Genomic DNA, 567,394 nt, shown 5'->3' on the forward strand with positions numbered 1-567,394 from the left:
ACAGCACAATCGCTTCCCCTGGTTCGTGGCCCAGGCCCTCGCGGGCTCTGGAGAACGCACTACTAAGGGTCCACACTCGCTTGGAGAATCCGGCTGCCGGTTCTCCTCTCATACACACACACACTCGCCGTACTCCGGGATCCCGAACCCCGCCCGGACGGATCCCTCTATACTTACGCGTCCTGCGTCTTCGTCCGGACTTTTGTGCACAAAAATTAAGGGGTACCCTGGGCCCGCTTCCCTTTCTTTGCTTTCGCTCTCTATGCTTTTAGGTTCGTCGGTCGGGATGAGGGTAAAAACCCCAGTCTGAGTCCGCTCAAAGGAGCGGAATCGTGGCACCCCTCTCAGAGAGAGGTTCCCCAGATCCCGATCCGAGTCACGGCACCAAATTGTTATAAACGAGCACAATAGGCTGTCAAATCCAATTAAAAGGATTTATTAATAGTGGAAAGCGAAAGCAAACCAGCGCGCGCTGGGCGGCAGTCGTTTCAACTACCGCGCTTAGTTCCCCGTTTCCCCCCCACTTATTGGGTCGTCTCTTCCGGATGTGTGACGTTCTGGTGACGCTCTGGTGTCTTTTCTGTGCAGGCGCACCCTGTTGTTAGGTGGTCGTTTTCTGCCTCTTGGTGGCGCCAGTGGTCTTCCTCAAGGTTGTCTCTGCGACCTGGAAATTTTCTCAAAACAAGAAATGTTATCTCTAGGCACGTTTACATGTTTTGCTAAGTCTGTAACGGAACTGTCCTTGGAAGATATCTACTCGCTTAGGTGTTTGGGTGCCTAGCAGCAACTTTCTCAAAACAGTTTCAACTCCCTAAAAAGTTTGTAACGGAATTGTCCTTGAGAGATATTTACTGGAATGCCTGGCAAAATGAGAACATGTTCAGACAAGTGAAAACTCTAAGTAAAAACTCTATTCTGTGAATGTGAGAAACTCTATATTATGAACAAAAAGGCCTTATTTTCCTAACACTAACTACAGTTTTCAATTGCATAAAACCATTACTTACCAGAAACCCCCAAATCAACCAACAAACAGAACCTGACTAGTAAGAAAACCTTCAACCCGGCCTGCTTGCCCCACCTGTGATAACTGCCTCCCAAACTGCCATGCCACGCCCCGGTTTTCCCTCTCCTGTTCACCATGCTCTGGGTCACCACACTCCCTAGAGGCCTCTTAATCAGCCCGCTACACAATGAGGGAAGAAGCCACACCCTTTCCCAGCATGACTCACAAGTGCAATGAATGCACCTGCTCAGGGTTCTTCTATCAGCTACTCAACAAGAGAGGAAGCCGAATCCAGTCCCTGCATGACTCACAAGTTTAACACTTCTATCAGTTTAACCATTAGTGCCTCAAGGGTATATTGGGGTTTCAGATTTTTTGCATTTTGCCTTTTTGCGGACTCTGTACCAACCCAACCCTCAATATAGTCAAAATTCCTACAGGAAGTCAGATATGGGCTGACCACAGGAGTACCTTGGAATTAGCTTTCCTGCAGTCGAAATTACATGTTGGGGTGTGTTTTAAGTTTCCTCCCAGTTATGGTTGCTGCCTCTCCCCCTCTTTTTGTAAAATGGTCCAGCGTCCCTTCTCCTCCCCCCTCTGTCTGCCTGTCATTCCTCCCTCCACCCTGTTCATTGTATTCCTGCTGAGTTATCCCCCCCAAGTCCTGCCTGTCTCTCAGAGACCTCTCCCTTCCACCTAGAAAGTTCCATCCAGGGCTTCGAATGATAGGCTGGTCTCCTGGGTCCCCTCCCTCCCTCCTACCTCATTGGAAGTTTCCCCTGTGTGTCACCCCTGTTACCACCCCCAGGTGTTATCCCATTGGTTGGCTGCTGTTTCCTTCCCTTGTTACCATCCCCCTTTAACAAGCAGGGCACATGGTGCCCATCGCCTTTTGGTGCTTATCTTCTTCGAGCCAATAAACTCGGAAACAGATACCCCCAGAAGGATGGCTCCTTGCTTTTCTCAGAGTCGCTCTGCGTGTCTTTCAGTCTGGTGGCTTCATCTTCCCACAGGCTATGCCTCGTGCCCACAGCGGCACATGAGAGTGGCCTTTGTTGCCGCAGTGCTATAGGTACTGCACTAGCCGAGACTTAGGAAGCTAGCAACAGCCCTGGTGGCTCAGTGGTAGAATTCCTGCCTGCCACGCTGTCAGCCTGGGTTCTATTCCTGGCAAAGGCAGTAGGTGCTAGTTGAGACTTTGGAACGCACAGTGACAATTACAGGCAGTTCTAGTCCCCTTGGTTTCCTTAATCCCTGTTTTTAACCCCAAGGTGGCTAATCCTTCCCCATTCCGGGCTATCACTTAGTCTCCAACATTCTTATCCTCTCATCACCACCTGGACCCCTCACGGGCTTTGCCCACGTTACACACACAATTGCAGATTTTTTGTGATCCTGTCTAGGTTATTTGTGTGCTGGTTTTAGGAGTTGCTGCAGTTTCTTAGGGATTTTTACTCCCCTTTCTCTTTTTTGTCCTTTTTCATCATACCGACCGAGGGTGAACCTGTGGTCCCTCATAGCAGTAGGAAAAGCCTAGGCAGGCCACTGTAATTTTAGGCAGGGCCACAGAGACTCAAGGTATATCTCAGTGGAATCTCCAAATTGTGAAAAACAGAGTTCACTCCTTAGAATTTTTTAAAGTTTAATAATAATAGGATAAAAGAAGGACACTATTTCCAGCACTGGGGTGCTTTTTACGAACAGCCAAAGAGCACACCAAAAAACTTAAAATCATGTTCTCCATGTACAGTTACATTGCTGGGGTTACATGCATATTCATGAGCTTACACATTATTTAAATATTCCCAAGAGCTTTTGATGTTGCAGGGGCTCTTCGTGTTTAGGTTTCCCATCCTGACTTATATGCATGACATCCTGAGATCAAGTCAATAAAGTTTATTCCTTCCCATGCTTTCATCCCTGTTGTTTTACACTTTTCTGATAAGAGGAGTTAACAAGCTCTTCCCCAGTCTCCTCTGGTGCTCTGTCTTGTGTCAATGTTATCACTTGGATGGGTCAGTCAGTGGATGGCCTTGCACTGTTTTTCTTAGTTACACAAAAGCCTTTTCAATTATTTGGTTTTCCTTGTTGCGGTGTGGGTTGATTTAGTCAGTTGGTTTTATCAATGTTAGTTATCCTTATGCTCCCCCATTTGTCCCCTTACCCCAAAAGTTCCTGCCACTTGGCTCCCCAGTTATATGTCAATCATCTCACCTCTCCCTGTTTTCTCCTTATTTGGTTCCATCAATCCGAGTTTCTTCATACCCTTTTGGCTGTCAATCCTGTAACCACCCCCAGTTTCTTCCAGAAAGTTTTTTATCAATCATTCCAGTTTAGCTTTTATATTTGTCCCCTGACCTTGTACCTATCCCTGCTATATTATCATAGGTTGTTGTATCCCTCTCTGGTTTATCCCCATTGGCAAGACAGGTTTAGACTCCTGTCTGCCCACCCCCTATTTAAGTTGCTTTAATCATTGATTTCTTCGGCATTCGTCACTGCACCCACTCAGAGGATACCTTTCTTCCCCACCTGGGGAAATAAAGGACTCTTTAGGCTGGCTTACAACTGTCCTCTCTCATCTCTTCACCTCCTCTCAGCGTGCAGAGTTGCTGAAGCTGCGCACACACGAGCAGCACTCAGCACCATCAGGGGGTAGATGATTCTCCCCTGAGGTGCCCACTCATGTGGCGGACACGTGGCCTCATACGGGTTGTGCTAGCTGGACCCTTCCACTTGCCTGGGGCCGTGGCAGGTAACTGCCGCAGGTGGTGCTCCACCGTCGGGCTGTGAAGCCGCAGAGGGACACGTGGTGCCACCGCCGCAGGCCACCGCCATTGGAAGCCGCGCCGCCAGACGCTGCCGCCCGACTGTGCGGCCACCCCCGTGCCAGCCAGCACCGTAGCCGCGGCCGCGACAAATGCCGCTGCCTCTGCGTGCAACTGCCCCTTGCCAAACTATGTGTACTCAGTCAGTGGAAGCACCAACGCCCTTGAGTGAGCACACATATTTTTGTCCTTCTTGTGTCCATGAGGGACGAGGACGTAACTCCTCACCGATTGCTATGGGGAGCTGTCTTTGACAGGAGGACCCTTGCCACAGCTTTATTTCCGAAGGTCGTCAGTTGGGTAAGTTTTCTGGCGGCTGAGACGGACTTGGCCGGAACATCCCTCACTGGGTGTGGGTGGCCAGGCTCCCGAGGGTAGGGGACATACGGCGCGCAGTGCGAGTGGCTCACCACTGGGGACCCTCTGGCCATTTTTCCTTTTAGTTGTTCCTTTTGTGAAAAATGCATATTTTATGATTGGCTTTTTGCAAATGTTACAATGACTATTATATGTGTAATGTTAGAAAGTTATGCTGTGTTAATTCTCTTATGTAGTGTGTTAAATGTAGTTTTAGGTTACAATATAATGTTAAAATAGAAACTCTGCGATATAGGATTTTTTACAAGCTCAAGCAGGAAGATGAGATAATCAAGAAACTTTTCACACAGGGATGTCAGCGAAGGGGGCCCATAAAAAGTTACAGCCTCCTTATCAGAAAAGACAAACATTCTTCCACCTTCTCTCTGTCTTTGTGGAACCAACATGATTAAGGAGAAGAAGTTGACAAAAACCAGAAAAGTTCTTAATTTGCAAGAAATTTATGCATCATGTATGAGATACATGAATATGCAACAGGCTATTGCTTTTAAGGTTATTCCTTTGTTCACAAGGTATGCTTTTCGCGACTTAGTGTCCAAGAGCATCCGGACATCCGTAATTCTTTGCTTTTTATTGTCTTGTAATTGTCCTAACTCTAAACTTTATTACTCTAATTGTATTATTACTATTATAACCATTTTATTATTATTAAACTGTTAAAATTTTAAAAACCAAGTGATTGGCATTTTTCACACTTTCCTGTGGCAAGTGGGTGAGATTATGTGAGTGAGCAGCATGGGTATTAGGCTGTCCACTCACCAGAGAGAATTATATATCCAAGTTAAGGGATTCCTAAGGGAGGGAGGTGATATTATTACTAAACATTCGGTTAAAAAATCCATCCAATGGTTGTCCTTTGCTTTCCCAGGACTCTCAGCAGAGAATGTTAGAAAAAAGGATTTTTGGAAGGTAATTGGTATGGGATTAACAGAGGGAATCAAACGTGGAGACCCCTTGTCACGATCCACTTATAGTGGGGTGTCGTGATGGTTTGTTAGCCAATCCCAAAGTGCAAAAGACAAACAGGAGGCGACTATCAGTTTAATCACAACAAATGCACCTTTATTAGGGGCCAAAACAATAAATGCGATAGTGGGGCCAGAAAAGAAATAAAAAGGATTGTAGCTAATGCTGGGCTCCTGGACGGTTTAGGTGAATGGAGACGAGAGATCTCTGAAGGCTGCTCTTGGGGTATAAGGTTTATTAGGGATGGAGAAAGGTCCTGCTTCGAGCTGCCAGACGCAGCACGTGGCAAGGCTTGAGAGGATGGGGGAGGGGAAAGACAAGAGGATGCTCTAAGAGAGGGGAAGTTCCAAGAGAGGGTGTGGCCCCTCGGAGACCCCTTATCAGGGGGCTTCAAGGTGGGCTGGAACAAGACTTGGGCCAATGGGGTTACAGGCACTTGATGTTTTAGGGGAGGGCTACAGGTGTGGGGTGAACCATACATTTTGGGGGTTGAAATGGAACAGTCCATTTGACCCCTGGACCCATCCGTAGGCAAAGGCATTGTCTGGCTAGCAGAGAGGACTGTTCTCATCCTGGCTGTATTATTTATGAATAATTATATTTATCCATCCTTCCCAACAAAGGATAGAGAGAGAGAGAGAGAAGAGGGGGATGGGAATAGCTATCGACACAGGTGAGATCCTCACTGGTCTGGATGATGGGGATCCATCTCATTGTGCTGGGGAGAGTCTCCAAAGTCCTACCCAACCCAGGGGTCCAGTTATAGTCCACAGAGGAAAAAGGGGGGAACAGGCAGAACAATGAGAGTATATTGAAATTGCTGTGGGGGAGCAGGTGAATCTACTGAAAACCATCCAGGCAGGATGAACGCAATGAAGAATAAGTCCATTGAAGTTATGTGAGAAGAACAGGTCATGTCTTCCCTCCCCCCCCCCCCCCACTCTCTGTGGTAGGGGTCTCAATCTCAGTCCTTAGGGAGAGGGTTCTTGATCTCTGTCTGTCACGGTGGTAATGAGGCAGATGAGGGGTCTTCAGTGAGAGACCACCAGAGTCACCCCAACAGTTCATTCTGCTTAAAGGTGGAGAGTGAAGTAGGCATTGCAGCAGGCCGCCTTGTGCTGGGTCCATGCTGGGTCATCGCCAAGTCCTTGCCAACTCCTTGCGAAATTCTTGCCGGGCCTTGTTTGAAACAGCTAACGTAATGGTACAGTGGTTGCACCTGCACTGTTGCCTTCTCCAAGCCGGAACTACAGCGGGGCGGGGGGGGGGGGGGGGGGGGTTCTTTCTCATGGCAATCAGCAGAGAAATGAGTGAGGGTCTTCAGATGGCCTCTTACACCACCCCGTGACTGACGATTGCCCTCAAGAGATCTTCAGCAGGGTTCCGTAGTGTCATTGTGAAGTCTTCAGGACTCATCCAGTGTTGGCAGCACATCCCAGAGAAGGGAAAAAGGAAAAAGAGGGGAAAAGAAAGCAGGGAAAATACTAAAACAATAAACAATAATTAGTATTAATTGAAACAACAATAAGTCAGTATAATCAATGTTAATTAAATTTGATCAATCAATATTAATTAAAACAATTTTCTAAGTAATAAACAATAATAATTCAAAACAGGTTTTCTAAGTGACTAGAAAAAATCATAAAAAGGAAAAAGAAAATTATTCTAATCTTATAATTGCCTTGTGTCCACAGTCCTGGGGATGTCTATAGTATAAAGGACATCGGCCAAGTGGTGTGCAATGATTATAGATGTCAATTTTGTTAATCGTTTTATCATTCTCCAATTCATAATAAGCAAGATTGCTGATAAAACAAAACCAATCAAAACTAAATTAAAAAGGACAACAATGGGATGACACAATTTGTTCAGGACACCAGTAGTAGTCGGTGACCAACCAAAAAGAGTATCCCACCATCTGTGTTCAGCATCACTTTTCACCCTTTCCACAACCCGATGTATTTCTTGCACATCATGATGAACAGCTACCAGTGTTTTCTGTCCGTTCTTGATTTTTCCTAAGATTTCAATTAAGTCCTGGTTAAGCAACAATTGCCTTACCAGAGTAAGATTCATTACAATGGGGGTAGGCAATAGCTTATGAATCAGTGTGTAATTGGATTCTAAAAGTTGATATGAAGTAACTGTAGCTTCAAAAGAAAAACCACATCCTGTAATTTTAGTGAAGTTGCAAGCACAAAAATTTGAATTATTTTAGTATCTACTACTGTGTCTTCTACAAACACCATGTTACAAGCAGTTCTAAAGCATGCACACCCATTACCAATATATACAAGGAATGTTTCAGAAGTTTCGTTAGGATGAATTTCAAAGTGACAGATATTTTGTTCTGTGTCCAGACAAATATCTTGAGCTATAATTGCATTGCTTTCACAGATAAACCCTTGTTGTTCTCGGACAATACAAGATTCTAAATTAACAGTTTGCCATTTATCATCAATTTGTTGGGCCCATTCTCTATGCTCGGAAGGATAGAGAGTGGCTTCATCATGATTCAATCCTAATGCAATGATGGGGAATATCAAATGTACTGAAGCATTACATATGGTTAACACAAAAGCTGTGGCTAAGTTTGTGGTGGGGTCATAGGTAAAGTTCACCAAATTCCACCAGGACTGGAAATTTCTTTCAAAGTCAGTGGCACTGTCCCAAACTATTTTCCGAATTTTAGGAGGAAACGTGCCTTCTTCACCTTCTCTTACAATTGAAACAGCAACTGACTGCATCCATAATTGTGCCTGGATGCAGCTAAGGGCTAAGGAAATGGTGTTTTGTGTAGCATTGAGTGCATCAGTTATCAATTCGTGGTCATTTGTATTTACCTTTTCCCAATTTGGTAATTAATATATTTGATAACAACCACTGATGTGTTCCCAAGGCCGATAAGGACGATTGCAGTGGTTGTTGTAATTTGGTCAAATCTTTAGCTGTAGCAGCCAATTTATTCATTAATACTTCTGAATCAATACTATTTAGAATTCCCAATCCTGTTCCCACAACACCAGTTATGTCTCTTGGCACCCATGTTTTAGAAGGGTTCCACTGTCGCAACCAGGTCGTCCAACCTTGGAAAGAAGTTTTCAAGAAAGGTGAACAAGCTAGCTAAATTTCTGACACATTGTTTTGCATTAGCAATTTAACTTGTTTAAGAGACCATACCGGATTGAACAATACCTGTTGTTGGCCAGTTTTCCTGATTATATATGGTCCAACTTCAGAAATTTTCGGGGTAAGCATAACTGATGATTAGGCTTGAGTGGTGGTGGTAAGAACTGTAGTAGTTTGGGTTATAGCATTTATTATAAATTTAAAAGGAAGTCCTTCAGTATCTTTGGCCCAAAGACAAACTATTTCTGCAGTTTGTGTTAATGTAAAATTGTGCCAACAATCCTGTATGCTCAGATGTGTGCAAACCTCTTGCTTTTTTGTTTTACCTGTTAGGACACTAATTGAAGTTGCCTTACTGTAGGCAGTTTTGTTAATCATTCGGCATCCTATACTAATTTTCTCCCCTATTTCCCCTTAAAGCTGCCAGTTTTTTTGTTCTTTCCATTCTTGCCTAGTGTATATTTGATTATCATGCATAACAAGAGTTAGTAGATTTAAATCCTTTACTTTGCCCATGTATCCAGAAAAATAAACAAAAGCTTGTGACCATGGCCCTTCGGTAAAGGGACTTTCTGTCAATTGGGGTGTAACTATTGTGTTATTGTCGGTTGTAGCATAGAGTTTAAATTTGTAAACCAGACCTTGCAAGTCCAACTGGTTGGTTAAGTTGTTTTGCCAATGACATGTCACATAAGTAGTTTTAGCTAAAACAAAATTATACCAGTAATCATTGGGTTCATATTTGCAATCTAATGTAATCACGACATTGTTGGATTGGGGACCTGAAGTATAATTACCAGTATATTCTTGGCGGCAGCACAGGGTAAGGGGAAATGTTTTTATACACTTCCATTTCCTTGTAGGGCACACTTTCGGTGAAGGAATTTCCAAATTATTTTTTCCTCCTGGTTCCATAAAATTTCCAGCAACTGTGATAGAGGAAACTTTCTCATGTAGGAATCCTTCCACTTTTCTGCATGCTACCACAATAGTCTCACCAATCATTTCAGTTAGGGTTCTGGTCCAGTCATTCTGATCCCATTTCCACTCACTTGGACGATATACCTTAGAGTTATGTAGTACGCCAGTTGCCAGATTCAGGTGGCGATCTTTAGGATATGATCCTAGCACGTTAGTGTGTTTGATGGTAGCTTCAGACCACAACCACTCAGGGGGGTGCTGGCCGTGGAGTTGTGGTAATATGCAGAAAAGTATCACCAATTTTATCATGGTTTAGATGATCATGTCCCTCAGGGTTCTTCTGTAAAAGCATAAATAACAGAAAAATCCTGCCACTATAAGGCAGAAAAGGTTAAAATTATGGAATTATCCAGCGTGTATTTATCCGGTGCTCTTTTCCCAGAGCATCAGAGGCAATCCATGCATATTTATTCAGAGGGGTTTTCAGCACAAGTGGTACCTCCCCTACAGTAGGGAGGTCTACCAAGACAGGTTGCCCAAGGTAATGTGCAGGATTTTTAGAATCATCAGGTCCTTGCAGTGAGGGAATTATGCTTGGAGCTGTTGGACAGAAAGCAGTGATCTTGGGGCACCCATTCACTCCCCACCTGTCATTTACACCTTTAACAGCTTCCCACAACCAAAGGTCCCAATTTCCTTCCTGTGGTCTCAACAATAATTTTAAAAGACCATTAGTCCTTTCTACGATCCCGTTAGCTTGGGAATAGTAAGGGGCATGAAAAGTCCATTTAATTCCTTTGCTTTTTTCCAAGTCCTGTACGACTCTAGCAGTGAAATTAGATCCATTATCAGATTGTATTTCCGGTGGCTTTGGGAAAGTTCCAAACCACCCCTGCAAAGCTTTGACAGTATTGTCTCCTGTAGCTCTTTTGAACGCATCAGCTTGGACTAACCCGGATACAATCTCTACTCCTACTAGCACTGTCGTGGTTTGACACGGAAAAAGAATTTTTCCGGAAGGAAGAGGTCAATTTGGATATTGACCAATTGAAGGTGGACACGCCTCTGAGAACACAGAGGGGTTAAAAGCAGAATTCCCAGGAGAACTCGCTCTCTTTGGTTCCGGTCAGCGTGCAGTGCAGGACTCTCCCCTGCCAGGCGACGAGCTGGGTGGGGGAGGGGAAGGCCCATGGCCTAACTGAGGTAGGCACAAGGGTGGTGGAAGGACTGGAACCCCCTGCAGATGGAAGGGTGGAGAAAATATGGGATGTCTCTGTTCGCCCCCCAGAGTCTCTTGGCAGCGGCGGCTTGTCAGCAGTTTCAACACGGGGAAGGAGAAGCGTGGGGTGGGGGGGGGGGGGGGGCGCAAGGTGCCCAACTGCTTGTGGGAGACAGAGCCTGGGCAGAGAGCCAGCCAGGGAGTCCGTACTTTTAACCCTTCCTTGAGAGATGAAAGCTTTGTGAAATTTCACTACTCCTCGGTTTGAAAGAGAGGAAGAGAGCCAGCTTGGACCCTGGGATATTAGAAGGAGAAATTCTAGATGGGAGGGAGACAAGGAGTGGCTTTTGGCTGGACTTTTTTCCTTGGTAGCCACCGACTGAAATCAATCTTCTCCTCCAAGGGAGACTGTATTTTAGGAGGATGCCAGTGAGCCAAGAGACATGCTTCAGCTGGGAAAAGACAGAAGTTGAGTGAACAGAGAAAATTAGGGGGTTTGTGGTGGTGCCCCCTGTCCTCAGAGAAGGAGAAGAGAAGAAGACCTCTGTTCTTGGACCCCTGGCCCCAGGGGAAAATGGGGGGCACTGTGGTCTCAAAAAATGAAAAACTGAACTGTTGTGTTCTCCCCTCTTGGCAGGCATCCTTGAAAGGAAAAAAATCCTAAAAGCAGTTTGTCCATCCATGCATTGGTGGTGAGAGCACTGTGCATGGAAAGGAGAAGGGTCACCATGGCAAACTTTTTCTCTGTGCGGTGCCATGTGTGACATGGAAACACATGATGTGGCAGCTGTGTTTCCTGGGGGATCTGTGGCACAGGAGAGACTCCTGTTCCCTCGATGGACTGAGTATCGATTGTCTAGAGGGTGGAAACCTGATTGGGGTCCAGATTGTGTCTCACTGTGGTTTGTTGGAGTTGGGTGGTGGGAGGGGGAATGCTTTGCAAGGTTTTCATTCTGATCTTTGTGTGTGGTTTTTTTTTTTCCTTCTTTTTTCTTTTATAGTAGTAGTTTTATAAAGTTTTTTTCTGTTATTAAGCTTGGGCCTGCTTTTCTCTGTTCTCGATTGCATTTCACAGCATTCAATTCAGAAATTGCATTTTCATGGGGGCACTGGCATTGTGCCAGTGTCAAACCATGACAAGCACAAAATGTTTTCCTCCGGATTTCTTAAAGGGACTGATGTAATCCACCTGCCATGCATCCCATAAACTGTTACATTGCACTCAGACATGCCTTTCCCCCATTCCCCAGGACCCCTGTGACTCTGATCAGATAACCCTGGACCCCTCCTTCCTGCCCTGACAGGGTTGGTGGAGAGCCAAGAAGCCCTCCCTGTCCAAAGCCTAGACAAACCCCTGACATTTCCTGTTCTCTCTCTTTTGTCCCGCTCTTTCCCTTGGACATCACAGAATAAAGAGAGCTGCACCATCATATATTGGGGTAAGAGCCTCTTTTGGAAATCTTTGCCATCTCCTGATATTCTTCCCCTCAAAGCCTTGGATCTCTGGGCTAGCCTGTGTCTTGGTTCGACAAGACAGGAGTCTGTGAAGGAGGGCTAAAGCCTCCTGTGCAATGGAGAAGGTAAACCCCCTCCCCCCAAATTTCTAGGAGTTTTAAATTAAAAGGCTCTCAGGCAAAAATATGGGAATGGGAGTAACAATTCTTTACTAGGAGAAAACTAGACAACAATTTAAAAAGGCAAATGCAATCGGTACAAACAAAACCAGTGAAAAAAAAACAAGTCCACAACCTGAGGATTTGGGGTGCCAGTAGCAGGCCTGCTGGGACGATTGTTCCCCTTGCAGTGGCTGATGAATTGCAGCTGAAGTGGTGATCTTTAGAAGGGTATAGTTTTCCTCTGAAGATCTGGTGGCAGTGGGACCGGTCTTCCTCTGCGCCGGGGTTGCCTCCGAGCTCCGCCGCCGCCGCTTCGCCGCGCTTCGGCTGCTTCGCTGCGAGATCCCACGAAGAGAGAGAGGGAGCTGCTTCTCTGGGAATCCCGCAAAGAGAGAGCGTGCGCTGCTTCTCTGGGAGTCCCGCGAAGAGAGAGAGAGAGCGAGCTGCTTCTCTGGGAGTCCCGCAAAGAGAGCTGCCTCCTCTCCCCAAAAAGCTACCCCTTTATACAATAATAGAGTGCTTGGCTTCCCCCTCTGGGTGGGACCCCTCACAATGGGATGGTGTTACATTTACCAGCCCTGCATTGAATCAGTCAATGGCCCATTAGCAAACCATTACCTCTTAGGAGCAAAACCGGTTCTTGGAAAAGATAACAAACTTGCCCAACTTTTCAACAGATGGCAAATAGAATACAAGCTTATCTTACAACCCAGGACAGCCTGATAATTTAGGGGTTGAGAGGGGGGAAACATCAATTAGCCTTTACCTTTCCTTAAATGCTAGGGGTGATCTTCTAAACGGTGCCTTTCCAGTCGCCTTTGACACTGCTCGCAGGCTGATATGCGTGTTTTACACATTTCCCTATAGCACTGTGGCAGCAAAGGCCACTCTCATGTGCTGCGGTGGGCACGAGGTATGGCCTGCGGGAAGATGAAGCCACCAGACTGAAAGACATGCAGAGCGACTCGGACAAAAGCAAGGAGCCGTCCTTCTGGGGGTATCTGTTTCTGAGTTTATTGGCTCGAAGAAGATAAGCACCAAAAGGCGATGGGCACCATGTGCCCTGCTTGTTAAAGGGGGGTGGTAACAAGGGAAGGAAACAGCAGCCAACCAATGGGATAACAACTGGGGGTGGTAACAGGGGTGACACACAGGGGAAACTTCCAATGAGGTAGGAGGGAGGGAGGGGACCCCGGAGACCAGCTTATCACTCGAAGCCCAGGATGGAACTTTCTAGGTGGAAGGGAGAGGTCTCTGAGAGACAGGCAGGCTCTGGGGTGGGCTTGGGGGGGATAACTCAGCAGGAATACAATGAACTGGGTGGAGGGAGGAATGACAGGCAGACAGAGGGGGGAGGAGAAGGGACACTGAACCATTTTACAAAAAGAGGGGGAGAGGGAGCAACCATAACTGGGGGGAAACTTAAAACACACCCCAACAGGTTTGAATACGCACTGTCACCTGTAAACTGAATAGAATAGTCTAAGTTTTTGTAAGCAAATTTCTGACTTTCAACGTGTCCTCCTGACATTCAAACTGCGATATGCTATTGCATCATCATTCTGTGTAGGGCATAAATCAGCCTTTTCCCCTTGATTTATGGATGCAGGTTCTGAAGGATAGGCTGAGTCAGAAGCCGCAGCAGGAGGAGCACCCTGCAGAGCTGCTGCTTCAGGGGGAGGCAGTGTGCAAAGAGGCCTCTCCGTGGGAAGACAGTGCCGGATGGGCCGACAGCCCAGGGGAGTCAGCTTCTAAAGGCAGCTGAGAGTGCAAGTCTGTGTGAGTTTCTTTAAGAGTTGCCATAAAACCTCCCCAAGTAGCGAGGTGCCTGGACACATCGGCATCGCCAGTGCTCTCAACATCAAAGTTTCTGTCCTACTAACCTCCAGGCATCCAGTTGAAAAGTGCTGACTGAGGGGAAGTCTTTTACATGTGTGGACATCCAGTCCAGCAAGGCAAGTAACTTAGCATCAGAAATGTCTCTGTTCTGGCAATGTAAGAGCTGCCATAAATTCTCTAGGCTCTGCTTTTGCTCAAGTGACATTTTTGCTCCCATGATTTACCCTGTAGCTCACCTTAAGGTGATGAATGTGGGCACGTTTAGAGTCCATTATGTGAAGGTGAGAATCACTTTGCTCCTTGGATCCGTTGCCTGGATCCACTTCCAGGTTTATTACCAGTATCTTTTCCAGCACTCCCTGCTGCAGCTAAGCCCAGGAGTTTTTAACATCAAAGCTTTTCTCATTTAGGAAACAGTTACAGGGTTCTTTAATCCATAATAAAAGTTGCTTCAATGTGGAGAATGTGCTGCAATATCTTTAAGCTGAACCCATGCTTCCAGTACAGCCCCCGGTCCCAGGATATTCACAGTCCTATGGTTCTTTGTCCAGTGAATACGACTGACCTAACCTTATAGTCCGTGCCAGCATCTTGCTCTCCATTGGATTGTGGTTCACAAAGCAAGTCCCCTGTCATTGTAGCAGGGTCTGAGCTCCGCTCTCTGCTTGCAGTCTGAGGGTCCAGGGTCATAAGGGCCACCTAGCTTAGGTGCAGTCTATCTCTTAATTGCAATCTGATATCCTGTAGTTCAGGAACCAATTGTCATGAAACAGAGCAAAGCAGACCCCCCAGGCAGGTGCAAAAGTGTCGCTGTTGAGGCAGGACGGAAACAGAAGGAACTCCAATTCACAAGGCTAGATGATGTGACCTCCAACTCAACAGCGACAACTGGTGACCCCTCGTGGAACTGCAGCCTAGGCTGAAGACCCAGGACCCTGACGGATGAGGCGGGGGGGGGGGGGGGGGGGGGACTTTCAGCCGCGTCTCGTCTCAACGCCAGCAGCCTAGAGTCTCTGGCTGGACACCTTTGCCCTCTTGGTGAGGTAACACTGAAACCTCATGCCTTCTGGAGAAGGCTTGGTCCTGTCTGGACCGCAGGTCGGCTCTTAGAAGCTGAGGACTGAGTGGGACGGGTTCTCTCTGGAATAGTAGACTGTCTCTTTAAGTGGATATTTGCTAAGGGAGGGTTTCCTTGGAACATGGGGAACCAATTTTCTCCAGATGAATGGCTGGCTTTGACCACCTGGCAGGGGTACATCCCTCAGCTGGGGGTTCCGGTCTCTGAGGCCGAGCTCATTCTCCTCCTGGGCTGGGCTCAGGACCGTGGATTTTCTGCGGACCTTGGACATGCCTTTGATCGTAGAGTCTTCCGCGATTTGGGACGCTGCTTCATGAAGCAGTTGGACAAGGGAGACGCAATAGCACCCGTACTGCTCTCAGTCTGGGGGCACATCTATATAGCCCTGCAGGGCGAGTCCCCGAGAGGCAGCGGTTCCGACCAGGACATTTTGGGATTCCGAACACAGACTGTGCCACAGCCCACGCCGCGACCGGCTGTGCAGGCGCACCCTGCCCTGAGCGCGGTGCTGGTGACATCATCCGCCTTTCAGGTGGTAGCAGGGGTGCCTTTGCCTCAACTATCAGCTTCAGCACATCTGACACTGCATGGACTGCATGGGGTGGCCCCGGACCGGCGGCCGCCGCCACCGCCTACGGCTCCGCAGCCCCCCGCTTTCCGGACTGCATTTGGGACGGGGACTGGCGCTGACCGCAGCACGTGACGCAGTAGGGGCTGGCGCCCCCCCGATTCCTTCGCTGATTGAGCCTGCGCAGACGGCAATGGAGCCTTTGAATCATTCCCCTGGCACACTCCCTGCCACCCGCGGGGACTTTGGCTTTGCCGGTGGGACAGGCTTTGCCTCCCGGTCCACCCCTCTGCGTGCCGTGTGCACTGGCTGATTTGATTTCTTTTACGGTGACGGCGTCATGTCTTGGGTGGGACCTCCATGTTCTCCGCCCTGCCCTCTGTGGGATTGGCTCCCATGCCAGGGGTGGTGGCTGCCTTCCACGCCCCGCCTGCCATGGCGCCACCCCTGCCGGCAGCAGGGTTCGCCACCCTGCCCGCCGCCCTTGCCTCTTGCTCCACCCACCGCTCCAGTCACAGCGAGTCCGCCGCCGCCGACCAGCCGCCGCCAGGGCCGAGAGAACTGCCGCCGCCGTCGCGGCCCCCCACCCCGGGACCGACAGCGCCGCCGGCGCCGAGCCGCCGGCCGCCGCCGACTCCAGGACCTGCTGAATTGCCGCAGCCGTCACTATGGCCGCCGGCGCCGAGAGACGCCACCACAGCCACGCCGCCCGCTCTGCTTGGGCTGGCGGTGTGCCACGTGGCCGTGGGGGAGACTGCACCCCTTGCGCCGCTTGCTCCCACAGCTGCGCCACCTGAAGCCGACTCATCAGCAGCGACTTCGCTCTCTGATCCGCCGCTGGCAATGGCCAAGTGCCCAGTGCTGGACAATTCCAACCCGAATGTTTCAGACCCTGCACCCAGCCCACCACTCCCTCCGCTTCCCCCAGACTTCCCCGAGCTATGTCCCTCTGAGGCAGAGGCGGGGCCACTGAAATGGAATACCTGCTTGGTCCGCAGCAGCATCGCGGCTACTGGTCCCGAAGCTGGGGGGGAGGGGGTGGGGCTGCGAATCAGGGAGCTGGGCAACAATCGATTGTATCCCGCGGCACGGCAAACACACTGGGATAGAGGAGCAACCCCTTGTACTGGGCAGGCATGAGTGGTGCCAAGAGCCCCAAAACCAGAGTGGAATTTTATATTCCCAGGAAAGCCTCCCCTGCCCGCGCCCTGCGCGTCCTGCTTCTGTTCACAGAGCGGGATGCCGAGAAGCTGTGGCATGACCCATGGCTGGGGGGGGGGGGGGGGGGGGGGGGGAGGGCAAAAAGCTGGAGGAATTGCCGGGATTCCCGCAGCCTGGTGGGGGCATGCACCAAAATATAAGGTTGGAATTGGTCGCCCATCTGCGGGTGGCCTTGGGATGTCCCAGGGACCCCAGATCCAGGGGCCCCAAGTGATACCTATGAGAAGTTGGGGGGAGGGGCCGAGCCGTGTGGATCTTGGCTCGGCAGAGAGCCTGGGGTCCCCGCCCCCCTGGCCGGGTTTGGGACACGTGGCCCAGCCCTCTGGGCTGGGTCCTCCGCCTCTCCGGGCATCGCAGGTCCTAAAACACGCAGGTGCTGCTGGTTCTTTAAAAAAAAAAAAAAAAAAAAAAAAAAAGGTGGAAAGAGCTGTGTTTTTACTGACAGCAAAACATAATGGAAAGCCATGAATCAGCCTCGGCCCAAGTAATTGAATTAAGGGCTGTGGCCATGGCATTTCAGAAATTTCATGGTATTTCAGAGATTTCTCAAGTGTTTCTGAATTTGGTCAATTCTACTAAATTGCTTTGAAAGCTTTGAGGGTGTAATTTGGACCTCAGTTCAATTTCATCACTCAAGTTGTCCATTGAGGACATGACTGCATGGGCCAAAAGCCTTGCGTGATTCTTCTACCAAGTGCACACACCTTGCAAAAGCAATTCTGATGAATGCCAACCAAGGCTTCACCTGCTGCACCTTACTGGCTGGGACAAATCCCAGAGGCCTAAAGGCTTTGCAACTGTGGCAAACAGATGTTACTCATCTTGCCAAATTCAAATTTGGCTGATTTGGGTATGTGCACGTGTTGTTAATACCTTCTTTTCTGTCATGTGGGCATCTGCTTACACTGGGAAATGGGTTTTGACAAGTTGGACTGACAATCCTTTGGCAGACTGACAATAGGTTGTTACTATCTTTGAGTTGGTAACTGATTTCTTGAAATTTACAAGATAAGTTTGGAATCTCTCTGACCATTATGAGCCAATATCCAAATTGAGGTTTTGATTTATTTGAGTTGATAAAACTCTCGAGCTGTGTTTGTTCTCTTTCCTGCAAGTGCCCTCCAGGAGGGCACAAACACCACCTTTTTATTTTTCTTTTTTTTTTCCTTTTTTTGTAAACAAAACGGAGGAAATATGGGTATTCTCAGTTCAGTCAGAGAGGAAAAGAGAGGTTTTCTAACCAGGCTGGGCCCGGGAAAGGGAAAGAGTTGGAAAGGAATGTAAATAATTCTCTATCTCTCTTGTTGTTCACGTTGTTTATAGATATGTTCTACCACCGTGCGTCATTCACTGAACACCAATGGGTGAGATGTTTTTACTTTAAGACCAATGAAATTAGTCTGCACGATGCTCTCTATAAAAGACTGATGTATTTGAAATAAATCAGTTGGAGTTCACATCATCTAGCCTTCTGAATTGGAGTTCCTTCTGTTCCCATCCTGACTCAACAGCGACACAAAAGGAAATTTGTTTATTGTAAAAAATAAGCCTTTTTAAGCAGTTAGGTCTTTATCAGTTGCATACCTTTAAAATACAAGAAACATAATTCAACCAACCACCATAAACCACTATGTGAACACATGATGGTTATATGACTTGTTTTTCTACTTCTAATTCACCTGAGTCATTCCCAGAGTCCTTTTCTACTTAGCCAAAGTAACAGGAATGAGCCATGATTTTACAAGGGTTACAAGGCCTTCATTTTGTAAAGTTTTACTTATCTGCAACATCAGGGGGCTTTCAGTACAGCTGTCCTGGAGATGGAGGAAATTAAACAGTTGTCTACTTTGCCTGGTCTCTCAGATGACACTTTTGTTGTGGGATTGCTGAAGATTGAAGAACATTAGGTGCCAATTGCTAGCACAATGGTGTACCAAAAGTAGTATTGTACCAACCAAGATTCTGTAATTCCCATCTATAAACTAATTCATCACCTGGAAAGCCTAGGAGTGATCAGCAGGACCTGCTCACCATTTGACATCCCCATAGGCCAGTGCAAATGTCTAATGGAAGAGTGGAGGTGATGCCAAATTGATTTTTGCCTTTTTCCTTCATATATATTCTCTGTATTTTTTACACATATATCTGTAGCTATATAGCCTATTATTGTATTTGTAGTCCCAGTACTTTTCCCTATCTTTTCCCTAGGCAGAAAGATAAAACATGTTCCAGAGCTCCAAGCCCCAGGGAGTACAAGGCCCCTATTCTATCTTGGTTGTCCCTGGGAACCAAGGCTGAAAACAACTCTTCAAGACACATTTTTATAAACAAAGCTTAGTTCCCATCTGAGGGGGGTGTCAGAGTCTAGGACATCCCTCTGGCTGCCCTGGCTGTCTCGAGACCCTGACAGAAATCAAAACCAGCTGTGGCTTCAATTTTAGCCTGTGGAAAACTGCCAACTCTGGATGAGGAATTGCAAGTCACAAGGGTTTTAGTAGTGTGATATTTGAACTAACACAGGGTGGAAAAGTAGAATTTTGGGTTTTTTAGAATGGGGTTCAAGGGGGTACAAGATGGAGAAATTTGGGCATGTCCTAGCCTTCTTTCCCTTCTTTTTGTCCTCCATGTCTTGGTGTGATGATGGCACTTTTCTATTGGTTTAAGGTAGAGATTCACAGTCTAACATAGGTGATGGGAATTGGCAAAGAAATTGTAAACATACATGTGTAGTTTTGAGTATATAATGTGGGAGCCACCCAGGGCTCGAGGGCAAATGGCCATGGTGGATTAGCTAGCTGGAGTTTGGCAGGTCAGAGAAAGAATGTTTAGATAAGAAGAAATAAACAACCTTGAAAACACAATTGGAAGCATTTCAGGCTCCTTCTTTGGTTGTGTTGTGCTAGGGAAAGGGAAGCAAAGACTCTTTGATCTCTTGAGGTCACCCTAACCTAAGAACCCCGAGAGAAATTGACAGGGGGAAGACATAGAAAGGGCTTGAATGGTTGAAGGGGGGGGGGGGGAATTAACTCACGTCTGATGCATTTAATTGGTGATTTTTTTCAATTATGCTAATTTGCTAAACTTATAAAACTGTATTCACCCCATATGGGGGTGGACATTTTCTATATTTGCCTAGGAGGCCTCCAATAAAGACCAACCTTTATATTACCTCCTATACTAATATTATCACGAAAGCATGTTGCTTTATTTCCAGGTTCTTTAAGGCATCAGAGGCTGACAGCAGACTATTGAAACCTCAATGAAGTCATGCCACCTCTGAATACTGGACATGTGTGCTGAACATGTTGGAGCCTCAATATGAGCTCGAATCAAAGGCAGCCCAGTGGTTCCACAACTGATATCGCTAGTGCATTTTTCTCAATCTTTTTGGCAGCAGAGTGCAGGCCACAGTTTGCTTTCACTTGAAGGGTGTATCAGGGCATCTCACCCCTCCCCAAGAGCTTATTTGTTTTTTAACTGGTCAGATAATTAAAGCGGGACAAGCTGTCTTTTAGTGAGTTATTTTGGTGCCATGGGGTTAACACTGGTCTGGCATTTCCCAAATGCCAATAAACATCTTACTTTTGAAGTGAGATCTCACAAGATAAGCTGTATTTCTGACTGACAGCCAGTCACTTTGCAACTATAAAAGCTACACCAAACTTCCACAAAGTAGAAATCTTCTATACATTTTCCTGTAAATGTGTGAAGTTTCTCCCATGAATGAGGATGCCTATTTCAGTTATTTTCCAGGGACTGAGTGAAGAAATCTGTGTACATTATCATCATGTAGTGGTAAATTGCACTCAACTACTGTCCTGGTTTAAAAGGCAGATGGCTGCCACGGAAGGCAGGAACTTTGCTGGAATGGAAAAGATTATGTCCTCCATTCAAATTATTAAAATGTTGAAATTATGGGGCTTTCAGGAAAAGATATGGGAAAAGGAATAACAGTTCTTCACTAGAATATATATATTAAAAACAAGACAGAAAAAACAGCAACAACAGCAGCAATAACAACAAAAAAACAAACCCAGAAAACCCAAGAACAGTCTTTTCCCACCCATCAAGCAATTTCCCCTTTGGTATAGATACAACCAGAACTGGCAAGGGGCGCTGTTGGTTCATGTTGGGGTAGAGAAGTTGCAGTGACTCCCCGGTGGCTAAAGGGGGCGCTGTTGGCTGAAGTGGCTTAAGAGTGATGCCAAATTGATTTTTACCTTTTTTACTTTCATATATTCTCTATATTCTTTACACATATATTTGTAGCTCTGAAGCTTATTATTGTATTCGTAGCTTCCCCAAGTATATTTCCCTACCCTGTAGCCCTGATTCTTAAGATTTTCTAAAGCCTTCTGAGTTTGCATTCTGTTAGAAAACTTTCTCACACAATTTTCTATAAACAACATATTGTTTTGCATTCCTTCATAGGGGTGGAGAAACTTGATGTACTAGCAGTTTGTCCAATGTCTTTGGAGAGGTGGCACATTCACTCTCCAATCCACTGTCACCTTTGGAAAAATATAAAAGTTGGAGTCAGAAAATAAACCTGCTTCTTTACCTTGCAAATAGCAGTGGCTCGCGTTGTGCTTTCACGTGTCCTATAGCAACACTACTCTGATAGGCAGAAAGACAAAACACATTCCAGAGGCTCCTATTGGTGTTACCAATATTGAGGATGGGACGTGCCTTGGCTTGTCTGGCCCTGCTGCTGAACCAAATAGCGGCCACTGTGGTGTTTCACCCCAGAGACACTTTTGGCTAGCTGGATGTTGCAGCTGGGCACATGGAGACAAGTCCAGGCATGCCAGAGCTCCAGTGGCAGCAGGATGAAGCTTTATTTCATAGAGGGTCCGCTTCCTCAGAGGTTTTCCTCTGCTGGAGAAGCCTTTAAGGCTATGTTGAAGGAAAGGAGTCGGTTCTGATGGAGGGTTTTAATCCAGAGCTTTTATTCTGGCACGCAGACCTCTGAATGTAGCAACAGCTTCAACCAGAACTCTTGGACCATGTGGTTCCCCTCTCTTTTACCTGGGGGAGGAGGGAAGGGATAGGGAGCCCACCAACCAGGTACAGGAGAGGAGGTCTCAGGGGACAAAGTACACCTGGATGGCCCAATGCCCCCTGGGGGTGGAGGGCACCTTTTGAATCTGCTCAATCACTCCATGCACTTCTGGCATTCCAGAACTGACAGGCAGTGCTCAGCAAGGGTCAGGGTGGGGAAAGGAGTGATTGACACACCTGGGAGGACATCTTCAGGGGAGGAACAAGGGTTCTGGGGTAAACCAAGAAAGCGCACCTGTCCTGGTTTGTAAGATAAGGTTGTATTCTATTTGCCATCTGTTGGAGGTTGGGCAGGTTTGTTATCTCTTCCAAGAACAATGGTTTGCTCCGGAGAGGTAATGGGCCATTGACTGAGTCACTGCAGGCCTGGTAAGTGAGATGCTCCACCCAGAGGGGGAAGCCAAGCACTCTTTTATTGTATAAAGGGGTACCTTTTGGGGGACAGAGCAGCTCTTTCTTTGCGGGATTTCCCAGAGAAGCAGCTCCTTCGGCAGGACTCCCGAGAGAAGCGGCCGGAGCGCGGTGAGGTGGCGGCGGCGGAGCTCAGAGGCAGCCCCGGCGCAGAGGAAGACCGGCCCAACTGCCACCAGATCTTCAGAGAAAACTATACCCTTCTAAAGATCACCACTTCAGCTGCAATTCATCAGCCACTGCAAGAGGAGCAGCTATCATTTCAACCGGACTGCTACCAACACCCCGAATCCTCAGGTTGTAGACTTTATCACTAGTTTTGTTTGTACCAATTGCATTTGCCTTTGTAAATTGTTATTTAGTTTTTCCTAGTAAAGAATTGTTACTCCTATTCCCATATCTTTGCCTGAGAGCCTTTTAATTTAAAAATCCTGGTAATTCGGAGGGAGGGGGTTTACCTTCTCCATTGCACATGAGGCTTTTGCCCTCCTTCACAGACTCCTGTCTTGTCAAACCAAGACAGCACCGAAACAGGCTCCAAGCCCCAGGGGTACAAGGCCCCTGTCCTATCTTGGTTCTTCCTGGGAGTCTAGGTTGAAACCAGCTCTTTGAGACACATTTTCATAAACAGATGCCCCTGCCACCCACATGGTCTGTGGGAATGGGGCTACGCTATCCACTCCTCTCCTCTTTGCTACCCAAGGGGGAAAGGTGGAGTCCAGTTATGGACCAGTTGCCTTGTCTGGCAAAACCGGTGTGCCTCTTGCAAGACACATGGGGGCCAAAGAAGAAGAAACTGTGTTTCAGGCTCCCTTAAAACAGGCTATAAGCAGTCCTATTTTAATGAACACTGTAGAACATACATTGAGTCAATATATTGTAAAAGTAGATAGTGCCATAGGGATAAGTGAGATGAGACCTTTCTTCCAACCTTTGAAATTTGAATTAGGAAAACACTAGATAGTCCATCAGTTTCTCTATTTGCCAAATTATCCTAAGAAGAATCTATTGAAATTTTGCAAAGGGGGGAGAATAGCAGATAATTTAGGATGTTGTACTGTAGTAAATTTTTTAAGTACCTTCTCCTGCATTCCTGTGAATAAGAAAGACCAGGAATTCTTTGCTGTTAAGTAGAACCCTGAAATAAAAAAAAGGAGCCAGCTCACTGAGACAGTCCTACCTGAGGGTTTTAAGAATAGCCTAACTATATTCAGAAATCAGATGGCAAAGGAACTGGAGAGCTGGAGAAGGCAGTAGCTAATAATTGCTGCATCCAACCAGCAGCCAAGAATTGCTGCATCCAAGAGTTGCATCCAACTCACTGTTTGTTCTGTGAGCATTGATGATGTATCCTATGCCATGTTACTGCAACAGGGTAATGTTATTCTGAAAACATTTGCTGACAATCCTGGTATGTATCTGTTCTTGACACTAACTGATAATATATATGAGTATGACTGTTGACAGACCACCCAAGAGGCCTATTTCAGCAGACCAGACCTGAAGGACGTGTCCAGAAGATCCAGATTGGGAGCTGTGTACAGAGTCATGCAAGATGGCAAACAGATGACAGGTTATGCAGTGACAATCACAGGCAAGGTAATCAAGACAAAGTCATCGCCATCAGATGCATCATCACAAAAAGCTGAACTGATTGCATGAACAGGAGCTCTGGGACTGAGAAAAGGAAAGGAGGCAAAAATATGGACTAATTCTGAATATGCATTTAATGTTGTGCATGCCAGTGAAGTCATCTGGAAGGAGAGAGGTCTGCCAACTGTTCAAGGTAATGGAATTGAATGATGGGATCCATTCCAAGGTGATGAGGGAGCTGGCAGATGAGCTTGAAAAGCCACTCTGCATCATTTAGCAACAGTCCTGGCTCACTGGTGAGGTTCCAGGTGACTGGAAGCTGGCCAATGTGACACCCATTCACAAGAAGGATGGGAAGGAGAATCCTTGTAATTATAGGCCACTCTGTCTGACCTCAGCACCTGGTAAGATAATGGAACAGTTTCTATTGAGTGCCATCACACAGCACCTACAGGATGGCCAGGGTATCAGACCCAGCCAGCATGGGTTTAGGAGGGGTAGGTCATGTTTGACCAGCCTGGTCTCCTTTTATGACCAGGTGAGCCACCTGGTGGATGCGGGAAAGGCTGTGGATGTTGTCTATTTAGACTTCAGCAAGGTCTTTGACACTGTCTCCCACAGCATACTCCTGGAAAAGCTGGCAGCCCACAGCTTGGACAGGAGCACTCTTTGCTAGGTTAAGAACTGTCTGGATGGTTGGGCCCAGAGAGAGGTGGTGAACAGTGCTGCATCCATTTGGTGGCCAGTCACTAGTGGTGTTCCTCAGGGCTCTGTGCTGGGACCAGTTCTGTTCAGTATTTTTATTGACAACATGGATGAGGGTATTGAGTCTGTCATTAGTAAATTTGTAGACAACACTAAGCTGGGAGCATGTGTTGATCTGTTGGAAGGAAGGACAAGTCTGCAGAGAGACCTGGAACAGTTGGATGGATGGGCAGAGTCCAATAAGATGAATTTTAATAAGTCTATGTGACGAGTCCTGCAGTTTGGCCACAATAACTCATTACAATGTTATAGTCTGGGGACAGTGTGGCTGGACAGTGCCCAGGCAGAAAGGGACCTGGGGGTACTGGTCAACAGCCGGCTGAACGTGAGCCAGCAGTGTGTCCTCGTGGCCAAGAAGGCCAATGGCATCCTGGCCTGTATCAGGAATAGTGTGGCCAGCAGAACCAGGAAGGTCATTCTTCCTCTGTACTTGGCACTGGTGAGGCTGCACCTTGAGTACTGTGTCCAGTTCTGGGCCCCTCGGTTTAGGAAGAATGTTGAGCGTTATAAATATATATTATAATATTGGCTTTTTACAAATATTAAAATGGATTCTATATGTGTGGTGTCAAAGTAACTTTGTTATAAATGTATAGTTTTTATTTCTGTTGTTAATTATGCTTAGACATAGTAGTGAAATAGCTGATATAAGTATGCTTGTGTTAAAATGCCTGCTTGGATGGGATAACATCCAATGAACATATGATGAGGACACCTGCTACAGATATGCCAACTATCAGCACTCACCATCTGAAGACTGTGTGGGCCAGGGCCCAGAACTGGAGGTGATCATAATAATGGACTAAAACCACAGCCAAGGAATACGCATGCTCTAAAAAGGCAGACCTGAGGAGGAGCCATGCTAAACAGTCCCTGGAACATGGAAACTAGTTTGGGGAAAAGTTTATTATGCATAATTGTTTGTGAATATTTAACAGGCCAATGCAATAGAAATAGTATATAAAGGGTGTTTCCAAAATAGCAGGTGTGCTCTTGGCTGAGTGTCAAGAAGCACCTGGCCATAACATCTTTGCTTTACTGTCTTTGTCTCCTCTGGTACTTTATTAAACTGTTTAAATTTTTACAGTAGAGTAAACCATGTTTTTCACATTGAGACACTTGAGAGTGTCCAGAGGAGGGCAGCAAGGCTGGTGAAGGGTTTGGAACACAAATCCTATAAGGAATGACTGAGGGAGATGGTGTTGTTTAGCCTGGAGAAAAGAAGACTCAGAGGTGACCTTATCACTCTCTACAACTTTCTTAAAGGTGGTTGTAATCAGGTGGGGGTTGGTCTCTTTCTCCATTTCTCCATTCCTCCATGGCTTGCCTCCCCCCCATGCTGTTGTGGTCCCAATTTGGAAGCACTATGGGCATTTTCAGATCCCCAGGAGGTCCTTGCACATGCTCCCTTTCCCATATCAGTATCCCAGCTGCCCAGATCATCTGTCTTTTCTCTGGTGTGAACAACATAGTCAATATCGATTGCATTTCTTCCCATGTATAAATATTGGGGCCCAGAAAATGGTCTAACTGCTCCTCTAATCCAATGGGGTCCTCTAATAGTCCTTTTAATTTCTTTTTAAGCATTCTCAAGTCAGAAGAACTGAGAAGTATGGTTACAAATCCATTTCCTTCCTGCACCCCACCCCGTGGTTCTTCCCTCAGGGGGTATAATCCCAATGCTTGGCTCCCATCCCCTGATCTGCTTTCCTCTCGTTGTGCTACTCTGTTTCTGGTGTTTTGGCTCAGCCCATCAAGGGGTAGGGGAGGTGCAGTTGGAGCTACTGGAGGTGGGGGCAGTAAATGGTCTAAGGGGTCCCACTCCTTATGTTCTGTTACCTTTAACACACTCACCTTCAAGGATGCGGTTTCCCCTTCCCAGCAAGCAGCATAGTCACTCTCTTCCTGATTGAATGGTTTATTTGCTCTTACATACATATTTCATACCCAGCCTATCCATCCCTTGTCTGATCCATATATTTGCCTGATTTCCCTTCTGGTCCATTCTACCTCAATTTCTACTTCTTCCCTTGGGGATTTGTTACTCACCCATAATTCCATCCTGACCAGCTGATCACAGGTCTTCTCCCGACAGAGCCCACCTTTCCAACCACAGGCCCTCCCGACAGAGCCCTGCCTCCCACAATCAGCCAAATACTCTCTTGGCAAGGCCCGCCTCCTTAGGAAGGGAGAGGGAAAAGAGGAGAAGAAAGAAACCAGGAAAGAAGGAAGGAGAAGGAGAGGGAAGAGAGAAAGAAAATAAAAAAAAAAAAGAAAAAAACTTTACCTCCCTTCTGAAAAACACCTATGATCCAAGGGGCTTCCATCCCACAATCACACTCAGCTCAGCTTCAGTGGCTCCTCCCACCCCGATTCGACTCAGGGGCTGCTGGTCCGCCCTCTGGCCTGCCATGACTTGGCTCCGTGGCCAGCCCGCCCTGATCCCCCTCGGCTCGGGGACTCCACCCCACTGCAGCTCAGCTCCAGCAGTTCCACTAGCCCCTACCCCCTTTGGCTCGAGGCTGCGTGAGCCGCCCCACCACATGGAGCATTACACCTATTCCTGGGGTGACCCCCCCACTGCGACCCCTCGACGCTTTCCCTGCTCCCCCGCCTGGTTTCGGCTAGCTCTGGAAATTATAGCACTCGCTGTACCCAGGAGCCACCTCCACTCCAAGTGGCGCAAGAGCTGACCGACTCCTCTGCATGAACCCCATGTCAAGTAGAGCATTACACCTACTCCTAGGTGATCGCTTCACTGCAACCCCTCAGCAGTCGCCTAAGTCCCCACAAATCCTTCACTCTCACCCGTCCCTCCAGCCACGGGGTCTCTGACATGGGCTCCGCCGCCTTTCTGACCCACGTGTCCCTCCTTGCTTCCAACCGTCCATTATCCTGAAGCTTCAACTGACCGGGACTGATTGGTATATATTACTGATGTGAAGCTCACATTTATATATTGGGATTACAGAAATATGATCTGGCCAAAAAACAGTTATGAGGATGGTACTCACCCCCCTTCCCCTCTTTTCTTTATCTAGTATCCTGGTGTCTTTGGTGATATAAATGAATGCTCCAATTTATTAATTAAAGAAAATTTATTAAGTGGTCCAAATATAAATTTAGAGAATAACAACGAAAAGCCACTATCAAAAAAAAGGTCAGTGCCGAGCCCGGGATCGGTGCTGGGTGAAACACAGGTTTGACCACTACAGCAGAGGGTCCCTTATGTTCACACCGACCGTCCTGCTCAAGCGGTTTTTATACAGTTTATTTTGTTCTAGGCAGGGATTTTGGGATCGGGCTTTTCTTTCCATTCAAAGTCTCGCATATTCATAGAGTCTCTTTTTCTCTGAGTTGAACAAAACTGTGTCTGAGAATCGATGTATGCCAATGAGAGGGTTACTGGAACTCGACATTGAGATGTGTCTTCTTGATGGCTCTGGCTATCTCAATCTGAGATACTTATCAAGTATTCATCACCTGGGTGTTCTTCGGATTATTTTAGAGAAGCACTCATCTCCTAGCCAGCCACGTCCATTCGTTTGCAAATTAGGTCCTTTTCTCCCTGCTGCCAGCTGTGGTTTTGAAATACTGTGAAGCAACCTTCCCATCCCTGGCTTGGGTGCTTAAGAAAACTTACAGGAATATTTCTTACCAACATACCATATTTCATACATCTATTTCTCACAAACACAAATTATCTAAAATACACATAACATTCGGGCTTTCAACCTGCAACCACTGCTAGTCCTGGGAGAGTCTGATAGATTCTGCCAAATATGTGGCAGGGCACGCCTCTTTTGAAAACTCCTAGTACCACCAGGGCGAGGTGTAAATCCCAGGCAAGAGCCCCACTGTGAGAAACGTTACTCACTTAAAAAAAATTTAAAAGGTTTATTAAAACCTTATCAAAAAAATACAACAGAAGACTGAATAAAGAAATTATTATGACACCGGGAGCAAAGGATGTTTTTCACCATATGCTCATCCACACAATGGATGTTCCACCTTTTAACCCTTTGGCTCCTCCCAAAGTTCTATCCATCAACTCCTTCTTCGCTGCCCAGTGGTGGAGTTTACTTCCTGATATCTTGATTGGAGGTCAGATATTGCCATAGTAACGAGCCGACCCTCCCAAATGTTCCGAACCCAGGCCACCCCCTGATAACAGTGCAAGGGGGGGTAAAACATAACTATAAGTCTATAAAATTTCTCCTAACATATATACATGATATTCGCCTTTTAATTGTGAGAGTCAACCATCACAGTAATCATCTATCACAAGAGTTTGCCCAAATATATGATCAGAAAGACCATCAGTCCCTTAAACCTGAAATAAAGGAAAGTGAATGGACTATTACACCAGAGGGACAGATGGTAGTCCCACCTCAGCAAGAACATGAAAGCATCCATAGGGGAACAGACAACCTTTTGAAACATCTGAAGAAGGTAGTGATAGAAAGGGAAATGACTGATATTGTACAATCTAAACAAACAAATGTGAAATCTTCTATAGAAACAGCCCAAACATAAGCAAAAGAATTGTGTTAGAAATTACAGAAGCAGGGGATTTTCCTGGAGATTACTGACAAATAGATTTTGCTGAGTTACGAAGCAAAGAAGGATACAGGTATGTATTGGTGTTGGTTAACACCTTCAGGGAGGATGTAAGATATTTGAACCCTTAAAACCCATATTAGTAAGATCTCTCAAGAAACATCCATGGCATGGGTTCAGGCCTTACCTATGGCTTTACTGAGAATACACATACATCTACAGTGGAGTGACAACATAAGTATTTATTATTATATCACAGGCTGTATCAGATGCCACATATCCCGGGAGAAATCCATATGAGGGGGGAAACTGATTTACAGAAGTATTTAATGGCTTTAAGCTCCAGAGATTAGTTGTGTTATCCAGGCCAATAGAACACACTTGTTCATGCATTCCAGCCTGGAGACTGAGTCTATGTTAAATTGTGGGACAGTGATCCCTTGCAGGCTAAGTGGAGAAGACCTTTCCAAGTCCTGCTGATTACTCTCACTGCAGTTGAGGTTGCTGGCAAGGGGCCTTGGATCCACTACTTCAGAGTTAAGAAGGCTTCTGCTCCTGAAACCACTGGGAAAAAAAGAGACTGATGAGACTGATACAAATAAGGATGATGTGGTTGAAATTGTACTTTTTATGTCTTTTGTCTGCACAATTGGTAACCATGACTCAGGGTTGGAGCCAAGATTTGCATGCGACTTTAGTCCAAAATGTTTCCAAAGCTCTTAATAAGATCTACTGCTGGATTTGTACTCAGTTGCCAGCTATATATGGGAATGGTAACTGGCCACTGATTGGTGTTGTTATAAATGAAAATTTGTCCAGCCAAATTAATATTAAAAAAAAAAATTATTTTGCAATCAAATTTTATCGAGCCAGACACAAGGAAAGAACAGAGCCGAGCCCGGGGTCGGCCCTGGGTGTGCTACAAGGAGTCAGCCTCAACAGAGGTTTTCCCCTATGCCCACACACCTCCATCCTGGCCCAAGCAGTTTTTATAGGGAAAATTCCGCTTGAGGCCAAGATTTTAGCAATCAGTTTTTTCTTTTATTCAGAGTCTATAGGTTAATAAGATTTTCTTTTTTGGTGATGAGGAGGAATAATTCAGTGTCTGGAATAGGTGAATCCCTGATGAGATTTACGGGAAGGCTGGGAAGGCTGCATTCACATGTATCGGTCTGAGGATTTCCATGATATCCATCTTGGGCTGTTTATGCGATGATCAGCACCTGATGATCAACACCTGGAGTCCCAATTGTTATGAACGAGCACAATAGGCTTTCTAATCCAATTAAAAAGATTTATTAATGGTAGAAAGCGAAAGCAAATCAGCGCTGCGCTGGGCGGCAGTCATTCCAACTACCGCGCCTTTGTCCCCCGTCCCCCTCCCACTTATTGGGTCTCCTCTTCCGGATGTGTGACGTTCTGGTGTCTTTTCTGCGCAGGCGCACTCTGTTGCTAGGTGGTCGTTTTCTGCCTCTTGGTGGTCGTGGGATGAAGGCCAGTAGTCTTCCTCAAGGTTGTCCCTGTGATCTGGGAATTTTCTCAAAACAAGAAATGTTATCTCTAGGCACGTTTACTTGCATTTCACAAGAGTACATGTTTTGCTAAGTCCGTAACGGAACTGTCCTTGAAAGATACTCGCTTAGGTGCTTAGGTGCCTAGCAACATCAACTCCCTAAAACAGTTTGTAACGGAATTGTCCTTGAGAGATACTTACTGGAATGCCTGGTAAAATGAGAACATATTCAGACAAGTGAAAACTCCAAGTAAAAACTCTATTCTATGAATGTGAGAAAACTCTATATTATGAACAAAAAGGCCCTATTTTCCTAACACCAATGATCAACACCTGGAGTCCCATGGAGTCTCGACATGGCCAATCTCCTGGCCATGCCACATCCTTTTACTTATAAATCAGTTTCTAATATATACCCAGTCTCGCCTGCAAAGGTGGGGGGGCGGGAACTAATACAAATGGGCATAATCTAACAAGTATCCAATATTACATATTTCATACAAGGAATGGTGCGAATTATATTTACTACACATAACAGTGCTTAATGAAAGCAAACCATTCCAAAAGTTGAGAATGAATCAATAAGGAGGCGGGTTTGGTTCTACAGGGGATCCCGCAGATTTTTGGACACAAGTATTACATCTCAGTGTCCCACACACCAATGCGAAGTGACTCTGAAAGGCAAAGATATAGTTTTAACAGGACTCAATGATACTGGTGCAGTCGTGACTGTTATGTCAAAAAGCCAATGACCCAGTGACTGGCCATTAATGACGTGCCCTAGGCATTTTTAGGCATTGGAGGGAAACAGCCCTGCTATCAAAAGCCAACACTTGATATAGATCTAAAGCCCTGAGGGATATCTCACCTTAGTCAAACCATTTCTGCTACCAGTTACTTGCCTTATTAACAAAGTAATTTTATTGTGAATCTTTCAGTACAGCTATTTAGTATTGATATGTATGTTGGTTATAATTTGCACCAATGTAATATTGTTGTATTTGGTTAAGGGAAATATGATTTGACATGTATAATATTTTGTTATTACGAAACACACACGCCAGCACTGAGAGCTGCCCCCCCCCCCCCCATATTGGTTACACCAAAAACTGGTTTTCTTGGACAAAGCCTCATTTACAATTTAATACGTGGCTTGCCCAGAGATGGGCTGTCCCAAAAGGCGATACTGGATCGACTAGGTGCTGATCATCCTGGTAACGACCCTAGATTGGGATCGATGGAGTCATCCGGGCTGATACATCTGAATGCCACGGTTCCAGTAACTCCATCAGGGAGGATTGTCCACACCTGGACTTGGATTGTTCAACCTCGACTTGGAGAAAAGAACTTTATGAATATGCGGGACTTGGAATGGAAAGAAAAGGCAGATGGCCGAAACCCTAGCCTCGGGCAGAAAATTTCCTATAAGAACTGCAGGGTCCAGGAGGGTGGTGTGTGTGTGTCTGGGGGAACCTCTGCCGAGAGGTGTCCTTCCTGTCACACACCCAGCACCAATCCCGGGCTTGGCACTGTCCTTTTCCTTGTGGCTTGCTCAGAGAGAATTCGATCCTAAATAAAATTTTCATTTTTCATTTTTATTTGGCTGGAATAATTTTTATCTATAACAGTATTATATAACTAGATTTTTATTGTTTTAGCCTTCAGTGTTTATATCCTATTATTTTTATTAAGTGTGAAAAATGCCATTCACTTTTGTTAAAATTTTAGATGTCTAATAGTAATGAAAATAGTAATAAAAATTAGTACAATAAGAGACAATAAAAAGCAAAGAATTCCAGAAGTCCGGATGCCTGGCACTCCACCAAAAAGCACACTTTGCTAAGAAAGGATTACCCCTTAAAAGCAAGAGCCTATTGCATATTCATATATCTCATACATGATTTAAACATTCCTTTCAAACTAGGTTGTTTCTGCTTAATTTTAGCTTTCCCTCCCCATCTTGTAAATCAACCTTCTTTGAGATTTGCCCTGACATGTCAAGACAGATCTATTGGCTGGACCACAAGGATTTTGTCTCTCAATTGGTAGTTATTCCCCCCCCCTCCCTTTTTTTTTTCTCTCTGTCTATCCTTTATTTCCTTTCTAATCCTTCTATCGCATTTGCTGTGGGCACTCAATAAAAGGTGCATTTGTTTTGACTGATACTGAAAATCCCCTCTGTGTTGGTTTTGCACTCTGAGATCACTAAAATGAACTATCCCAACTCCCGCTTGTACTAGCAGATCGTGATGCCGGTACATGGGCGATTTTTCTGATATTGACTATATCTAGAACAGCATCCTCATTGTCATCCTTTTTTAACAATCTGATATATTAAACTTTCCACAAACAACCCCTTATTTAGCCAATAAATAGTTTGAAGCCAACTTATTATGACATGCTGTGGGTTTTGTTTGGCTTTGGTGACTTGATATTAAATCCAATGCCTGAGCAGTTTTATTTCTTATCACTTCTATAACTGCTTGGAGTCTTATAATACAATTTTGCATATAATTTCATGCCAATACAGAGTTATATTGCTGCACTGGTTTTACCTTTTTGTTTACTAATTATTCTTTTACTGAATCTTGGACTATATCTCTAAGATCAAATGAAAAACAAATCCATCTCTCTCTTTTTGGACATACAATTCCCAGTCTATTGCCACTTTTTCCTAGGTTTCTTGCAATCCAATATTTTTCCCTGCTTTGCATACAGGTACTTAGTTTGGATGGGTTACAACAGTGATTGTTGACATGGGTGTGTGTAATAAAAAAGGAACCTTGGTCTCTTTCCATGTAATGCTTTCGATCGCATTTGTGACACGATCTTGCTAGTATCCCGAAAGGGAAAAGACAAGAAATGAGTGACAGAAAAAGAAATAACAGAGGTTTAGTATGGCTTATACCCCCACCTTCCCTGCTTATGGGGTTGTGTTGTGTTGTAGTTTTTTATTATTGTTTTTAATAGTTGGTTTTGTACCCCCCCTCCCCCGAGGCATTGGTTTAGTCCTTGCTGTCAGTCCTCCCTCATACCTACCCCTTATTCCAGAGAATTCCCTGTCATTTATGCATCCCTTGTTTCCCCATTGGTTTCATTAGACTGTTCCCCTCCCCTGGAACTCCCTATTGGTTTATGTTCATCCCCTGCCACTCTGCTATTGGTTCCTAGTCCCAAGCTCCATCCTAGTCCTGTCCCTAAAAGCCTTGGTCCTTTCCTCTGCTGTATATTTGAGTTATGGGCGCTTTTTGTTTCACCCTTTTGGCATAATAAACAATCCTCGGATAAGCAAGCAAGGCCCATCTCGTCTTTTCTATGTTGATCTCTCAGCGACTGCTTAGGAGGTTCAGCGTCCAGGGGCAGGTGTTGCACCCCCCCTTCTGTCACTCACACCCAGCACACCGCTGCGTGCCGCTGCTACGCCGCAGCAGGGTTGCTCCCCATAGCAGGTGTATATGATCTTCTCGGTGGCCAGTACAGTGGTCAACCCAGGCTTGCCCTCTTCTTTCCTTGTCACTTCCTTTTTTACTAATTTCCAGGCAAATAATTTTTGAAACTCCTTAACTGTAGTTTCCCACTGTTCCTCAGGTATCTCCCATTCAACAGGCACTAATAATTCCCATCCATAAAACAAAGTTATTATTTCAGTTGTTTTGAGTTCTATCCGGAGAGGGGATAGATTTAGAACTTGACACTTCCGGCCATGAGAGCATCGATTTTGTGAACTAAAATACCAATTTTCCCCACAATTTAAACATTTATATATAACTCAGCTAGCGTGTCCAGTATTGTGATGAATAAAGCAGAGTATACAGTATGGCACTGATGGAAGTTACAGTTCCTTCTCTTCTTTGTATAAGTCAGAGGAAAAGGCCAGAATATGAGAATTCTCTGACCAAAACAGCCCTGATCTGTCGGAGTCCAGGTCATCCCTCTGGCTGCCCTGGCTGTCTCGAGACCCTTGCAAGGGGCTCGGAGACCCTGGCATGAAGTTAAAAACATTTCTGGCTTTGATTTTAGCCTGTGGAAAACTGTCAATTTTGTATGAGGAATTACAAGCCAAAAGGGTTTTAGTAGTGTGATATTTGAATTAACATAGGGTGGAAAAGTAGAAATTTGAGGTTTTTAGAATATAATTCAGGGGGGTCAAGATGGAGGAATTTGGGCATGTCCTAGCCTTTTTCTCCTTCGTCTTGTCCTCCATGTCTTGGTGTGATGGTGGCATTTTTCTATTGGTTTAAGGTAGAGATTCACAGTCTAACATAGGTGATGGGAATTGGTGAAGAAATTATAAACATACACACGTATTTTTGAGTATATAAGGTGGGAGCCACTCGAGGCCCAGGAGCAGACTGCCATGGCCTCCTTGCTAGGCAGAAATTGACACTGATCCTCCTGTTTGAAGTGGAAATATTCCTCCCCAAGGGAGAGGTGTCAGTGGTGTCTTAGAACTTGTCCAGGTGGTACTTGAAACCTCTGATGTAAGCTTGGCTTTATTTCCCAATTAGGTGTGACTCTTTGTACATTTCTTGGATCATTTGGGTCCTCTCAATTCATTACCACCCAGTCCCTGTTTAAGAGTCGATTTGGTATCACCCACTTTAGATTATATCGTCCACTCCTTAGGTGCTTCCACGGGTCCTTTGATTCTGCTGGCGTGGATCCATCCTCGTTCCCTGGTCTGGATCGCAGCCTTGGTTGTCAGCAATACCTGAAAAGTACTTTCTCATTGTGGAATTGAAGATTGTTCTATCCAGGTTTTTACTATCACCCACTCCCCTGGATGAATATTATGGATTTTAAAATCTAAAGGTGTGGTTTGAGGGATTATGCCTTTTATCCACAAGTTTTTAAGAGTTTTGCAATGGTGTTGACAAATCATTTAACACTCATTTCCCCTACTTCATAGGAAGCAGTTTCATGTTGGGTGGTCAGAAAAAGTAACCCAAGCATCATCTCATAAGGTGACACTCCCAGGTCTGACGTGGGTTGTGTTCGGATCCTCAATAAGGCTAAAGGTAGACATTGTACCCATGACATTCGGGTTTCAACTATTAATTTAGTCAAAGTTCTCTTTAAAGTCTGGTTTATCCTGTCTGCCTGTCCAGAACCCTGTGGATGCCATGGGATGTGTAACTCCTATTTTATCCCCAAGGCTTATTTGTTGTAACACTTTTGACATAAAATGTGTTCCTCTGTCCGAGTCTATCCTATTAACCATTCCATAGCTGGGAATAATTTGTTCCAAAAGGGTTTTACATAACACATTGGCTGTGGCCTTGACAGTGGGAACCGTTTTCACCCAATGAGTGAGATGGTCTGTCATTACTAATAAATACCTCCATCTCTGTACTTGAGGAAGTTCAGTAAAATCTAGTTGGATACTTTGAAATGGTTGAAGATTTAACTCACGACCTCCTAATGTTTTGGTTTTTTTTCCCATCACCTTTTTATTTATCCTCTGGCAAGTTAGACATCTTTCAGTTACTTGCTTTGCTACACCAAAAATCCCAATACACCCATAGTTCCTTAAAAAATTGTCACACAAAGCCTGGGTGCCCCAATGGGTTTTCTGATGCATGTCTTCTAATATTTTCCTAGTAAGCGTTTTATTAAGTAATTGTCTTCCATCAGGAAGCTTCCATTTCTCAGATTCATCTTGCTCTCTTCCTATCTTGCTTAATTATTTTTCCTCTGCTTCACTAAACCTTAAAATTTCCAATTTTTACTTATTTGGAGTTAAAATTAATGTAACCCTATTGGCCCCATATTCTGCTGCATCTTTAGATTCTTGATCTGCCAAATTATTTCCTCTTATTTCTGGGATCATTCCCTTTTCGTGTCCTTTAATATGTACTACAGCTATCTCTTCAGGCAGTTTTAATGCCTCTAAAACCTCTAAAATGAGTCCTTCATGTATCAATCCCTTTCCTTTTGAATTAAGTAATCCCCTGTCTTCCCAAATTTTTCCAAAGGTATGTACTACCAAAAAGGCATACCTTGAATGAGTATATATAGTTCCTTTTTTGTGTGCTAAATATTCCAATGCTTTTTTTGGAACATATAATTCACAAGTTTGAGCTGACAAGTTTGAGGGTAATTTTCTTTTTTCAATACTTTGCATGTTTTTTATATCAACTGCATACCCTGACATTCTTTTTTCCTTGTATACATTTGGCAGAACCATACCAATATATTGTTTCCCCTTCTGAAAAGGCTTGTTCTTCAAGATCTTCTCAAACTTTCTTTTGGTATTGTATAATTTCTAAACAATTATGTATTAGGTTACTTACTGGTTCTCCATATAAGAATTGAGCTGGATTTAAACTTCTGTTTACTTCTAGTGTCAAGTCATCACTGTCTATCAGGATTGCTTCATATTTTAGCATTCTAGAGTCTGTCAACCATTTTTCAGACTTCTGGTTTAACACATTTTGAACTGCATGAGGTGTACACACAATTAGTTTACTTCTAAATGTAAGCTTGTGACTTTCTACTACCAGAATTGTAGTAGCTGCTATAGCTTGAGTACATACTGGCCAGCTGTGGCTCACTGAGTCCAACATCTTTGATAAATAAGCTACTGGTCTCTTTACTCCTCCCCACTCCTGAATCAGAACTCCATGAGCTACCCCATTTTCCAAATTTACATGCAGATGAAAGGGTTTTTCTAATGGAGGTAGGCTTAAAGCTGGTACCAAGGCCAGTTTTAACTTCAATTCTTCTAATTTAACATCATCTTCCTTGGTCCACTTTATATCACCTCCTTCTGTCAATTTTCCATATAAAAATTTTACTGCCGGTGTGTATCTGTCAATCCATAATCTACAATATCCCAATAATCTGAGTTGTTTTCTGATTTCCCTCTTTGAAGAGGGAGGGGGACGAGATAAAATTCCTCCAATTCTCTCAGGGTTGATCTTCCGGCTACCCTTACTTATTAAGTGTCCAAGATATTTTACCTCTCGTTCTACACATTGCAGTTTCCCTTTTGATACCCTTAATCCATTTTCCCTGAGAAAATTCAAAAGTTTTATAGTAGCCTCTCTAACCTCAACTTCAGCTTCCACATATAATAAAAGATCATCTACATATTGGATAATTTGTATTCCAGGAGGAGTGGGGAAGGCTTGTAGTATTGTTTCTAAAGCTTGCCCAAATAAGTTTGGAGATTCAGAAAATCCCTGTAGTAACTTTGCCCATCTTAGTTCCTGCTTTCTCCCAGTTTTTTGATCCTCCCATTCAAAGGCGATGATATTTCGGCTTTCCTTGGCTAGTGGACAAGCCCAAAAAGCATCTTTAAGACCCACTACACTAAACCATTGATGCTGGGGTGGGACCTTACTTACAAGAGTGTAGGGATTTGGTACCACTGGGTCCTTTTGCTAACCTCCCGTAAATCTTATACAAGTCTATAGTTTCCATTGGGCTTCTTTACTGGGAGAATAGGGGTATTATGAGGAGACATACAAGGCTCTAATGCCCCATCCTTTATTAGTCCTATTACTGGCTTCCAACCTTGTCGTCCTTCTAAGGGTATAGGATACTGATGTACATGTATGGGACAGTCTTCTCTCTCAATCGTGACCCTTATGGGGTCAATATCTAATTCTCTCCTATTTCTTTCCCCAGCCCAAACTTCTTTGTTACTTTTATTCTCATCCTCTTGTCCAGGTTTTAAAACTCTAGTAGTCACTTTCCCTTCTTCTGCTATAACCCCTATTCCTAGTTTCACCTGTAAGTCTCTTCCTAATAAGTTGCTACCTGTCCCAGGGACCAATAAGACATCCCCCATCCAAATTCTAGTTTCTCCCTCATTTATCACATCTTTAATGACAGGAACTCTAAAACTCTCTCCTTTTGCCCCTGTTACCTTTACAGTGTCTTTACTTACACTGTAACCTTTTGGAATATTTAATAGGCAGGTTCTTTCTGCTCCTTAGTCTACCACAAATTCTATTTTTTCTTCTTGGGGACCCACTTTTAAAGTTATCACAGGCTCTAGATGGTATTCTGTCACACTACAACACAAAATAACTCACACACAGACACTAGATGTAAAAGGGGAAAGAAAAAAACCAAAAGGGAGCATTTTATTTTCTGACTCCACTATATATAGAATATCAAAAGTGACAGTGGATTGGAGGATGCAATTGCCACCTCTCCAACCACACTGGTCAAACCAACAGTCCATCAATTCTCTCCACCCACAAAGAAGAATGCAAAATAATCATTATTTACAAAAGCAGTGTGAGAAAATTCAGTAGAAATATGTAAACATCAGAAGGCATAGAAAACTTTCAGAAAATGTCACCCAGTTTGGTCTGCTCAAGTATGTGCATGTCATGGTGGACACATTCTCCTCTGCGATGTGGGCTTCCGCTCACACTGGAGAAAAAGCTCGCGATGTCATTGCCCACTGCAGGCAGGCCTTTGCCGTTCTGGGCATACCTTCTGCTGTGAAAACTGACAATGGTCCTGCTTACGCATCGCAACAGGTGCGGCAGTTCCTGCAGTTGTGGGCCATGTCACACAAGTTTGGTATCGCCCATTCTCCAACTGGCCAAGCTATTGTAGAACGCGCTCATGGTACTCTGAAGCAGGTCCTTCAAAAACAAAAATGGGGAATGCAGGGTGAGACCCTGCAGAGTCGTCTGGAAAAAGCATTGTATACCATCAATCATCTTACGGTACAGCCGAATTCAAATAACCCTGTCATTTTAAATCATCATCTCTCGTTGCAGGCTGCAGATGAGGCACATCAGCCTCGAGCAAAAGTTTGAGTGCGGAATTTAGTCACCAAACAATGGGAAGGTCCCTATGACCTTATCGCTTTGGGGCGCGGGTACGCTTGTGTGTCCACAGATACTGGGGTATGCTGGGTACCTTTGAAGTGTGTTCGTCCTGACCTGCAACCGCAGAGACAGAATCTGACCAACGGGCAACATGGAAACTGTGACCAAACTGAAAGGCATTGAGTGGGTGGATCGTTGAGTGATGACTCAGCTGAAGACAATGCGAGTGATCACTCTGATGATTCCTCCGTGAACGGACACTGAACCTTGTTCATTTTTCCTTTTCTTTTAAACTAAGAAGGTTGAGAGGTCGCCCTGATTCTTAATATTTTCTAAAGCATTCTGAGTTTACATTCTGTTAGAAAACTTTCTCACACAACTTTCTGTAAACAACATATTGTTTTGCATTCCTTCATAGGGGTGGAGAAACTTGATGTACTAGCAGTTTGTCCAATGTCTTTGGAGAGGTGGCACATTCACTCTCCAATCCACTGTCACCTTTGGAAAAGTATAAAAGTTGGAATCAGAAAATAAACCTTCTTCTTTACCTTGCAAATAGCAGTGGCTCGCGTTGTGCTTTCACGTATCCAAGAGCAACAAGAAAAATTTAAAACTCTCAAAAGAACAGGGTGACAGTATTTGTCCCCCAGAAAATCGAGCCTATGACTTCCCTATTCCTCCTCTGGGCCCATCTATCAAAAGATTTTCAGATCTTATATCCGATCTGGGCAATTTCTTCTATAATGTCCTTCGACCTGTCATGGTTTGACACGGAAAAAGAATTTTTCCGGAAGGAAGAGGTCAATTTGGATATTGACCAATTGAAGGTGGACACGCCTCTGAGAACACAGAGGAGTTAAAAGCAGAATTAACAGGAGAACTCGCTCTCTTTGGTTCCAGTCAGTGTGCAGTGCAGGACTCTCCACTGCCCGGCCCTGGCTGGGTGGGGGAGGGGAAGGCCCATGGCCTGACTGAGATAAGCCCAAGGGTGGAGGGACTGGAACCAGGCTGGCCCCCTGCAGATGGAAGGGTGGAAGAAATCTAGGATGTCTCCGTTCCCCCCCCAGAGTTTCTGTCCCGAGAGAGAGAAAGAGACAGCAGCAGTCTTGTCAGCAATTTCACCGTGGGGAAGGAGGAGCAGGGGGGGCCGCAAGGTGCCCAGTCGCGTGGGGGCCGGAGTCTGGGCATCGAGCCATCCTGGGAGTTAGGACTTTTAACCCTTCCTTGAGAAATGAAAGCTTTGTGAATTTTTTTCCCCCCTCCTCAGTTTGAAAGAGAGGAAGAGGGACACCTTGAACCCTGGGATGTTAGAAGGAGAAATTCTAGATGGGAGGGAGACAAGGAGTGGCTTTTGGCTGGACTTTTCCGTGTTGGCCACAAACTGAACCAATCTTCTCCTTCAAGAGAGACTGTATTTTGGGAGGATGCCAGTGAGTCAAGAGACCTGCTTCAGCTGGGAAAAGACAGAAGTGGAGTGAACAGAAAGAAAGTTAGGGGGTTTGTGGTAGTGCCCCCTGTCCTCAAAAGAAGGAGAAGAGAAGAAGATCTCTGTTCTTGGACCCTCAGCCCCAGGGGAAATGGGAAAATGGGGCAGGACTGTGGTCCCAAACAATGAAAAACTGAACTGCTGTTTTTTCCCTTCTTGGCAGGACATCCTTGAAAAGAAAAAATCCTAAAAGCCGTCTGTCCATCCATGCATTGGTGGTGAGAGCACTGTGCATGGAAAGGAGAAGGGTCACCATGGCAAACTTTTCTCCGGGCGGTGCCATGTGTGACATGGAAACACAGGATGTTCCAGCTGTGTTTCTTTGGGGGTCTGTGGCACAGGAGAGACTCTGTTCCCTTGATGGGCTGAGTATCGATTGTTTGGAGGGTGGAAACCTGATTGAGGTCCAGATTGTGTCTCACTGTGGTTTGTTGGAGTTGGGTGGTGGGAGGAGGAATGTTTTGCAAGGTTTTCATTTTGATCTTTGTGTGCTTTTTTTTTTTCCCCTTTTTCCTTTCTTTTTTTTCTTTTGTAGTAGTAGCTTAATAAAGTTTTTTCCTGTTATTAAGTCTGGGCCTGCTTTGCTCTGTTCTTGTTTGCATTTCACAGCATTCAATTGAGAGACTGCATTTTCATGGAGGCACTGGCATTGTGCCAGTGTCAAACCATGAGACGACCCCACAGTAAAAACAGATATTTCTAGAATGCTCCTGAGATTTGGTTTGTACTGGGGTTCTGTTCTTTTCCTTTCCCCAGTTTGTACAACCTTCATGTCTAGGAGTGGTACCTGGGTCTTTTAGATTCCTCTGCAAATTACTTTGTCGCATAGTGGTTGCTATAATTTTTGCTTTCACTTTAGCTTTTTCTTCATCTCTCTGGACATAAATCTTTTGAGCCTCTTAATAAGTCATCTAGTGAACTATTGTGCCAGTCTTTTTTTTTTTTTTTTTTTTTTTTTTTTTTTTTCCTAATATCTGGCCAGGCATTAGTGACAAAACTAATTCTTAACAGAGCTTGTCCCACAATAGTCTCAGGTCTATTCCAGAATATTGTTTATTGTTTCATATTTGTCCTAAGTCTGTCTAACCATTCTGTTGGAGTTTCTTCTTTCCCCTGCTGTCCCTCAAAAGCCTTTTTAGCATTTTGCCCTTGGGATTCTGCCTCTTTTATTCCCTCGATTATCAAATTACTATAATCATTCATGTGTTTCCTCCCCTCCTCATCATTTTGATCCCAATTAGGAGGTGCTATTGTGTTGCTATAGAGCCCCACATGGCGCAAAGCACCAGAGCTCAGTCAAAAGGCTGGTAGGCTTATTTTTTGAAGCAACATGTTGCTTTTATAATTTTACAAGATATGTATATTTGCTTAATGAATACATACACTGCCCATTGGTCATAAAGGAAAAACAAAGCTTTCAATAGTTGAAAGGAGCCATGCCACAGAAGTCCAGATTTCTTTGCTTACACTTTTTTCTCTCTCTTTCTTTGCGTCGTTATGGTGATAGCCTTGGTAACTTCCTTGAGAGAGATATGAGGCTTTCCTGATCTTCAGGAAAACTTTTCTGGCTCACAAGAACAGCAGAGAAATGTCTTTCCTACACTATTGGCATTTTATGATGTTCTGGGGGGGCCCTGCTGGTTTTCCCTTTCCCAAATTTTTATTCCAGAAGCCCTGATCTTTTGCCTCTCCTTCTGAGAAAAAACTATTTTCATTATAGATTGCATCTCTTCCCAAGTAAAAATGTTTGGATGTAAGAATTAGTCTAATTGCTCAGCTGTGCCTATGGGATCTTCTAGTAATTCTTTAATTTCCTTTTTAAATTTTCTGACTTCAGAAGAAGTCAAAGGGGCCTTTACAAACCCCGTTCCCTGCCCTCCCATTGGAACCTCTCGTAGTGGGAATAAACTAATCTCTTCATCCCACTCTTTTTGCTCTTTATCCTTTATAACCTTTCTCTCTTGTTTTGAGGAAAGATCAGGGGAGTGCTGTCTTTTAACTGAGCTTCTTGTGTTTCGATAAGGTGCTTCTTTTCAGAGAGAAAGTTTTCTTGAACCGCAGGAGCTGTCGTTACCAAGGAAAGGGGACCCAGGGCAGGGACAGACAGAAGTGTCGAAGGAAGGAGGGTGAGGGGAGGAATCCGTGCTGAGGCTTGGTCCTCCAAGGGGAGGGCGTAGGTGGGGTCTGCTGCCAGAACCGCCAAAGGAGGGGGGTCTTCCAGGGGAACGCGAACCAGAGTGTGGATGGCCAGCACATGCTTCATGGCAGCTGGGTCGGCAACTCCCATCACAACCAGCGTAGACAAAGCAGGTGGGGCGGGGGCGACAGCAGTGGTGGCGCCCAGTGCAGTCGGCATGGGCAGAACAACTGGGGGTGGGGCAGTGGGGACAGCCGCGGGAGAAGCGGTCGGGGATGAAGCGGTCGGAACAAACGGGACCCCTGGCACAGCCAATGCGGAGACTACAGACCACGCGGCTGGCAGGACCTCTGGTATGGCCGGCGGAGAGGCCGCGGGCCAGGCAGCTGGGACTGGGGCAGAGAAATTCACTGGCGGGGCAGGATCCAGCACAGGGGCTGAATCGAGTGGTGCAGCCGCAAGTAGTGGGGCCCGGGCCGGGCCGGGGTGTGTGGTGCAGCTGCAAACAGTGGGGTAACAAGTGGGAATGGAGGCGGCAATACTTATAAAGGATCCTAATAGTTTTCTTCCTTTTTTTCCTCTTGTTCCCAGCCCTTTTAGTTACCCTTTTTCTTTTTTTCTTTGCTTTGTCTTGGAGTTTTCTGATATTTTAAAGATTTTTATTCTCCTAAGATCTCCCGTCCAGCATGCGGCATATTCTCTTTCTTCTGGATTAAACAGTTCTTTTGAATTTACAAATAAATTCAGAGTCTGACAAATCCAAACTTCAAAAAAGCTGTATCTGAAATGAACAGGGCTTATGCCTTTATTAATGTTGAGCTTTTTATTAAAAATATCAGCTAGGCAGGGGGCTTGACACGGAGCTCGCCCTCACTGTTGTAGCTTTTTCCAGGTAGCCAAAGTGGGAGAAGGCGTGCAGAGTCTGTACCTGAAGTCTTCGTGGCACACTGGCAGCCGAAGGGTGAAGAGGTGTGCAGTGTCACCCTGATTCTTAAGACTTTCTAAAGCCTTCTGAGTTTACATTCTTTTGGAGAACTTTCCCACACAATTTCTGTAAACAACATATTGTTTACATTCTTTTATGGGGGTGGAGAACACTTGATGTACTGGTGGTTTGTCCAATGTCTTTGGAGAGGTGGCCCATTCACTCTCCAATCCAATGTCACCTTTGGGAAAGTATAAAAGACGGAGTCAGGTAATAAACATTCTTCTTTACCTTGCAAATAGCAGGTGGCTCGCGTCGTGCTTTCACGTGTCCTACAGCGACATCTGGTGGCCGCCGACTTGTATAGCAGCTTAGGCTGAAAGCACAGTGGTGAGGTCTTTTTCTCTCTCTCGGTCCAGTGCTTTGCCTGTTGCTATTGTTGGTAATGGAGAGCTTTGAGAGCATCAGGGAGGAGTCAGTAGCTTTGGACGTTTGGAGGGAGGTATTGAAGCGGAAACGCGTTCTTTTTTATTGGGATGATTTTGAGAGGCTGTTTTTATGGGCAAGGGAACAGGGATTCTTTCCCAGTCTTGCTGAGGCTCTTTCCTGGGAGAATTGGTCTCCCGTGGGAGAACGCCTCATAGATGCCCTGCTTGATAATCGTTTTGAAGATATTGGGTTGCTGATGATGCTGTGGAAGAGATTGGATGCCATTTGGCAGGGCTCTGACACTGGTGGCTCTCAGGATTCTCTGAGAAACCTTTCTATCTCTGATGTTGGGGAGGCCGAGTCCCTGGGGCGTGGCCCGGATTCCCCTTGTGCCTGGTAGAGTGAGTCGGAAGACGGCTTCTCCTCTGGGGAGCCCCAGGCTTCCAGCCCGCTGGCTCCGAGGGTCCGGTCGGTGGAGCGGGTCCGACCGCCCCGCCCTGCCCCGCGCCGCCATCGTGGTGGGATGAAGGGGAAAGCACTTCCTCTTTGGGCCTTCCCAGCGCTTGGGGGCGAACAGGAGCTTGTGGACCAGCCCCCGTCTCGGGTTGCATCTGGCTCGGTGAAGGTGAATTGCCCGAACTGTGGGGTCACGTTTCCCCTGAAAACGACCCAGGCGGGTTCACTTGGTTCGGTTTCGAGTTCATCTTCTGAAGATGATTCAGCTTCAATCCCTGAGCCTGCGCAGCCTGCTGGGCGTGTGCAGGCTGTGGGGGCCACCAAGGACGGGGCGTTGGTCTCTGTTCCGTCGGGCTCCACCCCAGCAGGCGGGCAGCCCGTCCCGTCCCGCCTGATGGGGGCGGTGCCCGCCGGGCGGTTGCGTGGCGTGGGTCCACAACTTCTTGGGGCCGTGCTGGCCTCCGTTGTGTCGTCCCTCAGTGACGTGTCTCTGCGCCTCCCTCTACATCCCACCCTTCCCCCGCCCCGGGGGACAGGAGCGCTGAGCTGAGGTTGCGGTCCGCGCCGCTGCCTGCACCCGCCGCAGTGTCCTCTGCTGATGCTGCGGATGGCACTGCTTAGACGCCGGCTGGGTTGGCTTCGTCTTCCCCATCTGCCGCAGGGGCCGGGACTGTGGCGCAGCGGGACGCTGGGGTGTTCACCTTTAGCGCGACTGCTGACGCGGCTGGCGGGAGACCAGCGACTCCCCGTGGCCGCGGATCCTCCCCGTAGTCTTTGTGGACCCTCCCTGCTTGCCAGGTGACCGTGCGCCCAAGAGACCACGGGCGGTTCTGGCAGGAGGTCCTGGATAAGGCTGAGGAGATGTGTGACCTTGGCCCCTCGCAGAGCCTGCCGGATCACGGGGAACGCTCCTCTAGCTCTGCTGATGCTGCAGGGGGCGTGGTGTCCAGTGATGTTGCACCGCCTCGCAGCCCAGGAGCTGCCGCTGTCCCAGAGTCCACGGGACATGATACGGTGGACGATGCAGCCTTGCCAGGGGGTCCTCAGGCTTTCCCTGTGCTCAGGGGTGTTACTCACAACACTCATCAGCTCTTTTCGTTTAAGGTGTTGAAGGAAATCCGAGACACTGTGGCACAATATGGTCTTGGGTCTGATGAGGTTATGCACACGATTCGGTTACTTGTTACTGACCTGCTGATGCCTTCTGATATTTGCTCTGTGGCACAGGCTCTTTTTAACCCTGTGCAGTTTGACGTGTTTGAGGACAAGTGGTTTAGTCTAGTGGCCAGTGCAGTGCGAAAGAATGCTATGCGGGGGCAGCAGGATCCCAGGCATGTGGTTAATGCTGACATGTTGATGGGCACAGACAATTATGTTGATCCTCATGGGCAGGCTGGATACGATCCTCTTGTGCTTGATCAATGCCAGACGTTAGGCTTGGCAGCTATGATCCAGGCCCTAGAAATGGCTGCTCCAATTGAGCCCTTTCTGACTGTTGTTCAAAGAGTCAACGAGCCTTTCATGGACTTTGCATCGAGGTTGACTGCCTCTGTAGAGCGGCAGGTGGTAGAACCTGAGCTGAGGCGAATGGTCCTTGCAAGATTTGCTAGGATCCATTGCAACGCAGAATGCAAAAGAGTCATACAGGCTCTTCCTGAAGGGGCTACCATTTCACAGATGGCAGCAGCCTGTGCAGACATAGGCCCTTTGGTTCGGAAGGCGGATGCTTGGGCTGCTGCCGTGCAGCCAGTCTGGAAGCAGCCGCAAGGGGCTGATCAGACAAGCATTAAACGAGGGAAGAAAACACAGAAGGGAAAATTTCCCTTGTATGTGTGTGGCCGGTGCGGAAGGCCAGACCATCTATCAGATGTTTGCAAGGCGACTGTTCATGCTAGTGGCCAGGCAATCCCAAGCTCAGGAAACGGGAAGCAGAGCGTGAAGGGGGGGCGCGCTCAGACACAAGTTCCTCTCCAGACCCCGGAGCCCATGGAGGTCTGCTCAGCCAGCTCGTAGCCAGCACATAGGGGTCAGCAGGTGTGGATGTCTGCACAGAAGAAACAGTCGTTTTAGACTCTTGCAAGGTGTACAAGGTTCCCCTGGATACCTTTGGTCCTTTGGGTGAGGGCATGAGTGCCTTTCTTATGGGGAGGTCTAGTGCCACCCTTCAGGGCATCATTGTACACCTGGGTCTTATAGATGCAGACTTCACAGGGCAGATCTGTGCAATCATCTCCACACCCACCCCCCCCCATTACAATCCCAAAAGGGACACAGCTTGCTCAACTTGTGCCTTTTAAGTCTTCTGTTCGCAGGACGGCTGACCGGTCACGAGGGGATGGCGGTTTTGGATCCACTGGACCGCCTCAAGTTCACTGGACCACTGTCCTGACTAAAGACCGTCCCGAGATGCTGTGTACCCTGTCAATCCCTGGTGCGACGCCGTCAGAGATCCGCCTGCGCGGGCTCCTTGACAGCGGCGCTGATGTCACGGTTCTCTCCCTTGCCGCCTGGCCTCCAGATTGGCCCCTGGATCCAGCGGAGACGTCTGTTGTGGGCCTGGGAGGAACAGCACGATGTTATGTGAGCCAGCAGCCCGTGCTGGTCACAAACCCAGAGGGACAGACAGCTTGGATTAGGCCTCATGTTACTTCTTCTCCTGCTAACCTCTGGGGGAGGGATGTTCTGTCTGAGTGGGGGATGCGCATCGGGACGGGTTTTTGATGGGGGCCACTGCAGTGAAGGGCGAGGAGTGTCCTACGCCTCCTATACGGTGGCTGGTGGATACACCTGTTTGGGAAAACCAGTGGCCCCTCCCTCAAGATAAACTGACCGCCCTTCAAAATTTAGTACAGGAACAGTTGGACCAGGGCCATCTGGAGCCTTCCAAAAGCCCCTGGAACACCCCTGTTTTCTGCATCAAAAAGAAGTTTGGGAAATGGAGGTTGTTACAGGACCTCCGGAAGGTCAATGCCGTCATGGAAGTCATGGGAACATTTCAGGCAGGCATGCCATCGGCTACCATGCTTCCTGCAGGCTGGCCGATCTTCATAGTGGATTTGAAGGATTGTTTCTTTACAATTCCTTTGCATCCCGATGACAGACCAAAATTTGCTTTCACGGTGTAGGCGGTTGACAATGATGAGCCCGCACAGCGATATCAATGGAAAGTTCTGCCACAGGGGATGCGTAATTCCCCGGTTATATGCCAATGGTACGTGGCTCGTGCCTTGTCTGGAGTTTGCAAGCAGTTCCCTGATGCACATCTGTATCATTATATGGACGACATCCTGGTGGCTGCGTCCACTCAGGAGGAGCTGCTGAGGATTCAGCCTTGGTTGCTCGATGCTTTGCATGCTCATGGGCTGCAGGTGGCTCCAGAAAAGGTTCAGCAACAACCTCCTTGGAAGTATTTGGGGGTCAAAATTCTGGAACGGACAATCCAACACCAGGAGGTGCAATTTGTGCATTCAGTGAAGACACTGAATGATGTTCAAAAACTGATGGGTGTCATCACCTGGTTTCATCCATACTTGGGACTAACCGACGCACAACTGTCTCCTGTGTATGATCTGTTGAAAGGAGACCCTGATTTAAAATCACCTTGCACATTGACCCCTGAGGCACATCAGGAGCTGGAGGAGGTTCAGCAGGCTGTTTCTGCCCGTCAAGTTTATCGTATTGATCTTTCTGTTGATGTCACTGTGTTTGTTACCACTCCAGATTCACATCCCACAGGTACCATTGGTCAATGGAGTGACAAATGGTCTGATCCCTTGCACATTTTGGAATGGGTTTTCCTGCCCCATCAGCCACAGAAGACAGCAACGACATTGGCTGAGTTGATTGCTTGGTTGATAATCAAATGCCGGCAACGGTGTTTGCAATTGATGGGTGCGGATTCTGCAAAGATCATACTCCCAATATCCCGGGAGGACTTTGAATGGAGCTTTGCACACTGTGTGTCCATGCAATGTGCTCTGGAAAATTTTTCAGGGCAAATCACTTATCATTTGCCCAGCCACAAGCTACTGCAGGTGGCGAAATCTACGCAGATCTCTTTGCGTCCCAAAAGTAGTCAGGAACACGTGGAAGGACCCATCGTCTTTACTGATGGTTCGGGGAAGACAGGGAAGGCCATTGTTACTTGGAAGGACGGATCTGAGTGGCAGGTTCTGAAATCTCATCAGGAGAGGTCGGCCCAATTGGTTGAGTTGAGGTCTGCTGTTATGGCATTTGACAGATTTTCCCAGGAACCTTTCAATTTGGTCACGGATTCTGCATATGTGGCTGACATCGCACAGCGTTTGGGTCATTCGGTTTTGAAGGAGGTCAGTAACCCTGCCTTGTTTAATTTACTGAAGACCTTGTGGTGTGCTATTCAGGCCCGGGTTAATCCGTTTTACGTTCTGCATGTGAGAAGTCACACCAATTTACCAGGGTTTGTAGCAGAAGGTAACGCGAGGGCTGACAGGTTGGCTAATCTGGCGTGGGTAGCAACTCAGCCTGATGCACTCGCGCAGGCCAAGGCATCGCATGGGTTTTTCCATCAGAATGCACATACTCTACAGAAGCAGTTTCAGCTGACGCCAACAGAGGCTCGTGGCATTGTTGAGTCCTGTGATGACTGTCATGCACTTTCTCCGCCTCTACCAGCAGGGGTAAATCCTAGAGGCCTTAGGGCCTTGGAGCTTTGGCAGACCGATGGCACCCAGACTGCCGAGTTTGGCCGGCTCAAGTATGTGCATGTCACAGTGGACACGTTCTCCTCTGCAATGTGGGCTTCTGCTCACACTGGAGAAAAAGCTCGCGATGTCATTGCCCACTGCAGGCAGGCCTTTGCCGTTCTGGGCATACCGTCTGCTGTGAAAACTGACAATGGTCCTGCTTACGCATTGCAGCAGGTGCGGCAGTTCCTGCAGTTGTGGGGGGTGTCACAAAAGTTTGGAATTGCCCACTCTCCAACTGGCCAAGCTATTTTAGAACGTGCTCATGGTACTCTGAAGCGGGTTCTTCAAAAACAAAAATGGGGAATGCAGGGTGAGACCCTGCACAGTCGATTGGAGAAAGCATTGTACACTATCAATCATCTTACGGTGCAGCAGAATTCAAATAACCCTGTCATTTTAAATCATCATCTCTCGTTGCAGGCTTCAGACGAGGCACATCAGCCTCGAGCAAAAGTTCGAGTGCGAAATTTAGTCACCAAACAATGGGAAGGTCCCTATGACCTTATCGCTTCGGGGTGCGGGTACTCTTGTGTGTCCACAGATACTGGGGTACGCTGGGTACCTTCGAAGTGTGTTCGTCCTGACCTGCAACCGCAGAGACAGAATCTGACCAACGGGCAACATGGAAACTGTGACCAAACTGAAAGGCATTGAGTGGATGGATCGTTGAGTGATGACTCAGTTGAGGATGATGGCGGGTGTTCACTCTGATGATTCCTCCGTGAATGGACACTGAACCTTATTCATTTTTCCCTTTTAAATGGAAAAGCCTGAGATGTCACCCTGATTCTTAAGACTTTCTAAAGCCTTCTGAGTTTACATTCTTATAGAACTTTCCCACACAATTTCTGTAAACAACATATTGTTTACATTCTTTTATGGGGGTGGAGAACACTTGATGTACTGGTGGTTTGTCCAATGTCTTTGGAGAAGTGGCCCATTCACTCTCCAATCCAATGTCACCTTTGAGAAAGTATAAAAGACGGAGTCAGGTAATAAACATTCTTCTTTACCTTGCAAATAGCAGGTGGCTCGCATCGTGCTTTCACATGTCCTACAGCGACAGTGCAGTCTGTATCTGAAGTCCCGATAAGCAGACTATCCTCTCTTCTTTCCTCTGTCAGGGTTTGACACTGGCACAATGCCAGTGCCTCCATGAAAATGCAGTCTCTCAATTGAATGCTGTGAAATGCAAACAAGAACAGAGCAAAGCAGGCCCAGACTTAATAACAGGAAAAAACTTTATTAAGCTATTACTATAAAAGAAAAAATAAAGGAAATAAAACCACACAAAGATCAAAATTGAAACCTTGCAAAGCATTCCTCCTCCCACCACCCAACTCCAACAAACCACAGTGAGACACAATCTGGACCCCAATCAGGTTTCCATCCTCCAAACAATCGATACTCAGCCCATCAAGGGAACAGAGTCTCTCCTGTGCCACAGACCCCCCAGGAAAACACAGCTCCACATCCTGTGTTTCCATGTCACACATGGCACCGCCCAGAGAAAAAGTTTGCCATGGTCACCCTTCTCCTTTCCATGCAGTGCTCTCACCACCAATGCATGGATGGACAGACTGCTTTTAGGATTTTTCCTTTCAAGGATGTCCTGCGAAGAGGGGAAAAAACAGCAGTTCAGTTTTTCATTTTTTGGGACCACAGTCCCCCCCCATTTTCCCCTGGGGCTGAGGGTCCAAGAACAGAGATCGTCTTTTCTTCTTCTTCAAGGACAGGGGCCACCACCACAAATCCCCTAACCTTTTCTCTGTTTGCTCCACTTCTGTCTTTTTCCAGCTGAAGCAGGTCTCTTTGTCTCATTGGCATCCTCCTAAAATAGTCTCTCTTGGCGGAGAAGATTGGTTCAATCTATGGCTACCAAGAAAAAAGTCCAGCCAGAAAGCCACTCCATCATCCCCTCCCATTTCACAATTTCTCCTTCTAACATCCCAGGGTCCAAGCTGTCTCTCTTCCTCTTTTTTCAAACTGAGGAGGAGAAAAATTTCACAAAGCTTTCATTTCTCAAGGAAGGGTTAAAAGTCCCGACTCCCAAGGATGGCTCGAAGCCCAGGCTCCGGCTCCCACGGCGGCTGGGCACCTTGCGGCTCCCCCACTCTTCTCCTTCCCTGCGGTGTACTGCTGATAAAACCACTGCTGTCTCTTTCTCTCTCTCTCTGTCTAGAGAGGGACTCTGGGGGGAAACTGAGACATCCAAGATTTCCTCCACCCTTCCATCTGCAGGGAGCCAGCCTCGTTCCAGTCCCTCCACCCTTTGGGCCTACCTCTGAAGGCCACATGGCTTTTCCCTTCCCCCACCCAGCTCATCGCCAGGCAGGGGAGAGTCCTGCACTTCACGCTGACCGGAACCAAAGAGAGCGAGTTCTCCTGTTAATTCTGCTTTTAACTCCTCTGTGTTCTCAGAGGCGTGTCCACCTTCAATTGGTCAATATCCAAATTGACCTCTTCCTTCCGAGAAAATTCTTTTTCCGTGTCAAACCATGACATCCTCATAGACGAAGGGTATGGGTATGTACAGAGCCTGTTGCAGAAGTCCAGCAGCAGCTGTCCACTCTCCTTTCCTCCTGGTAATACCAGGAAGAGCTACTTCTTTGTTCCTGCTTCCCAGAGCCCAGTCCAGTCCAGTCCTCTGTCGGCTATGGTGACAGGTCAAACATAGACTAGGGATGTGGTTCCCTTGTCCCCAGCCAGCGCACCCATCCAGTCCCCTCCACTGTGCCCAGCCTTCCATTTAGGGGTGTTTTCATCCCCAAAACCCCCTCCCATGATTCCACTGGTCCCTCTATTTTGCATCCCAATCCTCGAATGGCAGTGTGGGTGGGGGGGTGTTGGTGATCCCCAGGAGCAATTAGCTAATTAACATTTCAATATCAGTACTTAGCTCAAGCCAGCAGTGTCCCAGTATTGCCATGGGAACCAGGAAGGCTCTTTTGTTCATAACAGTATCTAGGCCAATAAACGTGATCGGGTCTTATTTTTTTCTTTGCCCATTCTATCATACAAAATTGGATCATCTTTACCTTGTATTTTCTCCTTGTACAAGGATTTGTATCCCTGTTAGCTAACATAACTCTCAGAGGGCTATCTTGGGGTATCTCTGCTGGTACCTTTTTATTCCCTTTTTTTTCCCCTGTACCCAACTTACTGGTTTTCTGTTTCATCTTTCAAGATCTTATCTATTGGACCCCTGCCTCTGTTTCTCACTTTCTCTGACAACCTGAATACCACCTTCTTCCCAAAACACAAAAACCCCTTTCTCTCACAATACAATTCAATACAATACACCTCCCTCCAAAGAGATAAAGTGAAGCTTAAAATAAACAATCAACATTACATGTATTTTCATTCATCTACATTTACTCACTTGTCTTGGTTTGACAAGACAGGAGTCTGTGAAGGAGGGCAAAAGCCTCCTGTGCAATGGAGAAGTTAAACCCCCTCCCTCCGAATTACCAGGATTTTTAAATTAAAAGGCTCTCAGGCAAAGATATGGGAATGGGAGTAACAATTCTTTACTAGGAGAAAACTAGATAACAATTTAAAAAGGCAAATGCAATTGGTACAAAAAAAACTAGTGATAAAGTCCACAACCTGAGGATTTGGGGTGTTGGTAGCAGTCCGGTTGAAATGACAGCTGCTCCTCTTGCAGTGGCTGATGAATTGCAGCTGAAGTGGTGATCTTTAGAAGGGTATAGTTTTCTCTGAAGATCTGGTGGCAGTTGGGCCGGTCTTCCTCTGCGCCGGGGCTGCCTTCGAGCTCCGCCGCCACTGCCTCACCGCGCTCTGGCCGCTTCTCTCGGGAGTCCTGCCAAAGGAGCTGCTTCTCTGGGAGATCCCGCAAAGAGAGAGCTGCTCTGTCTCCCAAAATGTACCCCTTTATACAGTAATAGAGTGCTTGGCTTCCCCCTCTGGGTGGAGCATCTCACAATGGGATGGTGTTACATTACCAGCCCTGCAGTGAGTCAGTCAATGGCCCATTAACAAACCATTACCTCTTCGGAGCAAACCATTGTTCTTGGAAGAGATAACAAACCTGCCCAACCTCCAACAGATGGCAAACAGAATACAAGCTTATCTTACAAACCAGGACATCACTTTTATTTCTCACTCATTCTCACACACAACAAGGCAACAATAAGGTACCTTTTACTTTCAAATCACTTGTTAAAATCTCAGATGTTATTGGCCATTTCAAGGGACTCTTGGAGTCCACACCCCTGAGTCTCTAGTGGGTCTACTCTCAACCTAGCCGCTTTTAAGCCTAGATGATCTTGAGTTTGGCACTCCCGAGTCTCTTGTGTGGTTTTAAACCCTCAACCTGGCAAAATTTCTAGGGGCCCCTCCCTTTTGTCCCCTTTCCTAGTGGATTGTGCTAGGAAACTCCTCTGATCCCTTGTGCTAGGAAACTCCTCTGGTCCCTTCCTCTGAGGGGTCCAGCCCCTCCCTGGGACCTCATCCCAGTCACCCCAGGGATCTCTCTCACTCCTTTTACATTCACTTTGTTTCTTCACTGGCCACATTTCTTGAGAAATAACGTAACTGCAGCACTCAGAAAATCCAAAACCACTTTGCAGGTCCAGAGTAGCTGGCCCACAGTTTATTCACACGTCTCACAATCCACCCCCCCCCTCGTGTCCGCCCCCCTGAAAAATACTTACAATCCTTTTTCCTTTCCAAGTCCTCATGTACACAAGTCTTAGGGGGCCAATTACTATGGTTTTAGGGACCCTTTTCCATTTTATTTTTTATATTGACTCTCTTTTTGTCCACCGCCTAGGAACCTGCATATGCCGATCACACCAGAAGAAACAGAGCGAGGCTGCCAAACTTGACAGGGCGCGCCTCCCTCACTCAGAATCCTCTGCGGTTTTGTAAGTGAGGTGGCAGATCTCGGTGGAACCTCCAATTGTGAAAAATGCCATTCACTTTTGTTAAAATTTTAGAAGTTTAATAGTAATGGAAATAGTAATAAAAATGGGCACAATAAGAAACAATAAAAAGCAAAGAATTACGGACATCCAGGTGCCAGGCACTCTGCCACAAAACACACCTTGCTAACAAAGGATTACTCCTTAAAAGCAAGAGCCTATTGCATATTCATATATCTTATACATGATTCAAACATTCCTTTCAGACTAGGATGTTTCTGCTTAATTTTAGCTTCCCCCGCCTTTCTTGAAAATCAACCTTCTTGGTTCTTCAAATCTGAGCTTTCCCGATAAGGAGGCAATAATTCTTCTCTTTGGATCTTGGTGTCTGTTGCTGTTATCTCTGTCCAGAATAAGATAATGCAAATAATTTCTTGATTTTCTTTTCCATTCCTTGAACTAGTTACAAAAAGTATCTTACATCACATAGTTTCTTTTTTAATATTATGCTATAGTCTAAAAACTATATTTACCACACTACTTAAAAGAGATTATAACAGCACTACTTAAAAGAGATTAACACCGCATAATTTTCCAACATAACACATATAGTATTCATTTTAATATTTGCGAGGAGCCAATCATATAATATGCATTTTTCACATTAAGACAATCTTAAATCTATCTTTGTCTTGGTTCGACAAGACAGGAGTCTGTGAAGGAGGGCTAAAGCCTCCTGTGCAATGGAGAAGGTAAACCCCCTCCCCCCGAATTTCTAGGAGTTTTAAATTAAAAGGCTCTCAGGCAAAAATATGGGAATGGGAGTAACAATTCTTTACTAGGAGAAAACTAGACAACAATTTAAAAAGGCAAATGCAATCGGTACAAACAAAACCAGTGAAAAAAAAAGTCCACAACCTGAGGATTCGGGGTGCCAGTGGCAGTCCTGCTGGGACGATTGCTCCCCTTGCAGTGGCTGATGAACTGCAGCTGCAGTGGTGATCTTTAGAAGGGCATAGTTTTCCTCTAAAGATCTGGTGGCAGTGGGGCCGGTCTTCCTCTGCGCCCGGGTTGCCTCCGAGCTCCACCGCTGCCGCTTCGCCGTGCTTCGGCGGCTTCTCTGCGAGATCCCGCAAAGAGAGAGAGCGAGCTGCTTCTCTGGGAGTCCCGCAAAGAGAGCTGCCTCCTCTCCCCAAAAAGCTACCCCTTTATACAATAATAGAGTGCTTGGCTTCCCACTCTGGGTGGGACCCCTCACAATGGGATGGTGTTACATTTACCAGCCCTGCATTGAATCAGTCAATGGCCCATTAGCAAACCATTACCTCTTAGGAGCAAAACCAGTTCTTGGAAAAGATAACAAACTTGCCCAACTTTCAACAGATGGCAAATAGAATACAAGCTTATCTTACAACCCAGGACATTATCCACCCCTTATTCTATTTCCATCTGCACTCCATGAAATCTTACACCCAGTTCTCACTTAAGACCAAGTTTCCCTGTGGTACACAGCGGGTCTCCCCATCTTTCTGCATTACCCACCAAGTGTAACCAGGTCCTTGAGCAAAGACAATCCCACGAATGGGTTGGTCTTTGCCTGAGGTGGGATTAATCCAAACAGTTTTCCCTAAAATACCTTTCATATGTACTACAGGGACCTTATCTCCATCTACTCCGTGTAAGGGTTCTGACTGGGCAGGGCCAGCTCAATTGACAGACCCTCGGGTGTTGACCATCCAGGTTGCTTTTGCCAGGTTAATTTCCCAGTTTCTAAATGTTCCCCCACCAAGTGCCTTTAGGGTAGTGTTATGGAGTCCGTTGCACCGTTCAACTTTGCCGGCAGCTGGAGCATGATAGGGAATATGATATATCCATTCGATACCATGTTCTTTGGCCCAGGTGTTGATAAGGCTGTTCTTGAAATGGGTACCGTTGTCAGACTCAATTCTCTCAGGGGTGCCGTGTCTCCACAGGACTTGCTTTTCCAAGCCTAAGATGGTGTTCCGGGCAGTGGCATGAGGTACAGGGAAAGTCTCCAGCCATCCAGTGGTGGCTTCCACCATGGTCAGCACGTAGTGCTTGCCTTGGCGTATCTGGGGCAGTGTGATATAGTCAATCTGCCAGGCCTCCCCATACTTGTACTTGGACGACCGCCCACCATACCATAGGGGCTTCACTCTCTTGGCCTGTTTGATGGCAGCACACGTCTCACAGTCATGGATAACCTGGGAAACACTGTCCATGGTTAGATCCACCCCTCGGTCTCGTGCCCACTTGTAGGTGGCATCTCTGCCCTGATGACCTGAGGCATCATGAGCCCATCGAGCCAGGAACAACTCCCCCTTATGGTGCCAATCTAAGTCTATCTTTGACACTTCTATTTTTGCTGCCTGATCTACCTGCTCGTTGTTTCAGTGCTCCTCATTAGCCTGACTTTTGGGGACATGGGCATCTACATGACGGACTTTCACCGTCAGCTTTTCCACCCGAGAGGCAATGTCTTTCCATATATCAGCAGCCCAGATTGGCTTTCCTCTACGTTGCCAGTTGGCCTTCCACCACCTTCCCAGCCAGCCCCACAGAGCATTGGCTACCATCCATGAATCAGTATAAAGGTAGAGCTTTGGCCACTTCTCCCTTTCAGCAATGTCCAGAGCCAGCTGAACGGCCTTGAGCTCAGCGAGCTGGCTTGATCCACCTTCTCCTTCGGTAGCTTGTGCAACTTGGCGTGTGGGGCTCCATACGGCTGCTTTCCACTTCCGGTGCATCCCTACAATGCGACAGGAACTGTCAGTGAAAAGAGCGTAGCAGGTCTCCTCTGCTGGTAGTTGGTTGTATGGTGGAGCTTCTTCAGCCCTTGCCACTTGTACCTGCTCCTCATCATCAGTGAGACCAAAGTTTTCACCTTCTGGCCAGTTTGTAATTATCTCCAAAATCCCAGGGCGATTCAGGTTTCCAATACGGGCGCGTTGAGTGATGAGGGCAATCCATTTGCTCCATGTGACGGCAGTGGCATGGTGGGTAGTAGGAACCTTTCCTTTAAACATCCACCCCAGCACCGGTAGTCGGGGTGCCAGGAGGAGTTGTGTTTCTGTGCCAATTACCTCCGAGGCGGCTTGAACTCCTTCAAAGGCAGCCAAGATTTCCTTCTCTGTGGGAGTGTAGTTGGCTTCAGACCCTCTGTAACTTCGGCTCCAGAATCCCAGTGGTCGGCCTCGAGTCTCCCCAGGCACTTTCTGCCAAAGGCTCCAGGACAACCCATGGTTCCCGGCTGCAGAGTAGAGCACATTCTTGACCTCTGGTCCCGTTCTGACTGGGCCAAGGGCTACAGCATGAGCGATCTCCTGCTTGATCTGGGTGAAGGCTTGTTGCTGCTCAGGGCCCCAGTGGAAATCATTCTTCTTTCGGGTAACCAGATAAAGAGGGCTCACAATCTGGCTATACTCAGGAATGTGCATTCTCCAGAAACCTATGGCACCCAGGAAAGATTGTGTTTCCTTTTTGCTGGTAGGTGGGGACATAGCTGTGATCTTGTTGATGACCTCAGTGGGAATCTGGCGCCGTCCATCTTGCCATTTCACTCCCAGGAACTGGATCTCTCGGGCAGGTCCCTTGACTTTGCTCTTCTTGATGGCAAAGCCAGCTTCTAGTAGTATCTGGATGATCCTCTCACCTTTCTCAAACACTTCTGCCGCTGTGCTCCCCCACACAATGATGTCATCAATGTATTGCAGGTGTTCTGGAGCCTCACCCTTTTCTAGTGCAGCCTGGATCAGTCCATGGCAGATGGTGGGGCTGTGTTTCCACCCCTGGGGCAGTCGGTTCCAGGTGTACTGCACGCCCCTCCAGGTGAAAGCGAACTGAGGCCTGCATTCTGCTGCCAGAGGAATGGAGAAAAATGCATTAGCAATATCAATGGTGGCATACCACTTTTCTGCCTTGGACTCCAGCTCGTACTGGAGTTCCAGCATATCCGGTAAAGCAGCGCTCAGTGGCGGAGTCACTTCATTTAAGCCACGATAGTCCACAGTCAATCTCCATTCTTTGTCAGATTTGCGCACAGGCCAGATGGGGCTGTTGAAGGGTGAGTGGGTTTTGCTGACCACCCCTTGGCTCTCCAGCTCCCGAATCATTTTGTGGATGGGGATCACAGCATCTCGATCCGTCCGATACTGCCGGCGGTGCACTGTCGAGGTCGCAATTGGCACTCGTTGCTCTTCCACCCTTAGGAGTCCTACTGCAGAGGGGTTTTCTGACAGTCCAGGCAAGGCGTTCAATTGCTTAATGTCTTCTGCCTCTACAGCGGCTATTCCAAAAGCCCACCTGAGTCCCTTTGGGTCTTTGTAATAGCCGTTCCGGAGGAAGTCTATGCCTAGGATACACGGAGCATCTGGGCCAGTCACTATAGGATGTTTCTTCCACTCCTTCCCAGTCAGGCTCACCTCGGCTTCCACCAGAGTCAATTGTTGTGATCCCCCTGTCACACCAGCAATGGAAACAGGCTCTGCCCCCACATGTCCCGATGGTATCAGAGTACACTGTGCACCAGTATCAACTAAAGCATCATATTTTTGTGGCTCTGATGTGCCAGGCCATCGGATCCACACTGTCCAGAAGATCCGGTTTTCCCGTGCCTCTCCCTGGCTAGAGACAGGGCCCCTCTAACACTGGTTATCATTCCTTTCCTGGGCATACATACTAGAGGTCCCTTCAAGGGGGTCTGACAGTTCGTACCCACAAGCTTGGTCACGGGAGGTTGAGGCTACCTTCACTTTGGTGGAACTCCCCCGGTTAGAGTTTCCCTCCTTAAGTTGACGGACCCATGCTGCCAGGACAGAAGTGGGTTTCCCATCCCACCTCCCCATGTCTTCCCCATGGTCACGCAGGAAGAACCACAGATTAGCCCTTGGGGTGTACCCTCTCTCTCTAGCTGGGGATTGTTGGGTGCTGATTCTGGGGCCTGTGACTCTCACGGGTGCTGTATTAACCTTCCTTATCTCCTCCCTCATCTCCTCTTTAAACTCCTTAATCACAGCTGAGATATGATCCTGCATTGGGCCATTAATCATACTCTCATAATTCCTAAATTTGTTGGCAACAGAACCCACTGTCTCCCGGTGGGCGTCAGCATTGATTGTTGCAATGAAGGTGGCGTATTGAGATGGCCCAAGATTTGCCAGACTCCACAGCATTTGTCCCGTACACCTGACCTTGTCAGGGTCATTATTGTGTCGTCCATCCCTCCCAAAGAGTACCTCCAATACTGCCACTTCCCTCAGCTGTTGGATCCCTTCCTCGAGGGTCTTCCAGCGCATTCTATGATGGTGCTCTTGCATTCTCTCTCTGTGGACAAACCTCTCCCTGACACTCATTAAGAGCCGCTCCCAGAGAGAAAGGGACCCTGGTTCCCTTACAAAAACCTGATTTATACCCGAGTCCTGGGTCAAGGGTCCCAAGTTCCTTGCCTCACCACTGTCCAGCTGCACGCCTGTACCCATAAGATCCCAAACCCGGAGTAGCCAGGTAGCATAAGCCTCACGCCCTCGTTGCACAATGTCTTTATGCAGATTACGAAGACTTTCGTAGGTCAGGGACTCGGTGATGATAGCAATCGTTGGCTCCCCTGTGGGTTGTGAGGTTCCTCCATTCCTGTCCCTATCTGCAGGGTGCTCTGCTTTCACCTTAGACTTCCTTGTTTCTACCGGGGCCACTGCTGCTGACCGTGACTGCCTTTGTGGTTCAGCTGGAACCTGGACAGTTGTAACATCTGTGGGTTCCACAGCTGTACTATTAGACTGTCCCTCCTCAAGGCAAAGGGCCGGTTTCTCACCAGCTGGGGAAATGCACTCCTTCAGCATCTCTCGTATCTCCTTAACCAGAACCCTCACCCAATCTGGGCGGTTCATTTCTGAGGTGGGCTGTGGGGCAGGGTCAGGCTCTGGAGCAGCAGCATCTCGAGTCTCTGGTGTAGGTGTGAGGGTAGTTATCCAGGTTAATCTTCCCTTATCTCTGAATGCTAAATATAACAGGACTATCAGCAACACCACCCATTGTATGGTATCATTAGCACTTAGAAAGGATCTTAACCCTTTGAGAACTGGTGGAGCAGACCCAAAAAGATGGTTAAAAGGTTGGGAGAAAGTTTGCCCAGGCGCTATTTCCTCGCAGTAGGTACCGTTATTAAAGTAACCCCAAAAACATACAGTTAATGTGTGATAGCTATGAATCCATGTACCTGCCTTCCAGAGGAAATTAAAGATCCATTAATTCCTCACCCAATTAACCCAGAAGCCAAACTTGACAATAGACACCGTAGCTTTAGTTATAGGACCCATTTTTAGATAAGGGTCTGCAAATGGGAAAAGTATAGCTACGATCACATGCCACCCAAACCAAGGTAAACTAGACCACATGGTGATGCTTAAGATGTTTCTACACACAACAACAACAAAAAACAAAACCAAATTACTTAAGAACTGTTAATCCTTTTTCCCTCTCAATGCCCTCGGTCCTCACGTTGATGCGCCAAAATCTGTCTTGGTTCGACAAGACAGGAATCTGCGAAGGAGGGCTAAAGCCTCCTGTGCAATGGAGAAGGTAAACCCCCTCCCTCCGAATTACTAGGACTTTTAAATCAAAAGGCTCTCAGGCAAAGATATGGGAATGGGAGTAACAATTCTTTACTAGGAGAAAACTAGACAATTTAAAAAGGCAAATGCAATCGGTACAAACAAAACCAGTGAAAAAAGTCCAGAACCTGAGGATTCGGGGTGCCAGTAGCAGTCCTGCTGGGACGATTGCTCCCCTTGCAGTGGTTGATGAATTGCAGCTGCAGTGGTGATCTTTTGAAGGGTATAGTTTTCCTCTGAAGATCTGGTGGCAGTGGGGCCGGTCTTCCTCTGCGCCGGGGTTGCCTCTGAGCTCCGCCGCCGTCGCCTCAGTGCGCTCTGGCTGCTTCGCTGCGAGTGCCGCCGAAGAGAGCTGCTTCTCTGGCAATCCCCCAAAGTAAAGAGCTGCTCTGTCCCCAAAAAGGTACCCCCTTATATCCAATAAAAGAGTGCTTGGCTTCCCCCTCTGGGTGGAACATCTCACAATGGGATGGTGTTATGTTACCAGCCCTGCATTGAATCAGTCAATCGCCCACTAACAAACCATTACCTCTTAGGAGCAAAACCGGTTCTTGGAAAAGATAACAAAACCTGCCCAACAGGTTTGTCTTCAACAGATGGCAAATAGAATACAAGCTTATCTTACAACCCAGGACACAGCTATCCCAGTCACTCAGGCTGCAGCCAACACCCCAGCTACTCAGGTTGTAGCTAAAACAGACAGTAACCCTAAGCCACTGGCAGTCACTGCAGGAAAGAAGAAAAGCAAAACTGACCAGCCAGGGACTGGCGATGATGAGCCAGGAGAAGGACCCTCAAAGCTAATTACTGATACAAAAGCCGGAGTTAAGGCAACTGATGCAGGATCAGAAGCCACTACTGAGTCCTATTCCCCTAAGTAAGGATTACACTTGACAACCTGATGAGTCTATAATTAGTCGGTTGGTCCATCTTTGGGATGCTGCAGGGGGCACTACAAACCTGGATGGTAGTGAAGCAAGGCATTTGGGATCCCTGTCACATGATCCAGTTATTGACCAAGGAATTATGAGGGGGGCTAACCCTTACAGCCTCTGGGTACAGGTCCTGGGAAGTGTGGCACAAAGATACCTGTGTGCAGACGATCTTTATATGCAGCAAACCCAGTGGAAGACTATAGAACAAGGAATTCAATGCTTGAGGGAAATGGAAGTGGCAGAGATTGTCTTCTAGGATGATGTAGATACTGTAAATCCAGACTTGGTACCATGTACATCTGTGATGTGGCGAAAACTTGTAAGACTTGGGCCACATAAATATGCTTCTGCTTTAGCAATAATGAAGCAAGATGATGGTGAGGAGACTGTGCTCGATATGGCGAAGAAGCTCCGAGCATATGCAGATGATGTACATGGCCCCCAACACATGCCAGAATAGCAGCAGTGGAAACACATCTGCAGAAACTAGAAGATAAGATGGAGGAGAATCACAAGAAACTCAGGGAGGAGATTAAAGATGGTTTTCTCCAAATCTCAGCAGTGCAGATCAGAGGTTCTGGTACCCAACACAGAAGTTCACCAGATGGGGAAAAAAGGTACACCTCATGAGCTGAGCTGTGGTTCTGCCTGCGTGATTGTGGAGAAAAGATGAGGAGATGGGATGGGAAACCTACTGCTGCTCTGGCACAACGGGTGCATGAATTGAAGGGAGGCAAGACTCCGAGAGGAAGTTTCACCAAAAGGGAAGGAGCTCCAGTGACCCATAACCAAACTGCCATATATGATGATGATGACAATATTTTTGATCCCCTTGAAGGAACCTCCAAGACATATGCCCCAGGAAAAAAGGATAACCAGGCTTAGAGTGGCCCTGCCCCTAGCCAGGTAGAGGCTAGGGAAAACCGTGTTTTCTTGGACTGTGTGGATTCATTGGCCTGGCACATCAGAACCACAAGAATATAAAGCTTTGGTCGACTCTGGTGCACAGTTTTCCTAGGTTATAATATTGGGGCATATTCCATTACCACCTTGAGCTGCAATCCCTTTCTTTCCTTATCTCGTGACTCAGAGATAAGTCCCTCCAGTAGGACCTATTCTTTTAGCCACACAACTAATAAAATCACAGCATTCTATTGTGAGATGTTCAGCCCAAAAGGAGAAGCCAAACAATGCCATCAAGGATATAAGCGGGGTTGTGCAGACAGCAAGTAGATCCCCTCTTCCAAGAGGAACAGCTGAGACCTTCTCTACACTGGGCCTCCAGAGGGAAATTACATCAGTCTACGGGACCACTGCTTTAACAGAACCATATCTGCTACCACTGCCCTAGCCAGCAAGTGTCAAGTTGTATCTCTAACTCTGTCAGTAGTTCTTCTTTTGTGCTATTATATGTATTTAGTCCTTTGTTCCCTTTTTCCTAATAAATTGCATGTCTAACTTAGACCCTCTCACTGATTTTGCTTTTCAAACCAAAACAGCAGTGCACATTAATCCCATCAAAATATGTGGGGGCAGAACCTGTTTCTGTTACTGGTGTGACAGGGGGATCGCAGGACTTTACTTTAGGGAAGCTGAGATCAGCCTGACTGGAACTGAGTGGAAGAAACAGCCCATTGTGACTGGCCCAGAGGCCTCATGTATTTTAGGCATAGACTTCCTCCAAAGTGGGTATTTCAAAGACCCTAAAGGACTCAGGTGGGCATTTTGGATAGCAGCTGTAGAGACAGAGGGCATCAAGCAATTGAACAGCTTACCTGGACTATCGGAAAACCCATCTTTAGTAGGACTCTTGAAGGTAGAAGAGCAACGAGTACCAATTGCCACCTCAACAGTGCACCGCCGGCAGTACCGAACAAATCGAGATAGCGTGATCCCCATCCACAAAATGATCAGTGAGTTGGAGAGCCAAGGGGTGGTCAGCTAAACCCACTCACCCTTCAACAGCCCCATCTGGCCTGTGTGTAAATCTGAAGGGGAATGGAGATTGATTGTAGACTAACGTGCCTTGAATGAAGTGACTCCACCACTGAGTGCTGCTGTGCTGGACATGTTAGAGCTCCAGTACAAGCTGGAGTCCAAGGCAGCGAAGTGGTATGCCACAACTGATATTGCCAATGCATTTTTCTCCATTCCTTTGGCAGCAGAATGCAGGCCTCAGTTTGCCTTGACCTGGAGGGGACTGCAGCACACTTAGAACTGACTGCCCCAGGGGTGGAAGCACAGTCCTACCATCTGCCATGGACTGATCCAGACTGCACTAGAAAAGGGTGAGGCTCCAGACCATCTACAATATATCGATGACATCATTGTGTGGGGGAAGACAGCATCAGAGGTGTTTGAGAAAGGAGAGAAAATCATCCAGATTCTCCTGAAAGCCGGCTTTGCCATCAAGAAGAGCAAATTCAAGGGACCTGCTTGAGAGATCCAGTTCCTGGGAGTGAAGTGGCAAGATGGATGGCGTCAGATTCCCACCGATGTCATCAACAAGATCACGGCAATGTCTCCAACAACCAGCAAGAAGGAAACACAAGCTTTCCTAGGTGCCATAGGTTTGTGGAGAATGCATATTCCTGAGTACAGCCAGTTTGTGAGCCCTCTTTACCTGGTCACCCGAAAAAAGAATGATTTCCACTGGGGCCCTGAGCAGCAGCAAGCTTTCGCCTAGATAAAGCAGGAAATTGCTCATGCAGTAGCCCTTGGCCCAGTCAGTACAGGACCTGATGTGAAGAACGTGTTCTACTCTGCAGCTGGGACCCATGGTTTGTCCTGGAGCCTTTGACAGAAGGTGCCTGATGAGACTCGAGGCCGACCATTAGGAATCTGGAGTTGGAGCTATAGAGGGTCTGAAGCCAACTATACTCCAACAGAGAAGGAAATTTTAGCAGCCTATGAAGGAGTCCAAGCCACCTCAGAGGTGATCGGTACAGAAGCACAACTCCTCCTGGCACCCCGACTACCGGTGCTCGGGTGGATGTTCAAAGCAAAGGTTCCCTCTACCCACCATGCCACTGATGCCACATGAAACAAATGGATTGCCCTTATCACACAGCGCACCTGGATTGGAAAACTGAATCGCCCTGGGATTTTGGAGATACTTACAAACTGGCCTGAAGGGGAAAACTTTAGTCTCGCTGATGAAGAGGAAGAATCAGTGACACATGCTGAAGAAGCGCCACCATATAACCAACGGCCAGCAGTAGAAACACGTTATGCTCTTTTCACTGATGGTTCTTGCCGCATTGTGGGAATGAAACGGAAGTGGAAAGCAGCCCTATGGAGTCTCACATGGCAGGTTGCAGAAGCTACTGAAGGGGAGGGTGGATCAAATCAACTCGCTGAACTCAAAGCTGTTCAACTGGCCCTAGACATTGCAGAAAGGGAGAAGTGGCCGAAGCTCTACCTCTACACTGATTCATGGATGGTAGCCAATGCTCTGTGGGGGTGCCTGGAGAGGTGGAAAAAGACTAATTGGCAGTGTAGACGAAAACCAATTTGGGCTGCTGATGAGTGGAAAGATATCGCTACCAGGGTAGAGAAGCTACCTGTGAAAGTTCGCCATGTAGATGCCCATGTCCCCAAGGGCAGAGCCAATGGAGAGCACCAAAACAACCAGCAGGTAGATCAGGCTGCAAAGATAGGGGTGTCAAAGATAGACATGTATTGGCAACACAAGGGGGAGTTTTTCTTAGCAGGATGGGCCCATGATGCCTCAGGCCATCAGGGTGGAGATGCCACTTTTAAGTGGGCATGAGACTGAGGGGTGGATCTAACCACGGACAGTATTTCTCAGGTTATCCATGACTGAGACATGTGCTACCATCAAACAGGCCCGGCGGGTGATGCTCCTGTGGTATGGTGGGTGGTGGTCCAAGTACAGCAATGGGGAGGCCTGGCAGATTGATTACATCACACTGCCCCAGACACGCCAAGGCAAGTGCTATGTGCTCACAGTGGTAGAAGCCACCACAGGATGGTTGGAAACCTACCCTGTGCCTTGTGCTATGGCCTGTAACACCATTCTGGGCCTTGAGAAACAGATCCTTTGGAGGCATGGTACCCCTGAGAGGATTGAGTCAGATAATGGGACTCATTTCAAGAACAGCCTTATCAACACTTGGGCTAGGGAACATGGTATTGAGTGGGTGTACCATATTCCCTACCATGCACCAGCTGCAGGCAAAGTGGAGAAGTACAATAGACTGTTAAAAACCACCTTGAAAGCATTGGGTGGAGGATCTTTCAAGAATTGGAAGCAGAATCTGGCAAAAGCCACCTGGTTAGTAAACACCCAAGACTCTACCAATCGATTGGGTGCTGCCCAATCTGAGCCTTTGCATATAGTAGATGGAGACAAAGTCCCAGTAGTGCATGTCAGAGGTTTTTTAGGAAATCAGTGTGGATCAATTCTGCCTCGAGTAAAGACAAACCCATTTGTGGGATTGTCTTTTCTCAGGGACCAGGTTGTACATGGTGGATAATGCAGAAAGATGGAAGAACACGATGCGTACCTCAGGGAGATCTGATTGTTGGGTGAGAACTATGTGTAAATATCACTGTTTGATGATTACTGCCATTGTCTGTGTATAGCTGTATATTGGATGTATAATGTATGTGTTTGTAGAGTTTAAATATATATATTAGTTTTAGTAGTAAGCTGACGATATGGGGATAAGGGGTGGAATGTCCTAGGTTGACTGTATGATGCCTTTATCCCCAATTGTCTGCCAAAGCCAGGGACCGCATAAATCAGAAGAGCTGGACAGGACAGAACGCACATCCAACCAATATGATTAATGCAACGTTCTCCCTTTATTAGTGAGAAGATGGCAGTTTTTATACACTTCCATGTAGTTTACAGTTCACAAAGGAACTCTGATTGGCAAGCTAAAATTGTTTATCTTTGCCTTAAGCTGGTCAGGCTTTTCACAATGCAGCTCTGCTCTAATTCATGCTCGGATAGCTGATTACTTTGTAGTTACCTTAACATAATTTCTAACTGTGCCACAACTGAATTCTCACAGCATCAAAGGCTTTGAGGCCCCATCAAGGACGCTTATCAGGGCTAGTCTGACTGGGTAGCTCAATTCTCACTCCAGACATAAATCATGCCCTCTGTCTCTCAGAAATTCTGTAAAGTCTGCCCTGTTTATGTTGAATAATAAGTTTTGCACCTTTAAGGCTTGTTCCAAGAGTGAAGGGGGGGAAGAAGCATGAAGTTTGTTTTCGAGAACTGCACTCCCTCCTCCACATTCCTGCTCCTGGACCATGTTGTCTGTGGATGGACAACAGTGAGATAGAGCTCTCCTTTGCTTTTCTAGTTAGTTTTAGCTAGCTGAGGCAAAGAAGTTCCCTGGACGGTGGCTTTTCCTTTTCTTTGGACTTGCTCTGGACTGAGCACCAGAAGAGCAGCAGCAGCTCACACCTGTGGCCCAGCGGGACGGGCCTGGGCCGCGGCATTTCTAGCACCAGAGGGACTGATTAGAGACTGAGTGAGCCAAACTGCAGCCAGGGGGATTTTTTTTTCTGAGTTTGCCTCTTTCTTGGAGTGGCAAGAAGTTTTATTGTTTAATATTGGTTAAGTTTGCCTGTTTAATAAACAGTTTTTTTCCACTTTTCTCCAAAGATTTTTTTTTCCCAAACTGGTTGGAGGGGAGGGGCCAATTGAATCTGCTTCTTAGGGGAACCCTTTTGGGGGTTCTTTCCCAAATTTTCCCTGAATCAGGACATAAGAATTTACTAAGAATTTTTTAGAATGTTAGAGATAGATAATGAGATTATTGGATCTCATAATAAGAGATTAAAATTGTGTGAATATTAAGAGAACTTTATTAATATATCATATTGTTATTTTAGTTTAGATATCTTTTTTTCTCCCTGTAGTTCCCTTCCCCCTCCCATTGTTACCATCAGACAGCCTGTGTTATCTAAGACAAGTAGAAAGAAGGCATGCACATGTGCCCCTTATAAGGGGCAGTTGGGAATAGAAAAGCTTGTTGCTAAGGGGGTATGGCATGACAACACCTAACCTTCCAATCAAGTTACAAGGAAGCAGACTTTACCAATAAACGGCAAAAAATAGTTGACTAACAGACTTTGGGAGGGGCCAGGGTTGGCTGATGCAACCCCCAGGAGTATAAAAAATTGAGCATCCATCTTGAAGATGGTAGGCAGCCACGAGGGCAGTTTTGTGTTGCTGCAATTTTCCTTATTTAGTCCTTTGTTGTATTTTTGTTAAGCTTTAATAAACCTTTTAAAAAATTTTAAGTGAGTAGTCATTTCTCACACAGAATATATCAGAGAGACTCTTCCAGTTAAGGCCTGGACTCCAGCCAAGTCCTAGCCTTAACTAGTTGAGAAATATACCAATAAAACCAAGCGTTTTCTACGCCAAAACTATACTGAAGTAATTTTGACTTGCCAAATTAAGACCTATAATAGCTAAACTTCCTTTTAAAGTGAACTTGGAAAACTTACCCAGGAATAGATCTCCAGGCCCTCACTTTAAAATGAAGTTTGCCGATTACTACAGACTCTAAGTAATAGTACAATAATTAAGAATGTGGTAATGCATTGTTTTAAATCACCATTCTATTTTTCATGTACTAATTATACATATTATCTGATTTATTTTTACTTAGTATATGTGAAAAACAAGGTTCACTTTCCTGGTAAAATTTAAAAAGTTTAATAAAAAGGAAGTAGGAGACAGAAATAAAGCAAAAGGTTAAAAATGGCTGGGTGCTTGGCATTCAGCCAAGAGCACATTGTTATCTTTGGAGATATCCCTCAATACCTTTTCCATTACATTAGCCTGTTGCATCTTCATAGATCCATATGCATATTCATTTTTTTTTTTTCATAAATTAGTTTACATATTCCAGGAACTATTTTGCATGGCCTCTTCTTGGGTCTGCCTTTTTAGAGCATGCATGTTTCTTGGCTGTAGTTTTGGTCCGTTCTCCTTATCACTTCCAGTTTGGGCCTTGGTCCATACTTTTTTGAGACAGCAGATGTTGATAGTTGGCATATCAATAGCAGGGTCCTCATCATATGTTCACTGGATGTTATCCCAACCAAACAGACAATTCACTCATAACTATATCAGCTACCACTACTACCATGTCTAAGTTTTTGTTAATAGCAGAAATAAAAGCAAAGTTATTTTAACATAATGCATATAGCATTCATCTTAATATTTGCAAAAAGCCAACAATATAATATGTATTTATAACAGTATGCATTTATTGTTTTGTCACGTATTGTTTCGCTTTTTATGTTGCCTTCATGTTCATAACAAGAAACACACTTTATTTAAAAAAATATTTTTCAAATCAAATCAAATCGAATTTGACTCCTTACCCTCCTGAGGCACCCTTGGAGTCCCAAGAATTTAAGCTCCTGGGTTGTGTGAAAATGGATTTTTGTGTTGATTTTAAATACATGGGGAAAAAAATCAGTCTAAAGCTTGGGATGCTTCTCCCTATCACCCTGTGTATAAGAATCAAACCTTTTGGTGCAATTACACTTCTGGCAGTCTTTCCAAATCCAGCAATGCCCCTGGCTAGATAACCTATTCAGTGGCTAGGGTTTAGCACTAGCATCCCAGACAAAAGGTTTTTTTTAGGATACGCCTGCATGTGATGATTTCGATAATAATTATATTAATCATGATACCTTGCTTGCTTCAGTGTGTGCAGAGATTAATTAATAAGGCCATTAAAGGAGTGTTTTTAATTGACACAGAAGGGGGAGATATTGGGTCACACAAGAGAGAGTACTTTGGACCTAATTAGCATAAGAGATCTGATAATTAGGATGCCTTGGCAAGAAAAAACAGAGCTTTGAGGATTGAATCAAGACTAGCTGAAGATTGAATCAAGATTAGCTGAAGATTGAATCAGACTGGCTGACGGGGGAAAAGAAGATTGTATCAAGCCATCTGCAAGCAAGAGATGTTGCAAAATGTATGTTTGTTTATGTGATGATTAACCCAGTCATTATAGTAAAAATTTACTAACCATCCTAGAATAGTATATAAGCATATGTAGTCCACAATATATTGGGATTCTGACCACCACTGTCTCCTTGCCTCTCTACATCGCCGATAATATAGTTCTGAGTTTCAGGGTCCCCTTGGGGATGTCATCAGATAGGGGACCACACTTTGTTGCAACAGTGGTAAAAGAAGTTAGCCGAATTTTGGGTATTACTTGGGATCTGCATACACCTTATAGACCCCAAGCAAGTGGTAAAGTTGAACATATGTGTTGTAAGATTTTTGAGAAAGACAGGACATGATTTATATTTGGAGTGAAGGATTGAGCTACCCTCCTACTAGGCCTCAGATAATTGGCCTTGGTGGGGCCTGGAAGCCTTTTGCATAGTAAGAAACTAGTTGTGGCGCAGTTAGAAATTATGTTATGGTAACCACCAAGTAATGAGCTTTCTGAGTGTGAATTAGGGTAGAGCTGCAGTGTGAAAAGCCTGACCACCTTAAGGCAAAGGTAAACAATGTTTGGTGACCAGTGATAGCATATTCACAACTTGTAAACTATATTGAAATGTATATAAACTGTCATCTTTTAGACAATAAAGGGACAACGTAGCTTTAACCATAATGGCTTGATCTGCGTTTTATCCAGTCCAGCTCCCGTCTTATTATAAGAAGTCCCTAGCTTCTCCTATGAATGGAACTCTCAAAACTCAAATTAGCAAAATTTGTCAGGAAACATCTATGACATGGGTTCAGGCCTTGCCTGTAGCTTTATTGAGAATCTGCATACAACCAAGGAGGAGGAATAATATCAGTCCCTATGAAATACTGTATGGCAGGCCATATCAGATTCCATATATTCCAGGTGAAATTCACATGAAGGTGAAACTTGATTTATAGAGATATCTAATTGCTTTACATTCCACTTTGCAGAAGCTCCAGAATTACATCGTGCTATCCAGACCCATAGGACTGGATGCACCTGCACATCCCTTCCAACCTGGAGACTGGGTGTATGTTAAGTGGTGGGACAGTGATCCTCTACAAGCCAAGTGGAAAGGACCATTTCAAGTCCTGCTGACTACCCTCACTGCAGTCAAAGTTGCTGGCAAAGGACCCTGGATTCACTCTTCGAGAGTTAAGAAAGATTCTGCTCCTGAAACAACTGTACAAACAGAGACTGATGCAGATTAAAACATGTTTTAAATGATTCCTCTTCTGTGGATAAGGAACTGTTCATAATAATCATTATCCTTCTTTGCATGATACCTGACTGTGGAAGACATTACTACTGTTAGATATTTATTATTCTTTATTGTTGTTTGTTATTATTGTTAGCTATTTATCTATTGTTAGGTATTTATTTACTATTAGATATTTATCTGGTTTTAGATGTTTACTATTGTTAGTTATTTACTATTGTTAGATACCTATCTGTTATTAAATATCTATTATTAGTATATATTTAGAATAGAGACTCAAATGGGTAAAGGCCTTGTCAAACTTCTAAAGGGAGGAGATGATGCCTTAAGTTTCAGCTTTCATATTTTCCAGATTCTGTGCTACCTTGGTGTGTAGCTCTGAGCTTCATATTAAGTGTCAGTAAGTTCTCTTCATGGGTTAATTAGACAAAATAATCCTTTTCCAGCTTGCGAACCAAAGACAACCATTACAAGCTTCAGCCCCAAAAACCATAAACAACGGGGAATTGAAGAGAGCAAACAAGGAGGATGTGACTTCATAACCTGAAGCCATAATTGGACAATTTCCCCAATATGTAAATAGACCAAAACTTATAAAAGTGTGAAACCTTGTGACTGATGGTCCATTTTGTGACCATTTTGGGCCCATCTTCAGTGTATCCACTAGGGCAAGGTGCCACTTGAATTTGCTTACTAGAGGGACCCCTTCGGAAGTTTCCTCCCAAATTTTCCCTAAACCAGGACAATATGCTAATATGCTGTGTCCTGGAATGTTGTCAAACAACTCAAACAATGCCCTATTTTGCAAGCTATCATTTGTGCTCTGAGAGGGGCATCATGTACTGGTTTTTGTTGTTGATTTATGCTGAAACCCTTCTGGCACACCAACCTCACATCAATATTCTGATAGTGAGGCAAAGATTTGGTAGATAAGCTGCTAAACTGACCTGGACGCTGCCGCGTCCCCGCCCCAGATCACTGTCCTCAGCCCTGGCTAGCTCTCCTGCGGGGCGAGTAGGGCAAGTGGAAGCACCCTCCGCTGTACCCGGCTGGGCTTTGGAGAGTGCTTTGTGGGTCCTGAGGTCGCTGCTGATTCCAATGGCGAGGAAATGAGGAGAGGCACTTGTTGGGGGCAAAAATCCGATGTTTATTGAGGTCCTGTGGATCCAACAGCACCGGAGGGGGCCAGCCAACAAGTGCAACTCGGGGATGCTGGCAACATGTTACATAGGGAGAGGGAGGGGGGCCAATCAGCCAGTGGGGGAACAGACGGGAGTGACTCTGTGGGGATTGACATCTGGGGGATCCAGTGAGGGGGAGACAGGGTAGGGGTCCCAGGACCTCATCCAATCACTCGGTGCCCTGGATGGAAGTTTCTAGAGGTAGGGGAAGGGGCACCGAGTGACAGACAAGGCACTTGGGAGGGGGCAGGGGACTGGCTTGGCATTTTCTAGGGAAACTGACACTTGGGGAAAGGCGAGAAAACTCAGGGAGAAACCAATACAGTATGGGGGTAAACTGTAACAAACCGTGACAGAATAAAGATGTAATAAAACATATAAAACCGCAACTCCACAGGAGGCATGTGACTTGAAGTCAACCACTTTACACTATATAAGTCCAGTCCACTTTACATATGGTAGATTCTTCCAAGATATTCCTTCTTGCACTGTGTGTGGAGATTCTTCCCTTGAGTAGGGGATGCTCCCCCAAAGATGCCCCTCAAGGCTGAGTGAAAGAAATTAAGGGGCTCTCAGGCAAAGCTATGGGAATAGGAATAACAGTTCTTTACTAAGAAAATTAAAATAAAAATGCAGTAGTACAAAAAAAAAAACAAACACTGACAGAGGCAGAATATAACCTGTTGGTCAAGGTGTTGGTAGCAGTCCGATTAAATGGTGGCTGCAGTGCTCCTGGAGTGACAAATGTGGTTCTGTTAAAACAATGATCCTGCAGAAGGGGTGCAGTTCTCCTCTGAAGGTCCAGTGGTGGTGCAGACAGGTCTGGTCTTCCTCTGGGAATCCAGTGGGGAAAGGCTGACTGTGATGTTCTAAATCTCAGATTATATCCAGGTAGGAATGCTTGGCTCCTCTCCCTGGGTGGAGCATCTCACAATGGGATGATGTAATTTTATCAGCCATGCAGTGAGACTCAATGGCCTATTAACAGCAGATATCTCCCTGGAGGGAGAATGGGTTGTGGAAGAGATAAAGAACACTGCCCCACCTGATTTTAACAGCTGGCCCATTAACAAAAAATAACTGCCCCACTGAAGCGCAGAAGAGACTCTCCAACTAAGTAAAGTTAGAAAGTGGTATGTTTATTGACAGTGTTGGACACACTGAGAGTAATCTCCCAAAGACGTGCAAAATTCACAGAGCTCCGGCTTTCCATTTATTCTCAAAAGTCTTACATATTCATATAATTACCCAATATACCTATACATATGCATTACCTAACCCCGCCTACCCCCGCTTTGTAGTAAAATGTATTAAAATGAGTTCAAAGTCCTTTCACACTTGCGCAGTCCTTGACTTAAAATGGGTCAGTGACTTTTGAAATAGGTCAGTGGTCTGATGAGATGAAATCAGGGATGTTTTTTTTCACGGTAACCTTTTTACCTTTGTCTTGTTGGCAGGCTCTCTGGTCCCTTGGCCATAGTCCAAGCTCCCCAGCCTGGTTCTGGCTGGTTTTGGGTCCCAGGTGCAGTTATGGTTTCTTCATCTTTACAATACCTTATCCTCCCATCCTGCTTCTACAAATACAACAAACTCAAGCAAATGATACATTGTCTTAGCTCTAACTAGCTCCATCTGCTAATAATTAACCCTTCTACATGCCTTTACTCTTCTTGCTAAACTCTTAATCATTATATATTGCTTCTATCTTTCTAGTTATATTCTTATCTCTTTTAATTCCTTTAAACCTTTGATTCACCACCTGATTTTAACAGATGGTAATAGAATGCATACTTTTGGTTTCATCTTGCATTGCAACCTAAGACAATTAGTAGTTTTAGCTTTTATACTGTGTAGCAAATAATTTTGATTGAGTTATTTTTGTCTTATCATTTGTCATAATAAATATTTTATATAAATATATTTGATGCACCATCATTAAAACCTTTGGGATAAAGTTGTAAATGTAAACTCTTGACAAAGACCAGGGCTAGGACTGGATCCAGCTGAACCCAGGCTCCTCTCTCTGAGGAGTTTAGAAAGCAAGGATGTCCTTTACTGTACATCATGACTCAACAGGAAGGCTTCTCTAATAAAATTTGCCTGAAGCTTCCACTCCCACCCATGACAGCACCTACAAACAAAATAGTTACCTAGTCGACAGTGAGAGTGCTTATACTTTTTCCTCCATCACAGCACAAAGCATTCCATGCAGGCATCCCTTGTATCACTGTTAGCATTCAGAAACACACATAATCACGGGATATGATTATATGCAGGTGCTTTTATTGAAGAACTCTGGAAATCAGGGGTACAGACCCAAATCTGACTCTGACATGGCTTTTGAGCTGAATGTATTTTATATTCTATTGTTATATAACTTACATATTAATTATTAAACTTATATTGTTCTATTGTGTACATTGACTTTATTCATTAGTTTCTCATGATCTTTCTCAAGCCCCTGACCACAGTTTCTCATGATTATTCTCACAATTAAACAGTAATTATATTTAATTACTAAACAATCATCACATCTAACAATTATATAATTTATCATATACTAGCTACACAGGTGCAGTTCTAGCAAGTACAAGGCCTACACTTTCCCAGGGTATTTTCCCAGGACCTACTAAGCTTTATTTTCCTTCTAACCCCCAAATCCCCATGATTTTAAAACCCTTTTACTATCATCACTTTGGAAAGCATGAAATCCAGCTGCTCTTGGATCTGCTTCAAAAGCTTTTTGGGTAAGGTGATGTATTTATAGCTTCTAGCTTGGAAGTTGCCATGGTTTGACCCCATCTATCAGCAATGATGAGAGAGACAGGGAGTCTGTGAGATAGTCAAAAGAATCTGATTTTATTGTGGAGTACAAATGCTTATATATTATTTTAGGAAGGCTAGTAATGTTTTACTACAATGATTGGGTTAATTATCACATAAATAAACATGCATTTTACAACATCTCTTGCTTGCAGAAGTTGATTCAATCTTCTTCCCTGTCCCAGTCTGATCCAATCTTCTTGCAATCTTCAAAGTGGTTTGCTCTTGCCAAGACATCCTGATTATTGAATATCTTATGCGAACCAGGTCCAAAGTCCATCATCTGTCTTTTGTGTCCCAATACCCCTCCAACAATCAAGTACCCCACCAGCGGGATTAGGGAGAGAATCAGAAGGGTAAAAGCTGGAGAACTCGTGGGTGGAGATAATGACAGTTTAATAGGGCTAGCAAAAGCCACACACACAAGCAAAGCAAAACAAGGAATTTATTCACTGCTTCTCATGGGCAGGCAAGTGTTCAGTCATGTGCAGTAGAGCAGGGTCCCATCATGAGTAGTGGTTACTTAGTAAGGCAAATGTCATCACTCCAAATGTCATCCCTTTCTTTCTTCTTCTCTCGGCTTTATATACTGAGTATATGTTATATGGTACGAAAAATACATCAAGAACAAGGAGGGCTGAAGGGAAATCTCCATCCTTTATTGGACACTGGGGGGAACATTGCGACTGGGGATGAGGAAAAGTGTTGCATTGTGTTTTTATATTTCTGTAGCAGTTCTGTAATGGTTTGCCCCTCCACCCCCCATTTTCTACCAATGGTTCCACCCCGAGTTTTCCTGCCCTTCCCTCAGTGCCAGTCTCCCTGAAAATGCTTAGTCACTTCCCCCTCCCCTCCTTGGTACCTTGTCCATCACTCGGCTCCCCATCCCATTCTTCCAGAATCTTCTACCCTGGGTGTTGAGGGATTGGATGAGGGCCCGGGGTCCCTCCCTTAAGTTTCCCCCATTGGTTTTTGTATCTGTCTATCCTTTCACCTTCCACTCCCCAAAATCCCCCCATTGGCCAACGGGTGTTCCCTTCCCCTTGTTACCACCCCAGTATTTAAGATGTTGCAAAAGCCTCAAGGCCACTTTTGGCTGCTGGATACTCTGTAGCTCTGAGCTCCCCAGAGCCTGGATTAAAACCGAAACTGTTTTCTCAGCCTTGAGTCAACTCCCTTATTACCTCTTTGGATGCCGCCTCTCCTCCAAACAAGGCAGACAGTGTAACTTTCTGCCTTAGCCGCTCCAATACTCTCCTCAAGATACAGGGGAGTGACCCCTGCAGCTGACTGTGCCTCTGCCAGGCAGGAGAAGCCAGGGGGCTTCAGAATAGCACAGCAGCAATTAATATTTCTGAATCAATTCAATTTAAAACTCCTAATCCTGTCCCTAACATCCCAGTTAAATCCCTTCTCATTCTGCCCCTAAGATGCACTTGTCTTTGTAACCATGTTGTTCAGCCCTTGAAGGATGTCCTTAGGAAAGAGGAGCAGGCTGTTTGGATTTCTGATATGTTGATTTGCATTAGCAATTCAACACATTTGAGAGACCACTCTGGATTATACAACAGTTGTTGCTGGACCCATATTCCTTACTAAGTATGGGCCTATTTCATAGACTTTAGGATCCAGTTTAGATTGGGTTTGGGCTGCTTGAATACTGGTGTAAGTTGTATGAGGCTTTGATGTTGTAAGAGGTGCAGCATCTATTTTAAATTTAAATGAGAGCTTGATAGCATCATGACCCCAAAGATAATGCATCTCTACAGGCTGTACTAATGTGAAATTATAGTAACAGCTTGATTCACTTGGGCTATCACAAACTTCTTGGTGCTTGTATGTAGGAAAAGCTGAAACACTAATTTGATTTGGTTTCTTATAAGTGGTCTTACTGATCATCTGGTATTTTACTCTGATTTCTTCTCTTATAATCCCTTGAAGTTACCATAGTCCTTGTTTTCGCTACTTCTGCTTCTCATATACTTGGTTTCTTTGCATGACTATAGTTGATAGGTTTAAATCTTTTATATCAGAATGTTTTCCTATGGATCTAGTGCACCAAATAAAAGCTTGGGACTAAGGCCATTCAGCATTGTTCTGGATAGAGGTACTCGCTAATTCTAGGATTTCAATTGCAATTACACACAAAACAATTATCTTCATTAAACTCCTGTAAATAGAATTATTAACTATTCATTGTCACAATATACTCATTTTGCTCAAGTAAGTTTTAGTTTCAGTTCATTGTCTCTTAGTGTTACTCTCTAAGGAGCTTCTGCTTCTGGGGCCCTCCTTACTCGAGAGTGGTGGGTCTAGCCACTCTGCTCCTTGATTTTAATAATGGTAAATGTAGTGAGAAGCACTTGGAATGGTCCTTCTCACTGTGGTTCTAAAGTCTTTTCTGTAAGAAACTTAACATATACATAATTTCTAGGTTGTGTGTTATGCAGTGGTCCATCTAGCCCCCTGCTCCGAGTTCCAGCCACATGTTTTTCAATTTCCTTGATCTGTTTACTTAAAGCCACCATGTATGTGGCCAATGTCACCTCTCCAATGTGGGTAGACATTGACATTCCCTTCTGCACTCCATATGGTCTCCCATAAAGCATTTCAAAGGGACTCAACCTTTCTTTGGCTCTAGGTTTAGTCCGAATCCGCAACAATGCCAGTGGAAGAGCTTGGGGCCAGGGTAAATTTGCTTCCTGCCCCAGTCTTACAATTTGCTGCTTAATCAAATGATTCATTTTCTCCACTTGGCCACTTGATTGGGGGTGGTATGGGGTATGAAGTTCCCAATCTATGCCTAGGTGGCTGCTAATCTGCTGCACTATTTTAGAAATAAAATGTGATCCCCTGTCTGAAGATATTGTGGCTGGAACTCCGAAGCATGGTATTATTTCTTGTAACAGCAAGTTGATTACCTCCCAAGCTTTATCAGTCCTGATGGGAAAGGCTTCTGACCACCCTGAAAATGTATCTGTCAATACCAGTAAATAGCTATACCTCCCTTTTCTTGGGAGTTCTGTAAAGTCAATTTGCCCCTGCTGCCCAGGTCCATGGCCCCTCCCAATTTGGCCCAGTTTTGGTTGGGGGAAATTCTTAGGGTTAGTCTTGAGGCAAAGTCCACACTGCCGGGTCACCTGGGTGATGATGGCATATAAATTCCTGGCAACAATTCTTTCAGTTAATTAGGTGTTCAGGGCATCAATTCCCCAGTGGGTTTTCTGGTGCTCCTTCCTCACCAATGACCACAACAAATGAGAAGGAATAACTAGCTTCTTGTTAATAGTAGCCCACCCCTCTTTGTCATATATCCCTTCCTGATCTTGGATAAATTTTCTGTCTTTCTTATTATATTCTGGCTTACCTTCAAGGGAAATTTGTCCATCTGGAATTAGGTCTCCCTCAGTGGGAATCTCACCTTTTGCTGCTTCTTTTGCCTCTCTGTCTGCCAGCTCATTTCCTTCCTCCAATTCTGAGCTCACCTTCCAGTGTGCCTTAATATGCATAATTGCTACCTTCTCAGGAAGCTGAACTGCTTCCAATATGTCCTGTGTGTGTTTAATGTTTTTGCCTTGTGAGGTCAGCAGTCCTCTCTCTCTCTCCAAATGGCTCCATGTGCATGCACAGCCCCAAATGCCCATCTTGAGTCTGTGTATGTTTTTCTTGCCTTCTGCCATTTCTAAGACATGAGTCAGGGCAATTATCTTGGCCTTTTGTGCAGAGGTTCCTGTTAGCAAGGGTCCAGATTCTATTACCTCTCTGCAGGTAGTGACTGCATACCCAGCATGTCGCTTTCCACTGATGACATAGCTGCTCCCATTGCTAAACCAGGTCTCTGCATCATCCAAAGCAGTGCCCTTTAAGTCTGGGTGGCTGGAGTAAGTAGCTTCAATAGTCTCCAGGCAGTCATGGTGTACTGCTTCTCCCTGGTTTCTGCTGAGAAAAGAAGCTGGATTGATGATATTAGTTGCCACTATCTCGACATCATCTTGTTCCACAATAATGGCCTGGTATTTCAAAAACCTCTGTGGTGAAAGCCAGTGGCTGCCCTTTACTTCCAGTACTGTGGACACTGTGTGAAACGCTACTACAGGCATTTTCTGGCCCAGGATAAATTTGCATGCTTCCTGGATATTTAGCACAACTGCTGCTACAGCTCTGAGACAACCCGGCCATCCTTTGGCTGTTACATCTAGTTGCTTGGAAAAGTAAGCAGCTGCCCTCCAATATGGACCCAAGTCTTGGGCCAATATTCCCAAGGCAATCCCCTGTATCTCATGGGAAAATAGAAAGAATGGTTTACTCATGTCTGGAAGTCCCAAAGCCAGAGCTGACATGAGGTCACTCTTTAGCTGTTGAAAGGCCCATGTGGCCTCCTTTGTCCATTGGAGATCGCTATCTCCATAAGCAGTAAGATCATACAGGGGTTTTAAGAGCAGCTCATAGTTATAAATCCAGAGCTGGCACCACCCTGTCATCCCTAGAAAGACTTGGAGTTCCTTTATTGTCTGAGGTTTCAGGGTTTGGCATATCGCTTCCTTGCGAGTTTGTTCTAAAGTCCAGTGTCCAGCACTAACCTTGTATCCCAGGTAGATTACCTTCTGTTTCACTATCTGTGCCTTTTTCTTTGATACTCTGTATCCTTGGAGTCCTAGGAAGTTTAAAAGGCGCACCATCCAGACCACACATACTCCCCTCGTCTGAGTTGCTATTAGAAGATCATCCATGTACTGCAATAGCCTTCCTTCTTCCAGTGGAGCTTCCCAGGACTCTAGGTCTTTTGCAAGTTTTTCTCCAAACAGAGTGGGAGAGTTTCAAAACGTTGAGGCAATATGGTCCATGTGAGCTGAGTTTTGTGCCCACTTCTAGGGCTTTCCCATTCAAATGCAAAGCTTTTCTGGATGGCTTCGTGGATAGGGAGGCAAAAGAAGGCATCTTTCAGATCTAAAATGGTAAACCAGGTTAGCTCAGGTGTTAAGCAGGTTAGCAAAGTATATGGATTCGCCACCACCGGATATAAATACTCTGTTATCTTGTTGACAGCCCTTAAATCCTGTACTATTCTATATGACCTATCAGGCTTTCGAGCCGGTAAAATAGGAGTATTGAAATCAGATTGGCATTCCTTTAGCAATCCTAACTGCAAAAAGTTCTCAATTATTGGGCTGATCCCTTCCCTGTCTTCCTTTTTCAGGGGGTACTGTTTGATCCTAACTGGTGGTTTCCCTTCTGTGGATGTGACAGCCTGATCAGAGAGTGAGAAAATAAAAGTTTTCTCACGGCAGACTTGTGAGGCTTTTAGGGAGTTGTAGAGAAACAATGATAGCTTGTTATTGTAAACAACCTACAGGTGATGTTTTTCTACTCTTTGTTTTCTGTTCTTCTCAAGGATTGTTTGTGAGAAAAGTGTTTTTGTTAATTAGCCAATCAAGTAGAATGTGTCAGGTCAGTCTATAAAGAGGAGAGTTTTTCGCATTAAAGTGGCTGTTGTGCAAACCAGACTTCTTGGAGTCTGTGCTGCTTTCTTACTCAATAGCGACATCATTCTTTTAAGTTTGTTCACTATGAGAGGGGCATTTTTCACCCTCCCTGGTACATTGGAGGCCCATACTCCAGGAGACACTTGGCTCAATATCTCTTCAATAATTTCCTCCTCGGGTTCAATAGCTGTCAGTATTAAACTTAACACCTCTATGTACTTTTGATCATTTACCTCCAGAGTAACCTCCCCATTTCTTAATGTGATGGTTGCTTGTAATTGTTCCAATAAATCTTTCCCTAAAAGTGCCTTTGGCGAATTGGGCAGGTATAAAAGCTTGTGGATGCCCCACTGTTTCCGCAATCTATATATTTAGGAGTTTGAAAAAATATGCCTTTTCAGATTGGCCGGTTGCCCCCTGCACCACAACATAATCATTCCCCACAGGCACTAAAGCTTTATTTAAAACTGAATATGTTGCTCCTGTGTCAACCAAAATTTTCACCTTCTTCCCTTCTTCCCTGTCATGGTTTGACACTGGCACAATGCCAGTGCCTCCATGAAAATGCAATCTCTCAAATGAATGCTGTGAAACGCAATCGAGAACAGAGCAAAGCAGGCCCAAGCTTATAACAGAAAAAACTTTATTGAGCTACTATAATAAAAGAAAGAAAGGTAGGAAAAAAAACACCACACACAAAGATCAAAATGAAAACCTTGCAAAGCATTCCTCCCCCCACTACCTAACTTCAACAAACTACAGTGAAACACAATCTGGACCCCAATCAGGTTTCCACCCCCCAGACAATTGATACTCAGCCCATCAAGGGAACAGAGTCTCTCCTGTGCCACAGACCCCCCAGGAAAACACAGCTGCCACATCCTGTGCTTCCATGTCACACATGGCACCTCCTGGAGAAAAGTTTGCCATGGTGACCCTTCTCCCTTCCATGCACAGTGCTCTCACCACCAATGCATGGATGGACAGACTGCTTTTAGGTTTTTTCCTTTCAAGGATGTCCTGCCAAGAGGGGAGAAAACAACAGTTCAGTTTTTCATTGTTTGGGACCACAGTCCTGCCCCATTTCCCCCTGGGGCCGAGGGACCAAGAACAGAGATCTTCTCTTCTCCTTCTCTGAGGACAGGGGGCACCACCACAAACCCCCTAACTTTTCTTCTGTTCACTCCACTTCTGTCTTTTCCCAGCTGAAACAGGTCTCTTGGCTCACTGGCATCCTTCTAAAATACAATCCCTCTTGAAGGAGAAGATTGTTTCAGTTTGTGGCCAACACGGAAAAGTCCAGCCAAAATCCACTCCTTGTCCCCCTCCCATCTAGAATTTCTCCTTCTAACATCCCAGGGTTCAATGTGTCCCTCTTCCTCTCTTTCAAACCGAGGAGGGGGGAAAAAAATTCACAAAGCTTTCATTTCTCAAGGAAGGGTTAAAAGGCCAAACTCCCAGGGATGGCTCGATGCCCAGACTCCGGCAGCTCTCCCGGTACTGGGCACCTTGCAGCCCCCCCCCCCCCCTCGCTCTTCTCCTTTCCCGTGGTGAACTGCTGACAAAACTGCTGATGTCTCTTTCTCTCTCTCTCTTGGGAGAGAAACTCTGGAGGGGGAGGACCGGAGACATCCTAGATTTCCTCCACCCTTCCATCTGCAGGGGGCCAGGCCTGTTCCAGTCCCTCCACCACCCTTGGGCCTACCTCAGTCAGGCCATGGGCCTTCCCCTCCCCCACCCAGCTCATTGCCGGGCAGGGGAGAGTCCTGCACTGCACACTGACCGGAACCAAAAAAGAGCGAGTTCTCCTGGGAATTCTGCTTTTAACCCCCTCTGTGTTCTCAGAGGCATGTCCACCTTCAATTGGTCAATATCCAAATTGACCTCTTCCTTCCAGAAAAATTCTTTTTCCGTGTCAAACCACGACATTCCCCCAGTCTCATTGCTATAACTAGAGGATCCACTGGGGTGGAGTCCCCTGGTCCTCCTCAGTCATCCTGCACATGAGTGACCACCACCCTTTCTCCTGACGGTCACCTCGTTTCCACTCTGGGCATTGTTTTTTCCAGTGACCAGTCCTCCTGCGAATTGCATGCTGGTCTCTGCCCAACCAAGGTGGACCTTGTCTGGGTGGTCCCTGCTTGCGTTTCTCTTGCTTTTCCTCCTGTACCACTGCTACTAGCTTTTTCATTCCCCGTTTGTATTCTTCCCAGTTACTAAATACTCTCCATGCCTCTTCTAGCAAGGCCTCAAGGTTCCTCCCTTATGGCCCTCAGATTTTCTGAAGTTTACACCTTATATCTCCAGTAGATTGTCCCAAAAATGAATTAAGTAGCTGATTCATTCTTATCTCAGACCCCGGGTCTAATGATGTATGCCAATGCATAGCATCCCTCAGATGCTCTAGAAACTCAAATGGAGTCTTGGAAGGCCCTTGTTTAATAGAATATAGGGCAAACCAATTTATGGTCTTTGGAATAGCTCTCTCCACTCCTGTTGCTATCCAATCTTGATAATCTGCTAATTTCTTTAATTCTGCCAATATATTTGTATCCCATTTTGGGTCTTGGAGAGGGAAAAATTCTCTTACATCCAATCGCCGACTTTTACAGTGATCCTCTGCCAAAGTGCCTGCTGTTTTCAAGATCAGCTGCTTTTCTGTTTCAGTGAAAACATCCCGTAATAACTGGATGTCTCCCCAATCTGGGTTGTGTTGTTTGATAACATATTGTAAGTGCTTGGCAGTAAGTATTGGATCACTGTGATAATTTTTAGCAATACTTTCCCATGCCTCTAGATCAAGGGTGTAGAATGGTACTTTAATCATTAGTCTCCCTCCTTCCAGTCCCACTGCCTCTTGCAGAGGGGCCTGTAACACTGCTTGCCTCCTGGTTCTGGATAAAACCAGACTGCCAGAAGGGGAGTGGGTTTGAGCAGATGTGCCTTCCAAGCCTGCGTTTTCCTCTTTTTTAGGAAAGTCCACCTCATCGTCCCGTCTCCTAGGAGGAGCTTTCAAAAAATCTATTGTTTCTTGTTCTTGAGCCACAGCATGGTAAACCTTATCTGATTTGGTATGTCACTGTCCTATATTACATGCTGAGCAACATCGCTTAATTTTCCCTCTCTTTGCTTTGTTTTCCTTCTCAAGGGCTAACACCAGTGGGTCTGAGGAAGTACTGAGCCCACAGTCCCTCTGCCATTCCAGATGATTTCATAAGGTGAAAAAGATATTAGCATAAGAGACCTCATCCCACTGCCCTTCTTGTCTTAAAAACAGCATTAAATGCAACAAGGTGTTATAATCTAAAGTTCCGGCAGGTGGCCACTTTGCTCAATCTTCCAGCCTGTATAATGGCCACCACCACATGCAATATTGGATTCAATCTTTCTTATTCTCTGATCCACCCCTACTGGTGACTTCTTTCCAGTGGGTTAAGATATACCCCAAAGGTCTAGCTCGGGGAACTTCGTTGCTATGGTTAGTTCCCATTATCTCCTTCTCCTTGTCCTATCTCGCTTCCACCCTGTCGTGGTTTGACACGGAAAGATAATTTTTTCCGGAAGGAAGAGGTCAATTTGGATATTGACCAATTGAAGGTGGACATGCCTCTGAGAACACAGAGGGGTTAAAAGCAGAATTCCCAGGGGAACTCACTTTCTTTAGTTCCGGTCAGCGCGCAGTGCTGTGCTCTCCCCTAGCCAGCGATGAGCTGGGTGGGGGAGGGGAAGGCCCATGGCCTGACTGAGGTAGGCCCAAGGGTGGTGGAAGGACTGGAACTGGGGTGGCCCCTGCAGATGGAAGGGTGGAAGAAATCTAGGATGTCTCCATTCCCCCCCCCCCCCCCCGAGTTTCTCTCCCGAGAGAGAGAGAGAAAGAGGCAGCGGCAGTTTTGTCAGCAATTCCACCACGAGGAAGGAAGAGCGGGGGGAGCTGCAAGGTGCCCAGTGCGTGGGAGTTGCTGGATGTCTGGGCATCGAGCCATCCGGAGAGTTCGGCCTTTTAACCCTTCCTTGAGAAATGAAAGCTTTGTAAATTTTCCTTTCCCCTCCTTGGTTTGAAAGAGAGGAAGAGGGACACATTGAACCCTGGGATGTTAAAAGGAGGAATTCTAGATGGGAGGGGGACAAAGAGTGGCTTTTGGCTGGACTTTTCCATGTTGGCCACAACCTGAACCAATCTTCTCCTCCAAGAGAGACTGTATTTTGGGAGGATGCCAGTGAGTCAAGAGACCTGCTTCAGCTGGGAAAAAGACAAAAGTAGAGTGAACGGAGAAAAGGTTAGGGGGTTTACGGGGGCGCCCCCTGTCCTGGAAAGGAAAGAGAAGAGAAAAAGATCTCTGTTCTTGGACCCTCGGCCCCAGGGAAAATGGAAAATGGGGGGGACTGTGGTCCCAAACAATGAAAAACTGAACTGTTGTTTTCTCCCCTCTTGGCAGGGCATCCTTGAAAGGAAAAAAATCCTAAAAGCAGTCTGTCCATCCATGCATTGGTGGTGAGAGCACTGTGCATGGAAAGGAGAGGGGTCACCATGGCAAACTTTTCTCTGGGCGGTGCCATGTGTGACATGGAAACGCAGGATGTAGAGCTGTGTTTTCTTGGGGGTCTGTGGCACAGGAGAGACTCTGTTCCCTTGATGGGCTGAGTATCAATTGTCTGGGGGGTAGAAACCTGATTGGGGTTCCGATTGTGTCTCACTGTAGTTTGTTGAAGTTAGGTAGTGGGGGGAGGAATGCTTTGCAAGGTTTTCATTTGATCTTTGTGTAGTTTTTTTTCTTTTTTCCTTTCTTTTTCCCTTTTTATAGTAGTAGCTTAATAAAGTTTTTTTTTCCTGTTATTAGGCTTGGGCCTGCTTTACTCTGTTCTAGATTCCACTTCACAGCATTCATTTGAGAGATTGCATTTTCATGGAGGCACTGGCATTGTGCCAGTGTCAAACCATGACACACCCTAACCTCTCTTCACAAAGCCTCACAGTCCTTTCCCAATCCTCTTCCCACACACAACCCCAGGTTACAGGTACCAAATGTGACTTTCTTCAAACAAGCTTTAAAATATGAGGTTCAAAATCTGCCCAATTAAGAAACCTCCATCCATACTCAGAGCATATGCCCCACTGTCTACTGGAACAGCAATACCAGCGCCTCTCATAAACTCCGCACTGCAAAAATACCCATGCAGGGTGACAGCCTCTTGAGGTGCCCAAGGCTCCCAAGAATTGCCACCAAATGTGGGCTCTTCCATTTACCCCTTCATGAAGTTCTAAATTTTCTACAGTGGGTTGGTCCCAATTTAGAGAAACTACATTACCAGCTGAAGTCCGGTAAAGTCCCTCTAAATAAACCCATTCTTCTCTACTATCTATCCAGTGATTTACTGGATTCACAAACTCCCAGGGGTCAAGCATGAACCACTGAGGCAGTGGAATCCCCTCAGTTCGTCTAGCCACAGTTAAACCGTGCATGATCTATACAAACACATTTAAACATGCTATGTGTCCTCACCCACACTTCTCCACTTGCTCTGCTTCTCCCCAGATGCCTCCCCATGGAATGCTATCTGCACCCCAGCCGCCGCCTGGGGCCTCACTTGGCTGCCTCCCCCCACACCATGGGTGCACTCACTCACTAGCCCCCTCTTTTATATAACCAAGCCCACAAAGCTACTCACTCACACAATCACAAAAACCCACTAACATTAACCACAAGGTCCGAATACCACAAGCACACAATAGCAGTGTGAAAAATGCCATTCACTTGTGTTGAAATTTTAGAAGTTTAATAGTAATGAAAATTAGGATAACGAGAGACAATAAAAAGCAAAGAATTAATGGACATCCAAGCGCTTTTGCTCTGCCACAAAAGCACATTTTGCTAATAAAGGTTTAACCCTTAAAAGCAATAGCCTATTGCATATTCATATATCTCATGCATAATTCAAACATTCTTTTCAAACCAGGGTGTTTCTGCTTAATTTTAGCTTTTCCTCCTCATCTTGTGTTCTGGTTTGAAAACAAAACCAGTGAGAGACTCCAAGTCAGAACTACAATTTATTAGGAAAAGGAAAAAAAACCCAAAATACATGCAATAATTCAAAAGAAAAACCATGGAGAGAGTCAGATTACATCCTGACACCCTTTTGGTCAGGGTGTTGGTAGCAGTCTAAATTGGAATGGCTGCAGTCCTGGAGTGGTAAATGTGGTTCTGTTGGAGCAGTGATCCTGTAGAAGAGTATAGTCTTCCTCTGAAGGTCCAGTTGAAAGACACAGCTGTTACTCTGGGAATCCAGTGGAAAGGCTGAGTCTGGTGTCCCAAAAACTCAGATTATATCTAGTTAGGAATGTTTTGCTCCTCCCTCTGGGCAGAGCATCTCACAATGGGATGCTGTAATTTTTATCAGTTATGCAGTGACATTCGGTAGGCCATCAACAGCAGATGTGTATCCGAAGGGAGGACTGGTTTGTGGAAGAGCTAAAGAAAACTGCCCAATTAACATAACTGCCACACCTCCAACAGATGGCAAATAGAATACATCTTGCCTTGCAGTCTAGGACATCTTGTAAATCAATTTTCTTGGCTCCTCGAAGTCTGAGCTTTACTGATAAGGAGGCAATAATTCTTCTCTTGGATTCTTAGTGTCTTGTTGCTGTTACCTCTATCCAGATAGGAAAATGTGAAGAATTTCTTTATTATCTTTTCTACTTCTTATACCAGTTACAAAGTGTATCTTACATCACATAGTTTCTATTTTAATATTATGCTATAGTCTAAAAACTATATTTACCACACTACTTAGAAGATATTAATACAGCACTACTTAGAAAATATTAATATATCTCTACTTAGAAGAAATTAATACAGCATAACTTTCCAACATAGCACATATAGTATTCATTTGAACATTTGCGAAGAGCCAATCATATAATATGCATTTTTCACAGCAGTAAGTAGAATAGCAGCACCGAGGTCCAGATTCACTCAACTCACCCCCAGAGTCGCTAGTGGTCACACAATCGGTGAATCCCTTCACTATCCACTCTGTTGGCAAGTGGACCCTCCCCCCTCCAGCTGGCCACTCTCGGCTGGTGGCTGCTTGCAAGCCCCAAACCTTTACTCACACAGGGACTGAGCTGTGCACCAGACATCTCTGAGCAGCTTACCAGCAGCCCTTTTGTCCTTTTTTTAAGCTTGATACATACTGTTTATCTCCTCATACCAGCAGGCCAGTTGTCTGTCTCTGCAGGGGACAAGCTGGGACACGGAGCCCCTCTAGAGAAAGTCCCCTGGGGTGTGCCAAGAATGTCTGCCTTCCTGCTCTGCCTCTGTGGGAGACAGAGACAATCTCCTGGCTGGCTCGCCAGAAAAAGGATTTGCTAAAAAAAAAAAAATCACAACTAGTAAAAGTTGTGAAGTAGGTATTTATCTTTATTTAGCGCCAGACGCATGCAGGATCACTCCTCAAGGAACATGCACACTCCCTGAGAATCCAGACTCCCCTTTGTCCCCTAACCTGTTGCACATGCTTTAAGTTTCATAATAGGTTCATGCATATTCATTTACGCTTCACATTTGTCCTGGGTTGTAAATAAGCTTGTATTCTATTTGCCATCTGTTGGAGGTTGGGCAGGTTTGTTATCTTTTCCAAGAACAATGGTTTGCTCCGAAGAGGTAATGGTTTGTTAATGGGCCGTTGACTGATTCAATGCAGGGCTGGTAACGTAACACCATCCCATTGTGAGATGCTCCACCCAGAGGGGGAAGCCAAGCACTCTTTTATTGTATTAAGTGGTACCTTTTTGGAGACAAAGCAGCTCTCTCTCTCTTTTGCGGGATTTCCCAGAGAAGCAGCTCCTTCGTCAGGACTCCCGAGAGAAGCAGCTGGAGTGCAGTGAGGCGGCGGTGGCGGAGCTCGGAGGCAACCCCGGCGCAGAGGAAGACCGGCCCCACTGACACCAGATCTTCAGATAAAAACTATATCCTTCTAAAGATCACCACTTCAGCTGCAATTCATCAGCCACTGCAAGAGGAGCAGCTATCATTTCAACCGGACTGCTACCAACACCCCGAATTCTCAGGTTGTGGACTTTATCGCTAGTCTTGTTTGTACTGATTGCATTTGCCTTTTTAAATTGTTATCTAGTTTTCTCCTAGTAAAGAATTGTTACTCCCATTCCCATATCTTTGCCTGAGAGCCTTTTAATTTAAAAATCCTAGTAATTTGGAGGGAGGGGGTTTACCTTCTCCATTGCACAAGAGGCTTTTTGCCCTCCTTCACAGACTCCTGTCTTGTCAAACCAAGACAACATTACAAATAGTCCTTATCATTTCTTTTGAAGAGAGCTCTCTGGTTGCCCATCTATCTTCCCAGAATCTTGGCAGCCTCAGTTTTGGTTTGCTTCTTGTTTCAAGGTCCAAGGGCCCCCTCTTATCCCCCTCCAGCTTGGAAGTTCACATTCCTTTCACCTTGTTTGGGACAGTTTTGCAAGCTACAGGCTTTTGTGAGCACAGCAAATTAACAAGACTAAACAAGTTAAAATAATACAATTAATCTAGGCGAGGAAGTTACAGCCTAAACAATTCAAAACAGCACACTGTCTAAATGCGAAATTGATTTCTACCCAAAGTTAAATTCTAACCCCATGGCTCAGTGGTCATATTTTCCATTCCAAGGGAGATTTCTGCCTTCCTTGGCAGACACATGTCCTTCAAACCAGGACATTAGTCCATTGTATGTTTCAGTGGAATGTATAATAACTATTTTGTTATAGTAGTTTTGTTTGCTAAAATGTATGTCCACATGGGAACTGCCCCAAACTACCAGAACTTTCTAATCGTCTTCTTAGTCACACTTTAATTTAGCCAGTAAAAACTGCCGTGTAATTATTACCAGAACTGAATCTGCTATGTCAAGCAACTGTCTCTTTATGACAAACAGTATAACAGAAAGATATAGAAAAATTATAATGGTAGAAGGAAAGTGACAGAAGACTAAGCAAAAAACTCTGGCATCTTCTAGTTATACTGTTCTTCATTGTTCAGTTTTAGAAGAGTACTTTACAGTTAATTCAGAAGATCAGAAACTATTCCAGAAAGTGCATGCATACACCAATACTGTAAAAATATCTTTCCTTGTATGGAAGGATGCAGTTAATCAGTGTGATGATAAACAAGTGTGAAGGGAGAAGGAAGGAGTGAAGGAGTGTTTTGGCAAAGGAGATAATAGCCTTGAATGTCAAGTGTAATGACGTGGCATTTTTAATATGTTCAGATGGAAGACATGTATTTTTATTTTTTTCTTTTTAAAATCTTGCTGGAAATAAACAGGAACTCAATTTCTTTTTTTTTTTCTTTTTTTTTTTTTTTTGGTGAGACAAATGAAAGCCCACTGTTACGAACCACTTTAGATACAGAAGAGCAAAGGAAACTAGGCCTCTGAATAAAACGGATCAAACCCAGAAAGGTTTCAAATATACCCAAAAAACATTATTAAAACCAAACGAGGTTAGATGTTGGCACCAAAAAATACTGGTAAGTTTTATTTAATTGTAAAAGAGGCAAAGAGGAAGGAAGGAAGGAAGGAAGGAAGGAAGGAAGGAAGGGAGGGAGGGAAGGAAGGAAGGAGGGAGGGAGGGAGGGTGTGGGGGTGTCACTGTTGAGACTGTCATGACACACAGAAGAACGCTATACAATTTCAGACAGTTTTCAACTGTCCGAGATTGAAAGGCAAGATGTTTTCTAGTACCATCTGTGTAGCAGTTGCCCTCTGGGCAGTTTTCCTTATCTCCTGTTAATGGACTCATCAATGTCTTGCCACATGACTCAGAGATAACTCCCTCCAGGAGCCAGTTTTCTTTAACAGGTGATCAAGGACACACCTCGTGATTCAGAATGACATCAGCCCATTGTGAGACACTCTGCCCAGGGGGGGAGGAGCTAAGCATGCCCACCTAGATATATCCTGGGATTTCTAGACAGAGAAGCAGCCTTCCCACAGGTTTCCAAGAAGACACAGCTGGGATTTTCACTGGACAGACTACACCTTTTCTACAGGACCATTGCACAAACAGAAACTACATCTGCCATTCCAAGAGGACTGCAGCCACTCCAATTTGGACTGCTACCAACACTCTGGCCAAAGGGGTGTCAGGTTGTATTCTGACTTTGTCGGTGGTCTTCCTTTTGTATCATTGCATGTATTTTGTCTCTTTTCCCTTTTCCCAATAAATTGTATTTCTGACTTGGAGTCTCTCACTGGTTTTGCTTTCAAACCAGAATATCAGCTAACATCCAACTTCAGGTTCCTTTTATTTATCTTTTTCTTCTTCTCGGTTTCCATGTCAATGACCTTGGCAGAATTCCTTTCAGGGGTAAACTCAACTCTTATCAGCTTCTTCAACTAATCCTTCCTAGCTCATAGACCATCTGTCAGCCCCTTCCACATTGGGGGACAGGGAGAGAGTGACAGGGCTAGGTAGAAAGAAATCACCCTTCTGGAGTTCCCAACGACATCTTGTTGCTCACCTTCATCTGGTCTTCCTGGTGGTGAGAGACTCCCCTGCCACCTGTCGCCATGGAAAATTGTGGAATCACATGGATTAATATATGTTTGGGCTAGGTGGGAATGCCCAGGTGCCTCCCTTGGGGATGACAAGTTTGCCACTGTCCCTTGTATCAGTGCTGAGATCCCCGACAAGGGGAGAATGATGTGCAGGACTCCAATGATTTCAGAAGGTTAATTAATTACTTTATTATACTATATTATACTATAACTTTATTACATCATATTACACTAACATGAACTATCGCTAACTAACTAACTAGAAAACCCGTGACTGTCTCTGCTGAGAGTCCCGACACACATGTGGATCCAATTGGTCAATGAATCCAAACAACCATGACCAGAATCCAATCAAGCAATCACCTTGGGTAAACAATCTCCAGAACACATTCCACATGGGCACAAACAGCAAATGAGATAAGAAATGTTTTGATTCTCTTTTCCCTGCTTCTCTCACAGCTTCTCTCAGGAGAAATCCTGAGAAAGTGAAGTCTCTCTCTGTTCAGAGGGCATGCGAATACCATACCCTTGCAACACTGTGTATCTGTTGCATCATGTTGCAGTGCTCTGGTGCAGGATCCAGGGACTCCTTTGGGGGGCCTTTGATGGGCCATGACACCCCCTCTGCTGTCCTTTGCCTGGATGCAGCTTTTCCCGGGGTGAAGGGGCTTCACAGCTGAGCTCCTCTGCACAAGGGAGGATGGGCGTTCACTGCCTCTCACCAGAGGCTTTTTACCACACACCCAAAAACCTCTCCTCCCCCCCCCCCCCCCCCCCCCCGCATTTGGTGTGAAGGTATTGAGCCTGGCAGCTGATAGCCCTGAGCCAGCTGTGGTCTCCACCCTGAAAGTGCTAAGCTTGATCCCTCTGTGGATGCATTCTTTTCCCTTAAGTCTTATCTTTATCAAGGAGCAGTCCAGGGCTCCATTCAGGATTTTGGTGGTTTTCTCTGCAGCTTTTTTAATACAATTTTGCTATAATAGATAAAAGTCCTTCACAAAGATGTTTAAGCCATAAATTATAACATTCAGTCTCCAACACCCAACTGTTATACTTTTCCTTTCCTAAAACCAAGCATGACTGGTTTGCTTCAGTATGAATGCCATTTGGTTTAGTCCATATTTACACAAACTTGTTATTCTTACAGGAGAGCAAAAAAAGAGTTTTTCTTGTCTTACCATTTTCATTAAAGGCTTTTCCTTTTTGGAATAAAAATAAAATCAAGGTCTTTCAAATTAAATAGGGCAATTCTCCCAAGACAAAATACCTTGTAGCCCATGAAGTGCTTAAAATGAGGGGCTTAAATACTGCTCACTGTTTATGGAAATTTCAGGATTAGATTTTAAGAGGAAGGTAGACTTACACCTTGTTTTCTAACTTTTGTTATAAATGAAAATTGGTCCAGCCAAATTAAAAATAAATTTTTATTTTTAGCAATCGAATTCTATCTGAGCCAGCCACAAGGAAAAGGGCAGTGTCGAGCCCGGGATTGGCACTGGGTGTGTCACAAAGTAGACAGCCTCAGCACAGGGTCCCTCTATGCCCACACACTACCCTCTTGGCACAAACAGTTTTTATAGGGAAAATTCTGCCCGAGGCCAGGATTTCGGCAATCAGTCCTTTCTTTCCATTCAGAGTCCCACATATTGATAAAATCTCTTTTCTTGGCAGCAGGGTGGAACAAGTCAGTGTCGAATCTCTATGGTGTAGTTAGGGAATCTGGCATTCAAGTGTAACAGCCTGGAGAATTTCTGTGATATCAATCTCGGGTCGTTGTTGGGGGCCGCGCCTGGGCTATGGAACAAGTTTATAATAAACTATGAAGAACGACCTACCCTTGACCCTGAAATGCGGAACATGAAAAAGGGAAGCTGGCTATATGTTAAGACAAAAACAGGATGTATAAAACCCGCAGAACGCTTTGCATTGCCAAAATAATGCACCAATTATAAGTTAGATAAGCCGCATGCATGCCTCGTGCACAAAGCGGGCCATCCAATCATATTATGCATGATCGCGTGTAAGGAAGTAAAATACTGTATAAATAAACGTGTGTAGCAGCTAATAAACGGAGCTTGTTTACGAACCTACATGGTATCGGTGTGTGCTCCCTTCACCTGGCCGCGACAGGTCGTTGATGCAATGATCAGCACCTGGACTCCCCATATCGGCCTATCTCCGGAGGAGCCACACACATTCACTTGTAAATGAGGTTTCAACATAGACTGAGTTTCACCTATGTGGGAGTGGCTCCTAATACAGAGGTGTGTTTTCCAAAAATACTAAATATTATATATACCATATTAAAACTGGCGCGAATTACATTCACTACACATAACACTTGTAAGCCCTTCTTTTGCCCACACACTTATACCTCTTCCCTTTAGTCAGCTTGGGACTTGTTTAAACCACTGATTAGCCAAACTGGGTAAAAAAAAAATCAGAAAATTAGAGTACTAAACTAGCCAAGCAAGAGTAATAGGAATGAGTGGGTTGTTTTTACCCAGTTTACTGGGTTCCCAAGTACCAAAGGCTCACAGAAGGGACAGGGAAAGTACAATGTAGCTGAGACTCAAACTGAGGAGGAATTAGAGAATGGTTCATTTTGGCAGTAATGAGCTATGAGGTTGTGCTAGTTGTGAAACTTCTGTGTCACTGATACCAGAAGAGTTCATAAGAAACAGTCAATTGCATATTTTGTGGCAGATGAAGTGTTCTCTGTTTTCAAATACTCTGAAACTGCTAGGTGTTTGGGACAATATAGTACAAAATGGTTTGACAGGTCATATGAACATAGTATGTGATGTAAGTTTATGTCACATTCTCTTGGTTTTGCACAGCCTGGTTTTTGGTAGCAGGGGGAGCCATGGGAGTAGTAGCTTCTGTGAGAAGCTGCTAGAAGCTTCCACCATGACTGACAGAGCCATCTCTGATGGCTCTGAAGATGGACATGCTGCTGGCTTCAATTTGAGAAGTTGGTAACACCTCTGTGATGACATATTTAAGAAGAAAATCAAAACAGCATGCACACAGGTTTTTTTCAAGGGTGGCGAAGCGCCACTGCTGGTGGACATCCCGGGTGCACTGTGCAGCAATGTGCCACCACAGCCACTGCCATCTTGGTGCGGCCCACAGCGAGCCTTTCCTGTCTGGATGCCTCCAGCCAGCTGCACTGTGGGTGAAAAGGGCAGGGGCAGTGGCAGAGGCTTTAAATAGCATTGCCCCACAGGAAGAGAGGCATTAAATAGCACCACCACCTGCAGTGGAAGCATGACGAGTAAGTCCCTGATGCGGAACCTAAACAAGATCAACTTCTCATCACTGCAGGATCTTGCAAGAATCTTTGAATTAGTGGAACTTGTTGACAATGGTACCTACAAGCAACAGTTTTTCTTCTAGTCAGAGAAGAGGAGGAAGTGAGAACATGTGAGGGAAAACAACATGGCAACACCAAATTAACTGGAAAAGAAAGAGGGGGAAGAGGTGCTTCAAGCTCAGAGCTGAAATTCTCCTGCAAGCCATGGTAAGGACTATGGTAAAACAAACAGTCCCTTTGTAATGCATGAAGTCCACAGGGGATGCAGAGATTCACTCAAAGCCCATGCCACAACAGTTTTGGGAAGACTGTCTGCCCGTGGAAGGTACCCCACGGCATAGCATTAAAAAGACTCCTCTCCTTGAGTGAAAAGAAAAAGATTTTGAGGGACAAACTGACTAAAACCCCCACACCCAGTCTCCCTGAACTATTGGTGGGAAGGAGGGAGGGGCTGGGGGAAAAAAGGTGTTTTAAAAGCTTATTTTACTTCTCATTATCCTCATCTGATCCTGTTAATAATAAATTTACTTTATACCTTTAAATTTGAACCTGTTTTGCCCTTACAGTGTTTTTTCTTCCAGTCCTTATCTCAACACATGAGCACTTCGTTAATTTTTCCCCCTCTCCTTTACCCAACTGTAGCAGAAGAGAGTAAGCAAACTACTTTTGTGAGTGCCTAGCATTTGGACAGTGTCAAACCATGACACACATCTATGAACACTTTATCTCATCAATAGTTTCAGCACCTATTTCACATATCTAAATATCACAACTTGCACTTGTATTTTTGTTGATGTTATTTTCACCGAGACATAAAGGTAAAAGAAATCCTTCCTCATTGATCCTTTGCCTTTGCAATCTGCAACAGAAATTCACTGAAGTTCTTACTTAGGAAAATTATTTGCATTCCAAAAATCTTATTTAAACTTGTAATGACATAATAGAGAACAAAGTCATCTTTGCAAGTGTCCTGAAATTCTGTTTCTTCAGTCATAAAGATGTGATATGCAATGATTGCTGCTCAAGTATGAGTCAATCTTGAAAAGCAATATGTAGGCCTCTTTCTGGTTTTTTTTGATCATCACTTAGGCAAACAAAACAAAGAAACAGTCTGCTTTTGCAGAACTATTGCAATCATGCAAAATACTTCAGAATTTCACTTAAGAGCTGTCCTAGTTTAGGGCAAATTTGGGGAAAACCCTCTGGAAGGAGCCCCCAGAAAACAAACCCCCACGGCCTCTCCCCACCCACCTGTTTTGGGACAAAAATTTTCTCTGAGAGAAGTGGAAAAGAACCTGTTTATTTAACAAACAAAGCACTCCCCAGCACTAAAAAAATTAACAACACCAGATGACAACAAAACTCTTTCACCACTCTGAAGAGATGAACAAATCCAGAAAGTCTTTCCTGGGAGTGGTCGCCCGGGTCTGGATGCTGGGGATTGCTCTCCGGCACTGGAGATGGCTGCTGCAGATCACAAAGCGCAAGCTCTCGGTGTTCCTCGGTGTTTCCCAGGTCCCAGTCTGGAGCAGGTTGGATGGTATTCAGGAAAAGGAAAGGAAAAGAAACAGTCCAGGGAAATAATTGGACTGCTTAGATAAACTAACTAGGAAGCAAAGGCAAAAGCAGAAGCAAGCAAAGCAAGAAAGCAAAAGCAAGCAAGCAAAGGAAGCAAGCAAAGCAAGTCAAGCAGCACTAGCCTCTTCTAGACAGCAGACCATGGGGGGAGGTGAACCAGCTGATAACAAGGCAAAACAAACCTTCACTTTCAGAGTCAGTTCTGAAAGCACAGAGCATAATATCAAACATAAGCAGGACACACAATTGGAGATACAAACACCATAACGTCACCCTAGGACAAGAGCCTACGAATTCTGAATGTTTTCTATTAATAGACACAGATGGTTATTTATTTTCCCCCATGCTTTTGAGTTTCTGTTGTACACAAACCAAAAAAGTCTTTAGTAATAATGTCAAATAACTGTATTCACTGCACTGAACCTTAAATGTTGTGAACTATCTGTCTGTAATAAGGATAGTCAGGAAATGTTAATATATGAACAATGAGGACAGAGCACGTATAATTAAAAAAACTAATTATGGGGATAATGCATCTATACAATATTGTCTTGGTTTGAAAGACAGGTGCCTGCCATGGAAGGCAGGAACCTGTCTTGGAATGAAAAATATGACCCCTTTCCCTCCAACTTATAACCTTGAAATTACAGGGCTGTCAGGCAAAAATACAGGAAAAGGAATAGCAGTTCTTTACTAGTGTGCATATATATATATACATATACACACATACATATATATATGTATGTATATGTATATGTATATGTATATGTATATGTATATGTATAACAAGGCAAACAAACAGCAACAGTATCAACAACAAACAGAAAAAAATCAGAGACCCAATAACAGCCTTCTCTTGGCTGTCAAGCACTTTCGCCTTCAATGTAGTTATGGTGACAATCGTCAGGGGTGCTGTTGGCTCCTGGTGAGGCTGGGCAGGTGCACTGATTCTCCCACGGCTGCAGGGGGCGCTGTGGCACAAGCTCAGTTGCCTCTCTCCACATGGCCTATGGCAGGTGAGCTGGCAGAAGAGAGAAAAGGAGCTTCCTGTACAAACTCACAGAGGCAGTCAGTCCCAGTGCCCCTCCGGATGGCGAAATGGACTGTAGCAGGAACCTTAGAAGCTGCAATCTGGAATGGAAGAGGCAGGAACACCCAGGATGACAAAGTGTAGCACAGGCTCCAGGGCCGTGACAGAAGCTGCGGAGTGGCCGGGTGTCGAGTTAAAATGTAGCGAGAAGCCCTAAGACAGTAGCAGAAAAGAGCAGGGCTGGGCGGGGAATCGTTCCCCTGGATAGCTCACTGGCGATGGCTGGTCCTGGGGTCGGGCCACACAGAGTGGTGTCTCCGACGGGCTCCCGGCGCAGCACGCACTATCTCTGGGTTCCCGAGTAAGCAGAGGAACAGACAAGCAAGCCAGTAAGCCCAGTCACAGTGCCAAAGGAGAAGAAAAAATACCAGGCAAAAACCACAAAGCAACAGTATTTCTTGTAAGAGGCACTGTGCAGTGTGGCCACTGAGATGAATCGCCGCACCAGAAGGAAGCAACCCCTTGCCCCCAACCCTCGTAGGATCCTGTGCTGGCTCTTACCCCTTGCGATACTCCTGAAGCTCAGAGGAGGGGAGTGACCATTTCCGGACACAAAACAAAACTCTCAAAAAATTGACATGGGATAAAAACCATTCCCAAGACAAATATTTGCTAAGAAATATTTTGGGATAACAAGCCCAAGTATATTTCAGAAAAGCTAAATGTCAAGGAATGAAGAAAATACTATAGTACAAAGCTATGGTGAAAAGTACTGTATTTTTAGCCAACACGTTTGTTGAGGAGCGGCATTAATGCATTAGTTTTTTAAACAGAAAAACAGAAAACCACACCCTATTTTTGTCCCCCAAACAATACATGATACATGCATTTAAATGACACTTTAGAATAACAAATATGATCTTTATTTTGTGAAACACTGCAAATTTTAAAAATGTATCTGACACCCCTTCCAATACATTGGCAAAAAAAAAAAAAGTATTTTCTGCAGCATGATAAATAAGAAATCCAGCAAGACTTCATCTTAGACCATCTTTTGATAGAAAAACCCCCAACATCACAAAAACAGCAGTCTTATTACCAAGAGTAAGATTGATTTGTTTGAATTCCCTTGCATTTTTTACACTACCTTCAACATCAGCTTTGCCCAAATGATTATTCAATTTTTTTTTTTCCTGCAACATCGCTACTGTAAAAAAGCTCGAGTGAAAGTTACAGTAAAAACCCTGTAACTAGATTAACAATGACCCTCAATGGATTACTGATTACATGGAAATGTTTGTTTTGACTGATAAATAAAATGATAAATAAAAGCAAAAACAACAACAAAAAAGAGGAACTATCAGTCATTCTTTTCAAATCAAAACACATTGCTTTTCATGATCTCTACTAAGCTAGCAAATTGGACAGGGACATGCAATCTTAGTTGTTTATGTCCAAAGAGGGACTTTATCTGCAAAAGTGTGAAGGCCTCAAATAACCATTAATTATCTACAACAGGCCATTTTAATTTCCTTACTTGCAACACTCTCCAAAACATATTTAATTTATTGATTTCTTAACTAGAGGTAGGCAATTTGTATGCCTTGTTAATATACTGTGCACACTTAATTATTTTACTAATGTAATGCAGGATAATCATGCACAGACTTTCAATACCAGCAGCACATATAATAAATTATTTGGGCATTATTTTTCTTTTCCATATGGGTTAACATGTCTCTGTTTTCTCCTATTATTTCAGTGTTTTGTGAAGAATGCATAACAAGGGAAAGACCATTAAGTTGAGCAATCTGAAAGTCTTGCATCTCGTAACCAAAAGCTTAGTTTAGCAATATCTTCATATGCAGCCCTTTTATCACCTTTTAAAGTTTTTGCAAATCATGCAGGCAGTTCTGACTGATAAGCAGCATAAAGCCTCTACTTTCAAACTTTAAGAAGTGCTTCACAATCATGTGGCAGTATGATTTAAAATTACAGGTTACCTTGAAAATCAAAAGTCTGAATTATAAAAGCAAACTGCTCTTATAGCTTCATCATCCTATATATGTAAACAAAGTGCCAGCTAACTAGTGAAAAAAGCAAGTTTAAGGTTTATGTAAAGCATATTTACAGCTTTCTTGTACACCTAGAATAGTTTCCCAATGTTTTCCTTTTCTCCTCTCTCATTTATGACATTCAATGAAACAATGTAATTTTGTAAAAGTAAAAGGGTTCCTGTCTTATTTTTGCCTTCAGCTTCATGTTAGATGCACATACTTCTAGACTCAAGCACTATAATGCATAGTAGAAATCACCAATTAAAACAGCAACAGCAATGGAATATATTGCAAATGAGAACGTCTGTAATGTAAAAATTAAATGTTTTTGTAAACACTGTCACACTGCAATGCTGTGTTAGGTGAATTGTGTAAGGCTTGCATTAGCATGATGATTATATTTTTTCAGAATATGTTTAAATAATCTAAACATTGTCACAGGTTCAACTCAATTAAAATATACCAGAAGTAGCCCAGTGGCACACACATTTGAATTTTGCAATCACAATATATCTATAAAGTGTGAGTAAATTTTTGGTTTATTTTTATACAAAGCTTTTTTATATTAAAACTTAAAACCCATACACCCCCCCCCCCCCGAAATCCCATAATAAAACAAACCCAAACCTTCATTAGACAACACTGGCATTTTTTTGCACTTTTTCCCCCTACAGTTCTATCTATATCACTAAATCCATGGTGGCCAATGTATTCACAGGCTGAAAGAAGGGATATTATCACACACTCCAGAGTCAGTGGTTAAAACAGAAGATTTGTTATGTTTACAAGTAAGATCAGAGCCAATGTTATAATTACATATATAATAAGAACAGCTGTTCTGATGATACATTTAGAATGTCAGTGTCACTTTTTATAGCCTTCAACTATGTGCTTTAGCTTTATTAAACAAATTTTTACTCCTTAAAATTTTTAACATTAGCAACTTAGTTGTTGTTATGTCTAAGTTTTCTGTAATTTCTGAATTAATGTTCAACTGATCTGATGGCTTTATTATATTTTTAGGGAAATAGAATATACCCATTATTACTTATGTTCAATGGTTTGAAATCTTTAATTTCACTTTTCTAAAAAAGGCTATTAGAAAGGTAAAATTAACTGAAGTTGGATCTGCCAAATACAAATTGATATTTAAGAGCTTATGTTCTAATCCTAGATATAATGGCATCAATTCTTCTAACAAAAACAGCTTCTACATCTGTATAAAGTCCTGACAAGATTTAAGCAATGTTTTGTTTATGACTGTCCTCTGCATGTCTCCAATTTACTTTTACTCAGGAATGTTCAAATGATTCTATATAGCACAATGCTACTATAATTCTGTACTATGATAAGCTTTTTTGTTGCTTTTAAAATAGAAACAACAAATACCTAGTCAGGAATAAACTGAAAAAAAATTACATTATTATCTTTAAAAAGTAAATAAAATAACATTATTTAAAATGTGAATCAGCTATAAGATATATTATACAATTGCGTAGATACATATCAACACAGCACATTCAATTTGCCAAAATTAATGAATATAAAGCCAATATGGATGCTGGCATATATGTATGTACAATGATTATAGCATTAAGAATTGCACTATACCTACAATCAGTTTCCAATTATAAGGTGTTTTATGAGGGAACAAAAACTAGCAACTATTCTTATTAATGTTGTTTTAGAGTAGGGAGTATTAAGGATGAAAAAATCTCATTAGTATTTATTGTTAACTTTGTTACTCAAGTAATAAGAGATTGTTTTTCCACCTCTCCTTTGCTGTTGAAAGGCAGCAAGCTTCTCTGCTAAGTGCACCCTATTGCTACTTGGCAATGTAAGTAATTCAATGTCTGACCTCAGAGTTCTCTGTAGCTTGCTAGCAATCATGCACCTGGTCAAAAAATACCTTTCAACCCAAGCTGCTCATTGATGGGTGCTACATTTTTGTTATTAAAAATTTGCATGTTTAAATTTCAATAGTGATTTGCATTAAGAAATATTTCTAACGAACATCAAGAGAGACTATTTTGCATGAAACCTATAAAATGCCTGTGAACAGGTTAAGAAGAAACCTTATCAAGAGAGGTTTCTGAACGTGATCATTCATCAGTAATAAATGAGGTGCTTGACATTATTAGAAAAAACATTGTATGCAATCTCATGCCATCTCTGACATAAGGAGAGAATTAAACTGTCTTCTATACACATATACTGAGTAGCATATTCACTCACACTGTTGTTTTTTGCATTAGAAAATGTAACACAATAAAAACAGGAACATATGAGTTAAAACTATGTTTATAATTTGGCAGTTGACTCAGTCAGGTCAATTTCCAATCCATTAGTTTGCCATTTCAATCACTATGTTATGTTTCAAAAGTATTGGTTTCATAAAAAGCCATATTTGGCAAGATTTTATACAACAACAACAAAAAAATTCTACAGTGGAAAAACACTTTAAAAAAGCTCTAACTTAAGAAAAAATGAACAAAACTGAAACATAAACCCCTAACCCTGTTTCTGGCTGTAATCACGGGGGAAAATGTAGTGTCCATGACATTTCTACTTGTCATTAGTGAATAAAGAAAAGAGAAAATAATGGCACATAGCAATTAAAAAGAGATTTAATGATATTCTATGAACATTTATGTCTTTAATTATTTTATTACAGTCTTCTATGCATCTTTCTGAACTGTGAAAGTCCGTTTAAATTCTAAATCCATACACAACTATTTCTATTTTGCAATTACCAATATTCTAGTCTCAGAAGTGAAGACAGAATTAGAACACTAATTTTAAGAATTAAAAAAAATCATACTATCAGTATTTCTGATCCTTCAGAGAAAGAACTTTCTGTAAAATTTGAATGACTGATAACTTCACTTCTGATGATAGTAATTTTCTTGGCCAAGTCACTCAACAGAAGATATATTATCAAGGAATGCAAGTGGTAAAATGGCCATTGTACTTTTAAGACATAGTGGGGGAGGAAGGAGGGAGAGAAAGGGTCAGGGAAAGAGAAAACCAGCTTGATTTTGCTTCAATAGCAAAAACCTGTTATCCTTTGTGAGTGTATGACTGAGAATTTAGAAACCACTGAGTCACAATATTTTGCCTAAAAAATAAGAAAATGTACTGTGAATGTACTTCAGCATATTTTGGTTTTCCTCCATATAATTTCAATAAAATCATAATATCAACTAAAAAACTCTGAACATTCACAGAGTGCAGGCCAGCAATAAATTAGTATTATGCAACTTTTTTCACAGATAATCCAGTCCCTATTGTGCATCTTCAATCACACAAAGGTGGTATTGGAGGGCCTCTTAGGCACAGTTAGACCAGGTTGTATTCCTTCAGGTTTAACTGTAGAATAGTGTCCTTGACAGCAGCAAAGACAAAGCGTATATTCTCTGTGTCTGTAGCACAAGTGAAGTGGGAGTAGATAATTTTGTCGCTATCTGGATTCAGGTCTACAAACATCTTCAAAATGAACTCTCGTGCTGCTTGTGCATCCCGTTGTGGTCCTGATAATTAAGAAGAAAAAATCAGTTTCTTTTCAAGTCAATTCAGTATTTGAGTTTACTTAGGAGGGGAACCTCAGGAGCAGAAAACAAGAAAGACTCAGTCTGTTATCCTTGTATGAGAGAGGAAGGGAAAAATTTTATTAACAAATACTACCATATACTATTTCTTCCCAGTGGGGACCATTAAAGAAAAAGTATTGAAGGAAATTCCAGAAGTTGATAATAGAAGAGCTGTTCTTTTTGTGCTATCTTCTTTCTTCCATAAGGTGCTAAAAATGGAGAGATGAACTTGATGACCCCACAAAATGAACAACAGAAGAATTAGTTGCTTTATACTCATAAATATATTAAAAATTAAGAGATCTGGCCCATTTTCAGTCTACCGTATTTAAAGAGTTCATTCTTTTAAAATGTAGCATAATCAAGTTACATCTTAAACTGGTCTGACACTGTCCCAAACAGAATTTAATTTTCTTTAGTGTAGCAGGTTTGGTTTGATTTCCTCACACGGGGCACCAATTCCAATTTCAAACCACCACATTTAGTGATAGCAAAATATACATGCTTCCTAGTTGAAGCTGTTCAATTGCAAAACAGTGTTCTAACAAATTAATTTTCTAAATTATATATAACAATTCTATTAAATTTAAACAAAGTCTGTAATTCTCAGAACATGAAGTCTATGTAACCAAACTGCATATTCTGCTTTTCATAAGGCAGAAGGCAAAATAATGACTTCCAATCTATAGGAGTGAGAATTGGTTCATGTTCACGGACAAAAGAGCAGTACAGAAGTAGGAACATCAGCCACAAGTTATTTTTTCATATACTGTATATACATATACTGTTCCAGTGCAATTTTCATAGGCCATTATTCCATTGTCCTCCTGTTTCTGCAATGTTGATTTCTACAGAATAGGTATGTTTGCTGTGTCTCTTCCTCCTATCTCCTCATTAGTTCTGGTCTTGTTATATGACAATATAAATACCAGCACTCAGTTGTTACATAGTTCTGTCCTTCAATGGTTATGAAATCTGTACTTAGGAAGTTAGCATGTGCCCACATAACTTTCAATGACTGTACAATAAAACTTATTTTTAATATTTAAACACAAATTTAAGCATTTCTAATTTGGATAAATGCACAAATTATGTAACAATGGCATCACAAAAGATAAAATACTTTCTGATATCTATTGGTTGCAAAGCCTTGTGGAAGGAGAACATGATTCTACAATATCTTGTATGCATATGAATATGTATGTGTATATATAGACACATACACAGACACATTTTATGAGATGTAGAGGACATGTAAACATAATAATTTCTCTGAACTAGGGCAAAGAGGACTTCAAAATTTTTAAAATTTCTAAACACAACAGGTTCTAGCCTTTAGCTTCATCACATATTCTATAGAAACAGCAGCAAAATTGTGTCCCTATTATTTTTTTTACTCTTAGGAAGTTTAAACATTTGTAAAGGAGACTCCAACACTTTTAAAGACAATGATTTCTTAAAAATAAGACATTAATTGATTTTATCAACTTCCTAGAATTTTGTTAAACACTTTTACAGTGGGTAGGCACAGGCAGGTTTGTTCCTCTTTTAAAATCTACTGCCCTATTTAAAGCCCATATGCAAATTTTGCTTGCCTAATAACAAGTCTGGTTATTATAATGTGATTCATTTTTTTCAGACTGGAATTCAAGTACAGAAAACTGAGATTAAAAAGAAAGCTTACCATACCAGGTATTTAGAAAAAGGGAATGAACCAATGCTAGATTTACAACGCTAAATGGTTACAGTCTAACTAATCTTGGAAAATAATTACAATACAAATCAGTAGGTTTCTTGTCCATAGCTCCCTTTTTAGCAGTCTTAAAAGGGTTTCTCTATATGATAGTCAAGTTCTGTATAAAAAGCACTTCAATTTAACTTGGCTACATTAACTTGCAATTGCCAGCATTTATTTTCTTTGAAGACTCTGGAGGGGAATGCGCTTCCACAGATAGATATTTTTTAATTCTTTCCTTCCCAAACATGGTCACTTTTTGTATTTTTCCTTACTCCCAGCACTTCATTCCAGTCTTTGAGTTGGTCTTTTAGTATGATCTGTGAAAGCATATCCTCATGTGATACTCTGACCCTTGAGCACATGTCAGTCTCTCATCCAATGTTGTTATGACATACTGTGCAGTACAACTGCTTAGTTTAATCAGTCCATTTTGCCATCCTGGTTGCCATTTCTGATCCCTATGATACTTTCTTCATTGTACTACCCACATGGGAAAAGTGATCCAGCTGAAAAATACCTAATTCTGATGAGTTGTCCAAATGCATCCATCTTCAACATCTCCAGGGTGTTGGAACAGCAGAGATAGATATACAGTGACCTGTGCAAGCCAAAGACTTTGCAACTGTCCTGGTTTCGGCTGGGATAGAATTAATTTTCTTCTTAGTAGCTGGTTGTATTACGTCTGACTAAGATAGAGTTCATATTTCCTTAGCAGACCTCACAGTGTTTTGCTTTTCATTGGTAGTTGGAAGGGTGTTGATAACACACCAGTCTTTTGGCTACTGCTAAGCAGCACTGTCCCTCTAACATTTCTTACCCTCATCAAGGGGCTGTGAGTGGGCAAGATCATGGGAGGGGACACAATCAAGCCAGTTGACCCAAAGTAACCAAAGAGATATTTCATACCATATGATGTCAGCTAAGATATAAAAGCTAAGGGAGAGAGGAGGAACAGGGGGCATTCATTATTCTATGTTTGCCTTCTGGAGCAACTGCTACATGTGCCAAAGCCCTGCTTCCTGGGAAGTGGCTGAACATCGCTCACTGATGGGAAGTAGAGATTAATTTTTCCCTTTGCTTATGTGCACTCAAACTTTCACTTTTCTTTTTTTTTTTTTTTGTTTTAGTAAACTGCTTTATCTCAACCAACTAGTTGTTTTCCATCTTATTTTCTGTTCCCTGTTCCACTGGGGAGTGATAGAGTGGATTGGTGGGCACCTCGCATCCACCCAAGGTAAAACCACTACACTGGTACAGTGCTGTGTTTTAGATTCAGTATGAGAATAATGCTGATAGCACACTGATGTTTTGGTTGCTGTTAAGCAGTGCTTACCCTGAGTCAAGGCCTTTTTAGTGTCTCATGCTCTGCCAGTGAGGAAGTGCACAAGAAGCTGGGAGGGACCACAGCTGGGACAACTGACCCGAAGTAGCCAAAGGGATATTCCACACCGTAAAAGATCATGCCCAGTATATAAACTGGGGGAAGTTAGCAAGAAGGGGTCAATCATTGCTTGGGGATGGGATGGGCGTTCATTAGTGGGTGATGAGCAATTATATTGTGCACTAATTGCTTTTATTGTACATAAATTGTTTTTATTCTGTCCTTTTCATTAATATTATTATTGTTATTATTGTCATTAATATTATTACTATATTTTACTTTACTTTAATTATTAAACTGTTTTCTGTTTCTTCTCCCCAGGCAAGGAGGAGTGAGTAAGCAGCTGTGTGATACTAAGTTGCCAGATGGGAGTAAACCACAAGTCATCCACCCTATCTTTCCACCAAAAGAAAACAAACTAAACCATAACCTTCTCTAAGGAGTTAAGTCCAGCAAGATCTGCAGAATTAGACACTTAAACGACTTTCAGGTCTGGCCTACTGGCTATGGCCCTAATTGTCCATAAACTTTTTTTGTTTCCCTTACCCATGGTAAAGGCGAAGAGGAAGAGGCTTTCTCTGAGCTGACTGATTGAAAATCTGACAACCCTCAATGTTGAAATGACTGGCCTAGTATATGAGGGCAGAGCAGTGGATATTGTCTAGTTGGATGACAGTAACTAGTGGGGTACCCTAGTAGCCAGTACTGCATCCAGTCCTATTTACCATCTTTAATGATCTGGATAAGGGAGCAGAGTGTACCCTCAGCAAATTTGTTGGTGACACAAAACTGGGAGGAGTGGCTCCATCCAGAGGGGCCTTAACAGGCTGGACAAATGGTCTGACAGGAACCTCATGAAATTCAACAAGGGCAAGTGCCAAGTTCTGCACCTGAAGAGTAACAAACCTAGGCACTAGTATATACTGGAGAACACCCAACTATAAAGCAGCTTGGCAGAAAAGGCACCTGAGGGTCCTGGTGGATACTAGGTTGAACATGAGCCACCAATGTGCTCTTAACACAAAGAAGGCAAATGGTATAATGGGCTGCATTAGGAGGAGTGTTGCCAGCAGGTTGAGGGATGCGACCTTCCCCTCTAATCAGCACTGATGAGACCACTCCTGGAGTTCTGTGTCCAGTCCTTGGCTCCTCAGTATAAGAAGACAAGGGCATACTGGAGAAAGTCCAACCAAAGGCCACAAAAATGATTAAAGGACTGGATGAAAGGCTGAGAAACCTGGGACTGTTTAACCTAGAGAAAAGAAGGCTCAGATGGAGATCTTATCAATGTGTACAAATACCTGAAGGGAGGGTGCAAAGAAGATGAGGCCAGGCTCTTGTGGATGGTGCCCGGTTAGAGAACAAGAAGAAACACAGGACTTTCCATTTGAACATCAGAAACCCCTTTTTTGCTGTGAGGTGACTGAGCATTGGGATAGGTTGCCCAACAAGGTTGTAAAGTCTCCCTCCTTGGAGATATTCAAAAGCCATCTGGACATATACCTGTGAAGCAGTCACTAGATGACCTAGTTTGAACAGGAGGGTTGGACTCGATGATCTTCAGAGCTCCCTTCCAATGTCAACTCTTATGTATTAATTTTGTCTGGTTTCTCTGGACAAGCATTTAACACAGGTTTACCTCTACTTGAGTGATCATAACAAAAGGGCCCATATAGCCTTCTCACCTGCAGGATGTCATCTAAAGCACCTGTCACACTTCTAACATGAAAATACAGAATCACAGAATAATGAGGTTGGAAGAGAACTCTATCTAAGATCATCAAGTCCAACCTATGCCCTAACACCACAACTAGACTATAGCACCAAGTGCCATGTCCAGTCTTTTTAAACACCTCCTCCCTAGGAAGACAATTCCAGTATTTTATTATTCTTTCAGTGAAATTTTTTTTCCTAATATCCAACCTAAACCTTCCCTGATGTAGCTTGAGACTGTGTCCACTTGTTCTGCCAGTTGCTGCCCGGTGGAAGAGATCGACCCCCACCTGTCTACAACCTCCCTTCAGGAAGCTCTAGAGAGCAATAAAGTCACCTCTAAGCCTCCTCTTCTCCAGGCTAAACAACCCCAGCTCCCTCAAACGTTCCTCGTAGGGCTTGTGTTCCAAGCCCCTCACCAGCCTCATTGCCCTCCTCTGGATGTGCTCAAGCATCTCACTGTCCTTCCTGAACTGAGGGTCCCAGAACTGGACACAGTACTCAAGATGTGGTCTCACCAGTGTCGAGTATAGGGGAAGAATAACCTCCCTACTCCTGCTGGTCACACAATTCCTAATGCAAGCCAGGATGCCATTGGCCTTCTTGGCCACCGAGGCACATTACTGGCTCATATCCAACCGGCTGTCGACCAGCACCCCCAGGTCCCTTTCTGTCTGGACACTGTCCAGCCATACTGTTCCCAACCTGTAACGCTGTAAGGGATTTTTGTGTCCAAAATGCAGAACTCGGCACTTAGACTTATAAAACTTCATGCTGTTGGACTCTGCCCATCCATCCAATCGATCCAAATCTCTCTGCAGAGCCCTTCTTCCTTCCAACAGATCAACACAAGCTCCCAGCTTATTATCGTCTGCAAATTTACTAATGAAGGATTCAATGCCCTCATCCATGTCATCTATAAAAATATTAAATAGAACTGGTCCCAGCACAGACCCCTGAGGGACACCACTGGTGACTGTCCCCAGCTGGATGCAGCACTGTTCACCACCACTCTCTGGGCCCGGCCATCCAGCCAGTTCCTAACCCAGCGAAGGGTGCTCCCTTTCAAGCCATGGGCTGCCAGCTTTTCCAGGACTATGCTATGGGAAACAGTATCAAAGGCCTTGCTGAAGTCTAAATAGACAACATCCACAGACTTTCCTGCATCTACCAGACGAGTCACCTGGTCATAGAAGGAGACCAGGTTGGTCAGACATGACCTACCCTTTGTAAACCCACGCTGACTGGGTCTGATACCCTGGCCATCTTGTAAGTGCTGTGTGATAGCACTGAACTGTTCCATTATCTTACCAGGTACTGAGGTCAGGCTAACTGGCCTGTAATTACCAGGATCCTCCTTCCTACCTTTTTTGTAAATGGGTGTCACATTTGCCAGTTTCCAATCGTCTGTGACCTCACCAATGAGCCATGACTCCTGATAAATGATGGAGAGTGGCTTCGCAAGCACATCTGCCAGCTCCCTCATCACCTTAGGGTGGATCCCATCTGGTCCCATTGATTTATAAATATCCAAGTGTCCCAGTAGTTCTCTAACTGCCTCCTCTTGGATAACAAGAGGACCATTCTGCTCCCTGGCACCACCTATCAACCCCTGAGGACAGTTGTCTTGAGGACAAGCTGCCTTACCACTAAAGACTGAGGCAAAGAAGGCATTAAGCATTTCTGCCTTTTCCTCATCTTTAGTTACTAGGTTGCCTGCCTCATCCAATAAGGAACTGAGGTTGGTTATACCCTTCCTTTTGCCATTAATATATTTGTAAAAACTTTTTTTATTATTTTTAACAGAAGTTGCCAAGTTAAGTTCAAACTGAGCTTTGGCCTCCCTATTTTTTTTTCCTACATGCCCTAGCAGCTCCCTTAAATACTTCCTGAGAAATCAGTCCCTCCTTAACGAGATGATACATTTTTTTTTTATTTCTAAGTTCCTTCAAAACCTCATTTCTCATCCATACTGGACGTTTGCCTCTTTGACAAGAATATATTCTATTTAACCGTCAGTTCTCTTCTGTTTAGTGCTATCAAACTAAACTTACATTGATTCATAAATAAGTATGGCCTGATCCTTCAGGCTGTTCACTGTGAACACATACTTTCCTCTCAAACTGGAAAAACATGAAACTTTTTCCTTCTATCACTAACTCATTCTGAAAATGAGAGATTTAATCTTTTGTTGTAGCCTTTGAATCTGCTTTTCACTCTCTGGTGTGACAAAAGAGATGTTATTATATCAATATCATTTCTTTCTCTATTACCAAAGCCTCCACTCAGTTACCTTTGAATACCTAGGTTTTTGCCTCAGGAGAATTTTCTCAAAGTACAGCTTTTTTGGAAACAGCTGTTTGTTCCACCTAATGTTTTCAGGGACAAGCACATTAAATTTCATATAAGTAACATAAAATTAAAGTAATGGAAACAAATAAGAAATGGTACAATAAAATGGTGGGAGAAGTGATATTGGTTTATCTGAGAGCCACAGAGAATTTATGACTTGTCTTCAGATTTCCATCCTTAAACAAAAACACAACAAAACACAAACCAAATTAAAAAAGAAGAGTATGTGAGATGCTGAGTAGAATGAAAAATGTATTATATGTATTATTTATACTTCAGTTCAAATCCTCACCTCAACTTATGAACAAAGACAGAATAAGGTCCATTGATAATATGATGTTACTCATCTAGAATCAATAATTTCACGTGAAAGGTACTGCCATCTTGTCCACTATTAATGGAGGTATATGATGAATTCCTAGCAATCTAGAAAGTTCCACAAGACTTCAGTGACTTGAATTTGAAGCATTAAAAACTGTTACTCTTAATATTTTTTTCATTTTCATATAATTTTTAAAAAAACATGACCACTAATCCATTCAACTACAAACTAACCATTTGGTGAACTTAGTACAATTTGTAAAGAAGAAAAGAGATTTAATGAAGAATGGGTGATTATCTTTGTCCTAAGAATCTCCAAGCAAAATATGGGCAACGCTATTACATTTGGTCATTACTGCAATTTAAATGGGGCATGAGCTCTGGCGGCAATATACTTACCATCATACTCTGGGAAATAATCAACTAAATGGGAGTACATAATTTTCTCCTCTAAAAGATCTTTTTTATTTAAGAACAGAATGACTGAAGAGTTCTGAAACCATGGATATGTGATAATTGTCCTAAAGAGTGCTTTGCTTTCTTCCATCCGATTCTGGAATTTAAAAAAAAAAAGAGATACATTTATGCAGTTGTGAAAATAATTTTTTTAAATCAATCAACGCAATTCCATTTTAGTTGATAAACATATCCATTTCATGTTTTCCACCTTCTTACCAAAATGTAAGATTTAACTGATTCATTTACAATTCATAGGTATATTGTATATGCAGACAGTTTCCTTTTGCAAACTCAATGACTCAAGCATTATTATTCTTTAGAACACAGGTCATGGACACGATACCTGTAACAGGTATTGTTGTAAATATTGATTATGCACAGTTATGATCAGCCAACAAAGTCATGGGTACTGAAATGCATGTGGTTCAAGGCAGAGATAAATGTACAACAAGACATAATAACCAAGTTTCAAAAAACTTATTTATTTTATATGAATTTCCTGAACTTTAAATGCAAGTAATCCTTAATTTTTTGAAAGAAATTGTCATTAAAATAGTTCCAGGTAAATTTAGAATTTACTTATTGATAACCTGAGAATATTTGCCCAAATCAAAAGCTTATGACAAAAAATCTTACAAATGGTAAATTTGTTTCTAACATCAAGTTAGCCTTTCCTTAAGCCTTGTTTAATTGCTCCTGCAAAGCATTTTGTGGGATAGTGGAAGTTTAAATAAGTGAAGCATACACTTCTGCTTGCAAGGGCTTCCTGACATTGTAAAATTCCGTGTGGTTCAATACAATTCTGAAGAACTGTTATGCTGACACAATGTAGTTAATACAGAGTCAGAACAAACTGAGTTCAGAACCAGGAATTACCTCTACTTCTTTATTATTTGAAAATTCTAAGACAGGCCTGATTAGCTACTATGGAAGCTTTTTTTAGGAGATGCCTCCTGAAAACAACAGTTTCACCATCAAACAGGCTGTTATGATCCAATTAGTGAGAGATGTCTCTGCCCAAATTAATGTGCAAAGGAGACCATATGCCAAAGTCAATAATACAGATTTTATTTAACAGTAAATGTGAGGCTGAGAGATAGAAATAAATAGGAAGATAGTAGGGGGGGAGAGAGAGTGAGAAAGAAATTAAGCAAAAAGATACCACCACCACGTGGATTCCTGCAGCGTTCTTCACCCTGGTCTTCGGTGGTGGGGGTCCCAGAGTCATTCTACTGGAGGTACCACCTTTAGACAGTCCAAGTTCCAGGTATCCAAAGGGTGGTTGCAGATGTTCCCACAACTTGGACTGGCATGGGTGTAAGCAGTGGTTTCCTTTCCCACAGTCTGCACAGTGGAACTTTTCCCAGTGTGCTAATTCCAAACCTTCACCTCTGTTTAAGCCTGGAATTAGTGCCTTCCTTTCTGCCATCTGTGCTTATCTCAAGTTCCTGTTGTAGTGCCTTATCTTATGGGAATAGTGTTTTGAGACATGTAATTGCACTCTTTAAGTCCTCACACAGGCTTCTAGAGAACAAAATCAAAGTGAATCTTGCAGATTCTGATATTGCTGAGACATGGAATCATAGAATTGTTTAAGTTGGAAAAGGCCTAAAAGATTATCAAGTCCAACCATTAACCTAACACTACCAATTTTACCACTAAACCATGTCTCTAAGTGCCACATCTGCACATCTTTTAAATACCCTCAAGGGATGGTGACTCAACCACTTCCCTGGGCAAGCTGTTCAAATGCTTTATAACCCTTTCAGTGAAGAATTATTTCCTAATATCCAAGCTGAACCTCCCCTGGTGCAACTTGTGGCCATTTCTGCTTGTTCTGTCAATTGTTACACAGGACAAGAGACTGACACTGTTACAACCTCCTTTCAAACATTTGTAGAGAGCAATAAGGTCTCCCCTGAGCCTTCTATTCTCCATACGAAAAACACTCATTATGCTTAGCTACTCTTCATAGGACTTATGTTCCAGATGCTTCCTTACTCTTCTTTGGATGTGCTCCAGCACCTCAATGTCTTTCATCTTTCTTGTAGTGAGGAAAAAACCTGTAGTAATTGCATTTTAGTTGTATTTACTCTGTATTGAGATAAAGCAGTCAATAGCCATGTTGCTTGAATTCATAAAGTCTCTATGGGTGGAAGCCTTCATGTGTTTCTGGTCCCTAGGCTTTTTTGAGGTTTTAATACCTTTCTGGTCCCCAGGCTTATTTTCTCATCCAGAGATAGCTCCAGTATTGTTCCTAACATGTAGTTTTTACAGTAGAGGGGCATGGATTAGAATAGCTATTTTGCTGGGCGTGGTGATAATGATTTATAGGAAATTTACAAAAGTACTAGAGTTTGTTCCAGATATGTATATCTTATGGTTTCTTCGTCCTACCCTGCATCCTAGTTCCAATAGCATGTTTTAGGGATTTATTAGTAATTGCACCCAGTTTTTTAGAGGAGGAGCAGAAGATGAGGCTTTTCAACATTTCCTTTCCTTCTTCTCCTTTGAATCTGTCACATCACTTTTGGAGAATGTTCAGTTTCCCCTGAATGTTAAAGAGACCACCTTCCTGGTATTTAATCTAGTAGACTGTCCTGGTTCAGGGCAAATTGGGTTCCTCTAGGAAGCAGATTCAATTGGCCCCTCCCTCCCAACCAGTTCAAGAAAGATACCTCTTTGGAGAAAAGTGGAAAAAAACTGTTTATTAAACAAGCAAACTTAACCAATATTAAACAATAAAACTTCTTGCCACTCCAAGAGAGAGACAAACTCAGAAAAAAAATCCCCTGGGCTGCAGTTCGGCTCACTCAGCCTCTGATCAGTCCCTCCGGCGCTAGAAATGCCGTGGCCCAGGCCCGGGCCCCTGGGCCACAGGTGCAAGCTGCTGCTGCTCTTCTGGTGTTCAGTCCAGAGCAAGTCCAAAGAAAAGGAAAAGACACAGTCCAGGGAACTTCTTTGCCTCAGCTAGCTAAAACTAACTAGAAAAGCAAAGGAGAGCTCTGTCTCGCTGTCTGTCCGTCTGCAGACAACACAGTCCAGGAGCAGGAATGTGGAGGAGGGAGTGAGTTCTTGAAAACAAACTCTGCGCTTCTTCCCCCCCCCCCCTTCACTCTTGGAACAAGCCTTAAAGGTGTAAAACTTATTATTCAACATAAACAGGGCAGACGATTGGGGATAAAGGCATCATACAGTCAACCTAGGACATAGACTTACTCTATATAGTTTGCAGCTTGTGTAGAGTGAGGGCTGAGATTTCCAGAAGGGCTGATGAGACTCCTGACCCAGGAGTAGACCCAAGAGTAAAAAATCCTGAGTAGTGTGCAGAATGAGAGAGAATGGGCAGAACCCTGAAGAATTTTCTGATCCCCGAAGGAATTTTCTGATCTCTCAGCCTGGGAATTTTCACATGAACAAATTCAGAACCCAGACAAGGTGGGGAAATATCTGGAAGAGAGCTGCCATGATGACTCTAAGGAGAAAAAGACCATTGCAACAAGCTGGGCCCCAGCATATGCTTAACCCAATGCTGCTAGATACTGTAGGACAGCACATAGAGACAGGGGGGCAGGGAGATATATCAGCAGCTATCCCAGTCACTCAGGCTTCAGCCAACACCCCAGTCACTCAGGTTGTAGTTAAACCAGACAGTGAGCCTAAGCCATCAGCTAAACCAGACAGTGAACCTAAGCCACTGGCAGTCACTGCAGGAAAAAAGCACACAACCAAAACCAATTGGCCAGTAGATGATGATCCGGGGGAAAGACTGTCAAGCCACCTCCTGATACAGAATCAAAAGTCAAAGCAACTGACATAAAATCAGAAGTTGCTATTAGGTCCTTTTCCCTGAAGGACCTTCGTGGCCTAAGAAAAGATTACACTTAATGACCTGATGAATCTATAATTAGTTAGAAGAAAAGATGAAAGAGAATCACAGGAAACTCGAGAAGAGATTAAAGAGGACTTTCTCTAAATCTCGGCAGTACAGATCAGAAGTTCTAGTACCAAACGTAGACATCCCCCAGATAGGGAGAGAAGGTATACACCACAAGCTGAGCTGTAGTTCTTCTTGTGTGATTGTAGAAAAAATATTTAGAGATGGGATAGAAAATCTACTACTGCTCTGGCACAATGGGCATTTGAATTAAAAGACAGCAAGACTCAGAGAGGAAGTTCCACCAAAAGGAAGCAGCTCCAGTAGCCTGTAGCCAAACTGCCAGATATGATGATGACATGTCCAATCCCCTTGAAGGAACCTCCTAGACATATGTCCAGAGAAAGAAGGATAACCAGGCTTAAAGGGGTTCTGCCTCTAGCCAGGTAGAGGTTAGGGAAAATCATGGTTTTTGAATTGTGAAGATTCATTAGCCTGGAACATCAGAACCACAAAAATACGAGGCCTTGGTCGACACTGGTGTGCAGTGCACATTAATCCCATCGAGACATGTGAAGGCAGAATCCGTTTCTATTGCTGGTGTGACAAGAGGATCACAAGATTTTACTTTAGTAGAAGCTGATGTAAGCCTGACTATAAATAAGTAGAAGAAACACTTGACTGTGATTGGCCCAGAGGAGCCATGCATTTTGGGCATAGACTTCCTCTGAAGTGGGTATTTCAAAGACCCAAAAGGACTCAGGTGGGCATTTAGGATAAGCAGCTGTAGACACAGATGGCGTTAAGCAATTAAACACCTTGCCTGGACTATCAGAGAACCCATCTGCAGTAAGACTTCTGAAGGGGGAAAAGCAACGAGTACCAACTGCCACTTCAACAATGCATCGCTAACAGTACAGGACAACTTGAGATGCTGTAATTCCCATCCACAAGATGATCTGTAAGCTAGAGAGCCAAAGGGTGGTCAGCAAAACCCACTCACCCTTCAACAGTCCCATTTAGCCTGTGTGCAAATCTGAAACAAAACAGAGATTGACTGTAAACTATTATGCCTTGAATTAGTGACTCCACCATTGAGCGCTGCTGTGCCAGACATATTAGAGCTCCAGTGCGAGTTAGAGTCCAAGGCAGCAAAGTAGTATTCCACTATTGACATTACCAATGCATTTTTCTCCATTCCTTTGGCAGCAGAGTGCAGGCTTTAGTTTGCCTTCACCTGGAGGGGACTGCAGTAAACTTAGAACTGACTGCCCTAGGAGGAGAAGCACAGTCCTACCATCTGCCATAGACTGATTCAGGCTGCACTAGAAAAGGGTGAGGCTCCAGAACATCTGCAGTACATCAATGTCATCGCTGTGTGGTGGAACATGGAAGCAGAGGTGTTTGAGAAAGGAGAGAAAATCATCCAGATTCTCCTGAAAGCCAGTTTCACCATCAAGAAGAGTAAAGTTAAAGGACCTGCTTGAAAAATCCAGTTCCTGGGAGTAAAGTAGCAAGATAGACAGTGCCACAGTCCTACCTGATGTCATCAGCAAGATCGCAGCAATGTGTCCACTGACCAGCAAGAAGGAAATGCAAGCTTTCCTAACCGCCATAAAATTTTAGAGAATGGATATTCCTGAGTACAGTCAGATTGTGAGCCTTCTTTATCTGGTTACCTGCAAGAAGAACACTTTCCAATAGGGCCCTGAACAGCAACAAGGCTTTGCCCAGATCAAGCAGGGGATCACTCATGCAGTAGCCCTTGGCCTAGTCAAGACAGGACCAGATGTGAAGAACCTGCTCTACTCTGCAGCCAGGAACAACAATGGCTTGTCCTGGAGCCTTTGGCAGAAGGTGCCTGGTGAAACTCTGACATGTTGGTGTTCATATGTCTGAGACTTAACACACGTCAGACCTCCTGTGCTTCATCAGCCAAACAGCCTGTTTTATTGTTTCCCACCACCTTTTATAGGCAATTCAAAAATTCCCAGTGCTACAAAGACATTAGTATGGTCTCTGCGCCCCCCAGACTCTGAACCAATCAAATGCTTGCATTTTAGGAGAGTTGTTATTGGTTGGAACATCTGTCAGTCAGCCCAGAGGCTGGTTCATGGAACTGGGCTGGATTTCTTATCTATAACCGGATTAATGCTAACTACAGATCAGCTTGCACTGCAACAAAACTTGAGGTTGACCACTAAGATTCTGGAGTTGAAGCTACAAAAGGTCTGGAGCCAGCTACACTCCAACAGAAAAAAAATCTCAGCAGCCTATAAAAGAGTCCAAGCTGCCTCAGAAATAATAAGCACTGAAGCACAACTCTTCCTGACACCTCGACTACCAGTGCTGGGGTAGATGTTCAATGCAAAAGTTCCCTCTACCCACCATGCCACCAATGCCACATGGAGCAAGTAGATTGCTCTCATAACACAGCGTGCCCATAATAGAAAACTGAATCGTCCTGAGATTTTAAAGATAGTTACAAATTAGCCTAAAAATGAAAACTTTAGTCTCACTGATGAAGAACAAAAACAAGTAACACGTGCTGAAAAAACTCCACCATACAACCAACTGCCAACAGAAGAAACACAATACACTCTTTTTACTGATAGTTCTTGTCCCATCGTAGAGATAAAACAAAAATAGAGAGCAGCCATATAAAGCCCAACATGACAGTTTACAGAAGCTACTAGAAGAAAAAGTACATCAAGCCGTTCAACTGACCCTAGACATTGCTGAAAGGGAGAAGTGGTCAAAGTTCTACCTCTACACTGATTCATAGATAGTAGCCAATGCTCTGTGAGGATGGCTGGAGAAGTAGAAAAAAAGCTAATTAGCAGCATAAGAGAAAACCATTTTAGGCTGCTGAAGAGTAGAAACACATCACTACCAGAGTAGAAAAACTATCTGTGAAAGCTTGCCATGTAGATGCCCATATCCCCAAGAACAGAGCCAATGAAGAGGACTGAAATAACAAGCAAATAGATCAGGCTACAAAGATAGAAGTATCAAAGATAGACTTAGATTAGAAACACAAGAGTTGTTCCTAGCTCGATGGACTCATGATGCCTCAGGTCATCACAGTAGAGATGCCACCTATAAATAAGCACAAGACCGAAAAGTAGATTTAACCATAGACAGTATTTATCAAGTTTCCATGACTGTGAGACATGTTCTGTGATCAAGCAAGCCAAGCAGTTGAAACTCCTATAGTATAATAGGCAGTAGTCCAAATATAAGTATAGACTACATCACACTGCTCCAAATACGCCATGTGCTCACAATAATAAAAGCCACCACTAGATAGTTAGAAACCTACCCTATGCCACATGCTATGGCCCATAACACCATCTTAGGTCTGAAAAGCAAGTCCTTTGGAGGCATGTTACCCCTGAGAGGATTGAGTCAGACAACAAGACTCATTTCAAGAATAGCCGTATCAACACCTAGGCTAAAGAACATAGTATTGAGTGAGTGTACCATATCGCCTACCATTCACCAGCTTCAGGAAAAGTAGAGAAGTACAATGAACTGTTAAAAATCCCCTTGAAAGCATTGGGTGTGGGATCATTCAAAAATTAGGAGTAACATCTATGAAAGGCCACCTGCTTAGTTAACACCCAAAGTTCCACCAACCGAGCAAGCCTGTGGGAACCCAGGGCAAGAGGAATATCCCCCTGTCTGCCCTGGGGTGCTCTGACTCCCAGGAAAACACTGACTTTGACCTTCATTAATGGAGAAAACTTCCAAAGCTTCAAGGTAAACTAGAAACCACAAAAGTGTGAAATAGATTGTAGAGATTGCAGATAGTAGTGTAGTATGTCACATGGGTGAGAAATTTAGGTTTTAGGATTTTTAATATGTTATAGATGGGTTCAAGATGGAGGATATAGGGTGTTGCCTTGAATTCCTTTCTTCTCTCTTCTTCTTCCTCTTTCTTCTTGGGTTTAGGTGGTATCTTGTAATTGGGTAGAAAAATCTGCATTGCGGGTCTTTAGGGGTCAGTTATTGGGTTAGAAAGGAAAATAATTCAGGTGTCACTACTTAATTGGGTAGTTTAGTTTTTGATTAGACTTAAAAAGACATTACTGCACGAGGTTGTTGGCCATTTTTGTGCTGTTTTCATGCATGAAAGGTCTGGGCGCAGACAGTGTGCTGAAGTTTTGATAAGATAACAATAAACAGAAGCTGAAGACCGAAAAATTCCAATGCGTCTCTCGTTCCTGACACAGAACTGCTCCCTGCCAGTGGAGCCCCCAGGGAGTTGCTCAACATGGGGCCCGCAAACTCACACGGGGTTAGTTAACACCTGAAGTTCCACCAACCGAGCAAGCCCTGCCGAATCTGAGCCTCTATATACACTAGAAAGAGACAAGGTCCCAGTGATACATCAGAAGTTTATCAGGGAAAACAGTTTAAATCAGTTCTGCTTCGAGTACAGGCAAACTGATTCATGGGGTTGTCTTTGCTCAGGGACCAGGTTGCACGTAGTAGATAATGCAGAAAGAACAACACAGTGTGTACCTCAGGAAGATCTAATTGTTAATTAAGAACCATGTGTAAATATCACTGTTTGCTGAATGTCACTACAATTGTGTCCTAGGGTGACGTTATGGTGTTTGTATCTCCAATCTTGTGTTCTGTTTATGTTTGATATTATGTTCTGTGCTTTCAGAACTGACTCTGAAAGTGAAGGTTTGTTTTGCCTTGTTATCAGCCAGTTTACCTCCCTCCATGGTCTGCTGTCTAGAAGAGGCTAGTGCTGGCTGGCTTGCCTTTGCTTGCTTGCTTGGCTTGCTTTCTTTGCTTGCTTGCTTTGCCTTTGCTTTTGCTTTTGCCTTTGCTCCCTAGTTACTTTAGCTAAGCAGTCCAATTATTTCCCTGGACTGTTTCTTTTCCTTTCCTTTTCCTGAATACCATACAACCTGCTCCAGAGTGAGACCTGGGAAACACCGAGGAACACCGAGAGCTTGCGCTTTGTGATCTGCAGCAGCCATCTCCAGTGCCGGAGAGCAATCCCCAGCATCCAGACCCGGGCGACCACTCCCAGGAAAGACTTTCTGGATTTGTTCATCTCTTCAGAGTGGTGAAAGAGTTTTGTTGTCATCTGGTGTTGTTAATTTTTTTGGTGCTGGGGAGTGCTTTGTTTGTTAAATAAACAGGTTCTTTTCCACTTCTCTCAGAGAAAATTTTTGTCCCAAAACAGGTGGGTGGGGAGGGGCCATGGGGGTTTGTTTTCTGGGGGCTCCTTCCAGAGGGTTTTCCCCAAATTTGCCCTAAACTAGGACACATTGTCTGTATATAGCTGTATACTGTATATATATTATATATATATACGTATGTATATGTTTTTGTAGAATTAAAAAAAAAATAGTTTTAGTAGTAAGCTGATGATATAAGGATAAGAAGTGAAATGTCCTAGGGTGACTTTATGATGCTTGGATCCCCAATCGTCTGTTCTGTTTATGCTAGATATGAAGTTCTGCACCTTTAAGACTAGTTCAAAGAGCCAAGGAGGAGAAAAGAAGTGCAGAATTTGTTATCAGAAACTGCACTTGCTCCCCTGCATCCTTCTCACAGACTGTGTTGTCTGCAGCACAGACAGAGAGTGGGAGAAGACTCTCCTTTGCTTTATAGCTAACTTTTTTTGCTAGCTGAGGAAGAGAAATTACTTGGACTGTATTTTTTCTTTTTTCTTGAAACTGTTTGAACCTTCTCTAGACTAAAAACCCAAAAGAGCACCAGGAGTTCGCACCTGTGGCCCACCGGGCCTGGGCCGTGGCACTTTCCAGCGTCGGAGAGACTGAGAGACTAAGAGAGCCGAGCTACACTTCACGACAAGGACTTTCTGAATTTGCCATCTCTTCAGAACAGTGAGAAGTTTTATTGTTTAGTATTATTCATTTTTATGCTTGTGAACACTTTGCTTGTTAAATAAACAGTTTTTTCCACTTTTCTCCAAGGAAATAATTTCCCAAACCAGTAGAGCAAGGGGCTGCTTGAGTTTTGCTTTCTAGAGTGACCCCATTCAGAAGTTTCCTCCCAAAATTTGCCCTAAACCAGGACATTCCTGTAGGATTTAGCTCTTCCATTCTGTCCCTGCAATTCCTACCTTCAGGTGGGTGGTCTTTCCAAAACTGAGCCTCTCCTTCATAAGTATATAAAAATATTTATCAGACTTTTTCCCTTTCCCTGTTGTTTTAAGGAAGGTAGACAGGATTTGGTTAAACATATATTAAACTCTGAGCACTTTTAAAAAACTGTTCAAAAAGCCATCACTGTAAACCTGAATTTAAAATGTTTTATTGTGAAAAGCTATTAGCTTCTTGTTTCTATTGAAAGGCTCACATGAATAAAACATCTTGCTTTTTGCAGTTTGATAGAATTAGAAAGTTTAAAAGAATGTGGAGGCATAACAAAAGAAGCAAAGAGATGAAATGTTATAGCTTAAATACTGATAAAATACTAATAGAAAGTAGTGGACTTTTAATAACAATATTACAATTTGAATGTATGACTTTAAAGACTTTCTGTTAAACTTTTCACTCATATTTACAGTGAGGAGCAAGTGTAGTAAATTTATTTTGGGGTAGCTGCTAAATATTCAATTTAGGCCTACAGGATAAATATTAGGAGAATTAATTTCTTACTGTTATGAATGTTTTCTTATTATTCTTGGGCAACCTGCTTTAGCTGACCTTGCTTAAACAGGCAGGTTGGACTAGATAATCTCAAGATGTCCTTTCCCACTTCAAGCATTCTGTGATTCAGCAAAGTACTTAAGTCTAATTCTAACTGTAAATATGTATGCATTTCTGGAAAATTGATCCTTTGCTTATCATTAGACATGAGGGAAATTATGTTGTAAGGTGGTCTGTTAGGAATTGAGTAGGAAAATTTCATCATATGCACATCTGTTGCTGAATAGCTCTTCCCAAGAGGGAACCTCCTACATTCTTTGCACAAGATACTGGGACACTTACATTTGGAGAATATCCCCTTTATTTCACTATAAATTACTCATTATAAAATTAGGAGCAGGAATTTACAGCTTATTTCCAGAATCAGAGTTATCATACAATACTACTGGTCCTACCCAATGTAGAGTTTGACTACATGGGTATCTTCAGAGTAAGGGCATCAATGGTAAAACACCACAGTTAGATGAGAGCAGTTACTTTTATAACCTAAGAGAACATAAAGAGTGTGACTGTAGCAGGTATACTGATGCATTGCTGAGACCATTAGTTACCACTGAACAACCAACGGTAACATATTTAATCTATTGAAATGTAAACATCTGTAAGTACTCACACATATCCCACTAAAACAGCACTGAAATGACAGCAGAATATTATACCAGAAGTGTGAACTGAAATTAACCTCTGAAGTCCATCTAGTTCTGCCTTTCACTCAAGTATAGTTATTAGCAACACGAGACCAAGTCAATCATTGCTTTGTCTAGGTAAGTCCTCCAAGAATGGAGATTTCACCACCTCCCTGGGTTCCCTTTTCCAGTGCTAAACTAATCTCCAAGGGAAAACTGTTTCCTACAAACACATTAACTACCTGTTTGTACAGCTGAAGAAATATGAACTAGTTCTAGAAATAGAGATGGGATAATAAAGAATATAGGGAAAGGCCTCTATTGTGGATCTGACCTTAGATGCAACGTGAAAGAAGCCTTGACAAACCAAGCAAGGCTCTGCAGAGAGGACAGGAGCAGTGGGGAGCAGGCAGTATTTAATACCTCATTCAATCTCTAGCTCTGATTTTATGAGCCAGCTCTATCTCACAAAATTGCTTTCAGCAAAAGTCTATTTCAGCTGCAATGGAAAATCACAGAATCACTAGGTTGGAAGAGACCTTGAAGATCATCAAGTCCAACCCATGCGCTAATACCACCTCAACTAAACCATGGCACTGAGTGCCACATCCAATCTTTTTTTAAACACATCCAGGGATGGTGACTCCACCACTTCCCCTGTCAGACACTTCCAGTACTTTATCACTCTTTCAGTAAAAAACTTTTCCTAAGATCCAACCTAAATTTCCCTTGGTGCAGCTTAAGACTGTCCTCTTGTTCTGTCAGTTGTTGCCTGGAAAAAGAGACCAACCCCCACCTGACTACAACCACCTTTCAGATAGTTGTAGAGAGTGAAAAGGCTGAAGACAAAAAATTGTGAATAGTTAATATACAGAAATGTGCAGCTGGAGCTGGCTCAAGGCTTCTTAGTGGCTGACAGCCTTTCATAGCACTTAAGCATATGTCTTGACTCTACCTCTTCTTGGGATTTCTATCAGTTGAACACTGCTGGAACCAGGAGGGGAAGCTATACTTGATATTTTCTATATTTTTTTTTCTCTCTTTCTCCTTCTTCTTCTAATTCCCTCTTCTCAGAGTTTTGAGCAACTTAAAATCCAATGGGCTTGGAGTTTGCTGCAGTGAATGGACTAAGTTAATGTTTTGTGAAATGTCTTATGTTGATTGAATGCTGCTTTAAACTTTTGCCAAAGTTCTCTGATTTTCTGATGTTGCCAGTAAATGTTTTTGTTGTTGTTTTGGTCTTCTGAGGATATCTTGTTGGTATTTTTTCCATGCATCTAACTCAGAGTGCATGAAAAACTGTAAGCCCTCTTAAGAGGCTCATCAAGTGAGTTTTTGGGACCTTACATTTGCTCCAAACCAGGTTCAGGTCCTTGCATTTGGCCTTGTTGAACCTCATGAGGTTTATATGGTCCCACTTCTTGAGCTTGTCCAGGTCCCTCTGGATGGCATCCCGTCCCTCACCACTCAGCTTTGTCATCTGCAAATTTGCTTAGGGTTCACTCCATCCCTTTGTCTATGTCATTAGTGAAGATATTAAATAGCACTGGTCCAAATACAGCCCCTGAGGGACACCAGTTGTCACTGGTCTATATCTGGACATTGAGCTGTTCACCACTACCTTCTGGATGCAACCATCTGGCCAATTCCTCATCCACCAAATAAATGAGCCATCAAATCCATGTATCTCCAATTTAGAGAGAAGGATGTTGTGGGGCACTGTTAAAAGCCTTACAGAACTTCAGAAGATGACATCTGTAGCTATTCACTTGTCCACTGCTGTAGTCACTCCATCATAGAAGGCCACTGAGTTGGTCAGACAGGACTTGCCCTTGGTGAAGCCGTGCTGGCTGTCTCGAATCACCTCCCTGTCCTCCATGTGCCTTAGCATAGCTTCTCAGAGGTTCTGTTCCATGATCTTCTTGGGCATGGAACTGAGGCTGACAGGTTGGCAGTCATTGGATCCACATACTGCCCCTTTGGTCTGTCATAAAAGTGATTTTGCACTTCTGGAAGTGATAAGATCCATAATGAGCCAGAAGCCATTCACTCAGCCCCATTACTGGACCATCCTGGATGTACAGACTGATATATGTACTGGTTCTGTCTGGGATAGAGTTAATTTTCTTCATAGCAGCTCATATGGTGCTGTTTTGGATTTGTGACCAAAACAGTGCTGACAACATTTTAGTTATTTCTGAACATTGCTTTTTCAGCATCATGGCCTATTCTGCTTCTCACACTGCCCTGCCAGTAAGTAGGCTGAGGTGGACAAGAATATGTGGGAAGCATGAGGGGAGGGGGATGGGGGACATTCAGTGTTATGACATTTGTCTTCCCAAGTGACTGTTAACACATGATGGAACCCTGCTTTTCTGGAAATGGCTAAGCATCTGCCCATCAATGGGAAGGAGTGAATGAATTTCTTATTTTGCTTTGCTTGTGTGCACAGCTTTTGCTTTACCTATTAAACTGTCTTTATCTCAACCACAACAATCTGGAAAAATCCTCCTGCTGTATTGCTGTTTACTGTAGTTGTTTTACTTGTATTCTTGTTGGTTATTCCAAGCAAGCCCCTCTGTTGAATATGCTGTGGATACTGTTCTTGAGGATAGCTATAGAATTATAGAATCATTCACATTGGAAAATACCTCAAACATCATCAAGTTCAACCATTAACCCAGTACTGTCAAGTCCACCACTAAACCATGTCCTTAAGCACCATGTCTATACATCTTTTAAATACCGCCAGGGATGCTGACTCAACCACTTTCCTTGGTACCATGTTCCAATGCTTGACAACCCCTTTGATGTATAATTTTTTCCTAATGTCAAATCTAAACGTCCCCTGGTGCAACTTCAGGCCATTTCCTCTTGTTCCATTTCTTCTTACATGGACAAGAGACTGACACCCACCTCGCTACAACCTCCTTCCAGGTAGCTGTAGAGAGCAATAAGTTCTCGTCTGAGCCTCTTTTTGTCCAAACTAAACACCCCCAGCTCCCTCAGCAGCTCCTTATAAGACTTGTGTTCCAGACCCTTCACTAGCTTCATTGCCCTTTTCTGGACATGCTCCAGCACCTCAGTGTCTTTCTTGTGAGGGGCTCAAAACTGCATGCAGTACTCAAGGTGTGGCCTCATCAGTGACAAGTACAGGAGGATGATCACTGCCCTAGTTGTGTTGGCCCCACTATTTCTGATTGTGACGGTTTTGGCTGGGCTAGAGTTATTTTTCTTCCCAGTGGCTGGTATGGGGCTGTGTTTCAGATTTGTGCTGAACATAGGGTTGATAATATAGAGATGTTTTTCCTATTGCTGAGCGGGGCTTACACAGAGTCAAGGCCTTTTCTGCTTTTGTACTGCCATGCTGGCAAGGCAGTTGGGGGTGCATGGTAGGTTGGGAGGAGACACAGCTGGGACAGGTGACCCAAATTGACTAAATGGATATTCCAGATCATATGACATCATTCTTGGTATATAAAGTGGGAGGAAGAAGGAGAAAGGGGGGGATATTTGGAGTGATGGCATTTGTCTTCTCAATTAACCATTATGTGTGATGGGGCCCTGCTCTCATGGAGATGGCTGAACATCTACCAGCCCATGGGAAGCAGTTAATTCCTTGTTTTGCTTTACTTGTGTGCCTGGTTTTTGCTTTCCCTATTAAGCTGTCTTTATCTCAACCCATGAGTTTTCTGGCTTTTACCCTTCTGATTCTCACCCAGATGCCACTGGTGGGGGAGTGAGCGAGTGGCTGCATGGGGCTTGGTTGTTGGCTGGGGTTAAACCACAACACTGACATGAGTCAGGATGACATTGGCCTTCTTGGCCACCTGGGTACACTTCTGTCCCATATTCAGCCAACTGTTGGCCAACACTCCCAGGTCCTTTTCTGCCAAGCATTTTTCCAGCCACTCTTCCCCAAGAGGTCCACCAGAACCTTGCTAGTTGGCATTCTAATGTAATATATGTTATGGAATAATTCATACTTATGTAAAATATACATGAAATAAGTTGTGATTGTACAAAAAATTCTTCAAGTTTTAAAACCACAAGCCGCAGCTGGGGAAAGATTTCGAAACCACAGATGGCAGAAGAGAGAAAGACCTAATTTACAAATGAAAAAATGTGGCTCCCTTTCCTGGGACAATCCAGGAGACACCCAAGCAATGAATACTCGAGAAGTATCGAGGATCAAGATAGTCAGAGTCTCAGGGGCGTGCATTCCAATACCAGGATCCTGTAACTCCAGGATCAGCATTCATGATCAGCATTCATCGCTTCCCAGAAACAGCTTTGTCCAGCCCAGCACAGAGAAAAGGAGACCACATGAATATGTGAAGCAACGAAAAGAATAGGAGAAACTCTGCCCCAGGCGAAAAAAACTGTATAAAACTAACCGGACAGAGACAACAGGAGTGAACAGAGGGGATCCAAGCGATAGAGTTTGGATGAGTGTTCACCCAGCGCCGATCCTGGGCTCAATGGCGTCCCTTTGATTGTGGCTATCGGAGACCGAATCTCGGTCGCGAAATAAAAACCTTTTTTTTTTATTATTATTAATTTGGCTTTATCATTTATTGCCTATAACACTAACTTGCTAATTCTCTCAGGTACCGGTGAATGTCAGGAAGGGAACTGATTGTTGGATTTGTACATAGCATACTGCATCTGTGAACCAAGGTTTTCCTGTGGTAGGAATGCTGGTATTGGTGGAATTGTGGGGCTGTGCATGTAAAATCTTTGTTAGATATTACTCTATTTAGGCTAGTCTCTCAAAAACTAACTACTGACTGACACTTTAGTAAATCATGGATCAGAATTCTATGCCCTCCAAAACTTTATGAGCCATCATCTGTCCCATGAACAATGACAAATCATGCAGCAGGATTCATCCTATACCATGCAAACCTACCATGCCGATATTGACAATTGCCTGAAAGACACCACTTGCTGCTGTGACCTTATCAAAATAGGTGCCCCTGGCCTATACTGGCTGTACAGCAGCTGTGCCATGACAATCTTCCCATGGCGAGAGAGGAGGTCTACGCACCCAGGCTAATTGCGCCTGCAATGCATGTTGAAGTAAAACTCGTCAGGACCCATGTCTATAATTATCCTGATGCCCTGTGACATTGGTGTAGTTTTAACCCTTTAGTAGAATGAGGATGCATATCTCACCAGCTTCCCTGGACCCTCCTTCCTTGTCTAGGGGTCTCTGAGCTGGAGAAAGCAATAATGTCTCTGCTACTCTGGAAAATATAGAAAATGTAACAATTTATGCCATCCAGTCACTGCAGCAAGAATTTGCTCAAGTACTACAGACTACTGTTCAAAACCACTAGCTTCGGAGTACTTGACAGCTATACAAAGTGGCATTTGCACATTAGTAAATACTACCTGCTGTGTCTGTGTCAGCCAAGATCTATGCATTTAGACTGACCTTAAGAAAATCCAGGAAGAACTAAATCCCTTGCACCAGGTAGCAACTGAAGATATTCATTGGGGAATTGGCAAATTGTGGTAATGGTTTACCTCTTGGTTCCCATATCTCAGGGCATCTGTCAAAATATTTTGGCTGTACTTTTTGAAATTATCTACTTTGTCATTATTTACATTTTATTTCATATCAGTGGATGGGGTTGTGGACTATGTTATAAAACATTTTCCAGTCATGTCAAGGCACTCCCTGACTGGAGATGGGGCCACTAGATATAAACAAAAGTAAGTTGTCATCTCTTTCACAGCCTCTCATAGCAATTGGGAAAATGCAGTAGCAATTGTGGAAGGACATCCCTGCACTACCACAAAAAAGCTTATCTGCTTATTTGCTCTGTCCATCAGCTGGTGTATGGCTCTGAACATTCTCCCCCCTCACATGAATTACTGAGGGACGTGAGATCCCCAGCTGATAATAAACATCCCTTGCCTTGAGAGCAAGATGTAGAGATAAGCCAGGAATCCTACACTGAAAGGCACTATTTTTACAACTACAAAAGCTACACAATTTTTCACGAAGGTAGAAGTCTCCTACACACTCCCTGGAAATGCGTAGGACTTCTTCCCGAAGCTTTGTGGTTACTTTTCCAGAAACAGAGGAAAGGATTCTATGTGTGCCATATCAGAAATTGGATGGTAAGATACATTGAATCCTAATCTGTTAGGGAAGATGAAATAGGAAAGTCTTATAAATATGATTGCCTGGCAAAAGATTTGGAAAATACAGAAACTATAAGTGAGATTGAAATGAGAACAAGCTTTGAGATACTAAACCTTGGTCACTAAACAACTAGAAAATAATAGTACAGCCAGTTGAAGGCAATCCCCCCTTTTGATTGAACAATGCCCTCTACCTACAGACAGGTCCAAGGGTCAGATGGAATGTTCTGTCTCACCCCTCAAAATGTATGGTTCATGACACACCTGTAACCCTCCCCTGAAGCATCAGGTATCTGTAATCCTATTGGCCCAAGTCTTATTCCATGCCCACTTTGAAGCCCCCTGATAAGGTGTGCCTGGGGGACTGGACAGTCTCTTGGCATCCTCTCCTGCCCCCGCTACCTCTCTCTCTCTTCCTCCCTAACTCTCCCTGTCCCCGCTCCTTGGGGCCTGCTCCGGTTGGCAATTCCAAGCAGGGCCCTCACACCCACGCCCTTTGCAATAGGCCCTATATTCTAAGACCTGACTTCAGAGATCTCTCCTCTCCATCCATCCTGACCATCCAGAAGTCCAGTGCTCCCTACACTAATCTATACTATTTCTTTGCTAGATGTAATAATAGGTACCTCACTCGTGCACTGTATTGTTTATCTACTAGTAGTGTTTCTTTTGTTTATCCTGTGTAGGAAGTAATCTGTTAAAGTCTTATGTCTGTTAAATTTGTGTTGATTAAATAAATTATTCATTTTGTAATAGACCAAATCGGCTATGATTAAGAACCTTGGAGTGAAAGGAATGAGGGACTTGTCTTTACAAACTGTAGGTCTGCTAGTAGATAAATCTAGCATTGAGAGAGAAAAGAAACAATGGAAAGGATTCCACTGATTGATAAACGGAATGAGAGAGATTTTTCTTTACAAACAGACTGCAGGTCTGCTGATAAATAAATTTGGATACTGAGAGATGAAAGAAACAATGGGAAGAACCATAAACTCCATAGGAATTCCACTGATTGACAGAAGGAAAAGAACGGGGGGGGGGGGGGGTTTATACATTAGAAGGGGGTCTTAGGTATTAGTTGTTTTGGGAAGTCTGTACCTCTCAAGTACCTCAGCCAATGGGGAAAGAGAGAGGGAAATGCGGCCAGGAAATTAAGATAATGAGGAGGCTGCTCCCACAAAATTTTGAGAGACCCCAGGGGAAATGCCCCATGGCATCTCCTTTTATTCAAATAAAGTAACAAGACTCCTGTCTCCTTTTTGAACATAAACCTCTGGTGTTTGTGGAGTAATTTTCCTGATACAAGCGAGAGCAATCTGGGGTGCAGGCTGCCCCAGACGGAGATACTGCCAGAAATCTAAGTCAAAGGCAGGACTTATTTAAACTCGCCTCTCCATTTATAGCATTTGGCATAGTCAAGCAAGGATATGGCAAACAATTTAAAAACTCAGTCTAAAGACTTGTCAGACTATTTATGGTGGCACAATGTTGATAACCCTTGTCCAGTAGACAACTGGTTTGAGTGGGAAAAAAGCCAAGAGAAAATAAATGGACAGCAGGAATCACTGACAGATAAAAATGGAGAAAATATAATTTCTCATGAATTTGTATCATGTTTAAAAGCAGCTTGTGAGTGTCAGAAAGAAATGATAAGATAATATGACAAATTAAAACAAGAGCTAAAAGAATCCAAGGAAAAAACAAAACCCTTGGAAGGAAAATTGGAATCAACATCAGTAAAAAAAACCCATCTCTTTGTATGTTAAAGAAATTCCAGAGTTTGTAACACCACCAGCAGATGGGGATGACAATATTCAGAAAAACTCTGATGAAATTGGTAATGCAAATGTTGAATTGGATTCTAACAAAAGCACAGAAACCCCACCTCAGAAGGAGGGAGAAATACCAGAACATAAATTGAATTCTATAATTAAAACTGAACTCTCTGAAGGACTCCAAGGTGGTCAGAGGAGGAATATGGTCAGAACATTTCCCTGTAATTCCATGCCATCAAAAAACCTCCAAGAAAAATATGGACAAAAAGCTGGGGAAACAGAAATTGAATATCTGTTAAAAATTTGTCTCACTGGGGAAAATGGAATATTACCAGATGATATAGAAAGTTTCAGGTTCTGGAGTGTGTGTCCCTTTGCACCTCCTATCAAACCCCATTTAATAATCAGCAGGATTGCATATTGGCCAGGAGGAATACATATAGAAAAAGGGGAACTTGCTTAAACCCTTATGTAGTTAGCTATTAATATCTCAGCTGCTGCTACAAAAACCACCTTGTATTTGCAAGCAAAATATAAATGTGCAGCTGAAAATATCCCAGCCTCCGCAGAGATTAATTTTAATGTATTAAGACCTTTGCTGAGAGAAGCGCTGAATATGCTAAAAGATTGGTTAGTGGAGAAACAAGACAAAGTTGGGGGAGATGTGGGGCGTAGTGATGCCTTGCATGACCCACAAACCCCCCTCTGAGAGCAAAAATGCAGTAAGGAGGACTGCCTCGGCTTTCAAATACCGAGGCTTATTCTCAAGCAGTAGTGGGGGGAAACTGGCAAAATTCAAAACCCTCACTCTCACAAAAAAAAAAAAAAAAAAAAAAGACAGCCAACCCCCCCCCCCCCCCCTTTACAACCCAGCAGGGAGAGAAAACACCCTAAGGGCAGGGCGACCCTTGAGCTTGCATTGCAGTAGCTTCTGATCACCCCTAATATTCATTTTAGCCGTAGGAGCATAGGAAAAAACCTTTGAAAATTTTTAGTTAACACTGAAGCTTGAAATCTCTGAGTACTCTGCCAAAAGCTAAAAGCTAAACTTAAGTTTTAAAAAATAAAAATTGAAATTGTTTAAACTGGCTCTAATCTGTTACACTGCTAAAATCTGTTTTGAAGTAATTAAGATTTTAAAACAAATGCATTATATTTAGAATGCATTCTACTTACAACTCTTCTGTTTGACTAATAAAAACAGACAAAACCAAATCCTAACACAGAACCTTTTCTTTGCAACTGTCCCAAATACATTTACACATAAATAAATGACAGTTTGCATAATTAGCTGCCATCAGCTAAATACCAATTTCCCTCTAAAAGGTGAAATTCCTGGAAACTAATAACCTGCAAGCCAAGCTGTAATTACAAAAGTAGATGTTATATCTACTTCCCACTAATAAAAGAAAATTTCCAAGAAAATAATAAATACTTTGGAATGGTGGAAAAATAGTATTCCTGGATTTTCTGTAATAGCCATGAACTGTGGTGGTAGTAGAACTCTGGTCACAGAGGGAAACAGATAGTTTCCCAGGCATCGTTCTGGGAAAAGCTGTGAAAAGCTCAGAGAAAATAATTATAAACAATTCTTAGGTTGCTGCACCTGGTGTTTGTGAACATGTGGAATGTGTTATGGAAATATATTTACCAAAGGGTGTTTTCTTAATTAGCCAATGGTGACGGTGTTTTGATTAGAGGACCAATCAGGTCCACCTGTAGCGATCTAGAGTATAAAAAGGAATGGGTTTCCTAATAAAGTGGATGAGCCTTCTAAGAATTCATGGAGTGTGTTACTAATTTATCCGTGTCATTTGTGACTCAATGGTGACATCTGGTGACCGCCGATGTGTACTGCAGTCTAGGCTGATGGAACAGAGTTGGGTGGACCTCGGTCGTGTTCGCAGCTTGGACTGAAGATGAGGGGGTCTGGTGACCCCTCGTGGAAATCGCATCCGGCAACCCTTAGTGGAGTCGCAGGACTGGTGGAGACGCTTCGGACCTCTGCTGGGACCTCGCGGCACCCCACGCCGTCTGCTCAAGACCAAACACCTTCCGTTCCCCTGGAGAGATAACAGTGACCTTTCCCCGTGTCTTCCTGGAGAAGATATGTCCCTTCGGGACCGCGATTTTGCCCTCATAGCCTAGGAGCTGGGGCGGGTAACAGATTTCCCAACATAGCACTGCCTGCATCCCGGGGTAGGCTTGCGGTAGTTGGGAAGAGTTGCTTTCAAAATGGGCAACCGAATTTCTGTACAAGAATATACAACCCTTACAGTGTGGGGACATATAACCCTTCGTACAGGACTTCCTGTGTCAGAAGACGCTCTCTACAATCTTTGCCAAAGTTGGGCCAAAATTCATGGTTTCCCTGTAGATGTGAAGACTGTACTGGACCCACAGGCGTGGGACGCTCTAGGCTATCGTCCGTGGGAGGGGGTCACTAGGGGAGATACGACCGTGCTCCGATTAATACCGACTTGGGGAGTCCTTTCCAGAGCAATACGAGGCTGGACTCCAAGGGAAAGCGAATCCACCTCGGTAGCCACATCCCAATCGGACTTGGAGAAGCGCGTCCCCATGCGCAGCCGGCCCCCGGCCTCTCCAGCGCCGCAGACGGGAGCGGGAGTACCCCTGCCACAACCAGCGGATCGGGTTTTCCCTGCTCCGTACGTGGCAGCTGGCGAGCCTTTGCCACAGTTGGCACTGCTCCGGCCGTCGAGGATACCCGTCTCTGCTCCCTGGGCAGTGGCGGGCGTATCTTTGTCTCAGCCGGCCTCGCTCTGATTGCCAGTGCCGACGTTCCCTGTTCCACAAGCCGCCTGGCCCTGCATGCCGACCCCACTCCCGTCTCCACCACAGCCAGCCGGGGAACAACCCTTTTACAGCCAGCCGGTGCCATTGTTCCCGCTGCTGGTTCCTTCCCCCCCACACCGCGGGTAGGGGCGGCATCGCCCTCAGCGCAGCCAGCGGCGCTCTCTCCCGGCTTCCCCACGCATGTGGGAGAAGGACTGACGCCTTCAGTGGCACCTCTTCCACTGTCGGCAGATGCCGAGACCGGAGCCGCAGTTGCTCCTGCCCCTTCGCTTTCACCAGTGCAAACGGGACAGTTGCCTGCTCCTTCCCCCCCTCTGTTCGGCGTGTGGATAGGCTGACCCGATTGTCGCCCTGTTCTTTTGAGAGTTTTAAAGTTCTTCTAAAAGTTTCTTACGCCTTCTGATATTTACATATTTCTACTGAATTTTCTCACACTGTTCATATAAACAGTGATTGTTTTGCATTCTTCTTTGTGGGTGGAGAGAATTGATGGACTGTTGGTATGACCAGTGTGGTTGGAGAGGTGACAGTTTCTCCCTCCAATCCACTGTCACTTTTGCTATTGTATATATAGTGGAGTCAGAAAATAAAGTTTGCTTTTTTGGGTTCTTTTTCTTTCCTTTTGCATCTGGCCTGCTTGTGTGAGTTATTTCGTGTCATAGTGTGACACCCTATGTCTTTTGCAGTTCTACTACCACAAGCCACGCCATGGGCAGGGCCGTGCCGATAGCGGTTGGCCCCCCGTGCCGGGGCTTGCAAGCAGCCCCTTTCCTCCCGCAGTGCCTGCCGGGGCCGCTCCCCCGCAGGCTTCACCGCCGAAGGCGGGGGCGGTCCCACTTCAGGTGGATGGAGCGGTGGGAGCCGGGCGTCCCTCGGCCCTGCCGCTGGGTTTCCCCACCTGTGGTGCACCTTTGGAGCGGAGCCACCTCCGTTGCCGACAAGTGACGCAGCTGGACCGACGGCTCCTTCATCACCAGTTATGAAGCCTACGCAACTGTACCAGCCACACCCCCCGCCTGCTTCGCCTCCTCCAGCCGGCCCGCCTCCCATCCGGGACGTGAACTGTGACACTGAAGATCCCCAGCCTGCCTCACCGCTCCCAGTTGGCCTGCTCCCTGCTGCTTCCATCAGGTTGCCAACGGACGCGGACAGTGACAGCAGAGAATACCATCAGCCTGTCCCTCAGCGGGGGTGTGCCCTTGCAGTTGAGTGCCAACCTGATGGTGCTGCTAAATCTGAAGTTCAGTGCTTTTCTGGCAACCAACATCCCCCTGGGACCACCACCTTCCCTGGGAAGGGGGCCCCCTTGTTCTGTGGGGTCCCCGCTGTGCCGTGGAATTCCCCGTGTGTCCTGCTTTCATTCCCGGGGCAGAAGGAACGGGGTCTCAAAAGGCTGTGGCTTGTTTCATGCTCGGGAGAGGCGGGGAATGGGCGAAGAGCCGGGGAGATGACCAAGACATAGGCTGCGTGGTGGGGGCGACCAGTAAAAGTGAAGGCGGGAGTGATTTGCTCATCCTGGTATCGAGTGCAGGTTGTGCCAGGGACCCCAAATCCAGGACGAAATTCCATGTTCCCTAGAAAGCCCCTCCTTCCCATTTACCAACATGGACCAGTGGCCGTGGAGGGAGCGGGGAGAGGAGGGGGCGGCATTGTGAGGTGGAGTTGGTTTCTCCAGCCTCTCCTGCATTCCTTCCTTTCCCTCTCCTAACGTGAAAAGGTGGAGGAAGGGAACAAACCACAGGGATCTGGGCTTGGTGGGATGAAGCAGTGGTGGTGTCTGTGCCACAGCCCCACCGCTTGCCTTCAACAAAAAATGTGAAAAGAGGTACAAAGATGTCATGGTTTGACACGGAAAGAGAATTTTTTCCGGAAGGAAGAGGTCAATTTGGATATTGACCAATTGAAGGTAGACACGCCTCTGAGAACACAGAGGGGTTAAAAGCAGAATTCCCAGGGGAACTCGCTCTCTTTGGTTCCGGACAGCGCGCAGTGCGGGCCCTCCCCTGCCCAGTGACGAGCAGGGTGGGGGGCGGGGGGAAGGCCCATGGCAGGACAAAGGTAGGCCCAAGGGTGGTGGAAGGACTGGAACCGGGCTGGCCCCTACAGATGGAAGGGTGGAAGGAATCTAGGATGTCTCCTTCCCCCCCCCCCCGAGTTTCTGTCCCAAGAGAGAGAGAGAAAGAGACAGCAGCAGTTTTGTCAGCAATTCCACAGCAAGGAAGGAGGAGCGGGGGGAGCTACAAGGTGCCCAGTAAGTGGGAGTTGCTGGAGTCTGGGCATCGAGCCATCCCTGGGGAGTTCGGACTTTTAACCCTTCCTTGAGAAATGAAAGCTTTGTGAATTTTCCTTTCCCCTCCTTGGTTTGAAAGAGAGGAAGAGGGACACCTTGGACCCTGGGATGTTAGAAGGAGGAATTCTAGATGGGAGGGGGACAAGGAGTGGCTTTTGGCTGGACTTTTCCGTGTTAGCCACAACCTAAACCAATCTTCTCCTCCAAGAGACTGTATTTTGGGAGGATGCCAGTGAGTCAAGAGACATGCTTCAGCTGGGAAAAGACAGAAGTGGAGTGAACAGAGAAAAAAGTTAGGGGGTTTGTGGTGGCGCCCCCTGTCCTCAAAGGAAAGAGAAGAGAAGAAGATCTCTGTTCTTGGACCCTCGGCCCCAGGGGAAAATGGGGGGCACTATGGTCCCAAACAATGAAAAACTGAACTGTTGTTTTTCTCCCCTCTTGGCAGAGCATCCTTGAAAGGAAAAATCCTAAAAGCAGTCCGTCCATCCATGCATTGGTGGTGAGAGCACTGTGCATGGAAAGGAGAGGGTCACTATGGCAAACTTTTCTCCGGGCGGTGCCATGTGTGACATGGAAACACAGGATGTAGAGCTGTGTTTTCTTGGCGGTTCTGTGGCACAGGAGAGACTCCTGCCTCCCTCGAAGGGGCTGAGTATCAATTGTCTGGGGGGTGGAAACCTGATTGGGGTCCAGATTGTGTCTCACTGTGGTTTGTTGGAGTTGGGTGGTGGGGGGAGGAATGCTTTGCAAGGTTTTCCTTTGATCTTTGTGTGGGTTTTTTTTTCCTTTTTTCCTTTTTTTTTCCTTTTGTAGTAGTAGCTTAATAAAGTTTTTTTCCTGTTATTAAGCTTGGGCCTGCTTTGCTCTGTTCTAGATTCCACTTCACAGCATTCAAGGGAGGGATCACATTTTCATGGGGGCACTGGCATTGTGCCAGTGTCAAACCATGACAAAAGAAAAACCCACTGTCTTCACTGACGGCTCAAAGTACTGGAAGGCCACGAGTCAGGCTTGGCCCAATTGGTTGAGTTAAAGCCTGTTGCTATGACATTCCAGTGATTTTCTCAGGTACCTCTGAATTTGGTCACAGTTTTACACAGAAACACAGGCAGAAAAAGTAATCCTGCAAACCCAACCAGCAGGAAGCCCAGAGGACAGATATACAGAAATAACATAAAGGATATCTGAACCATTCATTCACTCATAAGGGTTATTCCTAAGAGCCTTGTATTAAAATGTTAGGTGACACCTACCAATTAGAACTTGGGCTGTGGAAAGGCTCTGACTCTACCTGGATGGGATGATTGATAATAAACCCAGATGTTTTCTGCATCAAAAGGTATTCAAGTCACTTTGACTTGACAATTTGACTTCATATATATGACAGCTGAGTCTACTTTCAAAGGAAGATTGGAGAACCATGATCCAGACATGATTCCCCAACTCTCTGCTGATTTGACATTTATCAGCTGTTGCAGACTCTGGGATGACAATTCAGTGCTATAGTGCCTGATAATTATATAATGTCACATGTGTTATTGATTATGTGCATTATCTGATTAATTCCTAATTGTTGCCAGCTTCTTTTTCATTACATGCATTGTTTGCTCTGAGCTTTCCTCTTGCTCATATCCAAGACACACCTGTGTCTGGAAACATATAGAAGCAATTTGTCAATGAAGCTTTTACCATCATTGTGGTATGATGTCCCTATTAATCTTCTTCAGCTGTTCTCTGTTTCAGAATCAAGAAGGACATTCAGTGATGTCAAGATCAACATATCCAGTGAATGGAACTTCTCCTGAGATTCAGCTATTTGGACTTTAAAACAATGGTCATTCATTTCATTTCCTAAGAGACATTAGACATTGGTATTTGGTTTTCTCATACTGTAAACCCTGTTTCAATGATATGATAGAGATTAATATTCTATAAGTAGCGAATCTCCCTGACCATTATAAGTCAACATCTGATTGAGGTTCTGATTGACCACCAGCAAATTGCTAAGGGAACCCTTGAGCTGTTTTTGTTCTCCTTCCTGCAAAGCGCACTGCAGTGGACTACAAATGCCGCCTTCCTCTTTAAACACAAAAGAGGGACCTGTGGTGGTAGCTCTCTGGTCACAGAGGGAAACAGTTTCCCAGGCATTGTTCTGGGAAAAGCTGTGAGAAGCTCAGAGAAAATAATTGTAAACAATACTTAAGTTGCTGCACCTGGTGTTTGTGAACATGTGGAATGTCTTATGGAAATATGTTTACTGAAGGGTGGATGCTTAATTAGCCAGTTATGACAGTTTTTTGATTAGAGGATCAATCAGGTCTACCTGTAGTGAACTAGAGTATAAAATGAAATGGGTTTCCTAATAAAGTGGATGAGTCTTCTGAGAATGTATGGAGTGTGTCACTAATTTATCTGTGTCATTTCTGATTCAATGGTGACAATGAACTGGTATCACAAATGCTGATAAAAAAGTGGAACAGGGATCTCTGACTTGAAATCTTAAACAAATAACATTCAACAGCAGCAACCTGTAAAAATCCAAAGACCTTTTAGTTTGCTAATCAGTATTAAGAAAAGTGGTGCTTCCTGTTATAGATGAGTAATGTAATAGTTGGCTCTCACAATTAAAAGATAGATATATAGTAATGATATTGTAATATGCCATCCCCATAGACCTCTTTTATCTCCCCCTTGTAATAGCCTCAGTAGTCAGGGCATTTGTAGAGGGCTGGCTTATTACCAGGAGGTGTGGCATAACAATACCTGACCTCCAATCAAGATAGAAGAAAGTAATCTCCACCAATGGATGGCAGACAAGGAGTTGACTGACAAAACTTTGAGAGGGGCTAAAATCCCAGTCAAGAGGATTGGAAATTTTTTTTAGGGTTTGGTTCATATTTTCTTATTTTTTATACTCAGGATTTTCCATGCTTGGGTCTACTCCTGGGTTAGGGGTTTCATCAGCTCCTCTAGACATCTTAGCCCTCATTCTAGAGAAAGTGTAGACTGTATAGAGGAAGCTTATTAGATTAAATACTAGGAAAGTGGTCTCTTTAACATTTAGGGGAAACTGAACATTCTCAAAAAGTGACATAACAGATTTAAAGGAGAAGAAGGAAAGGAAAGGCTGGAAAGCTTCATCCTCTGGGGTTTTTTTTAACAAACTGGGTGTAATTACTAATAAACTCTTAAAACATACTACTGGAACTGGGACACAGGGTAGGACGAAGAAACTATAAACTATACTTATCTTGAACAGACTAGTATTTTTGTAAATGCTATATAAATCATTATTACTGAGCCTAGCACACTAGCTATTTTAATCTGTGCCCTTCTACTGTAAAAACTACATATTAGGGACAATACTAGAGCTATTTCTGGACAAAAAATAATTTTAGTGACTAGAAAGGTATTAAAACTTTAAAAAAGTTTAGAGACTAGAACTATATGAAGGCTTCTACTCTGAGAGATATTATGAATTTAAGTAACATGGCTACTGGCTGCTTTAATTCATTACAGAGTAAGCACAACTAGCATGTAATTAATAAAGGGTTTTTTTCACTTTCTTGGCCCCACATTGAGCACCAATAAATGTATTTGTCTTGGTTTAGGGCAAATTTGGGAGAGAACCTTCAAAGGGGTTCCTCTAGGAAGCAGATTTAATCGGCCCCTCCCCCAACTGGGTCAGGAAAAATACTTCTTTGGAGAAAAGTGGAAAAAAATGTTTATTAAACAAGAAAACCTAAACAATATTAAACAATAAAACCTCTTGCTGCTCTAAAAGAGAGACAAACTTAAAAAGTCCATTTTATGGGTTGCAGCTCGTTTCACTTAGTCTCTTATTAGTCCCTCTGGCACTGGAAATGCCACAGCCCAGGCCCGGCCTGCTGAGCCACAGGTGCGAGCTGCCACTCCTCTTCTGGGTGTTTAGTCTAGAGCAGTTTTAAACAGGTCTAAAGCAAAGGAAAAATACCCCACAGTCTAGGGAACTTCTTTGCCTCAGTTAACTAAAACTAACTAAAAGCAAAGGAGAGCTCTGTCCCACTGTCTATCTATCTGTCGACAACACAGTCCAGGAGCAGGAATGTGGAGGAGTGAGTGCCGTTTTCTGAAAACCAACTGCATGCTTCTTCTCTCTCCTTTTCACTCTCAGAACAAGTTTTAAAGGCGCAAAACTTATTATTTAGCATAAACAGAACAGATGATTGGGGATAAAGGCATCCTATAGTCAACCCAGGACAGGTATAAAAGGCAGAGCATCCATTTTGCAGACAAGCATGTGGCTGGTAGTCACAGAGACTCCCAGTGCTGAAATTGTTTTCCTTATTTGGTCTGTTGTAATTTTTGTTAAGGTTTAATAAACCTTTGAAATTTTAAAAGTGAGCAGTTGTTTCTCACACTTCCCCAGAGGAAATACAGCTCACAAATGGTATGCATATGACTCAGGAGTCATAAACCAGATGCTTTGAGTTTTTTTCCCCATTTTTTTCTTTAAATTGCCTGTGTGGATTTAACTCATTTACTCAGTGTTGAAATGTAAATTTTGAGTGTCTGTTGGATTTTAGTGTGTACTATCAAATATAGCTTTGGAGTTTTGTGTCAGATTAACACTACTGATGGAAGTGTTATAGATGAGTAATGAGATGGTTGGCTCTCATAATTAAGGGATGAATATTATGTATATGTCAGGAGAAGTTATGTAGATGTATAGTTATGTTACTGTATTATGTCGCCCTATAGTCCTCTTTCCCCTCCCCCTTGTATTGTTGCCACAAGGATGGCCTTGGTAGTTGGGGCATTTGAGAAGGTTTGACTTGTTACTATGGTAACACCTGACCTCCAATCAAGATGTAAGAAAGTGATCTCCACCACAGGATGGTGAAGAAGGAGTAGACTGACAAGACTTTGGGAGGGGCTAGAGGTATAAAAGGTGGAGCATCCATTTTGTAGATGAGCACATGGCGGTTTAGTTCCATGCTCCCAGTGCTATAATTTTTCCTTATTCAGTCTTCTGTTGTCTTTTTGTTAAGGTTTAATAAACCTTTGAAATTTTAAAAATGAGTGTTATTTCTCACAGAAGGGATGGACAATGAGGAATCTTCATGCCTGAGGGAGAAATTACGCTGGTTTTCTCTGCCTCTCAACCCTCCTCAAGCTCTGCCTGCTTGCAAAGATGAGATTTACATAACAAAAGGCAAGGCTGGTGCTGGTGGTATCTCTGCAGCAGAATTGGTTACATTGCAAAATAAAACTAACAAGCAGAAAAATATTACAAACTTCAAAAGGTGGGAGGAAAAAAAACACTCATCCCTAAGACATGCTAGCATTACAAAAACCTAACCCTATACTGGATAAAAAATAGAAGGAATTGAAAGTATTGGCAGTAAAGGAAAAAGCAAAGGTGGTGTAATTCTTACACAACCTGAGCTGGTGTTACATGGTGATTGTGTCAGTGGAAGTGCAAGATTGGCAAATAAATGGAAAAGAGAATTTTAACAGAAAGATGTTTAAATGGCTGTTTTTGCAGGCTCAGTCCCAATGAATTCATATAGGACTGGTTAATACTCATGCAAGAACCCAGGAGTTACAAGCCTATCATAACTGTTATGAACAAAACAGCCTGGCTGGGACACTTAGCTCCAACCAAGTACTGACATTGAAATGTTAATTAGCTAATTGCTCCTGGGAATCACCTACCCCTCACCCTCACTACCATTCTAGGACTGGGATGCAAAATAGGGAGACCAGTGGAATCATGGGAGGGGATTTTGGGGATGAAAACACCCCTAAATGGAAGGCTGGGCACAGTGGAGGGGGCTAGATGGGTGTGCTGGTTGAGGAAAAGGGAACCACATCTCTAGTCTGTGTTTGACCTGTCACCATAACCTTCAGAGGACCAGACTGGACTGGGCTGTGGGAAGCAGGAACAAAGGAGCAACTCTTCCTGGTGTTACCAGGAGGGAAGGAGAGGGGACAGCTGCTGCTGGACTTTGGCAGCAAGCTCTGCACATCCCCTCACCCTTTAGCTACCAGTGTGCAAGGAGGAAAGGAGAGGATGGTCTGCTGGGACTTCAGATACAGACTGCACACCTCTTCACCTCCAGCTACCAGTGTGCCACGGAGACCCCAGGGACAGACTCTGCATTCCTTCTCCCCCTTCGGCTACCGGGAAAGCTACAACAGCGGGGGTGAGCTCCGTGTCGAGCCCCCTGCCCAGCTGATCTTTTTAATAAAGAGCTGAACATTAATAAAGGCATAGACCCTGTTCATTACAATAACAGCAAAGTGAATTAGCTGAAAAAAATCAGAAAGATAAAAATTAATCCACAACACTAGTGTTATAAATAACTATGTACCTGTTGGCTTTTGCTATTATGTACTGGCTTTTGCAAATTTTTATTAATCACAACAATTTTGATATAGCACAATTTGTAATCACTTTTAACTGCTTTAATATAGTATAATTTGTCAGCTTTTGTGGCCAATACCCTGGTACTGTGTAGCTTATATATTAGTATGATAAATATATTATATTTTAGGCTTTCGCAAAATATTAAAATAGAGACTATGTGTTGTGCATTGTATTGTTAACTTTTGCAGAAGTAGCTACCGCCTTTATTTTTGTAACTAACTGACAAGGGTGAGTATAACTCAGATAATTTTGTGAAATAACCAATGTTGTTTTAATGTACTTGTGGAGTTTCTTATCTGTGTGATAACATTGAAAAGAACCAGGAAAATAAACATCAAAAGAAAGAATATAAGGAAGAATTTACCACTGACCCTTCAGGCTATCAATAACTGTCAAAACACAGAACAGGGGGCCTTGTGAAGAAATAAAATATATAAATTTCATCTGCAGTATGGCACATACTTTAAGAAGACGGGTCAAGGATCAAACCAAGCACAAAAAATGCCTGGAACATGTTAACTCAAAGGAATGTTTAAGTATGTATAATCTTCATGAATATGCATTTGATCAATGTAATAAAAAAGTATATAAGAAAATTGTTTTAAGTTAACTGGTGTGCCTCTGGCAGTTGCCAAGTGGCCAGTGCTGTTTACTGTCCCTTTTATCCCTTGTTAAACTTTAAAAATTTTAAAGAGTGAGCCTTGTTTCTCACACTAGTATCAGTTTGATTAATAATTATATTGTAAATTAGGGTATACTGGAAACTATTTTTGCAACACAAAGCAGGAACTTTGTTGACCAGGAAGATGTGTAAAGACATTCTCACACAATGTCCATATTGCCAACTGAGGCTTGAGTAAAGCCATCCAAACCTGGCACCCCCTTTGCATATAAAAAAATAACAAAACACTCTGGTCAACTTGGCAAATAGGTTATATTGAAACTCTAAACCATCTAACAGTTACAAGTAATTGCCACTAAAAGCAGGCATACTGATGCAAAGACTACTATTTCAGAACTCAGTGACTGATTTTCCAGTCTCCCTGTACTAAAACTCTATACAGTGACACTCTTGCCTCTGTACAAGCTTAACTTTGCTCTGAAACAAAACAAGTTTCTCAATGAAGCCTCTCAAACTGCTCCTACACTGTCCCTGTCTGGCAGGAGTGAATATAGTGCTGTATTTGCAACTAGAGGCCAGAGATGGAACCACTGCCATAACTGTGATAAGCATATCTATAATTGCTTAAGTTCTGTTGTTCTGGTTTCTCTAATAACCTTGAATGTTTAGGTATACCCTCACTAGACAAAAGCTAGGTGTGTATCTGGATGTGGAACAAGAAGCCATTCAAGTAGCAGTGAGAAGGACTGTTCACTACCTGCACAGCTGCCAAAAATAGTGAAATTTCTGGACTCCTATAAGCAAATAAAGCCAGCTCTGGACACAGAGAAGCCATATTGGACTGCACAGTAACTAATCAATCTGCTGTAACCAAAAATGTCAGTTATGGTATTGTTTGCATTTTTATACTTACAGGTCAATGTTTGCAATAATGCAGCATGGCTAATCAGCCATCCCAACAAAAACTAATAGTGCTGTTTTTTCTTAAACACACATACAGCAAATGTTACCTGACCCTTGGAAGGGAAACTCACACCTAAAGCTAATGCAAGCTGTGACACTGATAACAAATTGCAATGATTGCTAGTTCATTCTCAGTCCTTTATGTACTTCATGAAAGTATTCAAATGGTGAGAACTCCACACCAAACATATTCTTTAAAGGTCTTACTCCAACTAAGGTGATTACCACTCCTGGAAGGAGAGATAACCCAAATCTCCATAAATCAACAGTCTGATGATACAATCAATGCCTTGAAACAAAAATTTACCAACCTCTCAAAGTTAATTGAACGAAATCAAATAGCTTTGGATTTGCTTTTGGCTTCCACAGCACAACTATTACACTTAAACTTATTGACATAGCATTAAAACCCTCATTTAGTACTACTGAAGTACCAAATTATTTTATAATTTTAGTTTTTTTTATTATGCTTTGTAGTTCTCTATAAATATTGTTTTAGGATGCTTATGTCTTTACTCTGATTGTCAGTGGGTAGAAAAGATTTCACCCTAAATATGACTTGAATTTTCATATGATTGTGAAATCAATTTTGTTTACTTCTTCCTACATCTCCAGGATAAAACATAAAATTCCCAATTGGAGTAATATCCTAAGTAAGTAAAAATAATTGAGTTTTATTGCATCTTTGATTCCCTGAGACAGACTATTATATAATACATATATATTGGTTTAGATTATTTTAGAATGGCCTAACACTTGATATATTAAGCAAGAATATGCAAAATACTGAACTTCACTGAAGAACACTGGACTAAGAAGCGTGAACGGAAGTGAAAAGTGTCACTGACCATCCATTGAACTCCTTCAATCACTACAACCAAGAAGATACCTCCATGAATTCTTTGTTCCTGATTTGCATCTCATCCTCCTATGATCTTAAGACTCATGGGGTGGGGAACAACCTATCCTACATGGACTGATAACAACACAAATAAAAATGACTTATTGGATTGTCTTCAACTATCATGAACACTCTAAATTTAATGCCATGTCTTATAATCTTTTGGTTTATCACTAATCTTTTTTTTTAATATACGTATATGTGTTACATGATCCAATACTTAAATACATAAGCTGAAACGACAGCAGGTGTTTCCTATCAATATCAGTAATATATACAATATCTTTTGAAGAAATAATACATCTTAGGAAACAATGTGTATCAAAACACTCAATGATGGTGCACAAATATATGAAAGTGGATGCTTTTATAGCATGGAGGCAAGAGGTACCTGCACTATCCCTCCATGAGGTAAAGCCAGTGCCTTCAGTCACAGGAGTGGAATGTGTCTCCCCTCTGTCACAAAAAAGCTTATCTGTTCTGTCCATCATCTGGTGCATAGCTCTGGACAGATGTCCAGCAGCAAGTTATCTCTGACTCGAGGGAGGTAAGATCCCCAGCTGATAATAAACATCCCTTGCCTTGAGAGCAAGATGTAGAGAGAGAAGCCAGGAATCCTACACTGAAAGGCACTCTTTTTACAACTACAAAAGCTTCACAAATTTTCAGGAAGTTAGAAGTCTCCTACACACTCCCTGGAAATGCGTAGGACTTCTTTCTGAAGCTTGGATGCATCTTTGTGGTTACTTTTCTGGAAACAGAAGAAAGGATCCTATGTGTGCCCCATCAGAAATTGGATGGTAAGAGATACATTGAATCCTAATCTACACTATTTCTTCGCTAGCTGTAATAATAGACACCTCACTCGTGCACTGTATTGTTTATCTACTAGTAGTGTGTCTTTTGTTTATCCTGTGTAGGAAGTAATCTGTTAAAGTCTTATGTCTGTTAAATTTGTGTCGATTAAATCAATTATTAGTTTTGTAATAGACCAAATTGGCTATGATTAAAAACCCATGAGCAAGAAGGATCTGGGGTGCAGGCCACCCCAAACAGAGCTACTGCCAAAAATCTGAGTCAGTCAGGACTTGTTTAAGCTCTCCTCTCTATTCATAACAGTAATCACCTCCCAGATGCCTGCACAACTGATACTTGATAGAGGTGATTCTACACTACCTGTCTCATGATACACCGCCTTTCAACCTCTGACTGTATAACATACCGTGCAGGTGTTGGAACACGAACCTCACCTAGATTATTATATAACTAACAGCCCATCAAAATAACACCCTTGCCTATAGCTCCATGTCAAGTGATGATTTGAGGGAATCACAGGGTGGAAGGAACATCTTGCCTTCTAACACCCTCTCCTTTAACCAATACTATTATCTTAGACAGTCTGGCAACACTCTGGCCCTGACCTACATTGTCACAACTCTTTTCCTCATTTAAAAGGCATTTGCATGATTGGTTGTTTCCGCCAGATGACCCTGACATCAAATGTCTCTGGCAGTCCACCAGAGCCATGGCATTGCTTATGATCCTGTACTCAGTATTGGTGATTGCATGAGTTGCTATATGGGGGAATTGTTGTTCATCTTTCTTACTGCCTCAATAAAGCTTTGTTTTATGATGTATTATCAGACTCCATTACTGTTTGGACCACAACATTAAATATGTGTCTTACAAAACAAAATAAAAGCATTTGGATACCTTCATAGTTAAAACAAAAATACAAAAATAAATGAGAAGATATAATCACTGTATAAGCAACTGAAAATTTTTTCTTTGTAACATCTGTACTTTTTAAGGAGATGTCTGATGATATAAAGACTGTAATGAGATTTCTTTCTTTTATGGGAAAAGTATAAATTTAAAAGCTTCCAGAACTCCTAGTCTTTCTTGAAAAAATTAATATTGAAAAAGTTGAGAATACAATCATGACTGCACTGGGACATCTGTTTTACCTCGGTATGTCAACCCTTCTCTTAAATAATGAAATCAACATATATATACAGTCATGAAGAACATGAAAATGTTTTCTTTTTTCACCTAAATTTTGTAAATTAATGCTAAAAACTTGCATAGAATGGTGTTGGTGAGTAACTCATGTAAGTTTGATGAATAATGGGAATAGTCTTTATGAAAGAAAAAGTCCAAATATTAAATTTCCCCCCTACTTTTTAAAATTGTAAACAAAACACTGGGTACTCCTGCACTTTTCCTACTTAGTTCATGTATCACCACCCATGAGTTTTTTACTTCTGTTATCCTTTGAAGTAGAAACACAAGTAGGAAATATAAGCCAATATAAATCCTATACTTTAAGTTAATGGAATGAAGTTTACTACTTTAGGGTCTGTTCTAGCAAAGAATATATGAATTTTGTTTTAATTCCCATTGTATTTTATGACTCTGCTACACAACATTAATCATGCAAATAGCTACAATAAGAACATTTCTCTACCATCAGCTATTCCACCTTTAACACAAAATAGATGAGTTCCACTGACCTTCCATGGAAGAGATCAGTTTGTGTCATATTATTTGAAGATTTGCATCTTAATCCATGTAGAACTTCTAATTTCATTCCATGCAGTTGCATACAACTGCTGGCAGATATTTGGAAAACAACCAGGAATGGACAAGCCAGCTTGCTTTGAAAATGTCTTAAAAGGACTAGCAACCTTCTGTTTTGCTGCTTAGCATGAAGTATTCAATCTATAATTAAACTTTATTGGTCAAAAAAAATTAATATCCAAATAAACATGCAAAAACACACACACCAAAACTCTCTACAAAATTGTGTTTTAGTCAATTTGCAAATAAAATTTAAAATTAATTTTAGGTAAAGTATTTTTTTCTTAAAAACTGGTGATTTATGCTAATGCTTGCTTACCTCATTGTCGGACTCCACAAGCACTTGATCATATTCACTAAGAGCTACTAGGAACATGATAGATGTGACATTTTCAAAGCAATGTATCCATTTTCTTCTTTCCGATCGTTGGCCTCCTACATCCACCATTCTGCAAAATTAACAATGATCGTATCAACTCCACAAATACCTTTTCAGATAAACATACAAACACATGAAACACTGAATTCAAGAATTTAGTTGAAAACAATTTGGTTCTTCTTAAAACTGCTACCATTCATATTAAAGACTAATGGAATGTGCTGTAAATAAATAAGCTATCATATTTTCTTTTTAGTTTGATGTGCTTTCTGAATTTAAATTATTATGGGTCTCAAAGCCCTCAAATTTCTGTTATTCAAAACACTTATGATTTTGAGTCACGATTCTAGGATGTGTGCTCTGTATATTCAGCAGAAATACAGCCACAGAATTAAGTTGGTGGTCTGCCGTTCTCCCAAGAAATTGACAGTCAAAATTCCAAACTTGTCAAGGCTGTCTAATTTTAAGACCATAAATAGAATATAATCTGTATTTAATGAAGTTGTTAATAGCCAAAATAAAAACTCAAATTTACTGACAGAGTGTACTCCAAATTTATTATGGATCTCAATGTAACTAGACACTCAGGTGTCTAACTTGTAACTGCATAGTTATTCCTTAGCAATTGTATTTACGCTCAGAATGAGCTGTGGGGAAAATTATTTGTAGGAATGGCATTAAATTTGCAAAATATCACTTCTCTATAAAAATCAAGTACAGAAGTGGTACTTTTCCATTTCATAATTATTCATAATAGAACATTTGTACTAATTTTATTGAAAAATTACTTTCAGTTTTTCTATCAATAATAACTACCTTCAGAAAAAAACAAATCTCTCTCATCCTCTTTACACCTTTAAGAGCAGCTGTTAATGATATATAGACAAACACATGAAAATAAAATTAATACCAAGCTCAAATTTTTAAAAAATTGACTAATTTGTACATTTAACCAGTATATTATACATGGTATTGCTAATGCAAAAGGAAACAAAAGAAACAAGGCAAATGTGTGTTAAACTTTTTTCTACCTGAAAATGACGCTTTGTAAGTCAAATGGATATTCAATGATCCCTGTTGTTGGAACTCGAACTCTAAGCACATCTTGCTGAGTTGGCAGATAGGCCAAATCTGCTATGCGGTCCAAGTCGTTAAGGTAACTATAGATGGAAAGAAACAACAGGAATGCAAGACAGTGAGACCATAATCCCACTGAGGAAAAGAGAAAGGTAGCCTTAGGAAAAGAATTGAGGTGTGGGATAGGAAGAAGTACAACAGGAAAAAAAAAGCAATAATGACATAAAAGAGGAAAGGAAATGAAAAGGAGTGTTCCAGTCTCTCTCTCCTTTTTATTATAATGATTGCTATTATCATTATTATTAATAATATTATTATTATATGTTACTTTGTTTCAATTATTAAGCTGTTCTTATCTGAACCCATGGGTTTTACTTTTTTCCCCCCGATTCTCCCTATTCCACTGGGAGAGGGGAAAAGCAGGGGAGTGAGTGAGCTGCTGCATCATACTTAGTTGCTCGCAGTAGATATAACTTTTGATTATTTTATCAACTTAGAGGGAATTAAACATTTCTGACAATCAGTCTGAAAGCTTTCTCTGCATCAGCAATACAAAATTTAATTCAAAACTCTAAAATCAATAAAATCTCCTTATATTTATCTTTAAAGCTCATGTTCCCTCTGATCCAAAATAATATAATTATTTTTTAAAAAATCATCAGTGGCTAAGCGTGTGTATCATAAGGATTTCTGCTTTACTGCACCTACTGCTTTGTTCCACATCTGAATATTTTGGAATATAGCAGAAATTAATTGTTTGTCTTTACTCATGTACAAGCTTCCCAAAATGCCAGTAGAACAAATCAACAGACATGCTCAATACCATAAAAATTACTTTTGTATTAACTGTGTAAGAGTATACTTTTATTTTACTAGAATTGCATGCACATTTTCCAAGTGTCCTAGATTGCAAGGCAAGATGTATTCTATTTGCCATCTGTTATAGGTGTGGCAGTTATCTTCTGTTAATTGGGCAGTTTTCTTTATCTCTTACACAAACCAATCCTCCCTCCAGGGAGACATCTGCTCTTAATGGCCTATTGAATGTCACTGTATGACTGATAAAAGTTACAGCATCCCATTGTGAGATGCTCCGCCCAGAGGGAGGAGCCAATAATTCCTAACTGGATATAATCTGAGTTTTTGGGAGACTAGACTCGGCCTTTCCACTGGATTCCCAGAGGAACAGCTGGGTCTTTCGACTGGACCTTCAGAGGAAGACTACACCCTTCTATAGGATCACTGCTCCAACAGAACCACTCCAGGAGGACTGCAGCCATTCCAATTTGGACTGCTTCCGACACCCTTACCAAAAGGGTGTCAGGTTGTATTCTGACTCTGTCTGTGGTTTTTCTTTTGAATTATTGCATGTATTTTGTTTTGTTTTGTTTGGGTTTTTTTCCTCCCTAATAAATTGTATTTCTGACTTGGAGTCTCTCACTGGTTTTGCTTTCAAACCAGAAGACCCAGAGTCCTCAGCTGCTCCTCACAGGACATGCCTTCCAGCCCTTTCACCAGCTTGATGGTCCTTCTCTGGACACCTCCAAAAACCTTTATATTATTTTTAAATTGTGGGCCCCAGAACTGTACACAGCACTCAAACTGAGGCCTTACCTTTGATAACCTGTTGATAAAGAGTTTATCAAATTTTTGGCTTATCATATTTTATAAGTCTTTATTATTGTAGTGACTTATATTCAAAGCTTCTTCATATCAAGTTGGATCAATGAGTTGAGTGGATCAATTGGCGATGCAAATGATTTCCTCTGAGTTCATTAAGAGAGTGTGAATATCTCTTTGAGTTAGCCAGTCCAGCATGGGAGGAGCATATACATGGCTAAGCTCAATATAGAGTATAAGAACTGAACAACTAGCAGAAGAATATTGAGGACAGTGAGAGGCTTGAATTGGTTTCAATCCACATATTCCCTCCTGACACCTGAGGATGCCTAGTATCCTGACAGTGAGCACATAATAGAGAACAGTAATGACAATCACACTGGTATTGTCTCTGGCACAAGCAGCAGCTTTAAATAAAAAGATAAACACATCAAACAACTTTTCCAACTGCAACTGTGCAGGCCAAATCCTCACTCTAGCTGCTTCTAACTACACCTTTTTCCATAAGTCAGAGTCCATGCTTAACTCTTGCTCTTGTGCAATGTCTCCATTATCTATTGCTGTGAAAATTATTTGAAATAGCAAAGAAACACTATGGAAATTGCTCAAATTAAGACAGCTTGTTTGGCTGATACAGACTGGGATGTGAGAAGTTTGTAACCTCCAGCAGGGAAGTGGGATGCAGTTACCTTTTCCACTGGTTTATTTGCAACCAGAAGAGGACTTGTGAAGACAGTTCAAAAGATACATAACAAAATGATAGGGCTACATGAAATGTCTTGAGAATCTCTGAATTCAGAATACTCTGGATGAAGAGTAAAAGTGAATACTATCAGAAAATTAATATTTTTATTTATTTTTTGTATCATTACTTATTAAAAACACAATTCACCATGGCTTTTAAAGCACTCATCTACTGCAGTTCTAATCAAACTACTGACAAATACAGTACTCATGTGCAAAAACGTGCTGTCTTGGTTTATAACAATTTAAAAGGGAACACTCTAAAATGAGTTATTTCCCTTTGTTTTAACCAATCCTTTTCCATCAATAAGGAGAAGCAAAATACAAATAGATATAAGTGGAAAAAAATAACAGTTTACAAACAAGCAAAACTGCAACAGGCAAAAAAAAACAATAAATAATCACTGGACACAAAATTGCTAAATCTCACAAACTCCCAGACACCCAAAATGGTGGAAATTCCCTTTCCAAAATGGCTCCTGCCATTGGCAACAACATGTAAGAAGACGGTGAAAATGGCATCTGACCCTTCCTCCAAGATGGCAGCCTTCACAGGTGGAAGCATGGTCTGGAAGACAAGGGAGAAGGATGGTGGGAAACTCTCCCAGGAAGGTAGGAGCTTGCGGAGCAGTTCTAGTGGAAGATGAAGACTTGCCAGCATGTGTGAAGTAAGCACCACCTCCTGGTGCTTCCTCCTGCCACCGACTGGACTCCGCTGGTGTTGGTGCTGCTGTCCTCTGCACTGCAGGTGTATTGAGGGAAAAGAACTGGTCTGTTTGCACTGATGCAGGATGACCTGGCCCCAGGGACTGAAGCTTGCTTTGCAAAGTTCACTCCGAAACAGTTTTTGATTGTGAAATGAAGTTTTTCTGAGTGGCTACTTTTGCAAGCCCAGAAAAAACCCCAAAACCCACAAAACAACCCCCTCAAAAGCGAAGCCTCCACCTTCAGCAAATGCTGCCAGGAAAGAGAGATATCTCTGCTTCCAGACTCCAATTTAAAAAAGGACCGTGGCAAAGTTCTCATCCCCCCCCCACCCCAGTTCTGTTTTCTGGCTGCAGGGGTTTAAAAATGCACTAACAATTTTTGGGCTCAGATAGATATGGAATACAATAGATAGGTTACCTGTGACATGTGCACTCAGTTAGAGGAAGGAGCCTCCAAGTACCCAGCACTACAATAAAGAATGCCTACTCAAGACTCTGTTAGCAAGTTTCTGTCTGACTGATTTCAGTATAATTTTCTGGCCCCCAGATAGGACACTCTGCCTGATCTCCCGTGGATACGAGTGATCTCTGGATCTTCATGCTGGCACCCCGATACTTTCCTGCAGAAGACCACAGTTCTTCAGACCAGTCTGGGACACAGGTAGGATCACATTCAGTACTAAGGCATTATTTTGGGAATCCTGACCATATAAGGCATGTGGATTTTACAGCATGTTTGGTGAATTATTTGGTATTCTGGAATTCAGTGTCTGACTTGGTTTTATCGATCGATTAATAATTGTTTTAATTGTTTTTTATTTGTATCTGTATTGTAACATTTTGGGTCTTCTATTCGGAGATGGGTAACAGACAATAATTTTGAAAAAAATTCCCACTTGGTTGCATTTTGCGACATTGGAGAAAGATTGGAAGACCCCCTGGGAGAACAGCTACCAAGGAGAATTTGATTAAGTATTGCAATTAATAGTGGCCATTGTACAAACTAGACTCTGGAGAAAAGTGGCCACAAAATGGAACCTTCAAGTATACTAAATTGTTACAGTTAATGTTGTTTTTAAGACAGGAACAGAAATAGGATGAGGGTATGTATGATGATATGCTTTTCACTTTGTGGAATCAACTGGAATGGCAGAAAGATTGATTGTGGCTTGAATCCAGCCCCCTCAGACCCTTTTAATCTGGCTCTTGAATAAAAGAATCAAGGAAAAGGGTTAAAACACTGTTGTTCCATGTGCAGTGTAGGAAAAATTTGTTCTAAACATCTCCTCAAAAAGGAGTATGATTTAGATCTTATGGTCAGTCCTAATCACAGGTTGGATGGGGAAACAGATAATTAGGTTGCCAAGACTGATATTAAGGGGGAATTGGCAAGTCTAGAAGAGAAGATAAAGAGGATGGGGAGGATGTATCAAGGAACAGAGTGCTTTAGCCTCATTGCAGGGAGAACTAGAGCTAAACACAGAGATGTGATAGTAGCTCCCTTCCATCAGATGGTAGGTGCAGACAGTCCAATCACAGTAAAAGTGCAGTTTTCGATAATGTACCTTAAAAATTGGGAGTCAATCGCTGGCACCTACCGAGATGACCCAGACAAAATGGCAAAAGCATTTGAAATTATGATTAAAACTCAGGATCCAGACTGGAAGGATATAGATACTATGCTATAAATATTGTTTGATAGTATGGAAAAAGATGGTTGTTAAAACCAGTAGGAGGTTGGTGGAAGAGCAAATTTTGATGGGTAATTTGCCAGGTACATTGCACATTAATTTTCCCACCGTGGATGCTGGGTGGGACCTTAATTAGAGAGGTTTAGAGAGAGATGAAAGAGTTACCAACAATGGATACTATATGGAATTAGACATGCCATGCTAAAGGCTATCAAAATGTAAAAATTATTCAAAAATTAAGCAGGATCATCTACCGAATTTTTAAATCACCTGAAAGAAATGGCTCGAAAGTATATTAATATCGATCCTGAAACAGAGGGAGAAACTCAATTAGCCCCCATATTTGTGGGGCAATCATCATGTCTTGGTTTAAATGACAGGTGTTTGCCAAGGAAGACGGGAACCTCCCTTGGAATGGAAAATGTGACTCCCTTTCCTCCAAATTATAATAACTTTGAAATTATGATGCTTTCAGGCAAAGATATGGAAAAAGGAATAACAGTTATCTACTAGAATATATCTATATACATGTCAAGGCAAACAACAGCAACAACAACCAAAACCAGAAACCCAATAGCAACCTTCTTTCAGCTGTTTAGCACTTTCCCCTTTGGTGTAGTTATGGCCACATCCAGCACGAGGTGCTGTTGGCTCCTAGCTGGGCAGGGCAGGTGCGATGATTCTCCATGGCTGCAGGGGGTGCTCTGGTGCTATCTCAGCCGCCTCTCTCCACATGGCCAGTGATGGGTGAACCGATGGGAAAGATAGAAAAGGAGCTTCCTTTACAAACCTACAGGGGCAGCCACTCTCAGTGCCTCTCCGAAAGGAAGAATGGATTGTAGCAGAAACCTCAGAGCATAAAGCTGGAATGGCAGAGGCAAGCAGACCCAGGTGTCCTGGTTTAGGGAAAATTTGGGACAAAACCTCCAAACCCCCCCCCCCCCCCCGTCCCCCAGAAAGCAAACCCACATGGCCCCTCTCCCCAATTGGTTTGGGAAAAATTTCCTCAGAGAGAAGTGGAAAAAACCTGTTTATTTAACAGGCAAAGCACTCCCCAGCACAAAAAATGAACAACACCAGATGACAAAACTAATTTGTAGTTCTGAAGAGATGACAAATTCAGAAAATCTGTCCCAGGAGTGGTTGCTCTGTTATCAGTCTGTTATGTGTAATGGTTGTAATTTGTGTCAGTATAATATGATGTATGTAATATTTGATATTGTTGGAAGCACACATGCTGGCATTGGGAGTTGCTCCCACATATTTGAAAAGCCAATCTCTGACAAAACCTCATTTGCAAACTAATGCATGTGGCTCGCCTGGAGATGGGTCGTTTCTCCAGGTGATACAGGACTGCCTAGGCATTGATCATCCCAGCAACGACTCTAGATTGGGATCACTGAAATCCTCCAGTAACTCCATCAAGAAGATTCATCACCACCAGACACCGAATTGTTGCACCCCAACACAGAGAAAAAAGACTTTATGAATATGTGGGACTTTGAATGGGAAGAAAAGACAAATTGCTGAAATCCTGTCCTTGGACAGAATATTTCCTATAAAAACTGCTTGTACCAAGAGGGTGGTGTGTGGGCATAGGGGGAACCTCTACTGAGGCTATCCGCTCTGTGAGGCACCCAGCACAGATCCTGGGCTCGGCACTGTCCTTTTCCTTGTGGTTGGCTCAGAGAGAATTCAATCGCTAAAATAAAATTTTTATTTTTCATTTTTAATTTGGCTGGATCAATTTTTATATACAAGTCCCTCCGGCACTGGGAAAGGCTGCTGCCCAGAGCAGGCCCCAGTAGGCCTAGGTGTTTCCCCAGGTCCCAGTCCAGAGCAGGTTCAAACAGATACAAAAAAAGGGAAAGAAAACCAGTCCCGGGAAAATTTGGACTGCCTCAGCTAGCTAAACTAACTAAAAAGCAGAGGAGCACAGTGTTCTGCCCTATCCGTGCCCAGACAACACAGCGGAGTTCTGTGTTCCAGCAGACTGTGGAGGAGTGAGTGCAGGCTGACAACAAAACTCCATGCATTCTTTTTCTCCCCACCTTCGCTCTCAGAACCCATCTTGAAGGCACAGAATATAATATCCACGTCACCCTAGGACACCAGGGTAGCAAGCAAAATGTAGCAGAAACTCTGCAGCCATGGCAGGAACCACGGGGGGTCAGACAGACACAGGGTGCTGGGTAAAGTGTAGCAAAAAGCCTGAAGCAGCATCAGAAAAACATTGGGGCTAGGCAGTGGCACCTGGGCTTCTGCAAGCAGCTGCTGCACACAGCTGGGCGACACACACTCTGGGAAGGGGGAGGGGGTTGGGGTCCCCTTCCCAGTGAGGTCAGGTGTTTGAAAGGTCCCAGTTCAACAGCTGCTCTTACGAGCAGAAGTTCACCCACAGTAAGTAGAAGCTGTATGGGATGAGAACTCTGCAATGGCAGCAAATCCTCTGGGCAGCAATGATGCCCTAAGTTTTAGCTTTCATATTTTCCAGATTCTGTACTGCATTAGTATAGAACTCTGAACTTCATATAAAGTGTTAGCAAGTTCTCTTCACAGTTTAGTTAGACAAAACAATCCTTTTCCAGCCTGAGAACCAAGGATACTGTTGCAGCTTCAGGCCCAAAAGGTATAAACAACAATGAATTGAGGAGAGCAAACTGGAAGGATGGGGCTTCATGACCTGAAGCTGTAGTTGGACAATTAACCGCACTATGTAAATGGACTAAAACTTATAAAAGTGTAAAAACTCATGACTTGGAGTCCATCTTGGTCCATCTTGGGTGGAGCCATGGCTGGGCTCTTACACTGCCCAAAGTGTATCCTTTGAAGGCCTTTTTAATAAATACCTAGTTGATCCCTTTAACACTGTCTGGCCTCTGTTCTAGGTAGTTTCTTTAGGCATCAGCAACAGTCTAGCACCAAAAAAACATACCTCTCCACTCCGATCCCGAGAGCAAGGGAAAAAGGAGCCAAGCCCAGCCTCTCATCCCCCAGCCAAAATCTCAAGGTATCTCTGTCCTTCCCAAGAGAAAGCCCCTCAGCTGTGAGAGTGCAGTCAGCTGCACCCCTCACCCTCCTCCTTGGCTATATTTTGTGTCTCTTTTAAATACCATCGTTATCATCTCTTAGGCAACATATGGGAGAAAATTCCCTGTGAGAAAAAGAAAAAAGAAAAAAGAAAAATCCTAGCTTCGAACACCTCAGATGATATTCAAAGGAAATTACAAAAGGCTCAGGGACAAGACCAGTATGATTTTGGGAAGCTGTTAGATGTTGCTTGAGGAGTTTATCAGAATAGAGAAAACCAGCAAGAAATAGCCAAACAAAAAGTAGTTGCAGTTATGGAAGCAATTTCCAAAGGAATAGTGCCCCCAAGGAAATGAAGAGGACAAGGGCGTAGACAACCTACCCTGAACCTCCCTGGGAGACTTGGTATTAATCAATGTGCACATTGTAAGAAAGACAGACATTGGAAAAGGGATTGTCCGCAACTGAAACGTAAAAGCCCCCCCCGCCGCCCATGGCCATCACCGATGATGACTGAGGGGAACTGGAGGGTTCTTCCCCTGCAGAACCTCTGCTTACAGCTAAGCTGGGAAATGAGGAGGTAAATGAGTAGGTTGAATTCTTAGTAGATACAGGAGCTAGTTACTCTGTGCTCAATCCAGTCAAAGAAAACTTGAGTAATGATTCCATAACATTTGCTGGTTCAAGAAGGAATTGTGAAACTCAGCAATTTTTCAAGCCCATTGATTAGGAACACAATGGATGACTCACTAGGTTTGTATCTACCCAATTCACCAAAGCCTCTCCTTGGGAAAGATTTACTGGAAAAACCTAAATGCTGAAATCAAATTTTAAAATGGCAAAATACAAGTTATTTGTCACCACAGCTCTCTCCACAGAGAGCAAGCAGGCACAACTTTTCCAGGCATTGTCCTGGGGAAGGCTGTGAGAAGATCAGAGAAAAGAATGATAAACAAGCCTTATCTCCACTTGCTGCACCTGTTGTTGTGCACATGTGGAATGTGTTATGGAGATTTGTTTACCAAAAGGTGATTTCTTAATTGGACACTGGTGATGGTGTTTTGGATTCAATTGACCAATCTGGTCTGTCTGTATGGGACTGTCTGTAAGGGTGATGAGTTTCTTAATTAGTATAGTATAGTATAGTATAGTATAGTATAGTATAATATAATAGAGCGATTGATCGGCCTTCTGGAATCATGGAGTCAATGCTAATTATTACCCAACAGGGACCCATGCCATGATAGTTATTATTCCATAACCTAAATATGTGGAAGCCTTAATTTTTGCACTACAGTCTCTAAGATCAGACATGATCCATCTGCCAGTATTATTTGAGGATGCAGTGATTTCGATAGTCTGGGCTTGAGAGGTTCCTGGGACATCCAAAAGAGCAGAGCTTGTAAGAACTGAATTGAAACCTAGAGCAGGACTGGTAAGGCAAAAGCAAGACCCTTTGAAAATAGAAAGTCATAAGGGGTTATTACCCCTTGTGGAAAAAATTATAAAACATGGCCTATTGAAGGAATGTGAATCCAAATTTAATACTGCTATTTTTCCAGTTAAGAAGGCAAATAGAAAGGATTACTGGCTGGTACAGGACCTTAGAGCCATAAATAAGATAGTAGAAGATACATACTTAGTAGTAGCAAATCCTTATACCTTGCTAAGAACCTTGAGTGAAAAAAATAAAATGTTTTACAGTATTAGATTTGAAAGATGCCTTTTGTCGCTGTCGAGGCAGGATGGGAATGAGAAGACTCTGACTCAGAAGGCTGCTGAGAGTAAAACTCTAATTTATTCAAAATACACCGCTCTTTTATACAGAGCTCCACAAGGACCAAATTCATTGGTTCTGAAGTGAAAACAATCTACACCATTGGTGCAGAGTGCTTGACACACAGTGATAGAACTTAACTATAAACAATGTGAAAAACAGGAGAGATAAAGAATTATGTACATTCTTTCCCAGCTCTTTCCCAGGTTTTTGCCTGGCTATAAACTCTCAGTTTCTTTCTTTGACTGAATCCGAGACCCACACCTTTTTCTGTATCCCTTTGAGTACTGAAAGTCAAGAGATTTTTGCTTTTGAGTGAGAAAAGGATGCTAGCTCAGCTTTCTGTACCTAGATAAGGCTGACAAAGCAGGAGTCATGTAAAACAACAGTATTACGAGACACGACCCTCACTTTTAAAATTTTAAAGGTTTATTAAACATTAACAAAAAATACAACAAAGGATTGAATAAGGAAAAATTACAGCGCTGGGAGTCTCCATGACCAAGCAGCCACATGCTCATCTACAAAATGGATGCTCTGCTTTTTATACCTTTAGCCCCTCACAAAGTTTTGTCAGTCAACTCCTTGTCTGCCACCCATTGCTGGAGATTGCTTTCTTACATCTTGATTGGAGGTCAGGTGTTGTTATGCCACACCTCCTAGTAATAAGCCAGCTGTCCCCAAATGCCCAGACTACTAAGGCTATTACAAGGGGGAAGGTAAAGAGGATTATGGGAGGGCATATTACAATAACATCACTATATACCTTAACATACACATAATATCTATCTCTTAATTGTGAGAGCCAACCATCACATTACTTATCTATAAGAGTATTTTGCTTACCTAAATGCTGGGGTAAAAAAATGGCCACCTAGAAATTAGGACACTGGATATTGAAGACCACCAAAGAAGACCCCAAAAGACCATATAAGAACTTCCAATAAGGAGTGCAACTATGTAAAATAAAGTAATACATATAGATCAAGTAAGCAAAGATAGCTAATGTATATGTAAACAGTGTGTTATGAACAAAACAGCCTGGCTGGGACACTTAGCTCCAACCAAGTACTGATATTGAAATGTTAATTAGCTAATCGCTCCTGGGAATCACCTACACCCCCACCCAAACTAGGACTGGGATGCAAAATAAGCCAGTGGAATCATGGGAGGGGGTTTTGGGGATGAAAAACACCCCAAAATGAAAGAGGGGCACAGTGGAGGGGGCTGGATGGGTGTGCTGGTTGGGGAAAAGGGAACACCATCCCTAGTCTGTGTTTGACCTGTCACCATAACCTGCAGAGGACCAGATTGGATTGGGCTGTGGGAAGCAGGCACAAAGAAGTCAGACACTTTACCTGGTGTTACGAGGAGGGCAGGAGAGGGATAGCTGCTGCCAGATCTCAGCAGCAGGCTCTGCACATCCCCCCCCACCCTGTGGCTACCAGTAGGCCAGGAGGAAAGGAGAGAGGACGGTCTGCTGGGACTGCAGATACAGACTGGACACCTCTTCACCTCCGACTACCAGCGTGCCACGGAGACTCTAGGGTCAGACTCTGCATACCTTCTCACCCTTTGGCTACCGGAAGAAGGTACACCACCCCCCTGCTGAGCTGACTTTTTAATAAAGAGCTGAACATGAATAAAAGCATAGACCCTGTTCATTTCACAATAGAACCTACACCTGACACTCCAGGAGGACTGCAGCCACAATTGCAATTAGACTGCTACCAACACCCTGTCCAACAGGGTGTCAGCGTTGTTTTGGTTTACTGCATTGTTTATTTTATCTTTTTATTTTCTTCCTTAATAAAGAACTGTTATTCCTGCTCCCATATTTTTACCTGAGAGCCCCCCCTTAATTTCAAATTTATAACAATTCAGAAAGAAGGGGTCTACATTTTTTCCATTTCAGGAGAAGCTCCTGCCTTCTTTAACAGACACCTCTCTCTCCAAACCTAAACAGTAAGTCACCCAACAATGTATGTGGGAAGTTAATAATATCTTTTTATAAGCTGTGCTCTTGACTTTAGTGCAGATACAAGTCTTGAAATTACTTAGAAAACAATATGAACATACAACCATTGGTGCAGCCAGTGGTAAGGGGAAAATATGGAATCCATTTGCTGAGCTACCGAGAGGTTCAAATAAACTCCCACCTTTCAGGAAACTTACTTTCTTAGACACTCCTCTCATCCCTTCTGGTAAATGTACATCTATCAGATGTCTTCTTGCACTGTACTAGCACTGGAGAGAAAACTTCAAAAGTGTTGCTAAGAATGACAAAGCAGTTCAGAAGATGACAGAATGTGCAACTATAGAAACTTCCAGAAGCTAGCAACAGAATTTAGAAACCACAGAAAATACAGGGAAAGAGATTTAGAAAGACAACATGTACTAATGGTGAGGGGGGAAAAAGCAACACTGAACAGATTAAAAATACCACTATTGTAAAAATGCCAGGGCAAAAAACCTGACAAGACTGCAGGAGAGATTCATGCAAGGGATGAAGGAAGAAAAAGGAGATTGACACGTTTCAAGACATATACAAGAGAGTCTATGGCCAACAAACTATTTTTACAGTTTTATTTATCAAGTCCGATGAAATTACTGAAATCTCACCAAGTCAGTAAGCACTGTATTCTTACTTCCTTTTAAGTGTTTTGTCAATCCCAGTAATAAATTTCTTATTTTTTCTGCTTTGTGACATTGGGACTTAAAGCTGGCAAATTTTGTTTAGATTTTTGTCATGGTTTAGGAATGGTACTTTCCCAATTTAATTCTCCCACCAAGATTCTCCGAACCCTACTGCTGTTTACTTGCTCCCCATCTCTTGGAACTCAAAATGTCTCTCAGACATTTTTAGAGGTTCCAGAACTTGGTCAGAAGCATTCTAGACCCCAGCAGGCAGCTGGAAACAGCTGTGATTTTGAGTTTGAGCCATGGAATGAGTTACCAACTTTGAAGGTGGAACAAGCAGTCACAAAGGGTTAGATAGTATAGTAAAAGTAGTTACAAAACAGAGGGGAAAAATTTTTAGTATTGTACAGGGGGGTTTTAGCACCTGTACAGGGGTGTTTTCACTTTGTACATGGGGGTCAGAAGTTCCAAGATGGAGGAAAGTGGGCTGATCCTGTTCTTCCTCCTTCTTCTTCCTTGCCTCCATGTTCTTGGTGATGCTGGCACTTATGGATTGATTTAGAGTAGAAAAGCACCTTGTAATATAGGTAGTAGGTATTGGGGAAAAACTGTAAACATGTAATACATAATATATCATATAAAAGATAGCAGCAGCCCTGGGTGGGGAGAGAGAAGAAGAAGACACCAGACAGTGAAGGTGTCAGGAGTGTGTGTCTCTGCTTGGGCCACTGATCAAATAGCTGCAGACCGTGAAGACAATCTTTTAGATAATTAGCAATAAACTGCCTTGAGACCGAAAAACAAGAGGCTGCGGAATTTTTATTTGGAATCACGGGTTGGAGGAGAGACTTTACCACCACACAAGACCCCAGACCAAGCCCGGGGTTCTCACATATGGCGTCCCTGGGTGGCATCAACAAAAAGAACAAAAAGAAACATCAAACAACTTCCAACCTTCATCAGCAGAAAAAAAAAAAAAAAAAAAGAAGAGCAGAGCACGCACACACTCCACAAATTCCAAGAAGAGAGGGATCGGAAAGCTCAAGATAAGAACCTGACCTTCACCAAGAACACTCATCTTGGGGACTTTCCAGAGAGGAGACGACCCAGAAATGCACCTGGCATCTCTCACCTGTGACCTGCTGGATGGTGAACAGTGCCATCTCTGGACTGACCTTGGGCTGACTCAGTTTTTGATGAGAAAGGTCAAAGTTAAGAACATGGGTGGGGAATTCTCCCAAGAGGAAACACAAATTTTATCTGCCTTCCAGGGAATCGTCTCTACCCATCCGGTGGAGATCGCTCAAAAGGAGCTGAAGGATTTGTTATTGTGGGTGCAGTGTAATTTCCCACATTCAGACCCAAATCTGTTGTTTGAGCCAAATTTTTGGCAGGAAATTAATAAGCAATTATATTATCAAGCTATAAAGAAAGATAAGCTTGCCGCAAAACTTTTATCTTCAGCAAGAACAGTTTTAGAGTCACTTTCACAATGCGGCAGCTCAAGCCAGGCAGCTAAGGCTCCTGGTGGAAAACAGGGGGGGGGCAGTCCAGCCAGCAGCTTGGGACAGCCCCTCTCAACACAGATACAGGACAGGTAGCATCGCTTCCTGTGGAAAATCAGGGAGAGGATACCCCTTTGTGTCCCATATCTCCGGGTTCCCACTGTTCCTCAGTTTCCCGAGAGTCCCTAAGCTCCTCTGACGCAGAAACTCCCCAGACAGAGGCAAACGAGCCAGGCACAGCTGCATCCCTCAGTGGGAGAAAGGCATTGCCCAAGTCCAAACCCGTGGTGGGAGGGGCGGCGGCGGCGGCAGTGGCTCCAGTGGGGGAGGGTGCGAAAGTGAGTGCAGAGCAGAGGGAGGAGGGGGAGGAGGGAGAGTCCTCTCACATCTGCGCAGGCTGAGAGTTCAAAACAGCACGCGCAGAAAGCGAAGCCGAGGAGAGCGGCGGGGGCGGGATGGACTGGGGTGAAAGCAGGGGGTGCGAGTGCGGTGGTGGTATGCCTGGAGCGTCCGGTGACGCGTTCGGTGTCGAGAATCCATGAGGCCGCAGAGGCGGCCGCCCAAAAGGTGCAGGAAGACATCTCCCTGATTGCGGCAGCCATATCTGACGAGGAAGCAGCAGAGGGACAGCAGGACGCTTCCCTCGTTGCAACTCTGGAGGCGGGCATGCGCGTAAAGGTTGAGCAGAACCCGAAAGCCGTGGGGAGAGGGGATTTTTTGCATCTTGAACGCATGGAATGGGTGCAGGAGGGGCGGAGCCGATGCACGCGGGCTGTGGGTGCTGGCACAGAGCCAGGAGAGAGGGAAAGAGAGGCGGAAACATCAGGACCGGAATGGGAACAGGAAGGTGGTTACGTCAGTCTCGGGTGGGATTACAGTGGCTCAGAATCGCAGGCAGTGTGGGGCGGAGCTAAGCAAAAGCATGGCCGGGGTCCGAGCAGGAGCGTCCACACCCCCGTGATGACGCAGGCAGGGACGGAGCGTGGCCAGGATGTAAACATTCCTGAGGGCAAGGTTCCGTTGCAGTTCCCATGGCAACAGCTAGCCCAAGCCCACGGCCAATCCCTGTCAGCTTCAGACATGGCCAGAATAGAGCAGTTATTGCAACAAGAGTCAGCTTCAGAAACTGCAGGAATTGCAAACGTGAATCAATTGTTAGGAGAAATGCTCAAAAGTTTATCAGGAATTACTGCGGGGTTTGCAAATATGAATCAATTGTCAGAAGAAATGCTCAAATGTTTATGGGAAGTGCAAATTGGAGAGCAAAGTACAGTCTCGACCTCAGTTGGTCAGGCGGCAGCGCCATCTAGTGGCGGAAACACAACATTGCAACAGGTTTCACGGGACTCAGTCAGTCAAGTCACTACGCCACCCAGTGGTGGGACTGTAACATTGCAGGACTTTTTTCCAGTTTCTTATAAGAAAAAATCCAGGGTGAAAAAAACTGCATCTGCACGGCAACAGGAATCTCCGCTGACCCCAGGACAGCACGGGACTCAGGACATTTCTGCTGAGGCGCAGCAACAGTATGAAACGATACATATCACTGTTTTGGAGGGTGTCCCAGCTTGGACAATTCCAAAATCAAGGTCTGCCAAAATTTCGGGGCAGGGAGAGTCAATTTTAATATCAAAGGGGGTTGTTGAATTTCTTTTATGATATTTAAGCACAGCCTTGGAGTCACAGCCAGAGCTGTTGGTTCATCTTCCAAAAATTTTCCAAATAATGCAGGGCAGTCATGTGTTCTCCTCCACAGCAGATGCTCCATTTTTCTCCAGAAGCTCCCAGCTTTCATCTTTGCAGATGCCGCAGACGCTGTTGGTACTGGTGAGTGCTGCTGCACCAAAGCTAGAGTCACAACAGATGACTCCACTCTACAGGCGAGTACCCACAGAATTTCCACCTTTGCAGAGCGCAAAAGTGGACTGGCAGGACATTCAAGCAGAATTGGAAAAGCAGAAAGGTTTATTACAGGGCTTGGGAAACATAATGATGCCAGTGAACTATGACGCTCAGGGCCAAAACCCGACATGGGAACACCTGGATCGTGGAGCAATCAAAGATTTAGCTAAGGCCATTCGGGACAATGGGTTGTCATCACCATATTTCAAGCAGATGTTGAAAAGCATTTTTGGCATGTATGATTTAACACCATATGATCTTAAATATCTCACAACATCAGTTGTTACAGACACCCAAGCTCTCGTGTGGTAGAAGGCGTGGAGGAGATCCCTGGAGGAGCTGAGAGCCAGATACCAAGGCAGGCCAAACGCGAACCTCACCATGGTGCAGCTTGCCGGTGATCCTCCTGAGGATGATCCAACTCAACAGGCGGTGAGGCTCCCACGTCACGTGCTCAGCAACATCAAAGAGGCAGCATGGAGGGCGATTCTTCAGATTGCTCCGGAGGGGATCCAGGACAACATCTACACCGAGATCAAGCAGAGTCCTTCGGAGCCATTTTCTTCGTTTGTGCATCGTCTTTCCCAGGTGGTGGAGCGACAGGTGACCGAGGAGGGAGCGAAACCACATCTGATCAAAAGCCTCGCGTTCTCCAATGCCAATCCGGAATACAGATGAATCATCAGCATGATGCCGCACCAGGCCACCTTGGCAGACATGATCAAGGCATGCAGCAAGGTGGGGACACCACAACATGTTGCTTCCATCATGAAGGAACACTTGGGGGATCTAATTGAAAAGCGTGTCATGGAAGCTCTTGCAAATTATACAAAGAGCAACACCAGTGCAGAGAGATGGTGCTTTGGGTGTGGGGCACAAGGACATATTAAAAGGAATTGCCCACAACTTGCAAAGCCCAAGAAACCACCAGACCTTTGTCCTTGATGCAGGAGAGGGAGACATCTCGCAAGTGAGTGTCACTCACAGACAGATGTGGATGGAAAACTTCTTCCGATTCCGGGAAATGGGGAAAAGGAGCACGAGTCAACACCAGCATGCTCCGACACAAATCTTGGCAGTGACACAGAACCAACAGGAACAATCCTTGGGGAACAACAAACAGAACCCCTCGGCAGAGCAATCTCCAAAATCCACAGCGACCCAGATTTGGTACCACCTGGATTCCAATGCGTCTTGGCAACCTCCAAATTGATATGTTTTTTGGACAATAGCCATGCAGTGATACCCACGGGTGTCACAGGGACATCTTGGAAAAGGCAAGATTTTTTAATAATGGCCAGGGACAGAAGCAGCATTCTTAGACTTGTTGTTTATCCATCTTTGCATTCAGCGAACCATAACAAGGAGCTGATGGTCACAGCAAAAGCCTTGCGACCACCTCTGACAATTCCACAAAATACACTGATTGCTCGAGCCATGGCTTTGCCATCTCACCCAGAAAGGCAAATCATGCCAGTGTTCAACAAACAGGACTCTTTTTCTGGTGATCAAGCAGAAGTACATGCATCTTGGGTGAAACATTTGAGCCGAGATGGGGCCCATTGTTACTTGTCAGTTGACTTGTAACGAAAAGGCAATTGCCATCACGGGGATGCTCGACACAGGAACGGATGTTACAGTTATTTCATACATTTTTTAGCCTCGGGAATGGGACTTGATTGCACCTTTGGGCTCTCTCACAGGCATAGGGGGAAGTTCCCTATGCATGCAGAGTGAGAATTCAATTGTTGTCACAGGCCCAGGAAGAAAAACGGCAATCATCCGTCCTTTCATCGTGCAAAAGCCCATCACAGTGTGGGGGAGGGACCTTCTGGCACAATGGGGACTGAAATTAGAATTGGATTTTTAACAGGGGTCACTGTGGCACTCGCCACTCTGAAATTGACATGGAAAACAAATGATCCTGTTTGGGTGGATCAGTGGCCCCTTGAGCGGAAGAAATTGAGTGCGTTGAAAAAGTTGGTCCAATAACAGCTGCAAAAGGGACACATCAAACCAACAGACAGCCCATGGAACTCCCCAGTGTTCGTCATTCACAAGAAAACTTCAGGATCTTGGAGACTGCTTCATGATCTCAGGAAGATCAACGAGGTCATCGAAGACATGGGACAACTTCATCTTGGGCTTCTATCTCTCTCGATGATCCTGAGGGACTGGTCGCTTGTGATCATTGATCTCAAGGACTGTTTTTTCAGCATTCCACTTCATCCAGATGATTCTCCGCGCATTGCATTTTCTGTCCCAAGCATCAACAGAGAAGAACCTCTGCAAAGGTACCATTGGACAGTTCTTCCACAGGGACTCAAAAATTCTCCAACTATTTGTCAATGGTAAGTGGCCCAAACTTTGCATCCAGCACGAGAGAAACATCCAAAACCAAAAATTATTCATTATATGGATGATTTGCTCATTGCAGCACCAACAAAACAGGAGGTGCAAGAGGTTCGTGACTGTGTGACTGCACAGGTGCAAAAAAGCAGAACTGGAAATCAGTGCACCAAAAATACAAGAAATTGCACCTTGGAAATATCTGGGGTGGAAAAATGACAAAGCGAACAATAAGGCCACAGAAATTGGAAATTAACACAAAGGTCGCCAATCTGCAGGACTTGCAGCAGCTTTTGGGGGAGATCAACTGGATGAGACCAATCCTGGGGATCACCAATGATGACATCTCATCATTGCTCAATCTTTTGAGAGGGGACAACAGCATCATATCTCCCAGAACTCTGACGCCTGAAGCAAAAAGAGATCTTGAAAAGATCACAGACATGATTCAACAGAGACAAGCACATCGCTTTGTAGAATAATTGCCTTTTCATTTAGCAGTGTTGGGGGAAACAGCACAGTTATATGGGTTGATTTTTCAGTGGGATTTGTCTCAAATTGACCCTCTTTTGTTGATAGAGTGGGTTTTTTTAGCTTATAGGCCCTCAAAAACAATTCTCACAGATTTAGAAATGATAGCACAAATTATTATTAAGGCAAGAACCAGGTTGCTGACAATGTCAGGCAGAGATTTTCTCAGTCATTCGTGTACCTTTAAAGAAAGTGTATTTTGAATGGGTGATGCAAAAATCACAGGATTTTGCAATTGCTTTGTTAGGGTATCCAGGAGTTTGTACAGTTCATTTTCCAGCTCACAGGATGTTAAATGCAAAAGTAAGTTTCAGGGAAAAACCAAAAATAAGCCATGAACCACGGGAAGGGGTGACAGTGTTCACTGATGGTTCGGGAAAAACTCACAAATCAGTGGTCACATGGCAAAATCCAAAAACAGGGGAGTGGGAATCAGATATTAAAATGGTACAGGGTTCACCACAAATTGTGGAATTGGCAGCAGTGGTCAGGGTTTTTCAATTGTTTCAGGAACCTCTCAATCTGATCACAGATTCAGCATATGTTGCAAATGTGGTCAAACGATTAAAGGGATCACTTTTGAAACACACTGACAATGAAATTTTATATTCATATTTATCGTGCATGAGAACAATCCTAGAAAGCAGAGAACACAAATATTTTGTTGCACATATCAGGGCACATTCATCAGTCCCCGGGTTCTTAGCAGAAGGAAATGCTCACACAGATAGACTCACAATGACCATATCACAGACATTGCCAGACATTTTTGAGCAGGCAAAATTAAGCCATGCATTTTTCCATCAGAATGCACAGGCATTGATAGAATCCTTTCGCCTTTCTAAAAGTCAGGCAAAGGAAATAATCAGTGCTTGCCCAGACTGTCAGCTTGTACAGCCTCCTGCATCTACAGGAGCTGACAATCCAAGGGGATTGCAGAGTCTTCAACTGTGGCAAGCTGATGTCACAAAATACCCATCCTTTGGGAGGCTCAAAAATATCCATGTTTCAGTTGACACATTTTCAGGGGTGATTTTTGCATCATTACATACAAGGGAGACCACAGACCATGCCTGCAGACACTTTCTACAAGTATTTGCAGCACTCGGGGTGCCACAAGAAATAAAAACAGATAACGGTCCAACTTATACAGGCAAGGTGCTTGACAAATTTCTGAAAAAATTGGGAGTGTAAACACATTTTTGGTATTCCTTATTCTCCTTCAGGTCAAGCAATCATTGAAAGAACACATCACACCCTGAAATCCCTCTTGGATAAACAGAAAAGGCGAGAGGCAGGCGCAACACTGTATATGCAGTTGAACAAAGCTCTGTATGTGTTGAATTTTTTAAATGGTTCTTTCTCCGAGCCCACTCGACCAATTGTCAGACATTTTACAAACAGTGCACAAGCAAAGCTAAGGGAAAATCCTTTAGTTTTTATCAGAAACCCAGAGTCAGGACAAATTGAACGTCCATTTACATTAATAACTTGGGGCAAGGGTTTCGCTTGTGTTTCCACAGAGCGAGGACCGAAGTGGGTGTTGGCGAGGCATGTGAAACCTTATCGGGTATAGACGCAGGTGGACGCGGACCTGAGAAGCAGAGAAGGGAGCACTCAGATGGAGGCAGACAACGATGCTGCAGACGCCTCATCGGACAACGATTGATTACCCAGAGACTTGGGTTTTTTTTTCTGGGAAATCAAGTGTTTGGGTGTTGCTGCATTGCAGGGTTTCTCACAGAGGTTGGGGACATGGACATGGAGTTCAGACAGATAGTGTTCATGTGATTAATTCTCCTGCTTGTTGCCTTGGGCAATGGGACAGACTTTCCCATTAAACAACTAAGGGAAAATGTGTGGGAAACTTTGGCAAAGGCAGCGGGTCTGGACAGTATTTGTCTGACTCATTCAAAACCGGGGAAACAATTTTCAACATGCTTGGTAGGTGTGCCAGTGAAGGAATGGCCAATCCCAAAGAATATCCCTCCAAAGGTTCTGAAATCTTTTTTGGATCCTATGGAAGGATGGCATGTTTGGACACAATACCTTCCTGTGGCTCACTTGGAACCTCCATAGTTAGACATTTTTGGGTCAACAAAAATGAAATTCTGCATCAAATTTAATTCATTTGGAGTGGCAAAGACAGATAATCATACAATAGATGTCACTCCAAATCAGTTCTTTTATAAAAATGCATCATCCTGGTGCAATTACACCAAAGTGATGAGCAAACCATCCCTTCAAAACCCAGCCACATTACCGAAGGGAGTGTTTTTGATTGGCGGGGACAGAATTTGGCCTGCTATCCCTGCAAAAGTCAAGGGCAGTCCATTCAGCATTGGGGAACTCTCATTGATAACACCTGATTTGAAAACTTTAAAGGAGCAGACACAAAGGAAAAAAAGATCCCTTGATCAATATAGTCCGAATTGTGATGATGATGTTTATACTTGGGACAAGGCTCGGAGGATTGCAGTAGCAATTTTCTCACCCCAAACAGCATCAGGGGTGGCCTTGACACAATTGGACCACATAGCATGCTGGTTGAGCAAACACAGTAGTGCCATTTCGTCTGCACTGAGCGACATGTTAACAGATATCAGCAGTGCAAGACAAGCAGTGCTTCAAAACAGGGCAGCAATTGATTATTTGCTGCTGTCACATGGGCACAGATGTGAAAAATTTGAGGGGATGTGCTGCATGAACTTGTCTGATCATTCAAAATCTATTCATGAAATTACACAACAAAGTAGTATCAGCAAATTGAAAAAAGTTACAGGATCCTGGTGGGATGATTTCATTGGCTTTTTTGATCTCTCACCATTGTGGAAAGAACTTTTTAAAATAGCATTTTATATTCTTATAGGGCTTGTAGTTCTTCTGCTTGTTCTACCATGCATTTTCATGTGCATTCGAAGGGCCTTGAACAAAGTGGCAAAGCAGGTGTTTCTGGTTCAAACAGGGAGGGGAGATGTTGGAACTCAAAATGTCTCTCAGACATTTTTAGAGGTTCCAGAACTTGGTCAGAAGCATTCTAGACCCCAGCAGGCAGCTGGAAACAGCTGTGATTTTGAGTTTGAGCCATGGAATGAGTTACCAACTTTGAAGGTGGAACAAGCAGTCACAAAGGGTTAGATAGTATAGTAAAAGTAGTTACAAAACAGAGGGGAAAAATTTTTAGTATTGTACAGGGGGGTTTTAGCACCTGTACAGGGGTGTTTTCACTTTGTACATGGGGGTCAGAAGTTCCAAGATGGAGGAAAGTGGGCTGATCCTGTTCTTCCTCCTTCTTCTTCCTTGCCTCCATGTTCTTGGTGATGCTGGCACTTATGGATTGATTTAGAGTAGAAAAGCACCTTGTAATATAGGTAGTAGGTATTGGGGAAAAACTGTAAACATGTAATACATAATATATCATATAAAAGATAGCAGCAGCCCTGGGTGGGGAGAGAGAAGAAGAAGACACCAGACAGTGAAGGTGTCAGGAGTGTGTGTCTCTGCTTGGGCCGCTGATCAAATAGCTGCAGACCGTGAAGACAATCTTTTAGATAACTAGCAATAAACTGCCTTGAGACCGAAAAACAAGAGGCTGCGGAATTTTTCTTTGGAATCACGGGTTGGAGGAGAGACTTTACCACCACACGAGACCCCCGAACCAAGCCTGGGGTTCTCACACCCATCCTCCTCTTCTACCCCCACAGGTGTCCAGAAAGGAGAACTGGAGGCACAAAAGCCAAAGATCACGGGTTGAGATCAGAACAATTTACTGGAAACGTCAATGAGACAAGAAAACAAACAGCAACAGCAACAATATTAACAACAAATGTGTGTGAGAGTGATTCACATGCAAAAATGTTCACTGCAGAACCCAACTGGATGTGATTGCTACCTGACCCCCCTGTCTGCCATATTTACTCAACCAAAAGGAATCCTCCTCAGAAGGGAGTCCCTTCCCTCACCCCCAGCAATGATGTGAGGTGGTATAGAATCACCTCTGGGCCCTACTACTTCCCGCCTACTGCAAAACCTAACCCTGTCCTGACTAAAACAAGGACAATGTTTTTTTTCACTAAATATGTATACTATGAATATTTTGATCAAATAATCAATTTAATCATATTAAAGGGTTAGCTATAATTATAAGTAGAAAATTGTGAAGTATAAGGTATAGAAATATAAGGAGTGATGTGTTTGGAATATGTAACTGCAGAAATCTCACTAAAAAGTTACTGGACCCTTATGTTTCAGTCAAGAAGCTATGGAGACCATCATGCTCACCAGTTATGCTACTTGGAAACCCACTACCCTTCCCATATTGATTTTAATATTAAAAATTGCAATCAGTAGACCTCAGTAGAGATGACCAATGATTGTTTTAGGATAAGAATATTAATGAAGTTATTAACTATTGAAATTGAGGTTTTGGGGTTTGCTTAAGTTAACAATATGAATTAAGCATTTAAATTTTAGCTTGTAGAATTGTGTGTTTAATTTAAGCTTTTACTTAAGAAACCCCTGCCATGGTACAAAGGGCATAGGAAAATGCAAATTTCTGAAGCTTCTTGCATAAAGAACAATACCGGGAGAAGACCAAGGAGTGCAAGAAACCTAGATAAAGGAGCTCCTCTTTCTCCAAGCTGATCAAAATCGACAGACACATAAGCACCAAGGGACCAAAGCGCACGCGCAAAGGAGAAAAGTTCAAAAGTTCAATCATGAAGAAGACCATGGCCTTCAGCCTCAGAGACCACCAAAAGACCCCTGTGCGACCACCACCATAAACAATGCATGCTCAGAAGTGTGTAGATCTAATTACCATGTGAAGTGAGGACAAGAGGGGCCAGGGGTTGAATATGCATAGAAAAGTTGTGCAATGTAATGTATATGGAACACCTTTGTGAATAAAGATGTAGCCCATACCAAGGCTCAGGGCACAAGTTTAATGAGAGCTATCTCACTTGTGCCAGGCACTGACAATACATACCATACCCACTTCATAACTACATCAGGTTGTGGAGTCTATTTATTCCACGTATCGCTTCACTATTAGAACCAATCAATGTAAAGGTTAAATTTAAGAGCAGGCATGGTATGTATAGTATGTAAAATAACTTATATAACAATGATTCAGCAGAAAAAGTATATAAAATGGATAAGATTTCTTTGTTAAGTGTCCCTGGCACCCTGAATAAAGAAGTGTCTGCTTATTCGCATCAAAGGATAAGTTTGGATAAGTTTATTTCACCCTGTTTGTTGACATGAGGACTGTATTTTTAAATAATGCTTTTTTTTTTGGTTTCTGCTAATTGCTTTTCCTGGACTTAACAGATGTAAAGAAATTATTTGCAAGTATAAATATAAGAGAAGCTCATGTAAAGACTCATATATAGTGCTTCATAATTCTAATGTTTTATTACTTGCTCTAAAGCAATTTTTGCAGACCAGAAAATGAACTCTAATATTTTATAATTAAAATCTACAAAATCCTCAATAAATCATGTTGTTAAATGGCTACATATGCTGAGCTTTAAAAATTACCAATCAACTAGTATATTTCCCTTCTGCAAGAAAATGGATGAAAATTATGTTTCTATAGCACATTAATGGTCTGTACTATTTTAATACTACTCAAAAGATCTACTCTGGTGATTATTTCACTAGAACTAGGTCAAAACTAAGATTCAGTACAATTTGATCTGAAGTGACATCAGATGTCTATTCCCTGCTTTGGAGACTTATGAAATTTATTGTATTATTCTGAGGCAAACATTAAAATATATGCATTAATTTCAATTTTGAAATCAGAATTGTATCTATCATGGAATCAAAGTTGGGACATACAAATATAAGAAACTCAAAATATAAGAAAACTCTGTTTTACCTTCTACTTATGTTTGCTGTTCATTTCAAAATTAAAACAATCAGAAAGTATAGTTAGCTTAATTTGTCTCTAAAATGTTCTTTTCCTACTTACATACGGTAGAAATTTTCACTTACATGTGATTTCATCTGATTTTTAGCTTTTTTACCATTGAAAAATAAAACACAATATTGTATATTTGGGGACACTGAGAATCCATACAATACAAGAGAGATTTTACTATATTTTGAACCACTGTGCACCAAAATGTGCATATATAAGTAGTAAAAGTGATAGACTGTGAAGGTAACCAGCTCTATAGGACAGCATATTGCATAGAACTGTTGGTGTCACGTTGCCAGCCCCTGGGCTGAGTGACAAGGTTTTTGACCAATCAGATGTCTCATAAGACTGCAGGCATTTCAGAGGTCCAGGACCTGAAGGAGCATGAAGTTCAAACCAATAAGAGCACCCAGACTGTGTCTTTCAAATTCTCTATATAAGGGAGGGTGTGGAAAATAAAGCTCTCTGTGCCACATGAACATCTGGGGTGAGTGGTCTCTGTATCTTTGCCCCTCACACCCCCCCCCCCCCCATGTGGCCTGACATAGAATAATAACCTGTATGAGAGGCTGATAAAGCAGAAGCAGAAAGTGGTATGGCAATTACAGAGCATTGGAACCAATCTTAGCAGACCTAATTCAGGCACTAGTCGCTCTCTAGCTGCTTAAGCTGTATCAGCAAGGTATTTTAAAGTTTGTCTTGACTCAGTCATGTATAAAGGATTGTGCTAGATAAGGACCCTCAGGCTACTGCACAGATAAATCTCACTCCAGATTTTTGTTTTGTGTATGGCCATGTTCCATTGACTGAACCTTCATGATGTCTTTCAGTTTCTTCTGTGTTTTCCTCAATGAGAGGATGACTTTCGTGCCAACCTGACATGGAGACAAGAACAATATATTATGATTGATTTCCATAGGTAATATAAAAGTTCCAATGGACACCATGGAAGGTTTTGTAACAACTTTCATATCCAAGTATGCTAACTCTTTTTCTAGTGGGCAATACCAAAAAGTCATCCTCCTCTACCATCATCCTTTTTTTTACCAGATGAAGAATTTGACCAGAGCTCTGTAGTATATTACTCAGAGCAACTGAATTTCTTGAAGATGACATTTAGACAATGCTCAGGGTACAATGTTAAATTCCATTGCTATTTTAAACAAGGAAAACAGATGTTCAAGGGCATTGCAATTTTTATGAATTCAATAGAAGTCTACCTTTGATTGCACTTTCCTAGTAATCATGTAAGATTTCAAATTATCATACACTTATATTTTGAGAAACAAACACACACATAATACAAAACTAGATTCACTACCTTCCTTACAGTAGTCTTTGCACTCACATTGTTAAGTGCAGGTTTGTGCTGAAGATGTATGCTGCCATGGTTTGACACTGGCACAATGCCAGCGCCCCCATGAAAATGCAACCTGCCAATTTAATGCTGTGAAATACGATCGAGAACAGAGCAAAACAGGCCTAAGCTTAATAACAAAGGAAAAAAAAACAACTTTATTAAGCTACCACTACTACTATAAAAGAAAAAAGAAAGAAAAAAACACACACAAAATTCAAAATGAAAACTTTTCAAAACATTCCTTCTCCCACCACCCAACTCCAACAAACCACAGCGAGACACATTTGGACCCTTAATCAAGTCTTCACCCTTCAATATAATCAATACTGAGTCCATCAGGGGAGAGAGGAGTCTCCCTTGCACCATAGACCCCCAGGAAATGCAGATGCCACCTCTTGTGTTTCCATGTCACACATGGCACCACCCGGAGAGAATCTGCCAGTGTGACACTCCCCTTTCCATGTCACAGTGCTCTCACCACCGTGCACGGACAGAGACTGCTTATAGGGCTCCTTTAAGGATGCTTTGCCAAGGACCAACAGGAACAACAGTCCAGTGTCTCATTTTTGGACTACAGTCCCCCTCATTTTCCCCTGGGGCCAAGGGTCCAAGAACAGAGATCTTCTTCTCTTCTTCTCTGAAGATAGAGGGCATCATCACACCCTCCTCAGCTTTTCTCTGTTCATTCCTGAACTGGTAGTTGCTGAAGTAGGTCTCATGGCTCACCATTGCATCCCCCTAAAATGCAGTCTCTCTTGGAGGAGAAATTGGTTCAGTCTATGGCTAACAAGAAGAGTCCAGCCAAAAGCCACTCCATCATCTCCCCCCAACTTTCTTTCCCTAACATCTGAGGTCCTAGGCTGTGTCTCTTTCCTTCAAATTGAGAAGGAGTAATATTTCACAAAGCCTTCATTTCCCAGGAAAGAGGTAAAAGTCCCGGACTCCCCGGATGGCTGAAATCTCGGGCCAGGACTCCATCTCCCGTCTCCCACCCTGGGCATCTTCCCCCCCACTTCTCCTTCTCCTCTGCAGGCAAACTTCCAGGTGACTGCAGTGACTGCAGGCTCTCTATCTCTTTTCCCTCTAAGTTGGGGGGGGGGGGGGGGGAAAACAAAGACATCTCAGACATTCTCCACCCTTCTGTCCACAGGAGCTGTCCCAGCTCGGTTCCAGACCCTTCACCCCCTGGTCTACCTCTGCAAGCCGCATTGGTCCCGTCCCCCACCCAGCTCGTAGCTGGGCAGGGGAGGTCTGCACTCTCCAATGACCGGAACCAAAGAGAGCGAGTTCTCCTGGGAATTCTGCTTTTAACCCTTCTGTGTTCTCAGTGGTGTGTCCACCTTCAATTGGTCACCCCAAGTGTCAGTATCCAAACCTGATCCCTGACTGGACTGACCTCTTCCTTCTGAGAAAATTCTTTTTCCATGTCAAACCACAACATATGCACACACGGATACTTCTACACACACCTAAAGAAACTGTACATGTAAGTACACAAAAATATAGTATACAAAGATAAAAAGTATGAATTAATTTGTTAGAAAGAAAAGAAAATAAGATACAGTTATTTGTAGTCACAATATACTTACTATTTTGTTGAGTCTGATAACTGATATTCTCGTCGTCTATCATAACATTCCTGGATTCCAGGATCATTCCATAAACTTCTCAGTGCATCTACATAGGGGTTCTCAAAAGTTGACACCTTCTCTACATCGACTTCTCGAACTAACTGTGCATGAGCCTAATTTGAAACAAAGAAAACAATTAAATTTATTACATTTTCTATGTTTACAAATAGTTAATTGTCTCAAATTGAAAGGTGCAGCTGAGTGTGTATTCTATTGCCCTCTGTTAGAGGTGGGGCAGTTATCTTCTGTTAATTAGGCAGTTTTCTTTATCTCTTACACAACCAATCCTCCTTCTAGAGAGATATAATTTGTTAATGGGCCATTGAGTCTCACTGCATGACTGATAAAATTACATCATCCCATTGAGAGATACTCTGCCCAGAGAGAGGAACCAAGCATTCCTACCTAGATATAATCTGAGATTTAGAACACCATAGTCAGCCTTCTCCCACCAGATTCCCAGAGGAGCAGCCTTGTCCCACCAGATTCCCAGAAGAGCAGGTTTCTTTTCCACTGGATTCCCAGAGGAACATCAGGCCCATCTACACCACCACTGGACCTTCAGAGGAAAACTACATCCTTCTACAAGATCACTGCTTCAACAGAACCACATCTGTCACTACAGGAGTACTGCAGCCACCATTTAATAGGAATGCTACCAAAATCCTGACACACAGGATGTCAGGTTGTATTCTTATTATGTCACTGTTGTTTTTAATTACTGTATTTTTATTTTTATTTTTCCTAATGAAGAACTGTTATCCCTACTCCCATATTGTTGCCTGAAAGCCCCTTAATTTCAAAATTATAATAATAAGGAGGGAGGGGGATTACATTTCACATTTCAAAAGAGGCTTCTGCCTTCCTTAGCAGACACCTGTCTTTTGAAACCAAGACAGATTTTGGCATCCAATGTGAAGCTCAAGGGAATCAAGAGAAAAAGGGTGAAAAAAAATAACAGCTCTTGAGTAACATAATTTTTTGTGTGCTGGATATAGAAAACACCTTGTCACTATGTGGTCTAGCTTACCCTGGTTCGGGTGGCACATGGTAGTGGCTATATTTCTCCCATTTTAATGCCCTTTTCTAAACATAATCCTATAATGAAGGCTACCATGGTTTTTATTCTGTTTGCTTCATGGGTTAATAAGGTGAGGAATTCATGGATTTTTAACTTCCTCTGGAAGGCCAGCACATGGAATAAGAGCTATCACACACTAACTGTATGGTTTTGGGGTTACTTCAATAATGGTACCTACTGTGAGAAAATGACACCAGAGGAAATTTTCTCCCAACCCTTTAACCATCCCTTTGGGTCTGCCCCACCAGTTTTTGAAGGGTTCAAATCTTCTCTAAACGCTAATAATATCATAGAGTGGTTGGTGATGCTGATATGCCTTTTAAGCCTGTTCTCTTTGGCATTCAGAGATAAGAGAAGATTGACTTGGATAATCTCTCTGTCACCTACCCCAGAAAGTAGGGATGCTGCCCCAGAGCCTTACCCTGCCCCACAGCCCATCTCAGAAATAAACCATCCATATTGGGTGGGGTTCTGGTACAGGAGATATGTGAGATGGGCCAGATGCTAAAGCAGTACATTTCTCCAGCTGGTGAGAAACCCTCCCCCTGCCTCAAAGAGGGAGAGTTTAATGGTCCAGCAGTGGAACCCACAGACAATACAACTGTCCAGGTTTCAGCTGAATCGCAAGGGTAGTCACAGACAGCAGCAGTCGCCCCTGTGGAAACAAGGAAGTCTAAGATGAAATCAGAGCACCCAGATAAGAATAAGAATGTAGAGCCCTCACAACCTGCAGGGGAGCCAACAGCTGAGATCATCACCAAGTCCCTGACCTATTAAAGTCCCTGTAATCTGCACAAAAACATTGTACAAGAGGGACGTGAGGCTTATACAACCTGGTTACGTTGGGTCTGGGACCTTATGGGTACAAGTATGCAACAAGATGGTGATGAGGCAAGAAATTTGGGACCCTTGACCCACGATTCAGGTATGAATCAGATTTTTGTAAAGGGAGCCAGGGTCCCTGTGCCTCTGGGAGCAGATTTTAATGTGTCAGAGAGAAGTTTGTCCACAGGGAGAGAATGCAGGGGCACCATAATAGAATGCGCTAGAAGACCCTTGAATAAGGGATCCACCAGCTGAGAGAAGTGGCAGTATTGAAGGTACTCTTTGAGAGGGATGGACAGCATGATAATGACCCCGACAAAGTCAGGTGCACAGGGCAAATATTGTGGAGTCTGGCAAATCTATGGCCATCCCAATATACCAACTTAATTGCAACAATTAATACTGATACCAACCAAGAGACAGTGAGTTCTGTTGCCAACAAGCTTAGAAATTATGAGAGTATGATCAATGGCCTGATGCAGGCCCATGCCTCTGCTGTAATTAGGAGCTTCCAAGAGGAGATGAGGGAGGAGGTGAGGAGGAACAGTTCCCATATCGCACCAGTGCAAGTCACAGGCCCCAAAGTCAGAGCCAAACATCCCCTAGCTAGAGACAGAGGGTACACACCCTGAGCTGACCTGTGGTTCTCCCTGCATGACCATAGGGAAGACATGGGAAGGTGGGATGGGAAACTCACTTCTGTCCTGGCAGCACGGGTCCGTCAACTTAAGGAGGGAAACTCTAACCGGGCGAGTTCCACCAAGGTGAAGGTAGTCTCAACCTCCCATGACCAAGCTTTTGGGTATGACCTGTCAGATCCCCTTGAAGGTAACTCTAGTATGTATGCCCAGGAAAGGAATAATAACCAGGATTAGAGGGGCCCTGCCTCTAGCCAGGAAGAGGCATGGGAAAACCGAATCTTTTGGACAGTGTGGATCCGATGGCTTGGCACATCAGAGCCACAAAAATATGAAGCGCTAGTTGATACTAGTGCGCAATGTACCCTAATGCAAACAGGACATGTGGGGGCAGAAGCTGTTTCCATTGCCAGGGTAATGGGGGGGTCATGGCAATTGACCCTGTAAGCCAAGGTGAGCCTGACTGGGAAGGAGTGGCAGAAACATCTTATTGTGACCAGCATAGACTGGGCATAGACTTTCTCTAGAATGACTATTACAAAGACACAAAGGGACTCAGATAGGCTTTTGGCATAGCTGCTGTAGAGGCAGAGGACATTAAGCAATTGAGCACCGTTCCTGGACTATCAGAAAACTCATCTGCTGTAGGACTCCTGAGGGTGGAAGACCAACGAGTACCAATTGCCATCTCGATGGTGCACCGACAGTAGTATCAGATGAATTGAGATGCCGTGATCCCCATCCACAAAATGATCCATGAACTAGAGAGCCAAGGGGTGGTCAGCAAAACCCATTCACACTTCAACATTCCCATTTCTCCTGTGTGCAAGTCTGACAGAAAATGGAGACTGACTGCGGACTATTGTGCCTTGAATTAAGTGACTGCACCACTGAGTGCTGCTGTACCAGACATGTTGGAACTGCAGTAGGAGCTGGAGTCCAAGGCAGCAAAGTGGTATGCCACTACTGACATTACTAACGCGTTTTTCTCCATTCCTCTGGCAACAGAATGCAGGCGTCAGTTTGCTTTCACCTGGAAGGGCATACAGTACACCTGGAACCAACTGCCCCAGGGGTGGAAACACAGCCCCACCATCTGCCATGGACTGATCCGAGCTGCACTAGAAAAGAGCGAAGCTCCAGAACATCTCCAGTACATCGATGACATCATTGTGTGGGGGAACACAGCAATGAAAGTATTTGAGAAAGGAGAGAGCATCATCCAGATTCTGCTGAAAGCCAGTTTCACCATCAAGAAGAGCAATGTCAAAGGACCTGCCCGAGAGATCCAGTTCCTACGAGTAAAGTGGCAAGACAAACAGTGTCAGATTCCCACTGAGGTCATCAATAAGATCACTGTGATGTCTCCACTGACCAGCAAGAAAGAAACACAGGCTTTCCTAGGTGCCATATGTTTTTAGAGAATGCACATTCTTGAGTACAGCAAGACTGTGAGCCCTCTCTATCTAGTTACCTGCAAGAAGAACAATTTCCACTGTGTGTCTGAACAGCAACAAGCCTTCACCCAGATCAAGCAGGAGATCACTTATGTGGTAGCCCTTGGCCCAGTCAGGGCAGGACCAGAGGTGAAGAATGTGCTCTACTCTGCAGCCAGGAACAATGGCTTGTCCTGGAGCCTGTGGCAGAAGATGCCTAAAGAGACTTGAGGCTGACCACTGGGATTCTGGACCCAAAGTTCCAGAGAATCTGAAGCCAACTATACTCCCACAGGGAAGGAAATCTTGACCGCCTATGAAGGAGTTAAAGCTGCCTCAGAGGTGATTGGCATGGAAGTACAACGCCTCCTGGCAACCTGACTACCAGTGCTGGGGTGGATGTTTAAAGGAAAGGTTTCCTTTACTTACCACGCCACAGACTCCACATAGAACAAATTGATTGCCCTCATCACACAGTATGCCTGTATTGGAAACCTAAATCGCCCTGGGATTTTGGAAATAATTACAAACATGCTGGAAGTTGAAAACTTTAGTCTTACTGATGAAGAAGAGCAGGAACAAGTGACACAGGCTAAAGAAGCTCCACTGTACAACCAACCACCAGCAGAAGAAACACGATACGCTCTTTTCACTGATGGTTCCTGTCACATCATAGGAATGAACCGGAAGTGGAAAGCAGCCATATGAAGCTCCACATGGCAGGTTGCACAAGCTACCAAAGGAGAAGGGGGATCAAATCAACTTGCTGAACTCAAGGCCATTCAGCTGGCCCTGGACATTGCTGAAAGAGAGAAATGGCCAAAGCTCTACCTTTATACCGATTCATGGATGGTAGCTGGAAAGGTGGAAGAATGTCAACTGGTAGTGTAGAGGAAAACCAGTCTGGGCTGCTGATGAGTGGAAAGACATTGCCACTCAGGTAGAGAAGCTACCTGTGAAAATCCGTCATGTAGATGCACATGCCCCCAAGAGTAGAGCTAATGAGGAACACCAAAACAATGAACAGGTAGATCAGGCAGCAAAGATAGAAGTGTCAAAGATAGATTTAGATTAGCAACACAAGGGAGAATTGTTCCTACCTCAATGTGCTCATGATGCCTCAAGTCATCAGGGCAGAGATGCCACCTATAAGTAGGCACGAGACCGACAGGGGGATTTTAACCATGGACAGTATTTTGTGGGTTATCTGTGACTATGAGATGTGTGCTATGATCAAGCAGGCCAAGCGGGTGAAACTCCTATAGTATGGTGGGCAGTGGTCCAAATATAAGTATGGAGAGGCCTGGCAGATTGACTATATCACACTGCCTCAGACATGCCAAAGTAAGCGCTAAATGCTGACCATGGTGGAAGCTACCACTGGATGGTCGGAGACCTACCCTGTGCGTCATGCCACTGCCCGGAAAACCATCTTGGGCCTGGAAAAGACAAACCTGTAGAGACACGGCACCCCTGAGAGAATTGAGTCAGACAACAGGACCCATTTCAAGAATGGCCTTATAAATACCTGGGACAGAAAACATGGTATTGAATAGATATATCACATCCCTTATCATGCACCAGCTGCCGGGAAAGTTCAACTATGCAATGGACTACTTAAGACTACCCTGAAGAAACTTGGCAAGGGAACCTTTAGAAATTGCGAAATTAACTTAGCAAAAGCCACCTAGATGGTCAACACCTGAAGGTCCATCAATCGAGCTGGCCTCGCCCGGTCTGAACCCCTGCACACAATGAAGAGAGATAAAGTCTCTATGGTACACATGAAAGGTATTTTATGAAAGACTGGATTAGTCCCACCTCAGGCAAAGATGAACCCATCTGTGGGATTGTTTTTGCTCAAGGACCTAGTTACACTTGGTAGGTAAATCAGAAAGATGGAGAAGCCCATGGTGTACCACAGGGAAAACCTAGTCTTAAGTGAAAACTATGTGTAAAGTTTCATTGTGTAGAGTTTATTGAATTGCCTATGATGCAGATGGCAATAGAATAATGGTGGATAATGTCTTAGGTTGAAAAGTGTAGCTGAGTGTGTATTTGATTGCCATCTGTTACAACCAGGTGGGAGAGTTATATTCTGTTAATTGAGCCACCTGGTGGGGCAGTGTTCTTTATCTCTTCCACTACCCATCCTCCCTCAGGGGAGATATCTTCTGTTAATGAGCCATTGTGTCTCATTGCATGACTGATAAAATTACATCATCCCATTGTGAGATGTTCCACCCAGAGGGAGGAGCCATGCATTCCTACCTAGATATAATCTGAGATTTAGAACACCGCAGTCAGCCTTCTCCCACCAAATTCCGAGGAGCAGCTTTCTTCACTGGATTCCCAGATGAAAACCAGGCCCATCTACACTACCACTGGACCTTCAGAGGAAAACTACACCCTTATACAGGATCACTGCTTCAACAGAACCATATCTGTCACTCCAGGAGGACTAAAGCTGCCATTTAATTAGACTGCTGCCAACACCCTGATGAACAGGGTGTCAGGTTGTATTCTGACTCTGTCAGTAGTTTGTTTTCTTTTTTGTACTATTACATTTGTGTTTTTAATTTTCCTAATGAAGAACTGCTATTCCTATTCCCATGTATTTGCCTGAGAGCCCCTTAATTTCAAAATTATAATAATTCAGAGGGAGGGGGTTTATATTTTCCATTTCAAGGACGGTTCCTGCCTGCCTTAGCAGACACCTGTCTTTTCAAACCAAGACATTCATATACTGTGAATGTGATTAACAGGAATAATTTTTCAGACTGGCCATCTTACCAATGTGTGGTTATGAATGAATGATGTTAAGGTGTGTTCAAACTAAGAAAAATAGTAATTGGAATGATATGAAAGTGAATTAATAAATGAGTATATTATTTTGGAATAAGTTTATCCTAATCCAGTATTATTTAGCTAAAATTGTCAAAATATTATAATGAAAATTTATATTTAATTAAGCTAAATTTTAGGAAAGTTTTCATTTTTCAGGTCTAATTTTAGGATATATAATATGCTTGCTTTTAAAATTATCATCTCTTAAGCAACTTGGCAGAGTTAGACTGATAGAAGCAGAAAGAATGGGAAGGAGGGAGAAAACTTGTCGTTTAAAGAGATTCATTTATATGTACATACACTAAGAAAGAAAAATAACAGATGAAAACTTAGCAAACAAAAAAAAAAAAAAGGGATTCTATTCTCCAAATTAGTCTACATTTCAGACTAGACTCATTTCAGTAAGGACACAGACCCCTTTCCATTTTAAATCTGGTAAGTGAATAAGGACTGGTTTTGTTATTTTTAAGGTAATTTATCCTGCTTTCGCACATAGAACCTGTCACCTCTCTTTTCAGACAGTCCAGGAGAATGCTGCTACTCATTACTTAACAAAATTTTATACCTGCAACTATTGTCTACTCATGGGGAAATCAAGAACCCCAAGTTCAATCTGAAAAATGTTTGCCTTTGAGATATGGAGAACATATGCTCTCTATTATAAGAATTCAAGTCTCTAAGTTCTAACAAAGTATATTTTCTTCTAGAACATCATGTTCACCCATCTCAAAACTGGACAGATCATTAAGTGTTTCTACTATCTCATAACAAAATTTTTAAAAAATGGTATTCAACTAAGCACAAGCCAATACTCTTGTGAAACAGGAAGATATACCTTTTCCCAAAAGATTTTGTATTTTTTGCTGAAGCCCAGTTATGTATTCAATTGGCTTTATAGTCTTCCAAAAGAATGATACCCCAAGTATTTGCTCACTACTTGTGAAAAACTCATACAACAATATACACAGATATTATTTATTTTATTGTTCTTGAGCTCTGAAAGTATGGCCAGTTGATATCAAAATGCTAACAGAGGTAAAAGACTGACTCAGTATTCAAAAGTTGCTCTTAAGCTTTCATTCAAAATTCATCATAATTGACCAATGCTCAGGAGCATCATAAAAGGTAATTACTTTTTTTAGTTATTAATTTAGATATGTAATTACTAAAAAATAAATGAAGATTTTAAATAATTTTGTTTACCAGTTCTGTTTGTCCTGCCCTAGAACTAATATGACTTTGCACTATGCGGCAAAAACCTCTAAAATGAAGTTCAATATATACTAGTGACGCGTATCCAGCAGAAATCTAATTCAGCCTTTTAAAAGAAACATTCTTCCCTCAATGAAAACTGTTTCTGGTTCCCTGGGTAGACTTGGGTAGACTCATGACTACTTGTATCCTACTGACATACAGCTCTTGACAACAATGCTTCTTTTCTTAAAAAGTAATAACCCTTCACACAAATTTCAAGTTTTTATGCTATGGTGTCTTGTTCCCCAGAGGTACTATACTTTGCTGCAGATTACAATTTTTCTTTCTGAGTCTTTGACAGTTGGTATCTCTAACTGGCTTCTAATTTCTGGTCAAAAAGAAAGATTTAAAACCAGGATATTATCTATTGGCTTAATTTCTCAATTGGATAAAAACCAAAAGTAATTCTACTGAAGCCTAATGAGATACAAAAGCATACATTTAATGCAGAAAAAGACTCAAGCATGGATCATGTGTGGTGCTAAAACTGCTAAATATTTGGTTTAGTTTCCCTCCACTGATATGATATGATATGATATGATATGATATGATATAATATAATATAATATAATATAATAAATATAATATTTTATTATTGATATTGTTGCTGTTACTGTTATTTTTATTATCTTATTGCCATTTACAGTAAATTGTTCTTATCTCACCCGGTGGCCTTTGCCTTTTGTGCATCCAATTCTCCTCTCTGGCCTCCCACAGGGAGGGAGGGTGGAAGAGAGGTTAGGAGGAATGACTGAGTGGCAGTGTTGTTTGGAAAGTCTCATTGGGTGAACTAAATTGTGGAGTACCATTCCTAAACCATGACAATTTTATAGTCTCAGTTTTCTACCTATTTTCTAATTTTTTGAAAGCACTCATGTTCCTCAGTGACTAAGCAGGACAGAAAATGGATCTGTTCCAATATTCTTTCCATAGTGCATCAACCTTTTTGAATCTTACAACAGTGGTGACCTAGTTACAGGGATAGGAGGCAGAGTTTAGCATTAGGGGTAACAAAAGCATGTATTCTACACTCCTCTACATCATCTTTAGTGGACTGTCTTTTCTAAGGCAGTAGGGAGAAGCATAAGGTCTGCCATTCTTTTTATGGCCTGGAGCTGAGGAGGATTTGGGGCTGTCCAGACGACACCATCACTGCAGGTCCCCAGTTCATAATTTTCTCCAGCTGTGGAGCCCAAAACCTTGAAAAGACAGCTTCTGACCAGGAGATTGCCTTGGGAAATGGAGCGGCAGGGGTGGCCCCCAGTCCAATCCAGCTGTGTGCAGCTAGAGCCTGCTCAGGACCCAGCTGCATGTTGCCTGCCAGTTTGCTACTGCCTCCACTGAGAGAAAGACCCAGCAACCCCCACTGCCATTGCCACTTGCTGTCTGGGAGAGAGAGACACTCACCACAAGGGAAGATCCAGACAGTGACTGCATCCCCCACTGCCACCACCACTGCTGCTGCCATGGGGAGGGAGCTTGCCCAGGACCGCACATCTTGGCAGCATAGTTCCTGGTTTGAACTAGCTCATCGGGTTTCATTTTGTTCCTGTTTTTCCATTGTTCCCAGGCTGGGGGGAGGAGGTTTGAGCCACAAGAACCTCTTTGATGTGCTGCCTGTTCTCCCAGGTGGCAGACAGCATGGGGGGAGCTACCATTTTGGTTTTGTCCTAGGGGTGGGGGGCCAGGTGACATTTTGCCTTTGATGATTTTGTAATAAACCATTTTTCTCTATATTGTTGTGCTTGCGCCTTTTGCCTCAGTAAAATTGAGACTCTAATGTTTTTGGTTTTACTTCTCACAGTCCTGTTTTCCCCTCCACTGTTGGGCAGAGGGGAGGGGCTCAAGCAGTATTAACTTTTTTTCCCCACTGAGTTTTTCTTTTTAGAACCATTACAAGTGGTTACAGTTGTTATAGATGAGTAATGTGATGGTTGGCTCTCAAAATTAAGAGATTGATATTGTGTGTATGTTAATATGTACAGTGATTGTAATATGTCCTCCCATAGTCCTCTTTCCCCTCCCCCTTGTAATAGCTTTGGTAGTTGGAGCATTTGAGGAGGGCTGGCTTACTTCTAGAAGGCATTTCATAACAACACCTGACCTCCAGTCAAGATGTAGGAAAGTGATATCCACCAATGGACAGCAGAGAAGGAGTTAACTGTCAAAACTTTGGGAGGGGCTAAGGATATAAAAGGCAGACTATCCATTTTGTAGACAAGCACGTGGCTGCTTCTCACAGAGACTCCCAACACTGTAATTTTTCCTTATTCAATCCTTTGTTGCATTTTTGTTAAGGTTTAATAAACCATTACAATTTTAAAAGTGAGAGTCATTATCTCACACAGTCAATGTCAGAACAAACTTAGAAAGAAGGGTTTTTCTTTTTTGTATTCCTTTTTATATTGTCTATGTAATTTTTTAAAAAATAGCTTTGTTGGAAATGATACAAAGTTTAAAATGTTTATATAACTTTAGTCAAGGGTTTTGTTTGCCTTTGCCCAGGGGGAAAGGAATTGAAGTTTCTTTTCAAAGGACTGTTTCACTAGTCCAGCCGGGATGAGCTTAACATCTCAATGGACTGGGATCAGAACAGGAGATATACAAAAGATAACGACCATCAACTCCAAACATCTCCCCTGGCATGGTAGGAGATTCCTGGTCTGGGAAAAGATAAATAAGACAAGGAAGAATGAGAACCTAATTAGCCTTGAAGGCAAAGGGATCAATAACCAGTAGGAAATCAAATACTAAGAACTGTGTAACTTGGGACCAATAATTGAACCGATGAATTTCTCTGGGTTTTGACTGTGTAAGTATGCGAAAAATCTAGTAAAGACTATGTGATGGAATTGTTTTCTCTGCACAACCCAGGCAATGTGTGGATGAAATTATTTCTGTTGCACATCCTGACCAGAAAAACATCCTGACCAGAATAAAGTGATGCTTTGATTTTCTAACACTGAAAAGATGTTGTTGGAAAGTTTTTGTTTTCCCTGAAGTTTCGGTTACAGCTTTCTAACCTACCAAAATTATTTATGAGAGACATACACAAATGCAGTCCATTTTTAAAGAGTATTCTGAAACAAAGAAGAAAGAAATATGCTTAAAATGCAGTAGGCAAGGTTGTGTCACATCAGTGATCTATGTCGACTAATTGATTTTAGGATGACCATTTAAAGAATCTCTCTTACGTGGGAAAACAAATCTTAGCAAATATTTTCTGTTTTCACAGAATCAAATGTTATGTATAGTAAATATAATTCGCGCCATTCCTTGTATGAAATATGTAATATTGGATGCTTCTAAATCATGCCCGTTGTATTAGTTCCTCCCCCCCCCTTTTTGTAGGTGTCTAGGTTCGACAAGACAGGAATCTGCGAAGGAGGGCTAAAGCCTCCTGTGCAATGGAGAAGGTAAACCCCCTCCCTCCGAATTACTAGGAGTTTTAAATCAAAAGGCTCTCAGGCAAAGATATGGGAATGGGAGTAACAATTCTTTACTAGGAGAAAACTAGACAACAATTTAAAAAGGCAAATGCAATCAGTACAAACAAAACCAGTGAAAAAAGTCCAGAACCTGAGGATTCGGGGTGCCAGTAGCAGTCCTGCTGGGACGATTGCTCCCCTTGCAGTGGTTGATGAATTGCAGCTGCAGTGGTGATCTTTAGAAGGATATAGTTTTCCTCTGAAGATCTGGTGGCAGTGGGGCCGGTCTTCCTCTGCGCCGGGGTTGCCTCCGAGCTCCGCCGCCGTCGCCTCAGCGCGCTCCAGCTGCTTCGCTGCGAGTGCCGCCGAAGAGAGCTGCTTCTCTGGCAATCCCCCAAAGTAAAGAGCTGCTCTGTCCCCAAAAAGGTACCCACTTATATCCAATAAAAGAGTGCTTGGCTTCCCCCTCTGGGTGGAAAATCTCACAATAGGATGGTGTTACATTACCAGCCCTGCATTGAATCAGTCAATGGCCCACTAACAAACCATTACCTCTTAGGAGCAAAACCGGTTCTTGGAAAAGATAACAAACCTGCCCAACAGGTTTTCCTTCAACAGATGGCAAATAGAATACAAGCTTATCTTACAACCCAGGACAGTAGGTGAGACTTGAGTGTATACTGGAAACTGATTTTCAAGTAAACAGATGTGGCTCGGCCGGGAGATGGGCCATTGTCTGCTGATCATCTGTGCTGATCATCCAAGATGGATATCATGGAAATACTCAGACAGATCCATATCTTCCCGTAAACACCCAACATTGAATTTTTCTCCTCATCACCAAAAAGAAATCCTTATTAACATATGGACTCCGAATAGAAGAAAGGACTGATTGCTAAAACCTTGGCCTCAGGCAGAATTTTCCCTATAAAAACCGCCTGTGTCAGGATGGAGGTGTGTGGGCATAGGGGAAAACCTCTGCTGAGGCTGACTCCTTGTTGCACACCCAGGGTCGACCCCGGGCTCGGCTCTGTCCTTTCTGTGTGGCTGGCTAGATAGAATTTGACCGTTAATAAAATTATTTTTATTTTTTAATCTGGCTAAAGTAAACTCTCGTTTATAACAATCTTGTTGACCCCTTACGTGATCTGGTTTGGGGGTATCCGGGAGTTCCCTTATCCTTGATCCGGGCGGCGCCCCGCTGATTTCAGCAGCTGGACAGGACTGAGAAACTCCACGGAACCAACCAGATTCCGAAAACAGCCAAAAAGCCACGTTAAGGAAAGGATATAAACGGGCCCAGAGCTCTCGGAACTCGGAGCTAAATCTCCGAAGCTGCAGCAGCAAACTTTAACTCGTAAAATCAACGTGCACGAAGAATCCACGCGGGAAAAGGAGCCGTGAGTATCGCATGGTTGAGTGGGGCGTGAGTGGGTGTGTGTGTGAGACGTGACATAGTCACAGCGCGAGTTCGGACCCCAATGAACCGCAGTTCCACTAGCCCGCGAGGGAGGTGGTTGGTCACGGGGGAAGCGAAAGAATTCTGCTATACTCACAACACGCATACGACCTGAAACTCGGGGAGTTATGGGGATCCATCCACGGACGGGTCGGGGGAGGGAAGGTACGTTCTCGTGGATACGAGAAACTGGTAAACCTCACTGGCCCCGGGCTCGGGGAGCCCAACAAAAAGGTAAAAGAGAGCTCACTGTTCTTCCAACTAAAAACCCACGGACCGGTTCGCCGTGAGGTAACTAGGTTGGCAAGGTTCGGTCAGGAACAGACCGGTTTAAACACTTGGTAAGGCTCGGTCCGGGACAGGACCAAAATACACATTTTAGCACGCGGGTTGCTGACTTCTTGGAATGGCTTGCAGACACTGACTTGGAATACGGTAAGGAAAACTTTAATATGGGACAAAAAAAAAACCCCAGTAAGGTGCGGGGGGGACCAAAAGGAAAAAATCCTAAACCAGGAAAGGGTAAACACCTGACAGCAAGAAAAGGTAAGCACTCAAAACCAAGGAGAGGGGAAACAGAGGAATTCCCTGAGATTCCGAGAGAAAGTCCCCTGGGGTGGATGTTAGAACACTGGGAGGACTGCTCTGTGAGACGGAAAAGGTCCAAAGAAAAAATGGTACACTGTTGTGTAGAAGTATGGGGAAATATGGAAATTGGAAAATACCAATACTGGCCCATTTCTGGTACCTTCAAAAATAAGCTCTGCCAAGCACTCTCGGACCACTTGTACGAGGAGGAGGAGTGGGACGATGAGGAATTGGACTATGCCAGGCTATGGGAGTATGCCAGTGCACGGCTGTTCCCTATTAAGACCTCTGGCAAAAGGGTAAGCTCAGAAAAAACCTGGGAACCCCTAGAAAACCTGCCCCCCCCCATACCAGGTTCCCCCAGCTCGAGCACGGGTCCCGGCAGCTCCCCCATCAGCGCCCCCGGCTCAGCCTGCACCGCCACATAATGTACAACTCCCCGATGCAGGCGCCCCGGGACCTTCTCAGCCCCCAAGCCTCCCTTCCACACAGCATGGGGACACACACAACCACGCACACACACACGCACACCACACCGGGGAAAACACATCTCCTCCTGCCAGTAGAACCCGGCAGAAAACGAGGAGAGAAAACAAGGAGATAGCGATAATGAAAGGGACAGACCTAATCTATACCCTTTAAGGGAAGTCCCCACAGCTCCCGGAATCATTGGGTTTGTAAATGTACCCATCAACACCGGGGATGTAAGGGCTTTCAAAAAAGGAAATGGGGAAATTAATGGATGACCCTTTGGGTGTGGCGGAGAGGTTAGATGAATTTTTGGGAAATAGTATATATTCATATGATGATATCTCGGCTATATTAAGATCTTTGTTTAATGCTGAAGAACGAGATATGATAAGGCAGGCTGCCATAAAGGATTGGGAATTCAGAAACCCCCAGGGCGAGAGCGGGGTGGAAAAGTGGCCAGAACAATAACCATCATGGAATGCTCAGGCGGAGGCAGACCGAGCAAAAATGATCGGATTAAGGAACATGGTAATACAAGGTATTCGGGGAGCAGTCCCCAAGGGACAAAACATTAGCAAGGCATTGGGGGAATGCCAGGGGAAGGATGAAACTCCTACTGAGTGGCTGGAGAGGCTCAGGAAAAGCCTTCAAATGTATTCTGGTACGGACCCTGAATCCCCCGTGGGGGCGGTCCTTTTAAAAACACAATTTGTGGCTAAATCATGGGAAGACATTCGGAGGAAGTTAGAAAAAATAGATAATTGGCAAGAAAGAAGTTTACAAGAACTATTGAGTGAAGCACAAAAGGTATATATGAGGAGGGATGAGGAAAAACAAAGGACACAAGCCAGGGTGTTGGTGGCAGCAGTAAGGGAAGCACAAGCACAAACGGCTGGGACGTCATCTCCAGCCCCGGGGCACCAGGGAAAGCCGGTGCACACACAAAGGACAAAGAAACGGGTAAGTGCTCCTGAATATTTTTACTGTAAAAAGGACACCTCAAGAGGGATTGTAAGAAACGAATAAAGGATGCAATAGTCTTTCAAGAGGAATAGAGGTGTCAGGGGCTTTACAATCTGGGGTCAAGGACATCTAGAGAGCCCTTGATAAAATTAAAGGTTGGACCCCAAAAACAAGAACTAATCTTTTTAGTTGACTCTGGAGCAGAAAAAACCACAGTCAATGCCTTATACCCACGGTATGCCTGTAGGGTGTAGGGCATCCGAGATTGGAGGATAGACAAATACAACCATACCTAATAGCATTAAATAAGAATCTTGAAGAATTGCGAAAGCAGGGGGTGATCATGCAGCACAGTCCTCTTGGCTTCTCCCTACATAAAATACAACCTGGGGACAAAGTGCTTGTAAAAGCATGGAGGGAATCTCCATTAACGCCTCATTGGGAGGGACCCTTCATTGTTCTTTTGACCACAGATACTGCTATACGAACTGCAGAAAAGGGGTGGACACACGCATCAAGGATAAAGAAAGTCGAACTCCAGGATCAGGCACCAGAGTGGAAAATCACCTCCCACCCTGGAAATATGAAGATAACCCTGCATCGGCAAAGTAACTGACTGAAAACATCTCAATCAAACTTTCTGGGCCAGAGTGTAACTATTATCCTTTTTGTATGCTTCCCCTATGAATACTGTTAGACTGCTCCAACTAAGTGGGTTATGTGGGAGTGCTTTGAGCAGGAGTTAGAGCTGACTATCCGTTTTCTGGTAATAGCCACAAGGCTGAGATTGTTTCAAATTAAATTCAATAATCAGATGTTTTCCCATATTAGAACGGATTAAGGGAAAAATTACTTGGAAAATTAAAATTATTATTGTTGAGTGTCATAGGTGGAACAACGCACAGGCTCTGCTGAACTACACCAGGGAGGCATTTCTAAACAGGTATGCAGCTCAGCCTGAACATGAAACCACAGACGAAGATTCCTGCTGCCAAGAAGATGGTTTGTCCTGCCGCTGGAAGCACCCCAGTGGGCGCTGGGAACGGCAGAGGGATCCTAGAAGTGGGAGTAATCCTAGTGAGCCTGAGCCTAGCCACATGCCTCAAGGGGGAACTTAGAGATAAATACCCAGAGAAGTTATCCCTCACCTCATGGAACTGCAGCAGGGGTAAGCCTGATAAACCGTGTCTGGAGACAAACACTCAACAAGGGGTATACAAATTAAAGGGAAAATCAAAACCATACCGTGAAAACGGACAGTCAGCTTGAGATAAGTGGAAAATCATTTGTTCACTGTGATATACTCGCTTACCTTGGTTTGCATAAGAATGTACTGGTGTGTCTTTGAAATGCTTATTTGCTTACAAGGTGATAAGGAGGTTGAGATTAAAGTCCTGGGCGTGTGTATCTGGTCTGTTTGCTGTATCTCAAAAGAAGAGACTTAGAAGCTATCACAACGACCAGACTCAGACTACATCTGGAGAGTCACGCCTGCAAGGAGAAGGGGGGGGATAAAAGGAAGGTTGGGACAGAACATTTTTGCGCGCCGTTGGTGGAGCAGGAGACTCCCCGGCCGCCCAGCGCTGTGCTTTGCCTGCCTTACTCGCTTGCTATTTTAAATAAAATTGCTTTATTGAATTAAGACACTTCAAATTGTCGTGTCACAATTTATAACAATTTGGTGCCGTGACTCGGATGGAGAAGTAGATCAGTCGCTACGGGACGATCGGGAGGCGCCCCGCCCTTATGGCGGCCCGGCTGCCCCAGGCTTTCTGATCACTCTCCACCGACGAACCTAAATTGAGTAACGGGCAAAGGAGAACCGGTTACCCCTGTAATCTTTGTGCACGAAGAACCAGCGAAGACGCAGGACGCGTGAGTATAGGCCGGTTTCCCGCTCGGTTTGGGGTGGTTTTCCTGGAGTGCTGTGTGTGAGAGGTCTCGTAGAGACCAAGTGAGTGCGGACTCTGTATTAGTGCGTTTTCCATTCCCCGCGAGGGGCTGGGCCACGAACCAGGGGAGCACGTGTGTGAGAAATTGAGTGCACTCCGGAAGATGGGACAGAGGAAAAGCAAGCCCTCTGGTCCCATGGGAGAGGGGACCCATGCTAAGCTTCCCCATATTCCCAGGGATAGCCCCTTGGGTTTGATGATAATTAATTGGGATGCTTTCCCATCTAGAAAAGGGAAAGACAAAGTTAAAATGATACATTATTGTATGGAAGTGTGCGGGAAGGGCCTAACCCTAATTCCCATGCAAGGAATGTAGAACAAAGGAAGAATCGGGAGCAGAGTTATATTTCTAGGGAAGGAAAAGGAAGAGGTCGTGAAATTGTCTGCTTCTACTGTGGAAAGAAGGGACATATGAAGAGGGGATGCAGACAACGGATAGCGGATGAGAAGGCCTTTAAGGAAGATTAGGGGTGTCAAGGGCTCTATTTGTTGGGGAAGAAACATCATAAGGAGCCCTTGGTAAAGCTTAAAGTGGAACCCCAGCAACAAGAGATGGAATTTTTAGTGGATACCGGGGCTGAAAGATCCACGGTGCAAGCCTTGCCGCTTGGATGTAAAAAGTCATCTGACACTGTACATGTAATTGGGGCAAAAGGAGAGCCCTTTGAGGTATCTGTTATCAAGGATGTGATGGTAGAAACTGATTCCAAATGTGGTATAGGTTCTTTACTACTGGTACCTGAAGCAGATTACAATTTATTAGGGAGAGATCTGATAATAGAATTGGGTATTAATTTAGAAGTTGTAAATAAAGAATTACAGATAAAGCTCTGCCCTTTAAGGGTGGAGGATGAAAAGAAAATTAATCCTGAGGTGTGGTATACCCCAGAAACGGTGGGGAAATTGCAGATTAAGCCTTTCTCAGTGGAAATAAGTGATCCTGGCAAACCTGTAAGAATAAAACAATACCCTATCCCTAGGGAGGGAAAATTAGGACTAAAACCTGAAATAGATAGGTTATTGGAAAAAGGGCTTTTAGAGCCCTGTGTGTCTCCCTTCAATACTCCCATCCTGCCTGTAAAGAAGTCAGATGGGTCCTACAGATTGGTGCACGATTTAAGAGAAATAAATAAGAGGACTTTGGCCCGGTTTCCAGTAGTTGCAAATCCATAAAAAGATTTAAAGGTAATTGAATCCGGACCACTAAGTAACTCCTGGTCTGCACAAGCTTGTGAATTATATGCAGTACTCAGGGCTTTAAGGTTATTAAAAGGAAAAATTGGAACAATATACACAGACTCTAAATATGCATATGGGATAGTGCACACATTTGGAAAAATTTGGGAAGAGAGGGGACTTATAAACTCACAGGGAAAAGATCTAATTCATCAAGAGCTAATTGTCCAAGTTTTAAATGCCTTAAGGGGCCCGGCTCAAATTGCTGTGGTCCACTTAAGGGGACACCAGAGAGGATTGGACTTTAGAAACAGGGGAAATAATTTAGCTGACCAAGAAGCCAAGAAAGCAGCCCTACGAACTCGGGGGGACATGGGGCAGAGCGACACTGTATCTGTGGACTCCCCCAAAGAAAAATGGCAAATATATAGTTTTACCACTCAAGAAAAGGAAAAATTACAAAAGATGGGAATTGAGGAGGGGTCTGAAGGGCAATGGAAGCTCCCAGATGGGAGAACTGTTTTACCTAAAAGCAAGGCCTCAGAAATTTTGCAAAGATTGCATGACCAGACTCATTGGGGAACTCAGGCATTAGTAGATCAATTTGCCACTAAATATATGAGTATTGGAATCTATGATTTGGTTAAAAGAGTAGTGGGAGATTGTCTGATCTGTCAAAAAGTAAACAGAAAACATCTTAGGGAAAGGCCCATGGGAGGAAGGGAATTAGCTCACAGGCCTTTTGCCAAAATAAAAATAGACTTCACTGAATTGCCTAAAGTGGGTAGATATAAATATTTGTTAGTAATAGTAGATCATCTCACCCATTTTGTAGAAGCTTACCCCACTACTCGGACTACTGCTCAGACAGTGGTCAGAATATTATTAGAAGAAATAATCCCTAGATATGGGATAGTAGAAACAATAGATTCTGATAGGGGACCCCACATGCCATATGATTTGGAGGAACCCCGAGACCACCCCCAGTTGAAGGACTATAAAATAACCTCATATATTATTGCCTTAATGAAACACCGCAATGAACTTTGGGAAAAAGGAATCATTACGCAAAGACCCCCTTTAGATTTAAAAATACATAAAATGCACCCAGGAGACTATGTGTTAATAAAATCCTGGAAAGAATCTACACTAACCCCACAATGGGAAGGTCCTTATCTTGTGTTACTCACTACAGAAACTGCAATTCGGACTGCAGAAAGAGGATGGACACATGCCAGTCAAGTAAAAGGACCAGTTAACAACACTGTGTGGCAAGTAACCAGTCCTCCCGGGAACCTGAAATTGAAGTTACAGAGAAACTAATGGACTCTTATCAGATTGAATACACATCAGACTTATATTACTTAGATAGTGGACTAAGTAGTAATTCAAGTGTTAGAGTAAAGTGTAAAAATCAAAATTGTAATTGCTATCCTTTTGTATGCTATATCTGTAAGGTGTGTGGGGAACGGTGGTGGTCACATTGCAACAGAGGGTATCCTCCACGAGGAACTTGCAATTCCTGTTGGAACGTACAAAGAGAGATTACAGCTTGGGTACTGACCTGTAAAGTGACTAGAGGGGAAATCCGATTGGAATCTAAAGAGTGGTGGGAAATTTTCTCAAAGGGCATTCACCCAGACTATTACTGCTGCCATACAAACGAGCCGAGCCCATTTGTGGCAGAGATCATAGAAGGCCTTTGTAAGAAAGACCTAAAAGGGGTCAGTTGTACCGCACCAGAGGTAAAAGATCAGAATTGGCGTTCTTATTGCATGCGGCAAGGCACTAGAGGGCATAAATCCCCTCCTGAAGAATACTCTTGCTGCCGAGAAGATGGTACATCCTGTGGCTCGAAGCACCCGAGTCGACGGGCGAGGCAGAGGAGTAAACAGCTGTGGAGGAAGGAGCCCTCAGGATGGAATACGCAAGCAATATTTGCGGAACTACCCCGGGACTGGGAGTAACAAAGGCAGAAATAGTTTTTGGGCTCAAGGGTATTTTGGTGATAACCACCTAATAGAGGGAAAGAAGTCACAAGGGTATAATTGTTGCAGTGTGAGAAACCAGACCCCACATGCCATTTGCTTACTGCTTGTAATTTTCCTTTGTATATCTTGTAATACTGCGGAAATAACAACTCATGAACCTTTCAAGTAGACTTTAGGAAGATGGGAAGATTCACCAGTTATAAGGAGCAATACTACAGCTGGAGCTCCCACTTTCCAGTTACCTGTGGCATCCTTAGGTACTTGTTGGGGTTCCCATTGAGTTTCATCGTTTTATATATGTCCTGCTTCGAATCCTGGTAAAGGATATTGCAATAGTCCTGGACAATATTACTGTGCATATTGGGGTTGTGAAACAATAGCTGGTACATGGGACCCCCCCACTCCTGATCCATACATTAAGGTGGTCTGGAAGCCAGATGGTTGTATTCCTCCCGGCTACTGGACAGGTCATAAACCCCCAGAAAATATTTGCAGGAATATACAAATTACTGCATTAAGGCCAGAGGATAGTATATGGTTAATTGGAAAAACTTAGGGCGTTTGTTTATATTCGGCTGATTTTGGCAATTTTGGTAGCTTAATATTTATAAAGAAGGAAATTGTGCCCCCTGATCCTGAACCTGTAGGGCCAAACCCAGTGTTATTAGAAAAGGAGGTTGTTTTAGCCAACCAAACAAAAGAAAGGGATCAGACCCAGAATAAAATTCAGAATAAAAACACTTCAGGAGACGAACAGAAAAAAAAAACCCAGGAGGGTAATATACTCTGGAAGGTTATGAAAGCAAGTTATGGTGTCCTAAATAGAACCAACCCAAAACTGACGGAAGACTGTTGGCTGTGCTATAATTTAAGACCCCCATTTTATGAAGCCATAGGGGTCACTGCAAAGCCCAGAAGAGTGAATGGAACTAATCCGAATCAGTGTTTGTGGAAAAAGGGTAAAGAGACAACACTGGGGCTTACCTTGGCTCAGGTAACAGGGAAAGGGAGATGCATAGGAAAAATCCCAACACAAAGAGAATACCTTTGTGGAGTAATAGAAACAGGTGGAAAGAAACCGGCTGACTGGCTATTGCCAGCAGCTAACACTAAGTGGGTATGTAACACTCTGGGTGTCACACCGTGCATCTCACTAAAACTGTTTAATCCAAGCCAAGACTACTGCATCCAGGTAACGATTATGCCGAGAATTACCTACCATACAAGTGACTACATATATGAACAACAAACTGTGCCAGAACACCATCTAATGAAAAGGGAACCCCTCACTGCCTTAACTATTGCAACTCTCCTTACCATCGGGGGAATAGGAGCTGGAACTGGGGTAGCATCCCTAGTAAATCAACAAAAGGAATTTAAAGCATTAAGAATTTCAGTAGATGAAGATCTGAGTAAAATTGAGCAGGCCATCGATGGATTGGTAAAATCATTAAGGTCCCTATCTGAGGTGGTGTTGCAGAACAGAAGGGGTTTAGACTTGCTATTATTACAACAAGGGGGATTGTGTGTAGCCCTGAAGGAGGAATGCTGTGCATACGCTGATCATACTGGAGTTGTTACAGACACCATGGCAGAATTAAGATTAGAGCAGAGAAAGAAGGAAAGAGAGGCACAGCAAAGTTGGTATGAATCATGGTTCAATCAATCTCCTTGGTTAACTACCTTGTTATCCACCCTTGCAGGACCTCTGATACTGATAATATTGGGACTGACCTTTGGGCCATGCATCTTCAATAAGGCAATAAAAATAGTAAAGGGACGATTAGAGGCAGCACATTTAATGCTCATTAGGGCAAAATATGAACCCATACACAATGTAGATGAGACCCTAATACTAAGTCACCAAGAGTTACAAAGATTCAGTGAACAAAATAAAGATGAACAAGAAAAAGGGGGAAATTGAGATAAGTGGAAAATCATTTGTTCACTGTGATATACTCGCTTACCTTGGTTTGCATAAGAATGTACTGGTGTGTCTTTGAAATGCTTATTTGCTTACAAGGTGATAAGGAGGTTGAGATTAGAGTCCTGGGTGTGTGTATCTGGTCTGCTTGCTGTATCTCAAAAGAAGAGACTTAGAAGCTATCACAACGACCAGACTCAGACTACATCTGGAGAGTCACGCCTGCAAGGAGAAGGGGGGGGATAAAAGGAAGGTTGGGACAGAACATTTTTGCGCGCCGTTGGTGGAGCAGGAGACTCCCCGGCCGCCCAGCGCTGTGCTTTGCCTGCCTTACTCGCTTGCTATTTTAAATAAAATTGCTTTATTGAATTAAGACACTTCAAATTGTCGTGTCACAATTTATAACAAGCTCATCAACTGCATCGAAGGAGCACAGGGGAAATCTCAATTCCAGTTTGTAATGAATGTAACCGTACTGTATGGGTTGGGGGAAGACAGGAGTCTATCTTTGTTGCTTATTTCCAAGCTAACCCAGTGTGTTACAATCCGAATAAAATTAGTATGTGTATAATGGGGGGAAAGACATACTGGGTGGGGAATAATCTGAAATATGAAAATAAGATACCTCTAGAAACTGAGCCAATCATTCTGGACCTCTTGGGGGACCAGGATGACAGAATCTGTCTGCAGTATGACAAAACGTTTTGTTTCACCAAGGATAAAGAAGGGGTAGACCCAGAAAATAAAATAAAACAGGTAATGCAAGAGGTAAAAAGACAAGAAGCTGAAATGAGGAAAAAGAGAGTAGAACAAGAAAGGCTAAAATCCCTAAGCGAACAATATGATCAATTAGAAAAAACAATATGCAAAATGGGGATTGCCTACCTCGGATCAGAATCTCTTTGTAGACCTAATGCAGGAAATTTCCACAGAGCTGAGGTTGTCTAATTGCTGGATCTGTGGGGGGCTAAAATCCGCAGAGAAATGGCCTTGGAGGGGTGAGGGTTTGACTCCTGAGCAACTACTAAAATGGGAAACTGGTGAGACCCCCAAAATAATTCAGAGGCCAGAGGGGTGGATACTAGACCAACGAGTAATTGGAACATTCTGCCTTAGCAGGGAGGGAGGATTATATTCAGAAATCGTAGGATACACTCCATGTGTTTCCACCCTATCTATAAATTCCACTAGCCACATCAAAGTCTGGCAGCCTGAAAGCCCTACTGGGTACTGGAGCCAGGAGAAAAAAGGTAACTGTGAATGGAGTGACAAAATTGGGCTCTGCTGGTACAAAAACCCCGGGGCTAACCCCTATCGGTCAATCAGCGAACTAAGAAAGTATTGGGAGGAGCCTGAGAGCATAACAATCAGATGGAAAGCACCTAATGGATTACACTGGATCTGTGGAAAGAAAGCCTACAGTGAATTACCTCCACGCTGGAAAGGATCCTGCATGGTAGGACTAATCAGACCTGTTTTCTTCACCCTACCCAGGTCAGAGAGTAGTTCACTAGGAGCCCCCTTGTATGAATCCCTGAACCGAGGAAAAAGGGGCTTAAAGGAAAAATTCCCTCTCATCGGAGGGAAACAAACGTGGGGAGAGAATGAATGGCCTGCTGAAAGGATCATTGAATATTATGGTCCTGCCACATGGGCTCAGGATGGGTCGTGGGGATACCGAACCCCCATCTATTTATTTAATCGCTTAATAAGGTTGCAGGCTGTAGTGGAGATTGTCTCCAATCACACCTCAGATGCTCTTGAATTATTATCCCAACAACACTCTCAAATGAGGGCTTTTGTATATCATAATAGGATAGCCCTTGATTACTTACTAGCTGGAGAAGGAGGTGTGTGTGGAAAATTTAATGAATCTCAGTGCTGTGTAGAAATAGATGATTATGGAGAAACCATTAGAAATCTGGCCACAGAAATTAAACGGGTAGCCCATGTTCCAGTACAAAAGTGGAACTCACTTCTCCAAGCATCTTGGTGGGATCATTTGTTAGATGGGGCTTGGTGGAAGAAAATAATTTTCTTCATTTTATGTTCAATAGCAGGAGTCATATTCCTACCCTGTCTCATCCCCTGTTTTATAAGACTCATCCATTCAGTAGTACAGGGGATGCAAATAGCAGCTTTACCCACAGACCCAGAAGCTGCCCTTGGAAAAACAAATCAAATACCAAAAATAATGACACTAGGAGAAGAAATTCCTCACAGCAGGGCGGCTGAGGCTTTAGCAAAATTTGAAAGGCGAATAAAGGGAAAAGAACAAAACTACAAAAATTACCAAGATATCCCAAATGTAGACTAAAAGCCAGTCTCAAGAATGAATAGAGGTAGAAATTAGGGCGCAAATTAATTAATCATATAAAAGGTGGGGAATTGTTATGTATAGTAAATATAATTCGCGCCATTCCTTGTATGAAATATGTAATATTGGATGCTTGTTAAATCATGCCCGTTGTATTAGTTCCTCCCCCCCCTTTTTGTAAGTGAGACTTGAGTGTATACTGGAAACTGATTTACAAGTAAACAGATGTGGCTCGGCCGGGAGATGGGCCATTGTCTGCTGATTGTCTGTGCTGATCGTCCAAGATGGATATCATGGAAATACTCAGACAGATCCATGTGAATACGCTAAATATAAGAAAGGCCTGATTGCTAAAATCTTGGCCTCAGGCGGAATTTTCCCTATAAAAAACACCTGTGCCAGGATGGAGGTGTGTGGGCATGGGGGAAAAACTCTGCTGAGGCTGACTCCTTGTTGCACACCCAGGGTCGATCCCAGGCTCGGCTCTGTCCTTTCCGCGTGGCTGGCTAGATAGAATTTGACCGCTAATAAAATTATTTTTATTTTTAATCTGGCTGAAAAAATTATCATTTATAACAGACGTTTCATTATGGCGAGCCAGGCAGATGGTTTTCTGTACTCACAGGGGCAGGGGGGAAAACGGACCTCCTTGGCACGCCCCGGGGAATTTCCCTGGAGGGGCTCCGCTCTGCGTCTTGCCAACCTGCGGAGACAGACAAGGACCTGCTGGTGTGCGGATAAACGGCACTTATTGAGAGGGCCCTGGGGAGAGAGAGAGGACTGCTGGTAAGTCACTCAAGAGACGTCTGAGTGCCCAACCTCGTTCCTGTGCCTGCAGGCAGCCCGGCCGATAGGGCGGCTAGGGCGAGCGGAGATGGGTTCACTGTTCTGATAGAGCGGCCGCTAGCGACTCTGGGGGTGATTAGAGTGAACCCGAAGTTTGTGTGCTTGTGGTGTCCGGACATTGTGCGGTTAATGTGTTTGTAGTCGTGTGAGTGTGGTGTATAAAGGAAGTGAAGGAGTGAACGAATGAGTGTACCTGCGGCGCGGGGGGCGGGGGGAAGTTCTACTTGTTTCTGAAGTGGCCGAGTGAGGCCCGAGGCGCCAGCTAGGATAAGCTGTGGGGTCAGGGAGTGCCCCGCAGAGAAGTGAAACAAGTAGAGAAACATAGGTGAGGACATATACTGTGTTTAAAAGTGGTGATTTGTGTAGATTCTGCACATTTTAACCGTGGCTAGATGAACTGGAGGGGTTTCTCTGCCCCAGTGTTTCAGACTTACTAGAATTTTACTGTGTGCTATTATGCTGTGTTGTGTTGAGAAAAGTGGGCACGTTAAGAGATACCCCATTCCTCAGTGATTTTGTGTGGTTCTTCTGCAGCATTGTGTTAATTTGATTCTCGGGATTGTATGGTTGTGTTTGTGGAGATTTTAGAATTTTGTTTGCAAAAAGTGTATCATTTTATGCAGAAGAGCTACAGTATGGTGATTTATGTTTAACTGTGGTAAAGCAAATTAAAGGAATTCCAGGAATTCTTCCCTCACAGCAACTTAAGCCCTGACTCTCCTTGAATTTGAGATAAGGACAGGGTTCTGTGTTTGTGGGCATATCCGAGTATTTGCTGTAACAGGCACAGCCTTTTGCAGGGCAGCAAAAGAAGTATCAGTAGAAACAATGCTTTAATTAGATTGCGTAAGAAGCGAACTGGAAAAGACCGAGATTTTATAAAAGAGAGTTTAAATAAAGGAAAAATGCTGAAGTGATAAACAATAGCTTGCAGGCAATTCCCGGGAGGTTTTGGTGCATTAAGAGGCTGGCAAGTTTCGTGAGTACTACTACAATGCAGAGTTTGTGAGAAGGGCTAGTATTGCTGTTCTGTGCCCCAAGTGTAAATTGAAGGTTCCTAATCAAGCCAATTCAGAACCTGAGATCTTAAAGCTTATGTGTGGAGGATCGCATCTGATACCTGCGACCTGGAAAGTCTGTGTGTGAGAAAAACTGAATAAAGACCGTGAGGCTTGGGTAGAAACAAAATAGTATAAGGAATGAGAACTAACCAGAGCAAAGAGGTTCCTGACCTAGCCCCTCTGGCAGGGGGGCTCACTGGAAAAAAGCCTCCAGTAAGGGCAACTCAGAAAACTAAGGAATTTATAATACCTTACTGCAACCAATGCTGTTTTAAGACAGGAAAGCAAATAAGGTGACGTGTTGTATACTAATATGTATTTCACCTTAAATATCACCTAGAATAGCAGAGTAACTGGGTTCAGAGTTCCTTCTGACCCACTGGTGTTAGCTCTTGAAAAAGAAAACAAAGCAAAAAGAAAGCAAATCAAATGTATTGTTCAGCATGCAGCATAAGGCAGTGATGTATGAAATCAAAGAAAGATTATCATCCTGAAACACAAAAACGTACATGATTTGTAAAAGGCTCCTCCTAAGGTAACAGAGGATGAGGAGGACCTCCCCAAAAGGGAAGAGGACTCAGGCTCCAGAGGTATATCCACTCAAACCCATCCCCATCCTGGGAGTCCAATCTCATCCAGAACTAGGAGGCAATAGACCCCTCTGTGAGAGGCAGTGGTGTGAAAAACTGCATTGACTTGTTTGTTCATCAAAAGTATGAAATTAGGATAAAAAGGTGTGGGGGGGGGGGGGGGTTGGGGCATGGAATTTGCAGGTTTGGGCAAGGCTGGTAACCGCAAACAAAGATTGTGAAAGATCTTGCAGGACTGGCTGGAACTGATAACCTCAGGGGAAGGAGACCCATCACCCCCACTTGTGCTGGATAAAAAGGGACTGAAGAGAAGGAAAGGTTTTCAGCTTTTGGCGGAACACAGTCTCCTGAGCTGCACCCAGCGCTGTTTGCTTGCTATTGCTTGCTGTAATTAATAAAATTATTAATTGATCTTAAAAGGCTGAATCAAATTATTCACCTCAATTTATAACAAATTTGGTGCCCTGACTCGGATCGGAACACCCGGAGAGGAGGTCTCCTGAGGAGGCGCCCCACTGCCTTTGCTTTAACAGTGGCCTTACGGGGACACTCCTCCCCGGACTCCGACCAACGAACCTAAAATCCGATAGCAAGCAAAGAACTGCCGGCGACCCCCTTAACCTTTTTGCACGAAGCCCCGGGCGAAGACACCGGATGGTGTAAGTATTTTCCGAAGGACCTGGTGTCCGGAGGAGGCCTGTTCTGGGAGAACGGGACTGCCTGGTCGGGGGTGGGGATCCTGGAGTGTGACGAGTGTGGTGTATGAGAGGAGAGCCAGCAGCTTGGACTCCCCAAGCAAGTGCGGACCTCATAGTAGTGCGGTTCCCATATCCGGCGACGGACTGGGCCACGAATTGAGGGAAGCAAGTGTGTGTGTGTGTTAGAAGGCACTCCAGAAGATGGGTCAGAGGAAAAGCAAGCCTGCTGAACCCATGGGTGGGGGAATCCCTGTAAAACTTCCCCATATTTCAGAGGATAGTCCATTAGGCTTAATGATTAAATATTGTAATGCCTTTCCTTCTAGGAAGGAAAAAGATAAAGTAAAAATGGCTCATTACTGCATGGAAGTTTGGGGGGGGGGGGGAGAAACAAATAAGAGGAGATGCAATCCATGTTAGGGATTTTGTTTTCTGCAGAAGAAAGGAGAATGGGCATGAGAATCTGGGATGATGAACATCAACAGGGACCATTAGCAGATATTAAATGGCCCCTATAGAATCCCCAGTGGAATAATCAAGACCCGTTACACCGTACCTATATGGGCGATTTGCAAAATATAATAATACAGGGAATAAGGAAGGCTGTCCCTCGTGGACAGAATGTACAAAAGGCTTCAAGGAACAACAAAAGAAGGATGAAGATCCAACTGAGTGGTTGGAGAGGCTGAGAAAATCCTTTCAGTTATATTCAGGAGTGGACCCTAACACTCCTGAAGGAGAGACACTCTTGAAAGTTCATTTTGTGGTAAACTCGTGGGTGGATATTCAAAAGAAGTTGGAAAAGTTAGAAGGGTGGCAAGCAAGGGGGCTGGATGAGTAACTGCAGGAGGCTCAGAAGGTTTATGTTAGGAGGGAGGATGAGAACTACAAGAAGCAGTCCAAGATTATGTTAGCAGCTGTAAGGGAAGGACAGAGGCAATCTCCCCAAAGAAGGGGTGGTGGTCACCCAGGAGGTTTGAGGGGAGCTGGTCGACAGGTGCATGAAGGAAGAAAAGGTGGAGGAGATAGGATTGTTTGCTTTTACTGTGGGGAAAAGGGACATATGAAGCGGGAATGCTGACAAAGGATGGCTGATGAAGAGCAGTTTAAGGAAGATTAGGGGTGTCAGGGGCTCTATCTGCTAGGGACAAGAGAAAGAACAGAGCCCCTGGTAAAATTAAAAATAAGTCCCCAGCAGCAAGAATATGAGTTCCTTGTGGACTCAGGGGCAGAAAGATCGACCGTCCAGACCCTTCCCCAAGGGTGTAAAATTTCATCTGAAATAATACAAGTGATTAGAGCCAAAGGGAAACCCTTTGGAGTACCTATAATCAAGGATGTACTCTTAGAAAGTAACTCCAAATTAGGAATTGGGTCGTTTTTATTAGTACCAGAAGCAGATTATAATTTACTGGGAAGGGATTTAATGATTGAATTAGAAATAGGGATAGAGATTAATAAGGGAGAACTGACAGTAAAATTGTGTCCTCTCCGGGCTGAGGATGAGAAAAAGATTAATCCAGAGGTTTGGTACACCCCTGATAGTGTAGGAAAATTAAGTACTGAACCCTTTGAAGTAACTACTAGGAACCCAGAGATACCTGTCAGAATTAGGAAATATCCTATATCTAAGGAGGGGAGGCAAGGACTGAAACCAGAAATAGAAAGGCTTTAAAAAAAAAAAAAAAAAGACTTTTAGAACCATGTATGTCCTCTTTTAATACCCCCATTTTACAATGGATCGAAAATTTTAGTAGAAAAGTTAAATTTTTATATGAAAAATTAACTAATGATGGGTTATTGAAATGGAGCACCAATGATGAAGATCAATTAGAGGCATTAAAAACTGAACTAGTCAATGCTCCAGTCCTTAGCATTCCACATTTGAAGAGATCATTTTACTTATTTATTAATGTAAATGAGGGAGTAGCATATAGTGTATTAGCTCAGGACTGGGCTGGGAAAAAAACAAACAAACAAACAAAAAACACAAACAGAAAAAAACACACAAAAAAAAACAAGCTTACAGGCGATAGTGGCCGCTGCTCTCCTGGTAGAGGAAGCTGGGAAGATAACCTTTAGAAGTGAGCTAAAAATCTTATCTCCCTATAACATTCATGGAGTTTTGCAACAGAAGGCCGACAAATAGATAACGGATGCCAGATTCCTAAAGTATGAAGACATCCTAGTCTCCTCTCCTAAGTTAAGAAACAATGGGCCTGAAAAACCCAGCCCAGTTTTTTTTATATAAATAACCAATTACAGAACTAACACATGATTACCTCCAACAGATAGAGGAACAAACAAAAATAAGGCCAGATCTTGAGGAAGAAAAACTAAAAGAAGAGACTCAATTATATGTAGATAAGTTCTCTCAAGTTCTGAAAAAAAAAAAAAAAAAAGAGAAAAAAAAATCTGGGTATGCTATAATAGATGAGAAAACATTAAAGACAGTAGAATCTAGTCCCCTTAATCCCAGCTGGTCAGCCCAAGCATGCAAATTATATGCTGTGCTTAAAGATCTAAATTTATTGAAAGGAAAAAGTTGGACTATTTTTACTAATTCTAAATATGCCTATGAAGTAGTTCATACTTTTAGTAAAATATGAGAAGAAAGAAGACCACAAGAACTGCGATACGGACAGCCGAGAAAGAGTGGATGCATGCCAGTCGAGTTAAAAGTCCGGCCACCACGGATGACCAGTAAAAAGTAGACAGCCAGCCTAGGAATTTGAAGGTTACCATTAAGAAAAATCTATGAACTCTGTGTGCATCATTTACATCGATCGCAAAGGAGAACAAAAAGGGATATAATTACCTACTTATTAGTAATTATTTAGTAGTTTATAATAAGGTAGATTATAATTATTATCCTTTCGTATGTGTTAGTAATTATTTTAATGATTATTTAATAATTTGTAATAATGTAGATTGTGATTGTTGTCCTTTTAAGTGCTTTACATGTAAGATTTGCCAAGAATGGTGGCAGGTCCATTGCCAAGGGGGGAAGCCGCCAACTGGGGGCTGAACAGAAATTGTGTTAAAATCAAGAAAATTGAAAAATCAGTAGATTTGTTTAGAGTCTGAGGACTGGTAAAAAAATATACACCAAAGGAGTGCATCAGGAAACTTTTGTTTCCATACTAACAAACCCACTCCATTTGTTGCCCAAATTTTAAAAATGTGTTGTCAGAGGGAACTAAAGGGGGTCTCATGTGACCCACCCCCAGTCAAAGATAAAAATAGGGAACAGTACGAAGTTAGGCGGGAGCAAGGGAAAGGACGCCTAGGCAAGTACCGCTGCTGCCGAGAAGATAATTTACCTCGCGGCTGGAAGCACCGGAGTCGGCGAGCGAGGCAGAGGGGAAAAAGCCAGATCCCCCCCCCCCCCCCCCCCAGATAGAATAATGCTGAAATGCTCCAACTATTGCCAACTGAGTACTAGGCTCCCCCAGACGACCGGTCTGATTGCCTCTGAAACACCAGAAAGGCAACAAACCCAAGAGGGGAAAACAAGATATTATGCAATAAAAACAAGGTCAGGACCCCACCCTTATTGGCAAATTATTAATATGTTAATGCTTTGTACTGTATACCAAAGAGAGGGCTCCCCAGCTTTGCACCAACCCTTTAAGTAGACAATAACTGGAGTAAATAGTAGAGTAATTCAGAGTCAGATAACATCCAGACCCCCTAGTTTTACCCACAGTTATGCAAACTAGCCGCTGTAGAGCCCTGTTTTAATAACGTAGGATTTTATATGTGTCCAGCATCAAACCCAGGGAAAGGGTATTGCAATTACCCTAGGGAATATTTCTGTAGGTACTGAGAGTGTAAAACAATAGCCTCAAACTGGCAAACTGCAGGAGATAAAATTAGAATAGTAAAAAGAAAATTGAAGGCAGCACACCTAATGCTGATCAAAGCCAAATATGAAACTCTCCCTAGAAATCCTGAAGTAGGAGAGACTTTGATTCTAGCCCACCAAGAAGTAAAATGATTTGATGAACAAAATGATAAAAGAGAAAATGGGCGAATGTGAAAAACTGCATTGACTTGTTTGTTCATCAAAAGTATGAAATTAGGATAAAAGGGTGGGGGGGGGGGGGTCGGGGCATGGAATTTGCAGGCTTGGGCAAAGCTGGTAACCGCAAACAAAGATTGTGAAAGATCTTGCAGGACTGGCTGGAACTGATAACCTCAGGGGAAGGAGACCCATCACCCCCACTTGTGCTGGATAAAAAGGGACTGAAGAGAAGGAAAGGTTGTCAGCTTTTGGTGGAACACAGTCTCCCGAGCTGCACCTAGCGCTGTTTGCTTGCTGTAATTAATAAAATTATTAATTGATCTTAAAAGGCTGAATAAATTATTCGCCTCAATTTATAACAGTGGGACCAGGAGAAAGGAAAAGGGTGGAATTTTGGTTGATACAGGGGCCATGTATTCAGTTTAAATAAAGCTTTAGTACCTGTGGAGAATGATTATGTTGTAGTGTGGGAAACAACTGGTCAGTCTGAGAAGGCATACTTTTGCAAAGCTTTAAAGTAACAATGGGGTATTTACAAGTTTTTGTATATGCCCAACTCACTAAACATTCTAGAATGAGGAGGTTACTCTGGAGGTAAATGATCAAAGGTACATAGAGGTGTTAAGTTTAACATTAGCAGCCATTGAAAATAAGGAGAAAATTAATTAAGAGATATTAGGACAAGTATTTTTGAGGGTATGGGCTTCTGGTGTACCACGGAGGGCAAAAAACACTCTCCCCCCCCCCCCCCCCCCCCGCCATAGTAATCAAGCTTAAGGACGGGACACAACCAGTGAAAAATTAAGCAGTACCCCCTGAAAAAGATATGGAAGAAATCACCCCAATAATTGATAGTACAAGATTGAGGGCTGTCAATAAGATAACAAAGGATTTATATCCTGTGGTAGCAAATCCATACACCTTACTAACTTGTTTAACACCTGAACTAACCTGGTTTACTGTTTTAGATCTGAAAGATGGTTTCTTTTGCCTCCCTATCCAGGAAGCCAGCCAGAAAAATTTTGCATTTGAATAGAAAAGCCCTAAAAGCGGGCTCAAAACCTAGCTCACATGGTCCATGTGCCTCAAGGCTTTAAAATCCCCCACTCTGTTTAGAGAACAACTTGCAAAGATCCAGAACCTTGGGAAACTTCACAGGAAGAAGGAAGAAGCCTTTCAAATTTCCTAGAACTCCAAGGATACAGAGTATTAAAGAAAAGGCACAGGCATGGCAGTGTGGTGCTGGCTGTGTGTTTATAATTACGGACTGTTTGTCAGGCAGAGATCTCCAGTGGACAAAAGAATCCACACGGGCCTTTCACCAGCTAAAGAGTGCCCTCATGTCAGCTCCAGCTTTGGGACTTCCAGATGTAAGTAAACTATTCTTTCTATTCTTCTTTGTGACTCCGGAATTGAATTCATACTGGAGGGCAGTTGCTTCCAAGCAACCAGATGCAATGCCAAAGGATGGCCAAGCTGCCTCAGAGCTTTAGCAGCAGTCATACTGAATATACAAGAAGTATACAAGTTTACTCTGGGACAAAAAATGACTGTACTAGTGTCCCACACAGTGTCCGCTGTAAGAGAAGGGTGACCTTTTTGTTCGATGCAGCTGCAGATAGTAATTTGTTTCAAAGAAGTTTGTTTTTACAGCGGTAATAGGCAACAGGCTGTGAATTGCTGATAATACGCATTCCTAACCTTTTACAGCGGTAGTAGGCAATAGGCTTTGCAGTGCTTAGCTGATAACATGCATTTCTAAGATAACACGTATACTTGAGACTGTGAGAATCCCCAGATCAAAGGACACCTGTGAGGAAGACAACCAGCCTTCATCCCACGACCACCAGGAGGCAGAAAACGACCACCTAGCAACAGAATGCGACTGCGCAGAAGAAACGAGTGAACTAAAGAAGGGGATAAAAACAGTGAGCTAGGGGGATCACGGGGCGGCAGTTTGGCGGAGCGGTTGCTCCCCTCTGTCGCCGCAGCGCTGCTTTTTGCTTTGCTCTCATATACTCTATTAAATGAATTAAATAAATTCTGTTAATCGGATCAGATGGCCTCTTGTGCTCAATCATAACATCCGCAGTATTGGAAGTAAAGGACGGCCACCAGCTCTTGCCACAGAGGTTCCTACAGTACCAGGCAATCATGGTAGAACAAGATGATATAGGGAGAGTAGTAACTAACATTGACAATCCAGCTTCTCTTCTCAGTAGAAATCAAGGAGAAGCAGTACACCACGATTGCTCGAAGACTACTGAAGCCTACTTTCTCCAGCTGCCCAGACTTAAAGGACACTCCTTTGGACTATGCAGAGGCCCGATTCACTGATGGGAACAGCTACATTGCCAGTGGAAAGCGACATGCTGGATATGTAGTCACTACCTGCAGAGAGATAATAGAATTCGGACCCTTACCAACAGGCACCTCTGCAGAGAAGGACGAGGTTATTGCACTGCCCTGTGCCTTAGAAATGGCAGACTCTAGATATGCATTCAGAGTTGTGCACGCACATGGAGCTGTCTAGAGAAAGAGAGGAGACTGCTGACCTCAGAAGGAAAGAACATCAGACATGTACAAGAAATAATCCAGCAGATGGAAGTATGCATATTAAAGCACACCAGAGAGTGAGCTCAGAATTGGGAAAAAGAAATGAGTTGGTGGATGGAAAGGCAAAGAAAGCAGAGAGGGTGAGGTAATTATGGACAGATTTCCCTTAAAGGTAAGCCAGAAAATAATAATACTAATCAAAAGGGACATATAACCAAGGATAACCTATAGGCTACCATTGAAGGGGAGCTAGAAATCCCTTCCCATACATGTGGTCACTAGTAAGAGAAGAGCACCAGAAAACACACTGGGGCCTAACTGCTTAAAAGCTTTTGTAAAGTGTGGCTTCTTTCCCAGAATGACCAAGGCTGCCAGTGTTACAGAGTGCATCAAAACTAAATGGTATCTTCCACAGGCTTTTTATAACACATATCTGATTTAAAAATTCATTGCCAGGAACTTATATGCCAGGTGAACTGACAGTGTGATCCTTGCCTCCAAACTAACCTCAAGAATACCCCAGACAAAACTTGGTCAGATTGGGAGGGGCCATGGATGTGGACAGCAGTAGTAAATTGGCTTTTCAAAACCCCCATGGAAAGGGGGGTGTCAGTATTTATGAGTATTAGCAAATACATTTTCAGGGTGGCCAGAAACATTCCCCACCAGAACTGTCAAAGTGACCAGAGTAAATAATACTGGTTTTGGATTCCAGTCACAATATTACATGTAGCATACAGCCTGGGAATTAAGTCTACCTTAAGTCTCTTACAGAAAAGACTTTGGAACCACAGTGGGAAAACACCATTCCAGATGCTTCTCACCACCCTCACCGCAATCAAGATTAAGAAGCAGAATGCCTGGATCCACCATGCTCAAATGAGGCAGGCCCCAGAAGCCCCTTGGAAACTGACACCAAGACACAATGAACTGAGACTAAAACTTATTCAGGCAAAATGAGTGAATTGGGGGGGGGGGGGGGGTAGTTTGTAATTTTATTTATAGAATTGCTTTGTGTATAATTGTAATTGAAATCCTGGAACTCCTCTATCCAAAGCAATGCTCAATGGCCTTGGTCCCAGGTTCTAATCAGTATACTGAATCTATGAGAGAGCTGGACACTGCAGCAGGTAGACTGGAAAACTTAAAACAACCCCTACAATTATCTCTAAAAGGCCGGGGTACAAAATCCCAAGTTAATAGTAGAAACACTTAGTATGGTTCAAGATAAGATGACTTTAGCTTTCAGTTTTATACAAGCACAGTTTTGGATGCAGTCAACAGCAGCTTTGATCATACTGGAGGGGGTGAAAAGCATCTGTAACCTATGATCCTGCTTCTAATGTGGCCACTGCCTTGGTACTTACTGCACACAATGCCACTGTTTATCTGCCAATTAGAGATTCATTCAGTCACTGATCAGAAAACTGTGCTTGTATATACTGGTAAAGATTGTGTATGCTTGAGAACTTGTACTACTGTAATTGTGCCTAGTAGGTCAAATGTACATAGTAAAGCACTAAGGGGCACTTACTAATATAAGGATTTGCATTAAGTAAAAGAATTTACTTATCATCTTCAGGAAAGGGGGGAATGAGACAGAGTGAAAATTTAACAGGGTAGAAATCCATTTGGATTTAGGTGAAATGTGCCACTTTGAGATTGCTAATGCTGTTTAGTCTGGTAACTGCAGCATTAGCAAAACTACCCCAGCTAAGGAGAAAGAATCTAAATTTACACACTAAAAGATAAGAAAGACTCCTCAAACCTTGCAACAGACAGGGCAGAGTGGAGTTCTTTCTGTACTTTCTGACAAAAACTGAGTACAAGTGTAACTAGCTGTAAGTGTAATGTGAAATCAACAGAATGAATATGCATTAACCTATTGTGAAATTCTATGCATATGGAAATTAGTCAGGTAATAAAACAGGATCGGGAGTTCTCAGGGGTGCGCATGTCCATTGAAGGGCAATGAGTCCCCACATGCATCCAGCGCTATGAATAAACATACCCATTCCCTACAAATCTTTATTAGAATTGTGGGGTTTGATTTTTCATCCGCGTTTCACAGTAAAAAACATTTTCCTAATATCCAACTTATATTTCCCTTGGCACAGCTTTAGACTATGTCCTCTCGTCCTGTCAGTTCCTGCCTGGAGAAAGAGACCAACCCCCACCTGACTGCAACCACCTTTCAGGAAATTGTAGAGAGTGATAAGGTCACCTCTGAGTCTCCTTTTCTCCAGGCTAAAGAACCCCACCTCCCTCAGTCATTCCTCATAGGGCTTGTGTTCCAAGCCCCTCACCAACCTAGTTGCCCTCCTCTGGATGTGCTCAAGCATTTCAACATCCTTCCTAAACTGAGGGGCCCAGAACTGGACACAGTACTCAAGGTGCAGCCTCACCAGTGCTGAGTATAGGGGAAGGATGACCTCCCTGGTCCTGCTGGCCACACTATTCTTGATACAGGCCAGGATGCCATTGGCCTCCTTGGCCATCAGTGCACACTGCTGGCTCATATTCAGTCGGGTCTTGACCAGTATCCTCAGGTCCTTTTCCACGTGGCCACTGTCCAGCCACTCTGTCCCCAGCCTATAATATTACAGGTGCTTATTGTGGCCAAAATGCAGGACTGGGCACTTGGACTTCTTAAATTTCATCCTCATGTTCTCTGCCCATCCATCCAACTCTTCCAGGTCTCTCTGCAGAGCCATCCTACCTTCCAACAGATTGACATGCTCCCAGCTTAGTGTCATCTGCAAATTTATTAATCAATCCCCTCTTCCATGTAATAAATAAAATTATTGAACAGAACTGGCCCCAGCACAGACCCCTGAGGAGCACCACTGGCCACCAGTTGGATTCAGCACTGTTCACCACCACTCTCTGGGCCTGGCCTTCCAGCCAGTTCTTAACCCAGCAAACAGTGCTCCTGTCCAACCTGTGGGCTGCCAACTTTCCAGGACTATGCTGTGGGAGACCGTGTCAAAGGCCTTGCTGAAGACCAAATCTACAAGATCCACAGTCTTTCCCACATCCACCAGGCAGGTCACCTGCTCATAAAAGGAGACCAGGTTGGTCAAACATGGTCTCCCCCTCCTAAACCCATGCTGGCTAGGTCTGACACCCTGGCTGTCCTGTAAGTGGAGAGTGATAACACTCAATATAAACTCTTCTATTACCTTACCAGTGTCACGATCCGCTTATAGCGGGGTGTCGTGATGGTTCATTAGCCGATCCCAAAGTGCAAAAGACAAACAGCAGGGGACTATCAGTTTAATCACAACAAATGCACCTTTATTAGGGGCCAAAACAATAAATGCGATAGTGGGGTCAGAAAAGAAATAAAAAGGATAGAGAGAGAGAGAGAAGGGGGGATGGGAATAGCTACCAACACAGGCGAGGTCCTCACTGGTCCGGACGATGGGGATCCGTCTTGTTGTGTTGGGGAGAGTCTCCAAAGTCCTACCTAACCCAGGGGTCTAGTTATAGTCCACAGAGGGAAAAGGGGGGAACAGGCAGAACAATGAGAGTCTATTGAGATTGTTATGGGGGGAACAGGTGTATCTACAGAAAATCATCCATGCTGAACAAACACAATGAAGAATAAATCCATTGAAGTTACTGGAGAAGAACAGGTCAGGTCATTCTCCCCCCCACACACTCTTTGTGGTAGGGGTGTCAGTCTCAGTCCTTGGGGAGAGGGTTCTTGATCTCTGTCTGTCATGGTGGAAATGAGGCAGATGAGGGGTCTTCAGTGAGAGACCACCAGAGTCACCCCAACAGTTCATTCGGCTTAAAGGTGTAGAGTGAAGTAGGCACTGCAGCAGGCCGCCCTGTGCTGAGTCTGTGCTGGGTCTTAACAGCTAACGTAACGGTACAGTGGCTGCACCTGCACTGTTGCCTTCTCCAAGCCGAAACTGCACCGGGGAGGGGGGGGGGTTTCCTTCCTGTGGCAATGGGCAGACAAATGAGTGAGGGTCTTCAGACGGCTTCTTACAACCAGGTACTGAGGTCAGGCTAACTGGCCTATAATTACCAAGATCCTCCTTCCTACCCTTCTTGTAAATGGGCACCACACTGGCCAGCTTCCAGTCATCTGGAACCTCACTAGTGAGCCAGGACTGTTGGTAAATGATGGAGACTGGCTTCACAAGCTCATCTGCCAGCTTCCTCATCACCCTGGGATGGATCCCATCTGGTCCCATAGATTTATGAACATCCAAATTGCTCAGCAGTTCTCTGACTGCCTCCTCCTGGATAACAAGGGGACCATTCTGCTACCTGACACTATCTACCAGCCCAGGAGGACAGTTGCTCCAAGGACAAGCTGTCTTCCCACTAAAGACTGAGGCAAAAAGGTGTTAAGCACTTCTGCCTTCTCCTCATCTGCAGTTACTAAGTTCCCTCCTGCATCCAGCAGAGAACAATGGTTGGTCTTACCCTTCCTTTTGCTGTTAATATATTTGTAAAAACATTTTTTATTATCCTTTACAAAAGTTGCCAAATTAAGTTTGAAGTGAGCTTTGGCCTCTCTATTTTTTTTCCCTACATGATCTAGCAACCCCCTTAAATACTTCCTGAGAGACCTGACCCTTCTTCCAAAGATGATATATCCTCTTTTTGTTCCTAAGTTCCTTCAAAACCTCATTGCCCATCCAGGCTAAACGTTTGCCTCATTGACTCATGTTTCGGCACACAGGGACAGTCTGTGCCCTCAAGATCTCCGGACTCCTTTGTTTCTAAGAGCTATTTACCAAGGAACTCTCTGAATAAGTCTCCTAAATAGGCCAAAGTCTGCCCTCCACAAGTTCTGTGTAGAAGTTTCATTGATGTTCCTCCTCATTTCACCAAATATTGAAAACTCCATCATTTCATGATCACTATGCCCCAAGCAGCCTCCAAACACCACATCTCCCACCAGCCTATCTCTATTTGCAAAAACAGGTCTAACATAGTCCCTCCCCTGGTGGGCTCAGTCATCAGCTGTGACAAGAAGTTGCCCTCCACACACTGTAAGAACCTCCTAGACTGCCTCTTTTCTGCTGTGTTGAGTTCCCAGCAGATGTCTGGCAGGTTAAGGTCATCTACAAGAACAAGGGCTGGTGATCTTGAAACATCCTCCAGCTGCTTGTTTCTGGAGAGCCTAGTGGCATCCCCTTCCCCCTTCAAACCTAGTTTAAAGCCCTCTCAATGAGTCCCATCAATTCATGGACTAGAATCCTTTTGCCCTTAATAGATAGGAGCTCATCTGGCTCCAGCAGGCCAGATGCCTTAAAAGTTGCCCCATGATGAAAGAACCCAAAATTTTGCCGATGGCACCAGCCCTTAAGCCACTTGTTGATAATGTGGGTTCTCCTGTGCCCTTCATCATTTGTCCCTTCTATCAAAGGGACTGAGCAGAACACCACCTCTGCTCCTGCCCCATCAACCAATCGACCCAGAGCCTTGAAGTCCATTTTAATTGCCTTGGTGCTCTTCTTTTCAGTCTCATCACTGCCAGCCTGGAGTATCCACAGTGGGTAATAATCAGAGGGCTGAATCAGATAAGGGAGTGTCCCAGTGATATTCTGTACCCGGGCCCTAGGGAGGCAGGAGACTTCCCTGTGGGATGGGCTCAGTCGATATACGGGGCCCTCTGTTCCCCTCAGAAGGGAGTCACCTACTATGACTACCCTTCTTTTTAATACTAGAGGTAGTGATCCATCTGACAGACGAAGTGCAATTGGGAGGCTCTGCAGGCAGATAATTTTCTTTGATGTAGTCTGGCTGACCCTCCTCATCCAGGGCCTCATATCTATTCTGAAGTGACACCTGGGTAGGTGATAGGGGTTGGGAGGTATTTTTATTAACTCTTTGAGTAGGGACCTATTTCCACTCCCTTTCATCTACTAGGTCTCCTCGTTCTGCCTGATAGTAACAGGCATGGGAGTCCTCTGACTCCTCGTGAGCTTCTCTCAGGAATGGAAGGGTGAAACTCCACCAGTCTATTTTGCTTTCATTTTCCCTAATACTCTTTCTTCCTTAAGCTCCACCACCAGACAGAGCAGATCTTTCACCTGTTTGCACTGCATGCAGTAATCTTTTGCACCATCCCCTGGTACTACTGACAGGCTCAAACACTCCGTGCACAAAGGGGTCTTGACAGATGTGTCCTCCTTGAGGGGTTCTGTTTGGGTTGGTACACTTTTACTAGCTATAGCTTTTGATTGTTTGGAAACCATTGCTGAGGAAAAAACAAAAACAAAAACAACTGTTACAGTGCGCTTGGGCTATGCTTTTCCCCTTTTCCAGGGACCCCTGTGACTGGGATCAGATAATTGTGGTCCCCTCCTTCCTGCTCTGATGGGGTTGGCAGAAAGCCAGAAAGCCCTCCCTGTCCAGAACCTAGATAAGGCCATGTCCCTTCCTGTTTGCTCTCTTTTCCCCCTCATCTCATGGAATAAAGGAGCTGGACAACCACATCGGGGAATTGGAGCCTTTTTTGAATCTTTTCCCAACTCCTGACATGCCTTCCCTCAAGGCCCTGTATATCTGGGCTGGCCTGGTGATTCGGGGGCCTGAGGGGAATAGGCACGTCAAACAACCAAACAAACAAAACCCCAACACAGAATAAAACCCCACTACGATGGCTGCAACCCTGCCTGCTTGCCCTGTCTGCGCAAATTGCCATGCAATGCCTTCAAAGACATGCCACACCCCTGTTTGCCTGCTCTAGGTCATTGTGCTTCCTAAAGCCTTCTTTAAATCATCTACCATGGGCAGAGGAAGCCCCTTCCTGTGCCTGAATGGCTAATGAGAAGAAGGGCACCACCTGCTCAGCTCCCTTTTAAAATCACCTCTGATTAGTGGAGGAAGGCCCTCCCTGTACCTGAATAACTAAAAAGAGGAAGTCATAGTACCCACTGTCTCATTTTCCTCATTCCACTGCGGTGATGCTAGGAAATGTGAGTATGCCTATGTCGTGCGAGTCTGAGTCACATCAGTGTTGTACATTTTACCAGGTCTGTACTTTTAGTGGTTTTGTCATCATTTGAGAAAAGGATCTCTAGCACAACCTGGTCACATAAGTATTGGATTCATTGCTCTGTGGTCTTCCGAGGGCCTTGCTGAAGCTGGAGATCTTCTGGACAAAGGTATCTCTCCTTCACAATGGCCAAGAGTTGCATCCAGAGGCTGAGGGGTTTGGACCTCCTCACGATTCCCTGGTCGATACTCATGACACAACAGAGATCCCAAGTACCTTGTTTTAATGACAGAATCACAGAATCACAGAATAATGAGGTTGGAAGAAACTTCTAAGATCATCAAGTCCAACCTATGCCCTAACACCACAACTAGACTATAGCACCAAGTGCCAAGTCCAGTCTTTTTTTAAACATATCCAGAGATGGTGATTCCACCACCTCCCTAGGAAGACAATTCCAGTATTTTATTTTTCTTTCAGTGAAATTTTTTTTTCCTAATATTCAACCTAAACCTTCCCTGATGTAGCTTGAGACTGTGTCCTCTTGGTCTGTGAGTTGCTGCCCGGTGAACCACCGCAATACTATCTAAAACTGAACCATCACTGCAATGTCCCAGACTCAGATCAACAAGCTCAATATACTTGTTGTATCGTTGGGTGAGGCCTTTCCTGAGATTGCAGAGACTTTCTAAGGATGAAGATTTGGTGATTATTTCTGGTTCTGATTCCTCTGCTTCCTGTGAGGGTCCTGCCTCCCTGTCATCATCCATCGGGTGAATGGATTTGGTCTTATACTTCCTTTTCTGGATGGGGGCAACTGCTATTGGCTTAGGCTGCCCTTCTAGTTTAACTGCAGACTGAGTGACCATGGTGTCCTCTGATTTGTTCTCCTTACCCTCTGTCTGTAGGTGCTGCTGTATGGTATCGAGCAGTGTGTGATAAGCATTAGCCAGGACCTAGCACAGTGCAATGAGCTGCCCCTCATTGAAGCTGTCATTGCAATTTTTTTTGAGATATTTCCCTACTTCATCTGGGTTCTGAATTTGTTCAGGGACAACATTCCAAACTATTGGGGCAGAGTTTTTCTTCAGGACCTGGCCTATATCCTCCCACACTCCATGCCACTCCGGATTTTCCACCACTGGGGCAGATACCTGAGCAACCGCCCTGGAAATCTCAGCCCTGATTCTAAATGTGTTGTAGGTCATATAGAGGAGAGTTAACAGAATTAACAAAAAAACCATGGTGTCTTTAACATCCAGATGGAAATGGACATTCTCAAAAGGTGATGTGTCAGACCTGAAGGGGAAGAAGGATGTAAAAGGCTGTCTTTTCTTCTAACAGGTTGGGGGTGATTATTACTAAACCCCCAGAAGTTGCAGCTAAGACCAAGACAGGCAAAATAGCAGCGAATACACATCTCACTGCCTCTGATGTTATCTTAACATAAACTGATATTGCAGAGTGCATCAACAAAGCAATCTTGGTTTGTGTCCCCAATCTGAAAAAGAACTATTTCCTAGGCAAATTGTACCATATATACGGAGATGTATATAAGCCTAGGTGCCAGAGACCCATGGTTAAACGGGGCAGCATGTTGACCAGTGAGTTCTGTATCCAGTATAAAATGTTCCAGAAAAAATTGTAATTTTTCCACTTTCTCTCTCATGCCCCTTAAGTTGGGTGACAAATTTGTCTTGGTTTGAAGCAAATTAAAGAACAACAGTCTGGAATGAGTTACCTCCTTTTATAGGTTCTAACAAATCCCTTTCCACCAATGAGGAATGAATACAAGTGGATATAGGTGAAACAGTAACAGTTTACTAACAAGTGGAACAGCAACAGGCAAAAAAACCCAAAACAACCAAACCAGTAAATAACTGATGGATAAAACATGGCTAAATCTCACAGATTCCCCCCAGGAAAAAAGAGAGACCCAAAATGCTGGGCACATCCCCCCAAGATGGCCCTGTGCAGCCAAGCATGTGGTTTGAAGGACGAAGGGAAAGATGCTGTCAGTCTTCCCCCCACGCCCCACTCAGCTCTGCTTATGTCCCTGACGTCTGGAGCTACAACTAGTATTCTCTGAATCAAGGGCTAGAAACTCACAGAGCGACAGGACTTCACCTTCCTTGCAGCAGGAGATAACTGGAGCAGGCAAAACAAGGTTGCTGGGCTGGGGCAGCTCATGGTCTTCTCCCCTTGTCTGGGCACCAATGGCGATCTAGACTGGCTTGCTGGAGCGGGGGGACACTCTGCTCAGAATTCGCCCCAAGGCAGTCTCTCCAAGTTGAGGAAAAAAACCGAAAAGAGAGTCCAAAAAGGAAAAGTGTCTGCCTGTGCTGCCTCGGCTCTATAGCAAGAAATCAAGAGCCAAACCAAGCAACCAAGAAAGAGCGAGCTCTGCCTAAAGCAAAAATCACGAGTAAAAAAAAAAAAAAGAGTGAGCTGCCTGGGAAAGAGCAGACTTTAAATCACCTATCACCTGCCCTACCATTCCCCCGACCTCGTGATTTTGTTTCTGGCTGCACTGCTGGTCCTTAAAGAGACAGTAACAATTTTTGGGCACAGATGGATATGGAATACAATAACATTTTGGGTTACCCATGGCATAAGCATTTTGTTATATTTTCTCTCCCCTGTCCAACTGAGGAAAGGGAGTCATAGAGCAGTGTTGGTGGACATCTGGCATCTAGTCAGGGTCAACCACCACATATATCCAGTATATTTTGCACTTTTTTGAATGGCTTTATTTTTAATCCTTTAATGTTTTAAATTTTAAAAGGTCAAGGGAGTATTAAAGTTTCAAGCTGACAAAGAAAGTAGAGAAAAGGAAAGGCAAAAAAAAGAACTAAATGAAACCCAGAAAGTACTGGTTTCATGGGGGAAAAGTAATTAAAAGCCTTACCGCAAAAGATTTCAGCTTTCAAAAGTCCCTTTTCAATCCAGAGTTTGAATGAAGCCAGCTTTAAAAAAATGCATAGGAACATCAAATAAAACATTAAAAATGTATAAAAGAGGTTTCTTAAAAATACAAATATTTCATGCCAGAAAACACAGTTTTATCAGATTACATGTTGTGAGTTAAGTAAAAAACTCCCACCCTCCAAAAACCTAAAATTATACAAGATTCTGCCTATTTGACTGTTTTGACTGTGATATGTGCCTTTACGTTTAGCTTTCAAAAACCAGTACAATGAAATTATTCTGGCCTTTTAACCTTTATTACCAAATGATATAGCAACATATGACATTATGGCTTATTCACAGAAATGGAGGATGCTGTGTTTTTTTTTTTTTTTTAATGGAATATCATTATGATTCTAACTCTTAATAAAAATCATAATAGTAAGGAAAACCCTTCCAAACCAAACTATTCACATATTTTCAGTTTTTAAAAAGAAGATTGATAACATATTACCTTTGCATCTACACCCAGTTCAAAAGAAATACTGAAACACACTGCAGAAAAGTTCTGTTATGTCAGAAAACCTGTTAAAATACTTAGATGAGACAGGAAGCTTGTTTCTGCACAAATATAAGTTCTAGTGTAGTTCGAGTCAACTCTGCAGGTGTAAAAGCTATTCATGTTTTGTACTCAGCAGATTTGTGTTTTAAATGATCCTTGAAGGATCTTTGAATTATTGGTGCTACTATAGTTCTCCAATGTCAAGCACCTAGTTGAGCAGAAGCAGCAGTAAAGAATTGTGGTGGGTTGACCTTGGCTGGATGCCAGGTGCCCAAAGCCCCACTATCACTCCCCTCCTCAACTGAACAGAGAAAAGAAAATATAATGAAAAGCTCATAGGTTGAGATAAGGGCAGGGAGAGATCACTCACCACATACTGTCATGGGCAAAACAGACTCAGCTTAGGGAAATTAGTTTATTACCAATCAAATCAGAGCAGGATAATGAGAAAGAAAACCAAAGCTTAAGAACACCTCCCCCCACCTCTCCCTCCTTCCTGAGCTTGATGTTACTAACAATTTTCTCTATCTCCTCCCCCAGTGGTATAGGGGGACAAGAAATTGAGTTTGTGGTCAGTTTGTCACACATTGTTTCTGCTGCTCCTTCCTCTTCAGGGGGACCACTCCTCACACTCTTCCCCTGTTTCAGCGCAGGTCCCTTCCACAGGGTGCAGTCCTTCAGAAACAGACTGCTCCAGCATGCATCCTCCAGGAGGGTCACAAGTCCTGCCAGCAAATATGCTCTAGCATGTGTTGCTATAGGACACATGAAAGCACGACGCGAGCCGCTGCTATTGCAAGATGAAAAAGAGGAAGTTTATTCTCTGAATCCAGCATTTATACTTTTCCAAAGGTGACAGTGGATTGGAGAATGAATGTGCCACCTCTCCAATGACACTGGACAAACTACTAGTACATCAAGTTTCTCCGCCTCTATGGAGGAATGCAAAACAATAGATTGTTTACAGAAAGTTGTGTGAGAAAGTTTTCTACAAGAATGTAAACTCAGAAGGCTTTAGAAAATCCTAAGAATCAGGGCAACAAGCGTGGGCTCCTCTCTCCACAGGTCCTGCAAGGACCCTGCTCCAGCACAGGCTTCCCACAGGCTTACAGACTCCTTCAAGCATCCACCTGCTCCAGTGTGGGTCTCCTCCATGGGCTGCAGGTGGATCTCTGCTCCCCCATTGACCTCCCTGGGCTGCAGGGGCACAACTGCCTCACCATGGTCTTGCACCATGAGTCTGCATCATGGGCTGCAGGGGAATCAGCTCTGGCGCTTGAAGTGCCTCCTGCCCCTCCTTCTCCACTGACCTCAGGGCCTGCAGAGCTGTTCCTCTCACATATTCTCACTCCTCTCTTCTGGCTGCAGTTGCTGTTGCACAGGTTTTTTTTTTCCCTGCTTAACTATGTTATCCCAGAGGTGGTACCACCATCACTGATGGGCTCAGCCTTGGCCATCAATGGGTCTTTCCTGAAGCTAGCTGGTATTGGCTCTATCAAACATAGGGGAAGCTTCTGGCAGCTTCCCACAAAAGCCATGCTTGTACCTCCCCCCTAGCAAAACCTTGTCATGCAAACCCAATACAAGAATAAACTACTGGACTACCACAAAAATAATTTAACAAACATTAATAGAAATGAGCGCACAAAAATTTGATTTCCATTATGTTCTAAACCTCTTAACAAATGTAAAACAACATAGTGTGGCCCTATAAATGGTACAGTTAGAAAAAAACATTTGCTGTCAGACTTTCCAAAGTCAGGGTGGTGCTTCTTTTCTACAACAGACACAGCAAACCTTCTGTAGATTACAAATAGATATAGACTAGGTAAGAAAAATATGATCAAACAAAATCCAATGTCAATAATTTTGATCTCTGTGTTTTTATTTTTTTTTGGATCAACAGAAATAAAAACATAAAAATAGTTATGAAGTGGTGCAACTGGCACTCCAAAGACTGCTATGGGATTCCCCAGGGTTACACAACTGCAGTGTTAATACCTCTTTACTCCAGGGCATGTTTCCATTCTCTCTTCACCCAGTATATGTCTGTACCAGAGTCCAGAAAGGAAACAAGTGTGCCCAAGACCTTTTTTATGCTCCAGTGGCAGTTATTTTTTTGTATAACCTGTACAACTGACACATCCCTTGGTTCTCTGGCCCAAAAAAATAGCTGGATAAGGACTGATGGCAAGATGCAAATAAAATATGCACATCCCAAGAGTGTTCATTTATCTGCTTGTACAGCAACAATACATACTGAGAGTATATGTTCTCAAAACAAGGGTCAGAGCTTATTAAAGAAAATAAAATATAAAAATGGAGGAACATCTTCAAACAAACTACTTGTCACATAAGTTACATTTTAAAAATATTCAAAAAAAGCTCCAAATTTGCAAAACATATGCATGCACTCTATAGCTGCACTGTATACAAATTAGCTAACAAGGTTAACTAAAACAAAACAAGCCACATTTAAACTCTGCCCTATTGGTCACAGGAAGAAAAATGCAAAGTCATCAACCTTAAACTTATTTAGCATGAAAATACCTGCATTATAACAGTTTTTTTCACAGTATTACTTACCCCAGCCAATGCATACATTTCATGAACTATAATGCACATGAGAATTAGAGAAGTGAAAGAAGGGATTCAAAGCAACTCTGTCTCAGTTACCCCTTGAACCATATACTAAACTCTGTTTTGTCAAACTGAAGACTGTTCACAGAAGCCACTTGCTCATAACAAATAATTTTCTTCTTATCCAATACTTTAGGTCCACCATAATAGTAAATAATCTACAGAAACCAGTCAAAATGTATATACTTTTTTTCCAAAATTGAGGCATGCAACAGAGGCTTTGTACTTTGATTCCGGAAAAGCATATTGTCAAAACAAAATTAACACCAATAATGTCATACCTAAGATTTTTCTTCACCCACCTCCTGTTCCAAAAATAAAACACTGGTCCTTTTTCTCATGCCACACTTTTAGGTAGTCACCTAAAGTTAGATTTTGTATTCACTTTGTTGTAAGAATGGAGGTACATAGGTCCATATTCTGAAATCGGGTAGTCATTTGATCAGAATTGCATAGTGTGAATATGTAATAAATGATAATGTTTAGATTTTTATACCTACTTTAAGCAGGGAGAAAAGAATGCAAAATAAATTTCAGCAATCAAAGTAATTATGAGAATACGTCTATCAGGCAATGCATCCCACTATAAATGCAAAACTACTAGTACTGCCACCAATAATAAAAAAAAAAACAACTTTAAAAAGTTGGTTAATTTCTAATATTTAAAAAAACCTCCACAACTAATTTGCTTAACATTTAGGCAATTTTTTAAACCAAACCTAAACTGTATAATGAGGAAGCTTTCTTGCATTTCAGACGTGTGCTGGTTTTGCATTAATTGATTTGTGGTGAGAAGGGAAAGAGCTAACTATGGAAGTAATTTTTGAGAAGAGCTACTAAGAGCTTCCTCTGTGTCTAGCAAAACCAATAGCTGGCTAGCTATAAGAATTAACAACCTATTAAACCATTAAAGAGCTAGATCCACCTCTGTGAGATTCACATTTTAAAGACAAGCAAGCCTGGGAAAAACTCTCTTTCTTCTGGCTTTTAGAGAGAGAAGTTCCCTCTCCCCCTCCCAGTATGTTGGCCAGGCAGGGGGAGGGGAAGCTGTGGGACCCTGCCAAAGCCGGGCTGGGTCCCAGTGGCTGCCGGGCAGGGGCAAGGGAGGGGAGGCCATTGGCCCGGTGTGCTGCAGCTGAGTCCTAGCCTAGCTACTGAGATCCTAGCTGCTCCCCTATCTTCCCAGCACTGCCACTGAAGAAACTTTCATCTTCATTGTAAACAACTCCTGCTGAAATCACATGACCATCTGCAGGCCTGGGCGAGATATTAACTGTAGCAGCCAGAGGCCCTGCAAGGCCTCCCTGGTGGTCACTTGCCTAAGGTAAGAAATGCCTAATCATGATGACTGGACCAAAGAAGCCCCTCTTCTGCATTCAGACCCTCGTTATCTCTCTGTAAGACCATAGGTCATATTCACCCCAAGCCTTGCTATTGGACAATTTCCAACACCTCTGTACCCTATATAAAACCCCATTTCTGTCCAGTCTGGCAGAAGAGCTGTCACTGAAACCCTTCGCAGAAGCTGCCAATAAAGACACCACTGTGGAACCTCATACAGCCTTCTCCTCTCTCTCCCTATGTGTCTGCCTGTGGCACTTAGCAAACAAAGAGCTGAAATCACTAAAGAGCTGAATTCACCAAAGAGTTGATCTCTCTTGAGAGCTGAGCTGCTTTCTAAGATTGCCTGTGGCTGGGACCTGGACAGGTTGTGCTTCGGGACACCTGTGTCTTGGGTCAGATGGACCCCGGGCCCCAGGCTGTAAGAATTAACTCTTTCACTGCACAGATGAAACTTACAAAACATCAATCCCATCTTGAGTGAAAGAAAAGAGTGAAGACACGTAGAAGACAACATGAAACACAGAAGTCAGTAAAGAAGTCAAATTTCAGATCAGAGGAGAATGAGGACATGCCTTAGTTTTGGGCTGAAATCCTCTTGTAAAGCCATGGAAAAGAATATAATTGATACATCAGACTCTTTTTCCTTATAACTCATTAAATGCATTGGAGGGATGTAGTGTTCTAACCACAGCCATGAACAGAGGCACTAGTGTTGAAATAAGCAGATGTTGCAGTAGCTGTGATCAAATGAGAAGTTTGAACAGAGAGAAATGAGAGAGATGAGAAACCTTGCCCCAGGAATAGAAGAAAACCTGTTTCCCAGAGATAGATTAAGAGAACTTTTGTTTTTATGCTAGAAGAGCTCATCCTTAAAAATAGCACCCCAATAAGTTGACATGGCCCAGGAACGCAACTGTGGGAAGGCTGTGAAAGATAGGAGGGACTTTACAAATGCAGATTTCTGGGTGGCTGCTATTCCTGGAGATTGAAGCCACGAGAGAACTGTTTATTGTGGAGAAGTCTCCATGGCATGGCAAGAGAGACTCCTCTTCCTAAGTGAACTGAATAACGACTATTCTAGAGGTGGTAAACTGACTGGAAATACCAGGTTTTGTCTCTGTACGTTGTCAGTGAGAAAGGAAAGAGTTAGGGGGGAGGAAAAGTGTTTTAAAGGTTTATTCTGATTCTTATTATTTTTCTTTTAGTTCTGTTAATAAAGTATTCTTTATATCCTTTAAAGTTTGAGCCTTCTTTGTTCTCTTATTAATTCTTATATTGCAACAGAAAATGAGTAAATAATTATAGTGGGTGCATTGGCATTTGTCCAGCGCTCAACCCACCACATTATTTGGTGCTGAAACCCAAGAAACAAAAAATTAGCAAACCAAAAGCACTACAGGATGGTACAACTTTTGCCACATAGGAAGTGCAAACTAAAAAAGAGAGACCAATAAAATCTTGAGAAAAAATGGCCCATTTTTGCTGACGGTTTCTTAATTCACGGCAGTAAATCTTATTTCAAGAAAATCTTGTGAGTTAGTAGAAATGAACAATGAAGATATGAGAATGAAAAGCTTTTAGTAATTTCACATAACATAAATGGAACATAACTGCATCACTTAGTTTCCCAAAATGTGTTTACTGGGGGTAGAAAATATTTTCCAAAGTTTCAGAGAGTTTTAAGAAACTATTTCAATCTGAAATAATTTCAGAATTGAATGCTGGATTATGTAAACAAAACTTTTACAAATGAATAACTAAATAAGAAGTTAACAAATATTTTGCTCTAAGAAAAACTTATATATAATATAAATAGCTATTAAACTACTGCTAATGAATGAAAAAAATCAGAATCATTTCAAGGCTGTGAAATCTTACTCATTACCATAAAATAAACTCCAGACCTCTATTACGTAGAAAAGTTGCCCTGAGAGTATTTCACATTTTTATTGTCAGAATGCATGGTCATATGAATATTTATTTTCAGACACTCAATAAGAAAAATAACTGTAACCTGCATATCTAAAGTAAAATAGAAAGAATACTTATAAAAAAGAAACAACAATGGCAAAAAAAAAGCTAGAAACATCTTGCATAATTACCGTCCTTTAACATCTGCAGGAGCTATCACAAAATCTACAAGAATATGTAAGCAAGCATTTTAACCACCCAGTCTCTCTACTAGGAGTAAAATGGTGGAATTGGAAAGATAAAACATGGACACCACACCCCACACATATGCTTTTGTATTTGTCTTCTCATTTCCCATTAGTAAAGGGTAGTTAATCACTTAAAATATTATGCTTCAAAAAAGATGAAGCGCTTCTCTTAAAATAAAATATAAAAGAAGGCATGAAGACACATTAATGCACTGAAATATGAGTAGCTAACACTGAGTTTTCAAATTTATGCCTACAGTATTCCATATCTGGCATATATATTAAATAATCTAGGTCCTATTAATTTCAAAATTAAATGTTAGCACATGCATGAACTTCAGTGTAGTTAATTCATTTAATTTTGTGGGCTTGAGGCTGTTTAAAAATGCAAACAAAAGATATTTTTAGTTGAGTGACTCTGCTAACCTATCTTACCTCTGATAGACAATCATTTTTACTACACTTGGAAAAAATATAATCTAAAACTCACTTCTGTTGAGTTAAAATATGAAAAAGTAAAGAAGAATATAGGAGATGGAAACAAATAATTTATAAAATCATTGAAGCAATACAAGCAAATGCAAGAAATTTCTAACCAAAAGGTAAACAAAAAAGGGAAGTAAGCAATGACTTTAAAAAAAATTGCTTTAAATGTAATGAAAAATGAAAACAATAGAGAGCAGGACAATATGGTCAAAGATAAACAGATAAAAACTTTATAAGGTCAAATGTAAAATAAAACAGGAGAGAGACCAGCTAGGTAAGTGAGAAAGAAATGACTGATAGAGGAAGACAGTTAAAAAGAAAAGCAGTTAGGGGTAGACTGAGTTCTGTTTCAGATTGTTAAAGTTTATTCTTTATGAAGCACTGAAGAAAAAAAGATGTTCATGGCTTTATTGAAGCCCTCTTTAAAGCAAATCCTCATAGGAGGAAATGTAAAGTTATTGGCGAACCAGCTTTTACCTCATATTAAACAAGGCTCATGAACAAAAAAAAGTAATCTTTAATTTCTTTATCTGTATAGATGTTAATTGATTACAATATTTGAAATCTTACTGCACTCTTTTCCATATTGGCTTGCTCTTAGGTAATCTATTTCTTGTGGGAAAAAAAATTGCATCAGTAGCTTCACAGTATTAGAAGCATTTAACTGTCTGCAAGACTTTTATTTACTGGGTAATTTTTCTTTAGTTTTGTGTGTCTGGAGGAAGACATCTGAGAGTACTAGGAGCACTAACATGACTAGTATAAATCCCTTTCTCCTGCAACCTGCTTTTAAGCTCTCTGCTTCAGCTTTGAGACGCTGAAGAATACTTTTTACAAAGATGGCATTGTTCATTTTTTTATGTGTATTCCAGACCAATAAGCTATTCTTCAGACGCATTTAATTTCAATATCCCAAAAATATAATAATTCTTTCTTAGAAGGCCATAAATCCTGCAGATTCTGCATCATCTGAGAGTCAATGAATCTCACACACAGCTTGCATGCTGATGTTTGTGATTCAATCCTTCATACTCTTTGAATACCAGGTAAGGTATATGAGGGAGGTCCTTTTCTCCAAACTATGCTGTTCACATAGCCCTAATGTTTAGACTATGCCTATTTTAACTGGGGAGAAAAAAAATGTTGTGTGAAATTACTACTTTGTTGTTCAACATGAAATTTCACTGAAGAGATCCAAAACTTTTAAGACTCCACTACTTGAGATGAGAATTTATGTAATTTGACTCTATACCCGATCCTGATAGCTTACTTTTGTGTGTTTGCATCCTGGGGTGACTTTATGTTGCTGAATTGTATCCCCATTCATCTGTTTAGTCCAGAAATAAGTTTTGCACCTTTAAGACTGGTTTTGAGAGCAAAGAGGGGGAGAGAAGAAGCACACAGTTTGTTTTCAGAAACTGTACTCACTCCACATTCCTTCTCCTGGACTGCGTTGTCTGTAGATGGACAGACAGCAGGACAGAGCTCTTCTTTGCTTTTAGTTAGTTTTTAGCTAACTGAGGCAGAGAAGTTCCCTGAACTGTGGTTTTTCTTTTTCTTGGAACTGTTTAAACCTGCTCTGGAATGAACACCCAGAAGAGCACTGGCAGCTCACACTTGTGGCCCACCAGGCTGGGCCTGGGCCATGGCATTTCCAGTGCCAGAGGGACTGATAACAGACTGGATGAGTCAAGCTGCAACCCATGAAAAGGACTTTCTGAGTTTGCCATCTCTTCAGATTGGCAAGTTGTTTTATTGTTTAATATTGGTCATTTTTTGTGCTGGTGAATGCTTTGCCTGTTAAATGTACAGGTTTTTTCCACTTTTTTCCAAGGAAATCTTTTCCCAAACCAGTTGTGGGAGGGGCCGCTTGAATCTGCTTTCTAGAGGAACCCCTTTGGAGGTTTTCTCTGAAATTTACCCTAAACCAGAACAGTTTGTTACAGTAGATTACTTCTATGGGGGTGGGGGTGTGGAGCTATTAACAAAGTAAACTTGGCGTTGAAGACAATTTCAGTAAGATTTTGGATTTTAAAACCATTTTCCCATATCTGCTTTTTTAAAATTTTTAAACATTTCCTATAGGGAAATAGGCCAAAATAAAAAAAACAACTTCACCAATGGAAACAACTTACATCAAAATTCTTGGTCTACTTTAAGGCATCATTTTATGTTTTCATTCCCTATAGTTTCTTGCAACCTGCTCTATCTTACATTAGGCATCTTGTTATAAATATTTAAGAAGTTTCATGGGAAATTATGTACATGGATTCAAATAAGATTTTCTGCCTGATACCCAATGCTGAATGACATCTTCCTGACAGTGCAAGAAGAGGCAACTGTCTTCTGGAAATTACACTGAAAGGGAACAATAATGGGTAAAAGTGGTAGTAGTTCTTTAGCACAGTAGTAAATTTATTTAGTAAAAGTTCTGTAACAGGAGAGGAAAAATAAAAAGCCTTCCTTCAGCAATATTAGACATGAAGAAAGATAGAAAAGGAGAAATGGGGGACTACATTACCTGGAGTAATGACTTCTAAGCCATTATGGACAACATTGGGAATGTCAGAAGATAAAAAATTTGAAGTTAATGTTTTAATTCAGAATTTGGAAGGATTGACAGGAACATAAATATACAGGTCAGATTTCTAAAAAGACAATTTGAAAAATTATTTTAAAAAATATATAATATTTTTTTAAATTGAATTTGAATGTCAGTGGCTGCACATGAGTTACTAATGCACATTCACAAAAACTTTGCAGACAGGCAATTTTGAGAATTGCTCAAGTCCATTTCTGTAAAAAAAAACAGGACAAAAAAAACCCCACCTAAGGCTTTTCTGTATTTTATAAATGGCTTCTCCAAAATTCAAGATGCATATAAAAAATTCAAAATTTCTGGTTAAAAAAGAAATGAAAATACAGTAACAGTTTACTCAAATGGAAACTAAATACCTAGTCCATAAGCCACCATTTCCTATGTCACATCCCTAAGAGATAACCCTCACCTATTATCTTAAAGTTCAGTAGAACTCATATTCTGAAACTGACAAGACAAAAAAGTGTGATGAAGTATGATACAATGCCTTACTATCAGTTTTGACACATTGCAGTGTAAACAGTAATGTTTACATTTCTCAATTCACTTTCATTATTCTGATAATAAATAGTTCAAAGATCCTAGATTATTATAGGACAATTAATATATAGGACAATGAATTTCAGACTCTACCTCTTTAATTATATCACTTACTATGAAGCCAACACAACACTAGAAGAATTAACTTCCTTAACTTACAACATGCCTCTTCCTACACTGATATTAAAATAATCCAGCCTGGATGTGATTTTTTTTACACTGCACAAAGATCACAAATGTCTACCTAACGGGACTTTTTGAATTTGATAAGTGTCACTTCACTCTCTTTTCTTTAGGCTCATCAATACAAACATTAGCTTGAGCTGTAGTTTTCTAAGCTACTGTACAAGACAAGTACTGTGCTAAAAATATGCAGTTACTCAAACTGTGAGATATTCTCTAGAGAACAATTTTTTTTATATGAGATTCAAATTAACAGGAAATGCCCTTCCTGTGGTTTTTTTTTTTTTTTTTTTAGGTTGCAGGGCTAATGAATTTACCTTCTCAATGGAGAATAAAAGGAGGGAGGTGGAGAAATGTGTTTGCATTTTTAATTTCCTTGAATTAAAAAATCCCCAAGTTTTTAAAGGAATTGCATCTAGAAACTGGCAACTTTGGCAAGTTGTACTTTAATCCACACCTAGAACTGATGGAAATGCTTGTGAAGGAGGTGAGTGTAAAGATAGACTCACTTTAAGTCAAGGTATTTTTATATAGAGAAATGAACAGCTCTAATTAGAAAGCTCTGGCCACACATATACAGCTATGACACATCTAATTCACTACAACTATACAAAAACAGCCTATATAAACTGAACACTCAATTTAAACAATACAAAACACTTTGCAGTATAATACAAGAAAACAATTTACTAATTTATGATTAGGACTTCCATATACTACAGCAAAATGGTGGTCAATACCAATTCTGAAAAAAAGTGCACTGCACAATCAACTAAGTCTTCAAGTCAGCTTGTTAGGAAATTCAGTGCTTTATGTACAGCGAAAACATGGAGCTGAAATACATATGAAAATTTCAATTTTAATACTAGTTATACCAGTTATACATTTGATTTTAAATGGAAAATTTCTGAATGGAACAAAACTTAAAAGAAGTCAGGTTAATCAAAGATAAACCTTATAAAATGTTTTAAATGCATTTTCTTTCAAAATTTCAATGATGTCATTGCTTTCAAAATAATTTGCTTATTTTAAGGCCTTGTATCAAAAGTTTTATTTCATAATATACTCACACACAAGCAGATATTCCCACCTATTTTTCTGATTTTTTTTTCCCACATAATATTAATGGAAAACCTTAGGTAGTTCTCTTACCAACCAGAAAAATTACTTAACTGCTCTGGCCAGAACATGATCTGGGAGGAAATGAAAAAAGATCATTAAAGTCACAGGCAAACAGCAGCCTGCCCTCTACCCTCTTGCTATGACAAACCCCCCAAACATCTTGATAAGAACAGCACCTGTGTTGTCAGAGCAGTGCAAAGGGCAGAGAAGAAGAGGCAGGACTGGAAGAAGCCCTTTTCTTCTAAACTTTCGGTAGAATATAATTTGTTATTTATAATTTTTAGAGACATTCAGTATATTTCCTAAAGATAAAAGAGGAAAAATTTCAGCTATGGAAATAAACAAAAATCTCACCTTATTATGGTCATACTTGTATGGGATTTTGAGGGTATCCATTGCTCTGATCATGGTCTGCATTGCTGTAAATATATTCTGGTACACCAATTTCGTAAAGCCCCTTTTGTCTTCATCAGAGTAACCTGATCCATGAATGATTCTCATCTGTTTGATGAACGTGCTTTTGCCACTCTCTCCTGTACCTGAAAGACCAATAAGAATATACTTCAGCCAGTGGACACAAACATGACTTTTCTGTACAAAGTGGACAGCTTATCAAGTTCAGGACAAAACACTGTCAAGTGGTTATGGTGCTTGCAAGGTGCTTGCTTCAATATCAAGACAGCAGTAACACAGTAACTGCTGAAGCAACATTGAATTAAAAAAAATATTTTGAAGACAAAATACAAGCAGAAAAAAATAGCAATTAGTTAATAACTAAAACAAAACTTCTCAAAAAAAATCTGGAATACACCACTGGGAATTTAAAATTATAAGCATAAAATTCCAATCCCAAATATACAGTTTGCAACTATAGGGAATTGCTATTAGATGTTCTATTACAAAAAAATCATAGAGTAAGAACAAAAATTAGCTTGTGTGGCCGACTTTCAGAACATTATGGTAAGCAGCAATATACAACCAATACATAATTATTAGAAAGACAAATAATATAACAATTATAGTTGTGCAAACTTCAACCTCAAAAATATATAAAAATTTGTATTTGTTAATGGACAGTCCTTTAAATTTTCTTTGTGTCTTTGTTCTTTACACAAAGCATAAATAACTAATAAATTAATATTCTGCATGTTTACAAATTTAAAGTTAAAATTTGCTTGTTTGTAATTTTGCACAAAATTTATCATGCAGCATTTCTTCCTTTGGCAAAATTCAGTCTCTCTGTGATTAGCTGAACTTATCTAAGCAAACAAATAATATGAATACTTTATAAGAAGGAATTGAAATTTTAAACAGTTGCACAGCCATATGAATGCTGTATGTACACCTAGATATTTAGCTCCCTAAGAAATTCAACGCATTTAAATGCATGCAGTACTTAGCCTTTCAGCCTAGATTCTATTTTGATAATTTTTATAAAGCTTTCAGGCCTCATTTATGATATAATACTTGACTACCAGGACAAAGAAAGCCTTATGCTTTATATGATGTTTTAGGTATCTCAGAGTAGTGTATTTCACAAGCAGTGCAATGTTGCAGTACAAGCTGATTCATACTGAACATTAATCTGCTTATAAATAAGAAATCCAGCCCAGTTCCATAAACCAGCCTCTGGGCTGACTGACAGAGGTTTCAACCAATAACAACTCTCCTAAAGTACAAGCATTTGACTGGTTCAGAGTCTAGGAGGTGTGGAGATTAGACCAATGATTGTTTAGAGCCAGGAGTTTTTTGATTGCCTATAAAAGCAAGCCCCGAACAATAAAACACACTGTTTGGCTGATGAGCAATGGAGGTCTGTCGTATGTTACATCTCAGATGTACAAACATCATGTGACAGTGCAATGCAAGGTTAAAGCATGATTCTGTGCTTGCAATTCAAGTATTTCAGGTAGTACACCTCAAAATCTAACCTCAAAGTCTCTACAAGATTTTCTCTTTACTATGTGTTCATTAAACTCCCGCTTAAATTTTTGTCTATCACAGCTCATGCTAAGGAATTATGTATGCTAGGAGCAGAGCCATTAAGTCAAAGCCAAGCACTAAGTAGGCAGGACAGGTGGCCAAAAATAGCTAAAGGGCCATTATACAACCATTATCACCTGCAAATTGTTGTTTCCAGGAGCTGTCATCTCTTGTTTGGCAGTCTGGTCAGAATCTGCTAAATTATGGAAATGGTATAGACCAAATTGCCAAGATGGAGAGTATAGAACACCAGCTTACCTAAAAAGCTTTTGAAGTATATCTAACAGCAGTTGGACTGCTGAGGCTTTCATGCTTCCTGGTGTGATACAGGAGATGCCTGCACCATGATGGAAGAGGAAGGATGAGCACTCTCACTGTTGTCTAGGCAACTAATTTTGTTTTCCTCATAGATGTGTTATCAGATGATAAATGGCCTACACCTGGTGAGCTAACACAATGCTTATTCTCCGAAACTACTGGCTTATGGAAACTGCACAATGTCCATTGTGTATGAAGGAGAACTGGAAATTTGCCAGCCTCAGTGTCCTGCCAAGTCAGCCAGGTCACCTGGAACACTGAGGTCTATGACCACCAGAGACCAGCAGAGAGACCCCAAGGACAAAAGAACGCATGAGTAAAGGGGAGGGGAAACATGTTAATGATTTCAGGGAAATGATTATCACATGTTTGTTTAGTCTGGGACAATCAATGAATATGTATGCAAAATACAGTGTCTAAACAGAAACTTTCCTGTACCCAGCATGCACGGCTTTGGGAGGAGCTATTCCCCCGTGTATCCGGCCAAATAAAGAATGCTTGCTTCTTAATGCTACATTGGTGTTAAGGGGTGTCGTGGTTTGACACGGAAAGATAATTTTTCCCGGAAGGAAGAGGTCAATTTAGATATTGACCAATTGAAAGTAGACACGCCTCTGAGAACACAGAGGGGTTGAAAGCAGAATTCTCAGGAGAACTCGCTTTCTTTGGTTCCGGTCAGCGTGCAGTGCAGACCTTCCCCCCCCAGCCACGAGCTGGGTGGGAGAGGGGAAGCCCCCATGGCCTGATGGAGGTAACTCCGAAGGGTGGAGAGACTGGAACCGGGCTGGTCCCTGCAGATAGAAGGGTGGAAGAAATCTAGGATGTCTCCATTTTTCCCTCCCCAGAGTTCCTCTCCCGAGAGGGAGAGAGAAAGCCGCAAGGAAGGAGGAGCGGGGGGAGCTGCAAGGTGCCCAGTTGTGTGGGAATTGCTGGATGTCCGGGCATCGAGCCATCCTGGGAGTTCAGACTTTTAACCCTTTCTTGAGAAATGAAAGCTTTGTAAATTTTCCTTTCCCCTCCTCAGTTTGAAAGAGAGGAAGAGGGACACCTTGGACCCTGGGATGGGATGTTGGAAGGAGGAATTCTGGATGTGAGGGGGACAAGGAGTGGCTTTTGGCTGGACTTTTCCGTGTTAGCCACAACCTGAACCAAATCTTCTCTGTCAAGAGGGACTGTGTTTTGGGAAGATGCCAGTGAGTCAAGAGACCTGCTTCAGCTGAGAAAAAAAGACAAAAGTGGAGTGAACAGAGAAAAGGTTAGGGGGTTTGTGGTGGCGCCCCCTTGCCCTTAAAAAGAAAGAGAAGAGAAGAAAATCTCTGTTCTTGAGCCCTCGGCCCCAGGAGAAAATGGGGGGGACTGTGGTCCCAAACAATGAAAAACTGAACTGTTGTTTTCTCCCCTCTTGGCAGGGCATCCTTAAAAGAAAAAAATCCTAAAGGCAGTCTGACCATCCATGCATTAGTGGTGAGAGCACTGTGCATGGAAAGGAGAAGGGTCACCATGGCAAACTTTTTCTCCGGGCGGTGCCATGTGTGACATGGAAGCACAGGATGTAGAGCTGTGTTTCTTGGGGGGTCTGTGGCACAGGAGAGACTCTGTTCCCTCGATGGACTGAGTATCAGTTGTCTGGAGGGTGGAAACCTGATTGAGGTCCAGATTGTGTCTCGCTGTGGTTTGTTGGAGTTGGGTGGTAGGGGGGAAGAATGTTTTGCAAGATTTTCATTTGGATCTTTGTGTGTTTTTTTTTTCCCCTTCTTTAGTTTTCTCTTTTCTTTTGTAGTAGTAGTTTAATAAAGTTTTTTTCCTGTTATCAAGCTTGGGCCTGCTTTGCTCTATTCTAGATTCCACTTCACAGCATTCCAGGTAGGGATCACATTTTCATGGGGGCACTGGCATTGTGCCAGTGTCAAACCATGACATTTGGTTCCCTGACCGGGAAAAGATAAGATAAGATCAGATAAGATAAGATAAGATGGTGATAAGGTGAATGCTGTGAAATGGGATCAGGAAAAATAAGAGCAAAGCATGTATTGGGTTTTGAGATGAATTGGGGTGGAGATTTAGTGTAAATTGCTGTTTTATGTAGAATGTGTTGAATGTAATTTTGATAATGATTTTTTTTTCTTTTGTAGTCTGTGTTCTCAGAGGCGAAGGGTGGAATGTCGTGGTTTGACACGGAAAGATAATTTTTCCCGGAAGGAAGAGGTCAATTTAGATATTGACCAATTGAAAGTAGACACGCCTCTGAGAACACAGAGGGGTTGAAAGCAGAATTCCCAGGAGAACTCGCTCTCTTTGGTTCCGGTCAGCGTGCAGTGCAGACCTTCCCCCCCCAGCCACGAGCTGGGTGGGAGAGGGGAAGCCCCCATGGCCTGATGGAGGTAACTCCGAAGGGTGGAGAGACTGGAACCGGGCTGGCCCCTGCAGATAGAAGGGTGGAAGAAATCTAGGATGTCTCCATTTCCCCCTCCCCAGAGTTCCTCTCCCGAGAGGGAGAGAGAAAGCCGCAAGGAAGGAGGAGCGGGGGGAGCTGCAAGGTGCCCAGTTGTGTGGGAATTGCTGGATGTCCGGGCATCGAGCCATCCTGGGAGTTCAGACTTTTAACCCTTTCTTGAGAAATGAAAGCTTTGTAAATTTTCCTTTCCCCTCCTCAGTTTGAAAGAGAGGAAGAGGGACACCTTGGACCCTGGGATGGGATGTTGGAAGGAGGAATTCTGGATGTGAGGGGGACAAGGAGTGGCTTTTGGCTGGACTTTTCCGTGTTAGCCACAACCTGAACCAAATCTTCTCCGTCAAGAGGGACTGTGTTTTGGGAAGATGCCAGTGAGTCAAGAGACCTGCTTCAGCTGAGAAAAAAAGACAAAAGTGGAGTGAACAGAGAAAAGGTTAGGGGGTTTGTGGTGGCGCCCCCTTGCCCTTAAAAAGAAAGAGAAGAGAAGAAAATCTCTGTTCTTGAGCCCTCGGCCCCAGGAGAAAATGGGGGGGACTGTGGTCCCAAACAATGAAAAACTGAACTGTTGTTTTCTCCCCTCTTGGCAGGGCATCCTTAAAAGAAAAAAATCCTAAAGGCAGTCTGACCATCCATGCATTAGTGGTGAGAGCACTGTGCATGGAAAGGAGAAGGGTCACCATGGCAAACTTTTTCTCCGGGCGGTGCCATGTGTGACATGGAAGCACAGGATGTAGAGCTGTGTTTCTTGGGGGGTCTGTGGCACAAGAGAGACTCTGTTCCCTCGATGGACTGAGTATCAGTTGTCTGGAGGGTGGAAACCTGATTGAGGTCCAGATTGTGTCTCGCTGTGGTTTGTTGGAGTTGGGTGGTAGGGGGGAAGAATGTTTTGCAAGATTTTCATTTGGATCTTTGTGTGTTTTTTTTTTCCCCTTCTTTAGTTTTCTCTTTTCTTTTATAGTAGTAGTTTAATAAAGTTTTTTTCCTGTTATCAAGCTTGGGCCTGCTTTGCTCTATTCTAGATTCCACTTCACAGCATTCCAGGTAGAGATCACATTTTCATGGGGGCACTGGCATTGTGCCAGTGTCAAACCATGACAAGGGGTTTCTTATTTTACTAAATTTTTGGTAATGGTTTTGGTGACCCAGATGAGACAGACTCCTAATTTTCAACGGATCTGAGGGATCACAGGACTTCCAGCAAGCACTGAGGGATTCTCAGGGAGAACCTTCGATCCCTGGTCTGAAAGAAATCGTAGCAAGACCCCATGTAAAATAAAGGCATTCTTTACTTTACTCTAAAGGTGTTAATTGTTAACCTACCTATAAGGCACAGCAAAAGCTACACAGGGTTTTGTTTAAAGGTACCTAAGGTCAGAAAAGGAAAGGGTTAGTGTCCCTTCAAAAGGGAAGGGTTGGAGTCCCTTCTAAGGAGCTCCTAAACGGTAATTTGTTATAATGGGAAACAAAACCTCAAAAGGGGTATCACAGGTGTCACCGCTGGGATGCATCTTGAAACATTGGAAACAAATTTGGGGTATGCCCCTCATATGTGAAAAACTTACAATTCTGTAATCAGTGGTAGTCACTTTCCATGCTGGAAGATCAAAAGAAGTGGACTAAGGATGGAACGTTACAGTATAATATCCTGTTGCAATTAATGTTGTTTTGTAGAAGGGAAAATAAGTGGAATGAAGTTCCTTATGTTGACTTGTTTTTCACCCTAAGAAATCATCCAGACTGGCAAAAGGAATGTGGCAGGACCCTGCAAAATCCATTAATTTTTGCAGTTGAAAAGGAAGAGAAAGGCAAAGGGTTGAAAAGGTGGTGTTCTGCATGCAGCCTAGGGCAGAAGTGCTTAAAGTGTGTAAGAGAGGACAAGGATGATTTAGAGATGATGGCTGCTCTACGGCAAAGAGTAGGTGGGGTGAATGCTGAATCGGCAGGGAACACAGCTAGATGCATAAGTATGTCATGGGACAGTGGACTGGAACTGAGACAATGCTTTAGGGGATCAGAGGATTTTAGCCTGATTGCAGGACACACTAGAAGGCAGCAAGGAGATGATGGGGGGAATGCTGGAGATATTCTGATGGCTCCCCTCTGGCAGGTGGTTGGGAATCATGGTCCAGTAAAAGTAAAGACCCCATTTCAATTGTGGATTTAATGTAATGGAAAAAGGCAGCAGGAATTTATAGAGAGGATCCAGATAGAGTTGCTAAAGTATTTGAAACCATAATTAGGACTTAGGACCCTGACTGGAATGATATACAAATGATGTCAGATATGTTGTTGGATAGCACAGAAAAAAGGATGGTTTTGACCATGGACAGAAAGCAGGTGGAGGGGGCACATGCTAATGGAGACTTAGAAGGAACAGTAGATGAGATTTTTCCTTCAACAGATCCAACGTGGAATCCTAATTTATTGGGACTCCAAGATCATTTAACAAGATATCAGAGATACATATTGTTTGATGTAAATCATGCTACACTAAAAGCCATGAACTGGTCAAAACTGTATTAGGTAAAGCAGGACAGTACTGAATCCCCCATGACTTTCATGGAACTAATGAAGGTGACTGCCAGAAAATATACTAATCTGGATCTTGAGAATACAGAGGAGGCTGTACAGTTAGTAACTACCTTTATAGGGCAGTCTACCCCAGATATTGGAAAGAAACTCCAAAAACTAGAAGGAGCACAGTCACATGACTTAGGAAAGTTGTTAGAAGTGTGGAAAGTATATCACAACAGTGATAGGGGAAAAGAACTATGGTGGGCTAGAAGGGGAAAAAAGAGATATGACAAACTGCTTGTGACTTTGGGAGTGGCTAAGGGACCTGTGGAGGGTGCTAAGGGACCTGTGGAGGGTACTAAGGGACCAGCCAACAGGGGAGGTCGGGTGGGGGGAACAAGGGGAAGGGGAGGCAGGAGGCTCCCACCATTTCCCTGACAACAGTTAGGGGAAGACCAGTATACAGTCTGCAGGGAAAAGGGGCATTGGAAGGGAGAATGCACACAGGCTGGAAAGCTGGACCTGGTCTTAAAGATTAGACAATTAGAAGATGAAGATTGAATGGGACCAGATTTTACCCCAGCTGATCCCCTGGTTACATTGAGGTTGGGGAAAGAAGTGGAATTTTTGGTGGACACAAGAGCAACTTATTCCATATAGAATACATGCAAAGGAAAACTTCATAGGAATGTGGTTGTCTTGGGGTGATGTTATGATACTATATCCCCTATTGTCTGCTTTATGCCCAGACATAGGTCCTGTAACTTTAAGCTCAGAGGGGGGTGGAGGCAGTGGAATTCTTTCCATGGCCTGTGTTCAAAAACACAGGTAACTCCCTCGGCTTTTCCCCAGCACTCGGCTCTGTGTATGCAGCAGAAAAAAAAGGTAGTTGTGTCTTTGCTTTTAGCTACCTTCTTTTTGTTAGCTGAGGGAAGAAGTTTTTTTCCCAGGACTGTGACTTCTTCTTCTGGAGCTGTTCAGCTTTGCTCCAGTCCAAAACACCTGAACATTGCCAGGAACACCAAGCCGTGGCCCAGAGGGGGGAAGGCTTCAGGGATACTGCATTCTGGCTCCAGACCTTGAGAGATGTTGGAACTCAAAATGTCTCTCAGACATTTTTAGAGGTCCCAGGCCTTGGTCAGAAGCATTTTAGACCCTGACAGGCAGCTGGAAACAGCTGTGATTTTGAGTTTGAGCCATGGAATGGTTTACCAACTTTGGAGGTGGAACAAGCTGTCACAAAAGGTTAGATAGTATAGTAAAAGTAGTTACAAAACAGAGGGGATTTTTTTTTAGTATTGTACAGGGGGGTTTTAAGATTTGTACAGGGGGGTTTTTACTTTGTACATGGGGGTCAGAAGTTCTAAGATGGAGGAAAGTGGGCTGATCCTGTTCTTCCTCCTTCTTCTTCCTTGCCTCCATGTTCTTTGTGATGTTGGCACTCACAGATTGGTTTAGAGTAGAAAAGCACTTTGTAATATAGGTAGTAGGTATTAGGGAAAAACAATAAACATGTAATATGTAATATATCATATAAAAGATAACAGCAGCCCTGGGCGGGGGGAGAGAAGAAGAAGACACCAGACAGAGAGTATGTTAGGGTGTGTATGTGCCTCTGCCCAGGCCGCTGACCAAGCAGCCGCAGCCCGAGAAAACAATCTTTTAGATAACTAACAATAAACTGCCTTGAGACCGAACAACAAGAGCCTGCACAGTTTTTCTTTGGAATCACGGGTTGGAGGAGAAATTTCACCACCACATGGGACCCCAGAGCTAGGCTGGGGTTCCCACAGGGAGAAGCTGAGCAGGACTCTAAAAATCCACCATCTTTCTCCACAATGATAATGTTTATTATCTAACAATATTCATTTTCTTTTCCGTGCCTGTGTGCACTCTGCTTTTTGAATAAACAGAGGGTTTTTTTTTATTTTCCTCCAAGAAATTCCTTTTGAACCAGTGGGGGAGGGGCTGTTGAAACCTACCTCTCTTTAGAGGTCATGTTCATTTCAGGACATTTCCTCCTAATTTGTTTCAAACCAAGACAGTGGTAAATATAATTGGTGCTCCAGGGAAAAGCAAAACTTGGTCCTTTTTACAACTCATTAAATTTAAATTAGGAAATAATTGGACTACTCATGAGTTTCTATATATGCCCAAATGCCGAGTCCCCTTGCTGGGGAGAGATTTATTGGGAAAATTGGATACTCAAATAATTTTTCAGGATGTGAAAATACAAATTTAAATACCATAATCAAAAGCTATTTGGTCAAGGATTTTTATGTTACAGGAGTCAAATGAATTGGAAGAAATCCCATAGGAGGTAGACAATGCTGTGACCCTGTTGCTATGGGCAACTGAAATGCCTGGACAATCAAAAGCAGCCAAATCAGAGAGGATTACTCCAAAACCTGAAGCTAAACTGGTAAGGCAAAAACAATATCCTATTAATTGGGAGGCAAGGAAGAGGCTGGAAAAAACTCACAATTTTTTTTTAAATATGGGTTATTGAAGGAGTGTGAATCAGAATATAACACACTAATATTACCCATTAAAAAGCAAAATGGGGAATATAGGTTAGTGCAAGATTTACGGGCCATTAAAAAAATAGTACCAGATATTCATCCAGTATTAGCTAATCCAAAAACACTTTTGGCAGAACTAAAATGGGAATATAAATGGTTTACAGTGATTGACCTAAAGGATGCCCTTTTCTGCATACCCTTGGAGGAAAATAGCCAAACAATAATTTGCTTTTGAATAGGAAGGTCCCACCTCTGGATGCAAAGTTCAGTTAACCTGGACCACCCTACCACAGGGATTTAAAAATAGTCCAACAATATTTGGAAATCAACTAGCAAAAGAATTAGAACAATGGAAAAAAATAACACTGAAGGAGCAGTTTTACAGTATGTGGATGACATTATGCTGGCAGCAGAGACCCAACACCAATGCCTACAAACGACCATAAGTCTGTTGAACTTGCTGGGACAGAATGGTTACAGAGAAACTAAAAGAAAAGCTCTAATAGGAAAGACAATTGTGAATTATTCAGGCTTCGGGACCAGTCAAGGGCAGAGAATTCTTGGCCTTGACAGAAAGGAAGCAATCTGCCAAATTCCAGAACCACAGAACATCTGAGAATTATGAGGCTTTCTGGGAGTGGTTAGGTGGTGCCAGTTGTGGATATTAAACTATGGACTTTTAGTGAAACCTGTCTATGAAGCCCTAAAAGAAACAAAAAAAAGGACAATTGGTGTGGACTCCAAGGTGCCAAACTGCCTTCTGAGAACTGAAAAAGGCATTAATGACAGCACCTGGATTAGGGCTTCCCGACTTAACCAAGCCATTTGAACTGTTTGTACATGAGAGGCAACATTTAGCCCTGGGGGTCCTGACGCGGAAGCTGAGAACCTGGAGGACACCTGTAGGCAGTTTCTGCAAACAGCTGGACAACGTGAGCAAAGGATAGCCAGGATGCTTGCGAGTGGTTGCTGCAATTGTTCTACTGACCCAAGAGGCCAGGAAGTTCATGACTGCACAGCACATAACTGTTTTTGTCCCTCACATGGTGATATCTGTATTAGAGTGAAAGGGGGGGGGGGGTATTGGCTGTCCCCCACAGGATGCTCAACACCAAGTTGTGTGTGGGAATCCAGAGCTTCCCTTTGGCTGTCCTGGAAGGCCTGGGACCCTGGCAGGGAGTCAGGAACCCCCCTGTACAGAGCCCCGAGAGACACTGTCTCTGATCTCTGTCCATGGAAAAGAGTTTTCAATCTTACAGGATGAATTATAAGCTCTGAGTGTTTGATATAAGTAATAATTAAGTGTGGCACACGTGAAAAAGTAAAATTTTAGGATTCTAGATTAGGGGTCCAAAGGGGACAAGATGGAGGAAATTGGGTGTGTCTTGTCCTTTTTCTCCTTCTTCATGCCCTCCATGTTTTACTGTAGTGTTGGCATTTTTCTATTGGTTTGGGCTGGGGACACACTGTTCAACGTAGGTGACAGATATTGGCACATTATTGTAAATATAGCACACGTAGTTTCTGGTATATAATGTTTGTAACATCCCACTGAGGGGCAGAGCCCCGCACACTGCCCTGCAGGACAGACCTGCGGCAGGGCAGCAGAACATGTTATAGATAAGCAAGAATAAACAACCTTGAAAACCAGCACAGACAAATTATGGCTTCTTCTTTGGCAACGGGGCAGAAAGACAGAGACTTTTTACAATCTCAGAATCATCAATATCACAGATTCCGACAGATGTGCTTTTGGAATAGGATGATGTGGAATTGAGGACAACAGCAGCCACGAATACAGCTGTGTTCCTTGATCCAAAGGCAGTGGATGAGGGAGCCCTAGCACATGGTTGTCTCCAAACTACTGAACATGTATATTCCAGCAGAACTGATTTGAGAGATGATCCAATAGAGAATCCTGATTTAGAATTATTCACAGATGGGAGCAGTTTCGTGAAGGATGGAAAATGGCAGGATATGCAGTTGTAACCACTACTGAAGTTTTGGAAGCTTATCTTTACCAGTTAAGACGTCAGCACAAAAGGCAGAAATAATAGCACTAAAACAAGCATTGAATTTGGCAGCAGGCAAAAGGGTGAATATTTGGACTGATTATTGGTATGCATTTGGTGTAATTCATGGCCATGGAACTATATGGAAGGAAAGAGGACTCCTATCAGGTCAAGGATCAGCTATTAAAAACAAAGGATAAATTTTACAACTTCTGTAAGAAATTAAAAAACCAAAGGAGTTGTCAGTGATGCATTGCCAAGCACATCAACCTGGGCAAACTAATGTTATAGTGGGAATCCGATTGGCAGACAAAGCAGCTAGAGGAGTAGCTGAAAAACGCATCCTAGCATTAGTACCACAAAGACAAATTGATATATCTGTATTTAAGCCTAATTATGACAGTGACGATCAGTGCTTAGCAAACACATTAAAAGCCACTAAGAATCAGGAGCGATGGTGGGTAACAGACAGCCAACAGGTTATAGTTCCAACTTCTGTAATGAGAAAAATAATGGAAAAAGAACACAACAAAACCCATCGGGGAAGTGAATCCATGATATCTAGTCTCCAAAGCTCTGTACCCAGCATAGGAATGACAGAAATAGCAAAATCAATCCTAGTGAAATGTCCAATTTGCTTAAAAAGCAATCCCATATCTAGGAAGATGCCACCTCCTGGAACAATTAAACAGGGAAATTCACCTGGAGATTACTGGCAAATAGATTTCTCTAAATAACGCAGACAAAACGGGTATAGGTATCTTTTGGTATTGGTAGATACTTTTTCCAGATGGCCAGAAGCCTTTCCCTGTTGCACCAATAAAGCTAGGGAAGTGGTAAAAATCATGCTTAAAGAAATCATAACGAAATTTGGGGTACTACTTGGGATGTCCTCATATAGAGGCCCACATCTTATAGCAGATGTGATGCAACAGCTGAGAAAAACTCTAGGTATAAAATGGGACTTGCACACACCTTGGCAACCACAATCAAGTGGGAAAGTGGAAAGGATGAATCAGACTTTGAAACTACAAATTAGGAAAATACGTCAAGAAACTTCCTTAAAATGGCCACAGGCCCTCCCTCTGTCTCTTTTGTGAGTCAGAATTCAGCCAAGGTCAAAAACTAAAGTCCCTATGAATTGCTGTACAGACGGCCATATCAGACACCATCCTATCCTGGAGAAATGCATTCAAAGGGAGAAACAGATTTAAATCCATACTTAATTTCTTCAGGAAAAACCCTTGCAGGACTCTGCCAGTTTATAACCCTGTCGGGACCAGTTGCTTTGGATGCACCTGTTCACCCATACCAATCTGGGGACTTTGTATATGTTAAGACCTGGAACTCTGAACCCTTAAAAGAAAAGTGGAAATGACCCTTTCACATCCTCCTGGTAACCTACACAGCACTTAAGGTGGAAGGAATCAAACCCAGGGTCCATCACACATGGGTAAAACCAGCAACCACACATTAAACACAGCAAAAACAACATTAATTAACACCGTGGAGTTTTTATTGTATCTAAATCTTATTGTTTTAGGAATACAATATGATTTTATAGGGGGATATTATTTATTTGATCTAAATGAAGATGATAAATAATTGCATATTTATAATAATAATAGAAACTATGTTGTTAATCTCTCGGAAGGGAAATGTGATTATAAAGCTAGTGCAAGATTTTGGCTGATTACAGAATGTAACCTCTATAACAGCTTGTTTGCCATCACCAACTTCTGTAGAAAATCCAGTTCCATGGGGAGTTTCAGTCAGCAATTTGACAAAAATTTGGGAACACACGTGGGAAGGAAATAGCACTCATGCCAATTAGACAGGGATGGAAGGAGAATATTCCTTACAATGGACATGTAAGAATGATACTGTTGAGATCTTAAAACCAGATCTGGAAATAACCTCAGGGAATATTTATCGGCTGACAGACTGCACTAATATCCCTTGGGGATGTCAAATACCCAAAATATGGAACAGCCCTCAAAAGGGACAATGGGAATATATCCAGCCAGTTCAATGGTGTCTGGACTGGGAAGGGAATCCAGGCCTCCCAGAAGACCCCTTACAGGTTGGTATAAAATATTCTGATTTAATAAGGTCAAGGCAAAAGGATCCGAAGATAAAAGATGTAGGAATGTGCCCCCTGTTGACAGAGTGAACAAATTACCCTTTGTCTCCTTAAAAAGGAAAAAAGCCCAGAAGTTTTTCTCCTCAATTTGGTCAGAAGACACCTCATAGGACCTTGCGGACTTCACCTCAAACTTAAGGATAGCAAATTGGACAGAAGCCAAAAAGTCCCACCTAAGCAATTTCCCAGAAAAAGAACAAAAGAAATAATTGCTGGTTTTCCAGGAGCAAGAACCTCTTGCCCTGGCTTGGTTTTTCTCCGTAAAGAGTTTTTTTTATTTTTGCCTTTTATTAAAACATTTCTGTTTCCAACACTGTCACAGAAGCCATCCTGCTACTTTTATGCCATCTGAGGTAGCTGAGCTATCTCGAGTGTGGTACTTCTCTCTGAGAGCTTATGAGACCTGGCTTGAAGAGATAAGTAGCATGTGGTGCCTGAACTGGTTATTCCTCATATTGCGGGACATAGTTCAGGAAATTTTTGATTGGCCCTCGATCAAAATAGGACATTTTTTCCTTGGTCTGGTGTTTTGGGGAGCAGGCCTGCAACTGGGGTTTTTGTGATACCAAAGAAAAAAACACCCAGGTTACGAAGGATCTGAGGCCATCAGAGGGGGTCACAGATCGAAGCCCAAGCTGGTGAGAAGGGGCTGAAACCAGGATGGGCTGGAGAATGTGCTACAAAGTCCTAAGGACCTCTTCAGATAGAGGGCTGCAATTGGCTGAGTCAAGGCTGAGACACCGCTGCTTTTCCAGACCCGGGGAGGAGACCAAGGACAACAGCTTCTCTGAAAACCATAATTTGGTGAGTAAGAAAGAATGGGAAACAGAAAGAAAGGAGGGTGGGCAGAGATTCCAAAACCCCAACCCTGTCCCCAACTTGCCCTGAAGCACACAGACCCTGGGAGGGCAGGTGGGAGCTGGCAAGGCTGGCCACTCCCCATCCGGCCCCTCCTTGACCCCCGGGAAGGGAACAGACAAATCCTGGCCAGACAAGTCTGCAACCCATGTCTCCTAACCCACCTAACCTGAAGAATTCCCCTCTATTTCCTCTCAAAAGTAACCTCAGATGCACTAAATCAGTGAGTTTTGGTAGTGCGATGGAAAAAAGCCACGCCAAATCCATGCTCTGTGAGAACAATAGCATATGTGGCCAACACCACATTTCAGAGCTGTCAAGCTCTGCCTTTCATGGGCATGTTCCATCCTCGGACTCCCAGGAGTCCCTTTCCGATTCATCACTAAGCTCCTGTGTAGAGTTGTGTTTGCACTGTATATCCCCTCATAATGGTTTGTCCCTCCATATCCCCTCTTTGTATCTGTTTGGTTCATCCCAGCTTTCCCATCAGTACCTGTATGTCCATCAAACCACAACCCATCCCCCTGTCTCCTCCCAGGTGATGTGTCCATCACCTGGTGACCCTTCCCCTTTGTCCAGAGCCTTCTGGCAGGGTCACCAGGTAACTGAACCCTGGCTCTGGGACTCCTCCCCCACCCCCTCCTCAGTGGTCACTCTGAGGCCTTGCCCCCAGAGAGCCACTCCCATATCCTTCCCCCATTGGATGTTTGGTTTTCCCCTCCCCCCCATATCTGGTTGCTCTGGGCGGGGCCCTCTCTCTCTTGCTCTGGATGTCCATCGAGGTCAGATGTGGCCTGGGATCTCTCCAGGCCCCCATTAAACTTTGGAACTAATCCTGAGGGAGAGCGCCTCTTTCCTTTGCTTGTGGGACCAGCTCGTCTTTGGACTCACGAGGGAGCTTCTCCAAGCCCCCCGGGATCCAAGGAGAAGTTCCTTCCCTCTGCCCAACTCACCCCACTGCCTAGCTGGCTGGGGGCCACAGGGGATCTGTTCCCATGGATTCGAGGGGGAGACGCAGCACTCCTGCCCATCAGACGCAGGACACTCTCCTTTTGTGGGCCAAGCTTGGTCTTCCTCTCTGCCCAAAATCCCCACCCACACCCCGGGGCGGCACACCCTCAATCTGCCAACCATGGGAACCGGATGTGACCTCCCAGAAGTATCCCCATCCAAAATGGCAGTGCCCATATCGGGAGGAATGCCTATCCTGAAAAAGATATATTTCCACACGTCCCAAGGTAGCTCCCAAGAATCTGAGGATGAGTTTTATACATCAGGAGGCACAGATACCTGGCAGAGGATAAAGAAGGGATGCAGTACAGCACAGAGAAGGGGAGATTGCCTCCAAATTAACAGTGCTTCCAGTCCGATATAATGCTAGGGATGGAAGACCACAATGGGAACAAATGAGCTTTGCAGAGATCAAGGAAATATGTAAGGCTGAGAGATCATATGGAAGAAATTCTGCATATTTCCAAGGTTTACTACAAGCCACCTTTTCAGCCGATGTATTCACCCCTCATGACCTAAGGCAGCTTTGTACATCTTTGCTGTCTCTGACAGAGTATTCCCTGTGGGAAGTGTCATGGAAGCATTTACTAAATGACCTTTTAAGACGTTATGCAAGAACTCCAGCCACTGCAAATATAACTCTAGATCAGCTTGCTGGGGAAGGAGCCTACATAGATCCACAAAGACAGGCAAGGACTCTCAATAGACCAATCCTTCAGGATATTAAGGAAGCAGCATGGGTTGCCTTGTTCCAGGTGCCTGACCGAAATAAACCTGAATTAGACTTCACAGAAATTAAACAAGGGATGGATGAGCCATACATTAACTTTCTGGACTGTTTAAAATTGGCTTTGGATAAGCAAATTCCCATAGATCATGCCAGACAAGAGCTATTAAAACAGCTTGCAATCTCTTATGCAAATCCAAGCTGCAAGAAAATATTACGTGCATTGCCAAAAGACCCTGAACCCACCCTAACACAGCTAGTGGATGCTTCCAATTGTCTGAGCACCCCTGAACACATAGCAGCCATGCAGGCTGAAGTGCTAGCTAATGCCATCACAACTGCACAGGAAAACACCCTAAAGCAACAGGAAAAAGCTGTAGAAATTCAAACACAAACCCTAGCAGAAGCTCTAACAGCATTTAAGGGGGCAACTGAAAACCAACAAATTCCAAAAGATACATGTTATTCTTGTGGTCAAGAAGGGCACTTTAAAAGAGAATGCCCAAAACTATGAAGGAGGCCACCTCCAAAAAACAGTGGATACAGAGGTCCCTTTCAAAATGCTAACTATTTTCGCCCAGCACAGGGTTGTCCATGCCATATGCTGGGAAACTTGCAGCTGATCACGGTACAGTGGCGTGCGATGACACAAGAACTGCTGTACCACGGGCCAGAAACCACCACAGGCCACCAAGTACAGAATTGCAGCAGATTTTTGCAGGACTACCGAGCACAATGTCCCCAGGTACCAGATTGGAGCCGTCTACAGCCCAGCCAGTAATGCTAACAAATGCCATTGCTCACACAATATCCACAGGACAGCTAGGACCTGAACCACAACCACATCAGTTCTTAATAGTGGGAGTGAAGACATCTCATGCAGAAGGTTTCTATATCATTCCAACTGTGTTATCTGCCACCTGTTCACAGGAAATCACTGTATTAGCTTTATGCCCAGACCCTCTATGTTTTATCCCTAAAGGACTAACCATAGCACACGCTTTTACCCTACCAGAGTCACGGAGCAACACATCCCTCATCGCTTGGACCAGGCACATCAGCTGCGGGCAGCCACAACTCACCTGTGTCCTGAAGCATCTCGGGAAAACCATCACCCTCATTGGCTTGATAGATACTGGAGCTGACGTCACTCTGATATCGAAATCAAAATGGCCACAGGACTGTATGTATATTCTCAGTTCAGTCAGAAAGAAAAGGAGAGAGATTCTACCAGGCTAAGCCTGGGAAAAGTCCAAAAGGAATATAAACCATTTATTATCTCTACTGTTCATATTGCTTATAGATATGTTCTGCCACCGTGTGCTATTCATAGTGCACTAATGGTGTAAAAGGTTTTCACTTTGAGACCAATCATATTTCAACTTAGCGATCCTGGTTATAAAAGAGGAACGCTACTTGTTAATAAAGTTCTTTCTTTGCCTTCTGACTTGGAGTCTTTTCTATTCCCATCTTGCCTCAACAGCGACAGGACTTGACCATCGTACCCACGCTGGACCAACTGGCAAGTATTGGTAGTCACTGTGAAAGATTCCGTAGCTTACACTCTGTCACATTTGAGGGACCTGAAGGTCGCGTTGCCACCACAAAACCATTCATAGTAGGAGCTGTTATAGTTCTTTGGGGAAGAGACAATTTCTCCCTATGGGGTCTGGGAATAGAAACCAATTTTTGACAAGGTCTGTTGATGGACACAACACTCTAAAACTCATATGGACATCCAATACACCTGTCTAGGTCAGCCACTGGTCCTTAACAGAAAAGAAACTTACTGTATTAGAGCAATTGGTACAAGAACAGTTAAACAAAGGTCACCTAACTCCAACTACCAGCCCCTGGAATACTTCAGTTTTCGTAATTAAAAAGCCAAACAGTGGGAAGTGGATATTATTGCAGGATCTCAGAAAGGTTAATTAAGTGATTCAAGAAAATGGGTTCTTTACAACCAGGTTTACCTTCTCCCATTATGATTCCAAAAGATTGGAAGTTAACTGCTATTGATTTAAAATACTGTTTTTTCAATATTCATTTGCATCCAGATGACATGCCACAATTTGCCTTTTACGTCCCATCAAAGAATCATCAAGCCCCTTTAAAAAGATACCACTGGCTTGTGCTTCCCCAAGGAATGAGAAATTCCCTGACAATATGCCCGTGGTATTTAGCAGAAATACTTTCCTCAGTTTGTGTACAATACCAAAATTCCCTCATCTTGCATTATATGGACAATATTTTGGTAGCAGCAAAAGACCAAGCATCAATGCAGGAGACAGCAGATCAGGTCATCTCAGCAGTGCAGAAAGCAGGATTCACAATAACCAAGGAAAAGATACAGAAACTTCCTCCTTGGAAATATTTAGGACACAGCATCACAGAACAAACTGTAACTCTGCAACCACTCAAACTACAGAGAAATCCAAAACAACTGAATGAAGTACAGCACCAGGTAGGGACTCTGAACTGGCTTTGTCCACTGCTAGGCATCTCAAACCAGGACTTAGCTCCTCTGTCTGATCTACTGAAGGAAGACACAGCTTTAAACTCACCATGAGAATTCAACAAAGAAGCCCAAAATGCTTTAGATAAAGTGATGCGAGCTATCCAATCACGCCAGGCTCACCGATATAATCCTAACTTGTCTTTTTGTTTGCAGTTTTAGGGGAGAGTCCACAGCTTCACGGTCTAATATTCCAGTGGAATCTAGAGAAGAAGGACCACCTAATAATCTTAGAAGAGGTTTTCCTGTCATGTCAGCTGGGTAAAACTATAACAACTTGCCCTGAAATTATATCACAATTGATTATAAAGGCTAGATACTGAATGTTTTCCTTTTCAGGAAAGGATTTTGCAGAAATCTTTCTGCCTGTAGCATCCATCTATTTGGAAGGGTTAATTCAAAATTCAGAGGTTATGCAATTTGCCCTAGAAAATTTTACAGGGAAAATATCAGTTAATTGTCCCAAATATGAGCTACTAAATTAATCTCTAAAATTAATTCACACGCCCTTAAGAAGTCATGCACCCCTAGATGCAATCACATTTTTTACAGACGGTTCAGGGAAGTACAAAAAATCTGTGATTGCTTGGCAAAATCCAGAGACCAAAAAATGGGAATCACATATTGAAGAAGTAGATGGTAAATTCACGTTTCCTTTTAATTTAGTAACTGATTCATTCTATGTTGCAAGTGTAGTGGAGAGAGCAGAAGAGTCTCTGCTAAAAGAGGCTTCCAATGACCAGTTATATGGTTTGCTTAAGAAATTAATCTTCATTCTATTTGACAGGAACCTTGCTTCATAATACACATTTGTTCATATTCTGTGCTCCCAGGTTTCCTAGCAGAAGGCTGATTTTTTAGCCATGTAAATGCAGAATACACTTCCCAATATTATCGAACAAACCAGAATGAGCCATGTCTTCTATCATCAAAATGCACCTGCCTTAGTAAGAATGTTTAAGACGTCTCAGAATCAGGCTAAAGCAATTGTCCAATCATGTCCAGATAGCCAAAAATTAGCCATACCAGCAATAGTAACAGGGGTTAACACTCGAGGTCTAAATAGCCTGTAGATATGGCAAACTGACATAACTCAATATCAGTCATTTGCATAGTTTAAACATATACACTTATCAATAGATATGTTCTCAGGAGCAATTTTTGCTTCTGCACATCAAGGAGAAAAGGGTAGAGATGTAATTCAACATTTCTTACAAGCATTTGCATCCCTAGGCATTCCTCAAGAAGTTAAAACAGATAACGGGTGTCCTAGGGTGACGTTATGGTGTTTGTATCTCCAATCATGTGTTCTGTTTATGTTTGATACTATGTTCTGTGCTTTCAGAACTGACTCTGAAAGTGAAGGTTTGTTTTGTCTTGTTATCAGCCGGTTCACCTACCCCCATGATCTGCTGCCTAGAAGAGGCTAGTGCTGGCTGGCTTGCTTTTGCTTGCTGGCTTGGCTTGCTTGCTTTGCTTGCTTGCTTTTGCTTGCTTGCTTGGCTTGCTTCTGCTTTTGCCTTTGCTTCCTAGTTAGTTTAGCTAAGCAGTCCAATTCTTTCCCTGGACCCTTTCCCTTTCCCTTTCCCTTTCCCTTTCCCTTTCCCTTTCCCTTTCCCTTCCTTTCCTTTCCTTTCCTTTCCTTTCCTTTCCTTTCCTTTCCTTTCCTTTCCTTTCCTTTCCTTTCCTTTCCTTTCCTTTCCTTTCCTTTCCTTTCCTTTCCTTTCCTTTCCTTTCCTTTCCTTTCCTTTCCTTTCCTTTCCTTTCCTTTCCTTTCCTTTCCTTTCCTTTCCTTTCCTTTCCTTTCCTTTCCTTTCCTTTCCTTTCCTTTCCTTTCCTTTTCCTGAATACCATCCAATCTGCTCTGGACTGGGACCTGGAAACACTGAGGAACACCGAGAGCCTGTGCTCTGTGATCTGCAACAGCCATCCCCAGTGCCAGAGAGCAATCCCCGGCGTCCAGACCTGGGCGACCACTCCCAGGAAAGACTTTCTGGATTTGTTCATCTCTTCAGAGTGGTGAAAGTTTTGTTGTCATCTGGTGTTGTTAATTTTTTTTTTTGGTGCTGGGGAGTGTTTTGTTTGTTAAATAAACAGGTTCTTTTCCACTTCTCTCAGAGAAAATTTTTTCCCGAACCAGGTGGGTGGGGAGGGGCCATGGGGGTTTGTTTTCTGGGGGCTCCTTCGGGAAGGTTTTCCCCAAATTTGCCCTAAACTAGGACAAATATTTCGGAGCCCAACATGGGGCTTGAGAGAATGGAAAAACCCCTGTTGTAATCATATTTTTGTTCCAATTACTTTGTGTTGGTATGCAGCAGTTACTGGTTATGTTGTTTGAATTCATAGTGTCTCTTGGGGTGAAGGCCTGCATGTGTCTCTTGTCCCTAGGGTTTTTTGAGATCTTAATCCCTCTATGGTCCCTAGGTTAATTTTTATCCAGGATTAGCTCCAGTATTGTCCCTAATACGTAGGTTTTGCAGTAGAAGGGCACTGACTAGAACATCCATCGGGCTGGGCTTGGGTGCAATGGCTTCCAGGGGGTTTATAAAGGTGCTGAGGTCTGTTCCTGGAATGTATGGTTCATGGTCATGGTTGTGCAGCCAGTTTGTTAGAGGGGAAGTAGGGGATGAGGCTTTTCAGCCTTTGCTTTCCTTCTTCTCCTCTGAATTTGTTACATCCCTATTAGAGAATGTTCAGTTTCCCCTGACTGTTAAAAAGACCATCTTCCTGGTGTTTAATCTGGTAAGCTTTCTCTATACAGTCTGCAGTCTCTCTAGAATGACGGCTGAGATTTCTAGAGGGGTTGATGAGACCTCTGACCCAGGAGTAGACCCAGGTGTGAGAAATCCTGAGTGGTGTGGGAAATAGAAGGATATGGGCCAAATCTTAAAGGAATTTTCTGACCCTTTAGCCTGAGATTTCCATGTGAACAAATTCAGAATCCAGCTGAGGTGGTGAAGTACCTGAAAGAGAAGTGCCATGATAACTCTAAGGAGAAAAAGATCATTGCAGTGAGCTGGGCCCTGGCATGCTTATCACAAACTGCTAGATACTGTAGGGCAGCAGACAGAGGAAGGGGGGCAGGGAGATAAATCAGCAGTTATCCCAGTCACCAAGGCTGCAGCCAACACCCCCGGCTTGAAGCCAGCAGATAAACCAGACAGTGAGCCTAAGCTAGCAGCTAAACCAGACTCAGCAGCTAAGCCTCAACCAATGGCTGTTGCTATTAGCACAAGAAGTGGGAAGTGCACAGAAAAGACCGATCAACCAGTAGATGATAACGATGATGATGATAATGCAGGAGAAGGACCCTCATTGCCTGCTGACATAAAATCAGAAGTCAAAGCAACTGGTACAAGATCAGAGGCCAATATTGAGTCATTTTCCCTAAAGGACCTTTGTGGCCTAAGAAAGGATTACACTCGATGACCTCATGAGTCTGTAATTAGTTGGTTGGTCTGTCTTTGGGATGCTGCAGGCGAGGTTACAATTCTGGATGGTACTGAGGCAAGACATTTGGGATCCCTGTCACATGATCCTGTCATTGATCAAGGAATGATGAGGGGGCTAACCCTCACAGCCTCTGGGCACGGGTTCTGGAAAGTGTAGCACAAAGATACCTGTGTGCAGATGATCTTTATATGCATCAGACCCAGTGGAAGACTATAGAACAAGGGATCCAACGTCTGAGAGAAATGGCAGTGGCAGAGATTATCTTCTCAGATGAAATAACAACTAGGAATCCAGACTTGGTACCATGTACATCTGTGATGTGGCAAAAACTTTTACGGCTTGGGCCACATGAATATGCTTCTGCTTTAGCAATAATGAAGCGGGATGAGAGGGATGAGACCGTACTCGAGATTGCAAGGAAACTCCGAGCATATGCAGATGCTGTACATGGCCCAACCCATGCCAGAATTGCAGCAGTGGAAACACGTCTGCAGAAATTAGAAGATAAGATAGAGGAGAACCATAAGAGACTCAGGGAGGAGATTAAGGAGGACCTTCTCCAAATCTCAGCAGTACAGATCAGAGGTTCTGGTATCCAACGTAGACGTTCCTCAGATGGTGAGAGAAGGTACATCCCATGAGCTGAGCTGCGGTTCTTCCTGCGCAATTGCAGAGAAAACATGAGGAAATGGGACAGAAAATCTATTGCTGCTCTGGCACAACGGGTGCATTAATTGAAGGAAGGCAAGACTCAGAGAGGAAGTGCCACCAAAAGGAGAGCAACTCCAGTTGCCCGTAGCCAAACTGCCAGGCATGATGATGATGATGACATGTCCGATCCCCTTGAAGGAACCTCTAAGACATACGCCCAAGGCAAGAAGGATAATCAGGCTTAGAGGGGCCCTCCCTCTAGCCACGTAGAGGCTAGGGAAAACCGTGTTTTCTGGACTGTGTGGATTCGCTGGCCTGGCACATCGGAACCACAAAGATATAAGGCTTTGGTCGATACTGGTGCACAATGCACATTAATTCCATCGAGACACTTAGGGGCAGAATCTGTCTCTATTGCCGGTATGACAGGTGGATCACAGGACTTTACTGTGGTGGAAGATGATGTAAGTCTGACAGGAAATGAGTGGAATAAACACCCTATTGTGACTGGCCCAGAGGCCCCATGTGTGGAGTTGCGGTTTTATATGTTTTATTACATCTTTATTCTGTCATGGTTTGTTCCAGTGTACCCCCATACTGTATTGGTTTCTCCCTGAGTTTTCCCGCCTTTCCCCAAGTGTCAGTTTCCCTAGAAAATGCCAAGTCAGTCCCCTGCCCCCTCCCAGGTGCCTTGTCTGTCACTTGGTGCCCCTTCCCCTACCTCTAGAAACTTCCATCCAGGGCACCGAGTGATTGGATGAGGGCCTGGGACCCCTACCCTGTCTACCCCTCACTGGATCCCACACATGTCAATCCCCACAAGAGTCACTTCTGTATGTTTCCCCATTGGCTGATCGGTCACCCTCCCTCTCCCTATGTAACATGTTGCCAGCACCCCTCAGTTGCTCTTGTTGGCTGGCCCCCTCCGATGCTGTTGGATCCTCAGGACCTCAAAAAACATTGGATTTTTGCCCCCAACAAATGCCTCTCCTCATTTCCTCGCCGTTGGAATCAGCAGCGACCTCAGGACCCACAAAGCACTCTTCAAAGCCCAGCCGGGTACAGCGGAGGGTGCTTCCACTCGCCCTACTCGCCCCGAAGGAAAGCTAGCCGTGGCTGAGGAGAGTGGTCTGGGACAGGGCATAGATTACCTTTGAAGGGGGTATTTTAAAGGCCCAAAGGGACTCAGGTGGGCATTTGGGATAGCAGCTGTAGCGACAGAGGGCATCCAGCAATTGAACACCTTTTCTGGACTGTCTGAGAATCCAACTACAGTAGGACTTTTGAAGGGAGAAGAACAAAAGGTACCAATTGCCACTTCAACAGTGCATCGTCGACAGTACAGAACAACTCGAGATGCTGTGCTTCCCATTCATAAGATGATCCGAGAGCTGGAGAGCCAAGGGGTGGTCAGCAAAACCCACTCACCCTTCAACAGCCCCATCTGGCCTGTGTGTAAATCTGAAGGAGAATGGAGATTGACAGTGGACTACCGTGCATTGAATGAAGTGACTCCACCACTGAGCGCTGCTGTGCCAGACATGCTGGAACTCCAGTACGAGATGGAGTCCAAGGCAGCGAAGTGGCACGCCAATCTTGATATTGCTAATGCATTTTTCTTCATTCCTCTGGCAGCAGAATGCAGGCCTCAGTTTGCCTTTACATGGAGGGGAGTGCTACATACCTGGAACCGACTGCCCCAGGGGTGGAAGCACAGTCCTACCATCTGCCATGGACTGATCCAGACTGCACTAGAAAAGGGTGAGGCTCCAGAACACCTGCAATACATTGATGATATCATTGTGTGGGGGAACACAGCAGCAGAAGTGTTCGAGAAAGGAAAGACAATCATCCGAATCTTCCTGGAAGCTGGTTTTGCCAACAAGAAGAGTAAAGCGAAGGGACCTGCTCGAGAGATCCACTTTCTGGGAGTGAAGTGGCAAGATGGACAGTGTCAGATTCCTACAGATGTCATCAACAAGATCACAGCTATGTCCCCACCAACTAACAAGAAAGAGACACAAGCTTTCTTAGGCGCCATTGGTTTCTGGAGAATGCATATTCCTGAGTACAGTCAGATAGTGAGCCCTCTTTACCTGGTTACCTGCAAGAAAGATGATTTCAACTGGGACCCTGAGCAGCAGCAAGCTTTCGCCCAGATAAAGCAGGAGATCGCGCATGCAGTATCCCTTGGCCCAGTCAGGACAGGACCAGATGTGAAGAACGTGCTCTACTCTGCAGCTGGGAACCATGGTCTGTCCTGGAGCCTTTGGCAGAAGGTGCCTGATGAGACTCGAGGCCAACCACTGGGATTTTGGAGTCGGAGCTACAGATGGTCTGAAGCCAACTACACCCCAACAGAGAAGGAAATCTTGGCCGCCTACGAAGGAGTCCAGGCTGCCTCAGAGGTGATTGGCACAGAAGCACAACTCCTCCTGGCACCCCGACTACCATTGCTGGGCTGGATGTTTAGAGGAAAGGTTCCCTCCACCCACCATGCCACCAGTGCTACATGGAGCAAGTGGATTGCTCTCATCACACAGCGTGCCCATATTGGTAAACTGAATCGCCCTGGGATTTTGGAAATAATTACAAATTGGCCCAAAGGTGAAAGTTTTGGTGTCACACATGAAGAAAAAGAACCAGTGACACGCACTGAAGAAGCTCCACCATACAACCTACTGCCATCAGAGGAAACACGCTACGCTCTCTTCACTGATGGTTCCTGTCCCATCGTAGGGATGAATCGGAAGTGGAAAGCAGCTGTATGGAGTCCCACACAACGGGTTGCAGAGGCCACTGAAGGAGAAGTTGGATCAGGCCAGCTTTCTGAACTCAAAGCTGTTCAACTGGCCCTAGACATTGCAGAAAGGGAGAAGGGGCCAAAGCTCTACCTCTACACTGATTCATGGATGGTAGCCAATGCTCTATGGGGGTGGCTAGAGAGGTGGAAAGAGGCTAACTGGCAGCGTAGAGGAAAACCAATTTGGACTGCTGAAGAGTGGAAAGATATCGCTACCCGGGTAGAGAAGTTACCTGTGAAGGTTCGCCATGTAGATGCCCATGTCCCCAGAAGTAGAGCTAATGAAGAGCAGCAAAACAATCAGCAGGTAGATCAGGCTGCAAAGATAGGGGTGTCAAAGATAGACCTTGATTGGGAACACAAGGGAGAGTTGTTCCTAGCACGATGGGCCCATGATGCCTCAGGCCATCAGGGTAGAGATGCCACCTATAAGTGGGCACAAGACCAAGGGGTGGATCTAACCATGGACAGTATTTCTCAGGTGATCCATGACTGTGAGACGTGTGCTACCATCAAACAGGCCAAGCGGGTGAAGCCCCTCTGGTATGGTGGGCGGTGGTCCAAGTACAAGTATGGGGAGGCCTGGCAGATTGACTACATCACACTGCCCCAGACATGCCAGGGCAAGCGCTACGTGCTCACAATGGTAGAAGCCACCATTGGATGGTTGGAAACCTACCCTGTGTCTCATGCTACAGCCCACAACACCATCCTGGGCCTTGAAAAGCAGGTCCTTTGGAGGCATGGTACCCCTGAGAGGATTGAGTCAGACAATGGGACTCATTTCAAGAATAGCCTTATCAACACCTGGGCTAGGGAACATGGCACTGAGTGGGTGTACCACATTCCCTACCATTCACCAGCTGCAGGCAAAATGGAGAGGTACAATGGACTGTTAAAAACCACCTTAAAACATTGGGTGGGGGATCTTTCAAAATTTGGGAGCAACATTTAGCAAAGGCCACCTGGTTAAGTCAACAGCCGAGGTTCCACCAATTGAGCAGGTCCTGCCCAGTCTGAGCCCCTGAATATAGTAGATGGAGATAAAGTCCCAGTGGCACATGTCAGAGATTCGTTAGGGAAATCAGTGTGGATCAATTCTGCCTCGAGTAAAGACAAACCCATTTGTGGGATTGTCTTTTCTCAGGGACCAGGTTGTACATGGTGGATAATGCAGAGAGATGGAACAACACGATGTGTACCTCAGGGAGATCTGATTGTGGGGTGAAACTAATGTGCAAATATCACTGTTTGCTGGATGTTACTGCCAGTGTCTGTACATGAAAACACACAGACATGAGACAGAACTCCACAGAAATGTGTAAGTTTCAAAGGTTTCAGCAAGTGAAATAGAAGGAAATGTGTAAGTGTTGAAGTCATGAGTAAGTGAAAGATAGAAGTTTTAACTTAATGGAGTTTTTACATGATGTGGAAGATATGGAGATAAGGGGTGGAATGTCCTAGGGTGATGATATGGCGTTTGTATCTCCAATCATGTGTTCTGTTTATGTTTGATACTATGTTCTGTGCTTTCAGAACTGACTCTGAAAGTGAAGGTTTGTTTTGTCTTGTTATCAGCCGGTTCACCTCCCCCCATGGTCTGCTGTCTAGAAGCGGCTTGTGCTGGCTGGCTTGCTTGGCTTTGCTTGCTTTTGCTTGCTTGCTTTACTTGCTTCTGCTTTTGCCTTTGCTTCCTAGTTAATTTAGCTAAGCAGTCCAATTCTTTTCCTGGACTGTTTCTTTTCCTTTCCTTTTCCTGAATACCATCCAATCTGCTCTGGACTGGGACCTGGAAACACCAAGGAACACCGAGAGCCTGTGCTTTGTGATCTGCAGCAGCCATCCCCAGTGCCGGAGAGCAATCCCCAGTGTCCAGACCCGGGCGGCCACTCCCAGGAAAGAATTTCTGGATTTGTTCATCTCTTCAGAGTGGTGAAAGAGTTTTGTTGTGATCTGGTGTTGTTAATTTTTTTTTTTGGTGCTGGGGAGTGTTTTGTTTGTTAAATAAACAGGTTCTTTTCTCTCAGAGAATATTTTTTCCTGAACCAGGTGGGTGGGGAGGGTCCGTGGGGGTTTGTGTTCTGGGGCCTCCTTCCGGAGTGTTTTCCCCAAATTTGCCCTAAACTAGGACAATGGGCCAGTCTACATTTCTAACAAACTGCAGGAGTTTTTCAAAATCTGAGGTATCAAAAACACCACAGGTATTCCACATTCTTCCACAGGCCAATCTATTGTAGAAAGAGCACACAGATCACTGAAAATGATCTTTGAAAGGCAAAATTGAGGGACATAAATGTTGTCTACCATAGAAAGTCTGAATAAAGTTATATATGTTTTCAATTTGTTAAATAATTCTTTCATGGAGCAGGTACCACCAATTTTCAGACATTTTAGTAATACCAGTCAAGCAAAACTCAAGGCAAGGCCACCAGTCTTCATAAAAGATCCAGAGACAGGACAAATTTCAGGACCCCATCCTCTTGTGACTTGGGGGAGGGGGTTTGCATGCATTTCTACAAATGCATGTCTTTGATGGGTCCCTGCCAAAAATATTAAACAACAGGTACAGCCAATCCCAGAGCAGCAGAAGACGCCAGTAGAACATGCAAATAATTCAACAACAGCTGACCATATTCAAATGTGAAGATATTTCTAAAAGCAGAGACTGTGTTTTCAAAGTTTCTAGTTAAAATTGTTTAAAAAATAGTTTTGCACTGAAAGGTTCTGTAAGTTACTGCTGTTGTGTCAACGTTATTAATCTACCTTCAAATAATTTGTTAAAAATGCTTTGAAGTTCTATATATTCAAATCATATATAGCAAGAAATTTAAGTCTTGCCTGAAAAAAACACCTCACCAAAGTTAAGTAGAATAGTTTACAAGCAATAAAAACTATAACCGAATTTAAAAATCACTATCATAACTACAAATTTTCAACAGGCGTGAGACTTTTTCAGATCTTGTTCCTTTCTCCTCTTTCCTTTTTATGTATGTAGAAAGGATGAGATGTAGGGATGTGCCCCCTGTTGACAGAGTGAGTAAATTATTCTGTCTGCTTAAAAAGCCAAAAAAGCCCAGAAGTTTCTCTCCTAATTTGGTACAAAAGACACCTCATAGGATGTTTGGGACTTCACCTCAGACCTGCGGCTGTCCGATTGGACAGAAGCCAAGAGGTCCCGCCTAGATTAACTTCCTGCCCCAGTCTTAAAATTTGCTGTTTAATCAAATTATTCATTTTTTCTACTTGGGTGCTTGATTGGGGGTGGTATGGAGTATGAAGCTCATAATCTATGCCCAGGTGGCTACTACTCTGTTGCACTATTCAGGAAATGAAATGTGATCCTCTGTCTGAGGATATTGTGGCTAGAACTCTGAAGTGTGGTATTATTTCTTGCAATAATACCTTGATCACTTTTTGAGCTTTGACAGTTCTGGTGGGGAATGCCTCTGGCTACCCTGAAAATGTATATATCAATACTAATAAATACCGATACCCCCCTTTCCTTGGGAGTTCTGAAAAGTCAATTTTGCCACTGCTGTCCAGGTCTATGGCCCCTCCCAATCTGACTAAGTTTTGGTCTGGGGGTATTTTTGGGGTTAGTCTGGAGGCAAAGATAACACTGTCTGGTCACTTGAGTAATAATGGCACATAAATACTTGGTGATGATTCTTTTAATTAAATAAGTGTTTAGGGCATCTATTCTCTAGTGTGTTTTTTGGTGCTCTTCCCTTATGGTGACTACAACAAATGGGAAGGGATTACTAGCTTCCCTTCAATGGTACCCCACCCCTCTTGGTTGTATGTCTTTTTTTGATCTTTGATTAGTTTTCTGTCTTTCTTTATTATATTCTGTCTTACCTTCAAGGGAAATATGTCTATCTGGAATTAGAGCCCTTTTAATAATTACCTCACTTTTTGCTGTTTCTTTTGCCTCTCTATCTGCCAGTTAATTTATTTTCTCTAATTCTGAGCTCACTCTGGTGTGTCTTAATATGTATAATTGCTACATTTCAGTCAACTGAGCTTCTTTCAGCAGCCAGATTATCTTTTGCACATGTTTGATGTTTTTTCTTTGTGAAGTTAGCAGTCCCCTCTCTCTCCAGATGGCTCTATGTGTGTGCACAACTCTGAATGCATACCTCGAGTCTGTATAGATGTTTATTCTCTTTCTTTTTGCTATTTCTAAGGCGCGGGTCAGTGTAATTATCTTAGCCTTCTGCGCAGAGGTGCCTGTTGGTAAGGGTCTGGATTCTAAATCTACAGCCGGCACTATTTTGCGATGCTTAAGAAGGCTTGGAGTTCTTTAATTGTCTAGGGTTTTGGGGTTTGGTATATTGCTTTTTTGAGAGCTTGCCTTAAAGTCTGTTGCCCAGTACTGACTTCGTACCCCAGGTAGATTATCTTCTGTTTTATTTCTTGTGTCTTCTTCTTTGATACTCTGTATCCTTGGAGCCCTAGGAAATTTAAAAGGCTTACTGTCTATGCCACACATGCTTCTCTCGTTTGAGTGGCTATTAGAAGATCATCTATGTACTGTAACAACCTTCCTTCTTCCTGTGGAGCTTCCCAGGACTCTAGATATTTTGTAAGTTGTTCCCCAAACAGAGTGGGGGAATTTTTGAAGCCCTGAGGCAACATGGCCCATGTGAGTTGGGTTTTGTGCCCGCTTCTAGGGCTTTCCCATTCAAATGCAAAATTTTTCTGGCTGGCTTCGTGGATAGGGAGGCAAAAGAAGGCATCTTTCAGATCTAAAATGGTAAACCAGGTTAGCTCAGGTGTCAAACAAGTTAGTAAAGTGTATGGATTTGTTGCTACAGGATATAAATCTTCTGTTATCTTATTGGCAGCCTTCAAATCCTGTACTATCCGATATGACCCATCAGGTTTCTGAACGGGTAAAATGAGAGTATTGAAATTAGATTGCTATTCTTTTAATAACTCTAACCACAGAAAATTTTTAATTATTGGGTTGATTTGTTTTCTGTCTTCTTTTTTTTAGAAGGTACTGTTTAATTCTCACTGGTTGTATCCCTTCTTTAAGCTTAATTACTACGGGCGGGGGGGGAATTTTGGCCCTTCCTGGTATATCAGAAGCTTATACCCTGGGAAGTACTTGACTTAATATCTCTTGACTAATTCCTTCCTTAATTTCAATGTCTGTTAATGTTAAACTTAACACCTTTATGTACTTTTGATCATTTACGTTTAGAGTAACTTTCCTATTTTTGAATGTAATGGTTGCTTGCAACTGCTCTAATAAGTCTTTCCTTAAAAGTGCCTTTGGCGAATTAGGCATATATAAATATTTAGGAATATTTTGATGGTTTGCAAAGTATGCTGTGGGAATAACACACTCCAGCATGGTGTGGATGAAGAAAGCAGAGACCTCTGAAGTTTGCTCTTGGGGAAAGAGGTTTATTGGGGGTGCAGGAAGGTCCTGCCTCGTGCTCCTAGGTGTAGCACGTGGCCGGCCTGAGAGGGTGGGGGAGGGGAGAGACAAAAGGAGGATTTAGGAGAGGGAAAGCCCCAGGAGGGGAGGAAGTTCCAAGAGGGGGGAAGAGGTTCCAAGAGAGCGCGTGGCCCCTCGGAGCCCCCTTATCAGGGGCTCCTAGGTGTGTTGGGATAAGGCATGGGCCAATGGTGTTACAGACACTAATGTTTTAGGGGAAGGCACAGAGGTGTGGGGCGAGCCATACATCTTTTGGGGGGTGGGATGGAACAGCCCATTTCACCCCAGGACTCATCCGAGGGCAGGGGTGTCATCCGGCTAGCTGAGAGAACTGTTCTCATCCTAGCTGTATTATTTATGAACAATCATATCTATCTATCATCTGCAACAGTATGCTTTTTCAGATTGGCCAGTTGCCCCCTTACCATAACATAATCATTTGTTATAGGCATCGAGGCTTTATTTAACACTGAGCATGTTGCCCCCGTATCTACTAAAAATTCTATTTTCTTAGTCTCTTTCTGCTTGTCCTGGCTTGTAAGATAAGCATGTATTCTATTGACATCTGTTGGAGGTTGGCCAGTTTTCTTATCTCTTCCAAGAACAATGTCTCCCTCCGGGGAGATATCTTCTGTTAATAGACTATTGAATGACTCACTGCATGACTGGTAAAGTTACATCATACCATTGTGAGATGCTCCACCCAGAGGGGAGGAGCCAAGCATTCTTACCTGCATAAAATCAGCACTTTTTGAGACACTGTCAGCCACTTCGCTGGATTCCCAGAGGAGCAGCTTCTTCTCTGCTGAATTCCCAGAGGAAGACCAGGCCCATCTACTCCATCACCAGACCTTCAGAGAAAACTACACCCTTCTAGAGATCACCACTTCAGCAGCATTTCATTTGCCACTCCAAGAGGAGCAGCCACCATTTTAACTAGACTACTACCAACACCCTGACTCCTCAGGGTGTCAGGTTTCTGACTCCATCACTAGTTTCGTTTGTACTAATTACATTTGTTTTGATATTATTGTTTTTCTTTAGTTTTTTACTAGTAAAGAACTGTTATTCCCATTCCCATATCTTTGCCTGAGAGCCTTTTTTAAAATTGTGGTAATTCGGAGGGAGGGGGTTTACCTTTTCCATTTCACAGGAGGCTTTTGTCTTCCTTCACAGACTCCTGTCTTTTCAAACCTAGACACTGCTCCATCCCAACTCTTTGCTTTAATTCAAAGTCTTGGGGTATAAAAAAATAGGCTGAGCACACTCAGCTTTAATTATTTTTGCTGGGTTACTTAAATTACTTGAAACTCTCTAATAATTTAAACACCCTATTACTTCTTTGCTTCTTGTGACCGATTGCTACTAAAATCTTTATAGCTCTCTGAGTAGCCTTTGTTTTCTTAGAATAACACAAATGACAAAGTGTTTGTCTTGGTCTTCTCCACCTAAACTCTACTTTACAAAATCTCAGTCTTTTCCAGTTCTTGCACAATTTAATCTTCAATTAAAGCATTGTTTCCACTGGCACTCACTTTGCTGCCTTGCAAAAGGCTTTGCCTGTTACAGTTAAAAGTCTGATATGCCCACAAACACAGACCACCTCCACCTTCCATATCTCAAATTCAGGAGAGTCAGGGCTTAATTTGCTGTGGGAGGGGAATGTTGTAGGATTTCTGAGAGAGAGAGGAGATGATTTGCATTTGGAGTAAGGGTTGAGCTACCCTCCGACTGGGCCTCAGATAAGCGGCCTTGGTGGGGCCTGTGAAGCCTTTTACCTAGCAAAAATATAGTTGTTGCACAGTTAGAAATTATGTTAAGGTGACCACAAAGTAATGAGCTATCTGAGTCTGAATTAGTGTAAGTCTACAGTGTGGGGCTCTAACCACCTTAAGGCAAAAGTAAACAATGTTTGCTGACCAATGATAGTGTGTTCACAACTTGTAAACTATTCTGAAGTGTATATAAAGTACCATCTTATAGACAATAAACGGAGAACGTAGCTTTAACCATAATGGCTCAACCTACGTTTTGTCCAGTCCAGCCTCCCTCATATTATAAGACGTCCCTAGCTTCTAGGGAATTCTTGGAATTCCTTTAATTTCTTCGACCACAGTTAAACATAAATCACCATACTGTAGTTTTTCTGCGTAAAATGCTACACTTGTTGCAAACCAAATCTTAAAATCTCTACAAACACAACCCTACAATCCCGAGAATCAAATTACTACAATGTGGGGGAAGAACCACACAAACTCATTGGGAAAGGGGGTACCTCTTAAAGTGCCCACTTTTTTCAGCACAACCTAGCATACGACACTTCAGTATCTACTCACATCAGCTTCCTCTAGTCTCTACATACTCTGGACACAATTAAAATAACAGCACACAGAAAAATTATTAACTGGGTCCTGTGATTTACTGGATTCACAAACTTCCAGGGATCAAGTCCAAGTCACTGGGGCAGAGGAACTCCCTGAGTTCGTTTAGTCACAGTTAAAATGTGTACAATCTACACAAATCACTAATTTTAAACACAATAAATGTCTTTATCTGCATTTCTCTACTTGTTCTACTTCTCTGTGGGGCACTCCCTGCTCCCACAGCCTGCCCCAGCCAGCACCCCAGGCCTCAGCAGGAGCGCTTCAGACATGGGTAGAACTCCCTCCCTGTGCCCTGGGTACACTCACTCGTTTTCTTATATACTATGCACTCACACGATTACAAACACATTAACATTAACCACAGTGTCCGGACACAAGCGCACAAAATTCGAGTTCACTCGACTCACCCCCAGAGTCACTAGCAGCTGCTCTATCGAACAATGAACCCGTCCCAACTCACGCTCTCAACCAGGGGATCTTTGCCACTGACTGTGCTCTTGGCCCATGGCTGCCTGCAAGCACAGGGACAAGCCTGTGCACTCAGACGTCTCTGAGCAGCTTACCAGCAACCCTATCTCTCTCTCCCGGGGGCCCTTTGATATACATACCGTTAATCCGCACACCAGTAGGTCGTTGTCTGTCTCCGCAGGAGGCAAGCCGAGACAGAGCAAAGGTCCTCCAGGGAAAATCCCGGGGGCGCGTCTAGGAGGTCCGCCCCCATCCGCCCTGAGACAGAGTAAAAATTTAACAGGGTAGAAATCCATTTGGATTTAGATGAAATGTGCTCCTTTGAGCTTACTAACATAAGTAAAATATGCTGTTTAGTCTAGTAACTTTGCAACGCTAGTAAAACTGCCCGAGCTAAAGAGTAAGAATGCTAATTTCCAAGCTAAAGAAATAAAATATAAAAGACTCCTCAAACCTTGAAACAGACAAGGCAGAGCAACCCAAGAGTTCTTTCTGTACTTTCTAACAAAAAAACTAGGTACAAGTGTAAAGCGAAATCAGCACAATGAATATGCATGAACCTATTGTGAAATTCTCTACATATGTAAATTAGTAAAGGGTAATAAAAAAGAATCCAGAGTCCTCAAGGGCATGCATGTCCATTAAAAGGGAACGATCCCCCACATGCGTCCAGCGCTGTAATAAACATACCGTCCCTACAAATCTTTACAAGAATTGTAGGGGTTTAATTTTTTTCTGCGTTTCATTATGGCGAGCCAGGCAGAATATATTCTGCCTTCGCAGGGGCAGAGGGGAAAAGGGACTTCCTTGGCGTGCACTGGGGAATTTCCCTAAAAGGGGCTCCACGCTGTCTTGGCTTGCCACCTGTGGAGACAGACAACGACCTGCTGGTGTGCGGATAAATGATATGTATATCAAAGGGCCCCAGGGGAGAGAGATAGGGCTGCTAGTGAGTCAGTCAAAAGACATCTGAGTGCACAGCCTCGTTCCTGTGCCTGCAGGCAGCCCGGCCACAGCCCAACCGATAGAGCGATAGAACGGCTGGAAATGGGTTCATTACCCGATAGATCAGCTGGAGATGAGTTCATTGGCCAAAAGAACAGCTATAGATGGGTTCATTGTTCGATAGAGCCACCGCGAGCAGCTCTAGTAGTAAGTCGAATGACCCCGAAGTTTGTATGCTTGTGGTGTCCGGATATTGTGTAGTTAATGTGTTTGCAATCGTGTGAGTGCGTAGTGTATAAAGGGAGTGAACAAACAAACGAGTGAGGGTACCTGCGGTACAGGGGGGGGAGGGAAGTTCTACTCGCGTCTGAAGCATCCAGGTGAAGCCCGGGGGTAGCCGGCTGGGGCAGGGAGTGCCCGGTATAGAAGTGGAACAAGTGGAGAAACTTAGGTGAGGACATTTATTGTGTTTAAAGGTGGTGATTTGTGTAGATTGTGCACATTTTAACTGTGGCTAGACGAACTTCGGGATTGTAGGGTTGTGTTTGTAGAGATTTTAAAATTTGGTTTGCAACAAGTGTAGCATTTTATGCAGAAAAACTACAGTATAGTAATTCAGGTTTAACTGTGGTAGAACAAATTAAAGGCATTCCAGGAATTCTTCTGCCACAGTAACTTAAGCCCTGACTCTCATGAATTTGAGATAAGGAGGGGGGTTCTGTGTTTGTGGGCATATCAGAGTTTTTGTTGTAACAGGCACAGCCTTTTGTAAGGCAGCAAAGTGAGTATCAGTAGAAACAATGCTTTAATTAGATTGTGCAAGAAGAGAACTGGAAAAGACTGAGATTTTGTAAAAGAAAGTTTAAATAAAGGAGACAAATTAGTTTATATAAAGGGGCTTTATCAGACTTCAGCTAGTAATATAGTAAGTCTAGACTAAAAACAACCTGCCATAGAAGTTAAGTGATAAATGCCGAAGTGATAAACGGAATAGCCTACAAGCAATTCCCAGAAGTTTTTGGTGCATTGAGAGGCTAGCACCTTACATGACTACTATTGCAATGCAGAGTTTGTGAGAGGGTCTGGTATTGCTGTTCTACACCCCAAGTGTAAATGAAAGGTTCCTGATCAAGCCAATTCAGAACCTGAGATCTTAAAGCTTATGTGTAGCGGATGGCATCTGATACCTGCCACCCAGAGGTCTTTGTGCGAGAAAAACCTGAGAAAAGACCGTGAAACTTGGATAGAAACAAAATAGTATAAGAAATGAGAACAAAGACGTTCCCGAACTATCCCCTTGGGGGGGGCTCACTGGGAGAAAGCCACCAGTAGAGGCGGCTCAGAAAATAAAAATATCTATGAGACCTTATTTAATCAATGCTGTTTTAAGACGGGAAAGCTAATAAGGTGAGGTCTTGTATGCTGATATGTTTTCACCTTAAAGAATCACCCAGAATGGCAGAGCAACTGTGGGTTCAGAGTTCCCTCTGACCCACTGGTGTTAGCTCTTGAAAAAGAAAACAAAGCAAAGCAAAGGCAAATCAAAGATGTTATTCAGCATGCCATATAAGGTAACGATGTATGAAATCAGACAAAGTTTATCATGGTGAAACACAAAAACATACATGTCTTGTTAAAGGCTCCTCCTAAGATAAGGGAATGTGGAGTTGCGTTATTTGTATGTTTTATTATCCCTGTATTATGTATTGGTTTATTCCTTTGTACCCCCGTGTGCAACTTGGTTTATCCCCAGTTTTCCCGCCTTGTCCTCCCTCCCCGCCTTCCCAGTATCTATCCATCACCCTGAAAGAGGCATTTTACCCCCCCCCCTGGGTGCCTTGTCTATCACTCAGTGCCCCTTCCCATCCATCCAGAAGCTTCTACTCAGGGCACCGGGTGATTGGGCGAGGACCTGGGGCTCCCCCCATATCTTTCCCCCATTGGACTCCACCATATCCCCCCATCCCGGAGCCACCCCCTATCCCTATCCCCATTGGTCGTTAGATACCCCTCCCTTACAGTTTATAAGCCAGTGCAAGCACCTTGTGCTTGTTCCTGTTGGCTGGCACCGTTCTAGGATATTTGGCCCCGTTGGGCTACAATAAACTCGGACTTAGCCCCCAGCAAGATCCGCTCTTCATTTACCACCGCGAGGCTTGCTAGCGCTGCCCGGAACCCACAAAGGCACTCTCCAAACCCCAGCTGGGAGCGGCGGAGGGTGCCTCCATCGCCCGCCCTCGCCCCACAAGAGCTAGCCGGGGCTGAGAGAAAAGGGATTTGGGGCGGGAGCGCGGCAGCTGGCGCCCAACGAGCGGCCCCGTTTTTGCTGCGTTGGACCCCTCGTTTGAGGATTTTAGGGTCGTGCGGACCCGAAGAATCGTCCTCCTGGCCGTCAGCTACCCTGGCGAGAGCAGACCCACGTTCTAGTGGGTGGCACTCTCGGGGACAGGATCGGCAGCTCCGGAAAGCACCGCCGGAGTCGATCCTCTCGCAGAGGAGTTCTACGATTGGTTTTTCTTTTCCACCCTTCCCTCTGGGACCCCTTTGGTTTGTGAGTATAGGGGCCCCTGGGGCTTTCCCGGTCCTTTTTTGGTTGGTTCCTTTCCCCTAGGGTTTAGGGAAAGGATCCCTTTTTGGTGGGTTTCTTTTTCCCCGGGGTTCGGGGAAAAAATTCCTGTTTTTGGTGCTTCCCTTTCCGGGCGGGAAGCTTAAGGACCGTGACAAAGCCGGAAGTGTGGTCTTTTGTTTTTCGTTCGTGTTTTCCCAATCGTAGGCGCTGCGGCACGATTTAACATCTAACAGCATGGGTGCAAGGCTGTCCGTGCCGCAGAAGAGCATTTATTCCCAAGTTGTGGGTATCCTTTTAGTGGGGGGAATTAAGGTTAAAAAATCTGAAGTTAAGAAGTTTGTTCAGTGGTTGTCGCAGACTTTCCCTGATATTTCGGCAGCTAAATTATACCAAGCCCCTTTTTGGGAACAGGTAGCGGGGGAGATCCTGCGACAGTCGGATCTCTCTCTCTCCATATTCACCCATTTGGCTCTCCAAATTCGCGATATAATTAAATATCGCTACGAAAGTCTGCCACAGCCAGCCGCAAACAAACCGATCCCCAGTTCGGCTGTTAGTTCGAATAACGCTACTCCGCTTCCCTGTCCCTCAGCCCGATCTCTGCAGTACGATGCGGTGCTCGCGGCTGCGGCGGGGCGCGGGGCGGCTGCTGTCGCTGCTCCCGAGGCTGCGGCTGCGGCAGGCGCTGCGGGAAAACTGCGGCAAAACTCTCCCTCTCTCCCGAAGTCGGGTATTATCAGACAGGCATCCCGGCATTGCCCGCAGGCAGATTCTGGCCCCTCTGAGAATACCCTAGACACCCCGCAGGGCGGTGCAGGCACTGTCTCTGCTTCTACCCGTTCCCCTTCTTCCCCGCGCTGTACAGCCCCGTCCCGTAGAGACTCCGTTCGTTTTCAGTTATCCCAGACCCCCGAAGATCCCTCATCCCCCATCCACCATCCCCGAACCCCCCAAAATGGCTTCCCTTCTCCCCCCTTCCCCAGGACACAAGATGGCGGTGACCGCGTGGCTTTTCCCGCCACTTGTGCTCCTTCTTCCCATGATCCCTGTCCTCCCCCCTCCCATAATCCCTTCCGACAGACCAACCCCTTCTGCTCCCCAGATTTCTCCGCCCACATCCCTCCTCCACCCCCCGTCAACTCCCCCTCCCTTGAATTATTCAACACCCCACCCCTCAGCTCCACCCCCGGGGAGGGGAGTCCCCACCATACCACTCCCCCTACTCCAGACCACGCCTCGTCCCCTGGTTCCCACGACCCCACTTCCGGTTCCCACGGCATCGGTTCCGGGAGGGGGGAGCGTGGGAACCCCGATCCACCCCAATCCCTACCTGCCTTCTCGGCCGCACCTGTCACCTGTACCCCGCGGCGGGGGGGTAGGCCCCTTGCACAGTGGTCCCCCATCCCCCAGCAGACCATCAAAGAGCTCTGCAAGGCCAAGAAGGAGTTCGGGATGGAAAGTGAATACTTCCGAGGCTTATTAAAAGCAACCCTTTCCTCCAAAGAATATGTCCCCGCGGACATTTGAACTCTCTTCTCCTGTTTAATTACCCATGGAGAATTCCTCATCTGGGAGTCCGAGTGGAAGCGGGAGATCAGAGAGGTGTTACCTGACCTCTGGGCCAATGCAGATAGCTCTAGGGATGAGGATGGGGCTGTAATATCGCTAGACCACTTGTGCGGGGAGGGGGATTGGAAAATGGGGACCAAGCAGGCAGAAAAAATCCCCAGAGAAGGGCTGCAAGTCAGCACTAGGGCAGCAGAAATAGCGTTTTTTAAGTTAAGACCCAGCGGTACGGTTATTAACTTCTTGTCCCTAAAGCAGGAGCCCCTAGAACCTTTTGTCGCGTTCGTGGATCGCTTGCACCACGCGATGGAGGCTCAGGTCCCGGACGAGAGGCTGCGAGAGGGGATGCTTGCCACAGTTGCGAGGCAGAACGCTAACGACGCGTGCCGGCAAGCCATCCTCAGTCTGCCCCTGGATCCTGAGCCTACCCTTCAAAGTATGCTTCAGGTCTGCACGCGAAAGGTGACGGTTCCTGCTGGGGACACTCCAAGGACTCCTAAACCACCTACTAGGAGTGTAGCCTTCGTTGAAGCCGTGACACCGCCAGCCACCCCTTCTCCAGATCGCCGCCCTACAGGAGCACCCCCGAGGGGACAACAGCACCATCAGGCCTGCAATCTATGTAGGCAGAAGGGACATTGGGCTTCCCAATGCCCGCTGAGGGATGAGTTTTTTAGGTTTAAACAGCAGCGACAAGAAAAGAGTGCCCCCAACTTGGGGGGAAAACAAAAAATCTGAGTCATCAGCGCAGTCCCTCCCTGCGCGAGGACATAAATATGGTGGGTTCTATAACATCAGAGGAGGGGAGGGACGACTACCTGCAATGCCCACCTGAGGACATTTCACTGGACTTGACACACCGGATTATGGCTGACAAACCAGCCTATATGAAGGAAGATGTGGATTTCATTCCCACTGCCTGGCTGGGTCGAGGCCCGAACCAGCCCAAGCCGGTACTTAACATCGTATCTGGTTTCTCCCCATATAGGTTGGCCCTGACTGAGGCTCTGCACCTAAGTGACAGCGACTGGCACTCCATTGCTGTCGACACAGAGGACCCGGGAACCTGGAGGAACCTCCACAGTAAGTACATCGTTCTTGGGGACACAAAATTCACGCCTCTCGAAGTCACTATTGCACCATCCCTGACATCTAGGAACACCGAGCAATTAGTGGTGTGGCTGCACTGCCCCCATCCTCCGGTCTTCCTTCCCAAGGGCCAAATCATCGCCCAGGCCATTCCAGCATCTGGGCCTCCGGCACACCCTGAGGATCTATGGAAGAAGTCAGCTAAGAAGAGCTACCAGGTGTGCCAGGCCCAGGTCATAGGGAAGGAAAGACCAAAGCTCTCCTGCTATATGCGGAAGGATGGGGAGTACAAACACCTAAGCGGTCTCCTGGACACAGGGGCAGACGTGACAGTCATTCCCGCACGGGATTGGCCGTCACGCTGGGAATTGCAAAACGTGGCGGGGAAAATTCAAGGTGTAGGGGGTTCTCAATTGGCAAAGCAATCAAAAAACATCATAAAATTTGAGGGGCCGAACGGACAATCGGCCTATTTACGCCCGTTCGTATTAGATTACACGGAACCCTTATGGGGGAGAGACCTGATGGCCCAGTGGGGGGTCACAATTAACATCCCGACCCCCCAGGTTTTTCGGGCAACAGTCACTGAGGAGCGTCCTACCCGGAAACTTAATTGGCTCACAGATACACCAGTGTGGGTAGAGCAGTGGCCGCTCAATAAACAGAAATTAAAAGCGCTTCGGGAGCTCGTGAAGGAGCAACTCGCCAAAGGGAATATCCAGGAAACAACATCCCCCTGGAATTCCCCCGTCTTTGTCCTGAAAAAACCTGGCAAAGACGAGTGGCGCCTCCTTCATGACCTTCGTGCCATCAACAATGTAATAGAAGACATGGGTCCTCTCCAGCCAGGGATGCCGTCCCCCACGATGTTACCAGAAAATTGGGAATTAGCTGTCATTGACAACAAAAATTGTTTTTTCCAAATTCCCCTACACCCTGATGACGCACCACGGTTCGCCTTCTCGGTTCCTTCCATCAACTGAGAAGCCCCAATGGAGAGATACCACTGGAAAGTTCTTCCCCAAGGCATGAAAGTCAGCCCAAGCATTTGCCAGTGGTACGTCTCTTCATTGCTGTCCCCTGTGCGTGCAGCCACCGAGGGCGTGATCATCCAGCACTATATGGATGATATTCTTATTTGTGCCCCCAACAGCGATATACTTACACACGCGCTTGAACTGACAACCAGTGCGTTGGTTGCTGTAGGGTTCGAGCTGCGAGAAGATAAGATTCAAAGAATGCCACCTTGGAAGTACCTGGGTTTGGAGATAAACAAGCGGACCATTGTTCCGCAGAAATTGGCCATAAAAAATTCAATTCGGACTCTAGCCGACGTGCAGCAGCTGTGTGGGTCTTTAAATTGGGTGAGACCCTGGTTAGGTATTAACAACGAAGACCTAGCCCCTCTTTTCAATTTATTGAAAGGGGGGGAAGAGCCTAGTTCTCCCAGGGAACTCACTCCAGAGGCGAAAGCTGCTTTGCAGAAGGTTCAGGAGGCAATGTCTGCCAGGCAGGCCCACAGGTACGATCCGGGCCTGCCCTTCAGATTCATCATATTGGGCAGACTGCCGCACCTCCACGATGTCATCTTCCAATGGGCAGACACCCTAGGAAAGGGCAAGGATCAGGACAAAAGGGACCCACTCTCCATCATAGAGTGGGTATTCCTGAGTCATTCACGATCCAAAAGGTTGACACGGCCACAAGAGCTGGTGGCAGAGCTAATCCGCAAAGCGAGAACGCGGATTCGGGAGCTGGCGGGGTGTGACTTTGATCACATCCACATTCCTTTGAAATTAGAATCGGGCCAATTCACAAGCGCAATGTTGGAACACCTGCTGCAAGAGAATGAATCATTGCAGTTTGCACTGGACAGCTACACTGGAAAAATTTCTGTTTTGAGACCGGCCCACAAAATTTTCAATTCGGAAATCCAATTCACTTTATCAACAAAACAGATTCAGAGCAAAAAACCCTTAAAGGCTCTAACAGTTTTTACAGACGCGTCCGGAGTGTCCCACAAGTCAGTAGTGACTTGGAAAGATCCTCAAACTCAGCAGTGGGAGGCAGATGTTGTTGAGGTGGAAGGATCCCCTCAAGTAGCTGAGTTGGCCGCAGTCGTTCGAGCTTTTGAGCGGTTCTCTGAACCTTTTAATTTGGTAACCGATTCGGCCTATGTAGCAGGTGTAGTGTCTAGAGCACAGGATGCAATCCTGCAAGGTGTCTCCAACGATGCCCTTAGCAAGTTGCTCTCAAAGCTGATAAGGCTAGTCTCCCACCGAGAGCAACCATTTTATGTGATGCATATCAGGTCACACACCGACCTGCCGGAGTTCTTGGCGGAGGGCAATCGGCGTGCCGATTCCCTCGCTGCCGCCCCCGCACAGCTGGCGCCGCTCCCGGACAAGTTCCAGCAAGCAAAAATAAGCCACCAGCTTTACCACCAAAATGCGCCTGGTCTGGTCCGGCAGTTCCATCTAACCCGGGACCAGGCCAAGGCCATTGTGGCCACATGCCCGTCCTGTAAGTCGCTCCCACTACCATCGGTGAGCGCAGGGGCTAACCCTAGGGGTCTAAAGTCCTGTGAGGTGTGGCAGATGGACGTTACTCATATCCCCTCCTTCGGGAGGATGAAGTACGTCCATGTCTCTGTGGACACCTTCTCTGGAGCAGTTTTCGCCTCTGCCCACACAGGGGAGAAGGCCAAGGAAGTAGAGAAACACCTGATACAAGCCTTCTCCATGCTGGGCGTCCCAAAACAGATAAAAACAGACAATGCCCCCGGGTACACGTCCAAGGAATTCGCAGGCTTCCTGCAGCAATGGGGAATAGAACATAAAACTGGCATCGCCTATTCCCCGACAGGTCAAGCCGTGGTGGAGAGGACTCATCAAAGCATCAAAAGGATGCTTAAACAACAACAGTCGTCAGCTAAAAATGAGTCCCCCCAGGTTCAGTTGGCGCGGGCCCTTTTTACCATCAATTTCTTAAACTGTTCCTTCGAGTGCCTCAACCCCCCCATCGCGAGGCACTTTAATTCCTACGAGCAGAGCAAGGTCAGGGAAAAGCCGCCAGTTCTCATTAAAGACCCTGAGACCTGGCGGCAGGAAGGACCCTATGACTTGGTCACCTGGGGACGGGGGTACGCTTGCGTATCCACGCCCTCAGGCCTGAGATGGGTCCCTTCCAAATTCGTCAGACCATATGTCCCTAAGACCCAGAAGAGAAAACCGGACAGTCCTCAAGTTGGGTACGCCGCCCTCCGACGGCGGAAAAGGTCCCCCTCACCTGGTCCCCCCTCTTCCCTCTCTGGCTCCTGGGATTCTCTGTTCCCCTTTGAGTTAGACCTCCCCTACCTCGACTATTAATTTCAGTTGCTTTCTAAAAAAACAGGACTTTTGCTGCTGCTGGGACTCATTGTGTTTATTACAGGCTTTAGCGTAGTGATGAACTGGAACCCTTGAACAAGGAAGGGTTCCAAGAAGAAGAACTTCCTGAAGAAAACAACATCTAGTTTCAAGATGAGCCCAGAGACTGTGCAGCCCCCGTTTAAAGACTCATTTTGCCCATTTCCCCTTTCTTTTTAAACAAAAAAAGGAGGAGATGTGGAGTTGCGTTATTTGTATGTTTTATTATCCCTGTATTATGTATTGGTTTATTCCTTTGTACTCCCGTGTGCAACTTGGTTTATCCCCAGTTTTCCCGCCTTGTCCTCCCTCCCCGCCTTCCCAGTATCTATCCATCACCCTGAAAGAGGCATTTTACCCCCCCCCCCCCCGGGTGCCTTGTCTATCACTCAGTGCCCCTTCCCATCCATCCAGAAGCTTCTACTCAGGGCACCGGGTGATTGGGCGAGGACCTGGGGCTCCCCCCATATCTTTCCCCCATTGGACTCCACCATATCCCCCCATCCCGGAGCCACCCCCTATCCCTATCCCCATTGGTCGTTAGATACCCCTCCCTTACAGTTTATAAGCCAGTGCAAGCACCTTGTGCTTGTTCCTGTTGGCTGGCACCGTTCTAGGATATTTGGCCCCGTTGGGCTACAATAAACTCGGACTTAGCCCCCAGCAAGATCCGCTCTTCATTTACCACCGCGAGGCTTGCTAGCGCTGCCCGGAACCCACAAAGGCACTCTCCAAACCCCAGCTGGGAGCGGCGGAGGGTGCCTCCATCGCCCGCCCTCGCCCCACAAGAGCTAGCCGGGGCTGAGAGAAAAGGGATTTGGGGCGGGAGCGTGGCAAGGGAAGATGAAGAGGACCTCCCCAAAAGGGAAGAGGACTCAAGCTCTTAAAGTATACCCACTCGAACCCATCCCCCTCCTATCAGTCCAATCTCATCCAGAACTAAGAAGTAACAAACCCCTCTGTGAGAGGCAGTGGGACCAAAAAAAAAAGAAAATGGGTGGAATTTTAGTTGATACAGGGGCCATATATTCAGTTTAAATAAAGCTTTAGTACCTGTAGAGAATTGTTATGTTGTAGTGTAGGGAACAACTGGCCAGTCTAAGAAGGCATACTTTGCAAACCTTTAAAGTAACAATGGAGTATTTACAAGTTTTTGTATATGCCCAACTCACTAAACATTCTAGAATGAGGAGGTTACTCTGGAGGTAAATGATCAAGGGTACATAGAGGTGTTAAGTTTAACATTAACAGCCATTGCAAATAAATAAGAAATTAGTGAAGAAATATTAGGACAAGTATTTTTGGGGGCATGAGCCTCTGATGTACCAGGGAGGGCAAAGAATGCCCCCCAGAGTAATCAAGCTTAAGGAAGGGACACAACCAGTGAAAATTATGCAGTACCTCTGAAAAAGAAGATTAGGAAGAAATCAGCCCAGTAATTAATAGTACAAGATTGAGGGTTGTCAATAAGAAAACAAAAAGCTTATATCCTGTAGTAGCAAATCCATATACTTTACTAACTTATTTAACACCTAAACTAACCTTGTTTACTGTTTTAGATCTGAAAAATGCTTTCTTTTACCTCCCTATCCATGAAGCCATACAAAAAAATTTTGCATTTGAATAGAAAACACCTAAAAGCAGTCGCAAAATCCAGCTCACATAGTCCATGTGCCTCAAAGCTTCAAAAATTCCCCCACTCTGTTTAGAAAACTACTTGCAAAGATCCAGAGTCCTAGGAAACTCCACAAGAAGAAAGAAGATTAAAGAAAAAGGCATAAGCATAGCAGGGTAGTGCCGGCTGTAAGTTTATAATTACAGACTGTTTGTCAGATAGAGATCTCCGGTAGATAAAAGAAGCCACACAAGCCTTTCACCAACTAAAAAGTACTCTCATGTCAGCTCCAGCTTTAAGACTTCCCAATATAAGTAAACTATTCTTTTTCTTCTCCCATGTAGCTCAAGACTTAAATTCATAACAGAAGGCAGTTACTTACTTTTCCAAGCAAATAGATGCAATGCCAAAGGATGGCCAAGTTGCTTCAGAGCTGTAGCAGCAGTTCTACTAAATATAAAAGAAGCACGCAAGTTTACCCTAGGACAGAAAATGACTGTACTAGTGTCCCACACAGTGTCCACAGTACTAGAAGTAAAAGGCAGCCACCAGATCTCACCACAGAGGTTCCTGAAGTACCAAGCTGTGGTGGTGTGTCTTTTCTTTAATTTGATATTTGTTCAAATACCTTTCCCCCCCCCATCCCTAATCTCCTTCTCTCCCCAGTTGTCAGTCTCCCTTAGCTCTCCCCTAATCCCCTCATCTCCAAGTTGTCCATCCTCCCTTTCCCTGCCCCTTTCCCTGGAACCTTCCCTGTCATTCCTCCTAGCCCCCTCCTCTGCTTCCAGAGCATTCCCTGTCTATTTAGTGAGACTCGAAACCCTATTGCTTATTTTGTGTTATTCCACTTCCCTGCTTCCCCTGATAGGTTTGTGATGGGCTAATTCTGCCCTAAACTCCTCCCCTGCTATTCCCTCATTGGTTGCTGTTCCTATACCCATCTCCCTGAATTCTTGTATAAAACCTCTGCTCCCACTCCCAAGGGGGTCTTGGGGCTCACTGAATAAAACCATCCTGTTCACCCCCAAGTCCCGTGTCGCCTCCGTCTGTTCCCGCACCACCGACTGGGACAGCAGAGCACCCTGGGGGAAAGCGGCTGCCCGTTCTCTTCCCTCTCGCCGCCCAGCATGCTTCTGCTCGGCGTATCGCGGCGAGGGGAGAGTATATCGTGATACAACATTTGGTAGCAGAAGATGGTTCCCTCCTTTGTCTTGTAGAAAAAACGGGAAAATTCGTGGGGGCACCCGCCTCACAGAAGAAGAAGGAGGGAAGAGGGACATCTATGGCCGTGGAAGCTCTGCCGGATGCTAAGAGGACCTGAGCGCCGAGCAACAAGAAGATTGAAGCTCCGGGACCTCTGTCCTTGCCACTGTGTTCTCTACCCGCCCGGGAGCAACCGCGCTGCGGGGGCAGCCGGGCTGCAGAGGCTTTAAGCGGGTAGACTTACCTGAGGACAAAGAGTGCAGTTTGGCAGTGGCTTGGGAGTTGAGCCTGAAGAAAGGCTGACCGAGAGGAGGTGGCTTTCCTCTTTTTTTTTTTTTTTGCTTTATCGGGACCTGCCAGCCACGTGCTAAAACAGGCGGACTCCCTTTCCTTTTCCAAGGAGGAGATGATAATTCCTCACTTGGTCTTTTATGGAAAACCATGTTTGAATCCCTCGGTCAAGGCATCTGCAGCAAGATCACCGGAGGCAGATAGTGGCCGAACCCAAGGCTTCAGGGACGAACTTTGGTTAACAGGAACACCTAAGCCTCTGGAAGGGCCAAACTGTGAAGGAACGTCCCCAGTTTTAGCATGACTTTTCCATCGAGTCGAGGAGAAGATTCAAGTCATCACTGCCCGGGCCCAGAGGGTAAGGGGGGCTAGACGGGGTGGGGGCTGCCCTGATGGGCGGCTGGGTTTGCCATTTTTCTTTTTGCGTTTTAACCGCCGCCCGCGCCCAGACTAGGGCTGTATACCTGCATGTCCCTGGCAGGCGGGTGGTTTTCCTTTTCTGGGGGCGGGGGGGGGGGGGGGGCGGCTAGCACTCTTCGCTGAGTGATACTCTTCGCCCAGTCTTTTGTGGGGACCCATACTGGATTGGTTCTTCTTCTCCTCGAAAATGTTGTCTTCTCTATCCTCCCCTCCCCATTCTGGGCTGGACGGAGGGGGTAGAAAAGACACAAGTGGGACGAACATCTAAAAGGCAACACGTTAACTATGGGAGGGTTGTTAAAAGAGGCCCTTTACACCCACGCATTGCGCCGACATCCAGCTGCGTCGGGCCCCCCTCCTATAAATTTCCCCTTTTTGCTTCTGTGAAGCTCCCTATGCCCTCATCCCCTCGGACTTTCCTAAACCTTTTCCTATCCTCCCTTGGGGATTGCTGTGGCCAAGCTGCCTCAAGTGCCCTGCTGAACACTGTTCAGGCCAAGTGCAGTGTACCCGGCACCCCCTCCCAAGATGGCGCTGGCCACGCCGCTTGGAACCCGCTTTCCCGCCTTGACCCTTCTTTTCCGCCCCTGGTTTCCCGCCAGTCCCATCTCTCCCTCAATGGCCCTGCACCATCCCTACACGAGGTTAGTCCCTATTGGGGGAGGCGGGGTTGGATACTCCCCAATCCTTCTTCTGGCTGCTCCTCCGAGGAGAAGGATCGGGAGGGACCTTCTTCCGAGGAAATGGAGTCGAAACCCGGGACCGGGAATCCGTCATTTTGTTTTTCCCCTAAGATGGTGGCATCCTAGTCCACTCCTTACCAATTTCCCTTATTATTCATGACAATCACTAATTAAGTGATTGTCTGATTCCCCTATCCTATCCCTTAATGTACCCTACCCAATGTTCCTTTTTATTTAACTACAAATTCTTCTTTTTGCTTTTGATTATTTTTGGAATAATCTGTTTGTTGAGTTATATTTTATAGAAAGAAAGATCATCCCATTTAATTAATACCCAAGATATTATGCCTACCTCTCAAACAAATATTCAATTTGGACAAACCACGTCACTATCCGCTGACGCTGCTTTAAGAATTTAAGAAGCTGAACATCACAAGCGCTGCGACAAATCAAGTTCTAAATCGGATCAAGTTACAAAATCTGCTGTGTTTTTTACCCTTGATTTGGAGTTCAGTTAGTACAATTTTGTATATGTTATATTAACTTTTTATGTGCTTCACGTGTTGTAATCATAATTAGTTTATCCTTTTTTAATGTCTTTCGATTTACGCCTTTTTAGTAATGTGTAATGTTATTATTTGAGTAGGAAAACATATCAAAAAATCTTTCTTTTGATTCCTCCTGTGTCCCCATTAGCCTAGAAAGGCCCTTCCCGAAAGGGAATTTTATATTAAGCTGTTTTCTTGTAATTATAATTAATTTATTCTTTTCTGATATTTTTTGACTTAAAGGCTGTGTTTGTGGCCATCATTGCTACAGGAATCACGTAGCTACTGTATCACTTCAGGCTTGCTGCATTGCTGCGAGGTTTAAAAATTTATTAGTTATATTTAGTTGATCTTTTATTGTAATTATTTAATTACAATAATTACATTTCTATTTCAATCACCTGATTTTTAATTATTCTTAGTTAATCTGATTTCAATTCTATTTGTTTTATTTAATTGTTTCTCAGATTTGTTTATTTCAATTGTTTTATTTTAATTCATTACTTATCTTTATTATCATTAATTGTTTGTTACAATTGTTTCTTTATTGCAATTACACAATTTTAATTCCAACTAATTTAATTAATATTTTATTTTAATTGTTTTATTTCAATTGTTTCAATTAAATTTCAACATTTTATTTTTGTTTGTTTTCAATCACTTAACCATTCCATCTAGTATTATTTACATTATTTTAGATTGCTACTCAGAGCAGCAAAGCAGCAAGTTTTTGTGCAGTTTTGTGTCTGATTTAGGAGCAGTATAGCCAGCTAGAGTTGCAGGCACTTTCTAATATTCTCTCCAGCTTTCATACAGCCTGGTGCCCTTCCTGGCACTATTGCCACTCACCTCCAGCCCTCTGCTGCCTCAGGCCTGGCCGAGCCTTAAACAGGCCCGAGCACCACACAGTCTCCTGCCTGCTACTGGCTCTGGGTTAAGAGTTGAGCTGTAGCAGAAGTAGATTCAAATAAATGGGATTCCTAACTTCTACCTGTATGCAGCAGGTCCGTTTGAGGTATTTGAGGCATTTGAAAAGACAAAGATGTTACTACTCTTCCAGCCTTATTAATACAATGATGTGTCTTTCATGTCCTTTAAGTAATTTGCAATATTATCATATGATCCTGCTGTATTTTGTTAATGAAGCTTATGTTATTTATATGCTATAATTTTATATTATTTGCATGTTGTATTAATTTGCTTAAAATACAGAATTCTCCTTCCTTTTGTAAAAAGAAAAGAGGGAGATGCGGTGGTGTGTCTTTTCTTTAATTTGATATTTGTTCAAATACCTTTTCTCCCCCCATCCCTAATCTCCTCTCCCCAGTTGTCAGTCTCCCTTAGCTCTCCCCTAATCCCCTCATCTCCAAGTTGTCCATCCTCCCTTTCCCTGCCCCTTTCCCTGGAACCTTCCCTGTCATTCCTCCTAGCCCCCTCCTCTGCTTCCAGAGCATTCCCTGTCTATTTAGTGAGACTTGAAACCCTATTGCTTATTTTGTGTTATTCCACTTCCCTGCTTCCCCTGATAGGTTTGTGATGGGTTAATTCTGCCCTAAACTCCTCCCCTGCTATTCCCTCATTGGTTGCTGTTCCTACACCCGTCTCCCTGAATTCTTGTATAAAACCTCTGCTCCCACTCCCAAGGGGGTCTTGGGGCTCACTGAATAAAACCATCCTGTTCACCCCCAAGTCCCGTGTCGCCTCCGTCTGTTCCCGCACCACCGACTGGGACAGCAGAGCACCCTGGGGGAAAGCGGCCGCCCGTTCTCTTCCCTCTCGCCGCCCAGCATGCTTCCGCTCGGCGTATCACGGCGAGGGGAGTGCATGCCGCGCTACAACACCAAGCCATCATGGTAGAACAAGATGATGTAGAGATAGTAGTAACTAACATTGTCAACCCAGCTTCTTTTCTCAGTAGAAATCAAGGAAAAGCAATACATCATGATTGCCTAAGGACTACTGAAGCTACTTACTCCAGCTGCCCAGACTTAAAGGACACTCCTTTAAATGATACAATGACCTAGTTCACTGACAAGAGTAGCTACGTTGCCAATAGAAAGCAACATACTAGATATGCAGTCACTACCTACAGAGAAGTAATAAAATCTAGACTCTTACCAAGAAGTACCTCTGCGCAGAAGGCCGAGATTATCACACTGACCTGTGCCTTAAAAATGCATTCAGAGCTGTGCACACACATAAAGCTATCTAGAAAGAGGAGACTGCTGAAGAGATAATACAAATGCTAGAAGTAAGCATATTAAAGCACACCAGCGATTAAGCTCAGAATTAAGAAAAAAAATGAGCTAGTAGATGGAAAGGCAAAAAAAAAACCAGCAAAATGTTTCAATTTTTGTCCACGTTTCAGCCCCTGCGGGGACAAAGATGGTCTCCTGCCTGGCTCGCCAAAATGATTTGCGGGGAAAAAAACCTAACTCTATAATTTGTAAAAGTTGTAAAGCTGGTATGTTTATTATAGTGCTGGATGCATGTGGGGATCGTCCTCCCCTTAAAGAACATGTGCACCCCTGAGAACTCCTCATCTTTTTTTATTCTTCTTTACTAGTACATATGCATAGAGCTTTACAATAGGTTCATGCATGTTCATTTTACTGGTTTTGCATTATAACTTGTAATTAGTCTTTGTACAGAGAACAGTCTTTGTATAGAGAACTCTTTAGTTACTTTATCTGTCTTTTGTAGATTCAGTTTTGGTTTGTGTTTTTTTTTCCTTTTAAAGTTCAGGGAGTCTTTCTTATTTTTTTCAGTTTAGAAATTCATATTCTTTCTCTTTGGCTGAGGCAGTTTTTACTAGTGCAGCAGAGCTACTAGACCAAATAGTATATTTTACTTATGCTAGCAAGTTACAAATAATTCAAAGTAGCACATTTCACCTAAATCTAAATGGATTTCTACTCTGTTAAATTTCTACTCTGTTTCAGGATCAACCGAATCAACACAAAATTACAAAAACAATCAAAAGCGCCCATATGACAATTTTCAAAATGCAAACAATCCTGAGTCCCCAGTGTCCAAACAGATTTTTCTGGAGCATCTTAGAGCTGGCAGGATGGATGCAGGGTTTTCTTAGCACAGTTTATCAGGAAACTGAGGAGAAGGTTTCTTCAGCAGGGGCTGGTTCTCTGTCACCTGTGGTAGAGTGGTCGGCTGTGATAAACTCCGTACAAAGTAGTGTAGGGGGTGGTGTGCTGGTTGGAAATTTCTAAATAGAAATCATTAACTTGTAAGGAAAAGATGGTTACTTTAGGGAAACTTTCCTTTCTTTCCGTCCCAATCACCCCCCCGTCTAGTATTGAGAAGGAATTCTGGGGAAAGGGATTAGTGGAAAGAGACCATGGGAGGGGGAAAGGGAGCTAGAAATTTGTGGGAACATAAAAAAAAGGTAATAGGACAATGGAAAGGAAATAGGGTGTGAAAGGGGCTAACAGTGGGCCTGTTAGCTAAAGGAGCAAGAAGAAGCCGAGAAGCAAGAAGAAGCTGATAAGGAGCTCTTTCCAAGGCTGTTACCAAGGAGACCAAGAGAAGAGAGGAAGTGAAGAAAGATAAGGAGTGAACTTTGCAGCTGGACAAAGTATTTTTAGGAAGTTAGCTGAAGTCATTGTTACTTTTCACCAATGGTTTTATATTGATTTATTGTGGCCAATAGGTGGGGTAGAAGAAGTATAAACAATTACCAAGTGTATAAAAGCTCAGCCATTTTCGATAATAAAGAGTTGCCATCTGAGACTGCTTGTGGTCTCTGCTTTGTGTCATGACCGCCTCAACAGCGACAAAAGGAGAAAGTGGGAGGGAGGCAGGGAGGCCACTGAAATTGAGGAGAGGTATTTGAAGAAGTGGGACTTATCTAATTGAAAGGTTCAGTCATTATGGAGGTAGACTTTTGGATGCAGGACAGCTTGTTGTTGTTCTGTGCCATTTTGGTTTTTAGGCAGTCACTGGGGCTTGATGGTTGTTGGTTTTGGGTTCTATTTCCTTGGTAGTTGTGTGGAGGACTTCTATGACGTGGATAATATTTTGCAGGTTTACAGTTTGGTGCATATTTACTACCTTCCACTGGAACTCCATCAGGTCCTGTCACATTGGCTGTTTGGGGACCTTTTATTTCTTGTATTATATTAAATTCCACAACTTCTCCATCTCCTAGAATGTGGAGGTATTTCCTGGGGTTATTCCTTTTTATATCAGTCTGATGAACACATCTTTTTGTTATCATTATGGGTTATGAAACCAGGCGTTTTTTACATTGAACCATTTCATTGCCCCCAAAACGTTAATGGAAAGGATCTTTTTACCTTTTCCAGTAGGTTTGTGTTTGTGGTGTTGGTGCTTGACTTGCTGCTGGCACTGGCGTTGAGACGCTGCCGCGTGAAGCTTGTCCTGTTCCTGGTGTTGGCAGCTGTCCTGGGTTGCAAGATCAGCTTGTATTCTATTTGCCATCTGTTGAAGGCAAACCTGTTGAGCAGGTTTGCTATCTTTTCCAAGAACCGGTTTTGCTCCTAAGAGGTAATGGTTCGTTAGTGGGCCATTAACTGATTCAATGCAGGGCTGGTAACGTAACACCATCCTATTGTGAGATGTTCCACCCAGAGGGGGAAGCCAAGCACTCTTTTATTGGATATAAGGGGGTACCTTTTTGGGGACAGAGCAGCTCTTTACTTTGGGGGATTGCCAGAGAAGCAGCTCTCTTCGGCGGCACTCGCAGCGAAGCAGCCGGAGCGCGCTGAGGCGACGGCGGCGGAGCTCGGAGGCAACCCCGGCGCAGAGGAAGACCGGCCCCACTGCCACCAGATCTTCAGAGGAAAACTATACCCTTCTAAAGATCACCACTGCAGCTGCAATTCATCAACCACTGCAAGGGGAGCAATCGTCCCAGCAGGACTGCTACTGGCACCCCGAATCCTCAGGTTCTGGACTTTTTTCACTGGTTTTGTTTGTACCGATTGCATTTGCCTTTTTTTAAATTGTTGTCTAGTTTTCTCCTAGTAAAGAATTGTTACTCCCATTCCCATATCTTTGCCTGAGAGCCTTTTGATTTAAAACTCCTAGTAATTCAGAGGGAGGGGGTTTACCTTCTCCATTGCACAGGAGGCTTTAGCCCTCCTTCGCAGATTCCTGTCTTGCCGAACCTAGACAGATTTTGGCGCATCAACGTGAGGCTCGAGGGCATTGAGAGGGAAAAAGGATTAACAGTTCTTAAGTAATTTGGTTTTTTGTTGCGTGTAAAAACATCTTCAGCATCACCATGTGGTCTAGTTTACCTTGGTTTGGGTGGCATGTGATTGTAGCTATACTTTTCCCATTTGTAGACCCTTATCTAAAAATGGGTCCTATAACTAAGGCTACGGTGTCTGTTATCAAGTTTGGCTTCTGGGTTAATTGGGTGAGGAATTCATGGATCTTTAATTTCCTCTGGAAGGCAGGTACATGGATTCATAGCTATCACACATTAACTGTATGTTTTTGGGGTTACTTTAATAACGGTACCTACTGCGAGGAAATAGCGCCTGGGCAAACTTTCTCCCAACCTTTTAACCATCTTTTTGGGTCTGCTCCACCAGTTCTCAAAGGGTTAAGATCCTTTCTAAGTGCTAATGATACCATACAATGGGTGGTGTTGCTGATAGTCCTGTTATATTTAGCACTCAGAGATAAGGGAAGATTAACCTGGATAACTACCCTCACATCTACACCACAGACTTGAGATGCTGCTGCTCCAGAGCCTGACCCTACCCCACAGCCCACCTCAGAAATGAACCGCCCAGACTGGGTGAGGGTTCTGGTTAAGGAGATACGAGAGATGCTGAAGGAGTGCATTTCCCCAGCTGGTGAGAAACCGGCCCTTTGCCTTGAGGAGGGACAGTCTAATAGTACAGCTGTGGAACTCACAGATGTTACAACTGTCCAGGTTCCAGCTGAACCACAAAGGTGGTCACGGTCAGCAGTAGTTGCCCCGGTAGAAACAAGGAAGTCTAAGGTGAAAGCAGAGCACCCTGCAGATAGGGACAGGAATGGAGGAACCTCACAACCCACAGGGGACCCAGAGATTGCTATCATCACTGAGTCCCTGATGTACGAAAGTCTTCGTAATCTGCATAAAGACATTGTGCGACGAGGGCGTGAGGCTTATGCTACCTGGTTACTCCGGGTTTGGGATCTTATGGGTACAGGCGTGCAGCTGGACGGTGGTGAGGCAAGGAACTTGGGACCCTTGACCCAGGACTCGGGTATAAATCAGGTTTTTGTAAGGGAACCAGGGTCCCTTTCTCTCTGGGAGCGGCTCTTAATGAGTGTCAGGGAGAGGTTTGTCCACAGAGAGAGAATGCAAGAGCACCATCATAGAATGCGCTGGAAGACCCTCGAGGAAGGGATCCAACAGCTGAGGGAAGTGGCAGTATTGGAGGTACTCTTTGGGAGGGATGGACGACACAATAATGACCCCGACAAGGTCAGGTGTACGGGACAAATGCTGTGGAGTCTAGCAAATCTGGGACCATCTCAATACACCACCTTCATTGCAACAATCAATGCTGACGCTCACCGAGAGACAGTGGGTTCTGTTGCCAACAAACTTAGGAATTATGAGAGTATGATTAATGGCCCAATGCAGGCCCATATCTCAGCCGTGATTAAGGAGTTTAAAGAGGAGATGAGGGAGGAGATAAGGAAGGTTAATACAGCACCCGTGAGAGTCACAGGCCCCAGAATCAGCGCCCAACAATCCCCAGCTAGAGAGAGAGGGTACACCCCAAGGGCTAATCTGTGGTTCTTCCTGCGTGACCATGGGGAAGACATGGGGAGGTGGGATGGGAAACCCACTTCTGTCCTGGCAGCACGGGTCCGTCAACTTAAGAAGGGAAACTCTAACCGGGGGAGTTCCACCAAAGTGAAGGTAGCCTCAACCTCCCGTGACCAAGCTTGTGGGTACGATCTGTCAGACCCCCTTGAAGGGACCTCTTAGTATGTATGCCCAGGAAAGGAATGATAACCAGTGTTAGAGGGGCCCTGTCTCTAGCCAGGGAGAGGCACGGGAAAACCGGATCTTCTGGACAGTGTGGATCCGATGGCCTGGCACATCAGAGCCACAAAAATATGATGCTTTAGTTGATACTGGTGCACAGTGTACTCTGATACCATCGGGACATGTGGGGGCAGAGCCTGTTTCCATTGCTGGTGTGACAGGGGGATCACAACAATTGACTCTGGTGGAAGCCGAGGTGAGCCTGACTGGGAAGGAGTGGAAGAAACATCCTATAGTGACTGGCCCAGATGCTCCGTGTATCCTAGGCATAGACTTCCTCCGGAACGGCTATTACAAAGACCCAAAGGGACTCAGGTGGGCTTTTGGAATAGCCGCTGTAGAGGCAGAAGACATTAAGCAATTGAACGCCTTGCCTGGACTGTCAGAAAACCCCTCTGCAGTAGGACTCCTAAGGGTGGAAGAGCAACGAGTGCCAATTGCGACCTCGACAGTGCACCGCCGGCAGTATCGGACGGATCGAGATGCTGTGATCCCCATCCACAAAATGATTCGGGAGCTGGAGAGCCAAGGGGTGGTCAGCAAAACCCACTCACCCTTCAACAGCCCCATCTGGCCTGTGCGCAAATCTGACAAAGAATGGAGATTGACTGTGGACTATCGTGGCTTAAATGAAGTGACTCCGCCACTGAGCGCTGCTTTACCGGATATGCTGGAACTCCAGTATGAGCTGGAGTCCAAGGCAGAAAAGTGGTATGCCACCATTGATATTGCTAATGCATTTTTCTCCATTCCTCTGGCAGCAGAATGCAGGCCTCAGTTCGCTTTCACCTGGAGGGGCGTGCAGTACACCTGGAACCGACTGCCCCAGGGGTGGAAACACAGCCCCACCATCTGCCATGGACTGATCCAGGCTGCACTAGAAAAGGGTGAGGCTCCAGAACACCTGCAATACATTGATGACATCATTGTGTGGGGGAGCACAGCGGCAGAAGTGTTTGAGAAAGGTGAGAGGATCATCCAGATACTACTAGAAGCTGGCTTTGCCATCAAGAACAGCAAAGTCAAGGGACCTGCCCGAGAGATCCAGTTCCTGGGAGTGAAATGGCAAGATGGACGGCGCCAGATTCCCACTGAGGTCATCAACAAGATCACAGCTATGTCCCCACCTACCAGCAAAAAGGAAACACAATCTTTCCTGGGTGCCATAGGTTTCTGGAGAATGCACATTCCTGAGTATAGCCAGATTGTGAGCCCTCTTTATCTGGTTACCCGAAAGAAGAATGATTTCCACTGGGGCCCTGAGCAGCAACAAGCCTTCACCCAGATCAAGCAGGAGATCGCTCATGCTGTAGCCCTTGGCCCAGTCAGAACGGGACCAGAGGTCAAGAATGTGCTCTACTCTGCAGCCGGGAACCATGGGTTGTCCTGGAGCCTTTGGCAGAAAGTGCCTGGGGAGACTCGAGGCCGACCACTGGGATTCTGGAGCCGAAGTTACAGAGGGTCTGAAGCCAACTACACTCCCACAGAGAAGGAAATCTTGGCTGCCTTTGAAGGAGTTCAAGCCGCCTCGGAGGTAATTGGCACAGAAACACAACTCCTCCTGGCACCCCGACTACCGGTGCTGGGGTGGATGTTTAAAGGAAAGGTTCCTACTACCCACCATGCCACTGATGCCACATGGAGCAAATGGATTGCCCTCATCACTCAACGCGCCCGTATTGGAAACCTGAATCGCCCTGGGATTTTGGAGATAATTACGAACTGGCCAGAAGGTGAAAACTTTGGTCTCACTGATGATGAGGAGCAGGTACAAGTGGCAAGAGCTGAAGAAGCTCCACCATACAACCAACTACCAGCAGAGGAGACCTGCTACGCTCTTTTCACTGACGGTTCCTGTCGCATTGTAGGGATGAACCAGAAGTGGAAAGCAGCCGTATGGAGCCCCACACGCCAAGTTGCACAAGCTACCGAAGGAGAAGGTGGATCAAGCCAACTCGCTGAGCTCAAGGCCGTTCAGCTGGCTCTGGACATTGCTGAAAGGGTGAAGTGGCCAAAGCTCTACCTTTATACTGATTTATGGATGGTAGCCAATGCTCTGTGGGGCTGGCTGGGAAGGTGGAGGAAGGCCAACTGGCAACGTAGAGGAAAGCCAATCTGGGCTGCTGATATATGGAAAGACATTGCCTCTCGGGTGGAAAAGCTGACGGTGAAAGTCCGTCATGTAGATGCCCATCTCCCCAAAAGTCGGGCTAATGAGGAGCACCGAAACAATGAGCAGGTAGATCAGGCAGCAAAAATAGAGGTGTCAAAGATAGACTTAGATTGGCACCATAAGGGGGAGTTGTTCCTGGCTCGATGGGCTCATAATGCCTCAGGTCATCAGGGCAGAGATGCCACCTACAAGTGGGCACGAGACCGAGGGGTGGATCTAACCATGGACAGTGTTTCCCAGGTTATCCATGACTGTGAGACGTGTGCTGCCATCAAACAGGCCAAGAGAGTGAAGCCCCTATGGTATGGTGGGCGGTGGTCCAAGTACAAGTATGGGGAGGCCTGGCAGATTGACTATATCACACTGCCCCAGACACGCCAAGGCAAGCGCTACGTGCTAACCATGGTGGAAGCCACCACTGGATGGCTGGAGACTTTCCCTGTACCTCATGCCACTGCCCGGAACACCATCTTAGGCTTGGAAAAGCAAGTCCTGTGGAGACACGGCACCCCTGAGAGAATTGAGTCTGACAACGGCACACATTTCAAGAACAGCCTTATCAACACCTGGGCCAGAGAACATGGTATCGAATGGATATATCATATTCCCTATCATACTCCAGCTGCCGGCAAAGTTGAATGGTGCAACGGACTCCTTAAGACTACCCTAAAGGCACTTGGTGGGGGAACATTTAGAAACTGGGAAATTAACCTGGCAAAAGCAACCTGGATGGTCAACAGCCGAGGGTCTGTCAATCGAGCTGGCCCTGCCCAGTCAGAACCCTTACACGCAGTAGATGGAGATAAGGTCCCTGTAGTACATATGAAAGGTATTTTAGGGAAAACTGTTTGGATTAATCCCACCTCAGGCAAAGACCAACCCATTCGTGGGATTGTCTTTGCTCAAGGACCTGGTTACACTTGGTGGGTAATGCAGAAAGATGGGGAGACCCGCTGTGTACCACAGGGAAACTTGGTCTTAAGTGAGAACTGGGTGTAAGATTTCATGGTGTGCAGATGGATATAGAATAAGGGGTGGATAATGTCCTGGGTTGTAAGTTAAGCTTGTATTCTATTTGCCATCTGTTGAAGGAAAACCTGTTGGGCAGGTTTGTTATCTTTTCCAAGAACCGGTTTTGCTCCTAAGAGGTAATGGTTCGTTAGTGGGCCATTAACTGATTCAATGCAGGGCTGGTAACGTAACACCATCCTATTGTGAGATGTTCCACCCAGAGGGGGAAGCCAAGCACTCTTTTATTGGATATAAGGGGGTACCTTTTTGGGGACAGAGCAGCTCTTTACTTTGGGGGATTGCCAGAGAAGCAGCTCTCTTCGGCGGCACTCGCAGCGAAGCAGCCGGAGCGCGCTGAGGCGACGGCGGCGGAGCTCGGAGGCAACCCCGGCGCAGAGGAAGACCGGCCCCACTGCCACCAGATCTTCAGAGGAAAACTATACCCTTCTAAAGATCACCACTGCAGCTGCAATTCATCAACCACTGCAAGGGGAGCAATCGTCCCAGCAGGACTGCTACTGGCACCCCGAATCCTCAGGTTCTGGACTTTTTTCACTGGTTTTGTTTGTACCGATTGCATTTGCCTTTTTTTAAATTGTTGTCTAGTTTTCTCCTAGTAAAGAATTGTTACTCCCATTCCCATATCTTTGCCTGAGAGCCTTTTGATTTAAAACTCCTAGTAATTCAGAGGGAGGGGGTTTACCTTCTCCATTGCACAGGAGGCTTTAGCCCTCCTTCGCAGATTCCTGTCTTGTCGAACCTAGACAGAGGCCATGCTGGGAGCCAGCCCCTTCCCGGGGGTCTGTATTGGCTCGTGCCCGAAGGCACTGCTGATGTGCGGCTTCCCATGTGGCAGCGGTGGGCGGCAGCAGTTTCTCTGCCAGGGCTGCAGCTCTGAGTCATCCCTCAGCGGCGCTGCCTGTCGACAGCAGTGCTTCGGGGCCACCGGTCTCTCCCCCCCCCCCCCCCCCCGTGCACCGGGCTGCTGCAGTGTGGGCTGGGCAGTGAATATCAGCCAGAGCCAGCTCACTCTGCCCATGCAGAGTGGAGGCAGGGCAGCCACGGGTTTTCCTCAGGGGCAGCAGTTCTGTGTGAGGGGATACAGCTCTCGCCACCCACACCGCATCTTGTGGTGTTATAACAACCGAGGAAAACACATCCATTCTTTTGTTTACTGTCCTTTCTAGCACTGCAAGGCTGATTAAACTGTGCATTTGGAAAAGGCTTGCAGGTGGGGTTTCTTTCCCCTTGGTTGTAAGGGACTGGTGCAGCTGTAATTTGCCAGTCAGGGCCCGTGCCTCTGACCCCACCACCCTCACTCCTGGGACCGGGACTGTAGGAACTGTGGGAAGAGGCATGAGGGCCAGAGGGCAGAAGGAGGGACCCAGTGGCTGCAGCCAGGTGGTCTCTTGCCATCTTGAGCATGTAAAAGTGACCATGCGGCCGCAGCCATGCAGGGAGAGCTAACTTGGTCAACAGGACTAAGGACGGGAAAACCTGGAGGAGTCTTTCCTTGTGAGAGGGGAGGAGATGCAGGGGCACAAAGAGGGGAACATGGAGGAGGAGTTTTCAGCTGGGGTTCACCATTTTTTAAATGTTCCTCAAGAGTCAGAATACATTTCATCATCATATTAAATAAAGGATGGAATTCTATCTTAGTTTTAAACTTTTCCCAACCTACTTCCAAAAATTCATCGGTTAAGACTGAATTCCGCAAAATATAAGGAAAATGCTTAAATAACCAGTGTACAAAGCACTTTAACCCTCCCTCTGAAAAACAAAAATTTTCTTGAAGAAAAGACTTTTTAAGGTGGAGGTAAATTTCTTGTGCATGTGAGTGTTGCTTCCATCTTAATCCATTCTCTTCCCAACACACAAGAGTAAAAGGAGGAAAGAACCAAAATTTCAAACTCACCACACTGGGGTAAAAAACCCCAAATTCTCGGGGTGGTCTATTCCAGATGTTTTCCACAAGAAGAGGTCCCTGTTCAATTCCCTATTTGCTGCAGCTGGAATAGCTGCTAGTAAAGTCCAGGGTAAGGAAGTAAAAAGGGCCTTTGTATAGTATCCACAGATGTTTAATTCAGCAGCGCGGTAAGATGTTCAGGGTCCAAGGGCACACTCATCCGAAGAGTCCAGGTTTCTCTCTCCCCAGAGGTAGGTGCTCCACAGTAGTCTCAGGGCAGTTCCAAGATGAGGGTCAATCAGGGAATAGGGAGGGAGTGGCTCAGAGACATAGGAACAAGGGGAGGAGCCAGTGGGGTCCCAACAGCCTCTGAGGGAAGCCTCTTGTGTCTCCTCAACCCAGGGGATGCCTCCCAGGATCCCCACACAGTTTCCCCTAAATGTTAAAGGGACCATTTTCCTCGTATTTAGTTAGCTCTATATGGTCTACAACTTCTCTAGAATGAGGGCTGAGATGTCCCAAAGAGCTGATGAGACCCCTAAGACAAAAGTAAATCCAGACATGGAAAATTCTAAGTAGTATAGAGAATGAGAAAAAAATAAGTCGAACCCTAAAAGAATTTTCTGATCCCCCAGCCTGAAAATTTTCATGTAAACAAATTCAAAACTCAGACAAGGTGGGGAAATATCTAGAAAAAACTTCCATGATAACTCTAAAGAAAAAAAAGATCATAATAAGCTAGACCATGGCCAATTCTTATCACACCCAATAAATGCTATAGAACAGCAAATAGAAACAAGGGGGCAGGGAGATAAATCAACAACTACCCCAGTCACTCAGGCTGCAACCAACATCCCAGCTACTCAGGTTGTAGCTAAACCAGATAGTAAGCCTAAGCCCGCAGCTAAACCAGACAATGAGCCTCAACCAATAACTATTGCTCCTACCATGAGAAGTGGAAAACACACAACCAAAACCAATTGGCCAGTGGACAATGATGATCTGAGGGAAGGACCCTCAAAGCCAGTTACTGACTGTAGTAGATAGGGACAGGCGAACGGAAGATCCCGGGATGTGATGGAAAGAAAGACCCCTTTCCCCCTCTCCTCCTGCAGCACGTTATCCATTACCCCAAAGAATGTAGCCACACCTAACCCAGTAGTTTTCCACTCCTGACTAACCCTAGAGACCCTACCAAACCCCCCCTGACGTAGCAAAGTCCCCCAAGACTATTTAAACCCATGAGATAAGATAATAAACACTTTCGACCGTCCATCACACTGGTGTCAGCGTGTGTTGTTAGCCCGAGTAGCCCGGGCGAGACCGGGCTGCCATGCTGTTCCTTGCAACCAGGTCGCCTTCCCTTCCCTGAAGGCAACATATCTGTGCCGAAACCCGGGAAAAATTCGCTTGGGTAGCGGGTGTCGCCTGGACAAGAACAGCGGCCAGACCAGTAAAACCGTGTTCTCGGCGAGGGAGCGAGGGAGACGTCCCAGGACCCGCGATCGTCATGGATGCCATCCCCAGGGTCGTAAGTGCGATTCATAAGCAATGGAGAATTGAGTGTAGGCTCAAAGACTTTTATCTTGCTATAGCAAGGCTGCTTGAGCTTGAGGCAATTGAACGCCCCGTGGATGTTTTGCATCCGGAGATATGGGAGAAATGCACAGCCATGCTGGCCGAGGACACGAAATCCTCAGGCAGTGGCAGAAGCCTTAAGGCGTTGGGCAAAGTAGAAAAAGCCCTACGCAAAGCAATAGAAGAGCAGGAGACATGGAGCGTGGCGCGTACATGTTTATTGGTTACACCCAAGCTAGGGGTAGGAGCGGCAATGCAAACTGCCTCTGAGGGCGATCCGCCCGAGAGCGGGGATCCGGGGGGGCCTGGCGCGTCACCCCCCTCCCCGGGCCAGAGCCCAAAACCCCCCGCGGAACCTTCCCAAAAATCCGTGGTTTCCCCATCCGTCCCGCCGCCACCAATCGATGACCCGTTGCCGGAGGTGCAGCAGCGCGTGGAGTTCTTTTGGCAGGGACTGACAAGGGAAGCCAGAAAGGCAGAAACCGCGGCTTAGGAAGAGATCCTAACCACGCCGCCACCCTACTCCGTTGAAAATGGCGCTGGCAGCCAAGGAGAGGGGTGGGGCGCGGGCAGTCTCGGCGCAAAAAGCCCGGAGGCGCGGGGTTTTACGAATTAACGTATGTGGGAGAAAGAGGAGGAGAGTGGCAGAGGGCACGGAGCCAATCGGCAGCCGCGCCTGATGCTGCTACCATTTAAGGGAGAAACCCCCCCCTGCAGGAGGCAGGGCAAGCCCGGGGGGCGGGAGCGGTGCCACCCCCGCAGGGAGGAGCGAGGTCGGAGCCGGAGAAAAAGGCACCGAGCCCCGGAAGTTCACTGGCATTCGACTTCCGGCTCTGAGTCCAACTGCAGCTCCGGCAGCTCGGAAGAGCTGACGGAAGCCAGCTGGGACTCTGAAACGGAGGAAACGGAGCCAACACGATTTAAAACAAAACCAAGTAAAGCTTTAAGCCGCACCGAAAAGCAGCCACAATACGAACCAGCCCAGTTTACCGACTGGGGAGAAAGAAAAATAGCCTGTGCTGAATGGTCCCCAGCGGCTGCCATACAAGCCTTCCCGGTGAGGATCACCGGACCAGAAGGGGACTAGCAAAGAGTATATACCCCGGTAAACCCAAAGGATGTACAGTCAATTGTCAAAGCCATTGCAGAAAAAGGAATCAATTCGGCCATGGTCTCCACTTTAATCAATGGTCTCTTTAGTAATGACGACCTGCTTCCCTTTGATATCGAGCGAATAGGTTGCATGATACTTGATGGTGCAGGAATGATTGTGTTTAGACAGGAATGGGAGGATAATTGTACAAAGCTATTAGCCCAAACATCTGGCGCGAGGCAATCACTGTGAGAAACTACAGACTGGGGTATTGTTTATTAAGATATATGTAAAGGTTAGGAAACAGTGTGAGAAACTACAGACTAGGGTATTGTTTAGGAAACGGAGGATATGCAAATAGCCTGCGGGCACAGCATTTGCAAGATAAGAGAACCACAATCACTTACACCTGGGGACTGACGATACAAGATAAAGATAACCACAATTACTTACAGACTGCTTACGTAAACAGAAGGAAACCGCAAGATGATCCAGGAATTAGCTTGCAAATTCCAGGAAGACAAAAGGAGGCCCCCAGAACTTCATGGAAAGGATGGAATAAAAAGAAGGCTGTTTGAACGAATCGGCGTGGCAGAGGTGGAGCAAAGACTCCCCGGCCGTCCAGCGCTGTCTTTGCTCATATCCTACTTCCTGTAATTAATAAAATTCTAATTGGATTATGATCCGTTGTGGCGTAAATTTATAACACCACTACGCAGATCGAGTTTATCCAGGCTTGTAGGAAAGCACGATGACATGTTCACGCCTCTGCAACAAGCCATGCAGATGCGGGCTGAGGAGGTCAGGGCGACCACTCGGGCTGCTAGGGAGGCTATTCATGCAGTCTCTCGGGTCGTGTCAAAGCCATCGCCGTGGCCCACCGTAAGGCAGGCAGAGAGCGAAAGCTTCACGCAGTTTGTGGATCGCCTGCAGGCAGCGATAGACTCCTCTACCCTGCTGGCAGAGGCAAAGGGCCCCGTGGTAGCTGACTGCTTGCGCCAGCAGTGCAACTCTGTCACCAAGGATATCTTATGTTCCCTGCCAGCCGGAGCCAGCCTGGCTGACATGATCAGACATGTAGTAAGGGAAGAGCACCTGACACCCATTCAGGCAGCCATCCACACTCTGACCAGTGCCATGGCATGTTTCAAGTGTGGTGAGGCAGGCCACATCGCGGTGAGCTGCCCCCAGCCGACACAGCAGCCCGCGGTGCCTCCACCCCAAGCATGCCTGAGAGGAGACTGTTGGGGCTGTGGGGGGAAGGGGCATCTCGCCAAGGAATGCAGGTCCCGGCCCCAGGGAAACGGGAAAGGGAGGGGGCGTGCGGGCCACACTCAGCCTCCTCCTGCCGCGAATGCAAGGCGGCCCATCTATGCCAACCCCCAGTAGGGCGGGAAGCCCTTATACCCCATACCCCCACGGGAGGCAGCCAGCTTTGTACCCCCGCCAGCGACACAATTGCAGAGTTTCGCAACACAGCCTGCAGTACCTTCGTACCCACTACCACCGCAAGCAGCGCCTGTGCCGCAGGGCCAGCAGGGCGTGCCCCAGAGCGAGACCCCTGGGTGGCCCTGGCCATGAAAATAGGGAAGGAGCCCCCAGAGGTGTGGGGGACATGCCGCCTTTATGGCAGTCAGGACCCCCACGTCATAGGGCTTCAGTTTTGGGCAGACACAGGAGCAGACTGCTCAATTTTACCCCAAGCACTGTGGCCCCGACACTGGCAATGCAAAGAAGTCCCCCCAGCGAACGGAGTGGGGGGGCCGTCCCAGGCATGGTTTGCAGTGACAGTAGACACTTACAGCGGAGTGATCGTGGCAACACAGCACCTCAAATCCAACTCTAAAGCCACAATACAGCACTGGCTGACAGTTATGGCATGGCTTGATATCCCCAAGCAAATTAAAACTGACAATGCTTCCAATTTTATCTCCAAATCAGTGCAGGAATTCGCCTCTGTGTGGGGCATCACCTTAGTACAGGGAATCCCATATAACAGCACCGGACAGGCCATTGTTGAGCGAGCAAATCAGACCCTAAAAACCAAGTTATAAGTATTGGCAAAGGCAGAGGGCTTTGCCAATGCCATTCCCTCAAGAGACCAAACGCGCATGCTGGCAACCGCGTTGCTAGCACTGAACCAATTCCCTAGGGGAGATGAGACAAACAGTCCCATTCGAAAGCACTGGGCCACCCAGACACTAGAGGAGGGCCCACAGGTCATGATCAAAAATGAGCTAGGCGAATGGGAACGGGGCTGGAGACTGGTGCTTACGGGACAAGGGTACGCGGCAGTCAAAAAAGAGGGCAGAATCAGGTGGTGTCCGCTCAGGTCAATCAAACCTGACCTTCAGAATTAAACTAATGAAAAATTGTGAGTTTCTGTTTGCAGGACATGCTCGTGGACCATCCCCATGACGCGTACACCCCTGTTCCAGAGGGAGATGACGGACCACCAAGCCGCCAGACAAAACCCTAGAGTCCCACACCGGTGAAACCCAGACATGCACAGTGTCTTTGTGCGATTTTGCTGTTGGGGCTTGTGGCCGGGGGGCAAGCCAACCCAGGCCACTACCCTTATCAGCCATTCAGATGGGTCATGCAACATCTCTCAAGTAACAAGGTGTTCAAAGAGGTCACCACAGCGAACACAGTCAGTCGCAAAAGCCTTCGAAACTCACCTTGCGAGAATTACTCAGGTTTACCAAACCCCTTTTTCCTTACCAAGTTACAAGTTTGTACCTCACTCCAGTGCCTATATCTACAACTACCTCATTTTATTTATGAAAAAGAGGGGGGAGATGTAGTAGATAGGGACAGGCGAACGGAAGATCCCGGGATGTGATGGAAAGAAAGACCCCCTTCCCCCTCTCTACCTGCAGCACGTTATCCATTACCCCAAAGAATGTAGCCACACCTAACCCAGTAGTTTTCCACTCCTGACTAACCCTAGAGACCCTACCAAACCCCCTCTGACGTAGCAAAGTCCCCCAAGACTATTTAAACCCATGAGATAATAAACGCTTTTGACCGTCCACCACGCTGGTGTCTGCATGTGTTGTTAGCCCGAGTAGCCCGGGTGAGACCGGGCTGCCGTGCTGTTCCTTGCAACCAGGTCGCCTTGCCTTCCCTGAAGGCAGCCACTGACACAAAATCAAAAATCATTATTAAGTCCTTTTCCTTGAAGAACCTTCATAGACTAAAAAAAGATTATACTCGATGAGCCGATTAATCTATAATTAATTGGTGAGTTCATCTTTAAAATACTGCAAGCAAAGCTAGAATTCTGGACGATACTGAAGTGAAGCATTTAAAATCCCCTTCACATAGTCCAGTTAGCAACCAAAAAATTATGAGGGAGGCTAACCCTCGCAGTCTCTAGGCACAAGTCTTGGGAAGTATGGCACAAAAAATATCTGTGTGCAGACAGTCTCTATATACAGCAAACCCAGTAAAAGACCATAGAACAAAAAATTCAACACTTAAAAAAAATATCAGTAGCAAAGATTGTCTTCTCAAATAATCAAAACATTAAAAATCCAGACTTAATACCATATACAGCCATAATGTAAAAAAAACTTATACAACTTAAGCCACAAAAATACACTTCTGCTTTAACAATAACAGAGCGGGATGACAGGGAAAAGACCGTACTTAATATAACCAAGAAGTTCCAAACATATGCAGATGCCGTGCATGGCCCAACACATACAAAAATCACAGCTATAGAAACACCTCTACAGAAATTAAAAAATAAAGTAGAAGAGAATCACAAAAAACCCAGAGAAGAAATTAAATCTCAACAATACAGATCAGAAGTTCTAATAACAAATATAAACATACCCCAGAGAGGAAGAGAAGGTACACCCCATAAGCTGAACTATAGTTCTTCCTACATGATTATAAAAAACCCATAAAAAAATAGAATAGAAAATCTACTACTGCTCTAATGCAACAAGTGCATAAATTTAAAAAAAAGCAAGACTCAGAGAAAAAGTTCCACTAAAAAAGAAACAACTCCAGATGCCCATAGCCAAACTACCAAGTATAATAATAATGACAACATATCCAATCCTCTTAAAAGAACCTCCAAAACATATGCCCAAGGAAAAAAAGATAACCAGGCTTAGAGGGGCCCTACGTCTAGCCAAGTAAAAGTTAAAAAATCCCATGTTTTTTAGACTGTATAAATTCATTAGCCTAGCACATCAGAACTACAAAAATATAAGACCTTAGTCAACACTAGTGTGCAGTGCACATTAATCCTATCAAGACACGTAGGGGCAGAATCTGTTTCTATTGCTGGCGTGATATGGGGATCACAGGATTTTACTTTAGTAAAAACTAATGTAAACCTAACTAAAAAAGAGTAAAAAATCACCCTATTATGACTAGCCCAGAAGCCCTATGCATTTTAAACATAGACTTTCTCCGAAATAAATATTTCAAAACCCCAAAAAAACTCAGGTGGTCATTTAAAATAACAGCTATAAAAACAAAGAACACTAAGCAATTAAACACCTTACCTAAACTATAAAAAAACCCATCTACAATAAGACTCCTAAAGGTAAAAGAACAACAAATACCAATTACCACCTCAACAGTATACCACCAACAATACAAAACAACTCAAGATACTGATTCCCATCCACAAAATAATCTGTGAGTTAAAATGTCAAAAAGTAGTCAACAAAACCCACTCACCATTCAACAGCCCCATTTAGCCTATATACAAATATTAAAAAAATAGAAATTAACTGTAGACTATCATACCTTAAATGAAGTGACTCCACCACTGAGCGCTGCTATACCAAACATGTTAGAAGTCCAATACGAGCTAAAACCCAAACCAACAAAACAATATGCCACTATTAACATTGCCAATGCATTTTTCTCCATTCCTCTAACAGCAGAATATAGGCCTCTGTTTGCCTTCACATAGAGGGGTGTGCAGTACAACTAAAACCAACTGCCCCAAAAATAGAAACACAATCCTACTATTTACCATAGACTAATCCAGACGACATTAAAAAAAAAGATAAAGCTCCAGAGCATCTACAGTACATGAATAACATCATTATGTGAGGGAACACAGGAACAAACTGTTTAAAAAAAGAGAGAAAAGCATCAAAATTCTCCTGAAAACTAATTTTACCACCATGAAGAACCAAGTTAAGGGACCTGCTTAAGAAATCCAGTTCCTAAGAATAAAGTAACAAAATAGACAGCATCAGATTCCCACCAATGTCATCAAGATAATTATAGCCATATCTCCACCAACCAAGAAGGAAACACAAACTTTCCTAAGCACCATAAGCTTTTAGAAAATGCATATTCCTAAATACAACCAAATTATGAGCCTTCTCTACTTAGTCACCCACAAGAAGAACACTTTCCAGTGGGGCCCTAAACAGCAACAAGCCTTTACCCAAATCAAGCAAAAAATCACTCATACAATAACCCTTAGCCCAGTCAGGACAGGAGCAGATATAAAAAACATGCTCTACTCTGCAGCCAGGAGCCATAGCCTGTCCTGGAGCCTTTGGCAGAAGGTGCCTAGTGAGAATCAAAATCAACCACTAAAATTTTAGAGTCAAAGTTACAAAGAGTCTAAAACCAACTACACTGTTGCAGAGGATAGATAGATATGATTATCTTAGCTAGCCGAATGTCACTTCTGCCCTTGGATGAATCCTAGAGTGAAATGGACTGTTCCATCCTACCCCCCAAAAGATTGTGGCTCATCCCACACCTCTGTACCTGCCCCTGAAGCATCGGAGTCTGTAACCCCATTGGCCCATGCCTTGTCCCAGCCCACCTAGGAGCCCCTGATAAGGGGGATCAGAGGGGCCATGCGGCCTCTTGGCCCTCTCCTCCTCTCTTGGCCCTCTCCTCCTCTCTTGGACTTCCTCCCCCCCTGGGGCTTTCCCTCTCCTAAACCCTCCGTTTCTCTCTTCTCCTCCCCCGTCCTCCTAAGCCCGACCACGTGCTACGCCTGAGAGCACGAGGCTCGGGCATTCCTGAATCCTCCAATAAATCTCTCTCCCCAAGAGCAAGCTTCAGAGATCTCTGCCTCCCTACACCCCCACCGTGCAGGAAAATAATCATCCCGCAACTGGCGCCCAACCTGGAAGGAAAAGGAATCCATGAATCTCGACACCTCCATGCACGGTAATTACCTGTGATAGCCTCCTCTTCGCTCTGAGCACAGGCTGTCGTTGCTAAGCAACGTAGAAGCCTTATCTCTTTAAAGATTTGCCAAGGCAATTTACCCTCGAGCACCATAGCCCGTGTATAGTGAGTTTTTGGAGCTCTTGGGACTGCCCGAGCAAGGAATCGCTGCGGAGCTGCAGCAAACCCGAACTGTGAAGTAGCTGGTGGCACGTGGCCACCTTAAGAGAACGCACTGAGCACTGCCTAGCACTGCCTGCGCTGGAAGCCCCGAGGGGGGAGGTCTGAAGGTCCCGAGCACGGAAAAGCCGTCCGGAGAGACACCCGGAGCTCTGAGGGGACCTGTGCAGAGTCCTGAGGAGAGGATCTCTGCTTTTGCGAACTCGAGGTGAGCTACACAGGTCTAAAATATGGGACAATCCCACTCTACCCTAGATAGAGATCTCTATAAACAATTGAACCATCTTTTACGTAGTTATAACAGTACTTTGCCTAAGAAAGAGTTAAAATCCCTCTTGGAATAGGTCCTGCCCCACTTCCCTCATACTGATCGATCAGCCGCCTTTACCAAAGAATTCTGGGACTCAGTAGGTGATAAGCTTTTTATTGAGATTTTTAGGAGAGACCCGAAAGCTTGCGACTTGCTCCCAGCTTTTAGAGCTGTGCCCGAACTGTTCGTTCCACAAAAGCCAGTCCCGGCCATGTGGCCGGCCTGCGCGGCTGCTGACGACCTCGCCGCTATCCCCATCTGCCCCGCCCCTCCCCCACCCGCCGTGGCCCCAGCCCCAACCACGGCGGCTGCCCCCGCTCCGGCCCCTGCGACCCCCCCCCCGCAACCCCCCGACCCCCGCCCCGCGCCGCCTGCCGCCGAGCACGGCGGCCGCACCCGCGGCCGCCCCTGCCGCGACCCCACCCCCAACCGCCGCGAACGCGACCCCACCCCCAACCGCCGCGGCCGCCCGCACCCCGGCCCCTGCGACCCCCCACCCAAACGCCGCGCCGCTGGGCGCTGGCCCCCGCGGCCGCTCCCACTCGTGCCGCTTCCGCCGCGACCGTGACCCCACCCCCAACCGCCGCAGCCGCCCCGGCCCCCATGGCCCCCCCCACGCCCCCCCGATCCCCGCGCCGCGCCGCCTGCTGCCGGGCCCAGCGGTCGCAGCTGCGGCCGCCCCCTCCCACTTCCGCCGCGACCCCACCCCCTACCGCCGCGGTCGGCCTCGGCCCCGCCCCACCCCCCGCGGCCGCCGCTCCTGTCCCGGCCCCCGTGGCCGCCCCGCCCCCCCCACTGGCCGCGGGGCTCGTGCCCGCCCCGGCTCCCCCCGAAAACCCTCTAGTAGCGGCGGTTGCTACTTTCGCTGGCTTGTTACAAAACCGTTTTGCCGTGTTTCTACAAACACTCGAACCGGCGCTTGCCACGGCCGCCTCGCCGCCGCCGCACGCGCCGGGAGAGCGCGTAGCCACGCCCCCAAACACGGCCGCGCGGCAGAACCCACCGGGAAGCCCGGTGCCCCCACCCCAGCCTGAGCCCCGGCCGCGCGGGGACACCCCGGGGCCCCGCGCCGCGACCCCGCCACCCAGCAACCACCCCGCGGTGCGGGCCCAACATCAGAGGGCTCCGGCCGCACGGCAGACGCGGCCGCCATCTTGGTTCGGCCGGCGGACCACGTGGTGCGCCCCACGCATGCGCAGTTCGCGGTGTCCCCAGTCCAGCCGGTCCCCGTCGCCTCTGCCGCGCCGCCGATGGAGCCCGCCGCTCCCCACGCGCCCCGTGCCGCGGTCTGCGATCAACCAGAACCCCCGAGCTCAGCGGCGGCGCCGGCAGAACCCCCGAAGCCACCAGAAGGAGTTCCACCGCTGCTGCCGCGGCCAGGGAAGGCCGAGTCACTTCCGGGTTCGCCGCTAAATCCCTCCGCGCCGGCTACCCGCCCAGAACTCCTGCCAGCCGCGCAACAAGTAGTTCCCTTCACACCGCCGCCGCCCCTGCAGCCCCAGGATGCCTCCGCTTCCTCTCCTACGCTGTATCCACATTCCACAGCTGCAGCCTCATCCTCGATGCGTCCTTCTACACGTGCCGGTTCCTCCCTGGTGGCTTTGCTTACAGACACCTCTCCTCCTGCCCCTCTACCCCAGCTCTCAGCAGCTGCTGCATTTGATTCACAGCTTAGCATGCAGCCAGGGAAAGAGGAACAGCACCTGGCAGCTGCTTTGACGAATACACGATCCACAAAGAACTATACTACCCCTACCAATACCACCCCTGCTGCCTCAGTTTCCCAAAATGCTCAGAAAAGCATTGATAACCTCCAACTGATAGACAGACATATATCCAAACCTCATAGTCCCAGAGAATGGACAGCTGTCCCATCTCTGGATGAGAGAAAATTCCTAACAGCAGCAAAAGACAGTAGTTTCCCTTTTTCCTATGGTTACCAGCTGTTGGGAAGTACCATAGAAAAGACGTCTGAGGCCCTAGAATGCAGCTTATTAAAACAGAAGAGGGGAATGTATCAGGCCACACCCCAAAACAGGTTCAGCAAAGCCCCATACGCATACAATTTTTCAAATTGTTGTATAGGACAGCCTGACATCCCCATTTACAGACACTTTCTGAACAACAAAAAAGCAAAAATAAAAGTCTTAATCAAAACCTCAGTCACAGGAGAAATAGAAAGCCCATGCAACCTTGTAACATGGGAGAGAGAGCTTGCTTGTGTTTTCACAGGTGAAAGATCCAGGTGGGTCCCAGCAGGGAATGCGGGGCCTTACTACGCACCAGAATCTAGCAGTACCCTCACAGATAATGGTGACTCTGCAGGTGCAAACCAAGAAGCAAGCGCTCAGATTTGAACTGTGCTAAGACGAGATGAAAACTACCTGCCAGAAACAACTCAAGATTATAGACATTTGTTTTCACATGCATGTTACTTTTGTACCCTTGTTGTTACAGTTGTTCTCTTCTCCCAATTTTTGTATTGAAGTTTCACCTATAGGTTAACCAAAAACAAATGCCTGGGTTACTCTAGCTAAGACTGCAAGCTCTGGTACCATATCTCTAGCTGATACAAAGCTATAATAGACCTTTTAAACCTGGTTAATTATAGAACCTTCCCCAGAAAGTTCCGATAAAGAGACCTTAGTTAAATTCTACCATTAGACTAAAGCAGTCAAAAGGTTAAAATGCTCAATCAGTAAAGAAATAAACGCCACCCCAATTACAATTAGTAATCTAGCTAAACAGTTTATCTGAAGGTTTGAGCTCTGCATCTTGGCTGAAGGAACTCTGTAAAATAAGCTTGATTGTTTTAAGAAAAATAAGTGTAGTTTCAATACCAATAGGTTATATACCCCAAGTTGTGCAAAAATAGTAATTAAGTCAATATTTACCTTTTAAAAAGTTTAACGAAAAGGGGCAATTGTTGCAGAGGATAGATAGATATGATTGTTCTCTCAGCTAGCCGAATGTCACTTCTGCCCTTGGATGAATCCTAGAGTGAAATGGACTGTTCCATCCTACCCCCCCAAAAGATTGTGGCTCATCCCACACCTCTGTACCTGCCCCTGAAGCATCGGAGTCTGTAACCCCATTGGCCCATGCCTTGTCCCAGCCCACCTAGGAGCCCCTGATAAGGGGGATCAGAGGGGCCATGCGGCCTCTTGGCCCTCTCCTCCTCTCTTGGCCCTCTCCTCCTCTCTTGGACTTCCTCCCCCCCTGGGGCTTTCCCTCTCCTAAACCCTCCGTTTCTCTCTTCCCCTCCCCCGTCCTCCTAAGCCCGACCACATGCTACGCCTGAGAGCACGAGGCTCGGGCATTCCTAAATCCTCCAATAAATCTCTCTCCCCAAGAGCAAGCTTCAGAGATCTCTGCCTCCCTACACCCCCACCGTGCAGGAAAATAATCATCCCGCACTACACCTCAACAAAAAAAAAGTAATTTTAACAGCCCATAAAAGAGTCCAAGCCACCCCAAAAGTAATAAGCACTAAAACACAACTCCTCCTGGCACCCCAACTACTGGTGCTGAAGCAAATATTCAAAGCGAAAGTTCCCTCTACCCACCATACCACCAATGCCACATGGAGCAAGTGAATTGTCCTCATCACACAATGCACCCATATTAAAAAACTAAATCACCCTAAAATTTTAAAAACAATTACAAATTAGCCCAAAAGTGAAAACTTTAGTCTCATAAACAAAAAAGAACAAGAGCAAATAGCAAGTATTAAAAAAGCTCCACCATACAACCAACTGCCAGCAAAAGAAACACACTGCACTCTTTTTACTAATAATTCTTACCAAATTATAAAGATAAAACAAAAGTAAAAAGGAGCCATATAAAGCCCTACACAACAAGTTACAAAAGCTACTAAAAGAAAAAGTAGATCAAGTCAACTTACTAAACTCAAAACATTCAACTAACCCTAAATATTACTAAAAAAGAGAAGTGGCTAAAACTATACCTTTATGCCAATTCATATAGTAATCAATGCTCTGTGGGAATGGCTGGAGAAGTGAAAAAAAACCTAATTAGCAGCATTTAAAAAAATAAATTTAAGCTACTAAACAATAAAACATCACTACCAAGATAAAAAAACTATCTGTGAAAGTCTGCCTTGTAGATGTCCATGTCCTCAAGAGTAGAACTAATAAAGAGCACCAAAACAATCAACAAGTAAATCATGCTACAAAAAAGTGTCAAATATTTAAATTAGCAACACAAAAAAAGCTATTCCTAACTTGATGGGCCCATAATGCCTCAAGTCATCAAAATAAAAATACCACTTATAAGTAGGCACAAGACCAAAGAATAAATTTAACCACAAACAATATTTCTCAAGTTATCCATGACTGTGAGATGTGTACTGCCATCAAGCAAGCCAAGGAAGTTAAAATCCCTATAGTATAGTCGACAGTAGTCCAAATGTAAGTATGGGGAGGCCTAGAAGATTAATTACATCACACTACCTCAAACCCACCAAGGCAAGCGCTGTATGCTCACAATGATAAAAACCACCACTAAATAGCTAAAGACCTACCCTGCACCTCACGCTACAGCCTATAACACCATCCTAAGCCTTAAAAACCAACTCCTTTAGAGGCATAATACCCCTAAAAAATTAAGTCAGACAATGAGACTAATTTCAAAAACAACTTTATGAACACCTAGGCTAAAAATCGTAACATTAAGTAAGTATACCATATCCCCTATCATACACCAGCTGCAAAGTAAAAATGTACAATAGACAATTAAAAACCACCTTAAAATCATTAAGTAAGAAATCTTTCAAAAATTAAGAACAACATCTAGCAAAGGCCACCTAATTACTTAACATCCAAGGCTCCACCAACCAAGCAGGCCCTACCCAATCTAAGCCCCTGCATACAATAAACAAAAACAAAGTCCCAATAATACATATCATAAATTTATTAGGAAAAACAGTTTAGATCAATTCTACCTCAAATACAAACCAACCCGTTCATAAAGTTGTCTTTGCTCAGGGACCAGGTTGCACATAGTAAATAATACAAAAAGAACAACACAATGTATACCTTAAAGAGATGTAATTATTAAGAACCATATATGCATATCACTATTTGCTAAATATCACTACCATTATCTATCTTTACCTATCTATATTTATAATGTATGTTTATAAGGTGAAAATATATACTAGTTTTAGTAATAGCCTAACAATATAGGAATAAAGAGTAAAATGTCCTAAAATGACTTTTTGATGCTTATATCCTCACTTGTGTATTTAGCCCAAAAATAAGTTTTGCACCTTTAAGACTAATTCCAAAAGCAAAGTGAAGGAGAAAAGAAGTGCAAAGTTTGTTATTAGAAACTGCACTTACTCCCCCACATCCTTCTCCTAGACTGTGAAGTCTGCAGGACAGACAGCAAGAGTTGTCTTTTACTTTTTAATTATTTTTAAACTAACTAAAGCAGAAAAGTTCCCTAAACTATAATTTTTCTTTTTCTTAAAACTGAATTTTCTCGAGACTAAAAACCCAGAAAAACATTGGCAGCTCACACCTATAGCCCACCAGGACTGGCCTAGGCCCCCGCATTTCCAGCACCAGAAAGACTAATAACAGACTAAGTGAACCAGGCTACAGGCCACCAAGGGGCCTTTCTGAGTTTGTCATCTCTTCAGAGTGGCAAGAGGTTTTATTGTTTAATATTGTTAATTTTATTTTATACTAATAAATGCTTTGCCTATTAAATAAACATTTTTTTCTACTTTTCTTCAAGGAAATATTTTCCCAAAGCAGGTAAAAAAAGGCCACTTAAATTTACTTTCTAAAAAAAAACCCTTTAGAAATATTCTCCCAAATTTGCCCTAAACCAAGACACCTCAGATCTCAGTTTTTCCTCTTCTTCTGAAACCTATGCAATAGTGACGTGTTCTTATATATATATATAAAGCAAGTACCATATCACACATTGCTTTAATAATTCCCTAATATTTTTCTGTTACAGTGAGCTTGGGCTATGCCTTTCCCCATTCCCCGGGACCCTGTGACTGATCAAGATAAGCCTGGTCCCCTCCTTCCTGCCCCAACGAAGTTGGCAGAGAGCCAAGAAGCCCTCTCTGTCCAGAGCATAGATAAACCCCTGACATTTCCTGTTCTCTCTCTTTTCCTCTGCTCTTCCCCCTAGACCTCATGGAATAAAGAGCTGGACAACTACATCGGGGTGAGAGCCTCTTTTGGAATCTTTGCCCATCTCCTGATGTTCCTCCCCTCAAGGCCTCGTATCTCTGGGCTAGCCTAATAGTTTAGGGGCTGAGAGAGGGAGAAGCGTCAGTTGGCCCCCAACGTGGCTTGCTAAAAGCCCACGCAAGGAGCTGGAGGCCTTATTTTAAAGGATCTCAAAAGCTCTTTGGGACAGTCAACTACCCTGTTACTCTAGCTGCCTTTAAAGGCTTTGAGTGACAGGGAAAAGTCGAGACCTTGCCTGAGCACCCCCAGGTGAGCCGGCTGGAGAGGGACCCCAGATGATTTCACGGACGAACCCCACAGTTCACAGGATTGGTAAGATTCCCTTCATTCGCGTTTTCCCGGGACCGCGTCTAGCTGGGAAGGGTTACCATAGTGACTGTGGGAAGCTGCCTGCGGGGGCTAAGCTAGAAGCCTGCGCACGTAGCTTGGAAGGGGTGGGCTTGTGTAGCAGAGAGGAGCCGCTCTGACCGAGAGAACCCGCGTTCCCGGGGTGGGGAACTCACAGGAGGGGGTACCGAACTCTCGGACAGTGGTGGGGAACCCCCCTGCCCCAGGAAAGCCAAGAAAAAAGAGCAGGAGCCACTCCGGCGGCGGCGCGCGCACCCCCCCCCTCCCCCCCCCGCCGATTCCTGTGCTAACGGGCGGGGAATTCGAAAAATCGTGCTGTGTTAAAAGTCTGGTGGAGGATAGACCATTGATACAATTAAAATAATGGGTGCAAAAGTATCGGTGGAACAAAAGAGTACACTAAAACACCTTAACAATATTTTAAACAATGTAACATTCCCAAATAAGCTTCTACTGCATTTTGTATGCTGGCTAACAAAAGAAATACCAAATTTTACTGTGCAGGAAATGAATTCGATATCATTTTGGGACCAGATTGGACAGATAATAACTTTAAAAGTCGAAAATAGTGAACATAAAGCTTCTCTATTTATTCTGATATTTTTACAAGCTCGAAAACAGATTTTAGAAGCAGAAAAAAGCATACAGGCACAGACTAACAGTCCGACTAACCCCCTTTTAACCTCCCTATCTACCCCCTCAATAGCCCAGCCCTGATATCCCTTCACCCACCCTGTACCACCCTGTAACACCTGGTTCTGAGAAATATAGTCCGGACTTCTCCAAAACCGAAAAGTTCTCTTCCCAGAGCCCTGAGGATGTATCAGTGCCTCTGAAATACACGCAGCAGCATAATGGCGCCGGCCATGTGCTTTTGCTTTTGCCTTCTCAAAACCACCACCCACCCCTCCCCCAATCCCTTCCTGCCTCCGACAGCACCGGTCCCCCACCTTCCTTATCACAGCCTGTCTCCGCGTTGCCTCGGGAATGGGGGAGGGGCCGGCCCCAGCAGAGCTCCAAGCCCAGACGGTGCAGGGGGAAGGGCAGGGCAGCCCAGCCCACAGCACCGACGGCGTGCAGGCTTCTCCCATGGCATTGGCAGCCCAGGAGGGGGAGACGAGCTGCTTCCCACCGGGACTAGGGGGTGGAGGGTGGAAAAACCCCTGCCTCTATGGACATTGGAAATTAATCCATACCATCTGTAGCACCTGTTGTATACCTAGGTAAGAGAAACGGTACCCGAGTTTACCAACCACTACCATATAGAGACAAAACAGAGATTTGTAAAATACAGAGAATTTGGGAGATCCAGTGAGATTTTCAGAGGTATGATAAGGGCGAACTTTAATTCAAATGAGATGGTATCAAAAGATATCACTGATTTAATTAAATGTTTACTAACACCTTCTGAATATGAGATATGGGAAAAGAAATGGAAGATAGCTTTAACAGCAGTTTTACAGGAAATACGACAAACACCCAATAACTGAGGCTAAGGGCAGCTATCTTAACATTAAACAGTTTCCTTCACAGAGTTTTTTGCAGTTTGTGGATCGCTTGAGAGCTCAAGTCAAAAGACAGGTGCAGGACCCTCTGGTACAGACAGAGCTGGTTAAAGAGATGGCTCAGAGGAATGCAAACAAGACTTGCCGCAGAATTATCCTCAGCCTTCCTCTCGACCCATCACTTAGCCTCGCTCAGATGATTGATGCCTGCGCCAGGAGAGCAGAGCTGTTCGATGCCCCTGAAAGAAATACAGCATCTGCACAACTACAGTCAAAGGAGGCAACCAATGTCATCAGAACAGCTGCAGAACATCATCTGTCTCTGTTGCAAGAAACCAGGACACTTCACCAGAAACTGCCCTCAAAGCCAGAACCAGAGAAAGTTCAACAAACAAAAAACCTGAGTGTACAGCACGTGCCTGCTGCTAATACAACTGCGCACAAAGATATAAATATAGCGGGACCCACACAGGAAAATGCCTCTCTCTTAACAAATAAGGGGGAGAGCGGGACTCATAGTGGGGGGGAGGGGAAGGCAGAAAAATAAAAATGTGAAATGTACAACTAATAAGGTTTGGCAGCCACTAGGCAGACCTCGCCTAGTGACTGCCAAAGGGTTTCATTTCAGATCCACTGATTGGGAAGTCACTATAGTGGACCTGTCAAACATCTCACAGGACCTGCAGGCTTACCAAATGGAACAGGACAGTGAGTATTTTGTCATTGGAGATACAGCACACACACCTTCAGAGATTGAGGTAGCTCCCATGACTACTAAGGGAAAGATATCAAGCCTTATGCTGTTGGCATGCTGCTCGCACCTTCCATTTTAAAATCCAGTCCTTTCATATGCCAACAATATGTAGCATCACTACTGTCTCTGGTATGTGCAGAGAGAAAGGATGCCATCATCATTCACTACATGGATGATGTGCTTGTGTGTACCCCCAAAGACTGAATACTCCAATACACATTTGACCTAGTGCTTGAGATTTTAAGCTCTGTTGGATTTCAATTGCAGAAAAACAAAGTTCAAAGGATGCCACCTTGGAGATACCTGGGTCTGGAAAACAGATAATGGCCCAGTGTATATATCCAAGGAGTTTCTGGAATTTCTCCAGCAGTGGCGAGTGGAACATAAGACTGGCATCGCCCACTCCCCCACAGGTCAAGCCATGGTCGAGTGTGTACACCAGACGCTCAAACAGGTATTGAAAAAACAAAACAGTTCAGCTCCATGGATGTCTCCACGGGAGAAGCTCTGCAAAGCCATGTTTGCCATCAATTTTCTGAACTGTTCATTTGAAAACATGAGTCCACCAGTGGTACGTCATTTTAACAGTGGCAATCAGTTCAAATTGTCTCAGCATCCACCGGTCTTGATTAGGGATCCAGAAACTTGGGAAACCAAGGGTCCCTATGAACTTGTAACCTGGGGTTGTGGCTATGCGTGTGTAGCTACTCCCTCAGGCCATCGGTGGATTCCCCAGAAGTGTGTGAAACCATTTGTTGCCAAAAATCCAGGTCAGACAGAAGGGGACAAGAAGCAAGTAGCTGATGCTTCAAAGAGAAGATGCCGCCGGATGGAAGAAGAGGAATGTTCCCAAGCGTGAATTCCTTCCGGCTGAAACAGAAACCTTAAGATGTTCTCAAAATATTTGTTTTTCCCTTTTAGAGAAAACCTACCTCCCACTCAACCCTGTGATGAACCCCATCCAAGTTGTCATCTTGCTAATGCTGAACAGTCAGGCAGCTGCATGGATCGTCCCTCAGCTGCGTCAAAACGTCTGGGTGACCCTGACACAGACACTACAGCAGGAAAACATTTGCTTGTCCACTACAGCAGCAAAGGACGCTATGTCCACCTGTCTGGTAGGAATTCCATGGCAGGCTAGGGAATTTCCAGCAGGCCTGAACAAACATAGGCCCAACGAAATCCCAGAATCACACACTCCCCAAACACACAAAGATCAGAGGCAAGTTGGGGGGATCGTGAAATCCTTAGAGAAGTGGTTGCGAGGTTTGCTCAGGATGGTTCAGGAACCCCAAGAATTAGAGTTATTGGGTTCTTCTCCTGCAGCTTACTGCGTACATTTTTCTGTGCTCCCAAAACCTTCTAACACTGATGAATACCACGTTATAAAACAGCACTGTGGGGAGTTCACTGCAAGGAGGTGGTGTCAGAACACGTGTTGCCGTGCGAGACCGGCTCCGGGCGGGCGCCAGCGAGACACAGCGGGAGGGGGGCAGAGGCGGCCACCGCTTTTCCCCTTCAACTCTGCGAGGCTCAGTTCTAGCGCGGGAACAGACGAGAGGGCGACACGGGGCTCGGGTAGCAAACACGTGTTTATTGTGGGAGCGTGTTCCCAAGACCCACCAGGGCACTGACCCTGCGGGTCGGTTATACCCCGTGCCGGGGGCAGGGGGAAACATGAGCTGCGGCCAATGGGGATAGGATGGGAGGCAGGGGACAGGGGCAGGGAAACCCCGGGGAAAGCGATGGGAAAGGCGGGGGGGCAGGGACAGACTGCGTGGCGAGGGGGAAGGACAAGGGAACAAAGGGTCGGGACAAGGGACCACGGGAGGGAGGGGGAACGTGCGGGAAGGGGGGAGGGGGAATGGGGGGGGAAGAAGAGAAAATTACAAATCCCGCAGCTCAATCTTTTGCATTAACATAAAAGAAAAGGGAGTTCTGAGGTAAAAACAAATTGGCAATGTTACAAAGAGACATCAGAAAGTGATACACCAATCATAGTTATAACGAATGGGGCAAAAATCTTCTCCACATTACAATTTAAGATAAAGGGTACAAAATTATCATAAACACATTCTGTATCAAGGATGAAAGCAGGATTCATGACACGATGCTTGTGGTTTTTCGAATTCTAGCAGAGCAGAGGCAGGCAGCGAACAGTGATGTGGTTTCTCCAATTTGATTATTTGATTGCGAAATTGGCATAGCATTGTGGGCAGTAATTAGAGAGGATGATCTTTTCCTTCTATAACTCAATCCAAGAAGTTATTTCCAAATTATTACAAGCAAAGGGGAAAACTTGTATTGAAATAATAAGGGAACTTTGGGCAAGGTACATTTAGGAGATGGGATAAAGGGTGAACCTGGGCACAACTGTTTCAGGGGGAAAAAAACAGTGGAGCTCTGGTCCAGGTTTCCAGCTCCACTCCCTTCGAAGGGGGCCCCCCCCCACAGCAAAGGGGAAAGCTCTCTTACAAAGGGAGGTCCTCTAATGTGGAGGCCCCTCCGGCAATCCCTCCCATCAGAGGGGGAGCCAGAAGAAGGACTGAGGGATTAATCCAACCTCACCTCCCCCTCAATAGGGGCTGGCTCACTGCAGGATGGTGCAGGGCCATTGGGGGAAGGGTGGGGCCGGTGGAAAAATGTGGGCAGAAGAGAAGGGTAAAGGTGGGAAAAGGGGATCCCTGTAGCATGGCCAGTGCCATCTTGGGAGGGGGTGCCGGGTACACTGCATCTCGCCTGGGGAGGCACGGCCAATGCCATCCCTAAGGGAGGATAACAGTGTCTGGCAGGGTGCTTGGGGCGGCTTGGCCGCGGCCATCCCCAAGGGAGAAGGTTTAGGAAAGTCCGTGGGGAAAAGGGAAGGGGAAGCTTCGCAGAAGCCAAGGGGGAAAACTACAGGAGACGGGCCCGACACAGCTGGAAGCCGATGAAATGTGTGGATGTGAAGGGCCTCTCTTAGGATGTTAACAATTCTCCCATAGCTGACGTGTTGCTGTTTACAATTCTGTCCCATTGGTGTCCTTTCGACCCCCCCTGCCCCCATAGCCCAGAATAGGGAGAAGAGGGTAGAAAAGGCAGCTTTCCAAGAAAGAGAAGGAGCTTTCCAGTATGAGTTACCCCAAAAAGACCAAGCGAGGTTGCGTCCTCCTCGGAAAAGAAAAAGCCTCCCGGGCGCCAGGGACATGCAAGCCTACAGCCCCGGTCTGGACGCGGACAGTGGTTAAAACTCAGAAAAGAAAAAAAGGTAGCTCAGCCGCCCGCCAGGGTCCCACCCTGCTCTGACCCAACTTACCCTCCGGGCTTGGGTGGTGAAATATCTATCTCAGATGGAAAATCGCACTAAACTGAGGACGCATTCTTTTGCGGTTTGGCTCTCCCAGAGGCCTGGGTGTTCCCGTTAACCCAGAGCTCATCCCTGAAGCTTTGGGTTCAGCCACTGTCAGCCTCTGGTCTCCATTCAGATGCCATCCCCTGATGAGCCACTCTTCGAGCTCAGTCCATCGAGCCACTGCCAAACTCTCCTCTTTGTTCCTCGGGTAAGTCTACCCGGCTCCCAGGCCCTGCAGTCTGGCTGCCCCCGCAGCGCGACTGCTCCCGGGCGGGTTAGACAGCACGCCGGTGAGGACGAAGAGGGTCCTGGAGTTTCGGGTTTGTTTTCCGCCTGGTGCGTCAACTCTTCTTAGCGTCTGCAGAACTCTTGCGGAGGCAGAGTTCCTTTCTCTCTCCCCCCTTTCACAAATCAGTGGAAATAGCCATCTTCTGCTACCATTTGTTGCCTTGCGAGACCGGCTCCAGGCGGGCACCGGCGGGACACAGCGGGAGGGGGTGAGAGGCGGTGCTGCTTTTCCCCTTCAACTCTGTGAGGCTCAGTTCTAGCGCGGGAACAGACGAGAGGGCAACATGGGGCTCGGGGGCAAACACGTGTTTATTGTGGGAGCATGTTCCCGAGATCCACCAGGGCACCGACCCCGCGGGTCGGTTCTACCCCGTGCCGGGGGCGGGGGTATGGGGGGGGAAGAAGAGAAAATTATAAATCCCGCAGAGGTGGTGTCAGAACACAAGCCATGTTGGGGCAGATAACCCATCTCACTCAAGTCCCAAAGGTCTCCCTAAGGGATTGTTCTTGATTTGTGGGGATCGGGCATGGGCAGGAATTCCGTCTCAGCTTTTAGGAAGGCCATGTACAATTGGGAGGCTGTCCGTATTGACACCCAACCAAACTCTAATTGGTGAATGGACTCATAAAAACAAATCGGCAAACAAAATTCAAAAGAGGAGTGCAGACAATCTGGACCCAAATTGTAACTCAGAAATTCTTCATTGGGCCAATTCAAAAAGAGTTGCTGTGTCCCTGTTCCTTCCATGGGTCACAGCAGCCAAGGCTTTGGGTGAATTGGGCCACCTAGAGTGCTGGGTAGTCAAACAGGCAAACTTAACGTCTGCCACCATCAGCTCCCTCCTAGCAGACGAGGAAATTACCAGACAGGCCACACTTCAAAATCGTGTTGTTATAGATTTCCTTTTGTTACTGCATAGACATGAATGCAAAGAATTCAAAGGACTTTGTTGCATAGACCTGACTGCAAAAGCTCCAAACATCCATGCTGCCCTTCAAAGCATGAACAGCCTGATTGGACAAGTGAAGCAAGATTCTGAGGATTGGTTCAAAGAACTGTTCAAGGGCTGGGGATTCACGGGGTGGTGGACTTCTATTGTTAGATCAATTTTGTTACTCCTTGTCATTCTGTTCCTTGTAACCTTGGCGTTCGGGATCCTGCGTCACTTGATTTTCAAGGCTATCAAGGGTGTCATACCTTCTACCTCAGAAGTCAACCACATAGAGTTGGCAAACCTAAGGAGATCTGACTACACCACCAACTGTAGGTGGTGGGAAACCCATACTCAGGGTTAAATTGAGCCCAATGAATTCCGGTAACCTGGTTAAACAAATAAGGGGGAGGTGTTACAGTGCGCTTGGGCTATGCCTTTCCCCTTTCCCTGGGACCCCTGTGACTCTGATCAAGATAAGCCTGGTCCCCTCCTTCCTGCCCCAACGAAGTTGGCAGAGAGCCAAGAAGCCCTCCCTGTCCAGAGCATAGATAAACCCCTGACATTTCCTGTTCACCCTCTTTTTCCCTGCTCTTCTCCCCAGACCTCATGGAATAAGGAGCTGGACAACTACATTGGGGTGAGAGCCTCTTTTGAAATCTTTGCCCATCTCCTGATGTTCCTCCCCTCAAGGCCTCGTATCTCTGGGCTAACCTAATAGTTTAGGAGCTGAGAGAGGGAGAAGTGTCATTTTTCCTGCAATATATGTCATATAATTATCATAAGGGTGTTCACTTTGAATCCATAAAGCACAGAATAATATATAGCATGCATATTTGACAGGATTAACACTTACTAAAACTTTGCTTTAACTAACACATAAAAGAACTTATTTGCACCAAATCTCCCTTATAGGAGAAATGGGTGTTAATGTCTGCGCAAACTACTAGATCTGAAAGAACTAATCAGGTTCCGGAAGAATGGGTGTGGCAGTCTTCATGAACATCAAGCCGCACAAGTTTGTTGCAGAACGCAGCAGTCTGAACTTCTGAACTTTAGAAGAAAATGCTCAGGCTTAATAGGCTTATGAATATTAATTTGTCTGCCCAGGAGGGGCTTAAAGCTAATTTTAATGGTCATAAAATGCATGATGAGGGGGTAATACATGTTAAAAGGGGAATATGTAGTAGGTGGTTTGGGGAGTCTGTACCTTTCTAGTACTGCACCCAGTGGGGAAAGGAGAGGAAGAACATGCAGTCAACAGTTCAGGATGAAAGGAGGCCGTGTCCTCCAACAACTTGACAGACACCCCACGATTCGTGTCAATTGGCAACGGAATCAGCAATTGAAACTTTCTGACCTAATAGCCAAATAAAGCATCAAAATAGAAGAAGTATAGTAGAGTAAAGAGATGAGGTAGCAAAACGACTGATGCTTAGAATAAAATAGAGCAAGTTGTGGTAAAGTTAAAAGGGTATTGCAACAAAGTGACTAAAATACTTATGCATAATAAAAAGCTTGATGCACTTGACAAAAGCATGTAGCAGACACCGCTGTAAGGCCTCCCTCCAGACAACCACAAGAAGGACAGGAAGGCAACGACCACCTGGAAAGATTCTGAAATTGCTTATTGCAGCTTATTGATATTTGCTGTTTCAGACTAACCAAGCACATTGGAAAATGCATTGTAGGCTTAAAAACAGTATATATACTTTGCCAAACTTGTAAGTGGTGTGTGCCGTTAGTGGAGCAGTGACTCCCCGGCCACCCAGCGCTGCTTCCTTGCTTTCTTTAAAATAAAATCTATAGAAATAAAATTTGTTTTGGCTATAGAAATTTTATGTCATCTACTCTGTTTTAAAATAAATTAAAACTTGAAGCTTGTAATTCTTTACTGGGAGTTTAGGTAGAAATAAAAATCATACACAACTGGAAAGAAAACATGCTGATAAAGCATTATATTATAGAAAACAGTACTTCAAATTATTTACTCTTTGTGAGTTTAGAAAAATTACAATATATAGACAAACAAAATTTTTTAAACTCATGAAAATATAACAGAAAGAGTCTGTATCTTATTCAGTTTTGTGATTCTTTAATTGGGTGGCGCTGTACTAAGGCTTTGTTAGTCTAAGGGTGATAATATATTTGGAGATATAAAGGTATACTAAATTTTGCAGATTGTGATACAATGGTGCTGAATTAAAACTATTTTTACTCCTGTCTTCAGCTTTTCTAGAAGTCTGTAAGGGAACAGAACTGGATCCAATATCTTTTTTATATAGCCACACATACACACATGCAAAAGAAAATGTAATACTGGACATACATATATAAAAATGTAATTTCTCTGTGCTTTCTCAAATCCATCCCTTCTTAGCTCAATGCTCAATAAACCACCCTGTTTCTTCCCATAGACTGATCTTGTGGTTAAGCCAGCAGCAACAGCGAAGCAAACATTTCCAGCCCTCCTTAACTGCATGGAGTGTCGTGTCCAGTACTTCAGTCATAACAACCCCATGTAAGGTTATAGGCTTGGAAAGAATGGATGGAAAGCTGCCCACAGGAAAAGGACGTGGGGGTGCTGGTTGACAGCCTATGAATATGAGCCAGAATGTGCCCAGGTAGGCAAAAAGGCCAGTGGCATCCTGGTTTGTTGTTGCAGAGGATAGATAGATACGATTGTTATTTTAGCTAGCCGGATGTCACTTCTACCCTTGGATGAATCATGGAGTGAAATGGACTCTTCCATCCCACCCCGCAAGAGATTGTGGTTCATCCCGCACCTCTGTACCTGCCCCTAAAACAGAGTCTGTAACCCCATTGGCCCATGCCTTGTCCCAGCCCACCTAGGAACCCCTGAAAAGGGGGCTCCGAGCGGCCATCCGGCCTCTTGGATTTCCTCCCTCTCTTGGCCCTCTCCTCTCTTGGCCCTCTCCTCCTCTCTTGGACTTCCTCCTTCCTCCCCCTCTGGGGCTTCCCCTCTCCTAAACCCTCCGTTTCTCTCTCCCCTCCCCCGTCCTCCTAAGCCCAGCCACGTGCTACGCCTGAGAGCACGAGGCTTGGGCATCCCTGAATTCTCCAATAAACCTCTTCCCCCAAGAGCAAGCTTCAGAGATCTCTGCCTCCCAACACCCCCACCGTGCAACAGGAGCCTACTCTTCCCACAACTGGCGCCCAACGTGAAAGAAAAAGGAATCCACGAATTTCGACACCTCCATGCACGGTAATTACCTGTGATAGCCTCCTCTTCGCTCTGAGCACAGGCTGTCGTTGCTAAGCAACGTAGAAGCCTTATCTCTTTAAAGTTTGCCGAGGCATTTTACCCTCGAGCACCATCGCCTGTAAATAGCCGGCTTTTGGAGCTCTTGGGACTGCCCGAGCAAGGAGCTGTGAGCTGGTGGCACGTGGCCACGTTAAGAGAGCGCACCGAGCACTGCCTAGCACTGCCTGCGCTGGAAGCCCCGAGGGGGGAGGTCTGAAGGTCCCGAGCACGGAAAAGCCGTCCGGAGAGACGCCCGGAGCTCTGAGGGGACCTGTGCAGAGTCCTGAGGAGAGGATCTCTGCTTTTGCGAACTCGAGGTGAGCTACACAGGTCTAAAATATGGGACAATCCCACTCTACCCAAGATAGAGATCTCTATAAACAATTGAACCATCTGTTACGTAGTCATAATAGTACTTTGCCTAAGAAAGAGTTAAAATCCCTTTTGGAATGGGTCCTGCCCCACTTCCCTCATGCGGATCGATCAGCCGCCTTTACCAAAGAATTCTGGGACTCAGTAGGTGATAAGCTTTTTATTGAGATTTCCAGGAGAGACGCCGTTGCTTGCAGGTTACTCCCAGCTTTTAGAGCTGTGGCCGAATTGTTCGTTCCACGAAAGCCGGTCCCGGCCATGTGGCCGGCCCGCGCGGCTGCTGACGGCCCCGCCGCGATCCCCTTCCGCCCCGCCCCTCCCCCAACCGCCGCGGCCCCGGCCGCAACCGCCGCAGCCGCCCCCCTGAGTGACGCGGTTCCCGCCGCCCCGGCCCCTGCGACCCCCCACCCAACCCCCGCGCCGCGCCGCCGGCCGCCGGCCCCCGCGGCCGCTTCCACCCCTGCCGCTTCCGCCGCGACCGCGAGCCCACCCCCAACCGCCGCGGCTGCGCCGGCCCCCGCGACCACCCCCCGCACCCCCCCGATCCCCGCGCCGCGCCGCCTGCCGCCGGGCTCGGCGGCCCCCGCCGCGGCCGCCCCCGCCCCTCCCGCCTCCACTGTGACCCCACCCCCGGCCCCCGCGGCCGCCGCTCCTGTCCCAGCCCCCGCGGCCGCCCCGCCCCCCCCACTGGCCGCGGGGCTCGTGCCCGCCCCGGCTCCCCCCGAAACCCCCCTAGCAGCGGCTGTTGCTACTTTCGTTGGCTCCTTACAAAGCGCCTTCGCCGCGTTTCTACAAACGCTCGATCCGGCGATCACCGCCGCCGCTGCCTTGCCGCCGCTGCCCGCGCCGGGAGGGCGCTTGGCCACGCCCCCAATCCCGGACGTGCGACAGGAAGCACCGGGAAGCCCGGTGCGCCCACCCCAGCCCGAGCCCCGGCCGTGGGGGGACACCCCGGGTCCCCGCGCCGCGACCCCGCCACCCCCCGCCCCCCGCCAACCCCCCCGCGATGCGAGCCCGACCCCGGAGAGCTCCGGCGGGGCGGCAGACGCGGCCGCCATCTTGGTTCGGCCGGCGGACCACGTGGTGCGCCCCGCACATGCGCAGTTCGCAGTGCCCCCGGTCCGGCCGGTCCCCGTCGCCTCTGCCGCGCCGCCTGCCACTCCCGCCGCGCCCCGTGCCGAGACCCCACCACCCCCCGCCTCCCGGCAAACCCCCCGCGGTGCGGCCCCAACCCCAGAGAGCTCCGGCGGGGCGGCAGACGCGGCCGCCATCTTGGTTCGGCCGGTGGACCACGTGACGCCCTCCCCGCATGCGCGGTTCGCGGTGCCCCCGGTCCGGCCAGATCCTGCCGCCTCTGCCCCGCCGCCGATGGAGCCTGCTGATCCCCACGCCGCCCGTGCCGCGATGTGCGATCAGCCAGAACCCCCGAGCTCAGCAGCGGCGCCGGCAGGACCCCCGGAGCCGCCAGAAGGAGTTCCACCGCCGCTGCCGGGGAATTTCGAGTCGCTTCCGGGTTTGCCGCTAAAGCCCTCCGTGCCGGGTGCCCGCCCGGAACTCCGGCCAGCCGCGCAACAAGTTCTCGTCACCCCACCGCCGCCCCTACAGCCCCTGGATGCCCCCACTTCCTCTCCTAGGCTGCATCCACATTCCACAGCTGCAGCCTCAGCTTGGAGAGAGCCCTCCACATCCTCAAGTTTCTCCCATGAGCCTTTGCTGACAGTCTCCACTCCTGCCCCTCTGCCCCAGCTGTTGGCAGCTACTGCATCTAATTCACAGCTTAGCATGCAGCCAGGGAAAGAGGAACAGCACCTGGCAGCTGCTTTGACGAGTACAGGATCCACAAAGAACTGTGCTAGCCCTACCAGTACCACCCCTGCTGCCTCAGTTTCCCAAGATGCTCAGGGGATCATTGATGGCCTCCAACTGATGGACAGGCATATATCCAAGCCTCATGGTCCCAGAGAGTGGACGGCTGTCCCATCTCTGGACAAGAGAGAATTCCTAGTAGCGGCAGGAGATAGTAGCTTCCATTTCTCCTATTGTTACCAGCTGTTAGGGGGTACCATAGAAAAGACATCTGAGGCCCTAGAAAGCAGCTTATTAAAACAGAAGAGGGGAATATATAAGGCCACACCCCAAAATAGGTTCAGCAAAGCCCCATACGCATACAATTTTTCAAATTGCTGTATAGGACAGCCTGACATCCCCATTTACAGACACTTCCTGAACAACAAAAAAGTAAAAATAAAAGTCTTGATCAAGACCTCAGTCACAGGACAAATAGAAAGCCCATGCAACCTTGTAACGTGGGAGAGAGGGTTTGCTTGTGTCTCTACAGGCGAAGGACTCAGATGGACCCCGGCAAAGAATGTAAGGCCATACACCGAAATCTGGCAGTGCCCTCACCAATGGCAGTGACTTTGCAGGTGCAAACCAAGAAGCAAGCGCTCAGATTTGAACTGTGCTAAGACGAGATGAAAACTACCTGCCAGAAACAATTCAAGACTATGGACATTTATTTTCACATGCATGTTAATTTTGTACCCTTGTTACATTTGTTCTCTTATTTCAAATTTTTGTATTGAGATTTCACCTATAGGTTAACCAAAGACAAATGCCTGGGTAACTCTGGCCAAGACTGCAAGCTCTGATACCATATCTCTAACTGATACAAAGCTCTAATAGACTTTTTCAGCCTAGTCAATTATAGAACCTTCCTCAAAAGATTTTAATAACACTACCTCAGTTAAATTCTTCCATTAGACTAAAGCAGTCAAAAGGTTAAAATGCTCAATCAGTAAAGAAATAAATGCCACCTCAATTTCAATTAATAATCTAGCTAAACAGTTTATCTGGAGGTTTGAGCTCTGCATCTTGGCTGAAGGAACTCTGTAGAGTAAGCTTGATTGTTTTAAGAGTAATAAGTATAGTTTCAGTACCAATATGTTATATACCCCAAGTTGTGCAAAAATAGTAATTAAGTCTGTATTTACCTTTTCAAAAGTTTAACGAAAAGGGGCAATTGTTGCAGAGGATAGATAGATACGATTGTTATTTTAGCTAGCCGGATGTCACTTCTACCCTTGGATGAATCATGGAGTGAAATGGACTCTTCCATCCCACCCCGCAAGAGATTGTGGTTCATCCCGCACCTCTGTACCTGCCCCTAAAACAGAGTCTGTAACCCCATTGGCCCATGCCTTGTCCCAGCCCACCTAGGAACCCCTGAAAAGGGGGCTCCGAGCGGCCATCCGGCCTCTTGGATTTCCTCCCTCTCTTGGCCCTCTCCTCTCTTGGCCCTCTCCTCCTCTCTTGGACTTCCTCCTTCCTCCCCCTCTGGGGCTTCCCCTCTCCTAAACCCTCCGTTTCTCTCTCCCCTCCCCCGTCCTCCTAAGCCCAGCCACGTGCTACGCCTGAGAGCACGAGGCTTGGGCATCCCTGAATTCTCCAATAAACCTCTTCCCCCAAGAGCAAGCTTCAGAGATCTCTGCCTCCCAACACCCCCACCGTGCAACAGGAGCCTACTCTTCCCACAGTTTGTGTCAGCAATAGTGTGGGCAGCAGGACTAAGGAAGTTATTGTTCCCTTGTACTCAGCACTGGTGAGGCCACACCTCAACTATTGTGTTCATATTCGGACTCCTCAATGCAAGAAAGACATCAAGGTGCTGGAAGCTGTCCAAAGAAGCACAACAAAGCTGGGGAAAGGTCTGAAGCACAAGTCTTATGAGGAGCAGCTGAGGGAGCTGGGGTTGCTTAGTCTTGAGGAAAGGAGAGTGAGGAGGGACCTTATCACTCTATAAATAATTGAAAGGAGGTTGTAGTGAAGTTGGTGCCCGTCTCTTTTCCCAAGTAGCAAGTGATGAGGGGAAATGGCCTCAAATTGTGACAGGGGAGGTTCAGGTGGGATATTAGGAAAAAATTCTTCACCAAAGGGTTATCAAGTATTGGAACAGGCTGTCCAGGCATGTGAATGAGCCACCATCCCTGAAGGGATTTAAAAGATATGTAGACATGACGCTTAGGGACTTGGCTTAGTGGTGGACTTGGCAGCATTAGGATTACAGTTGGATTTGGTGATATAAAGTGACTTTTTCAACCTAGATGATTCCATGATTCTATGTACAGGGGTAAAGTGTGAAAAGTAATGCTAATAAAAAAAGAAATAATAGAAAATTTCCATCACAGAATGCACTAAAATGGGATAAAAGAATATGAATTTGAGATCTTATAGAAATTATGGGATTACACAGAAATTATTAGGAAGTGAATATGCAATTTTCAACACAATATACAGGAACTTACAAAATCTTAACATTAATAACTTCTTTGTTATGATTGTTATGATCAAGGGGAAGAAAGTAAATCTTTTTCTACTGTTAGTCACAAAACAAGCACACAGAAAAAGTTTTTTTAACTATGAAATAACATATTTCTGTAAAAAAAATCCTCTTTAGGTGAAAATAAAGCTACTTAGTGGCAGAAAATGAAATATATGCATATCTAGGGATTTGCTCAGATACTTCCCCCATAACTAGAATAACTTGGAAGAAAACAAGCAGTGTTATTAGCTACAACAAAACAAGGAAAAGTTGGGATTAATGGATCTCAAAGATTAGCTAAGCAAAGTTGCAATGATTACAGCATTATTATCAGTGGAAAGTGATGTTTAAGACTATTATTACAGCTCTGAAGTCAAACTATTTTTATATCTTTTTGACCTTTTAAAGTTCCATGATTGGCACTATGAAAATATCAAAGCATTGGCTGATAGCACACTTATAGCAGTCGGGAAGGTAGTCAAGTTGCTTAAAGGCAGCAGTAGGCCCTTATATACAAACATAATGCAAAATTTATTGCATTAATACTATTTTTCCTGGCACACATCCTGCAGAAAGGAAACTACAAAATGGTAAAACAGAATATGCTTTGAATCATAGAATAACCTACGTTGGAAGGGAACCATGAGGATCAAGTCCAACTCCTGACTCTACACAGGGCAACCCAAACATTAACCTAAGAGCACTGTCCAAATGCTTCTTGAACACAAACAGGCTTGGGGCCATGGCCTTTTTCCTGGGGAGCTTGTTACAGTGTTTGACCACCCTGTCAGTGAAGAACTATTTCCTAATATCTATCTTCTCCTGATGCAGCTTTAAGGCATTCCCTCATGTCCTGTCACCAGACACAACAGAGAATAGTTCAGCACCTCCCCTCTGCTGCCCCCTTTGAGGAAGTTGCAGCCAGCAATGAGGTGACCCCACAGTTTTCTCTTCTCTAAGATGAGCAAACCTAGGTATCCTCAGCTGCTCCTGATAATTCATGCCCTTGAGGCCTTTCACCATCTTTGTTGCCCTCCATATATTGTGGAGTCCCAAACTGCACACATTACTCAAGGTGAGGCTGGACCAATCCTGAGTATGGTGGTACAATTACCTCTTGCCATCAGTTAGCTATACTGTGCTTAATGCACCCCAGAACATAGTTGGCCCTTTCGGCCACCAGGACATTTTGTTGAGTCATACTGAGTTTTACCATCAACCAGAACTCCTAAAGCCCTTTCTGCAGGGCTGCACACCAGCCTCTTATACCCAATCTCTATTTACACCCAAGATTGCACTGTCCCAGGTGCAGAATCCAGCATTTGTTCTTGAATTTCACAAGGCTGGCAATTGCTCAGCATTCAAATCTATCAAATTCTCTCTCTAAGGCCTCTCTACCCTCAGGGGGATCAACAGCTCCTCCTATTTTGTCTTGTCTTCCCCTTCCAGCCTCACTGAGTAACATTTTTCTCCACTGAATGAAATTTCAATCATTATAACTGGAAAAGATGGGTCTGGAATTCTTTATGTTTTCTAGTCTTATACATAATTATCATGTACCTAAATATATCTAGGAAAAATCTGAACCTAAACATTTACCACAGAAATACAGCTTTACACTTTGTACATCTTTCTTTCATAAACTGTAGATAAAATATTTGGCATTCAATTTTCTATTTGATGTTTTAAATAAGTACTATCTGGAAAGTATACTTGATATATGTTTGTATACATCAGAAATGCAAATAAAAGTCTGGTATGTTATGCAATTTGCAACTTTTTAATAATATGTTAAAAACAAAATTGCAAAAAGATAAAAGTACACTTTCCAAAGGGGACTTAATATTTCACATATTTTACATTTGTAAGGTCTGTTTTGACAAAATAAAATTAACTTTTTACCTCCTACTTGTATTAAGGGCCACCATCCAGGAAATGAAAGAATACTGCAGAGCATTTTGTTTCTTAAAATGTATAAATGCTTTAAAAATTAATTGCTTTATCATACCAAAGCCAGCATAAGTATCTGTATTAAAAACAGAAGCCATAGCAATAGGTATGCTTCTGTTACAGTGCAATATTTATGTCAAGTAGCATTTTTTATATTATTAAATATTATTATCTTAAATGAGAGACTAAGAACAAGTGCTTCTTAGTGCTTTCATGAATTTTTCCCCTTACAAATTTTTGGCCCTGATGAATTCTAAGGCTTGAACAACAGGCCCTGAGCCACAGGTGACCTCTAGATGAACCTTCCAACCAAATGTTATATGTATCAACTCATTAACTGGCTGGATGGCTGGGCCCAGAGACAGTTGGTGAATGGTGCTGCATCCAGTTGGCAGCCAGTTACCAATGGTATCCCTCAGGGATCTGTGCTGGGACCAGTTCTGTTCAATAGTTTTATTGATGACATGGATGAGGGGATTGAGTCTTTCATTAGTAAGTTTGCGGACAACACTAAGCTAGTGTGTCAATCTCTTGGAGGGAAGGAGGGCTCTGCAGAGAGACCTGGAACAGTTGAATGGATGGGCAGTCTAACAGGATGAAGTTCATTACATCCAAATGCCGAGTCCTGCATTTTGGCCACAATAAGCCCCTGCAATGTTATAGGCTGGGGACGGAGTGGAAGGATAGTGCCCAGGCGGAAAGGGACCTGGGGGTTCTGGTTGACAGCCAACTGAACATGAGCCAGCAGTGTGCCCTGGTGGCCAAGAAAGCCAACAGCATCCAGGCCTGTATCAGGAATAGTGTGGCCAGCAGGACCAGGGAGGTCATCCTTCCCCTATACTTGGCAGTGGTGAGGCATCCTCACACCCTCCTCCGCTAACCTCTGTTCATTCCTGAACTGGTAGTTGCTGAAGGAGTCTCTTGGCTCACCATTGCATCCCCCTAAAATGCAGTCTCTCTTGGAGAAGAAGTTGGTTCAGTCTATGGTTAACAAGAAGAGTCCAGCCAACAGCCACTCGATCATCTCCCCCCCAACCTTCTTTCCCTAACAACTAAGGTCCCCAGCTGTCTCTCTTTCCTTCAAATTGAGGAGGAGAAATATTTCATAAAGCCTTCATTTCACAGGAAAGGGTTAAAATTCCCGAACTCCCTGGAGGGCTGAAATCTCGGCCCAGGAGCTGTGCTGTCTCCCACGCTGGGCATCTTCCCCCCCCTCCTCCTTCTCCTCTGCCAGCAAACTCCCAGGTGTCTGCAGGCTCTCTATCTCTTTTCCCTCTAGGTTGGGGGGGGAACAAAGACATCTCAGATATTCTCCACCCTTCCGTCTACAGGAACTGGTCCAGCTCAGTTCATGATCCTTCACCCCCTGGCCTACCTCTGCAGGCCACATGGCTTTTCCCCTCCCCCACCCAGCTCATGGCTGGGCAGGGGAGGTCTGCACTCTCCAGATGACTTGAACCAAAAAGAGTGAGTTCTCCTGGGAGTTCTGCTTTTAACCCCTCTGTGTTCTCAGAGGCGTGTCCACCTCCAATTGGTCACCCCAAGTGTCAGTGTCAGTATCCAAACCTGACCCCTGGCTGGACTGACCTCTTCCTTCCAAAATTCTTTTCCCGTGTCAAACCACGACACCCATCCAGACTGGACATTTGCCTCATTGACTCATGTCTCAGCACACAGGGACAGTCTGTTCCTGTGCTCTCAAGATCTCTGTTTTGAAGTACATCCACCTTTGTTATTAAGGGCTGCTTCCCAAGGAACTCTCTGAATAAGTCTCCTAAATAGGCCAAAGTCTGCCCTCCAGAAGTCTAATGTAAAAGTCTTATTGATGTTCCTCCTCATTTCTCATCCATCTCAACACACACATACAACCCCATGGCTCAGAAACATCAGCACCAGCACTGGCAGAGTCCAGTGGGTGGCAGAAGAAGGCAGTGAGACAATGGCACCAGCATCTGAAGAACTGGAGGTTGACACCACAGCTCTGGAGTTCCTCGGGCAAAGTTTTGGCACTTCTTATCTGCCAGTAGAACTGCTTCGAAAGCCCACAAAGCCCCTCTATCACTCCCCTCCATCAACCGAACAGGGGGAGAAAATACGACAAAAAATTCGTGGGTTAAGATAAGGACAGGGAAATCATTTGCCAGTTACTGTCATGGGCAAAACAGATTTAAATTGGGAAAATAATTTAATTTATTGTCAATTAATTGTAACAGTAGGATAGTGAGAAATAAGAAAAAAAACTAAAAACATTTTACTCCCACTTCTTCCTTCTTCCCAGGCACAACTTCACTCCTGACTCTTCTACATGCTCTCCCTGAGCAGCCCAGGAGAATGGCAGTTGCAGTCAGTTCATAACACTTCCTCTCTGCTACTCCGTCCTCATACTGTTTCCCTGCTCCAGCACGGGGTCATTCTCACAGGATACAGTCCTTCTTGACCTGCTCCAGCCTGGGTCAGTTTGCTTCAAGAACAGACTGCTCCTCCATGGGTCCCTTTTCAGGCACTACAGTTCCTGTTAGGAACCTGCTCAAGTATGGACTCTCCATGGGGCTGCAGCTTCCTTCAGGACATGTACACCTGCTGTGGTGTGCAGTCCTCCCTGGGCTGTAGAGGGACAGGCTATTTCACCAAGGTCTTCACCACAGACTGCAGGGGAATCTGCCCTTGCACCTGGATCACTTCCTCCCCCTCCTTCACTGACCTTGATGTCTGTAGAATTGTTTCTCTCACATATTCTCACTCCTCTCTCCCAGCTGCTGTTGCACAGCATTTTTTACCCTTTCTTAAATGTGTTATCACAGAGTCACTACCAGTTTTATTGTTGTCTCAACTTTGTCCAGCAGCTTGGAGTTGGCTGAAACTGGCTCTGCCCAACACAGGGTCAGCTTCTGATGAATTCTCACAGAAGATACCCCTGAACCCACCCCACCCTGTAAACCCAATACAAGGAAAGAGATGCTATTAAAGAATAATGTCTTGGCCTTTGCTAGGAAGGATTGCTAACATAAAAAGATACAGCTATTCATATTTACCATTATGAATTTTACTGGCAGTCTTAGAAACCAATGCACAATGCAATTACACTATGATTTGTTTACTTGAAATTATCATCTTTATAATTAAATTCAGGATATATATTAATTTTATTTGAAGCCATAAGAGAAAAATTCTCTTAGATTCTCTTGGTCCATGAAGTTAGAAAATGACTGACAAGAAAGTTCATGGTTTAGATTCTCGTGTCCTGTGAATTCAGCTAGCTAATTTCCTAGGTCCAAATCTAATTTGTCTGTTTTCACCCATTTTGCTTTGTCTTCTTCATATCAATAAACAACTACTTTTTCTATTATTTAAAAATAATACATGACCTATAGCAATGTTCTTTTGTACAAAGTAGCTAGTGGGTGTACAACACACTGAACATGTAAAAAGTGCTAAATAATTATTCTCTTTTATTACAAATACTGTTGAGCTGTTACCATCCAAAAAGAAAACAGTAAAAGCAATAATTATTTTGTAATATCTTCATTGCTCTACTGTTAAACTTTATTCCAGTTAATTAAATGCTGATTGTAGCATATTTATTTCATAAAAGGTGATAAAATTCTGACACATACACATAAATTGCATTTTAAAATTTTATTTAGGATACTGTTTTGTAAAGTAGAAGTTTGTCCTTTATATAGTAAAAGCTTTTCATAAGCCTGAGAAGAATATATCATGCTTACCAACCAGGATTTTTTTTTTTAAATTAACTGAACTCTTTCCAGTGTCATTGCTACAAAACCAGAAGCAACAAATGCCAGCTAGTATATTGTTAATTTAGTATATTTGTTAATTCTTGCTTAATTTGACCAAAGATTGTGTAAGGAATGTGTGTATATTAATTAACAAAACAGCCTTTATATTTCTTCCTGATGATTTTGGTGGCATTAGCCTTGAGACTAAAGTCTGTGGGACTAAACAATGCTGATAAGAAGGTATATCTTGGCCAGATCACATCGCTGGGATGCATTCAAAGAGAAGAAACATTTTTAAAGGCCTGTGACTAAAAAAGGATAATTTGGAGTGGGATATTCACCAAATGATAACCAGCAATCCTCAAGAGACCCTTATTCTAATGTAAATGAGTTCCAAGAAATCATTTAAATATGTAAAAGAAATTTTGGCCATGTTTAGCATATATGTATGAGTTTCAGGAAATGTAATGAATATGTATTAGTTACATAGATATAAACTAGTCTGTTAGCTAGCTGTGATATGTGTGATAGGAAGATCTATCCCGTGCATGCCCAGCACCGAAATAAAGTAATGCCACTTTCTAATACTGAAATTAGAGTGTTAGAGAGTTTTATTCCTGATTTTCAGTGAGTTTCTGGTGACCCAGATGGGACAACTGTTGACGCTTCATGGATTCCAGGATGCTGAGGACTCCAGCATGCACCAAAGATTTTATTTGGGGAGATCCTCTCAGTCCCTGGATCTGCTGAGTTCAAGGGAAGTTCCCCTAGGATTTATTAAGGCATTACTGGAGGGGGTACAACAAGGCTGCTGGAAAGTCTCACTGGATTATTAAGGTAAAGGGAATTTGGAAACCAGGTTTTGGGCTTGCTTGCACATTACTATGGGGATACCCAGAGTGCCAGCCCTATGGTAGGTTAAAAATATTAAATGGAAAAAAGGTAAAAAGGAAGGTACCTTGTGGGTTAGAGTCTCACTGCCTACATACTGAAATCAATGATGGCTATTTTGTAGATGAGTTTACACAGGTGCCCTGTGTTTCAAGCTCTGCAGCATGTGAGTGTTGCACACCCCTCAGGGTAAAAAGGTGGGAGTGGGTGTTGTGCATCCATCTCAAAGGAAAATTTAATTGTCTTTTATTATATTCTGTGATGAGTTCTGGTCTATCATCAAAAGGGAAGTTTTGGAGAATTACCCTCCCAGGATGTATTTTGAAATACTGTAGAGAGATGGGAGGTGTAATAGGAGGCTATCTCTCCAGAAGACAGTTAATTGAATATTGTAATAATTGGTGGCTTTTGTACTCCTTGGATGATGGTGAAAATGGCCAAAGAATATAATTTTAAGTTATAATACAATAATTGATAGAATGACGTGTCGTATGTAAATTGGTTTTTCACACTGCATAATCATCTGGAATGGGAAAAAAAAACCCCAAACCCGATGCTGCTAGGCAGAGGAAGAGGAGGTTGATTTACTGGTAGCCCCTGAGAGAGGGGATAGAATGGATGCAGGAAGATGTGGGGGACATTTGGAGTGATGGCGTTTGTCTTCCTAAGTAACTTACACATGATAGGGCCCTGCTCGTTGGGACATAGCTGAACACTTGCCTGCCCATGGGAAGCAGTGAATGAGTTTCTTGTACCATTCTGATTCTTTCCATGATTCAGATGACAGGAAAATGAATGAGCAGCTGCTGCTGCTGGCTGCGGTTAAATCAAGCCTTTTAGCAAGATAAGGATCCATTAGTGCTGTTTAGCTGATAATGAGCAGGCTCCTGTACTTGCCATGGGTCTCCACTTCCCTGACTGTATATCAGTCTAGGGCTTGTTAGTGGCCACTTTTTGCTTTCACTGCTTGCTGTACTGCTGATCACCTCACTGTATTGTGCCTGGGAATGTTTTGATAATAATGCCCATGGGCTGGCAGGTGACATGGGCAGTGCTACTGTTTCTGTAATGCTGTACTAGACAGTCTGGAATTACAGAACTATTTTGCAAGTCCCACTGAAGCAAGCAGTTGTAACTTAGGAGCCAGTGCTAGTTAAAGATACCATTATCAGTGATGGACCTCAGGTCCTAGAAAGAGTTATCAGGGAAGACCCAGAGAAAGTTGTAAAGGTATTTGAAATCATTGTTTGAACCCAGGACCCTAACTGGAATGATATGCTGGTAGTTAAAAAGAAGGGACACTGGAAGCGGGAATGTCTGTGGGGAAAGGAACAAGTAAGAGCTGCTGGACCCTGGACTCTACCCAGGGCTCCTGATTAGGAAGTAAGATGTGTGATGAGGAACGAAGGTGTCATCCCCAACTGAGCCTCTATTTACATTTACGCTGGGAAGTGAGAAAATGGATTTCTTAGTAGACACTGGAGTTGTGCATTCAGTTTTAAATATGTGTAAAAGAAAATTTAGTCAGGAGACTGTAAATGATGTAGGTGTTGATGCCGTTTTGGTTTTTGCCTTTTTTCTTATATATTCTCTGTATTCTTTTCACATATATTTGTGGCTTATTGTATTAGTGGCTAGTTTCCCGGTAATTTTCCATGTCCTTTCCCTAGGCAGAAAGAAGAAACAAATTCCAGGGCCCCTATCTTATCTTGGTTCTCCCTGGCTACCAAGGTTGAGACCAACTCTTTGAGACACATTTTCATAAACAAAGTACAGCTAGTACCAAGGGGGGGGGAGGGGCTCCAGAGAAGGGGCTTGACCTGGGGGGAACTGCATCACCACTTATCCTCCTAATTGGTACTTTTTTATCAATTATGCTAATTTGCCAAACTTATAAAACTGTATTCACTCCCATGGGGGTGGACTTCTGTGGACATTCTTCCATAACTGCCCCTGGAGTGCCATTAAAGATCCACTTTTATATTACCTCCCATACTAATATTATCTAGAAAGTGCATGTTGTTTCATTTCTAGGTTGAAAAAGGCATCAGTGTCATGGGGGAGGCTGAAAGCAGACCCGTTTTCCAGCCTCTAAGGTTTAAATTGGGAAAAAGATGGGTAACCCACCAGTTTTCATATATGCTGGAATGTCCTATACCCCTGTTAAGAAGAGATCTTTTAAGCAAATTGGATGCTCAGATTTCATTTAAAGACATGTAATACAAGTGCAGATTCCTGAGAATAATGATCTGGAAGACCAGGTTTTTATGTTACAATAACCTGAAAATAAAGAAGAGGAAATTCCAGAGGAGGTCAAAAATGCTGTGACTCCATTGGTATGGGCTACAGGAGTTCAGGGAAATCAAAAGCAGCCGAACCAGTAAAAATACAATTGAAACTTGAGGCCAAACCAGTAAGGTTGAAACAATATTATTTGAAATTAGAAGCTAGAAAAGGGTTACAGAAGTTGATTGATACCTTCAAGTTACATGGACTATTAAAATAATGTGCATCTGAATATAACACACCTATTTTACCTGTCAAGAAACCCCACTCCGATGAATACAAGTTAGAAAATATCTCAAAGCTATTAATAAAATAGTGATAGATCTATATCTGATAGCAGCGAATCCATACACACTTTTGACTACTATTAAGGAAGGTGATGAATAGTTCAGTTTTAGATCTTAAAGATGCTTTCTTCTGCATACCTCTAGAAGCTGAAAAATCAGCCTTTGTTTGCTTTCAAATGGGAAAGTCCTTCAACTGGCCATAAGGCTCAGCTACTTTGCTGACCTGCACTGAAATGACTATAACTTTACTCAACTTTCTGGAACAGGCTGGTTACAGGGCATCCAAGAAGAAGGCTTAAAATGCTCAAAAACATGTTACTTATTTAGGATTCACCATGTCATGAGGACAGTGAAGCCTTGGAACAGAAAGAAAAGAGGCAATTTGTCAAACTTCAGAACCAAGGTCAGTGGATGAGTTGAAAACATTTCTCTGGATGTCTAGGTGGTGTTGATTATGGATTTCTTATTACAGACTGTTACTGAGGCCGTTGTATGAGACTTTAAAGGATTCTAAGGAAATATTACAATGGAGTCCTGAGTGCCAAACTGGTCTAAGAGATTTGGAAAGAGCCTTGATGTCAGCCCTGGCATTAGGACTACTAGACTTGATGAAAGCTTTTGAGCACTTACACGTCACATTAGGTGTATTAGCTCAAAAGCTGGGAATCTGGAAGAGGGCTGTAGGATATTTTCCCAAGTGGTTGAAAAATGTAAGTAAAGGACGTCCTGCCTGCCTTTGAGTAGTAGCAGCCACAGTACTTATAGAAGAGGCCTGGAATTTGGGCCAAAAGATGACTGTTTATGCTTCACATATGGTCATTTCTGTTTTAGAACAAAAGAAGGGGCCACTGGCTGTCCCAGAGCATAATGCTTGAATATCAGGTTGTAATGAACAAAGTTCACAATGCCCCTGGGGTTGCTGGGGCGCACAGGGCCTTCCTGGTTCCCATGGCAACACTGGGGCAGTGGCTACTTCTAGTTAAGTACTGATATAGAAATGTTAATTACCTACCCCCCCCACCCCAACCACACTGCCATTCTAGGACTAAGATGCAAATAGAGGAACCTGTGGAATCATGGGAGTAGGGTTTTGGGGATAAAGACACCCCTAAATGGAAAACTAAACACAGTAGAGGGGGCTGGACAGGTGCACTGGCTGAGGAAAAGGGAACCACATCCCTGATCAACGTTTGACCTGTCACCATAACCTACAGAAGACTAGACTAATGTGGGCTGTGGGAAGCAGGAACAAAGAGGCAGACCTTCCTGGTGTTACCATGAGGAAAGGAGAGGGGACAGTTGCTGATCAGGACTTCCACAACAGACTGCACACCTCTTCACCCTTCAGCTACCAGTGTGCCACAAAGACTTCGGTGGCACACTCTGCACACCTTCTCCCCCTTTGGCTACTTGGAAAAAGCTACAACAGTGGGGGTGAGCTCCATGTTGAGCCCCCTGCCCAGCTGATCTTTTTAATAAAGAGCTGAACATTAATAAAGGCATAAGCCCTGTTCATTACAAGGTTGTGTTGCTGGAGCAGGAATTCAAGGCCATCACTGCTCTAAATCCTGCTATGTTTCTTGATCCTGGATCAGAGAATTAACTCATTAACAAATTTATTCTAGCAGGGAAGGCTTAAAGGATATTCCCTCTGAAAACTTGGACTGGGAACTGTTTACAGGCAGCTGAAGTTTTACCAAAGAAGGCAAGTGGAAAGCAGAATATGCTGTAGTAACTCATGGTAAAGTAATTGAAGCCAACCCACTACCTGTCAACACATCTGCACAGAAGGCAGAGCTTTACAAAGAGCCCTAGAACTATCAGAAGTTAAGAAAGTTAATATATGGACTGATACCAAGTATGTGTCATGGTTTTGCATGGGAGACATTTATGGGAGTGATGCAAAGCTTTTAGCCAATAGAACGCTGTACACGCCTCTGTGAAAAACACGTTAAAGATGAAAGAAACGCAGAAACTTCTCTCTCTTCTGTCTGGCACAGAGGTAACACACCCTGGCCCTTTGTCTTGGCCAGGCCAGGCGGGTTGGCCTCGGCCACGGGGACGGTCCCCTTCCCCTGGGACATCTGCCAGCCCCCCCCCATCAGCTACCAGGCAGGGGACAGAGTTCCAAGGGCCAGGCCATGGCTGCAATTTCTGAAATCTTGCTACTAGCCCGGGGCCGGGCCAAGTTCGCCGGCCCCTAGGAGCAACCTTGGGCTGAGCCAGCTTGGCCAAGATTCTACCACCGCAACCACCGGGCAGACCAGGCAGGGGGAAAGAGAAGCCACACACACACACACACACACACACACCAGCATGCTGCTGCTGAGTTCTGGTCTGGCTGATTAGATCCTAGCCACCCCTCAGCTGCAGTTCCCATCATCTGTAGCATCCAACCTGGCCGGGGTCAGGTTTGCAGGCCCTGGGAGAGATGTTAATTCTTTCAGTGCTTCAATCTTTCCATCCTCCCCCGAGTGAGAGAAAGGAACAAGATGCAAGCATGTAAAAAGGAGCAACATGAAAACATCTATGTCAGTGAAGAAGTCAAGTCCCAGATGGGAGGGATGAGGAGACGCCTTAATCTTGGGGCTGAAATCCTCTTGTAATAGCTATGGACAAAGACTCTTTTTTTCCCTGTAACACATGAAAGCCATGGGGAGATGAAGGGTTCAATTTGATATCGAGCAAAGGCCTCCATGCCAAAGTAAGCAGATGTTAAAGTAGCTGTGATCCTATGAGAAGTTTGAATAGAGAAGGAGAGAAGAGTAGTCCTGTGCCCCTAAAAGACCTCTGTTCTCAGGGATGAACATGATTTTAGAGATAGATAATGAGAACTTTTGCCTTTGAACAGCTCATCTTTAAAACAGTACCCCATAAGTTGACATGACCCATAAACACAGCTGTGGGAAAAGCTTGTGGAAAATGTGTCCTGGTTTGACAAGGAAGTAAGTTTTCTCAGGAAGTTGGGGTCAAACCAATCAGTGGTCAGATTTGAATATTGACACCTGGTGTGACCACTGAAGACATTGGACACACCTCTGAGAACACAGGGGGTTAAAAGAAGAGTACTCCCAGGGAACACTCTCTTTTGTTCTGGTTAGTGAAGAGTGCAGATCTCCCCTGCCCAGCCACAGGCTGCGTGGGGGGGGGCAAGCCATGCAGCCTAGGAGAGGTAGGCCAGGGGATGAAGGGACTGGAACCGGGCCCGGACAGAAGGGTGGAGAAAATCTCATGGTTTTGTTCCCCCCCCCCCTGCCCCCCGCCCTCACCAGAGGGAGAGAGAGAGACAGAGAGCCTGAAGCCACCTGGAAATTTGATATGTGCCAAACCACCTGAAGAGGAGAAAAGAGAAGGGGGGGGAGGTGCCATGGGAGCTGGGCAGCTGAAATTTCAGCTGTCCTGGGAGCCTGAGACTTTTAACCCCTTCTTGGACAATGAAAGCTTTGTGAAACATTAATCCTCCTTGATCTGAAAAACAAGGGAGACAGCCTGGGACCTGAGATGTTAGAAGAAGAATTCTAGGTGGGAGGAGATGATGGAGTGGCCTTAGCTGGACTTTTCTTGCATAGCCATAGACTGAACCAATTTCTTCTGGAACACAGACTGCATTCTTAGGGGGGTGCAATGATTTGAGCCAAGGGAGTGACCGGCTGCAATGACTACCAGTACAGGAGTGGGAGTGACCTGCTGCAGTGACGCCAAGAGAGTGACAGGAGTGGAGTGAACAGACAAAAGTTGAGGAGGGTGTGGTGATTCCCTCTGTCCTCAGGGAAGAAGAAGATCTCTGTTCTTGAGACCCTCAGCCCCAGGGAAGGAGAAAATGGAGGGGACTGTTGACCCAAAATGAGAAACTGTTGTTCTCTGGTCCTTGGCAAAGCATCCTTAAAAGGAGCCCTATGAGCAGTTTTGGTCCATGCACGGTCATGAGAGCACTGTACATGGAAGGAGGATGTCACGATGGCAGACTTTCTCCAGGTGGTGCCATGTGTGACATGGAAACACAAGAGGTGGCAATGGTGTTTCCTGGGGGAGTCTATGGTACAAGAGAGACTCCTATTCCCTTGATGGACTGGAAATGATTATTTGAGGGGTGGTAACTTGATTGAGGGTCCAAGTTTGGTCTCACTGTGGTTTGCTAGAAATTGGGTGGGGGGGAGGAGGAATGTTTTGGAAGGTTTTCATTCTGAATTCTGTGTGTGTCTTTTATTATAGTTGTAGGATAGTAAAGTTCTTTTCTTTATTTTTAAGCTTGAGCTTGCTCTGCTCTGTTTCTGGTCGCATCTCACAGCACTCCTTTGGGGAAGGTGCATTTTCATGGGGGCACTGGCATTGCACCAGCATCAAACCATGAAAAAATGGGAAGGATTTCACAATTGCAGATTTCCCCAGGCAGCTGCTATTTGTGAGAGAGCCATGAGAGGACTGCTTTTTTCTTCTGGAGAAGTCTCCATAACATTAACAAGAGGGACTTCTTTTCCTAAGTGAACTGAAGAAAGACTATTCTAGAGGTGGTAAACTGACTGAAATTTTAGGTTTTGTTTCTTTACATTGTCCGTGGGAAAGAAAAGGTTGTGGGGAGAGAAGAAGTGTTCTGAAGGTTCTGTTGTGATTCTTATTACTCTTTCTTTTAGCTACTGTTAATAAATTTTTCTTTATACCCTTTTAAACTTTTGAGCCTGCTTTGCCTTCCTCCTAATCCTATCTCACAGCAGGAAGTGAGTGCATTGGTGATTGGTGTCGTGGTTTGAAATGGAAAAAGGATTTTTTCCGGAAGGAAGAGGTCAATTTGGATATTGACCAATTGAAGGTAGACACGCCTCTGAGAACACAGAAGGGTTAAAAGCAGAATTCCCAGGAGAACTCGCTCTTTTTGGTTCCGGTCAGCGTGCAATGCAGAACTCTCCCCTGCCTGGCCCACGGCTGGGTGGGGGAGGGGAAGGCCCATGGCCTGACTGAGGTAGGCCCAAGGGTGGAGGGACTGGAACCAGGCTGGCCCCTGCAGATGGAAGGGTGGAAGAAATCTAGGATATCTCCGTTCCCCCCCCCAGAGTTTCTCTCCCGAGAGGGAGAGAGAAGGAGACAGCGGCCGTTTGTCAGCAATTTCACCGTGGGGAAGGAGGAGCGGGGGGGCCGCAAGGTGCCCAGTCGCGTGGGAGCCGGAGTCTGGGCATTGAGCCATCCCTGGGAGTGCAGACTTTTAACCCTTCCTTGAGAAATGAAAGCTTTGTGAATTTTTCTTTCCCCTCCTCGGTTTGAAAGAGCAGAAGAGGGACACCTTGGACCCTGGGATGTTAGAAGGAGGAATTCTAGATGGGAGGGGGACAAGGAGTGGCTTTTGGCTGGACTTTTTCCGTGTTGGCCACAAACTGAACCAATCTTCTCCTCCAAGAGAGACTGTATTTTAGGAGGATGCCAGAGCAAAGTCAAGAGACCTGCTTCAGCTGGGAAAAGACAGAAGTGGAGTGAACAGAGAAAAGTTAGGGGGTTTGTGGTGGTGCCCCTGTCCTCAAAGAAGGAGAAGAGAAGAAGATCACTGTTCTTGGACCCTCAGCCCCAGAGGAAAAATGAGAAAATGGGGGGGACTGTGGTCCCAAAAAATGAAAAACTGAACTGTTGTTTTCTCCCCTCTTGGCAGGGCATCCTTGAAAAGAAAAATCCTAAAATCAGTCTGTCCATCCATGCATTGGTGGTGAGAGCACTGTGCATGAAAAGGAGAAGGGTCACCATGGCAAACTTTTCTCCGGGCGGTGCCATGTGTGACATGGAAACACAGGATGTGGAGCTGTGTTTTCTTGGCGGTTCTGTGGCACAGGAGAGACTCCTGTCTCCCTTGAAGGGCTGAGTATTGATTGTCTGGAGGGTGGAAACCTGATTGGGGTCCAGATTGTGTCTCACTGTGGTTTGTTGGAGTTGGATGGTGGGAGGAGGAATGCTTTGCAAGGTTTTCATTTCGATCTTTGTGTGTTTTTTTTTTCCTTTTTCCTTTTTTTTTTTCCCTTTTGTAGTAGTAGCTTAATAAAGTTTTTTTTCCCTGTTATTAAGCTTGGGCCTGCTTTGCTCTGTTCTCGATTCCACTTCACAGCATTCAATGGAGAGATTCCATTTTCATGGGGGCACTGGCATTGTGCCAGTGTCAAACCATGACAATTGGCCAGCACTGAAACCCACCACACTGTTTGGTGCATTGGCCGGGAATTCTCAAAATTGATGAAATCTCAAATTGGCAAACCAAAACCACTACACGAAATTGGTGTTTCAGCCACAGCCACAACATCTGGTGGAGAATTCGGGCAATTGATGAACACTGTGAGATAGGGAAATTATTGGGAGAAATAAATGGCAAGGCATGTATTAGTTCATAAGGTTAAGTAGAATGATAGTGAAAAGTTGAGGTTGCAGAACAAAGTATTTTAATTGTAATTTCATCAAAAGAAGGGATGCTTCCCCAAATTACTCCTATGTACTATGATCAAGATCAACAACTTGCAAAAGCCTTAAAGGCTCAGTTAAATGCCGAAAGTTGGTGGGTAACCCCAACCCAATAAGTAATAGTGCCTCAAGTAATAATGAAATAGAGAAAGAACATCATGAAACTTGTTGGGAAGGAGAAGCAATGATGGAGAACTTAAAAGCACAGATGCATAGCATCAGGATGGTAGGAATTATTAAGAGTATAGTAGGGAAATGCTGGATTTGTCTACAAAACAACCCACAAATGCTTAAAAGGCCACCACTAGGAACTATTAAGAAAGGAGATTAGTGGCAAATTGATTTCTTCAAGTCACCTCAGCAGGACAGATCTAGGTACCTCTTGATCCTAATATATACCCTTTCTGGGTGGCCCAAAGCTTTTCCCTGTTGCACCAACAAGGCAAGAGAAGTAACCAAAGGCTTGTTAAAAGAAATTCTATCCAGATTTGGGGTACCACTGGGTATGTCCTGAGACAGACAAACTAATTTTCTGGCAGAAATAGTTCAGAATCTCAGTAGAAATTTGGGAATAAAATAGTATGTCCATATACCATGGAGACCACAATCTAGTGGGAAGGCTGAAAGAACAAATCAGAGCATAAAGAGGCAAATGAGTAAAATTTGTCAGGAAGCATCACCCAAGTGGCCACAGGCTCTTCTGTTGGGAAGGATGGATAAATGTAATTGCCTGGCAGAAGATTCACAATAGTACAGCCAGGATGAAAACAATCCCCCCTACTGGCTGGACCATACCCTTACCTACAGATAAGTCCAAAAGTCAAATGGACTGTTCCATCTCAACCCCCAAAATGTATGGTTCATCCCACACCTGTAACCCTCCCCTGAAACATCAAGTGTCTGTAACCCCATTGGCCCAAGTCTTGTTCCAGCCCACCTTGAAGCCCCCTGATAAGGGGTCTCCGAGGGGCCAGACGCCCTCTTGGAACTTCCCCTCTCTTGGAATCCCTGCTCTCTTGGAACTTCCACCCTGTCCTAGATCATCCTCTCTACCCCTTGTCTCTCCCCTCCCCCATCCCCTCAGGCCTTGCCACGTGCTGCGTCTGGCAGCTCCAAGCAAGACCTTTCACCATCCCTAATAAACCTTATATTCTAAGAGCAGCCGTCAGAGATCTCTCGTCTCCATTCATCAAAGCTGTCCTGGAGCACAGCGTTCCCTACAGACTGGCGCCCAATGAGGAATACAAACCCACGAAGACCTGCACCCACACGTGTCTGGATGCCTCTCCAGCTTTTCTACCTGTGGGAGACTTCTCCATGGATGGTAACTAATTAACCAGTTGTACCCTCCTCATCGGTGTCATGAGCACGGCATTTCGTTGCTAGGCAGCATCAAAGCCGGAGCTCTTTAAAAATTGCCGAGGCAATCCTCAAGCACCGCAACTCGTTCCCAAGTTGCGAGTTTTCGGAGCCCTTGGAGGATTTTTGCCTGCTGATCCTCAAGCACAGGCGACTGCTGCTGAGCGGCGGCGACCGTGAGCTCTGTGAGGAGCCTTGCCGTGACACACTGCCACGTGCAGAGAGCACACACAAGCACTGCTTTGCACTACCCGCACTGGAGCTCTGAGGGGTAGTCTGGAGGTCCCAAGCATGGAAAGCCGTTGCTGAGTGATGCCTGAAACCGGAACTCTGAGGGGACCTCCCATAGAGTCCTGAGCGCCGACTTGAGTGTACGTTGGAACTCGACAGAGGACCCTGCTTTTGCGACATCGAGGTGAGCTACACTGGTGTAAAAATGGGACAATCCCACTCTGCCCTTGAGCGAGATCTCTATAAGCAACTTAACCATCTTTTACGTAGCTATAACATTACTTTGTCTAAGAAAGAGTTAAAAAACCTTCTAGAATGGATTCTGCTTAATTTCCAGAATGCCGATCGTTCAGCTGTTTTTACCAGACTTTTGGGACTCAGTTGGAAATAGACTTTTTAATATTTCACACCGGGATCCCGATGCTTGTGAATTGCTCCCAGCGTACAGAACCTTGGCCGACTTGTTTGCTTCACAGAAGCCGGCAGCAGCCACCTTGCCAGCCCGTGCAGTTTCTGACAACCCCGCCCACACTGCTGGGAGTGTCGAACGGCACTTGCCCCCATCTCCCCGCCTGCGCCGCTCAACGCTGGCCCTCATGGCTTCCGCATTCGCGGCCGCCCCACCCCCTCCCGCCGCTCTCCCTGCCTCGCCCCCCACGCCGCTCGGCGCCGGCCCCCCCTTCCCCCCGTTCTCCGACCACGCCCGTCCCCTCAGCGGCATCTTTCGCGGCTGTGGTCACCACCGTGGCCGGCCTCTTGCAAAGCCAAGCAGCCGCGCTTTTGCAGGCGGTGCAACCCGCCCTCGCTGCGAGCGGCCTGCCGCCACTGCCTCTCAGGGGTGCCATGGCCTGTGACGTGTTCGTGCCTGTGTCGGACCAGGCCGGTGTGCCTGGGGACTGGGGAGCGGCATCGCTCGCGCCGCGGAACCAGGCGACCAAGCCCCCGATCCCCGTGCCGTGGCGATCCCTGGCCAGAAGCCCTGCAGCACCGCCCCAGCCCGAGCCCCCCCAGCCGCGGGGAGACGCTCCAGGGCTCCGTGCCACACCCCTGCCGTCTCCCGTGGCCGCGGCCCAAGCCCCCATGCCCAGCCCTCCCAGCCGCGTGGCAGACACGGCCACCATCATGGCTCCCCATACAGACCTCGTGATACTCCCCACGTATGTGCAGTTCGCGCTACCCCTGGACCTGCCGCCCCACGCCGCCCCCGCCGCGCCTCTGATGTAGCCTGCCGCTTCCCACCCGCCCCATGCTGTGGTCTACGCCTAGCCAACGTCCCCGCGCCCCCCCCCCCCCCCCCCCTCACACGGCAGCGCCACAGCCCACGGTCCTGGCTGAGGACCCCCAGCCGCTGCCGCCAGCACTTCCGGGTTTTTCGGCTCTACCACCATATCCATCCGCACAGCCAGCCCGGCCGGATCCTGTTACATCCTCATCACAAATAGTCCTCCCTACACCGCCTCCTTCGCAGCTTCTGGGCACCTCAGCCTTACAGCTACCAGCAGCCCCTGCACAACTGCAGCCTCCAACCGCCCTCCAACCGCCCTCCACCCTCCAACGAGTCTGCATGCATCACCACAACATGATTCTACAGCATCCTATGCATAGCATTCTGCGTCCCTTCCTCCTCTGGATCTACATTCTACAGCTGCAGCCAAAGCTTCGAGATATCCTTCCGCACCTCCAGGTGCTTCCCATGTGCGTTTGCTGACAGGCTCCACTCCTCCTGCTCCTCTGCCTCAGCTACCAGCAGTTCCTACACCTGGTCCAAGCAGTACCCCACCACAGCTTGGCACACAAAACATGCAGCGAGAAGGAGAAAGATGGAATGTGGCAGCCGCTTTGACAAATAAAGGACAGAGAACTGTGTTGCCCTTGCAAATACTAACCCTCTTACCCCGATTTTACAAAATTCCCGGAAAGGTGTTGATAATCTCCAACTGACAGACTGGCATGGACTCAGACGTGATAGTCACAAAGAGGACAGTCTGAATCCCCGAACCATGCCTGTGGTATCCAGCCAGCAACTCAATAGTCCCAGGACATGGACAGTTATTCCTTCCCAGGACTTGAAAGAATTGCGAAAAGCAATAAATGACGGTGGTATCTCCTCTTCCTATTTTAAACAACTGTTGAAAAGTACCATAGAAAGAACATATCAAACCCTAAAACACATTTTAAATCAACAGTAAGGGGGAGTAGATCAGGCTGCACCTCAAAGGAGGTTGAGTAAGGCTCTGTATATTTACAATTTTTTAAATAGCTCTGCAGACGAGCCTGACCCCTCCATTTATAGACATTTTCTAAACAACAAAAAAGCAAAAATAAAGGAGCACCCCCCAATTTTAATAAAAAACTTAGATTCAGGACGAATAGAAGGGCCATACAACCTTATAACATGGGGGAAAGGGTTTGCTTGTATTTCTACAGGTGAAGGACTCAAGTGGGTCCCAGCAAAAAATGTGAAGCCCTACCATGCACCAAAATCCGCTGACACCCCCGCATCATGCAATGCTTCTGAAAGTACAAGCCAAGAAGCAAGCACCCAAAACTGAACTGCGCAGAGTCATCAAAAGAGAATTACTTGCCAGACACAGCTCGAGAAAAGAATGGAGTTTTATCATTTGCGCGCATGTTGCTTTTGTTCTTTTGTTTTAGTTTTTGTATTGAAGTTTTACCTATAAGTCAACCAAAGACAAATGTCTGAGTTGCTTTAGCCAAGTCTGCAGGCTCTGGTACCATCTGTCTAGCTGACACAAGCCCTAACAGACCTTTTTCAACCTGTTTAATTAGAGGACCTTTTCCAAAAGGTTTTGATAATGCTACCTCAGTTAAGTTCTCTCGTTACACTAAAGCAGTCAAACAAGTTAAGATGTTGGCTCAGTAAATAAGTAAATGCCACCTCTACTATAATCAGTGATTTAATAACGGGTGACCCATCTTAGCTGAACAGTTTATTTAATGGTTTGAGCTTTGCCCCTTAGCTAAAAGAACTCTGTAAAGTAAGTTTGATTATTCTAATAGTAATAAGTGTAGTTTTAGTAGCAATACCCTATATACCTCAGAGTGTGCAGAAAATAGTGGTTTAGTCAATATTTAGTATCTCAAGTTGTTCAACAGAACAGGGGAGATGTTGGGAAGGATGGATAAATATAATTGCCTGGCAGAAGATTCACAATAGTACAGCCAGGATGAAAACAATCCCCCCTACTGGCTGGACCATACCCTTACCTACAGATAAGTCCAAAAGTCAAATGGACTGTTCCATCTCAACCCCCAAAATGTATGGTTCATCCCACACCTGTAACCCTCCCCTGAAACATCAAGTGTCTGTAACCCCATTGGCCCAAGTCTTGTTCCAGCCCACCTTGAAGCCCCCTGATAAGGGGTCTCCGAGGGGCCAGACGCCCTCTTGGAACTTCCCCTCTCTTGGAATCCCTGCTCTCTTGGAACTTCCACCCTGTCCTAGATCATCCTCTCTACCCCTTGTCTCTCCCCTCCCCCATCCCCTCAGGCCTTGCCACGTGCTGCGTCTGGCAGCTCCAAGCAAGACCTTTCACCATCCCTAATAAACCTTATATTCTAAGAGCAGCCTTCAGAGATCTCTCATCTCCATTCATCTAAGCCGTCCTGGAGCCCAGCGTTCCCTACATCCCACGGTCTCACAGGGGAATGATTTCTTTCCCTGAGCAGAAGAAAAAAACCTCAGGTGACAAACTGACCAGGACCCCCACCCCTGTCTCCCTGCACTGTCAGTGGGAAGGAGGGAGGAGTTGGGGAAAGAAAAGGCGTTTTTAAGGGCTTATTTTATTTCTCATTATCCTCCTTTGGTTTTGCCAGTAACTAATTTAGTTTGTGCTTCTAAGTCAAGTCTTTTTTGCCCTTGGAGTGTTTTCTCCCAGTCCTTATCTCAACTCATGAACCCTTCATTTAGTTTTTTCCTTTCCTCTTCCCAGCTGTGGCAGGGAACTGTTAGTGAGCGACTTTCATGAGTGCCTGGCATTTGTCCAGTGTCAAACCATGACAAGTCCATTTTTTAGCATGTAAAAAGGGGTATCAAGTTCTTTGTAGTGTTTAAAATTATGCTAACTAAACCCAGCGTAGATTAGGGGAATGCCCTTGGCCGAGGTTGTGCAAAATTAGGAAAAATTTTTGGTACAGTAGAAGTTTGCAAGGAATGTGCAATAACATCGTGCCAGGAGAATTGGCCAGCTATAACCTGGTCTGTTTGCTCAGCAGGGCAATGACCATCACAAAACTTTAATGACACACATGCAGTTAGTGTCTTTATAGACCAGGCAGCCCCCAATATCAGAAGATATTTTAAGAAACATATGCCAGTGTGGCAGGGACCAGTACAGATGGGGGACTGTTGGTCTCAACACAGACCCTATGTATTAAAACAAAGGGAGACAGGATTCTATTCCCCTAGAAGCCAAGAAGAATATCCAGAAGCAGACAAACCAATACTTAGCCCAATGCATTTTGAAGTATTCCATTAGATGAAAAAAATCACCCTTTGTTTCCCTTCCCTTGGAAAAGACAGCAACTGACTTGAACATGCTTTTCCCAAGGATTTTCTGGATCCACTACCATTTTTTCCATTAATATTGGAGGTTGATTTAAAGGGTATGAAATCACCATGTAAATCAGGTTTTGTATAGTGTGTAGATGATTTGTTATTAGCAACTAGTGATGAGAATGCCTTTATATTACACTCTACATTTTATTGTTGCCCTAGTGAAAAGAGGACACCGTGCATCTCCATCCAAACTTCAGCTGGGTCAAAAGAAAGTTAAATATTTAGGCTTTATTTTGGGAAAACAGCAACAGAGTGAAAGGAGTTAAGCAAAGAACCCTGTATTTTTGCCTAGTTCAGTAGTTTGTTTTACTTGTTTTTGTAGTTTGCCTAAAACATTGAAACTTTCATTTTATAATTTAGCTTTACTTACTTACTTTTGCTTAAACTTTGTAACTTTTAATCTATAGTTTGGTTTTATCATATAACTGACATTCGTAGCTTTTTAAAAATTGCTATTAGCTCATATTGGAATATTGATAAAATGAGGCTGAGAACATGAACAAACCTTGCCAGCTGTGGCTTGATCACAATGACCTAAGACCTTCAAAGCACTAAATAAGTAAAAACCTGTCCACATGAAAGTCTTAAGTTTTGCCTTGCTGAGGCTAATTGTATGAGTCTTATGTTGCCAGATAAGAACTGCACAACTCATCACAAGCCTAGAAGTTCAAACAGAGAACATGATGAGGAATACTCTGGAATCAAATAAAACAACCCAAAACTCAAAAAAAGGGGGATGTGGTTCCAAACAGTGGACAATAGGTGACTATCCTGTTTCACGAGAACACAAAGGACTGAAAATCCCAGAAATATTAAATTACATACCTATTATGTAACAAGGACGACAGACTGGGCATGGTTTGGGGGATTTTTGAATATTACAATGTAAATAAATCTGAGGGAGCAGTGCTTCAGACAATGTGCTTATGGAAAGGACACCCCTAGCATGTTCTTAACATTGAGTAAAGGAATGTTTTCTTAACAGTTTAGGCTGTCAAGTGATTTTCTTTGAATCAGGAGATTTGATCTGGAAAGAATAGGTAGAACATGATACCACATGAGGTGAAAATACTGGTGAGTGTTCTTGGTTGTAAGATAAGCTTGTATTCTATTTGCCATCTGTTGAAGGTTGGGGCAGGTTTGTTATCTTTTCCAAGAACCGGTTTTGCTCCTAAGAGGTAATGGTTCGTTAGTGGGCCATTGACTGATTCAATGCAGGGCTGGTAACGTAACACCATCCTATTGTGAGATGTTCCACCCAGAGGGGGAAGCCAAGCACTCTTTTATTGGATATAAGGGGGTACCTTTTTGGGGACAGAGCAGCTCTTTACTTTGGGGGATTGCCAGAGAAGCAGCTCTTTTCGGCGGCACTCACAGAGAAGCAGCCGGAGCACAGGGAGGCGGCGGCGGAGCTCGGAGGCAACCCCGGCACAGAGGAAGACCGGCCCCACTGCCACCAGATCTTCAGAGGAAAACTATACCCTTCAAAAGATCACCACTGCAGCTGCAATTCATCAGCCACTGCAAGAGGAGCAGCTGTCATTGCCACTGGACTACTACCAGCACCCCGACTCCTTAGGTTGCGGACATTATCACTAGTTTTTGTTTGTACCAATTGCATTTGCCTTTTTAAATTGTTATCTAGTTTTCTCCTAGTAAAGAATTGTTACTCCCATTCCCATATCTTTGCCTGAGAGCCTTTTAATTTAAAGATCCTGGTAATTCAGAGGGAGGGGGGGGGTTTGCCTTCTCCATTGCACAGGAGGCTTTGCCCTCTTTCACAGACTCCTGTCTTGTCGAACCAAGACAGATTTTGGCTTTTGGCACATCAATGTGGGGCCCGAGGGCATTGAGAGGGAAAAAGGATTAACAGTTCTTAAGTAATTTGGTTTTGTTTTTTTGTTGTTGTTGTGTGTAGAAACATCTTCAGCATCACCATGTGGTCTAGTTTACCTTGGTTTGGGTGGCATGTGATTGTAGCTACACTTTTCCCATTTGCAGACCCTTATCTAAAAATGGGTCCTATAACTAAGGCTACGGTGTCTGTTATCAAGTTTGGCTTCTGGGTTAATTGGGTGAGGAATTCATGGATCTTTAATTTCCTCTGGAAGGCAGGTACATGGATTCATAGCTATCACACACTAACTGTATGTTTTTGGGGTTACTTTAATAACGGTACAAACTGCGAGGAAATAGCACCAGGGGAAACTTTCTCCCAACCTTTTAACCATCTTTTTGGGTCTGCTCCACCAGTTCTCAAAGGGTTAAGATCCTTTCTAAGTGCTAATGATACCATACAATGGGTGGTGTTGCTGATAGTCCTGTTATATTTAGCACTCAGAGATAAGGGAAGATTAACCTGGATAACTACCCTCGCACCTACACCAGAGACTCGAGATGCTGCTGCTCCAGAGCCTGACCCTGCCCCACAGCCCACCTCAGAAATGAACCGCCCAGATTGGGTGAGGGTTCTGGTTAAGGAGATACGAGAGATGCTGAAGGAGTGCATTTCCCCAGCTGGTGAGAAACCGGCCCTTTTGCCTTGAGGAGGGACAGTCTAATAGTACAGCTGTGGAACCCACAGATGTTGCAACTGCCCAGTTTCCAGCTGAACCACAAAGGCAGTCACGGCCAGCAGCAGTTGCCCCGGTAGAAACAAGGAAGTCTAAGGTGAAAGCAGAGCACCCTGCAGATAGGGACAGGAATGGAGGAACCTCACAACCCACAGGGGACCCAGAGATTGCTATCATCACCGAGTCCCTGATGTACAAAAGTCTTCGTAATCTGCATAAAGACATTGTGCGACGAGGGCGTGAGGCTTATGCTACCTGGTTACTCCGGGTTTGGGATCTTATGGGTACAGGCGTGCAGCTGGACGGTGGTGAGGCAAGGAACTTGGGACCCTTGACCCAGGACTCGGGTATAAATCAGGTTTTTGTAAGGGAACCAGGGTCCCTTTCTCTCTGGGAGCGGCTCTTAATGAGTGTCAGGGAGAGGTTTGTCCACAGAGAGAGAATGCAGGAGCACCATCATAGAATGCGCTGGAAGACCCTCGAGGAAGGGATCCAACAGCTGAGGGAAGTGGCAGTATTGGAGGTACTCTTTGGGAGGGATGGACGACACAATAATGACCCTGACAAGGTCAGGTGTACGGGACAAATGCTGTGGAGTCTAGCAAATCTTGGGCCATCTCAATACACCACTTTCATTGCAACAATCAATGCTGACGCTCACCGAGAGACAGTGGGTTCTGTTGCCAACAAACTTAGGAATTATGAGAGTATGATTAATGGCCCAATGCAGGATCATATCTCAGCTGTGATTAAGAAGTTTAAAGAGGAGATGAGGGAGGAGATAAGGAAGGTTAATACAGCACCCGTGAGAGTCACAGGCCCCAGAATCAGCGCCCAACAATCCCCAGCTAGAGAGAGAGGGTACACCCCAAGGGCTAATCTGTGGTTCTTCCTGCATGACCATGGGGAAGACATGGGGAGGTGGGATGGGAAACCCACTTCTGTCCTGGCAGCACGGGTCCGTCAACTTATGGAGGGAAACTCTAACCGGGGGAGTTCCACCAAAGTGAAGGTAGCCTCAAACTCCCGTGACCAAGCTTGTGGGTACGATCTGTCAGACCCCCTTGAAGGGACCTCTAGTATGTATGCCCAGGAAAGGAATGATAACCAGTGTTAGAGGGGCCCTGTCTCTAGCCAGGGAGAGGCACGGGAAAACCGGATCTTCTGGACAGTGTGGATCCGATGGCCTGGCACATCAGAGCCACAAAGATATGATGCTTTAGTTGATACTGGTGCACAGTATACTCTGATACCATTGGGACATGTGGGGGCAGAGCCTGTTTCCATTGCTGGTGTGACAGGGGGATCACAACAATTGACTCTGGTAGAAGCCGAGGTGAGCCTGACTGGGAAGGAGTGGAAGAAACATCCTATAGTGACTGGCCCAGATGCTCCGTGTATCCTAGGCATAGACTTCCTCCGGAATGGGTATTACAAAGACCCAAAGGGACTCAGGTGGGCTTTTGGAATAGCCGCTGTACAGGCAGAAGACAGTAAGCAATTGAACACCTTGCCTGGACTGTCAGAAAACCCCTCTGCAGTAGGACTCCTAAGGGTGGAAGAACAACGCGTGCCAATTGCGACCTCGACAGTGCACCGCCGGCAGTATCGGACGGATCGAGATGCCGTGATCCCCATCCACAAAATGATTCGGGAGCTGGAGAGCCAAGGGGTGGTCAGCAAAACCCACTCACCCTTCAACAGCCCCATCTGGCCTGTGCGCAAATCTGACAAAGAATGGAGATTGACTGTGGACTATCGTGGCTTAAATGAAGTGACTCCACCGCTGAGCGCTGCTGTACCGGATATGCTGGAACTCCAGTACGAGCTGGAGTCCAAGGCAGCAAAGTGGTATGCCACCATTGATATTGCCAATGCGTTTTTCTCCATTCCTCTGGCAGCAGAATGCAGGCCTCAGTTCGCTTTCCCCTGGAGGGGCGTGCAGTACACCTGGAACCGACTGCCCCAGGGGTGGAAACACAGCCCCACCATCTGCCATGGACTGATCCAGACTGCACTAGAAAAGGGTGAGGCTCCAGAACACCTGCAATACATTGATGACATCATTGTGTGGGGGAGCACAGCGGCAGAAGTGTTTGAGAAAGGTGAGAGGATCATCCAGATACTACTAGAAGCTCGCTTCGCCATCAAGAAGAGCAAAGTCAAGGGACCTGCCCGAGAGATCCAGTTCCTGGGAGTGAAATGGCAGGACGGACAGCGCCAGATTCCCACTGAGGTCATCAACAAGATCACAGCTATGTCCCCACCAACCAGCAAAAAGGAAACACAAGCTTTCCTGGGTGCCATAGGTTTCTGGAGAATGCACATTCCTGAGTATAGCCAGATTGTGAGCCCTCTTTATCTGGTTACCCGAAAGAAGAATGATTTCCACTGGGGCCCTGAGCAGCAACAAGCCTTAACCCAGATCAAGCAGGAGATCGTTCATGCTCTAGCTCTTGGCCCAGTCAGGACGGGACCAGAGGTCAAGAATGTGCTCTACTCTGCAGCCGGGAACCATGGGTTGTCCTGGAGCCTTTGGCAGAAAGTACCTGGGGAGACTCGAGGCCGACCACTGGGATTCTGGAGCCGAAGTTACAGAGGGTCTGAAGCCAACTACACTCCCACAGAGAAGGAAATCTTGGCTGCCTTTGAAGGAGTTCAAGCCGCCTCGGAGGTAATTGGCACAGAAACACAACTCCTCCTGGCACCCCGACTACCGGTGCTGGGGTGGATGTTTAAAGGAAAGGTTCCTACTACCCACCATGCCACTGACGCCACATGGAGCAAATGGATTGCCCTCATCACTCAACGCGCCCGTATTGGAAACCTGAATCGCCCTGGGATTTTGGAGATAATTACGAACTGACCAGAAGGTGAAAACTTTGGTCTCACTGATGATGAGGAGCAGGTACAAGTAACAAGGGCTGAAGAAGCTCCACCATACAACCAACTACCAGCAGAGGAGACCTGCTACGCTCTTTTCACTGACGGTTCCTGTCGCATTGTAGGGATGAACCGGAAGTGGAAAGCAGCCGTATGGAGCCCCACACGCCAAGTTGCACAAGCTACCGAAGGAGAAGGTGGATCAAGCCAGCTCGCTGAGCTCAAGGCCGTTCAGCTGGCTCTGGACATTGCTGAAAGGGAGAAGTGGCCAAAGCTCTACCTTTATACTGATTCATGGATGGTAGCCAATGCTCTGTGGGGCTGGCTGGAAAGGTGGAGGAAGGCCAACTGGCAACGTAGAGGAAAGCCAATCTGGGCTGCTGATATATGGAAAGACATTGCCTCTCGAGTGGAAAAGCTGACGGTGAAAGTCCGTCATGTAGATGCCCATGTCCCCAAAAGCCGGGCTAATGAGGATCACTGAAACAACGAGCAGGTAGATCAGGCAGCAAAAATAGAGGTGTCAAAGATAGACTTAGATTGGCACCATAAGGGGGAGTTGTTCCTGGCTCGAAGGGCTCATGATGCCTCAGGTCATCAGGGCAGAGATGCCACCTACAAGTGGGCACGAGACCGAGGGGTGGATCTAACCATGGACTGTGTTTCTCAGGTTATCCATGACTGTGAGACGTGTGCTGCCATCAAACAGGCCAAGAGAGTGAAGCCCCTATGGTATGGTGGGCGGTGGTCCAAGTACAAGTATGGGGAGGCCTGGCAGATTGACTACATCACACTGCCCCAGACATGCCAAGGCAAGCGCTATGTGCTAACCATGGTGGAAGCCACCACTGGATGGCTGGAGACTTTCCCTGTACCTCATGCCACTGCCCGGAACACCATCTTAGGCTTGGAAAAGCAAGTCCTGTGGAGACACGGCACCCCTGAGAGAATTGAGTCTGACAACGGCACACATTTCAAGAACAGCCTTATCAACACCTGGGCCAGAGAACATGGTATCGAATGGATATATCATATTCCCTATCATACTCCAGCTGCCGGCAAAGTTGAACGGTGCAACGGATTCCTTAAGACTACCCTGAAGGCACTTGGTGGGGGAACATTTAGAAACTGGGAAATTAACCTGGCAAAAGCAACCTGGATGGTCAACACCCGAGGGTCTGTCAATCGAGCTGGCCCTGCCCAGTCAGAACCCTTACACGCAGTAGATGGAGATAAGGTCCCTGTAGTACATATGAAAGGTATTTTAGGGAAAACTGTTTGGATTAATCCCACCTCAGGCAAAGACCAACCAATTCGTGGGATTGTCTTTGCTCAAGGACCCGGTTACACTTGGTGGGTAATGCAGAAAGATGGGGAGACCCGCTGTGTACCACAGGGAAACTTGGTCTTAAGTGAGAACTGGGTGTAAGATTTCATGGTGTGCAGATGGAAATTGAATAAGGGGTGGATAATGTCCTGGGTTGTAAGATAAGCTTGTATTCTATTTGCCATCTGTTGAAGGCAAACCTGTTGGGCAGGTTTGTTATCTTTTCCAAGAACCGGTTTTGCTCCTAAGAGGTAATGGTTCGTTAGTGGGCCATTGACTGATTCAATGCAGGGCTGGTAACGTAACACCATCCTATTGTGAGATGTTCCACCCAGAGGGGGAAGCCAAGCACTCTTTTATTGGATATAAGGGGGTACCTTTTTGGGGACAGAGCAGCTCTTTACTTTGGGGGATTGCCAGAGAAGCAGCTCTTTTCGGCGGCACTCACAGAGAAGCAGCCGGTGCACAGGGAGGCGGCGGCGGCGGAGCTCGGAGGCAACCTCGGCGCAGAGGAAGACTGGCCCCACTGCCACCAGATCTTCAGAGGAAAACTATACCCTTCAAAAGATCACCACTGCAGCTGCAATTCATCAGCCACTGCAAGAGGAGCAGTTGTCATTGCCACCGGACTACTACCAGCACCCCGACTCCTCAGGTTGTGGACATTATCACTAGTTTTTGTTTGTACCAATTGCATTTGCCTTTTTAAATTGTTATCTAGTTTTCTCCTAGTAAAGAATTGCTACTCCCATTCCCATATCTTTGCCTGAGAGCCTTTTAATTTAAAGATCCTGGTAATTCAGAGGGAGGGGGGGGGTTTGCCTTCTCCATTGCACAGGAGGCTTTGCCCTCTTTCACAGACTCCTGTCTTGTCGAACCAAGACAGTGAGACAGTGTGTGACCCAAGATTTGATGTCACAACAGACACATAGATCTGAAATGGCCAGAAGCCTTAAATTTGGCTCTTTGGGATGTCTGGAATACTCTCAGACAACCTGTAGGACTAACACCAGCAGAAGTTCTCTTTGAGACACACTTAGCTACACCAGGGACTTATATCCAACCTAAGACCAGCATGTTGGAAGGAGATGAATGCCTTACTCAGTATGTTATAAATATGAAGAAAGGGCTCAAAGGGTGAAGAAAGTATGCAAAATGGTATCAGCCCAGCCCACCTGAAATATGAGTATGTGGTATACAACCTGGGGGTGAAGTGTTAGTAAAGATATTTTCATGAAAATCCAAATAAAAACCTAAATTAAGGTGACCATGTCTTATGGTGTTCTCTATTTTGCTGTTAAAGTCTTGGGTAAGGATAACCGGTTACACTATTTTCATATCAAACAAGTAGTGAATGATCAACCAGTTGGTCAATAACTGGTATCTGAGACTCTTTCATGATTGTATCTTGATAATCATTTCTACCCATGATATAACCTTGTTAGCCTTAATCCTGCTATGTTCATCACTTTGAAATAATAAGGCAAATGGTTAAATGCCTTGAAAAGTATATTTTCCCTTTTCTTTATTACAGTCTTGTTAGCCTAAATCGTTATGTTTGTTACTTGTAACAATGTTGTATATAAGGGCAGTGGATAAATGCCTTGAAAGTTTGTTTCTTTTTTTTCAATTAGTATATTAGCAGGAATGCTCAATTAAAACAAAGGAAGGACTAATGAGGAATACATGTGGTACAGGTAATTCGGTTTGCAAGCTGCAGTTCGAGATGCAGATTGAGCTCTGGATGGAAGCCCAAGACAAGAGGCTTTGAACTCCCAACCCTTTGCATAACAAAGGATGATAAAACCGGTGGTGCTGGGCGCTAGGTGAATGGACGCTGAGAAATATAGCAGGAGCCTAAGAATCGGGAGGAAGATACATCCGCATAGGCTGTGAAGGGATAAAAGCCATGGGCCTCCTTTGTTGGGGGTCCCTCCACGGAGGCACCAGCCTGAGCTGTTTCTGTTACTGCGCTGTGAATAAATGGCTTTGTGGAACGAGACATCCGAGACTCTGCTAAAGGAAACCTGACTGTATGCGAGTGGCGTGTGCAGGGAGAGGAGTGCCTGGGCACCCGTCGGCTTATTGGAGCCGCCCTCTTCGGTCCCAGCAGTTAATGTCTTTGGCATTGGGAGTGTGACTGCCAGACTGGCTCCTGAATGGTCAGACTGGGAAGTTTCCTTAACATAGGCTAACAGTGTACAGAAACAGTAGATATGCTGATTAACTAGGTTCTTTTCAACACAGCCACACAATGCCACAAGTGGAATAAAGGAATTTTTGTCACCTGCATTTTTGCAAACTGCTATAAATTTTCTCTTTCCCGTCACTTTTTAATAGCTATATTTGTTATATTTTGTTTTCTTGATTTTTGTTACTTTCATTTTCTGAACTATTGCAACTTATTTCAAACAAAACTTTTTGTCAATTCTTCATGAACATTTCTAAGTTTCTGAAATATTTAAAAGTAATATTTGCTGGATTATTCTTCTGTTTTATTCATGCAAAATAGTTTGCAAAAATCTTTATAGTCTTTGTTACATCTTCCAAGCAAGTCCTATAAATATTATTTTTAATGGAATTATGATAAGTTCCCCAATATATTAAAATGTGAAGCTTAGTTCAAGCATTTATGTCTGAGTAACACAAAAATCTTACTACTCCTCAGCAAGCATTTCTAGTGCAACATAAGTAAGTAAAAGCTACTGCTTTGGTACCTTTGTCTCTTTTCCATATCAGACTATAAATTGGGTGATAACAGTATAATCTACAAGAGTAATATATTCTCTCTACTCCCCCAACTTGAATATTTAGCATCAGTATGATACTTTTCCAAACAGAAATGTTATTATATGAAAATACTGATACATAGCGCTCACTTAAAAACAAACTCCTGATCATTTAGAAACTGAATCATTCCATAGGATCCATGCCATAATAATTAAGTGGTTCGAAGACAAATAGAAATCTTTGTCCCAATATCTGGTGATTTACAACATAAAAAAAACTATAAAGCAAATGGGGGAGGGAACAACCAATAAACCCCAACCAACAAAAACCCCAACACCCAAAACATGTGTTATGTGTAGTAAATATAATTTGTGCCATCCCTTGTATGAAATATGTAATAGTTCCGCCCCCCCCCCCCCCCCCCCCCCCCCGCCCTTGTAGGCAAGACTGGGTGTATATTGGAAACTGATTTACAAGTAAAAGGATGTGACTCAGCCAGAAGATGGACCATGTCTGGGCTCCAGGTGTTGATCATCGGTGCTGATCCTCGAATGAATGGCCCGAGATGGATATCATGGAAATCCTCAGACAGATCCATGTGAATGCAGCCTTCCCGTAAACTCTCATCAAGAATTCACCTACTCCGGACATTGAATTATTTTTCCTCATCACAAAAAAAAGAAATTCTTATTAACCTATGGACTCTGAATAGAAGACTAATTGCTAAAATCTTGGCCTCAGGCGGAATTTTCCCTATAAAAAAAACCGCTTGTGCCAGGATGGAGGTCTGTGGGCATAGGGGAAGACCTCTGCTGAGGCTGACTCCTTGTTGCACACCCAGGGCCTATCCCGGGCTCGGCTCTGTTCTTTCCTTGTGGCTGGCTAGATAGAATTTGACCGCTAAGAAAATTATTTTCATTTTTAATCTGGCTGAATAAATTCTCATTCATAACACATGGATCAGCCTGAATCAGTGATTTATTAGAGAAATAATGGTGAGTGTGGATTCATTAATTTATCCAGGAACAAAATCTAGTGCCATTTCCATCATTTTTCTGAAGAACTATAATTTCAATGAGATTACTGTAAGGTGAATAAGGCCTATGATGCTTATCATTGCAGAGGTACTATTGTGAAAAACTGCATTGACTTGTTTGTTCATCAAAAGTATGAAATTAGGATAAAAGGGGTCGGGGCATGGAATTTGCAGGCTTGGGCAAGGCTGGTAACCGAAAACAAAGATTGTGAAAGATCTTGCAGGACTGGCTGGAACTGATAACCTCAGCGGAAGGAGACCCATCACCTCCACTTGTGAAACCAACTGCTGCTGGAACTGATAACCACAGTGGAAGGAGACCCATCACCCCCACTTGTGAAACCAACTGCTGCTGGAACTGATAACCACAGTGGAAGGAAACCCATCACCCCCACTTGTGCGGGATAAAAAGGGACTGAAGAGAAGGAAAGGTTGTCAGCTTTTGGCGGAACACAGATTCCCCGCTGCACCCAGCGCTGTTTGCTTGCTATCACTTGCTGTAATTAATAAAATTATTAATTGATCTTAAAAGGCTGAATCAAATTATTCGCCTCAATTTATAACACTATTAGTTTAAGAAAAAACACTCCTAGGTGACATTTCTGTCACAATATACAATTTCAATAGTCTGCATTATTAGAAAAAAAATCTACCTTGCTTGCTGACAGACTTAAAAGTCTGCCCAAATTCATAACAAGATTATTGTGAAAGCATTAATATGTGTATTTTAGGTAATTCTTGCTTGTGAGAAATATATGTATGAAATATGTTATATTGGTAATAAATATTCCTGTAAATTTTCTTAAGCACTCAAGCCGGGGACAGGAAAGTTGCTTCACAGTATTTCAAAACTGCAGCTGGCAGCAGGGAGAAAAGGACCTAATTTGCAAACAAATGCATGTGGCCAGCTAGAAGATGAGTGCTTCTCCAAGGTATTCCGAAGAACACCCAGGTGAATACTTGCTAAGTACCTCAGATTGAGATAGCCAAAGCCATCAAGAAGACCCATCTCAATGTCGAGTTCCAGTAACCCTCTGATTGACATACATCGATTCTCAGAAACAGTTTTGTTCAACTCAGCACAGAGAAAAGAGACTATGAATATGTGATACTTTGAATGGAAAGAAAAGGGATCCTAAAATCCCTGCCTAAAGCAAAATAAACTGTATAAAAACCGCTTGAGCAGGACAGTTGGTGTGAACATAGAGGACCCTCTGCTGCAGTGGTCAAACGGTCAAACCTGTGTCTCACCCAGCGCCGATCCCGGGCTCAGCACTGACCCTTTTTTTTTTTATAGTGGCTTTTCGTTGTTATTCTCTAAATTTATATTTGGAACATGTCATAAATTTTCTTTAATTAATAAATTAGAGAATTCATTTATAACAGCATTAAAAGCTTGAACTTATAATATCAGTTGGTCAATGAGATTTTTCATTTCAAAAATATTTGGAGAGAATAACTTTCTGTCCTCTACTCTGAGAGAAAATTATAAGGGAAGCAATTATTTCCTGTCTGGTTTTAAGTCATCTTCCTATAGATTTAATCTCTTCAATTAAATAATCCAAATTGGAAAAGAGTGAGAAAGATCCTGACCTACGATCTTCAGAAAGAGGATTAATTAGTAAAGCAATTAAAATAAAAAGGAGAATGGCAGGAAGCAAAACCTTAATGTACAAATGCAAGCCTAAACCTTATTTCTAGATGTATTGGATTTGTGTGGCAAGATTTTAGTAGCAGGGTTCTACAGGGGTGGATTCTGTTCTCAAGATGTGCCCTTTCCCCTGCCTCTTCTGATAATGGAGGAACACTAGTAGAGATTAGTAGGAAAAATCAGAAATCTGCTTGCCCTTTTTAGAAAATAATTGCTAAGAGCCAAGAATTATTAATTCAAGGCTAAAAATCTCCTATTTGTTGAGGCCTGTCTTCAAGGATTTAACTGTCTAGTTATCGCAAGGGTACAGAAAAGCAGTTTTACATTTAAAAAGGAACCTATAAATAGATCTTGGCCTTTGCAAGATCTGACTTTATAACACACATTAGTAAGTGTTGGGAAGGAAAGAGATGAGAATGTTAATTTCTCATGATCATTTTATTCTCTAACATTGTTCAGTACTTGTTTTCCCCTTTACCTCTCTCAGTTAATATCCTTATCTCAAAATCCTCATGATCTGAGTCACAGCATCAAAAAGACTAGTGGGTTGACCCTGGCTGGATGCCAGGAACCCACCAAAGCCTATACTTCCCCTCCACAGCTGGACAAGGGAGAGAAAATATAATGAAGTGCTCATGAATTGAGATAAAGACAAGGAGACAAGGACAGATTGCTCATTGCTTACCGTCATGGGCAAAACAGACTCGAATTAGAGATATTAATTGAATTTAACAAAATCAGAGCAAAATAATGAGATGTAAAATAAGACCTTAAAAACACCTTCCCCTCACCCCTCCCTCATTCCCAGCTCTACGTCTTCCCCCTCAGCAGCAGAGAGAGATGGGGAATGGGGGTTACAGTCAGTTCATCACATGTTGTTTCTGCTACTACTCAGGGAGAGGAATCCTTCCCCTGCTCCAGCATGGGGTCCCTCCCACGGAAGCTAGTTCTCCAAGGCGAGTCCGTCCCATGGGCAACAGTTCTCCACAAACTGCTGCAATGTGGGTCATTCTTCCCTGGGGTGCAGTCCTTCAGGCACAGCCTGCTCCACTGTGGGTCCTCCACAGGGTCACAAGCCCTACCAGGAAACCTGCTCCAGCATGGGCTCCTCTCTCCATGGGTCTGCAGGTCCCTGCCAGGAGCCTGCTCCACCACAGGCCTCCCACGGGGTCACAGCCTCCTCTCAGGCATCCACCTGCTCTGGTGTGGGTCTCCTCCAGGGGCTACAGGTGGATCTTTGCATCCCTGTGGTCCTCCATGGGCTGCAGGGGGAGAGCCTGCTTCACCATGGTCTTCACCATGGGCTGCAGAGGAATCCCAGCTCCAGCACCTGGAGCACCTCCTGCCTTTCCTTCTCCACTGACCTTGGTGTCTGCATAGCGGTTCCTCTCACATATTCTCACCCTGTTCTTCACTGGCTGCAATTACATCTGTGCAATAACTTGTTTTTTTTTTCTTCTCAAATATTTTACCACAGAGGTATTGCCACCATTTCTGATTGGCCCAGTCTTGGTGAGTGGCATGTCCATCTTGAAGCCACCTGGCATTGGCTCTGCCAGCCATGGAGGAAGCTTCCAGCAGCTTCTCACAGAAGCCACCCCAATAGCCCTCCCATTACCAAAACCTGTCCATGCAAACCCAATACAGTTACTTAAAGGCTTTGTTTTGTGTGCAAAGGGAATTTTCTGGCAAAGGACAGTGAGCCTCTGAGCACTGGGCAAAAGTGCTGAGTTTTTTATCATGATCAAACATTATTTATCAGGAGATGCTGGTACTGGTGTGATATGATGCTGACCACACTGGGGTTTACTACCACCAGGTCAGTTCTTAATGCCTCTTGGCTTACAGTCAACTACTTAAAGCTGCATTCTGCTTCAGTCCTGTAGATGTTCAGAGCTCAGTTGAAACGTAGACCTAGGCTACCTATTAGAGCCCAAAATCCAAAGTAACAAGATATCCTGCTGTCTACCCCACATGATAGACTACTAGCAGAGGCTACTATTCCCTCAGAAGTGTGCTGGCCTACTACTGCTGGAAGTCCTGAAAACTGCAGAACTAAGGTTTTCACCGATTTTCCTCAAGTAGCCAGTCATAGCGGCCCAGGAGTGTCTGCAAAATAATCTTTTATAAATCCCTAAGCACACAAGGAACTGATAGGTGAGGGACAGCACAGTAAGATTCCAGCCACATTAATTAAATGTCTGGGTGAACTGGCCACATAGCTCATACACACCTACAGGACGATGCTGCAGCATGCTCATTGTGAACTCACTAGCCTCAAAATCCCTGCCCACCAAGCAGAATGAGTCAGGTGTTTAAAAGTTCTACTACACAAGGAAACTCATTTTCAGGGAGCACAAGAGCTCAGACTGCATGTGTCAGTGCTGGAGAGCAGGAGTGTACAAGATTAGAAAAAAACGTTTTCCTATTACCATCTGAGCTGGAGTTGCCTTGGGGCAGTTTTCCTTATCTGCTGTTAATAGCCCCATCAATGCCTTGCCACATGACTCAGAGATAACACTGTCCAGGAGCAGGTGATTAAGGACACACCTCATGACTCATAATAACCCATTGTGAGATGCTCTGCCCATGGGGGAGGTGCTAGGCATTCCCACCTTGATAAAACTGGGGATTTCTAGACAGAGGGGCAGCCTTTTCACAGGTTCTCTGAGAAGACACAGCAACTACATCTGCCATCCCAAGAGGACTGCAGCTACTCCAATTTGGACTGCTACCAGCACGCTGGCCAGGTTGTATTCTGACTTTGTCAGTAATCTTTCCCTTTGTATTATTGCATGTATTTTTTGTCCTTTTCCCTTTTCCCAATAAATTGTATTTCTGACTTGGAGTCTCTCACTGGTTTTGCTTTCAAACCAGAACATATTTTTGGCGCCCAACGTGAGGCAAGAAAGTACTGAGAGAAGTCAGAATTACAATTTTGTATTGTAGAGGGTACCTATTCACTATGACGCTTAACATGCTTTTTTGGGTCTTATACCTAGCTCTCTATATTTTCCTGAATGTGGGGAATTATCTGGCAATTGTAATGCTCATGTGTAGACCAGTATGAGAATTACTTTATTGGTCTACTATGTCAATTGCATTATAACCTCTGAGGCAATGAACATGATTTGGAATATGTACTCAATTCTGTTTGCTTGTTCTAATCTATGCTGCTACGTCTGGGGCCTGGGCAACTACACCCAGCCCCTGGGGGGAGAGGTAAAGATTGATTTTTTTCCAACCTTTCAGGCTTGACACAGCAGTTTTTGAAAATGTTAAGTTCCCTCTGGATGCCAAGGACAGCATAATGTTGTTCTTAGTTCTGTTTTGTGTTCTCTGCACAGTCTGCAACATGCTTAGAAACAAAACACTACATAGTGTGGTGCAGCAAAACATACATAGTGTGATGCAGCGTCTTCTCCAGGAAGAGGAAACAAGAAGCAAAGCAGCAGTGTCCATACAGAATACCACAACAGCATCCATGTCAACGCAGACTGCCACAGAGAAAGAAGAAACCAAAAGGAAAACAACAGTGTCCGTGTCTATGCAGACTGTCATGGAGGAAGAAACAAAAAGCAAAGCAAAAGTGTCTATGTCTACACAGACCGGCACAGAGGAGGAAGGAACCGAAAGTGCCATCAGCATCTCCACACAAACCATCACCAAACCAGAGCAGCCTGAACCCATAGTAGTTGCCCCCGTTCAGAAGAAGAAATCGAGGAGCAAATCAGTCCGCATAGTGACTGATGAGGACACTGCAGGACCCTCACACCCAGCAGAAGAGACAGAACCAGAGATCATCACTCGCTCTCTATCCCTGGGTGAGCTACATGACCTGCGGAGAGAATTCACCCGCCAGACAAATGAGTCCATCCTGACCTGGCTTCTCCGCATCTGGGACGCTGCAGCCAATGACACCATTCTGGATGGAAGTGAGGCCAGGCAACTGGGATCACTATCCCGGGATGTGGTCATTGACCAGGGGATTGGGAGAGCCCAAGAAACTCTCAGCCTTTGGCGGCGACTGCTCGCAAGTGTGAGGGACAGATACCTTTGTAAAGAAGACCTCCAGGTGCTCCAAGGAAAATGGAACAAGGTATCCAATGCCTGAGGGAATTGGCTGTGTTGGAGATAATTTTCTCAGAAGACGAGAGATTTCCTAAGAGTCCAGATTGTGTCCAGTGCACATCACAAATGTGGTTGAGATTTGCATGGCTTGGACCAGAGATGTACTCTCGTTACCTGGCAACACTGCAGTGCAGGGAAGGCGAGGACAGGGTGGGCGTCTTAGCCAATAAATTAAGAATTTACAAGGATACGGTCACCGCCCCATTTCGTACCCATGTCTCATCCGTGGAAACAAGGTTGGCTGAGCAAGTCCGGGACTTGATTTAAGAGAGTCCTAAGAAACTAAAAAAGGAACTTAAGGAAGAAGGATACCATATTTCACCAGAACCAACAAGAATCTCTGCCATTAGGAGCCAGCGCTCCCAAGCCAAGGAGAGAGGATACACTCCACGAGGAAACCTCTGTTTTTTTCTTCAGGAGCATGGAGAAGACATGAGGAAGTGGGATGGAAAACCCACCTCTTCCTTAGCAGCCCGAGTACGTGAACTAAAAAGAACACCTAACACAAAAAGAGTCAATGTTGCTCCAGTCTCTCAAACACAGAGTTCCAGACAATATAAGAATGATGATATAACTGATCCTCTTGAAGGAACCTCAAGAACCTATTTACCAGAAGAGAGCAACGTGTACCATGACCAGGAATAGAGGGGCCCTGCCTCTAGCCAGGTAGAGGACAGGGACAATCGGATCTATTGGACCGTGTGGGTTCGATGGCCTGGCACACCTGAACCACAAAAATATACAGCTTTGGTTGACACCGGTGCCCACTGTACCCTGATGCCATCAAGATATGTAGGAGAAGAATCCATTTCTATTTCTGGGGTAACAGGAGAATCCCAGCAGCTTACTGTATTAGAGGCTGAAGTGAGTTTAACTGGGAACGGGTGGCAGAAACAACCCATCGTGACCGGCCCAGAGGCCCCATGCATCCTTGGCATAGACTATCTCAGAAATGGATATTTCAAAGACCCAAAAGGACATCGCTGGGCTTTCAGGATAGCTGCTGTAGAGACAGAAGACATCCAGAAATGAATACCTTGCCTGGTCTCTCAGATGACCCTTCTGCTGTGGGACTGCTGAGAGTTGAAGAACAGCAGGTACCAATTGCCATGACAACAGTGCATTGTTGTCAATATCATACCAGCAGAGACTCTGTGATCCCCATCCATGAGATGATTCGTAACTTGGAGAGCCAAGGGGTGGTCAGCAAGGCCCATTCACCTTTCAACAGCCCTATATGGCCAGTGCGCAAGTCCAGTGGGGAATGGAGACTGACGGTGGACTACCGCAGCCTGAATGAGGTTACACCACCACTGAGCGCTGCCGTGCCAGACATGTTGGAACTCCAGTACGAGCTGGAGTCCAAGACAGCAAAGTGGTATGCGACCATTGATATTGCAAATGCCTTCTTCTCCATTCCTTTGGCAACGGAATGCAGACCTCAGTTTGCCTTCACCTGGAAGGGAGTGCAGTACACCTGGAACCGACTGCCCCACGGACGGAAACACAGTCCCACCATCTGCCATGGACTGATCCAGGCTGCACTGGAAAAGAACGAGGCTCCCGAACATCTACAGTATATCAATGATATCATTGTGTGGGGGAGCACAGCAGGGGAAGTCTTCGAAAAAGGAGAAAAAATTATCCAGATTTTACTGAAAGCTGGTTTTGCCATTAAACGAAACAAGGTTAAGGGACCAGCTCAAGAAATTCAGTTTCTAGGAGTCAAGTGGCAAGATGGACGTCGTCAGATCCTGACAGAAATAATCGACAAGATCACCGCTATGTCTCCACCTACCAACAAGGATACACAAGCTTTCCTAGGTGCCATAGGCTTTTGGAGGATGCACATTCCAGAGTACAGCCAGATTGTGAGCCCTCTCTACCTGGTCACCCGAAAAAAGAATAATTTCCACTGGGGCCCTGAGCAGCAACAAGCCTTCACTCAGATCAAGCAGGAGATTGCTCATGCTGTAGCCCTGGGCCCAGTTAGGACAGGACCAGAGGTCAAGAACGTACTCTACTCTGCAGCCGGGAACCATGGTTTGTCCTGGAGCCTTTGGCAGAATGTGCCTGGGGAGACTCGGGGTCGACTACTGGGATTTTGGAGCTGGAGCTACAAAGGCTCTGAAGCAAGCTACACTCCCACAGAGAAGGAAATCTTGGCTGCCTATGAAGGAGTTCAAGCTGCTTCGAAAGTAATTGGCACTGAAACACAGCTGCTTCTGGCACCCCGACTACCAGTGCTGGGGTGGATGTTTAAAGGAAAGGTTCCTTCTACACATCATGCCACTGATGCTACATGGAGTAAATGGATTGCCCTCATCACTCAGCGCACCCGTATTGGAAATCCGAATCGCCCTGGGATTCTGGAAATTATAACAAACTGGCCTGAGAGGGAGACTTTTGGATTGTCTTCTGAAGAAGAGGAGCAAGTGGCACGTGGTGAGGAGGCCCCACCATATAATGAGCTACCAGAAACTGAAAGACAATATGCCCTTTTTACGGATGGTTCCTGCCGAATCATAGGCACTAGCCAGAAATGGAAAGCTGCAGTGTGGAGCCCCACACGACAAGTGGCACAAGCTACTGAGGGACAAGGTGGATCCAGTCAGCTTGCAGAGCTTAATGCCATCCAGCTGGCTTTGGATATTACTGAGCGAGAGAAGTGGCCGAGGCTCTATCTCTACACTGACTCATGGATAGTAGCTAATGCTCTGTGGGGATGGCTAAGTCGCTGGAAAAAGGCTAACTGGCAGCACAGAGGGAAACCCATCTGGGCCGCCGAGATCTGGCAGGACGTTGACTCCCGAGTAGAGAAGCTGACCATGAAGATTTGACACGTGGATGCACACATACCCAAGAGTCGGGCTACTGAGGAGCATCACAACAACAAACAGGTAGACCGAGCTGCCAAAGTGAAAATATCACAAGAAGACCTAGATTGGCAGCATAAGGGAGAACTATTCCTAGCTCATTGGGCCCATGATGCTTCTGGTCATCAGGGGAGAGACGCAACATACCGATGGGCACGAGACCGAGGGGTGGACCTTACTATGGACAACATCTCGCAGGTCATGCACGACTGTGAGACCTGCACTGCAATCAAACAGGCCAAGTGGATGAAGCCTCTGTGGTATGGTGGGTGATGGTTGAAATACAGGCATGGGGAAGCCTGGCAAATTGACTACATCACGCTTCCCCAAACCCGCCAAGGCAAGCGCTATGTACTGACCATGGTGGAAGCAACCACAGGATGGTTGGAAACCTACCCTGTGCCTCATGCCACTGCCCGGAACACCATCTTAAGCCTGGAAAAACAGGTCTTGTGGAGACACGGCACCCCTGAGAGAATTGAGTCAGACAATGGAACACATTTCAATAATGGCCTCATCAACACCTGGGCCAGAGAACATGGGATTGAGTGGATATATCATATCCCCTATCATGCTCCAGCTGCCGGGAAAGTTGAACGATGCAATGGACTGCTTAAGACCACCCTAAAGGCACTCGGTGGGGGAACTTTCAGGAATTGGGAACTGAACTTGGCAAAAGCTACCTGGATAGTCAACACTAGAGGGTCCATCAATCGAGCTGGTCCTGCCCAATCTGAACCCTTGTACACAGTGGATGGAGACAAAGTCCCTGTGGTACATATGAAAGGTATTTTAGGAAAGACTGTTTGGATTAATCCCACCCCAGGCAAAGACAAACCCATCCATGGGATTGTTTTTGCTCAAGGACCTGGTTATACTTGGTGGGTAATGCAGAAGGATGGGCAAACCCGTTGTGTACCACAGAGAAACTTAGTCTTAAGTGAGAACTATGTGTAAGGTTTCATCATGATGAAGATGGAAATAGGAAAAGGGGTGGATAATGTCCAAGATTAAAAAAAAAAAACCGTTTTCCTATTACCATCTGAGCAGGAGTTGGCTCAGGGCATTTTTCCTTATCTGCTGTTAATAGCCCCATCAATGCCTTGCCACATGACTCAGAGATAACACTGTCCAGGAGCAGGTGATTAAGGACACACCTCATGACTCATAATAACCCATTGTGAGATGCTCTGCCCAGGGGGGAGGAGCTAGGCATTTCCACCTTGATAAAACTGGGGATTTCTAGACAGAGGGGCAGCCTTTTCACAGGTTCTCTGAGAAGACACAGCAACTACATCTGCCATCCCAAGAGGACTGCAGCTACTCCAATTCGGACTGCTACCAGCACGCTGGCCAGGTTGTATTCTGACTTTGTCAGTAGCCTTTCCCTTTGTATTATTGCATGTATTTTTGTCCTTTTCCCCTTTTCCCAATAAATTGTATTTCTGACTTGGAGTCTCTCACTGGTTTTGCTTTCAAACCAGAACAAGGAGTCAAATCCCAATCATGCTTCTGCTATATTTATTCACATCTGAAAATTATACATAACCTGATGGTCACCACAAGCACGTAGGACACCATAGTCCCACAGGCTCCAAACCCTCATCTTGGTGAGATTGGCCATGTCCAAAAGCTAGACTATGATCAAAGAGAGAAGATGTATTGTGTTGGGGATTATAAATTTACTTTAAAAATTTACTTATAGAATATTAGATATTAATTGGGTACATTTAAGTTTAATTGTAACCTACAGCTTAGCATGAGTGGGCTCTGCTCAAAACTTAGCAGAGGTGAACTCTAAAAGAACTCTGTCAGGATGAATTGCTAAGCAGGGGAGAAAACAGAGGGAGACTGGATACCTTCAGAGAAGGGTTGAGACCCTAGAGGGCCCCAAGGCTGGCCCAAGCTGGATGATAAGAGCAGTTAATGGCCTGCCCAGGTGGACATGAAGAAAAAATCCAATGAAGTATTGGAAGACCCCAGACCACAAATCACTACTGGATCAAGAAGCACGTGTGGGGCACGTGAAGAGCATGTGAAGATCAGGTGCACAGACTGTGAGGGTATAAAGGCACAGGATTCTTTGTTCAGGGTCCCTCTCTGGAGCAACCAGCTAAAGCTGAAATAAACCAACTCTGCCTCAGAAGCCAGGGTCTGAACATTTCTTAAACAGACAGAAACCCAGATGGGATCCTAGGTCTTGCTTCTGGATCCTCCTGACTCCAAATGTCCATACTGCTGGCAGACAGGTGAGTTCATGTGGGCTCTTTGCAGTGGAAGCTTTCTCTCTAGAATGAGTTTAAATTCTGACACAGAGGCAAGTGGGATGCAGGTTCAAATCCAGCATTCCAAGGAGGCAGGTTTGAGTGCAGCCTTACTCTATAAGAAATGACAAGGAGATTGTCTAAGAGAGGTTTAAGTCCTCTGAAAAATGGTACCTGCATTTTTGTAAAAAAGAAATTCAGAGTTCAATTCACTGAAATTAGGTAAAAAGGAAATTTGGGATTAGAGCTCTGAAACAAGGTAAAACTAGGGAATATGGCCAGAGTACAGAAGGGGATGCCCTTGGCTGAAATCCTCCAGAATTGAAGAAAAAAATAAAACAAAACAAAAACAAAAGTCTGGAACAAAGGAACTGTTGAAAAAGTGTGCTATAGAATTGTATCAGGAGGAATGCCCATCTGCCACTACAAAAACAAGGATAAATCCATAGAAAACCTGGCCAGGTTATGGTACACATTTAATCAAAACCATCTAACATCTCTAAGAATATCTTTAGAAAATCATCATTCTAATCATATCTGTTGTTTATATGGGATAATTTGGCTTATGCAAGGAGAAAACCTAAAACAAAATCGGAAAGCAAATTATGATTGCAATCCCAGAACTAGTATCTGAAACGGGGGAGGATATTCCTCCCTACACTGCAGCTGCTGTGGCTGTTTTAGCCACTCTGTTTGCTTTTTCTTCTACCCCCTACCTTTGCAAACTGCAGCTGCTTTATCTCCTTCTTCTGTCACTTCGCTTGCTGTCCCTTCACTTGCTCCTGCTCCTACCTCCCCACTGCTGCAAAATGCAGGGCTGTATCCTATGTCCCTGCACATGATGCCAAATTCTGCTGCTATGCAACCTAGGGCTTTGCCAAGTAATGCCCCAGTGTTACCATTTTACAACCATTATCTGTGGTCCTCAGGAGAATTAACAACTTGGGGAAGTAAAATGCCAAGGCTAGGGGAGGATGCTGTTTAGAGCTATTTCAAGTTTAAATGTATATATAAAGGCTCATGTGCTTTATTTTCAGCTTTTGTGAGATTGGATGTGGCACTCAGTGCCATGATTTAGTTGAGGTGATGTTAGGGCATGGGTTGGACTCAATGATCTTAAAGGTCTCTTCCAACCTAGTGATTCTGTGATTCTGTGAAATCTAGTATGGTAAAAGTGTAAACATGTAAAAAAATACTGAGTGTAGTCATGTTTGTATATGATGAAAGGGAAGAAAGGCAAAAGGTGGAAGAATGGAAGGTGAAAAGAAAGATGAAGGAACAGGAGGCGAATGTATTGGAGACAGTGTCAGCAAAAAAAATTTCAGGATAGAAACAAAGGATTGGAAATAAGAGCGGATGGGGAAAATGTAATAGCTGAGGACTCACCAGTGTATCTCTTGGGAAGGGATCTGTTGCAGGCTTTGGATATAGAAATAAGGTTGACACCAGAAGGAATAGATTTAATTGTTATGGGAATTAATGTGATAAAAGAAAAAATGTAAGAAGGTATAACCAGGAATTATTTTGGAAGACCCTCAGAATTGAGAAAAGTCTCAAAGATATTGTGGAGCTGGATGAGCAAAGATGTGGGACTACTGAAATTGGCACAGCCCGTGTGGATAAAATCAGTGAGATGTTAGAAGACCCCAGACCACAAATCACCACTGCACCAAGAGGTGTGTGCAAAACATATGAAGAGTGCGTAAAGATCAGGTGCACAGACTGTGAAGGTATAAAGGCACAGGGATTTCTTTGTTCGGGGTCCCTCTGGAGGCACCCAGCTAAACCTGTAATAAACCGACTTCATCAGAACCTAGGGTCTGAACTTTTCTTAAACAGTAAGCATCCCAGACCCTCTCACTTGCAGTTAAGTCTTGGAGCACTCAATTCTTTCAAGAGAACAAGAGCCATGCAGCTGTTAAGGACAAACTTGGACCCCTTGCAGAAATTGCAGAAGGCTTTCTAATAGTCCTCTAAAGTCATTGTTTCTCAAGGTGTAACAACACCTTTTTCATATTTCACAGAAATGCTAAATAACTGCTGCCAACATTCACCAAGCATTGCTCCTTTCACAAAGACATTAGTTTATAGTCATAACGTACTCGTGAGGTAGACAAGCCAGAAACACGGCACATACAGTACATAAGAGAAGTCTGCAGGTATCCCAAGGGGTACGTGCATATGGCTGGGATAGCTATTTCATTAATGTGCACTCTATTTGGATGTAAGTCTCTGACAACACATGAAGGAACTTGCTTAACACAGACAATGACAGCAAAATTGAACATATGTGAATATCCACTGATTATACTTCAGTTTTGCTAATAAACAAATAATTGCAATTCTTCCAAATAATAAATATCTAATTCTACATTTATTAGCTTGGCATCAAATTTAAATTGCAATTTTGTTACATACCAGGAGAAAAAAAAAACAAACCACCAGACCACCTAAAGGTAAATTCCTGGACAGGCAAAGAATATATGATAGAGGATCACTGGATGTATGTGGAAGATGGAGTTTCAGAATTTGGATAGTTCTCATTGTTAAAATGAAAAACATTCGGTAAGACAGACTGGCCAAAGAGGTCAGAGTATCATTTCACTACTGAAAGAGAAGGATGAGAGGGAAAATAATAGTGTACTTATTTAGCAGAAAAAAAAAAAGATAATATTAAAATTGAGCAAAGCATCAAATTAAAAGAGGAAATTCAACTGTCTACAAAAATGCTAGATGCATAGGTGGTAAACTGCTAACATACAAATTAAACAGGAAGGTATAATCGAAGCAAAGATTTACATGAGTCAAAGTGCAGTGATTAATATTTCTGTGATTCAAAATTGGCTTCTGGACAGTGATCTTTAAGGTTTTCAGTTTAAAATCTAATAGAAAGAATTGACACAAAAGCTAGAACCATGTCAGATGACCAAGTCACAGGTGATTTGACAGACAACTGAGTGGGGCTTTTTAAACAGTTTAATGAAAACAAAAGGAGGTAATAGTCTCCCAGGGCAACATAACGGATGCTACAAATCCTAATCAAATGACATTGGAATGTCTGTATTTCAGAAATGATGATTTTCTAACACAGTAAAGCACCATACAGAAATACATCTTATCATATGAAGAAAAAGAACTTGTGGCAGAACTGAAGTAAAAAGTAATTTTAGAGGGTGTTATCATGACTTGATTACATTTGTTATGTACAAGCAAAAAAAGTCCAAAACTAGTAGTACAAATACTTCATGTTTCATGAGAGTGTCCTAGGGTGACGTTATGGTGTTTGTATCTCCAATCATGTGTTCTGTTTATGTTTGATATTATGTTCTGTGCTTTCAGAACTGACTCTGAAAGTGAAGGTTTGTTTTGCCGTGTCATCAGCCGGTTCACCTCCCCCCATGGTCTGCGGTCTAGAAGAGGCTAGTGCTGGCTGGCTTGCTTGGCTTGCTTGCTTTTGCTTTTGCCTTTGCTTCCTAGTTAGTTTAGCTAAGCAGTCCAATTCTTTCCCTGGACTGTTTCTTTTCCTTTCCTTTTCCTGAATACCATCCAATCTGCTCTGGACTGGGACCTGGGAAACACTGAGGAGCACCGAGAGCCTGTGCTTTGTGATCTGCAGCAGCCATGCCCAGTGCCCAGAGCAATCCCCAGCGTCCAGACCCGGGCGACCACTCCCAGGAAAGAATTTCTGGATTTGTTCATCTCTTCAGAGTGGTGAAAGAGTTTTGTTGTCATCTGGTGTTGTTAATTTTTTCTTTTGGTGCCAGGGAGTGCTTTGTTTGTTAAATAAACAGGTTCTTTTCCACTTCTCTTAGAGAAAATTTTTTCCCCCACCAGGTGGGTGGGGAGGGGCCGTGGGGGTTTGTTTTCTGGGGCCTCCTTCCAGAGGGTTCTCCCCAAATTTGCCCTAAACTAGGACAGATACTTGAATAAAATCTGACAGAAATAGGAGTGAGAACAGCTGCAACTAAATTTAAAATGGGAACAACTAAGAGGCATTTCATAACATTTCATTAAATAGCTAGACAGCCTCAATTCCACAAAACATGAAAAACAGTACAAGGAGTTTGGATAAGAGAGGATGTAAAGAGAAAGTTGAAATAGGTATGTCAAAACCTTCAGAAGTATTAAAAATTGTTAATGGGGAGGGAGGGGGGAAGAGAAGTCAAATGAAGAACTAAAAGGTTCCAAAGACTGTGGAGGGGCTTTTTTTTGTTGTTGTTGTTTTCTAAACTTCATATTTTCATACAAAAAAAAAAAAAAAAAACCTAAAAAACTTAAAACTGCATTGGTCCCCTATTAAATTGATATGGTTCTTCATATTAACACCAAAAAAATCCACATACAGTTTGCAAATATTTCTGTTTTGGTTTTAGGGAAACACAGATCATATTTAAAGTGACAATGAAAGAGTTTCCACTACAGCAGTTAGTGAAGATGTTACAGAGCAGTTACTAAAGTTAGAACATTGTTGTTACTCAGTAAGTCAGGACACCTCTTATCAATGGAATAACTGACCAAGAAGCCCTTCTGTCTTATAAATCTTTTAATATCACCCAAAAAAAACTCCAAAAACCCAAGGATGAGAATGGGACGTGGGAGAGATTGCATACCAAGAGTTAAGCAGCTACAACAGTTCTAGTGGCTTGGTTTATAAATGCAGCAGTTTTGAGGAACTAGACTTCTGCTAAGCAACTGATTTGGTTTCATACAACAAACAAACAGCACACATTTGTTCTTTAAGCAGAAAGTATTAAATTAAATAAGAGAAAGTCCTCAGGCAGCTTTGTTTCTAACAGGATCCCAGTGATACCCCTATTCTGATAAGAAACTTAAATATCTTTTCCCATTAAATTAAAAAAATACCTCTTAACTTACTACTGACAATACCTGTAGGTGACATAAAAGCTGTGAATTGGTAAATTACAAAGAGGATATGACAATGAATAACCTGTAAACCAGGAACAGGCAGAGACTGTGCCTCTGAATACAGGTAAATATAAGGTAAACTGCACAGGAATAGAGAAAGCAGGTTGCAAATGGTCAATCAACCCACCCTGAAAAGCAATTATTTTGAAGAATATTTTAGTTATGGTAGATAGCCATTTAAACATGAATAGTTTGATGCCATAACTAAAAAGGTCATTGCTTTCCTTGTACAAATCTCAACAGTGGCATCTCAACTATCACAAGAAAAGTTTTACATCTGCACTTGTGGTAAAGAATGTATACACCGCTGTGCTCATTTCTCATAGTCTGCAATTTAGAAGTGATGTTGGAAAGGATGAGAAAGATAACTATAAGAATGATTAAAGGACTCAAAATTTCACCCTACAATTACCATTAGGAAGTCAATTAATTTAGCTTCATAATAGATACAAAGATTAATTACTATGTTGGTCTCAGTCTCTAAGTGCCCATGGGTCATATATCAAATATCAAAGGTGAAAATATAACAAGTGACTAGAAGCAAATCCTGGACAAATCCAAGGTAAGAACAGGACAATGTTTCACAGGGGAAATTTATTTTTTATAACATACCAAGAATTATGCAAGCATGTTGATCTGTATGAGTTTTTAGCTCAAGAGTGCATTTTTTGCCATTGTGTATCAAGATAAGGATAGTTTAATAGGTGAAGAAAAAGCTACACATGTAAGCAAAACAAAATGAGGCATTAATTAGCTGTTTTGACACTTTCTGGGCCTCGGGATGTACAATGTTATTTGGGAAGATAAATGTAATTTCTCTCTTTCCTCCTTCTTTCCCAGATCTTTTATTACTGAGCACATCCTACCAGCCCCCCCACCCCCCTTATTGACTTGAGATCAGGGATGGGGAAAGGGGGGGCAGAGTGGGGAAAAAAAGGATAAAATCTTAGCACTGTGAAAACACAGCTCAGCAATAGCCAAAACATTGACCGTATCCACACTGGTTTAGTCACAAATCCAAAACACAGTATGATACAGGCCACTATGAGAAAAATTAACTCCATCCCATCCAGATACAGCCCTGGATTTTTATTGCTAGCATTGTCCTGGTCTATGAGATGAAGTGGCATAATGCTTAGTAAAGAAAATATCAGTGTTTAGAAAAAAAAAGTCCTGTATTACATCCTGTTTTCCAAGCCTGATAGGTTCCCAAAACCACCTGACACCTTTCTCAGCATTCATGCATTTGATTTTTTCTGACCTCATAAGTTAGCATTTGCTGTTACAGAAACCTGCTGTCTTTCTGGCTGAAACCCATTTACCCAGAAACATGGATAGAAGTAGTTTCAGGAATTCTTATCCAACGTTCTCTAACATGACCAAGAGAATTAACATTTAGACTAACAATTTAAGAGTATAAACTGGGAGAAGAGTGGCTAGAGAATAGCCCTGCTGGAGGTGAAGGTCAGAAACCGGCTCAGTTGAAGTCAGCAGTGTACCCCAGCAGCCAAGAGGGCAAAACACATCCTGGGGATGCATCAAACACAGCACAAACAGCCAGTCAAAAGAGGTCACCATCTCTCTGTATTTAGCATTGGGGTGGCCTCACCTTGAGTTTTGCGTGCACTTCTTGACCCCACAATTAAAAAAGGATTTGAAGGTCCGTGAAGTGCCCTCAGAGGAGGGCAACAAAGCTGGTTAAAGGGCTGGAAGGCACGTCCTATGAGGAGTGGCAGAGGACTCTGGGTTTGTCTAGTTTGGAGAAATGGAGTCTGAGAGGCAACCTCATGGCTCTCTGAAGCTTCCTGAGGAGGGGAAGTGTTGCAGATGATAGATAGATATGATTGTTCTCTCAGCTAGCCGGATGTCACTTCTGCCCTTGGATGAATCCTGGAGTGAAATGGACTGTTCCATCCCACCCCCCAAAAGATTGTGGCTCATCCCACACCTCTGTACCTGCCCCTAAAACATCAGAGTCTGTAACCCCATTGGCCCATGCCTTGTCCCGGCCCACCTGGGAGCCCCTGATAAAGGAGCTCTGAGGGGCCATGCGGTCTCTTGGACTTCCTCCCCCCCTTGGAACCTCTTCCCCCCCTTGGACTTCCTCCCTCCCCCTTCTTGTACCTCTCCCCCTCTCTTGGACTTCCTCCCCCCCTGGGGCTTCCCCTCTCCTAAACCCTCCATTTCTCTCTCCCCTCCCCTGTCCTCTTAAGCCTGGCCTCTTGCGTAGCACGAGGCTCAGTCCTTCCTACACCCCCAATAAACCTCTTTCCCCAAGAGCAAGCTTCAGAGATCTCTGCCTCCCTCCACCCACACCGTGCTGGAGCATGACCCCTTCCCACAGGGAAGTGGAGAGGGAGGTGCTGATCTCTTCTCTCTGGTATCCAGACAGGATCACAAAATATGCTGAGTTAGATGAGACCCACAAGGATAATCAAGCCCAACTCCCAGCCCTGCACAAGACCATCCTCAAGAGTCATACCATGTACCAAAAGTGTTGTCCAAATACTTCTTGAACTCTGGCAGTCTTGGTGCTGTGACCACTTCCCTGGGGAGCCTGTTCCAGTGCCCAACCACCCTCTGTGTGAAGAACCTTTCCTAATATCCAACCCAAACATGCCCTGACACAACTTCAGGGCCTTCCCTTGGGTCCTGTCACTGGTCATCACAGACAAGAGATCAGTGTCTGCCCTTCCTCTTCCCCTCACAAGGAAGCTGTAGACTGAGATGAGGTCTTCCTTCAGTTTCCTCCAGGCTGAACAGACCAAGTGAGCTCAGCCGCTCCTCATATGGCTTCCCCTCACAGTCCCTCACCATCTTCATTGCCCTCCTTTGGACATTCTCTAGTAGCTTTATATCTTTCTTTTATTGTGGTGACCAAAACTGCATACAATATCCAAGGTGAGGCTGCCCCAGTGCAGAGCAGAGCCAGACAATCACCTTCCTTAACTGGCTGGTGATGTTGTGCCTGATGCACCCCAGGACACCGTTGGTCCTCCTGGATGCCAGGGCACTGCTGACTCATTCAACTTTCTGTTGACCAGGACTCCCTGGTCCCTTTCTGCAGCACTGCTCTTCAGCATCAAATACCCAAGTCTGTCCATACATCCAGGGTTGCCCCATCCTCGATGCAGAATCCAGCACTTTCTGTTGTTAAACTTCATACAGTTGGTGATTGCCCAGTCTTCTAATTTGTTGAGGTCTCTCTGCAGGGTCTCCCTGCCTTCAAGGGAGTCAACAGCTCCTCCCAGTTTTGTATAATCTACAAACTTGCTTAGTATCCCTTCCAGTTGTGCGTCCAAGTCATTTATGAAGATGTTGAAGAGAACTGCCTCTAAGATGGAGCCCTGTGGAACCCCACTAGTGATGGGTCAGCAGCTTGATGTTACCCCATTCACTATAACCCTTTGTGCCTGACCCATGAGCCAGTTGCTCACCCACTGCATGACATGCTTATCCATCTGTGTGCTAGACATTTTGTCCAGAACGATATTATGAGAGGATGTGTGGGAATGGTTCAAAGTTGCACCAGGGGAGGTTTAGACTGGACATTAGGAAGTGTTTCTTTACCCAGAGGGTGGTCTAACACTGGAACAGGCTTCCCAGAGATATGATAGATGCCCCAAGCCTGTCAATGTTAAAGAGGCATTTGGACAATGCCCTTAATAACATGCTTTAATTTTTGATCCACCCTGAAGTGGTCAGGCATTTGGACATAGATGATTATTTTAAGTCCCTTCCAATTGAATTATTCCATTCTCAAATATAGCATTAAGAAAAAAAAAAAAAAAGAAGAAAAGAAAAAAAAGAAAAAAAAGAAAAAAAAGAAAAAAAAGAAAAGAAAAGAAAAGAAAAGAAAAGAAAAGAAAAGAAAAGAAAAGAAAAGAAAAGAAAAGAAAAGAAAAGAAAAGAAAAGAAAAGAAAAGAAAAGAAAAGAAAAGAAAAGAAAAGAAAAGAAAAGAAAAGAAAAGAACCCACAGATATATATTGTTCCTAGAACTTCCCTGGGAACTTTGAAAACTTTTCAAACTGTGGTATCACTTAGACTTATGCCCCTCAGTCTCTTATTTCTTTGCACTGTGTTAACACAATACTTAAAGGCTGTTGCCCACTTACTTCTCTGATTTTAAGAATACTATTTATATGGCTTTATAGTATTTCCAATATTCAAGTGCTTCCTCAGTTTTTATTTTACTTTGTTGCTCTTGATTCTTGCAAGTAACTTTTTAAATAAGCAGAGAAAATAACAGTTGAATGTTGAAAAATGTCCCATAATTTTATTAGTAATGGCTGCATGCAATCTTGTTCAAGTATGAGAACATGTTTCCTGAGTATTAATCCATTCAGCAGAGCACAAAACACACATCTACCTTATCATGTTCTCCCTTCCCGGGATAATTTTTCAGATTGTCATAGTACTTCAAAAGAAATGCTGTTGCTTATTAAATTACCACTGCCTTAACACACCAAACAATTTGAAGTAGCTAAAACCAGAAATATTTCTTAACATTACAATATATACCCCAAAGTCCCTTCTCAAGAGAGTCCCCTGTTTTATCATATGTTTCCCTTCCATACAAATTCAATAATGTTTTTAAAAGGGAAGTACAAATTTGGGGTCCCTTGATTTTTTGACATATGAGCAAAACTAAGTTAGTCAGAATTTTTTGAGTATTAAGGTTCTAAACTAATTTCCATTAACTACAGTAGATCACTTTTAAAGAAGGAGGAAAATCAAAACAAAATAACCCAGAAGAAAATTCTTTATAAGAGCTGAAAATAAAATATTCATTTATCATGCATTTAAAAATTAATATGCTATTTTCCAGCAAATGTGAAATCATATCACATAGATATCAATATGATGATTTTCCTCAAAACCAGTTATTTTTATAAATGAATGTATATGTCTATATATATGTAATAGATCAGTGTTTGTAATCCAGAATCAAATTACATAACCTTAGAAACAGCTTATCCAAATTAAGATACACTTACCAATCTAGTTTCAACATACATCATGAAGATATATATTAAGTATTTGCTTGTTTTCTAATCATAAATACATACTGTTGTAATTACCTAAACTTATTTGCAAGTGTTCAGTGCAAGTATGGATCAATACAAGATAATAAGAAAAGGTTGCAATGCTCTTCCAAAATAATTACATTTTCTGCTTTAATGAAGAGCAAAGAAAATAGTCAATTAGGATATGCTAATCAATACCAGCATTTTTAAATTGTGCACAAAAAATCCTGAAATGTGTAGTATCAGTTTATCTACTTATATAAGTAGATGAGACTATTGGCATACATATTTCAGATTACAGCAGGGAAGGAAGATTGATTGTTGGCTTGATGGGCCCACTTCCTCTTCAAGGTTTTTGAAGTCTAAGTCTACTAATTTACAGAAATCTGTACATAAATCTTTCATTCAGCTACCACAGGTATACAAATGAAACCCTACAACATATATATATCCTATAGGTTTGGAAAACAAACAAACAAAGTCTTCCACTTAAGAGTAGTTGAAATTAATGCTAAATTCAAATTGTTTACCTCCCACCTGTTTTCTTTGGTAACATATAGATAATGAAAAGATACTCATATTTGACACCTTGCTTCACTGATTCATCTCCAATACCTAATTTTGCCAAAACTTATAGATATTGCTGATTATTTTCTTAGATACTCCTGAAGAGAAAATAATGCATAAAACAAATATATACAGTGTACAGGCATATTATGTCCAGTAGTGAAGGTTTATGGCTACAAACTAACATTTAAGCCCAAACATTGCTTTCTGAGACCAGGTAAAACTTCCACTGATGACAGTCAAAATTATATACATAGAAAGTTATATCACATGTCTGTTGCTACTTAACAATAAATATGTACATACATGCTTAAAATATAAGCATGCAGAATACTGTACATTGTTCAGTGCATACCCATATAAAACACTAAAAACACATGACTATTTTTGTACTATAGCAATATATGTATTTACAACAGCAAACAACAAATAAATGTTAATAATTTTATGCTCTGGAGAACAATCATAAGGTTTTACAAAATGTTCAGTAGTAATGGAATACAGAAGAATTTCAAAAATACAGGAGATAAAAACCAAATCAGTGGAAGACTGAATTTGCTCCAAAGTACATTAAACATTGCAACCAACTTGTGCTAGCAGAACTATTTTCAGTGTATATGCTAGAGTTCTCACTTTTTAGAATTACAATAGTAAGAGACTTTGCTTAATTTTTTACAGTACATTAGAACAGGACAATGATGCTCAATGCAGCACCTAAAAGTGGTATTTTAATGTTTAATCATGGAGAGAGTTTATTTTTTAACTAATAATTTAAAATAATCTTACCATGCAAAAAGTTTTCCAGAAATTGCTTTCAACATTTTAAACTCTGATCCCATGAAAAGTAAAAACATATCATTAATACACAAGAAAGGTGCACACAGCATAATGTCACACAGAAACAGTAACCAACATAGTTCAGAGGGAAATATTTCACTTTGAAAGGAAGCACTATAAGTTCCCTCCTACAAGTTAAGGATGGAAAAATATCCTCCATTCTGACCCAGAATTTTTTCTTTATATTTGCTACATGTGTGCATTTGTATGTATGTCTAATTTTTAAACAAGATCAAAAAATATTGCATAGACATGCTCATTTGTTCCTTAAAACCTTTTGATTTGATACCTTTTACTTTGCACTTGCAACAAGTTCAAAAAGCACATGTGGTCAGTTAACACAGCTCAGCTTAAGCTGTGTTCTCATCTTATGATCAAAAGGATACACCTTTTGTCCCATGTTCAAAAGCCTTTAACCCATTTAGGCTTCTAAATCCAGCAACACTTTTCAATGTGGGACAGAGAAGTTGGCACTTTTAAAAAAAGTTTGCCTTACATTTAAATAAAATAAAGCACTACTACTACTTTAAGTTTTGATGGCTAAAGATACATAATGAGACAGTAAAGGTCAAGTTAATTTAAAAATGGATGGCAAACAACTTCAGACATTTCCCAGTTTCCTCATTTTAATTATTATTTTCCTATTTTTAAAATGGTTTTGTCCATCCTAACCATATGAATTACCCAAACAAATAACACAAGCTTAAGAAATGAACATATGACTAGGCTGGAGAAGCAGTGACTGAAAGTACTATCAGATACCTAAAAGAAATACACTAATTAAAACAAATTTTTAGAAGCTTTGAGTTTTGGTTTGTTTGGGGTTTTTTAAATAAATTTAAACTTGAATCTCTATCCAACCCTGTGACTTCAACGGTGGTTTACTGCTATACTGCATTTTACAATATTAACTGTTAAACAGCTGCATGTACACAAACACTTTCAATCAAATGTGACTGCAGTTGACAAAGTGCGACACAAAAAATTTGTACACAAGAACAATTTCTATACTGATTTCTACTCAAATACAGATATGCTATTAAGTATGAAGCAGAATATTTACCTCGGTTTCATGTACATCATGCTTACACGTTCAGAAGCACAGTTTATGCAGATACTAATATATGAAGAAAACATTCATACAGGCAATCAGTGTGCTTTCTTCAAAGCTTTCTAAGTGATGGCTTCTTGTCTATTTTCTCTGAAAACACTTTATTTAATTTGTTCTAAAAGTAATGCCACAATTAGGCCCTAATCTACCATTACCAGTGGGTGGATCATATAAAACAATACCAAATCTGCATTACTGACTGTGGAATCAAATCTCTGAATTCCTTCTCTGTGTGGTATATGTTGGTACCATTCAGTAAGTTTCATGCATTTTTAAAAACTTGGGAGAAACCTCTAGCATTACTGCAAGACCAGGAAATGCAGCAACAATTTTGACCCAAGTAACAAGTCAAACATCAACTGCCTCTCCTGTAGCAAATGCATATAGTTAAGTAACTATACTTGAACATCCCTAAAATTTTAAAAATGCAAGCTATCTGTCCTCTATTTTATCTTGGTTTTAGATCTTGACATAGCCACAGCACACACTTCCATCAACCCAAAATTAGGCCAAATGAGACAGAATGTTATTACTGGTAGCATTATATCTGTATCCACCCCTCCTTTTTCCACATCAGTTTAAGATGCCAATACCTTTCTCCATATACAGAAGAGAAAATGTATTATTTAAAGTAGAAAACAACACGTTCATAAGCAATCATTAAAATAAATTAGTTCCTTTTAAATCACCTTAGTGTAAAGGCAGTTTATTCCCCCAATATAAATAATTACTTTCATGTACCTGACCCAAGACTAAAATCTTTGGCATAAACACCCCACATCCACTTGGAACATTCCCATTCACCCAAATACTGGTGCAGACATATTTCAAGGCCTGCTAGTCTACGACAGAAGCTGTATTACAAGAACTACATAGTGTAGTAGAGTACCTCAGATACAGACAAATGTGTTTTAATTAAAAAAGCTTATTTTAACATAAGCCAAATTCCTATTAAGCAAACATTGCCTTTGCACACTTGTGGCTCCAAAATAACAACCTGTTTTAGTTAAAGATAAATGAAACAATAGATTTAATTTATTGGAACAGTGGGTGAATTCCAAAGGTCTTTTAAAGATCCTGCTATCCACCAGTACACTTTAAGGTCACTTTTCACATTCACCTTTTGCTTTAAAAGTCAGTCTACAATTTGGGCATAAGCCCCTTATCCCATTTTGCCTCATTGAATAAAAATCACAATGAAAAAAATGCAACTGGTGACCCAGCAACCTAAGATTCGGAGAACAATGCACCAGAAAACTGCAAAATAACCCCCCTGCAAGTTCTTTCATTAATCTGCTTCCTTACCATCACTCTCCTATACCCATCATCGCCGATATTCCCCAAACACCCCCTCCACCGACCAGCCATCCTTTCCCTCTCCATTTTGGAAGGACGGGTTCCCCACCATAGCAAACTCACACACATTAACCACGGTTATTTACCCAGCTATAAGCGCCTCGGCGAAGCCTGCACATGAGCGCGCACACACAACGCGGTGGCGGAGGAACGACGAGCGGGTCACTACCACCATCGCCACGGCCGCCCCGCGGTGAAGGTGGCAGGCGCCTAAGGAAAACCGAACCGACCACGCCATGTAATGCACTGGGGGGCCAGCCGGACAGAGCCGGGGGCGGCAATATCTGAGCTGCACCCTCAGAGGCGCTTAAGGCGTGTGTGCTGACGGTGGCCCACACTCACCCAGCAGCAGCAGCTTCAGTTCCCGACGGGCATCCCGCTTGTCCCGGCGCAGCTGCCGCTCGATCTCGTCGTTGATACGCCGGGCTTCCTTGGCTTCCTCGCTTAGGCAGCACGCCATCATGGACTCCAAAGTCATTCTTCCTAACTGGTTCAGACACAACCCCCACCCTAAAAACGCGCGCACACACACCCCACCAGAGCACCAGTCCCGGGGGACACAGACGCTCTCTACCCGGAAGTCCCCACCCAGGCACTGTAGAGCAAGTGCAGCGAGCTGCCTCGATGCCACACACAAAGAAAAAGCGGGCCCCCAACAGCACAAATCCCCCCGTTCCCTGCCTCAAATAGTCGCCGCTTCCAACTCCTCCTCTAAATTATGCACCAAGCAACATGAAAACATCTCTCACTACAGCCGTGGCGGCAGGAGTGCTTTCTTCGCCAGCCAAGCTGTTGACCACAAACACCCCTCTCCCTCCTTCCCTCACTACTACTTCTGCCTCTGCTACCGCTGCCACCACCCAAATGTCCCTCGCAAAGTACACGCCCACCGCCCTGCGAAATAACCACCTCCCACGGAAATGCTAATGTCCGTTAATCCCTCCCCTCCTCCTCAATTACGCTTCCCTGTCGCTCCTTCTGTTCTAAAGCGAGAGTTTGGCTCCTCCGAAAGTGGGCAAGGCCGCCGCCCGGCAATCTCAGCATGTGCCTGGCGGGAGAACTTCCTTACGGTGAACCTTTTTTCCAGGCACGGTCGCTCACCCCTCGCGTGAGGAGAATTGCTGCTGAAGAGCTGTCGCGGCTCGTTCCTGCCCTAGCAGTAAGGAACAGAGGGAGGACGAGTAGAAAGGATTCCATCAGAGAGGAAGAGAAGGCAGGTGGGGACTAGAGCATGCACACTATGAGCCCAGCTCGACGGGCTTTTCAATGGCTTGTCTCTGCGGGCGTGGTGAGGTAGAAATATGGCGGACTGCCTCTGTCGCTGCTTCTCCACTTTTTCCCTGCGCCGCTGCGCGATGGGAATGAGCGGCTAGAGGAGCCAGGAATTCCCGAGGTGCAGCTCCCGACCGTGCGCGTTTTATTTGCTTTTGCTACCTTTGATTTTAGTCGATAAACGCACATTTTTATTTTACCCCTGCATTCTCTTCCTAGAAGAGATGCCATTGGTTCATAGGGAAAGGGGAGAACTTACACGAGGGGAGAACTATCTTCACCTTCAGATGACAATTAAAATGTGGGGGTTAAAAATATACTAGACACTAGTAACTTTTTTATTCCAGTAAACCTGAAAATACTTGAATACTTCTGTTATATGGAGAAGAAATAAAATATGTTTACAACAGATAAAAACAGTAGTATACTTCCCTTGGTTGTAAGAACCTAATATTCTATCATTTCAAGGCATCGATATATTGCATTTTATATCCTGTTGTTGTAACCTTTGTTCGACCAATGTTTTTGCTACCATCCTTTTTCACAAACCCAGACCAGCTTGCCTTCAATTCCAGTACTAGAAACCCTATCTTTAACGTAGCCTTTAGTAGCTCCCAGAGTGATAGCACACAATTTGATGGACATATTTCTAGTTTTTGTGGATTTGTAAAATATTTCAAAATTCCTAGAGCTGCCCTACCTTTTCCCACCTCCATATTTAATAAATAGCTGGGAATGTTGAAAAATCTCCCAGGAAAGTCATAATAGTCTATTAGGTAAAGGTGCATCACTCTCCATGTTTTAGTTTCACATGCAATAGCATCTCCAGCACCTGTTTTGATCACATGCTCACTCTTACAACTGTGCATATATGTTGTCAATATGAATTAAGTAGAGTCCACCATAAGGCATAAGACTAAGAGGAAATTAAGAAATGAAAATGTAATAGTCAATAGAATAATATAGTTCTCAGTTTTTAGAGCATGAAAATGTTTTTTGTTATTTACAAAAGTGTGATTTTCGTTTAGCTCTATATCAGTTTTCTATGTATAATGTGTGAAAAACGCCAATCACTTGGTTTTTAAAATTTTAAAAGTTTAATAATAATAAAATGGTTATAATAATAATACAATTAGACTAATAAAGTTTAGAGTTAGGACAATTACAAGACAATAAAAACCAAGGAATTACGGACGTCTGGATCCTCTCGGACACTAAGTCACGAAAAGCATGACTTGTGAACAAAGGAATCACTCTTAAACCAATACACCTGTTGCATATTTATACATCCTTTATGGTTATGCATACATTCTATTCTAAACAAGAAACTCTGTCTATTGTATGTCAACTGTTTCCTTTAATCCCCTGGCGTCTTCCAGTCTGAGCAAGGCCTGAAGAAATTAGCTTCTTCTGATAAGAAGCCATAAATTCCTCTCCTTTGGAAGATTTAGGCATTCCTCAAAGGAAGTATCTCATTCCTAAAAAAAAACTTCCCCCACATACATAGTCTCTATTTTAACATTATGTTGTAACCTAAAACTACATTTAGCACACTACATAAGAGAATTAATACAGCATAACTTTCTAACATTACACATATAATATTTATTGTAACATTTGTGAAAAGCCAATCATAAATATGCATTTTTCACAATATGTATAAAAGCATTTAAGAAAATTTTACATATTTTTTTAAGTATGTTAACTCCAGTAAATGAATATGTGAGTTTTATTCTAAACTCTATAATACTGCTATTAATCAATAATGATATTTCAGTAAAAGGATCTTCTTAATTTACCTGATGTGGATTTTAAAGTTCATATGTATGTAGATATATGTATGTTTTTATCTATCTTGTGGTCCCAGATTAATGCATTAATATAAAATGTGGTGATAAGAATTTCAGGAAAATTCACAAACATCAGAGATTTATGTCCAAAAAAGAGCCAGAGGAGTCCTGTAACTTTATTTGAATAAAGGGAGAAGTCATGGGACATTCCCCATGGGGTCTCTCAAAATTTTTAGAGTATGCAGCCTCCTTTTTACCTTAATTTCCCGGCCGCATTTCCCTCTCTCTTTCCCCCTTGGCTGAAGATACAGACTTCCTAAAATGCCTAATACCCCCTTCTAATGTATACCCCCCCCCCCCGTTTTTCTTTTTCCTTGTATCTCTGTTCTTTTTCTCTAAATCCAGAGATGTAACATAGTATTGAGTAAGTCTGTGTGAATTAGTGGAATTCCTATGGAATTTATGATTCCCCCCATTGCTTCTTTCACCTCTCCCTATCTGGCCTTATCTACTATCAGGCCCAGTTTGTTTATAAAGACATCTCCTTCTCATTCTTTTAATTCCTCTTTAGGGAAGAGATCTATTAAGTAAATAGGAGGCTCAAATTTGGTGCCTAACTTTAAGGGGCAGAAGAAAGTGAAAAAAAAAATTACATTCTGGTTTGAAACACTTTGTATTGGGGTACAGCAATCATTTGTCACCATGCTGCTTGATTTAATAGTGGCTCTCTGGCACCTAGTAATTGGGAAAAACATGTTCACTCTCCTGTGAAAATTTAAAAAGTTTAATAAAGGACAATAGGAGACAAACACCATAGGGGAAAAGATGTTACAGTGAAGCGATATGCGGAATAAATAAATAGACTCCACAACCTCGGGTAATTATGAAGTGGGCATGTATTGTCAGTGCCTGGCACAAGTGAGATGTCTCGCCAAAAATTTGTACTTCGAGCCTCAGTTTGACCCACACCTTTATTCACAAAGGTGTTCCATATGCAATACATTGCACAACTTTCCCATGCATATTCAACCCCTGGCCCCGCCTGTCCTTGCCTCTCATGCTAAATAAGTCCATGCCCTTCTGGGCAAACGTGGTCTGCTGTGGTGGTCCTGCAGGGGTCTCTTAGTGGTCTCTGAGGCTGAAGATTGTGGTCTTCCTCGTGATTTAACTTTTGAACTTTTCCTCTTTGCGAGTGTGCCTTTGGTCTTTTTTGGTGCTTATCTGAGTATGTTTTTCAGTCTTGATAGGCTTGGAGACAGAGGAGCCTCTTTGGGTTCTTTGCATCCTCGGTCCTCTATGGTATTGTTCTTTATGCAAAAAGCTTCAGAACTTTGCATTTTCCTATGCCCTTTGTACCATGGCAGAGGTTTCTTAAGTAAAAGGTTAAAATTCAACACATAACTATACAAGCTAAAATAGAAATGCTTAATTCATTTTGTTAACTTATGTGAAATCCAAAAAATCTCTATTTCAACGGGTTGCATCTTAGCACTCAGCCAAGAGCACACCTGCTATTTTGGAAATACCATTTCTATTGCATCATCCTGTTACATATTCATAAACAATTATGTATAGTAAACTTTTTCCCCAAACTATTTTACATGTTCCAATAACTGTTTAGCATGGCTCCTCCTCAGATCCACCTTTTTAGAGCATGTACATTTCTTGGCTGTAGTTTTAGTCCTTTTTTTTATCATCACCTTCAGTTTTGGCCCCTGGCCCATACTATCTTCAGACGGTGAGTGCTGATAGTTGGCATATCTGTAGCAGGTGTCCTCATGTTGTGTTCATTGGATGTCATCCCATCCAAGCAGGCATTTTAACACAAGTATGCTTATATCAGCTATTTCACTTCTATGTCTAAGCTTAATTAACAGAAATAAAAACTATATCTTTATAACAAAGTTACTTTAACATCACACATATAAAATCCATTTTAACATTTGTGAAAAGGCAATATTATAATATGTACCTCCAGGAGTTTGTAATTTTCCCTTCTTCCCCCCATTCCCCCTCCCCACTTCCCGCGCGTTCCCGCTCCCTCCCGCGGTACCTTGTCTCATTCCTGCGTTCCCTTGTCCTTCCCCCTCGCCACGCGGTCTGTCCCTGCCCCCCTGCCTTTCCCATCGCTGTCCCCGGAGTTTCCCTGCCCCTGTCCCCTGCCTCCCATCCCATTGGCCGCAGCTCAGGTTCCCCCTGCCCCCAGCACGGGGTATAACCGACCCCCAGTCGCTGCCCCGGTGTCTCGGGGACACGCTCCCACAATGAACACGTGTTTGCACCCGAGTCCCGTGTCGCCATTTCGTCTGTTCCCGCGCTAGAACTGAGCCTTGCAGGGTCGAAGGGGGAAAAGCGGCGCCGCCTCTGCCCCCTCTCGCTGTGTCCTGCCGGCGCCCGCCCGGAGTCGGTAGCGAACAGCAACATGTATCTATAGCATAAAATAACTTTATTATAAAGATATAGATATAGATATAGATATAGATATAGATATAGATATAGATATAGATATATATGAGATTTGTCTCCTATTTTCCTTTATTAGACTTAAATTTTCACAGGAGAGTGAATGTGTTTTTCACACTTTAGCACTGTTATAAACTGAGGCAAATAATTTGATTCAGCCTTTTAAGATCAATTAATAATTTTAATTACAGCAAGCGATAGCAAGCAAACAGCACTGGGTGCAGCTTGGGAGTCCGGCTCCGCCAAAAGCTGACAACCTTTCCTTCTCTTCAGTCCCTTTTTATACAGCACAAGTAGGGGTGATGGGTCTCCTTCCACTGCAGTTATCAGTTCCAGAAGCAGTTGGTTTCACAAGTGGGGGTGATGGGTCTTCTTCAGTTCCAGCCAGTCCTGCAAGATCTTTCACAATCTTTATTTGCGGTTACCAGCCTTGCCCAAGCCTGCAAATTCCATGCCCTGACCCCTTTTATCCTAATTTCATACTTTTGATGAACAAACAAGTCAATGCAGTTTTTCACAGTCCCCCATTTCATCTTTTATCATTTTGTTCATCAAATCGTTTTATTTCTTGGTGGGCTAGAATCAAAGTTTCTTCTACTTCAGGATCTCCAGGGAGAGTTTCATATTTGGCTTTGATTAGCATCAGGTGTGCTGCTTCCAATCTTCTCTTTACTATTTCAATTACCTTGTTGAATATACATGGGCCAAATGTTAATCCTAACACTAATAATATTAAAGGACCCGCAATTGTAGATAGCAAGGTAGGTAACCAAGGGGAGTGATTATACCAGGTCTCATTCCAGCTCTGCTGGGCCTCTCTTTTCCTTTTCCTTTTCTCAAGTCCTGCTTTTAGTTTTGTCATGGTGTCTCGTACCACCCCAGTGTGATCTGCATACACACAACATTCTTCCCGGAGAGCCGCACACAGTCCTCCCTGTTGTAAGAATAGCAGATCTAGTCCTCTTCTATTCTGCAGAACTACTTCCGATAAGGACCTTACTGATTTTTCCAATGCTGATATTGATTGTTCTATACATTCCAAATCTCCGTCTACAGCAATCCTCAGGGAATTAAATTCCTTTGTTTGTTTTACTAGGGAGGCTACTCCTGTACCAACACCTGCTCCCCCTGCAAGCATTAAAACTGCCACTGTAAATGCAGTGAAAGGCTCTCATTTTTGTATGTGGTGTTCTGGGATGTTTTGTACATTATACATATATTTGTTGGGGTGATAGATAATTTTGGGAATCACAGCTACCTGTATACAATAGTCAGAGGTTTCGTTAAATATTTCTAAGGAAATACAGGGGGTGAATCCTCCTTTTGAGCAGATCCACTTGGTGTTTTTAGCGGGAACTAGCCATTTAGCTGGAGTATCTTCCCGTTTAGCTTTAGTAACAGTCTCACATAAATATTCCAGGTGTGTGGGTACTCTGCCAATACATCGTCCCCTTCCTGTTATTGAAGCCAAAGTCATTCCTTTACCCCGGGAATCTTTCCAATTACATTGCGGGGGATTGCTACCATTAAGATGTCTCGCCTTTTCAGATATCCCTACAGCTTCATAAAATGGAGGCCTAATATCAAAGCAGAGCCAACAGTGTTCTGTTAATTCTGGCTGAGTAGCATTTAAGACTTTATATACTCCCTCAACTAACTTCCAGAGAGTGTTAAACCGGGAATCCCCACTTGGCGGTGTTGTAGGAGTTGTAGTTTGGTTATCCGTTATCAGGTTCCTAGCTGTTAAATCCCCAACTATTACAGGATTAGGGCCCACTGCCCATGTGTCTGCTGGTACAGGCCCTTTCTTTATGGTAAATACTCTCCCTCTGTCTTTTCCAGGTTCCCAATATCGAAAGCCCCATGATCTTCCCACTATCCATCTTGGGTCTATGGGCTCAGTTATGTTTAAATGCACAAATTGGCAACTCCTTTTCCACCCGCCCAAGAAGGCGCCACTAGAATCCTTTTGTGTAGGTGTACACCCATAGGGTCCCCATGATACTTTAAGAAATTTATCTCCTGCTGCTTGCCAGTCTGAGGCTATTGTTTCACACCCCCAGTACCCACAGAAATATTCTCCAGGGTAATTGCAATACCCTTTCCCTGGGTTTAATGATGGACACATGTAAAATCCCGCAGTATTAAAACAGGGCTCTACAGGGGCTAATTCGCATAACCGTGGGGTAAAACTAGGGGGTCCGGATGTTATCTGACTCCGAATTACCCTGCCATCTATTCCGGTTAGCATCCACTTAAAGGGCTCGTGCAGAGCCGGGGAACCCTCCCCTTTATGTATGATACGAAGCATTAAAATACTAATAATCTGCCAATAAGGGTGGGGTCCTGACCTTGTTTTTACAGCATAATATCCTGTTTTCCCTTTTTGTGTTTGTTGCCTTTTTGGTGTTTCAGAGGCAATCAGACTGGTCGTCCAGGGGAACCTAGTACTCGGTTGGCAATAGTTGGAGCATTTCAGCATTATTCTATCTGGGGGGGATCTGGCTTTTTCCCCTCTGCCTCGCTCGCCGACTCGGGTGCTTCGGGCCGCAAGGTAAATTATCTTCTCGGCAGCAGCGGTACTTGCCTAGGCGTCCTTTCCCCTGCTCCCGCCTAACTACGCACTGTTCCCTATTTTTATCTTTGACCGGGGGTGGGTCACACGGGACCCCCTTTAGTTCCCTCTGACAACACCTTTTTAGAATTTGGGCACCGAAATCTGGCAGTGCCCTCACAGATAGCAGTGACTTTGCAGGTGCAGACCGGGGGGCGGGTTCTCAGACCTGAACTGTGCAAAGCCGAGAGGAAGACTGCCTGCCAGAAACAACTCAAGATTATGGACATTTGTTTACACATGCGTGTTGCTTTTGTTCCCTTATTGTTACATTTGTTCTCTTGTTTCAATTTTTGTATTGAAGTTTCACCCATAAGTTAACCAAAAAGAAATGCCTGGGTTGCTCTGGCCAAGACTGCAAGCTCTGGTACCATATCTCTGGCTGATACAAAGCCCTAACAGACTTTTTCAACCTAGTTAATTATAGAACCTTCCCCAGAAGGTTTTGATAACACTACCTCAGTTAAATTCTTCCATTATATTAAAGCAGTCAAAAGGTTAAAATGCTCAATCAGTAAAGAAATAAATGCCACCCCTATTATAATCAATAATCTAGCTAAACAGTTTATCTGAAGGTTTGAGCTCTGCATCTTGGCTGAAGGAACTCCGTAAAGCTTGATTGTTTTAAGAGTAATAAGTGTAGTTTCAGTAGCAATATGTTATATACCCCAAGTTGTGCAAAAATAGTAATTAAGTCAGTATTTACCTTTTAAAAAGTTTAACAAAAAAGGGCAATTGTTGCAGATGATAGATAGATATGATTGTTCTCTCAGCGAGCCAGATGTCACTTCTGCCCTTGGATGAATCCTGGAGTGAAATGGACTGTTCCATCCTACCCCCCAAAAGATGTATGGCTCATCCCACACCTCTGTACCTGCCCCTAAAACATCAGTGTCTGTAACCCCATTGTCTCATGCCTTATCCAGCCCACCTAGGAGCCCCTGATAAGGGGGCTCCGAGAAGCCATGCGGCCTCTTGGAACCTCTGCCCCCTCTTGGACCTCTCCCCCTCCCTTGGAACCTCCTCCCCTCCTGGGGCTTCCCATCTCCTAAACCCTCCTTTTGTCTCTCCCCTCCCCCGCCCTCTTAAGCCCGGCCACGTGCTACGCCTGAGAGCACGAAGCTCAGACCTTCCTGCACCCCCAATAAACCTTTTTCCCCAAGAGCAAGCTTCAGAGATCTCCGCCTCCCTCCACCCACACCGTGCTGGAGCGTGACCTTCCCGCAATTCCCCTGGTGTCTCACTCAAATTTTTGGAGGGTATAGCTGTCGCTGTCGAGGCAGGATGGGAATGAAGAGAACTCTGACTCCGAAGGCTGTGAGAGTAAAACTCCTCTTTATTCAAAATACACCGCTCTTTTATACAGAGCTTCGCAAGGACCAAATCCATTGGTTCTGAAGTGAAAACAACCTACACCATTGGTTCAGAGTGCTTGACGCACAGTGATAGAACTTAACTATAAACAATGTGAAAAACAAGAGAGATAAAGAATTATTTACATTCTTCTCCAGCACTTTCCCAGGCTTTTTGCCTGGCTAGAAACTCTCAGTTTCTTTCTTTGACTGAATCTGAATCCCACATGTCCCCTTTTTTAGTTTAAAGAAGGATGCGGTGTTTGTCAAAACACCTTGCAAAGAAGAGGACAAACACAACTCCGAGGTTCACTAGTTGATAATTCAAAACCTCATTGGATGTTGGCTCAGAACAGTCAAAGAAATTTTGACCTACACTATAACTCTTTACAAACTTAACTATTAAATCTAAAACTCCATCATCAACACCAAAACATTGTTAGTCTGCTTATAACACAGGCAGGCTAACTTGTCACCAGTCCATGTCCAAAAGCAAAGCGAATCAAATGTTCATCTTCCCCTCGTGGAGGAGCCAGCTGACTGATGGTCGGTGTCTTGATCATCATCTGAAGATTGTGATGGATGGTCAGCACCATGGTCACCGCTCACAGGCTGTCTGTTGACCACATTCTCTTTTAGCTGTCTCAAATCAGGGCAAACACACTTCGCAGGTATCCATCGTACCCCGGTACCTGTGGAGACACATGCATACCCGTGGCCCCAAGTAATGAGGTCGCACGGACCCTGCCACCTATTGGTGACAAGGTCTCGCACCCAGACCTTTGCTCGGGGCAGGTGCGTCTCACCTGCTGAATGCAGTGAGAGAAAATGATTCAAAATAACAGGAATCCCTTAATTCTTTGGCACAGTTAAATGGTTGATTGTATACAAAGCTTTCTCCAACCGACTGTGTGGAGTCTCTCCTGGCATTCCCCCTTTTTGTTTCTCCAGAACACGCTTTAAAGTGCCATGCATGCGTCCAACAATGGCTTGAGGTGTTGGTGAATATGCAGTGCCAAACTTGTGTGAGACTCCCCACAGGCGCAAAAACTGACGTACCTTGTGTGAGGCATAGGCAGGGCGATTGTCAGTCTTTACGCACGAAGTTATCCCCAAAACTGCAAAAGCCATCCTCCAATGAGCAATCACGTTGCGACTCTTCTCCCCCGTGTGAACAGTTGCCCACATGGCGGAGGAGAAGGTGTCGACAGACACATGCACATACTTAAGTCGACCGAACTCGGCAATGTGTGTAACATCTGTTTCCCAGAGCTGCAAGGCCTTCAGGCCTCTGGGGTTCACCCCCGCCGGTAAAGGTGCAGCAAACCCATGACAGTCAGCACAAGAGCTGACAATGTCACGAGCCTTGGTTGCTGTCAAATCAAACTGTTTTTGCAAAGTATGTGCACTTTGATGAAAAAAGTCATGCAACACCTTGGCTTGTGCAGTTCTATCAGGCTGCAGTGCCACCCACGCAGGGTTAGCCAACCTGTCAGCCCTGGCATTACCTTCAGTTATGAAACCTGGTAAAGTGGTGTGACTCCAAATGTGCAGGATGTAGTACAGATGAACCCGGTCCTGAATTGCACACCACAATGCTCTCAGCAATTGAAACAAGACGGCATTGTTGACCTCCTTCAGCAGTGAGCAATCCAACCGCTTGGTTATGTCTGCAACATAAGCAGAGTTAGTGACCAAATTCAAAAGCACCTGAGAGAACCTCTGAAACACCATAGCAACAGCTTTCAGCTCAACCAACTGGGCTGAGCCGGACACATGGCCTTCCAGCACTTGCCATCCAGACTCATCCTTCCAGGTCACAATGGCCTTTCCCGTTTTCCCTGAACCGTCAGTGAAGACAGTGTGTCTCTGCACTGGCACTTGACTATTTTTCGGTCGCAAGGATAGATTGATTGTTATTGCCAGTTGCAACAATTTGTGGCTGGGCAGATGGTAAACAATTTGCCCTAAAAATTTTTGCAGCGCACACTGCAAAGGAACATTGTTGATGAGACACCACTCAAAGGTGTCCCGTTCCATTGGAAGGACGATCCTTGCCGGATCGGCTGCCATCAATTGCAAACACCGATAACGACATTTGATTATCAGCTGGGCAACCAAATCAATCAGCAAAGACACTATCTTTTTGAGTTGATGGGGTAAAAAGACCCACTCTAAGATGTGCAAAGGATCAGGCCATTTTTCATCCCACTGGCCAATGATACCTGTGGGATGACTGGATAGGTAATAAAAAAAGTGATATCAATGGAAGGGTCTACTCGGTAAACCTGACGAGTAGACAGAGCCTTTTGAACCTCCTCCAGCACTTGCCGCGCTTCAGGAGTCAATTTCCGAGGCGAACTCAGGTCTGGGTTCCCCTTTAAAAGTTTGAACAGCAGGGACAGCTGCACTGTGGTCAGCCCCAGATAGGGACGTAACCAAATGAGGACCCCAAGCAATCTCTGGACATCATTCAGGGTCGCAATAGTCTCTGGAAATTGCACCTCCTGATGCTGAATGGTTCACTCCAGAATTTTGACCCCCAAATACTTCCAAGGAGGTCGGCTCTGAACCTTTTCCAGAGCCACTTGCAGTCCATAAGAATGCAAGGCGGAGAACAACTGAGGCCGAACCCTCTGCAGTTCCTCCCGAGTGGGTGCCGCCACCAGAATGTCATCCATGTAATGATAACAATGCATGTCAGAGAACTGCTCGCGGACTCCGGACAAGGCCTGGGCCACATACCATTGACAAATGGTCAGACTGTTTTTGCAGCCCTGTGGCAAAACTTTCCATTGATATCTCCGTACAGACCGCTCATTGTTGACAGAAGGCACAGTAAAAGCAAATTTCAGTCTGTCATCAGGATGCAGAGGGATCGTAAAAAAACAATCCTTTAAATCAACGATCAAGATGTCCCAACCTGCGGGGAGCATGGTAGCTGAGGGCATACCAGGCTGCAATGCCCCCATGCTTTCCATGACTGCATTGACTTTTCGGAGGTCCTGTAACAACCTCCATTTTCCCGACTTTATCTTGATCACAAAAACAGGAGTGTTCCAGGGACTTGTTGAAGACTCAATGTGTCCCTGGTGAAGCTGATCCTGAACTAACTCATGAAGGGTGACTAATTTCTCAAATGGCAGGGGCCACTGGTTCTCCCAGACGGGTCTGGTCACCAACCACCGTAAAGGCAGTGTAGGGTAATCTGCGCCCTTCAACACAGTGACCCCCGTCAAAAATCCATCCCGATGCGCACGCCCCAGGCTGCCAGCACATCCCGCCCCCAAGGAGTGACCGGAGCTGCAGTAACATAGGGCCGAAACTTAGCTGTCTGCCCTTCCGCGTTTTTGATCAACCCAGCCTGCCGGCTCACAAATGTCTGTGCTGCATTCCCCAAGCCTTCAATGGCCGCTCCCACAGAGTCCAAAGGCCACTTAGGAGGCCACACAGAGGTGGAGACGACTGTCACGTCAGCCCCGGTGTTGATCAAACCTTGCAGCTGGATCCGAGATGGGCTGGCACCTGGCAAAACCATGGAGCACATCATCTGTGGACGGTTGCCAGAAATGAGCACGGACCAGAGGACTTGCAGCTGTCTCGTGGATCCGGAGCCACCATCTCCACACATCTGTTGATCTGCCCTGGGAACACATGACTGGAAAGGCACAAGTTGAGCAATGCGGGTTCCTGCCGGAATAACAACAGGAGGGGAGGGTGTGGAAACCATAGCACAAATCTGGCCCATAAAATCAGAATCAATGACACACGGGTGCACAAAGACCCCCAAAAGGGTAGTGTTAGACCGCCCCATCAACAATGCACCCAGTCCATGAACTAAAGGCCCGAATGCATTCAGAGGGACCTTGTGAACCTCAGTAGAATCTAAGATGACTGCTTCTGCGGTGTGTACATCCACCCCAGCAGAGCCATGGGTGCCTATGTCGAATTGACTGGGGCACTGTCTTGGTTCGACAAGACAGGAGTCTGTGAAAGAGGGCAAAGCCTCCTGTGCAATGGAGAACGGCAAACTCCCCTCCCTCTGAATTACCAGGATCTTTAAATTAAAAGGCTCTCAGGCAAAGATGTGGGAATGGGAGTAACAATTCTTTACTAGGAGAAAACTAGACAACAATTTAAAAAGGCAAATGCAATCGGTACAAACAAAACCAGTGAAAAAGTCCAGAACCTGAGGAGTCGGGGTGCCAGTAGCAGTTCTGCTGGGACAATTGCTCCCCTTGCAGTGGTTGATGAACTGCAGCTGCAGTGGTGATCTTTAGAAGGGTATAGTTTTCCTCTGAAGATCTGGCGGCAGTGGGGCCGGTCTTCCTCTGTGCCGGGGTTGCCTCCGAGCTCCGCCGCCGCCGCCTCAGCGCGCTCCGGCTGCTTCGCTGCGAGTGCCGCCGAAGAGAGCTGCTTCCCTGGGAATCCCACAAAGAGAGAGAGCCAGCTGCCTCTCTCCCCAGAAGCTACCCCTTTAAACAATAATAGAGTGCTTGGCTTCCCCCTCTGGGTGGGACCCCTCACAATAGGATGGTGTTACATTTACCAGCCCGGCAGTGAGTCAGTCAATAGTGTATAAACAAACCATTGCCTCTACGGGGCAAACCATTGTCTCTGAGAGAGATAACAAAAACCTGTCCAACCGGTTTGCCTTCAACGGATGGCAAATAGAATACAAGCTTATCTTACAACCCAGGACATTATCCACCCCTTATTCAATTTCCATCTGCACACCATGAAATCTTACACCCAGTTCTCTCTTAAGACCAAGTTTCCCTGTGGTACACAGCGGGTCTCCCCATCTTTCTGCATTACCCACCAAGTGTAACCAGGTCCTTGAGCAAAGACAATCCCACAAATGGGTTGGTCTTTGCCTGAGGTGGGATTAATCCAAACAGTTTTCCCTAAAATACCTTTCATATGTACTACAGGGACCTTATCTCCATCTACTGCGTGTAAGGGTTCTGACTGAGCAGGGCCAGCTCGATTGACAGACCCCCGGGTGTTGACCATCCAGGTTGCTTTTGCCAGGTTAATTTCCCAGTTTCTAAATGTTCCCCCACCAAGTGCCTTCAGGGTAGTCTTAAGGAGTCCGTTGCGCCGTTCAACTTTGCCGGCAGCTGGAGCATGATAGGGAATATGATATATCCATTCGATACCATGTTCTCTGGCCCAGGTGTTGATAAGGCTGTTCTTGAAATGGGTACCGTTGTCAGACTCAATTCTCTCAGGGGTGCCGTGTCTCCACAGGACTTGCTTTTCCAAGCCTAAGATGGTGTTCCGGGCAGTGGCATGAGGTACAGGGAAAGTCTCCAGCCATCCAGTGGTGGCTTCCACCATGGTCAGCACGTAGCGCTTGCCTTGGCGTGTCTGGGGCAGTGTGATGTAGTCAATCTGCCAGGCCTCCCCATACTTATACTTGGACCACCGCCCACCATACCATAGGGGCTTCACTCTCTTGGCCTGTTTGATGGCAGCACACGTCTCACAGTCATGGATAACCTGGGAAACACTGTCCATGGTTAGATCCACCCCTCGGTCTCGTGCCCACTTGTAGGTGGCATCTCTGCCCTGATGACCTGAGGCATCATGAGCCCATCGAGCCAGGAACAACTCCCCCTTATGGTGCCAATCTAAGTCTATCTTTGACACCTCTATTTTTGCTGCCTGATCTACCTGCTCGTTGTTTCGGTGCTCCTCATTAGCCCGGCTTTTGGGGACATGGGCATCTACATGACGGACTTTCACCGTCAGCTTTTCCACTCGAGAGGCAATGTCTTTCCATATATCAGCAGCCCAGATTGGCTTTCCTCTACGTTGCCAGTTGGCCTTCCTCCACCTTTCCAGCCAGCCCCACAGAGCATTGGCTACCATCCATGAATCAGTATAAAGGTAGAGCTTTGGCCACTACTCCCTTTCAGCAATGTCCAGAGCCAGCTGAACGGCCTTGAGCTCAGCGAGCTGGCTTGATCCACCTTCTCCTTCGGTAGCTTGTGCAACTTGGCGTGTGGGGCTCCATACGGCTGCTTTCCACTTCCGGTTCATCCCTACAATGCGACAGGAACCGTCAGTGAAAAGAGCGTAGCAGGTCTCTTCTGCTGGTAGTTGGTTGTATGGTGGAGCTTCTTCAGCCCTTGCCACTTGTACCTGCTCCTCATCATCAGTGAGACCAAAGTTTTCACCTTCTGGCCAGTTCGTAATTATCTCCAAAATCCCAGGGCGATTCAGGTTTCCAATACGGGCGCGTTGAGTGATGAGGGCAATCCATTTGCTCCATGTGGCGTCAGTGGCATGGTGGGTAGTAGGAACCTTTCCTTTAAACATCCACCCCAGCACCGGTAGCCGGGGTGCCAGAAGGAGTTGTGTTTCTGTGCCAATTACCTCCGAGGCGGCTTGAACTCCTTCAAAGGCAGCCAAGATTTCCTTCTCTGTGGGAGTGTAGTTGGCTTCAGACCCTCTGTAACTTCGGCTCCAGAATCCCAGTGGTCGGCCTCGAGTCTCCCCAGGCACTTTCTGCCAAAGGCTCCAGGACAACCCATGGTTCCCGGCTGCAGAGTAGAGCACATTCTTGACCTCTGGTCCCGTTCTGACTGGGCCAAGGGCTACAGCATGAGCGATCTCCTGCTTGATCTGGGTGAAGGCTTGTTGCTGCTCAGGGCCCCAGTGGAAATCATTCTTCTTTCGGGTAACCAGATAAAGAGGGCTCACAATCTGGCTATACTCAGGAATGTGCATTCTCCAGAAACCTATGGCACCCAGGAAAGCTTGTGTTTCCTTTTTGCTGGTTGGTGGGGACATAGCTGTGATCTTGTTGATGACCTCAGTGGGAATCTGGCGCCGTCCATCTTGCCATTTCACTCCCAGGAACTGGATCTCTCGGGCAGGTCCCTTGACTTTGCTCTTCTTGATGGCAAAGCCAACTTCTAGTAGTATCTGGATGATCCTCTCACCTTTCTCAAACACTTCTGCCGCTGTGCTCCCCCACACAATGATGTCATCAATGTATTGCAGGTGTTCTGGAGCCTCACCCTTTTCTAGTGCAGCCTGGATCAGTCCATGGCAGATGGTGGGGCTGTGTTTCCACCCCTGGGGCAGTCGGTTCCAGGTGTACTGCACGCCCCTCCAGGTGAAAGCAAACTGAGGCCTGCATTCTGCTGCCAGAGGAATGGAGAAAAACGCATTAGCAATATCAATGGTGGCATACCACTTTGCTGCCTTGGACTCCAGCTCGTACTGGAGTTCCAGCATGTCCGGCACAGCAGCGCTCAGCGGTGGAGTCACTTCATTTAAGCCACGATAGTCCACAGTCAATCTCCATTCTTTGTCAGATTTGCGCACAGGCCAGATGGGGCTGTTGAAGGGTGAGTGGGTTTTGCTGACCACCCCTTGGCTCTCCAGCTCCCGAATCATTTTGTGGATGGGGATCACGGCATCTCGATCCGTCCGATACTGCCGGCGGTGCACTGTCGAGGTCGCAATTGGCACGCGTTGTTCTTCCACCCTTAGGAGTCCTACTGCAGAGGGGTTTTCTGACAGTCCAGGCAAGGTGTTCAATTGCTTAATGTCTTCTGCCTCTACAGCGGCTATTCCAAAAGCCCACCTGAGTCCCTTTGGGTCTTTGTAATATCCGTTCCGGAGGAAGTCTATGCCTAGGATACACGGAGCATCTGGGCCAGTCACTATAGGATGTTTCTTCCACTCCTTCCCAGTCAGGCTCACCTCAGCTTCCACCAGAGTCAATTGTTGTGATCCCCCTGTCACACCAGCAATGGAAACAGGCTCTGCCCCCACATGTCCCAATGGTATCAGAGTACACTGTGCACCAGTATCAACTAAAGCATCATATTTTTGTGGCTCTGATGTGCCAGGCCATCGGATCCACACTGTCCAGAAGATCCGGTTTTCCCGTGCCTCTCCCTGGCTAGAGACAGGGCCCCTCTAACACTGGTTATCATTCCTTTCCTGGGCATACATACTAGAGGTCCCTTCAAGGGGGTCTGACAGATCGTACCCACAAGCTTGGTCACGGGAGGTTGAGGCTACCTTCACTTTGGTGGAACTCCCCCGGTTAGAGTTTCCCTCCTTGAGTTGACGGACCCGTGCTGCCAGGACAGAAGTGGGTTTCCCATCCCACCTCCCCATGTCTTCCCCATGGTCACGCAGGAAGAACCACAGATTAGCCCTTGGGGTGTACCCTCTCTCTCTAGCTGGGGATTGTTGGGCGCTGATTCTGGGGCCTGTGACTCTCATGGGTGCTGTATTAACCTTCCTTATCTCCTCCCTCATCTCCTCTTTAAACTCCTTAATCACAGCTGAGATATGAGCCTGCATTGGGCCATTAATCATACTCTCATAATTCCTAAGTTTGTTGGCAACAGAACCTATTGTCTCCCGGTGGGCATCAGCATTGATTGTTGCAATGAAGGTGGTGTATTGAGATGGCCCAAGATTTGCCAGACTCCACAGCATTTGTCCCGTACACCTGACCTTGTCAGGGTCATTATTGTGTCGTCCATCCCTCCCAAAGAGTACCTCCAATACTGCCACTTCCCTCAGCTGTTGGATCCCTTCCTCGAGGGTCTTCCAGCGCATCCTATGATGGTGCTCTTGCATTCTCTCTCTGTGGACAAACCTCTCCCTGACACTCATTAAGAGCCGCTCCCAGAGAGAAAGGGACCCTGGTTCCCTTACAAAAACCTGATTTATACCCGAGTCCTGGGTCAAGGGTCCCAAGTTCCTTGCCTCACCACCGTCCAGCTGCACGCCTGTACCCATAAGATCCCAAACCCGGAGTAGCCAGGTAGCATAAGCCTCACGCCCTCGTCGTACAATGTCTTTATGCAGATTACGAAGATTTTCGTACGTCAGGGACTCGGTGATGATAGCAATCTCTGGGTCCCCTGTGGGTTGTGAGGTTCCTCCATTCCTGTCCCTATCTGCAGGGTGCTCTGCTTTCACCTTAGACTTCCTTGTTTCTAACGGGGTCACTGCTGCTGACCGTGACTGCCTTTGTGGTTCAGCTGGAACCTGGACAGTTGTAACATCTGTGGGTTCCACAGCTGTACTATTAGACTGTCCTTCCTCAAGGCAAAGGGCCGGTTTCTCACCAGCTGGGGAAATGCACTCCTTCAGCATCTCTCGTATCTCCTTAACCAGAACCCTCACCCAATCTGGGCGGTTCATTTCTGAGGTGGGCTGTGGGGCAGGGTCAGGCTCTGGAGCAGCAGCATCTCGAGTCTGTGGTGTAGATGTGAGGGTAGTTATCCAGGTTAATCTTCCCTTATCTCTGAATGCTAAATATAACAGGACTATCAGCAACACCACCCATTGTATGGTATCATTAGCACTTAGAAAGGATCTTAACCCTTTGAGAACTGGTGGAGCAGACCCAAAAAGATGGTTAAAAGGTTGGGAGAAAGTTTGCCCAGGTGCTATTTCCTCGCAGTAGGTACCGTTATTAAAGTAACCCCAAAAAACATACAGTTAACGTGTGATAGCTATGAATCCATGTACCTGCCTTCCAGAGGAAATTAAAGATCCATGAATTCCTCACCCAATTAACCCAGAAGCCAAACTTGATAACAGACACCATAGCCTTAGTTATAGGACCCATTTTTAGATAAGGGTCTGCAAATGGGAAAAGTATAGCTATGATCACATGCCACCCAAACCAAGGTAAACTAGACCACATGGTGATGCTGAAGATGTTTTTACACACAACAAAAAACCAAATTACTTAAGAACTGTTAATCCTTTTTCCCTCTCAATGCCCTCGGGCCTCATGTTGATGCGCCAAAATCTGTCTTGGTTCGACAAGACAGGAGTCTGTGAAAGAGGGCAAAGCCTCCTGTGCAATGGAGGACGGCAAACCCCCCCCTCCCTCTGAATTACCAGGATCTTTAAATTAAAAGGCTCTCAGGCAAAGATGTGGGAATGGGAGTAACAATTCTTTACTAGGAGAAAACTAGACAACAATTTAAAAAGGCAAATGCAATCGGTACAAACAAAACCAGTGAAAAAGTCCAGAACCTGAGGAGTCGGGGTGCCAGTAGCAGTTCTGCTGGGACAATTGCTCCCCTTGCAGTGGTTGATGAACTGCAGCTGCAGTGGTGATCTTTAGAAGGGTATAGTTTTCCTCTGAAGATCTGGCGGCAGTGGGGCCGGTCTTCCTCTGTGCCGGGGTTGCCTCCGAGCTCCGCCGCCGCCGCCTCAGCGCGCTCCGGCTGCTTCGCTGCGAGTGCCGCCGAAGAGAGCTGCTTCCCTGGGAATCCCGCAAAGAGAGAGAGCCAGCTGCCTCTCTCCCCAAAAGCTACCCCTTTAAACAATAATAGAGTGCTTGGCTTCCCCCTCTGGGTGGGACCCCTCACAATAGGATGGTGTTACATTTACCAGCCCGGCAGTGAGTCAGTCAATAGTGTATAAACAAACCATTGCCTCTACGGGGCAAACCATTGTCTCTGAGAGAGATAACAAAAACCTGTCCAACCGGTTTGCCTTCAATGGATGGCAAATAGAATACAAGCTTATCTTACATCCCAGGACAGGCACCCTGCACTGCTGCTGTGGTCTGGGGGATCACTTGTGTCAGCGCGCAGTTCCCCTGTGCACTCCTGCCCCTGTTTCCTGAGCCTGTCAAACGCTTACCATTAGCATGGTAAGTAGACTTGCATTCCTTTGCAAAATGACCTGGCTTACCACACCTGGAGCACAGAAAATTAGAGTCTGACCCCTTTTTGACTTTTGTCCCCTGCATCTGCTTGCCCTTCTTCTTCCCCTTCTTCTGCCGACCAGTCCCTGAGGACAACAGGCCTGCCCGCAAAGATGCTGCCAGAACATTTTATGGTCCACTGTACCAACCTTGGAACAAGCCTCGACCATGTCTGTCAATGATGGATTGCCGGGCAATGCATCTATAATTTTCCTACAATCCTCATTTGCATTGTCCCTTGCCAAAGTTTTGCACAAAACCTGCCTCAAAGTCTCATCATCAATCTGCTTCTCTAAAGCAGCTGCAAGCCTCCCAACAAATGGCAGGAACAACTCTTTGGCCCCCTGTGCTATCTTTACTGTAGTGGTTTGAAAGCAAAACCAGTGAGAGACTCCAAGTCAGAAATACAATTTATTGGGAAAAGGGAAAAGGACAAAAAATACATGCAATAATACAAAGGGAAAGATTACTGACAAAGTCAGAATACAACCTGGCCAGCATGCTGGTAGAAGTCGAAATTGGAGTAGCTGCAGTCCTCTTGGGATGGCAGATGTAGTTGCTGTGTCTTCTCAGAGAACCTGTGAAAAGGCTGCCCCTCTGTCTAGAAATCCCGTTTTATCAAGGTGGAAATGCCTAGCTCCTCCCCCATGGGCAGAGCATCTCACAATGGGTTATTATGAGTCACGAGGTGTGTCCTTAATCACCTCCTCCTGGACAGTGTTATCTCTGAGTCATGTGGCAAGGCATTGATGGGGCTATTAACAGCAGATAAGGAAAACTGCCCCAAGGCAACTCCTGCTCAGATGGTAATAGGAAAACGGTTATTTTTTTTAATCTTGAACACTTTACATATCATTGCCTGGGAGCAGCTGTCTCCATGGTCTTGAGCAATGCTGCAAAGCCCACCTTCTGGGCCTGTTCAAGTACGATGTGGTGCCAAGTAGCCTGAAAATCAGGATTGGCAAAGTTATTGAGTCCCATGAGTGCGTCCACCCCCACACAGCACCTAGGGTCTGTCTGAGGATAGTGTTGATTCTCAGCTGCAATCCTGTCGGCCATCCTCCTCCAGTTGCTCATAAAAAGATCCATCTGCACAGGTTGAAATAACACAGAGGCTAGATGTTTGATATCATAGGGAGCCAGCAGGTCAGTGTTTATCACTCTGAGGACCTGCATCAATGGGGCAGAACCCAGCCCATATTTTTCCACCTTGTCCTGCATATCCTGTACAACCTTCCAAGCTATAACATCGTGCTTGTCCTGTTGCCCAGAATTTGGGACAGCCTTGTGCACAGGAAAGGCTTGAAGCTTACGTTGCACTGAAGCATTGTCACCCCCACCCCCTTGTGCTCCCCCTGGGGGGGACAGAGGAATCAACTGGCCGCCAGGACCGGTCTCTGCCTCCTTGAGAGGCGGGTTCAAAACCGCACCACCAAGCGAAATTTCCCACCCGCTCTAACAAATCCCAATCACACGCTTCCAAAGCGCTTTGCCTGACCGCATCCCAAAAGTGACGGGGATTTATCGGTCGCACTGACACCTGACAGGGAGGCAGCGTCCACAGATCTCTCTGGGATGGTCTCCGCCCTCGTTGGTGTCGGCGTTCCGACACATGGTCAGGCCCCCGTGACGGAATCAAGATCAAATCATCACTGTCACTACCTGCCTCCTGTGACAGAGGTGTGTGGGACAGTCCGCGATCCACGGGGGAGGGTGGGCTGACGGGAGACACGGAGGCTGGGGAAGCGGCTATCGACCACGAAGCCAAAGCACTGAGCACGGCCCCCGAGCCAACAGCTCCCGAACCAGGAAGGCCAGCCGCCAGTGACGGGGCGGGGACCGGAACCATCACCGGCCGCTCGGTGGATCCTTCCATCACAGACGGCAATACGAAAGGATCAGCTGGAGCCTGCAACATCGTGGATGTGACGTGCGTTGAAGCTGCAGTCATCAGAGGCAGGAACGGCACTGGCTGCTGGGATGCAGCAGGCATCACGGACACTGAAGCAATAGCGGGCGGGGCGGGAGGCAGAGGTGCTGCTGTTGAGACAGCGGGGGGGGGGGGGGGGGGGGCGGGAGCCAGAGATGCCGCTGGAACCGCTGAAGCGGCGGGCATAGAGAAAGGCAGAATCGCTCCAGCCGCGGATGCAGGAGGCGGGGCGCCGGGCCCCATCGCTGGGAGCGCCGGTGCCACAGCAGGCGTGGCGTGGAAACAGGCACTGCCCCCAGTGCTGGCGTCAGTCTCGGGGCAGGAAGGGACAAAAATGACACAGAAGTGCCCCCCACAACATGCTGCTGAACCATTGACGCTGGCATAGTGAAAGAAATCAAGTCAGTCCCAGCACACGTTGCGCAGCGGGACGTTCCAGGAAGCAGCTGCGCTGGTCCCTCCGGTAGAACCGGAGCCCCCGCGGGAAGCGGGGGTTGTGCCAGAGAGTGGATGAAAGGCTGCATCCCTGCCCCCAGCGGCAGCTGAGGGCGAGGCCCATACATCTGCGCAGGCTCCATAGCTGATAACGAAGGAGCCAGGGGGACCACTGCCCCCGCTGCGCCCGGCGCCGCGGGCCGCACCACCCCTTCCCCCAGCTGCAGACTGGAGAGGGGCCCCAACAAGGGCTGAACCAGCTGAGCCGTCTGGTCAACCAACGGACGGGGTCCGGGCTGTCGCGGCGAAGACGGGACAGCCCCCAACAGGCCATGCAAAGGGGTGTGGGCCGAGCCCTAGATCTGCAACGATGGCACTCCCAGCGCCGCCTGAAAAGCAGGTGCTGGGCACTGGCACCGTGCCCAAGGCAGATTGCGCTTGTTCAGCCGGCCGGGGTACAGTCTGCTGTGCAATCTGCGGCTGATTGGCCGGCAAAATATTCCCAGGCTGAGTATAGCCATGGGATTGGGGAGTGCTGGGACCAGCAGTAGTCCCCGGCGACACGGGAGGCTTATGGGGCGTCCCATCATGTCCCGACACCCTGCTCTGCGCCGGGAAGGGACTGGGTGTCGCCCGGCCCGTCTGCCTGTCCCCTCTCCCCGAGACACCACTAGACACAGAAGCGGTGGCGTCACTCCCGGAGAGAACACTCTCGGAGTCCGTGCTCCCTGAGGCTCCCTCCCGCAGGGGCATATACACGCGCCCCCAGAATGAAAACAGTGCGGACGCCTCCGCGTCCCCCTTGTGCATCTGCTTCATGAGGCACTGCCCCAAATCGCACCAGAGCTTTCAATCAAAGGCCCGCCCAATGTCCGTGGAGAATCCATGATCCAAGCCCAGATTAAGAGCCGTATCAGTTCCTCCTCAGAGACCCGAGCCCCCATCTGCAGGATAGAGGCTTGCCAGGCAGACAAGACCATCCGATCAGCTGCAGACGCCTGACTCCCCATTGCTATGAAATCTCTCGTCAGAGAACGTCCACTTTTAGAGACAAGACAGTCTGCTCCTCCAGGGAGACCCCGTCCTGCACAGTCCCGACTCTTAGAAGCTGAGCCGCGGTCCAAATAGGACAGAGCCTTCTACAGAAGGCATGGACTTCCAGCGTTACCTTTCTTAAGAAGGCAAAGGTGTCCGTTCACAGCCACAGGCTGGTGGCACGGTGCCGCGTGGCCGAGACCCCCCCTGCAAGAAGCTGAGGTTCAGGTCGCCAGCCCAGGCCGTAGATTCACGAGGGGTCACCAGATGTCGCTGTCGAGGGAGGACGGGAATGAATAGACTTGACTCAGAAGGCTGCTGAGAGTAAAAATCCAATTTATTCAAAATACACTGCTCTTTTATACAGAGCTTTGCAAGGACCAAATCCATTGGTTCTGAAGTGAAAACAACCTAAACCATTGGTTCAGAGTGCTTGACGCATAGTGATAGAACTTAACTATAAACAATGTGAAAAACAAGAGAGATAAAGAATTATTTACATTCTTTCCCAGCACTTTCCCAGGCTTTTTGCCTGGCTAGAAACTCTCAGTTTCTTTCTTTGACTGAATCTGAGACCCACATACAGACACCTTTTTATCCTAATTTTCTGGCTGCATTTCCCTTCTCTTTCCCCATTGGCTGAGGTACAGACTTCCTGATACGCCTGATACTGAAGATTTCCCTCTAATGTATAACCCTCTCTCTTGGTTTGAAAAGACAGGTGTCTGGAAATGTAAACCCCCTCCCTCCAAACTGTTATAATTTTGAAATTAAGGGGGGGGGTCTCAGGAAAAGATATGGGAGCAGGATTGACAGTTCTTTATTAGGGAAGAAAATAAAAATAAACAGTACAGTAATACAAAATAACACTGACAGTGTCAGAATACGACCTGACACCCTGTTGGTCAGGGTGTTGGTAGCAGTCCAATTGGAATGGTGGCTACAGTCCTGGAGTGGCAAATGTGGTTCTGTTGAAGCAGTGATCCTGTAGAAGGGTGTAGTCTTCCTCTGAAGATCCAGTGGTGGTGTAGATGGGCCTGGTCTTCCTCTGCGAATCCAGTGGAAAGGCTATTCTGGTGTCTGAAAATCTCAGATTATATCCAGTTAGGAATGTTTGGCTCCTCCCTCTGGGTGGAACATCTCACAATGGGATGATGTAATTTTTATCAGTCATGCAGTGACACTCTATAGTCCATTAACAGCAGATGTCTCCCCAGAGGGAGGATTGGTTTGTGGAAGAGATAAAGAAAACTTCCCAGTTAACAGAAGATAACTGCCACACATCTAACAGATGGCAAATAGAATACACACATTGCCTTGCAATCTAGGACATTATCCACCCCTTATTCTGTTTTCCATCTGCATCACAATGAAACCTTACACACAGTTCTCACTTAAGACTAGGTTTCCCTGTAGTACACAACGGCTTTCTCCATCTTTCTACATTACCCACCAAGTGTAACCAGGTCCTTGAGCAAAAACAATCCCATGGATGGGTTTGTCTTTGCCTGAGTTGAGAGTAATCCAAACAGGCTTTCCTAAAATACTTTTCATATGTACCACAGGAACTTTATCTCCATCCACTGAGTGCAAGGGTTCAGACTGGGCAGGACCAGCTGGATTGATGGACCCTCGGGTGTTGAGCATCCAGGTGGCCTTTGCTAAGTTCATTTCCCAATTTCTGAAAGTTCTCCCGCCAAGTGCCTTCAGGGTAGTTTTAAGTAGTCTGTTGCACCGTTCAACTTTCCCGGCAGCTGGTGCATGATAAGGGAATATGATATATCCATTCAATACCATATTCCCTGGCCCAGGTGTTTGTAAGGCTGTTCTTGAAATGGGTCCCCTTGTCCAATTTAGTTCTCTCAGGGGTGCCATGTCTCCACAGGACTTGCTTTTCCAGGCCCAAGATGGTGTTCCGGGCAGTAGCGTGAGGCACAGGGTAGGTCTCCGACCATCCAGTGGTGGCTTCCACCATGGTCAGCACATAGCACTTGCCTTGCCGTGTCTGGGGCAGTGTGATGTAGTCAATCTGCCAGGCTTCCCCATACTTGGACCACCGCCCACCATACCATAGGGGCTTCACCTGCTTGGCCTGTTTGATCACAGCACATGTCTAACAGTCATGGATAACCTGAGAAATACCGTCCATGGTTAAATCCACCCCTCGGTCTTGTGCCCCCTTGTCGGTTGTCGCTGTCAAGGCAGGACGGGAATGAGAAGACTGACCAGAAGGCTGCATGAGTGTCCTAGGGTGACGTTATGGCATTTGTATCTCCAATTGTGTGTTCTGTTTATGTTTGATATTATGTTCTGTGCTTTCAGAACTGACTCTGAAAGTGAAAGTTTGTTTTGCCTTGTTATCAGCCAGTTCAACTCCCCCCATGGTCTGCTGTCTAGAAGAGGCTAGTGCTGGCTTGCTTGGCTTGCTTGCTTGCTTGCTTACTTTGCTTGCTTCTGCTTTTGCCTTTGCTTCCTAGTTAGTTTAGCTAAGCAGTCCAATTCTTTCCCTGGACTGTTTCTTTTCCTTTCCTTTTCCTGAATACCATCCAACCTGCTCTGGAGTGGGACCTGGGAAACACTGAGGAGCACCAAGAGCCTGCGCTCTGTGATCTGCAGCAGCCATCCCCAGTGCCAGAGAGCAATCCTCAGCGTCCAGACCCGGGCGACCACCCCCAAGAAAGACTTTCTAGATTTGTTCATCTCTTCAGAGTGGTGAAAGAGTTTTGTTGTCATCTGCTGTTATTATTTTCTTTGGTGCCAGGGAGTGCTTTGTTTGTTAAATAAACAGGTTATTTTCCACTTCTCTCAGAGAAATTTGTTTTTCCCAAACCAGGTGGGTGGGGAGGGGCTGTGAGGGTCTGTTTTCTGGGAGCTCCTTCCAGAGGGTTTTCCCCAAATTTGCCCTAAACTAGGACAATGAGAGTAAAACTCCAGTTTATTCAAAATACACTGCTCTTTTATACAGAGCTTCATGAGGACCAACTCCATTGGTTCTGAAGTGAAAACAACCCAAGCATTGGTGCAAAGTGCTTGACACACAGTGATAGAACTTAACTATAAACAATGTGAAAAACAAAAGAGATAAAGAATTATTTACATTCTTCTCCAGCTCTTTCCCAGGCTTTTTGCCTGGCTAGAAACTCTCAGTTTCTTTCTTTGACTGAATCTGAGTCCCACATGTCCCCTTTTTTAGTTTAAAGGAGGCAGTGTTTGTCAGAACACCTTGCAGAGAAGAGGACAAACACGACTCCAAGGTTCACTAGTTGATAATTCAAAACCTCATTGGATGTTGGCTCAGATTGGTCAAAGAGCTTCCAAACTTAATTTTCAAGGAATCAGTTACCAACTCTAAGATAGTAACAACTCACTGTCAGACTGTCAAAGGACTGGCAGTCCAACTTGTCAAAATCCATTTCCCAGTGTGAGTATGACCTGACAGAAAAGAAGCTATTTACAACATGCGCACATACCCAAATCAGCCAAATTTGGATTTGGCAAGATGAGTAACATCTGTTTGCCACAGCTGCAAAGCCTTTAGGCCTCTGGGATTTTTCCCAGCCAGTAAGGTGCAGCAGGTGAAGCCTTGATTGGCATTCATCAGAATTGCTTTTGCAAGGTGTGTGCACTTGATAAAAGAATCATGCAAGGCTTTGCCTAAGCAATCATGTCCTCAATGGACAGCTTAAGTGATGAAATTGAATTTAGGTCCAAATTACATCCTCAAGGCTTTCAAAACAATTGAATGAAATTGACCCAATTCAGAAAGGACCAAATTCACAACACTTGAGAAATCTCTGAAATGCCATGAAATCTCTGAAATGCCATGGCCACAGCCCTTAATTCAATCACTTGGGCTGAGGTTGATTCGTGGCTTCCCAGTACTTTGAGCTGTTAGCTGTTAGTGAAAACACAGCTCTTTCCGCTTTTTTTTTTTTTTTTTTTTTTTTTAAGAGCCAGCGGCGGGCTTTAGGACCCAGCGATGCTTGGCAAGGCGGAGGACCCGGCCCCGCGGGCAGGGCCAAGTGTCCCAAACCCGGTCGGGGAGGGCGGGGAGCCCAGGCTCTCTGCTGAGCCAAGACTCACCCAGCTCGGCCCCCAGCTTCTCTTTGGTATTTCCTGGGGCTCCTGAACTTGGGATCCCTGGCACACTCCAAGACCATCAATAAATGAGCGACCTCCCCTAAACCTATAGTTCAGTGCACGCTCCCAACAGGCTGTGAGAAACCCAGCAATTCCTCCGAGCTTCTGCCCTTCCCCCACCCCGCCCAGACATGGTTTCTTCCACAGCTCCCCGGCATCCCGCTCTGCGAACCACAAAAGCAGGACGCGCAGGGTGCGAGAAAGGGCTGTTTCCCCGGGAATATAGAATTTCATCCGGGCTATGAGACTCCCTGCACCACCCACGCTCGCCCAGTGCAAGGGGCTGCTCCTCTGTCCCTGAGTGTCTGTGCTGCTGCGGAATACAACCGATCGCTGCCCAGCTCCCTGACTTGTGGCCCCATTCCCCTCATTTCCAGGTCTGGCACCAGCAGCAGTGGCGCTGCTGGGGACCAAGCCGGTGCCCCCTCCCGCTGGCTCTCCCTCGGAGGGGCAGAGCTCGGTACAGTCTGGACGGAGAGAAGGGCTGGACTCATTGTCCAACATGGGACTCTCGGCCGCCGGATCGCACGGCGGAGCCGCTGCTGATGAATGAGCTTCAGGCGGCGTGGCGGCGGGAGCCACTGCGCCCTGTGGACGCCCCTCCCCCATGATGAGCGAGGCGGGCGGCGCGGCCGTGCCTCCTGGCGGCGGCGGCGGCGGCCGTGGCTCTTGCAGCTGGAACACAGCAAGCAGAAGGGGCACTGGAGTCGCAGCGGGCAATGTCGTGGCTGCGGCTGTTCCTCCCGGGAGCGACACTGGTGGTTCCGGGTTGGGCGGAGTCGAGGCCGCCGCTGCTGCCGGAGCAGCGGTGGGCGTGACAGTGAAGTCCGCTGTCGGCAGGGGCGGTGTCATGGCAGGCGTGGCGTGGAAGGCAGGCACCACCCCCGGCGCGGGAGTCAATCCCACAGTGGGCAGGGCGGAGAAGAACATGGCTGTCCCGCCCAAGACGTGCTGTTGAACAACAAATGCCAGCACCGTAAAAGAAATCAAGTCAGTCCCAGCACACGTCGCGCAGCGGGACGTTCCGGGAAGCAGCTGCGCTGGCCCCGACGGTAGAACCGGAGCCCCCGCAGGAAGTGGGGGTTGTGCCAGGGGGTGGACCAGAGGCTGCATCCCTGCCCCCAGCAGTAGCTGAGGGTGAGGCCCATACATCTGCGCAGGCTCCATAGCTGATAACGAAGGAGCCAGGGGGCCCACTGCCCCCGCTGCGCCCGGCGCCGCGGGCAGCACCGGCCCCCCCTCAAATGCAGTTTGGAAAGCGGGGGGCTGCGGGACCGCGGGCTGCGGCGGTTCCAGCCAGTCCAGGGCCGCCCCATGCAGTCCTTGCAATGCCGAGTGTGCTGAAGCTGATAGCTGTGGCAAAGGCACCCCGGCTGCATCCTGAAGGGCGGGTGATGTCACCGGCACCGCTCTCTGGGCAGTGTGCTCGCGCAGCCAGCCGCCGCGCAGGCTGCGGTGCTGTCTGCATCCAGGATCCCGAAACGTTCCGGTCGGAATCCCTGCTTGTGTCCAAGGCTATGTTGATGCCTGCCCACACTGCAGCCAAATCGAACGCTGTAGTGTCTCCTTTGCGCATTTGCGCCGTGAGACAGCGTCCCAAGTTGAGCCAGACCTTACGATCAATGGGGGATCTAGGATTCACAGAAAATCCCCCGTCCCTAGCCCAACACAAAAGTCTGATCAGTTCTTTCTCAGAGAGCCAAGCTCTGATAAGAGGGATGCTGGCTCGCCAGGCAGTCAAGACTGCTTGCTTGACTGCCGATGGCTGGTTTCCCATTTTTAGGAAAACTTTCCCTAGCAGATGTCAACTTCAAGAGTCCGACAGTCCGCTATTCCAGGGAAAACCCGTCCCGCTCAGTCCCGGCTTTTAAAAGCCGATTTGGGGTCCAAATAGGACCAAGCCTTCTACAGAAGGCGTGGAGTTCCAGCGTTACCTTTCTTAAGAAGGCAAAGGTGTCCGAGCACAGCCTCCAAGCTGTTGGCGTGGAACCGCACCAGAGGAGACCCCCACAAGACGCCAGGTTCAGGTCTGCTACCGAGGCTGCAATTCCACTTCAGGTCACCAGACCCTGTCCCTTCAGGGCAGGGTGCAGTGCTATGTCGATGGTCACCAGACCCTGGTCCTCAGGGTAAGGTGTAATTCCGTCGGCGGTCACCAGATGTTGCTGTCGAGGCAGGACGGGAATGAGAAGACTGACCAGAAGTCTGCATGAGAGTGAAACTCCAGTTTATTCAAAATACACCGCTCTTTTATACAGAGTTTCGTGAGGACCAACTCCATTGGTTCTGAAGTGCAAACAACTCAAGCATTGGTGCAAAGTGCTTGACGCACAGTGATAGAACTTAACTATAAACAATGTGAAAAACAAGAGAGATAAAGAATTATTTACATTCTTTCCCAGCACTTTCCCAGGCTTTTTGCCTGGCTAGAAACTCTCAGTTTCTTTCTTTGACTGAATCTGAGTCCCACAGTAGGTGGCATCTCTGCCCTGATGACCTGAGGCATCATGGGCCCATCAAGCTAGGAACAACTCCCCCTTATGTTGACAATCTAAGTCTATCTTTGACACCTCTATCTTTTCTGCCTGATCTACCTTCTCGTTGTTTCAGTGTTCCTCATTAGCCTGACTCTTAGGGACATGGGCATCTACATGATGGACTTTCACAGGTAGCTTCTCCACCCAAGTGGCAATATCTTTCCATTCATCAGCAGCCCAGACTGGCTTTCCTCTATGCTGCCAGTTGGCCTTTTTCCACCTTTCTAGCCAGCCCCACAGAGCATTGGCTACCATCCACGAATCAGTATAAAGGGTAGAGCTTTGGCCACTTTTCTCTTTCAGCAATGTCCAGGGCCAGCTGAACCGCCTTGAGTTCAGCAAGTTGACTTAATCCCCCTTCTCCTTCAGTAGCTTGTGCAACCTGTCATGTGGGACTCCATATGGCTGCTTTCCACTTCATCCCTACGATGCAACAGGAACCATCAGTGAAAAGAGCGTAGTGTGTTTCCTCTGCTGGTAGTTGGTTATATGGTGAAGCTTCTTCAGCATGTGTCACTTCCTCTTGTTCATCTTTATGAATGAGACCAAAGTTTTCACTTTCCAGCCAGTTTGTAATTATCTCCAAAATCCCAGGGTGGTTCAGGTTTCCAATACGGGCGTGCTGCGTGATGAGAGCAATCCACTTGCTCCATGTAGCGTCAGTGGTGTTGTGGGTAGTGGGAACCTTTCCTTTAAACATCCACCCCAGCACCGGTAGTCGGGGTGCCAGGAGGAGTTGTGCTTCCATGCCAATCACCTCTGAGGCGGCTTGAACTCCTTCATAGGTGGCCAAGATTTCCTTCTCTGTGGGAGTATAGCTTGCTTCGGACCCTCTGTAACTTCGGCTCCAGAATCCCAGTGATCGGCCTCAAGTCTCCCCAGGCACCTTCTGCCAAAGGCTCCAGGACAAGCTATTGTTCCCAGCTGCAGAGTAAAGCACATTGTTCACCTCTGGTCCCGTTCTGACTGGGCCAAGCACTACCGCATGAGTGATCTCCTGCTTGATCTGGGTAAAAGCTTGCTGCTGTTCAGGGCCCCAGTGGAAATCGTTCTTTTTGCAGGTGACCAGGTAGAGAGGGCTCACAATCTGGCTGTACTCTGTGATATAAAATTTCTATAGCCAAACCAAATTTTATTTCTATATCTTTTACTTTAGAGAAAGCAAGCAAGCAGTGCTGGGTGGCCAGGGAGTTACTGCATCACTAACGGCACACACCACTTACAAGTTTGGCAAAGTATATATACTGTTTTTAAGCTTAAAAGCATTTTCCAATGTGCTTGTGTTAGTCTGAATCAGTTAATATCAATAAGTTGGGATCAACAATTTAATAATCTTTCCAGGTGGTCGTTAGCTTCTTGTCCTTCTTGTGTTTGTCTGGAGGGAGGTCTTACACTGGTGTCTGCTGCATGATTTTGTCAAGTACATCAAGCTTTTTATTTTACATAAGCATTTTGGTCACTTGGTTGCAATATCCTTTTAGCTTCACCACAGCTTCCTCTATTTTATTCTAAGCATCAGTCATCTTGCTACCTCATCTCTTTACTCTACTATACTTCTTCTATTTTGATGCTTTATTTGGCTATTTGGTCAGAAAGTTTCAAAACTGTTCTTTGTAGTTATCCCAGGGAACACATCCACTTTTGACACAGCAGATACAAGCATTTGCTGATTCCATTACCAGTTGACACGAATCACACAAACATTTTTCATATTCAGGAATGTGCATCCTCCAAAAACCTATGGCACCTAGGAAAGCTTGTGTTTCCTTCCTGCTGGTCAGTGGAGACATCGTGGTGATCTTGTTGATGACCTCAGTGGGAATCTGACGCTGTCCGTCTTGCCATTTTATTCCCAGGAACTGGATCTCTTGGGAAGGTTCCTTGACTTTGGTCTTCTTGATGACTGTTGTGGTTTGATATGGAAAAAGAATCTTTTCAGAAGGAAGAGGTCAATTTGGATATTGACACTTGGAGTGACCAATTGAGGCTGGACACGCCTCTGATAACACAGAGGGGTTAAAAGCAGAATTCCCAGGAGAACTCGCTCTCTTTGGTTCCGGTCAGGGTGCAGTGCAGACTCTCCCCTGCCTGGCCCGTGGCTGGGTGGGGGAGGGAACCCGTGCGGCCCAGATTCAGATTGAGCTAGGCTGAAGGGTGGAGGGACTGGAATCGGGCTGGCCCCCTGCGGATGGAAGGGTGGAGAAATCTGGGATGTCTCTGTTCCCCCCCAGACTTTCTCTTAAGGGAAACAGACAGCAACGGTCTGCCAGCAGTATGCCGCAGGGAAGGAGAAGGGGGGGGGGGGGGGGGGGGCACAAGTTGCCCAGCCATGGGAGCCAGAGCCTGGGGAGAGAGCCTGCCAGCGAGTCAGGACTTTTAACCCTTCCTTGAGAAATGAAAGCTTTGTGAAATTTTACTCCTTCTCAGTTTGAAAAAAGAGGAAGACAGACCAGCCTGGAACCTGCGATGTTAGGGAAAGAAGATTGGGGGGGAAGATGATGGAGTGGCTTTTGGCTGGACTTTTTCTTGTTAGCCATAGACTGAACCGATTTTCTCCTCCAAGAGAGACTGCATTTTAGGAGGATGCCGGTGACCCAAAGAGACCTGCTTCAGCAGCTGAGAAAAGACAGGAGTAAAGGGAACAGAGAAAAATTAGGGGGCTTTGTGGTGGTTCCCCCTGTCTTCAGACAAGAAGAAGAGAAGAAGATCTATGTTCTTGGACCCTCGGCCCCAGGGGAGGAAGAAAATGTGGGGGGACTGTGGTCCCAAAAAATGAAAAACTGAACTGTTGTTTCTTCCCCTCTTGGCAGAGCATCCTTGAAAGGAAAAATCCTAAAAGTAGTCTGTCCATCCATGCATTGGTGGTGAGAGCACTGTGCATGGAAAGGAGAGGGTCACCATGGCAAACTTTTTCTCCGGGCGGTGCCATGTGTGACATGGAAACACAAGAAGTGGCAGCTGTGTTTCCTGGGGATCTATGGCGCAAGTGAGTCTCCTCTCTCCCCTGATGGATTTAGTATTGATTATATTGAAGGGTGAATACTTGATTAAGGGTCCAAATGTGTCTCACTGTGGTTTGTTGGAGTTGGGTGGTGGGAGGAGGAATGTTTTGAAAGTCTTTCATTTTGGATTTTGTGTATGTTTTCCTTTCTTTTCTTCTTTTATAGTAGTATAGTAGTAGTAGCTTAATAAAGTTTTTTTTCCTTGTTATTAATCTTAGGCCTGCTTTACTCTGTTCCTGATCACATTTCACAGCATTCAATTGAGAATTTTCATTTTCATGGGGGTGCTGGCATTCTGCCAGTGTCAAACCATGACAATGACAAAGCCGGCTTCTAGCAGAATCTGGATGATCGTCTCTCCTTTCTCAAAGTCTTCCATTGCTGTGTCTCCCCACACAATGATGTCATCGATGTACTGCAGATGTTCTGACCTTCACCCTTTTCCAGTGCAGTCTGGATCAGTCCATGGCAGATGGTGGGATTCTGCTTCCACCCCTGGGGCAGTCGGATCCAGGTGTACTGCATGCCCCTCCAGGTGAAAGCAAACTGAGGCCTGCATTCTGTTGCCAGAGGATTGGAGAAAAATGCGTTAATAATGTCAGTAGTGGCATACCACTTTGCTGCCTTGGACTCCATCTCGTACTGGAGTTCCAGCATGTCTGGCACAGCAGCACTCAGTGGTGGATTCACTTCATTCAGACCACAATAGTCCACAGTCAGTCTCCATTCTCTGTCAGACTTGCACACAGGCCATGTGGGACTGTTGAAGAGTGAGTGTAGTAGATAAGGACAGGCGAACGGAAGATCTCGAGATGTGACGGAAAGAAAGACCCCTCCCCTCTCACCCTGCAGCACGTTATCTATTACCCCCAGAGCATGTAACCACACCTAACCCAGTAGTTTTCCACTCCTGACTAACCCTAGAGACCCTACCAACCCCCCCTGACGTAGCAAAGTCCCCTGACACTATTTAAACCCATGAGATAAGATAATAAAGGCCTTTCGACCATCTACCACATTGGTGTTAGCGTGTGTTGTTGGCCCGAGTAGCCTGGGTGAGGCCGGGTTGCCGTGCTGTTCCTTGCAACCAGGTCGCCTTGCCTTCCCCTGAAGGCAACAAGTGAGTGGCTTTTGCTGACCACCCCTTGGCTCTCCAGTTCATGGATAATTTTGTGGATGGGGATCACGGCATCCCAATTTGTTCCATACTGCTGGCGGTGCACCGTCGTGGTGGCAATTGGCACTCATTACTCTTCCACCTTCAGGAGTCCTACTGCAGATGAGTTTTCTGATAGTCCAGGCAAGGTGTTCAAGTGCCTAATGTTCTCTGCCTCTACAGCAGCTATGCCAGATCCCCGAGTCCCTTTGGGTCTTTGTAATAGCCATTCCTGTTGTTGCGCGGCATGCGCTCCTCTCGCCGCGGCACTCCGAGCCGTGCCAGGCTGGGCGGTGAGGGAAGAGAACGGGCGGCCGCTTCCCCCTGCAAGCTCTGCAGTTCAGTTCGTGGCGCGTGGGGACAGACGAGGGCGGCACGGGACTTGGGGGCTGAACGAGATGGTTTTATTCAGTGAGCCCCAAGACCCCCTCGGGGGCGGGAGCAGAGGTTTTATACAGAACTCAGGAGGAGGGGTGTAGGAACAGTAACCACTAAGGGAATAGCAGGGGAGGAGTTTAGGGCAGAACTAACATGACAGGGAAGGTTCCAGGGAAAGGGGCAGGGAAAGGGAAGATCGACCACTTGGAGATGAGGGGGGGGGGGGAAACAGATATTAAACAAATATTAAATGAAAGAAAAACACACCACCGCACATTCCATAGGAAGTCTATGCCTAGAATACATGGGGCCTCTAGGCCAGTCACAGGAGGATATTTCTTCCACTCCTTCCCAGTCAGGGTCACCTTGGCTTCTAACAGGGTCAATTGCTGTGATCCCTCCATCACCCTGGCAATAGAAACAGGTTCCGCCCCCACATGTCCTGATGGTATTAGGGTACATTGCACACCAGTATCAACTAAGGCGTCGTATTTTTGTGGTTCTGATATGCCAGGTCACCGGATCCACACCGTCCAGAAGATCCAGTTTTCCCGTGCCTCTTCCTGGCTAGAGGCATGGCCCCTCTAACCCTGGTTATTATTTCTTTCCTGGGCATATATACAAGAGGTTCCTTCAAGGGGATCTGACAGATCATACTCGGCAGTGTGGTCATGGGAAATTGTGGTTACCTTCATTTTACTGCTATTCCTTCGGTTAGTGTTTCCCTCCTTGAGTTGACACGCCTGTGCTGCCAGGACAGAAGTAGGTTTCCCATCCCACCTTCTCATGTCTTCACCATGGTCATGCACAAAGAACTATAGGTCAGCGCATGGGGTGTACCTTCTCTCTCTATCTGGTGAACGTTGGGCTCTGACTTTGGGGCCTGTGACTTGCACTGGTGCAATATGGAAACTGTTCCTCCTCATCTCCTCCCTCACCACCTCCCTCATCTCCTCTTTGAGTTCCTTGACCATGGCAGAGACATAAGCCTGCATTAGGCCATTGATCATGCTTTCATAATTTCTAAGCTTGTTGGCAACAGAGCCCATTGTCTCTTGGTTGGTATCAGTATTAATTGTTGCAATGAAGGTGGTGTATTGGGATGGCCATAGATTCGCCAGACTCCACAACATTTGCCCTGTGCACCTGACCTTGTCGGGGCCATTATCATGCTGTCCATCCCTCCCAAAGAGTACCTCCAATACTGCCACTTCTCTCAACTGTTGGATCTCTTCCTCAAGGGTCTTCCAGCGCATTCTATGGTGGTGCTCCTGCATTCTCTCCCTGTGGACAAACCTCTTTCTGACACTCATTAAAAACTGCTCCCAGCGGGAAGGGATCCTCGCTCTCTTACAAAAATCTGATGGTAAATAGAATACACACATTGCCTTGCAATCTAAGACATTATCCACCCCTTATTTGATTTCCATCTGCATGACAGTGAAACCTTACACACAATTCTCACTTTAATTCTTATGGAATTTAGTGTTTTCCCCCATTTTTTCTCTCATCTTTCAATGTCCAATTTCATTTATCAGCAAACCTAAAGTTTATTTGTAAAAGCAAATATCTTTTTCCATTCATAAATCAGTAGAATTCCTCCCATTGTTTATTTTATCTCTCAGTGCTAGTTTTATCTGCCAGCAGACACACAACTTGTTTGTAAAGACAAATCTATAATTCTCAGCTCTGTGGATGGACATGCTGCTGGCCAAGCCTGGGCCAATTAGAGATGATGGTAACACCTCTGTGATAACATATTTAAGAAGAAAATCAAAACATATTGGGGCATGATTTTTTTCTAGTCAGAGAAGAGGAGGAGGTGAGAACATGTGATGGTGTTGGTGTTTAGGATTTTTCCTTTTGTTTCTTTCTCTCAGGGAATTTTCTCCCATATATATACTAAGAGACAATAATGACCAATACTTAAAGGAGACAAAAAAAGTTGCCATCGGAAGGGTGCAGCTGACTACTCTCTTAGCTGGGGGATTTCTCTTGGACTGGCAGAGATTTGGGCTGGGGAAAAGGAGGCTGGGCGCAACTCCTAGCTCTCTTGCTCCCTTGGCATTCTGAGGGGAAACTGGCTGCAGTCAGTGTGGGGAGAATTCGCCACCACTACGAGGCTCTGTCTCCTGCTGCCTTCTACCATGAGTGAAGCTCTGCTTGTGGGAGTGGCCATTGCACTGGAACCTTATTAACACTCTACCTCACTAAAAAAGGACCCTTTCACCATATGCTCAGGTGCCTCAGGGGAAACCCCATAATCCTGAGCCCTTTTGCCCTCCAAGGGAGCTTTTCCCAGCTGAGTTCGGGAACCAGGCTGACGCTGCACAGCCCCCCATTTCTCTGCCACTGCTTTGGATTTTTTCCTACACTGTAGCCATGCCTGCTGGGACACCCTGCAGCTCTTGCCACAGCTGCTGAGTTTCTGCTACCTCTTGCTTGTTACCATGGGTGAGCCGGCCCTGATGTTCCAGCTGCTTCTTCCAAGGTTCCTGCTGCAGCCCATTTTTGCCATCCAGACCATCCACCATTACCAGGTGAGGGAGATGTGACTGAACTCGCATCACAGCACCCCCTGCAGCTGTGACGGAATCATTGCACCTGCCCTGCCCACTGGGAGCCTGCCAGCACCCCTTCTGGCTGTGACCGTAACTACACCAAAGGGGAAAATGCTTAAGCAGCAGGGAAGAGATTGCTTATTGGGTTTTCTGTTCTTGTTTGTTGTTGTTACCATTGTTGTTGTTTGCCTTGTTATACTGTCCTGGTTTAGGGCAAATTTGGGAGAAAATCTCCAAAAAGGGCCCCCCCAGAAAGCAAACCCACATGGGCCCTCCCCCAATCGGTTCGGGAAGAATTTCCTTGGATACAAGTGGAAAAGAACTGTTTATTTAACAGACAAAGGACTCCCCAGCACAAAAAATGAATAATACCAGATGACAAAGCTCATTCGTCACTCTGAAGCAATGACAAATTCAGAAAATCTCTCTGGTGGGAGGTCACTCTGTTATCAGTCCCTCTGACACTGGGAAAGGCTGCTGATGCCCAGAGTAGGCCCCCGTAGGCCACAAAGTGTGAGCTCTTGGTGTTTCCCCAGGTCACAAGTCCAGAGCAGGTTCGAACAGTTCCAAGAAAAGGGAAAGAAAACCAGTCCAGGGAAAACTTGGACTGCCTCAGATAGCTAAATGTCATGGTTTGAGACGGAAAAAGAATCTTTCAGAAGGAAGAGGTCAATTTGGATATTGACCAATTGAAGGTGGACATGCCTCTGAGAACACAGAGGGGTTAAAAGCAGAATGCCCAGGAGAACACTCTCTCTTTGGTGCAGTGCAGACTCTCCCCTGCCTGGCCAGGTGGCTGGGTGGGGGAGGGGAAGGCCCGCGGCCTGACTGAGGTAGGCCGAAGGGTGGAGGGACTGGAACTGGGCTGGCCCCTGCGGATGGAAGGGTGGAGAAATCTGGGATGTCTGCGTTTTCCCCCCAGAGTCTCTCTCTCTCAAGAAAGAGAAAGAGACAGCAGCGGTTTGTCAGCAGTACACTGCAAGGAAGGAGAAGAGCGGGGGGTCTGCAAGTCCGCAAGGTGTCCAGCCACCGTGGGAGCCAGAGCCTGGGGAGAGAGCCAGCCAGGGAGTCAGGACTTTTAACCCTTCCTTGAGAAATGAAAGCTTTGTGAAATTTTACTCCTTCTCAGTTTGAAAAAAGAGGAAGACAGACCAGCCTGGAACCTGCGATGTTAGAAGTAGAAATTCTAGGTGGGAGGAGATGATGGAGTGGCTTTTTGACTGGACTTTTTCTTGTTAGCCACAGACTGAACCTATTTTCTCCTCCAAGAGAGACTGTATTTTAGGAGGATGCTGGTGACCCAGGAGACCTGCTTCAGCAGCTGAGAAAAGACAGGAGTAAAGGGAACAGAGAAAAGTTAGGGAGGTTTGTGGTGGTTCCCCCTGTCTTCAAAGAAGAAGAAGAAAAGATCTCTGTTCTTGGACCCTCGGCCCCAGGGGGAAATGGGGGGGGACTGTGGTCCCAAAAATGAAAAAACTGAACTGTTGTTTTTTCCCTCTTGGCAGAGCATCCTTGAAAGAAAAATCCTAAGACCAGTCTGTCCATCCATGCATTGGTGGTGAGAGCACTGTGCATGGAAAGGAGAGGGTCTCACTGGCAGATTTTCTCCGGGCGGTGCCATGTGTGACATGGAAACACAGCATGTGGAGCTGTGTTTCTTGGGGGGTCTGTGGCACAGGAGAGACTCCTCTCTCCCTCGATGCACTGAGTATTGATTGTCTGGAGGGTGAGAACCTGATTGGGATCCAGGTTATGTCTCACTGTGATTTGTTGGAGTTGGGTGGTGGGAGGAGGAATGTTTTGAAAGGCTTTCATTTTGGATTTTGTGTGTGTTTTTCTTTTTTTTTTTCTTTTATAGTAGTATAGTAGTAGTAGCTTAATAAAGCTTTTTTCCCCTTGTTATTAATCTTAGGCCTGCTTTACTCTGTTTCCTGATTGCATTTCACAGCATTCAATTGAGAATTTTCATTTTCATGGGGGTGCTGGCATTGTGCCAGTGTCAAACCATGACACTAAATTAACTAAAAAGCAAAGGAGCATGGTGTTCTGCCCCGTTCATGCCCAGACAACACAGTGGAGTTCTGTGTTCCAGCAGACTGTGGAGGAGTGAGTGCAGGCTGATAGCAAAACTCCGTACTTCTTCTCCCTGCCTTCGCTCTCAGAGACTGTCTTGAAGGCACAGAATATTATATCCAGCATAAACAGAGCACACGATTGGGGATACGAGCATCATAACATCACCTTGGGACATATACATACACATAATAGTAAAGGACTGTTATTCCTTTTGCCATATCTTTGCCTGGAAGCCCCTTAATTTCAAAATTAAAATAATTTGGAAGGAAGGGGGCCATATTCTTCATTCTGAGGGAGGTTCCTGCCTTCTGTGGCAGACGCCTGTCTTTCAAACCAAGACAGATTTTTGTGCCCAATGTGGGGCCTGAGGGCATTGAGAGGAAAGGGTGAAAAAATAATAACAGTTCCTGGGTGACCTAATTTTTTGTGTGCTGAATATAGAAACCTTGTTAGGTGGCACCATGTGGTCTAACTTACCCTAGTTCAAATGTGTATTGGTTCAGCATGGCCTGGTTTTTGGCAGCAGTGTGATGTTCCATTTCTGATCCTCTGCATTTTTGGCGCCCGCATGGGGACCCGAAGAGCGGCTATTTCACTGCTATGCAGAGGTTCAGCGCCAGCCTTTGGGAGGTGGAGAAGCCGGTTGAAAATATCCTCACTGCCCTGGCGAGAGGAAGAGAGGTTGGAGGTCCAAGTAAAGATGAATTGATGAAGATGAATCGATCTTTCCCTAATCAGGTGAGCAGACATGGAGGAGATGGGGTTGGACCATGAGAAAGATGGGGTCCAAAAACTCCTCCAACATATCCACTCTAAGAGAGGGCAGAAATATGATGCTTCCACTCTGAAGGGACTTTCGTACTGGGCATGGGATTGTAACCTCATACCAGGGGTGCGGGTCGCTTTTGAGGTATCGACATGGGAGGCTGTGGGCTGCATGATATGGGACTGTATTGCTTCAGGGGAGGTGAAGCTAAAGAGGCATCTAAATATGCTACCCTGTGGAAAAAACATTGTAGAGGTATTAAGGGTGTTGAAGGCAGAAAAGAAAACTGCTGCGGCAGCCTGTGCTGCCTTTGCCCCGAGCTCAGACTCTAAGCCACAGGCATTTCCAGCTAGCAAATTTTTTTCAACTACATTAAATGTTCCTTCGCGCGGCCCTTGACCCTCCAGCCCAGTTCCAGTAACGCAAAAGGAACTCAAACACTCAGAACAGAAACAGAGTGAGGAAGCTACCTCCCTTGGAGGTTTGAGCTGCCAACCCAAGAATAAATGTATTCAGGAAAAGGGGGCAGCCAGTGATGAAGTGTTAAAAGTAGTGCACTCATCTGAAGATAAGGCTGAAGAAGAAAAGACAGAGTCAGGATTTGCCTCAGTAGAAGAGGACTTAAAAGCTTTGGTAGATAATTTGCAAAAGTTAGTAATTCAACAACAACAATTCACTTCCAAAAGGACTATTCTTTTGAAAGGAGGGAGCTGCCAGATATTTTAAGCTCTGAAAGTGCTCTCGATGAACAGAGGGGAGGCAGATTCCCCCCTCGACCACGGCAGATTGGGAGTTAGAGCTAGACCCTGATATAGAAGCTGCACAAAAGAGAAAGTGGAAAGGAGTTATAACTGAAGCAATAATAGAGGGGCCTTTTCCCCCTAGTACTATAGAAGCCTTCCCAGTACTATAGAAGCCTTCCCTGTGGTAACCCAAGCCACAGGGTGAGGATGGGAGCCATTTGATTGGAAGATATTAGAAAAATTGAAAAGAGCCGTTACACAATATGGCTTGAAGTCTCAATTAGCACAATCGTTAGTGCAATTCATCTTTACAGCAGATACTAATTCCAGCTGATGTTGAAACTTTGGTTAGATTAATCATGTGCCCTCCCCCCCCCCCCCCCACCCCAAGCAGATTCAGTTTTATAAGAATTGGGAAGGGGCATGTAAAAAAGAGGAAGCAAGACCTCAAGCTCAAGGGGACCCATTGTTTGGGATCACAGCACAACAATTATTAGGAGAAGGTCCCTGGTCCACAGTGTCCCAGACTAAAAAGCAAGATGTATTCTATTTGTCATCTGTATGGCAATTATCTTGTGTTAAGTAGCCAGTTTTGCCTTATCTCTTCCACAATCAATCCTCCCTCTGGGGAGACATCTGCTGTTAATGGACTATTGAGTGTCACTGCATGACTGATAAAAATTACATCATCCCATTGTGAGATGTTCCACCCAGAGGGAGGAGACAAACATTCCTACCTGAATATAGTTGTGAGATTCTGGCCCACCAACACAGCTTTTTCTGTGCTGGATTTTCCCAGAGGGACAGCTGCCTCTTCCACTGCCTCTTCAGAGGAAGACTCCACCCTTTTTTCTACAGGATCACTACTCCAACAGAACCACACCTGACACTATAGGAGGACTGCAGCCACAATTCCAATGGGACTGCTACCAACACCCTGTCCAACAGGGTGTCAGGTTGTATTCTATCAGTGTTGTTTTGGCTCACTGCATTGTTTATTTTATCTTTTTATTTTCTTTCCTAATAAAGAACTGTTATTCCTGCTACCATATTTTTGCCCAAGAGCCTCCCTTGATTTCAAATTTATAACAATTTGGAGGGAAGGGGTCTACATTTTTCCATTTCAGGGAAGGCTCCTGCCTTCCTTAGCATACACCTGTCTTTCCAAACCTAGACACACAGCAGCCATCCAAGCCCAAAGTATTGATAAAGTTTTGCATCTAAGTCAACAACTTGCATACAACTCAATCCTCGCATTGCCAGATCGGCTGCATACTCAGGCTTTTACACAGATACGTCAAGGTGGAAATGAGGACTTTGATAAATTTGTAGACCGCTTGCACAGACCCATCTATGATCACTCCAACCTGGATCTGGATACAAAACAGAAGCTGTTTAAGATGCTTGCCTTTGACAATGCTAATGACAAGACTCAGCAGATTTTAGGCACGTTGCAAAAGGGAGCAGAAGTTGTTGACCTGATAGAATTAATGACCAGAACCACAGAGATACAAAAGGCTGTCTATGTGGCTGCTGCAGTTCAAGGCGCCGTAAAGTCACTACTTTCAAAATTAGAGAAAAAAGCAGAAGGAAAGAATATCAAATGTTTTGGATGCAGAAAGGTCAGACATAATATGGAGTCAATGTCGATTTGCCCCAATTAAGAAGTTTTGCTCCATCTGCAAGAAGGATAATCACAACACAAGACAGTGCAAGTTCCAGGGAAATGGACCACAGAGTGTGACCCCATGCACAAAGACACAAGCTTGGGGAGCTGCATGGGTGGCTCAACCCCCTCTGGAGGACTTTACTCACTCCAATCAGCAACTCCTAGAAGCGCCGGAATGGACATGGAAACCACAGTTGACCTTACCATCACTGACTCTGCAGTACATCTGGTGGAGACTAATGTAAAGGGACCTTTGGTGGATGGGCTTAGTGCTTTCCTGTTAGGGAGGTCATCTGCTAGCAAAAGAGGATTGGATATAATTCCTCGGGTTATTGCTGCAGACTATCAAGGGGTTATCAAAATTATGGTTAGGACATTTTTCCCTCCTGTATACTAAAGGATTACAAATTGCTCAACTTGTTCCTTTTAAGTCTTGTGTCCCCTGTACAGGATTAAAGGAGTGGGGAACAGGCGGTTTTGGTTCCACAGGTAACCCAGAAGTGTATTGGGCCATGGGCATCATGAGAGGTAAACCAGATAAACAGGTAACCTTGATTCATCCCAATGGTAATTCTATTACTAAGAGGCTCACAATCTATACCAGAGCAGATGTAATAATCAATCATTTCAAAGCACTATATGGCCCAGGAATTGGTCAGTAGCCAATCCTGTTTTGGGTATTACAGGGATTGGTGGAACTCAAGCAACTCGGTTAAGTAGGGAAATAATTACCTTTACTTTCCCAGATGGAGTGAATGTAACAAGACCCTTGTGTCATGCAGACTCCCAGTAATTCACTAGGTTTAATTGGCAGGGATTTGTTAAGTCAACTAAAGACCACAATTGTTACACAGTCTTTTCAATAGAGGCCACTGGGGGGCCACCCACGGTGAAATTAATGGGAAGAGGTAACATGTGCTTTCTTACAGATAAAGGAATTCGCTGGATTCCAGCTAAGTGGGTGAAACCTTACCTAAAGTCACACCTGCCAGCTAATGCTCTGTCCAGAAGCAGAACATTGGCGACAGCACTGACTTCAGACACAGCTGAACCTGATACTTCAGCATCTGATGACTGAACAACAATTGAACTTTTTTCCACAGCTATTAACAAATGCGGGCCAACTACCTAGACCTGGGGTAACAGTAACCAATAACAACAGCTTACCACCACTTCCAATACAGGTCTTAAAACAAATTGAACAAGCTTGTCCCATTCACAGCTATTCTTGAAAACCATGGATCAAGGTCCAGTGTGTTAAATGCAAACTGAAGTGGTGGTGACAAGTACGTCAGGAAAATAATCTTTTTATAGCTCACAGGAAAAAGTAAAAATGTAGCTCTACTAATTTAGTTTGCAATAGATGTTTTAGTATACTTAATGTTGAATGTGCCCTAGCAATATTTTTAGGGCCTAGTCATAGAAGACAGCCTCCCCCCGCAACCTTTAGAGGAGGATTTTTACAACGGAATTTTAGCTAGGATTTATCCCTTATTGAAACACAGGCTGTTATGCAATTGAGGTGACTGGCATGTTGGGCAGGGAAACAAATTAACATCACATCCACAGTGCTAGATGAACTCACCACTGATGTTGATAGCACACGCCATGCTGTGTTACAAAATAGGGCTGCCATAGTTTTTTTATTGCTAGCACAAAGGTATGGGTGTGAAGATTTTGAAGGGATGTCTTGCATTAACATTTTTGATCACTCTGAATCAATTCACAAGAAACTTTTGCAACATAAAGAAAACATGAAGAAACAGTTGTTGATAAACCTTTAAATGAGTGGTTAAAATCTTGGGGCATTACTGGTTGGCTTAAAGATTTAGTTTGCTTTGGCATTATGGTTTTTTGCATTATTTTAGTGATTTTGCTTATTGTACCTTGCTTATTACAGTGTGTGCAGAGAATAACTGAACATGCCATTAATTCAGTCTGGCTTGTGCAAAAACAAGAAGGGGGCATTGTTGAGAGTTTTTTGCAGGATAATGGACATATGTAACATATGCACAATCCAGCCTTCATAGAGATTGAGTAGAAGGTCACAATGCCCTTGAAGGACATGAAAGGAGAAGAACATGCTCAACTCCAGACAGTTCAGGATGTAAAGGCAGACAAGAAAACCACAGCAAGACACATGGAGAAGAAAAAATAACTAAATTAACCAAAAGCTTAAAATGTATTCACAGAAGGAGTTAACCGATCATGTATTAGCTTGAGGCATGTGAACAATAGAACACAGTATAAATATAGCTTAGTTTTTGCAATAAATCGGCTTTACTTGATCATAGTGATCATGGTGTGATGTCCCATTTCTGATCCTCCACATGTTAGTAATAAAATTCACTTTGCAACTTAAGTTGAGCCTGGTTTGCCCTTGAAATATTTCCCCCCGGTCCTTATCTCACTCATGAAGTGTTCTTTATTTTTCTTTCCCCTCCTCTGCTCAGGTGTAGCAGGGGAGGGTGAGTGAGTAACTCTCGTAGGTTCCTGGCATTGGGCCAGTGTCAAACCACAATAGGGTGGCACATGGTTGTGACTATATTTTTCCTATTTGCATCTCCATATCTAAACATGGGTCCTATGGCTAAGGCTACAGTGTCTGTCATCCACGTTGCACAATGGGTCAATAAGGTAAGGAATTAATGGATTTTTAACTTCCTCTGGAAGGTGGGCACCTGGATACAGGGCTATCACACACTAAGTGTATGATATTGGAGTTTCTTTAATAATGGCACTCATTGTGAGACAATAACACTGGGGGAAGTTTTCTCCCAACCTTTCGCCCATTTCTTTGGGCCTACCCCACCAGCTTTCAAAGGGTTCAAATCTTCTCTAAATGTTAACTATATTGTACAGTGGCTGGTGTTGCTGATAGGCCTGTTTTGTTTAGCATTCAGAGATAAGGTGAGATTGCTGTGGGTAATGACTCTAACATCTATCCCAGAGACTAGGGATGCTGCCCCAAAACCTGATACTGCCCCAGAACCTGACACTGCCCAACGGTCCAGCTATGAAATGAACCACTGAGATTGGATGGGGGTAATGGAGGAGAAGATACACTGGGTGCTGAGGGAATACACTGCCCCAGCTGGTGGGAAACCCTGTCCATGCCTCAAAGAGGGAGAGTCTGATAGTGCACCAGTGGAACTCACAGACATTACAACTGTCTGGGTTCCAGCTGAACCGCAAGGGTAGCCACAACCAGCAGCAGTACCCCCTGTGCAGAGGAAGACCAAATCAGTGTGCCCAGTTAATGATGATGAGGCACCAGGGCCCTCACAACCAGCAGGGGAACCGGAGCCTGAAATCATCACCGAGTTGCTGTCGTGTGACAGTATCCATAATCTGCACAAAGACATTGTGTGATGGGGGTGCAAGGCTTACACAACCTGGTTACTTCAAGTTTGTGACCTTATGGGTACCGGTGTGCAACTGGATAGTGGCAATATAAGGTATTTGAGATCCTTGACCCAGGTGTGAATCTGGTATCTGTGAGGGAGCCAGGGTCCCTTCCTCTCTGGGAGTGGCTTTTCATGAGTGTAAGAGAGAGGTTTGTTCACAAAGAGAGAATGCAGGAGTACCATCATAGAATGCACTGGAAGACCCTTGAGGAAGGGATCCAACTGCTGAGGAAGTGGAGGTATTAGAGGTGTTCTTTGGGAGGGAAAGACAGCATAATAATGACCCCAACAAGGTCAGGTGCACAGGGCAAATGTGTGACCTGACAAATCTAGGGCCATCCCAATACACTGCCTTCATTTCAAAGATTAATGCCAAGGACAACCGAGAGACAGCAGGTTCTGTCACCAACAGGCTCAGGTATTATGAGAGTATGGTCAATGGCCCGATGCATGCTCAAGTCTCTGCTGTGGTTAAGGACCTTAAAGAGGAATTTAAAGAGATTAGGGAGGTGATGGAGGAGGTGAGGAAGAAGAGTGTGGCATCAGTGCGAGTCACAGGCCCCAGTGTCAGAGCCCAATGTTCCTCTGCTAGGGAGAGGAGGTACACCCTATAAGCTGAGCTGTGGTTCCTTCTGTGTGACCATGGGGAAGACATGAGAAGATTGGATGGGAAACCCACTTCTGTCCAGGCAGCACAGGTGCATCAACTCAAGGAGGAAAACACCAGCTGAGGGTGTTCTGCTAAAGTGAAGATAGCCTCATCCTCTCGTGACCGAGCTGCCAGGTTTAATAGAAGGGAGGATGAAATGTTTGATTGCTGGTGTATGAATGCAAGACTCACAAGTTGACAGCAAAATTAATCTGTATTGCAGAGTTTAGACAGTACTTATACTCTTGGTGTGAGAATCTCTGTTCAGTCCTTCACACACAACCCAGTTGCAGGCCTGTAATAAATCCATCAGCCTGACAGATTGTAGTTTTCTCAAGATTTGCAAGTTTCAAAGAAACAGGATACCTTTCCTGTTTTCAGATTGTGTGTAATCTGCTTTCTCTCATGCTTCCCAGAAATTTTCTGCAGCATCAGGCTTGCTTTTCTCTCACATCAGATCCCCTTGAAGGAAAATCTAAAATGTACACCTGGGGAGGGAATGATAACCAGGGCTAGAGAGGCCCTGCCTCTAGCCAGGTAGTGGCATGGGAAAATCAGGTGTTTTGGACAGTACGAATCCAATGTCCTTGCACATCAGAACCACAAAAATACAAGGCCTTGGTCAACACTGATGTGCAGTGCACCCTAATGTCATCGGGACATGTGGGGGCAGAACCTGTTTCTATTGCCAGGGTGATAGGGGGATTGCAGCAGTTGACCCTGTTGGAAGCTGAGGTAAGCCTGACTGGAAAAGAGTGGAAGAAACACCCTATTGTGACTGGCCCAGAGGCCCTGGGTATTCTGAGCATAGATTTCCTCTGGAGTGGATATTTCAAAGACCCAAAGGGACAAAGGTGGGCTTTTGCAATAGCTGCTGTAGAGGCAGAGGGCATTAGGCAATGGAACACCTTGCCTGGATTGTCAGAAAATCCTTCTTCAGTTGGGTTCCTGAAGGTGGAGAAACAAGTACCAATTGCCACCTCAACAGTGCACACCTAGCATTATTGGACAAATCAAAATGCCATGATCCCTATCCACAAGATGATCCATGAGCTGGAGAGCCAAAGGTTGGTCAGCAGCCCCCACTCACGCTTCAACAGCCCCTTCTGGCCTGTGCGCAAGTCTGACAGAGAATGGAGATTGACTGTGAACTATTGTGGTTTGAATGAAGTGACTCCACCACTGAGCGCTGCTGTGCCAGACATGCTGGAGCTTCAGTACAAGCTGGAGTCCAAGGCAACAAAGTGATATGCCACTATTGACATTGCCGATGCATTTTTCTTCATTCCTTTAGCAGCAGAGTGCAGGCCCCAGTTTGCCTTTACCTGGAGAGGTGTGCAGTGCACCTGAAACCAACTGCCCCAGGGGTGGAAGCAGAGTCCCACCATCTGCCATAGACTGATCCAGACTGCACTGGAAAACGGTGAGACTCCAGAACATCTGCAGTACATTGATGACATCATTGTGTGGGGAGACACAGTAACAGAAGTATTTGAGAAAGGAGAGAAAATAATCCAGATTCTCCTGGAAGCTGGCTTTGCCATCAAAAAGAGTAAGGTCAAGGAACCTGTCTGAGAGATCCAGTTCCTGGGAGTGAAGTGGCAAGATGGATGGCATCAGATACCCACTGAGGTCATCAACAAGATTACCGCGATGTCTCTACCATCCAGCAAGAAGGAAACACAAGCTTTCCTAGGTGCCGTAGGTTTTTGGAGAATGCACATTCCTGAGTACAGCCAGATTGTGAGCCCTCTCTACCTGGTGACCTGCGAGAAAAACAATTTCCACTGGGGCTCTGAACAGCAACAAACCTTTGCACAGATCAAGCAGGGGATCGCTCATATTGTAGCCCTTGGCTCAGTCAGGACAGGACCAGATGTGAAGAATGTGCTCTACTCTGCAGCTGAGAACAACAATGGCTTGTCCTGGAGCCTTTGGCAGAAAGTGCCTGGTGAGACTCAAGGATGACCACTGCGATTCTAAAGCTGAACCTACAGGTGGTCTGAAGCCAACTACATCCCAAAGGAGAAGGAAATCTTGGCAGCCTATGAAGGAGTCCAATCCACTTCAGAGGTGATCAGCACAGAAGCACAACTCCTCCTGGCACCCTGAGTACCAGTGCTGGGGTGGATGTTTAAAGGAAGGGTTCCCTCTACCCACCACACCATCAACACCACATAATGTAAATGGATTGCTCTCATCACACAGTGTGCCTGTATTGGAAACCCAAATTGCCCTGGGATCTTGTAAATAATCAAAAATTGGCCAGAAGGTGAAACCTATGGTGTGAGGAGCACTGGACTCCAGGAAGGTTTGGATGGATGGGGACAAGATATCTCTGAAGTCTGGTCTTAGAATATGTGGTTTATTATAAAGGGTGAAGGGCCCTGCTTGGAGATGCCAGGCACAACACATGGCAGGCCTTAGGGAGTGGGGGCAGGGAGAGGCAACGGGTAGACAGTGTTAGGAGAGGGTCCCAAGAGGAAGTTCCAAGAGAGTCCTAAGAGAGGAAGTTCCAAGAGGGCGTCTGGCCCCTCAGGTGTTGGGGAAGATGAAATAGGAAAGCCTTATAAATATGATTGCCTGGCAAAAGATTTAGAAAATACAGAGCTTGAGATGGTAATGAGTTTTGAGATACCAAACCTTAGTTACTGAACAACTCAAAAACAATAGTACAGCCAGGATGAAGGCAATCCCCCCTTCTAGTTGAACAATGCCCTTACCTATAGATAGGTCCAAAAGTCAAATGGAATGTTCTGTCTCACCCCCCAATGTATGGGTCATCCCACATCTGTAACCCTCCCCTGAAGCATCTGGTATCTGTGACCCCATTGGCCTAATTCTTGTTCCAGCCCACCTTGAAGCCCTCTGATAAGGAGTCCCTGTGGAGCCAGATGCTCTCTTGGAACTTCCCCTCTCCTGGAACATCCTCTTCCTCTTGGGATCCTCTCTTATCTCCCTCTACCCCTTGCCTCTCCTTTCCCCCAAGGCCTGCCGCGTGTTGCGTCTTGCGACTCCAAGCAGGGCCCTTCACCCTCTCTAATAAACCATATATTCTAAGAGCAGCCTTCAGAGATCTCTCGTCTCCATCCATCCAAACCGTCCTGGAGTCCAGCGTCCTCATACTTGGGCACTCCTTATCAGGGGGTTTCAAGGTGGGCTGGAACAAGACTTTGGCCAATGGGGTTACAGATACCAGATGCTTCAGGGGAGGGTTACAGGTGTGGGATGACCCATACATTGGGGGGTGAGACAGAACATTCCATTTGACTTTTGGACCTATCTGTAGGTAAAGGGCATTGTTTAATCAGAAGCGGGGATTGCTTTCAACTGGCTGTACTATTGTTTTTGAGTTGTTCACTAACTAAGGTTTGGTATCTCAAAACTTGTTATCATCTCAATATCTGCATTTTAAAATATTTTGCCAGGCAATCATTTTTATAAGGCTTTCCTATTTCATCTTCCCCAACATCTTCCCCGTTCTGATGAACAACTAAGATATTAGATACTGACTTACTCATTATTTTTTGCACACACTGAAGTTTACAGGATACTGCTACTAAAACTACAATTACCACTATTAGAATAATCAAACCTACTTTATAGAGTTCCTTTAACCAGGGTGCAAAGCTCCAACCATCAGTCAAGCCAAGATGGGTCATCTGTTGTAATTTGATTAGCTAAATCTCTCAGATTTTGTAGTTGTTTATGAATGGAAGCTGAATGATCAGATAGATTCATACAACATAATCCTTCAAAATCTTCACAGCCATGTCCATGTGCTAGTAAAAGAAAGACAATGGCAGCTCTATTTTTTAAAGTGGCATGTCTTACTGCTTCTTCATCTGTTAGCAAATCACGGATTATGGTAGAGGTGGCATTTACTTCTTTACTGAGCCAACACCCTAACTTTTTTAACTGTTTTAATGCAACTGAAGAACTTAACTGAGGTAGAAAAACACTTACAAGAGTTGATTTTCCTGAGTTCCAAGGGTAAAAATCACGATCACAGTTGCTCTCATATTGATGTCTCCAGGAGGATCTAATCCTCCTCCTTTTCTTTTTGACTACTTTTTTAACACTGGGAGCAATTATTCTAAGTTGTCCCATGGCACAAGGGCCACCATCTATTTTTGAAGGTATACCTTGACAGGCCCTGTCTCCACAGATGAGCCAAATTCCTTTAGGAAATCGAATAGGAAGTTTGTTAAAACAATCTGGGTGAGGCTGGTCATATATGAGAGGCTTAGTTTGATTACATTACACCAAGAGGTTATATTGCTATAAACTAGGTGATAAGGGGTAACGTTTAAATGAAGGCCGTTTTGTCCTAGGAAATGAAAGAAGTAGCAGGTGTCCATAGTTAACAAGCCTAGGATTTCTAGCTCTTGAAGTTCAGATTTATCAACTTTAGAATTGTCAATATAAGTCTGGTATCTCTGGCTGGGAGTTGGAGATATGTGATGATCGTCATATGACCAATATTTGTCAAGAGTAACGTTATCAAAACCTTCTGGAAAGGGTGCTCTAACTAAATAGGTTGAAAAATGTTTGTCAAGGCTTGTGTTTGGATAGACAGATGGTATCAGAGCCTGCAGACTTGGCTAAAGCAACCCAGACATTCGTCTTTGGTTGACTTACAGGTAAAGCTTCACTACAAAAACTAAAACAAAAGAACAAAAGCAACATGCACGCGGGTAAACTATAAAACTCCATTCTTTTATTGAGCTATTCCTGGCAGATCACTGCGCAGTTCAGGTCTGGGTGCTTGCTTCTTGGCTTGTACTTGTGGAAGTACTGCCTGATGTGGGGGTGTCAGCGGGCTTTGATGTGTGGTAGGGCTTCACGTTCTTCGCTGGGACCCACTTGAGTCCTCCACCTGTGGAAACACACGCAAACTCCTTCCCCCATGTTATAAGATTGTATGATCCTTCTATTTGTCCTGAATCTAAATTTTTAATCAAAACTGGGGGATGCTCTTTCAGTTTTGCTTTTGTGTTTTTCAGAAAATGTCTGTAAATGGGGGGGGTGGGGGGGCTCGGTCAGGCTCTTCTGCAGAGCTATTTAAAAAATTGTAAACATACAAAGCCTTATTCAACCTCCTCTGAGGTGCAGCCTGGTCTTCTCCCCCTTTCTGTTGATGTAAAATGTGTTTTAGAGTTTGACATGTTCTTTCTAGGGTACTTTTCAGCAGTTGTTTAAAATATGGAGAGCAGATATTGATTCACGGTAATAACTCCACAACCAAGGGTTGTAAAGTAGGTACGCATTTATTCAGTGCTGGACACAAGGGGGCAAAATCTTCCCAAATCCTGTGTACCCCAGTTTCCCCAATCCCCTTATTTATACACAAAAGTCATGCATATTCTATAGCACCTATACATATTCAGAAACTAACTCCACCTATTCTCCACATGGTATGGAAATTAGCTGCGACTGCGTAGTTCATTCTTTTATTGAGTCAGTGGTCTCAAAAATGAGGCTGGGGTCTGGTGAGAGAAGCTTCCATAGTCTTCCTCACTATTGAACTTTTGAGCTCAGATGTCTTTGCATGTGCAGTTGCCCTTTTGCTTTGCATCTTTAGCAAGCTCAGCAATTTCCATCAGAGGCCCCCCTTCTTTTTTCCATCTCAGCATAAGTTTAATAGGTAACAGGTTTTCTTCAGAAGATCCCAAGTCGACTTAACATGCACCATATGTTCACATATCATATTGCCTAAATCATTCTAAATTCCCTATTAATCCTTAAATCCCCTGTTTCAATACCACTGTCATTTATTGCTTTTCGCAACTCTTTCACGTCCTGAGATGGAGTAGCTGTCCGAGTTCTGGGACCACCGGCTTGCTGGCTGAATATCACAGGCATGGCTAGAGGATTTAGACTTTCCTCTTTGCGAATGTCACGTCTGATTTCATGCCAGTCTGTCCATTGGAGATTATTAAAACATTTCTGGGAATTCTCTAAATTTGGGATTGATGGTGATGGGTTTTCAGGATTAAGAGGGTTGGCATTTGCAAGGGCAAAACAGTTCTCGCTCTGTCCTCTGTCAAAGTGGCTGCCACATTCCATCCTTCCCCCTCTCGTTGCACGGTTTGTGTGCCAAGCTGTGGTCCGGTCCTGCTTGGGTAGGGTGCAGGATGCGACGGCAGAGGCAGGGACGCAGGCGGTGGAGGCAGGGAAGAAGGGGGAGGAGGAATAGTACCTGTCAGCGGAGGCATATAAGAAGAACCTGGAGCTGCGGAAGGATATCTCAGGCATGAAGTTATGGCTGTAGCTCTAGCATGGAGGTCCGGCGGAGGAAGAGAAGTGGAAGGATACATATAAGACGCTGTAGAATCATGTTGTGGCGCTGCGTGCAGACTCGATGGCGGGTGGATGGAGGCTGCGGTCGTGCAGGAACTGCTGGTGGCTGTAGTGTTGGGGGTTCCAGAGGCTGTGCGGGACGCGCTGCAGTGGGGACTACTTGCGATGCGGAGTAACTGGATCCGGCTGGGCTGGCGGTGCAGATGGATACACTGGGAAACCCGGAAGTTCTGGCAGCGCCGGCTGGTGTCCTGCGTCTGGAATCGGGAGCGGTGGTGATGGCGTGGGGGAGGGGGGGTACAGGGATGTCTGCTGGGGGTAGACTGCGGCATGGAGTACGTGGGAACCGGGAGGCTGCATCAAAGGCGTGGCGGGGGCGGTGTGGGGTGGCAGCAGTGTCGCGGTGTGAGACGGCTGTTCCGGGTATCGCACGAACTGCGCATGCGGGGGGTGTGTCACGAGGTCCGCGTGGCAAGGCATCATGGCGGCCGCCACCATGGCGCAGGTGAGGAGGTGGCAGAGGCGCGGGGACTGTAGCAGGAACCGCGGCTGTGGCCGTAGGAGGAAACGCCAGTATGTCCGTGGGCGCAGAAGACGCCAGGGGTGTGTCACGGAGCCCCGGAGCGTCACTCTGCGGCGGGGACGGGTCGGGCTGGGGCGGCGCCGCAGTGCTTCGCGGCGGCAGCGGCGCCGCAGACAGGGGTGCACCGGGGGGTTCAGGGGCGGAGGGCTGGGCCGCCGGCACGAGCCCGGTGGTGGCCGTGGCCCCTGGCGCAGCCGTAGCAGCGGCATGAACGGGAGGGCTGGCTGGGGCTCGCCGCGGGACGGAGACGGTGTGTTTGGCCAGTCGGTGTCTGTGACGCGGTGCAGAATGCGTGGGGTGGTTTGGTGGGCTGGACCGCTCTGTCCCGCAGCGCAAGCGATGCTGTGCCAGGACCACGGCGTTCTGCCGATATGTCGGCAGGGGTGAGAACGGGCTCGGGCATTTGCTGTGCCCCGGGCTTGGGGCACGCTGCACACGGTTGAACACCAGGGGAAATCGGCAGCATCCCCGTGGTAGCATGTACAGGGGGAACTGATGACGCGAGCGCGGGCACTGCTGTCGTTGTTGGTACTGGAGATCCGGAGTCGGCGAAAGGCAGCGGCGGTGAGGTTGCGGCGAACTTAGACGAGACCTCAGGCACCGGCAGCGCCGTGCCGGCGGTGGCGAGGGGAAGCCGCGCTGCTTGCAAAAGTGTGGCCGCATGACTCTGCAGGAGGCCGGCTATGTCGGCGGCCACGGCCGTAAAAGACGTGGCTGGAGGAGCGGCGACACCCGCGGCGGTACTCGCTGGGGGGGGCGAGGGGGTGCAGCCGGAGTCGCGGGGGGAGGGGAGGGCGGGGCTGCCACGGTTCCCGCAGCGAGAGGTGTTGTCGCGATGACGATGGTGGGCGGGCTTGCAGGGGCGGACAGGATTTCGGGCACGGGGATGGAGGGAGCGGTGGGAGAGGCCGCGGGGTCCGGGGGGGGCTGAGGCCTGGGGAGCGGGTGCCGCAACTACGAAGGCGGGGGGTGGGGCCGCGGCGCTCGGCGGGGACGCGGATGCTGAAGCCGTGTGGCGGGGAGGGGGGGAGGAGGGGGACGTGCCCTGTTGCAGACTCGCGGCAGCGTAGAGAGGATTTTCAGGAACAGCGTGGTCAGACGGAGCGGCTGCCGCGGGCCTTTGTGGAGCAAACAGCTCGACCAAGGTTCTTCATGCCGGGACAAGCTTAGAGGCAGCAAAATCCTGGCGTGAAATATTACTCTTTAATATTTCCAACTGAGTCCCAAAAGTCTCTGGTAAAGACAGCTGAACGGTCAGCATTCAGGAAATTAGCTAGAGTCCATTCTAAAAGGTTTTTTAGCTCTTGCTTAGGTAAAGTACTGTTACTGCAGCTTAATAAATGCTTAAGTTGCTTATAGAGATCCGGTCAGGGCCGGAATGGGATTGTCCCATTTTTACACCAGTGTAGCTCACCTCGATGTCACAGGAGCAAGATCCTCAGTCGAGTTCCGACATGGGGGTTTGCCAGATACACCAGTCGGTGCTCAGGGCTCTGCTTGAGGTCCCCCTCAGAGCTCCTGTTCTAGGTCTCACTCAGGAACGGCTTTCCGTGCTCAGGGCCTCCAGACTCTTCTCAGAGCTCCAGCGCGGGCAATGCAAAGCAGTGCTCACCTGTGCTCAGTGCACGTTGCAGGGTGCCACGGCAAGGTTCCTCAGAGAGCTCCAGGTAGCTACCGCACAGCAGCGGCTGCCTGTGCTTGAGGATTGCCAGGCAAAAATCCTCCAAGAGCTCCAGATACTCGCTACTTAGTAACGAGTCCCCGTGCTCGAAGATTGCCTCGGCAAAGTTATAGAGCTCTGGCTTTCATGCTGCCCAGTAACAATATGCCGTGCTCACAACACTGATTAGGAGGCTACAACTGGTTATTTAGTTGCCGTCCATGGAGACGTCTCCCATAGGTAGAAAAGCTGGAGAGGCAGGGGTGCAGGTCTGCAAGGGTTCGTCTTCCTAGTTGGGCGCCAATCTATGAGGACGCTGGACTCCAGGATGGTTTGGATGGATGGAGATGAGAGATCTCTGAAGTCTGGTCTTAGAATATGTGGTTTATTATAAAGGGTGAAAGGCTCTGCTTGGAGTTGCCAGGCGCAACATGCGGCAGGTCTTAGGGAGTGGGGGCAGGGAGAGGCAACGGGTAGACAGTGCTAGGAGAGAGTCCTAAGAGAGGAAGTTCCAAGAGGGCGTCTGGTCCCTTGGGCACTCCTTATCAGGGCGCTTCAAGGTGGGCTGGAACAAGACTTTGGCCAATGGGGTTACAGATACCAGATGCTTCAGGGGAGGGTTACAGGTGTGGGATGACCCATACATTGGGGGGTGAGACAGAACATTCCATTTGACCTCTGGACCTATCTGTAGGTAAAGGGCATTGTTTAATCAGAAGCGGGGATTGCTTTCAACTGGCTGTACTATTGTTTTTGAGTTGTTCAGTAACTAAGGTTTGGTATCTCAAAACTTGTTATCATCTCAATATCTGTATTTTCTAAATCTTTTGCCAGGCAATCATATTTATAAGGCTTTCCTATTTCATCTTCCCCAACACTATGGTCTTATTGATGAAGAGGAGCAGGAACAAGTGACATGGGCTGAGGAAGCTCCATATAACCAACTGACAGCAGAAGAAACACACTGCCCTCTTTTCACTGATCATTTCTTTTGAATCATAGGGATGATCCAGAAGTGGAAAACAGCGATATGGTGCCCAACTCAACAGATCATAGAAGCTACTGAATGAGAAGGTAGATCAAGCTAATTTGAACTCAAAGCCATAGACTTGGCCCTGGACATTGCTGAAAGAAAGAAGTGGCCAAATCTCTATCTCTACACTGATTCGTGGATGGCAGTCAATGCTCTGTGAGGGTGGCTGGAAAGGTGGAGAAGCTACCTATGAAAGTCCATCATGTGGATGCCCATGTCCCCAAAAGTAGGGCTAATGCTAATGAGGAGCACTGAAACAATGAGCAGGTAGATCAGGCTGCAAAGATAGAGGTGTCACAGAATGACATAGATTGGCAACACAAGGGAGAGTTGTTTCTGGCTCAATGGCTCTGTGATGCCTCAGGTCATCAGGACAGAGATGCCACCTATAAGTGGGCACGAGACTGAGGAGTGGATCTAACCATGGACAGTATCTCCCAGGTTATCCATGATTGTGAGATGTGCGCTATGATCAAGCAGGCCAAGTGGGTGAAGCCCCTGTGGTATGGTAGGCGGTGGTCCAAGTACAAATATGGGAAGGCCTGGTGTGGGACTCAGATTCAGTCAAAGAAAGAAACGGAGAATTTCTAGACAGGCAAAAGCCTGGGAAAGATCTGGAGAAGAATGTAAATAATTCTTTATCTCTCTTGTTTTTCACATTGTTTATAGTTAAGTTCTATCACTGTGCGTCAAGCACTTTGCACCAATGCGCTGGGTTGTTTTCACTTCAGAACCAATTAATTTGGTCCTCACGAAGCTCTGTATAAAAGAGCAGTGTATTTTGAATAAATTGGAGTTTTACTCTCACAGCCTTCTGATCAGTCTCTTCATTCCCATCCTGCCTCGACAGCGACAGCCTGGCAGATTGATTACATCACACTGCCTCAAACCCACCAAGACAAGCTCTACGTGCTCAAAATGTTAAAAGCCACCACTGGATAGTTGGAGACCTACCCTGTGCCTCACTCTACTGCCAAGAGCACCATTCTGGGCCTTGAAAAGCAGGTCCTTTGGAGGTATTGTACCCCCGAGAGAATTGATTGTGACAATGGGAGTAATTTCAAGAACAGTCTCATAAACACCTGGGCTAGAGAACATGGTAATAAATGGCTGTACCATATTTCTTATGCACCAGCTGCTGGGAAAGTTGAGTGGTGCAACAGACTGCTTAAAACCACCTTGAATACACTGGGCAAGGGGACTTTCAAAAATTGGGAGCAACATTTAGCAAAGGTCACCTGGTTAGTTAACACCCGAGGTTCTACCAACTGAGCAGGCCCTGTCCAATCTGAACCCTTGCATACAGCAGATGGAGATAAAGTTCCAGTAGTACATGTCAGAGGGTTCTTAGGGAAGAATGTTTGGATTAATTCTGCCTCAAGCAAACCCATCAGTGGGGTTGTCTTTGCTCAGTGACCTTATTGCACTTGGTGAGTAACAGAGAGGGATGGGGAAACACGATGTGTAGCTCAGGGAGATTTGATTTTGGATGAGAACCACTTGTAATGTTGGGATGCCTATGTACCACTGCTGGCTGAATATCACTGTGTCGTGGTTTGACACTAGTTAAGACGCCAGGCACCCACAAAAATCGCAACAAAGGGCTCATTAGTTAAGGACCAGGAGAAAACACTCTAAGGGCAAACTTGAAGGTATAAAGTAGATTCATTATTAACTGAGTCAGAGGAGGATAATGAGAAGTAAAATAAGCCTTTGAAACATGTTTTTTCCCTCTCATCCCCTCCCTCTTTCCCACCAACAGTGCAGAGAGACAGGGCGTTGGGGTGTTTGGACAATTCGTCACTCTAGATTTTTCTTCATTTCATTTAGGGAGAGGAGTCTTTTTCTTCTGCTATGCTGTGGGGTCTTTCCCACAGGAGACAGTTCTCTGTGAACTTCTCCAGCATGGTTCTAATTTCACGAGTAGCAGTCCTGCCCAACCTGCTGAAATGTGAGTCCTTCCTATGGGCAAAAGAGTCTTCCCAAAACTGCCATGAGGTGGGTCACTAGTCCATGGGATGTAGTCTTTCAAGGATAAGCTGCTCTGATTATGAAGCAAGGGCCTTCTTTCTCTATCTCTGGAAGCAAAGGCTCTCTCTCTCTGTTCAGGTTGCCCAGTGGATTATAGCTTTTTTATCATCCACCCACTCCAGGGTGAGCACCTTTTCCCACAGGCTGCAAGTGGATCTCTACATCCCGCCATGTACTTAATGGATTACAGGGAGACAGTTTGTTTTATTATAGTCCTCACAGCTTGCAGAGAAATCTCGACTCCAACACTTGGAGCACCTCCTCCCTCTCTTTCTTTCCACTGACCTTCGTGCTGTCATCTTGTCTTTTTCCACGTCTTCACTTCCTCCTCTTTCACTGATTAGGAGGAAAAAACCCTGCTTCTCCTAAGTAACACTGCCAACAAATTCCACCAATTCAAAGATTTCTGCAGGATTTTGCAGTGCTGAGAAGTTGATTTTGTCTACGTTCTGCCTCAGGGAATTGCTCACCATGTTTCCACTGTTGGCCACTTGGCCTGGCTGCTACTGCACGGGCAGTGCCAGCCACCACGGCACTGGTGCCATTCAACACCTCTCCATGCAGGGCATTGAAAAGGAGAAGCCGCTGCCACTATCCCTGCCCTTCCATCCACAGCACGGCTGACTAAGGGCAGCCAGGCAGGCAAAGCTCGCTGCATACTATGCTGAAATGGTGGTGACTGGGGTGGCCACATGGCCGTGCATGGCACCAGAATCACCTCTGGCGGTGGCGCCTCACCATCCCTTGAGAAAAAAGCTCTGCTTGCACTGTTTTGAATTTTCTTCTTAAATATGTAATCACAGAGGCATTACTAATCTCTCTAATTGGGCCAGCAGCATGTCCATCTTCAGAGCCATCAGAGATTGGCTCTGTCGGTTACAGTGGAAGCTTGTAGCAGATTCTCACAGAAGGCAGTTCTGTCTCTACCCTCACTGCCAAAAACCAGGTTGTGCTAAATCAGCACACACTGCCACTATTTGCATATATTTATATGTATGTATGTATGTATGTATGTAGCTTAGAATCTCACTGTGATCCCCTGCTTTGGCTTAGCCAGGAGGAGCTGGCTAAATAAGAGGGACTGGAGCAAAGAAACTAGCCAGAAAATAAAAAACTTTAATAATGAAAATAACAAACGTCACACAGGTATAGAAGCCAGATTCCAAAGACCCTGGGGGTGGGGCAAGCACAGCCAGGTATAAGGACACAGACCCAATCAGAAAGGTGAACTTAAAACATGACCTTATAAGAAAAAGGTCTTGACCAATGGTGAAGGAAAACTGGAAACTTGACCAAATATAAGAAGGTTCTATTAGCATACTGGCTCCCAAGAACCCATAGTTCGCACTGTGGCCTGGTCAGGTGTTCCCTCCCTTCAGTGCCTTGCCTGCCATGATTTATCGCCAAATCCCTCTGTAAAAGCATCTGAGGTAAAAACATTAGCAGGGAGAGATCCCAGAATTCCCCATCTGTCATGCTTTGACACGGAAAAAGAATTTTCTCAGAAGGAAGAAGTCAATTTGGATATTGACAAATTGAAGGTGGACACACCTCTGAGAACACAGAGGGGTTAAAAGCAGAATTCCCAGGAGAACTCGCTCTTTTTGGTTCTGGTCAGCATGCAGTGCAGCCTCTCCCCTGCCCGGCCGTGGCTGGGTGGGGGAGGGGAAGGCCCATGGCCTGACTGAGGTAGGCCGAAGGGTGGAGGGATTGGAACTGGGCTGGCCCCCCTGCAGATGGAAGGGTGGAGGAAATCTAGGATGTCTCCGTTCTGCTCCCAGAGTCTCTCTCTCTCTCTCTCTCTCTCGAGAGAGAGAGAGAGAGAGAAAGAGGCAGCAGAAGTTTTTATCAGCAGTTCACCACTGGGAAGGAGAAGAGCAAGGGGGGGGGGGGGCACAAGGTGCCCAGCTGCCTGTGGGAGCTGGAGTCTGGGCATTGAGCCAGCCAGGGAGTCAGGACTTTTAACCCTTCCTGAGAAATGAAAGCTTTGTGAAATTTCACTCCTCCTCAGTTTGAAAGAGAGGAAGAGAGACAGCTTGGACCCTGGGATGTTAGAAGGAGGAATTCTAGATGGGAAGGGATGACGGAGTGGCTTTTTGGCTGGACTTTTTCCTTGGTAGCCATGGACTGAATCAAATTTTCTCCTCCAAGAGAGACTGTATTTTAGGAGGATGCCAGTGAGCCAAGAGACCTGCTTCAGCTGGGAAAAAGACAGAAGTGGAGTGAACAGGGAAAAGTTAGGGGGTTTGTGGTGGTGCCCCCTGTCCTCAAAGAAGGAGAAGAAGAAGATCTCTGTTCTTGGACCCCTGGCCCCAGGGGGAAATGGGGGGGAGGGACTGTGGTCCCAAAAAATGAAAAACTGAACTGTTGTTTTTCTCCCCTCTTGGCAGGGCATCCTTGAAAGGAAAAATCCTAAAAGCAGTCTGTCCATCCATGCATTGGTGGTGAGAGCACTGTGCATGGAAAGGAGAAGGGTCACCATGGCAAACTTTTTCTCCAGGCAGTGTCATGTGTGACATGGACGCATATGATGTGGCAGCTGTGTTTCTTGGGGGGTCTGTGGCACAGGAGAGACTCCTGTGTTCCTCGATGGACTGAGTATCGATTGTCTGGCGGGTGGAAACCTGATTGTGGTGAAGATTGTGTTTCGCTGTGGTTTGTTGGAGTTGGGTGGTGGGAGGAGGAATGCTTTGCAAGGTTTTCATTTTGATCTTTGTGTGTTTATTTTCCCTTTTTTTTTTCTTTTATAGTAGTAGCTTAAAGGTTTTTTTCTGTTATTAAGCTTGGGCCTGCTTTGCTCTGTTCTCGATTGCATTTCACAGCATTCAATGGAGAGATTGCATTTTCATGGGGGCACTGGCATTGTGCCAGTGTCAAACCATGACACCATCTTAAAAAAATATTTTGTAAACATTTCTGAAAAACTCTTAACAGACAACTTATGAAACAAGGTAGCAACATGAATATAAAAAACAACTACAAAAATTAGTAAACTGGTTTTGAGCAAAGATAAAGCCCAACCCAATAAGTTCAATTTTTTGAACAGTCCCTTGAACAAGTCTTCATCACTTTCCAATTGTAGTTTTCTGACTCTTTGAGAATTTGGATGCTTTTGTGTATGGACTTTGTGGAAGGGGCTAACAGCGGGCCTGTTAGCTAAAGAAGCTTAGAAGAAGCTGAGAAGCAAGAAGAAGCTGATAAGCAGCTTTCTCCAAGGCTGTCACCAAGGAGACAGAGAAGAGAGGAAATGAAGAAAGATACGGAGAGAACTTTGCAGCTGGACAAAGTATTTTTAGAAAGTTAGCTGAAGTCATTGTTACTTTTCACCAATGGTGTTATGTTGAATTATTGTGGCCAATAGTTAAGGTAGAAGAAGGATAAACAATTAGAAAGTGTATAAAAGGTCAGCCATCTTCAAGAATAAAGAGTTGCCATCTGAAACTGCTTACTGTATATACTTTGTGTCGCGACCGTCTCAACAGCGACAGACTTGCTGTGATCTGAGAGGTTCATGCAGCACATGACCTCAAAATGTCCTTGTGCTAGCAGCAGGAAGTCAATTGCAGCTCTATTTTGCAGGGCAGCATGTCTGATGCTGTCCACATCTGTCAGTAGCGCACTCAGTGCCCGAGACGTGGCACTGGTTTGTCTACTTAGCCAGCATCCTAGATTGCCTAACATTTTCAAAGCTTTTGCTGCAGCAACACCAGATGCCAATATTGAGGCTGTTATTCTTTTACCTTTATGCCAAAAGTTAATTTCATCTTTGCAATCTGATTCAAATGGATGGATAAGTCTCTTACGTCTGACCTTTTTTACAAGAATTGGGGCAATTTCAGGTGCTAGTACAGTAAGCCTCTCCAAGCTACATGGCCTGCCCTTAATGCGAGATGGAATTGGCAGGCCATGCTCTGTCACCACAAATGAGAAATCTCCTAGGTGGTAATTGTAACAGGGAATCACTGCACCAGGAAATGACAGGTGAGGTGTAGTTACACCAGGTACTTTCATTTGTATAGCCTGGATGATGTGGGGAAACATCCCACCATATATTTGGTTGTTTTCTTATAGCGTTGGTGTCGCATCAAAAGCCTTCGGTGGGATCCCCTGGCTAGCTCTGGACCCTGGCATTGCTGACAAGGACAAAAGCAAAAGACAAAAGGTGCTCTTCTCAGGACCACAGTCCCAGTTTATTGTGGATGGGAGCCATCTGGGGAAGAAGGAGGTTTCCCAGAGGAGAAAGAGATTTGGGAAGAAAGGGGACTTGTAAATACCCAAGGGAGAGGTCTTGTTCATAATGAATTGATTGTAAGAGTATTAGAAGCTTTGAGGGGTCCATCAGCAATAGCTGTTGTCCATGTAAGAGGACATCAGAGGGGAATGGATTATTGGACTCGTGGGAATAATTTGGCTGATGCAGAAGCACAAAGGGCAGCAGTATGTTTACCCATGTTTTTAAATAATTTGAGTAAAAGTGAGGGTGAGACAAAGTATCAAAAATGCTATACCTCAAAGGAAATACAAGAGATAGAGAAACTAGGGGCTAAGCTAGAAGGGGATAAGTGGCTTTTACCAGATGGTAGAGAAATGCTATCTAAAAGTTATGCTAGAAGAATAATTAATCAGTTACATCAACAAACTCATTGGGGAACACGAGCACTAAGCGAACACATTTTAAAGTTTTTTGGGTGTATAGGAATATCTAATATAGCAAAACAGGAGACACAAGAATCCATTATTTGCCAGAAAATTAACAAGAAGACATCAAGACAGACCCTGCAGGAAGGGAAAAAAACTGCATATATGCCTTTTGAAAATATACAAGTGGATTTTACCGAACTTCCGAAAGTGGGAAAATATAAGTATTTGTTAGTAATAGTAGACTGTTACAGTGAGCTCATGGGCACTCTATTTCCCCTTCCCCAGGACCCTGTGACTCTGATCAAGATAACCCTGAACCCCTTATTCCTGCCCCAACGGGGTTGACGGAGAGCCAGTGAAGCCCACCCTGTCCAAAGTCTACATAGACCCCTGACATTTCCTGTTCATCCTCTTTTGCCCCGCTCTCCACATGGACATCACAGAATAAAGAGAGCTGAACTAACATATATTGGGGTAAGAGCCTCTTTTGGAAGTCTTTGCCATCTCCTGATATTCCTCCCCTCACAGCCTGCTTACCTCTGAGCTTGCCTAGGATATTTAGGGGGCTGTGCAAGGGGGGGAACGTCAGTAGACCAATTAACTAATTGGGTAGGGGCCTACCCTGTGGCACAAGCGACAGCACATTTTGTTACAAAGATTAATTTACAAGAAATAATTCCATGATTTCAGATTATTAGAGTGATTGATTCGGATCAGGGTTCCCACTTTACCTTGAAAGTGTTAAAAGAAGTAATGAAAGCTCTAGGGATGTGTCCTAGTTTAGGGCAAATTTGGGGAAAACCCTCTGGAAGGAGCCCTCAGAAAACAAACCCCCACGGCCCCTCCCCACTCACCTGGTTTGGGAAAAAATTTTCTCTGAGAGAAGTGGAAAAGAACCTGTTTATTTAACAAACAAAGCACTCCCCGGCACCAAAAAGAAAATTAACAACACCAGATGACAACAAAACTCTTTCATCACTCTGAAGAGATGAACAAATCCAGAAAGTCTTTCCTGGGAGTGGTTGCCCGGCTCTGGACACTGGGGATTGCTCTCCGGCACTGGGGATGGCTGCTGCAGATCACAGAGCGCAGGCTCTCGGTGCTCCTCAGTGTCTCCCAGGTCCCACTCCGGAGCAGGTTGGATGGTATTCAGGAAAAGGAAAGGAAAGGAAAGGAAAGGAAACAGTCCAGGGAAAGAATTGGACTGCTTAGCCAAACTAACTATGAAGCAAAGGCAAAAGCAGAAGCAAGCCAAGCAAGCAAGCAAAGCAAGCAAGCCAAGCAAGCAAGCAAAAGCAAGCCAGCCAGCACTAGCCTCTTCTAGACAGCAGACCATGGGGGGAGATGAACCGGCTGATAACAAGGCAAAACAAACTTTCACTTTCAGAGTCAGTTCTGAAAGCACAGAACATAATATCAAACATAAACAGAACACACAATTGGAGATACAAACACCATAACGTCACCCTAGGACAACTATCTAATTTTAATTAAAGGTTACCCTCATCATCCCTTTGAAAATCTCACTCAATCTCCCAGATTCTCTCTGTATTTTGCAGATCTCCATTTTATCTCTATAGAGTAATGGTTGGTAAGCCCCAGTACCGTTTCTCTTACCAAGATATTCAACAGGTGCTACATAGGGTATATTTTCATCAGCATTTTTCTGAGTTGCTAAAAATTCTGCTGCTCTTCCATTGCCCAAAGAGGCAGGAGGGATCCTCTCCCCCACCCCTTGGGGCCTGGCAATACACAGCTCTGTACCCCTTTACCGGGGTCCCAAGAGGAGCAGCTCCCCTCCCCCCCCCATCATCTTGCTTTGAAGCTGCAAAGGGGTCGGCCCCTCCCCCCTTCCCGTGACAACTCGGAGAGAGGCACTGGTGGGAAGGATGGGGCAGGACTGCCGAAGGCACAAAGGAATTGGGAAAGGGATATGGAGTCGGGGAGGGGATTGGGGGGAAGGAGGGATTATGGAAGGAAGAAGGCAGCACATGGCATCCTCCATTGTTCTGCACCATGCGTTCTGCAGTTCTCAGAGACCCTGCCGAATCGCCAGGGCTCTGGGAGGAGAGCATTTCACCTTTGGAGCACTCAGGACTGTATTCTTGAAAAGAGACAGGTGTGATAAAAGGGTACAGAGATGGTGGTCCGATTTCAGGACCATGATACTGTGGCAGTACAGGGGAATCGGGAAAAGGGGAAAAGGGTTATTCGGACTCTGTGTCTGTATGCTTTTTTCCGCTTCTAAAATCTGTTTTCGAGCTTGTAAAAATATTGGAATAAACAGAGAAGCTTTATGATCTCTATTTTCGACTTTTAAGGTTAGTAACTGTCCAATTTTGTGAAAAACTGCATTGACTTGTTTGTTCATCAAGAGTGTGAAATTAGGGTAGAGGAAAAGTGTGGGGGTCGGGGTGAAATGAACAGGGTCTATGCCTTTATTAGTGTTCAGCTCTTTATTAAAAAGTCAGCTCGGCAAGGGGGTGTTGTAGCTTCTTCCGGTAGCCAAAGGGTGAGAAGGCGTGCAGAGTCTGTCCCTGGAGTCACTGTGGCACACTGGTAGCCGGAGGTGAAGAGGTGTCCAGTCTGTATCTGAAGTCCCGATCAGCAGACCGTCTTCTCTCCTTTCCTCCTGGCACACTGGTAGCCGAAGGGTGGGGGGATGTGCAGAGCCTGCTGCCGAGGTCCAGCAGCAGCTATCCCTCTCCTTCCCTCCTGGTAACACCAGGAAGAGTGTCTGTTTTCCTTGTGCCTCCTTCCCACAGCCCAGTCCAGTCTGGTCCTCTGCAGGTTATGGTGACAGGTCAAACACAGACTAGGGATGGGGTTCCCTTTTCCCCAACCTGCACACCCATCTAGCCCCCTCCTCTGTGACCCTCTTTTTCATTTTGGGGTGTTTTTCATTCCCAAAACCCCCTCCCATGATTCCACTGGATTATTTTTCATCCCAGTCCTAGTTTGGGTGGGGGTGTAGGTGATTCCCAGGAGCAATTGGGTAATTAACATTTCAATGTTGTTATAAATTGAGGCAAATAATTTGATTCAGCCTTTTAAGATCAATTAATAATTTTATTAATTACAGCAAGTGATAGCAAGCAAACAGCACTGGGTGTAGCTAGGGAATCTGTGTTCTGCCAAAAGCTGACAACCTTTCTTTCTCCTCAGTCCCTTTTGAGATAAGTAGAAGATAATTTGTTCACTGTAATATGCTTGCTTATCTTGGTTTGCATAAGAATGTACTGTGGTATGTTAACCTAATTTGTTTTGCATAAGATAGTGGCTAAGAATGTACTGGTGTGTCTTTGAAATGCTTATTTGCTTACAAGGTGATAAGGAGGTTGAGATTAAAGTCCTGGGCGTGTGTGTATCTGGTCTGCTTGCTGTATCTCAAAAGAAGAGACTTAGAAGCTATCACAACGACCAGACTCAGACTACATTTGGAGAGTCACGTCTGCAAGGAGAAAAGGGGGGATAAAAGGAAGGTTGGGACAGAACATTTTTGCGCGCCGTTGGTGGAGCAGGAGACTCCCCGGCCGCCCAGCGCTGGATTTTGCCTGCCTTACTCGCTTGCTAATTTTAAATAAAATTGCTTTATTGAATTAAGACACTTCAAATTGCCGTGTCACAATTTATAACACCTTTTTATCCAGCACAAGTGGGGGTGATGGGTTTCCTTCCACTGTGGTTATCAGTTCTAGCAGTAGTTGGTTTCACAAGTGGGGATGATGGGTCTCCTGCTGCGGTTATCAGTTCCAGCCAGTCCTGCAAGATCTTTCACAATCTTTGTTTGCAGTTACCAGCCTTGCCCAAGCCTGCAAATTCCATGGCCCGACCCCCCAACCCTTTTATCCTAATTTCATACTTTTGATGAACAAACAAGTCAATGCAATTTTTCATAGTCCCCCATTTCATCTTTTATCATTTTGTTCATCAAATCGTTTTATTTCTTGGTGGGCTAGAATCAAAGTCTCTTCTACTTCAGGATCTCCAGGGAGAGTTTCATATTTGGCTTTGATTAACATCAGGTGTGCTGCTTCCAATCTTCTCTTTACTATTTCAATTACCTTGTTGAATATACATGGGCCAGATGTTAATCCTAACACTAATAATATTAAAGGACCCACAATTGTAGATAGCAAGGTAGTTAACCAAGGAGAATGATTAAACCAGGTCTCATACCAGCTCTGCTGGGCCTCTCTTTTCCTTTTCCTTTTCTCAAGTCCTGCTTTTAGTTTTGTCATGGTGTCTCGTACCACCCCAGTGTGATCTGCATACACACAACATTCTTCCCGGAGAGCCGCACACAGTCCTCCCTGTTGTAAGAATAGTAGATCTAGTCCTCTTCTATTCTGCAGAACTACTTCCGATAAGGACATTACTGATTTTTCGTCTACAGCAATCCTCAGGGAATTAAACTCCTTTGTTTGTTTTACTAGGGAGGCTACTCCTGTCCCGACACCTGCTCCCCCTGCAAGCATTAAAACTGCCACTGTAAGTGCGGTGAAAGGCTCTTGTTTTTGTATGTGGTGTTCTGGGATGTTTTGTACATTATACATATATTCGTTGGGGTGATAGATAATTTTGGGAATCACAGCTACCTGTATACAATAGTCAGAGGTTTTGTTAAATATTTCTAAGGAAATACAGGGGGTGAATCCTCCTTTTGAGCAGATCCACTTGGTGTTTTTAGCGGGAACTAGCCATTTAGCTGGAGTATCTTCCCATTTAGCTTTAGTAGAAGTCTCACATAAATATTCCAGGTGTGTGGGTACTCTGCCAATACATCGTCCCCTTCCTGTTATTGAAGCCAAAGTCATTCCTTTACCCCGGGAATCTTTCCAATTACATTGCGGGGGATTGCTACCATTAAGATGTCTCGCCTTTTCAGATATCCCTACAGCTTCGTAAAATGAAGGCCTAATATCAAAGCAGAGCCAACAGTGTTCTGTTAATTCTGGCTGAGTAGCATTTAAGACTTTATATACTCCTTCAACTAACTTCCAGAGAGTGTTAAACCGGGAATCCCCACTTAGCGGTGTTGTAGGAGTTGTAGTTTGGTTATCCGTTATCAGGTTCCTAGCTGTTAAATCCCCAACTATTACAGGATTAGGGCCCACTGCCTGTGTGTCTGCTGGTACAGGCCCTTTCTTTATGGTAAATACTCTCCCTCTGTCTTTTCCAGGTTCCCAATATCGAAAGCCCCATGATCTTCCCACCATCCATCCTGGGTCTATGGGCTCAGTTATGTTTAAATGCACAAACTGGCAACTCCCTTTCCACCCGCCCAAGAAGGCGCCACTAGAATCCTTTTGTGTAGGTGTACACCCATAGGGTCCCCATGATACTTTAAGAAATTTATCTCCTGCTGCTTGCCAGTTTGAGGCTATTGTTTCACACCCCCAGTACCACAGAAATATTCTCCAGGGTAATTGCAATACCCTTTCCCTGGGTTCGATGCTGGACACATGTAAAATCTCGCGGTATTAAAACAGGGTTCTAAAGGGGCTGGTTCACATAACTGTGGGGTGAAACTAGGGGGTCCGGATGTTATCTGACTCTGAATTACCCTGCCATCTATTCTGGTTAGCGTCCACTTAAAGGGCTGGTGCAGAGCCGGGGAACCCTCCCCTTTATGTATGATATAAAGCATTAAAATACTAATAATTTGCCAATAAGGGTGGGGTCCTGACCTTGTTTTTATGGCATAATATCCTGTTTTCCCTTTTTGGGTTTGTTGCCTTTCTGGTGTTTCAGAGGCAATCAGACTGGTCATCTGGGGGAGCCTAGTACTCAGTTGGCAATAGTTGGAGCATTTCCGCATTATTCTATCTGGGGAGGGGACCTGGCTTTTTCCCTCTCTGCCTCGCTCGCCGACTCTGTTGCTTCGAGCTGCGAGGTAAATTATCTTCTCAGCAGCAGCGGTACTTGCCTAGGCGTCCTTTCCCCTGCTCCCGCCTAACCTTGTACTGTTCCCTATTTTTATCTTTGACCGGGGGTGGGTCACATGAGACCCCCTTTAGTTCCCTCTGACAACACCTTTTTAGAATTTGGGCACCAAATGGAGTCGGTTTGTTAGTATGGAAACAAAAGTTTCCTGATGCACTCCTTTGGTGTATATTTTTTTACCAGTCCTCAGACTCCAAACAAATCTACTGATTTTTCAATTTTCTTGAATTTTAACACAATTTCTGTTCAGACCCCAGCTGGCGGCTTCCCCCCCTTGGCAATGGACCTGCCACCGTTCTTGGCAAATCTTACATGTAAAGCACTTAAAAGGACAACAATCACAATCTACCTTATTACAAATTATTAAATAATCATTAAAATAATTACTAACACATACAAAAGGATAATAATTATAATCTACCTTATTATAAACTACTAAATATTTACTAATAAGTAGGTAATTATATCCCTTTTTGTTCTACTTTGCGATCGACTTAAACGAGGCACACAGAGTTCATAGATTTTTCTTAATGGCAACCTTCAAATTCCTAGGCTGGCTGTCTACTTTCCACTGGTCATCCGTGGTGGCCGGACTTTTAACTCGACTGGCATGCGTCCACTCTTTCTCGGCTGTCCGTATCGCAGTTCTTGTGGTCTTCTTTCTTCTCAGATTTTACTAAAAGTATGAACTACTTCATAGGCATATTTAAAATCAGTGAAAATAGTCCCACTTTTTCCTTTCAATAAATTTCGAGCTTTAAGCACAGCATATAATTTGCATGCTTGGGCTGACCAGCTGGGGCTAAGGGGACTAGATTCTGCTGTCTTAAATGTTTTCTCATCTATTACAGCATACCAGGATTTTTTTTTTTTTTCAGAACTTGAGAGAACTTATCTACATATAATTGAGCCTTTTCTTTTAGTTTTTCTTCCTCAAGATGTGGCCTTATTTTTGTTTGTTCCTCTATCTGTTGGAGGTAATCATGTGTTAGTTCTGTAATTGGTTCTTTATATATAAAAAAAACTGGGCTGGGTTTTTCAGGCCCATTGTTTTTTAACTTGGGAGAGGAGACTAGGATGCCTTCATACTTTAGGAATCTGGCATCCGTTATCTATTTGTCGGCCTTCTGTTGCAAAACTCCATGAATGTTATAGGGAGATAAGATTTTTAGCTCACTTCTAAAGGTTATCTTCCCAGCTTCCTCTACCAGGAGAGCAGCGGCCACAATCGCCTGTAAGCTTGGTTTTTTTTGTGTGGTTTTTTTTTGGTTTTTTTGTTTGTTTTTTTTCCAGCCCAATCCTGAGCTAATACACTATATGCTATATGCTACTCCCTCATTTACATTAATAAATAAGTAAAATGATCTCTTCAAATCTGGAATGCTAAGGATTGGAGCATTGACTAGTTCAGTTTTTAATGCCTCTAACTGATCTTCATCATTGTCCCTCCATTTCAATAACCCATCATTAGTTAATTTTTCATATAAAAATTTAACTTTTCTACTAAAATTTTAGATCCATTGTAAAATGGGGGTATTAAAAGAGGATATACATGGTTCTAAAAGCTTTTTTTTTTTTTTTTTTTTTTAAGCCTTTCTATTTCTGGTTTCAGTCCTTGCCTCCCCTCCTTAGATATAGGATATTTCCTAATTCTGACAGGTATCTCCGGGTTCCTAATAGTTACTTATAGGGTTCAATACTTAATTTTCCTACACTATCAGGGGTGTACCAAACCTCTGGATTAATCTTTTTCTCATCCTCAGCCCGGAGAGGACACAATTTTACTGTCAGTTCTCCCTTATTAATCTCTATCCCTATTTCTAATTCAATCATTTAATCTCTTCCCAGTAAATTATAATCTGCTTCTGGTACTAATAAAAACAACCCAATTCCTAATTTGGAGTTACTTTCTAAGAGTACATCCTTGATTACAGGTACTCCAAAGGGATTCCCTTTGGCTCTAATCACCTGTATTATTTCAGATGAAATCTTACACCCTTGGGGAAGGGTCTGGACGGTCGATCTTTCTGCCCCTGAGTCCACAAGGAACTCATATTCTTGCTGCTGGGGACTTATTTTTAATTTTACCAGGGGCTCTGTTCTTTCTTTTGTCCCCAGCAGATAGAGCCCCTGACACCCCTAATCTTCCTTAAACTGCTCTTCATCAGCTATCCTTTGTCAGCATTCCCGCTTCATATGTCCCTTTTCCCCACAGTAAAAGCAAACATTTCTATCTCCTCCACCTTGTCTTCCTTCATGCACCTGTGGACCAGCTCCCCTCAATCCTCCTGGGTGACCACCACCCCTTCTTTGGGGAGATTGCCTCTGTCCTTCTCTTACAGCTGCTAACATAATCTTAGACTGCTTCTTGTAGTTCTCATCCTCCCTCCTAACATAAACCTTCTGAGCCTCCCGCAGTAACTCATCCAGCCCCCTTGCTTGCCACCCTTCTAACTTTTCCAACTTTTTTCAAATATCCACCCACGAGTTTACCACAAAATGAACTTTTAACAGTGTCTCTCCTTCAGGAGTGTTAGGGTCAACTCCTGAATATAACTGAAAGGCTTTTCTCAGCCTTTCCAACCACTCAGTTGGATCTTCATCCTTCTTTTGTTGTTCCTTGAATGCCTTTTGTACATTCTGTCCACGAGGGACAGCCTTCCTTATTCCCTGTATTATTATATTTTGCAAATCGCCCATATGGGTACAGTGTAACGGGTCTTAATTATTCCACTGGGGATTCTATAGGGGCCATTTAATATCTGCTAATGGTCCCTGTTGATGTTCATCATCCCAGATTCTCATGCCCGTTTCTCTAATCATTCTCCTTTCTTCTGCAGAAAACAAAATCCCTAACATGGATTGCATCTCCTCTTATTTGTTCCCCCCCCCCAAACTTCTATGCAGTAATGAGCCATTTTTACTTTATTTTTTCCCTTCCTAGAAGGAAAGGCATTCCAATATTTAATCATTAAGCCTAATAGACTATCCTCTGAAATATGGGGAAGTTTTACAGGGATTCCCCCACCCATGGGTTCAGCAGGCTTGCTTTTCCTCTGACCCATCTTCTGGAGTGCCTTCTAACACACACACACACACACACTTGCTTCCCTCAATTCGTGGCCCAGTCCGTCGCCGGATATGGGAACCGCACTACTATGAGGTCCACACTTGCTTGGGGAGTCCGAGCTGCTGGCTCTCCTCTCATACACCACACTCGTCACACTCCAGGATCCCCACCCCCGACCAGGCGGTCCCGTTCTCCCAGAACAGGCCTCCTCCGGACACCAGGTCCTTCGGAAAATACTTACACCATCCGGTGTCTTCGCCTGGGGCTTCGTGCACAAAGATTAAGGGGGTCGCCGGCAGTTCTTTGCTTGCTATCGGATTTTAGGTTCATCGGTCGGAGTCCGGGGAGGAGCGTCCCCATAAGGCCACTGTTAAAGCAAAGGCAGTGGGGCGCCTCCTCAGGAGACCTCCTCTCCGGGTGTTCCAATCCGAGTCACGGCACCAAATTTGTTATAAATTGAGGAGAATAATTTGATTCAGCCTTTTACGATCAATTAATAATTTTATTAATTACAGCAAGCGATAGCAAGCAAACAGCGCTGGGTGTAGCTAGGGAATCTGTGTTCTGCCAAAAGCTGACAACCTTTCTTTCTCTTCAGTCCCTTTTTATCCAGCACAAGTGGGGGTGATGGATCTCCTTCTGCTGCGGTTATCAGTTCCAGCCAGTCCTGCAAGATCTTTCGCAATCTTTGTTTGCGGTTACCAGCCTTGCCCAAGCCTGCAAATTCTATGACCCGACCCCCCAACCCTTTTATCCTAATTTCATACTTTTGATGAACAAACAAGTCAATGCAGTTTCTCACAAATGTCAGTACTTAGTTCAAGCCAAGTGTCCCAGCCAGGCTGTTTTGTTCAAAACAGGGGCATGGATCTTGCAGGCTTGGGCAAGGCTGGTAGCCGCAAGCAAAAATTGTGAAACAATGTGATGACTATATATGTAAGAAAGATCTTGCAGGACTGGCTGGAACTGATAACCGCAGCGGAAGGAGACCCATCACCCCACTTGTGAAAAACTTTTGCCAGCCTGGTACAACCCAGAGGAGATACGAATGCGAAGCTCTCAAGAAAAGTATAAAAAAGGGACTGAAGATAGGGAGGGGTGTCAGCCCTTGGGGAGTGCGGACTCCCCGGCTGCACCCAGCGCTGTTTGTTTGCTATCGCTTGCTGTAATTAATAAAATTATTAATTGATCTTAAAAGGCTGAATCAAATTATTAGCCTCAATTTATAACAAATTTGATCCCAAAATGAAACGGAATTCATATCTTGAAGGGTATTGTTATGATTGAGCACAAGAGGCCATCTGATCCAATTAACAGAATTTATTTAATTCATTTAATAGAGTATATGAGAGCAAAGGAAAAAGCAGCGCTGCGGCGACAGAGGGGAGCAACCGCTCCGCCAAACTGCCGCTCCGTGATCCTCCTAGCTCACTGTTTTTATCCCCTTCTTTAGTTCACTCGTTTCTTCTGCGCAGTCGCATTCTGTTGCTAGGTGGTCGTTTTCTGCCTCCTGGTGGTCGTGGGATGAAGGCTGGTTGTCTTCCTCACAGGTGTCCTTTGATCTGGGGATTCTCACAGTCTCAAGTATACGTGTTATCTTAGAAATGCATGTTATCAGCTAAGCACTGCAAAGCCTATTGCCTACTACCGCTGTAAAAGGTTAGGAATGCGTATTATCAGCAATTCACAGCCTGTTGCCTATTACCGCTGTAAAAACAAACTTCTTTGAAACAAATTACTATCTGCAGCTGCATCGAACAAAAAGGTCACCCTTCTCTTACAATTTCTCCCTTTTTTTTTTTTATCCTTCTTTTTGTTCGTTGAACCGTATTAATTCTTTTCTACTAAGCTCTAGATAGTTTTCGGCCTCTATCTGAGTGAGTGATTCATATTTTGATCTTACTATCATTAAATGAGCGGCCTCTAACCTACTCTTTACTATAGCAATAAGCTTATTAAAGATGCAGGGTCCGAAAGTGAGCAGAATTGCCGGTCCTGCAATGGTAGACAAAAGAGTTGTTAACCAAGGGGAATGAGTAAACCATGATTCATACCAGTTTTGTTGAGCTTCTTGCTCTTTTTTTCTTTGCTCTATTTGTTTGCGTAATTCTGCCATAGTATCAACCACAATTCCTGTGTGGTCTGCATAAGTGCAACATTCTTCTCGTAAGGCAACACAGAGCCCCCCTTGTTGTAAAAATAATAAATCAAGTCCCCGTCTATTTTGTAACACAACCTCAGAGAGGGATCTGACTGATTTTACTAACCCATCTATGGCCTTTTCGATTCTGCTTAAGTCTTCATCTACGGATATTCGTAAATTTTTCATACCTTGTTGTTGATTTACTAGGGAGGCTACCCCCGTTCCCACTCCAACTCCACTTACACTAAGCAAGATTGCTACTGTTAATGCTGTGAGTGGTTCTCTTTTGACTAGATGGTGTTCGGGAGTTGTGTGATGCTCTAGTACATACTCCTTTGGGTGATATGATATGCGAGGGACAATTAGCACATGTACACAATAATCTGAACTTTCATTGAAAAGCCTTATGGATAAGCAAGGGGTGGTTCCGAGTTTATTACATACCCATTTGGTGTTAGGCGCCGGCAGAAGCCATTCTGCCAGTTTATCTTTTCTCTTGATGCTGATTGTCGTCTCACATAAATGTTGCATTATTGCGGGTACCTTTCCCACACATTTCCCTTTCCCTCTTACTTGTGCTAGGGTTATTCCTGGGGTGCTATCTTTTCCCTGTTTCCACAGACATTCTCTTGGGTTTGTCCCATTAATTCTTCTGGTTTTGGCAGAGGATCCTATCGCCTCATAAAAGGGTGGATTCATCATGTAACAGAGCCAGCAACCTTCTGTCAGATTCGGGTATGTATAGTTTAAAACGCCGAATGTGGCTTGCATTATTTTCCACAAGGTGGCATGCTCGGGTTTAGGAACACCTGGCTCATCTATGTTAATATGGCTGGTAATAACCTCTGTCTCTGTGTAGTTAATTGTCTTAGTTTTAATGTCACTTATTACTTTGTTGGGTCCAATTGGTGCAGGATCATAGGGAATAGGTTCTTTCTTTATAAGTATTAGGTTTCCCAAATCGTGTCCCTCTATCCAATGCCTAATTCCCCATGTCTTTCCCAACAGCCACCCCGGGTCATTTGGATGAGTAACATTGAGGTATATGAAAATACAGTTCCCCAGTAAATCTTTCCCTGTCCATGGCCATTCTTGTGGCTTTACACATCCAGCTGGTCCATATCCCACCCTTAGGTATTTATCTGACCCTCCTCCCGGGGCCCATGCTGATGCTATTGTCTCACAACCCCAATAACCACAGTAGTAATGCCCGGGGAGGTTACAATAGGACCTCCCCGAATTTGAAGCAGGGCACATATAGAAACTTGTCAAATTTAACAGCCGCCCACAGCTTGGATTTTTGGTCATGTTACATACTCCAGCTTTAAAGCTTGGTGCCCCGGGGGTTATCACAGTCTGCAGGTTATAATGAGTATCATGATTTTCCCACCTACTTAATGTCCATTTAAAGGGTTCATGGGTTTCAGTAGCAACACTTTGGAGAGGAAAGCATATCATCACAAATGTAAGAATCTTTAGGGCTGAGTAGTACGCACTGCAGGGGATGCTGCTTATCATGCCCAATTTCACATTCCTACTTTTTCTCATTCCATTGTCACCATTCCCGTGCCTATGGTGGTCAGTGTTTTTTCTTACGATTTGGGAGGATCCCTCATCCCCACTAGCTATCTCTCTGTCTCTCCTGTCAACTTGGTTGCTACAAGCTACAGGGTAGGCCATCTTCTTGACAGCAGAGATATTCTTCAGGGGCGGGATTATTTCCTCTCTCCCACTTTGACCTCCGGGAGTTCCAATTTTTCTCATTTAGTTGTGGGGTGTCGCACCTTAGTCCCTTGACCAGCCTGCGACACTTGACCTGGACTATGTCCGTAAGAAATGGACTTGAAAGCTCGTTGGAGTGGTAGCAATGGAATTCAGGGTTTATTCCCTTCACAAAAATTTCCCACCACTCGGGAGATTCTTTAGTCAATTCCCGAGTGGCGACCTTATAATTCAATATTTCAGAGGTCAACTTGCGTTGTTCTAGCCAGCAGCGCTGACACACACTTTTTGGAGCCCTCCCCTTTCTACAGTGAGCCCACCACAGCCCTTTACAAATTTTACAAGAAAAGCAAGCAAAAGGGAAACAATCACAATCTAACCAGCTACATTTTACTCTAATATCTTCATGCTCGGCATGACCCTCCCCTTCCCAAGGTCTCTGCTCCCTTTCGAGTCGGATGGGCCGATAATAGGGCTGCTGAGCTAAGTCTTCTAAATGCTTACAGTATCCTGGGGGTTTTGTTTCTCCTATCAGTTGTGTTTGCAATCCCCAGTCATTCCCGACCCAAATGTCCCCAGAACTGTCAGTGTCCATTAAGATTACTTGAGGGTTCTCTTTACTGTTAGCTTCAAATCTCCCGGCTTCCCATCAATCTTCCAGCTCGTCTCTCTGGAAGTTGCATGAAATCGAGTCGGGTCCACTGGCCCCTTTATTCTGCTAGCATGGGTCCATCCCTTTTCTGCCGTACGAACTGCGGAATCAGTGGTGATTAAAACCAGATACGGTCCGTCCCACCTTGGGGTGATTGAATCTTCCTTCCAGCTTCGGATGAGAACCCAGTCGCCGGGTTGTACCTGGTGTAATACAAGATCTAGTGGTGGTCTTTGGGCCCACATCCCCTTTTCCCATAACTGTTTCTTGTATTTCATTAAAACAGTTAAATATTTGTTAATACTTTGGTCAGTGATATTAGGATTAGATTGAACTTTCTCTAGGGAGTAGGGCATCCCATATAACATTTCAAATGGGGAAAGCCCTATGTCTGATCGTGGTTGAGTCCGAATATTTAATAATGCTAGTGGCAGACATTTTATCCAAGATAACTTAGTTTCTAGTACCAATTTAGGGATTTGTTTCTTAATTTCCCCATTCATTCTTTCCACCCTCCCGGAACTCTGGGGGTGCCAGGGAGTATGTTGTTCCCATTTTATGCCCAGGGCTTCTGCCAGCAGCTGTGTTATTTTTGAAGTGAAGTGGGGGCCTTTATCAGAGTCTATTGTTTCTGGGACTCCATACCTGGGTATTATTTCTTCTAGCAGGGCCTTTGTCACCATTCGGGCTGTCTCCCTAGCGGTGGGGATTGCTTCCACATAATGTGTTAGATGATCTACTATAACTAAAAGATATTTTATCCTCCCCACTTTGGGAAGCTCTGTAAAGTCTACCTGTAAATTTGTAAAAGGCCTCTTTGCCACGGGTCTCCCTCCCAAGGGTGGCTTCCTTAAATTCTTCCTATTTACACGTAAACAGGTTGGGCAACCCTTAGTAATACTTTTTGTTAGATCATGGAGACCCACAGTCATATAATGGGTGGCAAAGTGGTCTACCAGCCCTTGAGCGCCCCAGTGTGTTTTCTGGTGTAATTTATTAAGCATCTGCTGGGCTACGGCCCTAGGCAGAACCTCCCTCCCATCTGTTAACAGCCACTTCCCCGATTCCTCTTTTATCCCCAATTTTGCAAGTTTCTCCCGCTCTTCTACAGTAAAGACAAATTTATCCTGGGTGGTTAACCCAGGATTCTCTGAGGTATCTGTAGGATCCCTCCTGGCTCTCTCCCTCAAGGTCAGTGCCTCGATAATTGCAGCCTTCTTCGCTTCATGGTCTGCCGCGTTGTTACCCCTACTCCGGTAATCCATCCCCCGCTGATGCCCTTTTAAATGAACTACAGCTATCTTTGCAGGGCCTCTCAAGGCCTTCAGGAGGGCTACTATTAATCTCTGATGCACTAGGTTCTTTCCTTGTGAATTCACAAGGCCCCTTTCCTCCCATAATTTTCCAAATGTATGTACTACCCCATACCCATATTTAGAGTCTGTATAAATGGTTCCCTCTTTTCCCTTTAATAATTCCAAGGCTCTTAGGATGGCGTATATTTCACAGGCTTGGGCTGACCATGTTTTGTCTAGGGCTCCGGACTCAATTACTTCTAGGTCAGGTCCCCCTACTATGGCATACCCTGATTTTCTTTGGCCCTCTACTATTCTGGATGATCCATCTACAAACAGCTTTTCTCCAGTCTCTAACTCCTCTTCTTCCAAGTCAGGTCTAATTTTAGTTTGCTCCTCTATAGTGATCACACAGTCGTGAGTCAGTGGGTCAGTCTCTGGCTCTCCGAAGAGGAAGGAGGCTGGATTTTGTAATGAGGTGGTTTCTAAAGTGAAATTAGGGGTTTCTAATAGAATCCCCTCATACTTTAGGAGCCTGGCATCAGATATCCATTTGTCTGCTTTTTGCTGCATCACACTCCGTATGTTATGTGGAGTTAACACCTTCAGAGTGGCATTAAAGGTGATTTTCCTTGTTTCTTCTACTAACTCTGCACAGCCTGCAATTATTTGTAAACAGCCCGGCCATGCCCTACTTACAGGGTCTAGAATTTTAGATAGATAATGCAATAGGTTTCTTTTTCCCCGCCCAGTCCTGGGTAAGTACTCCATAAGTTACCCCATCTGTAATATTGACAAATAAAAAGAAGGGCCTCTTTAAATCTGGGAGGCTTAGGACTGGAGCATGGACCAGAGTTTCTTTTAATTCTTGGAATTTAGATTTTTCCTCTTCTGTCCACTTAAGGTGCCCATCTTGGGTAAGTTTTTGATACAGAAATCTTGCCTTCCCGCTATAGTTTTCGATCCACTGCCTACAATACCCTGTAAGTCCTAATATCTGACGAATTTGTCATTTATTTTGCGGTAAAGGCAGGGATAGGATTGCTTGTACTCTATCTGGATCAATTTTCTTTTCTCCCTTTTTCAAATAATGTCCCAGGTATCTAACTTCCTCTTCTACAAATTGTAGTTTTGCTTTAGAAACTTTTAATCCTTTCAGTCCCAGGAAATTTAATAGTTTGATACTTTCTTTCCGGACTTTGTCTTCTTCTTTACCTGCTATTAACAAATCATCCACATACTGAACTAGCTTTACCTCTGGGTCTGTTTTATAATCTTGCAAAATTTGTTCTAGGGCTTGCCCGAATAAATTAGGAGATTCCGTAAAACCTTGAGGTAATACCGCCCACCTGAGTTGCTGTTGCCTCCCCGTGTCAGGGTCTTCCCATTCAAAGGCAAAATAATCTCGACTGGATTCGTCCAGAGGGCCAGGCCCAAAAGGCATCTTTCAGGTCTATGACACTATACCACTCGTTTTCAAGTCCTAATTTACTCAAAAGGGTATAGGGGTTTGCCACTACTGGGAACCGAGCTACGGTTCGCTTATTAATTTCCCTAAGGTCATGCACCAGCCGATAGGATCCGTCTGCCTTTTTAACTGGGAGTATGGGGGTGTTAAAAGGCGACATACATGGTTCCAATAATCCTTTATTTAGTAATCTTTCAATTTCGGGTTTCAATCCTTTCCTTCCCTCTAGTGAAATAGGGTACTGTTTTATTCTCACCGGGACCTCAGGGTTTCTGATCTTTACCGTGAATGGAGTCATATTCAATTTGCCCACAGTTCCCGGATTGTACCATACTTCAGGATTTATTTTCTCTTCATCTTCCAATTGAAGAGGGCAAAGCCTGATTTTCAATTCCTTTTCTACCACTTCGATTTGAATTCCCAGTTCAACAATTAAATCTCTCCCCAATAGGTTGTAATCTGTTTCAGGGACTAATAAGAAGTCACCCACCCCCATTTTAGTTTCTGATTCTACTATTACCTCTTTAATAATTTGTACTTCAAATGGTTCCCCTTTTGCCCCTACTACCATAGCTGTCTGTTTTGACAGGGTACAGCCTTGGGGCAGGAATTGAATGGTAGATCTTTCCGCCCCTGTATCGACCAAGAATTCTATTTCCTGGCCTTGGGGACCCACCTTTAATTTTATCAAGGGCTCTTTTTGATGTCTCCGGGTCCTCATAAAGTAGAGCCCCTGACCCCCCTAGTCGGCCTTGAATTCTTTCTCATCTCTAAGCCGCACTCTGCACTCTCTCTTGAAATGTCCCTTTTTGCCACAATAATAACAAGTCTTTTCTTCTGTTCCCCCCCCCTTTTCTTTATTACCCGCTTTGTCTCGAGTAAACTTCTTCTGTCCTGTCTCTATGCTCCTACTTTCCCTTACCGCAGCAACCATCATTTTAACTTGCCTCTTCTGACTCTCTTCCTCTCTCCGGACGTACACTTTCTGCGCCTCCCGCAGCAGCTCTGCCAAATCTCTATCCTGCCAATCCTCCATCTTTTGTATCTTCTTTCTAATATCGTCCCAAGACTTGGATATAAAATGCACTTTTAATATTGCCTGCCCCATTGGATCATTCGGTCTTAATCCTGAATATAGTTGGAAGTTCTTTCGCAGCCTCTCCAGCCACTCAGTGGGTGTTTCATCTTTCCTCTGTCTGTCATTGAATGCCTTATTGATATTTTGACCCCTGGGGACCGATTCCCGAATACCATCAATTAATATGGTTCGGAAGTCCCGCATATTGGCTCTATGAGCCTGGTCTTGGTTATTCCAATTAGGATTTTGAAGAGGCCACTTAGTGTCAGCTGGGTGCTGAGCATGTGCTGGATGGGCATCCCAGACCCGCATCCCAGCTGCCCTAATCATGTTATTTTCTTCAACCGTAAATAGGATATTCAGTATGGACTGCAGTTCTTCCCAAGTGTATATATTGGGGCCCAAAAATTGATCCACTCTTTCTGCCACACCTAAAGGATCGTCTAATAGGCTTCCCATCTCCTTCTTGAAATCTCTCACATCTCCTGAGCTCAAGGGAACAGAAATGAATCCTATTCCTGGTTGTGGCCCCCCCATGGGCATTTCCCTCAGGGGAAACAGTTTGCCTTTTGCCCTGCTCCGGGTGACTGGGCCAGGCTGTTCAGAATCTGAGTCAGACTCATCATCCGATGAGGGGAGGGGGGGTGCTCGTGGTACAGGAGGAACATAAGGAGGTGGGGCTGCTATCAGTTCCTCTGGTCGTCCCTTTCTTTTCCCCTTAGGTTTTTCGGAAAGTTTGAATACAAGCACCTCTGGTCGACTCACCCAGATCTTAGCATAGTCACTCTCCTCTGGGTTAGGGGGTTGTTTAGTGCTCACCCAGATGTTTAGAGCTTGTCTAACCCATTCCTCTGAGGACCCGAATATGGGCCAGAATGCATTTTTGGAAACTTCCCTCCCCACACTTCTATACAGTAATGTATCATTTTTGCTTTATCCTTTCCCCTCGTTCCTGGGAACTGTTCCCAATTGGTCAACATGAATCCCAGGGGACTGTCCTTAGGAATCGAAGGGAGTTTTACCCCCACTGGGGAGGGGGATTTACTCTTCCCCTGCCCCATTCCTCTGGAGTGCCTTCTAACACACACAAATAATCAAATAATCACAGTCACTTCCCCTGGTTCGTGGCCCAGGCCCTCGCGGGCTTTGGGAACCGCACTACTGAGGGTCCACGTTCACTTGGGGCGTCCGGCTGCCGGCTCCCCTCTCATGCAACTCACACACTCGCCACACTCCGGGATCCCGACCCCGCCCGAACGGAACCCGTATACTTACGCTTCCTGCGTCATCGTTCGGACTTTGTGCACAAAATTTAAGGGGTATCCTGGGCCCGCTTCCCTTTCTTTGCTTTCCTCTCAAGGCTTTTGGGTTCGTCGGTCGGGATGAGGACAAGACCCCCAGTCTGAGTCCGCTCAAAAGAGCGGAGTTGTGGCGCCTCTCCCAGAGAGGGGTCCTCCAAATCCGCGATCCGAGTCACGGCACCAAATTGTTATGATTGAGCACAAGAGGCCATCTGATCCAATTAACAGAATTTATTTAATTCATTTAATAGAGTATATGAGAGCAAAGGAAAAAGCAGCGCTGCGGCGACAGAGGGGAGCAACCGCTCCGCCAAACTGCCGCTCCGTGATCCTCCTAGCTCACTGTTTTTATCCCCTTCTTTAGTTCACTCGTTTCTTCTGCGCAGTCGCATTCTGTTGCTAGGTGGTCGTTTTCTGCCTCCTGGTGGTCGTGGGATGAAGGCTGGTTGTCTTCCTCACAGGTGTCCTTTGATCTGGGGATTCTCACAGTCTCAAGTATACGTGTTATCTTAGAAATGCATGTTATCAGCTAAGCACTGCAAAGCCTATTGCCTACTACCGCTGTAAAAGGTTAGGAATGCGTATTATCAGCAATTCACAGCCTGTTGCCTATTACCGCTGTAAAAACAAACTTCTTTGAAACAAATTACTATCTGCAGCTGCATCGAACAAAAAGGTCACCCTTCTCTTACAGGTATAATTTGGTAATTCAACTGTCAGCCAGCAGACAAAGCGATCTAGGAGCTTGTTTGGGAATGTAAAATTAATGAAAATATTGTTAAGGTGTTTTAATGTACTCTTTTGCTGGACAGATAACTCTACACCCATTTCTAAACAGTATCTGTCCAATATCTACCTCCAGACACAATGCAGCACGAATTCCCCGCTTTCACAGAGAGCACAGGGAGCAGGGGGGTTGGGGGGGAGAAGCTGCGTCGCCTAGAAAGGTCGTCTGCCGCCGCTTTTTCTCGGCTCCCCGGGGGCACGAGGGGGTTATCCCGCCACCTTTCTGGCTTTAGGTACCCGTCCCGTGCTCTCCCCACCCCCGAAGCTCAGGCACTGTTGGTCGGGGCGGCTCCGCTGCCACGGAGCTCCGATCGGCAGAAAAACTCACACAAGCCCGCTTGTTGTTGCAAACTGGGACTGCTGGGTCCTAGTTTACCCCGCAGCCGCAGTTTCCATGGTCGCTATGGTAACACCTCCCCGCAGCTAGGGGTTTTTCCCCGGATAAATTGCACACAATGGGTCTTACCGCTCCTTTTGGACTGTGGGTTTCATATGTAGCAGTGTCAGGAGCAGCTCTGGGCCAACTCGCCTGAGGCACTGAGGCAAGCTCCCGACCCACCCCCATCACTCAAAGCCACCCAAAAAGCAGCTAATAAGCAACAAGTTGTTGAATTTCCCAAAGAGCTTTTGAGACCCTCAAATAAGGGCTCCAGCTTCTGCGTGGGCTTTTAATATTTCATTAAAAACCACATTGGGAGCCAACTGAAATACCTACCCCCCGCAGCCCCACAAAGTTACCAGACTAACCCAGATCTGCGAGGCCTTCGGGGGAAGTATTTCAGGAGCAAGGCAAAGATTCCAGAAGAGGCTCCAACCCCCGATGTGGTCCAAGATGTTTATTCCAGGGGAGGAAGAGGGAAAGAGAGAGAACAAAGAAGGGACAGAGCCTTATCTAGGCTCAGTACAGGAAGGGATACTTGGCTCCCAGCCAATTGGGTCAATAAAGGAAGAAAGGGTTAAACTAGCGTGGTCACAGCTACAGGGGTCTCTGGGGAGGGAAAAACCATTCCCCAGAGCAATCCAACACTGCAGTATGATGACATCTTACTAGCAACTGAAACTAATGAAAAGTGTATGGAATTGACTATCAGTCTTCTAGATTTCCCAAGCCAAAGAGGCTACAAAGTACCCTGGGAAAAAGCTCAAATCATGACGCAACAAATTACCTACCTTGGGTTTGAAATAATTCCAGGCCAGTGGAAATTGTGAACAGACAGAAAAGAGGCCATCTGCCAGGTACCCCAATCTGTGACTGCCCAAGATATAAGAGCATTCTTGGGCATGGCTGGGTGGTGTAGATTGTAGGTCTCAAATGATGGTCTTTTAGTTAAAACACTGCATGAGCTCTTAAAGGAAGTTGCAGAAGGACCTTTAATTTGAACTCCTGAGAGTGAACATGCATTCCATAACCTAAAGATGGCTCTGATGTCTGCATCTGCTTTAGGACTTCCAGACTTAACAAAACCCTTAGAGCTTTTTATGTGCAAATGACAGCATCTCACCCTTGGAGTTCTGGCTCAGAACGTAGGAGACTTCAAGAGGCCTGTGGGGTATTTTCTAGAACAACTTGACGGTGTCAGCCAGGGATGGCCTGGATACCTGTGAGCTGTAGTAGCAACTGTTGTCCTCATCTAAGAGGCCAGGGACAAAAGATAGTAATGTGCACTCCACATGCTGTAACCACTGTATTAGGCCAAAAAGGGAGGCCTTGGCTTTCCCTGAGCTGTATGCTGAAATATCAGACTGTTCTAATGGAGCAAGAAGATGTGGACTCAAAAGTAGCCACAGTAGTAAATCCAGACCAATTCCTGAACACCCCAATGCAAGGGGAAGAGCAGCTAACCCATGATTGTTTACAGATAATTGAGCAAGTTTATGCAAGCTGACCAGACCTCCAAGATGCACCAACTGAAGATCCAGAGATAGTTTTTTACAGACAGAAGTAGCTTTACGCAAGATAGAAGATGAAAAGCTGGCTATGCTGTAGTCATGTCAGTCAAGGTAATAGAAGCTGCACTGCTGCCTGTGGACACCTCAGCACAAAGGGCAGAACTCATAGCGCTACAAAGAGCCCTGGATTTGGAAGCAGGAAAAAGAGTAAACATATGGACTGACTCAAAATATGCTTTTAGCATTGTTCATGAGGTCTATTAACAGCAAAGGGATCTCCGACTAAATGTAAACAAGAAATACTGTCCCTCCTCAATGCTATCCAACTGCCCAAAGAAGTGGCCATACTACACTGCAAAGTATACCAACGTGGGGATTCCCAAATTCATTGTAGGAAATGGACTTGCAGATAAAGCTGCACAAGAGGTTGTATAACAAGGCATCCTAGTGTTAATACTTGAGAAAACTATTTCACTTCCAGAAGTTAGCCCTGGATATAGTCAAGCAGATTTAAAATTAGCTACTTATCTAAAAGGCCAGAATAAAGAGCGTGGATGGCTAGTAACTCCTAATAACCACCACAGCTAATGTTAGAAATTTTAAAGTAGAAACACCAGCAAACCCACTGGGGAATCAGTGCTATGATGACAAGTCTATGGACTCAGATAGTGTCTCTAGGACAAAAATTGTCAAGTCTGTAACAGAAAAATGCCCAATATTGTTGCTATTGAGTAAGAAAGTGACACAGACTCCAAGAAGGCTGGTTTGCACAACAGCCACTTTAATGCTAAAAATTCTCCTCTTTATAGACAGTCTCGACACATTCTACATGATTGGCTAATTAATAAAACCACTTTTCTCACAAACAATCCTTGAGAAGAACAGAAAAACAAAGAGTAGAAAAACACCACCTGCAGGTTGTTTACAATAACAATCTCTCATCATTTCTCTACAATTCCCTAAAAGTCTCACAAGTCCGCCATGAGAAAACTTATCTTGTTTTCTCGCTCTCTGACCAGGCTGTCACATCCACACAATATGTCTTAAAAATAATCCTTTGAATTTAAAAATACCACCTCTAGGGATCATTAAAAAAGGAAACACTCCCTGAGATTACTGGCAAATTGATTTTTCTTTTACCATACCCACAAAGATAAAGTTATCTCCTAGTCTTAATAGATACCTTTTCTGGGAGGCCAGAAGCTTTCCCCTGCAGCACCAACAAGGCTAGGAAAGTCACCAAGGTATTCCTCAAGGAGATCATACCCAGGTTTGGGGTGCCTTTAGGGATGTTATCTGATAGGGGACCCCATTTTATATCTGAAGTATTACAGCAACATTGTAAACAGTTTTGTGTAAGTTGGGATTTACATACTCCATGGAGACTGCAATCTAGTGGAACAGTTGAGCAAATGAATCAAACTTTAAAGAGACAAATTAGCAAAATGTGCCAGGAAACTTCCTTGAAATGGCCACAGGTATTACCATTAGCTTTTTTATGACTTAGGGTGCAACCCCAAACTAACCTGAAGGTGAGCCCATATGAGTTGATGTTAGGGAGACCATATTATGTTACAACTTTCCCTGGACCCAAGGAAGAAACTGGGAAACAGGAAATGAAACAGTATTTAGTTTCATTGAGAGAATCTTTAAATGAACTAAAAAGGTTTATCATTATCTCAGAACCTCTCACCCTTGACACTTGTTGTAGTGCATCCCCCCCTCCTTTTTTTCCAGGCCACACTGTGATCTAAGAAATGCTTGTTAGGCCTTGGCAGTGACAAACAGCACCTGGGCTCAGCTTTTCTTGAGCTTATCAGAAACTGTCTACTCCCAGGAACTGCTGCTGTCTAATGAGCTTCTGTTTCCTTTATGAACAGCCTTGGAAACTATTTTTCTTCCCTGAATGGCAGAACATTCCTGTTCTCACACTTTCAAAAAGTGTCAACCCAAACTTTGGCCAGGATGAAGCATTGTTCTGACTAAAGCTTGCTCTCTTGCGACCCTATAAACAGTGGTCCAAAATGAGAACCTTTGAGCTCTTCTGGACCACAGCAGGCTGTGATCAGCTACCTCCCTCTCAGTGGGACACCTCTCAGAACCAGCGAACTGTCAAGTTTGCTATACTTGGAGGATTGCCAAATGATGACAAGTCCTGGGCTGATACCTGTCAGTCTCAGATTCAGTCAAAGAGAGAAACGGAAAGTTTCTAACCAGGCAGAAGCCTGGGAATCTGTTGGAAAAGAATGTAAATAAGAGGGTTTATCTCCTTATTGTTCACATTGTTTATAGTTAAGTTCTATCACTGTGTGTTAAGCACTCTGCACCAATGGTGTGGGCTGTTTTCACTTCAGGACCAATGAAGTTGGTCTGCTAGAAGCTCTGTATAAAGAGCGATGCATTTTGAATTAAATCAGAGTTTTACTCTCTCAACCTTCTGACTCGGAGTCTCTTCATTCCTGTCCTGCCTCAACAGCATCAGATACCCCCACTCAAGGCCTAACCCTTTGCCCATTGGGGAGATGCAAAGGCATCTGAAGTGAATATTTCACTTACCCTTGAAGTGTGGGAACTCAAAATGTCTCTCAGACATTTTTAGAGGTTCCAGGCCTTGGTCAGAGGCATTCTAGACCCTGGCAGACAGCTGAAAAACAGCTGTGATTTTGAGTTTGAGCCATGGAATGAATTACCATCTTTGGAGGTGGAACAAGCAGTCACAAAAGGTTAGATAGTATAGTAAAAGTAGTTACAAAGTAGAGGGGAAATTTTTTTAGTATTGTACAGGGGGGTTTTAACACTTGTACAGGGGGGTTTTCACTTTGTACATGGGGGTCAGAAGTTCTAAGATGGAGGAAAGTGGGCTGATCCTGTTCTTCCTCCTTCTTTTTCCTTACCTCCATGTTCTTGGTGATGTTGGCACTCACAGATTGGTTTAGAGTAGAAAAATACTTGGCAACGTAGGTAGTAGGTATTGGGGAATAATTGTAAACATGTTATACGTAATATATCTTATAAAAGATAGCAGCAGCCCTGGGCGGGGGGGAGAGATGAAGAAGACAGCAGATAGAGAGGATGTCAGTGTGTGTGTGTGTGCCTCTACCCAGGCCGCTGATCAAATAGCCGCAGTCCAAGAACATAATCTGTTAGATAACTAGCAATAAACTGCCTTGAGACCGAGCAGCTAAAGCCTGCGGAGTTTTTCTTTGGAAGCACGGGTTGGAGGAGGAATTTCACCACCACATGAGACCCCAGAGCAAGGCCGGGGTTCTCACATTGAGGGAAATTTTTCACTGGTGACCTGCACTGACTCTTTATGTCTGGGTGCATACATGTGCACATATGCTATAGCAAATGTGGGAGAAATGCTGCTTTCTTAGATGTTTAAGCACCTTAGATATCAAAGTAAATCAGGCCTGTAAGTAAGGTTAAGACATAAGTTATAAACGAACCTAAATGCTGCTAAATGTTGTTCTTTTGCTAAGTTGCCAAGTTTCACTTTGAAGTTATAAATTACATTAAATGCTGTTAAGTGTTATTCCTCTGTTAAATTGTTGTTATAAGTTAAGTTAGGTATTGTCTTAGGTTACAATGGAAGATGTAACCAAAAGGTATACATTCAATTACCATCTATGTAAGCTGCTAAGTGAGGCAGTGTTCTTTATCCTCTCTCTGACTCATCCATGACAACTCCCTCTGGGGGGCTATCTTTGTCTATGAGCTATCAAGGCCTCACTGCATGACTCATAAAATTACATCATCCCATTGTGAGATGCTCTGCCCAGGGAGAGGAACCAAGCATTCTTACCTGGATATAATCTGAGGTTTTAGAACACAAGGACAGCCTTACCTACTAGATTCTTAGAGGACAAGAGCTACATAACCACCACTGGACCTTCAGAGGAAGATCAGACTTGTCTACAGTGTTGAAATTTCAGGCTTTTTCTTGCTCCAAGGTCAGGGCGAATAAAATTCAGGAGACGTTGTTTTTGAAGTCTCACTCTGAAGTTTATTATCCTTATCTGTTACAAACTCACGAGATGTGAGCCCTAACAAGTTGAGAAAGTGAGCTAAAATTGTGTCTGTTCAAGGCTATTTAAGTCCCAATTATCCAATAAACAGTTGGCATCAACATTATTTATGTTTCTAACCCAATTATGATCACCTAAAACCCTCAATGCAGATATCTTTCATCCAATTAGAGAAAATCACCCAGATCCATGAAGTAGAATGAAGAAGAAGGTGCAAAAAAGACATCTAACCCAAGCACAAAATTCTCCATCTTGGCTCCCATATATCACTATATACTAAAATACCAAATCTAAGTTTTTTCACCCTGTGAGATCACACGCTTATAACCAACTACACACCCATAATCTCAGTGCTATTAATCAATTTTGGAAGCCTTCTCCACAGCCCCAGGTCAAATGCAGTGTTCTCTCGTGGGTCTGTGCCTTTCAGCACAGAAAGGTTAAAATTCTCAGCATCCAGGATTCCAACATACAGGATCTTTAACAGAACCACATCTATCACTTCAACAGGACTTCAGAATAGGTATGAGGCCCTGGATCTAGAAAGCCATCCAGATGATTTAGAAGAAAATTATCTGCCCAGTGAGCCTCCCAATTATGACTCATCTGTAAGATGGATCACCACCTCTAACATCAAGAAGAAAAGAAGGGTAATCGTAGCGGGGTGATTCCCTTCTGAGAGGAGCAGAGGGCCCCATATGTTGACCGAACCCATTCCACAGGGAGGTATGTTGCCTCCCTGGGGCCTGGGTACGAAATAGCACTTAGGGACTTCCTGGGTGTAGGGTACACTGGGCTCCAGCAAGGCTTTGATGAATGGAGACGAGAGATCTCTGAAGGCTGCTCTTAGAATATAAGGTTTATTAGGGATGGTGAAAGGTCTTGCTTGGAGCTGCCAGATGCAGCACGTGGCAAGGCCTGAGGGGATGGGGGAGGGGAGAGACAAGGGGTAGAGAGGATGCTCTAGGAGAGGGTGGAAGTTCCAAGAGAGCGGGGATTCCAAGAGAGGGGAGTTCCAACAGAGGGGAAGATCTAAGAGAGGGGAAGATCCAAGAGGGGGGAAGATCCAAGAGGGCATCTGGCCCCTCAGAGACACTTATCAGGGGGCTTCAAGGTGAGCTGGAACAAGACTTAGGCCAATGGGATCAGAGACACTTGATGCTTCAGGGTAGGGTTACAGGTGTGGGGTGAACCATACATTTTGGGGGGTGAGAGAGAACAGTCCATTTGACTTTTGGACCTATCTGTAGGTAATAGTATTGTCCAGCCAGTAGGGGGGATTGTTTTCATCCTGGCTGTACTATTGTAAATCTTTTGTCAGGCAATTATATTTATCCATCCTTTCCAACACCTGGGCTGATTCAGCCCTCTGATTATTACCCACTGTTGATACTCTAGGCTAACAGTGATGAGATTGAAAAGAGGAGTGTCAAGGCAATTAAAAAGGACTTTAGGGCACTGGGTCAAGTGGTTGATAGGACAGGGCCACAGGTAGTGTTCTGCTCAGTCCCTTTAGTGGCAAAGAAAAATGATGAAAGAAATAAGAGAACACACATAATTAACAAGTGGCTCAAGGGTTGGTGTCATCAGCAAAATTTTGGATTCTTTGATCATGGGGCAACTTTTACAGCACCTGGTCTACTAGAACCAGATGGGATACATCTCCCTGTTAAGGGCAGGAGCCTTTTAGCTCATTAATTGACAGACCTTGTTGAGAGGGCTTTAAACTAGGTTTGAAGGGGGAAGGGGATGCATCTGGGCTGTCCAAAAGCAGGCCCAAGGGTGGTAAGCCTGAGTTAGGGGAGAAATCAGCAGTCTGGCTGAGGTCTGTGTATACCAATGCAGGCAGCATGGGTAAAAAACAAGAAGAACTGGAGGCCATGGTGCAACAGCAGAACTATGATGTAACCATCATCGCAGAAATGTGGTGGGATGACTCACATAGTTGGAGCACTGCAGTGGATGGCTACAAGCTCTTCAGAAGAGCCAGGAAAGGGAGAAGAGTTGGAGGGGTGGACCTTTATATTATGGAGGCTTTCGATGCCATAGGTATTGAAACATGACAATGAAGTTGAATGCCTATGGATAAGAATTAAGGGGAAGGCCAGAAGGGCTGACATCCTACTGGGAGTCTGTTATCTTCCACCCAACCAGGATGAAAAGGTGGACAACTTATTCTATAAGCAGCTAGATACTGTTTCAGGATTATCAGCCCTTGTTCTTGTAGGTGAGTTCAACCTGCCAGACATCTGTTGGGAACTTAACACAGCAGAAAAGAGGCAGTCCAGGAAATTTTTAGAGTGTATGGAGGACAACTTTTTGTTGCAGCTGGTGGGTGGACCCACCAGGGGAGGGACTATTTTAGACTTGCTGTTTTCAAATAGATATGGGCTGGTGGGAGATGCAGTGGTTGGAGTCTGCTTGAGGCAGAGTGATCATGAAATTACAGAGTTTTCAATATTTGGTGAAATGAGGAGGAACACCAATAAGACTCTTACACTGGACTTCAAGAAGGCAGATTTTGGCCTACTTAGGAAACTTATTCAGAGAGTTCCTTGGGAAGCAGCCCTTAAAAACAAAGGAGTTCAGGAAAGGTGGGCATGCTTCAAAACACATATTTTGAGGGCACAGGAACAGACTGTCCCTGTGTGCTGAAAGATAAGTCAACGTGGTAAACATCCAGCTTGGACGGACAAGGAGGTTTTGAAGGAACTTAAGAATAAAAGGAGGATGTATCATCTTTGGAAGGAGAGTCAGGCCTCTCAGGAAGTATTTAAGGGGGCCGCTACAGCATGTAGGAAAAAATTTAGAGAGGCCAAAGCTCAGTTTGAACTTAACCAGGCAACTTCTGAAAAGGATAATAAAAACTGTTTTTACAAATATATTAACAGCAAAAGAAAGGGTAAGACCAACCTTTGTTCTTTACTGGATGAAGGAGGGAACCTAGTAACTACAGATGAGGAGAAGGCAGAAGTGCTTAATGCCTTCTTTGCCTCAGTCTTTAGTGGGAAGACAGCTTGTCCCCAAGACAACTGTCCTCAGGGGTTGGTTGATGGTGCCAGGGAACAGAATGGTCCCCCCGTTATGCAAGAAGAGGCAGTCAGAGAACTGCTGGGACACTTGGATATTTATAAATCAATAGGACCAGATGGGATCCACCCTAGGGTGAAGAGGGAGCTGGAAGATGAGCTTGCGAAGATGCTCTTCATCATTTATCAAGAGTCATGGATCACTGGTGAGGTTCCAGATGACTGGAAGCTGGCCAATGTGACACCCATTCACAAAAAGGATGGGAAAGAAGATCCTAGTAATTATAGACCGGTCAGCCTGACCTCAGTACCTGGCAAGATAATGGAGCATTTTATACTGAGTGCCATCATGCAGCATCTACAGGATGACCAGGGCATCAGACCCAGCCAGCAGGGGTTTAGGGAGGGGTAGGTCACGTTTGACGAACCTGATCTCCTTTTATGACCAGGTGACCCGCCTGGTGGATGCAGGAAAGGCTGTGGACATTTTCTATTTGGACTTCAGCAAGTCCTTTGACACTGTCTCCCACAGCATACTCCTGGAAAAGCTGGCAGCCAAAGGTTTAGACAGGAACACTCTTTGCTGGGTTAGGATGGCCAGGCCCAGAGAATGGTGGTGAACGGTGCTGCATCCAGCTGGTGGCCAGTCACCAGTGGTGTCCCTCAGGGGTCTGTGCTGGGGCCAGTTCTGTTCAATATTTTTATTGATTACATGGATGAGGGGATTGAGTCTTTCATTAGTAAATTTGCAGACAACACTAAGCTAGGAGCGTGTTTCTATCTGTTGGAAGGTAGAATTGCTCTGCAGAGAGACCTGGAATGGTTGGATGGATGGGCCGAGTCCAACAGCATGAAGTTTAATAAGTCCAAGTGCCAAGTCCTACATTTTGGCCACAATAGCCCCCTGCAGTGTTATAGGCTGAGGACAGTGTGGCTGGACAGTGGCCAGGCAGAAAAGGCCCTGGGGGTGCTGGTTGACAGCCAGCTGAACATGAGCCAGCAGTGTGTCCTGGTGGCCACGAAGGCCAACGGCATCCTGGCGTGTATCACGAATAGTGTGGCCATGTCACAATCCGCTCATAGCGGGGTGTCATGATGGTTCATTAGCTGATCCCAAAGTGCAAAAGACAAACAGCAGGGGACTATCAGTTTAATCACAACAAATGCACCTTTATTAGGGGCCAAAACAATAAATGTGATACTGGGTCCAGAAAAGAAATAAAAAAGATAGAGAGAGAGAGAGAGAAGAGGGGGATGGGAATAGCTACCAACACAGGCGAGACAGGGGGCTGGGTCAGCCGTGTTGCCTCTTTGCGGGCTGGAATGTGTGAAAAATGCATATTTTATGATTGGCTTTTCGCAAATACTAAATTGAATACTATATGTATTATGTTATATTGATTAGAAATGCTGTATTAACATTTTAATATTATGGTAAATGTAGTTTTGTAGTTAAAATAGAAACTATGTATGTGGGTTATTTTTTTTTTTAAAGAATCACACAGAATCACACAGAATAATGAGGTTGGAAGAGACCTTTAAGATCATCAAGTCCAACCTATACCCTAACACCTCAACTAGACTATAGCACCAAGTGCCATGTCCAGTCTTTTTTTAAACATATCCAGAGATGGTGATTCTACCACCTCTCTGGGAAGACAATTCCCAGTACTTTATTATTCTTTTGGTGAAATTTTTTTTCCTAATATCCAACCTGTACCTTCCCTGACGTAGCTTGAGACTCTGTTCTCTTGTTTTGTCAGTTGCTGCCCGGTGGAAGAGACCGACCCCCACGTGTCTACAGCCTCCCTTCAGGAAGTTATAGAGAGCAATAAAGTCACCTCTAAGCCTCCTCTTCTCCAGACTAAACAACCCCAGCTCCTTCAAACGTTCCTCGTAGGGCTTGTGTTCCAAGCCCCTTACCAGCCTTGTTGCCCTCCTCTGGACAGGTTCAATCATCTCAATGTCCTTTCTAAACTGAGGGGCCCAAAACTGGACACAGTACTGAAGATGCGGTCTCACCAGTGTAGTAGATAGGGACAGGCGAACAGAAGATTTCGGGATGTGACGGAAAGAAAGACCCCCATCCCCCTCTCACCCTGCAACATGTTATCCATTACCCCAAAGAATGTAACCACACCTAACCCAGTAGTTTTCCACTCCTGACTAACCCTAGAGACCCTGCCAACCCCCCCTGACGTAGCAGAGTCCCCCAAGACTATTTAAACCCATGAGATAAGATAATAAAGGCTTTTCGACCGTCCACCACATTGGTGTCCTGCGTGTGTCATTAGCCCGAGTGGCCCAGGGGAGACTGGGCTGCCGTGCTGTTCCTTGCAACCAGGTCGCCGTTGTCTCCCATGAAGGCAACAACCAGCACCAAGTATAGGGGAAGAATAACCTCCCTGCTCTTGCTGGTCACACAATTCCTAATGCAGGTCAGGATGCCATTGGCCTTCTTGGCTACCAAGGCACATTGCTGGGTCATATTCAACCGGCTGTCGACCAGCACCCCCAGGGCCTTTTCCACCTGAACACTGTCCAGCCACACTGTGCCCAGTTTGTAATGTTTTAGGGGATTTTTGTGGCCAAAATGTAGAACTCAGCACTTAGACTTATTAAACTTGATGCTGTTGGACTCTGCCCATCCATCCAACCGATCTAAGTCTCTCTGCAGAGCCCTCCTTCCTTCCAATAGATCAACACAAGCTCCCAGCTTAGTGTCACCTGAAAATTTACTCATGGAGGACTCAATGCCCTCATCCATGTCATCTATAAAAATATTAAATAGAACTGGTCCCAGCACAGACCCCTGAGGGACACCACTGGTGACTGGCCACCAGCAGGATGCAGCACTGTTCACCACCATTCTCTGGGCCCTGCCATCCAGCCAGTTCCTAACCCAGCAAAGAGTGTTCCTGTCTAAGCCTTTGGCTGCCAGCTTTTCCAGGAGTATGATGTGGGAGAATATATCAAAGGCCTTGCTGAAGTCTAAATAGACAACATCCACAGCCTTTCCTGCATCCACCAGATGAGTCATCTGGTCATAGAAGGAGACCAGGTTGGTCAGGCATGACCTAGCCTTCGTAAACCCATGCTGACAGGTTCTGATGCCCTGGCCATCCTGTAAGTGTTGTGTGATAGCACTCAGTATGAACTGTTCCATTATCTTACCAGGTACTGAGGTCAGGCTAACTGGCCTGTAATTACCAGGATCCTCCATTCTACCTTTTTTATAAATGGGTGTCACATTGGCCAGTTTCCAATCGTCTGGAACCCCACCAGTGATCCATGACTCTTGATAAATGATGAAGGGCGGCTTCGCAAGCTCATCTTCCAGCTCCCTCATCACCCTAGGGTGGATCCTATCTGGTCCCATTGATTTATAAATATCCAAGTGTCCCAGCAGTTCTCTGACTGCCTCTTCTTGCATAATGGGGGGACCATTCTGTTTCCTGGCACCATCAACCAACCCCTGAGGACAGTTGTCTTGAGGACAAGCTGCCTTACCACTAAAGACTGAGGCAAAGAAGGCATTAAGCATTTCTGCCTTTTCCTCATCTTTAGTTACTAGGTTGCCTGCCTCATCCAATAAGGAACTGAGGTTGGTTATACCCTTCCTTTTGCCATGAATATACTTGTAAAAACTTTTAAAATTATTTTTAACAGAAGTTTCCTGGTTAAGTTCAAACTGCGCTTTGGCCTCCCTAGTTTTTTTTCAACATGCCCTAGCAGCTCCCTTAAATACTTCCTGAGAAATCTGTCCCCCCTTAAAAAGATGATACATCTTTTTTTTTTATTATTTCTAAGTTCCTTCAAAACCTCATTGCTCATCCAGACTGGATGTTTGCCTCATCGACTCATCTTTCGGCACACAGGGACAGTCTGCCCTTGTGCCCTCAAGATCTCTGCTTTGAAGCACACCCATCTCTCCTAGACTCCTTTGTTTTCAAGGGCTGTTTCCCAAGGAACTCTCTGAATAAGTCTCTTAAATAGGCCAAAGTCTGCCCTCCGGAAGTCCAACGTAGAGATCTTATTTATATTCCTCCTTGTTTCACCAATTATCGAGAATTCTATAATTTCATGATCACTGTGCACCAAGCGGCCTCCAACCTCCATATCACCCACCAGTCCATCTCTATCTCCATCCCAGCAGGTGTCTGGTAGGTTGAAGTTGCCTACAAGAATAAGGGCTGATGATCCTGAAACATTGTTCAGTTGCTTATAGAATAAGTTGTCCACCTCTTCATCCTGGTTGAGTGGATGATAGCAGACTCCCAGTAGGATGTCAACCTTGTTGGCCTTCCCCTTAATTCTTACCCATAGGGACTCAACTTCATCGTCATTAGTTTCAATACCTATGACATCCAAAAACCCCCTAATATAAAGGGCCACCCCTCCACCTCTTCTCCCTTTCCTGTCTCTTCTGAAGAGCTTGTAGCCATCCAGTGCAGTGCTCCAACTATTTGAGTCATCCCACCACGTTTCTGTGATGGCGATTACATCATAGATCTGCTGTTGCACCATGGCCTCCAGCTCTTCCTGCTTTTTACCCATGCTGCATGCATTGGTATACATGCACCTCAGATGGGCTACTGATTTCTCCCCTAACTCAGGCTTACCACCCTTGGGCCTGCTTTCGGACAGCCCAGATGCATCCCCTTCCCCCTTCAAACCTAGTTTAAAGCCCTCTCAACAAGGTCTGTCAATTCATGAGCTAAAAGGCTCCTCCCCTTAACAGAGAGATGTATCCCATCTAATTCCAGTAGAGCAGGTGCTGTAAAGGTTACCCAATTATCAAAGAATCCGAAATTTTGCCGATGACACCAACCCTTGAGCCATTTGTTAATGATGTGAGTTCTCCTATTTCTTTCATTATTTTTTCTGCCATCAAAGGGACTGAGCAAAACACTACCTGTGGCCCTGTCCTATCAACCACTTGACCCAGTGCCCTAAACTCATCACTGCCAGCCTAGAGTATCAGCACTAGGTAATAATCAGAGGACTGAATCAGCCTAGGAAGTCTCTCAGTGATATTTCATGCCTGGGCCCCAGGGAGGCAGCATACCTCCCTGTGGAATGGGTCTGGTCTACATACAGGGCCCTCCGTCCCCCTCAGAAGGGAATCACCCACTACAATTACCCTTCTTTTCTTCTTGATATTAGAGGTGGTAATCCCTTTTTTAGATGAGTCATAATTGGGAGGCTCACTGGGCAGATAATTTTCTTCTAAATCATCTGGCTGGCTCTCTAGATCCAGGGCCTCATACCTATTCTGAAGTGGCACCTGGCTAGGGGATGGGGGGCAATGAGATACTTGCTTTGAGACAACAATCGCAGAACACCTAAATCTTCCAGAGAAGAGGAATTTATGGTTTTCTTATCAGAATAAGCTATTTTCTTCAGATCTTCCTCAGAATCAAAGACGCCATGGGGATTAGAAGAAGGAGTTGACATATTCCCGACAGAGTTTCTTATTTTAAATAGAATGCATGCATAACCATGAAGTTTGTATTAACATGTAACAGTGTATGGTTTTTAAGGGTTATTCCTTTGTTCACAAAACATGCTTGTCATGGCTTAAGTGCCCGAGAGCATCCAGATGTCCGTAAGTCTTTGCTTTTTATTGTCTTGTAATTGTCCTAACTCTAAATTTTTATTACTCTAATTGTATTACTATTTTTATAACCATTTTATTATTATTAAACATTTTGAATTTTAAAAACCAAGTGATTGGTGTTTTTCACAATTATGGTAGCAGAGGATGGTTTCTAACACCTCTCTGCCGGTGCCTTAGGGGAGTCAGGGTGAGGAAGATGCGTCCTGCCTTGATTAGGCATCCTCACTGTGCTCCCCTGGTGTTACCAACAGACGCAGGTTACAATCTGATGGACAAACGGAGACAGGGATAACAACAACAAAGATAAGGGAAAGGATTCCCTAAAACCACAGTAATTAGCCCCTAAGACTAAAGTGTACATGAAGAACCAAGATCCAAGGACAAAGGATAGGTAAGTATTTGTTGGGAGGGGGCAGATAAGGGGGGGGGATGAATGTGTGTGATGAGAGGTGGGATGATTATCCCAGTCTTTCCAAGTGATTGTGGTAGTCACCCATGCTGTGTTTCGGTCTTTTTTGCAAGAAACACGGCCAGTAAAGAGACAAAATGAGTGAAAAAAAAAAAGTGGGGAAACTGGACTGAGTCTCTGGGATGGAGTGGGACACCTTGGGGGGGGCGAAATAAAAAGTAAAAAGAGGGTTTTCTTGGCATAATTCATTGGAAAAAAAATAAAAGGTAAAAAGAAGGTTTTCCTGATATACTCAATTGGCAAAAAAAAAAAAAAAAAAAAAAAGGTAAAATGTGTGGGAGGGGCCCCTTAAAATTCTGCTAGATTGAGAGAAATCCAGGATTAAATTTGCTGGGTTGAAGGATTAACATCCTAAGAGCACTCAGGGTTGCCAGATTGAGGGTATACCCAAGAGAATCTGGGGTTGGACAACACAGCTGGACTGAGGGATAAAAATGTCCAAGGGGATCTGGGATTGAAAAACATAGTTGGATTGAGTAATATCCAAGAACATCGGACTGGCCAGTAACACCTAAAAGTGTAATAGGTGTGTTAAAATTCTGCTGGATTGAGAGACATCCAGGATTAAACCTACTGGGTTGGCGGATTAACATTCCAAGAACACTCAGGGTAAATGTAGATACATAGATATGTAATGTAGATTGTTTGAAAGTAAAAGGTAAGTTGTTGTATGTGAGAGTAAGTGAAAAATAAAAGTGAATGAGTGTGGGAGAAAGAAAATATATGTAACAGTATTGTGAAGTTGAGAAGTATGAATGAACAGGCTTGAGGGTGTGAATGTATTTGACAGCAAGTAAAAAAAATAAAGGTGAGTAAATGTAGATGGGTGAAAGTATATGTAATGTAGATTGTTTATTTTGAGCTTTACTTTATCTCCTTAGAGGAAAGTGTATTGTGTTGAATGGTATTGTGAGAGAAAGGACTTTTTGTGTAGTTGAAAGAAGGTGGTGTTCAGGTTGTTAGAGAAAGTGGGAAACAGAGGCATGGAATGAATAAATAAGATCTGGAAAAATGGGACAGAAAACTAGTTAAAAAAAAAAAAAAAAAAGCGAAGAAAAGGGGAGTAAAAAGGGTACCAGCAGAAATACCCCAAGGTAGCTTGGGGGGGGGGGGGGGGGGGCTTATATTAGCTAACAGAGATACAAATCCCTGTACAAAGAGAAAATGCAGGGTATGCAGTAGTTGATGGGAAAAACATGCAAACTATTGAAAAGAGGAAATTAATATCAAAACCCTAAACTGGTAAACTCAAACTTGTGAATTATATGCTCTAAAAAGAGCACTAGAATATGTAACTGTCATAGTTTGACACTGGCACAATGCTAGCGCCTCCATGAAAATGCAACCTCTCAATTGAATGCTATGAAATGAGATCGAGAACAGAGCAAAGCAGGCCAAGCTTAATAACAAAAGGGGAAAAAACTTTATTAACTACTATGAAAGGAAAAAGAAAGAAAAAAAAACACACACAAAATCCAGAAGGAAAACCTTTCAAAACATTCCTCCTCCCACCACCCAACTCCAACAAACCACAGTGAGACACATTTGGACCCTTAATCAAGTATTCACCCTTCAATATAATCAACACTAAGTCAAATCAGGGGAGAGAGGAGTCTCCCTTGCACCATAGACCCCCAGGAAACATAGCTGCCACATCATGTGTTTCCATGTCACACATGGCACCGCCCAGAGAAAAAGTTTGCCATGGTGACCCTCTCCTTTCCATGCACAGTGCTCTCACCACCAATGTATGGGTGGATAGACTGCTTTTAGGATTTTTCCTTTCAAGGATGCCCTGCCAAGAGGGGAGAAAAACAACAGTTCAGTTTTTTCATTTTTTGGCACCACAGTCCCCCCCATTTTCTTTCTCCCCTGGGGCCGAGGGTCTCAGGAACAGAGATCTTCTCTTCTTCTTCTCTGAAGACAGGGGGCACCACCACAAAACCCCCCTAACTTTTTGCTGTTCCCTCCACTCCTGTCTTTTCTCAGCTGCTGGAGCAGGTCTCTTGGCTCATCGTCATCCTAAAATACTGTCTCTCTTGGAGGAGAAAATAGGTTCAGTCTATGACTAACAAGAAGTCCAGCCAAAAAAGCCGCTCTATCAACTCCTCCCACCTACAATTTCTCCTTTTAACATCCCAGGTCCCAGGCTGTTTCTCTTCCTCTCTTTCAAACCAAGGAGGAGTAAAGTTTCACAAAGCTTTCATTTCTCAAGGAAGGGTTAAAAGTCCAGACTCCGTGGCTGGCTCTCTGCCCAATCTCTGGCTCCCATGGCTGGGCACCTTGCGGCCTTGCGGCCCCCCACTCTTCTCCTTCCCCACGGTGAACTGCTGACAAACTGCCTCGTCTCTTTCTCTCTCTCGAGAGAGAGACTCTAGGGGGGGAACACAGACATCCCAGATTTCTCCACCTGATGTTTCCCCCCTCTCAGCCCCCTAAATTATCAGGCTAGCCCAGAGATCCGAGGCTTTGAGGGGAGGAATATCAGGAGATGGCAAGATTTCCAAAAGAGGCTCTTACCCCGATATGTATTGGTGCAGGTCTCTATTCTGTGATGTACAAGGGGAGAGCAGGGCAAAAGGAGATGAACAGGAAATGTCAGGGGTTTATCTAGACTTTGGGCAGGGAGGGCTTCTTGGGTCTCCACCAACCCTGTCAGGGCAGGAAGGAGGGGTCCAGGGTTATCTTGATCAGAGTCAAAGGGGTCCCGGGGAATGGGGAACAGAATGCCCATGAGCACAATGTAACACCTCCCCCTTATTTGTTAAACAAGGTGTGCAAGTTTTAAAAAAAAAAAAAAAAACACGTTTTCCAATTCCCATCTGAGTAGGAATTACCTTAGAGCAGTTTTCCTTATCTGTTGTTAATGGCCCCATCAATGCCTGAGAGATAACACCGTCCAGGAGGAGGAGGTGATTAAGGACACACCTTGTGACTCATAATGACCCATTGTGAGATGCTCTGCCCAAGGGGAGGAGCTAGGCATTCCCACCTGGATAAAACTAGAGATTTCTACACAGAGGGGAGCCTTTCCACAGGTTCTCTGAGAAGACACAGCAACTACATCTGCCATCCCAAGAGGACTGCAGCTACTCCAATTTGGACTGCTACCAGCATGCTGGCCAGGTTGTATTCTGACTTTGTCAGTAGCCTTTCCCTTTGTATTATTGCATGTATTTTTTGTCCTTTTCCCCTTTTCCCAATAAATTGTATTTCTGACTTGGAGTCTCTCACTGGTTTTTCTTTCAAACCAGGACATATTTTTGGCGCCCAACGTGGGGCAAGAAATTACTGAGAGAAGTCAGAATTACAATCTTGTATTGTAGAGGGTACCTCTTCACTATGATGCTTAACATGCTTTTTTGGGTCTTATACCTAGCTCTCTATATTTTCCCGAATGTGGGGAATTATTTGGCAATTGTAATGCTCATGTGTAGACCAGGGTATGGTATGAGAATTGCTTTATTGGTCTACTATGTCTATTGCATTATGACCTCTGAGGCAATGAACATGATTTGGAATATGTACTCAATTCTGTTTGCTTGTCCTAATCTAGGCTGCTACGTTTGGGGCCTCAGCAACCTCACCCAGCCCCTGGGGGGAGGGGTAAAGATTGATGTTTTCAGACCTTTCAGGCTTGACACAGCAGTTTTTGAAAATGTTAAGTTCCCTCTGGATGCCAAGGACAGCATATTGTTGTTGTTAGTTCTTCTCTGTCTTCTGTGCACAATCTGCAACATGCTTAGAAACAAAACACTACATAGTGTGGTGCAGCAAAACATACATAGTGTGGTGCAGCGTCTTCTTGAGGAAGAGGAAACAAGAAGGAAAGCAGCAGTGTCCGTGCCTGTACAGAATACCACAAGAGCATCCATGTCAACACAGGCTGCCATAGAGAAAGAAGAAACCAAAAGGAAAACAACAGTGTCCGTGTCTATGCAGACTGTAATGGAGGAAAAAACAAAAAGCAAAGCAAAAGTGTCTATGTCTACACAGACCGGCACAGAGGAGGAAGGAACCGAAAGTGCCATCAGCATCTCCACACAAACCATCACCAAACCAGAGCAGCCTGAACCCATAGTAATTGCCCCCGTTCAGAAGAAGAAATCGAGGAGCAAATCAGTCCGCATAGTGACTGATGAGGACACTGCAGACCCTCGCACCCAGCGGAAGAGATGGAACCAGAGATCATCACTCGCTCTCTATCCCTGGGTGAGCTACGTGACCTGCGGAGAGAATTCACCCGCCAGACAAATGAGTCCATCCTGACCTGGCTTCTCCGCATCTGGGACGCTGCAGCCAATGACACCATTCTGGATGGAAGTGAGGCCAGGCAACTGGGATCACTATCCCGGGATGTGGTCATTGACCAGGGGATTGGGAGAACCCAAGAAACTCTCAGCCTCTGGCAGCAACTGCTCGCAAGTGTGAGGGACAGATACCTTTGTAAAGAAGACCTCCAGGTGCTCCAAGGAAAATGGAATACCATGGAAGAAGGTATCCGATGCCTGAGGGAATTGGCTGTGTTGGAGATAATTTTCGCAGAAGATGAGAGATTTCCTAAGAGTCCCGACTGTGCCCAGTGCACATCACAAATGTGGTTGCGATTTGCACGGCTTGGACCAGAGATGTACTCTCGTTACCTGGCAACACTGCAGTGGAGAGAAGGCGAGGAAAGGGTGGGCGTCTTAGCCAATAAATTAAGAATTTACAAGGATACGGTCACCGCCCCATTTCGTACCCATGTCTCGTCCGTGGAAACAAGGTTGGCTGAGCAAGTCCGGGACTTGATTGAAGAGAGTCATAAGAAACTAAAAAAGGAACTTAAGGAAGAAGGCTACCATATTTCACCAGAACCAAGAAGAGTCTCTGCCATTAGGAGCCAGCGCTCCCAAGCCAAGGAGAGAGGATACACTCCACGAGGAAACCTCTGTTTTTTTCTTCAGGAGCATGGAGAAGACATGAGGAAGTGGGATGGAAAACCCACCTCTTCCTTAGCAGCCTGAGTACGTGAACTAAAAAGAACACCTAACACAAAAAGAGTCAATGCTGCTCCAGTCTCTCAAACACAGAGTTCCAGACAATATAAGAATAATGATATAACTGATCCTCTTGAAGGAACCTCAAGAACCTATTTACCAGAAGAGAGCAACGTGTACCATGACCAGGAATAGAGGGGCCCTGCCTCTAGCCAGGTAGAGGACAGGGACAATCGGATCTATTGGACCGTGTGGATTCGATGGCCTGGCACATCTGAACCACAAAAATATACAGCTTTGGTTGACACCGGTGCCCAATGTACCCTGATGCCATCAAGATATGTAGGAGAAGAATCAATTTCTATTTCTGGGGTAACAGGAGGATCCCAGCAGCTTACTGTATTAGAGGCTGAAGTGAGTTTAACTGGGAACGGGTGGCAGAAACACCCCATCGTGACTGGTCCAGAGGCCCCATGCATCCTTGGCATAGACTATCTCAGAAATGGATATTTCAAAGACCCAAAAGAACATCGCTGGGCTTTTGGGATAGCTGCTGTAGAGACAGAAGACATCCGGAAACTGAATACCTTGCCTGGTCTCTCAGATGACCCTTCTGCTGTGGGACTGCTGAGAGTTGAAGAACAGCAGGTACCAATTGCCATGACAACAGTGCACCGTCGGCAATATCGTACCAGCAGAGACTCTGTGACCCCCATCCATGAGATGATTCATAAATTGGAGAGCCAAGGGGTGGTCAGCAAGGCCCATTCACCTTTCAACAGCCCTATATGGCCAGTACGCAAGTCCAGTGGGGAATGGAGACTGACGGTGGACTACCGCGGCCTGAATGAGGTTACACCACCACTGAGCGCTGCCGTGCCAGACATGTTGGAGCTTCAGTATGAGCTGGAGTCCAAGGCAGCAAAGTGGTATGCGACCATTCATATTGCAAATGCCTTCTTCTCCATTCCTTTGGCAATGGAATGCAGACCTCAGTTTGCCTTCACCTGGAAGGGAGTGCAGTACACCTGGAACCAACTGCCCCAGGGGTGGAAACACAGTCCCACCATCTGCCATGGACTGATCCAGGCTGCACTGGAAAAGAACGAGGCTCCCGAACATCTACAGTATATCGATGACATCATTGTGTGGGGGAGCACAGCAGGGGAAGTCTTCGAAAAGGGAGAAAAAATTATCCAGATTTTATGGAAAGCTGGTTTTGCCATTAAACGAAGCAAGGTTAAGGGACCAGCTCAAGAAATTCAGTTTCTAGGAGTCAAGTGGCAAGATGGACGTCGTCAGATCCCGACAGAAATAATCGACAAGATCACCGCTATGTCTCCACCTACCAACAAGAAGGAGACACAAGCCTTCCTTGGTGCCATAGGCTTTTGGAGGATGCACATTCCTGAGTACAGCCAGATTGTGAGCCCTCTCTACCTGGTCACCCGAAAGAAGAATGATTTCCACTGGGGCCCTGAGCAGCAACAAGCCTTCACTCAGATCAAGCAGGAGATCGCTCATGCTGTAGCCCTTGGCCCAGTTAGGACAGGACCAGAGGTCAAGAACGTACTCTACTCTGCAGCTGGGAACCATGGTTTGTCCTGGAGCCTTTGGCAGAAAGTGCCTGGGGAGACTCGGGGTCGACCACTGGGATTTTGGAGCTGGAGCTACAAAGGCTCTGAAGCAAACTACACTCCCACAGAGAAAGAAATCTTGGCTGCCTATGAAGGAGTTCAAGCTGCCTCAGAAGTAATTGGCACTGAAACACAGCTGCTTCTGGCACCCCGACTACCAGTGCTGGGGTGGATGTTTAAAGGAAAGGTTCCTTCTACACATCATGCCACTGATGCCACATGGAGTAAATGGATTGCCCTCATCACTCAGCGTGCCCGCATTGGAAATCCAAATCGCCCTGGGATTCTGGAAATTATAACAAACTGGCCTGAGGGGGAGACTTTTGGATTGTCTTCTGAAGGAGAGGAGCAAGTGGCACGTGCTGAGGAGGCCCCACCATATAATGAGCTACCAGAAACTGAAAGACAATATGCCCTTTTTACGGATGGTTCCTGCCGAATCATAGGCACTAGCCGGAAATGGAAAGCTGCAGTGTGGAGCCCCACACGACAAGTGGCACAAGCTACTGAGGGACAAGGTGGATCCAGTCAGCTTGCAGAGCTTAAAGCTGTGCAGCTGGCTTTAGATATTGCTGAGCGAGAGAAGTGGTTGAGGCTCTATCTCTACACCGACTCATGGATGGTAGCTAATGCTCTCTGGGGATGGCTAAGTCGCTGGAAAAAAACTAACTGGCAGCGCAGAGGGAAACCCATCTGGGCCGCCGAGATCTGGCAGGACATTGCCTCCCGAGTAGAGAAGCTGACCGTGAAGATTCGACACGTGGATGCACACATACCCAAGAGTCGGGCTACTGAGGAGCATCACAACAACAAACAGGTAGACCGAGCTGCCAAAGTGAAAATATCACAAGTAGACCTAGATTGGCAGCATAAAGGAGAACTATTCCTAGCTCGTTGGGCCCATGACGCTTCTGGTCATCAGGGAAGAGACGCAACATACCGATGGGCACGAGACCGAGGGGTGGATCTTACTATGGACAGCATCTCACAGGTCATGCACGACTGCGAGACCTGCGCTGCAATCAAACAGGCCAAACGGATGAAGCCTCTGTGGTACGGTGGGCGATGGTTGAAATACAGGTATGGGGAAGCTTGGCAAATTGACTACATCACGCTTCCCCAGACCCGACAAGGCAAGCACTATGTACTGACCATGGTGGAAGCAACCACAGGATGGCTGGAAACCTACCCTGTGCCTCATGCCACTGCCCGGAACACCATCTTAGGCCTAGAAAAACAGGTCTTGTGGAGACACGGCACCCCTGAGAGAATTGAGTCAGACAATGGAACACATTTCAAGAATGGCCTCATCAACACCTGGGCCAGAGAACATGGGATTGAGTGGATATATCATATCCCATATCATGCTCCAGCTGCCGGGAAAGTTGAACGATGTAATGGACTGCTTAAGAGCACCCTAAAGGCACTTGGTGGGGGAACTTTCAGGAATTGGGAACTGAACTTGGCAAAAGCTACCTGGATGGTCAACACCCGAGGGTCCATCAATCGAGCTGGTCCTGCCCAATCTGAACCCTTGCAGACAGTGGATGGAGATAAAGTCCCTGTGGTACATATGAAAGGTATTTTAGGAAAGACTGTTTGGATTAATCCCACCCCAGGCAAAGACAAACCCATCCGTGGGATTGTTTTTGCTCAAGGACCCGGTTATACTTGGTGGGTAATGCAGAAGGATGGGCAAACCCGTTGTGTACCACAGGGAAATTTAGTCTTAAGTGAGAATTATGTGTAAGGTTTCATCATGAAGAAGATGGAAATAGGAAAAAGGGGTGGATAATGTCCAAGTTTTTAAAAAAAAAAAAAAAAAAACGTTTTCCAATTCCCATCTGAGTAGGAATTGCCTTAGAGCAGTTTTCCTTATCTGTTGTTAATGGCCCCATCAATGCCTGAGAGATAACACCGTCCAGGAGGAGGAGGTGATTAAGGACACACCTTGTGACTCATAATGACCCATTGTGAGATGCTCTGCCCAAGGGGAGGAGCTAGGCATTCCCACCTGGATAAAACTGGAGATTTCTACACAGAGGGGAGCCTTTCCACAGGTTCTCTGAGAAGACACAGCAACTACATCTGCCATCCCAAGAGGACTGCAGCTACTCCAATTTGGACTGCTACCAGCACGCTGGCCAGGTTGTATTCTGACTTTGTCAGTAGCCTTTCCCTTTGTATTATTGCATGTATTTTTTGTCCTTTTCCCCTTTTCCCAATAAATTGTATTTCTGACTTGGAGTCTCTCACTGGTTTTTCTTTCAAACCAGGACACAAGGTTACTGGAATTGTCTGGGCTCGATTCAACCCTGAATATGGGTTTCCCACCACCTACAGTTGGTGGCGTAGTCAGACCTCCTCAGGTTTGCCAACTCTATGTGGTTGACTTCTGAGATAGAAGGTATGAGACCCTTGATAGCTTTGAAAATCAAGTGACGCAGGATCCCGAACGCCAAGGTTACAAGGAACAAAATTACAAGGAATAACAAAATTTATCTAACAACAGATGTCCACCACCCCATGAATCCCCAGCCCTTAAACAGTTCTGTAAACCAATCCTCAGATTCTTGCTTGTCTTGTCCAATCAGGCTGTTCATTCTTCGAAGGGCAGCATGGATGTTTGGAGCTTTTGAAGTCAGGTCCATGCAACAAAGTCCTTCAAATTCCTTGCATTCATGTCCATGCAGTAGCAAAAGGAAATCTATAGCAGCACAATTTTGCAGTGTGGCCTGTCTGGTAATTTCCTCGTCTTCTAGGAGGGAGCTGAGGGTGGTAGATGTTAAGTTTGCCTGGTTGACTACCCAGCACTCTAGGTGGCCCAATTCACCTAAAGCCTTGGCTGCTGCGACCCATGGAAGGAACAGAGATGCAGCAACTCTTTTTGACTTGGCCCAATGAAAAATTTCTGAGTTACAATTTGGTTCCAGATTGTCTGCGCTCTTCTTTTGAATTTTGTTTGCCAATTTGTTTTTATGCATCCATTCACCAATTAGAGTTTGGTTGGGTGTTAATACGGACAGCCTCCCAATTGTACATGGCCCTCCTAAAAGCTGAGATGGAATTCCTGCCCATGCCCTATCCCCACAAATTAAAAACAATCCATTAGGGAGACCTTTGGGACTGGAGTGAGATGGGTTGTCTTCCCCGATATGGCTCATGTTCTGACACCACCTCCTTGCAGTAAACTCCCCACTATGTTGTTTTATAACGTGGTACTCATCAGTGTTAGAAGGTTTTGGGAGCACAGCAAAATGTACACAGTAAGCTGCAGGAGAGGAACCCAATAGCTCTAACTCTCAGGGTTTCTGAGCCATCCTGGGCAAACCCTGCAACCACTCCCCTAAGGATTTCAGGATCACCCCGACTTGCTTCTGATCTTTGTGTGGTCGAGGGGTGTATGATTCTGGGATTTCGTTGGACCTATGTTTGTTCAGGACTGCTGGAAATTCTCCAGCCTGCCATGGAATTCCTACCAGACAGGTGGACATAGGGTCTTTTGCTGCTGCAGTGGACAAGCAAATGATTTCCTGCTGTAGTGTCTGTGCCAGGGTCACCCAGATGTTTTAACGTCACTGAGAGACGATCCATGCAGCTGCCTGATTGTTCAGCATTAGCAAGATGACAACTTGAATGGGGTTCATCGCAGGGTTGAGTGGGAGGTAGGTTTTCTCTAAAAGGGAAAAACAAATATTTTGAGAACATCTTAAGGTTTCTGTTTCAGCCGGAAGGAATTCACGCTTGGGAACATTCCTCTTCTTCCATCCGGCGGCATCTTCTCTTTGAAGCATCAGCTACTTGCTTCTTGTCCCCTTCTGTCTGACCTGGATTTTTGGCAACAAATGGTTTCACACACTTCTGGGGAATCCACCGATGGCCTGAGGGAGTAGCTACACACGCATAGCCACAACCCCAGGTTACAAGTTCATAGGGACCCTTGGTTTCCCAAGTTTCTGGATCCCTAATCAAGACCGGTGGATGCTGAGACAATTTGAACTGATTGCCACTGTTAAAATGACGTACCACTGGTGGACTCATGTTTTCAAATGAACAGTTCAGAAAATTGATGGCAAACATGGCTTTGCAGAGCTTCTCCCGTGGAGACATCCATGGAGCTGAACTGTTTTGTTTTTTCAATACCTGTTTGAGCGACTGGTGTGCACACTCGACTACAGCTTGACCTGTGGGGGAGTGGGCGATGCCAGTTTTATGTTCCACTCCCCACTGCTGGAGAAATTCCAGAAACTCCTTGGATATATACGCTGGGCCATTATCTGTTTTGATTGTTTTTGGAACCCCCAATACTGAAAATGCTTGCACTAGGTTCTGTTTGACATGTGCAGCCCTTTGTCCTATATGAGCAGAGGCATACACTGCACCTGAGAATGTGTCCACGCTTACATGGACGCATTCAAGGCAACCAAAACTCTGAATGTGTGTGATGTCTGCCATACCTCAGAGCTGCTAAGGCCTCTGGGGTTTACCCCCATGCCCAACAATGGCACAGCCTGGAGCTGGCAATTAGGACAGTTGGTCACAATGGATCGAGTCTGACTCCGTGTTATCTGGAACTCTCGAATCAGACCTGGCACATTCTGATGGTAGTGCTGGTGACTCAGCTTTGCCTATTGGAAGACATCAGGGAGACGTGCTTTTTTGACTGGTGCAGCAAGGGAGTCTGCTTTGCGATTCCCCTCTGCAATCTCACCTGGCAAATCAGTGTGTGACCTTACACGCATCACAAAGAATGGATGCTCTTGGTGAGAGATTAAATAAATCAGCCTTGAGAGCAACCTGATGTTCATTTTCTATTTCTTTGAGCACGGCCTGCTCCGCCCTGGACACTACTCCTGCCAAGTAGGCAGAGTCTGTCACCAAGTTGATTGGCTCAGAAAACTTCTCAAAAGCTCTCACCACAGCAGCCAGTTCAGCCACCTGGGGAGATCCCTCCACAAGCTCAACATCAGCTTCCCAATGCTGAGTCTGTGGATTTCTCCACGTCATCACCGACTTGTGGGAAGCCCCAGATGCATCTGTGAACACTGTGAGAGCCTTGAGTGCCCTCCAGCTCCTTTTCTCTTGAGGAATAAGGTGGAATTCCTCATTGAACAGCTTGTGAGATGGGGCATGGACTGATATTTGTCCCCTGTAGCTGTCCAGAGATAGCTGGAGACTGGTGCTGCCCTGGAGCAAATGCTCAAATATCCCTTTGGTCAGTCTCTCAGGAGAGTTCCTTCCCTCCTCAGAAAGCCTCACTGGGAGGTGAATGCATGCAAAGTCACACCCTGCTAATTCGCACAACCTCACCCTGGCCTCCTGAATCTGCTTTGCTATCAGCTCTTGTGGCCTAGTGATGGTCTTGGATCTTTGGTGGGAGAGGAAGACCCACTCTATGATTAAGAGTGGATCCTTCTGTCCCTCGATCCATTGGAAGATCAACCCATGCAGGTGTGGCAGCTTTCCTAGAACAATGAATTGGAAAGGCAAGTTTGGGTCACACCGATGTGCCTGCCTTTCTGACAAGGCCTTCTGTCCCTTTTCGATTGCTGTCTTTGCCTCTGGGGTCAGTTCCCTGGGGGAGGCCAGCTCCCTCTCCCCTTTCACTAAATTGAAGAGAGGGTCTAGGTCCTCATTTGTGAGGCCTAGTCAGGGCCTTACCCAATTCAAAGACCCACATAATGAGTGAAGGTCTGCTAGTGTTCTGGGGTTGCAATTGATCTCCATTTTCTGCAGGACAATAATCCTTGCAGAGATTTCCAGGCTCAGGTATCTCCAAGGTGACATCCTTTGAACTTTGTTTTTCTGCAATTGAAATCCAACAGAGGTTAAAATTTCAACCACCAGGTCAAGCGTGTATTGGAGTACAGAGTCATTGGGGGCACACACAAGCACATCATCCATGTAGTGAAGGATGATGACATCCTTTCTCTCTGCACGTACTGGAGACAGTAGTGCTGCTACATACTGTTGGCATATGAAGGTCCTGGATTTTAGACCTTGGGGCAAGACTTTCCAGTGATAGCGTTTCATTGGGTCTTCCTGATTGATGGTAGGGACTGAGAATGCAAACCTCGGGGCATCTTCAGGGTTCAATGCAATTTGGAAGAAACAGTCCTTTATATCTAATACAGCTAATTTCCAGTCTCGAGGGAGCATTGCTGGACTAGGCATCCCTGGTTGGAGTGGACCCATGTCCTCTACAATTTTGTTTATTTCTCTGAGATCGTGGAGCAATCTCCACTTGTCCTTCCCAGGCTTCTTTATTACAAAGACTGGGAAATTCCAAGGGCTGTCTGTCTCTTGTAGGTGTACTTGAGCTAACTGCTCCTTCACAAGTTTCTCAAGTGCCTTGAGTTTCTCACTACTCAAAGGCCACTGTCCTACCCACTTTGGGGTGTTATCCAACCACTTTAGCTTGTGGGCAGGGTTCCCCACAGTGGCTACTTCCAAAAATCCTGGGGTGTCTCAGGAATGATTAACTGGACTCCCCATTGGGACATGGTGTCTCTCCCCCACAGAGGAGCCTTATAGTCTGCCACAAATGGGCGAACACTTGCCAATTTCCCATCAGGTCCCTCAATTTGCACAACATTTTTTGAAATTTTTGCCATTGTGGTTCCTCCTATACTCTGAAGTTTGCCTGCCACAGGTTGCAACTCCCAGTGTGGTGGCCACATGGTTTTAGGTATTACTGTGATGTCTGCGCCTGTGTCCAGAACCCCTTCCACCTGAAGGTTCTCTGTGTGGAGTTGCGGTTTTATATGTTTTATTACATCTTTATTCTGTCATGGTTTGTTCCAGTGTACCCCCATACTGTATTGGTTTCTCCCTGAGTTTTTCCCGCCTTTCCCCAAGTGTCAGTTTCCCTAGAAAATGCCAAGCCAGTCCCCTGCCCCCTCCCAAGTGCCTTGTCTGTCACTCGGTGCCCCTTCCCCTACCTCAAGAAACTTCCATCCAAGGCACAGAGTGATTGGATGAGGTCCTGGGACCCCTACCCTGTCTCCCCCTCACTGGATCCCCCAGATGTCAATCCCCACAAGAGTCACTCCTGTCTGTTCCCCACTGGCTGATCGGCCCTCCTCCCTCTCCCTATGTAACATGTTTCCAGCACCCCCGAGTTGCTCTTGTTGGCTGGCCCCCTCCGGTGCTGTTGGATCCACAGGACCTCAATAAACATCGGATTTTTGCCCCCAACAAGTGCCTCTCCTCATTTCCTCGCTGTTGGAATCAGCAGCGACCTCAGGACCCACAAAGCACTCTCCAAAGCCCAGCCGGGTACAGCGGAGGGTGCTTCCACTCGCCCTACTCGCCCCGCAGGAGAGCTAGCCGGGGCTGAGGACAGGGGTCTGGGGCGGGGATGCGGCAGCTCTGAGCCATGTGCTAGGTTGCATGCCATTGAGGGTCTATCCTCTCCTACCACCTCTGCCCAGTAGTCTTCTGGTGATTTTCCTTCTACTGTTATTTCTACTGGAATGGGAATGGCTTGTGCCAGAATTTGCCCCTTTTCTAGGTAGAATGGAGGGTGTGAGCAACGTGCCAACAACAAAACACTGGATATTTTTCCCTTAGTAGTCATGGGAACAATTTCAATCTCTGGAGGTGTGTATGCTGTGTCCCCAATAACAAAATACTCACTGTCCAGTTCCATTTAGTCTGCCTGCAGGTCTTGTGAGCTGTTTGACAGTTCCACGATAATGACTTCCCAATCAGTGGATCTGAAATAAAACTCTTTGGCAGTCACTAGGCGAGGTTTGCCTAGCGGCTGCCAAACCTTGTTAGTTGTACATTTTACATTTTTATTTTTCTGTCCCCCCCCACTATGAGTCCCACCCTCCCCCTTATTTCTTGAGAGGCATTTTCCCATGTGGGTCCCGCTATATTTATATCTTTGCACGTAGTTGTTTTAGCAGCGGGCACGCGCTGTACACTCAGTGTTTTTGTTTGTTGATCTTTCTCTGGTTCTGGTTTTGAGAACAGTTTCTGGCAAAGTGTCCTGGTTTCTTGCAACGCAGGCAGATGATGTGCTGCAGCTGGTCCAATGACATTGGTTGCCTCCTTGGACTTGGTGCAGCAATGGCAACAGGCTGTAGTTCTGCAGATGTTGTATGACTGTCAGGGGTATCGAGCAGCTCTGCTCTTCTGGCGCAGGCATCAATCATCTGAGCGAGACTAGGTGCTGGGTCGAGAGGAAGACTGAGGATAATTTTACGACAGGTCTTGTTTGCATTCCTCTGAGCCATTTCTTTAATCAGCTGTTTGTACCCTAGTGTCTTGCACCTGTCTTTCCACTTGGGTTCTTAAACGATCGACAAACTGTAAAAAACTCTCAGAAGGAAGCTGTTTAATGTTAATATAGCTGCCTTTAGTCTCAGTTACTGGTAATTGATACGTTTTTTCTGCAGCGTTACAGATTTTTTCCAAAACCAACCTAGATAACAGTCTGGTTTGTTTTTCTGGGCATTGTATGTCTCCTGTACCACATAAAAGATGCATTATAATAGGGTTGCCATCACTGTCCATGGCATCACTGGGTGTTGGTTGTATTTCTTGTAAAACTACTGTCAAAGCTAACTTCCACTTATTTTCCCATATCTTATATTCAGAAGGTGTTAGTAAACATTTAAATAAATCAGTGATATCTTTAGGTACCATTTAATTTGAATTGAAAGTTGCCATTATCATGCCTTTAAAAATCTCACTGGACCTCCCAAATTCTCTCTGTATTTTGCAGATCTCTGTTTTGTCTCTATATATGGTAGTGGTTGGTATGTTCTGGTACAGTTTCTCCTACCTAGGTATACAACAGGCGCTACTAATGGTGTGAATTCATTGACAGAGGCAGGGTTGTGTCCCCGCGCCACCTCCTGGGTTCCGGTGAGAGGCAGGTCCCCCCCCCCGTCCCCCCCGTCCCCCCCCCCCCCCCCACCATCACGATCCGCTGATAGCGGGGGGTCGTGATGGTTTGTTAGCTGATCCCAAAGTGCAAAAGACAAAAAGCAGGGGACTATCAGTTTAATCACAACAAATGCACATTTATTAGGGGCCAAAAACAATAAATGCGACAGTGGGGTCAAAAAAGAAATAAAAAGGATAGAGAGAAAATGGGGGATGGGAATAGCTACCAACACAGGCGAGGTCCTCACTGATCCGGATGATGGGGATCCATCTTGTTGTGTTGGGGAGAGTCTCCAAAGTCCTACCTAACCCAGGGGTCCAGCTATAGTCCACAGAGGGAAAAGGGGGGAACAGGCAGAACAATGAGAGTCTATTGAGATTGTTATGGGGGGAACAGGTGTATCTACAGAAAATCATCCAGGCTGAACAAACACAATGAAGAATAAGTCCATTGAAGTTACTGGAGAACAGGTCAGGTCATTCTACCCCCCCCGCCCCCGCCCTTTGTGGTAGGGGTGTCAGTCTCAGTCCTTGCGGAGAGGGTTCTTGATCTCCATCTGTCACGGTGGGAACAAGGCAGATGAGGGGTCTTCAGTGAGAGGCCACCAGTCACCCTGTCTAGGTTCGACAAGACAGGAATCTGCGAAGGAGGGCTAAAGCCTCCTGTGCAATGGAGAAGGTAAACCCCCTCCCTCCGAATTACTAGGAGTTTTAAATCAAAAGGCTCTCAGGCAAAGATATGGGAATGGGAGTAACAATTCTTTACTAGGAGAAAACTAGACAACAATTTAAAAAGGCAAATGCAATCGGTACAAACAAAACCAGTGAAAAAGTCCAGAACCTGAGGATTCGGGGTGCCAGTAGCAGTCCTGCTGGGACGATTGCTCCCCTTGCAGTGGTTGATGAATTGCAGCTGCAGTGGTGATCTTTAGAAGGGTATAGTTTTCCTCTGAAGATCTGGTGGCAGTGGGGCCGGTCTTCCTCTGCGCCGGGGTTGCCTCCGAGCTCCGCCGCCGTCGCCTCAGCGCGCTCCGGCTGCTTCGCTGCGAGTGCTGCCGAAGAGAGCTGCTTCTCTGGCAATCCCCCAAAGTAAAGAGCTGCTCTGTCCCCAAAAAGGTACCCCCTTATATCCAATAAAAGAGTGCTTGGCTTCCTTGGCTTCCCCCTCTGGGTGGAACATCTCACAATAGGATGGTGTTACGTTACCAGCCCTGCATTGAATCAGTTAATGGCCCACTAACAAACCATTACCTCTTAGGAGCAAAACCGGTTCTTGGAAAAGATAACAAACCTGCCCAACAGGTTTGCCTTCAACAGATGGCAAATAGAATACAAGCTTATCTTACAACCCAGGACATTATCCACCCCTTATTCTATTTCCATCTGCACACCATGAAATCTTACACCCAGTTCTCACTTAAGACCAAGTTTCCCTGTGGTACACAGCGGGTCTCCCCATCTTTCTGCATTACCCACCAAGTGTAACCAGGTCCTTGAGCAAAGACAATCCCATGAATGGGTTGGTCTTTGCCTGAGGTGGGATTAATCCAAACAGTTTTCCCTAAAATACCTTTCATATGTACTACAGGGACCTTATCTCCATCTACTGCGTGTAAGGGTTCTGACTGAGCAGGGCCAGCTCGATTGACAGACCCCCGGGTGTTGACCATCCAGGTTGCTTTTGCCAGGTTAATTTCCCAGTTTCTAAATGTTCCCCCACCAAGTGCCTTCAGGGTAGTCTTAAGGAGTCCGTTGCACCTTTCAACTTTGCCGGCAGCTCGAGCATGATAGGGAATATGATATATCCATTCGATACCATGTTCTCTGGCCCAGGTGTTGATAAGGCTGTTCTTGAAATGGGTGCCGTTGTCAGACTCAATTCTCTCAGGGGTGCTGTGTCTCCACAGGACTTGCTTTTCCAAGCCTAAGATGGTGTTCCGGGCAGTGGCATGAGGTACAGGGAAAGTCTCCAGCCATCCAGTGGTGGCTTCCACCATGGTCAGCACGTAGCGCTTGCCTTGGCGTGTCTGGGGCAGTGTGATATAGTCAATCTGCCAGGCCTCCCCATACTTGTACTTGGACCACTGCCCACCATACCATAGGGGCTTCACTCTCTTGGCCTGTTTGATGGCAGCACACGTCTCACAGTCATGGATAACCTGGGAAACACTGTCCATGGTTAGATCCACCCCTCGGTCTCGTGCCCACTTGTAGGTGGCATCTCTGCCCTGATGACCTGAGGCATCATGAGCCCATCGAGCCAGGAACAACTCCCCCTTATGGTGCCAATCTAAGTCTATCTTTGACACCTCTATTTTTGCTGCCTGATCTACCTGCTCATTGTTTCGGTGCTCCTCATTAGCCCGACTTTTGGGGACATGGGCATCTACATGATGGACTTTCACCGTCAGCTTTTCCACCCGAGAGGCAATGTCTTTCCATATATCAGCAGCCCAGATTGGCTTTCCTCTACGTTGCCAGTTGGCCTTCCTCCACCTTCCCAGCCAGCCCCACAGAGCATTGGCTACCATCCATGAATCAGTATAAAGGTAGAGCTTTGGCCACTTCTCCCTTTCAGCAATGTCCAGAGCCAGCTGAACGGCCTTGAGCTCAGCGAGTTGGCTTGATCCACCTTCTCCTTCGGTAGATTGTGCAACTTGGCGTGTGGGGCTCCATACGGCTGCTTTCCACTTCCGGTTCATCCCTACAATGCGATAGGAACCGTCAGTGAAAAGAGCGTAACAGGTCTCCTCTGCTGGTAGTTGGTTGTATGGTGGAGCTTCTTCAGCCCTTGCCACTTGTACCTGCTCCTCATCATCAGTGAGACCAAAGTTTTCACCTTCTGACCAGTTCGTAATTATCTCCAAAATCCCAGGGCGATTCAGGTTTCCAATACGGGCGCGTTGAGTGATGAGGGCAATCCATTTGCTCCATGTGGCGTCAGTGGCATGGTGGGTAGTAGGAACCTTTCCTTTAAACATCCACCCCAGCACCGGTAGTCGGGGTGCCCGGAGGAGTTGTGCTTCTGTGCCAATTACCTCCGAGGCGGCTTGAACTCCTTCAAAGGCAGCCAAGATTTCCTTCTCTGTGGGAGTGTAGTTGGCTTCAGACCCTCTGTAACTTCGGCTCCAGAATCCCAATGGTCGGCCTCGAGTCTCCCCAGGCACTTTCTGCCAAAGGCTCCAGGACAGCCCATGGTTCCCAGCTGCAGAGTAGAGCACATTCTTGACCTCTGGTCCCGTTCTGACTGGGCCAAGGGCTACAGCATGAGCGATCTCCTGCTTGATCTGGGTGAAGGCTTGTTGCTGCTCAGGGCCCCAGTGGAAATCATTCTTCTTTCGGGTAACCAGATAAAGAGGGCTCACAATCTGGCTATACTCAGGAATGTGCATTCTCCAGAAACCTATGGCACCCAGGAAAGCTTGTGTTTCCTTTTTGCTGGTTGGTGGGGACATAGCTGTGATCTTGTTGATGACCTCAGTGGGAATCTGGCGCCGTCCATCTTGCCATTTCACTCCCAGGAACTGGATTTCTCGGGCAGGTCCCTTAACTTTGCTCTTCTTGATGGCGAAGCCAGCTTCTAGTAGTATCTGGATGATCCTCTCACCTTTCTCAAACACTTCTGCCGCTGTGCTCCCCCACACAATGATGTCATCAATGTATTGCAGGTGTTCTGGAGCCTCACCCTTTTCTAGTGCAGCCTGGATCAGTCCATGGCAGATGGTGGGGCTGTGTTTCCACCCCTGGGGCAGTCGGTTCCAGGTGTACTGCACGCCCCTCCAGGTGAAAGCAAACTGAGGCCTGCATTCTGCTGCCAGAGGAATGGAGAAAAATGCATTAGCAATATCAATGGTGGCATACCACTTTGCTGCCTTGGACTCCAGCTCGTACTGGAGTTCCAGCATATCTGGTACAGCAGCGCTCAGCGGTGGAGTCACTTCATTTAAGCCACAATAGTCCACAGTCAATCTGCATTCTTTGTCAGATTTGCGCACAGGCCAGATGGGGCTGTTGAAGGGTGAGTGGGTTTTGCTGACCACCCCTTGGCTCTCCAGCTCCCAAATCATTTTGTGGATGGGGATCACGGCATCTCGATCTGTCTGATACTGCCGGCGGTGCACTGTCGAGGTCGCAATTGGCACTCATTGCTCTTCCACCCTTAGGAGTCCTACTGCAGAGGGGTTTTCTGACAGTCCAGGCAAGGCGTTCAATTGCTTAATGTCTTCTGCCTCTACAGCGGCTATTCCAAAAGCCCACCTGAGTCCCTTTGGGTCTTTGTAATAGCCGTTCCGGAGGAAGTCTATGCCTAGGATACACGGAGCATCTGGGCCAGTCACTATAGGATGTTTCTTCCACTCCTTCCCAGTCAGGCTCACCTCGGCTTCCACCAGAGTCAATTGTTGTGATCCCCCTGTCACACCAGCAATGGAAACAGGCTCTGCCCCCACATGTCCTGATGGTATCAGAGTACACTGTGCACCAGTATCAACTAAAGCATCCTATTTTTGTGGCTCTGATGTGCCAGGCCATCGGATCCACACTGTCCAGAAGATCCGGTTTTCCCGTGCCTCTCCCTGGCTAGAGACAGGGCCCCTCTAACACTGGTTATCATTCCTTTCCTGGGCATACATACTAGAGGTCCCTTCAAGGGGGTCTGACAGATCGTACCCACAAGCTTGGTCACGGGAGGTTGAGGCTACCTTCACTTTGGTGGAACTGCCCCGGTTAGAGTTTCCCTCCTTGAGTTGACGGACCCGTGCTGCCAGGACAGAAGTGGGTTTCCCATCCCACCTCCCCATGTCTTCCCCATGGTCACGCAGGAAGAACCACAGATTAGCCCTTGGGGTGTACCCTCTCTCTCTAGCTGGGGATTGTTGGGCGCTGATTCTGGGGCCTGTGACTCTCACGGGTGCTGTATTAACCTTCCTTATCTCCTCCCTCATCTCCTCTTTAAACTCCTTAATCACGGCTGAGATATGGGCCTGCATTGGGCCATTAATCATACTCTCATAATTCCTAAGTTTGTTGGCAACAGAACCCACTGTCTCTCGGTGAGCGTCAGCATTGATTGTTGCAATGAAGGTGGTGTATTGAGATGGTCCCAGATTTGCTAGACTCCACAGCATTTGTCCCGTACACCTGACCTTGTCGGGGTCATTATTGTGTCGTCCATCCCTCCCAAAGAGTACCTCCAATACTGCCACTTCCCTCAGCTGTTGGATCCCTTCCTCGAGGGTCTTCCAGCGCATTCTATGATGGTGCTCTTGCATTCTCTCTCTGTGGACAAACCTCTCCCTGACACTCATTAAGAGCCACTCCCAGAGAGAAAGGGACCCTGGTTCCCTTACAAAAACCTGATTTATACCCGAGTCCTGGGTCAAGGGTCCCAAGTTCCTTGCTTCACCACCGTCCAGCTGCACGCCTGTACCCATAAGATCCCAAACCCGGAGTAGCCAGGTAGCATAAGCCTCAGGCCCTCGTCGCACAATGTCTTTATGCAGATTACGAAGACTTTCGTACGTCAGGGACTCGGTGATGATAGCAATCTCTGGGTCCCCTGTGGGTTGTGAGGTTCCTCCATTCCTGTCCCTATCTGCAGGGTGCTCTGCTTTCACCTTAGACTTCCTTGTTTCTACCGGGGCAACTGCTGCTGGCCGTGACTGCCTTTGTGGTTCAGCTGGAACCTGGACAGTTGTAACATCTGTGGGTTCCACAGCTGTACTATTAGACTGTCCCTCCTCAAGGCAAAGGGCCGGTTTCTCACCAGCTGGGGAAATGCACTCCTTCAGCATCTCTCGTATCTCCTTAACCAGAACCCTCACCCAATCTGGGTGGTTCATTTCTGAGGTGGGCTGTGGGGCAGGGTCAGGCTCTGGAGCAGCAGCATCTCGAGTCTGTGGTGTAGGTGTGAGGGTAGTTATCCAGGTTAATCTTCCCTTATCTCTGAATGCTAAATATAACAGGACTATCAGCAACACCACCCATTGTATGGTATCATTAGCACTTAGAAAGGATCTTAACCCTATGAGAACTGGTGGAGCAGACCCAAAAAGATGGTTAAAAGGTTGGGAGAAAATTTGCCCAGGTGCTATTTCCTCGCAGTAGGTACCGTTATTAGAGTAACCCCAAAAATATACAGTTAATGTGTGATAGCTATGAATCCATGTACCTGCCTTCCAGAGGAAATTAAAGATCCATGAATTCCTCACCCAATTAACCCAGAAGCCAAACTTGATAACAGACACCGTAGCCTTAGTTATAGGACCCATTTTTAGATAAGGGTCTGCAAATGGAAAAAGTATAGCTGCGATCACATGCCACCCAAACCAAGGTAAACTAGACCACATGGTGATGCTTAAGATGTTTTTACACACAACAAAAAACCAAATTACTTAAGAACTGTTAATCCTTTTTCCCTCTCAATGCCCTCGAGCCGCACATTGGGCGCCAAAATCTCTCTAGGTTCGACAAGACAGGAATCTGCGAAGGAGGGCTAAAGCCTTCTGTGCAATGGAGAAGGTAAACTCCCTCCCTCCGAATTACTAGGAGTTTTAAATCAAAAGGCTCTCAGGCAAAGATATGGGAATGGGAGTAACAATTCTTTACTAGGAGAAAACTAGACAACAATTTAAAAAGGCAAATGCAATCGGTACAAACAAAACCAGTGAAAAAGTCCAGAACCTGAGGATTCGGGGTGCCAGTAGCAGTCCTGCTGGGAAGATTGCTCCCCTTGCAGTGGTTGATGAATTGCAGCTGCAGTGGTGATCTTTAGAAGGGTATAGTTTTCCTCTGAAGATCTGGTGGCAGTGGGGCCGGTCTTCCTCTGCGCCGGGGTTGCCTCCGAGCTCCGCCGCCGTCGCCTCAGCGCGCTCCGGCTGCTTCGCTGTGAGTGCCGCCGAAGAGAGCTGCTTCTCTGGCAATCCCCCAAAGTAAAGAGCTGCTCTGTCCCCAAAAAGGTACCCCCTTATATCCAATAAAACAGTGCTTGGCTTCCCCCTCTGGGTGGAACATCTCACAATAGGATGGTGTTACGTTACCAGCCCTGCATTGAATCAGTCAAAGGCCCACTAACAAACCATTACCTCTTAGGAGCAAAACCGGTTCTTGGAAAAGATAACAAACCTGCCCAACAGGTTTTCCTTCAACAGATGGCAAATAGAATACAAGCTTATCTTACAACCCAGGACACACCCCAATAGTTCATTTGTCTTAAAGGTGGAGAGTGAAGCAGGAATTGCAGTAGGCTGCTCCGTGCTGGGTCTGCGCTGGGTCTTCGCCAAGTCCTTGCCAACTCCTTGCCAAGTTCTTGCTGGGCCTCGTTGGGAACAGCTAACGTAATGGCACAGCAGCTGCGCCTGCACTGTTGCCTTCTCCAAACCGGAACTGCAGAGGGGGAAGGGAGTTCCTGCTCATGGCAATTGGCAGGCAAATGAGTGAGGGTCTTCAGATGGCCTCTTACACCACCCCGTGACTGACGATTGCCCTCAAGAGATCTTCAGAAGGGTTCTGTAGTTTCGTTGTGAAGTCTTCAAGACTCGTCTAGTGTTGGCAGCACATCCCAGAGAAGGGAAAAAGGAAAAGGAGGGGAAAAGAGAACAGGGAAAATACTAAAACAGTAAACAATAATTAGTATTTATTGAAACAACAATAATTAATCAATATTAATTGGAACAATTTTCTAATCGATAAACAATGAGTTGATTAAATAATATTAGAACAATTCTTTAATAAGAAAGCAATATAATTAATATTAATTAAAACAATCTTAAAAAATCCAAATCAGGTTTTCTAAGTGACTAAAACAAATCATCTTCTAATCTTATAATTGTTTTTTGTCTATAGTCCTGGGGATGTCTATAGTATAAAGCACATTGGCCAAGTGGTGTGCATTAATTATAGCTGTCAATTTTGTTAATCGCTTTATCATTCTCCAATTCATCATAAGCAAGATTGCTGATAAAGCAAAGCCATTCCAAACTAAAATCAAAAGGACAACAATGGGATGACACAATTTGTTCAGGATACCTGTAGCAGTAGGTGACCACCCAAAAAGTGTATCCCACCACCTGTGTTCATCATCACTTTTCACCCTTTCTATAACCCGATGTATTTCTTGTACATCATGATGAACAGTTACCAATGTTTTCTGTCCGTTCTCCTTGATTTTTCCTAAGATTTCAATTAAGTCCTGGTGAAGCAACAGTTGCCTTACCAGAGTAAGATTCATTCCAATGGGGATAGGCAGTAGCTTATGAATCAGCGTGTAATTGGATTCTAAAAGTTGATATGAAGTAACTGGAGCTTCAAAAGAAAAATCACATCCAGTAATTTTAGTGAAATTACAAGCACAAAAATTTGAATGATTTTTAGTATCTATTACTGTGTCTTCTAAATACACTGTGTTACAAGGAGTTCTAAATCATGCACATCCATTTCCTATATATACAAGGAATGTTTTAGAAGTTTTGTTAGGATGGATTTCAAAGTGACAGATATTTTGTTCTGTGTCTAAACAGATATTTTGAGCTATAATTGCATTGCCTTCACAGATGAACCCTTGTTGTTCTTGGACAATACAAGATTCTAAATTAACAGTTTGCCATTTATCATCAATTTGTCGGGCCCATTCTCTATGCTCAGAAGGATAGAGAGTGGCTCCATCATGATTTAATCCTAATGCAATAATGGGGAATATTGAATGCACTGAGGCATTACATATGGTTAACACAAAAGCTGTGGCTAAGTTTGTGGTGGGATCATAAGTAAAGTTCACCAAATTCCACCAGGATTGGAAATCTTTTTCAAAGTCAGTGGCACTGTCCCAAACTATTTTCCGAATCTCAGTAGGAAATGTGCCTTCTTCACCTTTTGTATTATTGAAGCAGCAATTGACTGCATCCATAATTGTGCCTGGATTCAGCTAAGGGCTAAGGAAACGTTGCTTTGTGTAGCATTGAATGCATCATCAATTCGTGGTCATTCATATCTACCTTTTCCCAATTTGGTAATATGTTTATTAGCAACCACTGATGTGTTCCCAAGGCCGATGAGGACGATTGCAGTGGTTGTTGTAATTGGGTAAAATCTTTAGTTGTAGCAGTCAATTTATTCAATAATACTTCTGAATTAATACTATTTAGAATTCCCAATCCTGTTCCACAACACCAGTTATGTCTCTTGGCATCCGTGTTTTAGAAGGGTTCCACTTTCGCAACCAGGTCGTCCAACCCTGGAAAGAAGTTTGCAAGAAAGGTGAACAAGCTGGCTGAATTTCAGAGACATTGCTTTGCATTAGCAATTTAACTTGTTTAAGAGACCATGCCGGATTGAACAATATTTGTTGTTGGCCAGTTTTCCTGATTATGTATGGTCCAACTTTAGAAATTTTTGGGATAAGCATAACTGGTGGTTGGGTTTGAGTGGTGGTGGTGGTATGAACTGTAGTAGTTTGGGTTATAACATTTATTATAAATTTAAAAGAAAGTCCTTCAGTATCTTTGCCCCAAAGACAAACTACTTCTGCAGTTTGTGTTAGTGTAAAATTGTGCCAACACTCTTGTATGCTTGGATGTGTGCAAACCTTCTCTTGTTTGTTTGTTTTACCTGTTAGGACACTAATTGAAGTTGCCTTATCGTAGGCAGTTTTATTAATCATTCGACATCTGTCCTAGGTTGACTGTATGATGCCTTTATCCCCAATCGTCTGCCCTGTTCATGTTGAATAATAAGTTCTACACCTTTAAGACTTGTTCCAGGGGGAAGGGGTGGGGGGAAGAAGCGCGGAGTTTGTTTTCAAGAACTGCACTCCCTCCTCCACATTCCTGCTCCTGGACTGAGTTGCCTGCGTACAGATGGACAACGAGACGGAGCTCTCCTTTGGGTTTTTTTTTTCTTTTCCTAGTCTAGTTAGTTTTAGCTAGCTGAGGCAAAGAAGTTCCCTGGACTGTGGTTTTTTCCCTTTCCCTGGACCTGCTCTGGACTGCACACCAGGAGAACAGCAGCAGCAGCGCCTGTGGCCCAGCGGCCGGGCCTGGGCCGTGGCATTTCCAGCGCCGCAGGGACTGATCAGAGACTGAGTGAGCCCAGCTGCAACCTGAGGGATCTTTCTGATATTGTCTCTCTCTTGGAGTGGCAAGAAGTTTTGTTGTTTAATATTGTTTAAGTTTGCTAGTTTAATAAACAGGTTTTTTCCACTTTTCTCCAAAGAGGTATCTTTCCCGAACTGGTTGGGGGAGAGGACAATTGAATCTGCTTTCCTGAAAGAACCCTTTTGGGGGTCTTTCCCCAAATTTGCCCTGAACCAGGACAGCATCCTATAGTAATTTTCTCCCCTATTTCCCCTTGAAGCTGCCAGGTTTTTTGTTCTTTCCATTCTTGCTTAGTGCATATTTGATTATTATGCATAACAAGAATTAATAGATTTAAATCCTTTACATTTTCCATGTACCCAGAAAAATAAACAAAAGCTTGTGACCACGGCCCTTCGGTAAAGGGACTTTCTATTAAGTGGGGTGCAATTATTGTGTTATTGTTGGTTGTAGCATTAATTTTAAATTTGTTAACCAGACCTTGCAAGTCCAACAGGTTGGTTAACTTATTTTGCCAAAGACATGTCACATAAGTAGTTTTAGCTAAAACAAAATTATACCAGCAATCATTGGGTTCATATTCACAATCTAATGTAATTACTACATTGTTGTTTTGGGGACCTGAAGTATAGTTACCAGTATATTCTTGACGGCAGCACAAGGTAAGGGGAAATGCTTTGATACATTCCCATCTCTTTGCAGGGCACACTTTCGCTGAAGGAATTTCTAAATTATTTTTTCCTCCTGGTTCCATAAAACTTCCAGCAACTGTGATAGTGTCGTGGTTTGACACAGAAAGAGATTTTTTTACTGAAAGAAGAGGTCAATTTAGATATTAACCAACTGAAAATAGACACGGCTCTGAGAACACAGAGGGGTTAAAAGCAGAATTCCCAGGAGAACTCGCTCTCTTTGGTTCCGGTCAGCGCACAGTGCGGGCTCTCCCCTGCCCAGCAACGAGCTGGGTGGGGGAGGGGAAGGCCCATGGCTTAACGAAGGTAGGCCCAAGGGTAGTGGAAAGACTGGAACCGGGCTGGCCCCTGCAGATGGAAGGGTGGAAGAAATCTAGGATGTCTCCGTTCCCTCCCCACCAGAGTTTCTCTCCCGAGAGAGAGAGAGAAAGAGACAGCGGCAGTTCTGTCAGCAATTCCACCACGAGGAAGGAGGAGCGGGGGGAGCTGCAAAGTGCCCAGTTGCTTGGGAGCTGGAGTCTGGGCATTAAGCCATCCCTGGGGAGTTTGGACTTTTAACCCTTTCCTTGAGAAATGAAAGCTTTGTGAATTTTTTCTTCTCCTCCTTGGTTTGAAAGAGAGGAAGAGGGACACCTTGGACCCTGGGATGTTAGAAGGAGGAATTCTAAATAGGAGGGGGACAAGGAGTGGCTTTTGGCTAGACTTTTCCGTGTTAGCCACTATCTAAACCAATCTTCTCCTCCAAGAGAAACTGTGTTTTAGGAAGATGCCAGTGAGTCAAGAGATCTGCTTCAGCTAAGAAAAGACAAAAGTAGAGTGAACAGAGAAAAAGTTCAGGGGTTTGTGGTGGCGCCCCCTTGTCCTCAAAAGAAAGAGAAAAGAAGAAAATCTCTGTTCTTGAACCCTCGGCCCCAGGGGAAATGGAAAAATGGGGGGGACTGTGGTCCCAAACAATGAAAAAACTAAACTGTTGTTTTCTCCCCTCTTGGCAGGGCATCCTTAAAAGAAAAATCCTAAAAGCAGTCTGTCCATCCATGCATTGGTAGTGAGAGCACTGTGCATAGAAAAGAGAAGGGTCACCATAGCAAACTTTTCTCTGGGCGGTGCCATGTGTGATATAGAAACACAAGATGTGGAGCTGTGTTTTCTAGGGGGGTCTATAGCACAAGAAAGACTCTGTTCCCTCAAAAGCCTAAATATTAATTGTCTGGAGGGTAGAAACCTGATTGGGGTCCAGATTGTGTCTCACTGTAGTTTGTTGGAGTTAAGTAGTGAGAAGAAGAATGCTTTGCAAAGTTTTCATTTAATCTTTGTGTGTTCTTTTTCCCCTTTTTTTCCTTTCTCTTTTCTTTTATAATAGTAGCTTAATAAAGTTTTTTTCCTGTTATTAAGCTTAAGCCTGCTTTACTCTGTTCTAAATTCCACTTCACAGCATTCAAAGGAGAGATCACATTTTCATACGGGCACTGGCATTGTGCCAGTGTCAAACCATGACAGATAGAAGAAGCTTTCTCATGTAAGGATCCTTCCACTTTTCTGCATGCTACCACAATAGTCTCACCAATTGTTCCAGTTAGGGTTCTAGTCCAGTCCTTCTGATCCCATTTCCACTCACTTGGACGATATGCCTTAGAGTTATGTAGCACGACAGTTGCCAGATTCGGGTGGCGATCTTTAGGATATGATCCTAGCACATTAGTGTGTTTGATGGTAGCTTCAGACCACAACCACTCAGGGGGGTGTTGGCTGTAGATTTGTGGTAAGATGCAGAAAAGTATCACCAATTTTATCATGGTTCAGATGATCATGTCCCTCGGGGTTCTTCTGTAAAAGCAAATATAACAGAAAAATCCTGCCACTATAGGGCAGAAAAGTTAGAATGATGGAATTATCCAGCGTGTATTTATCCGATGCTCTTTTCCTAGAGCATCAGAGGCTATCCATGCATATTTATTCAAAGGGGTTTTCAGTGCAAGTGGTACCTGCCCTACGGTGGGGAGGTCTACCAAGACGGGTTGACCAGGGTAATGTGCAGGGTTTTTAGAATCATCAGGTCCTTGCAGTGAGGGAATGATACTTGGAGCTGTTGGACCTTGGGGCACCCATTTACTCCCCACCTGTCATTTACACCTTTTACAGCTTTCCACAACCGAAGATCCCAATTTCCTTCCTGGGGTCTCAACAGTTGTTTTAAAAGACCATTAGTCCTTTCTACAATCCCGTTAGCTTGGGGATAGTAAGGGGTGTGAAAAGTCCATTTAATTCCTTCACCTTTTGCCCAGTCCTGTACAACTCTAGCAGTGAAATGAGATCCATTATCAGATTGTATTTCCTGTGGCTTAGGGAAAGTTCCAAACCACCCCTGCAAAGCTTTGACAGTATTGTCTCCTGTAGCCCTTTTGAAAGCATCAGCTTGGACTAACCCAGATACAATCTCTACTCCTACTAGTACAAAATGTTTTCCTCCTGATTTCTTAAAGGGACCGATATAATCTACCTGCCATGCATCCCGTAAACCTTTACCTTTTCTTAAATGCAAAGGGTCATCTTCTAAAGGGTGTCTTTCCAGTCGCCTGCGACACTGCTCACAGGCTGATATGCAGGTTTTACACAGTTCCCTGGTAACAGGCCAACCTCGAGCATGAGCTTCTTGGTATAAATCTTTCACACCTGTGTGCTGTCTTTTTACATGCAGCCATTCTAACAATTGATCCCATTCCTCTGTAATTTGCTCCTTTTTCAGGGGACTAAGCCTTGCTAGTTCATCAGCTTTATTGTTCCACTCTCCTGCTGGATTTCCGTCTGTTTGGTGAGAGGCTACCCAGCCCACCGCAAAATTCCCCTGACTTGCAATATTTAATATTTCTTGCCACTTTTCCTTTTGCCAAACTGGGATTCTATTCACTTCCCAATCATTTTGTTGCCAAAAAGGAAGCCACTCAGTACAACCTTTGTACACAGCATAAGAGTCAGTGTAAATGTAGACTGAAGAGGAATTTTGTGCTTCTCCGTTGGAAAACACTCCAGACAGCTATCAGCTCCCCAACTTGTGCACTACCTTCTCCCTCTGTGATAATTTGTTCACCAGAGGAGATGTGGAGTGCTGCTGCTTTATATTTCCATATCTTTCCTTCCCTTTTAGCAGAAGCATCAGTGAACCAAGAGTTTGCTGATTTTTCAGGGCAGAAAGGAGGGGCCACTTTGTTTACAGAAGCTGGTTTATCTTGGCCACTATCCAAGCTCTCAGTTTCTTGGATTGCTAAATTTTTTACAGCTCCTTCTGTTATTGTAAAGATGTTACAATAATGTTCAATCTGAGCATACCACTTCCTTACTGAGGGCCACTGGGCCACCCCGTCAGGAGGAGGTGTCCCATTGATGACTGTCTTAATGACCTTGAAGGGGCCTCTTAGTACAATAGGCTGTTGACGTGTAATCTTTTCTACTTCAATGAGAGCCAGGCTGACCACAAACAATCCCTTCTCCCAGGTAGTGTACCTTTTCTCAGCATCTCTGAAACCATGGGAATAAAAACCAACAGGCCTTGTTGGACCCTCGGGTCCCCGCTGCCAAATGTGTACTGACAACCCCGAGACAGCAAATCCCCATTCTACCTGAAAGGGGTCTGTAGGATGAATAGGACCCAGTGCTTGATGAGCTGTTGCTTCAAAAATCAGTAATTGCAATGCTTCTTCCTGAGAAGGAGTCCAATCCCATTTTACGCCTTTCCTCAGCAAGTCATAAAGGGGCCTAGCAATTATTGAGAAATCTGGAATGTGTTTTCTCCAAAACGCTAATAATCCTAGAGCCTGTTGTAGATCTTTCCTGGAATGAGGCATTTTAATCTGATCTAAAGAAGTCAAGGTATCAGGTGGAATACATGTCATGCCTCCTTTCCACCAAATCCCCAGAAACTTTACTTCTTGAGAGGGTTTTTGAACTTTCTCTGGGGGGATCTGTAAATCGAGACTCTCTAAATGGGAGATTATTTTCTGTTGAGTCTCTCCTACTGCTTCAATTTCATCCCCTCCCACCAGAATATCATCAATGTATTGGTATATTGATACATCATCAGGTCTGGATATCTTTTCTAGTTCTTTAGCTAAAGCATGGTGGGCTAAGGTGGGTGAATGCTTGTATCCTTGTGGGAGTCTAGTGAAAGTGTATTGCTTTCCTTCCCACTAAAGGCAAAACAGTCCATGTCTTCTGGTTGTATAGGTATCATAAAAAACATATCTTTGACATCTATAGTTGCCATAATTGGATGAGCTTTTTCTTGAATAGATGTTATTAATTCTGCTGAATTTGGGACCGCTGCTGTGAGAGGATCTGTGTTGGCATTAAGCCTGTGAAAATCTACTGTCAGTCTCCATTTCCCGTTAGGTTTTCGGACTGGCCAGACAGGTGAGTTAAAAGCAGAATGTGTGTTAATTATTACCCCCTGGTCTCGAAAATCCTGTATAACCAGTTTGATACCTTCTCTGGCACCAGAAGGTAGAGGGTATTGTTTTACATTGGTGGTTTTGCTACATGACAGAGCAGGTGCAGTTTGAAGCAGCCTTATATTTAAAGGCATAGCACCAAAACACCATAGAGATCCTTCTGAGTCCTTCCACTGTCTCCCAACAAGGACATCTATCCCTAGTAAATTGTTTGGGATATCCCCGATTACCATTTTAACAATCAATTGATCATCATCTCCAGGAAGAGTGAGTTTAACTAAGGCCACATTCATAGATTCTGACATTCCTAGATTATTAAGGACACAGTATTGTCTCTTAGTTGGAACAACACCACACCTCTGGGCATCTTTTTCTGTTAATGCAGAGATCTGAGCCCCAGTGTCAATCAAAAAGGTTACAAGAGAACGTTTGGGACCCACGATAGCTGTGATCAAGATATCTCCTGATTTATTTTTAGTGAGCCTTCTTAAATATACCAATGCTCCGTCTCTTCGCTCACCTGTAAGGGACGGAGAAATTAGTTTCCCTGGTACTGTGTCAGTTCACTGCTCGGATTTTGAGGAAAAGGCTGAGAAAGAGATGACTCACTGCCTGGATTTTGAGAGAGAAACTGGGAGAATGTTAATTTTGGGTCACAGCCTGAATTCTGAGAGGAAAGCTGTGATATGGTTAGTTTTTGTCCACTGCCCCTGTTTTGCAGGAGGAACAGTGGGAAAGTTGTTTCCTTACCCGTGTTTGGGAGAGGAAGGAGAGGCTGAGGGAGAGTTAGTTCTCTACCCATGTTCTGAGGAAGAGTGGGTGCACAAGGGTGTGTACTGGGTTGAACCGATGGATTTGATTTTCAATAGCGCCAATTAGTTATTTTTTTCTGTAATTTATCAAGGGGAAGACCATCCATCACTTCTCTGGGGACCCGCTTTTGGACTCCTAGTGACCACCAACACTGGCGGTTAGGGTTCTGTTTTCCCTTTTCTGGATTTTTACTGTAAGGAGTCCCAATAGACTGAATCCTTTTTGTTTTCTCTGATTTTTCTGGTTTCTCTTCCGGGGTTTTTACAGGTCCATATTTTCTACAATAATTGATCAAATCCTCTGCAACTTCACCCCATGTCCAAATTTTTTGGTAACTGCCAGGTGCGGGAGTTTGTAATTTTCCCTTCTTCCCCCCATTCCCCCTCTTCCCTTCCCGCGCGTTCCCCCTCCCTCCCGCGGTACCTTGTCTCATTCCTGCGTTCCCCTGTGTCATGGTTTGACACTGGCACAATGCCAGTGCCCCCATGAAAATGTGATCCCTACCTTGAATGCTGTGAAGTGGAATCTAGAATAGAGCAAAGCAGGCCCAAGCTTAATAACAGGAAAAAAACTTTATTAAACTACTACTACAAAAGAAAAGAGAAAACTAAAGAAGGGGAAAAAAAAACCCACACAAAGATCCAAATGAAAACCTTGCAAAACATTCCTCCCCCCACCACCCAACTCCAACAAACCACAGTGAGACACAATCTGGACCCCAATCAGGTTTCCACCCTCCAAACAACCGATACTCAGTCCATCGAGGGAACAGAGTCTCTCCTGTGCCACAGACCCCCCAAGAAACACAGCTCCACATCCTGTGTTTCCATGTCACACATGGCACCGCCCGGAGAAAAAGTTTGCCATGGTGACCCTTCTCCTTTCCATGCACAGTGCTCTCACCACAATGCATGGATGGTCAGACTGCCTTTAGGATTTTTCCTTTCAAGGATGCCCTGCCAAGAGGGGAGAAAACAACAGTTCAGTTTTTCATTGTTTGGGACCACAGTCCCCCCCATTTTCCCCTGGGGCCGAGGGCTCAAGAACAGAGATCTTCTCTTCTCTTTCCTTTCCAGGGCACGGGGGCGCCACCACAAACCCCCTAACCTTTTCTCTGTTCACTCCAATTTTTGTCTTTTTCCCAGCTGAAGCAGGTCTCTTGACTCACTGGCATCCTCCCAAAACACAGTCCCTCTTGAAGGAGAAGATTTGGTTCAGGTTGTGGATAACACGGAAAAGTCCAGCCAAAAGCCACTCCTTGTCCCCCTCCCATCCAGAATTCCTCCTTCCAACATCCCATCCCAGGGTCCAAGGTGTCCCTCTTCCTCTCTTTCAAACCGAGGAGGGGAAAGGAAAATTCACAAGCTTTCATTTCTCAAGAAAGGGTTAAAAGTCCGAACTCCCAGGGATGGCTCGATGCCCAGACATCCAGCAACTCCCACACAACTGGGCACCTTGGAGCTCCCCCCGCTCCTCCTTCCTCGTGGTGGAATTGCTGACAGGACAGGATCGCCGCCGTCTCTTTCTCTCTCCCCCTCGGGAGAGAAACCGGGGGGGGGGGCGGGAGGAAATGGAGACATCCCAGATTTCTTCCACCCTTCCATCTGCAGGGGCCAGCTCGGTTCCAGTCCTTCCACCACCCTTGGGGCCTACCTTTCAGGCCATGGGGGCTTCCCCTCCCCCACCCAGCTTGTGGCTGGGCAGGGGAGGTTTGCACTGCACGCTGACCGGAACCAAAGAGAGCGAGTTCCCTTGGGAATTCTGCTTTCAACCCCTCTGTGTTCTCAGAGGCGTGTCTACTTTCAATTGGTCAATATCTAAATTGACCTCTTCCTTCCGGAAAAAATTCTCTTTCCGTGTCAAACCACGACACCCTGTCCTTCCCCCTCGCCACATGGTCTGTCCCTGCACCCCAGTCTCTCCCATCGCTGTCCCCAGGGTTTCCCTGCCCCTGTCCCCTGCCTCCCGTCCCATTGGCCGCAGCTCATGTTCCCCGCCCCCAGCACGGGGTATAACCGACCCCCGGTCGCTGCCCCGGTGTCTCGGGGACACGCTCCCACAATAAACATGTGTTTGCACCCGAGTCCCGTGTCATCATTTCGTCTGTTCCCGCGCTAGAACTGAGCCTCACAGAGTCGAAGGGGAAAAAGCGGCACCGCCTCTCTCCCCCTCCTGCTGTATCCCGCCGGCGCCCGCCCGGAGTCGGTACCGAACAGCAACAGCCAGGTGAACTGGTTTGTGAATTTACAGCTTGGAAAGGAGAATAGTATGGTGTAAAACCAGGATCAGTAGATCCAGTGCGATCAGTGGGGTTACCAAGAAATCTATCTAGTCTTTCTGCAGGGCTTAATGTCATGATAGTTTTCTGTAAGGCTATGGCAGTAGGTTTGAGTGTTTCTGGAAGCCCACGAATTAAAAAAGTCATTAGTTCTGGCTTCACAGGTAATTGCATTGGGATTCAAAGCCAGGAATTAATTTCTTTTCATGAATCATTTGCAGACAAGCGGCTTTGTGTACACTTTCTAGGAGTTGGTCGGGGGTGCTTGTGAGAAACTACAGACTGGGGTATTGTTTATTAAGATATATATAAAGGTTAGGAAACGGAATGTGAGAAACTACAGACTGGGGCATTGTTTAGGAAACGGAGGATATGCAAATAGCCTGCGGGCACAGCATTTGCAAGATAAGAGAACCACAATCACTTACACCTGGGGACTGACGATACAAGATAAAGATAACCACAATTACTTACAGACTGCTTACGTGAACAGAAGGAAACTGCAAGATGATCCAGGAATTAGCTTGCAAATTCCAGGAAGACAAAAGGAGGCCCCCAGAACTTCATGGAAAGGATGGAATAAAAAGAAGGCTGTTTGAACGAATCGTAACGGCAGAGGTGGAGCGAAGACTCCCCGGCCGTCCAGCGCTGTCTTTGCTCATATCCTACTTGCTGTAATTAATAAAATTATAATTGGATTATGATCCGTTGTGGTGTAAATTTATAACAGTGCTAATTATAGCTATAGGATCTCCCCTTTCCAAGGGGTTCATTTCCCCGGCCCAAAAAGCCGCGCGCTGTGTCAGGGACCATGAGTCACTTTTATCTCCTGTTGTTAAGAAGACACCATGTCCCCAGTACCCACTGGCTTCTTGTTCAGTTAATTTAATTTGATCGCCACCAGTGAGGGACACCCGGAAAACATATTCTGTTTCTGATTCATATGGGAGGCGTCCGTATTCTCTTTTAAGCTTAGCTAATTCGGTGGCAGTGTATGGTATGTGTTTGGCTGTGATGTGGGGTTCAAGATCATCATCACTGAGATAGTTATATTCTGTTTTAATTAAGGGTCTTAAGTGAGAGCAGCAATGTTCCCCACAATTATTTACTGCCTCAAGTTCTTTGTGAGGATAAATTTGGTTAATGTGAGGAGTTTCCTTTTCCTCAGGATTTATAGAGGAATCAGCATTATGTGATTTGTTAACATGTTCCTCTTTTAAGGCAGCTCTCAATGCATAGTTCTCATTTCTCAATGAATGTTTTTCATTCCTTTCTTCATGTAATTGTTTTTGTAAAATTTCAACCAAATTTTGAAGGGAGTCTATTATTGTTTCTTGCTCACCTCTTCGCTGGAAGCGAGTTTCTACAGCTGCCGTAAGACAAGCTCCCAAAACTGAGCATAAGATGGATTTATTTCTGCCCAGTTTAAATTTTGCATCATGTTGTAAAGAACATATTCTATCAACCACATTATCCAAATTAACCAATTACTTTGTGCCCATTTTTCTCCTCCTGGAGAAGGTTTGGCATTGTATTTAGCTATTAAAGCATAAAATGCAACTTTACCCTTATTGTTAAAGTTATCACTCCTTTTGTGAAGGGACCAAAACCACGGCAGGGAGGTACAAACTTAAGTTACACAAAGCACACAGCCTTCGCTGTCGCTCTATGCTTCCCTGGGTGGGTGAAGAGACAAAACCTGCCTAGGAGGCTCTGCTTAGTTTCTTCAAGTCGTCTCTTCCTTCCCAGGCAGTCCAAACACACACATAAAACAACAGTGTCCCGCCTTTTGCACTAAGAGATCTTTTGCAATTTCTGAAGACAGTGTGGGTGCTTTTTCACCTAGGCAATGTGCAGTCTGCGGGAAATTCGATTCTCACCCCTTGCTCTCTAGACCATGGTCAGTCTTTTGGACTGGCAGCCTAGGTGCGGCTGGCAAGAAACGTCCTTCCCCTGTTACAGACTACACAGAACCTGCACCCTTCTGCCTAGACAGAAATCCTGTCCGTGACACCAATTATAATGTCATGATCTGCTGATAGCGGGGTGTCGTGATGGTTCGTTAGCCAATCCCAAAGTGCAAAAGACAAACAGCAGGTGACTATCAGTTTAATCACAACAAATGCACCTTTATTAGGGGTCAAAAACAATAAATGCGATAGTGGGGTCAGAAAAGAAATAAAAAGGATAGAGAGAGAGAGAAAAGGGGGGATGGGAACAGCTACCAACACAGGTGAGGTCCTCACTGGTCCAGGACGATGGGGATCCATCTTGTTGTGTTGGGGAGACTCTCCAAAGTCCTACCTAACCCAGGGGTCCAGCTATAGTCCACAGAGGGAAAAGGGGGGAACAGGCAGAACAATGAGAGTCTATTGAGATTGTTATGGGGGGAACAGGTGTATCTACAGAAAATCATCCATGCTGAACAAACACAATGAAGAATAAATCCATTGAAGTTACTGGAGAAGAACAGGTCAGGTCATTCTCCCCCCCACACAATCTTTGTGGTAGGGTTGTCAGTCTCAGTCCTTGGGGAGAGGGTTCTTGATCTCTGTCTGTCACGGTGGTAACGAGGCAGATGAGGGGATTTCAGTGAGAGGCTGTTATAAATTGAAGCAAATAATTTGATTCAGCCTTTTAAGATCAATTAACAATTTTATTAATTACAGCAAGCGATAGCAAGCAAAACAGCGCTGGGTTCAGCTGGGAGCCTGGCTCCACCGAAAGCTGACAACCTTTCTTCTCTTCAGTCCCTTTTTATCCAGCACAAGTGGGGGTGATGGGTTTCCTTCCACTGTGGTTATCAGTTCCAGCAGTAGTTGGTTTGACAAGTGGAGGTGATGGATCTCCTTCTGCTGCAGTTATCAGTTCCAGCCAATCCTGCAAGATCTTTCACAATCTTTGTTTGCGGTTACCAGCCTTGCCCAAGCCTGCAAATTCCATGCCCCGATCCCCCCCCACCTGTGTGACGATTACTCTCCTGCACGGTGGGGGTGTAGGGAGGCAGAGATCTCTGAAGCTTGCTCTTGGGGAGAGAGATTTATTGGAGGATTCAGGAATGCCCGAGCCTCGTGCTCTCAGGCGTAGCACGTGGCTGGGCTTAGGAGGACGGGGGAGGGGAAGAGAGAAACAAAGGGTTTAGGAGAGGGGAAGCCCCAGGGGGGGAGGAAGTCCAAGAGAGGAGGAGAGGGCCAAGAGAGGGAGAAAGTCCAAGAGGCCACATGGCCCCTCTGATCCCCCTTATCAGGGGCTCCTAGGTGGGCTGGGACAAGGCATGGGCCAATGGGGTTACAGACTCTGATGCTTCAGGGGCAGGTACAGAGATGTGGGATGAGCCACAATCTTTTGGGGGGTAGGATGGAACAGTCCATTTCACTCCAGGATTCATCCAAGGGCAGAAGTGACATTCGGCTAGCTAAGATAACAATTATATCTATCTATCCTCTGCATCACCCACCCTTTTATCCTAATTTCATACTTTTGATGAACAAACAAGTCAATACAGTTTTTCACAGAGGCCACCAGAGTCACCTCAATAGTTCATTCGGCTTAAAGGTGGAGAGCGTAGCAGGAATTGCAGTAGGCTGCTCTGTGCTGGGTCTGCGCTGGGTCTTCGCCAAGTCCTTACCAACTCCTTGCCAAGTTCTTGCCAGGCCTCGTTGGGAACAACTAACATAACGGTACAGCGGCTGCACCTGCATTGTTGCTTTCTCCAAGCCGGAACTGCAGAGGGGGAAGGGAGTTCCTGCTCGTGGCAATCGGCAGGCAAATGAGTGAGGGTCTTCAGACGGCCTCTTACACCCCCCTTCCCAGGCTGTCTGGGCCGCGGTGGAAACTCGGGCCCCGCCCATGCTGTGAACTGCTGGGCTGCCCTGCCCTCCCCCTGCGCCGTTCTCAGCATTGTAGCTGGGAGCTGTGCAGGAGCCGGCCCCGCCCTCGTTCCCGAGACAACGCGGAGGCAGGCTCTGTGAGGGGGCTATCGGAGGCCGGAAGGGATTGGAGGAGGGGTGGGTGGGTGGGGGGAGTAAAGGGTTTTGAGGGGGAGGGGTGAGCACATGGTCGCCGTCATTATGTTTTTGCATGTGTTTCAGAGACACTGCAGGGCTCTGTGAAGAGAAATCTTCGGTTTTGGAGAAATCCGGACTATATTTCTCAGAAGAACCAAGTGTTAGAAGGGGGTACAGGGTGGGGGAAGGGATATCAGGGCTGGGATATTGAGGAGGTGGGTGAAAAAGGATTAATCAGACTGTTAGTCCGTGTTTGTATGCTCTTTTCTGCTTCTAAAACCTTTTTTCGGCCTTGTAAAAATATCAGAATAGATCGAGAAGCTTTATGTTCACCATTTTCGACTTTTAAAGTTAATATCTGTCCAATTTGGTCCCAAAAAGAAAGCGAATTTAGTTCTTGCACAGTAAAATTTGGTATTTCTGTCGATAGCCAGCATACAAAGTGCAGGAGGAGCTTATTTGGGAATGTAACATTGATTAAAATATTGCTAAGGTGTTTTAGTGTGCTCTTTTGTTCCACCGATACTTTTGCACCATTATTTTAATCGTATTGCTGGTCTATTCTCCACTAGACTTTGTAACACAGTACGAATTTTTTTAATTCCCACCGTAGCATGGGGATCCAAGGGGGTGGCGGGGGGAGAAGGGAGGGGCGCTCATCCTGCCGCTGCTGGAACAGCTCCTGCTCTTACTCTGGGCCGGGGGGGCTTCCCCCGCCGCTGTGCTAGAGCAACAAAACTCCCTCCCGTCACTTCTCCACCCCGGGAACGCAGGTTGTCGGTCAGAGCAGTCTGCTCTGCTCCAAACCGCAGCCCTCCCATTCCAAGCTGATGTGTGCAAGGTTCTGGCTTCCCTCGCATGCAGCTCCCTGCAGTCACTATGGTAATAAACCTCCCTGCCAGACACGGTCCCGGTGTTATAAATTGAGGCAAATAATTTGATTCAGCCTTTTAAGATCAATTAATAATTTTATTAATTACAGCAAGCGATAGCAAGCAAACAGCGCTGGGTGCAGCTGGGGAGTCTGTGCTCCGCCAAAAGCTGACAACCTTCCTTCTCTTCAGTCCCTTTTTATACTTTTTTTTTCTTTGTATCTTCTCTGCGTTGTACCAGGCTTGCAACAATTGATTTCACAAGTGGGGGTGATGGGTCTCCTTCCCCTGCGGTTATCAGTTCCAGCCAGTCCTGCAAGATCTTTCACAATCTTTGTTTGCAGTTACCAGCCTTGCCCAAGCCTGCAAATTCCATGCCCCGACCCCCACCCTTTTCCTCTACCCTAATTTCACACTCTTGATGAACAAACAAGTCAATGCAGTTTTTCACATGGGATAACGCAATCGGAGGACTTACCAAGCCTGTGAACTGTGGGGTTCATCTGTGAACTCGTCTGGGGTCCCTCTCCAGCCGGCTCACCTGAGGGTGATCAGGAGAGGTCCCCGACTTTTCCCTGTCACTCAAAGCCTTTAAAGGCAGCTGGAGTAATAGGGCAGTTGACTGTCCTAAAAAGCTATCGAGATCCTCTGAAATAGAGTCTCCAGCTCCTTCGTGGGCTTATAGGCAGCACACGTTGGGACACCAACTGATGTTTCCCCCCTCTCAGCCCCCTAAATCATCAGGCGAGATCAGAGGCTTTGAGGGGAGGAATATCAGGGGATGGCAAGATTTCCAAAAGAAGCTCTTACCCCAATATGTGTTGGTGCAGCTGTCTTTATTCCGTGATGTCCAAGGGGAGAGTGGGGCAAAAGAGGAAGAACAGGAAATGTCAGGGGTTTATCTAGACTTTGGGCAGGGAGGGCTTCTTGGGTCTCCACCAACCCTGTCAGGGCAGGAAGGAGGGGTCCAGGGTTATTTTGATCAGAGTCACAGGGGTCCCGGGGAATGGGGAACAAAATGCCCATGAGCACAATGAAACATCCACCCTTCCATCTGCAGGGGGCCAGCCCGGTTCCAGCCCCCTCTACCCTTCGGTTTACCTCAAGCTGGGCCTCATGGGTCCCCTCCCCCACCCAGCCACGGGCCGGGTAGGGGAGAGTCCTGAACTGCAACCTGACGGAAACCAAGGAGAGAGCATTCTCCTGGGAATTCTGCTTTCAACCCCTCTGTGTTCTCAGAGGCGTGTCCACCTTTAATTGGTCACTCTAAGTGTCAATATCCAAACTGACCTCTTCCTTCTGTTATGAGAATTTATTCAGCCAGAATAAAAATAAAAATAATTTTATTAACGGTCAAATTCTATCTAGCCAGCCACAGGGAAAGAACAGTGCTGAGTGAGATAAGTAAAAGATAATTTGTTCACTGTAGTATGCTTGCTTACTTTGGTTTGCATAAGAATATACTGTGGTATGTTAACCTAATTTGTTTTGCATAAGATAGTGGCTAAGAATGTACTGGTGTGTTTGAAATGCTTATTTGCTTACAAGGTGATAAGGAGGTTGAGATTACAGTCCTGGGTGTGTGTGTATCTGGTCTGCTTGCTGTATCTCAAAAGAAGAGACTTAGAAGCTATCACAACGACCAGACTCAGACTACATCTGGAGAGTCACGCCTGCAAGGAGAAGGGGGGGGATAAAAGGAAGGTTGGGACAGAACATTTTTGCGCGCCGTTGGTGGAGCAGGAGACTCCCCGGCCGCCCAGCGCTGGATTTTGCCTGCCTTACTCGCTTGCTAATTTTAAATAAAATTACTTTATTGAATTAAGACACTTCAAATTGCCGTGTCACAATTTATAACAATTTGGTGCCGTGACTCGGATGGAGAAGTAGATCAGTCGCTACGGGACGATCGGGAGGCGCCCCGCCCTTATGGCGGCCCGGCTGCCCCAGGCTTTCTGATCATTCTCCACCAACGAACCTAAATTGAGTAACGGGCAAAGGAGAACCGGTTACCCCTGTAATCTTTGTGCACGAAGAACCAGCGAAGACGCAGGACGCGTGAGTATAGGCCGGTTTCCCGCTCGGTTTGGGGTGGTTTTCCCGGAGTGCTGTGTGTGAGAGGTCTCGTGGAGACCAAGTGAGTGCGGACTCTGTATTAGTGCGTTTTCCATTCCCCGCGAGGGGCTGGGCCACGAACCAGGGGAGCACGTGTGTGAGAAACTGAGTGCACTCCGGAAGATGGGACAGAGGAAAAGCAAGCCCTCTGGTCCCATGGGAGAGGGGACCCATGCTAAGCTTCCCCAGATTCCCAAGCCCCTTGGGTTTGATGATAATTAATTGGGATGCTTTCCCATCTAGAAAAGGGAAAGACAAAGTTAAAATGATACATTATTGTATGGAAGTGTGCGGGAAGGGCCTAACCCTAATTCCCATGCAAGGAATGTAGAACAAAGGGAGAATCGGGAGCAGAGTTATATTTCTAGGGAAGGAAAAGGAAGAGGTTGTGAAATTGTCTGCTTCTACTGTGGAAAGAAGGGACATATGAAGAGGGGATGCAGACAACGGATAGTGGATGAGAATGCCTTTAAGGAAGATTAAGGGTGTGAGGCCCCAGGCCAGCAGAGAAGCAGCAAGGTCCCTTCACTGCCAGCCCCAGAGGTGGCAGTGGGGTTAGAAATGTCAACCTGATGGAGCTTATGGTGTAAACCACCCTTGTTTGGACAGCTGCACTCTTGCATTACTCTCCAGTGCCAAAATTTCTGCTTCCACCCACACTGCAGTGTAGCTGCTCAGCCTTTTCAAGATTTTGGGACATGCTGTGGAGCCTGTATGGGGTGAGATGCTGGCAGTGCTTTTACTTGCTTTTTATAATGGACCACATTATCTTGCCCTCCTTAAGAAGCCTTTTGCTTCTGCAGCTTCAATTCTTAAATGCAAAAGTATTAATGTATTTTTATTGTCATTTAATTGTACAGTTGTCACATAACTTACTGTTCAAACATGGTCCTACCTCCACCCTTTCAGGACACTTCCCACACTGCTGCTGCTACTGTCTGGGGGAACAGAAATTGAGGTTGGGAAGCTGCTTTTCGAAGTTCTTAGATTAGTCAATTCATTCTGAGCTCTGCTTAACTTGTTTTCTTAGGTACACAGTGAAGTAAGTATTGAGGTAAGTCTCCCTAGCAGGGAGCATAGTCCAGGGAAGTGTACTATAGAAAGAGCTCCCTTTCAATAACCAGTACTTTGATATCATCACTGGAAATCACTGTCTGCTAATGACAAATGATGGGGTTTTGTGCCTAGAGACATTGTAAACAACTGTTAGTTACAGCACAAATAACTTCTTCTAAGCAGTTCTTCCTTATTACTTTCAAAATACTGAAATTGCTATCAGCCAGAGCATTATGTCTATTTTAAGTAGGTCTGAGATTCAGGGAAACAATGTGTGCAAGAATAGTTTTCACAAGTAATTGCAGACATTGTCAGAACTGCATGTGTTGAAGCCTTGGTGCCTGCACTGGTAAAATCAGCCGGAGTGCAAAACATGACCTGAGTAATTCAGCTCATTTGCTTCTAAAAGGCAAAAAGCCCTTTCCTTTCAATGCATTTTGGATGTAAACACAGTTAATGAGCTTGTAACAATTTCTTAGTAAGGCTGTTCATTCGTTTGATACTTATTTTCTGCATTTAAGGGAAGACACTAAAAAAAAAAAAGTGTTCTTAATCAGAAACTAGTTGATCCTTTGTATGATCTTCAAATGCAGTCTCTGCTTTCCTGCTGTATGCTGTGAAACCTCGTGCATTTAAAAATGACAGCAGCCACATCAATGATGTTGTGGACTCCATCCTCTCCCCCTAAGCTGGAATAATGCCAGGACAATCTAAACTCAGAAGAGTGAATTCCTGCCTCAGCTTATACAAATTCAGCTTGGTGTGCAGTCATTTTATGAAATGTCTACTACAAAAACTATTCTTCCCCCTTGCATTTCTGTGGAAGTAATTTGAAATCATTGTGTACACACTATTATTTAAGCTATGATATTTTAAAATAAGTAAGTTATTTACGTATGTAAAGAAACATCATAAGGAGCCCTTGGTAAAGCTTAAAAGTGGAACCCCAACAACAAGAAATGAAATTTTTAGTGGATACCAGGGCTGAAAGATCCACAGTGCAAGCCTTGCCGCTTGGATGTAAAAAGTCATCTGACACTGTACATGTAATTGGGGCAAAAGGAGAGCCCTTTGAGGTATCTGTTATCAAGGATGTGATGGTAGAAACTGATTCCAAATGTGGTATAGGTTCTTTACTACTGGTACCTGAAGCAGATTACAATTTATTAGGGAGAGATCTGATAATAGAATTGGGTATTAATTTAGAAGTTGTAAATAAAGAATTACAGATAAAGCTCTGCCCTTTAAGGGTGGAGGATGAAAAGAAAATTAATCCTGAGGTGTGGTATACCCCAGAAACGGTGAGGAAATTGCAGATTAAGCCTTTCTCAGTAGAAATAAGTAATCCTGGCAAACCCGTAAGAATAAAACAATACCCTATCCCTAGGGAGGAAAAATTAAGACTAAAACCTGAAATAAATAGGTTATTGGAAAAAGGGCTTTTTAGAGCCCTGTATGTCTCCCTTCAATACTCCCATCCTGCCTGTAAAGAAGTCAGATGGGTCCTACAGATTGGTGCACGATTTAAGAAAAATAAATAAGAGGACTTTGGCCCGGTTTCCAGTAGTTGCAAATCCATAAAAAGATTTAAAGGTAATTGAATCCAGACCACTAAGTAACTCCTGGTCTGCACAAGCTTGTGAATTATATGCAGTACTCAGGGCTTTAAGGTTATTAAAAGGAAATATTGGAACAATATACACAGACACTAAATATGCATATGAGATAGTAGAAACAATAGATTCTGATAGGGGACCTCACTTTGTGTCCAAAATAACTGAAGATATCTCACATGCTCTGGGAATTAAGTGGGAATACCATACCCCATGGCATCCCCAGAGTTCGAGAAGAGTGGAAAGAATAAATGGAGAACTAAAAAAAGCAATTAACCAAATTAATAATAGAAACAAAATTGACATGGGTCAAGTGTCTCCCTTTAGCCCTATTGTACATAAGAACAAGACCCAGAGCAGATGTTGAGATTTCCTCTTTTGAAATGCTATACGGGATGCCATATGATTTAGAGGAACCCCAAGACCACCCCCGGTTAAAAGACTATAAAATAACCTCATATATTATTGCCTTAATGAAACGCCGCAATGAACTTTGGGAAAAAAGAATCATTACGCAAAAAACCCCTTTAGATTTAAAAATACATAAAATATACCCAGGAGACTATGTGTTAATAAAATCCTGGAAAGAATCTACACTAACCCCACAATGGGAAGGTCCTTATCTTGTGTTACACACTACAGAAACTGCAATTCGGACTGCAGAAAGAAGATGAACACATGCCAGTCGAGTAAAAGGACCAGTTAACAACACTGTGTGGCAAGTAACCAGTCCTCCCAGGAACCTGAAATTGAAGTTACAGAGAAACTAATAGACTCTTATCAGATTGAATACACATCAGACTTATATTACTTAGATAGTGGGCTAATTAGTAATTCAAGTGTTAGAGTAAAGTATAAAAATCAAAATTGTAATTGCTATCCTTTTGTATGCTATATCTGTAAGGTGTGTGGGGAACGGTGGTGGTCACATTGCAACAGAGGGTATCCTCCACGAGGAACTTGCAATTCCTGTTGGAACGTACAAAGAGAGATTACAGCTTGGGTACTGACCTGTAAAGTGACTAGAGGGGAAATCCGATTGAAATCTAAAGAGTGGTGGGAAATTTTCTCAAATTACTGCTACCATACAAACGAGCCGAGCCCATTTGTAGCAGAGATCATAAAAGGCCTTTATAAGAAAAACCTAAAAGGGGTCAGTTGTACCGCATCAGAGGTAAAAGATCAGAATTGGCGTTCTTATTGCATGCGGCAAGGCACCAGAGGGCATAAATCCCCTCCTGAAGAATACTCTTGCTGCCAAGAAGATAGTACACCCTGTGGCTCGAAGCACCCGAGTCGACAGGCGAGGCAGAGGAGTAAACAGCTGTGGAGGAAGGAGCCCTCAGGATGGAATACGCAAGCAATATTTGCGGAACTACCCCAGGACTGGGAGTAACAAAGGCAGAAATAGTTTTTGGGCTCAAGAGTATAATTGTTGCAGTGTGAGAAACCAGACCCCACATGCCATTTGCTTACTGCTTGTAATTTTCCTTTGTATATATTGTAATACTGCGGAAATAACAACTCATGAACCTTTCAAGTAGACTTTAAGAAGATGGGAGGATTCACGAGTTATAAAGAGCAATACTACAGCTGGAGCTCCCACTTTCCAGTTACCTGTGGCATCCTTAGGTACTGGTTAGGGTTCCCATTAGGTTTCATCGTTTTATATGTGTCCTGCTTCAAATCCTAGTAAAGGGTATTGCAATAGTCCTGGACAATATTACTGTGCATATTGGGGTTGTGAAACAATAGCTGGTACATGGGACCCCCCCACTCCTGATCCATACATTAAGGTAGTCTAGAAGCCAGATGGTTATATTCCTCCCGGCTACTGGACAGGTCATAAACCCCCAGAAAATATTTGCAGGAATATACAAATTACTGCATTAAGGCCAGAGGATAGTATATGGTTAATTAGAAAAACTTGGGGCGTTCGCTTATATTCGGCTGATTTTGGCAATTTTGGTAGCTTAATATTTATAAAGAAGGAACTTGTGCCCCCTGATCCTGAACCTGTAGGGCCAAACCCAGTGTTATTAAAAAAGAAGGTTGTTTTAGCCAACCAAACAAAAGAAAGGGATCAGACCCAGAATAAAATTCAGAATGAAAACACTTCAGGAGACGAACAGGAAAAAACCCAGGAGGGTAATATACTCTGGAAGGTTATGAAAGCAAGTTATAGTGTCCTAAATAGAACCAACCCAAAACTGACAGAAGACTGTTGGCTGTGCTATAATTTAAGACCCCCATTTTATGAAGCCATAGGGGTCACTGCAAAGCCCAGAAGAGTGAATGGAACTAATCCGAATCAGTGTTTGTAGAAAAAGGGTAAAGAGACAACACCGGGGCTTACCTTGGCTCAGGTAACAGGGAAAGGGAGATGCATAGGAAAAATCCCAACACAAAGAGAATACCTTTGTGGAGCAATAGAAACAGGCAGAAAGAAACCGGCTGACTGGCTATTGCCAGCAGCTAACACTAAGTGAGTATGTAACACTCTGGGTGTCACACCGTGCATCTCACTGAAACTGTTTAATCCAAGCCAAGACTACTGCATCCAGGTAACGATTATGCCCAGAATTACCTACCATACAAGTGACTACATATATGAACAACAAACTGTGCCAGAACACCATCTAATGAAAAGGGAACCCCTCACTGCCTTAACTATTGCAACTCTCCTTACCATCGAGGGAATAAGAGCTGGAACTAGGGTGGCATCCCTAGTAAATCAACAAAAAGAATTTAAAGCATTAAGAATTTCAGTAAATGAAAATCTGAGTAAAATTGAGCAGGCCATCGATGGATTGGTAAAATCATTAAAGTCCCTATCTGAGGTAGTGTTACAGAACAGAAGGGGTTTAGACTTGCTATTATTACAACAAGGGAAATTGTGTGTAGCCCTAAAGGAGGAATGCTGTGCATACGCTGATCATACTGGAGTTGTTACAGACACCATAGCAGAATTAAAGAGAAGATTAGAGCAGAGAAAGAGAGAAAGAAAGGCACAGCAAAGTTGGTATGAATCATAGTTCAATCAATCTCCTTGGTTAACTACCTTGCTATCCACCCTTGCAAAACCTCTGATACTGATAATATTGGGACTGACCTTTAGGCCATGCATCTTCAATAAGGCAATAAAAATAGTAAAAGGACGATTAGAGGCAGCACATTTAATGCTCATTAGGACAAAATATGAAGCCATACACAATGTGGATGAAACCCTAATACTAAGTCACCAGGAGGTACAAAAATTCAGTGAACAAAATAAAGATGAACAAGAAAAGGGGGAAATTGAGATAAGTAAAAGATAATTTGTTCACTGTAGTATGCTTGCTTACTTTGGTTTGCATAAGAATATACTGTGGTATGTTAACCTAATTTGTTTTGCATAAGATAGTGGCTAAGAATGTACTGGTGTGTCTTTGAAATGCTTATTTGCTTACAAGGTGATAAGGAGGTTGAGATTACAGTCCTGGGTGTGTGTGTATCTGGTCTGCTTGCTGTATCTCAAAAGAAGAGACTTAGAAGCTATCACAACGACCAGACTCAGACTACATCTGGAGAGTCACGCCTGCAAGGAGAAGGGGGGGGATAAAAGGAAGGTTGGGACAGAACATTTTTGCGCGCCGTTGGTGGAGCAGGAGACTCCCCGGCCGCCCAGCGCTGGATTTTGCCTGCCTTACTCGCTTGCTAATTTTAAATAAAATTACTTTATTGAATTAAGACACTTCAAATTGCCGTGTCACAATTTATAACACTGAGCCCGGTGTCGGATCTGGGTGTGCAACAAGGAGTCCGCCACAGCAGAGGTTTTCCCCTATGCCCACACACCTCCCTCCTGGCACAAGCGGTTTTTATAGGGAAAATTCCGCCTGAGGCCAAGATTTCAGCAATCAGTCCTTTCTTCTATTCAGAGTCCGTAGGTTAATAAGAATTTCTTTTTTTGGTGATGAGGGGAAATAATTCAATGTCCGGAGTAGGTGAATTCTTGATGAGAGTTTACGGGAAGGCTGCATTCACATGGATCTGTCTATTTCCATGATATCCATCTCGGACGATCAGCACCGATGATGGCCCATCTCCTGGCCGGCCACATCCTTTTACTTGTAAATCAGTTTCCAATATACACCCAGTCTCGCCTGCAAGGGGGGGGGGGGGGGGGGAACTAATACAACGGGCATGATTTAACAAGTATCCAATATTACATATTTCATACAAGGGATGGCGCGAATTATATTTACTACACATAACAATCCCCCACCTTCTATATTAACCTATTAATTCGCACCGTAATTTCTATCTCTATTCACTCTCAAGGCAGTGTATTGACTACCTTGAGAGTGGCTTCTAGTCTACATCTGGAATATCTTGGTAAATTTTGTAGTTTTGTTCTTTTCCCTTTATACACCTTTCAAATTTTGCTAGAGCCTCAGCTGCCCTGCTGTGAGGAATTTCTTCTCCCAGTGTCATTATTTTTGGTACCTGATTTGTTTTTCCAAGGGCAGCTTCTGGGTCTGTGGGTAAAGCTGCTATTTGCATCCCCTGTACCACCGAATGGATGAGTCTTATAAAACAGGGGATGAGACAGGGTAGGAATATGACTCCTGCTATTGAACATAAAATTAAGAAAATTATTTTCTTCCACCAAGCCCCATCAAACAAATGATCCCACCACGATGCCTGGAGAAGTGAGTTCCACTTTTGTACTGGAACATGGGCTACCCGTTTAATTTCTGTGGCCAGATTTCTAATGGTTTCTCCAAAATCATCTATTTCTACACAGCACTGAGATTCGTTAAATTTTCCACACACACCTCCTTCTCCAGCTAGTAAGTAATCAAGGGCTATCCTATTTTGATATACAAAAGCCCTCATTTGAGAGTGTTGCTGGGATAATAGTTCAAGAGCACCTGAAGTGTGATTGGATACAATCTCCACTACAGCCTGCAACCTTATTAAGCGATTCAGTAAATAGATGGGGGTTCGGTATCCCCATGACCCATCCTGAGCCCATGTGGCAGGGCCATAATATTCAATGATCCTTTCAGCAGGCCATTCATCCTCTCCCCACGTTTGTTTCCCTCCAATGAGAGGGAATTTTTCCTTTAAGCCCCTTTTTCCTCGGTTCAGGGATTCATACAAGGGGGCTCCTAGTGAACTACTCTCTGACCTGGGTAGGGTGAAGAAAACAGGTCTGATTAGTCCTACTGTGCAGGATCCCTTCCAGCGTGGAGGTAATTCACTGTAGGCTTTTTTCCCACAGATCCAGTGTAATCTATTAGGTGCTTTCCATCTGATTGTTATGCTCTCAGGCTCCTCCCAATACTTTCTTATTTCGCTGATTGACCGATAGGGGTTAGCTCAGGGGTTTTTGTACCAGCAGAGCCCAATTTTGTCACTCCATTCACAGTTATCCTTTTTCTCCTGGCTCCAGTACCCAGTAGGGCTTTTGGGCTGCCAGACTTTGATGTGGCTGGTAAAATTTATAGATAGGGTGGAAACACATGGAGTGTATCCTACAATTTCTGAATATAACCCTCCCTCTCTGCTAAGGCAGAATGTCCCAATTACTCGTTGGTCTAGTATCCACCCCTCCAGTCTCTGAATTATTTTGGGGGTCCCACCAGTTTCCCATTTTAGTAGTTGCTCAGGAGTCAAACCCTCACCCATCCAAGGCCATTTTTCTGCGGATTTTAGCCCCCCACAGATCCAGCAATTAGACAACATCAGCTCTGTGGAAATTTCCTGCATTAGATCCACGAAGAGATTCTGATCTGAGGCAGGCAATCCCCATTTTGCGTATTGTTTTTCTAATTGGTCATACTGTTTGCTTAGGGATTTTAGCCTTTCTTGTTCTATTCTCTTTTTCCTCATCTCAGCTTCTTGTCTTTTTACCTCTTGCATTACCTGTTTTATTTTATTTTCTGGGTCCACCCCTTCTTTATCCTTGGTGAAACAAAACGTTTTTTTCATACTGCAGACAGATTCTGTCATCTTGGTCCCCTAAGAGGTCCAGAATGATTGGCTCAGCTTCTAGAGGTATCTTATTTTCATATTTCAGATTATTCCCCACCCAGTAGGTTTTTTCCTCCCATTACACACATACTAATTTTATTCAGATTGTAACACACTGGGTTAGCTTGGAAATAAGCAACAAAGATAGACTCCTGTCCTCCCCCAACCCATACAATACGGTTACATTCATTACAAACCGGAATTGAGATTTCCCCTGTGCTCCTTCGATGCAGTTGATGAGCTGACTGTCCGTTTTCACGGTATGTTTTTGATTTCCCCTTTAATTTGTATACCCCTTGTTGAGTGTTTGTCCCAAGACACGGTTTATTAGGCTTACCCCTGCTGCAGTTCCATGAGGTGAGGGATAACTTCGCTGGGTATCTGTCCCCAAGTTCCCCCTTGAGGCACGTGGCTAGGCTTATGCTCACCAGGATTACTCTCACTGCTAGGATCCCTCTGCCGTTCCCAGCGCCCACTGGGTTGCCTCCAGCGGCGGGACAAACCATCTTCTTGGCAGCAGGAATCTTCGTCTGTGGTTTCATGCTCAGGCTGAGCTGCATACCTGTTTAAAAATGCCTCCCTGCTGTAGTTCAGCAGAGCCTGCGCGTTGTATAACCTATGACACTCAACAATAATACTTTTAGTTTTGCAAGTAATTTCTCCCTTAATCCGTTCTAATATGGGAAGACACCAGATTATTGAATTTAATTGAAACAATCCCAGCCTTGTGGCTATTACCAGAAAACAGTTAGTCAGGTCTAACTCCTGCTCAAAGCACTCCCACACAACCCACTTAGTTTGAGCAGTCTAACAGTATTCATAGGGGAAACATATAAAAGGATAATAGTTACACTCTGGCACAGAAAGTTTGATTGAGATGTTTTTAGTCATTTACTTTGCCGGTGCAGGGTTATCTTCATATCTCCAGGGCGGGAGGTGATTTTCCACTCTGGTGCCTGATCTTGGAGTTCGACTTTCCTTATCCTTGATGCGTGTATCCACCCCTTTTCTGCAGTTTGTATAGCAGTATCTGTGGTCAAAAGAACAATGAAGGGTCCCTCCCAATGAGGCGTTAATGGGGATTCCCTCCATGCTTTTACAAGCACTTTGTCCCCAGGTTGTATTTTATGTATCGAGAAGCCAAGAGGACTGTGCTGCATGATCACCCCCGGCTTTCACAATTCTTCAAGATTCTTATTTAATGCTATTAGGTATGGTTGTATTTGTCTATCCTCTAATCTCGGATGCCCTACAGGCCTACTGTGGGTATAAGGCATCCCATATAACATTTCAAAAGGTGAAAGTCCTGTTTCAGAGTGAGGCATAGTCCTTATATTTGATAAGGCCAACGGGAGGCATTTTGTCCATTACATTCTTGTTTCTAACATCAATTTGGCTAATTGGGCTTTCAGTGTTTGATTCATCCTCTCAGCTTGTCCTGAGCTCTGGGGGTGCCACGGGGTGTGGTATTCCCACCGAATGCTTAAAGCATCTGCCAATTGCTTAATAATTTTTGATGTGAAATGTGTTCCCTGGTCCGAATCAATGTAGCTTACTAACCCATATCGTGGTATAATTTCTTCCAATAAAATTCTTGACACTGTTTGGGCTGTAGCCCGAGAGCTTGGGAAAGCCTCTACCCAGTGGGTTAGTTTGTCCACTATGACTAATAGGAATTTGTATCTCCCGACCTTAGGTAGATCAGTGAAATCTACCTGGACCCTTTCAAAAGGCCGGTAAGCTGCTGGGCGACTCCCCATTGTGAACCTTTGGGAGTTTGCTTGATTTATTTTTCTGCAAATTATACACCCCTGTACCTCTTGTTTAGCCAATTCACATATACCTCTGCAGCCAAAGAATCTCAGGAATTGTTCTGCCAGAGCTCGGGCCCCCCAGTGTGTTTGTTGATGTAATATTTTTAAAATTTTCCTGGTGTATTCCTTTGATAACAATTCCCTCCTGTCTGGTAACTTCCACTTACCTTCTTCCAACCATCCCCCGATCTCTTGATAAGCCTTTATCTCTTTTTCAGAGGGGTGGTGGGGGAATTCCTGAGCTTTTCCTTTCTCAATTTCTGGGGTACTTACCTTTAACAAAGCAGCACTCTTTGTCGGCTAAATTGTTTCCCCGAGTCCTGAATTGCATCCCAGTTTGGTGTCCCTTTACATGGACCACAGCAACAGCTTCTGATCCCCTAATGGCTTTTAGGATTTGTCTAATTATTTCTTCATGAATTAGCCCTTTTCCCTGTGTGTTTAGCAGACCCCTTTCCTCCCATATTTTTCCAAAGGTGTGCACTACCCCAAATGCATATTTGGAGTCAGTGAAAATTGTTCCCTTTTTCCTTTCAAGTCCCAGCAGAGCCCTGTATACTGCATACAGCTCACAGGCCTGAGCCGACCACCCTGCACTCAGGGGCCCGGATTCTACCACCCTTCCCGTCTTCCCGTCTATGACTGCATATCCTGACTTTCTTTTACCTTCCACAATTTTTGCAGAACCATCCACAAACCATTTCTCCTCTACTTCGAGTTCTTCTTCTTCCAAATCTGGTCGTATTTTGGTCTGTAATTCTACTATCTCAGCACAGTTATGGAGGGGGTCCCCTGGGACTGCCCCAAACAGGGATTGGGCAGTATTTTGTGCCGGGGTAGTCTTTAGCTCCAGGTCCTGGGAATGGATTAGAATGGCTTCATATTTCAGAAGCCTGGCGTCTGTCAGCCACTTGTCAGCTTTTTGCTGCAAGATGCTTCTTACATTATGGGGGGACTAGATGGTTAATGAAGCCCCAAATGTTACCTTTTTGGCTTCTTCTACTAATATTGCCACTGCCACAATTGCTTGTAAGCAGGTGGGCCAGCCCCTGATACAGGGTCCAGGAGCTTGGATAGATAAACGACTGGTTTCTTGGCCCCTGCCCAGTCCTGGGTCAGAACCCCATGGGCAGTGTGGTTACTAACATCCACAAAGAGCTGAAAGGGCCTTTTTATGTCAGGGAGACTTAGCACTGGAGCTGCTATGAGGGTTTCCTTTAATCCTTGGTGTTATGAACGAGCACAATAGGCTTTCTAATCCAATTAAAAAGATTTATTAATGGTAGAAAACGAAAGCAAATTAGCGCTGCGCTGGGCAGCAGTCATTCCAACTACCGCGCCTTCGTCCCCCGTCCCCCCCACTTATTGGGTCTTCTCTTCCGGATGTGTGACGTTCTGGTGTCTTTTCTGCGCAGGTGCACTCTGTTGCTAGGTGGTCGTTTTCTGCCTCTTGGTGGTCGTGGGATGAAGGCCAGTAGTCTTCCTCAAGGTTGTCCCTGTGATCTGGGAATTTTCTCAAAACAAGAAATGTTATCTCTAGGCACGTTTACTTGCATTTCACAAGAGTACATGTTTTGCTAAGCCCGTAATGGAACTGTCCTTGAAAGATACTCGCTTAGGTGCTTAGGTGCCTAGCAACATCAACTCCCTAAAACAGTTTCAACTCCCTAAAAAGTTTGTAACGGAATTGTCCTTGAGAGATACTTACTGGAATGCCTGGCAAAATGAGAACATATTAAGACAAGTGAAAACTCTAAGTAAAAACTCTATTCTATGGATGTGAGAAAACTCTATATTATGAACAAAAAGGCCCTATTTTCCTAACAATATCCCCCCTTTTTATTTTAACCCCCTTTTTGTTCACTAAAGCGCTCTAATTCCCTTTTGCTCAATTCTAAATAATTTTCAGTTTCTACTCCGCTAAGTGGCTCGTACTTTGATCTTACCATCATTAAATGTGCAGCTTCTAACCTATTTTTCACTATTGTAATAAGCTTGTTAAGAATACATGGCCCAAAATTAAGTACTAGAATTAGTAAAATTACTGGTCCTGCAAGGGTGGATAATAGAGTGGTTAGCCAGGGAGAATAGGTGAGCCAGGATTCATACCAACTCTGCTGGGATCCTCTTTCTCTTTTTCGTTGTTCTATTTGTTTGCGTAATTCAGCCATCGTGTCTTTTACAATACCTGTGTGATCTACATAAGTGCAACATTCTTCTTGTAAAGCAACACACAGTCCCCCTTGCTGTAAGAATAACAAATCTAATCCCCTTCGGTTTTGGAGGACTACCTCAGAAAGGGATTTTACTGATTTAACTAGTTCACTTATGGCTTTATCTATTCTACTCAGATCTTCATCTACAGATGTGCGCAGAGCTTTCATACCCTGGTTTTGACTTACTAGGGAGGCGACCCCTGTTCCTACTCCCGCTCCTCCTATGCTGAGCAAAATTGCTACCGTTAGTGCTGTAAGTGGTTCCCTTTTAACCAGGTAGTGTTCAGGGGTCATCTGATGTTCTAGTACGTATTCTTTTGGATGGTATACGATTCTGGGGATTATTAGAACTTGAATGCAGAAGTCTGAATTATTAAAGGCTTTTACCGATAGGCAGGGTGTAACTCCAAGTTGTTGACATACCCATTTAGTATTGACTGCTGGCATAAGCCAATCAGAAGGCTTGTCTGTTCTGCTAATGCTCATTGTTGTGTTGCAGAGGTGCCGCATATCTGCTGGAACCTTCCCTACACACCTTCCTTGTCCACTAACCTGGGACAGTGTAATGCCTGAAACACTATCTCCCCCCTTTCTCCAGAGACACTCTTTTGGATTTGTACCATTTATTTCTCTTGCCTCAGATGTAATCCAAATAGCTTCATAAAAGGGTGGATTTATCATATAGCAAAGCCAACATCCCTTGGTTAAGTTAGGATAAGTATGATTCAAAACTCCAAAAGTAGCTTGCATAATTTTCCATAAGGTTGTATACTTCTGCACTAATAGCTGAGGTTCTTGATTACCTTTGTTTGATTTTATAACATTATCTCTGGTTTTATTACTCTCCTTTAAGTCATTGCTTATTACTGGATTTGGGCCTATAGGACTAGGGTCATGTGGCGCTACCTCTTTTTTTATTTGTATCAGATTCCCTGGATCATGTCCTTCTATCCAATGCCTAACCCCCCATGTTTTACCTATTAACCACCCAGAATCACTTGGTTGAGTGACATTTAGGTAAAGAAAGGTGCAGTTCCCAAGTAAGTTTTTCCCAGTCCAAGGCCACTCTCGTGGTCGTTTACACCCTGCTGGTCCATGCCCTACTTTTAAATATTTGTCCAATCCTCCACCCGGAGCCCACGCTGATGCTATTGTTTCACAGCCCCAATAGGCGCAGTAATAATGTTCAGGGTAATTACAGTATTGCTTCCCTGGGTTCGAAGCAGGGCACATATAGAAGCTTGTTAAATTTAACAGCCGCCCGCATTTTAAACTTCGAGTTAGATCACAGATCCCAATCTTAAAGCTCGGTGCTCCAGGTCCCGTTATTGTCTGTAAAATATGACGGGTATCGTGATCCTCCCATCTGCTTAAGGTCCATTTAAAGGGTTCATGTATATTAACTGTGGCACTCTGAAGGGGAAGCCATACAAACATAAAAACCCATAGGATTGAGTGATACGCACTGCAGGGGAGGATGTTACTTATCATGCTCAGTTTTACATTCCCATTTTCCCTCATTCCGTTGTCACCATTCTCATACCCATGATGATTTACGTTCTTTTTCAAGGTTTGGGAGGGCCCCTCATCCCCACTACCTACCTCTCTGTCTCGCCTGTCAACTTGGTTGCTACAAGTTACAGGGTAAGCCATCTTCTCGACAGCAGAGATATTCTTCAGGGGTGGGATTGTTCCCTCTCTCCCACTTTGATCTCCGGGAGTTCCAGTTTTTCGTATTCAACTGTGGGGTGTCGCACCTGAGCCTTTTGACTAATTTGCGACACTTGACCTGGACTATATCCGTGAGGAATGGACCCAGGGGTTCATTGGAATGGTAACAGTGGAATTCAGGGTTTATTCCTTTTATGAAAACCTCCCACCACTCAGGGGATCCTTTAGTCAATTCCCGAGTGGCAACCTTGTAATTTAGTACTTCAGATGTCAATTTGCGCTGCTCCAGCCAGCAGCGTTGACATACACTTTTTGGAGCTCTCCCCTTTCTGCAGTGAGCCCACCACAATCCTTTACAGATTTTGCAGGAAAAACAGGCAAAAGGGTAACAATGACAATCTAACCAGCTACACTTTACTCTAATACTTTGATGTTCAGCATGGCCCTCCCCTTCCCAAGGTCTCTGCTCCTTTTCAAGTTGGATGAACTGATAAAAGGGCTGCTGGGCTGAATCCTCTAGACGTTTACAGTATCCTGGGGGTTTTGTTTCTCCAACCAGTTGTACTTGCAGTCCCCAGTTATCTCCAACCCAAATGTCCCTAGAGTTGATAGTGTTCATGAAAATTATTTGTAAGTCCTTTTTACTGTTAACTTTAAATCCCCCGGCTTCCCGTCAATTTTCCAGCTCGTTTCCCTGGAAGCTGTATGGAATTGAGTTGGATCCACTGGCCCCTTTATTCTGCTAGCATGAGTCCATCCCTTCTCTGCTGTGCGGACTGCGGAGTCAGTGGTGATTAAAACCAGATATGGTCCATCCCACTTTGGGGTGATTGAATCTTCCTTCCAGCTTCGGATGAGGACCCAGTCGCCGAGTTGTACCTGGTGTAACACAAGATCTAGGGGTGGTCTTTGGGCCCACATCCCCTTTTCCCATAACTGTTTTTTATATTTCATTAAAATGGTTAAATATTTATTAATACTTTGATCAGTAATGTTAGGATTGGTTTGAAATTTTCTAGGGAATAGGGCATCCCATACAGCATTTCAAATGGGGACAGTCCTATATCAGCTCGTGGCTGAGTTCGAACATTTAATAATGCCAACGGCAGACATTTTATCCAGGATAGTTTAGTTTCTAGTACTAATTTGGTGAGTTGTTTCTTAATTTCCCCATTCATTCTTTCTACCCTTCCCGAACTCTGTGGATGCCAGGGAGTATGTTGTTCCCATCTTATGCCCAGAGCTTCTGCTAGCATCTGTGTTATTTTTGAAGTAAAATGGGGGCCTTTATCAGAGTCTATCGTCTCTGGGACCCCATATCTAGGTATTATTTCTTCCAGCAAGGCTTTTGTTACTGTCCGAGCTGTCTCCCTGGCAGTGGGGATTGCTTCCACATAATGTGTTAAATGATCCACTATAACCAAAAGATATTTTAGTCTCCCTATCTTGGGGAGCTCAGTAAAGTCTACTTGCAGATTTGAAAAGGGCTTCTTTGCCACTGGCCTCCCACCCAGGGGTAGTTTCCTTAGATTTTTCCTGTTTACCCGTAGACAGGTTGGACAACTCCTAGTAATCCCTTTCGCTAAGTCATGTAGGCCCACCGTCATATAATGGGTGGCAAAGTGATCCACCAGTCCTTGAGCGCCCCAGTGTGTTCTCTGGTGTAATTTACTGAGCATCCACTGGGCTATGGCTCTAGGTAGAACTTCCCTCCCATCCTTTAACAGCCATTTCCCTGATTCCTCTTTCATTCCTAATTTTGTAAGCTTCTCCTGTTCTTCTATTGTAAATATAAGCTTATCCTGGGTAGTCGACTCAGGGTCCTTTGGGGTATCCACAAGGTCCTTCCTAACTCCCTCACTTAAAGTTAGTGTTTTAATAATTGCAGCTTTCTTTGCCTCATAATCTGCCGCATTGTTACCCCTACTCCGGTAATCCATTCCCCGTTGATGCCCTTTTAAATGGACCACCGCTATCCTGGTAGTGAGGGCTTCTTGGTCTCTGACCACTCTGCTTGTCAGAGAGCCGAGTCCTCGGAAGCCGGATAGCGTAATGAAATCTTCCTCTATGAAGGCGGGACGACTTACAGGCGGCTTTAATTCCAGGAGGGTTTATTAAGGAACAGCAATTCAGGGAGCGAAGGGAAAACAACCTCTCCGGGAGCTCGCTCGCTCTGAGAGCGCCGAACAGGGGGCGGAATCGGGATTATAACTGGGACAAGAGAGGGAGGGTCCAGGCATGAAGCGTTCAGTGAAGGAAGGCTTCGGGGGCAGAGTCAGGGTCGAGTGGCAGGGTTATAACCAATGAGGGTAAGGGGAAAGAGCGGCTTCAGGGAAGGAACCAATGGAGGTATAAAGAACAAAGAATTTTCTAGAACCAAGGGATGACAGACATACTGATTGATAACAGGGGAGGCGGGGAACTACACACCTGTCACCTCCCAGGGTAATTCGGGGGGACAGTTTCCCAAGTCCCCTCCCACATCTCCCCCGTTCTTGTTAATTAAATAAATATTTGCCAAAGTCTTGGTAAGCGTCTTTTTGAAGATGGTTAAGGCAACTGAAATGAGAAGGATAATTATGAAAATCCAAAAGAGTCCTTTTAAAATGGAGGCTGCCCACCCGGGAATGCCCCACTGCATCAATAGTTTGTGGACGGGGTCCACAGCCGAAGTTTCCGTTTTGATGTCCTGTACTTCGGTCCGGATCCGCTGGATGTTGGCTTGGATGGAAGTGCTCCGTGATGTTAAATTGAAGCAACACAATCCTTCGAAGTCCTCGCAGCTGTGGCCATGAGCGAGCAGCAGGAAATCAATAGCCGCTCTGTTTTGTAATGTGGCTTGCCTGGTGGTTTGCTGGTCTGCCAGAAGATCGGAGAGGGCGGCAGACGAGGCGTTGGCATGCTTACTTATCCAACACTCCAGGTGAGAAAGCTCACCGAGGGCCTTAGCTGCTGCATACCATGGTAAAAAGATGGATACAGCGACCCTCTTTGTTTTTCCCCAATCGTAAATTTCGGAGTCACAATTTTCGTCGAATTGAGCATATGATCTTTTGGTGCGTGCCAATTGTCTCTCTTTTTTCCAATCCAGAATTTGAGTTCTGTTTGGAGTGAGGGTAGCAAGCTTGCCAAGGCTGCATGGGCCTCCCTGGAGCCGAGATGGAATTCCCGACCATACTCTGTCCCCACAGATAAGAAACATCCCCCTGGGCAATGTCTTGGGATGAGTGGATGAAACCGAAATCACCTGGCTAGTATAATTGCACCAGGTTTGGCTGTTATATTTTTTACTGATAGGTGTTACATCTTTCCGGTATGTGTCTTTGGCCAAGTCAATTCCGTGCCAATTTTGACTTGGCCTCCTATAATAGAATTTGACACAATACCTAGCTGTGGAGGACCCCAGTAAGTCCAATTCTTGGGGTTCCTCTTTGCTGTTGGGCAAAATTTTGGTCCACTCATCCCAAGTATCGACCGGGTTAGGCCTCCTACCCGTGGTTCGGAGCAGGTCGGAATTGGATACCGGCCAATCATCAGCTACCAAGGGGACCCCTACCAGGCAAGTGGACAGGGGATTGTCCACGTTGCCCATGGCCAGACATAGGTTATCCTGCTGCAAGGACTTTGCCAGCGTGATCCAGACGTTTTCTTTCGGCTGTGGTACCACCCAGCCATCTGCTACATGCAGCCACAGGAGGATGGAAAGCGTGGCTGCAACCAGCTGGGCGCAGTGGGACATCTTCTGTTGTTCCTTTTGGGTGAATGATGTTCTGGCAGCCATCCTAGTACTAAAATTAAACAAAACAATATTACCAACATACATTTGGTTCCCTCCCCTCCCCCAGCTCCCCCTTTTGGGTTAAAATAAAAATAAATTTCAGGACGGAGGGGTAAAGGGATGACGGGTTAGGTATGAGGGTAGAGGGAACGGCACAGGAGGGGATGGGGTGGCGGAAGTTGTTAAGTCTTGCAGAGGTAGGTATGTCCTTGTGATGAGGACCCGGGAGACGATGTTGGGTGGTCTTCCGGTCCTCTTCTTTTTTCTCCGTCGCCACGCCACTGCATTATCTGGTGGTGATTGTGATGGGGTCGCTGGGTTGCTCCTCGCTGGGGGGTCCGTGGTAGTGCTCTCCAGGTACGGTTTGACGTATTTTCCAGGAATCCATTTGGGACCCTGGGCTGTGGAAACACAAGCGTACCCTCTCCCCCACGTTATCAGAGGGTACGGCCCTGAGATGATTTTTGATTCTGGGTCTCTGATGAGGACTGGCGGACGCTCTTTCAAAACTGCCCTGGTGTTATTGCAAAAGTGTCTGAGTGCAGGGGGATTCGGCTCCCGGTCAGAACAATTTAAGAAATTAAGAACATAAAGTGCCTTGCATAATCTTTCAACTGGTGTCATGGCCAGAGCCGAATCGTGTTGTTGTTCTAGCAGCCTTTTTAACTCTTTGTGGGAGCGTTCCACTATTGCCTGTCCTGTGGGGTTATGGGGAATGCCGGTGGAATGGGCAATTCCCCATTGTTGTAGAAATTGTGCGAATCTTGTCGAGGTGAATCCAGGCCCATTGTCCGTTTTGATGGCTTTTGGGACTCCTAATGTGGCAAATGCCATGAATAGATGTTTGATGATATCTTTTGTTTTCTCACCAGTGTGGAGTGACGCGAACACGGCCCCAGAAAATGTGTCTATGGACACATGCAGGTATTTCAGGCGGCCAAAAGGATTATAGTGAGTGATGTCTGTTTGCCACAGCTCCAATGCTGCCAACCCTCGGGGGTTTATCCCCGTTGGCAGCGGTGGAAGGGCGAAGGACTGACAGCTTGGGCATGTGGCTAGTATGGCTTTGGCTTGTTCTTTTGATATTTTAAATTGTCGGGCAAGGGCAGGTGCATTTTGATGGAAAAACGCATGGCTGAGCCTTGCCTGTGCAAAGATGTCTGGTAAGGTTAATGAAAGTGCAGGTGCAGAGTAATGAGATGTCATTGCAAGGAGGTCGGCCATCCGGTTCCCCTCTGCAATAGCTCCTGGCAGGTCTGTGTGAGCCCGGACGTGCATAATATAATAGAGTTGCTCTCGGTGGGAGATCAGCCAGATTAATTCCGTGAGCAAGTCGAATAACTGTTTGTTTTGAACTTCTTTGAGCAGGGCGTGTTCTGTCCGTTCTGCTACCCCGGCAACATAAGCAGAATCTGTTACCAGATTGAAAGGTTGCTGAAATTTTTTGAATGCTCTCACGACCGCAGCAAGTTCTGCGATCTGGGGGGAACCCTCAACCAGTTGGATGTCAGACTCCCACTTCTGACTCTCCGGGTCCTTCCAAGTGATCACCGATTTGTGGGATTTTCCCGACTCATCGGTGAACACCGTGAGAGCACCTTTAATAGGTGTTTTATTTTTGAATGACTTTGGGGCCAAATATAACGTGTCTTTGAATATTTTATGTTTAGGGTAATGAATGGAAATCTGTCCAGGGTAACTGTCTAAAGCAATTTGCAAACTTTCGTTTGTCTGAAGCAGGGATTCCAATTGTTCCAAATTAAGAGGTAGGTAAATGCACGCCGGGTCACACCCTGCGAGGGTCCGGAGGCGTTGTCTGGCCTTTATTATTATCCTAGCCATCAACTCTGCAGGAGTTGAAATAGTTTTCACTGGCTGGTGCGGGAGAAACAGCCACTCAATGATAAGGAGTGGGTCCTTCCGCCCAGCGTCCCATTGAAAAAGCAGACCATGGAAGTTTGGGCACTTACCCAGTATGGCAAGGGTGACGGGAAGGAGCCGATCCACACGGTGGGCCTGACGGGATCGTATGGCCTCAGCGACTCTCTCCAGGGCTCCTTTGGCGGCAGGTGTTAGCTCGCGAGGGGAAGCTAGGTCGCCATCTCCTCGTAGCAGGTTGAAGAGCGGCGCCAGCTCCTCCGTGGTGAGTCCCAGGAGAGGTCGGATCCACGTGATGGTACCGCAGATCTGCTGGAGATCCCGCAGGGTCCGTGGGTCGTCTTTGACGGTGACAGATTGGGGCGCGACAGTCCTTCCCGTAATGTGAAAGCCCAAATACTTCCATGGCGCTGACAGCTGGATCTTTTCTTCGGCAATTTCAAACCCTGCAGCTTTAATGGCCTTAACAGTCTTGGAAAGTGTGATCTGCAGATAAGCTTGTGTTTCAGCGCAGATCAAGACATCATCCATATAATGCAGGATGATCGCTTCAGGGAACAGCTTCCTGATCGGCGAAAGCACCTGGGCCACAAAAGTTTGGCAGAGCACTGGAGAATTTTTCATTCCCTGGGGCAAAGTGGCCCATTGGTACCTCTTATAAGGCTCCGCCCTATTGATGGAAGGGACGGAGAACGCGAATCTGGGGGCATCTCCGGGATACAATGGGATGTTGAAAAAGCAGTCCTTGATGTCAATGACTGCGAGCTGCCAATCCCGGGGAAGCATGGAGGGTGAGGGAAGGCCAGGCTGCAGGGGGCCCATGTCCTCGATTACCTCATTGACCCTGCGCAGGTCTTGGAGCAGGCGCCATTTGTCTTTGCCAGGTTTTTTAATAACAAAGACAGGAGTGTTCCAGGGGCTGGTGGAGGGTATTAAATGCCCCAGGCGGACCTGCTCCTCTACTAATTCATGGAGCGCTTTTAATTTCTCCTCCACAAGGGGCCACTGGTCCACCCACACTGGAACATCGGTCTTCCAATTCAGCGGTGGGGAGGTGCGCTCCGCAGTGGCCCATACTAAAAATCCCATGCAGGGCTAGGGATATCGAGGCGGGCACCCCATTGGGACAAAACGTCCCTGCCTAATAACATGATGTTAGATGAAACAACAAAAGGCCGAATGGTGGCAATCTGTCCCTCAGGGCCCTCCACACTTACCAGGTGTTTGCTGCGCATGGAGTTGACAGCTCCTCCCACTCCGGAGATTGTGCCACAAGGGGGCACCAACTCCCAGTCACGGGGCCACTTTGACCGGGGTATGATGGTGACGTCTGCCCCGGTGTCCGCCATCAGGTCCAGTTTGATGGACTTTCCCTGAAGCGATAAAACAGTCTCAATCATTGGTCTGGATTTGCAAACATTTTGTGTGAGGAAGACAAAATTGTCTTCCCCGGAGTCATGTCCAGCGAAATAGTCCTGTACTGGTGGATCGGTGAGGTCGGCCACGTCGAGGAGGTACATGGCAGCGAAGGGGAGCCCCTTGGTGATGGTGCAAGGTGGTTGATGGCAGACGACCGAGACGGTGACCTCGGACCCCGGCTGAAAACACACCACTTCAGGAACGACGGTAACACGGTCTGGTGTGAGCCTGCAATCTCCGAGTATTAACACTGTTACCTCACAATTACGGTAAGGGGGTTCCAGGAACCCAGCGGGAACTCTCACCAGGTCCTCATCCTGGAGAGTCACAGTGATGGAGCTTTTGAGGACCCGGTGAGTGTCTGAATTTAAGTTGCGGGTTCTACGGAAGAGGCGGAGCCCGTCGTAGTGGCTCCGCCAACCCTCCGGAACTGTCCGCTGGGCCACCGGTCCTCCCGGATGGTGGGGAGGCCTGGGCGCTGTGAGGGGCCACTTGTTGTCCTCGCGCGGCCCCTCCCCGCGCTCCGCGACCCGTTTCCCGCCTGCTGATGGTAGGGCATCGGGTTCCTGGGTATTGGTCTTGGGGAGGGTGTGTACGAGTAGTGTGGTTGCTCCGGGGGCCAGTATGGGCAGTTGGCTTGTATGTGGCCCATCTGGCCACACCCGAAGCACCGGATGGTGTTCATCGTCAACATTGCCTCCCCAATCCCCTTACTTACTGCAAGGGCGACAGTGGTCTCGGTGGAGGCGGCTTTCGTGCAGGCCTCCACCATCTGTGCGATGGTGGGTTCGGGGTCCTGAGGTAAAGTCCTTAATATCTTCTTTGTCTCGGCTGTCGCGTTGGTCATGGCCATCTTTCTCAGGAGCTCTTCCCTCGCTGCAGGATGGTCTATCTGCCGGTCGATGGCCTCCCTCAGCCGGTCCACGAATTTTATGAAAGATTCCTCTGGGCCCTGGGTAATAGCTGAAAAGTTCTGGAGCGGGGTTTTCCCATCGGGGATTTTTAACAGTGCCGCTCGGCCAGCCTCCTTGATGTCATCTAGGACCTCCGTGGGTAACAGTATTTGGTCCTCTGGCTGGCTGAACTCCCCCTCCCCTGCCAGGGCTTCTATGGCTTCCTCTCCCTCTCCAATTGCCTCTGCTAAATTGTGTTTTTTCAGAAGAGGCTTGAGGAGCTTTCTCCATTGAATGTCCCACAATAAAAGCTCGGTGGGAGTGAGCAGGGACTTGGCAATATATTTAACGTCATGCTGGACCAATGTATGGCCCGAGAAAGCGAGGTCCAATACATTCTTAAAGAAAGGAGAGTCTCGACCATAGTCTTTGGCAGCCTTCCTCAGTTCTTTAATCTCCACATATGGGAGTTGCTCCCAGTGTGGCCGCTGTCCCCTGGTCCTCACCACAGGTGCTGCGAACGGCCCCAGATCTCTTGCGAATTCCAAATCCCCATCCTTAATTGCCTCTGCCCTGATCCGGGCCCACCCACCTCCCGGCCTAGGTGTGGGCCGGGGGCTGTCGCTGTCCTCATCCTCATCGGAGGATGAGGCAGGACGAGCAAGGGCTCGGACCTTCCCCTTGGCCGGTGGGCTTCGGTGGCATGAAGCCCGGCAGGCCAAGATGGCCTGCTTCCGGCCAGGCCGACTTCCGGTTCCGGTGGCGTGGGAACCAGAAGAGGCCTGAGGGGAGGCGTGGCCAGGCTCACCCACCGGGGTGTGGCCTTCCGGCAGGGGGTTCCCTCCCACCGGGGCGTGGCCTTCCTGCAGGCCGGTCCCTCCCACCGGGGGCCCACCCAGGGGTGTGGCCATGGGGGCTGGAGGGGCGGGTCCCGACGACGTAACAATCGACGCGGTGGTAGGGGCGGGACCCGACGCAGGGGCGGCACTCGACGGAGGTGGAGCCTGAGAGGGACTGGCAGGGGCCCGAAGGGAGTGAGGAGGTGGAGAGGAGGCGCCATTTTGTCCCTCGGTGGCGGGCTGCTCGGCCATGTGGCCGGCGCCATTTTGTGAGGTGTGGTGACAGAGATCAGGAATCGAATAACATGGTTTTAAACTGGGTACAGGGGTTTGAGGGCTTTGGGGAGAGGAAAGACTCGCACTGGGATGGCCAGTCCCAGGACGAGGAGAGGACAGAGTGGGGCGGGGAGCAGCAGGGAGACGGTAGCAGCCCTGTGCCTGGTTATGGCAGGGTCTGCTGCCCGACCCACCCTTAGGGGAAACCGAGTTAGGAGTGGGGGGGGCGGGATGAAGGTTAGGAGAACCGGGGACCCAACTCTCACCCTTTTGTTTAAATAAAGTGTAAATAGAATGAAAAAGTGGAAAAAAATGCCCCACAGAAAAATTCCCCTTTACTTGTAATGCGTATAACAGTTTCCCAATATTTCCCCAGAAAATAAGAGAAGAAAAATCATCCCTGGAGGTGTCAGGGAAGTTATCGAAAATAAGATTAACAAAAGCCTTAAGGTCCCTCTTTTTAAAAGAAATGTTCCCCGAAACAAGGGAGGATTTAACGTGGAGGTAAAAATCCCGCCGGGCAGGAGACAGGCGGTTGCCCATTCTCACTGCAGAAAAAAGGAAATTCCCAAAGAGACAAAGAGAGAAACGAAAAGGAAAAGAGACAGGGTCGGGTGCCAGACAGGGCACCAGGAACTCACCACAAAGAAGACCACTGTCAAAACGAAAAAGCCTCTGAGGGGAGAGGAAGCGCTGCAGATCTCGTCCCATTCGGAGTCTGCTCCCAAACTCGAAGTCGAACCAGGACGAGGTGTCTGCAGCCCGCGAGGTAGGCGATCTTCTTCAACGAAGAGCAGCCGCTCGTGGAACTGGCGGCGAACGGCGCTTTTAGTCCTCGGGCAGCCGGATCACAGAGCCGAGGGAGCCGAGGAGACGCTCTGCGGCTGACTCCTGAGAGGGGCCAGTCTGTTCGGGCGCCAGTTGAGGGCTTCTTGGTCTCTGACCACTCTGCTTGTCAGAGAGCCGAGTCCTCGGAAGCCGGATAGCGTAATGAAATCTTCCTCTATGAAGGCGGGACGACTCACAGGCGGCTTTAATTCCAGGAGGGTTTATTAAGGAACAGCAATTCAGGGAGCGAAGGGAAAACAACCTCTCCGGGAGCTCGCTCGCTCTGAGAGCGCCGAACAGGGGGCGGAATCGGGATTATAACTGGGACAAGAGAGGGAGGGTCCAGGCATGAAGCGTTCAGTGAAGGAAGGCTTCGGGGGCAGAGTCAGGGTCGAGTGGCAGGGTTATAACCAATGAGGGTAAGGGGAAAGAGCGGCTTCAGGGAAGGAACCAATGGAGGTATAAAGAACAAAGAATTTTCTAGAACCAAGGGATGACAGACATACTGATTGATAACAGGGGAGGCGGGGAACTACACACCTGTCACCTCCCAGGGTAATTCGGGGGGACAGTTTCCCAAGTCCCCTCCCACATGGTAGGGCCTCTCAAAGCCCTCAGGAGGGCTACTATTAGTTTCTGATGTATTAAGTCCCTTCCCTGTGAGTTCACGAGGCCCCTCTCTTCCCATAATTTCCCAAAAGTGTGTACCACCCCGTATCCATATTTAGAATCTGTATAGATGGTCCCCTCTTTTCCTTCTAATAGCTCCAAGGCTCTTAGGATAGCGTATATCTCGCAGGCTTGGGCTGACCATGTTTTGTCTAGGGCTCCAGATTCGATTACTTCTAAGTCAGGCCCCCCCACTATGGCATATCCTGATCTTCTTTGACCCTCGACTACTCTGGATGATCCATCAACAAACAATTTTTCTCCAGTCTCTAATTCCTCTTCTTCTAGGTCAGGTCTAATTTTGGTTTGTTCTTCTATAGTGATTACACAGTCATGCATCAGTGATTCAGTTTCGGGCTCTCCGAAGAGGAAGGAGGCTGGATTTTTCAATGAGGTGGTTTCTAAAGTGAAATTAGGGGTTTCAAATAGAATCCCTTCATACTTTAGGAGCCTGGCATCAGAGATCCATTTGTCCGCTTTTTGCTGCATCACACTCCGTATGTTATGTGGAGTTAACACCTTCAGAGTGGCATTAAAGGTGATCTTCCTTGTTTCTTCTACTAACTCTGCACAGCCTGCAATTATTTGTAAACAGCCCGGCCATCCCCTACTTACAGGGTCTAAAATTTTAGATAGATATGCAATAGGTTTCTTTTTCCCCGCCCAGTCCTGGGTAAGTACTCCATAAGTTACCCCATCTGTAATATTGACAAATAAAAAGAAGGGCCTCTTTAAATCTGGGAGGCTTAGGACTGGAGCATGGACCAGAGTTTCTTTTAATTCTTGGAATTTAGATTTTTCCTCTTCTGTCCACTTAAGGTGCCCATCTTGGGTAAGTTTTTGATACAGAAATCTTGCCTTCCCGCTATAGTTCTCAATCCACTGCCTACAATACCCTGTAAGTCCTAATATCTGACGAATTTGTCGTTTATTTTGCGGTAAAGGCAGGGATAGGATTGCTTGTACTCTATCTGGATCAATTCTCTTTTCTCCCTTTTTCAAATAATGTCCCAGGTACCTAACTTCCTCTTCTACAAATTGTAGTTTTGCTTTAGAAACTTTTAATCCTTTCAGTCCCAGGAAATTTAATAGTTTGATACTTTCTTTCTGGACTTTGTCTTCTTCTTTACCTGCTATTAACAAATCATCCACATACTGAACTAGCTTTACCTCTGGGTCTGTTTTATAATCTTGCAAAATTTGTTCTAGGGCTTGCCCGAATAAATTGGGAGATTCCGTAAATCCTTGAGGTAATACCGCCCACCTGAGTTGCTGTCGCCTCCCCGTGTCAGGGTCCTCCCATTCAAAGGCAAAATAATCTCGACTGGATTCGTCCAGAGGGCAGGCCCAAAAGGCATCTTTCAGGTCTATGACACTATACCACTCGTTTTCAGGTCCTAATTTACTCAAAAGGGTATAGGGATTTGCCACTACTGGGAACCGAGCCACGGTTCGCTTATTAATTTCCCTAAGGTCGTGCACCAATCGGTAGGATCCATCTGCCTTTTTTACCGGGAGTATAGGGGTGTTAAAAGGCGACATACATGGTTCTAGCAGTCCTTTGTTTAACAGCCTTTCAACTTCAGGTTTTAACCCTTTCCTCCCTTCTAGTGAAATTGGATACTGTTTTATTCTTATCGGGACCTCGGGATTTCTGATTTTTACTGTAAATGGGGTTATATTTAATTTGCCCACGGTCCCTGGATTATACCACACTTCAGGGTTTATTTTCTCTTCGTCTTCTAAACGGAGGGAACAGAGTCTAATCTTTAACTCCTTCTCTACCACCTCAATTTGAACTCCTAATTCAACAATCAAGTCTCTCCCTAACAAATTGTAGTCCGCTTCAGGAACTAATAGGAAATCACCCACCCCCATTTTAGTTCCCGATTCTACCATCACCCCTTTAATAATTTGTACTTCAAATGGTTCCCCCTTAGCCCCTATTACCGTGGCTGTCTGTTTCGATAAATTACAGCCCTGAGGCAGAAATTGAATAGTAGATCTTTCTGCCCCCGTATCGACCAAGAAATCTATTTCCTGGCCCTGGGGACCCACCTTCAATTTTATCAAGGGCTCTTTTTGATGTTTCCCGGTCCCCATAAAGTAGAGCCCCTGACTCCCCTATTCGATTTTGAACTCCTCCTCGTCCTTAAGCCTCCTTCTGCACTCCTTCTTGAAATGTCCCTTCTTACCACAATAATAACACACCCTTTCTCCTACCTTTCCCTTGTCACCCTCCCTATTCCGAGTGACTCTCTTCTGTCCTTCCTCCGCCCGCCTGCTTTCCCTCACTGCAGCAACCATCATTTTCACCTGTCTCTTCTGACTTTCATCCTCTCTTCGGACATAAACCTTCTGCGCCTCTTGCAATAATTCTGCTAAATCCCTGTCCTGCCAATCATCCATTTTCTGTATCTTTCTCCTAATATCATCCCAGGACTTAGAGACAAACTGGACTTTAAGAATTGCCTGTCCCATTGGGTCATTCGGGTTTAACCCCGAGTACAGCTGAAAACTTTTCCTTAACCTCTCTAACCATTCAGTGGGGGTTTCATCCTTCTTTTGTCTGTCATTAAATGCTTTATTTATATTCTGGCCCCTAGGAACGGACTCTTTTATGCCATCAATTAATATGGTCCGAAAGTCCCGCATGTTAGCTCTATGGGCCGCATCCTGGTTATTCCAATTGGGATTCTGGAGAGGCCATTTGGTATCGGCCGGGTGCTGGGCATGTGCGGGTTGGGCATCCCAGACCCGCAATCCAGCAGTTCTTATCATGTTCTTTTCCTCAGCCGTGAATAAAATGTTAAGTATAGATTGTAATTCCTCCCAAGTGTATATATTAGGACCTAAAAATTGATCCACCCACTCTGCCACGCCCAGGGGGTCTTCTAACAAATTTCCCATCTCCTTCTTAAAGTCTCTAACATCCCCTGAACTCAAGGGCACCGAAATAAACCCAATCCCCGGCTGTGGTCCCCCCATCGGCATTTCCCTTAAAGGAAATAGTTTGCCTCGCGTCTTACTTCAGGTAAGAGGACCACGCGAGCCTGAGGGTTGATCAGAGTCTGAGTCTGATTCTTCCCCATCTGATTGTGGAGGAGGAGGGGGTGCATCTGGCGCAGGGGGAATGTAGGGCGGGGGTGCAATAATTACTTCTTCCGCTTGCCCCTTCTTTTTCTTTCCTCCTGAAACCCCCAAGAGTTTAAACACGAGCACCTCTGGCTTTTCTGTCCAGACTCGGGCATAGGCACTCTCCTCAGGGTTAGAAGGTTGTTTAGTGTTTATCCAACCATTCAACAGTTGCTTTACCCAGTCCTCTGAGGACCCAAAGATGGGCCAAAAAACACCTTTAGAAATCTCTTGTCCTCCCCATACTTCTATGCAATAGTGTATCATCTTTGCCTTATCCTTCCCAGGTGCTCCTGGAAAGTGCTCCCAATTTGCCAGCATAAACCCTAAGGGACTATCCTTAGGAATTGGGGGAAGTTTTACCCCCACCGGGGAGGGGGATTTACTCTTACTCTTCCCCTGCCCCATGTCCTCCGGAGTACCTTCAATCACTCACGACAGCACAATCGCTTCCCCTGGTTCGTGGCCCAGGCCCTCGCGAGCTCTGGAAAATGCACTACTAAGGGTCCACACTCGCTTGGAGAATCCGGCTGCCGGTTCTCCTCTCATTCACACACACACTCGCCGTACTCCGGGATCCCGAACCCCGCCCGGACGGATCCCTCTATACTTACGCGTCCTGCGTCTTCGTCCGGACTTTGTGCACAAAATTTAAGGGGTACCCTGGGCCCGCTTCCCTTTCTTGCTTTCGCTTTCTAGGCTTTTAGGTTCGTCGGTCGGGATGAGGGTAGAAACCCCGGTCTGAGTCCGCTCAAAGGAGCGGAATCGTGGCGCCCCTCTCAGAGAGAGGTTCCCCAGATCCCCGATCCGAGTCACGGCACCAAATTGTTATGAACGAGCATAATAGGCTTTCTAATCCAATTAAAAAGATTTATTAATGGTAGAAAACGAAAGCAAATTAGCGCTGCGCTGGGTGGCAGTCATTCCAACTACCGCGCCTTCGTCCCCCGTCCCCCCCACTTATTGGGTCTTCTCTTCCGGATGTGTGACGTTCTGGTGTCTTTTCTGCGCAGGCGCACTCTGTTGCTAGGTGGTCGTTTTCTGCCTCTTGGTGGTCGTGGGATGAAGGCCAGTAGTCTTCCTCAAGGTTATCCCTGTGATCTGGGAATTTTCTCAAAACAAGAAATGTTATCTCTAGGCACGTTTACTTGCATTTCACAAGAGTACATGTTTTGCTAAGCCCGTAATGGAACTGTCCTTGAAAGATACTCGCTTAGGTGCTTAGGTGCCTAGCAACATCAACTCCCTAAAACAGTTTCAACTCCCTAAAAAGTTTGTAACGGAATTGTCCTTGAGAGATACTTACTGGAATGCCTGGCAAAATGAGAACATATTCAGACAAGTGAAAACTCTAAGTAAAAACTCTATTCTATGGATGTGAGAAAACTCTATATTATGAACAAAAAGGCCCTATTTTCCTAACACTTGGTAACTCTCTTCGTCTTTTTCAGTCCACTTAAGTCTGTCTGTGGTAAGTTTGTCATATAAAAACCTTACCTTTTCACTGTACCCTTCGATCCATTGTCTGCAAAAGCCCAAAAGTCCCAGAAATTGCCTGATTTCTCTTTTTGTCTTAGAGGGTAATGCAATTATTCCTGCCACCCGGTCTGGATCTAGTTTCTTTTTCCCTTTTGTCAACCAGTGCCCCAAATATTTTACTTCAGGTTCAGTGAATTGTAATTTAGACTTTGAAACTTTCAACCCTTGTCCTCCCAGGAAGTTTAATAAAGCTATGGTTCCAGCCCTGACTTCTTCCTCCTTAGAGCCAGCTACCAATAAGTCATCTACATATTGTAATAGTTTGGTCCCAGGGACTGGCACAAATTCGCTGAGCACCTTTTCAAGGGCCTGACCGTAAAGATTTGGTGAGTCTACAAACCCTTAGGGGAGGGAAGTCCATCTTAGTTGTTGTTTTCTGTGGGTGTCCGGATCCTCCCATTGGAAGGCAAAATAATCACGGCTTTCCTCAGCTAGAGGACAAGTCCAGAAGGCATCTTTTAGGTCGATCACGCTATACCATTTATCATTTGGGGGACACATTGTTTAGCAAAGTATATGGATTAGAGACCGTGGGAAATAGGGTTTTTGTTCTTTGATTTACTGCTCTTAAGTCTTGTACTAGCTGATAATTACCATCTGATTTTTGAACTGCCAAGATAGGTGTATTATGTCTTGACATGCAAGGCTCTAAGGTGCCCCTTTTTATTAAATCTTCGATTATTGGTTTTAATCCTTTTCTTCCCTCTAGAGGGATGTGATATTGCTTCACCCTTGTGGGGTCTTCGGTCTCTCAATTTCAATGTGGATTGGTTCCATGTCTAATTTTCCAGCTTCCCCGGGAGTGTGCCAGACCCTGGGATCAATTTTATTTTCATCCTCAGTAGTTAGGTTGTATAAACTTACCATGAGTTGTGAGTCTTTTGCAATTATACTTATTCCTAATGTTACCATTAAATCCCTCCCCAGTAAATTGTATTCTGTTTCTTCCACTAATAAAATATTCCCAACACAGATTTTATTATCCGATTCTATTTCTACATTTTTTTTTTTTAGGACAGGGACCTGAAAAGGTTCTCCTTTTGCCCCGATCACAGTCATAAAATCTTTACCTTTGATGCACCCAGGAGGTAGTTGTTTGACTGTATTTTTTTCTGCTCCAGAGTCAACTAAAAAGACTAGTTCCTGTTTTTGGGGTCCAACCTTTAATTTTATCAAGGGCTCTCTAGATGTCCTTGACCCCAGATTGTAAAGCCCCTGACACCTCTATTCCTCTTGAAAGACCATTTCATCCTTTATTCGTTTCTTACAATCCCTCTTGAGGTGTCCTTTCTTTTTACAGTAAAAACATTCAGGGGCGCTTACCTGTTTGTTTGTCCTTTGTGTGTGCGCCAGCTTTCCCTGGGGCCCCCGGGCTGGAGCTGATGTCCCAGCCGTTTGTGCTTGTGCTTCCCTTACTGCTGCCATCAACACCCTGGCTTGTGTCTTTTATTTTTCCTCATCGTCCCATTCTCATTTTAGGCGTGAAATGCACAGCACAACTTTATACTGACTAGCAACAAAACAAATTCACTACTGATTTCTAAAAACTGAGGTTGAGAAGTGAAAAGCACTTCGATTTCAACTCTGCAGAGCAGCATCAGCTTGTGCTGCTTTTAAAACTGCCGCTTGCAGGAACGGGGATTTCTCACGCCACGTGGCCGAGCCGGGCTCCCCCTGCTGCCCGCATTCCCCGCCGCCTCCGGGAGCCGCTGCCGCCTCCCGTCGCTATCGGGGTAGGTCGGAGCCCACTCCCCCTCCCACTGCAGGGAAACTAAAGCTGCCCCGCACCGCTACGAAGGGCAGGGGCAGGCAGAGCCCCCCTGCTCCCTCCGAGCCGGCACCGCCGTGTCTGCCGCTGCCGCGCGGGTTCTAAAAACTGCAGAGCCACGGTGCCTGCGGCTGCACAGGGCTATGCAGCCTTTTTAAAACATTAACTTAAGGGGAATTTTACTGCTCCCCCGTCCCATATTTAAAAGTTTTCCTTACCGTATTCTAAGTCAGTGCCTGTAAGCCGTTCCAAGAAGTCAGCAACCCGCGTGCTAAAATGTGTATTTCAGTCCTGGAAACTGATTTACAAGTAAAAGGATGTGGTCGGCCTGGAGATGGGCCATCATCAGTGCTGATCGTCCGAGATGGATATCATGGAAATACTCAGACAGATCCATGTGAATGCAGCCTTCCCGTAAACTCCCAACAAGAATTCACCTACTCTGGATATTGAATTATTTCTCCTCATCACCAAAAAAATAAATTCTTATTAACCTACGGACTCTGAATAGAAGAAAGGACTGATTGCTGAAATCTTGGCCTCAGGTGGAATTTTCCCTTTAAAAAAACCACTTGTGCCAGGATGGAGGTGTGTGGGCATAGGGGAAGACCTCTGCTGAGGTTGACTCCTTGTTGCACACCCAGAGCCGATCCCGGGCTCGGCTCTGTTCCTTCCGTGTGGCTGGCTAGATAGAATTTGACCGCTAATAAAATTATTATTTTTTTTTAATCTGGCTGAATAAATTCTCATTTATAACAAGAACCGACTCCTTTCCTTCACCATAGCCATAATGATTCTCCGGCAGAGGGAATCCTGAGGAAGTGGACCCATTACGAAAGGATGCTCCATCCCGCCCCACTGGAGCTCCGGCACGTCTGGACTCATCTCCACATGCCCAGCTGCAACATCCAGCTAGCCAAAAGTGTCTCTGGTGTGAAACACCACAGTGGCCACTATTTGGTTCAGCAGCAGAGGCCAGACAAGCCAAGGCACGTCCTGTGCTTGATATTGGCAACACTGAAGTGATACGTGGAATAAATAGACTCCACAACCTGGGGTAGTTATGAAGTGGGTATGTATTGTCAACGCCCGGCAAAAGTGAGATAGCTCTCCAAGACTTGTGCACGGAGCTCTGATCCGAGCCACACCTTTATTTACAAAGATGTTTTATATTCAGTACATTGCACAACTTTTCTATGTATATTCAACCCCTGGCCCCGCCTGCCCTTGCCTCCCATGCTAATTAAGTCCCTGCCTTTCTGAGGATGCGTGGTTTTGCTGTGGTGGTCATGTGGGGGTCTCTCGGTGGTCTTGGGCTGAATATCGTAGCCTTCCTCATGGCTGAACTTTTGAACTCTTCCTCTCTGCACATGTGCTTTCCGTCTCTTGGTGCTTATTTGTGTATTTCTGACAGCGGGGAGAGACACAAGTGTTTTTATCTGGATTGCCTGCATCCCTGGGTACCATTTATTTATGTAAGAAGATTCAGAAATGTACATTTCTTTTGGCCTTTGATCCATGGTAGAGATTTCTTACTTAAAAGGTTAAAATTCAACACATAATTTTACAAGCTTAATTAATTTTGTTAACTTAAGTGAATTCTAAAAATCTGTTTCAGTTCCCCCTTTTCAAGATATAGTAAATTATTTTACTATAGGGGTTTTGATCTAAATTCTGATCTACTATTATGACATTACCCCACCTGTTAGTTTTTAACATTGTTGTCATATTTTTGGTCTAATACCTGGGTCATAATTTTTCCTGATACTCTTTTGTTTTTTTTTCCAAATGACCTCCCCATTGCCATGTGTTTTTAACAATCTGAACACCCCATTCTCTAGTCAATAAATAGTCTAAAGCTAACTTATTATAATACACCGCAGTTTTTGTTTGGCTTTGCTGACTCGATATTAATTCAAATGCTTGAGCAGATTTGTTTGTTATCTTCTCTATAACTGCTTGGAGTCTTAAAATACAATTTAGTATATAATTTGGGGTTAATACAGAACTAGATTTTTGTGCTGGTTTTACCTTTTTTGTTTACTAATTGCCTTTTCTACTACTACTTTTTCTTAAGTTCTTTGTAGCCTAATAATTTTTCCCCCTTTTGCCTGTAGGTACTTGCCTTGGTTTGAAAAGACAGGAGTCTGTGAAGGAAGGCAAGAGGCAAGAGCCTCCTATGAAATGGAAAAGTAAACCCCCTCCGAATTACCACAATTTCAAAATTAAAAGGCTCTCAGGCAAAGATATGGGAATGGGAATAACAGTTCTTCACTGTGAAAAACACTAAATAAAATTAAAAAAAAATGTAATTAGTACAAACAAAACTACTGATAGAGTCAGAAACCAGACACCCTGAGGAGTCAGGTAATAGTCCAGTTAAATGGTGGCTGCTCCTCCTCGAGTGGCAGATGAAATGCTGCTGAAGCGGTGATCTGTAGAAGGGTGTAGTATTCTCTGAAGGTCTGGTGATGGAGTAATTTGGCCTGGTCTTTCTCTGGGAATCCAGCAGAAAGAAGGCTGCTCCTCTGGGAATCCAGCAAAGGGCTGCCCTGGTGTCCCAAAAATTGCTGATTTTATGCAGGTAAGGATTCTTGGCTCCTCCCTCTGGGTGGAGCATCTCACAATGGGATGATGTAACTTTACCAGTCATGCAGTGAGTCATTTAATGGTCTATTAACAGAAGATATCTCCCCGGAGGGAGACATTGTTCTTGGAAGAGATAAGAAAACTGCCCAACCTCCAACAGATGGCAAATAGAATACATGCTTATCTTACAAGCCAGGAGAGTACTTAATTTGAATGGGTTCTAACAGTGGCTGTTGACATGGGTGTGTGTAACAAAAAGGAACTTTGTTTTATTTTCTTATACAGTGTTTGGTAACACTCTTGGCATGGCTTTGTCAATATCCCAATAGGGAAAAGACAAAAAATGAGTGACAGAAAAAGGAATGACAGAGGTCTGGTATGGCTTATACCCCCACCCTCCATGCCTATGGGGTTGCAATCCCACAGCAGGTGTATTTGATCTTCTTTGTGGCAAATACAGAGGCCAATCTGGTCTTGCCCTCTATTTTCCTTGTCACTTTTTCTTAGCTAATTTCTAGGTAAATCATCTTTGATACCTTTTTTAAACTGTGGTTTCCCACTGTTCCTCAGGTATCTCTCAGTCAACGGACACTGATAATTCCCATCCATAAAACTAATCTCTTACTTCAGTTGTTTTGAGTTCTTTCTGTAAATGACAATGCCAATTATTCTCATAGTTTAAACATTCACTTATAACCCAGCTAGCATGTCCAGTATTGGGATGAATCAAATAAGGTATACATTATAGTATTAATGGTAATTTCCCTTCTTCCATGTACAAGTCACAGGCTAAGGCTAGAATATAAGAACTCTTTGATTAAAATAGTCCTGATCCTCCTGTTAGGAGTGGTAGTATTCCTCTCCCAAGGAGGTGTCAGAGGCATCTCAGGGCTTATTCAGGCAGTGCTTAAAACCAGTGATGTAAGCTTTGTCTTATTTCTGTTATGTGTTATTCTTTGTACCTTCCATGGATTACTTGGGTCTTCCCAAACCGTTACCACCCAGTCCCAGTTGAAGGTCAATTTGCTATCACCTGGTTTAGATATGATAGTCCATTCCTCACGTTTCTTCACAAATTCTTAGATTTTGCTGTCATGAATTCACCCTCTTTCCGTGATTCGTATTGCCGCTTTAGTAGTACCTGGAAAGGATTTCTTAATAACACAGTGTTTAAAAAAAGACAATACTGCATTAACTTTTACTATTGTTTTTTTTTCAAAACTTTCTGGGTTTAACCAAACTCTTTTTCTACAGCTGCTTCTTCTTCTTGTATCCAGCTGTGTTAATAGCAGCAGAGGCTAATTCTTCTTTCTGTGAGCTATAATTAATTAAATAAAAAAGACTAGGCCAATTTTAACACGAGATGTATCACATCTTTTTGCTTCTTACTTTTTGGGTAATATTTTCAGACCTACTCTTCAGAACAAAAAGCCTCTTCTTATTAACAACAAAAAAAACAGAAAGAAAAAGGAAATCTTGCTAAAAAATAAACTACTTTGTGAGGTTTTGGAGAGTCAGTTATCTTTGCCTTGATCTTATCTCTAGCAGTGGTCCCGCTCTCCCTCTTTACACAGCCTTGTGTTTAACTCTGTCCTTTGCCTCCCCCCCTGTGGGAACCCCAGGCTTACTCTGGGGTCCCATGTGGTGGTGAAATTTCTCCTCCAACCCGTGCTTCCAAAGAAAAACTGCGTAGGCTCTTGCTGTTCGGTCTCAAGGCAGTTTATTGTTAGTTATCTAAAAGATTGTCTTCTCGGGCTGTGGCTGCTTGGTCAGCGGCCCGGGCAGAGGCACACACACACCCTGACATCCTCTCTGTCTGCTGTCTTCTTCTTTTCTCCCCCTGCCTAGGGCTGCTGCTATCTTTTATATGATATATTATGTATTACATGTTTATAGTTTCCCCCCAATACCTACTACCTATATTACAAAGTGCTTTCCTACTCTAAACCAATCTGTGAGTGCCAACATCACCAAGAACATGGAGGCAAGGAAGAAGAAGGAGGAAGAACAGGATCAGCCCACTTTCCTCCATCTTAGAACTTCTGATCCCCATGTACAAAGCAAAAACCCCCTGTACAATACTAAAAAAATTTCCCCTCTCTTTTGTAAGTACTTTTACTATACTATCTAACCTTTTGTGACTGCTTGTTCCACCTCCAAAATTGGTAACTCATTCCATGGCTCAAACTCAAAATCACAGCTGTTTCTAGCTGCCTGTCAGGGTCTAAAATGCTTCTGACCAAGGCCTGGAACATCTAAAAATGTCTGAGGGACATTTTGAGTTCCAACACCCCCCGTTGTCACTCTACCTAGCAAGAATGGGGGAGAACTTACAGACAGCCATGGATATGGGGACCTTAGGGGTGTATTCCACTCTCGCCTTTGCTCTCTCTCTTTCCCTTTCTCTTTCTTTCTCTCTCTTTTTCTCTCTTCACATTTCAACATCCACATTCCAACATCAGTCCACTTTCTAACATTAGTCCAACATCCTGGAGAGGTGAGTCTGCCAATCACACCCCCCCCACCCCCCCCCCCGCCTTTTTCAACTTCCTTACAAATTAAATTACTTTTGTTATGCATTTTCTGCAGGCCTGTAATTCACGGAACCCTCCACTAAGGCTACCAGCCACTCACAGCTGAAACAGTGCTAGGACTACAAACTTGCTTTGCTATCACAATTTTCCATTCACAAGCTTGAAAGGGTTGCAGGAACAAGGTAAACAACAAATTACTTCCAATGTGATCCTGCCTGCACCAAAAAAAAATTAAGGCAATGCTAGTTGGTGCAATACAATTTGCAATGAAGCCAAGGTTTGATTTGGGAAGGGCATCTGAGGACACAGAGCATGAGTTTTACAAATCTATAATTTGAAGAAGGAATAGACAAAATATGGATATAGTGGGGGGGGCAGCAAGTAAGGAATTTGTCTCTGCAATACTTTCTCTTTGACTGCTAGGAAACACTGCCTAAAGAGGTTCCTGTGGTACAAACAATAACTGGATGGGAAGAGGTATTCTTGAATTCAAGCTTTAATGTCTTCATAGCTCTCTAACTCATTCAAGAAATAAAACTATAGTAAGCAGAGATTCCCCCACCATCTTTTTCATGCGTCACACACCCATAGTAACGCTGAAAGTAACAAATTAACAGCTTACATTAGAAGATACTGAAACTTTTTCTTCATCTAGCTTTGTAGGTTCACTTCTATATATGTAGCCACCTCCAATTCTGGGAAAAAATGAGCCCTATTTTTCAGTAGTGTTTTGCATGCACAACTTTAGTTGCTGTTCCAGGTACACTGCAAGTAGTTAGCACTTCCAGGAAAACTAACAAACAAACCAAAAAAACTAAGAAAGCAAAACACATTTGGGTACATGTGAAAGGACTGGCTGGAAGGAAAAATGTTTCTCATTGACCTACCAAGCAGCTGGTCTTACCTTTAGTTTAACTTTACACACTGAGAACCACTTGATTGAACAGCCTCGCATTGACTCAAAATAAATTAATAGCAGGGTTTGCTATGTCACAGCTGTAAACTAGCTTTTCAATCCTAGAGTACAGTAAGTTATATATTTCAAGATGAAAAATCACAATGCAAATTGGAAGAAATAATTTAAACTATTTGTATACAGCAAAGGGAAAGGAATTAGCTGAATCAACAGCTCAATGAAGACATCTGCTCAGAATGAAGCATCCTTCCCTATTTCCTTCTCCAGCCCAAACTTCCTTGTTAATTGTTTCTTATCCTCTTGGCCTAATTTTAAAACTCTAGCTGTCATCTTCCCATCTTCTGGGATAACCCCTATTTCTAATTTCACTTGTAAATTTTTGTCCCAATAAGTTGCTACCTGCCCCTGGGACCAATAAGACATCCTCCATCCAAAATTTAGTTTCTTCCTCAATTACCGCATTTTTAATGACAGAACTGTGAAATTGTCTCCTTTTGATCCTGTTATTTTACAGTATCTTTGTTCACATTACAACCTCTTTGGAATATTTAACAGATAGGCTCTTTTTGTCCCTGTGTCTACTACAAATTCCAATTCTTCTTCTTGGGGACCGCCTTTTAAAGTTATCACAAGCTCCAGATGGTATTTGTCCCCTAAATATAGAGCCTCGAACATCCCTATTCTTCCTTTGTGCTCATCTCTTGGAAGAATTTCAGATCTGTTACCTTCTTAGGCTGATGGCGGCCAACACGGCAGATCCCGGCAGAGACAAAGCAGGCGGGGCAACCCCAGACCACGCGGAAGGACAGACCCGGCACGGCCGGCGGAGCGGCCGTGGGCCAGGAAGCCGGGACCAGGGCAGAAAAATTCACCGGCGGGGCCGGAGCCGGGACGGGAACCGTGACCGGCGGGGCAGCCGCGGGCAGTGGCGGGGGGGCGAGTGAGAAAGGAGGAGACAACACTTACAAAAGGACCCTACTTTTTCTTTCCTCCCTTCCTCCTGTTCCCAGCCCTTTTATCTCTCCCCACCCTGCCCGCCCCGCTCCCCCCCCCCCCCCCCCCCCCCCCCCCCCGTTTTTCCTCTCTTGCGTTGTCTCGGTGGTTTCTGATACTTTAAAGATTTTTTATTCCCCCAAAATCTCCCATCTAGCTTATGGCATATTCTTTTTTCTGGATTGAACGGTTCTTTTGAATTTATAAATAAATTTTAGAGCTTAACAAATCTATGAAAAACTGCATTGACTTGTTTGTTCATCAAAAGTATGAAATTAGGATAAAAGGGTTGGCGGTGGGGGGGTCGGGGCATGGAATTTGCAGGCTTGGGCAAGGCTGGTAACCGCAAACAAAGATTGTGAAAGATCTTGCAGGACTGGCTGGAACTGATAACCGCAGCTAAAGGACACCCATCACCCCCACTTGTGAAACCAACTGCTGCTGGAACTGATAACCACAGTGGAAGGAAACCCATCACCCCCACTTGTGCTGGATAAAAAGGGACTGAAGAGAAGGAAAGGTTGTCAACTTTTGGCAGAGCCAGACTCCCAAGCTGCACTCAGCTCTGTTTGCTTCTATCGCTTGCTGTAATTAATAAAATTATTAATTGATCTTAAAAGGCTGAATCAAATTATTCGCCTCAATTTATAACAAATTTGGTGCTGTGACTCGGATCGGAACACCCGGAGAGGAGGTCTCCTGAGGAGGCGCCCCACTGCCTTTGCTTTAACAGTGGCCTTACGGGGACACTCCTCCCCGGACTCCAACCGATGAACCTAAAATACGATAGCAAGCAAAGAACTGCCGGCGACCCCCTTAATCTTTGTGCACGAAGCCCCAGGTGAAGACACCGGATGGTGTAAGTATTTTCCGAAGGACCGGGTGTCCAGAGGAGGCCTGTTCTGGGAGAACGGGACCACCTGGTCGGGGGTCGGGGATCCTGGAGTGTGACAAGTGTGGTGTATGAGAGGGGAGCCATCAGCTCAGACTGCCCAAGCAAGTGCGGACCTCATAGTAGTGCGGTTCCCATATCCGGCGATGGACTGGGCCACGAATTGAGGGAAGCAAGTGTGTGTGTGTTAGGAGGCACTCCAGAAGATGGGTCAGAGGAAAAGCAAGCCTGCTGAACCCATGGGTGGGGGAATCCCTGTAAAACTTCCCCATATTTCAGAGGATAGTCTATTAGGCTTAATGATTAAATATTGGAATTCCTTTCCTTCTAGGAAGGGAAAAGATAAAGTTAAAATGGCTCATTACTGCATAGAAGTTTGGGGGGGGGGAATAAATAAGAGGAGATACAATCCATGTTAGGGATTTTGTTTTCTGCAGAAGAAAGGAGAATGATTAAAGAAACGGGCATGAGAATCTGGGATGATGAACATCAACAGGGACCATTAGCAGATATTAAATGGCCCCTATAGAATCCCCAGTGGAATAATTAAGACCCGTTACACTGTACCCATATGGGCGATTTGCAAAATATAATAATACAGGGAATAAGTAAGGCTGTCCCTCGTGGACAGAAAGTACAAAAGGCATTCAAGGAACAACAAAAGAAGGATGAAGATCCAACTGAGTGGTTGGAAAGGCTGAGAAAAGCCTTTCAGTTATATTCAGGAGTGGACCCTAACACTCCTGAAGCAGAGACACTGTTAAAAGTTCATTTTGTGGTAAACTCGTGGGTGGATATTCGAAAAAAAGTTGGAAAAGTTAGAAGGGTGGCAAGCAAGGGGGCTGGATGAGTTACTGCGGGAGGCTCAGAAGGTTTATGTTAGGAGGGAGGATGAGAACTACAAGAAGCAGTCTAAGATTATGTTAGCAGCTGTAAGAGAAGGACAGAGGCAATCTCCCCAAAGAAGGGATGGTGGTCACCCAGGAGGTTTGAGGGGAGCTGGTCGACAGGTGCATGAAGGGAGACAAGGTGGAGGAGATAGGATTGTTTGCTTTTACTGTAGGAAAAAGGGACATATGAAGCGGGAATGCCGACAAAGGATGGCTGATGATGATCAGTTTAAGGAAGATTAGGGGTGTCAGGGGCTTTATCTGCTGGGGACAAAAGAAAGAACAGAGCCCCTGGTAAAATTAAAAATAAGTCCCCTGCAGCAAGAATATGAGTTCCTTGTGGACTCAGGGGCAGAAAGATCGACCGTCCAGACCCTTCCCCAAGGGGTAAGATTTAATCTGAAATAATACAGGTGATTAGAGCCTACGGGGAACCCCTTTGGAGTACCTATAATCAAGGATGTACTCTTAGAAAGTAACTCCAAATTAGGAATTGGGTCATTTTTATTAGTACCAGAAGCAGATTATAATTTACTGGGAAGGGATTTAATGATTGAATTAGAAATAGGGATAGAGATTAATAAGGGAGAACTGACAGTAAAATTGTGTCCTCTCCGGGCTGAGGATGAGAAAAAGATTAATCCAGAGGTTTGGTACACCCCTGATAGTGTAGGAAAATTAAGTATTGAACCCTATAAGTAACTATTAGGAACCCGGAGATACCTGTCAGAATTAGGAAATATCCTATATCTAAGGAGGGGAGGCAAGGACTGAAACCAGAAATAGAAAGGCTTTAAAAAAAAAAAAAAAAAAAGCTTTTAGAACCATGTATATCCTCTTTTAATACCCCCATTTTACAATGGATCTAAAATTTTAGTAGAAAAGTTAAATTTTTATATGAAAAATTAACTAATGATGGGTTATTGAAATGGAGGGACAATGATGAAGATCAGTTAGAGGCATTAAAAACTGAACTAGTCAATGCTCCAATCCTTAGCATTCCAGATTTGAAGAGATCATTTTACTTATTTATTAATGTAAATGAGGGAGTAGCATATAGCATATAGTGTATTAGCTCAGGATTGGGCTGGAAAAAAAACAAACAAAAAAACCAAAAAAACACACAAAGAAAACCAAGCTTACAGGCGATTGTGGCCGCTGCTCTCCTGGTAGAGGAAGCTGGGAAGATAACCTTTAGAAGTGAGCTAAAAATCTTATCTCCCTATAACATTCATGGAGTTTTGCAACAGAAGGCCGACAAATAGATAACGGATGCCAGATTCCTAAAGTATGAAGGCATCCTAGTCTCCTCTCCCAAGTTAAAAAACAATGGGCCTGAAAAACCCAGCCCAGTTTTTTTTATATATAAAGAACCAATTACAGAACTAACACATGATTACCTCCAACAGATAAAAGAACAAACAAAAATGAGGCCACATCTTGAGGAAGAAAAACTAAAAGAAAAGGCTCAATTATATGTAGATAAGTTCTCTCAAGTTCTGAAAAAAAAAAAATCCTGGTATGCTATAACAGATGCGAAAACATTTATGACAGTAGAATCTAGTCCCCTTAGCCCCAGCTGGTCAGCCCAAGCATGCAAATTATATGCTGTGCTTAAAGCTCTAAATTTATTGAAAGGAAAAAGTGGGACTATTTTTAAAATTCTAAATATGCCTATGAAGTAGTTCATACTTTTAGTAAAATCTGAGAAGAAAGAAGACCACAAGAACTGCAATACGGATGGCTGAGAAAGAGTGGACGCATGCCAGTCGAGTTAAAAGTCCGGCCACCACGGATGACCAGTGGAAAGTAGACAGCCAGCCTAGGAATTTGAAGGTTGCCATTAAGAAAAATCTATGAACTCTGTGTGCCTCGTTTAAGTTGATCGCAAAGTAGAACAAAAAGGGATATAATTACCTACTTATTAGTAAATATTTAGTAGTTTATAATAAGGTAGATTATAATTATTATCCTTTTGTATGTGTTAGTAATTATTTTAATGATTATTTGATAATTTATAATAAGGCAGATTGTGATTGTTGTCCTTTTAAGTGCTTTACATGTAAAATTTGCCAAGAACGGTGGCAGGTCCATTGCCAAGGGGGGAAGCCGCCAACTGAGGTCTGAACAGAAATTGTGTTAAAATCAAAAAAATTGAAAAATCAGTAGATTTGTTTGGAGTCTGAGGACTGGTAAAAAAATATACACCAAAGGAGTGCATCAGGAAACTTTTGTTTCCATACTAACAAACCCACTCCATTTGTTGCCCAAATTTTAAAAAGGTGTTGTCAGAGGGAACTAAAGGGGGTCCCGTGTGACCCACCCCCGGTCAAAGATAAAAATAGGGAACAGTACAAGGTTAGGCGGGAGCAGGGGAAAGGATGCCTAGGCAAGTACCGCCGCTGCCGAGAAGATAATTTACCTCATGGCTCGAAGCACCGGAGTCGGCGAGCAAGGCAGAGGGGAAAAAGCCAGGTCCCCCCCCCCAGATATAATAATACTGAAATGCTCCAACTATTGCCAACCGAGTACTAAGCTTCCCCAGACAATCGGTCTGATTGCCTCTGAAACACCAGAAAGGCAACAAACCCAAAAAGGGAAAACAGGATATTATGCAGTAAAAACAAGGTCAGGACCCCACCCTTATTGGCAGATTATAAGTATTTTAATGCTTTATATCATACATAAAGGGGAGGGTTCCCCGGCTCTGCACCAGCCCTTTAAGTGGACGCTAACCGGAATAGATGGCAGGGTAATTCGGAGTCAGATAACATCCGGACCCCCTAGTTTTACCCCACGGTTATGTGAACTAGCCCCTGTAGAGCCCTGTTTTAATACCGCAGGATTTTACATGTGTCCAGCATTGAACCCAGGGAAAGGGTATTGCAATTACCCTGGAGAATATTTCTGTGGGTACTGGGGGTGTGAAACAATAGCCTCAGACTGGCAAGCAGCAGGAGATAAATTTCTTAAAGTATCATGGGGACCCTATGGGTGTACACCTACACAAAAGGATTCTAGTGGCGCCTTCTTGGGCGGGTGGAAAGGGAGTTGCCAATTTGTGCATTTAAACATAACTGAGCCCATAGACCCAGGATGGATAGTGGGAAGATCATGGGGCTTTCGATATTGGGAACCTGGAAAAGACAGAGGGAGAGTATTTACCATAAAGAAAAGGCCTGTACCAGCAGACACACAGGCAGTGGGCCCTAATCCTGTAATAGTTGGGGATTTAACAGCTAGGAACCTGATAACGGATAACCAAACTACAACTCCTACAACACCGCCAAGTGGGGATTCCCAGTTTAACACTCTCTGGAAGTTAGTTGAAGGAGTATATAAAGTCTTAAATGCTACTCAGCCAGAATTAACAGAACACTGTTGGCTCTGCTTTGATATTAGGCCTCCATTTTACGAAGCTGTAGGGATATCTGAAAAGGCGAGATGTTTTAATGGTAGCAATCCCCCGCAATGTAATTGGAAAGATTCCCGGGGTAAAGGAATGACTTTGGCTTCAATAACAGGAAGGGGACGATGTATTGGCAGAGTACCCACACACCTGGAATATTTATGTGAGACTTCTACTAAAGCTAAACGGGAAGATACTCCAGCTAAATGGCTAGTTCCCACTAAAAACACCAAGTGGATCTGCTCAAAAGGAGGATTCACCCCCTGTATTTCCTTAGAAATATTTAACGAAACCTCTGACTATTGTATACAGGTAGCTGTGATTCCCAAAATTATCTATCACCCCAACGAATATATGTATAATGTACAAAACATCCCAGAACACCACATACAAAAACGAGAGCCTTTCACCGCACTTACAGTGGCAGTTTTAATGCTTGCAGGGGGAGCAAGTGTCGGTACAGGAGTAGCCTCCCTTGTAAAACAAACAAAGGAATTTAATTCCCTGAGGATTGCTGTAGACGAGGATTTGGAACGTATAGAACAATCAATATCAGCATTGGAAAAATCAGTAAGGTCCTTATCGGAAGTAGTTCTGCAGAATAGAAGAGGACTAGATCTGCTATTCTTACAACAGGGAGGACTGTGTGCGGCTCTCCAGGAAGAATGTTGTGTGTATGCAGATCACACTGGGGTGGTACGAGACACCATGACAAAACTAAAAGCAGGACTTGAGAAAAGGAAAAGGGACAGAGAGGCCCAGCAGAGCTGGTATGAGACCTGGTTTAATCACTCTCCTTGGTTAACTACCTTGCTATCTACAATTGCGGGTCCTTTAATATTATTAGTGTTAGGATTAACATTTGGCCCATGTATATTCAACAAGGTAATTGAAATAGTAAGGAGAAGATTGGAAGCAGCACACCTGATGCTAATCAAAGCCAAATATGAAACTCTCCCTGGAGATCCTGAAGTAGAAGAGACTTTGATTCTAGCCCACCAAGAAATAAAACGATTTGATGAACAAAATGATAAAAGATAAAATGGGGGACTATGAAAAATTGCATTGACTTGTTTGTTCATCAAAAGTATGAAATTAGGATAAAAGGGTTGGCGGCGTGGGGGGGGTCGGGGCATGGAATTTGCAGGCTTGGGCAAGGCTGGTAACCGCAAACAAAGATTGTGAAAGATCTTGCAGGACTGGCTGGAACTGATAACCGCAGCTGAAGGAGACCCATCACCCCCACTTTTGAAACCAATTGCTGCTGGAACTGATAACCACAGTGGAAGGAAACCCATCACCCCCACTTGTGCTGGATAAAAAGTGACTGAAGAGAAGGAAAGGTTGTCAGCTTTTGGCAGAGCCAGACTCCCAAGCTGCACTCAGCGCTGTTTGCTTGCTATTGCTTGCTGTAATTAATAAAATTATTAATTGATCTTAAAAGGCTGAATCAAATTATTTGCCTCAATTTATAACAAATTTAAACTTCTACTTGGTTACTTTGAAGGTATTGGAGAGCTAATTCACCACCTCCTAATGTTGTTTTTCTCATCAACTTTTGATTTATCCTTTGGCAAGTTATAGATCTTTAGTCACTTGCCTTGCTACTCCAAAAAACCCCCCGATGCATCCATAGCTCCTTTGTGTGTTACACATTACAGTGTTCTTTTTAGAGCATATAATTCACAAGTTTGAGCTTATTACTTTCCTATTCTGGATCTTGCCCCTGCTACCCAGCGATGCTTTTAAGTGGTGCTTGCAAGTCTTGACTTGTACCCCGTCTTAGTAGCTGCGCTATCAGCTACTGGCATTTCTGCGCTCCTGCTGAGCTATGAGCATTTTTGTTGGAACTCAAAATGTCCCTCAGACATTTTTGGAGGTTCCAGGCCCGGGTCAGAAGCATTTGAGACCCTGGCAGGCAGCTGGAAACAGCTGTGATTTTGAGTTTGAGCCATGGAATGATTTACCACTTTTGCAGGAAGAACAAGAAGTCACAAAAGTTTAGATATTATAGTAGAAGTAGTTACAAAGTAAAGGAAAGAATTTTTTAGTGCTGTGCAGGGGGGTTTTAACACCTGTACAGGGGGGTTTTTGCTTTGTACATGGGGGTCAGAGGTTTTAAGATGGAGGGATTCTTGGCCGGTCCTGTCCTTCCTCTTTCTTCTTCCTTACCTCCATGTTTTTGGTGATGTTGGCACTTACAGATTGGTTTAGAGTAGAAAAGCACCATTTAATATAGGTAGTAGGTATTGGGGGAAAACTGTAAACATTTATCACGTAATGTACCATATAAAAGATAGCAGCAGCCAGGGGCGGAGGGAGAGAAGAAGTCAGGGGACAGAAAGGGTGTCAGGGGTGTGTGTGCCTCTGCCTGAGCTGCTGACCAAACTACAGTAGCCAGAGAAGACAATCCTTTAGATAGCTTATAATAAACTGCCTTGAGAGCGAACAACAAGTGACTGCTGAGTCTTTCTTTGAAAGCACAGGTTGAAGGAGAGATTTTTCCACCACACAGAGCCCCTGAACCAGGCCTGGGTTCCATCACAATTTGAGTTCCAACACCTCCCCCTGCTATTTGCACCAAAAAAACCTGCTTTGCAACTTTGTTCATGACCCATTGAGTGCATAGAAAAATGCATGGCAGAAAAAGCAGAAGAACTAGAAGTCCTATAAGAATATAAAATGCTATTTTCAAAAGCTCCCTCCACAATGGTGAGAGATTAAAAAAGTTAATGAAATAATTCCACCAGGATCCCGTAACTTCTTGCAATTTACTGATGTTCTTTTGTATATATTTTATATTTTCATGGATAGATTTTGAGTGATCGGACAGGTTCATGGAGCACATCCCCTCAAATTCTTTGCACCCATGCCCATGTGATAGCAGCAAATAATCAATTGCCACCCTGTTCTGAAGTGGTGCTTGTCTTGCACTGTCGATATCTGTTAACATGTCGCTCAGTGCAGAGGAAATGTCATGAGTGTGTTTACTCAACCAACATGCCATGTGGTCCAATTGTGTCAAGGCCACCCCTACTGCTGCTTGGGGTGAGAAAATTGCTACTGCAATTCTCCGAACCTTGTTCCAGGTATAAACTTCGTAATCACAATTTGGACTGTATTGCTCAATGGATCTTTTTTCCCTGCGTGTCTGTTCCCTCAAAATTTCCAGATTGGGTGTTATCAATGAGAGTTCCTCAATGCTGCATGGGCCGCCCTTGATTTTTGCAGGGATAGCAGGCCAAATTCTGTCCCTGTAAATCAAAAACACTCCCTTTGGTAAAATGGCTGGATTTTAGAGGGATGATTTGCTCATAATTTTGGTGTAATTACACCGGGATCATGCATTTCTATAAAATAACTGGTTTGGAGTGACATCTGTCATGTAGTTACCTGTCTCTGTCACTCACAATGGATTGACTATGATACAGAATTTCATTTTTGTTGACCCAAAGATGTCCAATTCCAGAGGTTCAAAGTGAGCCACAGGAAGGAACTGTGTCCAAACATGCCATCCTTCCATAGGATCTGAAAAATACTTCAGAACCTTTGGAGTGATGTTCTTTGGGATTGGCCATTCCTCCACTGGCACACCTACCAAGCATGTTGAGAATGGTTTCTGCGAGATTTGTAATTTTCTCTTCTCCCCCACCCATTCCCCCCCCCTTCGTGCGTGTTTCCCCTTTGTCCTGCGACCCAGTCCACCCCTCCCCCCTCCCCACGCGGTCCTTTGTCCCAATCCTGCGTTCCCTTGTCCTTCCCCCTCGCCACGCGGTCTGTTCCTGCTCCCCCCCTGCCCGCCCCCCTGCCTTTCCCATTGCCGCTCCTGCCTCCCCGGTGTCTCCGGGGCTTCCCTGTCCTATCCCCATTGGCCGCGGCTCATGTTCCCCTCCCACCCCCGGCACGGGGTATAACCGACCCTCGGTCAATGCCCCGGTGTCTCGGGAACATGCTTCCACAATAAACACGTCTGCACCTGAGCCCCGTGTCGCCATTTCATCTGTTCCTGCGCTAGAACTGAGCCTCGCAGAGCTGAAGGGGAAAACGGACCCACCTCTCCCCTCCTCCCACCGTGCTCCTGCAGGCACCCGCCTGGAGCCAGTCTCGCATGGCAACAGGTTTCCCCAGTTTTGAATGGGTCAGACAAATGCTGTCCAGACCCACTGCCTTTGCCAAAGTCTCCCACACATTTTCTCTTGGTTGTCTCATTGGAAAGTCTGTCCTATTGCCCAAGGCAACAGGTGAAAGAATGAAGCACATGAACACTATTTGTCTGAACCCCATGTCCATGTCCTCACTCTCTGTGAGAAACCCGCAATGCAGCAACACCCAAATGACACTTGATTCCCTAGAAAAACCCCAAGTCTCTGAGTTGTCAATCGTTGTCTGATGAGACGTCTGCAGGGTTACTGTCCACCTCCGTCTGCGTGCTTGGCTCTCTGCTTCTTGGGTCCACGTTCACTGGCGTTTGCACTCGATAAGGTTTCACGTGCCTTGCTGACACCCACTTCAGTCCTTGTCCTGTGAAAACACAAGTGAAACCCTTGCCCCAAGTTATTAATGTGAATGGGCCTTTGATTTTTCCTGACTCTGGGTTTTTGATCAAAACTAAAGGATTCTCCCTTAGTTTTGCTTGTGTGCTATTTATAAAATGTCTGACAATTGGTGGAGTGGGCTCTGAGAAAGAACCATTTAAAAAATTCAACACATACAGAGCTTTGTTCAACCGCATATAAGGTGTTGCACCTGCCTTCCCCCATTTTGTTTATCCAAAAGGGATTTCAGAGTGTGATGTGTTCTTTCAATGATTGCTTGACCTGAGGGAGAATGAGGAATACCGAAAATGTGTTTGACTCCCCATTTTTTCAGAAATTTGTCAAGCACCTTGCCTGTGTAAGTTGGACCATTATCTGTTTTTATTTCTTGTGGCACCCCTAATGATGCAAATGCTTGTAAAAAATGTCTGCAGGCATGTTCTGCGGTTTCCCCTGTATGTAATGATGCAAAAATTGCCCCTGAAAATGTGTCAACTGAAACATGAAAGTTTTTGAGCCTCCCAAAAGATAGATATTTTGTGACATCAGTTTGCCACACCTGGAGACTTTGCAATCCTCTCAGATTGACTGCTCCTGTGGATGCAGGTGGCTGCCCAAGCTGGCAATCTGGGCAAGCACTGATGATTTCCTTTGCTTGGCTTTTAGAAAGGCGAAAGAATTCCATCAATGCTTGTACATTTTGGTGGAAAAATGCATGGCTCAATTTTGCTTGCTCGAAAATGTTTGGCAGTGTCTGCGAGATGGGCATTGTGAGCTTGTCTGCACGAGCATTCCCTTCTGCTAAAAACCCTGGAAGTGAGGAATGCACTCTGATGTGTGTAACAAAATATTTTTGTTCTCTGTTTTCTAGGATTGTTCTCATGCATGATAGATACGAATATAAAATTTCATTGTCTGTGTGTTTTAAAAGTGATCCCTCTAATCCTTTGACCACATTTACAACATACGCTGAGTCTGTGATCAGATTGAGGGGTTCCTGAAATAATTGAAAGACCCTGACTGCTGCTGCCAATTCTGCGATTTGTGGTGAACCCTGTACCATTTTAATATCTGATTCCCATTTCCCCGTCTTTGGGTTTTGCCATGTGATCACTGATTTGTGGGTTTTCCTTGAACTATCAGTGAACACTGTCACCCCTTCCAGTGGTTCCTGACTTATTTTTGGTTTTTCTCTAAAACTTATTTTTGCAATTAACATTCTATAAGCTGGACAATGAACTGTGCAAACTCCTGGATACCCTAACAACGTGATTGAAAAATCTTGTGACTTTTGCATTGCCCACTCAAAATATTTTTTCTTTAAAGGTAAATGAATGATTGAGAAATCTTTGCCTGACATTGTCAGCAACCTGGTCCTTGCCTTAATAATGATCTAAGTAATCATCTCTAAGTCTG

At 45.0% G+C, this 567,394-nt stretch overlaps 1 protein-coding gene, 5 long non-coding RNA genes and 2 pseudogenes across 7 annotated transcripts; 4 read left to right on the top strand and 4 right to left on the bottom strand.

The window, feature by feature from the left end:
• Window positions 1–6,849: 6,849 nt before the first annotated feature.
• On the bottom strand, window positions 6,850–8,436 carry LOC146763026 (uncharacterized; annotated as a pseudogene).
• Window positions 8,437–101,926: 93,490 nt separating this feature from the next.
• LOC146763027 (guanine nucleotide-binding protein G(q) subunit alpha) lies at window positions 101,927–380,414 on the bottom strand. 2 transcript variants are annotated; one of them, XM_085571309.1, is made up of 7 exons: window positions 379,895–380,414; window positions 231,453–231,637; window positions 175,420–175,574; window positions 148,003–148,131; window positions 146,912–147,041; window positions 110,810–110,963; window positions 101,927–102,845 (listed from the first exon to the last, which is right to left on the bottom strand). In XM_085571309.1, exons 1-7 carry the CDS (start codon window positions 380,028–380,030, stop codon window positions 102,655–102,657), a joined length of 1,080 nt encoding a protein of 359 aa, XP_085427435.1. In that variant the 5' UTR covers window positions 380,031–380,414; the 3' UTR covers window positions 101,927–102,654. The 2 variants fall into 2 exon arrangements, with proteins under 2 accessions (XP_085427435.1, XP_085427436.1); XM_085571310.1 differs by lacking the exon at window positions 379,895–380,414 and adding an exon at window positions 255,942–256,006.
• Window positions 168,300–169,718, top strand: LOC146763028 (uncharacterized; annotated as a pseudogene).
• On the top strand, window positions 202,627–209,088 carry LOC146763029 (uncharacterized). The gene is made up of 2 exons (XR_014952669.1): window positions 202,627–202,967; window positions 208,037–209,088. It is a non-coding gene; the product is annotated as an uncharacterized LOC146763029 (long non-coding RNA).
• On the top strand, window positions 234,668–236,843 carry LOC146763030 (uncharacterized). The gene is made up of 2 exons (XR_014952608.1): window positions 234,668–235,780; window positions 236,054–236,843. It is a non-coding gene; the product is annotated as an uncharacterized LOC146763030 (long non-coding RNA).
• A 52,586-nt stretch (window positions 380,415–433,000) lies between the features above and the next one.
• Window positions 433,001–441,289, top strand: LOC146763031 (uncharacterized). The gene is made up of 4 exons (XR_014952551.1): window positions 433,001–433,046; window positions 435,787–435,858; window positions 436,668–436,833; window positions 440,239–441,289. It is a non-coding gene; the product is annotated as an uncharacterized LOC146763031 (long non-coding RNA).
• A 13,651-nt stretch (window positions 441,290–454,940) lies between these two features.
• On the bottom strand, window positions 454,941–461,508 carry LOC146763032 (uncharacterized). The gene is made up of 2 exons (XR_014952586.1): window positions 461,139–461,508; window positions 454,941–456,225 (listed from the first exon to the last, which is right to left on the bottom strand). It is a non-coding gene; the product is annotated as an uncharacterized LOC146763032 (long non-coding RNA).
• Window positions 461,509–550,338: 88,830 nt separating this feature from the next.
• LOC146763033 (uncharacterized) lies at window positions 550,339–556,252 on the bottom strand. Its single transcript, XR_014952594.1, has 2 exons — window positions 555,985–556,252; window positions 550,339–552,950 (listed from the first exon to the last, which is right to left on the bottom strand). It is a non-coding gene; the product is annotated as an uncharacterized LOC146763033 (long non-coding RNA).
• Window positions 556,253–567,394: the final 11,142 nt, after the last annotated feature.

This window comes from Lonchura striata, chromosome W, assembly GCF_050655825.1.
Source record: "Lonchura striata isolate lonStrDom1 chromosome W, ASM5065582v1, whole genome shotgun sequence".
Lineage (NCBI taxonomy): Eukaryota > Metazoa > Chordata > Aves > Passeriformes > Estrildidae > Lonchura > Lonchura striata.

Excerpts from the sequence above, each read along its gene's own strand:
- LOC146763027 (XM_085571309.1), bottom strand. The coding sequence starts at position 380,030 with ATGACTTTGGAGTCCATGATGGCGTGCTGCCTAAGCGAGGAAGCCAAG. Across the intron at positions 231,638-379,894 it reads ACTGAAGCTGCTGCTGCTGG|GTACAGGAGAGAGTGGCAAA; the intron begins GTGAGTGTGGGC and ends TTGGTCTTTCAG. Across the intron at positions 110,964-146,911 it reads TTGTGGAGTCCGACAATGAG|AATCGGATGGAAGAAAGCAA; the intron begins GTAAGCAAGCAT and ends TTTAAATTCCAG.